General features: G+C 30.7%; 10 protein-coding genes, 1 long non-coding RNA gene and 1 other non-coding gene across 47 annotated transcripts; 7 read left to right on the top strand and 5 right to left on the bottom strand.

Moving 5' to 3' along the window:
- Nucleotides 1-41,377: 41,377 nt before the first annotated feature.
- Nucleotides 41,378-41,450, top strand: TRNAN-GUU (transfer RNA asparagine (anticodon GUU)). The gene has a single exon. It is a non-coding gene; the product is annotated as a tRNA-Asn (tRNA).
- A 68,414-nt stretch (nt 41,451-109,864) lies between these two features.
- Cyp4g15 (Cytochrome P450 4g15) lies at nt 109,865-114,760 on the bottom strand. The gene is made up of 7 exons (XM_088191924.1): nt 114,627-114,760; nt 113,076-113,299; nt 112,816-113,013; nt 112,566-112,748; nt 110,548-111,270; nt 110,301-110,486; nt 109,865-110,233 (listed from the first exon to the last, which is right to left on the bottom strand). Exons 2-7 carry the CDS (start codon nt 113,290-113,292, stop codon nt 110,052-110,054), a joined length of 1,689 nt encoding a protein of 562 aa, XP_088048050.1. The 5' UTR covers nt 113,293-113,299; nt 114,627-114,760; the 3' UTR covers nt 109,865-110,051.
- A 1,451-nt stretch (nt 114,761-116,211) lies between these two features.
- On the bottom strand, nt 116,212-132,305 carry LOC148231889 (uncharacterized). The gene is made up of 5 exons (XM_088191925.1): nt 132,182-132,305; nt 131,620-132,111; nt 121,292-121,459; nt 116,512-116,646; nt 116,212-116,428 (listed from the first exon to the last, which is right to left on the bottom strand). The coding sequence occupies exons 2-5, from the start codon at nt 132,106-132,108 to the stop codon at nt 116,390-116,392; spliced, it is 831 nt and encodes a 276-aa protein (XP_088048051.1). The 5' UTR covers nt 132,109-132,111; nt 132,182-132,305; the 3' UTR covers nt 116,212-116,389.
- A 6,584-nt stretch (nt 132,306-138,889) lies between these two features.
- Nucleotides 138,890-187,382, bottom strand: LOC148231888 (TWiK family of potassium channels protein 7). Its single transcript, XM_088192925.1, has 7 exons — nt 186,889-187,382; nt 178,167-178,328; nt 176,869-176,992; nt 176,159-176,317; nt 175,891-176,091; nt 168,134-168,357; nt 138,890-139,904 (listed from the first exon to the last, which is right to left on the bottom strand). Exons 1-7 carry the CDS (start codon nt 187,042-187,044, stop codon nt 139,737-139,739), a joined length of 1,194 nt encoding a protein of 397 aa, XP_088049051.1. The 5' UTR covers nt 187,045-187,382; the 3' UTR covers nt 138,890-139,736.
- A 2,586-nt stretch (nt 187,383-189,968) lies between these two features.
- Nucleotides 189,969-193,152, top strand: LOC148231887 (uncharacterized). Its single transcript, XM_088192926.1, has 3 exons — nt 189,969-190,369; nt 190,445-190,652; nt 192,017-193,152. The coding sequence occupies exons 1-3, from the start codon at nt 190,075-190,077 to the stop codon at nt 192,453-192,455; spliced, it is 942 nt and encodes a 313-aa protein (XP_088049052.1). The 5' UTR covers nt 189,969-190,074; the 3' UTR covers nt 192,456-193,152.
- A 468-nt stretch (nt 193,153-193,620) lies between these two features.
- On the bottom strand, nt 193,621-198,130 carry Suv3 (Suv3 RNA helicase). 2 transcript variants are annotated; one of them, XM_088192922.1, is made up of 14 exons: nt 197,624-198,130; nt 197,425-197,545; nt 197,187-197,355; nt 196,968-197,121; nt 196,814-196,891; nt 196,654-196,745; nt 196,452-196,591; nt 196,259-196,393; nt 196,076-196,182; nt 195,807-196,000; nt 194,459-194,638; nt 194,237-194,385; nt 194,072-194,170; nt 193,621-193,988 (listed from the first exon to the last, which is right to left on the bottom strand). In XM_088192922.1, the coding sequence occupies exons 1-14, from the start codon at nt 198,057-198,059 to the stop codon at nt 193,733-193,735; spliced, it is 2,310 nt and encodes a 769-aa protein (XP_088049048.1). In that variant the 5' UTR covers nt 198,060-198,130; the 3' UTR covers nt 193,621-193,732. The 2 variants fall into 2 exon arrangements, with proteins under 2 accessions (XP_088049048.1, XP_088049049.1); XM_088192923.1 differs by having other exon boundaries at nt 196,259-196,385.
- A 947-nt stretch (nt 198,131-199,077) lies between these two features.
- eIF5B (eukaryotic translation initiation factor 5B) lies at nt 199,078-277,159 on the top strand. Of its 2 annotated transcripts, XM_088192921.1 has the most exons (16): nt 199,078-199,214; nt 199,317-199,394; nt 199,575-199,732; nt 199,801-200,885; nt 200,963-201,232; nt 201,302-201,520; nt 201,589-201,702; nt 201,773-202,000; nt 205,392-205,574; nt 205,638-205,799; nt 205,870-206,000; nt 206,072-206,204; nt 217,075-217,347; nt 217,935-218,042; nt 263,112-263,273; nt 276,470-277,159. In XM_088192921.1, the coding sequence occupies exons 1-16, from the start codon at nt 199,168-199,170 to the stop codon at nt 276,575-276,577; spliced, it is 3,459 nt and encodes a 1,152-aa protein (XP_088049047.1). In that variant the 5' UTR covers nt 199,078-199,167; the 3' UTR covers nt 276,578-277,159. The 2 variants fall into 2 exon arrangements, 1 of the variants encoding a protein (XP_088049047.1); XR_015810770.1 differs by lacking the exons at nt 217,935-218,042; nt 263,112-263,273; nt 276,470-277,159 and adding an exon at nt 217,586-217,724 and having other exon boundaries at nt 217,075-217,496.
- On the top strand, nt 223,802-227,720 carry LOC148231885 (uncharacterized). Its single transcript, XR_015810628.1, has 3 exons — nt 223,802-226,106; nt 226,175-226,218; nt 226,300-227,720. It is a non-coding gene; the product is annotated as an uncharacterized LOC148231885 (long non-coding RNA).
- Nucleotides 277,160-281,961: 4,802 nt separating the features above from the next.
- sty (sprouty signaling antagonist) lies at nt 281,962-447,170 on the top strand. 9 transcript variants are annotated; one of them, XR_015810676.1, is made up of 7 exons: nt 291,963-292,184; nt 342,589-342,637; nt 424,782-424,871; nt 424,943-425,126; nt 439,367-439,496; nt 443,806-444,034; nt 446,276-447,170. XR_015810676.1 is itself a non-coding variant. In XM_088192354.1 (3 exons), the coding sequence occupies exon 3, from the start codon at nt 400,979-400,981 to the stop codon at nt 401,669-401,671; it is 693 nt and encodes a 230-aa protein (XP_088048480.1). In that variant the 5' UTR covers nt 281,962-282,126; nt 342,589-342,637; nt 400,915-400,978; the 3' UTR covers nt 401,672-403,485. The 9 variants fall into 9 exon arrangements, 6 of the variants coding, with proteins under 6 accessions (XP_088048480.1, XP_088048477.1, XP_088048476.1 ...); XR_015810677.1 differs by lacking the exon at nt 439,367-439,496; XR_015810678.1 differs by lacking the exons at nt 291,963-292,184; nt 342,589-342,637; nt 424,782-424,871; nt 424,943-425,126 and adding an exon at nt 427,343-427,708.
- Nucleotides 447,171-475,831: 28,661 nt separating this feature from the next.
- Ids (iduronate 2-sulfatase) lies at nt 475,832-481,795 on the bottom strand. Of its 3 annotated transcripts, none has more exons than XM_088192467.1 (4): nt 481,544-481,795; nt 477,408-477,891; nt 477,071-477,346; nt 475,832-476,788 (listed from the first exon to the last, which is right to left on the bottom strand). In XM_088192467.1, the coding sequence occupies exons 1-4, from the start codon at nt 481,793-481,795 to the stop codon at nt 476,205-476,207; spliced, it is 1,596 nt and encodes a 531-aa protein (XP_088048593.1). In that variant the 3' UTR covers nt 475,832-476,204. The 3 variants fall into 3 exon arrangements, with proteins under 3 accessions (XP_088048593.1, XP_088048594.1, XP_088048595.1); XM_088192468.1 differs by having other exon boundaries at nt 481,261-481,749; XM_088192469.1 differs by lacking the exon at nt 481,544-481,795 and adding an exon at nt 481,196-481,345.
- rudhira (breast carcinoma-amplified sequence 3 protein rudhira) lies at nt 481,778-500,305 on the top strand. 24 transcript variants are annotated; one of them, XM_088192459.1, is made up of 14 exons: nt 481,778-481,885; nt 487,204-487,690; nt 487,764-488,022; nt 488,098-488,288; nt 488,353-488,622; nt 489,259-489,450; nt 489,521-489,680; nt 489,748-489,948; nt 490,015-490,169; nt 490,228-490,364; nt 490,442-490,572; nt 490,642-490,788; nt 491,312-491,577; nt 496,760-497,235. In XM_088192459.1, the coding sequence occupies exons 2-14, from the start codon at nt 487,220-487,222 to the stop codon at nt 496,796-496,798; spliced, it is 2,619 nt and encodes an 872-aa protein (XP_088048585.1). In that variant the 5' UTR covers nt 481,778-481,885; nt 487,204-487,219; the 3' UTR covers nt 496,799-497,235. The 24 variants fall into 24 exon arrangements, with proteins under 24 accessions (XP_088048585.1, XP_088048584.1, XP_088048577.1 ...); XM_088192458.1 differs by having other exon boundaries at nt 490,006-490,169; nt 496,760-496,975; XM_088192451.1 differs by lacking the exon at nt 496,760-497,235 and adding an exon at nt 491,668-495,314.
- Nucleotides 500,306-535,514: 35,209 nt separating this feature from the next.
- Nucleotides 535,515-538,228, top strand: LOC148231880 (uncharacterized). The gene is made up of 4 exons (XM_088191597.1): nt 535,515-535,592; nt 536,565-536,716; nt 536,798-536,959; nt 537,187-538,228. The coding sequence occupies exons 1-4, from the start codon at nt 535,568-535,570 to the stop codon at nt 538,120-538,122; spliced, it is 1,275 nt and encodes a 424-aa protein (XP_088047723.1). The 5' UTR covers nt 535,515-535,567; the 3' UTR covers nt 538,123-538,228.
- Nucleotides 538,229-576,716: the final 38,488 nt, after the last annotated feature.

Below are 576,716 nucleotides of genomic sequence, written 5' to 3'. Positions count from 1 at the left end.
ATATTTATATAAATTTTATTTTTAGCAAAAATATTTTCATGAGTATTCTTGCATTTTAACATTTAAAAAGAGAAAGAATGATGCTACGATATTTTGTTCAGTTTCGCTATCATAACACATCAACAAGTAGATTTCCATAGTTTTTTGAAAGTATATGTAGGATTATTGTAAACTATTATATCATACTATAAAATATGTGTTTATTTAGATTATAATTATCTAGCGGATTTGAACTAATTTTGTAATTTAAATTATATGAAAAACTTATTGTATAAACCCTTAAATACTTATTGTATAAATTATTGTTTTTAAATAAAATAATGCTAAGTAGACATACGTATAGTCCGTCTAAGATAATATGAGAATATAATAGGGTGACCATGTGAAATTTAACGTTCAATTATATTTTCCTATTTTAATTTAATTTGTTGAAGATAATGTAAAATATCACTTTCTTACTTATTTTATTTATTTATATACATATAATAACTCAAAAACATGATAGCAGTTTTGGAATCACTCTCCAGGTTGAATATCTGTTTAATATAATATTTTTTAAAAATACCATAACACAACATGACAATAATTTAAAATAAAAATGTAATATATTATAATTTTTAATTCAATTTCCAACGTATGGTCACCCTACCATTAAAACAACCCTGATTTAGTACTGGTAACGTTCTCTTTGAAAAAAACTTTGTATGTATGCATGCATGCGTACACGCACCCTTGTTTCCATCACAACGATGATGAGCGTTAACATCTTGGACGGACTATAAAATATTGATAAAAGTGAAAAATATCATATCTAAAATTTGAAATATTTTATCATATTGTACGATATGATATGATAATGAAAAACGCTCAAGCTAGAAATCGTGTGACAGCAGACGATATTTTAAAATTTGTGTTGCAAAATAGCAATAATTCACAGATAAAATTCATTATCAATTTTACTCGTTGCATTTTGTTATGCGAAATGCAGGCGCCCTCAGCATCGAAACACTTTTCTTTGTGACACTTGCATTGCAGCTAAAACTGTTGTTTTGTACACGAAAGCGATAAACAATATTTTTATGCAATATTGCATTGGCCCATATCATAAATATTAAAATAACAAAAAAATCTTTCTTTACAATATTATAATAAACACTTGTCTTATAAACTGCTCCAAATCGTGACCGCCTCGAGGACTTCCTCTAGTCTTTACATAACAATTTCGATCTCGGCCTCCTCCCAGATAAGAACCGACCGGTTCGTTCTTGTGGATCATTTCAAAGGAACGGTCGTTAGCGAGAGATCCCTCTCAGGGTCCTCTTCGTACCTCTCAAGGCAGTTCGGATTTATACGAGACGGTCTCACGTTTTCAGTTTACACAGCCTTAAGAAAATATTTTACGATCAAACAAGACAGAAACGCCAAACGTGCGCTTGTAGACTCTTAAAGAAAAATAAATAAATGTAATTATTGTTTCACAAGCGCAGATAGACGAGCGTGTTGTAAATGGGTCACCGGTGACAAAGGTTAATTTAAATAATATTCGCATTCTCGCTCGCTCGAGGAGAGTATCCTTTGTATGGCTCGTGCAAAGAAGTTGTCGAGTAGGTATCTGCCAAGTGGGTGGAGGCACTCTCAGAATTTGTAAATGTGGCATTTTTGACATCCTTCTTTGGTTAGATCATAACCACATATGGAATTTTATAAATTGATTTATAGATCTTATTATACAAGGTAGTTCATAAGTCGATTTATAATGGCTATGATATTTATTTTCTATTATTAAAAAATATTATAAAAAATCACAACGTGGTAGCGCAAAAAATATAATATGAGTTTTATTTGAACACAGAATGTACATATGTATGTTCTAATTACATGTTAGGAAGAAGTTCATAAAATCAGACATATTTTGCTTAATCCGACGTTTTTGGCAATAATTAGAAAGTTCGAAGACACAAGAAACAATATAGATTAGTTAGCATCTTGATAAAAAAAAACCTTATTTGTAATGGCCTTCATTATGTCTGAAAAATTATAATGCTTTTAGTCGTTTTGTAAAATATATTAGAATATTGTATTTGGAAATATACTAAAGATAAATACATAAGCCTTACATATTTACATATTTGTCTGAATCTGCATTTTTTAACTTGATAAAATCGGATATACGAAATTATTTGAGTGATGAACATATTGACCAATGTAGTTTTGACTTTAAAAATATTGCCAAATCTGGGCAGAATATTTTATCTAATGTAATATTTACTATGTTTCTGTTTTTATCTACTAAAATGTTTAATGCGCGTTCTTTATTTGTGAACTTATAAAAAAAAATATGTTTCATCCCTTGCATATTAGTAGATCGCGATGTTTTTTTATAGAGATTAGATTGCCACTTCTAAAAGCTTGGGCAGCTCTGGATTATTTCGCCCTTATTTACCAGGCTATCATCGACCCAAATTAATATACCTAATTCCCACCGATATGGCATAATTAAATAAAAAAAATTAAACGAGTGATATAAAGGAGAAGGCACACTTTCCACAATGAAGCGCCGATCCTCGCCTAAGCACAATAGATAGTCAAATGCCATTTAAAAAATAGTCGGCCATCGGTCTAGAAACAATGATTGACGTGCCACCGATGACCTAGAACAGGTGAGTGGCACGCGGGGTGCATATCCTGCGAGCTATGGGCAGGCCGGAAGATGCGGGCTGCGGAAGTGACCCTGGGGCACGTGTGCTAGCTCCCGTTATGGCCGCCGACGCATCCGTCACCTCATTGTTAACATTCGGCGGCCATTGTAGCCACGACGCCGACCGATTATCAGGCAATGAGCTCAGATTGTCATCGGCATGTGTCCTGTCTGTCGGTGAAAACAAACACAGACCAAATGCTACCCCGAATTAGAGCCGGCCCAAGGGGTGGGCAGTATGGGCGGTCGTCCGGGGTGTCATTTATTCATATTTGGTTACTTTTAAGCTTTTTTTTTGTTGTATAAAAACAATGTTGAAAACACGAGCAATTTTAAAAGTGAAGCACCGTACTTTGCTTCTGATACCAAGCAAGTGTCTAAACTTGTTCTATGCAGTAATGAAAGTTAGGTTGAGAAATCGTCCCTTAAAGGCGCACAAGTGTTCCTTTTGACCTGCATAGTTGCCTGGATAGCTGAAAAAACGACTTAAATGGATGTACATGAACCTACAGATCAGCTGGCCAGAAATTCGCTAGTCACTGATGCGGTTTTCTCGAATCGATTGATATTTTCTCTGATTTTTAACTGATATTTAAAAAAAAAAGGATCTTTTTGTTTGATTAAAAAATCATAGAATGTGTGATGAAAATGTAGAATTAATTCTTACAAATAAAAATACTATTGATATAAACGGCAATGAATTCTATGCTAAAATTAAAACGTTAAGCTCATTGATTTCTGAAGATATGTAAAAGTACTCCAATAAAGATTTTATTTTTTTTAATTATGAACGAATTACAAAACCTTTTGTCTAATCCGTGGATAGGATTCAGAATTTAATAACAATCCCAATAACAGTTGCTTAATGTGAACGTAGTTTTAACAACCTCAAACTTATTAAGACGTATATTTTATTATGTTTAACGCTTAAATTCTTTTGCAATTTTATCAATAGAAAATGACAGCCAAAAAAATTCGGAGATTAAAAATACCGTTACAATAAAATTTTAAATAGGTACTTATTATATCGTTAAATAGGTACTAGTTATATACATATATATTACTGTTTATGCGCATCTTAATAACTAAAAAAATCTTTGTGTTGATCAGTGGTGTCAAACTCATACACGAAGATGGATCACCATATTCATTTAATGAGAATCTGCGGGCCGTAGGCAAATACACGCAAATATTGTAGCGAGCAAAAAATGTATTGTACCTTTATTAAAAAAATGTTTTTAGTTTTTCTAAATAAATTTACATAAATTAAGAAAAAAACAATAAATTAAAATTTACATTTTATTTTATCTCAAAATTTTAAATCAGATTAATGTGTAAAGAAATTTTATATTTTTTGTTCAAAACTTTGGATATTTTTCCAGATTTTATTTTATATTATTAAGAAAATTATAATATAAATCTAAATCCGAGATACTCGGAAAATTCCTGTTTAATAGTTAAGTTCAACATTAATGATGAAAAATAAAATCTGTGAAAATAAAATAAATTTATTTTAACGAGCAGGAAATGTATTCATAAATGGCATAGATGTCTATCTTCAGAATTTATGCTAATGGTCATCGAAAATCTGTATATGGTTTAATATGATACTTAATTAAATAATTTATAAAAACGCCTCACACTATATTATAACTCTATTATTAACCGAGTAATTTTTGGGTTTTGTGTTGACTTTTCTATGTATAAACTATTATTTTAAAGCAAACTGTATAGTTCTTAAATTTGCCCAAATTTGTAAATCTATTTAAGAAATTGTCAATCATTTAGATTTTTCTATTTCACGTACGAAATTTACCTATACCTATATTTATCAGCAATAAAAAAGGTAATAATTAATATTTCAATGTATTTTCAACATATTGGAATAATTTTATAAAAATAAATTACTGACATGTCAATTAATTAATTTCATATGTTTGCATCTTTGGTATATATTTTATGAAAATCTTAGATAACCAAAATATCAAGCAATCATAAATGCGATTTAAAAAATATAGCAATTTATTCAGTAAGCTCAAGTGGAAAATTCTGTAACATAATGTTAAGTTAGGTATTAATTATTTTTACTTTTTTTATAATCCTCGTTAGGTTTATTACATCTCAACTAAATATATGACCCAGAGCGTTGTCATGGTGTAGCAGGATTTTCTGCACTGTTTTCTGTGTTTTTTTTTTATCAATGTTGGCTCGTGGTTTGTCCAGAAAGACTTGCTATTGCTCTTCCTTTTTTGAAATAATATTTTTGATTTTGCAGGCCGATGTACTAGCTATGGACTTTTTGGTGGTCTATCTCTTCTTTTAGTTACTGTTTCCATTGTTTTTTAAACTCTAGTTGGTAATGATAAATCAGTTGTCATAAAGCGGCTCAAAAATATATTCTAAATAATTGTATTTATTTTTGGTCCAAAATTAGCGTTCGTGGTACCCAATTCACAAAACGTATTATCAATTATTATATTATGAAATATATACAGCCAGTTATTTCTCAATCCTGCAGTGCAAGTAAATGGTATACTAAGGCAAAAGATAATAATTCACAATTATTTTATATAAATTTATATATTTATTTTTTTCAAATATTTATATATTCCTATAACAAAAAAAAAATATTTTTAAATTGCATTACGTCGGGCGGCGAAATGCCTCTCTTAAATAGAGCATATGCATGCTATATGTGTAGAATTTAACTCTACGATCTACCGCTACATTTCCTAATATATCCATGTTGAATATTTTATTTTGCACTATAAAGATCTAGGCTTCATACTCAGCAATGAGATAAATAGTAACCCTGTTTGGTGATGCTATTTTATTCCTGATTTCTAATGTTGCAGAAATCTTTCTTTTGATCAATAGCGGTTTGCTTTGTTTCTGCTCCATTTATGTATCCTACTGACAGTGCTAGTATAGTGTCGGAGATAAACAAATACGGCAATCGCACCCACGGAATGCGTAGAACCACACACTGCACTTATTGCTTATTATAGAACCATACGGCATACGTAGTAGTACCAGCAGCACGCAAGTATGCATCATTGATCGAGCGAGGTTCAAGTGCAGATTCTATTTCTAGCCACGTTGCTTATTAATCTGTGAAATCTCAGACGCTTGCCATTGTTCGCTCAGAGCTTCGCCGTTCATTAGTAAGTAAATTAAGTCACACAATGTGAGGCGTCCGCGTCTGCGAATCGTCCTGGCGTCTTCCGATAAGGAGATGCGGCCATGGCGAGTCACGCCATTGTCCTCGTGGTTCGCTGACCTACCTGGCCGCGAAGGCTTTGCCGTGCTACCAAGACGGTTTCTTGTCTACCTTCGAATCCACAGTAATAAATGGTGTAATAAGTGTATTGAAATAGGATGATCAGGGTATAAAATACGAGTTCGTTTAGTATTGATCCTGGATTGATTAGATATGAGTTTGTGAAAATCTTAAAATATTTATTGTCGGATGCAATTTAGCACATTTAGTGGTTACAATAATTTTATCTCGTTAAGGTTATGCTTAAATTTTTGGATCATATTTAGCGAAAGCACTGTGTTAGGTCCATATTTTACTACAGTATAATATAATTATGTATGTCACTTGGTTAAAAAATAGTCCCCAAACGAAGTTTCAAATTAATCAGATAATTGGAACAAAAAATAGAAAACGACTGGAAAAAAATTTAAAGCCTTTGTTGAAAAATAAATAAAAAATTAAATTATCTTTAGTTAAATTAATTAATAAACATTTTATTTTAATTAATTATTTAATTCTAATTATTATTAAATTGGTATCTTAAATTTAATAATTTAATAATCAATAAGATCATTAGCTTGAATATAGGCTTTGGGCGTTATTAAAAAAACAGCCCTTCTGGTTTATTCTGGTGCGAAATTTGGCTTCAGATTTTTTAATTCCATTAAAAATATAAAATATTTTCTGTTTTTATTGAAAGTAAAGCGAATACTGCCAGAATCTGGTTTTACAATAACTGGTTAAACAGTAATGGCACTGTTTATAATGTGTCGTCTGCAAACCTTTTTGGAGCTCGCTTATAGCCGCAAATTTAATTTCTTTGTGAAGGTTGTTTATTAGAATCATTATCAATATTGTACATAAAAAACATTATTGTGCGCCATTTTATTATATTCATTTAAAGTTACCAATCTGTTGGATTAGAAGTGCTTGAAATTTGCTCGATGACAAAATAAATATGTATGATATGTTCTAAATGGTGAATCCAGATATAAAAAAACATTAAAGACGTTTTAATTTTTCATAGATAAGTAATAAAAAATATTTAGGAAGTTCTAGAAAATATTATAGTAAGCACTAAATCTGTAATAATATTGAAAAATGCAGAATAAAGATACTTATCTACATAGTACAAATACATATCATGGTTCATTGTACTATTATAAATTATACTTTTTATGCTCTATTTTAGCATAAAGCGAACCGAATCGTTTAGATTTATTTTTAACAATTTATTAGATGTAGGTGTACGAGTATGTTACATTGCTATAAATAAAACATTTTATTATTTTTTTTATTTGAAATAAAAAGTATGCTTAATTTTATTGATTAATAAAAATATAGAAAATATCATTAAGATTATACAAACATTTTTAATAAAAAAAATATTTGCTCTAATAGAAGTGTAAGGTATGTGGAACATTGCTCGCTTATAACTTCACACGTTTCTCCAATGCGTCAAGATGGTCTTTATACAATTATTTAAAAAATCAGTTAGGTGCGCACCTAAAATTGATTCGCATCATCCCACATATTTTTTCTTGCACCTCATATATATCGCTTGTGTTTGATTTGCTCGTTAAGAAGCTGGATGGCCGCAACGGGTAAGAATAAGGGACGCGATCGCGACTGTTTATATTATATTTCAGAAACATTTATTAAATTCTCCCCAACAACAAGGAGTTCTTCGCTTTACTTAAATTCCATACAATTGTGCCATATTCGAAAAAGCTACAAACTAACGTATCTTACAGAACGCGAATCGCATAATGAAACCGAGCATCTTCGACCCCTTATTGCATATTTTGGCAATATGGATATAAAATCTCACTTGTCATTCTTAAGTCTCCCTGTCTAAACTTTAAGAAAAATTCGCCCTATAAAACATGACAACGTGACGTTGGTGATGCTGCAAGGTAGTCGATCAAATATAAATCGAGAATATTTTTAAAATATGTCATTTCAGTAAAATAATATCGGAATATATTTTTACGAGTAGATATATATTTTTACTAGTGTAAATATAAATTATCTGATAGGCGCTAGTGAAATTATATTCAGCTCTAAAATGTCTATGAAACACATTTTGACATTTGCTGCAAATTTAAACTTAACCTGAAAACTAATGAACCAAACCCAAATTTTAAATTTTACTATTGTTATTGAACTTTTATTAGGTTAGGTTAAACAATAGAAAACAATGAACAAATATAATTTTACTAATGCTGAACAGTGAAATTAAATTCACTGTAACATAGATATATACATATATGATGTGAAAAGGTCATTTAAAAAATAATATAAAGACTCAATGCATTGAACTTTGATTATTGCTTTTATTTGTTCCAGTTGCATCTTATAAATCTTATTTGCAAGAATAACTTATTTTAATTTTGCAACTCCAATAAATTTCCAATTATATAACGGTCAGCATTGAGTTCACGGACGACAATTACCCATATAAAAACGCTTTATAAAAATTGCAAAACAACCTAGAACGACAATTCCTGTCACGACACAGACAGATGATATTAAATTCTGCTGCGTTCCGAACAAAGAATCATCGATTCAAAACGCTGAGAGCTCCAAAGCGTACATAGTTACTATGGAGGCTTTCGGTGTTGCATCACTCTTTTTACACTCAACTGGTACAAGAACTCTTCTTGCTCCAAGTTCAAGCGCCAAGAGCGAGATTTTCTCGTTCGGACCGGTTGTTGTAGTGGGAAAGACCAAGACGATTGAGTGCCTTCTTGGTCTTTCTTGGAACATTTCGCCGCGATGGACGTTTCGCTACCGGAAATAATTGCCCTCTCTAGGAAAGGATCCGCTCGACGCTGCGGGAACTTTTTGCTTCACTTTTAATGGCGTAGAGGTTTTATCTGGAAAACGTTATGTAGCATATATAATACGTGGGGATTGTTGAGGAGGACGCGTCGCGTTCTCTTTTATTATATTATGTATCTATCAACAAAGATGTAGCATAAACACGAAGATATTTTTCCTTGATGATATGTAAGTTAAAGAATCAATAAAACTTACATTTTTAAATAATAATTTATGCAATCAGTAGCAGGATAAAATAAAAATTATTAAAAACTCAAATGTGTAGTATCTGGATAAACAGTGATTTGTATGTATATTTTTAGATAACTCTAAAAACACAATGCATCGTGTTTATCTTTGTTGCTTAATTTTTATGACTAAAACAGAACAAAGGCATGTGGGCGAAACATAAAAGTATATCGCGAAGACGTAATCGAATGCATAGTATATTACAAATACATGATAACAAAAAAAGTGAAAATGCATTTCTGTTGTATGTACTTTGGTGTGACGATTGTCCTATGAAATAAAATGAAATTAGCAATACAGTCCTAATTTTTTTTGCTACCTAAAATAAACAGCAATATCATAATTTATATTTTTATAATTACTCTTACATATTATATGTTGTAAATTTTTAAATTAATTTATTTTGTGATATAAAAATAAATATATAAAAAGTTACAATAAAAAGCTGTTTATTTTAAATGATTTTATTTACATAAATAATTAAAAAATATTCAAGAATGTAAATGAAGAAATATATTTTTAAATGTCAACCGTTCTAACACTGGAATGGCGTTGAAATTATTAATAGAATTATCCTTTACTTTCTGGTTTTGGTTGGTTTATTCATAAAATAAATTATTGACATGGAATTTTTTAAAAAAAAATCTGTTTTATAATAGAATCCATTATATCAAAATATATTTTTTCAATATGATGGATTCTATTTAATACATTTTTCTAAAAAAATCTAAAGATATACATTCATAATGTGTATAAAAAAAGTTTGATTATTTTGTGCTTATATTGTAAGTTTGCTTAACCCTGCATTTTGTGTTTATATTATATATAAAATTTGGGTTGTAGTATCCGATGGACTATAAACATATTTTTATGATATTTTCTGGAATAAAAATGACAGCGTTCTTTGCTTGTTGGTTTTGCTTTTGAATACCAACGAATTATTGAACTTGTTTTGGATATCAAGTATATGTTATGAGGAGTTTTATTAATTCTTTGTATAATATTGAATCGATCAAAGGGCCGCAATAGTAGCAAGCCACGTATGGGGAAGTTTTGAAAAATGTTAAATAAATTTAAACTTGTTATCTTCTAACCTTTAGATAGATCAGTAGTAAAGTTAGTGACTTATACCCGAAACACCTGAATTTGAGTCACATATTATCTTTTGTATTTTTCAATAACTATCGTGTTTAGGAGATCTGAATTAGATGTGATTCAATAAAAATTCCGGAAGATCATTAGAGATTAGGTTTTCCTCGATTTTCCTAATCTCTCCATTAATATCGTGATTAATTAATTTAAATTCGGCTAGGTCGTATAAAATATTCTTTAATAATGAACTGTTTCAGCTTATAGAGAATCATATATACATAATACAGGCGGTCCTTGACTTTCGCACATAATTGGTTCCTGAAAATGTGTGCGAATGTTGAATAAAAAAAATTGAAATTGTGTGTATTTTAAAATATGTATTTATCAAGTAAATATAAGATGTTTAAAAGGCGTTTAAGAGACACGTTTAAGTGGTGTTTGCGGGTGTTTCCTTTGAAAAGTTATCAAGAGTTAACTGTTTTCCACTATTTTTTTTCTTTTCTTCATATAGTATTTTATAACATGCTATGTTTTTATTGATCGCCCACGCACTTGAGATATGGGTTCTTCATTGAGATCGCAATCTTCCATAATATTTAAAAAATTGTCAAGGTGCGTGAAGGCTTCATTCATATTTTTCATTGTTAAAGAGTTTTCCAAAATAAGCCTGTCTCATCTACATGAAATATTTGGCTAGAGGAATATTACACATCTTCAATAATTTTGGATAATTAGGAAATAAATTCTTTTGCAGCATCTTTATAAGCATCAACCGATTCTCCAGTAAATTTAATATTATGAAAAGAATACCTCATTTTAAAATTGTAAAACCAACCGTTACTTGCTTGATAAACCGTGTTAAAATATTTTTTTAATCTATCCTTCCAATCTTTGTGCAAACTAAGAGCTTTTGTTTGAATAATTGAAATACTCAGAGGGACATCTTTTTGATGTTGGTCATCGGTCTACGATGACAAAGATTTTCCATTTCATCCATGTTTTGTTTTTGCTGTGTTTTTATACGGAAATTAAATCTCTATTCTTTGTATGACAGTGAGACAAACGGCTTTAAGATTTATTTTATTACAGCATAAAATGGGATGCTAAATAATAAAAAATGTACTTTGCTACTATTTGCTTTTATGATAACGTATAAAAAATATTAAAACAAAACGAGTGAACATTTAATGAATTTATACGTACTTTGAAACACGATTATGGTTGTATCCTTACGAGCGAATAGCATAAGATTTTGAACATTAATTAATCAACAATCACTTTTTAACATTTCTAATGTCACGAGCCACATATGTGACTCTCACTAACACTACGAAAAATATTACTATATGAAGAAGCTTTTCAATTTAATACCACTTAAATGGCTAATTTGAATGTGCTTCTTTTATGAAAATTTACTTTGTTAAGTAGGTTCAAAGTAAAACTTTTATATATTATAAATACCAACTTGGTGTGTATACAGTGTTATTTATCTCTGATCCTTACCTTTGATTCTTCGTAGAAAAATGCAGTTATACGACACAATTCCTCAAAAGCTGAAAAAATTCGGACCGTCACTTCTAAAAGAACATTTCTTTATCGCCGATCACGATTTGTTGAATTTCGCGCGTGTCGATTGCACGCAGGAGAGGAATTTATCAATTTTCCGACGCCATTGTCCGTGGTCAATCTGAGGTGTTAAAAGACTTCGGTTCTTTTGTGCGCTTCAACGGCCCCGAGACCACAAACGATGCCCGTTTTGCACATTAACTTGTAATGAGCATCAATCAATGCCAATGGTTGGCAATAAATGCGGTTTATGAACGCACATACACACATACATCGAATTATTCTTAGCCCTTCTCAGCCAAGGTCGTGAAGGGAACTCTTGGAGTGGAATCGTGATTGATGTTTCATGGCAAAGATGAAAAATTGCACAGTGTTTTATGTATGTCTGTGTGTCCAATTGTAAAACTCAAAGTAATGATTGATATCATGTTACTTAATAAAAAAATATAACGTATCGCATGAACACGTATTGCTGTGGAATCGCAATAACGCGCCATATAACGTATATTATCCAATTTTGTGGTTAATGTTTTTTTTATCATAAATATACGCATATGTTCCATATGTAATAATAAATAAACGATCTGATTTCTATTTATTGTACGTCAATAATTTTTAACAACAATTTACTTATAATATAAACAGCTATACTTAGTTGTAAAGCTTAGGATGACCAGATATTCAAAGCGTCACTTCGAGATTTAAAAATAAAATTAATTATTTAATCTCACGAATATGCAATATCAACCATTTAGATCCGTGTCTTAAAGTAACACTAGCGTATGTGCAATAGATAATTTTTTATGTGTATTAATGTGGGGGGCAAAACTGCCCCGATTCTTATATCATACAATTATCACTTCTCAGAATGCAATAATTCACGTCAAAAGCAATAAATTCGTGTCGGTGTCGTCGCAGTGGGAATGCTCGTTAATAAGTGTTCCCATTGCGACGGAAACAGCACGATTTTATTGCTTTTGACGTGGATTATTGACTTCTGAGAAGGGATATTTGTTTTTTGCGCTCTCCTATTGGTCAAAATTCGACTAATTATCTATATTTTTAATGCCTGATTAAAATATTTCGCAGAAAATATGTTGCAACGGTGGCTAATTTTTATATTTATTTGTGGGACAGAAAATGTTAGCTCGTACATATGATTATTTATTAAATAAATTATATTGCGATTTTAAAAAATATATAAATTGCAATTTTTGTCATGAGGCCCGGAATCATTGTTTTCCCAGGGCCCTGCGTACAAAGCTACGATAACAGACACAATATAGTAGAAATGTATAATGGTGTGCGAGCAGTTCTTTTGCGTGAAAATTGGAATTGTACATTTTCTGGTTGTGGAAACCAAATTTTAAATCTTGCCGAAGTAGATTGATTCGGCAGAATATTGCAAAAAAGCAATAACTCTAAAACTGTCCTGCAAATTCTAATTTTTTTAGAGATTTAAAAACTACATTTAGCACTCTATTCCTTATACAACATTCTTAAAATAAGATGGTCAGTAGTCAAATCAGTAACTTTGTAATCTGCTATAAATGAAATCAAAGCCTTTTCTGCTTTAGAAAAACATTTGTCAAAATTTGAATGCTCTTATGTTTATAGTTTGGCTAAAAAATTAATGTTATTACATCAAACAAATCGATATATAAAAAACTTAATTAAATATATCAAAAAAACTGAACTAAAATGAAATTACTAGAGTTTAAAATAAATCATCGAATAAAATTTTCATTTAAACATTTTTGGCAAAATGATCAGTTTAATAGTAAATGGACTCATAATAAATTGATTATTCAATTTGCAATAATTTTTGTAAATGTATTAAAATGGATTAAGGTAATATAGTTTTTAAAACATAATTATTTCTAGACAAATATAAAAATGAGATATGTTTCGAAATTTAGAAGATCTAATACTGCTAAAGCATATTTATAGATGCAATTTTAAGCTAAGCACGAAATCAGCAGAATTACTTAAAGAAATTATGGACATTGAATTCCTAAGCACATTACCAACGACAAAACATTTTTAATTTTGTTAGTCTTCTGAAAATAATTAAAAACTTTCTACGATAGACTGGGAACAATCAAAATTACTTACCAGATTGCGCTTATTTTAGACTATTATGAAATAATAACTAAATTTATTAACGAAAAAATGCGCAGCATCATTAAAATAATTAAATTTTATTATCAAATAAATATTTAATACTATTGCTTTTATTGTCTTGCCCAAATGTTAAAATATAAAATATAAAAAATTTGTATATTATATGTTAAATGTTTTCTAGAGTTTTTTATGGTCTTCTGGTATCTGAAATTTATGGTAGAATAGCATTGTTTACTCCGATATTGTTTCACGTATTCCTGGACGACATTATTTTTTATTTAAAAGTACAACACGCTTTTTAAGGACATTGACTTTCGATTAAGTGCATAACAATACATATTTATGTTATATACTTAGAATATTGTACAAAACAGATTGTTTATAAGCGTCGCGAAAAGTTTAAGCAATGTTTATATTACGATGAAAAAAACATTGCATAAAATTCCAGACGATATTCTAGAAATCTCTCGTATTTTTTACCTTTCAAATACATGCTACATATTTTTGAGAATTTAAAAAATAAATAAACATAAGCAGATGTCAGCTTGATTCTGGCATATTATAAGATATTTTTGCCACTAAAAGGGTTCATATCATTTTTTATCTTCCTCTGAAATGGAATTAATTTTTGGCAAGGTGCATCACCAAATTATAATATTGCATATAAATTAAATATGTTAATATATTACATAAATACGATAGATCTTGTATTATTTTTATCATACAATATGATTAACTTGCTTAATACGTATATGTTGATAACATTCTCAAGATTTATATATTAATATGTTAAACACAGCGTGAACTCTATATATCGTTGTTTGATAACAAATATCACTATTGCGTGAGTGCTAGAGTGAAAATTCATTAAGATTGTATGAAGTGGTATCCATTTGTCTCTCGAAAGAATTTTAAGTCTAGTATTATGTTTCTTGATGATTCAGTATTATATTTAGTTTAAAAATTCTATGTATATAAAAATACGATACAAATATTCTAGATTCAAATATTGAATAAAAAATTAATCAAATATTCGAACAAATGAAACATGGCGGAAAAAGTAAAACGCTTATCCATATTTATAAAACAAATAAGAAAAGAGATTTTATAATGTTATCTACTTTTCATAACATGGAGGAAAAAACCAGAACGACCTACCTTACAATAAATAAGCCTCAATGTACTGTAATAAATATATAAAAGGTTTGGACCGTGCCGACCAATAACTAGTTTTCAAATATTTCGAAAAACAATGGAATAAAAAATATTTTTTTGTTTTTTCATTTAATTCAATGCGCATTGTTTTATTCGTTCAGTGTCTATCAAAACTTGAATCGTAACGGTACAGTTAAATTCAAAGATTTTCGTTTGAGTAAGACTAAATGTGCAGAATTCAGTGAAATCTATCGATTCTGAGGACATTTCAGTTTTTACCGCATCTTGTCGTGTTGTTGATTCACCAGAAAGGCTTTCGGATAAGCCAAAAATCATCAGACAATAAAAATAAAAAGTGGGGAGAAATATGTGAGAAGAAAATGTCGTGTTTTTTCTGCACGTGGAATAATACATGTGTAGAAGTTGTGAAATTCCTTTTCATATTGACGAATGTTTTAATACGTATCACTCAAAATAAATAATTAAAATAGATAAAGTGTTAATAATAAGAATAAATATAAATAAATCTATAGTGTGGTTTGTGTGATTGTGATTGTGAAAATAAATGTGTTTGTGAGTGTGACAGTGGTACGCAGAAAATGGACGCCGAAAAATTTGGTGAGTGCAAAATCATTTATTCAATAGTTTATAGAAGCATTTAAACAAGCATATTATTAAATTACAAATAACTGGTTTGTAACCATGGCAACCGTTTCCAATTTACACAAAATATTAGGAATGAAAAAAACATATTTATTCATTCATGATTTTATTCCTCAGAGGTTATTTTAAGCGCAATAATATTTTTTTTTCAAATATTTAACTTAATGACGGCAATAATTTATCATAATTGTAGCATTTCCCCCTAGTTTCTTAATCTGTGAATCATTGCAATTTTCCAAATGGTGAGGAAATATCAAAATAAACACTCGTAAAAATGTTCATACGTTAATGGAAGTTCTTTGAATACTGTGCTATCTAATTTATCTATTATAGATATACCGTAACGTTTTTACTTTTAAATTTTGTAATAATATACAGAATTTTAGGTAGAAAAACTTTGTTAATTAATGTACTATTAACCGCGGATGTTTCGATTTCTTTTGATTGTATCGATTTTATCGATTAGCCGAATAGTTTTGACCCTGAAATCTATTTCTTTTCAAGGAGTGTAACATAAAATATTATTTTTTAGACGAAATAAATAATCATGATTCATACATTTAATAAAAAAATCACGTTCCTTAAAAAGGTGACGACTCGTTGTAATGCAACGCAATGAGATAAGATGATTCTTTTTACGAAAATTTGAAGTAAAATATTATTTATTTTATATTTGCTGTTATGTAGAAATAGTATTCTAACATCTCTTATTATCATGTAGAGTCAAACTTGATGGTATCCCAGTATTTTTTTGATAAAAGAAAATGCATGTCGCAGTTCTAACAAGACTCGTACACGAGTCCTCGGGCGTTAAGCTGTTAAAAAATATTTTATTTTGTAATAATAATTACCTTCAGGACCGTTAATTTTTTTGAATTTTATAAAATATGCATAACCCAAGCCTGTGCGAATTACTGATCAGTGGGTTTCAAAAGAAAAATGCTAATTCATTATTATTTGCATAATTCAATCGTGGCTGATCAAAAGTGATTTTTCAGCTTTTTCAAAATCAATAATTTATTATATTATTACTTACTTTGTGATCAAGGAGGTCGTTTTAACTTTTTCAAATCAACAGAATTAAGATGAGATACGATTTTATTAATTCAGAAAAATTTATTGAACATTTTAAATACATAATTTTATCGAATTTATTGTATTTACAATCAATTTTAATAATGTTGAGAACGAATCTGTATCGGCGTTTGTTTTGTGCAAATTTAAATTCAATAACTAGAATTAAATTAACCACAATCGAATTATTTAACTGATTGAAATAAAATCTTTGCGTCTTGTTACAACAAATACAAAAAAACGTAGCACTAACTTCACAATAAAGAATTGACTTTTCAATATTTCGCTTCGTTCCACGAACGAGTTCTGCGAATTTCGGTCATAGTAGATACGGCGATATACATTTTATTCATTAAAAAAAAGCAATTTTTGTTGAGAAAAAGCGTCTAATTGTGTCGCATTTTGAAACAAAATAAAGGTGCGTAAAGGATTTTGGATAAAATATAAATGATATCCGTAGCATTCAATCATTGAAAATGCGGATCATTTTATTTCAGAGTATTTTAAATTTTCCATTAATGTATATGTTTCAGGTATATCACTTGCCTCAGAATGCAATTAATTTATTTCCAAGAAAAAAATTTGCGTTACTGGCCTTAGTTTTGAGCAAGATTGTGCTATTCAATGAATAGTATCCAATGTTGTAATTTTTTCAGAAATTGCTCAAGCCACATCTTTTGGTTATAATAATCAACTGGAATATTTTTTATTTCAGTCCCTTTACCTTGTAGCACCATATGTTTCATATGTTACAACAGACGCACATTCGCAATAAAAAATATATTAATTAAAAATAATATTTCAATCCGCACCCAGATAATCGAGAGTACACTTAATATTAAGATATTAAAGAATGTACTTTTTAACGATAATTTTTATAGCCAGTGCTATAAAATAATAAAGTTGATGCAACTTCAACGAATTATGATTTTAGCAAGATTTGGGCATCCAATGTGCTTTAATGGTTAATGAAAAACACTTGATTATGAAATAAGATTTGAATGTGGGATATATTTATAATAAACGGTATATTAGATTGGGTGGGCTATTTTCAATTGATTTAGTTTATTCAATTAAACAGTTTTGAGTGTAATCTGTGATCAAATTAATTGTCGATTATTTTGTCAAGATAACGTTAATTTATATAAAGCAGATTTTAATTAAACATGATATATTAATTAGCAATGGTACTCAAATTGCTTAAACCGCTATTGGACTACCAGTAAGACAATTTATCATTATACAATCATCAGTATCGCATTACAAACATGCTAATCGCTCAGTTCCGAGCAAACGGACAAATTATCTAATTAATCCGGTCGCTTTCCGTTAGTGGTCATTTTAAATTCGCCGAGAGTCGCGTAGGATTAATAGATAAGCAGAGCTTCTCGGCAATAAAATTTCAAGTTCTGAATAAGCGACTTATCCCGGTTTCAGATCTGATCGTTGCGTGCTGCCTGACAATTTTGCGAAATATCGCATTAAATTGCAAGGCCTCGCGCCGACTGGTCCTCCCACCGCGGTCTTGCGGCCACTCTGGGCCAAGTTCATGGCGATTAGCATTATCCAAGGTTACCTTCTGGCCAACAAGAAGAATGTGCGACGTCTAACGAGCTCTCGGCTGCTCTTGCATCTGCCGGGCGCGGTGCACCGATCCAGTTACGTGCCGATGCCGGTTTAACTGGTAAACGATAAGCAAATAAGAATGCAATCACAAAATTGTACCTAGCCATGTAAAAACAATATCTTCGTAACTGTATCGCTAGTGGTTTTAATCTTATCTGTATATAATATTCTGAATCTTCAGCTTACTGATCCTGAAGTGGGGATCATACAAAATAATATAGGCTTTTAAAATATTCATTGATGAGGATCAACAGGCAACTAATGTGCGCAAGGTTTACTAAAAGCCTTAGCCCTCTGATCTTCACGTTATTTATTAACGATATATACACAATAGTTGCAAATTTTATATTGATATTTTCTAAGATTAGGTCTCATGCAAAATCTAGATTTCAACACAATAATTTGTCTAATTGTCCCAAACGAGTTGCTATGATGTTTTCCATTATATGTATCGTAGACAGTTTGTAACCTATGGTAGCCGATTGTGGAAAGTATATTTCACCCCTTCGGGGTTTCTTCAAGGGTCCGACATGGGCTCTCTGCTCTTCAAATTATTTATTAATGACATACGGCTGCTATAAATTTTAGTTTTCTTCTTTATACAGATGATTTTAACTTATTTAGATGCATTTGACCTGTTGTGGACTCCTCTTAGCAAAGTTATTGAGATTTTATATGGTAGAGGTTCTCGAGCTACGGCCTGCGGGCTACAATGTGGCTTTTGACTATTTTTCTCTAGCCCGAGAAGAATCTATAAGCGATAAACACAAACACTGGTAGATTTCTAAAATTTAAGAAAGACGAACACATGCAACTTTCGAATAAAAATTTTATCTGCGAGTTTTCTTTAACTGAAAAAAAAGTCATTTTTTGAAAAAATATCTTTAATGTAAGACAATGAACTAAAAATATCCAAGCACGTGTAACTTTATTTCCAATAATTTAGCCAATGTGCTTTCTTTATCTGAAACAAAGACCCTTGCTCATAAGCTCACAATATTGACAAATCTAAGACTGGGATAGATAGAAAAACCGATAATATCAGAAATTCTTCTTAAAACACTGCGGTTCTGTTACAAATTATCCTTCAAAGGAGTATATACATTGATAAAACCAAAGCTCATCTCCGCCCAAAGTCAAAATCGTTTCTTTTTGATCGCCCTAACTTTTACATAGCTGACAGGTAACAATTTTTGTACGTGGAAAAAGTTATTAAAAAAAAATTATTTTATATTTTTGAGTTTATATAGTCCATATCCATGTCAAAAATATCAAAGACAATAAAAGTAAATTGTGATTGTTGTGTTTCATTGAACAATGTACTGGATTATTTTTTTTCACCTTGTGGGAATATATATATTTTTCTTAAATGTAAGGAACTCACGGAGGGCTTAGCAAATCAACTAAATATTTAAAAAAATACAAATTAATATATTATCTCAACTAGAGCTAGTTACCGTGTTGCCCAAATTATTGCCAAGGAAGGTTAACCATTTACTGATAGCAAACTTGCTAAAAAATGTTTCCTGGAAATACTGAAGATAAAGTAGATTTTTTTGTGATATAAGTTTATCTTGAGCTAAAAGAAAAGGCATCTTAGTTATCACATTTTTTACTGTTAATGGATAAAAGTGAAGACACAAGTGATACTGCGCAATTGCTTATTTTTATTCGTGGAATTGAATAAGTAGTTGAAGAAGTAGCAGGGTTAAAGAACTTAAAAGTCACTTCTACTGGTGAAAAACTATTAGATTAGGAATCATTTACTTGTAATATGGTACTAAAAATATGATCGGTTACAATACTGGATTGACATGACGTAATAACAGGATATATGAAAATAAAAGTAAATGGAAACCGTTGCAATTGCATTATATCATACACCAACAGTCACCGTGTAATAAAATTATTGAATTAAATTTTGTAACGTCCACTGTAGGAACCAAATTAAATTACATTAAAAAATAGATCATCTCATCGCCAGCTTAATGTTTTTCTTGAATCAATTGATGCCGAATATGCTGTTTTATTTTAACACTGTGAAGCACGCTAGCATAGTCGCGGAAAAGTGTTGAAACCTTTTTTAGCTTCGAGATGAAATTGTAATATTTATGATAAAAAAAATATTCCTTTCCAGAACTTTTTTAATCTAGGTAGTGTTAGGATCTTGCATTTTTAGCTGATATAACTGGAAATTTTAAATTATAAGGAAAATGAAAACTTTTCCATGAACTTTATTTTGACATAAAGTCATTTCAATCCAAAGTTTAAGGACCCCTGCTCTAGGCAAAAATTGAATTTACGGGAAACCAATAGTTCTATCCTGTTTTTCTGTGCTTGTGTCTGCGTTTGTGACTCATTAATGGAATAAGTTAATTATGAGGTGGCTAGTATTAAATGTCATAAGATGAATCAGCTATGTTAAAAATTCATATATATGTGATATATTAATTGAATCATTTTTCAACCGAAAAAATCGAATGTATAAATAAACGAGCGATTAATTGGTAATGAAACAATTGTTATCTTTTCTTCGGTTTATATTTATACCTTAATTTAATCTTGTGTAAAATTTTTTGCTGTGATTATAGCAATGTTCTTAAATTGTTGGTATAAGAAAACTACCATGAAGTTTTCTAATGTTAGTATAAAAAGTTGTGATATGTATCATTTTAATTGCTTGATTTTAAATGACGTGGAGTTAAAAATAATTACTGGTATAATTAATAATTACTCTATATTGGACAAGCGTATGTCTTTTTATTCTTATTATCTGTTTATATACAGCTAGTATAAATATTAATATATTAATTGATTAAAGTATATATATATTTTATAATATTATTAGGAAAATATATTAATAAAATAAGCAATAGATTATATTAAGTCAATGCTGGTTTTACGGGATTGAACGAATAGAAAAGAATGATTTTCCGTACCAAATAGTGTGCTTAAGTGTGAAAGATCTCAGAGGTTATGATACAAACCAACTTTACTAACCGACTTTATACTTTCGCGAATATAAAAGCGCAATTTTTATTTTTCTGTTACTTTAGATTGTCATCATTAAGTATTTTATACAAAAATTAATTTAAATATTAATCACAACGTGACTAATCCAGCATGAGTGCCCTATCTCGGATATCTGGCGGTAATCGAAGCTCTGCGCGATCTTTTAAAAAAAACAGAAAGAAATTCACTAATCTAAAAATATTTTGTATTACAAAAGTTTGTGAAGAGAGAAAAATAATCATTGAACGAATCTGTAATCTCATGAATATTTTCCGTTATTTGATAGTATAATCGATTCGTAATTAAATCAGTATATCCCACTAATTGAACTGATGGCATATTTCTTTATGCAATTCAATTTATAAATCAGTGTACCAAAAGGACTTTAGTGCTTATAATGAAAATGTATTTGCTCATACTTATGCAACTACATATATAATTATGCGTTAACAATGCAAACGCGACGCGTTTTATTATAATGCGACCCAATTGAGAAAATTAATAAGAATAAGTAGGGCTTTCATTGTTATCAATAGACCGATTGCAATTCACCGTGTAAATAGATTTCATATGAAAACACGTGACTTAGATTAACTTGATATTTTACAGTATATATATTATAAGCTACCAATAGTATTTAACTTATTAAATAAATTGCATAAAGTAGAGATATGTATTCTTTTTTATATGGCTTTTACTGCAATTATAATAAATAAAATCTTAGAGAATTTAATTAATCGTACATGAAATCAATCCAAGAAGGAACTCATAATAAAGCCCATCACCACCATGTATTCCGTGCTTAGTGAACTTTCTCACAATAGGTTCAATGGCGAATTCATTTCTCGGAACATAGAGTTTAGTCTGGAATTGCCGTGCGTTTCAAATTATTGCCAATTTTAAAAATATATCATGAGTTTATAGTTCAAAGGAACGCATATTTGTGAAATAATTGTTGTACGCCTATATATGTTTTTAACTGGCGCAAATATCAAATTATCAAATTGTAGAGAGGCGTTAAATAGCCCGAGGGTCTATGTATATTATTGCTTACAATTAAAACGAGATTACGTATGAAGATTTGAAAAATAATTGCACTATCGCGTTTTAATATTTTTTATGCACATGTGCGTTAGGGATTGAAAATATTTAGCTTGTAATTAATTGTCGATGCAGGTGCACCAACACCCGAATTACACTCGCTAAAATCGATATTTAAAAATTTATTACTTTCACGTGTACTCCAGCTGAAGTTTCTTAGGGATATATACTAACATTATTAATTTTATATCATAAAATGCTTTTTACTATCATAGTCTTAAACCAAGAAATTATATTTATATACATTTAAAATTATTAGGCTAATAATATAATACGCTTGTGGAGTATCGTCAATACCTACGTTTGTAAGCTTTAAGTACTTCTTAAGTAAAATTATAAAAAAATACATATTAAACATTTTTTTACAAATCTTACAATCCGTACATTAGACTCTCAATAGCAATAATTAGTGAATAAAACTGTAATACAATAATAATATTTTACAACAATATGTGCATAGAATGTTTTCATTAAAATAATATATTTATTAAATATAAAAGCCAAAGCGGTTCATATATAATATATATTCATGTATAAATGAATATTTTACTTATCTTATTCGCTAAAATAACCTAACACCTAATTATGATTTTATCAAATGTATTGTGATTATATAAAAGAGTTTTAGAAAATAAATTTTCAGTGGTTTATATTTTTTTTTTTATAAAATGCATCGACGAAATGCTACAAAAATAGGATAGAATATTTTTTTTTTAATAATAATTTAATCATTCAATATTCATTTTTCGACCTAGTAGGAGATTAAAATTTTAAGAAAATGAAATCTTATGTGATAAAAACAAATTATATCTTTTTTATTTTGATTCTCGGCAATTTTTGAAATTCTGAGTATCAAGACTGTTACTTGGATGAATCCTATATATTTTAAGAATTCAATATATTTTTATATAACTATTGATTTAAAGATGTTTTTGATTATTTCAATTTTTATAGTAAATTAAAAAAATGTTTTAATTGAAAAAAAAAACGTTTAAAAATATTATGTAGATACAGCAGTATATGTTTTTCTTTTCTCGAGCAATGATAAACTGATCCAAATTTCTCGTGAATTAATTTCTTGATGTTTAGCTTTTATCAAAAAATAATCCCAATATTTAGAAATTCAGATATATTATTACAATATATGACTTTGTATATGGAAAATCTTTTTACTGATTTTATTTAAAATAATTTTAAATTATATTTATGCATGTAAATCATATTATAATAATTAAAATTAAAATGAGCAAAAAGAATTTTAAAACATTTACTAAAATATACAAATACTTTAAATTCTTACAAAATATATTATTATAATTTTTACTAAAATATTTATTGCATGTGTAGTCACTTTTCAATACATGATATTTTCCTCGTATTTTGTAAAAAAATAATATAACTTGACGTACGATTTATGTAACACTTAAATTAAAACATTGACATTTGTTTCGTTTATCTGGCAAATTAATCCTTGCCATAAACTTATAATTATAAGTCATTGATCCTCGCATTCTTTAATTTTTGGTCAGCAAATGTCCAAGAAAGTTGGTAATAAAACTTACATTGTCAATCAATGTTTGCCGAGTGTATATCGTAAATCCTGTCCCTTTTCTTACTACCTGTTTCGAGTACAGCTGTAAATTAATTGTATTTGAATCACTACTTGTTTTAAAAATTGCAGCGCTTGTAAACCATTTAAAAATGTTAAAAAAAAATATTTTTAGCATTAAAAAAAATATCTCAAATTTCACGAAAAATTATAACTTTGCATTTTACTAAAAAAATTCTCAAGATAGAACATTAAGTATACTAATATATTTAGAACATTTTTTTATATTTCAAAATAAACCACGACTTTTTGTATTTTTTCTTAGTCAATTTTTTTTTTCGTCTTAACAATTATTTGCTTAAAAAATATTAATTTAATGTTATTTATGAAATTAAAACACTTATTTATTTATTTTAATAAAATTAGGATCATCGTGCAAAGAATAATACATATCATAACCAGGCCTGCCAAAAGGGGGGAAAGGAATGAGAGGGGATACATTCCCGGGGTTTCTCCTTAAGAGGCCCAACTCTGGAAAATATCGCAGCAAAAATATATTTATAAAAAAAAATCGACATCAAATAATGAATCTAAACTAAATTAGTTATTTGAGATGAATCTATATACTGATATACATACAAAAAACAAAAGGAGTGGAACATTGCCTTCAAAAGCACCCACTTTCTAGGTAGTACTTTCACAATAGACATTATTCAAATGGACAGATTGTAGTTTTTTGGAAAAGGAAATCTTTGAAAAATTTTTGATAGAGAAACTGACGCAATATGGCACTCTTTGACGCTAAAGGGCAAACGATTGATTGAAGCCCATCTTCGTAAATAATCTAAACCACATTAAATTTACAAAGAAGGAGTCAAACAATTTTAAATCATCTGCATAAAGAATAAAGCTCTAATTTGTAATCGCCCAATTTATATCATTAAGTATAAAATATCTGAAATTTCGACAATCGTCTGCCATATGTTACAAACCGCCTACGATCGCTCAAATAAATTGTAGCAATTTTTTTTGGGACATTTAGATTTTTTACATTTAATTTTAGATTTTCCATTTTTGAACAGTTTTACTAATAATAAAAAAATATTAAAAAGACAGATTATGTAGCTCAGTATAAATTATTTTTATTAAAATAAAAATTAATTAAAATACCAATATTTTTAGACATAATTTCGATTAGAATTTCTCGTAATTCGTGACTGAATTATTTTTATATCGTATCTTAAATAAACAGAATTTAACGATTGATACAATTATTTTTCAATTTAACTATCTTTAAAGTGCTTTTATTTTTGACTTAGATTGATATCACACATCTAAATTAGTTATAGATATTCCTCTCCAGAGAAGTTTTAGACGATCTCCGTTTAGGCGATCGAAGCATCGTATAGCGTATCACTGAATCTTAATGGCTCTCCGTTGCGTACAACCAGATTTTTCGTCACATTTTCGATCTAGATGCTTCGTGCAGCTTTCCTAGGGCATTTTCTTTAGTACTTAGTGTGCACACGTGTCGCAGAAGAGCCGAAGCTGATGACTCGGGGTCGATAAACTTGCTGGTTGTGGCCCACGTGATGTGTACCGTTACAATCGCGAACCTACAAACATTTGCTCGTATGCAATACACGGACTGGCTCTATTATGCTACCTGTCTGCATTCTCCTCTCTCTCTATCCATCGCCAACACTTCCAATGGCCATCGTCGAGCCTAGAAGAGAGCTATTGACGCTATGAGGCCCGCACTTTGGACAGGACGCTCTCTTTGTACTAAACGAGCGCGACACGTTTTGCGCTGACACGCAAATTGAACGTCAAGTGTATTTATTTACAGTGTGGTGAAAAAATATGTAAGAATTTTAAAATCTAGATTCTTACATAAATTCAGGTTGAAAAGCTCATTGGTCATTACTATTTCTCAGCTATAAAATATAGTATATGAATTAGAATCATTAACATTTTGAAATAATCAGATTTGAATGATTGTATATTGCAGTGCGTAGATATCCTATAAAAATTAATATCACATAAAAAAAATATGTTACTGAATACTACTAACAATTTTTTTTTGTTTTCATCCAACGAATATGTTTTTGGATTTCATCCAACAGTAGGACTTTTTTTTCAAATTTCCATAGAAAATACGTCTTCAGCATATATCTTATCTGTACAAAAAAAATTGATTATTAATATTAAATAGCTAATAACTATAACAAATAAATTAATGGCTTAATAAACCGACGTCAATCGTGTATTTAAAAGTAATAAAACTTAACAGTTGGCTCACCTAAACCAACTAAAATATACATATAAAGACTTTCTGTAATAAAATTTCGTACGGAATTGTACGATAAATAATACTGTTATATTTGATTTAAATTTACATTCAATTTGAATCGTTATTATTTTTAATTTTAAAGAGATTGATCAATAATAATTGTTACAGCCTAAATTTTATTTTAATAATAGCTGATTAATTTTGGTTATCAAACGACGTGGTTTTTAACGAACTGGGTATCTTTTAATAGTAACTTTATAACCAGTAATTTTACGTATATTAAGCAATAAAATTGTGATCTGAATAACTAGTTTTAAAGATCTGTGCGGTCGTCTAATCTCTGCACTTAATCTTTAATATTTATTAAAAAATAAATAATAATAATAATCATATTAATCTTGCGGCTATTTTACACACGGTTATTTTGCAAACAATGCATTATTAATAACGTTAATTTATTGTTCGAAGGCAACTCGTATCACACAATTGCCTTCCGCGATTCACCTGCAACACCTGGCGAGGCATACAAAATGGCGCACGTATGGGAAATGGATGCTGCATTCATCTCGCTTTATCATCTGAGCGGTGCATACCGCGAGGCTTGTACACATGAGAGATTTGCATCTGCATATTTTAAAAATATGAATTATTCGAGACGCCTATGGATATAAAATGCATACAGGATAGTTCAAAATTAATTAAATTTTTTAAATGATTCGAATATGAATAACAAGTTACTAGAATTAATGAAAACCGACTGTCTTAATCAACTAAAATATATAAAAATGTTTGAATATTCATAAATAAATATACAGGGCTAGTAATCGAATCCACAATACTTCTATTTTAGGGAACACGATGTAGTAATGTTTATCAAAGCTGCACCAATTCCTTCCATTTCTTCTGTGCGAATGAAGAAAAGTTCATAAATTAAAATGTTCTAAAAGTAAACTAATTCAAACATATTTTACTTTGTAGCTAGAATTTATAAATATCTCTCGTTTATGGTGTATTTAAAAGCACCTGATATATACATACATCAGTAATATATTACATCAGGGGCAAATAAAAAAGCTCTTTCCAGTTTGCTCGCATATCCGCATCGAGCGTTACTAACTACGGATGCGTTAACTTCTAGTTTGACTAGTTAAGGTCATCGAGTGAAGTAATTCAGGTAATAGTTAATGGCTCTAGCGCTGCAAGTGCATAATTCTGTACTTCCAGCGGAAAAGAGGTAATTCTATATATTTGCACATATTCGTAATATTATGTACAGTAACGTCATAATACTTTGATACCGTTGATATTTTTTTTTCAAGATCAGTGATAGTCATTGACAAATGACTTGATTTCATATCAAACATGAACCCCTTTTTTAAATTTTGTTTTCGTCTGAAAGATCAGAATTAATGATTATAATAGCTAGCTTTAATTGATCTTATTGACAAATATCGAGGTAAATAATTTAAATCGCTCTGGGTCTTATTAATAATTTATCTGATATGAAGTTTTCTACCAATATATGTACTTTATTGATTTATTATTACCTTATATGTATAATAATAAAAATGCTATTATTTAGCATAAATGTTTTAACGGTATGAATGCGATACGAATGATGCGTAAAATATAAACTATCGCATGTGCGAGATGTGTTAAATTGAGGTTTTTGAACTTTAATTTTAATTTGATTCCATTCCAACGAAAAAACAAGCACGGTAAATCAGTTGTAAAATTTGCTAATAAGTTTAAATATCGTGGGCTTAAATCCTTTATGAACTTTTCTAAACTTTAATTACACAAATAATAATGATAAATTTGTCATCATTTTAGAAATTTATAATTTTTCTTTTAATAAAAATTATTCTTTTGGTGCATTATTCTTCTAAAAATTTCTATCAACTAATGATTCAAATTTCTTATTGTCATTTCGTCTAAAATATTATTTTATCATTCCTAAAAACTTCATCAAAACTATTACATAGTATTAATAACCAAAAAATTTTACTTATTTAAAAAAAAAAACTATAAACTATTACTCACAAATCAGGGTACAGTTAATGCAATTTAAATTATGTATCATTGTATCAGAAATAAAAAAAATATATAAATTCTGCCAAAAACCTCTTAGAACAAAATCAAAATACTTAATCGAGTGAGTCCATATGGACCAATCTAATTTTCAAATAAATGATAATTTTACATAAAAATCAAGTTATCTCACTACCAAATACGTGTTAAATTGTTATTAGGTAAAAATTTATAAAGTTTTAGGCCTGTATTTGGTCAGTAATTTTCATTCAAGAGCAAAACCGGTAATTTAATAAAATGTTCAGAAGTTTTAATAAATGGGCAGTGGTCAGTTTTTTACCTATCAATGAGTACATAATAAAATACTCAATATTTAAAAAGGGATGGTTGGTTGATTATTAACAGTTGGTTGAAACTATGGAACCAGTTTGTTTAATATCGTATTCGTCAAATATTATACAACACGCAGGCATTTTTTTTTCTCAATATTTTTTATTTCTCGAGAATGAGAATTCTGATTTTTCACTTCTCGATTTTATCGAAAATTCTCGAGAAATTTTAGTTAATAAAAAATGTATGTAATTTTTAGTATATAATTATGATAATAAAATATAATAGTAAGGACGGAATAGCGTTGTCCATAACGTCTCAGACTAGTGATTCTGAGGTTGCGGGTTCGAGCTCTGGCAGCGGCGAACAAATTTTTATTTACAAAAAAATGCTCTATAATTAAAAAAACCGGCCCGAGCTGCAGTGAATTTTATTGCTTATAAATTATATTATATAATAATTTATAATTATTAATATAGATGTCCCAGACTTTCATTCTGGTGGTATTCATTATATCTGATTGACTTACACAGTTGGTACAGATTTAGCCCATTGTAAAGCATTGGGCTTACGCCTTTAATAATATGAAAAATTATTAGTTGTTATATATTTAATATAATTTAATAATTTCAAAGGCGGTAAAAAATTGTCGCGGGTTGTCAACACCACCCTTTAACAACTTTTAAATGCTTAATTGAGTAGATGCTGCTCCGATAACTACTTGGATTCCAGACAACCAAGTCATATTCAAGGACGCTACAAACTAGTTTATCGTGCAGAACGCGAATTGCAAATAAATTATTATAATGAAACGCGCTCCGTATAACAAAGACGAGCATTCTCGACGACTTATTACAAACTTTGGCGTTGTGCATAAAAAAATCTCCATTCCTGCTCAAACGCCATTTTTAAGTCATCGACGGAAGTATTTCTGCTTAAAATATCTCCGCCTTAAGTATAAGATAATTCCGCTAGACAAATAAATCTGGAAAATGTGACAAAGTATCACTTGGCGATGCTCGATCGACTACCTCCAGGTCTTTCTGTAAAGAAAGTAAATCCGAATTTGTGCGTATACTCTAAAATATCCGTAGTTCATCAGCATGTAATAAATATTCCAATGTATTAATTGCCACATGTGTGTTGTTAATAAAGAGCATAAAGATAAAAAGCAGAGGACTCAGATTGGTTCCCTGTGGTACTCTAGATGAGCGAAATATTTACCGGAGCGACGATTGACATAGCTCACATATTGACGGTGACTACTAAAGTAACTTTAAAAAATCTATTATTGTATTATTGTGCTTACATTGCTTTCGCCAAAAACTATGCGATGTTATACGCAAATCTTTTCAGATAATTATGATATTACAATGTTATTAATTATCACCTTAAAAAATACGAATGCTGCGTAAACTAGAAGTATCTCATATATGCGTGCTGTGTTACTTTGAGGTGTTTGAACTTTTTATATTTTTAACTTAATTTTTCGCATGGAACGGTAACGTTTTATCATATTTCACGTTACGGTCCGTAAAAACGCACGCAATACCTTGCCCTTGAAAGCTTCGATGCGTGATCTGCTCTTTGAACAGCGTTAACGTTTATTTTTCAATTGTTTTTAAAGATATACCACACTGTTGTTCTCTTGAAGACCAACAATTAAGATTGACCTGAACGATAACATTTACCGACAATTAACCGCGTTCACGATATATGGAATTATTACGTGGCCAACGGTTAACCTCTTGCGTTATTGTTATTCTATTTACATAATACTAATAGTGTATGCAAACAGAGATTGCATAGCTCATATGCGAATTATTAAGTCAACAATTTACATCATGCATATTTTAGTATTATATTTAAAAAAATGTACATTCAATAAATAAAAACTTATTATTTAACAATTAGTGACTTAGTGTGTTGCTTTAAATCATAGTATATATGTACATATGTAAAGAAATTGTGTAATACTATAATATATTTTATTGACAATTTGATTTATGTAAATAATTAAAAAGTATGACTAGTCCATTGCTAGTATTAATCAACAATGATTTGATTAAAATGAGATAAAATCAAGTTTAATAACTAGTTCGCATCCCGTTGATAACGATTGCGTTATTTTAAAAGATTTTTTTTTATGATTGAATTAATAAAATTGAATTTGAAATTTTATTACATTCTTTTTTCTTTACTAATGGTTAAAATAATATTTAAACATAATTTAATTTTTTCAATAATAATTTTAGAGAGCTTATATATGTAAATTTATATTTAACAATTTATGTTCTTGTATTCATATTAGAGAAAAAAATAATAACAAAGTATTGAGACTCGCATGGATTTAATTTATAGCGAATTCAAGATTATATTTTTCTTGATTGTATAATAATTGTTTTTAGGAAAATCAGAATTTAATTATAATACAAAAATATTGTCTACTTGTTAATAATATGTATAATGTGATATTGCATTATTTTACATATTTTTTTATTGGACTAAATGATACACTGTATTTATTTTCTTAAAAAATATTTCATGTAGATTATAATGACATATTGGAATTACTAAAATATCATTAACTGTTTCAAGAAAGTAAAAACCAAAATAATATTTTACTTATGGATTGTGGAAATCCAAATATGCTGCACAGTTTTATTTTATAAAATTACAGGTATAATAGGTAAAGAAAAATATTTTTTTGAATTTAAAAACGATATTTTCTTCTCGTGTATTTATGTTAGAATGTATTTTTTTTAATAGTTTGGAAAAAAATAAATTGAAATTATATTAAACTTCTACTGTTATATTAAATTATTATTTTCAGGTTCTTCTTATATTTATAGCAATTTTCTTTACTATATGCAATTTCGTTGCATATATCATAATCATAATTTGAATTGTGGAATTTATTTTTAACCACATCTTTAGTTCAAAGAATCTGCAATTGAATATAAAAAATAAATAGTATTTATATATTATATTGAGTTGATTTAAAGGTACAAAATTAAACTTAGTTATAGATTTGCTGAATTATTGTGCTTAAGTTGAAGATTTTTTCATTTAACTATTTTTTACAATGTCTTTTGTTAATGATTTTTAATGCCTATTTGAAAAATATACCTACTTCCTTATTTCATAGTTGTCAACTTCTTTATATTAAAAAAAAACACTGGAAACAATTGAAATGACGGAAATAAACTCAACGCTGGAGTTACAGTACCTTTTAAAATGTACCTATATATATAATAAAAATAAATCGACTTACACAATAATATATTACTCAGATTAAATTTAATAAAATAACATAAATACAGCACGAAATATTACTAAACTTATATTTATTATAAAATACACTTTTTTCGATTCAAAACTGATATTTATTTTATTAATAAATTTGTTAAATGTCCAATAGTTATTGATTTATCTTAAGCTAGTTAACATATTATATAAGTATTAAAATAGATAAAATGCCAAATGAAAGGAAATACGGCAAATATGAAATATTTTCTTGGTAAACATAACATTGAAAAAGGCAAAATTTCTCTGCACTCAAAAATTATCTGAAAAAAACCACTCTGAAAATTCCTAGATATCATTAAAAATTCGAAAAAAAAACAAAAAGTTTCACACTATTAAACAAAAGACTGACCATATTTTGTGACATTAAAATAGGCAAAGTTATTCTCAGTCTTATTATTATTATCGAATGTTGTAATAAATCCTAGGATTAGCAATATGTCGGCTGATGTTTTGGATCAATTCATGGAGGAGCTCAATAAAACACCTTTCAATTGAAAGAAATTACTAATAAATCTTATCATCAAATCTTCGTATTTGTAAGATTCACTGAATAGTTTATTTTCTGTAAACTACTGCTTACTACCACAAAAACTGTTAATGTACTCCAACTAATCTGTTCCTTCAAGACTGAAATCAGCCATGTCTGCCTTGAATTGATTTGTTCCTCTAATAAAAACCAATTAACTTTATTATACTGTGAATCACAAATTTTATTTACAGAATAATAAAAAATTTTGTTTAAAGAAGTTAAGATCTAACATTTTTTTATATCACACAGAAGTGTGATAACCTATGTTATAAATTTACTGAGATAGACATATTTATTAAAAAATAAAATAAACTTGTGTGCGTAAAATCGTAGATACATAAATTAAAATGGATCCAAAATTATTTTCATTTAATTTTGACTTTACATGCTAAAAAATTCCTTACATAAAATACAGAGCAAAGCCCTGCTCATTTTTTATATCAAAATATTAATTATTTTTAATGTTATTTGCCATTTTTAATTTGCATCAATATGATTTTTAAATTATTTTTAGTACAATTGGTACAAAATTAAAACATGCATACATACTGTATATATTACACTTTCATGCCAAATTTTAACAAACAAATATAAAACATTTTTTACAACCGTCCGGTTATAACGATTTCCTTTCGGAGATTTTTCTTCGCATTGCTGTATTTTTTTCTTATTGCCAGCGATGAAATCATCAAAACACGAGTACATATCAGAGGTTGATGCACTAAGCCCGTTTCTTTTGGCAAAGTCCTTGAAGCACTCGATTTGCGAATCCGTTTCATGCTTCGACAACACCATCCGTGACGAGTTTAACATTTATTATAAACGCCCAGTTATTTCCGCGATCGATTAACCCGCGTGTCGCGTACGTATACTATTCGTTTTATTTTAAATACACTCCATACATACTGCATGCATACATGATTGGCAATAATTAAACGTACCGGTAGAAGACGTTTTTACGATCGGCAATTTTATGAGAGCCTGTCGGGCTTTGAAAAGTGAATAATTGCATTGCCAGTTTTTATGCGTCGAATATATGGGTGGCCATATATTTTAGCTGTAATGACAATGAATTATATTTTTTGCTATATTTACGGGAAAACGTAATCAATTTATATTTAAAAAGGTTATAAGTAGCAGTAATTTGAAAGTACTGATAAAACATTAACAAGGAAATATAATATGATTTATTAAAATGTAATGTGTCAAATGATCATTTGAAATATCATGAAAAAATTCGATTTATTTATAGAATATTATGTAATAATTTATAGTCTACGAAGATAAATCGTAGAGGTATGTAACATTAATATTTAACTTGCATTATTAATATATTACATATTAATATATCCTCAGAACAGTCTTCTATACGTTAATTTTAAAATAACCTTCAATATTTTAAAGATAACTATTTAAAAGTAAGATTTAACGCTTCAGCAGTTTGTATTAAATCAAATACACACAATTAAACTTATATATTAAATATTTTATCGTCCTAATAGTTATATAATATTACTTTATAGTTGACATAAAAAAACTCATAATTAAAATTTTATTTTTCAGCATTTTGTACCTATTTTAAACCTTGTTCCAAACGATATCCTTCTTAAAAATACTTCCTTATATTAAAGCGGTAAATCCTTTCAGTTGATCTCTGACTTTATTGTTAGCTAATACTTAAAAGACTTAAAATTTTCAAATGGTTTTCAAAACTTTAGATACATAAAAAATATGATGGTTGGCAAATTTAGCAAACTATTTTAGTTTATATTATTTTCACTCAATTTGTATGGTACCTAATATAACATTTAAAAAATATATCAACATTCTTCAGGTGTCGATGAAAAAATTAAAATTTAATACTGTTATTATGAGATTCGATTAAAATTATTTATACCTTCCATGTCCATTTGCTATTTTAAAATAATAACAGAATTTGTTAATAGGAAAGCGCGAAAAGCTTCTGTGACATAATTAAATGTTATAATTTAATAAATAGAGAAATAAGTTATTGTCTTGCCTATATTTTTTTAATGGCCTTCAAAATATTAGTTTCTCCATGTCTCGCATTTTATCTGAATGCCGTTGTACATACAAATGTATTTCAAAGTAAATTACTAACATGTTTTAACTTAAAGCCATAAATAAAATGGGGCTCATTTTTATATTATATATTTATTTTTCAGATACTATAAGTTATTATCATGAATTTTTTTAAGCTCAGAAAAATTTAATTAAGCTCAGACAAGAGCGCACATATTAAAATATTTTTTAGTAAAATTTTGTCTTGCTGGTTTCTTGCGATTCTATCCTACTATATAATTTCCTATTGATAAAAGGAGCCATTTTTAATATTATTTAAATCAAAACAATTTTTTTTAATAACTAAGATAAACGCTTATATTAATCTCAAACATGTAAGCATAGACAGCTGTGTTTTTTACTACGAGTTGAGCGAACAACTTGTGTTTTAATATGCTAATAAATATAAGACGAAGCAGAAGCCAAAAATAAACAAAGGGCTTAAAATTTGGTCACCCCAATCTAAAGGACCCGCTTCATGTCGGTCACGTATTTTGTGGCCGGTGGTCCCGAAAGTCCCAGGGGTAGCAAAAAGTGATGGCCGAGTGTCAATGGCGTCCAACATGGCGGACGTTGAGCTCAGTAACCTCATTTCGAACGGACGGACATCTTGGAAAAACCGGTACTCTTGCTTGTTTACTCCGCCTGGAATCAAACGTTGGATCCGATTCGGTCCAGTGACGATGTACATATAAATTGTGGACTCACGTGTGTTTTAGAACATATGCAATGTGGTAATAAATTAGGTTTTTCTACCAAAAAAATCTGGCCTAAAACATGCGCATAGTATATTTTTATGGTATTTAAAAACCTGTATTATCTAACCTTTTGCAAAATCATAAATTGTTTTGCATGTATTATCTGAATGCCGTTATAAAATTTAAATATATTAACAAATACATAATGTATACAATTTAATCCTTTTTAAAGAAAAAAATTGATATATTGTTTTTTAACTATTCATTAACTTTATAAATAAGATAGTTTAACAGAATCAAATTAAGGATAAGCCTTAAATAATATATTAGTTTAACTAATGTGATGGCTCCTGATAAACAATCAAAATGAATCAAATCGCAAAAAAATCGCTAAGATAAGATTTTCCATAAATTATGTTTTTCACGAGTAACTGTATAATATATACATAACAAATAAATAAAATAATCCATTTATGAGCTCACCGTGTAATTTTAAAGTTTTTAAGAATTTCTTCTATATTTACGACGTCGTTAAAAATCATTGATTCCTTAATTAATTTTATACTTTAGAATGTGAAGAGGTCATTAAAAAAGCTCATGGGAATAAATGCCAAATTTTATTAGCAATCGTCGCAAAAATATATTAAGTTGTAAATTCGATTTAAAAATATTATTACTTAATTTATTGTTATGTCTTTCAATTAAATAAAATTACTTACATAATGATTTATAATTTAAAATTAAAAATACATTAAAAACATGCTTTACAATTGTAACTTTAAAAAAAGCACTACATAGTGATATAAATATATTTAATTAACTTATAAATGAAATAATTAAAATAAATTGAAAAAGTTGTATGCTGTATATTAATTTTTATTATTCTAATAATAGGAACCAGTTTTAAATGTGTATAGAACTTGTTCTTAGTAATTAAAAGTAATAATAAAAACATTTATTAAAGCTTATGATTTGTGGTTAAAAAATTTAAATCAATATACTATTTTACTTCAATAAATAAAATAAGTTTTAATAAAACAAATCATATCAAACTTGCAACCGTTTTTAAATATTTCTATGAAAACCTGAAACGACACAGTTTTGAATATAATTAAATTTAATGTGATGTGTTACATATACGAATTTAATTCAGAGCTTTTGTGTATTGTATATTTATTAATATACCTAATCGATATTAAATACTGTATTTCATACATATATACAATTAAAACCCATTTAACTTTACCACATCAAGTATTTTGTATATATAATTCTGACAAAAAAATAATTTGACAATGCATGCACATTTTAATAAACATGAGATTGGTACGGTTTTCTTTGATGTAAACTAAAATTCGCTTTGAACTATTTCTTAGATAAATTTAACTTGATAAATATTGGCATAGCTAAGCGAGGAGCAAATTTGATTGGTGAATGGCGTTTTTTGTTTATATTTAAATTTATGCTTCGTATTTAATGTAATAGTTCAAGATGGACCAATTTTAGAATTTCTGTATATTTATCAATGTACATAGATAAAGTGCATTGTGAAGTACCAAGATAAATTAAGTTAAATTTATTTAGGTAATAACAAATATTTTTTATTTATATCCTAAAGTACATTATGTATTTATATAAGATACTCACTGAATATAAAGAAAATCTTATTTTTTATACATTCGTTGATCAAAGATTGTATATGTAAATCAAATATTTGCTTTTCTAGTTGCAATCGTCGGCTTTATGTTCTTATTTTTAAAGTATTTTTTTACCCCAAAAAATTAATTTGGAAAGCTGGCGATAATTACGAAAAATCAACACAGTTTTTATCAAAATATTTATTAATATACAGATATAAAAAATCTGTTTTTTCTATTGATAATCTGTTTACAAATACTACCATTAAATAATATTTATTTTTGATATTTATTGTTTTCGCTCGTTTCGAGATTGTGCTATTTAACTTATAAATATATAATTGCCATTATTATACTCTACTATTTTTTCTGTAGTAAAATGTTATTATATAACTGTAAACAGCAAAACGATTATAATTATTCTATAAAACGCATCCAATACGCGTAGCATAACTAACATTGCGATTCATGTATTCTTTCATAATTCTTTTCGTATTTTGATTTAGCACTCAAATCGATGCAGTTGAATTACAATTTGGCGACTTAGGGAAATACTTCCATATATAAATAAAATATAATGCTAATCGGAAGCTCGTCCCGGACTTGACATAAAGTGGAAATGAATTATACAATATGTCCGACACCAGAAAGTATAAATTTCACTCAACAAGAACTGATTAAAATAACAACATATTGCATAATCCAATATGTTAAAAGATGAGCGTAAAATGTGTCACTTCAACAATAATTTACATTATATATTTAATTGATTTAATGCTATTTATTTTATAATAATTTATAGTATGAAATTTGAGTACTAATTTGGGGGAATTACACATCATAAATAAATTTCATAACAAAGTTTAGATATGTAAATGAAAACTAGAAAATATAAAACTATTGTTAATATTAAAACCATCAACGTGAGTGCATTTTATAAGCAAAAACGTGATTGTTCGCAAATTTGCCTAGGTTATTTTTAAATAGGCAAATCGATTTAAGATCGACGAAATGCATTCACGATCCGTTGATAAATATTTACATAGACAGACATCAGGATTAAGTCCGTATAAATTATGTGGGTAGTACTAGATGATCAATACTGAGAGTGGGTTTAAAAATACAGCAGAGAAAAGCCGCTAGTGCCTAATTTGTGAAGGAAAGTGTCGAAAGTACACATTTAAATTACATTTATGTGTAAATTATTCCATTTTTATCACTTTTCCCGCTGTTTGTATTAAATAGTTCGTGTTTTAGAAATTGAGATTGAAAACGCAGTCAATTTTCATTGGTTTGCTAGTCGATACACCGACTTACATTGCAGTATAGTTTTTCTTTATACTATGTTTTTTTTAATTATATTAAAAACTTAATTTTACAGTGAACGTGTATTTTTTAGTGAAGCTATATTTTTATTTACTTTTTCGTTATATACTATCGAAAACAGATTTAAATAATAGTGAAATTATATGTTGCTCTAAAATATCTATGAAAATTAATTTGACAGTTACGAAATGTACATTTTTTGTTGAAACCCTTACCGTACCAAACCATTATCCTAACAAGAGATCCTTTCTGGATCCCAATGTCTTATGCTAAATAAACATCTTTTTGCCAGAAAACATTGACATAGCCCTATATATGCATTAAATTATAATATAATTATAATAATGTATATTACTTTTTTATTGGATTTTTTTTACGTAATATAAATTTAGGGCAAGTGGACATTATTAGAGCATTGCCATTTACTTACTAATTGAAGGGAGGTAAGTTGCAGAGTGTTTTGTTTTATCAAAACTGTTGGCAATTTCCTTATAAATATTTTTCTTTGACTACGATCATTTATCTTTCAATAGTGATTTTTTGGGTCCATGGAATAAATGCATTTAAAGTAGCCAAATCTCTTCTCCATAATCATTATAAATGCCCATCTTATTGTTGCTCTCACACAAGATCAGGAAGTAATTTTATCTCCAATGCTAACACCTCTTCTGATCCAATTGTAATGTAAAATGAATTCTCTTTTTTTTCTTTCTACTTCTTTTACATTAAAATCGTGGGGTTCTGTTGACATAAGTGTATTAGATTTATATTTTTATATTTGGGGTAATAAATAAGTCGAAGACAAATCTTATAAAATAAATATCACTTAATTTTTAATACCCACATGATAATATCCGCAATATGTCATATATGCATCGTTTGCAATGTTATTTTCGTCTAAACTATTGATTGTATCTGGTTTTTTTTCTATTATATATTTCCAATACTTCATCGCCAATATCACGATTGAAATCTTCTAAATCATTATTATGATTATCTTCCAAAAAAATTCTAAATACTTTATTATAATTTATACTGCAAAAAAACTAAATATGAATAAAGAAGAATAGGTACTACGATATAATTCTAATATATGTTCATCACTGAAGAACAAAAATTATAGTTTTGACGATGAAATAACACAGTGTATCAACTAAACGAAAAAAGAGTTACTATGTTCTAAGATAATTTTCTGTTCTTTTGTAACATATGTGCGATCGGACTAATAAGTTTTGTTCTGTATTATATTTTCTTTGTATTTCGAACTACACAACACAAATAACTATTTTCGTTAATTATCTGTGGTCAGATTCAACTAAAAACTATATCAACAAACGCCCAACCATTTATTATAGGATTATATAAAATATTAATAGAGTAATATAATTAATTAAATGGATATGACAAACATAGCAATATGCTGTCCTTTATATACCCTCTTCGCCTAGGCTGAGCTAAACGAATTAACTTATTATAAGTACAAAACCTACAGTTAGTTTTAGAAATTTCATTACAGGATTTAACAAGTAAAGATTTTTTAAATGTTTTACGTTTGTTTTATGCAAATGACAGTTTAGAGCAGCATTTCACTAACATTTGTCATATAAATTATATTTTACATGATATAAATATATATCTACCTGTAAAAATTTATTCCGACATGATTTTTTTCAAAATTGAAAATTTTTTTAATCACTTGAAGAATTTTTTTTTAAATTGTATAAATAAAGAAAATTGTTTAACAGCTTATTTTTATGGCAAAAGCTGTGTACTTTTTTTATAATAATATATTTATTATAATGAAGTAATAGTAAGATCTTCTTGATTTATCTGTTTTATTCTAACTCCTATTGAAATTTTCCTAAATTATTACTCCTATGAAATTTTTACAAGTCATTTTGCAAATATTTTTCATCCTAACATACCGTGTACCACAGGGGTCTAAATTGGGACCATTGTTATTTTTATTGTATATTAATAATATAGTTAATAATGTAAAAAACTGTAAAATACATCTGTTTTTGGACGTCACATTAATGTATGTAGTAATGTAGTAATGCATAGGTGATAATATTAAAGAAGTTGTAGATAATTTAAATAATGAATTAGGTATAATAGAAAAATGGATAAAAATATTGTACTTAAGCTAAATGTATGTTTATTAATTATAAAAATATGTTAGATAATAATATCAAAATAGTTATAGATTACTCTATTATGGAAATAGTTGCTAATATAAAATATTTAAGAGTAATTGTAGATACAAAACTAACATTGTAGTTACATATTTAAAAAATAATAGAAAAATAGGTATATTATCCAGAATGAAAAATATGTTAAGTATAAACACAAAAATAATTACAATCGTATTATATTGGCAAATTTTAATTATTGTGTAACAATTTTAGTTATGTTTAATAAATTAAATTATATGATGTTGCAAAAATTTCGAAATAGAGCGACGAGCGTAGTCTTAAACACGAATAGATTTACTAGTTACCAAAGTATTTTAATAAGTATTTGATAAGAAATAAAGATGTACATAGATTTAAGACTAGAAATAGAGAAAGTTGGCATAAGAAAACGAGTACGGCTAGGGGAATTATGTACGGAGGTGTGAATTTGTATAATAATATTCCTAGGGCAATCCGCTAAAGCAAAACGGTAAAGGATTTCTTTAATAAAATAAAAAAAACACCTTCGTGCATTAGCAAATAAATTATAATATTAGCTCTTTTTTATTTTAGCTATTAAGCTAAATAAAGTATTAAAAAAATTATAATTTATTTTATATCGTATCACTAAAAAACATTTAATTAAAATAATGATCCGTTTAATAATAATATTATTATATTAATACCCATGCTATTTTAGATATAGTATTAGTAATAAATTATTGTTATTACTATTATCGCACATCAAAATACGACATATTACGGTACAAAGATAAATAAACCACACGTCGAATTAATGAGTTCAAGTGTCAAAACATTTAGTATAGATAAGATAACGATCCGTTTAAAAACATTATCTATAAATATATTTAATGAAATTATACAATAAGTTGTGAATGTGCCAAAAATATTTTAAGCAAACTGTTTGAGAAGCGCTGATAATGAAGAGTTAAGAGAATAGTCGCTTTTTATTCGCGGCCTCCGTGGCGCAATGGGTAGCGCGTTCGGCTGTTAACCGAAAGGTTGGTGGTTCGAGCCCACCCGGGGGCGTTAATTTTTATTTTTTTATTTAATAAAATAATTGACTTATATTGTCATAACGTCACATTATATTTCACAGAACACAGAATCCTTATAAAATAATATAAAATGTAATGCTGTGGAATTTTGTTGCCAACTGTTATTTTAAATGATTTCTTTAGATCTCTTTATTTATTTTATAAATTCAATTACCTTCTGGAATCGTTCAAATAGATTTATCGATTCAATCATCTGAATTAATCGGCGGCGCACATACACTTCCTATTGCCAAATTAAATCGGTCAAAGACTTCAATCGTTTGCTTCGTTCTATAGATATTTAGAATGTGGTCGACCTTCTAGATGTACGTTATAAAAGCTATGGTTTTTTTTATGTTTGTATACACGTTCATGCGAAAAAAACCACACTCGATCGTATAGTGTGGTCCAAAATGAATAATTTAATAAATTACACACCTAAATAAACATGTATTCTCAAGTGTTGTACTACGCTTGAAGATGATGTGAAGATATTTTATAATATGCTAAAAATAAGTAACACATTTATTTTAATAATGTATCATACATACAATACAATAGTTTGATATGCATTAGTTGTGTATATAAATAAAAGTATGTCTTATATAAGTTTGTATATTTGGGAGTGTGCCAGTATTGAGGATACATTAATAGACATCATATGTGCATTTTAATTAAGTCTTACGACAAAGAATACGACAGTAAATTAATTTTTCAGACATATAATTCGCAAATTTATAATGTATTACTTTTCTACGATTTTAGTAGGTACACATTTTAAAATACTGTTAAAGTCAGGATTGTAAAATAAGTAATCAATAAAAATGTTGCATTAGATGTTTAAAAAATAGCTAGGAAAATATGTTTCTGCAAATGTTAAAACAGTGAAAATTATAACAAATTACTGACTGTGTATAGAAATGATAATATTAATATACTCTTGATTTTCTAGATAAAGATTAGTTGTGCTTGAAATATTTTTTTTTATTTTTTTTATTTTTTATTTTATTATCATCTAAAGAGCGTATTACAGTCATGTGTTGCGGAAATGCACTTGGAATTTATAAAATGAAATTTTATAAGCTTTGCTTTTATTGAAGCTTTTATTGAAGCTTTGTTGGTCTATATCGACTAACTAACAATAAAAAAGGTCCTTGAAAAATTCTATCTGATATTCAAAAATTTATAAGAGATTCTCAAAATCAAACTAGAATCACAGATTTTCTTATTAAATAAATAAAATGATCTGTATCGTAAATATATTATACATATATTTTTTACGTTAATTAAGGCTATCCGATTTTTTTAATAATTTTGCGTAATGGGAAGGGCAAAATTTGATCCCTATAAAATACTAAGCTAAACCGTAAATATTGTAGGGCGCGTTTGACACATACTATATTTAGCTGTTCTCCACTCTGTCAAATTATTTTCGAAACACCTGGTGACACATCGAGCCTGAACGGATTCGGCATTAGGGTCATTGTGTTATCCGACCCATACGGTAAAACTAAACCTTGAATCTTTGGGCATTAATCAGCGATTGCGTGTCCTTCGCACTGTGCCTCGCTGAACACGCACACCACTACTATTTCTATGACCATTTTGTAATTATGTATTGTTTTTTCTTCATCTTTAATTCCGCTTACATAATTGATCAATTTAAATACGATACACAAAACGGTTTTTTTTCGTACGTTATATGTCTTTGGAGCAGGCTGTGTGAAAAAAAACTCGGTTCAAGGTTTCGTCAACGGACACGGCTGCGGCCGTTGATGCTTTTGCAAGATTTCAAAACCTGTAATTGAATGTATGTGCATAGATAAAAATATAATAATGATTTAATTTTCATATTAAATGTAAATTATTTAACAATATTTGCAATATTGTTGCTCATTTTAATATTATTTTAAATATATTAAAATAAATCAATACAAACTCCAGATTTAATTTCTAAAGCGTTTTAATTTAGGATTGTCTGGATATATATAGAACCATCTTTTATTTTTTTAATATAATGCTTTTAAAACCAAAGAATATTTTTTTCTATTTTTTAAATGATGATAAAATAAAAATATGTTATAAGGATATAAAAATAATATTTATATATATGTTACAAAATACTATCATATTCAATACAAAAACCTCATCAAAAACTTAATATCTTATTTTACATGGAAACTTTATTTTAATTTTGCATATTTTAAAAAAAAATATTTATTACTACATTAGTATTTTATAATATTCCCCATGACAATTTGTAAAAATAGCACATATATTATTTACTTACTTAGAAAAACTACAAAACATATCAATCTCAATAATGGGTGGAAAATTTTCAATCATAACTAGCTTCACGCAGCTGTTTACTTTGCTTGGCGTATCGACCAAGTTTAAGTGAATGCAATAAATTAGTCGATATTTTCTCTTCTTGAAATATATATTAAGGCATACGCAAAAGCACAATTATACGATAGTACAATGTAAACAGTTAAACATAAAAACAAATTACTCATTTCAATTCCACATTACTTACACACACGTCTTGACCTTGTTTATTTATGTTTTTTAAGACAATGTTGCTATTTAATTGTTGTGCAACAATTCTCCAAATCGTTACGTACAGTTTATATTTTTTTAATACATACAATATATTCTTTATGAACTAGCTCATTATTAGAGAATTTTCAGTACCTAATGTGTACAACCTAGTTCGATTTTAATTAATCATCATGATATGATGATTGATCGGAATTGTAACAATATATCCGATCTTCCAGACAGGATATAAATTAAAGGTCCATATCTCTGGTTTATCTCTGGATTCTAGACGTCGAGTTGGACCAGGGGATGCGAAGAGAGAAGCGGTGGCTTCTGCGATCCACAATTGTCTGAAGTTGGGTTGACCTTCTTTTGATTGAAGTTCTGGTCTAAATTTGTAATGTAAATTATTTTGTTATCGTATTAAATTGAAACGCATTATATTTATATTGTACTAAAATAATACAATATACATCGTAATTATCAGACTAAGCACTAGACACGATATTCAAAACGAGTAAAAAAGTTTAAAACGGATTTTTTTATCATGACGCATTTTCTTCGCGAAAATAAAATAAGGTAAATGCGACTGTAACCAAAGTAAGCTCACGAGAAATAGATTTTCTTAAATTATAAAATAAAGTAATTTACCTGCCATGAATTAAGTGGTATATGTTTGTTGCAGCTTTATTTATATTTAACAGTTGCTAGAAGTGTTCAGCATATTGTGAGTAACATTAATAGCCAAAATATTAATAAAGGAAAGGATTTCGAAAGACTTTCTTTAGCTTCACACAGTGATTTCCAAACCTTTTTAACTCTCAATGCCCTTGCTAAATCCAGGTTTTCTTAAAACTCGTTATTTAAAATTATAACAAGTGCATTTTGCGAAATAGCGAAAATTTTGTATAATTAAAAGGTTAGGTAAAAATAGTAACAGTAAGTTAAAATTTTCAAGTTTTTCAGATTGGCTATTTTTTATATCATTGGAGAATAAATTAAGGTTTTGAAAAACCCATTCGACTGTACAACTAAGTAACTTTACCATCAAACGGTAGTGATTATTCTGCGAAGAGCTATCAAACTAAAATGAATATTTCAAGAAAGTAAACCAATCAAGTTCTCTAAATATTAATGTCAATTAAGAGCAAATGCTTGGGGATTTATAAATTATTTGTATTTTCCAGCACATTTTTAAAGATAAAGTATTATACATGAAATCACAATTTCAGGTTATCATTAACAGATGACTATTTGCAATAAATTTTGATTTTAATAAGTGACTCCAGTGTTATAAAATGTTATTTAAAAAAAAGCAATTACATTATTTTCATAAGTAAAAATTTACTAGAGACACATATTTTGAGCAATTTGAGATGAATGCTAAAATTCCTAATATATTCGAATAGATAAAATATTCTAATACTTCCTAAAATTGTAAATTTTAGAGAAAATTACGGTATTTTTTATTTTTTGAATCTCTTTTAAATTTTAGTTTCTGCCTTGCGGAACCTAAATTAATTTCGATCCGGCACTTTTAAAAAAAAGTTTGCAAGCCCTTGTTTTAGTGGGATCCATGTAATTAGTGATTTAAAAAAATCCAATTTTCTAAGCTATGTTAGAAGAAATGCTTAATTAATATGGAGTTCTGTTTTAAGAAATGGGTCCGCTGGTAAAGAGTCCATAGAAAAAATGATTAAGAAACTTGTTAGGAGTCTGAGTGAAAGTAAGAGCTAGAGTAGGAGTATAATAATATTACCTATAGTCAAATAATAGTTCAAAGGATATAATTAAAATCACTATATTATACTTTCAAGTATAAATGAATCGATATTTATTATTTTCGACTATTCATGTTTAAAAAAATGTAGTTTCATTTTATTGGAATTTATTGACACTTACAAAGCAACAATTTAATATCTTATAAATTTCCTGATTTTTACACGTAATAATATTGTATCTATACATACAATTTATATATTTTTAAATATATTATAACGAAAGGTCTTCCCAAAAAAAATATCTTTTGTAAAAACATGCAACATTATTTTAATTTATATTCAAGTTAAACTCAATAAATCAATAATAACTCTAATAAATCAACTTTTTGATTTGACTCACAGATAATATAAATTAAGATGTAGTTCAAGATATATTTAGCACACAATCAAAATAATCGATTTTTTTAACAGAAGAGCAATAAAACTTCTATGAAGGTTAAATCGAACATATATAATATCAATAAACGGAAATTTTATTATTTATTATAAAAAAAGTGGTTTGCGGTCAATTAAGTTTCATTCGATTAAGATTTATACTTTTAAGTGAGTTTTAATTTTTTCCTGAATGTATAAATTATTTTAATATAGTATTAAAAAATATGGTTCACATAATAATTCATACACAAAAAATCACAAATTCACCTTTAGCCGATTGCAGTGAAAGGGCAGCTAGTGTTTTTTTTATACAATAATTAAAAATATTAATTTATTATTTACTTAGGATTGCATAACACGTGTTATGTTTATTATTATTTTTTAACCCACTGCGAGCATATCGTTATGTATACGTTCATATGTGTACATTAGTTAACAGTTACTTGCGGTCGCAAGAATCGAAAGGCGCGTCGAAGGAAAAGTGAACTCGAATTCCGATTTGCCACGAAAAAAGTCACAATGCATTATTATTCAAAAATTGAAAATGAAAATACAACAGTTATCTGTTCGGGCTGGGCCCGAAACGAAAATGACATCGAAAGGTACCGTTTTGAGGACGGGCCGTTATGAAATCCACGGACCTCTTTGCAAATATTTAACAATTGACATTGAAGACGAATTCGCACTTATTAGCATACATGAGACTAACACGTTAATATTATACAAGTTTTTCACACGTAAGATATACATATAATCTCTCGCACTTAGTACAAAGTTCATTTATGTATGAACATACATATGTATATACATATATGTGTATAATGTATATATTATAATACATATTATTAATAGATAATATAAAATCTTGGTGTGAATATTTAATATCTTATAATAATTTAATTAAACAGCAATTAACGTATTTATAATATTAATTAAATTGAGCTTTTCCAGTGTTATTAAGTGCCAATAAGCAAAACTTAAATGTGCCACGTAAAATAATTTCACAGAATAAATAAATAAAATATTATTATAAATATAGATTTATAGGTTTAAAAATATTAAAAAAAGCTTTAAATGTATTTTAGATTTAAAATTTATTTTTTATTGTAATAAAAAAGTGTTTTATAATATTTAACATTATAGGGATATTTATATACTACATAATCTAATAAATAAAAAATAATAAAATATTTCTCAGATGAACCATACAAGAATTTTTACATTTGCCGACAACACTGTAATAATTGTATCTGATACTGACCCAAAAATAGCATCGAAGAGACTGCAATTTCATCTCTCAAAAGTCCAAACTTTGCTTTCTAAATGGCGTATCAGAGCTAATGAAACTAAATCAATTCATGTTACATTTACATTAAAAAAAATTCTCCGGTATCCCTTAACAAGGGAACTCCGCAAAATATCTTGGAATTCATGTCGATATAAAACTGACCTGGAAAACTCATATTTTCTTTCCCCTAGTTTCTGGAAAAAATGATACAGAATTAAATATATTTTATAACAATTGCTTATTGTCTAAAATGACAAATTGCATTTAAAAAAAATATTATTACACTTCAAAGCTCGATGTGAAATATAAAGTATGATATGTCATTATTACATCTGAATACTATGCTGCGTGAAACGGAATCCGTACAAGATATTTTATTAGCGATAAATCACGAATTTGACCTTTATAGTGCGATTCGCTCTTTATCTAAATGACGCCAAATTCACGGTTGATTAAAAACCGTGTCTGAATAAAATATATATTTAAATATGTATCAATTTAAGTATGAATTTTATTTATAAAAAAGTTTGAGTTGAATTATGTATTACATGCAAACGATCCGTTGATGTAATGCCACATTTTTTTATTAATAAATCACATCAAATGTGTATGGCAACGTTAAATAATTATGTTTGTCTGACAACAGAAATGGTCGCCGATGCTCAACAGGTTGTTGTTACTTTCCATAATCTTCCGTTAGCTTTTTCTCGGTCACGGTGTACCTAACCCTTGCGCGGCGATTCTTGCGTAATGCGTTATATCATAAATATAATAATAAATAATAAATTAACGTTACAACAATTATCTTTAAGGAAATAAAAAATATGTACACATTAACGTACGCCCACTAGGCGACAAATTAAACACCCAACATGAATAAATAATTTAATAAAAAACTCCGAGGCCATTGCCATTAAAAGTATACATAGATTCAGTGACATTGATTTACTATTTAAAATAAAGTTTCGAATGTAACAATTTATATTAATATACAACCTTTAAAAATATTATAAAAGTATATAATGTTAACGTTATAAATTTAATAAATATTTATTTAATTTATTATTTAATAAACATTTAAATGACATCTTATGTGTATAAGCAAAAATGTAAATTAAAACCATTTCATATTTTTTTCACTGTGACCTATGGATAATTGTCTTTGTCTTAATATTTATTTTATTAATATAAACATTTAAAAATATATCGATAGATTTTTTTCACTTTATAATTTTAGTAATAAAAAAAATATACTAAATCTGCTCGCCCATATATTTGAGGTGTTTAAACTAATAATATTTTAACTTTAACCCATAATAAGTTTTTACAAAATGGTTTTAGCACTCCATATTTAAATTTCAATATGCATGCTATCCGATAACGAGTAAACTCGAAACGGTCGAGTTAATAAGTAAGCAAATATATTTAACCAAAAATATCATGAGTAATAGTGATAATATGAAATACGTGCATAACCGCCTGAGACTAGACAAATACGACACTAGTGTGATAAAGATAAATAAAAGCAGAGATGTCCAGCAAATGTCAAACTATTGTTTTTATGAAATATCTATATTATGTTATTTTATATAATATTAATAATATTTTCATGCAGCCCACACACGCGCAATATTTTTGATGGTAAAATAAAAAAGTGTTACAAATGGGTCAAATGAAGAAGAAGGCTTCACTCTTGTTTTGTTGCTTTCGTTTTTATAGCTGTAAATTCACGAGCAATAATAACGAAAGTCGCAATCGTAACGATTCGATCATGTCTTTATAAAATATTAGTAAAACCCCCGAGCGGTCCGTTAATTTTTAGCATAGCCAAACAGCAGCTTGATAGGTCAATGATTTATAATTAGCTGCCCAGAATAAAATTTGAAACCTGTCCGTAAGGCAACACATTGCCGATTCTGAATTTAGATGTTACAAGTGATAGTTAATAGTAGGGCATCTAAATACCCGGTTATCGGGTATTTCTCTATAAATTAACCGGGTAACCGGTTCGTACATTATTATATACTGACACAGATGCAGATATATTAGTTTTTCAATAGTCAGCTCCGACTTTATACCTCCACCAACTTTTGAACATATTTTTTATTCCCCTACAGTTGCATTTTAATCCATGACACAATGCCATCGAAAATTAGCGACTCCCATTCATGAGCAAACTAATCAATGCAATTGGAGCAATAACTAAAATTTAATCATTTGGTCACTTCGAAGCATCTCTGAAATGGTGATTTAGTGTAACGATTTTTTAAGTTCGAAATGGGCTAAAGTAATGGAGTGGTGTTGAGAAAGCCTAATCTTATTGAACTTGAATCCTCCAGTAAGTCGTTCTTAAGACCTGAAGGTTGAGCAGTAGCATTTTCCATAACCAACAAACTTCTAAATAGCAGATTCTTTTCCAAAATGTATGTCTTCACTGAAAATTAATTTAGAAAATGCTCGTATTGCGAATCATTCGGATACAAAGTTACTCACAATTAAATATCTCAATTATTTATTATATCTAAATACTACAGCAGAATATTTTATATTATTATATTACTTTATTAATACAGCTTCTACGTAAGTTTCGTGCACATATGAATATTATATTATATTAAATGTTTGTACATACATATAAATATTTAATTTGCAAACCATTAACAATAATTTTAATTATTAATTTCAAGTTGCAATATAAATGTTATGTGTAATATCCACCAAGAATAAAATACAATTAGATTAAAATAACCGTTCAACTCATTGACATTAAAATGCTAATCGCAATTTATACGATTGTATGTTTGATTAAAAAACTAATTAGCTATTGATACAGGTGTTTCTATAAATTATATACATATATATCATCAAAATTGTTTTTTATCTTATATAAATTCCAATTTTTGCATTTTTTTCTTTGTATGCTCACATTATTTTTAGTTCCTTTTTAAGTAACGATGAATGTGCAAGTAGTATTTTTTAATAGTGATATGCAAGATTATAGGCACAAAAAAATTGAGAAAAAATTATGAAAAAACATTCTTACGAAACTATTTATGTACTTGCTCATGTGTTTCGCAAAGCTTGGAATTTTCAGTTTTATATAGTAATTAATGGTGGCTTAATACATACAATTATTACGTATGTATTCTTCATAATCTGTTTTATAGTGATTTTGTAATATATCTTATGACAATTTTACTTATTTTTTTATTTACAAAATTATTTTTCATTTGCATTTGTATTATTTAAAATATATTCTGGTCTATAATATCTTATTAGCTTTTTTTTTTAGAGATAATTAGGTCGCTACCGTCAGTGTGTGAGTTGTGGCAATCGTCACTTTTATTAGAATTTCGCCAATCTGGGTCCTATGCTCATTTTGCTCTTTATTAACGACGTACATACATGCGACAATTAATACCTCCAAATATTTATTATATGCTTGTGACCTGAAACCATTCATTATTCATGCCCGTTGCCATCAGGGTTTCAGTGCTCGAGAACGCTCCTCTTACATGAACCATCCAGCTTCTCAACGAGCTTGCCAAATACAAGGTGATAACTATGAGAAACTGAAAAATATGTGAGATGGTGTTCATCTATTTTAGATGTGTATCATAACTGTTTTTTTATTATATTTTATTTTAATATTTGATTGTATAATAGCCATGACGCATTGGGGAAACCCGTCTTATTACACATTTGACTATAATGAGATGATCAAATGTAATTTAAAAAAAATAATACATTTAATTGATTAGTCTGAGTTTTGAGCGTTGGATTATATTTGTGATTATCTAGATTTTTTATAATATAAATTTCAGTTTATATTATACATGTATACGTCTATTTTAATGACATTTTATTCTAGTGACAATGAAGATGTTATTTTTTTGTGAATAGCTTATATACTTATACTTGTACTTGCTATTTTGAGATATGATATTATTGTAATTCAATCTTGTGCTTCAACTTTTTTCTAATTCAATTGAGCGAAATTTTCATCCTTAAAATTATCTATTATACATACCACATCGGCAAAAGAACCATGAATCACTCTACGGTTCATTCAAACATTACCTCATCTCAATAAGATAATATATGTATGCATTACGTTGAATAGAAAAAACTATATATTTATAGCGAGCAAGAGCATTAAACGTAAACAGTGTGTATGGAACAGCATAAAGTTGGCGCGTGTATGTTAATTTAATAAGTGCAATATCCGTACATGCAATGCGGCGATGCAAGAAATTCACCAGAGCGTGGGTCAAAACCGCGCTTCGATGTCATTGACATCGACCGAAATTGTAAAGAAAAAGTATACAAAAAATATGTTGAATCTCGCCGAAAAACGGAACCCGTTACGCCTCGTATCAATTATGCATGTAAACTTATTATATGAAGGCGATGATGGCATATCGCTAATTTATTGGGCGAAAAATAGTCTGTTTTTTGGGCAATTAAACAGGGGTAATAAGCGTGGTGTCACGCGAACCGCTTTTGGAGGGCGCCTGGTAATACCTAATGAGCAATTGGGTAAAATTACATGAAAGTACAAATGGTATGGTGTAAAATTCGGCATTCTGACGTAATGAATCGCGTGACCCGGTGCATTTGATTCGGAGGAAGTGTTTTGTACTTAATGCCAGATGGTGTGAAGCTTTAAGCACGATGAGGAATACGTGTGTTCACACACTTTTTGTATCACTATGTAGTTGCCATGGGTTTATAATAAATCAAATTGTTATGCTCGCTAATTTGGAGTTGAAAAATAAATTAGTTGTTATAGTAAAAAATGCTTTGCCGTTAATATTAGATGTTAGTATAAATTATCTTATACACTACATAAAGGTCTACCGAGAGGGGGGGGGGGAAGGGGGCAAATTTCCGGGACCCGACTCTGAAAAACATAATAGCAAGAATATATTTATAAAAAAAATTCAACCTCAAATAATGAATCTGAACTAAACTACAGTTGTTTGAGATGTATGTACCGATGTGTTTCAATTATAAGTTCATTTAGCCCTTTTTATATTATATATATACAATAAATAAAAGGAGCGGAACATTGCCTTCAAGAGCACCTACTTTCTAGGTAGTACTTTCATAATAAACATTATAAATTGTAGATTTTTGACGCGGCTCCGTTTGTGTTAAAATTTGTTTGCAAATAATTATTGAATCTGAAAAGATCGAACAATTACCACTTCTAGCTAATTTTTATATTTATTTGTAGAATAGAAAGGGTTAACTTGTACCTATTATTATTTATTCAAGAAATAACATTTCTATGTTAAAAAATGTATAAAATGTCATTATTGTCATGAGGCCCGGAATCGTTGTTTTTCCAGGGTTTGGTTTGCTCTCGGTGGCCCTGACTACATGAATTCACTTTTTGGTTTCAACAATAACATCAAGCTTTTCATTCGGTTTCTCTCGATCTCTGTTATATATTTATTCAAATCTTCAAGATCTTACTTCAATATTAAAAAGGCCAAGGTTGATCATATATGTACAAGTATGTTCTTCAAACATACTTAGTAGAGCAATCATTGACCATCAGGATGGAATTCGATTTTTTTTTATTAAATATATGCATGTGCCTATATAATATTTACTAAGTAAATAATAACAGCTTAACATCAAAACCTGCATGTAGAAATAAAGAGCGTAATTTAGATTTTTTTTTAAGAACGCAGATGATTTTTGGTATTTGTTGCTAGAATTATAATAAGGAAAAATAAAAATTAGCCTATAACTTTACACATTACCTTTAAAACTTTCTTTGTTTTTTCAATGAGTACAATAAAAGCAATTTAAAAAATAATACTTGGTATCAATATTTTTGATATTGCTCTCTTTGTCACAATTTTTTTTAATGATATTATATTTATTTATAAAATCATGTTATGTCGTATCATGCAGCAGTAAGCTATTCTCATGAACAATCATTTTTGTACATTTTTATATTAAAATTATATTTTGTATTAGACGCTATAGAAAGTCAGAAATTATTTAAAAATATATATGATTTGCTAATTTATATGCAATGAAAATGAAATTTAATTGAAATATGAGAACATTGAAGACAAGTGTAATTTTAACGCCAGTGAATCCCAATAACCAGTTAATAGAAAAAAAAAATCTATATAAACAGCTAATAAAACCAGTAATTCATTTTTTTAAAGCTTTAAGTCTTTTAAGATGAAAGATAAAAATAACACATAACATACCGTTTTATACTAACCTTAAAAACTTTATACAACATTGACATAATTATATCTAAAAATATGTAGCGAAATCATAATACTTATCTCCAGAATCAGTACAATATATATATATATATATATATATATATATATATATATATATATATATATATATATATATATATATATATATATATATATATATATATATATATATATATATATATATATATATATATATATATATATATATATATATATATATATATATATATAAATATAAGTATAAGTATAAACATTAAATACCTAAACACATCTTACTTTAGAAGCATAAATTTACTTTCTTATTAGCTATGAATTCACAGCTAAGTAAAAATTATAAATAGTCTTATGCTGTATAATTATAATACTTTATTTATATATTTTTAATAATTTTTATATTTATGAAAATACATTGAATAAGTAAAAAATTCTGGCCATTTATTGAATTGAACAATGTTTTCCTCTTTTTTTGTATTTTGTATAGTCTTATAATCGATAGTGTCTTACAATAACTGGCAAAAAACCACGAAGACACTAATGAAGTAATGGTTAAAGAAATATCCTTGAGGTCAGAAAATACGATATTTTATGGTAGTGTATATAAATACAATAAATATAAATAAACTATTATAGTTAACTTAGAGAAGTTTATAAAAATTATAATTTTAATACTTATTATTATTATTCTAATATTGTTAATAATAAATCTTTTAATATATGTTATTATATACAATATATGGATATGTCTTATAATATGTAAAATACGTACTTTTTGCACTGCGTAACTGATAAAATTTTTCTTTAACTTTTAATTAAATAACCAAGACACATATTTAAAGTTTGACTACATTTGCAGTTTATATTAAAACTATGTGTTTAGTAATTATTATATTTATATATTAACTAATTATATTTAACATGCTCTTTAAAGTTTGTTTTGGATATATTAGTAGTACTCAAGATAAATTTTTCAGAATTTTTGATTTTTTTCTATGTAATGTAATATCCATCGTTTTATATAATCTTCTTTCACTTTTCTAATGAATTACTACTGCCCTTTTTGTAATAATTTTTTGGTTCAGAATTAAAGCATTAAAAAAATGATCTCACTTATTCTAGTTAATTAAATATTTTTCCCTTAAGATAATATTTCATTAAAACAATCAAGTTGTAGTCGAAAGGGGGTCTGTAATAAAAATTCCCAACTAGATTTTATCCCCAGTCAATATAACAGTATTCAGAAAATATGGTATCACTTCACTCAATCGAGTTAAAAGTTTACTATACCATTCTGTCGTCACTGTTTCACCTTTTTTTAACTCTTAAAAATTAATAATTCCTTTGAAATCCCACCATACACAAAGAAAATCATCTTAAGGGAGCTTTTATGATTTAGGTGTTGGAATCGCCCTTTCTATATGAAATAGCCAGTTTTTTATTTACATTTGAAAAAATTACCCATTTTTCGTCCCCAGTCATCTGATTTTAGAGAAATGGCTGAAGTTCTACATGGAAAAAATAACGGGGAATCCAAATATTACCAATATGTCAACATTTTTTGATAACTCTTCTATGTTTACCGTTGGATATGCTTCAATTTCAACTCGAATGACCATTTCATCCCCCAAGTTAATTGGTCCACTTCAAAGCTCATTCATTTTATCAAAAATACCATATTTATTTTTTTAATCCATCTCGGGCATTGTCTGACATCCAATATGTCGCCATAATTTGCACAAATATTTTTTGTAGCAGTTGTTGCATTTATTTCCATATGAAATTCATATAATATACAGTTCCGTGAAAAAAATAAAGACAAATTTCTCCCATTACTCCCCGATCAGGAAAAAGTGTTTTTTTTTTTGCATTAAACAAATATATATTAAGACCACAACATAAAAACTTAGAAATACATGCTTACTACTTAACAATCCGAAGTTAACTATTTTTATAAATTGTTTGTTGAAAAAACGACATTACTTCTGGGTACACCTAATATTTAAATTATCAATATCTATTTAAATAGTCAGCCTAAAAAAATAATATAATAAAAGTCAATATAATGAGTCAGTATTTATTTAGATTTTGATCAGCATAAATATATATTTTTAGTCAGTAAATATAAATCTTTACCAATCAGTGTTTTAAATTTGGTTAATTACAAAAAACATAAAATTGTGTTTTTTGTTATTGACTTCTTATTTTCTTCGACTTCTATCTATATAATTTATTTTTTCGGCTTATATTTAATTTAATTCTAAGATCCTCCTGTTTTTCAAACGTGTAGAAGTGCTCTTAGGTCACTCTGATTGGCAAAGAATAATTATATGTGAAAAGTATTTTAAATTATTTTACATAAATTTATTTTTAACCATTTTAGGTGTATACTGATTCCACTGTCACTAACCGAATGTTTTCTTCTACCTTTGTTTTGTATAAGTTATTGTATTCTGTTGTACAAGCATTTGATAAAGATAAACACGAAAATTAAAAATTATACTCGTCACTACAAGACGGATTATTATAATTCGTCTAAATGGCTAACTGCATGTAAATCGAAAAACAAGCTTTTTTGCTCAAATTAAATAGAGGTATTTGGAAAAGCTTTGGTTTTTGCGTATCATCATTTTTCATAAAGCTTAAACACGCTATAATATTTAATACACATATTGAAAATCTTTATAAAATCTAAAAGTGTGGTTCAACAGAGATTTAAATTCAGCTTTTTTCAGTAAGGGTCAAAATTTGGCATTTTTAATTCTTGTTCCAATATTTTTTCACAATTTTTCTTTACGACTTTAGACTTTATCTCGTAGTTAATACTTACTTGTAGGTATTCATTATGTCTGATTAACTTATCCAATTGCTACAGATGTACCCCATTGTAACGCATTGGACTTATATCTGTCAAGCAACAACGAAATATTTAAAATAAAAAAATTTGTTGTTTGAATAGAGAATATATTATATTTTAATATTTTTATCCATACATATTCTCCTGTTTGCAAAATCACGGCACGCCATTGTTGATAACCCTTTGGTGTTCTAACAGCTCCAAATATGGGTTCTGGAGGGCGGTCATATATCTCGATGGTGTCCTCTATTCTTGCCTGTAAAGACTAGGACTAGAGCACTTGTCCACTCTTATTTGGCAACGGCCGTCTGACTGTTCAATATAGTGCATCAAGATGTTGATATTTTTTCATGCATCTTTTTTTCACATATCTATTTTATTATTATTATTATATCGTGACGCATTAGGTAAACCTATCATGTAAACTTATCAAACCAATCACGATGATCTTAGTGTAAATAAATAAATAAAGCTTCATCCATGATGAAGTCACTATGAGTTAGGATTGTGCCCTTACTTTTTGATTTAATTTAATTGCAATGGAAAATTTGTTTAAATATAAAAAAAACAAAGCAGGATTGTTATACATATTTTAATAATCAACTTTGTTTTTTCTCTAAGCTGTTTTTAACTTATCAACTTCTTGACATTTGATGACAGCCATAATTATAATATTAACAATTTAATTAAGAACAACAATTTGTCAAAATAAAACAGATTATTTCTTTTTCTACTTCATTTAAATTGCTTATATTTCCCATTAAAAATCTTGGGGGGGTGTTTTCATAACAAAATAATATTACAAACAAAACTGTTATATATACGGCAGTAGATTTATCATTGCCTATATTGAGTTAGGTAGCAAATATCCGTTAATTTAAAACATCACCATGCTATTGCTTATACAAATAAAATATTGCTATTTATTTAATAAAAAGTCGTGCTTAAAATATCATATAGACAATAATATAATATTTGAAGGACTCTTATCGAAAGTGTGTGGGTAAATAACCCGACCTTCAATACAACCGCAATTGCGGAAACCGTAACGCGGATGACACTACACACTGCGTACATATAGAATTTATTCAATCTAACCGCGAACACGCTACTTATCCGGGGCCTCGCAGGGTTGCGCCTCCTTCGTGTAGTGTTTTTTTTTTGCCACTCTTTGTTGCACAACCGAGTGGTAAAAGCCAAATCTGTCATGATCTTGATCGCTCGAGTAACCGGAATATCGCGAGTTGAGGTCAAGGAACCTGCGGGGCCGGCTCACGGCCAACCGATTGTGCTCGCTAACGTAACATTTTCCGATAAATTACATCACAATTCGCAACACACCGACGGATTCGCTATAGTGGAATTAGAAAAAATGTATACGTATGTGGTATATTATTCGGATATGTCGAGTGAGTCGAATGAAGCGTCTAATTCCCAATTCGAGTGAGACGGTTTCGTGTACATTTTGATTTATTTTTCATTATTTTCTTTATCACTATTTTGAAACTGTTGTTTGACTTTAGGATCGTTAATGAAGTAGGATAAGTAGTAGGTTAACCATCTTAGCCATATGTGATATAATTTTTCAAGATTAAGGAGGAAATATTTTTGTTAATTAGCTAATCTAAAAATGTTAACAAATACTTTTGTTAATTAACCATCTAAAAACGACGCTGTAAACTTTCTGAAGTATGCCAAAAGGCAACTAAAAATAAGCCTAAATTTAATTATAAGCGATTATTTTTTCCTTGGAAAAATTTTGAGATAGTAATATATTAAAATAAGATATTTTAAAACTATTAAGATATTTACTTATTTATATTAAAATTTAAATCAGTCCTCGTAGTATAGCATTATTATTATATTATACTATGTATTTTAATGTATTTGGTATTGTTTTTTTATATTTAGGTCATTGTGTAGTATTTCGTTTTAAATACATAAAGAACACAGAACTTTTGATTAGAGTTCTTGAATTATCTCTAAACTAGAATTTTTTAATTCCGTAGGTCCATCTCAGTTTTAGTATTGTTTTTTAAATAAAAAATTTAAGTTTTTCGGCCAAGGAGACAATACATTTTTCTATGTTTTAAGCCTAGTTATTTTTTTTCTGCCTAAATTTGTGTAAGGGTAGCTATAACAAATCTTTTGAGCTCGGTTTGTCAAAATTCTGAAAAAACCTATCTCAACTTAGGTGACAAATCTAGAAATTCATACATAATTTTGTGATGTTTGCAGCCCTAGAGAAAAAAAAAATTTTTTAGTAAAGTAAGTGAAATGTGAAGGATTCTTTCTTGATTTTTCACTTTGAACCTAAATTCGACGAACTCTTGTGTCCAGCTCCTGTCTTGAAATTCTGCAAGTTGCATCTCCAAATCATCAATTTGCATTCACTGTAAACCATTAAACCTAATTATTTTAATTGTCTCTTGTTGTTTTTTCTAAATTGAATTAATCTTTCGTCGAATTGCTGAAGTAGCGAGCTTAGAATAAACTGGTGCTTTATATGCATGGACTCTAATTTATTTTGTACAATTGTGTTGGCCTTCTCGAAATATTTTTTTACTCGAGATAAATACTTAAATAAATCTACAATCTACATCTTGCCAATAAAAATTGTTTTACTTTTAAATGATTTTATGAAGCAAAACGTACTCTTGCCAAAACTTTGTGAATTTAAGTCCAGTTTAATCATATAAACAGAGAGATCTGTCTAAAACAACAACGTGTTAACGCACTTATGATCATTGAGCTGAAATTTGCCAGATTCTTACCCTAAATAAATACCTTAATTTCTACAAAGCATTCTAGAAATCGCTCAATTTCACAGCTCAGCCACAATACATTATTAAACATTATTAGTCCATTGTAGGTGAATCAACCTTTTTTATAAGCGCTGAAAATTCTCACTTGTGAAGGGCTCGAACAACTATTAAATTTACTATATTTTTCAGCTTACATTTATTCATTTTATTTTGTAAATACTGTCTTTACACACAACACCTTTGATGGATAATTCAATGAAGCTTACATAAACAATTTCACAAAACCCACATTTTTCCCATGTAAAAATCTGTCACTAACACAATTTCAGACATACCAATGCTTAGGTCGCGAAATATGCTTATAATATCCTTACATATTTCCTTCTTTAATGTATGTATTGTTACTGATTCTAACCCTATTAACTCTTTTCTCATTGGGAGACCATTAAAATATATAACAATATTAATGATTTCATTCAAATAAATCGAAAAAAATTACAATTATGTAAGTCTTCTTTTAATTAACGTTCTATGTTTGCATTCATTTCTATCTCATTTAATGCTATTTCTACTGAGTGGTAACTCAGAAATTCACTTTGCATATAGTGAAATAGAACTGATGCACATACAGTGATGTCATATCAGAATATCTATCAATATTGGCCAAACGAGAATTTGATGATCACTTTTTTTGTATAAGCGCACAAATTTCGCAGATTTTAGTAAAAATTCTATAAGCAATGAAAATTAGTTTAAATGTTTATTAATCGTCTTTATATATAAAAATGGTTTCATGCAGAAAAGTGTTCACTTTATTTAATTCCACAGCCATAATTGTCAACCTGAGCTATTTAAACCGATTCTAAAAATGAAAATTATTAAATTAAATATAAAAAAATAGTGAATAACAAATATTTTAGAATAAAAATTATTATAAAGAATACAATAAATTTAAAAATGTTTCTGCAATCAAATTTAGTTGATTTGTATGTACTGTAATATTTGTTTATATATTGCTTTCACTATGATGTATTGTATATTAATATTTATTTCAATTTGATCACTCCAGATACGTTTAAATTAAAATTGTTTATGACCCTTTACATCTAAGCTAATAATTTACAAAAAAGTACGAAAGTTTGCTTACAAAAATTAATTTAGAAACGGTTAATCTTCTATAAATATTTTTATAATCATATTTTATATTTGCATACATATATAGTAAACGTTAATATATTAATAATATTAGATTAACAGCGATTTCGATTAATTGATAATATAAACATATGCAATAATATAAATAAGAAGTGTGTAAATTTAACCGTTTCAGTTTAATTATTAACTGCATTTTTCAGATTTGAATTAAGTTTTAAATGCAGCGATACTTTTTATATATTCTAATTATTTGATCTTGCTTTATTAAATTATGTAATAATTTACTGTAATTTTAATCCTGTATTTGGTGTTCGTGCTGATGTGAAAAAAAGCTCAACATTAGCCGATTGTATGAAGCAGTCACAAATTAGATATCCTTATAATAATTCTAAATTGTATGCCACTATACATCTTAAAAGATTTTATCTTATTCTATTTATACGTCAATAAAAAAAAGATCATTTATTTAACACTTTTAAAACCGTATATAGAATTATGAACGATTTATTTATGACCCATAAAATTGCTAAAAAATAACAATCCAAAATGGGATCACGTCTGAATTGAATTTTATTATTCAATTATGGAATATGGTTCTAAATTGTCTAAAGGAAGATTGTACAGTATATAAAATTATATAGCTTTTCTATTGATGAAAAAATTAAGCAAAACGTTAGAGCTATCAACGTTTGGCACACGTTCGAAACGAATAAATTTCTGATTGAAAATCGTTTGATAGGCAGTTACGTATAACAGTTTGTGCATTTTCCACCGACGTTAACAAGTTTTGCTGCGCATCTCATTCAATGCCATTTTGTATGTGCCAAACGGTATATGAAATAATAACATAATTTATCAAACGCGTTTAATCTGAAGCAGTCGCGGAAGTCAATCGATTTGTGATATCATCATACAACATAAATTTACATAAAAATAGTGTAGTAAATTTATATCAATATCCTGATATATTAAATAAATTAAGAATGAATATTATGTACGAGAGCTTTTGAAAGCTTAAGAAAGCTTTTATCGCTAATGACAAGAGAGATGCGTGTCCTCTTTTAACGTTTTAGTCGTCAATACATTTGTCAGGTTTTGTCTCACATCACTTTTATTACGTCACACGCTTTGAAGGCTCAACTCCATTGAGGGCACTAAAGATTCAAATAAGATACCTTGAGACTTTAATAAACAATTTAATTACTATATAATTTGTTACTCAGCTTTTTATTATATATTGATTACCTTCTACCTTTATGATGCAATTACTTACTATCACTAGAAATAATAATACAAAAATTATGCGCATCTTTAACATCTAAAGTAATGATAAATATTATATTTATCATTATTTTAGAAGTTCATGAATCTTGATTGTTTTTTAAATATGTAATTATTTTAATTATGTGAATAATTTTGACCAGTAATAAATTTTAAATGGATAGTTTTCAGTATTATTTTAATTACTTTGAAATAATAGTTATTTATATTGAAAATTCCGTAAAATTAACTTTTAATTTTTGATATTTTATAGCTTTTCAAATATACTCTTAACTACTAAAAACGTTAGAACGATATGATATAGAATTGACTATTAACATGAGATTTACTATGATTAATTGTGATGTAAACTATATGAAATATAGCACAAAATATAATAGCACAAGAAGTTTGCCACAGATTTTCACTAGTAATTGTAAACTAAACTACCTAGAATTGCAAAATAGGAAGTATGAAAGACGAAATTTCTCTGATTCTGCTTTCATTAACGTGCAGTAATTTTAATATATTTTATTTTTGTACTACCTTGTTTATTATCTGATTATAAATTCATTATCATATAGTATTTTCTTAAATTTAAAAACTGATTTTACAGTGATTTTTTTGTGTTATTATATTTTATCATATACTATCTTATAGTCAGGGCCGCCGAGAGAAAAACCCGGCCCTGGGAAAATAATGATTCCGGACCTTATAACAAAAATGGCATTTTATTTATTTTTTAGCATCGTAATATAATTTTATGAATAAATAATAATATGTATGAGTTAATCTTTTCTATTCTACAAATAAATATAAAAATCAGTCACCGTTGCGACGTATTTTCTGAAATCATATTTTATGCAAAATATTTTAATTAGGCATTAAAAATTATTATATTAGGTATTCGATCTGAATTTTCAGATTAAATACCTGAATTTACTGCTACTAATTTACTCTCAAGTCTAATATTATTTTAACGTTCAAAAATCAATAAAGTGAACAATAATTTGCAAACAAATTTTAACACCGCGTCATAAAACTACAATCTGTCCCTTTCAAAAAAAATGTTTATTGTGAAAGTACTACCTAGAAAGTGGGTACTTTTGAAGGCAATGTTCCGCTCCTTTTATTTCTTGTGTGTATAAAAATGGCTGAAGGAACGTTTACCTTGAATACATCGATGTATACATCTTAAACAGCTGTAGTTTAGTTCTGATTCATTATTTGAGGTCGATCTTTATTTTTTTTATATATATATTCTTGCTATGATTTTTTTCAGTCAGGCCCTTCAAGGAGAACGGGCCTCGAGAATTTGTCCCCACTTCCCCCCTGCTTATAGTGGCTTATATCAGGCCTGCTTATAGTTTATGTTAAATGTTATAGTTAATTTAGATATATTTTTTATTGAACATATTTATCTTATAAGGTTTGATGTTTTAACTTAAAAATTTAATTAGTGAAATTTTCGTTTCTGCTGTCGTATGTTTGCAGTTTTCATATGGGCAATTTTTATTTCCGTAATAAACTCTGAAGCACTAATATACATATAAAAAGTTTAAAATAATATAATATTTTATAGCTCAGTTCAAAGTAGCACGGATGCATATTTCTTTTAAATTTTAACCAATCTCTTATAATCATATTATTGAAAATTTTTAAATTATGTGCATGTACATATGTACGTGACTATCAAAATTGAATATGCCTTCAATAAAAAATTAGATTGACGAATACGATAACGTAGATTGAGACATCATTTTCTCGGTATGTTAATAAATTTCAACTTGATTTGATTTCAAAGCGGATGCATTATTGGAATCGTCCATATAGAAGAGACGTGATTGATCGTGACGTCTCTATAGAAAATGTTTAATATATTATACAAATTTGCTTTAAATTGCCAAGTCCTGTCCAATTAACGTTCACGTTTCAGAGTCCATCGTACGTTTTAATTACGTTACGAAGAAAACAGGCAGCGATCGACGTCCAAAGACCAGTTGGTTGGCGATCCAGTTTTACAGCTAAGGCAGGCAGACGGAGTTCCTGTCGTGGAAATGGCCTAACCTTGACTTTTTTCCACCGCAATCTGCCATTACATAACCGTTAGTTAGAGCTTACTGAGAACATGGCGGACGAGATGAGAGAGACTCGAACGAGCGGACAAGCGCCGAACCCGATCGAGTTTTTCTTGTGCGAACTGCGATTGTTGCGTGCTGTTACACAACAGGCGTGCGGTTTGCGTAGAAAAAATAGAATAATCATAACAATAAGAGTATCGATAATAATCGAGAACTACAAAAAGAAAGAGAGACACGTATAAAAAATACATACATACATACATAATATGAATATATGTATCCAATTAAGCATCCAGCTATATTAATAATATATAATCTAAAAATGAATATAATTAATAATTTTTATTCATATACTTGTTTTAAAAATGCCATATTTAAATAAATTAGTAAATTTTTTGATAGTTTTATGGATAATTATTAATATTAATAATGAAAAATCAACGACAGAAAATTGGGGAAATATTTACAATGTAATACGTATATAAATAAAATCAGTGATATGATTAACTGTAGTAGAGCTTTCTAAGATAAATATAGTTCAAAATAATAATAATTTTAGGTTTTTTTTTAAATATATATCTGCTATTTAACATAAATAAATTATTTTATAAAAATAAAATACTGCAGGTAATTGTGGCGAAAACTGTTTGTTTTTTTTATTTGTTTTTTTTTTTATAAATGAAATTTTAAAGTAAGTGCAATGGTGATATTTAAAGAAAACCTATTTAAATAATTTTTAATATTAACTTGAAACATTGATACTGGCAAAATTAATAAAATGAATTTATTCAGTAACCGAATGATTCAATTTCCAACAGGTTTTAATATAATTATATTGCTATAATAACTTCTAGGTAAATTTATTTAATTTAAAATCTATAAAATTACGTTCGCTAAACTCGTCTCGAATACATATTTATCTTATAAATTTGCAACGAATTTTATTATTTAATAATCAATTTTATTACAAGTCGTAATGTTAGATAGTATATATTCTAATTATGTACATTAAAAGTAACATCAAAATATGGAGCTGAAAATAGCAATTTATTTAAAATAATTATTATTTACTGCTATATTTAAATTGCATTTTATAATATATAATTAAAATAATAGATATGTGGCATATATGTACAAGAGTATCTACAGTACTAAGTTAAGATCAAACAGCTTTAAAGTATTTTTTTATATTAGTTTTTGAAATAAGTTTTAATATACATATATTTGATCTACCTGCTACTGACTAACTGACAGCTTAATCGTTTAATTATTTTTTTATTAGTCAAGCACTGTTTTTATTTAATTTTGAGTCTTTTTTTAAAAAAAAAAGATTGATCACCATGCAAATTGCCATTTAAAAAAGCATTTTTTCTACACAATGCGTGCATATACAGGCAATAATGGCTCGTTTTGTTCACGAACAAAACTTAAATAATTGGCTCGTGAGAAGTCAATGTCGAGAGTCATTTTAGTATATGAGTGCCAGTTAATTATTCTATTCGTCATTTCCTTCTTCGGTCAAGTTTATGTAACAACAAAAAAAATCGAAATTTAATCGCGAACTTCCTCAGTTGAACCTCGCAAGAAACAAACCAGTCTTCTGAATCGTCTCGGGTATATGATATAATTTAGGATTTTTAATTATGAACGATTTGCATAACTGTCATAGTATATTTAACGATCATAATCATAATAAGCTTTGTACCGTTAATGTCAAGCGAAGATTATAATTGTTTGTGATGTAATGTCGCCTTGCTATTCATGACGATTCGTATTGATGTGTAAAAAATACTGTAATAACTTAATCATGAGAAATCGTGTATGTTCTTAAACATCAGAAGGCAAATGACGTGTGAAATCGTAAATTGGCAAACTTCATTAATCGAAGAGCGCAATCATCCATTAATGATAAAGACTCCGTTCGCAGGCAATAAAGGAAATTGAATGCATACATTTGCACATATGCGTAATGTTCTTAATATTATAGTTTGCTTAAAACGTTCGATATCGTTAAAGATAGATTATGTTTGGTGGGAACATATTCTCGAGAATATATTTTAAAAAGTTTGTTAATAATAATAGATTACTTGGTAGTTTAAAATACTGTATATTGCCAAAACTTAAGAACATATAAGAAAAGTTTAACACAAATTTTAACTTTTAGGAAGTTTTGGAAAAAATACAGTTTTAATATGGTCTGAATATATATAATTTTTGGTCAGTATAAATATTAGGTCAGTATTTATTTTAAACTTAGTTTTAATATTAGCTACAATTATACACTTCTGGTTGATTTAATTTATTATACAAAAATAATTCTAAAATGTATTTATATATTTAAATATTGCCCAAATCAGCTTTTTAAAAAATAGTTGGAATTTACTAATCAAAGAATATTAAATGAATATTATTGTTATAAGAGTATAAATTATTTAGATAATAGTATTAGAAATAAATAATATATGTAGAATTAGTAACAATAATACTGACATCTTCATATGACATTACTTAAAATACGTGACGTCTAGAATCAATGTCAGATATGTAAAATTAACTTCCTCTTAAATAAAATACAAATAAAAACATTATACATTATTAATCAATAAATATTATTCTTATTACTTTTTGATATAAATTTATATGCACAGTATAACTTCGTATTTTTCTTCAGTAAAAAATATTCGTATATTAAAAATATAAACAAAATTAATTTTCAACTTATGTTTATATTTTAAAATTAAACTATTTCTACTAAATTTATTCTTCTAAAAACAAATTTCAGAAAAAAAATTTATTGTGAAATATTTTTAATGCATATAAGAAAATATTAGTCGTATCGATTTAAATTTATTTTATTGCATTTTTGTGTTTCGATTAGGTTACTTAATTATGGTTCATTTAATATTTTTATAATAATGTCAAAACTCGGAAATAAAAAAATAAATAATTTTTTTAGCGAAATTGTTTTGAGCCACAATGTACACGCATACAACTACTAGCTGGAATCCTTATCGCGAACGTACTCTACACAGTATGTATTTTAAATCAATAAATACATAATATTACATAAAAATAAATTAAACCTTAAATACAATATATAGAGACTAAATAAAACAATGCATTTTTAAGTCATTCATGAACATCCTTGAAAATATTTTAACGATTAAACTGAAACGCTTTCGTTTCAAAAGGATACTGCCCTTTGTTGGCTGCCTGAGTAAAAATAAAGTAGTTGCTTTTGACAATACAAAAGAATATTTATGAAAGACGTTCATATTTACGGCCCCATTACAACGTTGAAATCCTTTCTTGTTCCAGGGATAGCCTTTCAGTCGAGTCCAGGATTTTTTGCATTGTTCTCCCGCCTAACAAAATTTCACTTTCGGTATTAAAAGTTATCTGCGGTCATAAATTTATTATTGTTCTCAGTGTCGAACTAATTTTGTCGACGCTGTATGCAAAAATCCGTAACGAAACACTTTCTAAAAAGGAGCTGGAAGTTGCATACAGTTACGTGTAATAAATAAGTTTGACAGGACGACTGTTCCTTACGAATGTTCATTGTGCCTAATTTATTTATGAAGAACCTTGCACATTCATAAAGATTATGTTTTGTTCAAAACTTATATAGTTTGGTCACTGCTAACTGACAACTTACTGTATCAAAGATATGCATATATTTGCTACAAATAGGAAATTATAATAAATTTATATGTTTGAAATATGGTAAAAACATACATATAATCATAAATATCGATAAGCGTAATATTTAATTATTTATATAAATAATTTATAAACCGCAGTGAAAAGCATATAAAATTATTTTAATATTATACGATAAACTTTGTACACAAATCAACAATTCGTAGTAATTCATACACAAATAAATTATTAAAATGTATTATTTTTACGAACATTTTAAACTTACAATAGTAATAATTCATTTAATACAATACAAATTATATCTCCATTATAAAAAATCCTCTCAATATATTAATATAAATTGTCTCCTCTTGTGTTTTTTATTTCTTGTGAAATGAAAAATTGATCTAAATTTCTCGAGAATTAAAAAAAATAGTTCACATAATTGAAAAATAAATGTAATTATCTTAATATGAATTTCTTCACACATACACACATATGTATGGTGTTTCTAATATCTTGTGGTTTTCCATTTCTCCAGAAATGAGAAATTGCACCCAACTTCTCGAGAAATTTTACCGAATAAAAAAAATGATATGTTTATGTATATAAAAAATCTTTTTATTGACTTTTTTTACAACAATTTGGGTAACTTATACATAGCATCTAACGTACTAGTATTATATATTAACAAAATACAATTTCATAAAATAATTTATTAGTATTATTTTAATTTAACGCTATTTATTTCATTAATTTGTTTAATTGTTATTTTTTAACTTATATGTGAAATAGTCACGTGTTAATGTTTCATGTTACATCTGTATAATAAAAGCTATACATTTGTGTACATGTATTTATTTGAATAAACGTTCATTTATTTACCTGTCGATGATGCTTCCGCGGTTTTGTTATTGTCCAAGACGAATCCTTTTCAAGGACACGTAAAACCGAAACTGACGATAAATCACGAACACGGAGTTGGAAAAAAACGGTCCCTTTCGTTTTCTTTCAACCCTTCGTCGTCACATAATAATAAGCTTCTGAGAACGAAAGAGAATGGACAACAGGCACTTGGCCCTTGATTTTTTTGCCTCGGTCCCCAAGAACAATGAACGAGCAGGTAAGCAAGGATATGACTGCTATAAAAGCTCTTTTATTTTGCGTGCTCAAAGCCGCTATTTTGTTCCGGTACATTTTTATCAGTACAACAAAACAAACGCTTTCAAGCTAAAAGCGTCATTAAATTTAAAGTAAATATTTTTTATTCATATAGGCAATATATAATAAGAAGATCAACACACTCTAACTGCAATCTTATTGACCGCAAATTTAAGATTCGCCGCACAGATCCGTCAATCAAAGTGATGGCTATGGGAAGCTATGTTTTACGATTCTGCCACATGTGTAGTCAAATCATTCGTGGTTATAAACGTATATTTCAATTATAAGAACTTACCTGGACGTTAAAGTTGAACTCGCCTTAAACGTTTGCACCTGTGATGGTTCCCACGCTGATATCAGCTGTTCTATATGTACGGATGTTTGAATAACAAAAGGCAAATAGTTTTGTGTAGAAAAAATCAATACCAGGGTCAATAGTACAAAGAGTAGCCAGGTAGGCGATGCACACCTTGTGAATCGACAGCCTCTTTGTCGTCGGATGGCATTCTTGAATTTGAATATTGGAACAAACTTTAAGACGGTTGAGGTTTATTTGTGACCTCAGGAGTTCAATTCAAATTTCATTAAGAAATAAAAAAGGATCACTTAGGATTACTTCGCTTAATTTTATTAAGATAATTAGCATAAATACATTTCGAAACAATCTAGATTTGGGATAGTCTATTTAGATTTTAATTTATTATTATTTGATTTTTTCTAATATACACAAAATTATAAACTTATAAATAATAACGATAAAATAAATATTTTTTGCTGAATTTTATTCTAAAATTGTACTACTAAAGTCATAGTTATAATCTATTGTATAAAACTAAGCTTCAAATACATTCTCTATATAATAAAAATGTAAATTGGTTTAAATTTTTCATAAATATTATCAGTAGTGCTAAAAATCATTGTCTTAAAAGAAAAACTTAATTAAGTTGTCTAATTTATTTTACAAAACTTAGGTAATACATTTAAACGCCATACAATTAAAAAAATGCACTTATCACCCATTATTTTTTTACGTAACACAAATAGACTAAGTGTTTTATTTTATAAAATTCTATAATACCAATAAGTTTCATTTCTCACGCTTTTTGAATACTCAGCAATCATAACAGAAGGCTTGAAACATCTGCTGTTATTTTTTTCATTCGACAAGATGTAAAAAATCGATCGTATCGGGAAAAAACGCTTCTAATAAACACCATCGTATTATGTTATTGTCGAATGTATTTATTATATAATAATATAATACTAGTAGAAACACAAAACTCGCTTTTTGTTATAAATATTATTTATATATAATATTTAAAAAATATAATAATTAAGGAACTTATCACTCAGGTGAGAGTTTAAAAATCTCAATTTTTTTATGAAATAAAAATTGCCAAAAAGGCTTCTTCAAGGTACGTTTTATTTAATGTGTGCATGTTTGAGATAATTTCTTTAGCACTTTTTTAAAGATTTTACAGTTTCTAAAGGAGTGCGTAAAATGCGTGCTCATCTCGTGATAATGGACATTCTCTTCTCAGGAAAATCGTTCCATTTTTCCTATTCACCGTCTCCAGATTGCGCTTCTTTTTCTTTAGCGTCGCAAATTATTTTTTTCCGGTTGGCAGTTCTTTCAACGTGACTCGGGTCAACGACTGCACTTGTCCCTCGAGTATGACGCCTCGCTCTTTCCCGCTGCCAATTCGCCGTTTCTTACCTCTCGCTCTTTTGGTTTTTCTCTCACCGCCGTCACACATTCAGCCATCAATGGAATGCTGTATCTGGCAAAAGGCCGCCGAAAAAATCACAATCGCTTTGCTGTTGCTGTTCGCCACTGCTTTTTTTGCTGATCAAAAAAATAAATTTTCTTATAAAATTCAATCGTTTTTTTTCACGCGGCGAACGTAATTATGAACTTGTGGGTTTTTATTTTTAGGAGGGAGCATTTTCGTGTAATTATATTTTGCTAAGTAAATACAGCGGGTTTTTATTCATCCCGCGCGTTCAAGTCTCCCGAGTTTTTTTAGGCAAGTAAACGTCGTGAAAAGAACGGAATATAAATCAAATGTACAGTAAAGGGTCAGATTACATTTTTTAATATATGGCACGTTTTTATCTCTATATTTTTTCCCCAATAACCAATCGTTCCTATATAAACTATATTTTAATTAAAAAAACACTACCCTAATTTTCTTTATGAATATCCTTTTTGGAAGAATAAATTACAAAGCTAATTTTTTAATTTTTTATTCATATTTACTAGATTTTTTTGTTTATATTGGTAAATTTATACAATTATATAAATTGCCTAACCAATTTTGTGATATTCGTCTATGAATTTAGTATTAAATTACTTATTAAATAAAAAAGTTATCGCATTCTCTGATCGTCTAACAAAAGTTTTCGAAACATTTCTAGCATCCTGTCCAGAAAATGAAGATGTCATTTCATGAAGCACTACATCAACTCGAATATCATTTGAAAAAAATAAAATTCTGTAATTAAAAATGAGCTGAGCTTTAAAACAGCTCCTGGGCATGATTTAATTACAAGAAAGGTGCTTTAATAAATACCGGAAAAAGGTATAAAAATAATTACAAACATTAAGACTTCAATATATTCCAAAATTATGGAAGATTCTTATTTAAAAAGCAGGAAAGAACCTATATGACTAAAAATATTACAGGCAAATTACTACTTTGCCTAATTTATTAAAAATGTTTGAGAAGCTACTGATACGTAGAATAAATCCAATGAAATCTCAAACCACCAATTCGACTTTTTTTTTGCACATATAAACTAAAATAGATTAATAAAAATCTTCAAGTGAGAAAATATTCTTCAGATGCTTTGCTGGATGTAAGTTAGGCTTTAAACAAAGTGTGGCATATAGAATTAACATTTTAAATAAAAAAGGCATGACCTCACCATATATATGAAATCATAAAGTCATATCTGAGTGATATATTTTTTATAGTAAAATCCTCCACCTATCCAATAAAATTTGAAGTACCTTAAAGCAGTATTATTGGGTCATCTGCAAACAACTATCTGCATAACCCATGCTAAAACAGAATTAGTACGGATTTTTAAAAAAACCCAGATACAGCGTACACTTGTCTACAAAAAAACTTCAACATAATACAAGAATGGCTGTGTATTTGGAGAATAAAGACAAAATATAAAAAAATAATATCGTTAAAAAAAAAAAGAGTACGAAATAAATATACATTACAAAAAATATTTTATATCAATTATATAAATATATTCAGAGCTTTTGAAATGATCCATAAAAAATGTAAATCAAAGCAATAACACTTGTGAATCACTATTTTTTTCTATAATTTACTATAAATGCAATATGTAATAATAATAAATAAATAACAACAGAAATAATTATGGAAAAATAAGTAAAATTAACCTACAATCACAACTCACTACTTGAAGAGAAAAATAATTGATTTGTAATTGTCCTGAGGAATCGCCGATGGGAAATTTACTCACGTGAGATTTAATGTGTCAGAATGAAAAATTAATTAAAAAAATAATTGTGGAATATGTGTATGTAATATATATATTATGCAATCGATACCTAATGCCTATTTTTTATAATACATTCTTATAATACAATACATAATGGATTGCACCTAATTTAAATACTTCATGTTTAAGCCTTTTTAACAAATGGCCCATGTGGAATCTACAATATAAAAAAATTAAAACACACATTGATTTTAAAAATATAAATAAAGACGTCAACGCACACCTTAAAAGCATTAATAACGACTGAAAATATCTTCACTGAATATTTAAATTCGTATTTTTTACGAGTCTCATACCTCATCAAAATAAATTGAGTAATTTCGCGCATTACTCACAGTGCCAAAACTGGCCAATACATCGAATTAAATAATGAGTTATAAAGCCGATATTCCAAACAACCAACATCTCTCATATTATTAATTTTAATCGCATAGATAAGACTCATTAAAAAACCATAATAATCCCGATTGAAACCACTTAATATAGTAGTTAAATTTAAATTAGAATTTATAAATTATGCCAAACACTAACATTTGATATATAACAGTAAATGCAACATGTGTGGTTATAAGTTTAATATTCTTTATATGGCATGTTATAATCGTATACTTTATTATACACGAATAACACAAATTATTGTCACTTTATAGTTCGCGCTCGACTGGTTGCAATTTTGCCGAAGCAAAATTCTTCCTGCTACTTCACGGTTCAATCGCAATAAAGACAACCTTTTAGTAGACGGAAAACGCTACTCGGCGGACATTTGAACGTTTTGTATTCAAAATGTATCATTAAAACCGAATCTCAAGGTTAATGGCTCAATTTCGCTGTGTTTGTATCATACGAAACGATATAAAAACACGCAATGACTAACCGTAATTACAAAATGGCACTCATGCCGCTAATGATCCGGACGCTTTGTGCATTAGGGTAAAAAAATATATATGTTAAAGTCACGGTGATGTCGTGATGGTGTCGAATCAGGAAATGTTGGAAAGAGTGGTTTGGTGTAAGATTAGATGTACGTGTTTTACGCTAAAAATGTTAAAGCTACTTCCTTGCGATTTAAATGTCATGTTTAGACTAAAATGTGCATGTTTTACAAAGTTAATGAAAAGCGATATGCAATGTAAACTTAAATGCACTTAAATATTGTTCTACTACTAATTAAAATTACATTTTAATCCCATTAACATTAGTTGCATTTGCTATAATAATATTACATTACAAAAAAAATAATTGCTAAACAACATTTTAAGAAAATTAGACTCCTTTATTATAGAATAAAACACTAAAAAATATATTTAAATTTTCATCATATTTTTCGCAAACCTGTCATGCTGATGAACTATGAAAAATGTTTTGCCCCTTAAGAAAATTTATTTTTAAGAGCATCGACAAACTATTGAAAAATATGTATTATAAATAATGTCATCTACAATTGCAACTCCATATAATATTTTTTACTCCATATCTGAATATATAAATTCGAGACGAATCAATGATCGATTTCGTCGAAATTATTTCATACACCTTCTATCGATAGATTTAGTGAAAAAAACTGTAGTTGAACGACAGGAGAATCTTTATTTGCATAAACCGCGAAAGTCAACAATAGAATTATTCATGAAGCCCCAAAAGAAATTTCTTTTGATACTGAAGAAGCCTTATCTATTTTCAGTTATTTTATAATATTATAATTGAGTTGTAAAGTGTCAAGTATTTTTGTTGGAACAATTCCGGAAGACAAAAAAAAATATTTTTTTTTATGGATATTACATTTTATGTATTTCATTGATTCTTTGAAAATCAAAACCATTGCAAATAAAATCTAAAAGCAATATAATTTTATGTCTAATCTCCATCGGTTCGGTCATTAGAAGCGGATGATGGACGAGCGTCTTGGAGGTGGTTCACGTAATTTCCGCGGCGAGCTCATGTAACCGCGTCTTGGCGGAAGTGAGACAAAAACTGTGGAATTTTTTAACGGAAGAGAGAGACGGCGAATGTTGCGACATCGCGGCCAACAAGTCCTTGACCGTGACTGCAAGAGCTTCGCCGATTCGCCGTCGTGGTTGACGCCATTGTTGTAATGTAATGGTTTATTATTATTTTACTCTTTTTGCCGGTTTCCATTGTTGCGCCGATTGATCCCATTCGAATTGGCGAAAAATAAAATAAAAGTTTAGTACAGATATTTGTGAATTATATTATTTGGCAATGGCAACGCCTGGAATTATTTAATTTTATAAATTATTATTATACTAAAAAATAAATCAGAAAATATTGAGTGATTGAATAATAACTGATAATCTTACAAATAAAATAATTTTCAGGATGAAGCCATGATAAAATAAAGTAATACATTTATATGCAGCTACACCTCTATAAGAATCAGTCCAATTCCATATTTGAATTCGAAAGATACTCTACAACAAATTTAACATTTGTAGTTTTTTTCATTGCTCACTCCATAGCTCAGAATGTAAAAAATTCAAGTGAAGGAGAATTTATTAATCTTAAATTTATTAAGGTGTGCACAGGGGCGTCATTTAGGGGCATATATTGCGGCTAATTTTCGAAAGAATATTTTACCCTTTCAGGGGTTTCTGAAGGATTCAATCTAGTCTCTCTGCTCTTCACGTTTATTGACACGAATACGGCAGTTACAAATTTTTATTTTCTTCTGCATGACGATGATTTAAAATTGTTTAGATGCATTCGATCTGCTGCAGATTGATTCTCTATGGAGATGAGCCAGAGTCAACCTTCTGCTCTTTAGTGTCGGAAAGTACTATATTGTGATATTTTCCATATTTTATTGTCGCCATCCGGCTCCGAAGTACTGATACAGTTCCAAAAAAAATATTTTAATATTTAATGATTTTTTTTTGTTGTGTGTTGTAATAATTCTATGAATCATTTTTATGACCATCGATGTTCAAAATAGTCTTAAATTAAAATACTGACGCCATAAGTACAAAAACATATAATTTACTATATATTTTCCTTCAATTTAAATTATAGTACCGATATTGCATTATATGTATGTATTTAGTATAAAGTTCAACCGTTTCACGCCTGTTTCATAGATTACCCGTAGTAAAATGTAATAATTTTCTAACGGATACACCAAGGAGATTTTCATTTACAGCTTGCAACAAAGTAAGACATAAATTAAACACTGCAAACACACCTAACAGGTAATACTAGAATAAGGACCATTTTTAAAACAACTCTAACTTGCGGTACAAGTGTACAACTTCCTGAATATATTATGCGTCTCTGTAATCTAGATGACAAGATAACAGCTTTTGTAACACATTATAAATATAAGTAAACATTGGATAAATGTTATGTGTTTTGCAAAGCATTGCGCAAATTACATAATTTGGTTAATTTATACAACCGTATAAAATGAGATTCGATTCATATTTAGTTACCGCTTGACACTGATCCATAAGCAGTGTTCATAAATAAAGTTGCAAAATGGACTGTAAGCAAGTAATGGTGATATTGTGGCGACCTATTTTACGTAGCCACTACGTAGCATTCAAACCATTAAAAATGGTTTACCGTTATGTAATAATAATAGGATAGCAAACACAATTATTGCGACTCAAATAGCACTCGCTGTGTTTACAAGAACGGAAGGAAAACTCGTTTTTTTATCTATTATTATACATAGAGGTGAGAATATTCTAAAAATCATTTATAAGCACAGATTTAAAAAAATATTTATGAATCACGATTCGGATTATATATTTTTGGGAATAATTTTCAGAATAGTAATAATGCATAAAATTAACGTTAGAAGCTATGAATTTTAGGTCAGATTTCCATATTATCAAATTACAATAACAAGCGAGAGGTAATGCATTGGGCACACGTTGGATTACCTTTGTTTTGATTTTTTTGTATCGCATTTGAAGTCCATAGAAATTTTGTGGGTCGCTCGTTTTAAAAATGCACGGTGTTGCGTCATTGACCCGCGCTTAATATGTAGTATGTGTGAAAAAATCCCAGTCTGCATAATATTTGAAAGTCAATATAGGCGGATTTTTCTCGGTTCGATGCTCCTCATAAAAATTCTACATTTATCATACTCGTATTATCCATAACATAACATCGATTTTTCACAGCGCTTAATTTAAATTTCAACGACCAACTGCCGCCATATTAAATTCGCAAAGGTCATGGCATAAATTCTTCAACGTTTGTGTTTTTTAACATTTTTTTTGAGTGTCCATTGAGTTTTAAATTTTTCCAGTATAGTGAAAAATTCTTGTATTTTTACATTTTTTAAATTTATGTTAAACAGAAGATCAAACCCTTTTGAATAATATTTTTAAATTTAAAGAATTAAAACTTTAGATTTTTATTTATTTGGTAAATTTGAATCCTCAGAAGTTTTAGCACCAATTGCAAATTCCTGATAAATATTAAAATTTCATATAGTATATATTAATGAAAAAAAATATTTCAGTGATTTTATTGTTGTGTTGATTTTTTCGTACTATAAAGTCATTAATTGTATTAAATTTAAATCTAGTACTTTTTTTATTCAATTAAAGTATTTATTTTAAATTAGAAAAAGCATTACAAAATGTAAATTTTATTTTATTAATTATTTATTTAAATATATTTTATTTTATAAATATTGTTTATATTTTTTTATCATATTCGTATTTGTATGGTAATAATATATTATTACAGAAATAATATTCACGTATTTATACATTTTTTTTTAATTATTGAATCAATAAATAAATAAATTACAATAATCTTTAAAAGTAATTCAGTATAATTACTTTCACACATTATTGTAATTTTTATTACTTTTCATTTAAGTACGTAAAGTAAGCAATAATCACATAAAGCAGTAGAACAATATTTTTAATCTTATAAAAATCTTAAGAAAAATTATTCTTATATATCTTTTCAGGAAAACTTGTACCCTAAAAAATTGTTTAAAGATCGTCTATCTAATTATATTATGTCTATTTGTTTGTGCTATTTGCACCATACAAAATTTGTAATAATCCCTTATTAAAAATGTTTTCCACATAGTAAATGTATATAATATTATGTTATACATTGTAATTAAGTATTATATTATACGTTCTAATGGAGATGATACAATATCGAATGTGCAAGTCGTATTGCGCAAGAATTTTCTTCGACCGGAAAATCTATGAGGTAACGCAATCATCGATCTCAAAATGGCGACGGAATCTTCTGCGATCGTGACCGACGTTTTTAATCGATCAAGATCGAGAAGGAAGAAAGTGGAGGAGAGAGGGCACAGATTCTTCGGCAACATTACGACAGAAGAACATAACTCGACGCCGATTGCCGCCGAAGCAAGTTTACCGTTATTTCCGGAAATTCGCGATCTTGCCTCTCGTGGGCGAAGCAGCTAATGTTCTGCTATAGACTATTCGCACGATCGTGGACCGCAGTTCTTAATTATTATTTCAAAAAAAATTTTAATATTACTAATTTAAATAATTTTTAATAATTATTTTAAAAAAAAATTATCCATTGCATTCTATTTTGTCATAATTGGGAATTTTATTTTTATAAAACTAGAAATAAATATAGCAAATTAGTGTATTCAATTAAATTTCGATAATTTAACTGTTATTAAAATAATATTATTTCCATTTTTTTTAAATAATTAAAGAATGACAAACTTTAGTAAAATCATTTTAAAAATCAATGTAAAAGACATCTACCTGAGCATTCCCAGTTTATTATTTCTTTCAAGCCCCACCAAACAAATTACGTTGTCTTAGGAAGATATAAACCTTTCTGATCTTTACTTCTTTATTATTTTAGTTGTGTTATGTTTCGCCAGTAAATACATTTTCACTGGTAGATATATATTTATATTAACAAGAATATAATACAACTGATAGGCGCTGTTAAAATTATATGCTGCTCTAAAATGTCCATCGTAAAAGGTTAGATAAGATTTTTCCAACTTTTATGTATATTTATTTGATGAATAGCCATAAAATAATTATAATTTCTACATACTAGTTGCGATTGGGTGAACATCGATAAGAGACTGTATGGTTTCAAGTTATGCGATGAAATGCTTCCGACAAAGGAGATTCCTCCATTTATATAATTATGCTAATTAGTTGTTTCAACATCAAAAATAGAGTCATCACAGGTGTCTTGCTGACCTAAACTCATATTAAAGGCGATGATCTCATTAGGCAATAATACTATATAATATATCAGTGTCTACAAATGGAAAATTATGGATACTCGCAGAACACTATTCATGGCGAACACAGTATATTCTAGGTGAAATGGGTCAGGTGAGTGAATGTCGGGGGCCCCCGATGGGGGTATTGGCCGCGCGACCCCCATTCGCCGCCACTGGACCGCGATTGGACTCCCCACCCTCACCACTCTTTCCACTGATGACAACAACACAAAAAACTGGTGAGCGACCTATAAACGTACATGCGTGCTTTCAGCGATTGCGCAATTCGCATAACCACGCTCGACATTGTATAATATTCGCTGATAGTCTTGTACAAAAATCAACGAAAAGCACCTAAATTAAATTTATTAAAAAAATAAATAATAGTAAAGCTAATCAGCAATTTTATTTAATAGCATATTATTACATTTTAAAATAAATTATTTATTTAAAAAAGGCAATAATATGTAAAATATACAATATATTTATAAAAATATATTATAGTAAAAAGATTAAAATATCAATGATGCATTAACAAAATTAATATCGATGCACGATTTTTCAACTCTATCAGGCTTATATCACCCGGAGCGATCTTTAACTTTGAATCCCCCCCTCTCATAAATTTTATAATATAAAATCTGACCTTAAAAATCTGTAACTTGCTGCATGTCTTCAATATGCCAAAACATTCCGAGGCATGTGGCCACTTTTTACCCCCCCCCCCCTATCTACGCTACCCACCACATATAATATGTCTACAAAAATCTGTCATTATCTTTTCATTATCTTAGTACGTGCTCGACTCGAACAAACAATGGAGAACATCTAGTATAACTTACACTTTTACCGATTCTAAGAAATTTTCCGGTCTGAAAAAATCAGCATTTATTAACTGTTGTTTATTGTATTATTCAACTTTGTTCGTATCCATTGGTGGATATATATTTTTAATGCATTTAGCTTAATAACTACACAACACGAACGGTCCATACATCGCGAAAATGTCACCCCGAGCATGTGCCGCCCGGGGCGGTTAGCTACACCATTGCTCTTTATACAAATTATTAAATATATCTATAATATTTCATATTTTGATCAAAAATCCGATTGCTCTTACTTTGCGTTTTCTTGATGGGGAAAGGGTTACGATAAATGCATGATAGTAGATTCAATACATACAAATTTTTACCCAAGAGTTCCTAAATTAAACTTCTACATTCCTTCATATAAACTTATCATATTCACTTTCTTCGTATCATTATAATAAGGAATATATTATCGTACTGTGATATGATATTATCGATCCTTATTTTAATATTTTGTAATATCATATAAACATTTATTACAATGCACTAGAATGTATATATTTTCATAAATTGTCTTAATCAAATCATATTCGTCTACGAATTCACCGAATTCTACTAGCGAAAATATTTAAATTAGGCCCTAGTGAAATTATATGCTGCTCTATAAGTCTATAAAACTCAATTAACGAATTGACCTAATGAAATTTCAAAAACTATAGTTTTATTATTTCACTGGTCAATATCAGAAAAACTGTATTTATTCACACAAAAAATAAAACATAAATTCTTAGCAAAAGGTTTTTGTCAACTTTTCCTCTATAAATAATTAGCTTAATAATCTAGACTAAAATAATAATTTTAAGAAGCAAAAAATGTTGTAAATTATGACAATAGCTTAGGTCAGGTACTTAACATTATAAATAAATAATTTATCACCTATGTCGGCCTATATGTGATAACCTTCTGCTTCTGGAATTGTCTTCAATAAATTTAGATATAATTGCAAAACACCTCTGAATGTAAATTGTAAATGTAAATCTTCAGTTGTAAGTGCGAAAATAATAAGGAATAAATTAAAATAAAATAAATTCTCATTTAAACAATAAACACATTTTATAAATTTTTATTGTAAATTTTCGCAGGCTCTAGCATTTCTTAAAATGTTCATTAGATTTATCTCCAGAACGTATATATAATATTACACAAATATATGTATAAGATTTCATATTTTAACATTGCTTAAAATTTACAAATAGCCCCGATGGAGAGGAATATAAATTTCATAAGATGTTTTCCATTTTTTTTCTGAATGTCTGGAATTGTGACACATGACATGTGACAATCAACATCCCCGGGCGAGATATTTTGCCATTCAAATCCTTTGTATTCGACATTTCCGTTGTGCTCAATGAATATACAGACTTTAATTTTTGCGATTATTTTTATTGCTTACGTTTTCACGACGACACACTTTTCGCAGTACTTTTACGCAATTTGAATAATCTCTCCACAGCCAAGAGTCGTTGTGTTACATAACGACAAAATTTGATGTCACGGCCATCAGTAATGTCAGTGTCAGATTATGTTGGCCAGGCGCATAAACAATGTCGAGCGTAACTGTTGCCGGTGGAAAATCTTGCATAACTTCATGGTTTGATGAATCGATTCAGACCAGTTTATGTAACGTATTAATATAGCTTAATGAACGCGAATCGAAGTGTGCTGAAGCACGCATTATGCACAAAAGACCATACGTTTTTTTTATTGTTGCGTTACTGTTTTTTACAAAAATAAAGCGAAATACATGTATATATTGTAAATATACATTCGCAATAATGAAATTTAAATACAGGATAATATTGAGTAATTTATTTAAAGTATATAATATAGTAATAAAGAAAATTAAATAATGGGAAAATAATTAAAAACATGGTTTAACATAAACACAGATTTACAGTATACATATGTACATATTTAGATGAAAAAATGTAAAATTAAAAACTTAAGACTAAATAATTTAATATAAATAATATATAAATTGTTAATTTATTTTGTATATATCTGGACTACTAAGCATATTGTGGAATTCATGTTCAAATGGCTTGCCACCATTGCAGCCCTGAAACCAATATTTAACAAAAAAAACGCTTAATGCGTCAAGAAAAACTAAAATCTAATTATATAAATAGCTCGGTAAATTGGTAATAACATACGCTTGCATATGGAGTAACAGTGGTAATTATTTTTTTTAAACTTCAAGTCATTCAAAATAAAGCGATAAAGGTAATACATAATACACTTTTATATACTTACATTAAAAAACTTCATAGTATATTTATAATAACAACAATTAAAGAACATTGCCATAATCACACAAAAAAATACTATAAAAACATTACATAAGACCATATTATCTCACTAATATCCAAAATCAATGACTACAATAAAACCAAACTTAATTGTATGTTTTATAAATATAAGTAGACTAAACACATATTGCTTCAGAGGCATAATTTTTTTGTAGCTCTACATCCACAGCTAAGTAAATAGATATAAATAGTTTAAACTTTAGACTATTTATGTCTATTGGACTCAAAATAAGTAATTAATGTTTTTTTATTTTACTTTGTAAATGGTTTTTGTAGTTGTTATTTTATGTTTTTAATTTTCTTATGTATACTAGAAAATGGTCATAAACCAGCAATTCGCCAAAGTATGTGAGCTATGACAATCGTCGCTTCTATAAGTACCACAGGGATCCAATATGGGCCCTATGCTTTTTATTAATGACATACATATATGCGGCAGATGACCTGAAAGTGTTTTAGAGTATTCGTACAAATTCTGATTCACTCTCTATACAAAAAGGCTTTGAGGCAGTCGATCGACGATCGATGATAATTAAAGGACTTTTCTTCGTTACAGGAGGATTATTACATTACTATTATCGTATACCATACGGTCCGTCAGGACACCAATAATATCGATTTTTCCGAGTCGCAGATAGCTAGCTATTTAATATCGTGTCAATGAGCTTATCAATAAATCTGTAAGCTGGAGTAACTGACAATTTAATTGGATGATTTTAAACTAATGTTTTCTTTCGATAAAATGTCAAACCAATAATTCTCTGACTTAAATAATTTATCTTTAAAAGAAATTTGCTGATTTCTTGAGAATTTTTGAGATACTATATAAAATGAAATTCATTATATTAAACACAAAAAAAATATTTTAAATTAAATTTATATGATTGATTTAGATGCACATATCAAAATAATTTAAAGGTGACTGTTTAGTAAGATTATGATAGTAGTGTAGAGATTTATGTAATTATTACTACAGTTATTTCATAATTTATTATAAACATAAACATAATCGAAATCAATCTCAGCAGAAAAATGCATAGAAGTATGTGAAGTGTAAAATGCCAAATCAAGATTTCTCATTTATTGAGAAATTTATTGATTTATTGACAATTTTAACAGAGCTTTTTTTGTTAAAAATTAATTTTGGAAGACTATTTTTAAATGTTTTACTACCGTTACATTTTTTATACCGCCGTATAAAAAAGTACTTGAATAGCAAAAAAATATTTACGATTTTCACAACTACTTGAATTGATTTTATATTTGCTTCGATAATCAAATAATTACATTAATAATCAGCTTTATGACGGAATCATCAGCAGATTGCAAAAAAAATGATAAAAAACTTCCACAGAATTTTTTTATCAAAAAAAATATAGCTGATTCCACTTTAAATATTATGTGCTTTTTAAAAAAATATTTTAAGAATAATGTGTTATATTGCGCCAACTAATAGGTTTTAATAAATAATAAATATTTAAAAAATCATTAAGTTCTTCTATATTTTAATAACTATGAATAATATAGTGTACATGCTTAAATATTGTCAAAAAATGATTGCAAAAAGATAATTACAATATTATTATAATCACACACTATATTTATTTATTTATCAAAATTAGTTAAATTACAGATGAAAATTCACATTTCTCAAGAAAAAAAAAATCGATTAACGAAAATAATTACTACATAGCCTAATTAAAGACTTTAATTGTAGTCCCTCTTCTTCTCAACAAAATGAATCATAAAGATACGCAAAATAGCAACATAAAATTACTAGAATCTACAATATAAGCTACTTACATGTAAATTAAAAAATAAATTTAAGATTGTTTTTATCGTATTATTCAATACGTAGTGAGGCGCAAAAATTTTTTTCTTAGATTATTACAAAACTATAAATTGTAAATTAAATTTAGAATTTTATTTTGGATAGCTTGTAGCTTTTAAAAGCCTTGTTACTAGTGTTACTCCATACCGGGAAAACATAAATTAAAATTTGTTCGTATATTGATGAGGGTTGGCTGGGGGCTTTGTGGCGCCCGGAAAATATAATCTGCGGGGCCTCCCCAAATAAAGGTAAAAATAATGCATGAACATGATTTTATGTATGCGTAGTCTTAGGGAAAATTCTGAAATCTGAGAAATTGTATTTAAAGCGCTGTTTTTATAAATATATAATAAAACCCAAAGGGCCGCAATGTTTCATAATTAATAGCATATTGGAATCAATTCAGATTTCTACCAATATGCTAATATGGTCACATTAAATAATTTCAACATTTTATAATAAATAAATTATGACATAAAAATAAAAATGTTATATTTTCAACAGTTTGCTAATAAATACATAGACATAGTATAATCAATATGAAATTTAATTATCTTATTATTTTTACAAAAATGTATTAAAATATTTATCATTTCATCCAAGTAACGAGAATTTAGGTGTAGATTGTTTGAGGGTTGTAAGGTGTGTACGTTTATCTTAAAAAATTTAAATAATAACGCCATTTTAAAGAGCTTAATAAGCTCGACATGTGCATAAAAAATCGTTATTTAAAAATAATTCTGAGGCAGTTTTTGATGATCACATAATTCTTAGAGAGGTGCATATAAAAATAAATCTTATATTTTATTAATTATAATTACATTTTTATTATACAATAATTTACAACTTCATACAGTTGAACTCTAAATATCAGTTATACGTTTAAGAGGTTATTACCAGATAACATACTCAAAAGCAGAATTATAAATATTTGTACAATAATTGTTATACTGGACAGTTAAGTTAAATTTATATCAATAGCACCTATAAATAATATGTTTAATAAATAAATTATTATAATAAAATTAGTGGACCATTCTGATGATACATTAATGACCCCATCGTATACATCAGAGTGACACGAAGCACCTCGCATGGATGAAAGTAATATATTGCCGAGTGTTAAGTCATCGCACAAGTGTGGATAATTGTTGCAAGGCGTGCCCCAGTGAACGAGGACCGCGGCAGGTCCAAGGTACCGTTGGTTCAAAGGAAAGTGACCTCTATCTCGGCTAACTTCGCTTCGCGTGCACAACAGCGTCGATGTGTTGGCATGTCACACTCGTGTGCGTGTGTGTGTTCATGTTCTGTATGTAAATATTCGAGTTACGTCACGTTGTGTAATGTGGCCGCGGAAGAGGTGCCCCTCGGGCGGACAAAAAGTGGAGGACCCAAAAAAACATAATATTCCACTAGTGAAATTTTTTTGTATAACGGTAAACCCGTCTAACAAACGAAATGCTAAAATTATAAATGAGGACGAGTGTGTGTGTGCAGGAAAAAAATCGGAATGTCTCGTCGACGATGACCGCGGCCAATAATAAGTTGTTGCGTAACTCGATTATGTGTGGTGGATGTGGTGAATTTTTGATTGGATCTACTAAAATGATGATGCACTTTTTTGCGTAGATTATGGTAAATTTTTCCATTCTTTTTTTATTATTTGCTATTGCAATGTTATTATTAGTGAGACTTTACATCTTCTTCAGAGCTAAGCATTGAAGAAGATGGAATAGTTGTATAGGATGTAAAACGTTTAATAAAATAGTTAATTAGATATTAGGGATAAAGCTCATTAATATGGTTTATTAGAAAAGAGCTTTTGAACAGGACATTATGTTAATTAAAGAAAAGCAGGGCTTCGAAGAAGCATTCAACAAAATACAATGTATTAGGTGAATAAAAATAATATAAAGGGCATTAAGAATATTGAAAGCAAATTCAGAAACCTTATGTTTTGAGACAACAAACTAAAAAGTTAGGGCTAGTATTACTTAGTCGAGAATTTTTGTATAACCTTTTTTGTTCAAAATTTAATTTTTACGAATATTTTTAAATGCTTTACAACCACTGCATAAAAAGGGGTGAATCAGTGCCAGATTTTTAAACATATGCATGCTTTATTTGAAGTTTTTATTAGAAGTAAAAATTATTTTAATATCAAAAAATATTATAACTATAATCGACCTTAGCTTTACTTTGATAATCTAAGAACTACATTAATCATCAGACAGTAAGAAACCACTCCGCGTAGAAATCGGCAAATTTCAAAAATCTATGGGGGCTTTTCACGAAGTAACGCCATAAAATTCGTTTGTGGGCGAACTACAATCTTACAAAAAGGTTTTTTATCTTTATCTTGTTTGAAATATAAAAAATGCAAAGAATCAGCAAATATAATTGACAATTATCTCTACGCTATAAATACAATAGCCCGAAATGTGTTCATAAATTGACAATCGATCAAAATTTATTGATCCATTCTGGTATATTATAATAAATAATCATCCTATAGAAGTTTAATATATTCAGCGATCATACATTTCTCTGTTTATCAATAATATAAATATATTTACAATACTATACTGTATTATTATAATCACACACAGGGGCGCCGAAAGCGAACTTGGGCCCTGGGAAAACAATGATTCCGGGCCTCATGTCAAAAATGGCATTTTGTATGTTCTTTAACATCGTAATATAATTTATTGAATAAATAATAATAGATACGAGTTAACTCTTTCTATGCTAGCAAATTAATATATAAATTAGCTACCGTTGCGACATATTTTCTGAAATCATATTTTATGCGAAATATTTTAATTAGGCATTAAAAATATCTACTCATAATATTGACCTGATAATTCTTTGCTGCTCATTGTTGCCATATAGTGAATTATCAGTCCAGGTCAAAAGTAATAAAATTGTGACATCGCGGTAAAAAAAACCAAAAGATTAAGATAATACAGGATCTATGGGTTCAAATCCCGCAGTTGACTCTAATTCTTATTTATAAAAATGCACTATTTATAAAACGACCCCAGCTTCAATGTTCCATATATTGTATTTACTTATTAATATCAAACCAATGATTTTTTGTTGTATATACTAAATTGTATAGTTAATCATAGATCTTAACACGAATTATATAATTCAAATAGATTTAAAATGTTTTTTATGAGTAAATAGAAAGTAATGTTTGAAAATTGTCGTTTATGAGTTTTGCTTTTGCACAATATCTCTGCAAATATTTACAGTGGTATATTTCTGCCGTCAAATAATATTTTTTTCTTCATTGGCAAATTAATTATGATTAATTACCAAGAGTATTTTTATATACTTCAGAGAAGTTGTGTTTCATACTTAACCAAACTCGAAATAATAAAAGCTTCTTTGCTCCCATATATATAAAGTTTATTTATTGGATTATAAAGAATGTCACATTATTTCTACTTAAAGTATAATAAAAATCAAGTACGATATAAATATATCAATTAACATAACATAATAAATAAAATACATCTCATATCAATTCAGAAGTAACATCGTTAAAATCTATCACCAAAAAAACACATCCCCAATGACCGTTTAAATGCTACACATTGGGCAACCTATAGTTAGATACATCGTTAAATTCAATCGATGTTTCTATAAAACCGCACATCTACCTTGGACGAATACGGTTTAAACTTTAGATTGTAGTAATTACATAGATAAAAAGCTAGCTAACGACAAAATTATTCAGTTTGAATATATTCGTTGAGCAAGTGTTTAAAAATCTAATTTCAATATTAATGTCAGCAAAAGACATTCTTTGGCGTAATGGGATATAATGTTTTTTGTCGTCTCAAATCAGATAGGAGTAGAAAAAACAACATCAGCGTAAATAGGGTATACAGCCACACACATATAATGTGTGGTATAGTGTGGGTATAATGTAAAGTAATTGCGAGTGTGGTACTATCATCAAAATGCCAAGTTGCTTTCCAGTTCTGCTACTGCGCACGGCAAAGATACCGTTATGTTTGCGCCAAAGAATTTCACGGAAAAGCAAATCAAGACTGGGAAATGCGTAGAACATCAACATGGGTTACCTTTAATATAAATTAAATTTAAAATATACGTACTTCATTATTTAATTAATTATTTTATCTAATAATATTTAGCACTAGAAATTAAAAAATAAATAATTACTGAAATACTCTATAAAGAAATATAAAAAAAGCGTTTCATTAGATGCCGGTAAAGGTTAAAAATATTATCTATTGTATATGAAAAAATACATATACAATGGATAATCTTTTGAAAATTTGGTTACTAAATAAGTAACAAAAAAATGAAACGTTCACTTCCTTGTACAAATGGCTTAATAATTTTTTTAGAAGTGTGCATTTTAACAAATCATATCTTTGGTATTATATTTTACATTAATATCGAGATATTTTATAGCTACATACAATCCTAAATCTTATCGATTTTTTTAATAAAAAAATAATTTTTCTACAAATAGAATCGTAAAATAAAAGTAACATATTCTAAGATTTTTAATATTGTGCAAACATTTATATTTTCAAATACCTATTTTTTACACTAATCGGCATGAAAAATACACTAGGAAGTATTGTCTTATTATTGCCATTATAAATTATATACATATAAAACGATTTTATCGAAACTTAATAATCTAAAAAAAAACATATTAATTACTATAGCATGAAAAAATATTTCTAATTTACATAATTTATATTTTACATTTTCATATGCATGCTTAATTCATTAAAAAACACATATTATATTTTTATATTTTTTTCAAACTAGTTTGAAAGCTCTTCGATGCCATTTGACATGTCACAGAATCAAGATAGGATGACATTGATTGTTGATCTAGTGAAACGCTGCTGAAATATCTGAGGTGGATTGCCAAGTTTTTTCCTCGAAAGCTTTCAATAAATGTTTTTTTTTACTTTCTTGACGGAAGAGTAAGGAGACATCTTAGAGTCGTATGTCTTAAAGAATCTTATATCTTAGATTAAATGAGAAAACTCGATGTGTTGTAGGCAATAGGAATGTCTCAGAAAAAATAAACGTACGAATAAATATACTGGCTGTGTTGTGACTTTTCTGAAAATGGAAGTACATATTAAAAAATTAAAAATAAGGTTTTACAAACTTTTTCTCCATAAATAAGTCATATAATAAATATATATTTTTATAATTATAAATTTAATTATAACTTTGAGTAGGTAATTATTTTTTTATTATGACTACCTTTTGTAAAATTATGTAAATAACTATTCGCTTAATTGGACGTTAAGAAAAATATTAAAAAAATAGTTTTTATATTATATATAAATGTACAAGTATTTACTACTATAAATACAGCTAATTTAAGAAAATAAGTACGACTTTCCATAATATAATCCCTATATATAATATAACAATATATAATATAATCCACAAAAATAAATATTTTTTAGAATAATAAAGATTTTATTATTTTAAAATTATTCCTCTCTTCTTCCATGGCGCTACAATCGGTGGTTGTTTTTTTTTTTATTTTTCATTAAAATCCTCCACTCTTTCTGATCTCTTGCCTCTTTCTTCCAACTTCTTATGCACAACGTTCTGCAGTTTTTATTCATCGCCTTATTGGTTCCTCTGGGGTGCACCATCTGCTTCCTAGGTTGGACCGAATATTGTTCTCAAAATTTTGCCAGAAAAAATACTCCGAGCTGGAACTTTTCTTTTTGTGTGGTTGTTTATATTTTACTACCATAGATAATGATAATTAAATACATTTTATAATTGCTTCGTTCAGTATATTTTGAGCATAAATGAAGAACTTAACTAGGTGAACCTATTCACGCCCTCATATACGTGTTCTCCCACTTGGATACTATCAATGGGCTGGGTCTCTCATGTACTGATCATGAATTTCATCTTGACCCAGTTTATCTTCAGCCATATCGATGGGAAATATATTTTATTTTTTCGCTATGTCTGAACGTTTACTTTTACTTGTTATTACTGCATCATCAGCACATGCAAGCACTTGAGATGTATTATATTCTATATATATTTATTTATACTTAGATTTCTAATTATAGCTTCCATCACCGGGTTGAAGATGAGTGTCGATAATGAATACCTTTGATTGACCCCTGATTTTATTTCAAACTCTCTTGCACTATATATTCATTCTGTATAAAAACTTAAACTTAAGCCTTTTAGTTTTGTTTTAACCAATTTCACTAATTTATCTAGGATGCCTAGTATTTTTAATACATATAACATTTCTCTCCTATGAACACTATCGAAAACCTGCTTAAGTCTATACATAGTTTATACAGTATTATATCATATTCGTAGGCTTTTTTCAGTGCCTGTCTCATTATGTGGATATGATCTATGATTCTATGGTAAACCTGTTGACACGGAATCCACACTGATATTTTTCCAGTATTTCATTAGCATAGTTTTATAGCCTTCTATATATTATGTTTGAGAATACTTTGTATGTGGTGCTCAATAGTTATTACAATTTAGTTTATCCCCCTTTTAACATATGGGGACAACGGTTGCCGTTTTTCAGTCTTTTTGTATTATTTTATTTTAATTTTAACAAGAGCGTTATCTCTATATTTGTCTACCCCTAGTGTTTTGTTATTTTTCAAGCTTTTAAAATATTTATAGTATAAATTAAATAAATCAAAGCAAAAAGAACATAAACATACATTTTTCTCCAGGAAAACTATACAGGAAATAACAGTTCGGTACAGCAATTAATGATTGAATCTATATGTATTTATGCATTTATAAAAAAAGTTGATCCAAAGATACATAATTTAAATTATATATATGAATTATCTGATTGACGAGATAACGTTAAATTAATTATAATTTGATCTTATTATTTTTTTATTGTTCCAATCACAAGTATTAATTAAAAGTGAAAAAAATCAAAGTAATATCGACGCCCGGTCGCGCTCGAAACCTTCAAGTTTTTCACTGTCACGAATTGCGTAATGGCCGCCGGCTTTCACGTATACACTCACAAATAAATACATACGTTCACGTCGAACGAATCGGAATTCGACGTCATTGACTCCGTGACCCGAAAACGACGCCGTGATGCGATTATAATGACACTTTATGAGGAAAATACGCAACTTGAAACAACACACTATAAATAACGTAAAACAGTACCGCCCAGAAAATAATACGCAGCGCCGAAAAATCTACGTGAAACGGGAGGAATGCACGCAAATTACGGAGACAAGGATAATTACGGTTGTCATTAGCGATTTTAGCGATTTGATCCGTGAATTGTTTCGTAACGCACAAATAATAGACTTTTTGTTGTAACGGAGCAACGCTATACGATTTTCTCGCTCGTAGTAATAGTATACGTGTTTCAAATTATACGTAAAATGCGTTTTCATATATAGTGTGGATTTTGCATAATATCATATTATTTGTTTCTATGTATTAAGTGTTGGAGAAATAAATATTTACCATATTAAATTAATGCAGATAAATTAAAGTGTGTTAACATAATTAAAATTAGTGTAATTTAAATAATTTTCTAAATGTACAATTACGTATTTAATGGTTTACAGTTGTGACTAAACACAAAAGCATTTTTTTGTAAACAAACATAGAGCGACCGGATTTTAGATATCATTTATATGCACATAGCGAATGACCATCCGCAATTCTGTGGCTTCCGGTAGTCAAGAGACAAATACGGTGCTCATATTGTAGGCGAAAATTTTGAGCTGATTTTAGAATAATTTATACAAATAAAATTTTATTTTGAAGTGTCTTATTACCTAATTTTATTAGAATTTTTTTTTATTCTATTACATATAAATTAACTAATAAAATGTACGAAGCGTTAAATTTCTTCATTTTCATATATTATATTAAAGGTTTTGCAGTTTATATTATTTAAAAATAATGTTAACCAGTATCAAAATTTATTTTGCATTTGTGAAATTATAAATTATGAAAATATTTTTCGTATAGTCAATTCAGGACTTAAGTATTATACTTTCTTCCTGGATTATGAGAACGCGTGTAATGTGAGATACTTCCCTTTTCGCTCTCTCACATGTTAAGTGAGGATAGTGAGAGAGATAATGATATGGTGTTTCGAAAAATGAGATAGAACGAGTAACTCGGTTCAATTTCAGTATGCGCGTAGGCGTCCTATGGTCAACACGCATGTCGAGCGCAGCATTGTGGTCACGTGGTCAAGTTATAATATCACATGCTTATCGGGGACTTCAACAGACTCTTACTGACATCTTTGAATATTTTAGGCTACCAAAAGGGAGTAATTATATTTTTGATAGTATATTCTTCTAACAGATATCGTTATTATATTTTTTTCATATAAAATTAAATAATTAAAAAATAATTAGTGGTACTCGATTTTGTTAAAAAAATCGTTTCGAATATCACACGGAGGCGCAGCAGTAATAATTAAAAACAATATTGTACATTACAATTTTTTTTTTAAGAATAATACCTTCAAGCCGTAATCGTACTCATCATTAACGCTTTCCGCCGTGTATTTTCCCCTAAAGTACAATAATAAAAAATAAAGCTAAAAATCATATTTAATTATAACTTTTTAAAGACATTCAAATTGTACTTAGCCATTTTTATGTCGAGAGCTTTTCCAGCTTTTCCAGAATTTTTATTGCACTTAGCCAGATTTTTTTATACTTTTATTGTTGGAGTCTTTTGTAAAGATTATAAAGGACTCAAACGAAATATTTATTTTGTTAAACTAATACTTTGTAAAATACGTTTAATTATATTTACGATAATATGAATTTCATATATATATTCGATACAATCAAACTTTGATTGACAATCAATTAAAAAGTTTTAACATAGTTTGAGATGTTGAATAGATTAAAAAGTTTTTCACATTATTGAATTCTAAATAAATATAATCATATTAGTAACTTTGCGCAAATTACAATGATCCATTACAGAAATGATTGCTAGTATCCCAAAATAGTTTGATACAACTGGCTGTACACGTGTAGTGCACTTTCCCCGGCCCTAAGCCGGACCACTTTTCCAAAAAGCCTTAACCCCAGAGCCCTGGCAATGCAGCGGTCCACGGAACACTCGGCCCACTTCCTATCATGGTAATGTTGCGTGTGCGTTTCGTAACACCCGCTAGCGAACGGAAACAACCGCGCGTTTCGAAAAAGTTATGAAAGCGATACCGACGCCTCGGATAGCGGCAAACCTAACCTTGACAGACTAACGCTCTTTCACTGTCAAATACCATCTGTGAATCACGGCGGGCCACGTGCCCGGGTTCGTTTCTAATTTCTAATCATATTTTTTTATTTTAACTCTCACCTATGAAACCGTAGCAAAACTACATGGCGCAATAGCAAAGGGGGGCATTTTAAAATAAAAAATATTTATTCACAATCTTCATTAAAAGGAAGTAAATTTTCAGTAAAAATACAAGATGTATAGACGAAAAATATATAAAGTATATAAAATTAAATTAAAAATTCGCTAAATTCACAGCTGCGTACAGAGCAGGTAGTATGAAAAGGGACAGGTATTTCCGAAAATATTGTTTAATAATTTATGTTGTATGTCAGAATTGTCCGATTATTTCATTAAGTATTTTTATGATTTAAAATGGGTTTGTAACTGCAGATAGATAGAAAGATTAATTGTGTTTATGATATAAACAAACTACAAAAAAATATCAGGTCAAGTCGATATGGTGTTTTGCTAGTATTTCAAATGACGATGGGTAGATTATGTTTTGTCTACAGTATTATTTTTGAAAATTTCTAGGTAAAAAACATGAATTAGCATTTTTTAAATTGAATTTAAACGTTTCACGTGAATTCGTATAAATTTATATATTTAATTTAAACTGGTTTACAATCGCTGCAATACAAAAAAATACAAATTATAATATGTATAATTATTACCTTAATTTTTTGTAAATAAAATCAGTCAAAATATTTTTCATATACAAAAATATATACTGTTATATTATTATATAAACACATAACGTATATTACATATATTTTTTACTATGTCATAATTAAAAAAAAATCAATTTCTCATTTCTCGAGAAATGAAAAACATCGCAAATATACATTGAATGGTTTTATTTAAACCAAAATCCAATTTTACAAGGAAAATTTAATTAGATAATTGTCAATAGTATGATTTACATAGACTTATCCCGTACGATACGAGAGCAAACAATCTCGCTCTAGTGGTCGAGAGCTGGAACGCGGAGCGTAGCGTATCATCCTCTCAGTATCAGATGACGAATATATTTTTATTGTGGGATTTACGAGCATGTATTTCAGTTTTACTGAAATGAAATAAAACTATGGATTCTATACAAAATAATTTAGACTTTAAAAGATTGTTAAAGTCCAATTCTTTGAATGGTGTTACCTTTTTGTGCTACTTTTTTTGTGTGTTTATAGGGTTTCTTTGATTATGAAATTTAATCTAACATCTTACTTTATTTTATTGCTAATTATAAACAGCTAGGTGAGGTATTACACATATGTTTTATTGCTATTTAAAATTATTTATAAATTAACATCATCACATAGCCCTTAAATATATTTTTTTTAATTTTATTTTGATAATAAGTTAAGGTAACTAAATTATAAATTTTGTATTATCTGTTTTATAGTTTATTACAAAAAAATTGTTTATTTTATTAATTAATAATGAAGATCTTTGCTAATTGAATTCAACTCCAGTTTTTTTAATTAACAAAGATAAAATCAATATAGATATTCAAACAAGATCAAATCAATCGGGCAATGATCTTGAATGGATCAACGTCCTGCTGACTTTATACGGATGCAAGAATTTATCGTTGAGAAACGCTCTATTGATTTAATCCACACATTAATACAAGAATGGTTGTGTAATATTTAATAATATTCTACGAAATTATTACGTTTAAACGACCGAAAGAAATTCTAAACGAGCTTATTTTTTGCGTGTGAGAAAACTCGACCGGATTAATTAATTCCCACAACGAACGGATGGGAAATCTGACCATAAAATATATTTTCCTTAAAATTATTGAGTGCATTTTTTTATTTCAACCGCAGATCTTCATATGATATTAAAAAACCGGTAAATCTGTTCCTCAAAAATCAATAATCTAGAACGGTATCTTTCATGTTCAAGTGAGTTGAAATAATTGAGCGTTTTTTCGTTGTTGTGTTTTTAATTTTAATATAACGGATTCAGTGATTGGACCATTTGTGCCGATAATGGATTGCAAAATGCACTCTGCGTACGTTTTTTTTATTATTGGAGATAAACACATCGAGCGAGATGGGATTATTATATGAATCGAATGAAAAAAGTCGATACGCTTCGAAAAAGAAGAAAAGCAAAGGTGAAATATCAATCGAGCGGAGATACTGTTAATATTTTAGTATAGAAAATTATATCGCACACGTATTCCGCACTACAATGCGTGGCGATAAACAAAACGGTAAATATTTAGATTATAGCAATTAAGTAATGGTCTTGATTATAATCCGAATTTTGTTGTTTTTCTTGCGAAAGATAATCATGAGAAAAATATATATTTTCAACGATCGTGATTTATTTTTTGCAATCAAGTCATGTGCTTTAATGATCATTATATATATATATATATTTTGCAATACAACATGTGTCACTGAAATATTTGTAACTAGTATATAATTAATCAATTAAAAAACAACTTTATCGAAAATAAGTAATATATTTACCGACATATTTTTAGAGGAAGTAAATAAAAAGAAGCTATTATATTATTTGTATTAAAGTTATTATTGCATAAAAAAATATCTAGATTTGCTACGAAAATGTCGACTAAAATAACAATTAACTTCTTATTGAAAAAAAATTAAACATAAATAAATTCTTAATTATCAGTTGATATGCTTAAAATTATTGAAATAAACATCAAAAAACGTAAAAATAAAAGACGCATTATTTTTTTATGAAAACTGAATTTTAATACTAATTAATTTAAATTGAGCGAATAACCAATGCTATGACTTGAGATAATGATGCATTAATTAGTATTTATAGTTATTTAAATACATTTTATTATGGCATTAATTTGGCCCTGATTTATAAATATAAATAAAAATACACAATATAAATTTTATTGTCATGAATAAAAAAATCTAATTTTGAAATAAATTATACATATAAACGTTAATTAAAGTATTAAAAACACAGAAACATACATACAAATAAAATAAAGTACAACTTGTTGGTTTATAACCATTTTCTAGTTTAAGATAAAAAATAAAATAAGACTAATAGTAACAAAAAACATTAGATAAATTAAGAAAAAACATAAAGTAATTACAATATTAAATATATAATTAAAATCGTTAAATTTTAAAGCTTAAATTTTTTAGACCTAGAGCTACTAAAAATATATATTTTTTGAAATTTTACGTTTATACTTAAATTTAAGTTTGCTTTTATCGTAGTCATTAATTCTAAAGATAAGTGCATCAATACTTTTATAGGTTTGATAATATATTATATTAATACATAAAAATCTCGAGAACTAAAAACTCTGAGAATGAATAGATTCTATAATCCCATGATTCCAAAAATAATACAATAATTAGAATGTTTAGTTGAGGGTGACATCTTTGCACCATTTTGAAATAAAAACACCAGAGATAATTAGTAGCATCGATTTAAAATACATTTTCGAAATTGATGTTTAAACTCTAAAATAATAATAATTTCACATATTTTAAAACTATTTAATCGCTTTTTGTAAAAGTAGTTTTAATATATTTTTTCATGTTAAGCTTTAAGCATTAAAAACATTTAACATAAATTTTATTAATTTTATAATTTTTACAACTTTTTACATAGACTATGCAAAAAATGGGAGAAACTAAAAAAAATCGCAAAATTCATAGAAATTTATTTGACAAAAAACATAAGGTTCTTAGTAAAAAAAAATATATGATAAAAATATGCTACCAGATGGAGTGCCAAGTGACGCGATGCGAATCGCGTACTCTCTCAGCCTCTTAGCGACTGCCAGACAATCTTCACATAATGAGAATGACGTGTTATATGTTCAGAAGATTACTTACGGCTAATACAAATTCGAATATAGAATAGATTAATGAGTTTATTTAATAGTATTTTGCATTAAAAATACATATATACCCACATGCATAATTCATGTAACATGCAATTTTGTAGAAATTGTTTACGTAGTAAAAAATCTGCCATCGTAAATTTTGTATCCCATTTTTTTAATTTTGGAATTTACAGTCCAGCATGTGCACCAAAAATATATATGTATATCAAAAGACTTAGACTCATCTTCTATCAATGGGCAAAGAAAGACTAGAAAAAATTACATTCATTTCTGGATTACCAAATATAATATTTGCATAAATATTAAGAACATATTTTTATAATTGCTTCGTTATTATTATAAAATAGATTTCGTTATTATATACTATTCTTATACAATGTCTGCTTGTAATGATTGTATAAAACTCGTATAAATGCGAGTTTTTTTTAAAGAAAATGATAGATATAACGGTTTTTCTTTGCCTTTAATAATAACACATGTGAGAAGGAAACAGAAAAACCCATTTTTTTTGTGTACAGAAATTATAAATTATTAATAATTGAATACAAGAATTTTTAAATAAAATAATAGCATCATCTTCACGTTCGTTATGGAAGTCGTTAGCGAAAATACACGTTTGGGTATACAAAATCGATTTTAAACAAAACAGTTATGTTTTTATTCGATTCGATCATCGCTCGCATAATTATTCGTAATTATAATAAATAATCTATGCTCGTAATTCACACGTCTAAAAAATCAAACCATAGTTGAAATTATTACAATTCATTATTCAGAACCAGTAACGGGTTTCAATTTCTGGTTTTGTAATGATTGATAATAATAAAGAAGGAGCACCACACATAACAGGGAGAATGCATATTATTTTACACATGCGTACTATAACGAGCTGTATAATAACGATAAGCACATAATTTAATCGAATAATGAAATGATTGGATCACCTGGAGCTACATACATACACGGTTTTTCATATAAACAAAAAACAACTTGATTTTAATTAAGTAAAAAATACATAGTACAGTTTGATTAATCTTTAAATTAGTGCATTGACTCTGTTTTTTTTTCTCTTCATGAAATACGTTTTCTAAGTAGGTATATGTTATATATTTCAAGTTTTTTATTACTTTCCAATGATTCTGTTTAGAGCCAGGAATGATAAATTTCACTAAATTTCTCTTCTCTACTTTGTCCCATTTCGCTTCTTGGATACGCCGTTGCATAACCGGATGGCGAGAGAAAGAAATGCGCGGAGAGAAAAGGGCAACATCTTTCACTGACGATAAAGTGGAACAAGCCGGTTTGCTGTACTTAGAATCAGTGGCACTAAACCATGAAACCTATGGTTTCATAGAAGAATTTTATATTTTCCATTTGATATATGAACACAGTAATAAAATAAACATCATATTATATCTAATTCTAGTTCAAAATTAGTTATTTAATTAAAATACAAACCTTATAGTTTTTTTACTGTATAACTTTTAACACAAATAGATATAATAATATTATTTTTTTCCTGAATTATGAATAATATTTTATTAACACTTGAACGTTAAAAAAATTAAAATGATCTTATTTCTATACTATTTTACATACGTTACACATATGTTATAGTCAATTTTAGAATTTTATAACATATTTTATATAAGTGTGAAGTATGCTTTACACTTATATAAAATATGCAGTAAAATTCTAAAACTGACTAACTATAACATAATACATTTGTATATAAAATACTACAAAAATAAAATCATTTTTATTTTTTTAACATTATTTAATAATTCAACATACAAGTGTTATTAAGATATTTTTTTAAAGTAATATTTCCCTATGATTAAACCTGATTACAATTCTGAAACCTGATTTGTGTACAAAATTATGCACCAATAAAAATATGTTAGTCGTTGAGACATGTATAACTTTTTTATAGTCGATTTAATAGTTATGGTAACGGCAAGTGTAACTTAAGTAATATTATAACGAAACAATTTTTTAAATAGGGTTTATATTTACAATAATAAAATGCAAATAATAAAATGTAATGCTATAACACTAACACTATTTTTATTATCTTCCAATTGATTCAGGTATATGAGATACGTATCAAAACGTATACGATAGAGAAATATTCTACGGATAAATTAATATTATTATGTATAAATAATTTTAAATTAATAAACACTGATTTGTAAAAATTTAGCAATAATTTTCTATATTAATAAATAAAATATTTTCTCTGATTACTCAAATTTTATCTCTACCTCCTATAAGTGACGTCATTTCAGCTTTTTCCAGGGCACGGGGAAGTTGGCCAGTCATTTCGATTTCATTAATTTATTAAATGACATGCAATTTTTTGTCTAAATTTCCTGTTTAAAATCAACGTCAAAAGCAATGCAATCATGCCGTCGCCGTCGCAGTTATCTAAACAATTATTTAAAAAACTCCCTTTCGCTCGCTCGCGTGTAAAGTGATGAGAGTGAGTGAGAGATAAGAGCGTTGTCCCACACGATTGACATTCAAATCCTATAATTCTTATTTTAGATGTAATGTTCGCATACAGGATGAGCTCTATGATAGCTTCCATACTGTAAAAGTCTAAGACAGGGCGATTCACTTGCATATTTATTATTTTATATTGCAATAGAAAAATCTGTCAGAGACTGAAACATCTGACAAGAATTCGATTTTTATATATTTATAATAAATAAAAGAAAATGTTTCCGATCACTGATATACAATGATTTGATAATGCAACGCGACCGTGGAGGAAATGTTGGCGTAATTCCGAAGTAACGTAATTCAACGCAACTTGAACTACTTTCTTCTTGTGTTGAGTAAGAAAACAGTAGAATGATCTCAGATAGAACGTGACAGTAGTTGTCAACAATGGTGAAAGTATAATGTAAATATTTGTTTATTTATTTATTTAAATTTTTATAAACTGTGTCAAATTGTTTTAGTTTAAACTATTAACTATTTTGTAACATTGTTAAAAATATTCAATACAAATACATTTTGTGTAGCGCAATTGATTTCCTTTATCTTAAGAATTGACGGTTATTTTTGTAGCGGCTTTCCGTCAAAAGAGAAATTCCGCCAAAGGATAGTGACATTAACAAATAAACATTTATCTTAACGGCCCTTAAATTATAGAAAAAAACATAAACAAACAATGAAGCTTAAATCTTTTGTCGCATTTATAAGAAAGTAACGCTTTGAAGTCTATACAATATTTTTACCCTGAAAGCGCAATAAAAATCTATTATTCTAAAAAACATGTATTATTTTTAATGGAATAATAAAAAAATATGCTCTCAATATATATCCTGTAATGGGTAATATTTTCGCAAAAATATATATAAAAAGGAAATCAAAGACTTCCGTCGGATATTCGCTTCATTGTGTAATAAAAATAGCGTGAACGAGTATTTTTTTGCAAAAAAATATTGCTTTCAACCTTACCAATCGAAGAAATGTGTTTCAAGATGCGACACTCAATAAATATATTTTTTGTGATCATTTTATAAAGGGGTTGATATGAAATATGATACTTTTTAACCCATCCATTAAATAAAATATTTTGCTTAGTTACACTACATATTGATCAATTTATAAATCTATGAAACTATATGAACATAACATATTGCAAAAAAATATTTTATATTTGAGTCTTATTAATTGTATGATATTAATGTTAACCTTGTTCGTATTTTTTTATCCAGTTCACCGGCATTTTTCAAGTGGCTACCTGCTTTTTGAGAGGAAATAGTCCACAAAACAGAATTCCGGAACAGATGTTACCCTGCCCACTTCTTTTAAGCATTTTTTTCGATCGTGGGAGAGATTTCCTCAAATCCGTATAATAAAATACAAAGTGCTTTTTATAATAAAATACCTTTTAATAATAAAAAAAGATATCACATGGTGTGCATATAAAAAGCACATCCGCAGTTACAAAAAATATAGAAAGCGAAACTGTACCTTATTTATTTTATATATACGAGTAAACTAAAAAAATATCGATCTCAATTTTTTTTATAAAAACAAGTATGAATTACCTCCATCGGCTTCTTGAATGGGTTGAAAGGGTACACACCTTGTGGGAATACGTGCAAGGTGCATTTAAACTTAATGGCACATCACAAAGGACGTGTAATGTGAAAAGTGAATTTTTTTCTCTTCGATGCATAGAATACAAGAAACGTTCATTACTTCCTCGTGTTCCATATTTTATTTATATAGATCCACTCTAAACGGCATCCGGTAGAACTGTTTGTTTAGTTTAATGAAAGGGTTTTCGAACGAGATGGGTAAAGATTCCCTTTTTTTAGATGCTACCTGTGGGCACCTGATGTTTGTCCAAAATCAGTTTTTACATACTAATTATCATAATATAACGAACGACTTAAAAACGAAAGGAAACCCTTTAGTGTCGTGTCTTAACCACCTGGCTATATTATTAAACTTTTACAGTTTTTTTAATAGTATATAGAGACAATTAGGATTTTTATTATATTATGTATTTTTTTGTGGCCTCCAATTTATTATTAATATATTTTTTTGTGATACATTACCGTGAAATTTAATAATACGCAACTCGTTATTAAACGATAACAATAATGACACAAGATGATGATGCACGAGAGCGTACAAGCAAAATTCAGACACGAGAATGTTACTAACGATGATGACTCAAATGTGCAACAGTATTGCTATTATTAGACGACCTAGCATTGGTACGATGCCCCCGCAAATATACTGGATTCAAGAAGTAGAGCAGATTAATGCAAATTTAGAAGGATAGTGTAAAATCTAACATTTCGCCTCTGTATAGCAACATTTTAATTCATCTTTAACAAAAATTACAGTTCTTTGTGGTCTTCTTATGTAACATGTATAATAATTTAGCATAATAAATTCCAACAATTTAATTTAATATTGTATAAATATTTAGTTCAAAATATCATCAAAATCCACCTCTTTTCAAAATTCAATTTTTTTTAAAATACTTAGTCTACGCAATTGCGTAGATTAAGTATTTGAAAAAATGCTGATATTCGTTTTATCTTCTTATAGCTGATAGTTATTTTTAAGCTTTTATCAGTTATCTTGTCCTCAAAAACTATAATATCCCAAAAAATGGTGGTGGTTTTCAACCACTTGCGCCACTTGTCACAATTTAGAGGTCACCATAACGACCACTTGAACAACGAAAAAATAATTCTATACATAATTTTTATCCCGTTGCGAATATTTGAACCTTACACATTACACAGCAGTAGCACAAAAAACCTTTGTATGAAAAGACGCGCAATGGTACGAATATACGTATTGTCTGCCGCGCATCTTCTCATTTAAAGGGTATTTTTTATTTATTTAAATTAAATCAAGACCATCGTGCCCTAACAGGTTATCCCAATGCGTCACAATACATAGCACTATTAAAATACATAAAAAATAAAATTAAAAAATAATACATAGTAAGAAAGAAAAAAAATCATAAAATATTAAACTTTAACTTCCATGAGCCGCATTCATGATGCGACACTATTTCGATACTGTAGTAAATTGTACATATAAAGTAAACTATTACCATCTTTCCCAGTGTCTATTTAGCTGCAAAGTCCAGCATTTTGTCCTCAAAACACAAAATGGGTGACCACAACGTGATTAAAACCTCGAAAATCAATCAAAATGAGATTTTTCCCAAATAACTCTCAAAAGAGAGTTTTTAATATTTCTGGGTTCTATACACTATAACGTAGCACAATGTATGCTTAATATGCAAATTTAAAAACATATGTTTGTGTGATTTTTTTCTATTATCGTGCTCATACACGTTGCATAATAATTTATTACGCGACTGGGTTGGCATGAATCGAGCAGGCATCTTGCGGTCCGAAGGCCAGTTTCTAACGTAACGTGGCGTCTGTAAATTCATTGTCATGTAACACGATTCAAGTTCTATGCCAATCTCGCAATAAATAGCAAAGACTACGTATTTGAAAGGAAAGGAGGCGAACCAGTCACGCCTTTGGGTATGGGTCGATGCACGCTGCAGCGTGGGTCGCTCTTGCACGACCGGCACGACCAACTTTTGTCGCCTCGACGCTAATATTTTTATTTTCAACGCTCGGTAAATGAGCAAAGTTCGTATTGAAAAGGTGTGTGGTGAAGAAGGTATGCCAATCAATCAATCATCCATAGTCCAGTGTGGGACTTTGTATATTTGAAATTAACTCTTCATTCCGCTATTATCATAGAAGTACAATATAAGGCGTTGAAAATATTATATGTTAATGTCAATCTGTTCCTTAGTGGGAGTATGGGAGATCACATGTTGCGTGTTGAGTTTGACATTATTTACCAAATCAATTGTTGACGTCCATTTGGCATAGTGTAACTGCAATTTAAGATTATTTCTTATTTTATAAGAATTTAATTATTTATTTATTTTAGAATCGATTTTTTTACTGTGGATATCTTTGAATTACACTTCATATATATTAAAAATTAAAATAATATTTTGAATAACAAGGAATAATACACTTCGTTTGTATTCCAGATAATGAAATATATTTGAGGACGCTACACACTAACGTATTGTACAGATCGCGAATAAGTAATACATTAATAAGGTGACACGCGCTCTGTAGAACAAAGCCGAGAAAAAATATTTACTATTATTTTATAATAATAACTCCTGACATATAAATAGTTTTTTATTTTTTAAGAAAAGAACGAAGCCGTGTGTGAAATTGTAGCTTACGAGCATATTTCGGGCCAAAAAACTAAAGCTAGAAAAATATAGGACAATATGAAAACCCCACAGATTTTCTTAGAAATGTTTTATTACACAATTATTCTACCCGAACCATATGCTACAAAGACAAAATATTATATCAATATTTTTACTGATAAAACTATATTTTTTAAGACTACATATTCTAAATTATGGAATTACATATAAATATACTAAATATTAATATGTCATAAAATTGATTCCGGATATCGCAACATAAACACTAGTTTTTATATAATCCATAATATAAAAACATTTTTTTTAATAACAAAAAATAAATATCAATTATTGATTCATATATGTCATAGTATAATATATAAATTAATACTATTAATACATCTACGTACGTAAATATGTACATAAAAATCCTGTATATTTTTTTATCGCTAATTATTTTAATTAATTAGTATTTTACTACCGTGTATAAATAATTGTAGCATAAAAAGTTATAGCTCTTTTTGCTAACAAATTCGGTCACTGATTAATTTATGTGCATTAAAAATAGCTAATGCACAATATTTCATTACCGTTTATAACATTTTAATTGCGCAGCAGCTCGTTTTAATCTTTGAATTAATTATAAGGTCATTAACGCAATTTGAGAACAATAGTTTTCAAAAAAATACATACACATATCTTAGTACGCACAAAGCAGTACGAATTCACACAACTTATCCGCTAAAAATCTGCTTTACATTATCCATATCCGTGAGCATCCGAATTTTTCTTAAAATAATTCTTCTAAGTAGTATGCGAAGAATTTTAAATAATTCGCAATCACAAGCATGAAGAGTAATAAATTTATATTTACAAAGCTAACCAGCATGAAGTCCATTAGTACAAATTATCAATTAAAACGATCCCGAGTTGGAGATGATATGATATGAGTTTTTGAATTTTCTGTGTCACTTCAAGCAATTTTTCACTGGATCTACGATAGTTTTTCCTGTTACATAAGATTATCGTGACGATGTTATTAAGCCACAAAAAGGCAGATACATAACGAAGTGTCAGAAACGTGAGAGCAACGGACTTCTGATTCGTTGAGTCATCATCAGAGTCTTTATGAAACATATTAAGTGTTTCATTAATTACGCCACGAAATTAAATATATTTTTTATTAACCATTTAAATTTGTAGTTCAATAGCGTGTTAAATTATTATTATGATGATTTTGCATTATTACAAGTAGTGGGTTATATAATGACATAATGGCACAATGGAATATTAAGGTTGAAATAGATTGAAGTAAAAAGCACAAGGTTATACATGTCTTATTATTGCTTTAATTTGCATATATCTATTAAGGATGGCCGTGTCCTTTTGTTTAATGGCCAAATTATTTATTTTTTATTTGAGATAAAATATATATCATTATGTATACATGCTGCTAAAATAATGATGTGTTATAACAACATTCGTGTTATTTAAAAATGAAGGTGTTAGATATTTGGTATTTTCTCGCTATATAAATATTGAATGTTACTTTATCAAATATGACCAAGTAAGCGTATATCAATATTATATTGGGGTCGTTGGTTCAATATGTTTTATTTATTAAGGTTTTAGGACGTCAAAACGTAAATATAGCTATATCCAACAAACGTGATAACACAAATAAAAAGTTCAATAATATTGATATGAAACTGGAATGATAAGAATATATTACAACTATTCATAATTTTAAATTTCCATCTTAAAAATAATCCATGATATTAGAAGAATTATAAAATCTTATTGATTGATTAGAATTTAAATTCAAAATTAAATTATAAGAACTTAAAGAATAGTAAAACATATTTGTAAGAAAATTACTCCTAAAATATACTATTTAATAATAACATTTTTTTTAGGAAATTTTTGGTGAAAAAAAACTTTGTGTAAAACCCCCACACATTGTTGCAATCTGCCGATTTCCATGCAAAGTTTCTTCTTAACTCATTATTAGTGTAGTTCTTAACCAAAACAAAAAAGAGCGATTACAGCCATTCAAATGATTCCAATGAAAGAATGCCTATTTTTTAACATTAAGCACGGACCCATCCTTTCTTATGCAGTGGTATAAAAAATGCAGTGGTTGTGAAACAAATAAAAATATTGGTACTAAGTCATTTTTTTAATTAAAAATAAACTTTATGATAATTCTTGAAAACTCTGCAAATTTCTCGAGAAATAAGAGTTCTCAATTCTGCATTTTTTTGAGAAATTCTCGGGAAGAAAAACTAGTCACAATAGAGCTCAATATATTTAGTGATTCCGGAAAGGAGTTTCTTGATTCTATTGTCACATAAGTATTGCGTTTATTTTCTTCCTCATCACTTCAATAAGTGTTCTATAAAAATAATGGTCGATTTGGAAGCTCTTTCACTACTCTTTATCATGTAAGTCACTCCCTACCGGTTTAAATTAAAAATCTCTATTTATTCAAAAATCTGGCACGGACCCATCCTCTTTTATGCAGCAGTATAAATAATTGCATCGGCTGTTAAAGATCTAAAAATATTCGTTCAAATTTATTTTATATCAAAAAAAGGCTCTATGAAAATTTCTCGAGAAATGAAAATTCTCGATTTGAAATGTTTTCGAAAAATTCTCGAGAAGAATATAATACTTACCAATATGCATTTTCCACTGAGATTTAAGTTGAAAAAATACATCTTTGTTTATAAAAAATTATGAAATAAGTTAAGAAAAAATAACTGTAGCAATAATTATTTAATACACTATGAAAACCATAAAATTTAACAATTTTTGTAGAGATGCAATTTAATTTAAAAAAAGCTATAATTATCCATCTTTAAAATAATTCAAGATGTGCATCTAAATCATAGTCAATCATAAAAATATAACATATGTAGATACATATATGAATACTATTAAAATAATTATAATTTTTGTCTGACCGTGAGTCTTTTTACGAATTTAACGTACATATTGTATAAATGTGTTAAATTACATAGCTGCTATTTTTTATTTGCATTAAATAACACCTCACAACAGTTATTCATTATTAAGAAATAAAATAACCCTGATTCGGGTTTCATTTCTATCCGACCGTTGATATTCTTCTACCTCCGTAGATTACTAAAAATATTACGTGAAGTTTCGTACGTGGTTGAGTCTCACGGTCACGATCAGTAAATCCGAAAGGCCATTTGGCACACAGTATTGGTACTGGTAAAAATAATCTTTATCATCTTGTGTTATTATACAGTATACAGCACACACGCACCATTCATTGTCTGGGACCGGTTACCATCTGCGTTCGACACGATCGAATCGAATCGACATGGTAGAGATTAAAATTTGTTTGAATGCCCTTTAGCTTAAAAATATGTATGTGTGACGTCTACAATCAATCAGACATGTCTATTATTTATGTTTTTTATACCATTTATGCGAAGATGTAGAGCAAATGATTTTTTGTATTCTCAATATATGGATCACAATCCTAGACTATAGCTGCTAGAGAAAGTCTACTGATACATGCATTTTAAATGTGGTTCTTTAGACATATTATAATATAAAAACGAATACAGTGGAACCTCGGTTTACGAGCATAATTCGTTTCAAATACGTGCTCGTAATTCAAAACACATAAGATATAACTCAAACTTAAGTTGATTCGTTTCAAAACCCAAAAATGTTTTTTTTATTTTTTGATTCTAAAATAATTATACATATCGGAATCATTGCTGTCTATCGCTGATAGCTTAATGAAATATTTTTCTTTTCGTGGCAGTCGAGAATTTGTCCACTCTCCCCCTCCTCCATTTCAGCAGAACTGTTTGTATACTGTAAACAATTATTATGTTATTTTACATTTATTTAAATATTATTATTTACAAACTCGAATTCATAGACTATTTTCTGTGGAAGTGTCCCTAAAATTTTAACCAACCCTTTTGTAAAATCAATCGATTTTAAATCATGTATTTTTTGTCGCAATATGTGTTCGTATATCTGATGCTCCCTTGGGGTAAAGTCGGGATAGCAAGGGCCATTATGACAGTATGATAATGTTACGACCGACGATCTGCGGCCGTGGGACAACGATGCTCGATAGTCGGTTGCTAAACGCAGCTATCGTTTAGCAACAATCTACCGTGAGGAAGGTCCCTTGGGGTCCCGCAGCTCCTTGACCTCTACTGGATGGCGGCCCTCTTCATAGGGCCCGAGCCAATCATTCTATTCATCACGCATTCGAATTATCTCCATTCCCACGCAAATGCGACGTGAACGAACTTGATTTGAGTAATTATTTTATTAAATCTTCAACTGCAAAATATCAAGAAACAATAAGTAATTAATCATGATTAAAAATAACTAAATAAATAATCAATCTCTCCGCAATTGATAGACACAACTTATCTAAAAATAATCAGAATATAGAGTAGTTAATTTTCTCTTATAAGATGACATGCGTTAGCCCAATACGTAAATCCCTGTCCCATTTTCACTACCTGCTCTGTATGCAACTGTTAATTTAGCGGATTTATACACTATTTATTTTTTTTAATTCAGCGATAATAAACATTTTAAAACATTCCTTTAAATTTAATTTCTATTTTAGAATTCTCGAGAAATGAAAAATCAGCATTTTATATTTCTTGCAAAAAAATTTCCTATCATATCAATCAAGGCAAAATAATAATATTTTTTTTTGGAAATCCCGTTACTCATTATATTGTTGTTTTTTTAATGATATCAAGTTTGTGCTTACATACATAATAATTTTTTTTAATAATAGTGCCATATAAATTCGATGTAAAAACTTGTTTCTAGTGAGGCAGACAAACATTATGAATTATATTATACATACGTTATATGTGTATGTTTAATAATGTTGTAATTAGAATAATCTATTGCAATATATGAAGATCCTAAAACAAGAACATGTTAACTGACATTTTGTCTGAGTTTATCTTTCGTATTGACTGTGTGATGAAACCTGTAGGTAAAGAACACGTTTTTTATGTGTTAATACAAATTTAACACGTTCTTGTCATTTATTTGTTTTGGCATTTGACTGCAGATTCGCATAGGTTTTTTAACTGTCAAAAATAACGTTGTAGTGTAGCACGAATCTGTGAAAAATTAGCTAAGATGTGAATTTATGCACATGCATTAAATATCAAAAAATAATATTTTACTTTACCTAATATTAATAATAAATAAAAAGTCAATAATAAATAAAAAATAATAATATTAATATTTTGTTATATTTTTTAACACTTTAATATTCATATTTAATGCAAAACTTTTTATTTTGTATTGTTTTAAACATATAAATATACAGATCAATTTGCACATATTTACAATGTTATGTATTTCAAAAAGCTTTCTTTTTAAGCTCGCCTTCTTAGTAACTTTAGCAAGACTGATACCTAACGACAAAATTATAATAAAAAATAACATAAGCCGGATGGTGGAAAGGTGCGTGTTATGACAGCAATTATATATAAATATTAATCGAATTACATCATTGATAATTTGGTGTGGGTTTGCCACTATTTTGGTCATCCATTTTTGACTCGTTGAACCTGAAATCGGACAAGCCTGCCAAATTAGTAACAATGGCGAACAATGGAATAGCCAACGGCCAAAATTTTCAATGAACCTTCATTGTTTTAACTCACAAATGCTACCGCTTGCTATTAAAACCAGAGCTTAATGTCATTGAACTGATCATTGAGCTTCATTAAACTAATATTGGCAAAAATATTACATAATGATTTAATAAATACTGATTATATTATATGTATATTACTGTAATATATTTTTCATTGATTTTTAAATTATTAAGTATTATATTTTATAGTTTATCAAGCAGGGAAATTATAGTAATAAGACAATTTTTTGATTATTATTATTGAATAACACAACCTCTACCTAAATATATATTTTTAATGTATATTTAACCCCAAGTGTGTGAATTCAGAGCCTATTCAAAGAGAACATTATTTATCAGTTTTGTTTATATGAAACAAGCCGTGTCTATCGCAAATCTTTATTGTCTATTTTTGGTGTTCTCACAGGAATAATTACCACTAGTGTACACGTTTTTGTCCAAAAATCGCATTATGCTTTTAAACAGCACATAGTGTTTATGTAAATTATAAAAAAAACGGAACATCAAATTAGCATAATGCAAATATGTTCAAGATCTACAGATAAAGGGCTTATTTATAATTAATTAAATAAATATTTATATTAATAAGAAAATATATTAATAGTGTAAAACGTTTAATTTGCATCAAAATAATAAAATTTTATTAGAGACATCTATTGACAAACAGATACACTAAAATTAAAAACTAAAATATTATTCTCAAAATAGTTTATTTTATATACAAGAGATGTCAGTAGATTTTTAAAAAATTATTATTTAAAATTTAGTACATATATTTATAATACAATTTATATGATGAAACATGATATTTTGCTAACATAAATATATGTTTTTATTACATAAAACAATTAAAAAACCAGGTGTAATAATAAAATATATTTTTATTTTATTCATAATATAACTTAAATACAATAAATGAGTTAAAACTCAAACTTTTCAAGTAGTAAAAATACATAATAAAAAAGCTTTAGAAGCATCAGATAAAAATGAACGACTTTTTAAGCACGACTTTTTAAAAAAAATATTTGTATAGTTGTCATATGAATATATTTATGCTGCTGTTTTGGCAGCTCGTTTTCGCTGTGTGAGTCTTATATTGAACCCTTCTTCCCTCTTCAAAATGATATCTGCCTGAAGCCTGAAATCTTCTTCCTTTACGTCCGAGTGGATGCGGAAGTTCCTCATGATGGTAGACAGAATAACCTTGAGCTTCAACATGGCGTATTTGCGACCTTTAAAGGAGAATAATTAATTGACCTAATAAGACTTGAAGTAATTAATTTGTGATTTAATACAGACCGACGCAACTCCTTGGACCGGCCGAGAATGGTATGAATCCATAATAATGCCTATTTGCACAGCGTTCAGGCAAGAAGTTGTCAGGGTCAAAGACATCAGGATTTGGATAGAGGTCAGGGCGGCGATGCACTTTGCACGTAGCAACAACTACCGTAGTACCAGATGGTATTGTCAAATCGCATGATTCTATAAAAAAAATTACGATAAACGATCGTTTGAATGTTTATAGGTAAATTAAAAAGCTTACTCAGTGGTACGTCTTCCTTCAACCATCTAGCAATGATAGGCACTGGAGGATACATTCTCAGCGTTTCCATCAAACACCTTTCCAAATACTTCATCTCTAACGTATCCTGGAATGTAGCAGGTCGATCTGAATCTCCGAAGATTTGATCCATCTCTTCGATTACTTTATCTTGAACCTTTTGATGGATACCCATCATAGATAAAAAGAAACTGCTACCAGCAGCAGTAGTATCGTGACCTTCGAACATAATCGTGTCGACTTGCTCTTTGATTTCAGTATCAGTAATTACAACTCCACTTTGAGAGCTCTCCAATAACAGATCCAAGAAAGCCAATCTTTTTTTCTCTCCCACGTCTTCTTCAACATCTAAATCGTCTTTTAAACCAGCTGATTGTCCATAAGATAATCCTTCGATGACAGTCTTGTCTTTGGTATCTGTAACTTGTTCTTTCTTTGAATTCTCAGCGATGAGTAAACCTGATGGTTGGTGTCCTCTAGCGAACTCTTCCTTCTTCCTCTTTATAACTTTCTTAGTCAATCCATGGATGATTCCCAAGAGTTTCTTTTGAGTGTTTGCGTACGAAGACATGTTGAACATAAAGTTTGCTCTTAACCATAGTTTAGTGTGTCTTAGATGGAGAATATCGCACATTTTCATTACGGCCATTGCATATTCCAAGCTGCTCTTGTCCTGAGTCGCCTTATTAACACCCATGGCAGTTTCTGCAATAAACGCATAATGGTTGTAGTTATTAGCACCTAGTAAGCTCTGCGCATCAAAGGCATCAAATTTTATGTGCAAAAAGATCGATACAGTAAAAGTGAAAGTAAACGTAATTCTAGTTTAACATTCTCGATGCAGCGTCTTGTGGTTTCAGTTTTGCTTTTCTTTGTGTCATTAGAAACCGCTATTAAAAACTAGGAAATGCTTCATTGCTAGTTTCACGCTAATTAAAGAGTTATTAAATTTAGATTTAGAAACTTAATTTCTTCGATAGATCAGTGATATAAGATTACAAATTTAAACACCTCCGGGATTCTAGTTTCTTATATAACAGCCGATTAATTAAAATTTTATCGATTTTGCGTGATTAGAATAAAAATTATGATTTACATAAACATGAAAATTAATAACAAAAAATCATTGTGAGATGTTTACTAAAATCTGAAATTAATTTAATAATATATAAAATTTATTATATAATAGATTATAATTAAATAGAATATGAATCATCACCATTTACTAACTGGCAAATTGGCAAAGTTATGTATAAAATAATAATCATAAAAAGACAATGTGAATTCGTCTCAAGTTTAGTTGAATTTTATAAACGAAAAACGGAAGTTGGAAATTTTCCACGTCGACAAAACGACTTTTTATTCCCAACGTAAGAATTTCCCCTCCTCTAAGCCTACTTCCGGTCTGGAGTGCAATTAAGCTAGAGTCGGATTTAGAACCGACCGAATGGGCAATTTGTTTGTCGCTCGCCTGAAACCCCTCGGTACTTCCTTGAGTAGAATTACTTGTTCGATCATATCTATAGGTAGATAGATAGACACCCACCGGCGAAAGTTGGACACTTTAATCATTTTTGCAAAATTTGCATTTGCGTAATACATTATACAACGACTAGATCTTATTAAGCTATACCGCAATTCCGCGAATCTGAAATCACACAGCCAGTTAGTGACCGACCACAAATGCCTTGAATTATAGATTACCTGCGTTTATATCAAATGACATATCATTAAGATCAATTAAATATCTTTATACTTAATTCATAGAAGGTTGCGTAAATAATTAATATATATTTCCCTATAGATTTTTCCGAAATCTATCTAAAACAAGTTTAATTAAATGTATCTGATAGATTTACCTAGAAAAGTATTAATTGATTAAAATTAAAAAATTAGTGTTAAACGTAAACGATTAAGATCTATATGACGGCAAATTTAATTGATTTGTCCTTATTGCTGTTGTAATCTATATTATATTTTTTCTGCAGTGGTATATTTACCTAATAAGATTTCAACGGTGCATTCGCTCATATAATCGTGACAATCAAAAGTCTTATTAGCTTCTTTCTTGAGCTTATCAACAACAGCTCTAGAATTTTGATTGAATAAGTCAATGAAGCTTTTTAAGACGTTCAAGTGGAAAGTTGGGGCAATCAATTTGCGATGATTCCTCCACTTCTGGCCTAAAACCACAATAAATATAAAATAAAATACATCGATCTTGATTTTTATAAGACTATGATTAATTACCTGTACTGATCAATAATCCATTTCCCAACCACGGTTGGAAGAATTTATATTCATCAGCCTTATCTATGTGTACTTGACTGCCGAGGATAATCTCAACATCTTCTGGGTTGTATAAGAAAACTAAGAGTCTAGGTCCTACCCATAGTTTGACGACATCTTGGAAAGAAAAACTCTTTGCCATGACGTTCTTGAAGATCACTATAAAATTCGATTTTAACAATATATGGCAATGAAAAAATAATATGCTGCATTGAACATACTATGCGAAGTTCCTCTAAACTCGAGAGCATTTCCAAGCAATGGAAGTCCTTTTGGTCCAGGTATTTTGTCGGCCAATTCGATCATGTGTCTCCTAGACATTCTCCAATATGCATACCACAATATTACAGCTGGCACCAATAGCATATAGAAAACACTAGTTGCAGTGACGACATTCGGAGGAACTGACATGTCTTCGGTCGCCGTAGACATTCCCATCTTGTCGCTGTTAAATGATGATAATTATTTTATTAAAATAAATATACAACTTAAAAATTATTTCCAAGAATTTTCGCATAAATGCGATAGCTGCAGTATAGGAATCATTGCAAATTTGCGTATTAACATAATTCAAATTCTATTCTTCATACATGTATTAAACTATGAATTTCTGGAATTTTTAATTAGATTAATTAGCATAAGTGTAAACAATGAGTTGAAAGAAATTTCCATACTAATATATTTACGTAAAAGGGTCATGATTATGGCCATTGTATAGTTGAGAATTAATTTGTAACATGAGTTTCACGATTACTTTTATTTTATATTATTGTTTCAAAAAGAAAACTTATAATTTCAACAAGCTAAATAAAAAATTAATGTATTTTTTTTAACTTGTTATTTTTTATTGCTTTGTAGAAAACCTAATGTTTTAAAATTTGCAAATTTTCAAGTTAAAAATCTGTATTATATTTTATATATATATATATATATATATATATATATATATATATATATATATATATATATATATATATATATATATATATATATATATATATATATATATATATATATATATATATATATATATATATATATATATATATATATATATATATATATATATATATATATATATATATATATATATATATATATATATATATATATATATATATATATATATATATATATATATATATATATATATATATATATATATATATATATATATATATATATATATATATATATATATATATATATATATATATATATATATATATATATATATATATATATATATATATATATATATATATATATATATATATATATATATATATATATATATATATATATATATATATATATATATATATATATATATATATATACACAATACAAATATAACGTATTTAAGGAACACATAGATAAAGGAATACTAATAAATCTAAACACACATGCCTTGGCATTTTAACTAATATGTTTTGCTTTAAAAAATTTAATACCATATGATAAAGCTAATAATAACTTATTAAAATAAAGCATTGATAATAATGTAGGTAGATTTTTACGTGTATTAATTGTTTTAGATACGGTATAAAAACCATAACTTAAAATGGTGCTATATGTTATAATTAGTATGTAAGTAGATAGTATATTTTTATTTTTTTTAAATATTGAAAGTTTAAATATATTATTTTTAATATTTAATGATTTAGTACTAAATAACAATCACTGCATTTTTAATAATAATTTATAATCCATTTTATCACTAATTATTTTTATCATATCACATTTACACTTTCACTTTGTTTCTTAAATACCTTTTAATCGAATCCGATAGGTAAAAAATCTAATGGTCAACACTAATACTGAAGTTCTAAGACTGCTTTTAAAATGCGTAACTAGTGTCTTATATAGCCTATGCAAGACCTCCCGTAGACTGTTTAGAAGTATGTGTAACAATCGCACTAGTGCATGTTTAATAAAACACATTCAACCTGTAATGACCTAACTTTGCGTCAATAGATGGATAAGCAAGTTTTTTAATTAACTTAAGTCATCCATAAGTATTTCATGGTTAGAAAACTGATTCTCAAAAATTGTAGTAATCAGTTTGAGTATACATAAGCTATAAAAAAATCATTTAAACATATATACAAACTTATGTATTTTTACACTGGATGAGAAAACAATTTTTTTTATGTTAAGAAATATATTCCATAAAATTTTTAGTAATTTAAGAACCATAAAATTATTGTCAACCAGTCAAAAACAATTTCAAATCTCTCATTACAATTTTTTTATAATAAGAATTTTGTTTTAATGCACTAAAATACATGGTGTATATTAAAAATAATCCCTACTTATTTATTTTGCACTGCGTTAGAAAAAGTTATTTAGATAAAACGCAATATTCCATAATCTCCAGAAGTAGAAATCCCAAATACTTGTGTTTTTTCTGAAAGTACGTGTACATCCGCGTAGTGATTAATATAATTTCACTGATACTGATTAGTGAATTTAAAAAATCAATTGTTTGATACATTTTAACTGGCTTAGTAAGTAAAATTATTTTTATACTAATTAAAATATAACTTCACTGAAAAATAGTCATTCACTGTAAGAAATGTGAAAAGTTTATTTGCTGTTCTAACCTAAATGAATAAATCATACCCAATTTCATCTAATGAAAGTTCTTAAACTGCAATTTTAAAGCAGCATATTATTTCACTTACGTCTATTAGTTAATATATGTTTTTACTAGTAGAAATAAATATAAATATCATATATATATACAGGTGAGATGTATACAGACATGATTTCACTGAAACAGTTAATAAAATTATATTTATACTAGCGAAAATATAACTTCACTGAAAAATCACTGTAAAATATACATAATATACATCAGAAATTTTAAATTTAATTTAATAACGGATTTTTATAAATTGGATTTGGATAAAAACATCACTTAATTTTTACAGACTTATCAATACATTTGTGTCGTAATCAATCACTAGCCACTATTTTCTACAGCTATCAACATTTAAGATTGTAATTTAAGGACGGAATAACGTAGTCCGTAACGACTCAGACTAGTAATTTTGAGGTTCCGGGTTCAAACCCCGGCAGCTGCACTTTAATTTTTATTTATAAAAATGCGCTATTAATAAAAAAAAACCGACTCCAGCTGCAGTGACATCTATTGATTATAAATTGTACAGCACATAATAATTTATATAAAACGGATATCAAGATTACATCTGCAGGATAATATTTAGGCTTATGGTCATAAATTTGAATTATTTGTAATACAATATTTATATAATTGCTTTGCATATCAAAAATCATTTAATTTACATTTTTAATAAAGCTAAGCATCTTCTATATCATATTTGACTTTATTATCATGCATTGCTTATTTAATTTATATTATCATTTATAATCGTACTACAATAGAACATTTTACAATTATTATATAAAATCAAAACATATAAAATAATTTAAAACTTTAAAATTACAATAGCACATTATTCTATTAAAACACAATAACACTTTAATATGCACAATTGACATTCATAATTCATCGCCCGCACTGTATCTTGGGGCATATATTTTGAGCCTGAAACAATAACAATTACCGTTAAAGATAATTAAATAATATACGAAAATCTAAATTAAAAATAAATAAAGATTTAAACTCACATGTACACAGTGGCATGCATCACATTGATGCAAAACTTGAGTGACTTGTGTAGTTTGCACAATTTCATGGGTGCAGAAAAATTGTATAATTGGTCCATATATGATTTTCACGTATGCAATTGACACTTCTGTGACCTTGAAATAAAATCAATAAAAATATTATTGAATAATGCTGCTAAAGCGTGTGATTTTTAAAATATGTTAATAAACAATTTCATTAAAAACTTGTGGATAATATTCGAAATGTAAATGTGGTGTTTATTAAATAAATTTAAATAAGGTGCGCATTATAACGGCGGGATAAAAACCCTTGTGCTTCGTTAAAAATATTTTTACATTGTAAGCAAAAAAATATGCTTGAGCTATTCTATACCTAATGGAAAAATTAATACGAAAATGTAATGTTTAGAAATGCTGTTGAGTTGAGATATGGTTACGCTTATATATAAATTATATTAATGAATATGTGTGTAGAAAATAAAACTAGATTGGGGTCGTACGAGTAGTATTTACCCTGCACTTAGGCAAGAAAAATAAATTAGATTATGTGTGACATTAAATGGCACATAAGAGGGCGAAATAGAGAGGGTGTTGAGGGTTTTTTGTGATTATCTTGCTTTTTATTATGTAACCAGTATATCTATGTATTTAAAATAAGAGCGGAGATAAAATAATATTTTTTTTCGTAAGATTGGGAAAACCTTCCAAAATAAATCTTTTTGTTTTACATTACAATTGAAATATTATAGATAATTTGTCTTTTTTCGTATTACATATATTTTAGTTTAAGTGTGTAGTATTTTTGTGTACGATAAACGCTTTGTGTTTAATGGACACTGGAGAAGAAAAGTTTGCCAAGCTAGTTTGTGTTTATACATTATACAATATAGTTGATGCTAATATATTAAATTATAATATATTGTACAAAGTTAAGTGAGTTCTGTAGTAATGGTTTGTTATATAACCGTTTAAATGAGAGTTTATTGCACTTCACTATTAATAAATATTATACCTACATATACCTACAAACATCAAATTATTTTTGATAAGTAGCAAATCGTCTACCTTCTTCAAATACATTTCAAACTATTTTCACACAAATTAACTTCCGCAAAATTAAAAGCTAAATTAATTTAACATATATTACCTTTAAAATATTTTGTTTAGAAAAATAATTTAAGTTATTAAATAGCCGAATTTGCATTATATATCATAGTTTGTTACAAACAATACTGAAACGTACAACTTTTACAAATAAAAATGTATATATATTGTAATTTTTTTGTTACGCGATATACAATAGCTAGTTATGTCATATAGCGTTTCTTTATGGCAAATTTATACGCTTTTCATAACATTTTATATTATCACTATCAAAGTTTTCTAATGATAAATATTTTTTGTTATTATTAATATAATATTTCAACAGAACTAAGCAATTTTATATTATGTATGTATGTGAGTGTGAATTGCTTATGTTTATGATTTTTCAATGATATGAAATTAGAAATTTATAACTAATACTGTATTCCTAGTCGTGAAAGATGATGTTTTTTTTCCTATCTATGTTTAAAAAAAATACCGCATTTAAAATCATATTGTTATTCCATTTAAACATATACACATATTTTTTCACACGTGTGGCGTGACGATGTACAAACGCCCTACATATTGAACCTCTTCCACTGCCCATACAGTGTGTCTTGAGTTGCTTTTTAGAATGCACGAATTTCTCGTTTACTTCATTAAAGTTAAAGAAACATTAAAAAGTACACGTGAATACTATTTACTTATTTTATTTCAAATTTCTACGCCTCAATTTATAGGAACGTATCTACCGCGAAAATTAAATTATAAGTAATATGGAAAAAAATAGATAATAAAAAGGCAGATATTTCAGATTAAAGAGCTTCATGATTAGCTATATAAATCTTTTAGAATTATATTGAATAAACCAAAAGTCACTTATAATTTTGACAAATAAATATTTTGCTGCTAACGTATTATTAATAATTAAATTTTTTAATATGATTTTTCAGGAAAGTTTAATTTTTACTGGTATAAATATTATTTCACTAAAAATTCCAAATATTGTACATTTTCACTGATAATTTAATAGTAATATAATTTATCGGAGAGGCGTTAGTAAAATTATATACTGCTCTAAAATGTCTATGAAACTCAATTTAACTTAAGTTGTATTAAGATAATCTTTCGGTTTGTTTTATAAAGCACAATATATTCAACGACTATATAAATATTTAAGATTATATTAATAATTTTAAAATTTAATTTTGTATTTATTTAAAACATAAACACAAAAATAAATGATATTGCTTAAAAATTTGTTATTTTTAGCATAGCTGCCGGTAAGTGCATATATACGTCATTCTTTATGCAGAATATTAACTGCTCAAAAATATAACAATATTTCTATAATAGATTAATTAATGCATTATTACAAATTTGTATAAATAATTATTCCTATTTAAAATAATTTAAATTAAGATTGTTACTGTCGCATAAATGTTTTTAATGGTATCTAAACGAATGTGAAAGGTATATATTTATTTTAATACATTAGATTATGTATATGTTATAGTGAAAGGGTATTACCAGTTAAGTTATATTTTTACTGGCGTTTCAGTGAAATTATATTCGAATACATTTTCTTCTGTAAATATATATTGACACTAGTAAACTCAGATGCTGCTCTAAAAATGTCTATGAAACATAATTTCACAGTTGCGAATCGTCCATCTGCTGTTTATACTTAAACCTAACCTAAAAAATTACACTTTTTACTACTAACACACATTCACTGTAACACATACAATACAATAGTGTTATATTATGTAATTAGTTCTTTGACAAATATTTTTAATTATTTTTTATAATTTATTTTCTATACAAGATTAATTTATATTATTATCAGTCTTATCTAATCGCGTTCGACTTTTATTTCCGGCTTCCGCAATATACGCACGCATAATACGAGCCCTTGTCTCTATCGATTTTCCTCTTCAGACCGTTGAACTTCGTGCAAAGTTCATTTTAGGGCAGGTCTGGGTTTCAGCTTTCCCCCAGGCGCCAAACAGTCCCTCGCCCTTGTCCCTGACCACCTTCAGTCCAGATAACAAATTGTCACGGTACGTGTAAAATCGAGCAAACGTGATTCAGTTTAACAATAACACCGTCCAAGATAAACATTTTGATGTATGTATAGTACATAATGCGGAGCGAGGTGCAAACCTTAGGGGATAATTTTCTGACTGGGAATTGTGGTTATTCAATTTTAGCACACTTGGACACTTTCCAGAGTGTGGCAGTGAATTAATTACATACTCGGTTTAACAGCATGGAAATAATCTTTGAGTTTAGCAAAAGCCACTTTTAAACTGATTACGACCGTAGTAATTAAAACTGATTATTTTTGTTCAACGAATTTAGTTTTATTCGAAACAATTTATTTTATTGAAGCGGTTTTCTTAATTAATAGTTATTATTCAATTAAATTGAATACTTAATCAAATGTAAGTTAAAATACTTTGTTAGAATTTAAATTTATGATCCATTTAACGTTTTACTATACAATGTATTTTTAAAGTAACTATCTTTTACAGTGAATTTAAACTTATTTCAAAACAATGTATCTCAATATAGAATGATGCTGATATTTTTTTATATAATCGATCTTTTCATAATTATATTTTTTTATAACTCATAAAAACATATTCTGCGGAATACTTTATCCCGGAAAAAATTAAATATGCAATAATTTACAAGCACTTAAGGTTTTCTAACTCGACTTGACAAGTTAAATGATAATATATTCGTTAATATGCGGGTTTTCAGTTGAAAAGATTATAAATTTATTATTTTTTAAACTTTTTATAAAAATGTGAAAAATGTTGTATTTGTTAAATACTTTAGCATCCTTTTTACGTGAAACTGAAATTTTAGCTTGGCAAAATAAATATGAATATAGTTAAATTACTTGCAAGTGTAATTAATTCGGAAAGTGTACATTCAAAGCTAATAAAAATGAAGGGATTTTTGAGAATTATTTTTCAAGAATTTCACGAGAATTAATATGTAAAAATTTTATAGAGCATTTTAAAATTTTTTTTAAAATATTTTTAAATGCTTTACAACCGCTGAATAGCATAGGGTGGGTCCGTGCCAGGTGCTTGAAAATATTATTGTTTTCTTGGGAGCTTCAAATAGGGGTGGGATATAATTAAATAGCAAAAATACGTTTTTCTCAACTACTCTAATCGGAAATTATCGGAATATTAGCAAGAAAATTACCGGAAAATATATATTATGCATATATGTACTATATAAAAATTGATAATTAAATTATTTATGTGTTACATATGAATGTGAAAAATATATATATTACAATTAGCATGAATTTAAATATCGCTGACATTATTTATGTACATATAATTTATTTGCTTTGGCTGATATCATCATAGTTTTAATATTATATAATATTTTAGGCAATATTTATTATTTAGTATTTAATTCTGAATGGCAAACTAGCAATTATTATTTACTATTTTATTTTAACTTATACCGTTTATAATAGACATATGTTTACAGAATTGTGGATGCACATAAAGATACCTGTTAAGAGGTTCATACACTACCATGAAATACCGAGTACCTAAATTACGATCTCGTTAATGTGTTTTGTGTGTATATCCCACGTTTAATTTACATGTATATATGAATGTGCGGAGTACAATCGCCTCAATAATTAATGTTTAGTTACCTTTTGTACAGGCAGCACGATCAGCATATACCATTTTTCAAAAAAGTCCACACTGAAGCAGAACATCAATTGGTTCATTCTTAAAAATGGCCTTCCAAAAAAGTCTATCCACATCATGACGAACAAGCTAGCAAATAGGAGCAATGAATAAATTTTCGGCGAAGCTTTCTGTAAAAAAATAATATGTTAAAATATTATCGTAATTGTTTCAAGAAACACGCCAACTAATTTTTCATATCGAATTAATAATAAAATCCCCATTACCGATAATGAAACTCGACCATTAAACAAGTCGTTAATTTCCATAAGACCCATAAATTTTGGCAAAGAAAGCACTTAAATATTACATGGAAAGAATACTTTTAACTGAAATGAATATATTAATTTGTGAATGGCACAACATAATAATTAAAAGTAATTAATATTTCTTCGATTTAGATATCATACATTTTTCTAAAAATAAAAATGGAACATATAAAAAATAAAGTTATTATTTGAGAGTGAAATCTTTTAATACAGTCACAATTCCCCAAAGATACAAAACATGAATAACGTATAACTCAATCTCAATACCAATTTTCACATACAGATGTCCTAAAAGTCCTTGAATATATTTGATCAAATACGTTGAATAACGTACTGAATTTAAAAAGTCTTTATTTAAAGATTACCATAAATTTATAAAATGCGATATATTTATGTAACCTTATTTTTTATAAATAAAACACTAATTACACCATTATTTATATGAAATATAATTTAATTTTCTAATGTCGTGTCAAGATAAAAAAAATATGACAGATTTGAAATCAGCGCATCGTATTTTTATAGCAAAACATTTTTTTGTATTATGTTATCTAATATCACATACAAAAATAGTTTTTCTATACTCTCCCCTATACCGAATAATGTTTTTTAAATATAATGATAAGCTATAAAATATTGTGTATGAAATATGGGTCCATTCAGAATATTTATTAGTCGAAGAGAAGTAGCCTTCCCTATATGACATTTTTACTGGCGATACTAAGCGATACGATGATAAATAAAAGTGTATTGAATTATCGTTCGTGTCTAAGCTAGTGGATCATAATATATGGAAAGTGTTCAATAAATATTTTGCCATATAACTAAATCCATTGTGTTAGTCAATCATAAACCTAATTTATGTATTGCGTCAATCTAATTTTTACGATAATAAGACAAAAAATATATGAAGGTATAAAATTTAGTATATTTTATATGTATAATATATAAAACACCTAGCTTAATTGACAGGTTTACCACCTAAAAACCATAAATCTGTACACAATGTCCAGATGGAAAAACATTTTTTTATCTTATCCTCTCGAGTATAACCTTAACAATATATATACTTTTATTATTGGGCAATATAAACTGGACGTTAATAAGTGAAAATATGATTTAAGTCTCACATAATACAATATAATCAAAAGCATAGCATCTTATATTACCAACCATATATCATTTTCACGCAGGATAATTAATTTTACATTTTGCAACGCGGTTAATTAAATTAGAACTGCTATACAAGAATGATGATAAATACATTTAATTGAATATTGTAACTTATTTGTATTAATTAAGTTGTTTTTATTAAATATATTACATCGCATGCCCTTCAGGAATTATTTGATCGAAGGGTTAAGGTTGGGCAAAAAAGTTGGACATGCGTGCGTTACACACATTCGAATTTTTGACTCGATTATTCGAATTGATTCATTTTTATAATTAAAGGTTATGATCTAAAAAAAATACGAGCAGTTATTTCTGACTCGGCACAAAAACACGTAAATAATTCATATCATTAGTTTTGGTAGCCTCTCGCGACAGATTCGTAAGGGTAAAACTGCCGTATTTATCCATAACAAGTAACAAGGTGTTAGATAATAAACTTTTATTATATCCAATAGTATCCCTTGTTATTCGCCTTAGAACTAACAAGATTACCTTGTTAGTTTTATAGTATCAAGCGTCCAAAGTCAGTCTTTACGGCGCATCATAATACTTTTGAGTGTTTTTTCAGAGTTGAAAATGCACATTTTTTTTATAAAACATTTATCGTCATAAATATATTGTGTGTGATTATTATCAGGACATTGTTATTGTTACAATTCCCGCGAGATCGCGTGAATGTCTAGGACAAATCGATGTTAGAAGCGTGTTATGTCATAACTAGGTAGTTGTTGAGAATATGAATTTAATTGGTAGATGTTGTATTTGTTAAAAGTGAGTTTTAATATTTTAATATGGTTCAAAATATTATATTCATACTTTAAGGTAAAAGATTATGACATACTTTGCAGTTGCATGATGTTTAATATATTAATGTATGTATTATATTATGCATGTTTGCATAATGTTGGGTAAGATTTAAGATTATGCCTAGTTTATGAAAGGTTCGTGTATACCATAAAATAATGTAAGAAAATATAAGCATAATATAAAAATAATAATTCATAATTGCACGACAAAAATCCATACTGCATTTTCAAGATATCCAAGAAGTATAAATTCTGTATTTATTTATCTATATTGCATATATCTTACTTAAACAAATAAAATTGCAATAAATTTAGAAATTAAATTTTTAGTAAAATAGTGTATATGTTTAATAAAAATAAAACTTCTATAATTCACCAACTAAAATATCAGATTTCCCTGAGTAAGACTTTAAGTTATAATTTAACATAAAAAAATAACAAAATATTATAGAAAAGAAAATATATGTTTTATTAAAAAAATATTACAACAATTTGAATATTTTAAAACAGTGTTTCTCAAACTTTTTTCACTTGCGGACCACTAACGCAGAAATAAAAAATAATAAGTGTTGAACAACAACGTTTAAAATTAACTTCCAGTTTACGTCTGCAGTAATTTTAAATTCTTCCAAAAGTGGAAACATTTCTGCGTTTATTGTAAGTGACTATCACAAAAAGATAGGCAATATTTTTATTTTTTGCTTTTTGACGCAGATCAAAGGTATCGACACGTTTAGTTTTGTGCATTAAATTTGCTTCCCCTAAATTTTATGTGAATTTTTTTATGACATCTAGTTTGTAGCCCATATGATATGAAGTGTTCTAAAACACTGCAATTCTATATGTTGTAAATATAAATGTTAAAACATAACTTACTAGCGTTTCAATAAAATCATATCCGATTACATTTTTACATGTTTCTTTTAACTATCGTTGAAACTCAATTTGACAATTTAGCAAACGTCCATTTGAGCTTCAAACCTAAATCTTACCTAGACGAATTAACCAAACCCAACTTGACTTTATGAAAGCTTTAAAATTATAGCTAGTCTTAAAACTTTAATTACGTCAAGTTGAGTTTGGTTAATTTTCATTGGTTAGGTTTAGATTTGGTTTTATTTAATTTAAGTATTCTGTGAAATTATGATCAAGTGGTCTGAGGTAGAATATGCTTTAAAATTTAAAACAAAAAAGTCATCAATATATCAGCAGAGTTTTGGAGAAATCAGTACGAGAAAAACCTAAACATTCTTTAATAAATGTATATACCAATAAATTAATAAAATGTAGAAAAAATTGAAGGTAATAAATGGATTAGTAAAAAATATATAAAATGGCATTTTTGTCATGAGGCCCGGAATCGTTGTTTTCCCATGGCCTGGGTTTGCTCTCAGCGGCCTTGCCTATGGACGGGGATGACAGACGAAGATTATTTCGTCCGGCCAATGACCAGGAGGGATACTTGGAATTTATCAACAAGATGGTCACTAATATCTAGCATTAGACATGAAACTGGAAGAAGATGAATAAAATAATCGATTATGACGTATTTTAAATTTATTTGTTCAATAATGAAAATCGCAATTTTAAAATTGACGCAGTAGTTTCAAAGTTTTATGTTTGTATAACTACGTTTCGATCGCGGTTCTCGTCCTCTTTTTCAAGGGCATCGAAAAAGGAAAACCCCAATTTTACCCCTTGTCACAATCTCGCACGATAATATATTCTTCGCGGTTATTTTGCGTCATTCTGTCCCAAAACGAGCTTGGAAAAGTGGTGAAAAATACCATTTTGATTCCAGTGCTTCGTTCGGTCAAGTTGTGTTGTCGGCCCACTTCCTACATAAGATAAACTTTATGGCTGTTTTTACTGGAGGTCCAGACCATGCAAAATTTATCGTCGCTGCACTGCGATGAAAATTTAACTCATTTTCCGGCATTAGCGTGTTGCGGAAAAGCGCCGACGCGTTCGCCTATCAAATTAATTATTTTTATATTCTGATTTGCGCGAATGCCATGCATGTCTAGTTTTTGCACGAAATGTAAGACTAACAATATTATTAAAAAAACCTAATTGGCCCGTTTTCTGTGAAACGTGAAAATGAAATCATAAGAAAGTATATGAACTCTATCGTTATACTAAAGAATGAGTTTTTACCAACCAAGATTATTTGGGTTTACAAAATAATAAAAAATATATATATAAAAGAGTATTAATTTTTCTTTCTTAATTATTATTTAATTAATTTTACACAGATTCCTCAATTTAATAATGTACTAAAAATTGACACTGATTTTTATAATAAATTATAATTAAATAAATATTTTGATGACTATATTTATTTATTTTCCAAAAGTAAGATAAACTATTTTATACATTCTCTATTTTCAATGATTAATTGAAAATCAATATCGCGTTTTACCCTTGCTGGCTTCTTTGCCTATTTATAGTAAGATAATTATTATACGAGGATGAATAATGATTATGATAATAAGTGGTTCGAAAAACATCGATCATTTATTTAATTTGTAAAAGGATTTTTTCTTAAATAAGTAGATGAAAAAATAAATATTTTACTATATGCGTAACAAATTATTATATATCAATATATACATACTATATATTTTATCACGCATAATAAAACTTTCTACGCATATATATCACTTCCACCTTTGCAAAAAAACTTAAAACTTCGCCTTCAAATAAAAATTTATTCAGTCGGACCGAGATCTCAGATTTATAACTACGACACACTTGGTTTATTTTCCAAGTTAAATACTTACACTGCGTACTTTTACTATTTCCACCGGGGATAAAACTATTCAGCATTTCCTACTCAAACTATTTTACTTTTTCCTCTTGGCGCTAGTTTCAATGGAAAAGTGCCCTTTTTACAATAAATTACTTTTAACAAGTATTTTAATATATTTTTTATTATATTTACATAATTCATTAACAACATTGATGGTAATAAATTATTAAGACATCCACCAAGAAAATTAATATATTTAAAATTAATTTCGAAAACAGCAAAATCAGGATAGCACTACAATGAAGATGATTAATGGTGAATTTATGCAAATTGCGACATTATGGATTTGAGCTACTATTAATTTACATATGTATGTGAAGGTATATAATATAATTAAATTTTATAAAATAATAATAATCAATAATAAACATACATACAATTTAATTATAAAGTGTATTCGAAAGCATAAAATAAAGTAATGGAATATTAGGAGAAATATGATGTGTTAAATATTTATATTTTTATAAAGCTATAAGCATTTTAAAATGTATATTACAAAAAAACAGTGAGTATTAAAGGATTTTTATATTGTAAATTTTTGAGGTTGCATTACACGAGAAAATATATATCATAATATGACATTTGAAATTTTTTTTTAATAATAAATAGATTGTTAATGATATTATATTTATAAATCCTACTATTGGTCAAAAATTATGACACGTTTTAAATTTCTGTAATAATCGTTTGACAGATAAAATAAATATGTATGTCATAAGAACTTTTTCTGTAATTTCAATAGTTCTATTTTTGATTGCAAATTTTTATTCTAAAAGTTAAACATTGAGCTGAAAAGCGACGTGCTAACGAACGATCACTGCAATATGTAACAATGAAACCTGAACAACGACGTGCTGACGACAGATTACGTGCTACTGCAAAACATGAAGAAAAACAAAAAAAAACAAAAATGTATATAGCCAAGTATTGTAATAACATGTTAAATAAAAAGTGAGTTTGAATCTATCCCTGATAAAAAAGCTAAAATTTCATCATAAATCCATATTTATACAGATAATACAGACCGAAGAAAGTTATTATTTATATAATAAAACACGATTTACAAAAAAAAATATGTAAACTTGCACAACGAGTCCATTATTCACTAATTGAATATGTATTTTTATACATATAAGAATATAGATATGTAGAGGTATGACACATGATTGCAGATAATAAAGTAAAGGTTGCAAAAAATAAGTTTGCTTTTAAATTTCCGCAATGTATGACAATTTCCGATGAAAAATATAACTTAGGTATATTTTATCAAATCTAAATGTGATTTTAAAAGGTGTTTACTACCTTATCTGATATTTGCAATCATACGAATAAATGAGAAATGTTTTCATGTAATGAATATATGAAAGTATTATAAATGATAAATATGCTTTCTACTAAAATATATTTTTAAGTCATAAGCATTGAATTATATATAAATTATGTTTAAAAATATTATTTAAAAATAATAAAACAACAGAAAGATAATAAAAAAATATATGTCGCAATAATATTTTAAGGTCTCGTAATTGAATCTCGTGCTATGTACAGATTTATGTCAGTCGTAAAAATGATAGAGCTGTTGGTCCGCGTGACCGTTAAACTATTTTATTTTAACAACAAAACCGACGAAAAGATAACCATTACACTATATTGTGTATTGTGTTATATTATACAAGGTGTAATATAACGTTGTGCATCGACTTTTGCGTGCTGTTTCTCTATGTCATGACAGGGGTGGTTTTTTTCCGGACGAAGGGCGACGATAATTAAAATCCGGAGCTTCCTGGCACGCGACCTGTCAAAAAAATCGCACATTCCATTTCAACCCTGTCATACTGAGTTTTGTACATAACACGAAAAAATACAATTTGTCCACGTGTCATATGGACCGATTCGTTTTTGAGGGTTGGTCGTTCCTGCATCGTCAGATATACTCGTCAAAAATTTATCGAGGATGAATTGGGTACGCAGTAAAATATAACGTATTTATAAAGGCCTCGAAAAAATAAAAGCATGTTTGTATATGATATTCAAAATATTTTTGTAGTGCTATTTACCATAGGGTTTATTTAATCAAAGCTAATGTTTAGACACATAGTAGTTTGTATTTTCGTCACGTAGGCAAAACTACTACAATACATCTTATAAATGAAGTAATTTGTACTGGAATACAATCACAATAAAGCTAAGCATATTTGTCGGTTAGGGTCTTACGCAATTTCACTAGAAGTTTGAGATTAGTTTATATAATACAACTTTACTCGAATTAACTGACAATACTATTGAAACCTTTAAAATAACTTAAGAAATGGTTAGATTTAGAATATAGATTGTGTGATAAAAGACATTGCAACTAAAAGTAAGCATACATGGCAATGACGTTAGGAACAGAAAAATACTGTCGATACTGTTGATTTTAAGCAGTAGAAATGGCATTCACAATGAAGAAAAGAAATGAAAGGGATTTCGTTGCAATCATTATTTTTCTAGAATGGTTATTGAAATATGCAATAAAAAGCTTTGCGCGCATTAGTTGGCAAAAAAGGGAACAGACACCAGACTTATGTGACAATAAAATCAAAAAACACCTTTCAGGATCACTAAATGTATTAAGCCCCTTTGTGACTATGTTTAAAAATAAATAAATGGAAGTCCTAAAAGCATTATGAATAAATAATATATAATATTTTCTACTTATATATCATATATTTACTACCTAAACATCCCTAAAATATAATAACAAATTATCTAATTTTATAAAATATTATTCTTACGCATTACAATTGATTCAACGTATTTTATAAAATACAACAATATATATTTAGAACAGTTTTAAGTTATTAACATATTTAAAATTAGAATTATGTATTATAAGCAAATTATATTTTTCGTGGATAATAAATAAAAAAACTTTCGTTTTGCTTTCACTACTTATGAATATTAAAAAAATTACTATTCCATAAATATTATCTCGATTAAAGGAATCTCTTAATAGCAAACTCATTAATGAGCAATTTGGTTTCCGCGAAAATCACTCGACTACGCATCAACTTAATAGATTAACAGAGCACATATCTGCCGATTTTAATATGAAAAAAAGTTCGGGTCTTTTATTATTAGATATGGAAAAGGCTTTTGATACAGTATGGCATGATGGATTAATGTATAAACTTTTAAAATATGGAACTCCCTATTACATTATTCACATGTTACGGTCTTACCTGAAGAATCGAAGCTATGTTGTTTCGCTAAATAATACATTTTCGACGCCGCGTAAAATACCAGCTGGTGTTCCTCAAGGAAGTATACTTGGCCCGTTTCTCTTCATTCTATATACTAATGATATTCCAATGTTAAAATATACTAAACTCTCAATGTACGCTGACGACAACGCAATCCTTACTAGTTATTATGGTCTTAAACCTATTGCAGTCAAACTTCAAAAATCCCTTGAAAACTTAAAAAAATATTTTATGAAATGGAGAATTAAAATTAATCAAGACAAAACAGAAGCTATAATATTCACTAAACGTAGACAACCCTTGCCTGCACCCATTAAAAGTGAACAAGGGCATAACATTGAATGGAGAGCGAGCGTTAAATACCTGGGTATACACCTGGACTCCAGACTAAAATTCAATAAACATATAACTGAACTCCGGTCGAAAGGGCTCGGTGCCATTGCGGCTCTAAAATCAAGATTTAATAGAAAAAGTGCGCTTACAATAAAAAATAAAATTCTAGTCTATAGACAATTAATCAGACCTGTTTTAACTTACGCTTGTTCAGTGTGGAGTAACGCGAGTAATAGTAATTTTAATAAACTTCAAGTAATTCAAAATAAAGCCATAAAAATAATTTATAATACACCGTTTTATACTAACCTTAAAAAACTCCACACCAAACATTTAATTCCTACCATTAAAGAATACTGTTATTATCAAACCGAAAAATACTATAAAAAAAATCTCGTGAGACCACGCAAACCCACTAATTTCAAGAATCGGTGATTACGACAAAGCAAAACTTAAATTTAAATACAAACATAAAATGCCTAAGCACAAATTGCTTTGATGCAGTTAAGCTCATCACAGTGTCATCAGTTTCAGGTCTACAGGGCTAGGTTTATTTACCTTTGTATGTGTTTTATTTTGTATATTATGTATTTTGTATAATTTATTTTTCTCATCTGCTTCATTCTTTTTCAAAATTTTTTTTTTTTTTGGATTTTTTAAATTTGTAAAAGGTTTTATGTATTTTTCCTTTAATTTAGTATACTCTCGTATAATTTATTATTCTTTTTATGTTATTGTATAACTTAACAATTTGTAAACAATGTAAATGGTTACGAACCAGTATTGTGCATTTAATATATCTGTATGCTATTTTACCTATGTCTATTTAAGAAATAAACTTTATAAAAAAAAAAAAAACTATTCCATAAAATTTAAATTTAAAATCCAGAATGATTGAATGTTTTGCATCACAATAAAATTTATATTATCCATCTGTATAAATTGAATTTATCTAAAATACATACGGTTGGTTTTGTTCCAAATCTTTCACCCATATTCACTAAAAGATATTTTATGATTAAATGCACATTTCAGAAAATCAATTAGTACGAATGCAAATATGCTGAACGAAACCATTAATGGTTAACTCAATCTGAGTGTGTATATGAAATTTTATCTGTGTAAATAATGTTCGATAAAAATATACTCGTACATATATGCGTGCGTTTATATAATACGTCTTTTTTACCCAAACGAATCAATCATCACTCAAGTGTTTTTTTTCCAAAATTTAAATTAATCGATGTCGTGCAATTAATTAAAAATAAATATTTGGAAAAACATTGTTACAATTTATAAATATTATTATTAAAATATGAACGCGATCAAATTAAGGTTTAATTTAATTTAAGTTACGTACACAATGTCAAAGTAGTGTCGCGCTAATATCTTACGTATATGACCCTAATACGTTTCTCCGTAGATTAAATTACGGCAAAATGACGGACACGTTCATTGTTTAATAAATTAATAAAACAACGCCCATTAAACCCTTACTGTCTTCGGTTAACGTCCCTTATATATAATTTCAGATAATCATTTTTCGCTAGTAATTACCGCAATAAATCAGGCCTACCCCTCAATTACTTAATAACGATGAGAAATATTACTTCCCGAGATCGATTTATCAGATAGAATAAATATGGTAAGACTTACTTCGACCCTCTTAAAACAGCATTCCACGACTTCGTCGAAAATGTAAAATACTCTGTATTTCTTGATGTTTTGCATTATAGAGTGATCTTCGACATTGCAGTGTGCATTGCAAGTGTTTGTGCAATTAATGTGCTTTTGCAGCAAATCGGTGGCAGTCGAAAGTCCGTGAAATGAATTGTCATTAATTTCCTTGCAATTTTGGTGGCATAAAGCAACATTGTCGACATGATCTTTAGTGTGTATATTTTTATTGATATCGCAATGATGAGCTTCTGCATGAGCGTCTGCTGTTTGCAAACCTGGTGGTGCTACAATTGTTTGGATTACTGTTGGATTTGTGGTTGCTGCTGAAGCAACGATCGGAGCTTGAACTGATGCCGAAGTTGAATCTTGAGTTGCACATGGTACCGAACATGCACTGGCATGGCATGTCTTTTTTACTTCTACACACCCATCGTGAGATCCACAGTAAGATTTGATAGGCATCATTTTCTAAATAAAAAAATTGTAACAATGTTAGATTTAGGTGTATGGTATAATATTTAATATATAAAGTTCATACCGTGAATTTTCGATGCAAAAATCAGTATCTCGTCGGTAGACAACCACAATGTAACGCAGCACGTGCGGCAATGTATTCTAAATTAATGTTTTTTACAATACCTTTACAATTATGTAACAATAATTATTATTGAAGTCTTAATCTAAAAAAATAATTTTGCCATTTAAATAAATATATTTTATAAATTATTTCTTTCAAGTTAATAAAAATTATCATACATTTAACAAATAAAAAATCTTGCATTTAACAGTAGCATATTAAATTAATAAATATTATATTTTTAATAATATATAATTATAATTCCATTTATTTATGTGGTATTGCCTACAATAAAAATCATATTTGCGATTGTAATAATATAAGTAAAAAGTATAGATAAGAGAATTAAATATATAAAATAGTACTGTTAATAACCATTAAAAATGGTTAGAATATTATTCTTCCACCAATTTTGGGTACAATGTGATGCGATAGCCAGATCAAATAAGTGGCATCCAAAATCTGAGTTCTTTCAGGATCTCCTGGTTTTATAAAATATATTTAGCTTGAATAAGTGCTTTTCTGGGTACACACAAAGACGCGATTTAAAAGATTCGTATATAAGCGTGCCTTTCAGGAATTTCCTAATTTATATTTAACAAAAATCGAAACAAAAGAAAAAATAATAAATAATAAACCTAATTCATATTTTAAAAAAATGCAATAGGTGAATATACAATGAGTACGTCGTTCTGTAGCTCTCGACATTAAAAACTGATGAGGTCCAAAATAATAAAAATCGATTGATCTATTTTAATAAAAATGTGCTAATAACAATTTTATTTGAATAAATATTTTCCCATTCAGGTTTTGGGGCTGAAGGGGTGTGACTATGCATAATGATTTTTCGATGATTTTCTTTTCTCGATAAATGAAAATTCTCGACTTTACTTCTTAAATTTTTTGAGAAATTTCGATGTTTTAAAAATGTATGTAATACAGTAAAGTATTGCAGATATCCTTATATACTATAAATATATTGTATATGTATATGTTAAATTTATTTATTTTTATCGTTTTTTCGTTATTGTTTCGATTTACGCATATAAATATTATTATCATAGTATGTAATAAAATATAAAACAACAGAGGTATGGTAAAACATTTATAATTTATTACTATTATATGTATGATTTATTATTTGACACATTATTACACACTATTCTTAAAGATTATTTTTTTTCGTTTTCCGTTGATGTTGGCTTAATCGACAATAAGGTGCTATAAATTATTTTCTCTCTTGCCCGTCTATTCATATATATTGAATTCTTTCTCCATTAATCCATAAGGTATTGGTTTTCTTACACTACTCTCTATAGGGCTAAAATATTTTTTTTCTCTAATTGTTGAGCCATATAAATAGTGTCGAGTTATATTTCGTAGACAGAGTGCTGGTGGAAAAGATATGTCCTCTGAGCGATCTAGGTTTGCTTTGGATCCCTGCTGTCTGAGCTTTTCTGGTTATTTGTCTCGATTCGAGTGATTGTCTGGTCTCGAATTGCTTGATCCGCTCGTCTCGAATCGTATGATCATCTGTTGATGTGACAAACCGTCACATCATTTATACTCCTGATTCGAGACAGCTTTGGCGAATAACATATGCGGATGTTGGTGGAACAATCGCATCGCTTGATTATTTAACCAATAAAATTTTTGAAATATTTTTTTTTTGAAGCGGTTTTTACGCAGGAAAGACGCATTGTCTATCACGAATTCTTTTCAATTTATTTTATATAATATTTAAGATACTACCATTGCTACTTTTTTAGAATTTATAAAAAATAATATTTATAGAATTAATCATTATTCAGAGGCATTTCCTGCCTATAATATCATTTTTGTGTAATGATTGCTAAATATTAACCAATTAATTGTTAATAATCAAACCATTGAACACTTATTTGACATGTTACTTATGTTATTTATAAATGAACCATCATAATACTGTGCTGCATGTTTATAAAAAGCAACCATAATAAACACGTGTTGAACCATTTTTAAATTTAAATCACATCCGATCGTTCTTGGAGCCATGCGAGATCAATCTTGTTTAGTTTTAATTAGTTTTTCTATCCGATAATAATTTTTAAAAAAATCGAAAAAATGTAAAATCGTAAATTACTGAAATACCAGTAAATTTCTTGAGAAATCAAAAAATTTGTTAGTATATTTTCATAGAACCTTTTTATATTAAAAAGAAATTTGTAGTAATATTTTTAAATGTATTGCTTCCACTGCATTTTTTTATATCGCTGCATAAAATGGTAAGTCCGTGCCAGATGTTTGAGTTCATAAATATTTAAAAGGCAAAAATTTTCTTAATATTTTCTTAACTAATCTAGAAGATCTACATATATAATTAGATAAAAAGAAACTGCTTCGCGTGGGAATCGGTAAATTGCAAAAATGTATGGGGGCTTTCCATAGTAATTGAATCTCGATTTTAATTTTTTTTTATTTTTGTTATGTTCGTAATATAAAACATGCAAAATAACAATTACCGTTATTGTTAATTTTCTAGTTCCTTAAATTCTTTCGTAACTCAGTCGATGCAGAACAATCCGTTCTGTTCCTATTTGCAACCATTAAAACAAATTATTATCCTATTGAAATTTGTTAACTTCAACGATCATACGTTTCTCTAACATATCTAAAATAATCCACTGTGTAATTATAATTACATACAACACATTACATATATTATTGTTGTTACAATATATACTTGCATGTGTTAGTTGCTACATAACTAATATAATTTATTTATTTAAAATGAATAAGTTTTTGACAAATCCAACAATTCTAGCAATTGCTGAGATTCAGATAAAATAATATGTGCAATATATTATATTTCTTAAGAGGAAAGAGGAGACATCAGTTATGCTTATAACTTGACATGACTAATATCGTCTTTCGGTGCAACCTGAAGATAAATATTATAGCGAATTGCAACCTTTTTATACATTATTTTCAAGCTTCTACAACAAATAATTTTATTACTTTACTTAAAAAAAAATAACCCAAGAGTAAACTTATCCTGAAAGTTTCTACTCTCCCTTGTTTTGTTACTTAATACATATACATATATACGGTTGAATATTCATTTTTACGAACGTCTGACGCGTTAGAACATTTTTTATACATATTTAAAAATATACAAAACAGACGCATGCGAATGAATGAAATACATTAACTGGTGATTTACGAGTGAAATATTTTAAATTTCATAAAAGAAGTCATAAGCAGTTGAATTATGTCTTTTCGCAACAATACAAAATAAAACTTGCGGATCGGAATTCCATAAATTTTTAATGTGAATATGTGATCTGGCACTAGAGAGGCTTTTTCCAATTTCGTTACAGCAATTTCGTTCCACACCAAAAGTTTTTCTTTATGCATCTGAAACATGAGAGCGCATCGACTTGGCAACAGTTTTGGATTAATGTGAATAATCACATTGTGTTTAATCGATGGTAGAAAAATAATATTATTATAACATAAATAATAATAATAAAATTTTAAAAATATAAATTTAGAACTATATCAGTAACAAAATAAATTATAATAAAATTAAAATATGAACAAACGCAAAAATAAAATAAAAACATTTATTAAATATTTATTAAGTTATTAATTTATCTTAAATTCGGGTATAAGATATTATTATAATTCTAAATGACATATTTAATGCATGTTTAATTTACCGCTCACATTCAATCACGAGATATTTTCCTTTGTACTTTAACATCTTATTATTATTTATTATTGTCAAAGACTTACAAATATACTCATTCTTAAGTCATTAATCACTGCATTCTTAATTTTTTGCTGAACAGCAAATGTTCGAAGATGTCCAAGCGAAATTTTTGCTAATCGTGAGTCGGTTATAAAACGTATATTACAAAGTGTTAATCAAAAATCCCTGCCCCTTTTTTCACTACCTATTTTAAATTTAGCTGTAAGTTTAGCGAATCCTTCCAATTTTTTTTTAAATTCCAGTTATTATAAACATGTAAAATATTCGTATAAATTTATTTTTTAACAAAAAAAACATTTTATGTGAATTTATGAGAAAACTTCAAATTGCACGAGAAATGAGAAATCATAATTTTGAATTATTCTCGAGAAAAAGCCCTAAAAGTATGTACACTATATCATGAAAACGAAGTTATTTAAGTGTTGGTGAAATTGCGGGGTACAAAGAAACTTTACTGCTGACAAAAAAAATAAACGCTTATGCACAACTGAATATTGATTGTGATTGAAAGAGTGAGTTTGTACCGCAGTACCACCCAACCCCTCTTTTCTACCTCCACGACAGAATTGTCTAACAGTCTAGCGGAATATTAAAAAGCCAGTGAAAGTGAGCATTTGCGGATATATTTTAGAAGCTCTGAAAATAATATCTCACATCTGCCCAACTGCGAAATAAGTTTTGTCATTTACACTAAGTTATCTTATATAATTTACTTTATTTTGGATACACCTTTTATAAATATGACAGATAATTTACAATAAAATTAAAGTTCTGTTTCCTAATAATAGCCTTTAATTATATTTGATTTTTTGATAAAATACCTATATCGTATTTTTTTAACTTCTTAAAAGAAACTATCAGTTATTTAAATTGCTGAATCGTTTGATATTAAATTTGTTTAAAAAAATCAAATCATCTGGATAGTTTCCTCCGAAATTTAATATAATATCAATATTCTAAATCTCTCAGAGATATTTTCGTTCCCAAATAAACAACGTAACGTGGCCAGAATTAAAACAAGTGCATTCGTGGTTATATTCCTACTCAAAGTTTTATGCTCTCGTCCATTTTATTGACCCACTTGTTAAACGAGATCAAACTCGCAGTACGTATTATTGTTGAAACGAATTTTCGAAGTCATAACATCAAAATAGACGTTACTTGGATTAAATCCTGACCGATGAACGCAAAATATGCCGTAAACTTTTACGGCGATACGCAATCGCCATTTTATATACGTAGAAATATTTCAATTATTATTTATATACGTTTTGGAAATTATTTTGATAATTTACATGTGGTCGCAGAACTAGAAATTTTATTAGAGATGAACCGAAAACGTTTTTTTATTTGCTCGTAAAAAAATGCTATAAATCTTCTATCATCGATGCTTTAAAACTGCTTCATACGCAGAACGATTTTTATTATTTTCTATACATATAAGATATGATATTATATAAAACGTAAATTATTTACTAGTATCATATTAGTAGCAAAAAGTAAACCTAATCCACAGTTTACAATATGTATAACTGGTTTTAGAGATACTCATAATTACATAATAAAAAAATAGTTTATGACTACATAATAGATATTTGTAAATTCGCAATGACCTAACAATAACTTTACCGAGAGGTGAGAGAAGGATATATTTAGAATATAATTATAATTTAAATCATTAAAATTAAAATAAACATCTAAAACTAGTTTTTTTGTCTCGATAAGAAAAACGACATTTACTTCGTCTTTACCCTATCTACATATGTATTAATTTAGTGTATGTTTAGGGTTTGAGAACCGTAGCCAATGAGACTCAAGGTGGAATCTAGTAAGAGTTTTTATTGCAATATTTACATATCTGCGATGGACGATTAATGGCGAGTCGTTTTCTCCAAGCGGTGGGGAAGCTGGCGCAGGGATGATGTCCGTTGACGATTCTCGTAGCTGCCTGTAGCGAGTGTCAGGAGGCAGTTCCTCTTGCTGTGATGATCGTTTAAGAGTCTAGGAGTAGGGCCGCGTCTGCCAGGCGGGGTGAATCTGCTGGTCTTTTTTTGTGGCTGCTAGTGACTCGTGACTTTGTGACTCTGACTGCCTGGCTTCGATACTTCGTGACTCGTGACTCGTAAGGCGGTCATGCTGCTGCATGACCGCCTTTTCCTCATCAGAGTCCGAGATTATGTGTACAGATTATGTAATCGAAATTATGCAGCGATCATACAGTCAATCGCTTCACAGAACGGCGAAATATACCTACGCCTTTAGAAAGCGACGTTCGCTCGTCGAAGGTCGTATTATATTTTCGGTAATATCACCGTTTCTTCACAAAGGAATTCTCTCAATGACTGAGAAAATTTACTATAAAAACTCGTGTTAATTATGGGGTTGTAACGAGGTCTGTGTGGTTCAAAATCCTTTACGCTATATTGTCTTGTTTCTCTCAATATTGTTTAGGGTTTGTGACAAAGACCCTTTCAAACGGGGTCATCTGTGTGTGGTCGCTATATATGTATATTTTCTTGTAAATCTAAATTAGTCTATTTAGATAAAATAATGTACTTAATTAGTTTTTTAGGTACAAATAAATTAACTAGTAAACCGTTGATCCTATAGAGAATAAATAATTTTACTTAATGCAATACATTAAAAAAATATGTTTTTATAATATAAATATATAGGTTTTTTTATACAAATATTGACTTACTTCTATTGACATCACTATGAGCTATAAAAACTTTGTTTTTATTTAATAATTTAATATTTTTGTATTTTAATAAATTTACAAATATTTTAAGAAAACACTACTTACAAATATACACACCTTGGACAATAATTAAAATGTATTTCTGTCCAAAAACTAATGTTTGTAAACCATTAACTGATCAAACACATATGAACGCACAAAATGAAAGTCCGGCTAAATCGATTGTAATTTTATTAAAAATTCGAATATACGACATATATACAATTTTCTAAACTAAGATTAAATAAAATAAATATAATAAAAATACAAAGTCAAATTAAGCATACATGATCGAATCATAATTGTTCATCAACATCATGAATTAATTGAACGACAATTAAAAAATCATCACACTATTATGTCTTTCTCGAGCTCAATTGTTAATATACTCGTATATATATATTTTTAAATTATAAATATTGAAAGCAATTTTTCATCCAGTTGTACTATATACACATGCGTGGAAATACGCATGGTTTTCAATAGAATATTCAAAGTGTGTGACACACTTTTGTCCTTAAACATAAATTCTACGATTATGTATTCCATGAATATAAAAATAGCAAAGGACAAAGATTACATTTTTTCTTGTGCTCGAAGGGTTTTTTTGGGAAATATTGTTTAATAAACGTGTCATATTAATATGAATAAATGAAAAGAGATTCATAAATAATAAATACACTTGGTCCCTCAAAAGGTGCACCAAAAAAATTGTGAAATATCAAAGCTTCAGTCAATAATAAATAATTACATTAGTGATACAATTTTATCATACCAAATAGGGACTTTCAATTTTAAATACGTATATCACAATGATATTTTTATAGTATAATGCGTAAAATTACAAGGCGATCGATTTTAAAAATTAATAATAATTTATTAATAGCGTCTTTATGATTTTTATATAATACATAATATTTACATGAACACAGAAATTAATTTAATTTTATATCACAACTTTCATTAAATTATTATGTATTTTTTGCTCACGTCTAATAGTTAAAAGCACTTTAATTATTTTATTAAACTGAAGTTTCATAAATGACTATTTGTAGAACGGCAGGTTTTGCGTTGTCCGGAGATGAAGTTTGCAAATCTCTGAGAACAGCTTCCATGGCAGCCTCCCATTCGAGTCTTCGCTGATTTGCAATATCTGTTGCTTTTCCAGAACCTAATTTAGGCATGCTAACCTGAAATTATAAAAAAATACAAATTAAGTATTCATAATAACATGTAAAATACTTATATTAATTGCTTAGAATTGCGGACCATTATCAATATGGTAATTTAATTAGATTAAGAATTAATTATTTTATAAGAATCCAAGCAATCTTTTGATCGTATGTCAATAGTGATATACCTAGAATTATATAATAATTATACATCATATAATAATTTCTTGGAAAATATCAAAATATCGTTTTATGGAAACGTGAACTTATTAAAATTATTTTTATTATAATAGTAACATAAGTTAAATTTTCATTTCGGTAGTAAATCTGAATTCTAAAATAATTTGCACAATTGATTTGAAGTACGGTTGCTATTAAAAAGACCTTTAATTTTAATAATTTTTGTTTGTAAAATTATTAAACAATTCCACCAAATTATTAAACGTCATTAAATTGTCCTGATAAAAAACAATAAGTATGGCAAATAAAATTAAAATCTTATTAAATTAAAAAATATAACAACAGTGTTATACCACCCTTTTTATTTTATTCGTACACAAGCTTGTATCATAAATTGAAATATATTATTTAAAGCATATTCTTGTAGTTAGTTATAGGCATAACTGTATGCATGTTATTGTAAATATATAAAAAATATTCCATTGCCAACTGTAATTTCCACTCTGTATATTTCTAATAAAGTTTTAAAATGCTCGTAAAAACTACCACAAAAAAATACCCATACTTCAAACACTCATTTATCATTCACGGTGCGGCTCCTTTTAATTTATATAGTGTAAAATTGTTGATAAATTGCATCGGGGGTGAATTAAGTCCAAAAAAATGTTAGTCTATCATAAAAAATCAGTGGCGTGCGTCACGAATGCGTAATAAATTCGCATCATAACCAACAATCCATCAAAGCGATTTAAATTTAGCGGCAACGAATATTAAAAGACCTAGGGTTACCTTCTTACCTTCGTACATACCAAAGACGAATCACGCTAGTATAATAAAAGGGCCTGAAAATTGATCGCATGGTACATATGTATTATAGCAATGAGCGCGCGACAAACTCGTTCATGTTTTGAGGCGTGAAAACGAAACCAAAATGCCTGAAAATAACCATGATTTGTATAACTAATATACATAATATATATCTTGAAATATGTACAAATATTAAAAATTAAATTAGCTCTCTTAATTACATCTACAAGAAAACATAAAAATTATATTGTGTGAGTTTTTATTTTAATTTTATTTAAAATTAAAATTATATAAAATTTATATTAGTATTTATTATAGGTTTTAAAGGTTTTAAAGGTACTAAGTATATGTTATGGGTAAATAGAATAATTTAGAATCATATAGTTTATGGAACTCTAATAAGAAATTGCTTACAAGAACATTTAACACAAAGACTTTTTGATAACGAAAATTGTGTCTAAAATGGTATAATTTTATAATGCTATCACTCAAAAATATTATCTTTATATTGACTATTATTATGTATGTATAATATAATAATAGTTACAGTAAGAGCTTTTTTGTCATATAATGCTCCGGAATGGCATTAACTGTTTGAATAAATTCACTGATAAATTTGTTTTTGGTAGAACTTGAAAATGTAATGACAGTCTTTACTCTTTTAATTAGATGACAGAAGAGTATTAAAAAAATTGTTGGCTCTTCTCTGATGTTAGGGTCTAAAAGTGGAGTTGAAAAAATTTTCAGTAGGTAATGTTATCTAGAAAATTTCAGTAATAAAATAAAAATCATTTACTGATAAAATTTACGTAAAATACCAAGCTTCGTCAAATAATAGTAGAAAGTTGCATTTATCTGCAAAATTACTTGAGGTTGAGCTGCTAAAAAATAATAGAATTTCAAGTACTCGATGGGAGTGTGAAATAATTTTGAGCCTCTTCTGTATTATTTTGAAGAAAAAATTCATGATCCTACAAAATAAATAAATTATTAATGCACTTGATGGCTTGAAAAAAAATGTTTAACGCTTAGCAAAAATCAGAATTAAGTCATGACCTACGGTTCAGCACTTTTTCTCATAAAATTTTACTTTTTTTTTAATAGTACGTTGCTCTGTGGTTACTGAGATGAAAAACTAGCAGACTAACTAAGAATTAGATAAAACTTTGGAATATATAATATTTGAATATGAACGTTTGCATTAAGTATTATACAATAAACTAATTTTTTTTAAGATAACTGAAAATATTTTTTATAATATTTGTAAACTTATGTTACATGAAGAAACAATTTTTATATTACTAAAATTTAAATTTCTCTACTAAGATTCTTAAATTTTTAAAGAAAATCCGACAAGAGCTTATATATATTTTATAATAAAAACGTGATCTATCACAGTTGAACGTAAGAATCACGTTACACCATTTTATTAACAATAGATAATAACCATATAATGCAAAATAAATATGTTCACAGTCGATACTATAATTTATTTTATCAGTGAACGTGCTCGAGAAGTAAATGGTAATTTATATAATGAATTATTTACAATAAATTGTACTGAAACTAAATGTAGAAATATAAATGATAAATCTTTAATATTACCTATGAAATAATTATTATAAAAATATGAATAAGTAATTCAAGATAAACAATGTAATATTGAGGATTACTTTAATGATTTAATCAAACAAATAGATTTAAGATTAAGTGTTACCATATGTTAACCATTGTACATGTACATTATATATGCTAATATGAAAGTTACAGAATAGGACAATAAGAGTTGTATTTAAAAAATATACTTTTTATTATATTACCACATTGATTTAATTTAAGTATTTTATAAAAATATAAGATGTAGGTACATATATTCGGTTTAAATAATAGTGTATAAAAATGCAAAATAGCAGACTTTCTAATATAAATATAGATACTTCTGTGCTCATCTCTAACTCAAATATTAAATTCAGATAAATATGTTACAACGGATGGGTCTTGTATTTATTTTCAACGGATATTACAATAACTAGTATTCATATCGAATCATAATAGGAATTAGGTAATAAAAATATATAAACATAAAATTTATAATAACTGCTATTAATCAACATTGTGGTAAGTCATAATAATTTTATTTATATACGCCATATATTTTTATGAAATACTCTATGTGAAATAATATGTGTATCTACGAGCACTGTATAATGTATAATAATCGTCGGTCTCGTTCTAAATCTCGGGCAAAGGTTGCAAAGTCAAATGGTCGTAAAAGTTTTCCGGAATATAAACCAACACGTAACATAACATACGATGCCAGCCAGAATATTCTTTTAAAATTTTAAGAAGTTCCAAATCGCAAACACTTTTATTGCTTCCTTCTGAAAATGTAGATGCAAACTATACAACACGTTTGCAACTCTAAGATATTTATTGGCAACGTTAGTGCATATTTATCTTTTCGTGGTTCAGTTTTAATTTTTAATAAATATAATATAAGCAAATCCAATCGCATATAAATTGGACATGGAATATATATTTCTGAACCGACTAATTGCAGCTTAGGGTCAAGACCATTAACGTGTACGTGTGATTCTTGCTAGAACGTGAGACATTAGTGATCGTGACCTCTTTGAATCAAAAATTACTTTCCAGTAACCCCTTTTAAAATGTGACAATTTTTTTATTTAAGATATTTAGTGTAAGATTATTGATATAATAAAAACTACATATAAACATTTATATACCTATATATTGTTAAGAAACATTGCATTTTTCTGAGCAATTTTTTTTTTAATATATACTAATTTTCTGTAGATTTATTCTTCAATGCTTATTAGGTATTAGTTTTTATATATTGCTTTTATTTTATTTGTTATTTATTAATATATAATATACTATTATATATTACATCATATATTTTTAACGCATTTAAATTTAAGTTTTGATTCTACATTATATAAATTCTCAGTAATACATTTTCTATTATAATGTTGCATATATTTACTGCTCTAGTTAATTGTTTGCATATTTTCTACATGTATTATTCCGTTACAATTAAATTAAAATACAATGCTTTACCACAAAGATAAAATAACTTTATTTAAATTAAAATATATTATTAAGAACATGTACAGTGTAATTTACGTAATATTTTGTCAAAATTTTATTAAAATTAATTTTAAAAATAGCAAAAATTCTGACAAGCATTAACTAGCAAAAATCTTACGATTAGTGATACAAGATTACAACAAAATAAATAGATTTTTTTATTTAATACGATCTAATTTGCCGAACATGAATTTTTATCGTTTTAAGTGACAAAATTTTTTAATATTATATATTGTACATATTAAAAAAATAAATCATATTAGGCTAATTCTATTATATTTTTGACAAATTTTTACGATCGACTTTATTTAACTTTTACGTACACACGGTAACTTGAAAGTAATAAAAGTCAAAAACTTTCTGAAGCGCTTTACTATGCAAATATCCTTAAGAAGCAGAAAACTTACCCTATAATATAATAGCATAAAGGCGAAAAACGTTTTGAGCTTTTAGTACACATACATTTTTCCAAATTTGCTAACGTCCGCATTATCGCGTCCCTATTCTATAATACAAATACATTTAAACCACTTATTCGGTATATTTACTGAACCTACCGTACAAACAGTCCTAATTCAAGAACACATCGGACAATAAATAACATAATATATCGAACCATTCATAAACATTTACGGCTTTATATTACGTAATAATAAACCACGCAAGAAAATACTACGCTTTCCCCAACGAAATATTTATAAGGAAGAATTTTGCTAATATTAAATTTTTAATTATTTATATACAATGTTAGTTACTGAATTCCATTTATTTTGTATATTTAATTTAATTTAATATAAACACGATTGCCCAAAAATAATCAATTAAAAACATGTTTTATATTTTACATATAAAAATTGTTTGTATCATGATTCTGTTTTTTAGACATTACCTTTTATGTCTACGCAATAACCGCATTTTCATAGATTTTAAACATTTGTATCTAAACATTATAGTATGTATACCTGTTTTACTTTACGTAAGCTCTGCATTACGCGCATTAGGCATGCGAACTAGCAATTCTGGTCCATAGATTCAAACACGTACAGTCGAGCACAACCTTTTTATTTATCGTTTATATTATCGCTGAACTTCACCGAGTATCGTTATGTGAATTGCGTTACAATTCAACGAAATAAAAATGTCGTACTAAGAACGATAAAGTGTTTCCGCAGGGAACACTATTCGATTATCTTCAACATATTCGTATATTTGATATATATTTTGCATTAGCTAAAGGTTCTATCTTGGGATTTCTCGATCGAAAATAAATATTATTGAGATATTCTAAAATAAATATAGAAAGGTGCAATAATTAAAATCAAAATATACAATAATGCACATCTTAATCATATAAATATAATAATCATCAATCACATAAAATATGACGCATTTTAAACAAACAGATTACCAATTTTCTAAGCACTCTTTTCTTATAAGGTCCTTTCAGACAAAAAATAATGAATACGCTGTTTTCTTAAAAAAATAATTTTCTTTTGCGAATAAATTATGCTACAACTTTTCCAGTCAGACAGTTTATTTATACATACAATAAAATCAACACACATAAACTTTTCAAGTAAATTACATTCTCGCTATATTCCAAATATTCTCGATTCCCAGGATTAAAACAATTATTAATGAAAATAGCAATTCTTAAAACTGAACTTTATATAGAATTAAATACATCACAATAGTCATTAATCATGCTTAAAAATTGTAACAAAATAGCATCTTCTAAATATATATTTTATTTAATTGTCTGAGTTTTGATGTCAACAACACGAAGATAAAAAGAGGGTGGCATAAAATAAATCAAATTAATGTCTTTTGACAATAACACAATCCCTTGGCAATATCGATCAGTAAACATCGAAATCGGTTTAGGAATTACTCGAAGAGTGGATTTTTATTCGATTTTGTAAATATATCGCGAGTATATCAAATTCTGAATGACGACCAAATGTCTCGTAGATGAAATGTAGTAAAAATAAAATTTAACTACATTTTTGTTTTGTAATTATATATCGTAAAAAACATTTTGTGATAACATCAACATCTGCAAAATCTCATCACACCAATATTCCAGTTATTACACAAAACCAAGTTAGTTAAAAGCCGTAAATTCCATCCGGTCGTCCTTTGCTGGAAAGTTTGGAAGCATAAAATCAATATATGTGTACCTATACATAACACTTAATTACAGTTATTCAGTGGAAGCAACACAAAAATTGCTTTGATTAAATTGCCCCTCTTGTTTTAGGTTTCATGCTGTGACTAATTTTGCGTCGAGTGTCAATCGACCTTTTTCATTTGATTACAACTGACTTTGTGGCACACACGCGAAGTTGATGGAAAAAGTTATATATTTTTTCGCTTTGCTTTTCATGAAACGAAAGCCAAGCTGACAAATTGATATTAATGTATGTGTTTGGAAATGCGATACTTTACACAAGGATTCGGTAGGGCGTAAAATCTGATGGATCTTTCGCACATCGTTATATTGATATGACAATAAAAATCACATTTGTAATAATATGATACATTGTAGCTTAAATATATTTAAATAAGTGATTTATTTTCTTAGAGAATATAGACAATATATTTTTCTTAGAAGCATCGTACTTGAAATGCCACCCGTATAATAAAACCAAGTACAATAAATTAAGCTTAAATACTACAATCATATATGGGCAACACGTTGCGAATTCTTTATTACTGTAATTTTGTGGACAGTGGAATAATATTATTTCCAACACCCATATATCATTTTAGTGAAATTTAATACACGTAGGAATAATTTATTCAGTAATTATACTGATGAAAATACCAAAAACTAAGATTTAAAATATTTTAATAAATATTACATATTTTAGAACTTTTTTATACTGTTTTTAATTTTTATTTAATATTATATTTACGAATTTTTTACACCTAATATGTACGACTTAGCTCGATTTGAATTAATCATTACAATATTCATCAGTGATATTAGGAAAATCTAGGTAAACCTAATCTGTAATAATCTGTCAGAATTAAAATTATAAAATAATCACTAATTCCAATCTCCCTGATATGATAGAAATTTAAAACCACTAGGGATCAAATTGGATTTAAACACAGGTCTCTCATGTATTAGTTATCGACTATACCACTTGTTTATGATTCTGGTAGATGTGAATTATCAGTCGAAAATAAAATAAATGTATTTGTTTGATATAGGAATCGAATATATATAGCTCTATATTTGATAAAAATATTCATATGGGATTCAAACTCATCTTTTAGGTATTAGTAACTTTAGAACTGATCTATCGTGTTGGTATATTCACTTGTAGTAGTTTATTCTTTAAAAACATTTCTAAGTAATAATATTAGTATAGAAACGAAAGAATTACATATTTAAATAGATCTACGTTATTGCATAGTCATAAATTCTTAGAAATATTTTATTTATTTACGTCTCTAATTCTATTAACAAGCAGTTTGATTTCTGCGTACTGTATCTGATTAATATTAAACATTCATTCCAGAAAATCTTCAAAGAATAACTAAAAATGCATTTTCTATCAATGTAAATATACCGATGATCAATGTAATTTTTATATCTATATGTAAATATGTTTATGCGATCTCTATGTTAATATAAATACATAGCAGAAGCCATGTGGTGTATTACCGCTACATATAATTTATTGTTTTGCCAAAAAAAATTATCTGATAGTTATTCTTAAAAATGAAATAAACTTACTCATGTTTTTTATCACATTTTTATAAAAAAAAAAATACATAAATTATTATTTAATCCTGTAGTATTTTCTGTATATATTTAGATTAATATATTAAATGTATGTAAATATGTATGTATACCCCATTTATAATATTATGAAACATATTCCCTAAACAAGTATTAACTAAGAGCTCGGGCATTATTGTATACAAGTTAGAGCGGTTAAAACTAGTAAAAACAAATATTGTACGGTAATAATTTGAAGAACACTATGTGGAGTAATAAAGGATCTGTATGTTCTTGTAAATTATATTAGCACATCAGTTTTTTATTGATTTTTTTATTTATATGCTAAATATTTAAATAAATTTAGACGGTTACTGATTCTTAACTTTTTGTTTTGGACTTCGGTAAATCGTTTTGCATTCAGTAACTCTATATATTTATTTTTTAACTAATAATTTTATTTTAACTCTAACAATGTTGATACACTTAATGAGGCAAAATCTGAGATTATGAAGTATTTCTATAATATAGTCACAAGTACAATATGACTATGAACTATTTTTTATAGTTACGAATATGGATATATGTTTTATCTGAATATCCATATAAATTAATTATAGTAGCTTTATATATTAAAATATCACACTATCCAAACGCATCTTGAAAAAATAAATACTGTTAAAAAAAATTCATCATTGCACGAAGCCTTCAAAGCGGTTAACTTTTGATTACTATTTATTTGATTATTATTTTTTTTGTTGCAAAAGAAGCCTTCAAACTGAAAATCAATCAGTGATTGTTCTTTAATGCATTCCTTAACATAACTATGATTATACAAAGGTTACTTTTACACATCATATCGCATAAGTTAGTATTACCATAATCAACTTTAATTATATTCATCTCAATACTTTTGGTTGTGCAAATTCGACCGAAAAATTCCGCAATACCTGTTGTATACGATCCAGAAATATAGGTTGCAAAACTTTCTCAGAACCGGTACGATAGTAGCGAGTCAAATTTATATTCTAGACGTCTTTGCACAACGACACGTGCCTGAAAGTTGTCCGATACAGCGATAATTTTACGAGTGTCGATTTTCATCTGGCGCGTTACGTCACAGAGTGGAAAAACAGAAACGGCGAGACTTTCGATCGACCCCTATTCGCAAACAGTTTTCCGGCGTGTGTTTGGCTTTCACGAGAAACTCAATACGTACACACGATAAAGTAGAATAACTATTTCCACATTTCCAAAAACACGTTTTGGCAACCATGCGTCGCACTTTGCAGCCTAGCCCAGAAACGAGTCACGGAATGAAACCGTAAAAAATATATTTGGGTACGCTGTTTAATAAATGCACGTGTCATTGTGCCGTATTTGTGTAACGTGTTTGAGTCTGACACGAATGTCAAGGGTTTATGTGAAAAAAATTACTAGATATCGTACATGAAGCGCGGGTGGAGTATGAATATCGGTAGGGGCATTTTAGTGCAAATCGTTCCATTTACAAACAAAGTTGATAACGTTTTCAGATCATGTTTTGCTATTGATTATTAAGCTGCAATTGTCCTTAACCCATTGCCTACCATGATCCACATTTAGGGTATAGTCCGTCCAAGATATGAACGCTCATCATCACAGTATGGGGGACCATGTGAAATTACAAGTGCAATTAATTTTTACTTTTTTAATTTAATTTGTTGAGGAAAGTGTACAATATCACTTTCTTACTTATTTTGTTTATTTATATACATATTTAACTCAAAAACATGAGAGCAGTTTTAGTATCACTCTCCAGGTTGAATATCTGTTCAATATAATACTTTTAAAAATACCGATAGAATATTACAGGAATTGTTTTATTGATTACAAAATACCACAACATGACAATAATTTATAATAAAAATATAACACATAATAATTTTTAATTAAATTTCCGACGTATGGTCACCCTACCCATAAAACAGCCCTGATTTAGTATTGTTAACGTTCTCCTATCGATGTAAACAAATTCGCGGAAAACTGTGTATGTATGAATGCATGTGTACCCTTATTTCCAACACAACGATGATGAGCGTTAACATCTTGGACGGACTATACTCGGCTTTTATTGCTCTGGTACTTGCTGATATATTGTAACTGGCAACACAGTTACGTTAATAAAAGTATATAGCAGATAACAATCACAAAGAAATCTACAATTGTTTTGTTAAATTAGAGTCAGGGCCTGTTGAGAGGGGTGGGGGAAGAGTCCGTTCTTCTTGAAAGGCCCAACTCTGGAAAAAATCATAACAAGAATATATATATATATATAATCATATGAACATAATTTGAACTACACTACCGTTGTTTGAGATGTACCTATATACTGATTTATTTCAGGTATAAGTTTCTTTAGACTCTTTTTATACATATTAAAATAAAAAGAGCGGAACATTGCCTTCAAAAGCACACACTTTCTAGATTTTTTTTATGTTAAACATTATCATTCAAGTGGACAGTGCATGGACGAATTTTCGTAAGACAATATAAATAATTTTCGTTAGTTAGTATACTCTATTTTTTCAACATATTAATCTACCGAGATGAGGCCTCTAATATCCTGAGAAGCTGCCCCTATGGCTTCCCCTCCCTTCAGATAGACCTGTCTACATATGTGTGATATCTAACCCCATATTAACCCACACGTGTATTAATGTCTATCGTGTCTGGAATATCAGAAATAGGGATAGTTATATTTACAATTCCGATCGATCATCGCAAATTAAAATATCTTAGATTTTCCTAAGCTCACGGGTAAATATCAAGGTGCTTTATTTAAACCGAGCTAGATCTTCAAGTCATTAAGCGTGATGCAATGATAATTATATGACTTTTGTTAAAATACAAGTAAAGCAATATTTCATAATAAAAATTAACCGCATTGTTGCTAATATGACGCATATATTCCAATAACTCCTATGCTCAGTAAAAACACTGCTAAGAATCTGCTTATTAATATTATCTTAGAAGGCAATTGTAAAACCACTAAGTTGTAATATATATTATTATGTAGCAATTACTTATTATAACATAAAATTAATAAAAATATATGCATGGGCAAATAGCTTAACGCCAATGTTGCCCTACACATAAAACAATACATACAATTAAAGTAAAGATACAAATTAGCATATGATATAAAATGACCCTAATCCAGTGAGTGACCTTAAGTTATATTTGGCTAACTTAAATTACGTGATCTATGTTTATCTGGTTCTTATCACAGTTATTAATCATCACGCAAATTTTATCTGTTTATTTATGTACACATTTTTCTCACAAAGTCCGCAAACAATATGGTAAAATTATTTTTCGAGAGGTTTGTTTATATTTAACGTGATATTTTAATAATAAATATATTAGAATGGTGAAAGAAAATGGCATTATTTATCAATATAGATGTATTATATTTTAATATATTTTTTTATTATAAATATAATATTACTAACTCGGACAGTTAAAATGTATCATACGATTGATTTACAATTGCACTGCTCAGTTACAGTAAAACTTTATTTATTCACAAACGGATAATCTGGTATGCGTATTTATTTCCACATGATTGTGATGTAATATTGTTTGACAATTAATATTAAAATATAAGCAATCAATATTAAAAAGAAATTAAACAAAAATAAGTAGAAAGAGCTGGGTTTGGTTAATGTATTTAGGTTAGATTTAGATTTCAACAGAAAAGTTTCATCGAGAGCTTAGAGAAGCATATTTTCGTTAGTAGAAATATATTCGGATATTATTTTATTGAAATGTCAGTGAAAATATAACTTCACTAGTAATAAACATTTACTGTAACAAATATCAACTTGTTGTTTTTAAATGCTTTAAAAGTGAATTTAACGCGTGCAAAATTGTAACGCATTAGTAGTGTTTCTTCTAGAGAAAAATTAAAAATAATTTTCAGATTTTCAATGCAATTTCATATATTAAAATTAAATTTATTCGAATGTGTATAAATTCACATTTGCATTTAGAGCAGGTAGTAATAACAGGGACAGGGATTTCTGATTATCACTTCGAAAATATTGCCAATAGTTTATGAACAACGACTGGTCTCATGTGTATTTTTTGTCATTTTATTCAAAATACGTGGGAAAATGTTATGTATCGGAAAGTGACCGTTAATTAATATGCATTATTCATTAGTCAGAAATTTAATAATATATTATATCATATAAGAATTTCAAATAAATTAATAATTATGAACGTGTATGTTTTAATATTTTTTTACCGTTCTTCGCGCTCTTTTCTATTTTAATAATTAATTTTATTATAATTAATATCCATAAATATTTACCCAAATTTTTTTAAATGAAATCGGTAGTAAGATTTTTATCCATTTTAATTTCTGATGGTGGTCATAGTTCTCGATTGCATCCACTGTTCTTGTTTGTAAAGGCTAGCACTTGCCAACTCTTCTTTGGTAATGGCTGCCCGGCTGATACTGTGCATCGAGATTTTAATATTTTCTCGTGCACATACTTGGAGTTGGTTCAGTTCATATGGGAAAATGCACACCTGTTGATGTGATTTGTGACTCTGCACTTTTCTTGTGTTTTTAATTGTATATATACATGTATTTATGTATGTACGTATATATGGTTATGTATATGTATATATTTTTTAATTATTATATATTTTATACTTATGGCCATCGTGACGCATTAGCTTAACCTGTCAGGTCCCGATTGTATTAATTTTAATAAATAAATAAATAATTCTTCCAAAAAACGCATGTGCATGTTTCTAGGCAAAAAACTGGAGTTCAATAAATATATAAATGCGTCATACTTTTTAGTGCCTTTTATTACAAACAATATTATTTTGCAGCTCTATGAGTACTATCAAATGTTCGTACCATAAATTTACTAATATTTTGAAGCGTATATTACCTATAATACACAAGTGGTTGCCATGTCCAAATCTAGTGATTTTATTAATACTGTTAATCCTTATACCTCGTAGGCGAGATGTAAAAAAACATACAGAAATGCGTAAAAAAATTAGGCTACTATGAAATATCGTTAGACAGGAACATAAATACGAAATGATTTATCTGACGGTATAAATTTGTTAACGTCAGATATTAATACATTGCCTTTCGATCTAGCTCTGTATCAATATCAGACATATTTGAAACAATGAAATAGTCTCGATAACAAATATAAATATTATGCATATCCACCTATTAAAACATGCAATGGCTTAAATGCTTTCAATAGGATTAAACTGATCTTCCGGTGATTAATTTTAAACGTGTTTTCTCGTTATATCCACTAAACTATTTATTTCAGCTGTTGGCACAAATTTCCATGATTTGAGTAATGCATATTAACTGATCTAATTAATTATGATGTATGTTGTTTTGATCGTAAAGTTTATATGAGGAAAGGTCATATGACTTACATCAATTAAATATGTCATTCAATTACCTTATAATATTACGTAATTGAAGTTATAATGGCAAAAAATAAATATAATATAGATCCGACTGCTTCATTTATATTCTAACTCTGAAACAGATGGATCAATGTCAGTAGTATATTCTTTCACATTACAAACACGTTCATGGTTTGATCAATATTTTGTATTGCGAATAATACAAGTGGAATAATAAAGACTAGAGATTTTCAAAAAACATTTCATCTTCTTGCTGTCAAATTATATTTCAAACAATCTATAGAACTAATACAGAACTTTGATATTTTGATTTATGCCTTAATAATGGTGTACCGGTATATTCCGGGAAATTCCGGCATATTTGATATACAACTTGTGTAAATTTACTTTGCGAATGGTTAATTTATAAATTACTTTTAGCTGTAGATATAAAATAAATTTTGGGATAAAACTTTAGACTTTCATGATTAAAATACGAGTATATTCTCGACTAAAAAAGTTGGGCAAAAAAACTGTTTATTGATTAATACTTTTTAATCAAATTTTAGCTATACATTTAAATGTAAGATAGCAATAGAGAGCTCATTAAGTAAGCTTTTATGTATCATTAACATTTTAGATATAGTAAAAGTACATTAACTCTTTGGTATATTTTTAAAATGACAATTTCATTGATTTTTTTATTGAAAATTATACTTCACTTTTTCATTACTTTTAATTATATAACATTCTTATATTATTTTATAAATAAGAAAAAAATACTATTCATTAGTACTATGTATTAAATAACAGCATGATAGAGTGGTATAAATCGCTAACTATTAACCTGAAAGATCTGGGTTCGAATCCTTAATGTTTTTCAATTTCTACCAGAATTAGTGATAATTATGTAATTATAATTCTGATCGATCATCGAAGATTAGGTCTACCTAAATTTCCTTAATCTCATGCTGATTAATTAAAATCGAGCAAGGTCGTACATATAAAGTATTGAATATTATGCGTTACTTCAACTCATAGAAAATATTTTTTTGAAAACATGTTTTCAACAATAGCAAAAAAATATGAGTGACGATAAATAATTATATTATTCATGCAAACGTAGTATATCGCTCATTCATGAAGAAAAATATGTAATACGCAAACATATAATGGCATGTAAATCTATGGAATTATTAACCTAACGATACTTAATTAATATGTATAGAAACTATTCCATAAAACGAGTTTATTGTTTATTATAGAAATTTTATATTTTACTATAAGTAATATAGTTATATAACAACTATATTATTATATTTATGTTAGATGACTATTAATCTAGATTGAAATTAGCTCTAAGTGGGCTAAATCAAATTTAATGACCTCTTTGTGAAAATTATCATAAAAGCAAAATAGAGCGCAAATGTCAATGACTTGTAATTGAAACATACTACTACGCATTTATTTTTTCCTTTGAATAAATTATAGGCGTTCTTACACTGTAAAATTTAATATTCCGTAAACAAATTCAGCGACAAAGACAAAAAATTCTCGGTGATCCCACAGGGACATAATTCGGTTTCGTCCTTTTTTGACAATTCCGTTTTTTAAGTTTTCACCGCACCAAAAAAATTCAATTGTATATACACACACCCAAGTGAACACTGCAGTGAAGGCCTTTTCAAAGTTTCATGCGCCAGGGAGTGCCTATGTAAATATAATACATGGGGTGGTGAGGTATCTAAAAGCCAGGATATAACTCTGGCGATAAACGCTTACCGTCTATGTAGTAAAGTGATACATAAGTCCCTCGGTAAGTGCAAAAAAATAAAACCGAGAAAGTGGACACAAAATAAGATAAGCTTATGAAGTCGTAAACTGTAATTTATTAAAATCCGAGGAACTTCTAAACGATGTGGTGTATTGCGTATAAACATATCTTAATTGGTCCGATTAAGCGTTACATATTTGAAAGCGTGACTTTTACGTGTATTTGTAAAAGCTCGCTTAATCTAAAAGCTCAAGTTTGCCTAGTCGAGCTTGAATTCGTGTTTAAATAAACTAAACTAGACACGATTCACGCCAGTAATAAATTAACAACGTATACGGATAAGGTTTCAGTTAACGTTTACTAAACTGAATCTATGTACGGTAGACGCATAAAGTATATTTTTAATAAAAATGTATGTTTTTTTTATCTAAAAATATGTCTGGTATATCTAAAAAATGAGTCCCAAGAAAGACCTTCATTGCTGTTAGAGCAAAATAGTTGAGACATCGTTAAAGCTCATCTACGATTCACAATATGTTTTGATACAGCAGTTGAAAAGTCTTGAATAAAATAGCGAATAGATGAGAATTGATTAAACTAAAAATACACCATATTTATCTTCACTGTTATAAAATGTAATGATATTAAAAATATATTTAACCACTTATTAATCTACGACATTAAATAATAATCAAAACATTAGATAAATATATCTCTAACATTAAACACAAACTATTTATATTGTTTTCTCATCGATCATATAGTAATATGATTGATAAGATTATCAACTAAAAATCTATAATATATTTTATTGCAGACAAGTATCAGACTTAGCCATAATAATGGGACACCGGACACCCTAATCTTTGTGAAAATGTAAATAAAAGCCGACTAATATTGCTTAAAGTTTATTTTTAATGTTTAGTAAGCCCACCCATAGCCATAGACACCTATCAATTAATGATTTGTGGTGGATGGAGACAATTTTCTCCATTCCATCTGCAATTATTTTCGGCAAGCTTTTCTTTTAATTTTGCCCGTAAATGCTCTGTAATATTTTGGTCTGGTGACTGTATAGAGCAGTGGTCACCAACATACGGGCCGCGGGCCGGATCCGGCCCACCAAAGATTTTCATCCGGCCCTCCAAAAATTCCCGATTTCTGCGTATAAATAATTCATATAGGATATATTATTTTTATAAAATTTTGTTATTTGGTTGTGAATTCACGGCAGCTATATTTTAATTCATCAATCAGAATTTGATTAGGTAGTAAGTAGATAGTAGACCCAAAGTAAAAAAAGTTGGATATTTGAGAAAACCAGGATACTTTCAATTATTAAAATTCTATGAGCGTAGTGCAGGCAGTATAAAAAAGGGTAGTTCAGGCAAAACATAGGCCGAATTGAAAATATTTAGTTGCATTTCAAGGGTTTGCACTGTACTCTAAGGGAATAGTGGTGATTATATGTTATGATAGTAACCCCCACAATTTTTATAAAACAGAATATGTTTATATAAACCAATTAATATTAATGTCATTGGAAAATATTTTGAGCCTTGTAATAAAATTGATGATTTTTTTATGCACGTGGATTAGCCAAAGTAATTTTTTGAAAAATTACTTTGGCTAAAAAATTTATTATAAGAGATAAACTCAGTGTACAATAGGTTATAGTGCGTCCAAGATGTTAACGCTCATCATCGTTGTGTTGGAAACAAGGGTGCGTGTACGCATGCACGCATAGATATACAGTTTTCCGCGAATTTGTTTACACCGATAGGAGAACGTTACCAGTACTAAATCAGGGCTTTTTTAAGGGTATGGTGACCATACGTTGGAAATTGAATTGAAAATTATAATATGTTACATTTTTATTTTAAATTATTGTCATGTTGTGTTATTTTGTAATCAATAAAACAATTCCTGTTATATTATATTGGTATTTTCAAAAATATTATATTGAACAGACATTCAACCTGGAGAGTGATACCAAAACTGCTCTCATGTTTTTGAGTTAAATATGTATATAAATAAATAAAATAAGTAAGAAAGTGATATTTTACATTATCTTCAACAAATTAAATTAATTGAACGTTAAATTTCACATGGTCACCCTATTATATTCTCTCACTAATACTGTAGCAATGAGCGTTCATATCTTGGATGGACTGTACTTATATATAACAACATACAATGGCAACAACGTGAAAAGGCTCTTCAAAGATTCTTTGAGTGGATAGATGAAGTTAAGCTTTTTTTTTAATTAGCAGGTCATTGAAAACTATAGTCAGATAATGTTTTTACTGATTTGTGCTCATTGAAATTTAATAAATATTAAGCTGCAAGGTGTTAACCGAACAATAATTCTCATGTTTGATTTTAATTAAGCATTTGAAGCAAAATTAGATGTATTGAATCGTATCGTAGTATCCAACAAATTAAAATATTTTCTGAATGCAAAAAAAAATTGAAGACAAATAATCAGAAAATATCAAATTAACTCAAGAATTTTCTACAGTCATTTAATTAATATTGAACGAGTTTTATTTAAGTTTCGAACAATACAGAAGGTTTGAAAAGAGAGCAAAATTTATTTATATCTAAATGTTGTGTCGGCAGATACTCTCAATTTGAAGATTTTTGAGTGGCTGAATCTTGAAAATACAGAAAAGCACTAAGTTGAATATCAATCAATCTAGAAACAAAATTCTGCCGATTTGTGAAATATATTGGAAATATTTTAAATAATCGATTATTAAATATAATTAAAAATAATGAGAACTTGAAACACAATTTCAGAAATCTTTAGCTATTTAAAAAAACTTGCGATGGCAATTTTACCAATTTCATCTTCTACATATGCTCATGATACATTTTTTTTAAATATTTTTATAAAATGTAATAGAATATATAATAGAAATAGATTGACCCATGAAACCAGTTTGGCGTACATATAACTAAAAGTGACAACATATCAACTAGATACTAAACATTTGCTATCAAATGTACAGCAAAAAATCTAATTTATAAATAATTAATATGGGTTATGTGTTTATTCTTATATCACTTTTCTAAAGCTTCAATTTTTTTTGAAATTCTAAAAAACTATTTTTTTTATTTATCTTCATTAAAAACTACTCGGCACTACAGTCAATCAATAAATAATATTTGCGAATATTTGGCACGCCCACGTAAAAAGGTTCGCCATCCCTGTTCTAGAGTAAAAATAAGCGAAAACCAATTTCTAAAGATATGTTGTTTTATGGTTCCTGGTGATAAATATATAATATTGTATTAATTTTTTTTTTTTTTTTAAGAAAACTAAATTTTTATGTGATCTTTATATAGAAGGTCCAACATTTAAATCAGCATATTCATCAGAAGCTGCATATTCAATGACAATTTTTTTTTTTAGACATATAACAAACATTAATCGGTACTGTTTTTAGAGAAGGATAGGTACGCCAAAATCTGGTTTTGTCCCGGGCGCAGCTTTTTCTTCGCACGGCTCTACATATAATCAATATAATAAACAATTAACTGCGTATTTTATAATCAAATTCTACGTATTTCATATGATAAGCGGATATATTATATATGACTTTATTTTATTTTATCATTGTTCAACACATATACTATAACTTAAGCTTCAATCATAATTCAATAACGTATTTTTTTTCTACGTAAATTATTTATTATATTGATTTCTACATTGAGACATTGTAAAACGATCACGTCATAATTTGTAATAATTTATTAAATAAACATAAGAAGAAAACCCTTTCTAAAATAAGTGAGATAATAAATAAAACATTTCTCTGTCAAGTGAAAAACAGCAGGTGTGTCGCCATTTTAAAATGATATATAAAGCCATTATATACTAAATTAATAAAATAACTCATAAAGTAACTGTTTTAAAGTATATTTATACATTTAAATATATATTTATTTTAATTCTCTATTCACGCCTTTATTTTAAGTTACTATATAATGCATATAGTGAAATTATAATATAAATCACATAAGACTGTTATTTATATAATATTAAATAATCTCTGTTTTAATGTTAATAATCAATACTAAGCAATAACATAATAATATTATATATTTTCAAGGTGTAAAACGTTAAACTAGGATCAATTGGCCTTATGCATAATTTTCTACATATTAAATTTAATGGTTCGAATCTTGACTAAAACTATTTAATTAATTAATCCGATTTATAAAATAAAATAAATGCTATTTTTATGCATTGTCTAAATGTATATACATATGTAAAAGTTTGCGGTTTACTTAAGACAATTAGTATTTGATTACTTGCGTCGAACTTAATCTTTCAGATAGGAGCGAATAATTAAATTAAGATAAGAACAGGGACGCGCTCAGAATTAATTCATTCGCACATGCGAACTCCAAAAATTTAGTTTATATTTAGCAAGGATTGTATTTTAGTTTTTTGCTAATTAATTATTATTTTATTTAGGTAAGATTTTAGTATTTTAGCCAAACGGCATTAATGTGCGCCCGCGTAAAACGTATTTTATTACAGTCGTTACACTACACTTCCATCTGCGGATTACAATTTTATTTTGCAAACAAGGTATAAAATTTTATTGTTTTAATTTCAGGCACACACTATACGACCACTTAAAGTATGTAGTACAAAAAAAGTTGTTACGTCCTTATCATCAAATATTTAAGTCACGATCAAATAATCAGAAAAAATCTTTAGCGGAAGACTTAACTTTTCACGTAGTTGTTATTTTTTTTTGTAATCGAACTAAAATTGCGTCATTTTGTATCGCGATAAAAAATAATGACCCTTTTTATAATATCTACATACATTAAGTTTCACGACTAAACTTTATTAAGGCAAAATATTCCTGTATAAGATTTTAGATAGCGATTTCGTCCGCGGCGAACGAATTGCCAAAAATACGCAATCGATTTCGTCTAAATGACCATGTATAGAATAAGTTTCGACAAAAGTTCTTATTATGCAAATACGTTCGGTGGAAATGGAGAAAATCCCTAATCGGAAAGTCGTTAGTCGGTGAGTGAAAGCTCAACCTTCGACCAGGACGAGGCTATTTGCAAAAGTGTCACGAACTAAACTTTTCAAATAACTGTAATGGTTTTGATTCGAACACACAACTATACTATAAAATTTATATGCACACGTAGCATGCAAGTTTCAAGCGATTAAAATGTATTTAAAACATGTTTTAAAGCATTAATTTCTCATTAGTGAAGTGTTTATCAGATAAAACTGTAATTGTGAATGATAAATTAAAAATTCAACATAATTTATTGTGCTAATTTCCCTTTGAATATAAATTGCTTTCTTTACTCAAATACGTAAAATTAACACTAGGAGCTTAAAAAAATCAAAAACACTACAATACCGTATTTAGCATACATACATAAAAAAATAATTCATTGTGGGGTATAATACAAAATTAGCATCTCTATCCAATACGCGAATTGTAGTGAAATCAAATTAAAGTAACTTATTTTTTTAATAAATACGTATAATGTTATTTATTATATGATCTTCGTCTATGCTACAAATTTTTCAAATAAAATAACATGAATTTTATTTTTCAGGTCATTACCCATATTCTCAATAAAAAAATCACTGTTAATTCACAAAACTATACTGCATTAATTGTATGCATAAAATTAGATATTAAAATAATTATTTTCTACAAAATGAATATGCATAATTAAATTTAATTAAGAGATATATTATTTTTAAAAATTAAGACCATCGTGGCCTAACAGGTTACCCCAATGCGCCACGATGGTCGAAAACAAATTTTAAATTTATAATACATAAAAAACGTATATATACATAAATATAACAATACTTAAACATAACAAAAAATTATAAACTATTAAAATTAAATTATACAAACTGGATCAGATCCTTGTAGCTAACATTAAAAAAGTAAATATGTAATGCCAGCGTATTAAGGAGCCGGATGGCCACAGCCATAGGCGAGTCGGATGGTGCGGATGTCTTAGCCCTAACGGCCATCAAAAGAGGTCTCGAAAATGTTCCGGAACCCAAAACTGGAATTCCTCGAGAATAGCTGGATTGTCGACAGCACCTTTTAGTAATTTGAAAAAATGCTTAGCGACATACAGCTTTCTGCGAGAACTCAGCGAATCATATCCTAACGCTCCTAAAAGAAAGGCGCTGGGATAAAAGTACGGATAATAACCAAATGTCTTTTTGTAAAGGTATCTTAAATACCTTTTTTGAATTTTTTCCATTAAAAGGGAATATTTGGCTATTCGGGGATTCCAAATTATAGATCCCGATTCAAGAATGCTACGAACTAAGGTGTCATAGAGGATGCGAATAACTGACGGATCGTCAAAGTGAAAGGCATTCCTCATAACAAAGCCGAGCATTTTGGAAGATTTATCACAGACGTCGTGTATGTGTAGAGAGAACCTCCATTTGCTCTCAAAAGTGATTCCGAGATCTTTAGTGGAAGTTTCTCTAGTAAAAATGTTACCACCGAGATGGTAGAAATAAGCTGATGGCAAACGGGATCGAGAAAATGACACAGTATGGCACTTTCCGACACTAAAGGGCAGACGGTTAATGGAAGCCCATCTCCACAGAGTCTAAATCACTTTGTAGAGAGAGAAGGAGTCCACGACAGATCGAATGCATTTATATAATTTTAAATCATCTGCGTACAGAATAAAACTTGAATTTGTAATTGCTGTATTTATGTCATTAATAAATAACACAGAGCAAAGCAGAGGTCTCAGATTGGATCCTTGAGGAACCCCCGAAGGGGTAAAGTATTATTTTGACAATCGTCCACCATAGGTTACAAACTGTCTACGATTGCTTAAATAACTCGAGAACAACCGAGTTAAATTATCTGAGCAACCGAGGTTCGACAATTTTTTTAATAATAACCTATGACAAACTATGTCAAAGGCTTTCTCAAAATCTGTATACACGACGTCTACTTGAATTCCCGCATCGAGAGAAGTTGTCACCGTTTTGGTGAGCGACAGAAGGTTAGTAACAGTGGAACGGGCAGGACGAAATCCGTGCTGTTGGTCTAACAAAACTTGCCGAAAGTGATTATAGAGATATTTATGAATAATTATTTCAAATAATTTAGCAGGAGCTGACAACACTGCGACTGGTCTATAATTCTTTATATATAATTTGTCACCCTTTTTATGAATAGGGGTGACTTTTGTGCATTTCCATAGATCAGGAAATGATGATGTTTTGAGATATAAATGCAAAATACTTTAAACGTGAAACATGAATGCAATATATTAAAGAAATAGAGAAAATTTATTAAGGTTCTTCTTGAACTTTCATATAAAATTTTAAAAATTACTAATATGGTATTTTATCTACAGATTGTGTCATAAAATGTCACTAAGTTTAAACATTTTTTTATTTAGTTAAAAATAAATCATAATAATGAATGTGAAATATTAAATTGTGTAAATAAAAACACGTAAAATGCATTAGCAAATTTTGACGTAACCCACATTTTCCATCTTAAATTTTACGTATTGTATTTTACAAAGAGTACAACCCAGCTACGACCACGTAATGCTTTACGGAATGTGATATTCCGTAAATTTCATTAAACGAGGTACGGAATTCCTTATTGAAGACAAAAATGTCTTCGATACTGTCAATTTTGTAAAAAAAAATATTTATAACTGTTTATTTATAAGTAGTAGCATTTTAAGATTCGGAAAATAATGAGTAGACAGGTGTTTTTATATTTAGTATATATATACATGTATACAATACGCAAACATCTATTGTGTTAGATATTCATAATATGTAAATAGCTTACAATAATTATATTGGCAGAGATACAAAGATTTAAATGAGCGTACTTTATTTAAGATACACGAGTTAAATTGGTATTATCTATCAAAATTAAAACCTCGACAATTATAAAATGGCGTGTAAAAATAATGCGGCAAATCAACATGATTTACTCTAAATTAGTTCCTTGTGAAAATCTAGATTATAAACACGCTTTCATAATAAAAATAAAATTTATTATATTTACTCTTATTATATGTATGTACGTATAACATACCTACATACTAAATTTGTTCATCGATATTCGATTACAAGCTTTTTGTGGAGTCTTAGCCATTTTTATTCTCAATTCAAAAGCTATTCGCATATAATATACGGAGCTTTTATTCTGATATGATCATTTGCAGAGAAAAAATATGTTGCGAAAATACGATGACGAAGCAAATGGTTTTTTGAATACATATAAATACAGAAGAGTAGTGCACAAAAAGTAAAAAGCTCGTGTTTATACTACATTGTATTAAACTTTAAAATGCTATAAAACAGTCTGGCTCTTAAGTAGTTTAATTAAAAGTTTTTCTCAATGATATGATTAATGATACACTATTTAAATTGAAATGTTATTGTGTCGAAAAGTTCAGAAAGTCCATTATTACAAAATTGATTATATCCGATTAATTAGAGCCAAATTCGACTAGGCATAAAAGCTTCGTTTTTGCCAAGTTTTTTAACTTATTTATTTGCAAGAGATCGCCAATTTAAATTTTTTGATACAACAAAACTCAAGTCGTATTCCAAATCAGTCTCTTTGCGAGAAAATCCAACGAGTCAGAGACTAAAAATAATTTTCAAAGTGCTTTAATCATAATTTCGACTGTTTATGTGTTTTTCCCTAACGATGACGGTTCTCGCCAAAGTGCTTCGAAATAAATTGCAGATGTATATGGCAAAATTGTAAAAAAAAAATTACGTGTACGTAACGTAAAATGGAAAATCTTTATCTTTAATATAATAAAATTAATCTAAAGGATATATTTATAAATTGAAATCTAATAACATACTGTTGAATAGTTCCATAAAATTTCCAATTAGTACGATAAATCACTATAATAATTTAGTCACAACTATTTTTATTTTATTTTCAACATATATATGTATTTGGATTACAAGTAGTATATTATTTTGTAAAAAATATTTTTTTTTAATCATTAAAATCATTTTTAAATGGAAATGTACTTAAGGTTATACATAATTTAAATATAAAATAAAAAATAAGATAGATAGTCACGAAAACAAATATTAATATAAAATAGTTAGACTACATTTCGTAGACAAACTGCGAGGACCCAAATTAAAGATCAATTCTAACTGACAGTTACTAAAAATATCAAATATCGGAAATCTTGCTTTTTTTGTAATAAAAAAAAACATTTTTTTGCGGTAATGAGCAAATGAGAATTATTAGAGTAATTTTACATTTTATTTTAAAATTATGAAGTTTAAAGTTGTAACTTACTTCATATGCAGATATATCCAAAAAAGTTATATTGATTAAACACAAAAAAAATATAGCGACCGAATTAGACGTAAGCGTGTTTGTCACGTGATCTGTCAATACTCTTTCTTGATGACGCCTTTGATTGTTACATCGATTGATTTATGTTTTACTTTTGCCAAAATAAAACTAGTCTAGTAAAATTATTTCTGTCACAATTTAATACATAAAAGTAATTTATATAGATTTTAATTTTGCATTTTTAGAGAAAATGGGTATCTGCTATTTATATTTTTCTATACACTTTTGAGTCATGCTTTACATACAAAATATACATATATAGTATTTTGCTGTATTCTATCCATCCAAATGCATTTGTCACATTTCCTGCACTTACCCCTTCTAATCATTTATCTTCCGCGTCAATAAATTCAACGTCTGTCTACACCACTGGTATTTTCAGAAATATATTTTTATACATTATGTATTTCAGGCGTTCCCATTTCCAGTATTTGTTTTTGTTTTTCATCAAGAACGCCGTTTGTCTTCGTCTATTATCGCATTCGTCAGTCATTCGTTTTGTGGTATTGGATCGCTATATTTTCATAAGCGAAAATCGCAACTTTCGTCGTTACTATCGTGCATGTGTAACCAATTTCGACATACTGTATAAACAATGGTACAAAAAAAGCAATAATATCGCTCCAAGAACTAATTCAATGCGTGTTTATCCTATAAATATATGTGAGAGATTTCGGTGAGATGGCAAGGCAAGTAAGCTTTGCTTCATGTGTCAAGAAAACCGCAAAGATGTAATTAAGTGAAGGTGAAACGGGGTTTGTAATGCGGCCAAGGAAACTCACTGATAGTAACGTTCGTATATTATTTAGAATATTTGTGATTGTATAAGAGATTTAAACATATTGTAATTAAATTATAATTCGCTGTAACATAACAGGCGTTAAAAATTAACTAAATACCGTGGAATTCGGATAGTATAAAAACATTTTATTTTAAGATTGATTTAGAATAAATGGGATTAAATTTTGTAGCAGTAATCTCTTTAACACGGATTTCTGAATTAATCAGCTCAACAGCGTCATTTTAAACACACTGACCTGGTTGTCTAATAATCTCTGTCACGTAATGCGGACCCAAACGGAAACGGTAGAATTGTCAAACGAGTAAAACTTTTCACCGTCATTTTTGATAGCATTTTTACTTTCGGAATATCCTTGTACTATGTAATAATTAATGTCATTGTTAATAATTGTAAATATATTTTTAATATTTCGAGTTCATCCCGCTACTTAAGGTTTCAAAGATACACTCTTTAACACCAAAAATATAAATATTTGTTAGCAATAAATTAACTTTAATCCCCAAGCTTTTTAGAGAAAAAAATTTTTAACATCCAAAGCATATTATATTTTTTCACTACAATATCTATAAAAAGCTTAAACAGTTAAGTATATATCATTCTGTCCACGCAGAGTTTTTACGTTCTTAAAAAAGGTTGTGTCAGAGCCAACACCGATTTTTTAAAGTGTGTAAATTATATTTAATAATAAAACTACATATAATATGTGTTAGGTTAGGTAAATTAAGGCTTTTCGTTAATTGAAATATTCTATAAATAAGAAATGTAAAAATATGAGTGAAAAAAATGAAAATACTGATTGTTATTTTTTTATTGCACATTCCGTGTAACGAGAAATTTAACAATATTTTGTAAAATATTTTTACGTGTGATGGGGAAGCGGAGATATTTTTGGAAATATTATTATATATTATTTTATTTTATTATAAATCAGACTTAAAGGTTTTCCCAATGCGTCATGATGGCCATTATAGAAAAAAGTTTTATTTAACATATTTTATACATACGTATACAATACATTAATTCTAACGTACACACTCGTATACATGTTATTTTAATTTAAAAGTACTGTATTGTATAATAATAAAACTTTCAAATGACAATTGTGATGCTTTTAATTTATTTCGTCTATTGTCACGTACGGTCTGCACTGGCCGGCATAAAAATAATAAAATGTTTATGGCTCTCTTAATAGGTAAGAGAGCTATAAAACAATTTAAATTTTTATGCCAGCCAGTGTGGACCATACGTGATAATAAAATAAATAAATTTTAAGCATCACAAAATCATTCGAAAGTGTTATTAATGCCAGCACTTATGGACAATTTCAATAAAAAAAATTAAATCTGTTATGCTTAAGAGTTGCCAGTGTACATTGATAAGCTTCAGGTTGTCACTGTGAACCTCACAATTTTATTTAAAAAAAATTAACAAGTATTAAATACTTATTTGTAATCATCGTTGAACAAGAGATATTGAGAGCTTAAATTATATTGAATCTTTCATTTTAATGAACACGCTGACCATTAGTGAACGTACAGGCGACCATTGCTCTAGAACACTAAAGCTCGCAGCTGAAAGACACCGAGCATCAACCACCCCTTAGCAACCTCAAAAAGTGCTTCATTGAGTAGATGTTACGTCAAAAATGCTATTAATTGTATTGTAATGCTTCTAGAAAAAAAAACACTAAGATATAAATACGAATACGACCCGTACTGCCTTTTGTAAAGATATTTGAGAAATTGTCTCTGCATTTTCTCTAACATTAATAAGTTCTTCGCTTCCCTGGTATTCCAAACAATAGAGCCACATTTGAGGACGCTACGAATTAGCGTATCGTACAGAATGCAATTCTCCAATAAATTGTTAAAGTGATATGCGCTCCGCATAACGAATCCGAAGATTCTCAGCGCCTATAATTGGGTAGTGAAAATTTGTGTTCTTTCTCATAGAACAAATTTTCAAAAATTAGCAATTAATGTTAATAAATGTTCGATTGAATTAATACTTTAAAATTTTAAATTAAGCAACTTTTAGTTTGGAAATATTTAGATTATGTTGTCCGAAACACAGTTGCTACAATTTCTAAACATTACAATATTTTTGTTGAAACACTAATTACACATTTTATATCGATAAATACAAAACATATATATACTAATTATGACTTGCATCATTTACTCTACATTAAACAGAATGTAACAAAAAATATACAACGTCTATGTTTACGTCTGCGTTCAATTTAACGACTGAAAAACTCAATAAAGTTTTTTATACTATTTTTTCCAATCCCACGTAGATTACGCTACATTAACATTTGCAACATTTTACAGAAGTTTATCTCATATTTATATTTCTATTTACAGATATTTCATAGCTGCATTAAAAATGCATTCATCATCGTTACTAAATCTTACTCATACATCAACGTCATGTTTGACAATTGATGTTTTAAAGTGTTTTTGAGCTATAAGAAAAATATATATATTTATGTTTATTTACGAGCGAATTAGCGTTTCGGTTTAACCGGAGCTTTTTATTGTCTGGAGCAGACAGTTGTGTATATCTGACAATAGCTTCTGAAGGCCCAAAATACGCATACAAACGAATCCGGACTCAAAGTGTATCAACATTGACGTCACAAATGCAATTTACGTTTCATCATAACTCATAAAAGAGTTAATCAGCGCTTTAAGGTTGAACGATTTTAACTAAGAAAATCTATGATATACATATATATATATATATATATATTGATTGTCTTTCAGGTTCAACATAGACAATAAAAAACTTAATTCAACTAATAGGAATGCCTTGTCGCTTGGCGAATAGATCGCATAATCGTAAAAAGGTTATCGTTATCATCCTACATTGCCTAAAGATATTTTGGATATAAAAATATAATCCTACCTAAAACAATGTAATTTTATAAAATAAATATTATTTTATAATTTTACAGTGGGAACAATTTATTTGAAAAAAATAACTTACCACTGTTAGAACTTTTCTTAGATCGCTTTGAAAGGAAGCCATGTCCAGGGATCCTCCAGCATTTTCTCCCATTCTCCTCAAAGCGTCAGCTAATGGGCCGCTCATGGCTTGAAGTCTTCTCCAAGATTGAGCATACTGCCTCCTGACAAGTTCGATGATGGTAGAGGTCAAAGCCAAACCGAACAGGATGTACATGGTACACAGCAGCATATAGTTTGGGCTTTCTAAAATGAAAAAATTAGGAAAAAAACATATAAAGAAAATCCTCGACACTTGGATTATTACAATACGTTTAAGCGTATCTAAGCGGGATATCCTGCGATCGTTACGAGGAATTTATTTTATAAAAATGCTCTTTGATCCCTAAGCGATTTATCCCAATGGCCTTTTCGATCGGATGCGGATTATAGGTATCAAACAAACGCCTTACCTCTATATTAATACGGAGAATGTATGAAGGAAAAATTCATTTGAGCATTATATAATAAATAATTGGAAACATTGCCTTGAAATAAATAAATTATTACAAATAAAATACTAAACTTGAATTTTTCATGACTAATTTATATTTCATTAGTATTTATCAAATTTTCTTGTGTATTTTTATGCAATTTATGAAAACTAATATTCCTATACTAAACACAAAAAAATATAATTCATTCCTTAAATACAATAAATCCTATTTTGCCACTCACTTTGTAAGTTAGTAAAAAGTAATAATAATATTAAAAATATTAACATCAATTAATATTAAATAAATATATTGTATTCTCTTATTTTATTTCCCATTTTAATATGCAGGGCTCGAGTTCCCCGTGTTAGCAGCACTGTAAATCAGACAACTGTCAATAATCACGCGTTTTCAAAGTATCAAATGTTAGCACTTAACGCGTTAAAATTGTTAAATTGTATTACAGAAATAACAATTCTATACGAACTGTGTATCGAAATTTACGGGAAAATTATAGTCCATTTAATCGTTTTACTGAGCGAACAATTCGTAATGCAGTGACTGGAAGCGCTGAAGGCAGGGAAAGTTCTATGCATTATCATAGCACCCATTCAGCCGAGAATATTGCTGCTGTAAGTGAAAATGTGGCCAAGACCCGGAATTGTCAATTATGCTAAGAGTCGTGTCTACGCCCTGTAGCACCTAAAAACCAACATTCAATAGCTGAGATCCGCTCGAAATGGATTATTTTTTTCTTTCTTGTGCATTATTTTTTGTAGTTTTAAGCAGTTGGTTTCTTTTATATCCAATATTTTATATGCCAGATTTTTATTTGTGATTGCTTCTTTGCATTCTGTTTAAAACTATTTTTTGATGCCTGCCAATTTTTTGTGGTGTCGGTGACTTTGACATGACTAAAGTAACACCATGTCTTCAGATAAGTAAATAGTTATAAATAGTTTTGAGCTTAATAATTTAAATAATCAATTAATGTAGTTTTTATTTTACTTTATGAAAGGTTTTTGTATTCTTTTTTCTTTATTTTTTTTGTGTTTTTATTAATATGAATCTAATTTTCTCTTGTAAACTAGAAAATGGTTATAAACTACATCAAATTTTCCTATATGTTTAATATTTTAATAAATATTTATATAAAAAAAATCTTTCTTTTTTATATCGTTTTAAAAATCATGTGCTTTGCTATAATTTTTAATGAGATTTAAGTTTTGACGTAGGCTACTACAATTGACATTCATGATAATCTAATTTAAGTAAAATATTTTTACGCATACATTTTTTAAACACAATGACTGAAAAATTATAGATTATTAAAATTATTATTTTTCAGATAGCAATGTTATTATTGTAAGTAACTTACTATGTAGCAGCAGTTTTATTTGGAATGGATTACATCACAACGGTTTTCCATTTGCTTTCTACAAGGATAAGAATAGATAATCGATTTTTGATTCAACTAGACTTAAATTAATTACCTCGATGGTTATCGGTGAGATTATAAAAATCTTAAAAGACTAGTCTAAGGCTATCGATTTTTCCTGTGAATTATTTTTGTGGCAATAAATTATTTGCGTCACGTATTGTATTGTGCGTTTTCATTACACCTATATTTATCTATAATTAAGAGAGTTTTCTATTCGTGTGGAATTTCCTTTTAACGGTAGGCGCTACGATATTTTACAAATACTTCACACGTCAGAATTTTGTATAATTATACATTTTAAATGCATAAACTAACTCATCGAATATGAAAAAATATTATATTTGTATCGTTTAAATAAAAATAAAATATAAGCATATTGTTGTCACTGCTTTTACCTGTTGCCAAAATTTTACGCCTGATATACAAAACGAAAATATACTGAATTTAATTAAATGTATCTAAACGGTTAAAACATTATATTTCTTAACGTCAATCATTTCTGGACGTGTTTAAATATATAAATCGCTTTAATTATATACATGTCCATATCAAATGACAATTGATTCCTGTATCAAGTCTCAGTTGGCCTTTGTCCAAGAGTGCGAGTCGAATGACACTTTCTTTCGTTTTCTTGTTTAGTCTGCCACTTATTTATTTTTTTAGCAACAACTTTGGCATCAGTCACAGCGTCAAACAATGCTAGTTTAAAATTAATCGTCTACGAATGTTGAAAAGCGGGAATGTCGTCGACCAAGTCGGTAATACAATACAAGCAAATGAACCTGGGATAGAGAATCGAGCATGAGGATGGGAGAATCCTGCTAGTGCTTAATGTTCTATTAAATATTTGGCAAGCTTTCATAAATTAATTACACCTCAAATTAGAGATGAATTTATAACAATATTCATTGAATATTCTGGCTGTAAAATTTCAATAGCCCTTAATGTCAAAACGACCCTTATTAAACATTCATGTGAAAATATCATTGTATTCCCAGTTTGTTTGCAAGAGAAAATATAATGGCAAACCAGGATTATACTAAAACAAACCTCATCAAGATTTCATGTAAAATGATATTTGTTTTGCTTATCTGTTTGCTGACGTACTTAAGCCATTTATTTTTTTATTTTATTTACAATATTCAATAAGCATTTTGCAAAATTATAAAATATATAAATTTTCCTATCATGTCTGCTTGATGTTTAATAAAAATTACAAATTATTTCTACAAAGATATATCATTAGTTTTCAGCATATTTAATAGTTAGTGAATGAAATAGTTATGAACAATATTTAGATTCCAATGAATGCCTTCAAAATTTACAAATATATTTTACAATAATTAGGAGTGTTAAAATATTATGTAAGCTCAAAATAAATGTATTTTTTACTGAAATAAAAAAATCACAATTAAATGTTTATTTTTATTTTAATGTTTCTAAATATAATAACTGTTTCTTTCACCTCTCGGTCATTTTTTAATTCCATTAGCATATTTTGGTGGCTTTGCTTTAAAATATTGTTAGCATCCTTTTCCATTGTTTATATTTAAAATAAAGTCGCGTCGTTCGATATAAACGAAATGTCTGAAAAACATGGTAAATTTGATAAAATCTTTCAGCCAAGTTCGTTGCTTTACTGAGAGTCAATTTTGGCACGCATTCGATTTATGTTGAAACGTGCTTTTTTATTTTTTTTCAATCCAGACGATCACAATATAAGTCTGCTTTTATTATTTGGCCAGATTCAAGAGTTTCATAATTCACAATCTTTCTGCAATCCAATACACAGAAAATAACTTTTTTACAGTGTGCCTGGGCTTTGAGGTAGATTTTCTACTTGAGCTTTCGCTGCTTTCTACGGTGATTGTTGTCATACAACACCCATTTCTCATCTTTGGTTATCGAATAAACGAGAAAAGACAACCCAGCTTCAAGATCCAGAAGCTGAATTTGTGTGGAACTCATACACTTGATCTCTAAGACTTTCCAACCTTCTCAATAATGTGTCTATGCACTGTTGAATCAAACTGTTTTTGATTCTCGGCCAGCTGATCGATAGTTTGAGTCGGATTTGCTTACATTTCAGCAGCCAGGTAATTATTGTATATCTTTGCTGGTCTCCCACAACCAGGACTATTCTTGATACTGTAATTTTCCGTTCCAATTTTTTTAAACCATTAAAAATTAACGGATATCTCATGAATCATGAACTACTTTACAAATGCTTTTAGTAACTGTAGTTAACAATTTTTTATAAATAAATTCATATAACATGCAATTTTTTATAAATTTTTCACTTAGTAAAACTTCTACAATCGCAAATTTTAGGGCCCAATTATTTTTTTATATATATAACAAAACATGAACTCGAGTGTCAACGGCCAAAGCACGACTGACTTATAAACTTTTATTCCGGAATTAGCTTATTAATAGGTAATTATTTTGTGGTAGTCACTTATTCTATAGATTAGTAAGTTCTTGACTGTGAGTATCACAAATCTGCTATGAATTTTAAATTCGAAAATAAATTAAAAATATATATTGTTGTTTATATATTATATATACATATATATGTATACATATATTCCCAATCTCTTCTGTTAAATATTGGTATTAGAGGGCAATAACTGCAAGCACTTGAGTTTAAAAATTGATCTTAAAGTCCAGTTTATACCAAAGTTTTTAATGCTCCGCTTTTTGCAACTTTTTTATACACTTTTACGAGGTAAATGCAAATGTTGTAAATCTGTTCCGAATTTTCTTAATTTTTTTAATTTTAAATCTATTAAAAATTCCTCAAATATAATTTTTATTAATTGCAATTTTAATGCTATCAAACTAGTTATAATAAATGTGTCTTCAGTGGGCACTGAAAAGTGTTTTTATATAAACTTTATTAGTTTATAAAATGAAGAAAAACTGCCCGAGCAAATTTCCCTGGAGGACTTCAACTGGATTTTTATGCGCAATCAAGAGTTCGTTATTTAGCTTCGACTTTTCATGAAATAATAATCAGAGGCTATACATTTAAATATTTTATAAATTTAACTGTACTATAATTTCAGTATATAATAGTTCAGTATGACTATAAATGTCTTTATCGTCCTCTTTAGTGGGATAATGTTTTTCGTTCAATCGAAATGTACAATTAGAAAATTCTAATGAATTGATTTTTTATATTTTTTATGCTTGCTCTGCTACATCCTGTATTGAAAACCGAACCTTTATCAAGTTTGGAAAAGTGGTTGCATCTTCTTGTTATTTAAATTAATATAGAACTACTAGCGCTCTGTTTTTGCGTGCCACAGTATATAGCAAACTTTCGCGTGTGTTTTCGTGTTTGGTTTGGAACGCATAAATGGTTAAAAAGCTCTCTCTCTCACCCACGTATCTCAAAGAGTTACGCTTTCGTCGAAACTAAATTCTGAAATTCATTGTATGTATCAGTCGAATCGGTGCGCTGGGTACTGTATTTGGAACAAGTCCAAATATAACATTTTCCAAACAGTCAATATTGTACCGCTATTGAAAAATCGCTACTTTTCCGATTCGCCTTTCATATGTGTCATTAATTATATATTTTTTTATTCATAGTGAAAAATTCTCTTTCGTAATCGACCTAGCGAGAAACAGGCGATTTATGTAATTGAATAGCCTTAAGCAAGAAATATGGGTATATTTGTATATATACAATATTTCATGATATGAATATTTTTTAATATACGAATAATAAATAGCTTTATGAATATTTAACATTGCCCGCATAAATCACAATGAGCGTTTAAGCAAAATGGTATTCTATTATATAATATTCTGCTTGAGATTAATTATGTTTTTGAAGTAAAATAGCTGAAAAGGCAAAAGAGATACTATGAAATTATTTTTTATAATTATGATAGCGATACTATCTAAACAAAACTTAGTTAATACCATGCAAGTGCTTTTCAATATATTGACTTATCTACAATGCTTAAGGATCTAATATTTAATTTATAGCATTAACCTACAACGGGATATATAAAGCTAAGATAATTTACAAGATTACGTTTAAAATGAAATTGCTTTTTATTTGAAAATGAGTGCTACAACACATTTTGTACTTTAATATCTATAACGCCACGGTTTTAGTATTGCTTATGAAATAATAAGATACATAATATATATTAAATATTAACGATTTTATAAATTTCGATCCGCTGCCTATTTTAATCCGGCCTACAAGTTAAAAAACCTTAATGTATACGCTTTACGCAGTGTACATTACATTTCCACTTTTTATCCAAAACACACAGACGCGAGACTTACACAATCACATTCTAGAAGTTACTGTGATATTACAACCAGATACAAGCGGCCCTCGACTTTCGAACGTTCGACATTCGCACATTTAAAAAAACATTTCTTTATATTAATTTTTTTTTTTTTTTTAATTATAAACATGAATGAGAAACGGAAAAACTTCAGTGTTGATACAAACAAAGAGAAATCAAGGACTCATAAGCTTCACACGATTCGGGATACAGATGGAAATTATTATAGGTTCTGATAGCGGTGAATCTTTTGCTTCAATCGGACGTTCGTATGATACAAACAGGTCAACGATATGTTCAATTTTGTAAAATAAAAATATAATTAAGGAAGACGTTCAAAATTGTGGAAATTAAAGAAATATTTTCACAATCTTTAAAGATATGTTTCCAAAAAAACATGGATGAAATGGAAAAATCTTTGTCATCATGGATCGATGACCAACATCAAAAATATGTCCCTCTGAGTATTTCAATTATTCAAGCAAAAGCTCTTAGTTTGCACAAAGATTGGAAGGATAGAATAAAAAAATATTTTAACACTGTTTTTCAAGCAAGTAACGGTTGGTTTTACAAATTTAAAATGAGGTATTCTTTTCATAATATTAAATTTACTGGAGAATCGGTTGATGCGGATAAAGTTGCTGCAAAAGAATTTATTTCCTAATTATCCAAAATTATTGAAGCTGGAGAATATTCCTTTAGCCAAATATTTATTGTAGATGAGACAGGTTTATTTTGGAAAACTCTTTAACAATGAAAAATATGAATGAAGCCTTCACGCATCTCGACAAATTTTTAAATATTATGGAAGATTGTGATCCCAATGGAGAACGCGTATCTCAAGTGCGTAAGGCGATCAATAAAGACATAGCATGTTATAAAATACTATACGAAGAAAAGAAAAAGAATAGTGGAAAACCGTTAACTCTTGATAACTTTTCAAAGGAAACACCCGCAAACCCCACTTAAACATGTCTCTTAAACGCCTCTTAAACATCTTATATTTACTTGATAAATAAATAATTTAAAATACACACAATTTTAATTTTTTTTTTACTTCCCTCTACTTTCGAACATTTAACATTCGCACACATTTTCAGAAACCAATTATGTGCGAAAGTCGAAGGCCGCCTGTATACGACTGCGAAATGGACCGAAATATTTGTTTTTATAGCCGAATGTGACACAGACGAAAAACCTTGAAATTTTTGCACTAATTAGTATAATAAATTAATATCGGTAAAAACCAAAAGAAATACGAATGTATTTGAATAAAACATCCATTTTTTATAAAATATTCAAATAGTTAAAAACTACGAACCATTTTTATTTGGTTTACTTTTTGGAAATTTGGTTGCATAATCTGTATTTTTTTTTTACTTGAATGGATAAAAGATGAACTTGTCGCATTTTCTAAATTGTTTCTTAACTTGTCAAAAACAGATGTGTATAATGTCCTATTAAAAGTATTCTAGTGATTTTTTTGCTTTCATAATGTAAACTTTTTTCATTTTTAGTATAAATTTAATTATATAATTAATTATGTACTCACTTGGTACTAGATCTCCAAATCCTATTGTAGTCATCGTGACGAAGCAAAAGTAAAAACCATCGCCGAAAGTCCAATCCTCTTCCCAAAGGACAAAAAGTCCTGCACCAGCTGCCAAGTACAAAAACAAGAATCCGACCGCAGCTAAAGCGTAGAACCATCTCTTTCCAGATTGATTGGGGGTCGGTGAGCTTTTACATAAAACTAAAATAAAATGATATTCAGTATGTTTTCTTACATTATATAAAAATATAACCTTTTTAAAACTTACAAGGCACCTCTGGCATATGTTTGGCCATCAGTGAAACGGCGGTGGCAAATATTTTTCCCCAGTCTGCTATTACAGTCAAGGTCAGTGGAATTCCGATCAAGGCAAACAGGATACAAAAGGTCCGACCCCAGAACGTGATCGGTACGATGTTTCCATAACCTGCATTAAATACATGTAATAATAATTGCTCAAGTTAGATGGTTGCATATGAAACATCTGATTTTGACATTGATATGCTACGTTTATGTATCTGTCAAACGTGTAATTAATTAAAAAAATAGTATGTTATAATTTTAATGGAATGTAAAACAATTTACCTATAGTTTATAACTCAAAACAGGATTTAGGATGCTATTTAATAAATTAGAAAAAATAACTAGTGGTAGCTGTCGTAATTTTTCACAAGTTTTTTTAATGATATAAATTCTCTTGAAATCGAATAAAACAATTGAGTGTTGTTTTTAGAGGCAAAAATAATTTAATTTGAATCAATACAACTGTTGCTATGGTTATATTGCACTACTAGTAAATATCATAATATAAAACTATTTTATTTTGCCATGATAAATTGTTTCATGGTTACACGCATGAAATGTGCACTTTATTATACTATTGTTAAATATACAAAAACATTGGAAACGTTTTCGAGCACAAAAGCTCTTTGTTCAATTTTGCTAAGTCATTCAGTTGAATTCACAGTTAAACTATACCTATTGTTGTGAGGACAGTTGATGAAAAGAACACTGCTTGTAGCGTACTCCATTTTTCTTCAGCGGCTGGAAATTTCTTTTCTGCTGACAAAACTAACCCACTATGAGCAGCTTGTTCGATAACCTACGAAAACAATTATTAGTTATAAAATAAACGAGAACAAAGAGAAAGCAATTTTTTTCACGTGCAGCCCGAAGCAAGAATTATCCGATATTAAACCGTTTCCCTAGAGAAAAAGTCGTAAGAAAAACTGCAACTAAGAGCCATTTGTTACTGGAATATTCTAGACACGCTTGTGATATTCTATATTGCGGGAAGACGTGATATAATAAGATTTCATATTACTAAGATGTAGTAGCATTTTTTTCATGTGGAAAAAATTAAATTGCTTATCCCAAATTGATCCAAAAGTATTACTGCAGTTTATGATATGATCTCTTAATACAAAAAAACTGCATTTATTAAAACTATAAAACCGTTTTAATTATGATCAGTATAACGCTGCAGGTACCAATTTAGTTCACTAGGATTAAAGTGTGCTTAGTAAGGATACTTGAACTGTTGCCAATCTTGAAACGACCAATGTCGCTAGATTAGAAATTTAATTAATTCTATAATAGTATCTATAGTGCAACGTACATGTTCTATAATTAATAAAGTAATGTAGTATTTAAATAATATAAACAATACATACATATATTATTTATTTACAGATTTTCCAAATTTTGTGTCCCATTTTCCTAGATCTTATCAATGTTACTACTTCATTATGATTCAGTTCGAAGATAAGTTTGACAAGGGTCTCGTAAGTAATCAAACACATAAACGAATCTGATTAGAGATCAGGAAATCTAAAGTATCTGGACAAACGCTTAAGGCACCGATTAATGCAAATTTTCTACTATAAATATATTATTGTTAACTGAGATCGCTTAAATATAATGTTTAACAATATTAAGATATCGAGATAGACTTAAAAATTTGTTCAAAAAAATTACAAAAAATAGATTATTGATCAGTGAGTGTTTTAGTTTTAAAAATCAATAATTTCAAAGCACATTTATTAAAATCTTAATACATACATGTAGTGAATTGAAAATAGTTCAATACATATGAAACGCTTCATCATATAAATGATGCTAGTGAATCAACTGTATTATGACAACTCAGAATATACGATGAGTGGAAAAGCTTGTTTACATTTCTGAATTTATGTTTACATGGATTCTAATATACTATTGTGAAGTATTGGCATTGCTGTATCAATATTTATTCGGTGCAACATAGCCGACGTTACCTCTTCGTAAAGAGCTAGTTCTATCTCCACCAGCATTTCAAGGTCAGATGTGTCCGAATTATTGGTTATGCTCGAAATGAACTGTTCTCTCTGGTTGATCACGAGGCGTCGATGGTGGTCCAGACGAGCCACTTCCGCCGGATACTCGAGCGCTCGGAAAATCTGAAAGAAATCAATACGTTAGAAGTGTAATAGAGCATGATCAAAGGCAAACCTTAAAATACACTTACTTTAGATATGCTTAAATGCACTATAAATATATTGATTTAATACTCAAATGCTCAAATTCAGATCTCATAAGGTTTAAGCATATTTCTTTAAATATCAATAAATGTCGAAAATTGGAAATAATTTTTTTTAATTGCACTTTACTCGAATATTTTCAACCCATGTATTTAGGCTTCGCTTCGGTACCATGCGCGGATTGGGGCTAGGTCCGACCTCCTACCTAGGCAGTCGCGAGTAATCGCCGCGATAATATTTCTAGTCTCTGGCATCTCTAATCAATTTAACCACTTAAACACCAGCGACTTACTGGTGCGTCATTTCCCGATATTTTTTTTACATTTTTTTTAAACCAAGTTAACGAATTATTTAAAAAATATATTTGTTAAATATTATTAGATATTTTGCTAAAGATTATTGTACTAGCTTCATTTATCAGCAAACAGAGTATTTTAAATTTATTTTTAAAAAGAGATACTGACCCTTGATGAGTAATAACAGGTGACTCACTAAAAAGTCGCTGGCATTTAAAGGGTTAAAGAGAATGTAGCGTTCAATCGAGCTCCGCGTACCCAAGAATCATTCATGGAAAGCGCCTGTAAAACACTGATATTGTTTCTTATAATAATACTAGTTCGTGCCGTCAGAGCTATCTGTTAATTAAAGCTTTTTAAAAGTCGCAGTGACATATTCTCAGTATAATTAATATAATAAAATACATGATTCCGTAACGTTTTTCTAAAATGTGCTCTACACATTCAAGTATTTTTTTATTTTATTTTTATCTATAAATGAATTATTTAATAATTAATTAATCACATTATCATAAAAATGATGAGTATTCAATAATTATAAATCTTTTTTTTATACAGGAAGTAACATTAAACGCACAAGATATTGGATAGAATGTTTAGTTTTCCATTGCGGTCTTTACTACATTGCACAGTGAAATAGTTTTATCGCACAGTTACGTGACACGTGTTTAATCAGATAACAATTTACATAAAATTATTGTGCACATAACACACATTGTGTATTCGTGTTATACGTCACAGCTTACTGTCCCTGTTTTGATGAATGATCCAGATTTTTATTTTCACACTATTTGAGGTAATCTTCTGATAATAAACAAGCTGAGTACTGTTTACAATATGAATATAAATATATATTTAACAATGCACCAATTTAGATATACATTCAAGTGTCAATATTTTTGGCAAAAGCATTTTGCTCAGTCATCGTCTCAAACATTTCCGGATAGATGTACGATAATAAGAATCTCGAGACCGTAATAGTAAGAATATATTGGTTCAGTCGAAAAATATCGAATGCATGAAAAGAGAAAATGTTCCTAATGCCATGGTTTAGATCTGATAAAAAAAGGTTGAATAAAAAAATCTCTTTGAAATGCTTCCCTTGGAAATCGATATGAATTAAATATATGTACATATATAATATACGCCCAAGTCAAATAGTCAGATTTTAACGCACCAATTTCACGCAATGAGATCGCGAGAGATTTTTTTATCGAAAAAAATCTCATTGTTATGCGTCTTTAAAAAAAATTAAATTTTTATATTACTATATTCAATATTAAAATTAAAATTATTTTTTTATTTATTTATGCTATGTTAGGTGATGAAAAATATCTAGGTTATTCGGTAATGGAAAGAGATGAATTGTATGAAACATGATATCTGACGAATGTTAATGGGAGACAGGAAAAAGGCAGACGAGCGTGCGAGAAAAATGTATGTTCAGAAAGAATGTGAATATACCGAAACTTCCGAGTTTATATCATTTTACTTAACGCTTAAGAAGACAAATTATGTTACAATAAACTATGCGTGTTTTATATCATATTAATATCAGTTTAATATAGTCTGTGTTATATAGTACACGATTAAAAATAAATTAATATTTATATATTAATTAAAAATCTAAATAATCACTTAAAATTATACATACAGTGTACTCGCGCTTATGCTGGAGAAGTGCACAGATAATCCGAACCTTAATTTTTTAATAGTAAAAATAAATAACAATGAAAAGTGTTTTCAGAAGTACGTTCTTCAACCGGTCGATTATTAATAAATATTGGCACAACTCAAGACACCAAATTGGCAGTGAGAACACGAGGGTAATTTGAGGGATGTTGTGTTTTATTACTAGCTTTTAAATATCTCTATGAACTATATTTCAAGAGACAAATTAAAGCGTATTTATTATTAATCTGTATTAGTTACTGCTAAACCAACATCTAGGTGTAAAACTCGAATATTTGTAACTGCCATCTGGTAAGAGAGCGCAAAATATAGCATTCCATATTTTATTGTATTTTACACTTTTCGGGCCAAGAAGGGTTGGCAATTTTGGACTTTTCAGTTTAATATTACTTTTTAACGATGGCAGTAAATAGTAATAAAATTCATCGTTAAGCATTGCCGCAGCTTTCGCGATGTATCTAACTATACGACCACAGTGTAATATATCCTTCGGCTTTGAGAAAGCCTGCAATTTTTCTCAAGACTAACACCAAACAGAACAGACATTAATTAAACAGCATTGTAACACAACACACGTTTTATTTAACATATTAATAGCATACATCAGGGGTGTCCAACCAAAGATTTAAAAAAAATCGTTATTTTTTAACATTTCTTCTATATTTTACTAAAACTGGTGAAAATGAAAAGGCAAATATACGACAATAAAGCACTTCATGAAAAAACTGACGAGTATTTTTTATTAAAAAAAAAATAAAGCAATTTTTTGCAATGCAGTAAAATCTATTTTTCTAAGGCATTATATTTAATTCATTTCAAAATTTAATAAATTGCAATAAATTTGTCTTTTAAAGTTTGAGAACCCTAGGGGATGTGACTTCGTAGCCAGTGAGACGCTTGGTAGAATCTAGTTAGAGTTTTTATTAGCTTATATTACAATTCCGACAGACGATAAATGGCGAGTTGTTTTCTCCAAGCGGTGGTGGAGAAGCTGGCGCAGGGATGATGTCCATGAGAGGTCTAGTTGGTGGCGTGGCAGCGAGTGTATAGCGAAAGTTAATCCCTCTCTGCTACGGTGGTGCTCGTATGGAAGAGTTCCTCTCGGAATGTGAGCGCCCATGATAGTATGTTGTCTGCGGACGTCGAGTGTCTTCGAGTAGCTGCTTGTGACTCCCCTCTCCTCATCTGTGTTCTCACAATTATACAGCGATCATCCAGCCAATCACTGAAGTAGCTTCTTAGAACGGCGAAATAGGTATACGCCTTTAGAAAGCAACATTCGCTTGATGGGCATTGTCCAATGTCGTATTTCATTGCAACAGGAATATTTTGGAGCTCTAAAGCAAATGATATGGCTATACGTTCATTTTCTTAACAAATCAATCAGAGTAATGATAAGTTATCAAACGTATATCCAGAGGTAGAGGCATAACTTTTCATCTCTTTGTCAATTATGAATAATGATAAAATGGATAGCTCTCGAACTGACTATGTTAATGCAAACAGAGTATAGTTGACGAGGTTGCAATAAAGATCTATATCTTCAATTTATTTAAGTATGACTGGATTCTACATTAATAAAGCGACGTTAAAAACTGACAATATTAAAAACGTTGTCAATAACAAAATAAATTAAATCAAAATGATTAAGTCCCCGTTAATTTCAAGTTTCTGAATCTTCTGAAAACTAGCTACTGTACTGTAATAAAGGTATTAAGTGATTAACTTAAAAGGAAAACTTGCACTTGAATTTTAAAATGGCTGATTAACCATTAAAAATGGATATCACTGCTCATTTAAATTAACTGAAAATACATCTTCAATATGAAAATCAGTTTCAAACAACGACGGCATTTGAAATTAAACCGAAATGTTGCTCTCTGGAAAATAAGAACAATAGCTTAATTCACTTTGAAATACTGTCTGAACAAAGCCAGGTAAACAGCAAAACATATGCGGCTTTAATTACTATTTTATCGCATGGCTTTGAGAGTGGATTTTAAAATTTCAAAAAATAATACCTGAATTTTAGTTAATCTGCTACTCTATCCTCAGTTGACATCAACATATTACCTGCGAACTTGCAGATATAATGTATAGATTTGAAATCATATATGTGATTTTTAGAATTATATATTTAATTGTCTTTAATTTATAACTGCACATTTTTTTTAGACGAGCATCTTTAAAATATTCTTTGCATCGCTACTTTGATGTACTGATATCGAAAAAATAAGCTCAGTGTTCACATTAAGAGTAATGTATCATTATCTTTTGTGTAAAAAATAAAGTTGTAATCGACACATTGGTAATATGGTTATACTGTATAAAAAACATATTGAATTCTATCTGCAGCACTTGATATATTATATTTTGCCGAGCAACGCGTCCAGATGAACCAAAAGGTTGAATACCCCTGGCATATATATTCTGTACCGTAATTTAGATTGACGGGAGATTTACAGTAGTAATCCATCGAGTTAAACAAATTGATTATTGGTTTACTTTCAATAAGCATTTTCTAGCTTAACGACGTTAACATATGTAAATGTTATTCTTTAGTCGTTCCTAAACTTTTAGTTACTACAAATTTGTTCGTTTCAGATCTCAAAATTAAAATTTCTAAAAATAATAATGCCCTTACACAATAATAAAATTTATAATAATGCTTAGAATTTACTTCAAATAAAACTATGCGAAAGAAGCAATTTTTATATATTTTTACAGAAGGTATTTTTACAAATACATAATATGAAAAAAAAATACCTCAAAAATCTCGAAAGTCTTTTTCAAACTGGCATCTTGAAGATTTCAGAAAAGGTTCATCATCGTTGTAATCATCAATGTATTTTGTGTCCATGCTGCTAGTTACTGATGGTACAAATGGTGCTGCGATTCTCAAATTTAGAATATCATCAAAAGATATACTTTTGAACCAATTATGATTTTTTATATCCCACGATCCGTTCTTTAAAATTCCATACCTTCTCGTCATATCTTTGTGCAAAATATTTGTAACCAAATTTATCAAATCTGGGCTAAAGTGACATGGACATGTGAATCTCCCGACGGCGATCTTCTCGAACGTCTCCAAATCTCCTACACCAACAAAAGGAGAAAATCCAGCGTTCATTTCGTATATCAAAATTCCAAAAGACCACCAATCCGCAGATTTGCCGTACCCCCTCGAGAGGAAAACTTCAGGCGCCATATACTCAGGAGTGCCACAAATAGACCAAGTGCGACCGCTCAAAATTTTACAAAAACCGAAATCAACCAGCTTCAAATATCCATTCCAATCAACCACCAAATTTTCTAGTTTCAAATCTCTGTAGATTATATCGCAGTGGTGCAAGTATTCCACGGCCAAGGCGATCTGAGCTCCGTAAAACTTCGACCTGTCCTCGTCGAACCTCTGCGCTTGCCTCAGATGAGTGAACAGATCCCCGCCGTTCATTAAGTACATGGCTAAATACAGATAGTCGTTGTCTTTAAAGAAGTACTCCAAATGGATCACAAACGGGAATCTAATCGACCTCAACACATCCAACTCGCTCTTGCAATGCGATAGCTGCTTGTACTGTATCACGTGACTCATTTTCAAGATCTTCATAGCGTACAATTTGTCATCCTTTGTATTCTTCGCCATATAAACCTTTCCAAATCCACCTTCACCGATCACGTTAAGCATCTCAAAATCTGACAATTGCACACTACCATTATCAAATCCATTCTTTTTACGATGTTTATACTCGGATTTTAATTCGTCTAAATATTTTTGATAATTTTTCTTGATAGAATACTGTTTAAACATATCTTAAACGTTGCTATGTGTTTTGTTTATTTGTTTTATTAATTTCATATTTTCAATAATTATATTTTGGTCATAACGAAGCAATTGTTGATCCATAACTATTACATACTTTTTAATTTATTCGTAGATTACAGCACTCATTAATTATACTGGCAGCAATCAGCGCCTTTTGTATCTGTGGCATTATTTAAGACAGGGCTGTTCAAATTCACTGCACGCAAAATAGCTTATTAATATTATTATATTTCTGAAAAGCATAGTTTTTAAAAATAGTTTTCTAATATAAATTTATAATAAATATAACGATATAATTAACAATCATGCTTTTTAATTTCGCAAAATGGCCAAAAAATTAATATTGTATATAAGCTTAGGGCCACCTGATTCATTTACATTGCTTAGCAATAAAAACATATTTTTATTTATTTAATTAAATACATAAATACTTAATAAATAGTACAAAAAAATATTCACAGAATATAAAAAATGTATCGCACTATTAAAAAATATGTGTACCATATTTAGCAAGCTCGTTAAAAAACGTAAGGGGAACGTTTTTTAAAAGCGCTGACGTCCTGGATTTCGATTCTGAAAACTTAAGAAAGATTTTACGGGACCACCCGGGGTAGCACATCCGTCATGTTAACCACTCGTAAGCACCGGAAAATACTACTCTTTTGTGCGTAAATGATGCGCAATAGACAATGCGTCTATGCTGTGTAAAAACCACTATTGTCATCCAGCTCTTGTATTAACAAGTATCGAAAGTTTCGCAAAGTGAACATATTTCGTTGAGCGAATCTTCATGCGATGTGATTGACCCATCATCATTCGCATCTGTGATTCGCCGATAGCTAACTCGAATCAATAGTAACTTTTATTAATTGCTGCGAATAAAAAAAATAATATTCCTGGGGTTTGCAAACATTTAATTTGTTTTTTATTTGGATTTGTGTCCTCGACTTTTAACAACGTGTGGAGAAGCAAATATCATTAAAATAAAGGTATTGAGATATTATTTTATTTATCATATATTTCTACAATTTTGTGTATTTTAATTGTTTATGAAATGTCAAATAATAACGCTTTATGAAGAAATCAAATACCACTTCAAAAAAAAAAAAATTCAATGGTTAAGCAACAGGAAAGAAACTTAGAGTGAATAATTATGTGCCTTGGTACAGCTGAGCTTGGTACACCGCTGCAATTTTAAAAACAATTAGTGCTGGAAATCCGTTATATTTACAGCTGTATTCAGAGCAGGTAGTGAAAAGAGAGAAAGGGGCTTACGATAAATACTCCTAAAACATTGTTTGAGAATATAAGTTTTATGAACGACTCGAGGTATTATGATTATCAAATATTTCATTTCGACTTCTACAAATATTTGCCGGTCAAGAAAAAAATACGACTGCGAGGATCAATGACATAAGAATGATTATATTATTAAGTATTTTATGACAAAGATTAATTTGCCAGCTAAAATAAACAAAGTCAATGTTTTCATGTAAATGGTATGTTATAAGGGGACTCTCGTTAGTTTATTTTTTAGCTATTAACTATAATATAATTTACATGCAAAAATGTTGATAATGAAATCAGTAAAAATATTTTCCATCTACAAACATTTTAAATATACTGTAATAACATAAATACATAAAGTATATTAGATATATTCTTACGAATGTTTATTTCTCAATAAATGAGACATTATGTAAACCTTAGCGAAAACTACAGTGTTTAAAACAGAATAAAAATATGTTATTTCCTAACTTTTACTTTTTAAATATCACTCTTACATATATAAAATTATAGTAAGTAGGTATATTAATATGTTTACTCTTTATATCCTTCACAAAATAAACTGATATGTATGCATTGTTATTATTAAATTGGAGCTAAAGCAAAATTAAACATAAATTTTTATTTTTAACATGATTCCGTTTCATACTTTTTTTTTTATTTTCTTTATAAATATGCTTATATACACTACAGTTACCATATTTATTTTATCTTTATACTAATGTAACTCTAATTAAAAAATATTATTTTAAATATTTGTAATTTAAAATCAACAAAATTTTGTAAAAATATCAATAAAGCAATCAAAAAGGTTTATGATCGCTTTTCAAAACAAAGTGTTGCAATGGTGTTACTCTGAACTCTTGCCCGTTTATATTAAATATGTATATTATTTTTTTTTATTTGTTACTATACGTTTAATAAGGTGAAATCACTGTGAATAGTAGGGTAAATTAATCCATTTTATAATTGTTTACAGATAATTATGTAAATTTAGTCGGCAGGCCCCTACTGGTTACAATATATTTGTTTAGTCGTATTTATATGTATGCACATTTTTCCCACGCGAACTTAATCATTTTCTTTTTTTAAAACAAGATAATTAAGCTCAAGAGGATTTCACTGTCGCTGTAGCTTTTGAGTGAACAAGATGGTATATCAAATTACAAGCAACGATTTTTAAGTTTGTATTATTTAAATAGTCTTAGAATTATCGAATATTTTCTACAATATTTACTAGATAGTTTCAAACAAATTCAGAGAGAAAAATTTAATTTAATAAATAAGATTTTATAATTACAGTCCGAATAAAAATTTTAAATTGTAAATATCAAATAACCAACGAAATAATGTGTGTATAAAAAGTTTTACTCACCAATCCACCTCCAGCTGTATAAATCATAAGAGCCATAAGTAGCCCGATGTGTCCAATGGCACCTTTCAGCTGAACTGTCCTCCAATTTTTCTTCACAGTGCCCAAAAGGCTCTCACTCTCAAAGGTCACTTCCCTTATGTGTTTAGAGCTCCCCATATTTTTCCACCCGATGCCCTCGAAAAGCTAGCAAAACACATCAAATGTCACCAAATAATGTTTGGCGACATTTACCCGCACAATAACGATTCCCTAAATCGAGGCATGTGGTCACCATAAAAACCTCCCAATAAAAAGTACATGTGTTATTAGATCACATAAATTATAAAGTTTTAATTAAAATACAAGCGCAAAAAATCATTATATTGCGCTAATTTATTATTGTTTATAATTTATAATGACTAAAATTTAGGAGTCGATCTATGTTACGACCGGAACTTCCGGCTCGCGCCTCGAGCGGAAAAAGCAGCTTTCCCGTGGGCGAACTGCCAAAGACTGGTGTTCAAAAGTGAATTTGGAGTTCGCAGCCCCCACTATGTGTGTTTTAGTGCATAAACTTGGATGTGCGCAAGTTCAAAGAGACATATTATGAAATATAAAATGTACTTTTAGCATTATTTGTTAGTTTTGTGCAAAAGTGCCAACCCTCGTCAGCATCAATCATATTATGTCAAAACATACATATATTTCCATAAGTTAAGCAATTTAGTCTTACGATGAATGCTTAAAAATCTAAAGCTTAACTAAAGCTAAAGTTTTGATAGTTGCTGATTAGAGTTATTGAGTCATAGTGCTTTCAGAGACACCTGACGATTAAAGCTATATTATAAATAATTTATAATTATATAAAAACAGACATCTCCGATGTATACAGATGTTTCAATCTGTCAGATGCAAAATTTACTATTTTATCCCTTCACCAATTCCTACTAAAATTATAAAAAAAAATACTGCAAAACTAGTTGTACTTAATTAAATTAAAATGATAATTACGTGTAATTTATATTGTAGTACTAACGTATAGATTGGTATTAACCCAAAATATAATCATGAATACCTATTTTCATTTTAAAATGCGTCCCCATACACATTCCAAGGTCTTGTGCCTTGTATTTAAAAATCTAACATTAAAGATTTAAAAATATATTATTCTACAAAAAAATGTATAGGTAATTTTATTAAGAAAAAATGTACATAACAAATAAAAATAAATTATTTATGGAGAATTTTTTCCTGAATTTGCCGTAGCAAACTTATCAATTACGGCATATTTATATGTGAAAAATTAAAACTGTGATTTTATATGCAAATTAAATTTAAATTATGCCTCAAAAATTTTATCTCATTTTGCTATTTTTGGGGGTTTAACTATGGGAAGGACTAACTATGCCTCTCCGTTTGTCTATAGGGAGGCGGAGGGGGCGGGCCGCCCCGGGCGGCACTTGCTTGGGGGCGGCATATTCGCGATGGAATATTGTTGGAATGTGGTTCTTAACCCTGAATAAACTAAAATTCATGTAAATCTACGAATAGCAAGCTTATTTTAAGAAATGCTGATTTTATGACTCTGCAAAAAAATGTATGGAGACGGCGGCAATTTTAAGGATTGCCCCGGGCGGCACATACCCTAGCTACGCCACTGTGTCTCAGTATAAATATATGAATAATTCCCGCGTCATAGCGCATTGTTTTTACCTTATAACTTTATACAAAAAGATATTCTTTACAGTATCTCCAAAAGATTATTTACCGTATGGTGGGACTCGAAGGCAAATAAAACTTTCAGCGACTAACCAAACACACCACACTTTCGTGGCACAATGTCCCACGTTTGCGCGCGTGAATCGTTTGTAAGTTGAGAATCATTCCGTATTTTTTTTAGAATTTTATAAGTTTATAAGCTACAATATACGTCTATTTTCAATCAGCACCCGCAATTAGATGCGTCATATAAATATAGCAAAATAGACGTATGCATATAGGCGGAAAATAAATATTTAAAAATGTATATTATAATAATTTAATAAAATTATTCGCATAAACTTAAGCTGAGTACTAATTGTTAGAGACTTGATTAATTTTGTTATAAATATTTTTAGAAAAAGAAAAACAAAAAAATCACAGATTTCTTCATCTGGTTCAAAACTATGGTATAAAAATTGTGAATTCAGCCGACGGTCCCCGGATGCTCCCACCCGCTTCCTTCATGTGTAAACCGAATTCGGCTCATTAGCGACCCTAGCACTTTAACACATGTTTCCCATGGACAGGGCCGATGATCCGCTTCCAATCTCAACCTGAATGGTCCCGATGGACGACCGCTGTTGGTTTCACGGTGCGGAGCTACTGAGCTACTATCTTTTGTTGGAGATGAAGGAAAGGGGGATGATTTTGATATTTATTTCCTATTCCGAGTGAGCTTAAAAACATAATAAAAAACACGAAATTAAGATAAGATTTTTTACCAAAATATTTTTTATAACTTTAAGGAAATAAAACGATTTATTGAGCCGCGCTACGAAAGTCTCATATTTTTTTCAAAATATGTAATAATTTACAGGGAAAAAAAGCTTAATTTGGGCGCAGCGAAAAATTTTAAATATTACATTTTCTCAATAGCTACAAATTTACTCGAATGAAAAGATGTAAAGAAAGGAAACCGTGACTATAGTACATATTTTACTAAAATAACGTAACAGAGAAAAAAATCAGTAATATACAATTTAACATTCTAAATACTAGTAGTGAATAATTTCTAATAAATTTTATTTTTTAAATAACTATTGAAGCTCTTTAAATTAACATTGAACTACAACAATGTGGAATTTCGTATGTCAGGATTTATGCGATATTCAAAAGTAAACTTATTCTGAAAAAAAAACATATATATATATTTTAATATGTAGTATATTATTTAATATAATTAAAATATATTTAAAATTCACGAGAACAGTTTTAAAATTTGTTATCGATAAAAAGCGTCGTCTGTTATTACCCCACTAATGTAATATTAAATACAGGTTTATTTTAAATAATTTATATTTTGTAATCTCATTTTTTTAGTCTGGCAACCCAAGTAAACTGTTGACAGCTTACTGTGAGTCATGTTTTGACAAATATGAAACGTCAAAGTATAAGCACGTTTTTGCTTTGAATCTCAAACCGTTGTACACGAAACTAACTATCCTGATGAATCTACTTGTGCGAATAGTTTTTCTCGTCTTGGCACACGCCTTAATCGCCAATTCGCATTATATTTCTTCACAAGGACAAACAGATTTTATGGCAATACAATTGAATAGACGAATTCAAGATCAAGAGAGTAATATACCCAAACACATAGTTAAGAAACGAAATGTGGAAGCAACTATAGCACAACCGCATGCACAACTGGTCAATACATCGACTTCGGTAAATATTAATTTGCCCGAAGAAACGCCTACAGACAAAAAATCTATAAAAAAAGATCTACACCAAAATATAGGTTTGAATTTTACTTTTATTTTATAATACGTTAATCAATTTAATTCAATAATTTTTATTTCATTTTTTTATGCAGATAAAATAATATTGTTGAACAATACTATATCGGAGAATAAAACTATGCCATTAGTAATAAATAACAATACGACTACTGCTGAGAATATTACCCAAAGTGAGGTGTCCGAAAACAAAGATCAAAAATCAGGCGCCCAAAAACGTGGACTGATTGTGTTTGGATCTCTTGGATTAATCTCGTTCTTTTACATTGTATATAAATACAACAAGTATGTATAAACCATTCAATAATATATTTAGATTTGTAAGTAACCGACTCAATTGTATTAAAGCATAAATTGTAAGCGTTTATAGTAGCAAAAGATTTTCTCGAATTATTTATGTACGATAAATATTCTAAAAGTAAAGATACAAATCCATATATCTGGAACATTTTATTTTGAGATTGACTTACAATAATTTTAGATCAACTTTTATTTATTTTTCAACATATTCACTATAGACCTCAATGCATTTTTAAAACTAGCGAATAAATTTTAAAACATCACAATGCATGCAGAGTTTCCAATAGTCCAATCCAAAGCTCATAAATAATTTTAAAAGATTTTATTAAATACTAATAATTAAAATTTGTACAGAAGAAAAAGATTTCTGAACGAACCTTGTTCTTGGCTAGGATTATGAATTTACACAACTATGTTAAACACGTTTCTGCGATTGAGGCCTAAACCCTAAAAGAAGCCCATATTTTCAAACATAATTTAATACCATAAAACAGAGACAAAAATCAAATCAAATATCAATCTCATAAGTAACACAACTTGAAATGCCTCTGTTTTTACTAAATATGCATTATTAAAAAAATAGTTATAAGCCAACATTTTACCAAGAATTATTTTAAATGCCAGTGTCGAATTCTTAAAAACTTTTCATGTAATTTTTGCTCATACTAAAATGTTTTTTATTTTATACTGTTGCATTTGATTATATCATTTTAAAAATACTCGATTCAATGAAAGAAAATTATAGGAAAATATCAATATTAGAAATGGTCAATATTTATATAAATTAATAGTTGGTTTATTGGCTCTTGACGGAATAATAACTTGCCTCAAAACTATAACTAATATATTTTAATTTATTTGTGTAAATAAATAAACACAGAACTGTTCTAAAATATGTTATTAATCAACAATGATTACCTTAGTGGCCTAAATTTAAAACTAAATTTTTGGAATAGGTTAGATTTTATTTGCATAATTTTTTTTTAAATAATTGGCACTGATAAAATGTACACCAGTCGTTACCACATCCACAGTAATTATTAACTTTTTGTTATTGATTATTTTTAATATATAAAATATAAAAGAAATCAAATGATTTAAACAATAAATAACGTTAAAATGGCACTGAAAATGTATATGATGAAATGCTGCCGCAGCGGCGACTTTCAAGCGTAACGGAAAAACGATCATGCAAAGGGTTAATACATATGCTGACAATTATTTATAAACACGGCTTTGCTACTGACTTATATAAATAGTAATAAAACAATATTCTATTATATTTTAATACCAAATGAAACCTTTCCCAACTGATTTTCATACTCATTGTTTATTCCAAATTATTACAGGCGACAAAATCAAATGCGCGACAATAACATAACATTCGACTCCAATGATCAGCAATTCAAATATGGTATACTAACATCAAACGAACACGGAGACAGTCTGGAAATGTCCAACATTCCTCTCACGGCCGAATCTGACGACGAAGATGAACTAGAGATTTTCGACCTAGAAGGCAGGCGACGATTCGAGTTGAACAGCACCAGAAGTGACACCAATGTCAACGATCGGCTAATGGACAAGGAGGATGTCGAAATCCTAGATTTAGACTTACCCGGAGTAAAAAGTGTCTCTCATCTCAGTAGCGGGACTACCACCGTAGACGAAGATTTGTTGAATCTCGATGACGCCATAGACGAAATACTTAGTAAGCCTGTGATTCAAAATAACTATACGAGCAACGCCAAGAGTACAAACGATGACAATTTCTTCGATGTCTTATAGCACTTGCGCTTAACAATCGCAGTGTATATCTAGATATCCTATATTCCACTAAGCTTTTACAATAAACTGCCTTCCTCCTGTACATTCCTGAATACTTCCAACGCGAATGCTATTTTAGTTTTTTTTATTGTTAAACGACGAAAGTCAATATTCCTTCTACATTACTTCTTATAATCTTTGCATATTTATTTTTAATAAATTAATATGTAATAGTATATAGCACCATAAATGTGATCTCAGTATTACTAAAATTAAAAATTGAAATATTATTTCGTCAAAGTGGTTGAATGTTTATAATATATCCCAAATGGTAAATCATCGTTACTCAATTCATAAAGAAATCTCTGATAAATGTTTTTTAAAGTTTCAATACCATAGTTATTCAATATAAGAAACGGGGGTTCAAACATCTAATTCTAGTCAGTTTACCTCCCTCATTCATTCAAATACGTTAAATCTGATGTTACTTCATTATTTTACATTTCTTTCAATTGTTAATTTTAATTTAAGATTTTGACGCTTTTGCTTGTTACCCATTCTAATATTATGTTAATTAAGAAATTAGTAATAGTAACACCATATTTTTAATAATGGAATTCGAAAATGTGCGATTTTTATCTACTTAAAATTTTGTTCCTTTGAAATATAATTTGTGATAAACTATAAATACATTTTGTTATATTTAGTAAGTATTAAATTGTATTTTTAATGGGTGACCTTTTAACTACAACACACTAAAATATGTTAAAATCTTACAGAAACTGTAATAACGCTGTACAAGATTTTTGCCACAAATATAAAGTAACTTGCTTTACATGTAAAATTACACACTGATTTCAAGAAATCTGCCATCAGTTTCTCTTTTGATATCATATTTATTATTCATAATGTTTATAGTTAATATAGAATTAATTTACTGCTGATTTTTAAACTCTTAAATTATAATCATTTTTAAAACTAAAGTAAAAAGTATAATTTTTATATATAAAACCAGTTATTTAATCATTGTGGCAAAAAGTTCAAGATTTTTGTAGTGTAATTTTAACCCATTATAATTAAAATATAAGTCAGATAAATTTTACATATAATAAAGTATCTATTTATGTATTATTTATACATTTAATGTACACCTATGCATAAATAAATAAAAAATCAACTAACATCATAAGTTTTCATTGGTATATTGAATAAAATACAATATAAACAACAAAATAATTAACTGTTAAAAACTAGTACAGAGTAATATATACAAATAATATAGTGGGTTTAATTTAAATTCATTTTCTAGGTCTTCTAGGAATCTTTCGTTTTGAAGGGTCATTGTCGTCGGTTTTGCTAAGTTCGTTTCTCAACTGATTCAACATTCGGGGCGTGAGCAAACCTTGAGCGATCAACCGGTCGGACAATCGGTCTTTAGGCATATCAGTTGATTCATTGAAATAATTTTTTGTAAAATTTGGACGTCTATTGAGCTTTTCGATTGCTTCTTCATCAGAATTTCCTTCGGCGACCGCTTCTGAATTGCGTAGCAATCTAAGAAGCAATTTACATTTTAGATAAATTTTACAACTTTCGTCTCTCCCTTGACATAGACTTGAAAAATATATTAAACATACCTTGTGATTTGAATGATACCTTGTTGAATCAAAGTATCTAAATTTCCTTGCATATCTCTAATAACCTTTGCATCCGGAAACAAATCTTGAAAACGGTAACTAAACAATCACAGTAAAATTAGATTTTTATAGGTGATTTAATATGAATAAGAAAAATAATACAACCTTAACCACAAATACAAATCGAGTCCGTCAAACACTGCTTCTAAATGTACTAAATCTACTATTGTTTTCGGAGGTGATAAAGGCCAACCGACTGCATTACAAATCCACGACCAGGTGATGGTATCATTTCTGCTATATTGCCTAACCATCTACAAAAACATAATTTATGAATATATTATGTTATATATATATATAGATTTAAAATTCTTAACTAAAAAATACCTTTAAAAATAATGCGCAAACGAATGGAACCTTTTGATTGATGGGAGCACAACAAAACACGTAACGGGCTCTCAACGGCAACGGAACGTGCTGTATCATCTCAGCTAAAAATTTGAAAGCTTCTGTGTTGCACATAAAGTAGAGGGAATCATCAACAGTACAAAGATGCACAAAAATGTCCTAAAAAAATAAATCCATTAGACAGAATCGCGAGTTAATGTAAATTAAATACAAATTAAAGATACATTAGATTGTTTTATATATAGTGACTGATTTGTAAACCTTGAAAATTAACCCCGAGGATGACTTTATTTGTTGTTTGTGAAGAACAATATATACTAACCCATAATGAACTATTCGGACAATAGCAATCAATTCAGATATCTCTATGGTGATCGGAATATTGCGCACACGAAAATTCTGAACATAGGTGATTGTTTGATTGTCAAATATATTCTACTTTTAATTCCAACTGCATTATATTTTTCACAATTTTCAAGTAAAAATTTGAGTAATTATAGGAAATGTAAGTATATTGTACCAATGTAAATTACTAATATAATTGTAAAGTACTTTTAAATTAAAATCATATTAACATCTCTTATATATACAGAGATTATTTTTTTATATATATATTGACGTATACTTAAATATACTTATATGTGTATATTGATCAACTATTATCAAAATTTTTGTTGATTGAAACTTTTGCTGTGCGCAATTTTTGTTTGCGTAATAGTTATCGAACCATTTTCTATGGTGATATATGCATCGTAAAAATGAGAAACAAATTAACAAATGTACAAATATAAATTCACTGGGGCAAAAACTGTACCATTTGAGAAACTCGAGAGCTCAGTGACAACATTTTTTAAACATTACTTCAAAAAAGCTCACGTTCCACTATATGACAACCTATTAGTATTAATGTATTAACAAGTTCAGATTACCTGGAATAATATAAAATATTAATGACTTGGAAAGTGGAACAATGTGTATAAAAACATAGAATATGTATATAACGCATGAAGTTAGCCACAAGTTAAATAATTAATATTTTATTATAGGATCTAAACTTAGCTAAATTTAATAATACATACATTAAAAATGATTTATGGTTGATTTAAACATTCTGGTTTTATAAAATACAATAATAATTATTTTTGAGTAGTTCATAATTATTCAAAATTAGATTAATACTATTTTAATTGAATTGTGTATTATGAATAAATTATTTTTTCCATATGTAATTCATATAGAAAACCTTATACTATTTTTACGTATTCCGTTAATTTTTGAATGTGTATGATAGTTGTAATTTAAATATGAAAAAACTTTTTAGTACTACCATCAGACTGCTGAGACTAGCATGAGGTAGATGGTAAGCGTAAAGCTCCATTTGTTCTGCCGTGGGATGTAATCCAGCCTGTGTGACAACTTCAGGCGTCTGTGCCATTAAGCCCTTCAACGTCGCTAAATCTTCGGCTCTGAATGTAGTAACGTAACCAGTTTCCCATACACTTCCATATCTACCAGCTCTTCCTTTAAAAATGGCATTTTAAATTATAGATATTGGCAATACATGATTCACAATAAATGTAAAAAAATAAAACTAACCTGCGATTTGTAATGCTTGTGAAACTGTAATTGTGTGAATTTCTTTTTCGCCTTTTTCATTCATAGTCGGCTTTATCAGTGAGTAAAATATTATCCTTCTAATACTCCTATGTATATATTAATATATTTATTTTATCTATAGATTAGTTCATTGTATATTTTATATATATAAATAATACTAACAAATTAATCCCGAGACCAATTGCATCAGTAGCTACCATAACTTTGCAACTGCTTTCAGGATCATTGAACTTATTAGCTTGAGCTAACTTCGTTCCTGGTGGTAAGCTTCCGTAAATAACTGCAACTTCTTTACCTCTTAAAAATAAATGTTTATAATAAAATTGAACATAATATATATGTAAAATAATCATACCTATTTTCAATAGATCTAGATACATTGTAAATATCGTTCTTGTTAAAACAAACAATACAATCTCCAGGTAATATGTTATCTAAAGAACATACTGCAGAATCTTCTGTATACAATTTTGTTAATCTTTCATATTGTTTAATCTAAAATATTATTTAGTATTATTTAAAATCGTCTGATATGAAGATATATTCATTAAAAATACCTCTAATTCTTCGCCAGTTGTATTGCAAATGTCTTGTATTAATGGTATTGAACCGGCTTCACCGCATAAGTGCAATTCTTTTGCTTGTAAACCTGAATTAATTATATGAATTACAGATAAAATATAAATAAATTATATTATAAACAATAAATAATTAAACCTAAAATAGCTCTGGTCCAAGCCCATCCTCTTTGTTTATCAGCTATTAGTTGAATTTCATCGATAATTGCAACTTCGTCTGAACAATAAATTATTTAAATTTTAATTTATATTATAATACATATGTTTAATGATAATATATAAATGAATCACACATGGAACATTCAAAGATGTCATTTCAACTGTACAAGAAACGTGATTAGCTGGTTGCTGATACTCTTCAATAGTGGATGTGTTAGTTTCGTCAACTGAGTTATAATCGTAAGAATATCGTCGTTCTTCTCCAGTTATTAAATCGCAACGGGTTCCCTAAATAATATTATTTTAAATAATATATTATTTTTTTTATTACATTATATAAAGATCTTACTAACTTTTTTATTAGATTTATGATAAATTTCAGTAGCCAATAACTTTAAAGGACCACAATAAACCCCTGATTCTGCTTCCATGTAATTCTGCATTGCATGATAAGTTTTACCCGAATTAGTAGGACCAGCGTGAAAAATTACACGTCTATTCATTGCACGAGCTGCAGGATACCTTAAAATAAAAAATAATCAAATTACACTGAACATTTAGATTTGAATCAATTATATATTAAAAACTAACCAATTAGCCGGTGTTCTTAAGTCAGATATTTGTTTTAAATCATCTAGACAGTCCAAATGCGGAAAAACTAATTTTGCATGCCTTATGAAATAGGGGTAAAGGTCGTCAACGTGACCAGCGCCTAAATTTAAAACATTTTAATAAGTTTTATAAGACTTGGTAATAGTTTGTTATCACACTTTTATTGATTAACCATTACCTTGTAAAATGTCGCTAATTGTAATATGCAAATCAGTCGGTAGGTCATTATCTAAGCAATGTTTTCGAAAAGACAAGAACGTCTGGTGCAACAGATGGTCATCTAGTCCGTTCTCAAGACACAGTAATTTAATTTCCGGCTTATGATAAAACGAGTTCATAACCTTTAATAAGTCCTGCTTTTCTAGTTTTCCTGTCAGCTCGGCGCCAATGTTGATATCATCTGGATTAGCCTTAACATGGACGGGTACAAATATCTGCGAAGGCTGCGATTTGTCATGTTTTTTGCCCCTTTTTAAAATATAACCCCAACGAATGCTCGAACTCGAGATATGCCTATCTTTCGAAAGAAAAATTAATGTTCTTCGACTCACGTCTATATAATTTAATGTTCTAACACTGTGCGCAAAAACAGTCCGGGTTAAAGTTTTAAGCATAATTATTCTAATTACATCACACTATGATGTATTTTACGTGTTAGGTTAGCTGTCATAAGCTGATGTGTCTTAAATGCTTTTGGTCCAAATAACACATATAAATGACCAGCATATCAAACTAATTGATTGTAAATACGTACACATTAATAAACGGCTAAAAAATATTTATTTGTATAAAAAACGATATTCTATTTTATAAAAATTATAATAAAAAATAATTAGGCGCATATTAATAACAATTAAAGACAATTTAAATGAGAAATTTATATAAAATAATTGTACCATTAACTGAATCGATTGTGCATTATTATTGAACAGATTAAGTGCAAGCCAGCATTGGTCAGAACAATGAACACCATATGAAAAACTCTCTATGACGAATTCTTATCTGAATATTAACCTTAAATAAATGCTCAAACTACTCGATTTATGGAATAAAGTATTTATTTAAATGCACATATCGTTTTAAATAATTCCCTATTGAATCATTTCCATTACAATATTAGTAATATTTTATACGTAGCAAAATTTTTTTTTAATAATTAACAAAAAATAAGTTACAATAAATTTAAATTTATATTTAAAAAACAATAACGCTTAAAATTTAATTTAAAACAATATTAAAACTTCAGTAATAAGAACGAATGTGCCTGTTGATGGCAAATTCACATGCTTTATACAATGCTTTTTTAACATCCCACCAAACGTACAACATACATTTTCTGGTATAATTTTCCATTGACAGTAAGGGGTTAACCAGTGTATTTTTTGAGACAAACGCCGAGAACTCCATTTCCAGTTTATATATTTATGTTTCATATAATTTGATTGATCAATATTCAATCTATCATTATTGCGATTTGTCGGTGCAGGTAGTAAAAATTAATATTTATTTTTTTAAATTATTTTTTGCTTAATATTAAATTGCTTGTATTTTACATAAGTAAATATATATAAGCTTTGCAATATTAAAAATATTTATTTATTAGCAAACGTCAAATAGGCCGTAAATTTCGTTGTTATTGCCAAGAGCCATATGGTATAGAAGCAGTACGACCGGCGCTGACGAAGTCCTGACGTTTTAACTGAGTTATACTAAATTATCACAATGGTGAAGGCTAAGAAAGGACGCAGGCCACCATACAAGGACGAAACGTAAGTTATTATTTATTTTTTCGCTTCGCATTTCAATAATTACTGCAAAACGTACACATTGCACATTTTCTAAAAATTCGCCATATTTATGTCGCATTTTAGAGAAAGCGATACCGAGGATGAGGCACCAACATCATCAGTCCAAGATGACGATAAAAACAGCAAGGAAAAGGCGAAGAAGTAAGTTCCACAAAATTATTGCACGAACTGAAAGGTTATGTTTGACATATTGCCTTATTATTTGACAACGTTCATTGATAATGTCGATTTAAATTCGTTATCATCAAAAACCAACCAAAACATGTTGATTCTTTGTATTAGTAAAATGCATGTTGTTAATATCATATTAAATCCGTCTAGATCAAAATCTAAAACTCCTTTGAGCGATGAAGAAGATGCAAATAGCGCAAAGAATTCTAAAAAGAAGGGCGATAATAAAAAAATAGCGGACATAAGTAAAGATCTTAAAAAAGTAAACATCAATCCTAAAAAGAATGCTAAAAAGAAAGTGTCCAGTGGTGCGTAATTGTTTTATGACCATTTTTGTTTTATATGTTATTTTTAATTTATCTAATCAATATTTCAGATGAATCAGATTCTGGAAGCGATTCGGAAAATGACGCTAAACCTGTAAAGGCCAAACCTGCGCCCAATAGAGGTGGATTTGCAATGTTACAGATGGACGATTCTGAGAGTTCTGATCAAAAGTCAGAAGATGAGAGCTCCGAATCTGAAGAGGAAAAACCTAAAAAAACAGTTCAGAAAAAAACATCAAAAGAAACTCAAAAAGAAGCAGCCCAGAAAGAAAGTAAAAAGGGCAAAAAATCGAAGAAAAAAAAAGATGATAGCGATGAGGATATTGATCAAGTTTTGGCTGAATTACAAATAGAATACAGTAGTAAAAAACCTCCGCCAAGTAAAAAAGACGCATCCGATGTTGAAAAAACTGACGATGCTTTAGCAGAAGATACCGAAGTATCAGCCGCGAAGACTGCCGCTCAGAAGAAGAAAGAAAAGAAACTCAAACAACTTGCAGCTAAAAAGGAAGCTTCCCAAAAAGAACCGACTCCTGATGCAGAAGAAACAGTTGCAAAACCATCGCAGGAAAAACCCATCGAAGAAGCAGAAAGTATAGATCAGCCTGCAGAAGAAACAACCGGAGATAATGCAGCGGAAGGCGATAAAAAGAAAAAGAAGAAAAAGGTCGAGAAGGTTGTAGAAGAAAAGACTAAAAAAGGACCGGCAAAGAAAACTATCGCTGCTATGCAGGAAGCACTTAAAAAATTAAAGGAAGACGAAGAAAGGTTGAAACGTGAAGAAGAGGAAAGGATTAGATTGGAAGAGGAACAAGAAGAGCAGAGGTTAGAGTTGTTAAGATTAGAAAAAGAAAAGAAGGATAAAAAGAAGAAGAAGGAAAAGGAACGCATGGAGCGTCTCAAAGCCGAAGGTAAATTTTTAACTGCAAAACAAAAAGCTGAAAAGGCAAGGCAACTCGCTATGGTTGAATCCTTAAAAGGGCAAGGTTTCGAAATCAAAGCAGATCAACCAAAAAAAGCTCGATTAGGCACAAGGATTAGACCTAATAAACTTAAAAAGCAGACTTCTGAAGAACAACAAAGTTCAGTACAAGAAGAAACGGCTGTGACTGAAAAGCCAACAGCTGTTAGAAAGGTATGTTATTAAAATAATGATTTTAGATGATGTTTAATATAAATGCTATAATTTTTTTTTAATTTTATTTTCCTTAGACTGAGGCTGTGACTAAAAAAGTAGAAGACACCGAGATCAAAGACTGGGACGCTGAATCTGCTGGATCGGATGCGGAATCTAAACCTTCTACAAAAGCGCCGGTCAAAAAAGTTGCACAAGTAGTGGCTAAACCTAAAGAAGAACCTCAAAAGGAGAGTGAATCGAGCGAAGAAGATGAATCTGAAAGCGAGGATGAGAGTGCTAGTGAAAATGAAGAAGAACAGAAAACTGCTGCTATTGCCAGGGAAAAGGCTCTCATTAGAATAAAGGTTGTTTATTAATTTGCTATCTTGATGATATTATAAGATAATTTACCATAGCAAATATGATATTTTTAGAAAAGAGAAGAGGAGAACGAAGCTAAGAAATCGACATCATCGATGAGAGCTGCTGTTGTGTGCGTTTTAGGACACGTAGACACTGGCAAGACTAAGATATTAGATAAGCTAAGGAGAACTAACGTCCAAGACGGAGAAGCTGGTGGTATCACTCAACAAATAGGCGCTACAAATGTTCCAATTGAAAACATCAAAGATCAAACGCGTCACGTGAAAGGAGTAAGTCTTTGAGTCTATAATCTATAGATATGTTTTCTGATGAATATTTACTTTAATGTATGTTTTAGGTGAATCTAATAGAATTTAAGATACCCGGTCTCTTGATCATCGATACACCTGGTCACGAGTCGTTTAGCAACCTGAGAAGCAGAGGTTCTTCTCTCTGTGATATTGCAATTTTGGTAACTCATTTTTTTATTAAATACTCTTAAATTTATTGTTGTGTCTAATGGTGCTGTAATTACGTTTTAGGTCGTTGATATTATGCATGGTTTAGAGCCTCAAACCATTGAATCATTGAACCTTTTGAAAGCTCGTAAGACTCCATTTATCGTAGCTTTAAACAAAATCGACAGGCTCTATGATTGGCAGAGTGCTCAGAGGAAGGATGTTAAAGATATAATCAAAGCTCAACATACAAATACTCAAAGCGAATTTGAAACTAGGACTAAGGAAGTCATCCTTCAATTTGCTGAACAGGTATATAAATACTTTTGAATGTAAACTATAAAAGGCAATTGAGATTGAGGTGCTACAACATTCGTAGATAAGCAATATAATATTTTCTGAGATTTTTGTTTGTGGGTTACCATTGTAGCATTTTTTAGGCGTGTTACGACAAATGCTCCACACGTCATTTGGTCCAACGACAACGTCCACAAACCAAATATTTAAAATGATTTCTTAATAAATCGAGGAATGGAGGGGTTATGAAAATTTTTACATTACTCTTTCGCAAATTACTATACATAAGTAAACCAATCAAATCAGATCGCGTAACACAAAGCTTATTGAGTGTCGAATTCTTTAGATTAAAAATGAGTGTTATAATTATACGAAAAACATATAGCTGTTAAAACATAACAGCTTTATATTTTCTTAATTAGGTATATTTTTATCAGTGCCTTAATTACAAATGTTTTAGAAAATCAATAGAATTACATAATATATGTGTGACTAATGTATTATCCATTCATTATCAACAGATTAATTTTTTACTTATAGTATCATATGATTTATCATGTTATGATATTACTAGGTTTACGATATATGTATTTAGCAATATCGATGTATTAAGTATACACATGTTCACCTTAAAATACGTAATAAATCAAATGGGTTATTAAACGTTAAAAATTTAAATTCACATTGCTTACGAAAATCGATAGAATTATATTTGCGTGCCCAACGCGTTACGCATTCATCATCATCAGATTGTTTTTTATCAATAGTACCATATGATTTACGAAATAAGATAGAGAATTAGAGAGTTAGCATTTAAAAAAAATTTTTAATGAAAATATATAAAAAGAAAAACTACTTTGACGACAGAACAATAAAATATAATAGACAGTAAAAAGATTACAACAATTGAATCTTAAATATACATAGAAAGCAGAGGCGGGCGGTGAAATACTTTCCCACTCGATCGCTCACGTGTTAGTAACTAGAGTGAATGAGATATAAAGGCATGCACTGCATGCCTTTATCTCTCATTCACTCTAGTTAATTAACACGCGAGCGATCGACAGGGAAAGTATTTCACCGCCGGTAGAAAGTAAACAAATTAGAAAACAAATATTTAATAAAATTGTAGTTTATTCCTTTTACATAAGTTTCCAAATTATTATCCGTGATATTTCTAATACTTTCTGCAAGGAGAATATACTTCAAACGCTGTTTACCCGTGATTAATTATTCTGTAAGTTTTTCAGTTTCTGTTTATTTTAGAAATTTGCAACAATTTTATTAAATAAAACCTTTTTATATCATTTGCTTACTTTCTATGTATTTTTAAGAATCAATTTCTATATTATTTTTACTAACTATTATATTTTATTTTTGTCGTCAACTTAATAAAAAATTATTTGAAAAAAACTAATTTTTAATTTACCATTTATTTTCATTAAAAACTTCTTTTAAATGCTAAATCTCTCTCTAAAATTCAATAAAATGTTATTGCAGATTTCAAAAAACTCGCTTTCATATTTGGTCCAAAAATAGTTTTATTTTGGAATTTTGTGTATTGGTAATAAGAAATAAAACACCAAAGGTTTCATTTTTAGCCATTTTAATTTAGAAAGTTAAAATCAGAGTGTCAAACCGAGAACCGGAAAAACCGTTATTTTTGTTGAAACGAAAACCAGAGCTGAACTGAAAAAATAAAGGTTCGGTCCATGTTCAAGCACGCAGTCACAAAAAAGATTAGACAGAAAAAAAAAACATTTTAGAATTTTGAGAGGAAAATAAAAATACATATCCTCATTGATACAAAATTGCAATGGTGGTCTTAGGAGCTCCAGCAACACATTTTAGTGTTGAAAGCAGGGTTGTGGAGTCATTGGAAATTTTTCCCGACTCTGACTCCGAATTTAAAAATTTCGATAAGATAATCTTAAAATATTAAATTTATTTTTAATTATTTTATTTATTCATTTTCATATAAATAACAACAAAGAAGAAAGAACAAAAAATAATTTTAATAATATTTCAAAAAATAAATGAATACATACTATTTATAAATGTCATATGTAAATATGACCAGTGTAGAAACGTGACCCTGAACCGAAAACCGATATTTATTCCGGAACCGAACTGATATTTTTAATTGAACTGGAACGAGAAAATAATGGTTCGATGCCCTGGTTAAACTTCAATTACGGTAAAGTAAATTTTAACGCATATATGTAAGTCTGCCATTATAATCAGTACGATACTATTTTTCATATTTTTATTACACGGTTAAATACTAAAAATTAACTTGAGGAAACAAGTTAAATACATATTTCGTAAACCTCATAATCATATTGTACTATTAGCAATAATAGTACAATATGATTATGAGGTTATCTGATAAAAAAATAACAATGATCAATCATATTATTATTTTTAAATGACTAAATCGTGCAAGCTAAAGATACCTAGTTAAGGAAGTATTAAGTTGTACTATGTTTTATTAGTGTATATGTTTTTTTGTATAATTATTACGTTCTTTTTTAATTTAAAGAATTCAACATTTACACAATAAACTTTGTAATCCGTGACCGGACTTGATTTGATTGTCTTACTTATGTTTAGTAATCTGCAAAAGAGTATTTTGTTTGTGGACGTTATGGCGTTGGACTAAATGGCGTGCGGAGCATTTGTCGCGTGAAGCTTTTGTTGTGGAAACTTTTTTAGGGGTATCAGAGAATCTGTGTACACTTCTTTTTTTTCTTAGCAGATTATAGTACTATATTTACTACCGATTCTTTACAATACCAGAATTACTAATAATCTTTGTCATTATATATTGTAGATAAGATGTTTAAATATAATATAACAAATTCAATACTAATTTTATATAGAGAAGGTGGAAAGTTCGCACCTAAATTCTCATCCAACATTTGATAATAAAAAAACTGCGATCCTAAATTATATATGTACAATTTTTATTTATAATAATAGGCGCTGATTACTTGATACGTTTTAAAAGGTATCATAAATAGTTTTTTTATCAATCAATATCAAAAATGCACTCTTACAATGGTATAATGTGGTGTGAAAGTGGTACCAAATTTAAAATACCGATTTCATAGCCAACAGCAAAATCTGTCATATATATGAAAAACCATTCGAAATGTCGATCATAACACTATAAATAAATATTAAAAGTCAATGTATAACAAAAGTGAATCTTACTCCATGGTTTTAATGCTACTTGTTTAAATTTACTATAACTATATCTGTTGCTCTCTACATACTGACTGTGTTGCTAACCTACCGTTGTACATTACATATCTCGAGAAGTTTTATGTCTTGGTTTTCTATTGTATTCAATTCATGGTTCATCTTAATGCGACGCATGCTAATATTTTATATTAATTTAAAGGGTTTGAATGCTGCTTTATTCTATGAAAATCCTGATGTTCGTACTTACGTATCATTGGTTCCTACTTCGGCCGTAACTGGAGAAGGAATGGGTAATCTTCTAACGATGATTATCCAATCCTGTGAAAATTTACTTCATAAGCGCTTGTTGTTTTCGCATACGTTACAAGCTACTGTACTTGAGGTAAGTAATACGATGTTTATTTTTAATATAATTTTTTTATTTATTTTTAATGATTATTTTAAGGTCAAAGCGATATCCGGATTGGGTATGACGATCGATTGTATCCTAATCAACGGCATTCTCAGAGAAGGTGACACAGTCGTTCTGGCTGGAACAGATGGTCCAATAGTTACTCAAATTAGATCGTTACTTATGCCGCAACCTATGAAAGAATTGAGAGTCAAAGTATGCCATTTATCCTACAATATTATATTTGTATATAAAACACGTTTAAATTATACTAATCATTTTTTAGAATGCTTATATTGAACATAAAGAAGTTATTGCGGCACAAGGAATTAAAATCACAGCTAAGGATCTCGAAAAGGCAGTGGCGGGTCTCAATCTTCAAGTCGCTCACAAACCTGATGAAATCGATGTATTGAAGTGTGTTTTGTGTTTATTGATTCCTTATTCAATAATCTGAAAGTTTTTATTGTGTTATGATATTTTTATAGGGAACAAGTTTCGAAAGAGCTGAAATCAGCACTGTCCAGTATTAAATTATCTGATAGAGGCGTTTATGTTCAAGCGTCTACTTTAGGATCGCTCGAGGCGCTTTTAGAGTTTTTGAAAGGAAGTAAAATACCTGTAAGTAAAAATTTATTTATTATGCGAGCTTTGTTCAAATTTAGTATTTCTTTATGTTATTATCTTGAATATCCATATATTATCGAAAAATGTATTAAACAAAGGCATGGGATACTTTTAAGTCAGCGATACCTAACTTTTTTTATATCACTCGTCACCTATGAATTTTTCTGCAAAATCTGAAAGCCTAAAAATCACATTTTATATGCAATTCTTAAAAGTAAAAAACCCATAAATATCTAGGTAATTTTGTTTTTTTTTAAATAATGATTTTTCCCCTTTACTTCTTAAAGTAAATATAAAGAACTGCAAATTTAAAACTTGCCTAAACCTCTCCAATGCAATATGTAAGAGATAAATATAAAAGATTTCCATGGGCGACATCTTTGGATTATTGCTCTAAATTACTGCGTTTAATTTGTAAACTTCGCTTATAGATGGCTCTACTATCTCAATTTTTAATTTATTAGGAACTCGTGGAAACTGAGAAAACCATATTTTAGACAATTAGTATTTTCTTAAAGAAAAAATGTATTTATATATGTATATAGTAACTTACATTACAACTGTCACATTTTCGAGCTACATTTACCCTTTAATCTTATGTTTGAAAACCGATTTTAGAAAGAATATGTGTATATGTATGGATATATTGCTTTCTAAAAGTGGTTCAAAATGCAATAAACGTGATTAATAACACCCTTATTGTGGTCTGTATAGAAGTGATGATAATAATTATAGATTTTTTTATTATTGAAAAGTGGGAATGTTATGTATACTGATAAGGAGTTCTAAAAATATTGCAACGCCTTCGGCCGCAAATTACTTAGGAGTGTTTTGGTATGGATACATCTTTAGATATGTAACAATCTTGCACATTAGTTTTTCTAGTGACCGATGAATTATTTTCGTTATTTAAACAACTGGAAGGACATGAAAATTGTGGTCCATTTTAATTCATTGAAATGTAGTAAACAGTTATTTCACTTGCAAAATTTGTTCATTCACTTACACGTATGGCAGATATGGATCTAAATATGAAGTATAATAACTGTAGAATATCTATACTGTTTCAAATAAAAAGGAAAACCTAACAAAAAATCCTAATATAATCTAGTGACAAATGAGACGTCTCAATTTCGGCGTAAACGTCGCACCAGGCCTTTTTCGCCGGATAATCGCATAACAATAGCATCTCGCTCCATGTGCTGGCTTGTGTTGTTCGCGCAAATCTCTCATTCAAGATTGCAGCGTCCGAGAATGTGACACATAAATCACTTCATGCATATTTATGAGCGGAAATGAACCATATTTGTTGGCTTCCAAACGCGCGATATGGTATGCTGGAAGTTTTAGCATACGACATTCGCGCAAAAAAGCCGAAATATCTGTTGTGTTATGAAACGCGAGATAAACAAAAGTATGGCATTCTGAAGTACATACATAAATACATAGAAATAAAGCCGACTGAAAAAATGTTTATCTAGTTTATTGTGAAATAAATTCCACCCTCGATATATTTTTTGTATGCCTGATTTATAACATTTAAGATTATACAATTTAAATGCCAGTATCGACCAAGAGATTCAACAAATTTGTTTTTGAACTAGTCGAATAGCTACAAAGCGAACGGGACTGAGATTAAAATTATTTGGTATGTACAACATTGTTATATCGCACCCGCGCTAGCCACACCCCCTTTATGTGGGGCGCGTAAGGAACGCAAATAGCTACTCACTCGCTCACCATTGATTGATACCGATACAATTAAGTAGTTAAATAGAAATTTAGTTTAGTTTAATATGCTATAGACAATCTTAAAAAAACTCGGCTGGATTTGTGATAATATATCGGATATTAAATAATCACGTAAAATTGTGTAACAAATTTAGATAAAAACCCACTCCTTTTCTAACGGAGCTAAGTTTATGATTTACGTGTATTAGGGGGTGCTGTATATATATATATATTTTAATTACTTAAATATAAACATGATATGTGGATTATCTACACACATTCTTACTAAACCGAGTCATTGGAAAGGGCCACAACAAAATACATACAAACTTGAAGCTAAATATAATAAAATTGATTCGTAAAAACCAAATTCGAGTTCGACACAGTTTGCCGTCTTACACAGACGCAATTATTCAATTCTCATGGATTTTATGCTAAATAATTAGTAAACTTCTGTCAAGGTTTTCGATTTGTTTAACAGTTATTTTATTACTGTAACTCATCATGCACGGCCGGTTTGTGGTATATTTTCCCTTTTGCTCGCTCGCGTGTTAAGTGACGAGGGTGAGTGAGAGATAAGTGTGTGCAATTGCACGCTCTTATCTCTCAGTCACTTAACACGCGAGCGAGCGAAAGGGAAAATATCTCACCAGCCGGGAATGTCTTCATGTATAATATTTTTCAACAAACTCCTTGATATTTATTTATTTGCATTTAAAATATTATTATAAAATATCACAACATCAATCGGGTGACCCATCTCTAATATAAATATGCTAAAATCTATATAAAAACATATAATACGACCGGCTCATCCGCTGTTCTAAGATATTATTTCATAAATAAAGTCGTATTGTATATATATTTTGATTTATATATACATATATTTTCAATGCTTGGCAATTATTTATTACTACTATTATCATAAAAAAATTCAATTCTCAATTTTTATTGAAGAACTGATTTAATTTTTTCGATAAAAAGTATTTTATTGTATTATATTCATTATTTTAAGCTCAATATTATTTTTTTCGTTTGCTACGTTTATGTATAAGTATCCTGTGAATATTTATAAAAATAAAATAATAAAAACTAGCTTGCTTTCGCATGCACCGCCGCTAGGTTTGTTCGACGAGCTCAGCCGCTGATAGGATCAGCTATATTTTTTAATGTATGCTTATTATACATACTAATTTGCTGAATAGATATTTCACCTTGCATTCGCCAAAACAAAACAAAATATTTTTGAGTACCAACCGATTAAATACGAACAATTTCCAAGTATCTTGGAAGGCTCGGAAAGTTACACTGGATGCTAGGAATTCATACAATTTATATAACATAAAATAAAAACTATATATAAATTGCTGTGCGTGTTTCTGGCTTGTTCGAAAAGATTTTTCCTTCAACAGGAAACAGGGGTCATATATTTTATGTGCATCCGCAGTTTTGTCTTGAATCAATTTGAAAATCACCAACGCTTCTCGGAGCCAACGTCGGGGATTATGACAACCTTTGAAAGAGCCGACTTTCGAAGGTACACAAAAGTCCCTTTCGCGAAGCAATAAAAATACGCGACGGTCGTAAAAATATCGTAGGATGATTTGTCGAACAATGGCCGATTGTGCACGAAGACTTCCAGAATGCACACAATGCGGGACCGTATCTCCGGTTAAATTATTCGAACGCCATTATTTAGCTATTCCGTCCTAATCTTCTTTTCAAAACCGGAAACGCTGACCGAGAGGAAGTGGAAATCCGGCCGGGACCCACCTTGAATGAGAACCCTTCGTAGACAATGCATTCTTCACGGAATCCCTTTTCAAGGCAAAAGCACACGAATTCACAACGAATAGTGGCTTAGACATACTTTTTATGTATTCATTTACCTTGTAGTAATGTCCCAGAACAATCGGGAATAAGTATAAATTATTATTCTTCTTCTTGGAAGAGCGATCGCGGCTTTGAAATCACCGGAACCACGGCGTTCCACACTACGATCCGTGAATCCAAATAGGCTTTGTTCTTCTTTGTTTCGTATTTTTGGATTTGTGATTCGTGAAGTTTGTCACGTATCGTAACGCAAGAATTTGGATCGATTTCAGTTTATAAATTGCTATTTATTAATTATTAATAAATCATACACTAAAACAGGATAACACAAAGAAAACAAAATTTTCTAGTGATTTATCAATAATTACGATTTATCCTTTTTTTCTTAATTTAGGTTCAAGATCTTGATGTTTATAGACGACTTTAACAATCACAGGAAGCACTTTTTACATATTAACGTGTCTTGTCGGCTCCTCATCATTTTCGATAATGACAAACAGTAAAAAACGCACAATCATGCAGAAATAAATGATATGTACCACATATAGGTATTAACATAGTCTTTAGTTATGTTTTTTACTTGCTGGTTCTACAGTTATTGTACGTAAAATATGCATGTGTAAAATACGACAGATGTTGCACCTCCACATGCATTATCGCCTCCATGAAATTCATCCGGCTTTAAAACTTCCAACGCCGAAAATCTGTTCCGTCAACTTCCGGCTTCCGGTCGCAATTCAATACGCTTCCGCACAGATTTTTTCACAGCTTCCTCCCCCATTCACTGAAATCTGTCGAAATTATGAATGGAGCGAGCTTATCTGATTGTGTTTACGGCACAATACCGCACGTACTACGGATCGGTCGTTTCTAGGAAATTGCATAAATTTTTGTTGTCGTGTGTCCCCGACTTTGACCCGATATAGACCCACTGCCTATTCTCGTCGATGCACTCCAGAATAGACCACGTGCGCGTGTTGTGCTCCATCTTCTCTTAATTGCATGCGCGCATCTATTTCGATTGGTCCACAATGGGGCAAGTCGAAGGAGCTGTGTGCCGCGAATTTCACACTAATTTTACACTCGCATGTCTAGGCGGCAAGGTCTAGGACTAGGTCGTATCGGGAATTTGTGTTGTCGATCTTCGATCTTCGATCACGCGCTGGTTATTAGCTTTACTCCAGATCTACCCGTCCATTGAACGATTTTCCCTTCTTTCTTTTCTTGCCTTATCTGATCGCTCCATTGTAATGGAAAAATCATTCATAGGGACAGTGTTTTTTTACTTCAAATATATATTTCTTTTTTTCGTGGGCAGACAGCGTAAACGTTCTTTCTTGCTCCGTTGAGAAAACGGTTTCATGGGAACGAGCACGGTGCATTCATGGCAAAGCGACTACGCTTCGGCGACTGCAATACTTCAGAGGCAACTCGTGATATAAAAAATGATCCGCCATCGACCGTCTGATTTAACTATGTGTCATATATTTATTGATGAGAATATATTTCATTATAAACTGTTCAAGTAGTCTAGAAACGAATTAGCATTTATGTTTTGTTAAGACCCCTTTGAACATATTTAGACAAAAAATACGTTTCCAATAAAGAAAAAAGTAATTAAGACGAGCTCAAGATTGCCGTAGTTTTGCGTTTTTTACACGAAGTAAAACTATTGATTCATTAGATTTAATTCAAATTGATTGCTACATTGAACTCGGTAGTTAAAACTTCAATATTCCAAATGTTTACTTGCATTTTTTTTAATAAAATATTTTTTGTTCGAAATAATCAGTGCCCGCAAAAATATTGTCCGGAAAGTTTCTTTCCGCAAAAATCTGTCCGAAATAATCCAGTCCGGAAAAATCACCAAACCGTTTTTATAACTTTATAACTGTTGTAAACTGTGCTACAAAATAAGTTAAAAAAAAAATTTATTTCATTTTTTTTTTTTTTTTTTGTTAAGGTTGGTATCACTTTATTTTTAGTATGTCCAAAACATTTTACTACTATTGTACTATTATAGTGTTCTGACATTTTTATATATAATATAATTATCAATAAATCCATTTTATTTCCAAATTTAAGTAATACCTTATTTTGGATTAATATTATTAAAACTTTGTAGGCGCGCAAATTTGTCCTTTAGCCTCAAGTGACAAAATGTCAAGTACCGGCCCTGATGCCAACAATTACATTAGTCACAAGATGGCACTAAATTCTGTTAAAACTTTACTGGACTACATCTATCAAAGAGGATTCGAATATAACTATATAATAACTCTTGGGAAAAAATATACTGATATTCGAAAATTATTGAGTAATTCTCAAAAACAAACGTGAATCACAGATTTTTTAATAAATAAAAAAATGATTATCTGTATTGTAAATATCTTAAAACCAAATAAAAATCCATAGTTTAGATTATCCGTTGCTCTTCAAGTTTAGCCCGGATAATTCGGGTAAAAGTATATTGTATTAATAAAAGAAAATATGTGTAATATGTGAGAAAAATATTTAAATTGAGTGCTGTGCCTATTTCAATGATGGTCTATGAAATCGTATATCGATAGAAATTGGTATAAATTAAATGTTTCAAAAATATAATTTGTGTTTAGTTTTTACATCCACGCCACTGTGTCAGCACACCCTTTACCCGTGTCGGTAGTAATAATGTACGTGACTACCCCTTGCGCTCGCGTTTCATTCACAAGATTTGGGTTGCGCCCCTGTTGGTACGTTGCGTCGTTAGTGCTTCCTCCCCCCGACACTTGGCGGCGCTCGTTCATTCATTCTTCGCTCTCGCTCGTTCATTCAATATTCTTTCATTCATCGAAGCTTGTCCCTCTTTGCTAAACCGTCAGCCTTAACACCTTGACGGCCGGACGTAGATAATTGAATGTGTTGTAAAATGTAAAGAAGAACGATAATTTTAATAAATTAACCATTTTCTAAGAGTGTTTGTTCTTATTGAGAACATATAATATACAGTGTGACGCGATACATGGTGTATATTTTACACAATTTCAAGTCAAGCAGATAATTAGAATGATTGGCAATCAGTAGTGTTGTGGGGCCGGAACGTCGTTCCGATACGATTTGTTAGAAGATATGGTAAAATTTATTTGAGCTTAATTGGATAGTCACTGATAGTACACTGCACAACTCAAATACAACGCAACAAATAAAATAATCAGGACATTCGTCTCCGGGTTCACATAAACTGAAGTCTCGTTGATTACCCCAAAAGGGAGTAGTGTTCCAGTGCATATTTTTGTAGAACTACGTCACTATTGGTAATTACAGTAACGATTAGTAATTCATATTATTTTTTAAGTACGGTTTTTTAATTGTTCAATTGTAATTTTATTCATGTACTAATTCCTAAAAAAAATCTAGAAAAAACAGTCTCGAATCGATCCCGAAAATATTTTTTTATAGATTATTTTAAAGACAATAATTTACAAACATGTATGTTTATTACTTCACTAATTCCACCTGTTCATACATACATATTTATATGTTAACAATGAAACGTATCAGAACTATTTATTTTTTAAATATAAGAGTATTAAATAAGTGCTAAGTTTTATTTTAACTATTCCTACTGCCGAAAAGATTCATTTGGTTGCTGTTAATTTGGGCTTTATTCTCAACAACGCGTTGCAATCGGTACACAGGTGGCCCTCGACTTTCTTACATAATTGGTTCCTGAAAATGTGTGCGAATGTTGAATGTACGAAAGTCGAGGGAAGTAAAAAAAAATTGAAATTGTGTGTATTTTAAAATATTTATTTATCAAGTAAATATAAGATGTTTAAGAGGCGTTTAAGTAGGGTTTGCGGGTGTTTCCCTTGAAAAGTTATCAAGAGCTAACTGTTTTCCACTATTCTTTTTCTTTTCTTCATATAGTATTTTATAACATGCTATGTTTTTATTGATCGCCCTACGAACTTGAAATATGCGTTCTCCATTGGGAGCACAATCTTCCATAATATTTAAAAATTTGTCAAGGTGCGCGAAGGCTTCATTCATATTTTTCATTGTTAAAGAGTTTTCCAAAATAAACCTGTCTCATCTACATTAAATATTTGGCTAGAGGAATATTCTCCATCTTCAATAATTTTGGATAATTAGGAAATAAATTCTTTTGCAGCATTTTTATCTGCATCAGCCGATTCTCCAGTAAATTTAATATTATGAAAAGAATACCTCATTTTAAAATTGTAAAACCTACCGTTACTTGCTTGAAAAACCGTGTTAAAATATTTTTTTAATATATCCTTCCAATCTTTGTGCAAACTAAGAATTTTGCTTGAATAATTGAAATACTCAGAGGGACATCTTTTTGATGTTGGTCATCGATCTACGATGACAAAGATTTTCCATTTCATCCATGTTTTTTTTTTTTGCTGTGTTTTTTTGGAAACATATCATTAAAGATTGTGGAAATATATCTTTATTTTCCACAATTTTGAACGTATTCCTTAATTATATTTTTATTTTGCAAAATTAAACATATCGTAGACCTGTTTGTATCATACGAACGTCCGATTGAAGCAAAAGATTCACCGCTATCAGAACGTTTTTTAAAAAAAAATTTAATTTAAAAAATTTGTTTTTTTTTAAATGTGCGAAATAGCAAATTGTGCGAAAGTCGAACGTTCAAAAGTCGAGGACCGCCGTACATAAAAATATTAACATATTAATTAATTAAAATCCAGCTGGGCCGAGCACATGATATCAGAAAATTCTCTAATAATGAACTATGTGAATGTGGTTCATCATATAGTATCACATACATATGTATATCATATAATATGTAAATATAAACAAAATAAAATAAAACTGTACTTCGTATTTTCCATTACTATTCAGTCAGACAAATGTGGGTAAGGCCTTACTAAAATGTAACTTAGATCTGAAAAGCTTTTGATATTAAACATAACTAGCGATTGTGAATTTTTTATTATATATATAATATAATTAAAACGCACATAAATGTAGTAGTACACGTGTTTATTAAAATTGTATGTATGTACACATACCGGCAAAATATTAATTATGAATAAAACCACAAATAACTCTTTCAAAAAGTTAAAGAATACAATCATAAAGTAGTGATTTTAATTCACCGTTCCTCCCACCGCGCGCCGACTTTATGAATGAACCGCAGCGCTTTTTAACCGTGAATGAAATTGCTTTTTCCCAAGCCTCGTCATATATTTCATTAATGCACGTACGTACAATAATAAACATATCATACATACACTCACAATACGCGTTTCTTTCGTGTCTTGTATAATATTTTCGCGTTTTTAATTGCGCAATCGCGTGCACCGAGTAAAACGAATCTCTCGTTAACTTAATTGCGCTCAGCCCGGGGTTCGAACCCGCTTCCCGATCGTTTCCTCCTACAAACCATTCACACGGCGGTTGATACGATGCGTGCATCAGGGCTTTTTATAAGCTTTCGAGTCCCGCATCCCGCCGAGTATTAATTAAGCTAAATGAATTATGTACGAAAGGGTCCCGCCGTTAACAGATTAACAGGGCCGCGCGGGCCATCGCGGTTCGCTCCCAGGCTAATTTATGAAAGCGACAGAATTTATTTCTGGTTAATTGCAGTTCGGTCTTCGAGACCGAGGAGGAGACTATTACCGTTGATTTTCCACGGGGCACTTCCGCCACAGACGACGGGGGCGGGCGCCTCTCAATATTTTTCATTGATTATATGGACTAGACTTCTAATTATAACCACACCAAAATTTAGGGCTCTGCTGGTAGAATAATTTCAAAAGTTGCATACTTATTGTATATATTACAGTGAGTATTTTACTGTGAAATTAAATTTTCGCTATTAAAAATGTATCAAACAATTGCTTTATAATTTCACTGGTCGAAATAAATGAAACTGTATTGTTCGGAATATTTTAACCTTAACCATACGCACTAAGCGACGAGAACAAGGCGACGCGCCTGCCTCATACTCAAGGAAAAAATAATGTTTTAGGATGGATGTTACAAATCGATTAAATTTGGTGGACGTTATGGTGACACCATACTTGTTTATATTATACGAAGTCCACCAAATTTATTAGATCTTTTTAGACTTTTTTAATTTATACGATACTTTAAAATATTTTTTTCCTATTTATTGAGATTTTTGTTATTTGTTTAATGCCAATCTATTTGCAGTTTGACACTTGAATCCTATATAAGCTGCAACAAAATCTATTGATTTAATACAATTTATCGATTAAAATATTTGTTTGAAATTATGTCGACCCAAATGCTGAAAATATAGCAGGTGCAATTTTCCATCACACCATGTAGGATAAGAGAATTTTTGGATTTTTACATATAATAGTGGCTTAATTTCTATAGATAGCTCTTCCGACTAGAGTATCTTTAAATATCACTATGATTTATTAATCTTATTTGAAGGCTGCGTTCTTGTTGATACATATTAAAGTAAAACTCTCGATTGAGGTACATAATCTTATCATCAATCAGAATATCTTGTAATTATAAGAGACTAGCCATTATTTTAATTACTCTTTTGCTCTAATCATCTGTAATTTCAATCTCAACATCTCCAAAAGATAAGCCCACGAGATTTCTTTCACAAATAGAAATAAAAAAAACTAGCAATTAAAGCTTTTATGGGACGCTTTAAAATGAGCGGGGTGAGAGTTACGATCTCGGAGACATTGACTACCAACACCAATAATTATAGCCTATAGCCCTCCCATAGTGGGAGGTTCGTTCAACCATACACCTCCGAAGAATGAACGAGAACTTATCTGCGTACCACATCTACGGCCGGTGCATAGATATCCGTATGAATAAAGCAACTCTCGTGTCTATGAATAGTTTCCAGTTTGGTGAATGGGGATGTTCCTGTTATTAATCTAGACTCGTTAGTCCACTATGGAAATTGCAATAGCGTTGAATGAATAACGTTCGCAAAGAAACACTCAAGTGGGATTTCACTTCAGTCGTCCGATTTAATGGACTATCGCTAGATAATTATACGATTTTATTATGCGTGTTCTATGAAGGAGGATAATTAATAATTTACTCTACTTTCGATTTTTTTCGAATCGAAATAAAAATGCCACACCGTCGTACTCCTTTCCCTACCTGTTTCCTGCGTCTCTAATAATTACACACGCTCGCACCAGTAAATTATCTATTACGCCGTCGACATTTTTCTTTCACATCCGCCAATAATTGCGTCTAGAGCGTGAGAATGCAACGTCATTGCGCAACTCTAATAAAGTGCCCTTTTTACTTGCAGTACTCGGCCATCAGGATAGGGCCCGTGGTGAAGAGGGATGTCATGAAGGCTTCGGCCATGCTGGAGCACGAGCCGCAGTATGCTGTGATTTTAGCGTTCGACGTGAAGGTGGAGAGGGATGCTCAAGAGATGGCGGATTCTGTTGGCGTCACCATCTTCCAGGCGGACATCATCTATCACCTGTTCGACAAGTTCATGTCTCATAGAGAAGCGCTGAAAAAGCGCAAGAGGGAGGAGTTTAAACATATAGCAGTATTCCCGTGCAGGTTGAAGGTAAATATATTGTAAATCAATTATTTTTTTAGGGCGACTCAAACACCTAGGCATATAAGTTTTATTGGATACACAATATACTCAATGATGGGGAGGAGGCGCACGGATAATTCATCAATTTTTATTTGTATAATATATTTACGATACAGGTAATATTTTTTTTTCATTTCAGTACCTCTAAATGATCTAGGTTTTTTTGTCTTTCCAATCACCAAACGTTTAATTTTATGAGTTTCAGATATATTTCAGAATATTAATTTAAAAATATGAAATATATTAAAACAAATTAAATTTATTATAAGCACGGATAATCTACAACCGGATAATAGAGAGTACACTGTTTGTAAAAAGACTCACTGAATGTCCAATTAGTCAAAGTATGCGCAAATATATTAATATTATATACATGTTCATAACTTTTGCAAATCGAATCTTTATTGCGAAGGAGCATTGCGGTAATAAAATATTTGTTTATAACTAATGCCATAATATCTTATTTCAGTGCTTCTTGGTTTGTTAACGATTCGATCGATTATTCCCAGTTGTGTTTAATAATAATAAATTTCATCAGTTATGTTATTTTTCAGATATTACCGCAATTCGTGTTCAACTCCCGCGATCCCATTGTCATGGGAGTTATAGTTGAAGCAGGAATCTTAAAAGAGGGCACGCCGATCTGCGTACCCAGCAAAGAGGTGAGCTTGCTTCATTTTTAACCCGTTCGCTCTCATAATTGATTATTTATCAACGTTTGCGTAAAAAGCGATTAACCCGTTCGACGCCGTAGCGGTAAATATAAATTACGGCCGTTCCGATGACATTTATTTCCAGTGGCGAACATAACCGTATCAATGCCAGTTCACCACGTTCCACAATTAAAACACTCTTTTCTAAATTTATTGCGAGTACACCTTGATCAATAATTTAATACGTAACGACTTTCGATCGCCGTTTAACATGTTTTACGCATACACACACTATAAATAATTTTAGTCTGTCAATTTTTACTTCGGGTGAATGGTCGTAATTACTGTTCCGAGGCATCGTGTCACGCGTTGCAGTTTCATGAATGAAAAGCACTTTCGTAACGCGTTATGAACGCGCATGCGAATGCAACGCGAGAGTGAGTAGGGAAGGGGTCAACCATTCATAATACCTTATCTGATAAATTATATTTAAAAATCAAATTATAAAAAAACAGTTGTCACTGTTAACATAATATATATGAAAAAAAATGTGGGCTGGTGTACCATATAAATATGTGGGTGATTAATACCAACAACACAGTGATTCATGTTCAATATATCATTAAAGGACTAACTACTAAAAAAAATCGATGTTTTGTCAAATAGACTCATCTACCGTCACATATTCACTTTGCCTATCTATTGCTTATTAGATTTTTACAATTAACGTCCAAAAACTATTTTTATTTAATTCCAAGCGAGCGAGTAACCTAGTTCAATGGTCAGGGCTTATTTTTTTAATGACTTGCTTATAGATAAAATATTAATATACAGTAAGTTCTCGACTTACGCGGTTAATTCGTTCCAGAAAAATTCGCGTAAGTCGAAAAACGCGTAAGTAGAGGAATACTCATCCGATATGGATTAAATATTGATACATTCCCCCAATCATCCGAACGATACTTAAAATAACTAAATGCCGCCTTCTTGTATGTATACATTAGGTTAAAATGAAAATAAGAGCATTATAAAAATGTATTCTATGTGTAAAATGTCTACAAACATTATAATCTTAACTTTTTTTACAAAATAAAACGAGAAACCTAAAAATAATATTTATACATACATATTCATTAAAATATCATGTCATAATGTCTATACTATTCCATTTCAATATCTTTAGGTGTTGGATTTCTTTTATCTAATAAGAAACCGTACTTATCCAGTGAAGATTGTACACTAGATCTTTTTTTCTCATAATAGATATTTTTATAACAGGAAATAGCGTCCTGAACTGTTTTATTGGCTTTCTCAAACCGATCAATGTCGGGATCTTGTGCTTTTAAACCAGCCATTCCTTGGTCTATCAAATTAAGGCATTCTTTCATTTTTTGTACTCAAATTCTTTTGTTTCTTTGACTTCCTCCTCCGAATCACCGCCGTTGTTTCTATATTCTTCAAGTTCTATTAAATCTTCATTGTTTAATTCCACTCTATGACTTTCTAACAATTCAATGAAATCATTTTCATTTAGATTTAAATTTAATTGGTTTGTCATTTCAACAAGATCATTAATTATGTTATCTTCCTGCATGGGGTCTTCAACAACTTCAAAAAATTGAGGAGTAAGCTTCTTCCAAACGTTTTTCATGATAGACTTTGCAATTTCATTCCAGGCAACACCAATATTTTTAACAGCTTCATAAATATTGTGTTCTTTCAAAAACTGTGAGTGATATATTGTTTTGCCCTTCAGTTACCTTTATGGCATTTCTAAAAGTTGTCCTTAAGTAATATTTTTTAAAGCTTTGTATTAGACCTTGATCCATAGGTTGTATTATAGAGGTCGTATTTGGGGGCAAAAATGCTATTTTGATATGTTCGTGATCACACGGTGGATGTCCTGGTACATTATCAACCAGGAACAAAAATTTACGCGCAAATCTATATCAACATCGATATTATAACAAATTTTAAATTTTCGAAATTTTTAACCGCGTAACTACGAATCCGCGTAAGTAGATACCGCGTAACTCGAGAACCTACTGTACTACTCTTTGCGAATGATCGGGAGTTAGGAATGTGAAGTTTAACTGCTGCAGCATTATGCGACGAACATGTGCTTTCTGCTTAAACTCTGGAACTTACGACCGCGTTAATCAATTTTATCGTGACCGGTAAAGGCTGCACATTCTACACAACAGCAGTTCTTTTTTCTTATATGTACATATATAGCTGTTTTGAAAGTATTTATTACCACACTCGTTGACGTTTATAATAGTGCTTTAAAATCAATTTTAACCAATGTTAGTTATAGGTTATGATTGTTACAGATACTTTTTTATATTTTTATGATTTATTAATTTAATTTATTTAATCGTGACTGGCGTGAATAATCAGTTGGCTCATTGGAATATTTTTCTTTTATATTACATCGTTTTCTATATTTTACAGATCTTCCTAATCTCATTTGATGTGAGTTTTGAAGTAGTATAATCATATGCTCTTAACTGATGTGTCTTCATACTTGCATCTATTACAGGTTATCGGATTTTTTATTATTATTTTGGTACTAAGTTTCATTTTTACTATTCATGCTCCCGAAAAGACTCATTTAGTTGCTGTTATTTGGACTTAATCGTCAACAACGGGTTGCAATTGATATACATTAAAAATAGCTATGTCGAGCATATGATATCAGAAAATCATCTAAGATTATTAATTTTAATTTAAAAAATAAAAAAGCATTTTATTTTAAATATTCCTACTGCTGAAGAAGCTCATTGAATAGCTGTTAATATGGGTTATATTGTCAGCATTGTGTTGTATTTCGAATCTTTCTGCCCTTTTTACTAACTAATGCAGTCACTGTGGATTGTTGTTCATATACCTAGAATGTTTTGAGAAATAATGAAATTCTTTAATTGTTTGATAACTACTTCTTCCATCACCTTTTCTATACAAGGCAACATATGAATTGGTCTCATTTCCTCAACATTTTCACTACTTTTTTTATTTTAGGTATAGGTATAATAGTAGCAATCTTCAAATTATCAAGTATTTCTCCTTCAGAGAGTGTTTAAGTTTCTAGTATTTCCCAAGTTTCTTTAATTATATTTACATATAATTCATCAGTACTGGTTCTTTTTTTTAATTTACAAATTATGGGTATATATCAGTGGCGTACGGTGGGTGTTAATATTGGGTGTGCTATAAAAAATTTAAAAAACGTACATTTTTTCATTTTTATTAGCCGAGGTTTTGGCATGCCTAAACTGTCTTACAGCTTTTTCCCGTATATAAATAAATAAATAAACATCATACCTAATCTAAAATATTATTATATAAAAATATCAAATTTCCAATAAACATAAAATTATAATTATTTATATATAAAATCTAATCTTCTTTCTTTGATCATAAATTTTTCTATCACGCTGTCATAAAAAGTGCTCTTCTTGTTAATATCCATAAGGATCCTTTTTTCTATTCAAATCAAGCTAAGGCCACATAGCTTTTTTTGGCTTTGGGTACTTCGATAACAATTATTAATTCGTTTCAGAGCAGATAATGAGCGTTCTGCTGAAGCAGTACTTCTTGGAAGAGTTATTATTAGTTTGCCTAATTTATCTATTTCCTGAAAACCTGACTCAAGATTATTTGTTTTCATAAATTGTACAAGCTCATGAACAGATTTCTCTGCAAATTCAGGTAAATGATAAAGAACAGCAAGCTCATTTTTTAAACTTATATAATCAAATAATGTTCCATAGAATTGTTGCAGTTTGGTAAGTAATTCATTTGGAAATTTTCCTTTATATTGCTTATATTTTTCTTTCTCCAGTAGGTGAAAAAATTCCAATTTGGACATTGAAGAAAAACGGTATTCAATTTGCTTACATATATTATCAACTATTGTATTAAATAGTTGGCTAAACGCGTGCTTTTCTTCAACAAGCAAATCATTACTCAGTCTTGGATAATTTTCTTCCGTTACATAAGAATCCCATAATGTTTCATAATTATTTTCCTGTTCATGTCTGAGTTGTTGCAAAATTTCGGTAACTTTCTTACAGCAATATAATATGTCAAAAGATTTGGATTGTAAAATGTTGTATAACACATCAGTTTTTCCAAAAAGGTTTGAAAATATGTGGAGAAGTTTTCTTGTTTCAAAATCTTCCAAAAAGCTAAGAAAACCTCGTGCTTTTATTACAGTGTCGGGATCCCATAGTTCACAATTTTTCACGACGTCTCGAAAAAAGTCCGTAAATTCATTTCTGTATTTTTGCACTGTGTTACTTAACCGTGATGTGTGATTCCATCTTGTAGGTGTAACAGAAGGAAGTCTTCTAGCTACAAACTCTTGTAAAGCATTTATTCGTTTGGAAGATTTCGAAAAGAATGCAGACAATCCATTTAAAGTTTGAAAGAATGATTTGCACACTTTTATATTGGAAAGACCTTGTTGTAATGTTAAATTCAACATATGAGCATAGCTGTGTGTAAAAATGGCCAATGGATAAACTTCGAGTACTTTGGCTTGCAAACCATAAATAAATTGGGAAGAGGTGGACGTGGTTTGCCAATTTTGATTATCTTCAATTTAATTTCATAACTTATTTTTGAAAATGGATTATTCAAAATATCTTGAACAGTATTCTTCATCATTATTGGGGTAAATAAAAAAATATAATCTAGAATAGAAAATTAAATATTGATCATATGTAAATAAGATAATAAACTATTTTACGCCAAAATATAAAAAATGAGTGACCTGTTATTGTGATATAATGTAATAAAAAAGCAGCGACGGACGCAAGAGTTTTTGAAGTACGCGCACAAAATTCGAGACCAATTTTACTACTGAGCGCTGCCAGCCGACAGATCGACTTCAGCCGTTAAATCTCGGAACAATTTACTTTAGTCGGCCGCCGCACTCAAGGTCGGCGCGCCACATGTGTAATACATAGCGTGTCGGTCGCGCGGAAACTTTCAGAGCGAATGACAAATATCAATGCATACTATACACTGCATATTAAAATTTTATAATTTTGCATACTACTGTATGCAAAATGATGTCGCTTTATGCCCTAAATTTTCTAAATTTCTAAATTTATATTTTAGATGGTTTTGCGGGTGTGCGCCGCACACCTAGCACACCCTGAATATACGCCCCTGGTATATATGAATTATATATTTGAATTTTTTTTTTATATAAGAACAAAAGATTAAATATTTATATATTAATCGTAAATATAAAAAAATCAATACCAGTCATTAATAATAATATTAACTCGGAAATATGAGTAATTTCTGAAATTTTATCAATCATAAATTATTTTTTTTATATTTGTATGTGACTGCTTTTTTTGGCCGTGCTCAAAAAATCCATACAACATCAATTAATAAATGCGTTTTTTATACACAAACTTATCATTTTACTTCATAAAAAATAATGAACATGTCAATTCAATTCATAAAAGTTAGATTATGTGTCGATCACTATAGAAATATTATATTTTCTACGTGAATCTTTTAAATAGTTGTAGAAATGTTATTTTCTTATCCAATGTTTGTAATAATAAACTAACATCTACTACTGGAACATTAAACTATTCGTGCCAATTTACAAAACCTAAACGTAGCTCAATATTATGTAAGAGTATCGAGAGCGTTCTTAAAAAAAATCGTGTTATAACTTGGATTTTAATATATGGTATTAGTTGAATTACTAGATGCGCTTAGTATAGTTTATGAACACTAGCTGTCGGTACCTCACTATCGTGAGGTACCGATAGCTAGCGAGTGTGCGAATACCGGACCCTCAACTTTTTGGGTTTTAAATATAATTTTTGCTTCGTTCTGATTTTTTTAAACATTTTTTAAAATTTAATGGTTCAAATTGGACATTACTATTTAGGATTTTCAATGATAGACAAAATAGTTCAATCTATAAAAAAGTACTTAACATTTTCAATTCATTTGAAAATAGGTTTACAACTTGACTAAATATTTCCAGAAGAAAACATTTTATATTATTTATTAGATTTACAACGTTAGATTTTATCGTTATATTGAAACTTAGATATTTAATGATACATCTAAATATTGTATATCATTTATGAATAGGTTTAAAACTTGGCTAGATAATAATAAATTAAAAATTGTACTATGAAATTTCAATACAGCGAAGCTCACGGAACCAATGAATAAATTTTGGTATACTGAAAATTCGTTATATTGAACGTAAGGAAGATGATATATTTTATTTTTAATTATCACATTACTACAACATCGAAATAACCTCTTATAAGGTTGACAGATAGTTTTTTGCCCATTTTTAAGGATACTGTATGAAACAATAAAATTTGTGAAAAAAATGTTTTATAAAAAAAGTTTGAGGGTCAGCGAAACACCTGTAATGTCGCTTTTGAACACATCTGTCACACACCACGTCAAGAACGAACTGAATTTGGAGAAATATTGTGTAAAGTTGCAACGTCATTCTTAAATTCAGATCAAAATATTTCGTTATACTGAGATCAGTCTTCGTTATAATGAAAACATTTTGTATGCAAGTTTTTCGGGGACAAATTAAAGATTCGTTATACTGGGAATTTTGTTATTTCGGTATTCGTTACAAAGAGATTTCGTTGTAATATTTTTTAAAATAGGTTTGTAACTTTACTAAATATTATTAAAACAAAAAATATCAAAATGTTTTCAACATAAAAAATAATATTAAAACGTAACATTTTGTATCATTTAAAAGTAGGTTTACAGTTTAATAAATAATAATAATAATAAATAGCATCGGTTACACATCCGCTCAAAAATATTACTGATATGAAAAAATATTTTGTTACACCTTACTAACGCTACAACACAATCGATCATATATAGTTAGTGCAATGTGAGTGATTATAAGTCATTAATTGTGTTTTAGCGTATTTTATGTGTTTGAGTGCCAGTTTTAACGCTGCATAACACAATTATATCATAAATTTAAATTTTCGTAATAAAAAAGTTTTTTGGTGACATCATAAGTTACTTTATAATTTTAAAAAAATATTTCTATGTTTTATGTGTAAATATAAAAGTCAGTTTTTAATTACATTTACTAATGAGAAAGAAACAATAAACTAAAGATATCAAGCACCTAATCTGTTACTTTAGACCAAAAGTGCGATTTAAAAATATTAATAATTTTGAAACCTTTGTCTTTTTTGATTAAAAAATATTTTGATTTACATATTTTTTAAAGTAAATGTTTTTCTGCGCAGCATTATATATTTTAATAATTAATGAGTGTAAAAAGTTTTCACTATATTTAAAATTAATAATGAACTAATGATATTTAAAATCTATAATAAATTATTAATATTTAAAATCCATAATAAAATAAAAAATATTTTTAATGTTGAAAAAAATATTTTGAATAAATCTTGAAATTTTATTCTGAAACTTTTAATTTAAAAAATATTTAAATTAGTGTTATACATTTTTGTGTAGTTTAGTTTCAAAGGCGTCAGTAAGATGGATTTTTGCAATACTGTGCGCTTAGTAGTTGGTTGGTAATGAATAGTACTTATTTTGAAACTTTGCCCCTTTTTGTTTAAAATATTTTTTAAAGCAAAGTTTTAAAAATTCTCTAAAAACTAAAACTTTAAATTGCCAACGTTCGCCAAAATTTAGGTACATATTTTTTCTGTATAGAGAAGTTAATACATATCCACATTATTTATACTATATTTTAAATCTGTAAACTAAAAAAATATTTTAAAAAACATTTTTTTTTGTATTTGATGATTTTTATACATATTTTAATCAATTTTATACAATTTAAATCGTTAAAATAAATTTCACTCGTTAAAATCAATTTCGCTCGTTAAAATCAATTTAGTTCGTTCTCAAGCGCGGGACTTCCCAAATTTGCTTTGACAGTTCTGTCACATCTGGCAAGAAATATGTTATAATCGTGGCATTTTTGTTACAAAGTGACAATTGAAGATGATTCAAGTGATGCAGCATTTGAAATTATAGACAAAACTATAAATTGCGGGTGTGCCAGTAAGTGTTTAGTTATAAATGAATAATATAACACGGTTATTCTAACAAAATTACTATTGACTTTCCAGGATCTAATATTAAAAGACAAACAGCGGTGATTTGGCAATTAAAGGTATACATACCGAAGTTAATTAAACATATTACAATGCTAGTAATAATAAAAAATATATGACATATTGTGACAATTTTGTAGAAGATGAAAAGATGCCAATCTACGTGTTTAATCCTCTACAGTACATCCATCAATTGTGTTCTTCGGTTGTCGTTTAAATTTAATTTATGGATTATATTAGTAGTAATAATGTGTTCAATGTTTACTCTTGATAAGAGTCTTATTGTTTCTTAATTATTTTTCAGAAGCAATGATGGAACAATTTGATGACCTATATGGCTACAACGTAGAATTGGTATATATAAACAAAGAGTTAATCTTCTCGTGTTGAAGTCACTGTCAGCAAGTAATATCTTTTTATAAAGAACATACTACATAAGTTTGATGTAACTGAATATCTTAAATTTGGCTATTCAGAAAGAGGAATGATGGCACAGAACAAAAATTGTACCTATTTTGCCACATCGGAATTAAAAATAACCCACTCTTAGATATTTTGGCTATCGATTATTCCAGGTATGCAATCACATATTTATAATCATTGTAAAATGTCGTTTATTAGATAACATCCAAGAAACTACACATTTATAAGCTGTCCGACAGCGCCGATTTGATCGACGTTAACTTTCAATCCTCACATACTAAGGATATATTACACGTTCATGTTTAAAACATTACTGGTTAATTTAAAATTCTTAAAATCTAACGTATATATGTATTAAATCGGAAAGCAATGATAATGTTTATGTAATATAAAAGTAAAACTCACTTTTCGGCCTCGGAGCCCAGCGACGGGATTTCAAAATTTGAAGATTTCATTACAAAGATTGTTTTATGATTGTTTATCTAATTTAATCAATGTATTCTTCTTATCCTCAACACATTATGTATATATTTAATTTTCATAGTTATAACACATCTAGTTAATTTGCAATCCGATTATTTATAAAAGCAAAAACTCACTTTTAGGCCTCGGAGCCCGTCGCCGGGAATTCAAAATTTGAAAATTTCATTACGAAGATTATTTCATGATTGTTTATCTAGTTTAATCAATGTATTCTTCTAATCCTCAACACATTATGTATATATTTCATTTTTATTCAGTCAAATGACGAATTAATGAAAATTATTGTCGCGTAGCAAAATTTTATTATTAAATAATAATTATTTAAAAGTGTTGTCACGGTACTATCTATGTGAATTTGAATGCTTATTTTTCATTGGTCGACGCTATTTGAATATTTGAATGCTTATTTTTGATTGGTCGAAACAACAGAACGCATTGCCGGCGGCTCGAAAATCAATCGGAACAAATTCAATTTTAATTTTTATTATTATTTATTATTATAATTAAATATATTTCCTTTGTTTACGTGTATTGTTACACACTGTTAATACAAAGCGATACGATTTACAGAGTAGATAATTGAACGGAGAATGTTTCGTTTAAAGTTATGCGCGTCCGGAAGCGACGGCGGAAGCGGATTAGAACAATTATATATAAGATAGCTATTCTTGGTGTGACAGGAATTATTTCATATTTTTTTTAAATTGTGATTTCTTCTTGCTCCACCTCATTTCCATACACTCACGCCTGACAATGTGTCAAATTGCACTCTCGGCTAGAATCGCCGACGCAGCGACCGTAAACTTTCTTTAAAATTTTCTCGTCCGTTGCTCTCGACCATTTTCCACACCCATACAGAGCGTAATTACGCGTGGTGTATTTTTTTTATTATCTCCACACACAAAGTAAACATTTCGAAATAACTCAACCACCTACAACCGCGCACACCACACACAAAACGGGAATCGAACTGCTTGCCTCCAGTTCTCTTCCAGCTTTCTTCGACGCCCATGCTACTTACTATACGCTCACGTGGGCTCCAAAGAGCTCCAAGTAGCAGATCGTGGGATTGATTCTTGTCGTGTTGGTGTGTGCCCAGGAGTACGCCCTCGGCATCGCGAGGTGATTGCTCTACCTTTTCTACGTGTGGGACTCATTATGCGGCCGACAGGTACGCGAGGCACATCTTGCGTAGGATAAGAATATGAGAGACACCTTCGCATCGCGATGCGGAGGAGACGGAGATATAATTACAGAAGCGACGAGTGACTGATCGAGAGCAGTCGTATGACTGAAACCACGTCAATTAAGCAAAGCTATCACATGAAAGTATGGGCGGAATATATATTGTATTATTTTTAAAGCATCATCATTTTATGCTCCATAAATTGTCTAAAGCTACTTATTGTTATTTTTTCATCCACCATAATCCAAAATTATGCATAATCTATACATATCCCATCTTCCCACGGACTTGATGACTGAGTAACGATCGGCAAACTCCGAGCCGGAGGCTAGTTGTGAAATATCCCTTCCAGTGTCTTACCTACCTGAGCAGCGCCAACGACAGGTGCTTCCTAAACTATTTTTTTTTTGTTTCGCTTTATTTAACCAAATTCTGGTAGCCGAGGTATCAATTTCTATATCCGAACGTTTTCCCATCGCGTGACTAGGACCATTTTGTGAACGCTCGTAGTAGTGCGCCGGTCAGGTCGTGTGGATATTCGGCAAGATTAACATAATTCACCTCGAAGCCGTCCGTCCGTCCGGTCCAGAACTTCTTTATTTGTGGTCGTGTCCCTCGTGAATCTTTCCTCAACGCTGGCAGCCGCAATTATCACTGCACCTCCGAAATACCCAAATTATCGATCTGGAAGGATGCTGCTGCTGCTCACCCCCGCCGGCTTGTAAAACAAAATTGCTAATGTGAATGGATATGTAGTACACAGTGTACCGAAAATGCCGAAAAATCATAATAAATCATACCTCATCTCATTTCTTTGTTAATAACTTACTTCGTTGTTAATAAATGTCCATAGCATTAGGATATAAAGTAGAGATAAGTATTTTGATTATTTTTCAATTTATGCTCTTACTATTTTAATTAAATAAAAATAGTGTTTTACTAATTTTCATTTAAAAATGTTTAATTCGTCGTATAAAATCTTGAATATTTTCGTTAGACAATTCATATATTTAATTGATCGGTTTATACCAAAAATGTCGAGGTTTAACTGGTCGGCGTAGTGCAAAATTTTTGGATATTTTTTTTCAATGAGATTTATTTTAATTAGCTCAGGCTGTACAATACCTTAGTTAACCATTTAAAATTTCACCATATATTTCTACAAAGTCACAAAATTGATGTAAAATAGACGCAGCGTTCGATGTAAAGACTAAAGAAGTGTGAGCCATCGTTGAAATTGCGACATATGAAATTCGGCCCATAACAGGTTTTAGGGCAGACTTTTTTAAGCTCACTTAAAAATTAAATTTTCTACCATATAATTTGCCTGAATGAGAAGTCATTTATCGAAATAGAAGTCGAAAAAAATTTTTCAGATCTTCAATTTTTAATAAATTTTGAAATTAAATCTAATAAAGTTTTATTGCATTGCAAAAAATGCTTTTTTCAACAAATATTAGTCGTCAGTCTTTTTTATGAAACGCTCTTTTGTCGTATATTTTTCCTTTTCTCTTTAATGAAATTTTATTATTAATTTAATTTTAATAATATTGATACGCCGGCCGCGGGTTGGATACCCCTGATTTAGTATTAACCCAATTGGTGTGAGAGTAAAATTATTTATCTCATTCTGTTATAACCAAAATATAAAACGATATAGATAAAAAAAAAATTAAATGTTATTTACTACATTTTTGTTTAAACTATTATATGGAACAATATTATACATTTTATAGTAATATAATTAAAAATACAATAATAAAAAGTAAAAAATTCTAAGAAAAAATGAAGAATCAGTTGTTTTCGAATCACCTGGTGCCGAACAGCATTAATGCCCGTCTGGCAGCTACCTGTTGTTTGCCTGAATAATTTCTCATTTCCGTCGCAGCTGCGCGCTGTGATTCTGCTGCATCCGGCCGCTCCTTAGCCCTTCACGATTATTTAATTTCGATTGTGTTTTATTTCTTAAAAACCCTTCCCAAAGCTCCGTATTTCACTCTACGCGCTTTATGCTGGACCTCCGCTGCGAGCCTAATTAGTTTTTCTCTGTATATGTATATGTTTTGCATATAAAATAAACATAATCTAATATATCAAGTTTGGCACAGGTACAATTCAATATAATTTTAAACGTATCCTGTGAATAAAGCGATCGGTTTCCTGTGCGGTTTTCCTCTAATCTTTCACTAGCGCGACATACATAATGAGATGAAATCGATTCACCAGCGTCACGTCCGTTTCTGTCAGTCATTCGATTGACTGCACCGTTTTCTATATATACATATATTTTAAAGGCATATTTGACATCGCCGGATATGACCCAAAAGCTTATGAATTACTGATCGATCGTTTTGTCGTCACTGGGAATTCCCTCTGTCGTACTATCGAGGGATATCCGTTACATGTGTACATAGACATACGTATATGTATATGCAAAGCGTATTTGAGCTCAAATGAATTTCCAAATGACCAAAAGCTACGCCTTCTTCAGGAGACGCCTTTTCCTCGTCTAAGCGCCGTCGGGACTCGACGCCTACGCGTCGTGGAGCTTTTTTTACTACGCGCAACGAATGTTTGATTTATTTTATGGACGTATTCGGCGCCGCTCTTTATCGCCGGATGCGCAATTCGCTTATCTCGCTGGTAGAAAATTCGATAGTCTAAAAAAATATCAAAGAATATGTCAGTTTTTCAATTTGTCCAGCGTGGCAAATTCGTACCACTTCTCCACCTACATATTCCTGGTTCGGATCGAAATATAAACTCTTCATAATAGTTGTTTACAAGAAAACCTGGCTTAGATTGCCATCGAACCATAATCTAGTACACTTTCGGTTTTTTGTTGGATACGATTTTGAAAAAGCCTTCGACAAGGTTTGTTATGGGTTATTATTAAATAGATTGTCGGTTGCTCGGATGATTTAACTCGGTTATTCTTAAGTTATTTGAGCGATCGTTGATAATTTGTAAGCTATGGCGGCCGATCGTCGAAAGAGTATTTCTTCCAGGATTTAACCTGGGCCCTCTGCTCTTCACGTTATTTATTAATGACATAAATGCGGCAGTTACATATACAAGTCTCCCTGAGCGCTCAGGAGAAAAACTAATATATCTCCAATAGCATATTTAGTACTACGGGGGGTAGGGAGCTGCTCACCCGGCCGTCACAAGCTGGGTTCCCGCCCGAAGGGTTGGACTCGTAGGGCCTTATTACCAGTAACGATAGTGCTGCACGAAATAGATTCCGTGTAGTTATAACCCATTCTCTATGAATAAGTGCTTCCGTCAATCGTCTACCTTGTGACATACTGCATCATTTTCTCGATTCCATCAGTTTATTCCTACGATCTCCGTAGGAAATTTTCACTTAAGATCTCGAAATCATTTTTGAGAGCAACTGGAGGCTCTCTTTATTCGTAAACGACATTTGTGAAAAATCTATCAAGATGCTCGGCAATCTTATGTCCATCTAAATCCGTGAATTATTCGTGTCCTCTATGACATTTTAATTTGCAGCATTCTTGAATCGGGATCTATAATTTAAAATCCTTGTATAACCAAATACTCCATCTTAATCGAAAAAGCTCATACAATGTTATTGATAAGATATCTTTATAAGGGGCTATTCGGTTATTATCCAGTGCCCTTCTTTTAAGAACCTCAAGAGTTCTCGCAGAAAGTTTTATGTTGCTATGCATTTCTTCAAACTACTATAGGGTGCTGTTGACAATCCAACTATTTTTAGGGTATTCCGGTTTTGGGTTCCGGAACATCTTCGAGAGTCACAATCGTGTCTCCTTCTATCCGCACTAGCCGACTTGTCTATGATTGTCGCCATCCATATTCTTATTACGATGGAATTGCGCATTGATCTAATTAATGTCAGCTACGAGGAGCTGGTCCGGTTCGTATCATCATGACGCATTGGTGTAATCTGAATTACACTTTTCGGTTTCTTATGAGGATGCGCTTACTTCACACACTAGTGACACATACAAATCTGGTCCACTGTAGAATTTAGAAAAGAGATTTTTCTGAATGCTGATAATATGATGCTCAAAAAATTTAGTGATTATATAAATATAATCTATTTTATTCAATCAATATTCTGAAATAATTTTTATTCATAAATGGCTATTCCTCACGCTTGAAAGTTTATTTAACTATTAAGTATTATTCAACTCACTCTTATCTCTCACTCACTCTCGACACTTAACACGCGAGCGAGCGAAAGGGAAAGTATCTCACCGCACGCGCCCGATATGTACATATTAATCAACTTAAACCTGCATTAATATACTTACTTATTATTGTTTAAAATTCACATGAAATGTAAAATTATTCCAATTAATTATTCTGCTCTTCATAGCTATCGTCGAAAACATCATTGTGTCTGGCTAGCTCTTTGAGAAGCTGGTGGGTCGTGTAAAGAAAGGGAGCGTTCTCATACGCAGACGTAGACAAGCTTATATATGTATCTTTATAGCAGAAAATAAATGGTGCGTGAAAGCAACATGCGTAGTCACGATACTCAAATGATTATAATTTAAATCTTATTTTCAATTTTACGTTAGACGAATTACTTGAGTGAAAATGCAATAAATTAGGGCATAGCTAATATGCATGTTTCTTAAATTTATATCGATATATCGAACAGCCGGTCAATCACGTCCTTCACCGACATACATACAAACATACCTGCGGCTGTCGATCGCCACATTCGGCGCTAAAAAAATACATATTCCAACCTTGGCCTTTTAGCGCGCGCGAAACTCGCGTTGAATGAAAAATCGTAATGGCGGAGCGTGCTCCAAATTGAAGTAGACGTACATAGTCGCATGTGTGTGCGTACATGCGGTGGAGGTATAAAGAAATAAAAAACGCCACGGCGACATTATAAAACGTTTCATATATGGAAGCTTGACCCTACTATGAATGGAGCTGACCCACACGAGCGGATGTCAATTTACAAAGCCTACGTTTTGCGCTGAATGAAAAACGGCGGGGGCGAACCGTGTGTGAGCGCTTCGTAAGCCACTCTATTTGGCGTAAAATAATAATAATCATCATCAATAACCGATGGCGATTTGATTGTTGGTTTGTCGGTTTTTTTTCGATTGGACGCTGTCGGTTATAAGTTAAACAGGAAATGTTTCCATGTCGCTTCGTTTAACCGAGTCAAACCTTATATTGCCTTATAGGTAAGGTTGTCGTATATGTTGAGTAAGGATACGGGACAGTGTTGAATTGGAGAAAGAGAGGAATAGTTAGACTGATAAAAATAAAAATTGTCAAAACCTATAAGTACGTACATATGATTTATTTTAATTGTAATAATCACAAGTCTTGGAAAGTAATTATACGCTGGTGTATCTCTTAATGCGGTAATGCGTTCCAAAAAATCACGGCTTATGTTAACCGTTTTCGTGCCACAATATATTTCGTACTACAATACCCCAAATGACAGCTATTTTTAAAATTATAAAAAAATTAAGTCAAGTTTTAACGACTTGTCGAGAACTCTTATAACCCAAAATATGCCTCCTTTTTTTCGGTTTCCGGTGCGTTTGGACACCATTTTCAGTTGTTAAAAATTGAAGTGCTAGGTTGTTACAACAAAACAATATTTAATTAATTTTTGCTTTATAAGCAAACTAACATTTTAATACAAAGTAAAAAATCTGTATTTTTTATATTATAAACCAGTAATAAAAAGTCTTTTCGGCATTTTTTTGCATGTCACCCTATTGTCAAAGTGACTTTGTTTTAGCATTTGAGAAACAAATATAGTATTAGTCTAGTTCTATACCAATCTTTTCCCCAATAACAATTTTTGACAGAAAGTTATCCATATCTTCATGACACAACTCTATAACTATCTGGCGAAGGTTCCGTATTGCTTCTTCTTTTGTTGTGTATTTTCTTATACATACATACCAACTATTTTTAATGTATTTGTTCTTGTTTTGCAAAAAAAATTATGGGGGCTCTCAATTAAATTTTCTTCTTGATACACCCTTGTAAAATGTCTTCGACGTGATTCTTTCCTTGGCTTCTAAAATTTCATAAATTTTCACATCGAGCCGTAGCAAATTTTATCGACTCACATGACATGTTGATTTATCACCTTTTCACCAACAAGGATAACAACCAAGGACGAGAAGAACCTCAGAGGGCCGAGAGTGCTAACCACGGGGCGCCCATTAAAACTATAAATAACGACGTCCGCGCGCGACATTCCTTCGTCAGTCAACGTCGTTTACATTATTATAGTTATGTGTATTTTTTCATCGCGAAATTTCGCGATGTCGCAACGGCCGGCGACGGACCGGATCGCCCACGCCTTCCTTGATACCGGTCAAAAAAAGATCGAATCCGCCAGCGCAAAAATTTTCACGTATCACACACACGCACGAGCTCAGATATAGCAAGATTGACCCAAGTAGGTGCGGCGATTGCGATAGTGAACAGTGTAACGGACAATGTTGTCTATGATCGACTATCTAGAGTTGAGATGTAATGTAACTAAATACTTACTAGTATCTCTAGTTGTTTATCGTCAACATGTTATAATCGTATCATCGTATATGTATGTATCAATTATTGTCAAAACCTATTTTTTTTCAATAAATAACCGATCATCATGACATCTGTAGCAGTCCTCACTTTTTTTTAACGAAGATCTTCCTTTTCTTCTTCCTTTGACGCCCTCAGTGATTTCACTTTCCTTTCATTGATATACGTTAACGGAACTATCTGACTTTTATTCTTGTACATTAATAACGGTCGAATAAATTGACAAAAAAGTCAGTCCTGTCGTTTTTCTCTCCATCAGATATCCACTCTCGTTGCTTATGGGATCCGCAACACTCAATCGCAAAGCCTTCGACCGTGACCCGTTATGTATCTATTATGATCTAAGTGTTTTGTTAAATATTATATTCATATTAAGCGCTTAACATTGTATATACCTGAGGGTAAGATGAGCGACTGCGTTGACTGGACGACAAAAAGATCTCTAAACGTGCGGCATCAGCGAACTGGTGCCGCGTGACCCAAGATAGAAAGAAGTAGGAGAATCATATTGTATGCAGTCAAGGCCCACGCGTAAGCGTTTTAATTATTTTTGGCGATACATTACAAATTTGCGGATATTAAATGTGGATCAGAACGGATCATTATTTTTTATAAAGTATCAATAAATATCTGAATATCCCAGTTAGAATAGGAGCCTTTAGGTATGAGTTAATGTGTAGTGTTTATGTAATCAAGTATTTATACATGGTATTGAGGTACATATTATCTTTATATGTTTGCTAAACTACAGTTTTTTGCCTCGGAGCACGCTCGTGCGTTGCTATATCGCACGCTGTTTTTATCTATCTCCGAAAAATCAAAAACACCCTTAAATTCGTCTTTAACAAATGCAATCTTGCCTCTGAACTACATACATATATGCAACCATATCTTTTTGTTAATTTTATTTCAACTATTAATACATAATAGAGCTATTATATTTTTATATGTATTTTGCTATTTCCATATTTGGATTTGCCTATATATTTGCAAAATACTTAAATACATATGTACTACAACCGTTAAGTATCTTCAAATATTTAATTTATTTAATATGCTCTTTATAATATTACATTTCTAAGAAGGAAAATCCATTATCTTAAATGCGGCTTTCTGCACCGCCAATTCCAAGAGTGACTAAAGGTCTCAAATTTATATGTATTTTTAAAAAAAATTCATACTCTTGTACTCCCCTGATATATGTACATAGGTGTATTATAGTTGTCAAATAACTATTGACCATTGTTTACTTATCGCTATATTTTCTCTTACGTTTATCTCTAATTAAGTAATTAACAAGAAAATTTATGCTTATATCCGAGTGGTTCGTTAATTATTGACATTCACCTTGCGTCCGACGTTATTAGAATGTTTATCCAATGTGTCGTTAAACGCACGCTCTTCAAAGGGCAAAGCTGAGCTCAGCAAGCTAGAGAGCTAATCTCAATCGAGTAATGTGGGAATTGCCACCTATAAAAACGCGGCGGGGATCCAGTGTCGAGATTACCCAGAAACGATCTTGCGCCGCTGCAACTGCGCGATTGTTACGTGAACGGAATTAATTCGGTAATTGAGTCGAAACGACCGATCCAAGGACACGGGCAAGAGATCGAATCGAATCGAATCGAATTTCATCCCAATAACCCCGGTTCGTGGTCGTCAACCTCTGGCACTGTTTGAAACGAAGAGAAACTGTTGCGGATCGGTTATTGTCGTGCTTGGCCTCTGCTCTCCGAGTGGGATCGCCATCCGCCGGATGTTGGGTACGTCGTCACCTACATCGTGTACCGTCGTCATCGTCAGTTGTTTGTCAAAGTTTTTCAACTCGCAGTTTGTGCGAAATCAGATTTAATCAAATCCGGAGGTACTAAATTTTCTAGAGACCGATTGAAATTCCCTTTTCATTTTCGGCCGAATCTAAAATTTTTCCGAGAATTTTCGTGTTCGCAGTCATCTATGTTCGGAATTTTCATATTCGCAGTTTTTGTTCCCGCTATAATCACATTCCCAACCTCAAACATAATCCAAGGTTATTTTAACGAAACTATTGAGTCATTATTTTTCAATATTTACATTATTTATGCTTCGCATCGGTTTAATTAGGGTATGTTGAAGCCTTAAGTGTCATTTTTGGCCTTATTAAAATCGTTTTAAAACGATTTTCCGTCTGCTTCTTTGTGATAATGCCCGTAGGATTCAAAATCTCACAGCTAATCTGAAAAAACATAATTATCTGTGTTCGTATAAAACATTAATTTGTTATAAAAAACGTAAATTAGGCAGTAAAATAACAATCTCATCGAGAACAATAAATCAATACTGTCGGTGCATCACAAGACATGAAATTTAAAAGCATGTGACGATCACGCGTTGAACAATGTTTTTGTCGACTGACTGTTTAAATTAAACAGACTAGAGATCGTTTCACAATGAAATTTTAATTGTTCGATAAAATAACGAACTACAAGTCATAATTTTTCTCAGCAAAGGTTTTGAGAAGACCATCACGGTAAAACCTTTTTATTGATAGTCCATGGGTTGAATTAAACTTGTAATATTAGGCGATAAAAAATTTACAACCATAAAACCGTCGTTCGTTTTCAATATGCTTTCATTCTGGTGAGAAACAGGATTATCTATTAACAATACTGCTTTCTGTGGCAACTCTTTACGTTTTAAAAAATCTCACCTTAGGAACCCATTTGGTTTTGAATATCTCTATCCATCCATGCTCCTTTTTTGGTTTTAATAATCAACAAGAAGACTTTTTATTTCAGTCGTCTAGGTTTTTTTTGCTTTTCCATCACTAAAAGTTTTATTATGTGAGTTTTATGAGTTGCATTTTCGTAACACTTGAGATCATAAGCACGAAAATAATTAAATTGTAGGCTCGTAAAAAAGAAGGTGCAAAAATACAATTTTCTTCTGCTCAAGCTAGTTCCAGGATGACCAATATTTAAATACATTTTCATTTGTAAATTTTTATCGGACGGAATAGCGCAGTCCGTAACGTCTCAGACTAACCCTGCAGTTTTGGGTTCGAGCCCCGGCGTTGCACTTGAATTTTTATTTATAAAAAAATATTATATTGGAATCAGCCCCAGCTGCAAAGTGACGTCTATTAATTATAAATTATATTACACATAATAATTAATAATATATATCTTATCCAGTTGGTACAGTTTTACCTCATTGTAACGCATTAGGCTCTAGCCTCTCAGGTTACAACTAGAGTCTCCAATTCGAGTAATCGAGTACTCGATACTCGAGTATTTTTGTCCATTTTTCAAGTACTTGATAATCGAGTATTTTGAAAATTACTCGATTAATACTCGAAATTAATTTTTTTTTAAATATTTCAGAAACAAAAATAACTTTAACTCGGTCCGGTAAAGGTTAACGTCTTGCTTTTATTTGGCGTTTATGCCCGAAGTCCCGAGTTAGAGCGGTTACTATCAGGTATAATTTTTTCATAGTTCCATAGTTGCATAGTTCCGGTCGTCGGCTATGTTAGTGGGTACGACGGAGAAATTTCTTTTGTGTTTTCTGTTCGACAGTCCCGACTTATCTCATTTATGGCAATGAACAATATGAAATATCAACAAAAAAAATTTTTAGGTTTTATGACTATGCAGTTGTAGCGTAAAGTGTTGTCAATTGTTTATACTGATCCCTCAGCTTAAAATATAAATCAAAACAATTGTGTGTTTTAAAGGCATTTAAAGTAAAGTTAGTTCTTTGCGAACCGTTTAGCTCTAGAGTGAAAGGGATTCACCCAAATACATCTTCGAAGGATATAGATTTAAATTCTTCGCAATAATCAGAAGGAGTAGAATATTGTATATTGTTAAGAAAAAAAATCTATTCAAGAAGAATTACAAAATACTATTTTGTCAATAGTCGAAGGAAATAAGAGAAAAGCAGAGAAGGGAATGAAAGAAGAGAACATAAAAAGAGAGTTAAAAAAATTTTATATCTATAAAAAGCGAACAGATATAAATTAGAAGCCTTATCCAACGCGTTAATGACAATAAGACCAACATCAACAGCAACGGAAAGGGTTTTTTTCCATAACGGGAATAATAAAACCAAAGGTTAGCAGTAATATTAAATTCGAGACACTTTTTGCATTATTGTTTTTAAAAAGTATGTTCGTGAAGTTAAAATAATTGTAAAAATTAACATACTAAGTATTTTATTTATTTATTTATATGTGCACGAATTTGAATAATAGCTATTTTGGTACATTTGGTAAATACTCGAAAGTACTCGAGTACTCGAGTATTTTAAAATTTTAATATTTGATACTCGAGTAGTTGATGGTTCGAGTAATTGGAGACTCTAGTTACAACGGAAGATTTAAAAAATAAATAAATTAACAACGTCATTATAATTAATAGTCAAAATTTAAACTTGATTGTATGATAATGAATCTCCAACACTGTATTGAAAGAATTGATAATAAACTTATTTCCATTTCCAAAATTGAAATAATACGCTTTCACGTCAGATCATGAAGATACGTCACTTTTTTCCATCCTACTTGTTCGTGTTCGCGTCGATAAACATCGCCCCATTTCCAGGCGAACCATTGCATTGTTCGTATCTGACCATAGAATTCGCCAATCTACGCCACTCATCGGCACATGCGCATAATTAAGTCATTCCATAGAAGAAACGTGAAATCATCCAGCAGATGACCAAATACACTTCCGCCGTTTTTGTATGCCGTTCCGCGAATCGCATGGCATCATCGACCGGCTTTCTTTGACTGCGTAAATGGTCACCGAGGATTCATTCGATTGGATCTTAGTTTCCGCTTTGAATGCAAAGAATCGACTAATTAGCTGAGTCAACATATGACAATGTAAATGTACGTTTAAGCGTTTCTTTTCTAAAAACCCGGTCCATGTCGTCCCCAAATATACCGATTGGTTTTTAAACCAAGTCTCTTCTCACGCTGTGGACCGTATAACTATAACCCTTTCAAATATTGACTCTGACAACTAGCCGATACTAGTTCGCGTCCGGTGTTACGCGCTTGACTCGATCGATTTGTGACAATTTTTCGGACCTCCGGAGATGTGGGCTTGTGACAGGGCCGTTGACCGTCGAGTGGGCTTGGTATGCCACAATAGTGAATGGCGGCACCAAGGGACTCTGGGCGTGGACCGCGTGATTAAGGTCTAATGTTTCAATTCGACATAACACGTCGTCGTTTCATAACACGACGTTCGAAAACGTGTTTTTTTAACTCGAGTGAAGATTAAGCGGCGAATTGTCAAGTTTCCGGTCGAATCGAGGCTCTTCATAGAGTCCTGGCGTGATTCTCGATGATTTTAAATCCGATGGTATATATAATAGAAGTCCCACACCTGTGTCAACAAAACAACCCTTCGCCTACCTTCGAAGCTTTTATGAATTCCCAAGTGAGATCGAAAGAATCGGGGAAAACATTCGTTCTTATAAAGCTTGAAGCACCGCACCGGATGGTCTAAAAAGCAGATGTTCGTGCAAGTATTCTTGTGTAAAGACCAATTTGACTACATCTGTTTCCCGCGAGGAAATGATCTCTTTGCACGAAATTCTTTCCGACCATTGTTTGCCTTTGGTTTTTCGCACGATGTCGTGATTAGTTCGGTGACTTGTAAAACAGCGTTTTTTTTGTAAATATCATGTTTTTAAACCGAATACTTTGTAAATAAATGTATATAATGCTCTAATTGCTCTCTTTTATAAAGGATGAGTACTTAAAAATATTTGAGTGTAGTATTTATTATTGGCAATGAGTTTATATAAGATGTAGACTCACCAATTATTTTAGTTATAAAATTCTCGATTCTCTCTTTGCACGGTTTTGAAATAACACGGTTCAAGAAAATGGACCATTGGAATGTATGTATTTGTAAATATTAATTTTAATTTATATCCAAACTCGTGTATTTTTTTACTTCTTTACTTGTATATTATATAACTTAATTTTCTTCTTAAAAATATTGTTACGAATAATTAAAAGTTCATTTTTATAAACTGTAAGGTGATTTTAATTAATGGAACCTCTCACCATTTTTGTATGACCACTGCAACTTTTCTGACACACTTTTACACGATAATACCTGGAACTTCTCCTTAGTGTAAAAATAGAATCAGGTTATTTTTTTTGCATTTATTTAGAATATATGAACCTACATAACGCAGAAACTTGCCGTATATCTTGTACACCGGATTAAAATAATCGTTTTTTTTTTAAATCAATGCCATATAACTATTAACCATTTTTTTAAATTTTAATTTAGTTCTTGTAAAGCGTACAGGCGTACGTAGTCACTTTGATAGTAGGTCTTTGGTAGATCCTTCTTAAAGTCGTCGGTACTGGTCTTCGAGCAAGGCGAGGCGTCGAATAAGTCCGTGGAGCAAAGTAATCATATGCAGCGTTGTATATACCGTCGTGCGCATAATCGTATACCCACCCCGTACGTTGGAGAGGATCGTACAAACACAAGCATAATTCTCAACTGCTGCTAGGTCCGTGGGCACAGTTCATGAGATTTCCGTGTTTCATGACTGGTACACGCGTGTATGAAGTCACGTAATGTATGAATAGTTACACTTGCAATCACTTGATACATTTAACATAATGTATTTATATTTAAATTTAATTTACGCTACTCCAGCTTCTTAATACGCTGGCATTGTACGTTAATCTGTTTTGTGTCAGCCATGAGGAGCTGGTCCGATTCATTTTGTATAATCTTAGTATTTTATAATATTTTTAAAATTTTGCTCTAATATTTTATGTCTCTTGTAACGCATTGGGTGTAATCTGTAAGTTCATAACTATAGTCTATTTATTTTCAAGAGTCAGTGCGCAAGAACATTGTTTAACGCGTAATCATAACATGCTTTTAAATTTCTGCCCTGTGATTGGTCGTTCGCCGTAAGATCAATCGTTTCATTGAGAACGACCAATCACAAGGCAGAAATTTAAGAGCACATTTTAATTACGCGTTAAACAATGTTCTTGCGCACTGACTCTTGAAAATAAATAGACTATAGGTAGTCATATTTTAATAAATACATCAATTAAAATGTAGCACTATTTGAATGTCGTTAATTTGCCCCTTATCCGGCACCAAATATGTTTATGCAATATCGTGTTCATTACACCTGGACTTGCCTAATAATTAGCAGCTACTTCCTGTTTGCATCCACTATTGCGTATTGCAATTAATTATTAGTATTAGAAAGGTTAACGTTAAAAGCTAAACATACGATACCACAAAATTTCTTTCGTTCTTTGACAATCAACTAGAATCAGGGCTTCCCAAACTATTTCAGCGACGGAACACTTGGCAAATCCGAAAACTTTGGCGGAACACTTAGCTTATTTTTTAGGTTGGGTAATTCATAATAGTATAAATAAAAATAAAAAATGTTAAAAAAGAAATATCATTTATTTAATAAACATAAAAATTCAAATAAATAAAACTCCTAATGACTGATGATTTTAGGTTCTTAAATTACAATTTTTTTATATCAGGCATAATATTGATTAGTTGTATTCTCAGTTTTTAGATTATTTTCTTCTTCGATGATAGATGTATCAGTAGAAGTATTTGGCCTTTCTTTCGTCAAATTTCCTGTTTTCAACCAAAGATCCATGGGTAGTTTTTGAATAATATGTAAATTCTATAATATTTTTTTTTTGTCAAAATGGAAAAAAATCTGTATTATAAGCAACCAGATGTGCAAGAAAATCGATTCATTTTTATGCAAATTTTATTTAAATCATTTATATTTCCAAAAGAATACACCCAATCTTGTTTTAACGCAATAAATTACAATAGTTTCAAGCTTTTTTATCAGATTTATGAACAATTTTTATGTATTAGCAAGACTAACAATTTTTTTTAATTTACTCCAAATTTTTGTGAAATATCTATTTAGGCTCCGCGGAACACCTATTTTGGATCCGCGGAACACCAGTGTTCCGCGAAACATAGTTTGGGAAACCATGAACTAGATTAACCATAACTATCTTTCCTTGTTATATTATCTTTGAGAAATTTATAACTCCGATTGAGAAAAGCGGTAACTCAATAACTTACTGACATCTGTCCGAGCTCGAATTTAATGTAAATAAAAATAATAAAATTGCATCCGCTCTTTTGAGACACCTTCAAAGACCCAAGATGGACAAACATAGATAATCGACACAAGGTCGAAGGATGCGCAATCCTTATTTTGAATCCCCACTTATTGAATCGCTATCCTCAATAATTTACGATCCGTCGCCATTTTGGATTTGTGGGTGAAGGTTGCGAGACACAGCGAGAATGGAAGTCGATTCGCGACAACATCTTCGTCTCGCGATATTGTTTTGTAACGTCGTCGCACTGCGACTCTCAACATTTGCGGATTTTTATCAATCGGCTTCCGGTGCGTTGAACCTGTACAGGTTGGCGTCGATGTCAAAAATGCATCCGATCGGCAGGTGGGTGTTTTGAGTGTAAATTTTATGACACCACTGCGCGCTTGATTAATGAATACGTGTGAATTTTTCGATTTTGTGTGCTACGCAGCCTGCTTTTGTTGCGGTCGAGCTGTGCTCGGTGGGCGGCGGTCGAATTGGGGCGGGGGCGGCCATTATACATATTGACATGTAAATCTACTTGTTTTACGGCTTTCCACTGTTGTGTAGAGAGTTTCGTTTATTTTGTGCTACCAACACCGTTTATGTAACTCAATGAATATAATTTATTTGCATTTATTGGCATACAAATACGCAGATAAGTTCCAAATAATTAGAGTGTTGTTATCTCAATTATATTCTTTATTATTTTTGGTATAATTTTAGGACCGATAGGACTAAAATGCTTACACGATTCGACCCTTAATTATCCATAAAAAATCAGTGATGTTCAAATCTCTCGCGGACTAAGCTAATAAGTATATTATTCTAAAAACCCATATTTTAAAAAAGCTGCTATATGGGCCTGAAATCTGGGTTATATTCCGTTTAGTATGAGTGTATTGGAAAAATATAAAAATAGATTTTCTTGACGGTGTCATATAAACTTTCATTTAACTACTCGCAAGCCGCAATATGTTTTATCCAATCTCATGCCTTCTGTTATATATACATACATATAAAAAACATGATTTTCAGATATTAAGTTGTTTTACCACTTCCAAAATACAACTAAAATACTCAAAAACTTCTTGCACAGACTCATCCTTTCCTATGCAACTGTTCGAAATTTGCTGATTTTTGAAATGAAAACTTACAAAATACAAATTTTCTTGTTAATTCGGGCTTGACATTGTCTGGAATCCGAGTGAATCAAAATACTCGTTGTTGGAGAGAATTTAAATAAAAAAATAAGATATCTCTGCAAGAGTACGGGTCGTATCAATATTTGCATCCTAGTGCCTTTTGCGTTGGGATACAATTCATTGCATTCGTGGTGTAGCGTCTAATCGATGAAGCATTTTTTTAAAGTTGCTGACTTTTGGCTGCAAGCTAGAGAGTTGCGATCTCGTCCCATATTCTTACCCGTTGCGGCCGGTGCTTCATCGCTTGAGAACGCTCCTTTTTCACTAGTTATCCATCCTTTCAACGAGCTTGCCAAACACAATGAGGTTTTCGGCGATAGCTAGAGCTTGAAAAATGTATGTAGGATGATGTTCATCTACTTTAGGTGTACACCATAACTTTTATATTTATTTATTTTTTAAATAGTTAATCAAACATGGCAAGTTATTATAATCGGATATGTAATAAAAAATTGTAATAAAAATAATTATATTAGCAATTTATTTTATTAGTCGCTTATTTCTATGAATAAAATTATAGGCCAAATTTGGATGTGTAACGAAAAGTTTATTTAATTGATAGATTTTTACTAAATGATGATGCGTTTCCACCCGTGAGATGTAAATGCAGACATATAGTTTTTATTGGAAAATTAATAAGTTCTAGTTTTAAAATAGTTTTGCCAGTTTTTCATTCAAGATTTTACTACCCTACTATAATGCCTGCTCTACACTCTCTGGAAGTTGGCCAAGGACGGAGAATATAGTGGATTACTTCGGTCGAGTTCGGTTCTGCCCGCTCCAAAATCTCTCGGAAGTTGTCCTAGGTTACCGAGAACGGGAGGTAAAGTGGAGGTAATTCAGTCGACTTGGCCAGTTTCGAGCGCTTCTGAACATTGTCGGCAAAAGGACAGGAGTCAAAGGGACCGAAGTCGGAGCTGCTCTTTCGAGCGCGAGCGGTGAGATACTTCCCCTTTCGTTCTCTCGCGTGTTAAGTGACGAGAGTGAGAGAGATAATGATATGGTGTTTCGCAAACTGAGATAGAACGAGTAACTCGATTCAATTTTAGGCGTCCTATGGTTAACGCGCATGTCGAGCGCTGCATTGTGGTCACGCGGTCAAGTTATAATACCACATGCTTATCGGAGACTTTAACAGACTCTTACCGACATCTTTGAATATTTTAAGGCAGCAAAAGGGATTGATTATATGTTTGATAGTATATTCTTCTAACAGATATCGTTATTATATTTTTTTTTATATAAAATTAAATAATTAAAAACTTATTAGTGGTACTTGATTTTGTTAAAAAAAATCGTTTCGAATATCCTTATGTATTTTCCTAGATCGGCTTATATAAATGTCACACCATAACGATTTCTTATTTAGAATCGATGGCAACAAATTCTAGGATAGTTACAGATGTGGTGTTCGTATTCTGAAGTATAATTTTTATGCCTTATGGCATTTTGCAAAAGCCGAGAAAGATTTTGCGTAAATTGAATATTTACGACCGAAAATTTTTCACTGATATTGTATTGGTGAGTGCCCACACAAACTTTTATAATTATCAGTAGCGTAATTTTAATAATATGACAATTTAAAAATTGCGATTATTTGGCACATTTTTCGATCGCGCGCAAATATGCCAGCTGTACGTGACAGAAGCCGCCGTGCGGACGTCGTTCATGGCCGCCATCTGGACGGCATATGAAATTTGTGGCAGTGTGACCGCTTACTCGAAATCGTTGTTCTCGGCCGACTTCAGTTGTAACTTCGGTTCGGACAACTTCCAGAGTGTAGTGCAGGCATAATAATACTTGTTCTGAACTATAAAGACGCACAAGATCAGCGGAACATTCGAACCGTTGTTTATTTATTGATCACCAAGAAAACAAGTGCAAATTAATAAACCCTGTTTTCAATCACATGCTTGCGTACATTAATGATGGCATATTCGTGAAAATGTAAAGATTGAGAAGCCGCGGTACGTACTACGCTGCGTTACATAATAAGGAAAACGCCCGGGCGATAATTGCTTCCTCGTTATGGCATACATATACACACGCACGCCCACTTGGAATACGTGGCGCGTACGTCAGGTATTCGAATACGTCCAATTCGGTCGAGGACAGGAAGACCATGCTTCTATTTTTGCCCGCCCTAAATGGTCATGTCCGGCGGCAGGGCCGAAATTCCACGAATTTGGCCGAGGTCGCCCATGGGCGCCCGCAAGTTGAGATTCTTAGTTTTCAAACCCTTGCAGAAGTTTCGCTTTGTGAATTAAACGCTAAAAAACGCTATTCCCTCGTTCTGTTGGCCGAACATCTGCTGCGATTCATTCATTGCCTCTTCATTCATCATACGTCTTTTTGTGAATGGGAACGGATTGGGCTTTCGGGCCTTGGCGCGACAGGTAAAGGGGAACGGTTCGCGTTTTTTGCGATCATCGCTAAAATGCTGTTGAAAATTTCAAACATGTATTCATCACTGCTGATTTTTTATTGAATACAGATCTTCGTGCAAATTGTGTGCTTTAGAAGTCGTCTTGTCGCCCTAGTACTATCCAGACTATTCAGTATGGATAGTTGATCTTTATAAAATAATTAATACTTATACAATGAATTAATTAATAAGTAGTCCAACACAAACAATCTGAAATTGTATAATTTTTACAAAACATGAACAAAAAAATTCGTAATGCTTGAAAAGTTAAATTTGCTATTGGGGTAGTGATTCAGTAGTATAAATACTGCTGTGTAACGTGGACTGACCCGTAATCAAAAACCTTAAAATATTTCCTCTCACTGATTTTAAATTAAAAACAGCGTTACCTTAATCCTTTGAGAAATATCGCCGTATATGTACGGCGAATTGATCTTTTACTGTTTTGTATTTACGTATATTTACATATAATATAATTGTTATATATTTTACATGCATATATAATTGAAGAAATAATAAATAAAAAACATTAAAATTATATAATATTTTTTAAATTTTAATTATTGTAAATGATTTATATACAAAAGATTATGATTAAATTAAAATGGATGAAATAAATTAACATAACAAAAAATATTTTATTTAATTTTATAAAAAGTATTAGAAGCCTCTGTATCGATATAAAAAAATCATATATAATAAATATGTAAAATAAAGTAACAAAATTTAATATTGGAAAAAAGTAGTAAAATAAATCAAAGTAATAAAACTAATAGAATCACTGATTTTTTAAATTATTATTTAATATAAATGCCATAGTAAATAATAATAAATAAATAACAACAGAAATAATTATAGAAATAGACGCAAAATTAACTCACAAATGTTTATAAATTAACTCACTACTCAAAGGGTTAATAAATGTTGACTATTTAAAGATATCGTTAATAGAGACTCCAATCTAAATATTCTAATACCGAATGTATTCGAACTATTCGTTATTCGCATATTTGTCAAGTATTCGTTCATAGTGGGAATATTTTGAAATTTTTAATTTCTGAAAACATCAAGTAAAAGCACTTTGTAATTGTAGAAATTCCAGAAAGTACTCACACTACCAAGTTAATATTCTGCTGCTATGGACTTTCTCAATGGCTGATATTGATTTTTTTCATTTCTTCTAAATCAATACGAATAGTGTTTCTCTGAAATAATTTAATATAGTAATATTTTTTTAAGCATAACGATTTATATGTAGTCTTTTTTTAAGACATTATTTGTATATGAACCTCTATTCTCGACTCTTCCTAAATTTACGAATATTTTACTGTTTATAATTGATATTTGAATAGTTAAAATATCGAATATTTGAAAACTTATCGTTTTGAACAACTAAGCCGTGCAGTGAAAATATTGCTGATTTTTCTCGAGCGCGTGAACCGATTCATAAATCAATAATCTACTTTGTTTTTAACACAAATATAGAATTTTTCAACACTACTTAGTTATTGTATCATAAATAATTTCTGTAGTTTTACCCATACAATTTTTCATTGAAACTCATTTTTTTCTAAAATGTATTATTAAGATTGGCCTTTTCCCCTTTACCTAAGACGAGTTAAGTGTCTCTGTTTTTATTTTAAGTTATATATACTCATATATTATAGTTTTTATTCACGATATTATCGTCATTGTGTCTGGCAACGAATACATATATTTTTGAGTATTTACTCTCGTCCATCTTCATTTCTCGGCCAAATAGTAGTGTCATTCGCTCTGTTACTATGAAGTATACGACCTGAAAACTTGCTCGCTTTCATATTATCATGAAGGTCAAGTCCAAATCTACTCTTTTCGCATGTTAGATATGGTCCATTGTATGCATTGAAATGAGTATCGGTGTTCCATTTGACTTTCTACACAGGGGAGTATATATACTGGATGCAATAAATGGAACATAGGTAAAAGTGTTTTATTAATTTCATTAATAAGACTTCTCTCATGTTCGAGCACACGTTGTATAGTCTAGAATTATTCAAATCGAGAGAAATTGATGAAATTGATACCGTTCACTCTATTAAATACACCTGCTCAAACATACAGTATCAATAAATTTAATTTACGGTAATGAGAAGTCGCATTAGTTACTCGACTTCATATTTTTGCCTTCGTTTCTGTAGTTATAAAACCCTAATCTAATTGATACTCATTATTCTATGGCGAAAGAAATACGCGCATTGGGCGCTAACGCGTGGGCGGACATTACATTACCTTTGGCCATGTTTGCTCTAAACTGACAACCATCGAACAAAATTCTTATCAGAAGCAGCCGATTTCTTCCTCTCTTCCCCTCATCGCCTATAATGGGTGGGTTGTAAAAGAACAGCCCGTCATCCAAGACTTTAAGGTGATTCTTGTGAACGCGCAGATGTTGGACCGGAGGGCGGCCCGCCCGCCTACGCACCCACCGGCCTACTCCCATTCAGCATTCTTCAATATTTTCCATGAATAATAAGCGTCCGATAATCGCTTTCATAACGTGTCAACGGACGACCAAAAATCTACGGTTATTGTTCTGACTGTTCATACATAATCCACTAATACCCGGGGTGACGTGTCTTTTTATAATATATTTGTAAGCACATTGCCGAAGAATTCGTTCATTGTATCATGCGTTAAAAATGCCTTATTGTATTAAATTGTATTAATACTTTGAAGGTTAAAATTTTAGTCATGTTTATATATACATATATATTACTGAAATACTTTTATTACGTCTGAAAGTTAAAGACATCATTATGTTTAGATCTATTTTTAAAGTTCATTCTGTAGGCGGGTCAGGTATTATTGTCAATAACGAATAAACGATATTTTGTTTACATTTACGTATCTTTTTAATGTAATTATTAGTTTCTTTTAACAATCAATACTATTTACCAGTTAATAGTTAAAATCAATAAATTAAAAATTGCTCTAAATATTGTATAATAATGTACTGTTTTATTTCTTAATATACAACAATATGATTCTCACATGTCATTATCTATTAGGTAACTATTTTTGAATAGTTATTACATAGATTAATATATTTTTATCAGGACGCTGAAAACAAAGGTTTTCCGCCTTATTTTATTAAAAAAATCGTATTAATTAACTTAACATACACAAAACATGTCAATAAACATTATTTTATGTTTTAAAAAAAAAATTGACAATCATCTTCATATTTGTTTATTGTTAACAATTATATTATGTTTGTTAAGGATTAAGTTAATATTTCTATGCAGTAGTTAAATCTGTTCGTCTTCGTTTTTTCTATATGTTTTTAAGAGCAATTATAATCAGATTTAAACTAGATCAATTACTTTGACGCGAATTTAAAAATTGCATCGATTAAGCACAAGTAGGAATCACGTCGTTAGAATGTTTCGGCAACTAGTTTAAAGGACTTAAAACTTCTATAATTTCTGTAATTCTCATCCAGTTATTTTCGTTAAATGTCACAAAAAAATTGTCTAAATTTATTGAATTTTTTTATATACTTAATTTCAAAGATATATATTGCTTCAGCATACATAGTCAAAAATAATAGATTTTTAATATGGGTACATGAGCATCATGTTTAGTGGATAATATTTTAAATATTGCTTTGAATTTTTTCGCTAATAATGAAAGTTGCAGAAAGGTACAAAAGTAATCATTAAAAACCCATATCCTTCGTTATAGACATCTGTAAATTGACAACATTTTGATCAAAGGATGATTGCTAAAGTTGAGTTGTCATTTTTATCCTTTTCTAATGGATTTCAGAAATGGCGAAATGAATTTTATGAGCGATGCAAAATTGGTGTTGTAGTGTGACAAGTTTTCCAACGCGTACCATGACGCTTGCCCCACATGTTTCAATATGAAATACTCTCAATGAAATACGGTGCTTTTCCATGCGTTTCTTCGCAAGCATTGAACATATCAAATGTGATTGTTGTTGACAAAAATCAATCTGGAAATTTTCGGGATTATGTTTACTAATCTCAGGATTCATAGATATCGTAAATCGTACGAGATCCCAGTGCGATTTACGATATTTGCGAAATAATACGAGATCCGATCTAATAAAATTCTCACTAGTTTCCACCTGTGTCTTACTGGCTGCGTAGTCACACCCCATATGGTTACCAAACCTTATGCCTGCACTACACTCTCTGGAAGTTGTCCGAACCGAAGCTACAACTGAGACCTATGACTTCGAGTAAACGACAATAATGCACCTACGCGCATACTGAAATTGAAGCGAGTTACTCGTTCTATCTCAGTTTGCGAAACACCATATCATTATCTCTCTCACTCTCGTCACTTAACACGCGAGAGAGCGAAAGGGGAAGTATCTCACCGCTCGCGCTCGAAAGAGCAGCTCCGACTTCGGTCCTTTTGCCGACAATGTTTGGAAGTGCTCGAAGCTGGCCAAGTCGACTGAATTACATCTCGTTCTTGGTAACCTCGGACAACTTCCGAGAGATTTTAGAGCGGGCAGAACCGAACGCGACCGAAGTAACCCACAATATTCTCCGTCCTTGGCTAACCTTGGCCAACTTCCAGAGAGTGTAGAGCAGGCATTAAAGTTATCTGTGCTTTCCTGTTTTAGAAAGAATGAGAGAGAGATTTTTGTTTACTTATGGTGAATCAAGGTTTAGTTATTACCGTCACATTCATTACAACTGTGTGTAACATATTCTTTTAATATATTATTACATCTATTATTGGGTATCGAGGTTTTATGTTATTTATGGAATTTATTTAGACTGAAAGTTAGGCGCTACAATATTTCATTCACCAGCATTATTGTATAAGGTATATTTAATGTGTAGTGAAATCATTTTTGAAAAAAATTTCACATATATTTCTACTAGAGAAAATATAATTTAACTGATATGTGCTAGTGAAATTATATGCTGCTCTAAGGTGTCTATGAAACTCAATTTTTCAGTTGCTGTTCAAATCCAAACTATACATAAATTAACTAACCAAATCTATCCTGCACATATGCATATTTACGAACTTAGCATTGACAAACTATGCTTAGTTCGATGGGTTTTATTATGGCTTTTAATTTAGTGGTGATGATAACCAGACATCCTGGATATTATCATTACACAATTTTCGATAATTGACGAATTTTTTGTTGAAAAATAATATAAATAGCTGAGATCTTTTTTTATATCTTCCAGAAAATAACAAATCCTCTCCGGGAAGATGGTAATATTTATTAGTCATCGTTAATTATAACCTTACAACACGAATGCTTACCTATTGATCGTATATATTTCACGTTTAATAATCCATAACTTAAGAACCCATATACATAATTATAACCCAAGTTCAGAGGGATTATATCAATATTTATAAGCAATACGCCGTACATTCTCATTTACCTCACTACTGTTCATATACATATATACATGAATCCCACATTTTTTCTGTTGAATAGACACGTTACTCATATTCTCTTATATTTTATATTTATAAATACATGTATAAAAAAAATAATTCACAAAGCGTATTATTTGGAAAGGTCTCGATTCGCCCACGGACCGGCTGTCGGAGAGGCGAACCCTTTTTTGGTTTCATATCCAAAAAAATCGAATATGGAAGTGCATTGTGTGTACGCATTGGATCCAAATAGTTATGATCCGTCACGTTGATCATGATATATTGAACTTCTTACGCGTCTCGTGTAAATACGAAGCGTCACCCACGTTACTTAGGTGGTGATAAATACATAAGAGCATTATGCGTGTGTTTTTTTCTTCGTAAATGCGTTGAACTTGATTTTTATGGGATATGCCAAGAACGACATGACACGAATAACTTTCCCATAGTCGGAGGTGTCACTTAATTCCTTCCCCTCGGTGAAACGTTCGATGACAGATAGGGGTGTTATGACTTCCGCCGGGAGAAGACGCGCTGAAAATCCCGACTGGTGATCTATCGCCGCTTAGCGGTGTTTGTCAAATGCTATTTGGGGTTAGTCAAGATTTTTTGCTTGCATGTGAAAACTATGCCTGTTACGTTTACACTAATCAAAATAAACTATTGTATCTTAACTGTAACAGTATATATTGAACTTACTAATAACATAACATATGACTTTGCAATAACATATTAGGTGGCCAGGATATGTTTTAGTTGGTTTGAAAGCAATATAGTAATAAATAAAAGATTCGTTTCGAAGCTAGTTGGAATGGTAGCTTAAAGACTGTTTCGCTCATTTATATTAAATTTATATTTCATACGCAGCTAAATTTCAATAGAGATGTGAAAAGACGGAATAGCGTAGTCCGTAACGCCTCAGACTAAAAATTCTGAAGTTGTGGTTTCGAGCCCCGGCAGCGACACTCGCATTTTTATTTATAATAAAATATGCCTTCTTATTAATAGAAACTAGCCCCAGCTGCAGTGACATCTATTGTTTTATTTAGTTAGTTACATTTATCCCGTTGTAGCGCATTGGGCTTACGCCGAAGATTTTATAAAAATAAATAATAAATGTGTTTCGTCAATCTGCTATAGTACGTATTATCCATTCATTTTTATTTAAAAAAAATTTTTTGCCTCTGCGTTTTAAGTGGTTTTAGTACTATCCTATTAGAGCATTTACACTACAGTACTCACCAATGTTGCACGGGCGTCAGTACTATCACTCAGCCCACAATAATAGTCGACAACTGCGTCGTTCTATTTGCGTAGCGATCGCCTTGAAGATAATCCGAAAGCATCACACTATGTTCTCCTAAACGCTAAGAGATCATTAATCTTACAATTGATCTTCGCGAGATTCTTGGCAAGCGCCGCTGTGTGCCCGAATTCTTCCTACTCCTTCCGCTATGCCGCAACAACGCCCCGTAACGTCACAATCGTCAGACAATAATGTCCGGATGTGAAGTCACTCACTCCCTCACTCACTGGCGATGATGATGATGATGATGATGGCGGTCACAAATGCTATATTTGATAGATCTTGTTTGAAATGTCACCAGCCCACATGATGTGACATTCCGGGCATACTTATAAAGAGAGTTAACTGGGCCGCGGTGCATTGGATGAACTGTGTTCGCGACAATAATAAAATCTAAATCACGAGAATCGAGTTTCTCACTTTAGTAAATCCTTAAAAATATTCGAAATTTACACGCATTATTTTTATTTTATGTCATGTTATATTTTTTTATTTATATGAACACCCTAAGACAAAAATATGTTCCCTATCATTTTTCCTGAAAATTAGTTCAATATAACATTCAACTACACTCGGATAGAATATTATTATTTATTTATTTTATTAATTTATTTAGCTTAATAGCTAATCTTTACATCTAACAAATTTAGTAAACATATATAAAAATATATAAAAAATACATAACAGAAAGAAAAAATAAAAATATACAATAATAAAGTCTTAATATTATAATTTATTTCTATATGTACGAAGGTGTTTTTTTATTCCATTTATGAAACCCGTTATATTTTTGCTGTTTCGGATTTCTCTTGGAAGACTATTATATAAATCAAAACCTCCGTACATAATTCCCCTAGCCGTACTTGTTTTCTTATACTTAATTATCTTAAAATTTTCTTTATTTCTAGTATTATATTTATGTACATCTTTATTTATTATTAAATACTTATTAAAATATTTTGGTAACATATTATTTTATAACTTATATAATATGTAGCACAAAAATTGTAAAATATGTTATCTATACTTTTCTATGGGACATTAATGGCTTTTTTATATGCGACTCTGTATGTGCGTGTGTTTTTTTATAACGAAATTTATTACATAAAAAGAAAAAAATATGTTTTCTAAAAAATTAGGTAGGACATGAATCTACAATATATATATTTAATCTTATTTTATGATCCTTTATGGTTTTGACATACTGTTCTCCGTAAAAAAAACTGTTTCTACTAATATATAGTATTTGTTATAATGCTTATACCAGCATTAAACAGATTTAAAATTAACTATAGTTTTCTTGTCAGCAAATGAAAACAGATAGTAAATAAATAAAATTCTATAAATCTGTTTTTTAAACATTTTTAAGATCTTTTCATCCATAAAAAATTGCAAATATTTTTATAAATACACCAAATATTTAAATATCTCTAAAATACATACATATATGACTGTTAACATATCTTCTATTAAATTTATACATATTTTTTACTCAGTTTTAATCATTAACTGCTCCTTTCTTAGTACATATAATGGCAAAAACCTAATCACATGATGAAATTAATTACCTTTTAAAGCAGGTTACAGACCACTAAACCCAAAATTTTGTGTCCCGCAAAAAAAAATTCATACAAATTTATTTTTAAATATGAAATCGAACTTATTTTTGCACTAAGCTATTTGCAAAAACATGGATATAATTAATGATATACTGACCCAATTATAATAAAAATCCTTATCCGTGTCTGCAAAGCGGGTTCAACTCTGGATTCTGGATGTCGAGCTGGACCAGGGTTGACGTGAAGAGGGAAGTGGCTGCTTTCTCGCTCGTGTGTCTAAATTGGGGATTGAATGGAATGGGTTGTTGGAAGCAGATTTTAAACGATAGTTGTTGATTTGGACGCTGTGTATCCGATTTTATACACATGGACAGCCTGAGGGAGATGTAGTGCTCGCCCACTTTTTGCACCCAAGAGTTAAGAATGTAATTAGATTAACTTGTTCACTTACTGGACTTTTATGACTGTTGCGTTGGAGTTTAAACTGGTTGCACCTTGTCATCTGAATAGGTTTGAAACACCCTTTAAATATTCATAGCAAGTGAGAGATATGGCAACTTCGCGAGCCGTTTTTTTTATCTCAAAGTTCTGTCATTTGTTATATGATATTAACACTTGCAGAAAATCTCGAATGACTATTGAGCTGCTTTTAGATAATTACGTATATTGTCACGTAAGGTCTGCACTGCTTGGTATAAAACTATGATAATTAGATTTGTCAATTTCAATGAATGCTTTGCACTTACATGTGGTCACTGTGGAGCCTACAGTTTTATTAAAATATAATTTATATTTAACATAACTTAAAAGAATTTATCAGAATATTCGAATATCTTATCGTTTACTATTCCATATTCAAATAGTATTTGTAATATTTCCAATAATATTTGGAAACTACCCAAGATCAATTAAAACGTTATTCATGCCCATTGATTTTTAAATCTTTGATCTAATTCTCTATCTCCAAAATGATACTTTTGTTAAATAAATTTACATTTGACTTTCGAGGGACTTTTAAAAGTAGTTTTCAGGATTCGAGGCTGAATTTTTTTCGAGAAATCCCATAACAGAAGACTATAGGTCTGACTGCATTATGACTATAGATTTGCATTATGTTATATACTAACCTTTCCGAGTAAAATTTATGCATTGATGTGTGACAAAACCAGCAAACTGGCGAGGACCCACAACAAAAAATATAAACGTCCAAACATGAAAAATGAATGGAAGATTAAATCTTAAAAGCGGCAGGTAAAACGAATCGGTCAATGGCGGATAAGGCATCATCGTGCATGTTGTTCGACAACAGCACACCTGAGTTTCTCAACCGAAGCTGCTAATCCGATTCGGATATGATTATGGTGTCTGTAGTCGAATTCGTTTGTCGGCACTGCGTCAATAGAGATGGACATAGAGTCGGCACATATTATATGTATGTATGTACACATGGTACATACATACATGCAATCACGGCTACCGGTTTGCAGTTAGCGCCTCATTCATGGTAAGATGATGTGTGTGATAATTTGTATGCGTTTTTTATGTTGAACCATTGAATGTTGATGTTAAGAGTGGGACATAAAAAATAAAGCTAATTGTATAGTGTAATATTTTATTAAGAAATTGTATTATAGACAGCAATCTGTGAGAGAAAAAATCAGTTCTCGTCGCGCATATGTATGTATATATAGTGCAGGGATGGCCAAGCTTTTGAGGATAGGATCTACTAATGTAAATCAAATTATTTTTAAAGAAATAATTAAATTTTATATATCCGGACGGCATATGAAATTTGCGACAGTGTGGTCGCTTACTCGAAGTCGTAGATCTCGGCCGACTACAGTTGTAACTTCGGTTCGGACAACTTCCAGAGAGTGTATTGCAGGCATAAAGCTTTTTAAACAATTTTAATTATATAAAAAAAAACAGAACTGCTACAGTAAAATATATAATATAATAACAATAACAAGTCTTGAACTTATAAACCATATATTAATTGAGTTTTTCGAGTAAAGGCGATCAGTTAAAGTCTATAAACCCCCCACCAGGCACGTTTAGAGATATTTAAGTGTTTAAAAATATTAAGGTTCACCATCCTTCAAATTCAGGTTATTGAGTAGTGGGAATATGGGAGATCGTGCGTTGCGTGTTCATTTTTTTGTCATTTAAATCTGGTATAATACCCGCAATTAAAAATATTTCTTTTAGCTTTGAGATTTATTCTGAAATTAAAAATTAGAACTTTGTTTAACCTACCCTTATCTCATATGTAGACAGATGCTTATAAATAAAAAAATATATAATTGAAGTCTGGACACACTGTTATCGCATCGGGTGCTCCGCACTACTATACACCAGGCTATTTTTAAATGCTCCAGTCATATTGATACCTTCAGTTTATATCGCTTTTTACCAGCGACGCCTACGTTATGTCACCTCGAACCTCCCCCCCCCTTCCTCACCCGCTCGCCGGGCCGGTCGGCTCGCGGTGTGTGAACGGGAAACGTCAATCATCTTTTTAAACGAAACCCGACTAGTTGGCCGCTACCGGTCGACAACCGATTTATTTCAACACTTCTCCTTCTTGTCCATTCGGCCACGAAAAATCCACGAGAGTGGAGAAAAAACCGAGAAGGAGAAGCGCGCGTCCCATTCACGTCCCGCGGGACGGGCCGCAGCGCCAGGAATAGCCCAAACCGAAAATACTCCCAAGACGCTATCGAAACGCCTCATAAACTGTAGACTAGAACGCATCGCATTCAGCTATCGGCCATTCAGGAGAACTGGATGAATGGGGAATAGCGATCTATCTAGTCAATGGCTCTCTACGGAGTGCCGGCTCCTAATCGGGAAGTAGGAGATTCTGTAATTAGTTTGAATGGCGCGAGTGTGTTCAGAGAGTCAAGAGTCCTTTGCATATGATATACATATATTAAAAAAACTTGCGGGATTGATTACGGTATACAAAGTATTTTTTTAATTGGGTAAAGATAAACGTGAATGAAAGTATTCTTAAGTTTTTTACTTTAGCAGTTGTGCTGAAAATTGGAAATAAAATCAAAATTCAGTAGAATGTTCAGCTTATGTCCATTACGTTTAATTTGGGCATAAATTCTACAGCCGATTTCGTGGATTATTCAAATATATACGTTAAGGGAAAACGGTAGATATTTAATTATTCTCCATAGTGTATATAATATACAAATGTATTTTTAGTGAATTAATAATGTGTGTATCAAAGAATATTTTTGCATACAAATCTCGTATTTCGATTTTTATTTTCTCCCACTCTCTTTCTCCTTTCTATAATGTTATTCTTGAAAAATGAGATTAGCGAGGTCTATGACATAATTTGCATCATTGTAAAGCAGTGGTCCCTAATATAATTTTAATGCCACAAAATATGTTTTCATATTTTTCGTATACCGTAACGTAACTCGTGAGTTTAAATATCTTCTTGTGACAATACTGGATGATCCGTTAGCCTTTCTGTAATCATGTGTCACATCTTTTATAATGCTAGTTTGAGACAGTTCTGACGAATCGCAGATGAAGATGTTTGCGGGTCAATTGCATCGCTTCTTGGATGTGTTCACGCCTTATTATATATACTCCGGCGATTTGTAACCTAAGGGTAGAAAAACAATATTATTATGCTCAGTGTATAACATATTGTTTATCGCGCATCTTTTCCACACTTCGAGTAGCTTTTAGTGATTAACGCCTCAAGACGGATATTCTACTAGGTAGTCTGTAAAACATTTCTAATTACTAATGTAATTATTTAGTCCTGGGAACTTTTTTCCATCATTTTCCTTACTTTAGAAGCGTGTTGGCTTGTTTTTTCGTTTATTCGAAGTGGTCTTCAGAATGACCGACATCGAAACCCTTACATTTTTATTCACAATAAATAAAAATGTTTAGTACTTAAAAATATGTTTTTATTTGCAAGTCTGTGAATCACTGTCATGTACAATAGCGCTATAAATTTATTTTAAATAATATACCCATATTTCACTGTTTTGAGGTACCTCAGATAGTTGTATTTTTACACATATAACTGAAGTAATAATAAAAACATTTTATTTATAAATTTTATAAATTAAAGAGTACGTAATGAACATAACAAAAAATGTGTTATATTAATTTCATAAAAAAATATTGAGAGCCTCTAATTGATATAAAAAAATCCACAAAAGCCGAAAAATATATGTAAAACGAAATTTAATATTAGAGAAATGTTCAAATAAATTATTAATTCTTACTAATATAAAAGTAGTAAAATCAATCAAAGCAATTAAACGTTGAGAAACACTGCTTTTTTCTATAATTTACTATAAATGCATTATAAATAATAATAAATAAGTAACAACAAAAATATGTGAAATTAACTCACTACTCAAAGGGTTAAGATTGATTTACATTGTTTTTCGCTACTCGTACGATAATAATATTATTAAATATATACCACATAATTTTGTGAAACGCTGGTTTATGGCAACATTAATGTTATACATTGCTTTTTATACCGCGGATGTTTACTTTACCAAAGCCTTTTAACATTTTTCTGTTGATTTTTTTATATTAAAAAATAACAATTCTATTCAGAGACTAATAATAATAATATTTTCCAACAGGTAAAATGTTTTTGAGCCTTAAAGCTGTCATATATTATTTGTTTACACACGCCGACTTGTATCACTTTTTCCAGCTAAATTATGTTAAATTTTATTTAAGCTATTGTGTAGTAAAAAACTTAATTTGATTTAACTCTGTTTGGAGATTGATGTATCGTTTATAATTACGTACGTTCAGAGACAGACAAAACAGGACGAACAATTTTAAATTCTGACGTTTTTATTTTTAAACCTACTCTCGTCTACATCCTTCGTGTCTCGAGTATCCGCTCCAGACATTTTTTTATATGATAATTAATGAATTTTATAAGAATCCACCGTGAAGGAGAGCGAGTCCGAGAGTCGGCAAGACCTTTTCGGATATTTCTTATTTGGTGTGTTGTATGTATAATTGCGTTTGGGTTTCTCTGCCGCCAAAAAATAAAAAAATCTGTGCTATATTATCATAAATCGTATCGGGCGTCACTCCAATTACATATTATTCCATTCGTCACGGCGAGAGTGTATGCTCGCGCGTCATAAATCTGTGACGAAAACAAAAATTACGAAAATAAAATTGAAAATATAAAACCAAGCACTTAAAAATAGAAAAAAAGCTTGTCCCACGGCGTCGGCTTCTTCCCATTGGTTTTTCGAAGGTATTTCAACCATAAGGAGATTGATGGATCTGACGTTGTGGGGAGCCGGAGCGGAAGTTCGGCTTTAAAAGCGATTCACCGTTGCCAATTAGCAAATTTTAAAGAACGTTTCCGTCATCACCTCAGGATTGTCAAACATCGTTAAATTATGGTTAGATTATTAGGTGTGACATATAAAGCTATCATGTCATCACAAATTTAACTATTATTGCTTTGTTTTACTCTTACAGACATATGCTTAACTTTTTGTGTGAAAAGAATGTATGCTATTTTCATTCCTCATGCGGGCCATTAGAACATAATGAGGGGGTTGAAATTATCAATGACGAAAGAATATAAGGACACGGCCATAATCATCTCTAAAATATGTATATTGGAGATCTTCTTTGCGTATACATTTTCCATTTAAATGAGAGTATCGTGATTTCTGTCACAACTAAATCAGAATAAAAATAATTTATCAACAAAAAAAATACAGTGTCAATGTAATAAATTGCAATGTTGTTGAAGAATTTGCTCTTTGAATCTGCTTTTATATTTATATAAGACAAAAAACAGGAACATTCTTTTCTTCCTTTCCAGATGTTTAATTATATAGCTTTTTAACAACATTTAAATGCAATCTTATGACTCATCCCCCCCCAACTTAAGTACTAACCTCAACCATAATTGGTGCCTTCCCCCTCGCTGCAGAGGAAGCGCGCGTTTTAGTAAGAAAATTAGCTTTTTGCCCCCCAAAGTGTCTGGTAAATTGATACGGCGACCCTCAAAGGAAACCGCGACATGGCACACAGATAAAGGACTCCGGATGTGGGGCCGGCGGCATCCGTTCCTTTAGGAAGTGCTTATGGACATTTTAGTCCCTGAATTGAGATAAATTCGTCGCATCCGCCTTATGCCAACTTCGCGTCCTTACACGTCTGATTAGATCGGCGACGAATCACATCTCCCTAGACCTTCTGAAAAATGAACACTATCTGACGTTATTAAATTTCTCCCTATGTATGTATGTGTATAATAATGGTCAATTATGCGTGCGCGACGACTAATCTGGTTCTTGGATCTGGCCGCGTCTTGCGGCCCGGGGTCAATTAGACCTCTTCCGGCCGATTGAACTTCCGCCGGGGTTTTGAAATATCCGCTTTAATTAACTATATTTTGCCCCGTGATCCCATGGACGTTTGAGATAACACAATCGATTTATTCTGTCTAAAATCTAATGTTGTATTTAATTTGAATTTAGTGGAAAGAACTGTATGACGAATTAGGTTATGAAAAGGATTTTTTTTATAGGCGGCCCTCCACTTTCGCACATAATTGGTTCCTGAAAATGTGTGCGAATGTTGAATGTTCGAAAGTCGAGGGAAGTAAAAAAAATTGAAATTGTGTGTATTTTAAAATATTTATTTATCAAGTAAATATAAGATGTTTAAGAGGCGTTTAAGAGACACGTTTAAGTGGGGTTTGCGGGTGTTTCCTTTGAAAAGTTATCAAGAGTTAACTGTTTTCCACTATTCTTTTTCTTTTCTTCATATAGTATTTTATAACATGCTATGTTTTTATTGATCGCCCCACGAACTTGAAATATGCGTTCTCCATTGGGAGCACAATCTTCCATAATATTTAAAAATTTGTCAAGGTGCGTGAAGGCTTCATTCATATTTTTCATTGTTAAAGAGTTTTCCAAAATAAACCTGTCTCATCTACATTAAATATTTGGCTAGAGGAATATTCTCCATCTTCAATAATTTTGGATAATTAGGAAATAAATTCTTTTGCAGCATTTTTATCCGCATCAGCCGATTCTCCAGTAAATTTAATATTATGAAAAGAATACCTCATTTTAAAATTGTAAAACCAACCGTTACTTGCTTGAAAAACCGTGTTAAAATCTTTTTCTAATCTATCCTTCCAATCTTTGTGCAAACTAAGAGCTTTTGTTTGAATAATTGAAATACTCAGAAGGACATCTTTTTGATGTTGGTCATCGATCCACGATGAAAAAGATTTTCCATTTCATCCATGTTTTTTTTTGCTGTGTTTTTTTGGAAACATATCTTTAAAGATTGTGGAAATATATCTTTATTTTCCACAATTTTGAACGTATTCCTTAATTATATTTTTATTTTGCAAAATTTAACATATCGTAGACCTGTTTGTATCATACAAACGTCCGACTGAAGCAAAAGATTCACCGCTGTCAGACCGTCTAATAATTTCCATCTTTGTCTCGAATCGTGTGAAGTTTATGAGTCCTTGATTTCGTTTTGTTCATATCAACATTGAAGTTTTTCCGTTTCGCACTCATATTTATATTTTTTTTTTTAAAAAAATTAAAAAAAATGTTTTTTTTTTAAATATGTGAAATAGCGAATTGTGCAAAAGTCGAGAGCCGAGAGTCGAGAAAACCTCATATATTTAAAAAGAATTAATTATACTTATATATTAAAAAAAAATTAAATAATAATAATTTTAGGGAAATTCATCGATTCTTATAAGATATTAAGAGTAAAATGCTTTCTTATACTATTTATATATATACTATACGTATACGTATATAATTTATATGAAGTTAGAATTTCACTTCTCAGAAGGCAAAAATTCACGTCAAAAGCAATAAAATCATGTAGGCGCCGTTGCAGTGGGAACGCTCGGTAACGCTAGTAGAAATATGTATCTACCGATGAAAATGTATTCGGATATGATTTCACTGAAACGCCAGTAAAAATATAAAATTACTGGTAATGCATATGCACTGTAACATACATATATATTATATAGGTTTTAAAGACAATATGAAATTTCGCTGCCGAAAATATGAAACTAATTGTAGCGATGAAAGCGTCCGATTTTGTACACCCGAGATCAAAGGCGCAGACTGAGAACGTTTCCAATTGAATTATAAGCGCCAGACTAGTCGCCCTTACTGATTTGATTTATTTCTGTGTTGTTACAGTTCGTAGACATCGGCATCGTGACGTCATTGGAGGTGAGCCACAAGCAGGTGGAGACGGCGCGGAAGGGTATGGAGGTATGCGTCAAAATTGATCCTATACCCGGCGAGTCACCAAAGATGTTCGGCAGACACTTCGACGAGACAGACTTCCTCGTCAGCAAGGTATGATATTATCATTTACATTATAATTACTCTATACAATAAAAACTACATATCTCAACGTGTATGCGACTTACACGGTGATTTTAGCTGTGACATTAGTTTAGCCTCACTAAGGTCTCGTTTCAATGAATCATAAATTTAAATATAAAATTGCTAAATAAAAAATAATATCTTCCACAATTCTTATCTTTAAATAACAATCCGTGACAAAATTTAAAGTATCTGATTACTGTATTTTCGTAAAATATCGATTTCCAGCTTTCTATTTTTATTTCATTCGTAGAAAATCTGATATTGAAGAAACGATTTGATAAAATCAAAGTTTCATATACGTATGATAAAACAATGCCAAGGTGTTGTATTATATTACTTTTAAAGTCAACCCATTTTGTAAACTTGTCAGTAATTAAAAATATATGACGATGATGTAGGTACACGTATATTTACATCAGAGCGTATTGGCACACCTGGTTCGATCGCGATGAATGGTCCGCGTGGAGACTTGGTCACAACGGCGCAGGAGCACACGTGCAAGTCGTTCAGCCCTTTCATTTTGCAAAGTGTCATCGCCCGCATAACGAGAACATCTATGGCCGAAACGTTTCGACGATTCAAAACAATTCAACATCTGGCGTCGGACTATCCGCATGCTTGAGAAATAAAGGGTCCAAGAGAAAAAGAACCTATGCTTGCTGCACGTGCAAGCAAGTACAAGCACTCAAACGGATTTGTTTCGCAATTGGACCGTATAGTCTTTGTCTGGAGCCATAATATTATTTTTAATCATGTCACGCCAGTTTTGATTCGTGTCAAAAGCTCGCCCAAAATCATGTTTTTAATAAATTAACATTAGTTTTAGGGATATTTATTTGAAATGTCTGATATATTTGTGTGTCCTTAACGTTCGAGATAAACAGCTGTAGGTAGAAACAATAAAATTGCAATTTTAATATTATATTATCAACACTTATATTACCACTCGATAGCATTCATAAAATGGCTAAAATTAAATAATAACTGTTCAACGTCGCCAGGGCTGTCACAAGCAACTTGTGCTTTTGTAATTTTTAATAACAATGGCTGACATTACGGTCATATGTTACGTAAAGGTACTTTAGCACATAAATTTACCTCAATCGTCACCTGAAAGACAGTTTTAGAGAATTCTTTTTCTGAATTATATTCTTAGAATTTGCCTTGTAGCATGTCATCACTTTGCAGATAACTTCCATTTGTATTTAAAGTAAAAGTCTCTCAATTGTATAATCAAATATATTTTTTAAAATCGTTATATATTCTGCATTTTTTTTATTAAATTGTCTATTGATGTTACTCACAATGTGCTATGTAGTATTGAGATACTTAAAGCAATTATTCTCCCCGAGATCCTGAGAGATTTAAATAAGGCTGCAACAATCATACACTAATTTACCATTGGTAAATGGCTTTATTTTATCAGATTGGTAACCCCATTCCGTTCTCACACAACACTTTCAAAAATCAATGATGGATTTTCAAATCTTACAAATTATGCATATCTCATTGAGCATCTACTACAAAAATTTAAAGCGTTTCGCAAAATTTCCGTTGACAAACGCCACTAAAGCCAAATTGAGTCACCCGAGCAGAGCCATCTTCAAAAACTTATTAGCGAGATCGGATGGCGACGTAATCGCTTATAGCAGAAACCACTCAAGAAGAGGACTTTCACACAGAGTGGGCGCCGGGAGGCGCTCAAAGAGCGAGCGCAATTCTATTTCGGTACCATCATCCCGGCCTATCTGCAGGTAGACGGCACGTCTAGCAGGGGGTGGAATGTGGGGGAGGCCTCGCGCGAAACTGGGCCATCTAAATTTGGACCGGGCCGCCTAGGGTTGAACTTTATATAGAAACGAAATGTCGTCACGTAGGCAATTGATTCCCTCTCTCTCTCTCTATATCTGGTGAACGATTTCATCAGGGGCGAATTAGAATTTTTCATTGGCGAATGAACACTTGCTGATTTTATTAATGCAAACATACAGAACAAAGCGCGAACGAAGGGGAAGTACATAATAGGACAAGACACCAGCATATGTGTTTGCATATCATTAGTGGGTTAGGGGGCACAAATCGCTCGAATGAATTCAGGGACACGATCTCTATGTTGAAATCAGGTTGAAAGGATAATACGGAACATACAATTCGGAGATGAAACGTCTTTGATGTATAGACGTATTCGTCCGTGAAATAAAAGAATGCCTTTGTCGAACGAATTGGAAGTTGTAGAGGAGGAGAAGGGTTCGTCGATATTATTAGATTGAAGCTGAGATAAGAGAACGTCGGACATGTGTATATTTTTATTATTTAAATCTAAAAATTGTTGAAAGAATATCTATGTCCTGTTCGCGTCATTGCACCCGATCTTAAAATCAGTCGCCCAGCTTTCATTTTATGTAAACATAATATATTCAAAAAGTGCCAAAATGTTTATACGGTTTTTAAAAGCTTTGATGAAATATACATAATTTTTAAACAATTCCCTTAGAAAAATTCTGAGAAATCTTTCCAAATCCTTCACAAAATTTCATTTTTTTCTTCTTAATTTAACATTAAATGAGAAATAAAATCATAAAAAATCTTTTTACTGATTTCATTTACAATAATTGAAGTATTAATGAATGCATAGAATAGTAAAACAATTATTAAAATATAGGTGTACATAATTATGAAATTATTAATTTATTTCAAATTACACATTATATTTTCCTTCGTATTTCGCAGAATTTATAATATCCTTTCGTATGATTCATATAGCATTTACATATAAACATTGTCTCTTGTTTCATTTAGCTAGTGAACGAATCCTTGTTGGGAGTCGAAATAATTCGGCAACCACTAGGTGAAATCTTTCGAAATCATTTGCTTTGCTATTAAATTGGCTGTTGATGTCACTCACAATGTACTCAACACTTGTAGCAATTGTTCTCACTGAAAGCCTGATATATTGAAATAAGGCTGCAACAATTATACACGACTAAATAATTCACCATCGGTAAATTGTTTTATTTTATTAGTTAGTATTTTTCAGATAAAACTGGCAACTCGGTTCCTTTATCATACAACACTTCCAAAAATCAATTATTGCTTTTCAAATCTTTCAAATGATGCATATAATAATATAATCATTCTTAGTCATTGCTTTTTGCATTCCTAATTTTTGTTGACTGGCAAGTGTCAAAACGAAATGCTTAATAAGTGTTAAAAAAATGTTTTGAATGAAGCTGTGAATTTAAAAATGCAGCAGTTGCAAACCATTAATAAATGTTAGTATAAATTTAATATCTAATTAAAAACATTTTATGAGAATTCTTGAGAAACGTTCAAAATTTGTAAAGAAATGAAAAATACTCACGCACATGTACAAAATCCAAAGCTAGTTTTTCTTCTCAGCGCAGAATATGTACCATCAGTTCATATGGAACCCAATATGTTCCATTTTTTTATAAATAAATCTTCCTTTATTTTAATTACATCAGCCTTTGTGTTAGTAAGCAAGCTGTTCATAGAAAATCGATTATCTTTAAAACCATATATCACTTAAGTATCGACCAAAGATTAATAATTGTGTTTCATTTTTTTATTTCAAAACATGAGCTAACATACCCCTAGTTTTATAATTTATGACGTAGAAGATATACGGATACAACAATTCATAGTTAATAGGATATTTCCACATTAACCGTCTATTTCTCATCTGGGGAGGCATACTGATATAAATTGTTCTGAAAGTACACCGTAAGAAGATACATAAATTTTGTCTTATGATTTGTGTTATATTTTTTTTATTAATGTGAATCATTTAAAAGTTTTTTTTGCAATAGTATTATTTTTTGTAAAATTCTTTACGGTTTAATAGATATAATTTGATGATTTTATCCAAGAGAAGAGTATAGCTTATGCACTTCAGCAATAATGTTTGCTTTTAACGAAAACGTAATTTATTATTTCAATACTTTTCATTACTCGTTGCCCTTGGTGAATGTTTAGATAGGGGAGAGGCCATTACGAACCATTTTATTAGCACTATGCGGAAATTGTTAGAACAATAAACATGTACTCGGCCTGAGAAGGGAGGGCATGAGAAGAGAGGGACGGTCGTACTCTCCCATGAATGGCGTCATTCAGTCGCCCGGAAATCGTTCCGGGGGTCGACTGCGATGGGGGCGCATGCATAAAAGGCTTTGTTTGCGCGGACCGATTTTCAACGACCCCCGAAAGGACCCACTGACCTATTTCCATTCATGAATGCCTCGCGCAGCACCCCTTGTGACCTATTTGCGAACGAAATTTATCAATGGCTTTGTCGTGAATTATTTTTGCCTCTCTCGTAAGAAGTTTAGAGAGATATTAATTTTGACAGTTATTGTACCCTAATCACGTTTTGATTGTTTTTTGCCTGTGTATAACATAGTGTTCATCACGAAATTGAGATATGTCATGAATTATTACGGCTACAGAAAAAAATGTTTTTTTTTTTATTTAGAATTCGAACGTATTAAAGATGTAACCATAAAAAATACTTCATATGAGATTACATTATTTTTCTGTACAATCAAAAAAATATTTGTAGTTTTTTTTCATGAAGTTTCATATATTCATTGAAGATAAAACATTATTGACATTTATATATATATAATTATAAAACGAAACTTTTGTTTGCAAATTACATGTATTTTTTTTTACAATCTTTTACGGTTTCATATAATATATGCATACTGATTCTTTAGACCCCTGCTAAAAATGTATGCAGCCTCTCACCTTATCTCTGCCTAATAAAAATTATATTTTATTTACACACACGTGATATTTTCTATGAGCTGAATTTAGCTCTAGCCTGACACAACTCAATTTTAATTACTCATCCGTGAGATTAATAATGAGATCTAAACCTAGGTTTTAGTGTTACTCATCGACTTACTGATCTTACTGATTTCACGTGCCTCGCAAATTCTATTCCGTATATAAACAATATTAACCACATCCTCTCATCATAACAGCTTTACGCCATTGCACCCTGCACAGTATAAAATATTTACAGAACAATTAAGTAAATTTATATACAATAATGCGTCCACCAACTGTGAGTAACTGGATGAGAACAAATCAATACTATCCAACTTATGGTTAAACAGTCGGATAGCTGTGCTTATTGGAATGTTGTTCTGTTCTTGTATACTGTACATTAATCAATACTCGGGAACGCAAGCGTAGGTAATTAGGAGGCACACGAAAACAAAGTTCATCCAGAATCTCCCTATCAGCAACTTTTAGTGATTTCCAAAATACATCGTATAATCCAAATAAATCGTATTCTAGCATACCTTGTAGGAATTTTGTGATAAATAAAAATTAATAATATTTATATTTCCTCATGTACAGGTATCTGAGAAACTTTTTTTGTACCATTTGTATTAAAAGTGAGTCGGTTGCATTATTTGGAAACTGGGTGATTATACAAGGAACACAGTGTCCTCGAGCTTCTCAATTGATCGCGTATCACAGTATAAATATCAACATATTTGCGGCTTTATTACAAATATTTTCTATATTTTGGTGAAATCTATAGTCCTCTTGAAATATACCACTTTTGTGTAATGGGTTAATTAAATTAATATTTAAATTTCATTATTTCTTAGCATTTCGAAAAAAGAGCGTTTCATTAAAAAAGTTTAAAAAAATTTTCCGTGCAATAAACTTAATTTTGAATGACATTATGTTGATGATCGTGTTTGGAAGTCTCGGGTCGTCTGCCAGGCGGGGTCAACTGCTAGTCTCTTCGAGTGGCTGCTTGTGACTACCATATCATCGGAGTCTATACTTAAGTACCCATGGCTGCAAAGCTTGCTGATCAATCACAATCATGCAGCGATCATCCAGCCAATAGATGTACTCGTTTCTTAGAACAGCGAAATAGTTATATGCCTTTAGAAAGTGACATTCGCCTGATGGCATTGTCCAAGGTCGTATTCTGCACCGGAAATCTTGTGGATTCGATGATTTATTATATTCGTGACTGTTTCGCAATAAAAAAATATTCTCTCAATGACGGAAAATATTTACAGTAAAAACACTTTCATGTTATTTTGATTTTTTCTGGTCGTAATGAGGGCTTTTGTGTGTGGTCCTATTCTGAACGCTATCGCCTTGTTTATATGTTGATGGATTTTTGAGAATAAGACTTTCAAATGTGAGAATAAGACTTCTAAATTCAAACAAATCTGTTATTTTTCGCGGAAATAACCATCTTAGTATGTATTTAAATACAATATTTAAAAATGTATCTGATCTAGTCCATTAACAAAACAGCGTTAAATTTAATTTGCTATAGATTATTAATACGTCGTCATCTGCGAATAGGATGTAGAATAATTTTCATTTGTAATTTTGCAATGACTTCTTTTGAGAATAAGGGTTAGTCTCAATAAGATGTTATTTTTTAAATATTTATATTATATTTCTCATACATAAGAGTAATAGAGTAAAAAGTCGACTCTAGAATTAAAAATAATCTAGTTTACTATATAAAATGGTATATTATCCATATACATATGTTGATTAAATCCTGAGATGACGTACAACCCCGTTTTACTTCATTTACATATGTATGGATTCTATTCTTACATTTCCACAGAACGTATAATCACAAATTATTAAACTAGTTAATCTATTTTCATTCGCAAAATTAATTTGTTCTAAGGTCTCCCGATACCCTCGGATGTTTTTAGATCGAACAAGGAATTGACGTCAGTCTGATCGCTCTAGTAACCCAAGAGCTTGCGACCTTATTTTCTCAACCACCTCCCGGGGAAACCTAGAAAGCCTCGCGCAGCATCATTGATCAGTTTTGGCGCTTTTCCCCCACTGACCCAGTTTCATTGAGACATTTTGCAGTGCTCTTTATACACAAGTAGATCCACGGTGTCTGCGCCTGCAGGCAAGGCCGGAGGCAACCGACCCGTGCAAAATTCACGCGTATTTCCCCCACTGTCGCGTGGTCGGAAAATCGTTACGGATACGCTCTCCGGCGAAGGTCCCGCGGGAAACTGGCCGGGGGGTCGTAAAACCTAGAAAATAACTTCTGTGCGCTGCTCGCTCCGCTGTCACGGTAATGTTTTTTATAGGTCAATAAAATTATTTAAGGTCGTTTAACATTCTATCATATCTTAATACAAGACTTTTACGGCGCTCCTTTATATTTAGGTCGCCGGATTAAAGTCTTCGACGCCTTGGAAGCAGCGCTCGTACAATGTATATTGCGTTTTTTTACGGTCAAGTAAAAATATAGACCGACATATACATATGTATGTATTATATCTTATATATACTATGTTTCATACTAACTATATATATTTATATAATATCAAGATATGCACTTTCATTCTCACCCATTATATTATATTAAATTCAAAATACATATTTTATTTTTGATGAGCAAAATAATATCTTAGAAAAACCAGGGAATTTAGGTATAAATCGTATAGTTTATTTTTAATTTTTCTAGCGAATATTTCTGCCGTTGAGAATACTCCCTCGCTTTCTCGGAACGGCACAAAAGCTGGGAATTCCAGGATTTTTCGACACATAACCCTTAGATGGCCCAATATTTCTCAATTTAACAAGTTATATTTGCAATGTGTGGTGCGCATTGTTATGATGAAAGGCGCATAAATGAGATTTTTTTATTCAGTTAATATTTATTTTCTGCTAAATTTATTTTTACTTTTTATTAGTGTTGCCAGAAAGTCAAAACCAAATTACCTGTGCCCATTAGTACAATTTTTTTCTTTTGTTATAATTTAACTACACTACGAATAATGAATGTGAAAAGGTAGCCAATCCTAGTATTTAGTAAATAATTAAAATACTTTGAGTTATCAAAGTTCTTCTTAAGCACAGTGACCTCGGAGATTTTTTTGATTGATTTAATAGCTCTCCAAAATACTTATGCATATTCAAAGCTTATGTATATTCGTATAATATAATTATATAAATAAGGCAACATACATTTTGTGATGATACTTGCACTTAGCTTATTATAATATGTATCTATTGTATATATGATAATTTATAAGAATAATAATTCACTATCATTTAAATGGCCACAAAGAAAAGCTTTGTATTTTAAGGAATATATTGTAGATATTATTTTCTATTTACAGGGCAAAGTTTACATTGTCGTTAAGCTGTTGGCTTAGGTTAAAAGCACATATACTGTAGGTATATTAGATTAAGTCTAAACGACAAAATGTAAATCCTGACCAAATCTAGATATGTATGTTTAGAGTGTGACAACCCTACCTGAATATATGCAGATTATATACATATATTTATAGGATAAATCAATAAATGAAATATTAGCACGTGGAGATTCAATTTATTTGGCCACAAAAACTAGGCGACACATTCTTTGGTGAAGACGACAACCGGCAGTGCCTCGTCCGCCGATTTCTCGTATCATAATTTGCCATAACCATGCAATTATAACTATAACGTCAATCGGCCCAATCTGTGTCTAATCGCCACTCGTCACTAAACATCTGCCAAAAAGTGCGTTTTTTCTCTTTATTGTATATATTTCTGAGGCGATTCACAGTTACGGTTTAAGACTACTACGAGTAATTTAAAATATTGTGTATAATGCAATAAAAAAAATATTCGAACCAAATTTATAAATGTTTAAAAAAATTAATAGTTATGACTGCGTACTTGCGAACGAGTAATACGAGATTATTTACAGAATCGTCGGGGGTTCTCAACTCACGCCTAAAAGTTGAAAACTCACATTAAACCTCAAAAACACGAGATGGTAGCGAGTGTAATTCCTCAGCTCCTTGTACGTCATCAATTCCCTTTATTCCCGTTTCGGGAGAGACAGTACCCACACAAGCGAGTGGTTCACATACATGCGCAGCGCAACGGTTCATTCACAGGCCGATGGTGAATGGTAGTTGGCAATCGACCTGGTAGGGCGAAGTGGGGCGACGGAGTCACCCCCATCCCCTGCGACCTGACGTCACGCAGCGCAGTGCAACGAACCCATGAGGTCGCTTTGATTCAGCGCAACTGAGTGAATGAATCGAGTTTCCGAATAAGATATTTTCAATGAATACGCAGCTCGTTTTGTAAACGCTTTATTTGCGTTTTTATTGCACACTTGTGAATGATGATTATATTTTCAATATGTGCAAGGCACATGTAAATATATAACATAAAATTAATGTTATAGAATACGATACACCCCTCAATACTGTGGTTAATATTACTTGCTATACAAAGCTTACGTGCAATATTTAATTTAAATGGCGCGGATAGTCGTCTTTAGTGTCTCCGTTTGATTCTGTTTGAATGTTTGATTCTGAATATCAAATCATGAACTGATGATAGATATTTTATCTAGGAATTCTAGGAGTGGTGCTAAAACCCTAAGCATGCCGCATCCTAGTTATTCTTCTGTCCAATTGGAGGTTGAACTGCTCTGACTTTCCTTCTCAGAGGCGAATGGCCTTTAATTATTGTGGAACGGATTTTTCTTCTGACTATATATAAAACTGAAGTGTTCCTCTAAACTTTTAATGGTCGTTGTTAAATATTTACAAATTATTCACATATATTTTTTTGCGTCCTTTGTAAAAGCTCTGTGCGTTATTGCTTTCTCCAAGTATAAGACATCTTACGTTTGTTATGCAATTACTTTGGCTTTACAAGATAGCTGCATATTATTCATTTGTTTAATTACTTCTTGAGGTGTATGGCTCTGACAATACCTTCTATAAATATTTTAACAGAATCACACCCAAGTGCTCCTAACATAAACGTACGAAAAATACCCATATTCTTAATTTTAATAATACTATACATAAATTGTATATTACTCAAAAATAAAATTGACAAATGATTATGCTTCAAGAAATCTAAATCTAATACAGGCGGCCCTCGACTTTCGGACGTTCGACTTTCGCACAATTCGCTATTTCGCACATTTAAAAAAAAAACAATTTTTTTAAATTTCATTTTTTCTTTTTTAAAAAAATTAAATAAAATATAAACACGAGGGAGAAACGGAAAAACTTGTGTTGATACGAACAAAAATTAATCAAGGACTCTGAATCTTTTGCTTCATCGGACGTTCGTATGATACAAACAGGTCTACGATATGTTCAATTTTGCAAAATAAAAATATAATTAAGAAATACGTTCAAAATTGTGAAAAATAAAGATATATTTCCGCAATCTTTAAAGATATGTTTCAAATAAAACACAGCAAAAAAAAACATGGATGAAATAGAAAATCTTTGTCATCGTGGATCGATGACCAACATCAAAAAGATATCCCTCTGAATATTTCAATTATTCAAGCAAAAGCTCTTAGTTTGCACAAAGATTGGAAGGATAGATTAAAAAAAGATTTTAACACGATTTTTCAAGCAAGTAACGGTTGGTTTTACAATTTTAAAATGAGGTATTCTTTTCATAATATTAAATTTACTGGAGAATCGGCTGATGCGGATAAAGATGCTGCAAAAGAATTTATTTCCTAATTATCCAAAATTATTGAAGATGGAGAATATTCCTCTAGCCAAATATTTAATGTAGATGAGACAGGTTTATTTTGGAAAACTCTTTAACAATGAAAAATATGAATGAAGCCTTCACGCACTTTGACAAATTTTTAAATATTATGAAAGATTGTGATCCCAATGGAGAACGCATATTTCAAGTGCGTAGGGCAATCAATGAAAACATAGCATGTTATAAAATACTATATGAAGAAAAGAAAAAGAATAGTGGAAAACAGTTAACTCTTGATAACTTTTCAAAGGAAACACCCGCAAACCCCACTTGAACGTCTCTTAAACATCTTATATTTACTTGATAGGAAAATATTTTCAAATACACACAATTTCAATTTTTATTACTTCCCTCGACTTTCGTACATTCAACATTCGCACACATTTTCAGGAACCAATTATGTGCGAAAGTCGAGGGCCGCCTGTACAAGGTATATTAATACTAAGCCAATAATAAGTATGACTATTTAATCGAAATTATAACCGATTATATTTAAATCTTAGGTAGCGATTCTAATTGGAAAAAGCTCAATGCGAAATTTGACTTTATTTATATCTCTAAAAGTATTTTTAGATTTTACGACTGTGTTGCGACTAGTAAGGGTCCGGAAACCTTGAACTGCGAGATTCGTCACTGCTTTTAACGATTTCCCGTTTTTCCACGCCCGAGCTTTCCATTGAAGAAAAATCGTGAATTGAGCCGTAGAATTTATCGCCGCCCACGCACTCCTCCGAGTCCGAGAGATAGGGTTAAATCAAATCCGATACCCAAGTCTATTCTTGGTGCCTTATCTCTCTCTCTGTTCCTCCTACGGTTAGCTCTAATCCCGACAGACTTGGACCTTCGACGGCGTGTTTTTGTCTACCACTGCTGGCTACGATCAATATTTGTTATAAATATTAAGAGTTATAATTAACGATGCGAGTCAGCGCCGATTGACTTGTACACATTTAGAAATCGACAGGTTTATTTTAAGGCTCTGGCAAAGTATTGTTTTCATTGGATTAAATTTACAATTCAGCCTAATATATTTATATATATATGGATGTATAATACATATCTCTTGAAAACCATGAGTGCCGAGAAAATTTATAAATAACCTTAGAGGAGAGAGTGAGGGTATAAATATACGCCATAAGGCCTATTTATTGCAATATTATTATCATTAAATATTAATAGATTAGATTAGAATCATAACTCAACATAATAACCTTGGCTAAAATAGGGAGAACATCCTTTAAAATACCTCATTAATTTTATTCGTTATATTTCTAGCGTTAGGATGTTATGGTGCGTCTTATCGAGCGCTTAATACTATGTGAAAATTGTTTTATATTATAAATTCAAAGAAAAATCTCAGTGATTCATAAGCTCTGTCCCAAGAGGCCAATGCACCCAGTAACCCTCCGAATCTGACACCGTCCATATGACATCTGCTTAAATATTTGTGTCAGAAATAAATTTATAGTGGTCGCAGTATCTGTTTTTCATCTGAAGGAAATAATAAAGCGAGTTCTGCTCGCAGTCCAAGAGAAAAGCTTGAAAAAGTATAATAGTACCGTGAATTTTCACGTGCGCCGTATGTGCATACATAGTACGAAGCGTATTATATTATGCCGTTGTGCTTCCCGAAAGTTTTCTACGTCACGGGCGTCTAGTGACGTCATCGGTATGAAGTGAGTAGGGTTTGGGGTGCCATTCCAGAGGAAAAGTGGAATGCCTGGCAGGGGTCCGCTGCGGGGCCCCACTCTCTCACTCTCAAATCTAATGTCCAGATTAAATTGCGGCACTTTATTTAGAGCACCGCTGTGTACGTATAATAATAATAGTATGTAGAAAAAATACATTATTTCATTATTATACAGGTTGATCTATTAAGAAGCTTACATTTAAAAAATCAAGAATAATGTTGTGAAATGTATATCAACAGAATTGTTTTTATTTGTTAATGAGCAAAATGATGACTAGTTATTTTGACTGAAAAATCTTGAATAGTAATAATTATGGTAAAGCTAATTGAGAGATGTTTTCATACAAAGTTTGGAAACCATTTGTAGAACATTGTAGTTGAGCTATTTTTTTATTTGAACAACATCAAAATAAATATTTAGAACAACATCAAAATATATTTATCTTTGATTAAATTGAAGTAGATTTTGTAAAATAAATTAGAAGGTTCACAAAGTTTTAATGTATAAATGGAATTGAACGATTTGCATATTCATGGTTTTAGCGAGAATTATTAGTTGATGGTTATTTGAAAGACATTGCTTATTGTTAGAAGGTTCCGTTCGAAGTTATTTTATCACAGTGATTAAAAACCGTTTTTAAAATGCGACCGAACTAGAATTTGCAATCTACGAACGCATTTCACATAGTGAAAAGATGGTATTTTTGCTGTCTGTGTATTGAAAATAATACAACCGATGGATATGTATATAAATTCCATACACAGTGGAGCCTTTGAAATAATTGAAAAGATGACTTCAATAGTCCTAGTCCATTCTGTAATATATAAGATATGATTAAAAAAGTATTATTATATTTATGAAATAAAATAATTTATTTATCTTATTTTTTTCTAGATTTCCCGACCGAGCATCGATGCCTGCAAAGACTACTTCCGTGACGATCTGCTCAAAACCGATTGGCAGTTGATGGTAGAGCTGAAGAATCAATTCCAGATCTTGTAGCCGATCATACTACTCGCGTCATATTTATCCAAGATGGCAACAAAACTATCATGACGTCTCATACTGATCGTTCTTCCGTTTTATCTAAGACCAATAATAAATATCAACCCCGAGAAAACAGTGTGCATTAATAATACGTAGATTGAACATAAAATGTCGTTTTTTGTATATGTAAATGTATTAAAAATATATTTTAGTGTACATAAGAAGATCGATGATGTTTTTATATTTTCGTATGCTTTCCATCGCCGAATGCTGCTGTCATTGGTCCTTTCATTCCCCATTTTTGTACAACATCGTTTGTAAATATGTTAGTGTGATTTTTTTACTATCAATATTGAATATGTCAAATGTTACTTTTTTATATTTAATTGGCGATCAAATTTGATTAGATACCAAAAGTATTTTATATTTAAACTCTTGTTATTTATTTTACGTCATGTCGATATTTAACAAGCAATATTTATTCTGTATTTAAAAATAACGCGCGTTTACCATCCATCTCTAAAATCGTGTGCGAGAGCGTTGTGTAAAATTTGTAAGGAAAGAGAATGAAATAATAAAATGGTAACAGGATACGAACCGTGATTGTTTCATTTTCATACACATGCATAAATACATAACATCCTTCTATAACTGACTTTATGATATGGTCGTGACCGGATGAAATATGATAATCACTGTCTTCAGGAAATCCGGATGATTGAATATCGTCGTGATGTAGTGTTGTTATATAATATAACGCAATATAGTTATGATATGCGATACTTTTAAGATAAGTCGGCTCAAAAAATTACCGAACTTTTAATTTATTTTTTTATGGATTACTTACAACTGCGAAATCTTTATTTTATATTACTAGTGAAATTATATTTTCTCTGACATTGCAGTGAAATCATTTAATATAAGAATACATTTAAATCGGTAGATACATATTTCTACTAGTGAAAATATAATTTATCTGACAGGTAATAGTGAAATTATATGCTATAATTATGTCATTTGACAGGTGTGAATTTTTAAATTATTAAAGTCGATTAAAATATTAAAAGCGTATTCAATCCGAGTTATTAAAGTCAACTTATCAGAAGAGTGTTTATTTTATACTTTTTTCTGAACCAATCATAATTTGCACTCAATTTGACAGTTGCGAAACGTCCATTTACTGTTAAACCCAAACCTAACATTAACAAATTAACCGAACCCAACTTGACCTATTGAACGTTTTAAAACCACTATAGTTTATAGGACAAGTTGAGTTTGATAAAATAGTTTGGGTTAAGTTTGAGATCAAAGAACAAATGGACTTTCGCAACTGTCAAATTAAATTTAATAGATATTTTAAATCAGCATATAATTCCATTAGCGCCTATTAGTTAAACTGTATTTTTGCTAGTAGAAATATTAAACCTTAAAGAAAGGACGTTTTTTTTACGGAATAATTTCTAGACGGTCAGTTGTGACTTGGTTGTTGTTCGAGTCGCATATCTTTCTTTTGGTAGTGCTTAGATTAACAACTAGAGAGTGCGTTACGAAGATAACAACAATAAAAAACACCATAAGTTTCAATGAAAGTTTTGTTTCGAGTCAGTTTTATTATATTTTCACTAGTAGACAGTGGCGTAGCAATGAGGGGGGGGGGGGCGCCCCGGGCGGCACTTGCTTGGGGGCGGCATATTCGCGATGGAATCGTCTAGTGTGGTTCTTGACCCTGAAATTTATATAAATCTACGAATAGCAAGAGCTTAACAATAATCAATTTATTATTTTAAGAAATGCTGATTTTATGACCCTGCAAAAAATGGATGGGGGGGCGGCAATTTTAAGGATTGCCCCGGGCGGTACATATCCTAGCTACGCCACTGCTAGTAGAAATATATCGTATAATATCTACACGTGAAAATATATTCGGGTATGATTTCACTGAAACTGTTAGTAAAATTATATTTACACTAATGAAAATATAGCTTCACTGAAAAATACGCATTCACTGTAACATATTTTGCTGTTTAATTAAGCTTTCTGTAATAATTAAAAATACTTTATGGGAAGTCCATCCAGCTGTAAGTCATTAAAACGACAATTTCGAAGTTATGAAAAGCAAAAAGCAATGCGTTTTAACAATTAGAGAATTCCATAATTGCGTAACTTACAATTGTAACAATAGTGCTAACATATAATTTATCCTCTCGGTCAACATCCCCCCGTCAAAAGCTAGTACTATAAAAACTACATTTTTATTTCACAAATGACGCAACAGACAATACGCCTAACCGGCGTAAAACTGCTATTATTATCTACCCTTTGCATTAACCATTTATATGGTTCATATCGCAGTTATACTTCAAGACGTGAACATATTTCGTTGGTCGAATATGTGAGCGATGCAATTGGCCAACCAATTTCTGCATCTCTGATTCGACAGAGACGACCCAAATTAAGAGTATAAAATATCTGACATTATGTCACATCTGCAGACGATCAAGTGGGTCAGATATATCACACGCATCGAGAGCAGACGACCATGAATCAAAACGGCAGACAACCAGATTTTAGACGAAGTACAAACAACAACAATAAACACGAGAGACCTCAGCCGATCATCCAAAGGACATCACTTCTCCACCAGCGCTCAGTCTAAAATATATTTACAACTCGACGCTATTTCACTTGGGTAAATCGTACAACTTAACAATAAACTGGTTTCAGCTTTTTCCAGCGTCTATTTTGGCTGCAAAGTCACACTCCTTCAACCACAAAAATCGTAAACTTCAATATAAAATCGTAAAGTTTAGTTTAAAATTTAAAGTTTTATCATAGCGTTGTTTCAATTTAAATTAAAGTTTATGAATGTATTGAAATGTGTCACGTAGCGTACTAAAACTAAACTATGTCCCAAATGCCAACCAGTTCATTCATCAGATGTGTAAAAACGACTTTGATTATGTTTACTCCTTTATATGCATTATGTTGCGGTGAATGTACGTAATTTTTAATATTGAATTAAATACAAAAGAAGCAATCGCTTCTAGTCTTGCGCCGGCTCTTTTTCGACGCCCAACGCGTGTCAAGATTTCGGTATTTTTTTCATAAATAGCAGACACTAAAGAATCTGCGAATACAATTATATGCGCCACCGAAGTACCCACGAAACTGTACAAAGCATATATTTTTCATCCCTTCCATTTATAAAATTATCACATCGGTACATATACAAATTTACCAATCGAGGCATATTTACCATAACGCACAATATAAACACATATGAATGAATGTCACCTTCGCTAAATACGCACAGATACGTAAGCATTCCATAGTATGCATATGTATGCGTGTGTTTGCATAAACATACATACATAAATATTAAACAAATTAATGATTGAATGAAGTTGACTTTAATTTGTCATTGCATTCACAACATGCTTCAACGAATGTAAACACATCTGTATTGTGTTTGTGTATGTGAAATTAACTAATTAATTAATTAAGGTTCACATATAAACGATATCATTAGAAGAGACGTATTAATATATTATGTATTGCATATTATAAAATGGATCTAAAATCATGAAGACATATAGTAAGTATCAATCACAGTATTTCAGAAAGTATGTATGTCCAATTAAAACATACTAAGGGAGCTTATGGCTTCTCCGGATATATACAGAGTGGTTCATGCGTCAAATATTAAATAATCAAAATCATCAAAAATCAAAAAAATTAGTTTCTGGAACATATTTTAGAGTTTTTATTTAAACTACTTTTACGTTTACTTTTTTTGGATAATTTAAATATTGAACATATCCTTGTACATTGTGTAATATATACTCTGAAACGGCTTTCGAAACATAGCCACAAATGTAAATAGCAACCGAGCTAAACGTTCATTGCAGCACGCTGTACGCAAATATAATATATTGCAAGTTAGTTTCGCTTCGCCCACGTGAAAAAGGTTCGTCGTAATTGAAAACGCCGAAGACAAAGATGATCATTTGACCTTTCGGAAGTTATCGATCTGCCGCTGGTTGGGGCACACGCAACATCACTGCACCGGAAGAATAACCCACCCTTTGGTCCAGAGGCCAGCATCCCTCGGAGAGGTGATAGGGGTGGAGCAACTCGGGCGGCGATTGGTTGCGGAAATGTCAAAGCTACACGTGACAATCGCGTTTTCAAAACATTAGCTGGGGTGACCACCAATTGACTAGTACCAAAAATATTTTAACATTAAAATGGTGTTGTTCAATTACTTATTAAATTAAAATACCACCTAAATATTTATGTTATATTCCAATGAAATAAGTGTTAATTTATATAATAATAAATAATAGGCTTGGAAAGGTTCAGATAAACATTGTGACAATTGTGACAAAATCTTTATATGCATAAATACATATGAACGTCGTATATACTGATTTTGAGAAGGCCTTTGACAAGGTTTGTCATGGGTTATTAGTAAAAAAATTGTTGTACTTCGGTTGCTTAGATGATCTTATTTGAGCGACTATAGACAATTCATAACATATGGTGCCTGATTCATTTCAACCTTCGGGGGTTCCTCAATGATCTAACCTGAGTCCTCTGCTCTTACATATTCAAGTTTCCTTCTGTATGCAAATGACTTAAAATTGCTTAGATGCATTCAATCTGTTGCGGACTCTTTCTCTCTGCAGAGTTAGTATCGGAAAATGCTATATTTTCTCATTATCTCGATATTATTCGCCATCAAATAATTCCTACGATCTGAGTGGGCACGCTCTGATCAGAGAAAGCTCCATTAAATATTTCGGAATCACTTTAGTAAAAAAGTGCAGATTCTCTCTACACGTAAACGATGTCTGCGAATAATCAATCAATATGCTTGGCTTTGTTACGAAGAAAGTGTTTCACTTAAACGATCCGTCAGTTATTAATTTTTTAATTTAATTGAAAAAATTCAGAACTGGTTCTTGAAATACTTTTACATAAGGCGAATTAGTTATTATTCATTATTGTATCATAGCGTCTTTCTTTTAGGAGAGATGGAATAAGATTCGTTGAGTTTTTGAATGTCACTAAGCATTTCTTACTACTACTGAGTTTTGATGTTTCGAAATTTCGAAATCATATATCTAGACGTTCCATTGACAAACTGGCTGACCGAATTGCGACCGGAAGTTGGACGCGAACCTCTTTAATTCATGGTTACTGTGAGTATGCGGGGGCGCGGGGGAGGGCCGTCAGGGTCTAGGTCACGCCCAGAGGCCGCGTGGGCTCAACGCATGCGCATTGCGCTTGACTTTTCCGGACGGGAAAGCTCATTTTCCCGGAAGTCCATCTGGGAGCACCGCGACGCGCGGACGTACACGCGACGCGAATGTTTTATCACAGCAAAACATACACACAGAATAATTATTATTAAAGTTCAAGTGAAATTAAATTAATGTGCAAATTATATAATTACCAAAAAATATATCAAGTGTCAAAATTAGTGTGGTGTATAATAAATAATGTTACATTGAAGGAGGAGATTTGTAGATCGAGGAACATCGTTGCAGTTCTAACACCACGTGAGTAGATTTAATCTTTATTATATTAAATTAAGTTAATTTTAAATAAAATTAAAAATATTTTATTTATTATGAATGTACGTCTTATTCGTATCATTTCAAGATTTATGACAGATGATAGAATCCGAACGTGATTGTGAAAAAAATGTGTTACGTGGGTACGTTTTAATTTATTACTGCGTCGTTTGGTAATTTCATCGGCAATGTTTATATGTTTTTGACAATATGCGGAAAATCGATATTGGCGCCCACGCAACCCTTGGGCGGGGGAGAGATCCGCCCCCGGAACAAACGACTCCGCCTTTTGCGTAGGAAATCTCCGCCCTCGGATTGGCAAATGCATAAAACGCTAACTAGATAATTGTTTATTGCTGCAAGAGGTTGTTTAAGTATTTTTGTGACGCAATACTGCGCTAAAAGTAGGTTGTTAGGAAAGCATAACATGATTAACAAATAAAAAGTAGATGGGTTTTAATATCATAAATTAATAAGAAACAATATTAATATAACGATATCATTAATTTTATAAATAATATTTTGTAAGTATGTGATATAAAAATATATTTTTTTTTAATTATATTAAAATGAGTAATTTTTAGCTCAGTTTTAGTCCCAATAATAATTTTATAAAACTATGTAAATTTCCCAGTTCATGTATTTTTTCTGCTTCAAAAACCATAACCATAATCAGACACGAGTCTGGAATAAACTGGCATTTTTACGTTTTTTTTAGCTAGTATATGTATATAATATAATGTCACTCTTAGCATGTTTTAAAAATTGACACTTTACTTTAAAAAAAAGAGCCCTTTATTTACTATTTTTTACAGTACTCTTCCAAACGTTTGACGTAATAACTCAATTACTATATTATTATCTAGTTTTACTATAATTTTAGAAATAAAAATACCTTTGCCACCTTAGGGAGATTGAGGGATATGTGAGTTCACAAGAGAACTCATTAAAAATAACACTTACTTTGTTAAAGAGTGTTATTTTAATCTTAGAAAACGATTAGGGTTGTCTAGGCAATGTGCAATTTTGTGAGTGAAATATCGAATTATTTCATGTTGCGTAGCAAAATTGTTTCAGGTTTTTTATTAAATAACATAGCATTTTTCTACAACAGCAATTTACTAAAAAAAGATATCCTTATTGACTAAATAAGTCTAATAGTTCTAATTAAATAAGTTCTGGAAAAGAGCATTTCTTGATGAATTTTCTTTACTGCTGTCTCCCCCTGTGATCGTAATTTATTTTCAAAAATGATGGTTAGCTTTCGAAAAAAGAATGTCTTTCGTCCCCGGAAACTAGATTATTAATTACAAGTTGGATGTTTCTTATATAATGGTAATGCACAAAATGTTAGCACTAAAAAGTATCATAGTTTATAAAAAAATACACGACCTTTACTTGTTAATGAACTAAGGATTTCTTCACAATAAATCGACTACCCCATTCGCTTATTTCGTTTTTTTATTCAGAGTGTTCTTTAGTGTATTTTTTTAATTTTTATATGTATACATATAATATTGTCTATGAGACGAATAATCTCATTATTAGAGAATTTTTATACTTAATATGTTCAACCTAGGTCGATTTGAAATAATCATCACGATATACATCTGTTAGATTAGAAAAATCTAGGAAAACCTAATCTGTGATAATCGATCGGAAGTATAATTATTAGGAAGAGTGGGTCTGTGCTAGATGTTTGAAAATAGGCATGCTTTCTTGCAAGCTTTTAATGGCAAATGGCAAAAAATTGCTTACGATTTACTCAACTATTAAAATCGGTCTTATCTCTTTGCTATGGTAATCTAAGAACTTCATTAATAATTAGATAAGAAGAAACCGCTCCACGTGGGAATCGACAGATTGCAAAAAATGTATTATATACATATCATACATAGGAAAGACCATAAAAATATTTTGAATGATTTTTTCCTTTCTCTAAAACTTTTAAATATTCTGTATACATTTCAAATAACGGACTCTTGGAGTACTAACTAGCTTAGATTTAAAAGAGTTATCATTATGGAGAAGGCAGTAAAGTTGTTTCTCTTGTAGAATCAAAAGAACATAATTTTGTATCAATGAAGAAAATTATTTAATTATACATATATATTAAAATCAAGAAGGAAAAATCGAGAGCCCATGAAGGCATGTATATGGAAATGTAAAAAGAACAAACGAAATAGATAGACGTCTTTCTAAGAATTAACAAAATTTTCGTGAAAAGTGGAGAAAAATTATAAAGTAATTCAGTTAAGTGACGATTGTGGGTCACGATTCTTAGCTTTAAAATAAGCTTTTATTAACTCCCATTCCCCTCACATTCTCATATTATATTTTTCGATAAATAGCGATTTCATTCTTAGAACGGTCGTTTCATTCCATCAAAGTCACGTAGCTGCTGTCTTCTACGAACAGTCGAACGGAAGTCCAGAAGGCCAAAGCCCACGAGAATGCATCCGCCGGATAGAACGTACTAACCGTAGGACCTCTCCGACGAATATGTACAAGACTAATCTTTAACCATTCTGACAGCCTACATTATATCGCTTAATATAGCATCAGAAACGACGCACATATATTGACGGCGATTTATATGATAATAACGGCAATTAGCCACGCGAGCGTATCCATCTTGGTGTTTAAAAGGATGAGAACGCCCATTGCAAATGACGAGAACGATTGAAGTAACCTTTACCAAGAATTAATTCAGACTTAGATTTTTCATTGTATGTCTAATATATGTAGAAGACTATGGTATTATTTGATTATGAACTATTAAACTGGTGTGTAATTTAATTTAATTTACGGATTTGCGCTGCTTAAGATTAGACTAAAAATAATCAGCGTAAAATAAATATATTACAGTTTTATGAATAAAATGATCAATAAAAGTTTGAACAGCAATAAATTACATCAAAATTATATTGATAATAATGTATAAAAATCAACTAAAAAATGCTAAATCGAGAACTTTAATTTTTCGTGAAATTTTCTGATTTCTCTAAAATTTTCATAAAGCTATTTTTTGATAAAAAATAATTTCTTACAATTTTTTAAAAATGTTTTACAACCACTACATTTTCTATATCGCTGCGTAAGAAACAGCGGGTCTTAAAAGCTTTTAAAGCGTTGAAAATAATTTAATGGCAAATTTATATAAACTACTCTAATTGGTCGTATCTTTGCTTTATCAAATAAGAAGAAACCACTCTTCGTGGAAATCGGCAAATTGCAAAAATGTATGGGGACTTTCTATAGTTTTTTTCTTACGAAAATTTTCTATGTAATATGTTCGAATAAATGATAAATGTTTTACCATTCATCTACTTATTTTTTATATTAATTACTATGAATTATACAGTTTAATAGCTTAAATTATATAATTCATTAAAAAAAAATGTAAAAACTAAAACACTACAGATTTTTCATATACATATGTATGTAATGATATCTACAATAATATACTGTATATAATCATACATTATATATTTTTTTATTTATCGAGAAATGGAAAACATCAAGAATCTATTAAATTTGAGTACATTGTTATGCCTGCACTATACTCTCTGGAAGTTGTCCGAACCGAAGTTACAACTGAAGTCGGCCGAGATCTACGACTTCGAGTAAGCGACCACATTGTCGCAAATTTCATATGCCATCCGGACGGCAGCCGTGAATGACGTTTAAACGGCGGCTTCTGTCAAATATGCTTCTGCATATTTGCGCGCGATCGAAAAATGTGCCAAATAATCGCAATTTTTAAATTGTCATATTATTAAAATCATGCTACTGATCATTATAAAAGTTTGTGTGAGCACTCACCAACACAATATCAGTGAAAACTTTTCGGTCGTAAATATTCAATTTACGCAAAATCTTTGTCGGCTTTTGCAAAATGCCATAAGGCATAAAAATGATACTTTAGAATACGAACACCACATCTGTGACTATCCTAAAATTCGCCATCGATTCTACATAAGAATTCGTTATGGTGTGACATTTACATAAACCGATCTAGGAAAATACATAAGGATATTCGAAACGATTTTTTTTAACAAAATCAAGTATCACTAATTATTTTTTAATTATTTAATTTTATATGAAAAAAAATATAATAACGATATCTGTTAGAAGAATATACTATCAAAAATATAATTAATCCCTTTTGGTGCCCTAAAATATTCAAAGATGTCAGTAAGAGTCTGTTGAAGTCCCCGATAAGCATGTGGTATTATAACTTGACCACGTGACCACGATGCAGCGCTCGACATGCGTATTAACCATAGGACGCCTACGCGCATACTGAAATTGAACCGAGTTGTGCAGGCATTATAAATTGGTGTTATAAGTATTGATTATTACATAATTATACTACACACTTTATTTGTGTCCAATAATTTATTTAAAATAAATTAAAAGCCTGAAAAAAATTAAGAAGCATAAAATATAAATTAGCGTGTATGTATGCTAAAGAAATATAGCGTATGAGTGTATTTGTTTTTAAATTAGTTAATAATATTTTCATAAATATAATATAATATTCAATAGTGACAAAAGACAGGAAAGAAAAGGGATTTATTGATGGAAGAAGTAAGTATGCTTTTTGATACATTACTTCTATCTACTTAATATATATTTGAATTAACACCAATAGGCTTTTTCTCTTTATTTAAAATAAAAACTGTTCTGAATGGGTAACAATCTTAGAAGGTAAAGTATATTAGGAAAATTATGCAATAACTACTGTATCTCGAACCCTATTTTCCAACTGTTTATTTGTATATTTTTTTAATATCACAATATATATATATACATATATATTAATTATTGAAAATGATTTACACTTTGAATACATATTATATTAGTTTTTTACATTATTGTAGCACCAATGATTGAGGCAATCAGCCACACTATATATATAGTATATTTATAAATTACAACGAATCAGAACAACCTAAATTAATTACTTTTAGTTTTTTTATTGCTTCATTATTTTCTTTTATTAATATTTTAGTAATTAAAATATAAATCGGATGTGAGTTGTAAATTTAATAGTAAAAATTTATGAATGATGGATGAAGTGAATATTTTGTCCAATTAAAGTACAATGGTCATAAAGCAGCGTTATATTGCTATATTGTGTTTTAATTTCATCACATTGGAAAAAAGTATTATTCATTTTATTTTATTAATTTATTTAGCTTAATAACTATTTTTTAAATATTATATATTTAAAAATTTAAAATTGGCAAGCAATTTATAATATTTTAGATTTAAAAAAGAATTCACTGACTCTCTAAATATAAAAATAAAAATGTAAATTAAAATCAAAAATTTATGTATAAAAAGTGAAATTATAGTAACAAATAATTCGTTAGTACATTTTGGATGGTCTGTTCAAAACCCGAACGTTAGATCAATTTCTTGGATAAAATGATGACATTGGATGCCATGCATAGAATAACACAATATTGGTCAAAAGTAGAACTAATAAAACTTGTTCGATCGTGGAGAAAATTCTTTCTAACATGGAAATTAATAGCAAGCAAGTGGTATATCTGACATATACAGATTAATGTAAAAGTAAAAATGCTTTGAAAATGTCGATCTGGAAGTGGTTAAATAAACATAATCTTCGCCACAAGTTAACCATTAATAAAAATACATCAGATATTCTGTACTATGTGGCAGAATGAACCTCTTCCAACTCTACTTGCAGCCCAATAATTTCAAAAGTTATCGAATTTTGTGTGTATATTTGCAGTAAATTTATATTACAAATTTACATATACATATAATATATAGATAATTATATTTTATTTAAAAAATATATTTTTGCCACTGCCTGTAAAAGTAATTTATTAATTTAGCTTAAATTATTTCTTTTAAATATATTGATTAATTATTAAAAGTACATTCACACATATTTTTTCCTTTATAAAATATAAATGAATTGCTATCCATAGCCATATTCATTCCTATCTCAGTTTATTACCGTCAAAGACGAACAATTTTGTAATAAGATTTTTTCTCTCACAATCGCGGAATGTTAAATTACCGCGTTTCACAGCCGTGTATCATCACGCCCGTGCGCCGCGGAAAATTCATGAATGGCTCACGTAATTGACGGCTCTGCATCACGGGCGATGGTTCCGAATGTTCATTTTCAAATTAAAATCGCATTAAGCCATAGCTTCATGGGAGAGTTCACCCCGACAGCCTTGACCGCCGTCATGGCGAAATGTTGAAAATAAAAATTGAAATAATAGACGTAGAAAAAATATTACATCAAATTGCGTGAATGAAATCCGCTCGCGGCTGGAGCGAGACGGTCGTTGAAACTTACACGTCATTTGGATATATAAATACACTAGAGTATATTCTTATGCGATAGATGCGTTTCATAGGATACTGCATAAAAAATATCGTATAAAAAAAATACGACGTGGAAAAATTACGTTTCATAATTTTCCAAAACAAGAATCGCATAAAAAATGTTTATTAAAAATTTCCAGGAATTAATAGTAATGTATAAAAAAGCCTTCGAATTTTTTATTCATTTAATTATAGTTTAAAGTAGCATTTTTTAATACAAATCTTCATCAGAATTATCGTCGGTATGTAACGATAGATTTGGTTTCAAATCGCTTTCATCGCATTATAAGAGATAGTATGCGTATCATATATACATATGTACATACATACATTAACCCACTCTTAGTTATTTTGGCTATCGATTATTCCAGGTATGCAATCACACATTTATAATCATTGTAAAATGTCGTTTATAAGATAACATCCGAGAAACTACACATTTATAAGCTGTCCGATGGCTGATATATATAGCGCTCCCACTGCGACAGCGCCGATTTGATCGACATTAACTTTCAATCCTCATACATACTTAGGATATATTACACGTTCACGTTTAAAACGTACCTGGCTTATTTGCAATTCTTAAAATCTAACGTATATGTGCATGAAAACGGAAGCAATGAGAATGTCTATGTAATATAAAAGGAAAAACTCACTTTTCTGCCTCGGAGCTCGGCGACGGGAATTCAAAATTTGAAGATTTCATTACGAAGATTGTTTATCAAATTTAATCAATGTATTCTTTTTATCCTAAGCACATTATGCATACATTTAATTTTCATAATTATAACACACTTAGTTAATTTGCAATCAGATTATTTATAAAAGGTAAAACTCACTTTTCGGCCTCGGAGCCCATCGCCGGGAATTCAAAATTTGAAGATTTGATTACGAAGATTGTTTAATGATTGCTTATCTAGTTTAATCAATGTATTCTTCTAATCCTCAACACATTATGTATATATTTAATTTTTATAGTTATAACACGCCTAGTTAATTTGCAATCCGATTATTTATATTCAGTCAAATGACGAATCAATGAAAATTATTGTCGCGTAGCAAAATTTTATTATTAAATAATAATTATTTAAAACGTTTGTCACGGTACTGTCGGCCATCTTGTTTTATATTTGAATGCTTATTTTTCATTGGTCGAAACAACAGAACGCATTACCGGTGCCTCGGAAAGCAACGAAGCAAATTCAAATTTTATTTTTATTATTATTTGTTATTATAATTAAATATATTTCCTTTGTTTACGTGTATTATTAACGTATTATTATCTTTTTTACGTTGTCCAAAACGATTTTTTCTTAAATTTTGAATAAGTTTATCATTGTAAACCCGTTTTTTAAATATTTATTTCGATTAGTATGATTGTGATTCATAGTAAATATATTATTGATTTAAAGTCTGGGCTTTAAATCATAAGAAAATTATAGCATTGGATAACATCGTTAAAATTTAGTCTGATCAGTTTTTTTTATGAATCTGAACCGCATAATAGATATTCATAGGCCGTATGTAATGTAAATTACTAGCAAGCCGCAATGATTTTATTTTTTACGATTAAAGTTATATCCAAACATTTCAGTAACTTAACCACCCGCATGAATTTTAAAATAAAATCAAATAGCTTATCCAATCTCATTGAATGATTGACCTTACTTGTATGTCAATAATTCCAATTGAAAATAGTAGCATTTCAAAACGCAATGATGTTTAACTATTTTTTTTAACATTATACTACTAAATTAAAAGAATAAATTTAATGTTTATTTCTTGCTTGCTTGTTGAAAATTACTTAAGTACCATATAATATAATGAGAGCTAAAAGGTTAATGTAAATATAAGTTCAAAAATAAAGTCGTAAAATATGTAAGCGTTATTATTACGCAAAGCGCGTTAAACGAGTTTTCACAGTCGTGTGATTAATGTTTTCAATTTTCTATTCATCCGCGATTGTGCAATCTTCAATAAATCCATATATGAGACGCAATATAATTATTGCGCATGCGTGAAATAGATAGTGAGAATGAGATACAATGTCATGTCGTGGATAATAAAATTTATGAAGAAGAATAAATTGACGCATTTACGATTTGGGTTGTAATGTTAATTGTATAAAAATATTTCGAAATATTATGGGCGTTAATGGTATACTATAACTGTATTATAAATATCTATTCAAAATAAGTTTTTTTCCTAAAATAAATTAAAGACTGTAACGTTCTGGCCGGCATCATTTTTGAAGAAATATGGACCAATGATTCCACCAGCCAATAAAGCACACTAAACAGTGACTTATTGTGGATGTAACGGCGTCTCATTAATGGTCCGTGGATTTTCTTCACAAAATGCGGCGATTTTGCATGTTGACATAGCCATGCAACTAAAAATGAGCATCATCGCTGAACAAAATTGTATGATGAAAATGAGGATCAAGAGCAACCTCGTTTTCGTCCCATTCATGATAGTCAAGCGGCTTCAATTTTTGCAGGTACTAGATCTTAGAAGCTCATAAACCAAGATCTTTTCGCGAAATCTTCCATATAATGGATGGACGCTGCTCCAATTGCTGTGAACGATGGCGAATCGACTTGTTCAGGTCCTCCACTGCAGAAACAACTTCTTTGGTGCGCACTGTACGACGTCTCTGCGGATGCGTTTTATCAATTAAGAGTATGCGTGGTGCGAAAACGATCCATGGTTATTTGAATTACTTGCTCAGATGGACGTTTATGTCGACCGTAAAATAAACGTAGCGTATGGTAAAATGGCAAACCAAACTAAGCACAAAACAAAAGTCAAATTGGCTGTCGCTGGAAAAAGTGTTGTTAATTCAAAAAACATCCTATATAAATATGAATAGTTTATCTAATTAATATTAATAATAAAATAAATTAAAAAAGTGATTAAAAATTTAGAGAAAAGCGCACGTATAAATTTAAAATTAAAATTGTGCAGCCAACGTGTGTTACAAAGACGGGAAAAATAATGTAATCCCCAGCAGCGATATAGGGGATGATCCTTCAATGAAAAGCCATTCACACGATTAATATTCCGTTCTCAAATCACTCGCCAAGTACAGCAAGTTATTTATACTTGCTAGCTGATTTATACTAAAAGTGTAGTGTAGTCTATAAAAATATTGCAGTGTGTTACTTTTAAAACTTTTCATTCGTTGCGTCGGTAGTTTTTGTACGAGTTTTCCCAAGACGTACGCCCCCCTCCTTCCCTCCCTTCATTCATTTATGCACATGCACGCCGCCTAAACAACAACAACAAACAGCAGCGCATGCACGGAGAGATAGATTGCGCGAAGCCGGCCGGCGTCACACAGTTCGGTCCATTCATTGAAAAAAAAGGAGTGCGCGGGGCGGCATGAATGGCGGGGCGGGGGAGGCGCGGGGAGGGTCCGGCGAGCCATACGGCCTCGACGCGCGACCGGGGCCGCACGCGTTGCACGCGCCGCACGCGCTGCACGCGCCGTGACGAAATGCCGCTGTGACGGCGGCCGGGTGCGGCCTGGCGACCTGGCTGCCGGTGAGTGAGAGTGCGCGAGTGCCCTTACGACAGTGCAACAACAGTGACAGTGAAAAACCACGCACCGCAGCGGAACAGCTCCCGCTCCCACTCCCGCTCCGTGCGCGACACCCCTACCGGTAAGCGTTCCGATCCAACATGGCCGCCGCCGATCAGCTGCTTTTGACAGCTACATTGATAATTCGCTATCGCTCTGCGATGACAACAATCGTTGCTCTAATTCGCTCGGGATATAAACAACAAGTAAATCAACGTGCGGGCCCGTGTCTCGAGCGCCCTGACTTTTTAGGCGGCCGAGAGCCGGCAACGTTGCTTCCATATCGTTTACTCTGCCCCGGTATCGTCTCACTATGTACATATGTATGTATATACACATACTATATAAATACACTATTTTCAATTTATTTGTATCTATTTTACTGATAAGATGACATTTTTTCAATTTTTGCGCGCAAATCGTATAGTATTTCATTCAAAACTAGGGGGAAGCTGCGTATATAAGTATGCATCAAATGCACCAACACAAACAGGAATTCGCTTTTAATTATAGGTCAATGACAAGCTTAATAAACACGCACATTACAACATATAATTATGTAGTGTTAACGCCTCACTCTACAGTCAAAACAAACTCCACACAAATAGCAAATGCAAACAGAAATGCACCGTTAATAATAGGTTAAGTGCAGTTGTAATCAGCACGCACATTATTTACAAAAAAAACACCCAACTAGAACAGGAAGGAACACAGATGTCATCAAAATTCAATCAACATATTTGTAAGCGTTTGGGCAAAAGACAACGTTATAATATATTATTCAACATCATTATGAATTTTGATAAATAAAGAGAATGAGATTCAATCATTAATGAATGCAGGTTAAATACGTATACAATTAAAATATTCTTCCTTTGGCGTCTTGTCCGATTCCATTCCGGTCTGACACCGCTCTGTATTGGAATACTTTCGGTTTGACCTCCCTCAATGCTTACTGCTGATGATACCAATACTGATTTTTAAGAAGTCTTACATCTCTTTCATCTAACCCAAAAGAAATTAGACCATCTGTAAGATGAATGTTTTACGCGATCGAATGCTTTCTGAACATCTAAGAAAAAAATGTAAATTTCTGTAAAACTGTTTTCATATTAGTTTGTTTTTCTAAACGGTTTAACAGACTGCATCGACTTTAGATTGTTAGTATGGAGATCCTTCTTAATTAAAATATTTTCAAATGTTTCGTAATATGACAGTTATTGATTGCAGTTCTTGAAGTATCAAGTTGTTCCATGTCTTTCCAAAAATGTGTATTTTTTTGTTGTAAATTAACAATAATTTTAGTATTCTTTCAGTGTTTTTAACATAAGTCGTATCAATGATGCTTTTTAGTAACGGCATTTTTTTATTCCACATTTTCAACCGTAAATAAACAATGCCAGTAGAGGTTAAATAATTTTAGTTAAACTCGATCATAATGCAATAGCAGTTAAAAATAATATATATAATAATAGCGATGATATTCAATTTATAGAAAGTGTAAAATTTGGTACAAAAAATTTCGTTCCGGAAATTTTGTCATTTTAAGGGTTATTAGTGAGGATATTAGGGCTGCTATCACGGCAGATCCGAGAATAACACATAATAATCAGTTTACAGACATTAAAAAAAAGTAGGAAAGGTGTCAATTTGCGGAATATATGTACCTCATGAATTGTCCGAGGAAAATTTCGCACAGCGTATCTCAATATGCTGACTATTAATGATTCTAGAGCAAAAAATTTTTTTTTTGAGTAACTTGTTGCTTGAGATAAGAAATGGGGTTTTTACGTTAACACACAACGTAAAAGACAGTGGTTGGACGCTAATCAACCCCCGATTCCAACCTAATATATGTATAACAATTACGAATTTGGAGGGATTTAATGTGCATCATTCATTATGAATTATTGGATTATGAGCAGACAATTACGACAGTGTGCTTAGTTTATTCGTATAAAAGCGGCTCTGCTCATAAAATTCTTGCCCTCATAAATCATAGAAGGGTAGTTTTACACCAAGACAGCGCTCGCCCTTGTGTGTTTGTAGGGCTTCTTCTTGAAACTCGCGCAATCACCGTAACCATGGTAATTAAATGATGAACGTGACTGTAACTGAACGGACCATCACAATAGCCCTCGTTATGTCCAGGAGAAAAAAGAAAATAAGCAAACAGTCGTAATTATCCTCAGATGCAGAGTAAAGATATGTTGAGTAAATTTTTGACGACAAAAAAGCAACATTAAAATTTAGCCCGTTGTACAATTCGACCTTTAAAAATGTCCATCAAGCAAATGTCACTTTCTAGAGGCGTGGATATATTTCGTTGGTGGAATAAACGAGTGCAACAATTGGTTGAATGGTCGCTGCATGGTTTCGCCAGAGAGTTTTCCATACATATGATACTTAAGGCCGGTTTTCAAGAGACGAGTAGCGAGAGAGGATCGGAGAACCAGCCAGAGAGGAACATATATCAAAGGTCATCGACAGACAGCAAGAGGAACTTGCCACAGAGAAGGGAACATCGCCAGACCACGAGACCTCAGAAGGCCATCCACTGGACATCATCCCTCCATTCATTTATCATCATTCCTCCATCAACTACACCACCACTGTCAGGCTGAGAACTCACAGTATCCAACAATCAGACATCAGAAGGTGATGCGATAAAAACATTAAATGTCAAAGAAGACAATAGAAAAAGTCGACGGATGTTCTTGAGAACTTCCTCCATACCCACCGTATTCTTCAGATATTGTTCTAAACGTTTAACATCTTTTTAGATCCCTGCAACAGTTTTTAGGAGGAAAATGGTATTTTACAAAAACGGATATAAAAAATGACATCAAAGAATTTATTTCTACTAAAAATTTGGTTAAAAAATAAAAAAAAATTAGCATGTGATTGTAGAAAAAGTTGGAGAATATATACTGTATGGAAAGTATTACACGCTTTATTTTTTACTCATTTATTTAACCTGCACCTTAAAAAAACAACCGATATATACTGCAAACTACAGCATCTCAAGTTGAGATTCTCAACAGATTTTCTAAATGGAATTTAACTTGAAGAGTTCAATGATTGTTGAATTTCTATCATTAAGAAGAAAAAAATTGTCATACGCACATAGTGTGGGACGCTTTATTTCCTTTATGATTGTCGCCAAATTCATTCCATCTTCTTATTATTTAAACTTAGAATGTATTCCTTCCAGGATCTCGATGTTTTTGCTTCAGTCAGGTGGTTTCGATCTTTGTTAGTGTTCCAAAGTTGTTCGATGGGTGAGGTGGGCGCGTGCGAAAATAAAACTGCGAATCTGGTATTATTAGTCGCGTTCACCTCTGGTATTTGGCGCACCTTGTTCGCCAAAGAGTCGGTTGCGTGTAGGCTCGGTTCATTCACAATCGTTTCGGTATATCAATCCATTGGAGTTTTGTCCCCCGCAGGTTGGATTCTGCGTTGCGAACATCTGTCGGCTCTCGTTGAAAATAACTTGTTGAAACGCTTCGTCTTGTTTGTGTACACTGTCTGTGCCTACGCTTTTTCTCTTTTTCGACCGGAGCCGGAGAGGAGGAAGCTTCGTTTGATCTAGTTTCCCGCCAGGAATTTCGAAACACCCTCCTCCGTCAGTATGAAAAGTATGGCGAGAAGTAACAGAATAATAAAATACATTTTTTTGGATTGGGCCCAAACCACTAATGTCGATACGTGGAACAGGTGGCGCATCTAAAAGTAACCCGTCGTAAACACGTTCAATGAAGATGAATCATGTAAATAGAAGATATTCTTCTTGGGTAAACACTAAATGACGCAAATATGTATTCTTTTCTGGCGATATCTGGTTCTGCAGAAGGTCAGCGATCATCGTTGTAATTTACATCTTCAAAACTATCATTTTGACATACCAATCTCATTGTCAAATCAATAGTACATATTTTAAGATCATATTTGCGATACAGATAGATACATATTAACAAAATTCAATCTATTATTTGAATAAATAATATGTAGTTATAATATATGCTATAACAGAGAACTTGAATGCATACGAAATGAGATTATTTCTTCATGTAATTACCAGCTTCGCTTGGGTTAGATCCAAACTTATTATTTATTCATTATAATTAATTTTAGGCATCTTGTTATTATACATTTATTTTAATACCTATATAAAATATTTTTAGTCTCTGTTTTAAATGTTTACAGTAGCACGTAATTGTTTGTCAGCACGTCACTGTTCAGTTTCTTCAGTGTGCAAACAAATGCAAACAAATATTAACAAGCATGGTTCATCGAATCGGATATTTAGGTCTGTTCGTCGGAGTAGCATTTATGTATATATATTAAATATTTTACATAATTACACATCCTATTGCAAACTACGATTTTCATCAAAATTTGTTGGAGATCCATGTTTTGCCTTTTATGCATGTTTCCTAGACCATGTTATTTAACCTTATATATTTTAGTGATTGTTTATATTCACAAATATCACCTTCATTCCTACATACAAAAGTAGAATTTTTAATTAGTTTTTCCTTTTTTTTCTTTAACTTCATAAATAATAATATTTGTACTACTCAATATTAATTTAACGATATATTTTATGACATTTTAAAGTTACATTTGACACGCAATAATTTAGTCGTGTTTATTTTATGAGGTAAATTCATTATGTAAAGAATTCATATTCAGCGGCAAAAAATTTGAAGCTCGAAAAGTATTTATAAAGTGGTGAACGAGAAAAATGCTAAATTATGCAATTCTCATAAAATGTAATTAATACGAATATTTTTAAATGACTTACAACAACTGCAATTTTAAAAACAAATATTCATATTAAATCAACTGCATTCAAAGCAGGTAGTTAAAAAAGGGACAGGGATTTCTGAATAACATTACGAAAATATTGTTTAACAATATAAGTTTTATGGCCGACTCTAGGTATTACGATTAGAAAAATATTTAATTTCGATTTCATCGGGTATTTGCTGGTCAACAAGAAAATAAGAATGCAAAGATCAATGACTTAAGAATGATTATATACAAGGATTCGTTCGCCGGCTAAATGAAACAAGAGTCAATGTTTTCATGTAAATGCTATATAAATTATACGATTAGGTGGGTTTTTTTTTTTGCAAAATACGAGGGAAAATATCATGTGATGGAAAGTGACAAGCAAGAATTTGAAATAAATTAATAATGTAATAATTATGTACTCATATGTTTTAATAAATGTTTTACAATTCTTCGCATTTGTTTTTATTTTAATTATTCACTTTATTATTAATATAATTTACATTGACACAAATTGTTGTTAATTTAATCTGTAAAATATTTCCATATACAAAGATATATACAATAATAATATAAATACTTACTGTATTTTACATATATTTTTATACGTCCATATTTATCAAGAATTCTTGTAAAATTTGAATGAATTATTTTTTCTAGAGAAATGATTTACACTTAATTCGTTGACTCAATGACGTTGAGTATTGAATATATATCTATAGGTGTTCAATACTTTCGACAGAAATATATAAAAGAAATGTATTATATTTCATAAAAATATAATACATTTTAAAATGAAAATGAATATTAAAAACGATCTGAATTTTAATATCGAATATCTAAATTTACTGCTACTAATTTACATTCGTTGAATATTCCCTCTCATGTATAATACTTTTAAACGTTGTGAATAAGAATTTGCAATCAAATTTTAACATAAACGGAGCCGCGTCAAAAAACTATAATCTGTCCCTTTGAATAATAATGTTTTTTGTAAAAGTACTAGTGTTTTTGAAGGCAATGTTCCGCTCCTTTTATTTATTGTATAATATTGCATAAAAAGGGCTAAAGATACTTATACATGAAATACATCAGTATATTGGTACATTTCAGATTCACTATTTGAGCTTAGTTTTTACTTTTTTTTATAAATATATTCTTGAGATTTTTTCCAGAGTTAGGCTCCCCGAGGAGAACGTGCCCCGGAAATTTGTTTCCTCTCCCCTCCTCTCGGGATGCCTGCTTGTGACTAACATTGTTAGTATCTTCTTCACTTGTATTCTCAATTTCATTCCCTTCCTGTTCTATTTGAGTGACAATAGAAACTATATCATCATCATTTGAATCGCGATCAAACCACTCCTCAATGTTTTCTCGATCGACATTTCCAATAATCTGCATATTTCATATAGTATATAACTTGATTTGATCTATTTCCACTTTAAAATAATCTTACTCCAATTTCGATTAAGTGTTACTGACTCAACTTTAGATCAAGATTGTGTTATTCCATGAAAAGCATCAAATGTCATTTTTTCCCAGAAATTGATCAAGCTTTCATATTCTTTAGTAAGAGTTTTGAGAAGACCAGCATGGTAAAGCCGTTTCATTGATGATATGATCTTGGTAAATGGATCGAATTAGGCGTTTAAAATTTTGCAACCATATGATTTCAACATAATTTCATTCGGATGAGAAGGAGCAATACTACTTTTTTAAATCTCTCATCTAGGAACCTACTTTAAACCAATTTTTAATGATTTGTTTATGTATCCATGCTCCTTTTTAGTTATAATAATCAACAGAAAGATTTTTTATTTCAGTACCCTTAAATGATTTTTTGTATTGCTAAACGTCAATGTGATTTAGATAGGCTTAGAGGCAAATACACACTAGCTGCATTTCACATACTCCCCCAATCGAATTGAAAAGTACCACGCAAAACTGAACCTCTTCTTAGATTACTAGATTACAACCACCATCTCTCTTCTTTGAAATACCTAATAAGGCAAGTATCTTCCAAATACCATCAGTAGCAGCAATCTTTCTTCGGCTGGCGGCTCTCGGATGCTAGATTATAATACGCTGGCATTTGGATTGTATGTCATTTATGCGGTGGTGTCGCTCGTGTTCCGGTTGGGCGTCGAAAGAAGCGAGGGGCCTGCTTAGAGAATAGCGGCCACATGTTGTGAACCCGGCACCGGCACCTTGCCCATATCCGTCGCACATGTGGGCTCCGCTCCGGCCTCGTCGTGAGCCCACCCGCTCCCCCGCAATGTTCCATCGGACATGTACGACCAAACAGTGGGCCGCGGACCTCCAGAAACCTCCGCAAGGACTTTCCCAAAACACCCTATCAACATACTTCAAACAATGGGCCGCATACTCTCTTCTCCTGCTAGATCCTCTTCCACGAGGATCATCAAAAATAACCAGTCTCCGAGGGAACGCCGATCTGGTCGGTGGATATTACGCATAATCGTTGCGAATAGACGTCGGTCGTTCTCAGACGCTCTCTTGGTTTATTATTAGTTGCGCCACGAGAAACAGTGCTACTGAGACTACAGTTATTCAAGAAGGCGGTTTCAAATGCGAAAAATGTATACAATGTTAGTTTTAAGATGAAATGCAATTAAACATGATATTGATAATACATTTTATTCGATAGTCGGAGCGTTTTATATTTGAACTCTCACATGATCAACATGTCTATTAAATAATAGCAAATAGGGTTCGTAAATGCGATGAAATGCAAAATACCTAAATAAAAATTCACACTTTATATTTTATACGATACATTAGTACATGAAAGTTAATCTTATATATGTATAATATTTATGATAACATCATGGATCGTCCTTCTATACTTATTAACGAACACCATATTTTGTCTCGGAACATGTACGTGCGTTGTTATCTAGCACACTTAAATTCAATCTGACTGTTATAGAAATATCTGGGGAAATTAGTGTTACCAGTCTTCTAGATTTATATGTTCCGTTAATTTAATTTTGAATCTCGTACTTTGTTTTAATCAATTTTTATTATACCTTATTTAAAAATTGCTAAAAAATAACCTAATCGTCGTACCGATGAGTATTTCACTCATTATGGAGTACCACAGGGAGCAAATCTATGTCCTCTGATGTTTTCCTCTTCATCAACTACATACATGCGGAAATTAAGAACATGGAATATTTATTGGTGACCGGATTATTGCGCAAACGAAAATTCTGAACATATGTGATTGTTTGATGGTCAAATATATTTTACTTTCAACTGCTTTGTATTTTTCTCTATTTTTAAATAAAAAATGGTTTAAATAAAATATTGAAAATGTAAGTGTATCATACCAACGTAAATTAGTAAGATAATTGTAAAATATTTTTAAAACATAATTTTGTTAAATTAAAATTAAATTAACATCTGTTATATATGAATGTATATATAGACATTGCTTGTTTTAATATATATATATTGACGTATTCATAAATATACATATATGTACATATTGATAATCGATGATCATAGATTATCAATATGATCTATGGGCACCCCGATAAAGCCGCGCAGGACAATCCCGCGCCGTCATAGCCGCGCAAAGTCAAAACAAAATTCATTTTATAACATGGTTTTTATTTATTAATAATTACAAATATATATATATAGGAAAAGGGAGGCGTTTCGCTACCGCTCGCGCCGACTTTTACTGTAGAACCAAACAACCTAACATTTTTTTAATGATATCGTATTGATTTATTTTCATTTCGGTATATTTTGTAACTGTCTAGCATCATCCAATATATGACTAACTGTTCAAAAAGCGAATCACTAGTGATAGAACTGTCCATAAAATAAAATAATTTGAATTAAAAAATCATTTTCTTTAATTTTATTCAATTTTATAATTTTGATTTGCGCGGCAATGTCAGCGCGGCTTTATCGTCGCGGCAATGTCGGGGTTGTATTGCGCGACTTAGTCGGCGCGGGATTGTCCGGCGCGGATTTGTCGGGTCCGCGATCTATGAGATACTCGTTTGCATCACATTGTTCATTTGAGAAGTCAATGTTTTAGCTTCCATTAATAGTCTGCAAGGAATACCCAAAGACAAAAATATGTTTAATTAGGTTGAGAAAACGTTAATGAAGTATATTCTGAAGTGAGATCGACTAAAATGTATTACATTCGATGGTGGTAAAAATATACGCGTAAATGAAGCCTCTTATTATTTATTGTATTATTTACAAGCAGTTACTTTGTGGGAAACATCTCAATCTAGCACATGCCATTGAACCAGTTGTGTCAGCGGTGAACTTTACTCGCTCTCGTAAATTAAACGGTCGTCACCTCCTTTATTTTTTTTATCAGGAATTCTGACTTCCCTACCATACAGCAGTTTGATAGCTTTTATTGAGATTTTTTAAATTCAGCGCAGCAATAATATTTATTCTCGACGAAAAATTCGCCTTGAATTATAAATGACTGCTGGAGATTTTATGTGATTTCTAACAAATTTAATTTAGAAATACAATATTTTTTTTAAACAGTGATTATATTATGCGGTAGAAATTTTGAAAAAAAAACGTTTTTTTAAACTCACTATAATTTTGCTTTCTGGCCCGCCGAACTTAAAATATGTCGCGAACGCGTCCCTTACTCTTTCCTTTTGCGGCCAGGACGTCAGCGCTGGAGAACGCTCCTCTTGCACGAGCCATTCAGTTTCTCAACAAGCTTATCAAACACGAGGTTGTTTTCCGCGATAGCTTGAGTTGGAAAGCTATAAAAAATATGTGCGATGATGCTCGTCTATTTTAGGTGTGTGCCATAATTGTTTTTTTTTTTAGAATTCAATGGTATAATTTAACATTTCATTTGAATGTCTGGTAAAAAGTTTGTGTATGGATACGTAAGTTTGAGTTGATAAAATGTATATGTATTAATGTGAAATGTTAAATAAAACCAGTTTGTATAATGTTCACCATGACCCATTGGGGAAACCTGTCAAATCATGATCATCGGATTTATTATAAAAAATAAACAAATATATTTTTTTTACCTGTTCCTATTGACCGCATTATTATCAAATGATAATACTTTCCTCCTCCTGATGTTATTATTTTTTTCCTACATATAGATACATTTGCAATGAAATGTCATTGCAAAATGGCTTAAAGTAACCTCACAATTTTTTTATGAATCTGTCAGCAAATAAAATGTACGTGGATTGAAATTTTTTTCTGTGGAAATAACCAGATAAATCTAGAAGATCTACATCTCAATGAATTTAAACACATAGTTTTTTGTCCTTCATCTAAATTGCCAATTATTGAGTTAGCCAATTTACACTTAATTAAGGCCATTGAATTATGTACATTTTATGTCTTATGTTAATTTTATTTCATCTTTATTTATTAATACTAGTAATTATGGTTTTTATGTGCAGAACGAATTGGCGTTAAGCAGTTAGACCCTGTACATACACATATTTATGAAATAAATTAGATTTTTTCTTATAATTACTATTTTTCTAATCATTTTGACTTAAAAATGTATTGAATATAATCAATATAAAACTTGTTAAAATTTCTTTATTAACAATTGACTTAATCGTGGACGGATCCCATTCCTCAATTGTATCGCAATTTTAATTGCAAATGCACAATATATTGCAAGATTCTCTTCGCGTTATCTCAGAGGAAGCCAGAATACCGGTATTCTCGCCTGCAGGGAGTTCGCAGCAAATCCTTTTTAAAACATCGCCTCGGGCACCCTTCAATGCATTACTTACACCTCGATTGCATTTTAATGCAAAATGCCTCCATAACGCATTTTCATTGCGCAATGTTAATATGCGCGCACAACAGCGATAATCATACATGTACGTATTATAGTATACCATCAATTTTTACCGACATGACCCAAAAAATTAAAATAAATTCATTCATGCACATGAGCTGAGCAGCATCTGGTGCGGCGCCATGGCCGATTTCGAAACTCTCCTCCTCTCGCATACCGATCATTATTGCGTTTATTGTGTGCATGATGTGTTCAAAAAAGAATCTTGTGTCTGAAATCTGTTATGATCAGCGTATTTGCAAATATTTTTTTTTAAATATATATAAGATACGCTTATAAAATAAATACGTTTTTATTGTTCATGTTATGAGAAATGTTTTTAAATGTTTTGATTCCATTGAAAATTACTATTGAAGGTTTAAATCGTAGAGATTGTTATTTTTTATTAAAATAATTATAAAAAAATCCAATTTCATTATAATTTAAATTAAATTACGTAGAATAAAATATCTCAAAAATAATTAATTTTAAACTGATGCTACGGCTTTTCCTATTAAATGCATTTATTAAAAAAATTACTGATGATCTTAATAAAAAAAAGAAAATGATTTTAAAGACGCATTTTTTAGATTAGTGAATTAAATAATAGCATAAATCAAATAATTAATAATTAACATATAAATTTAAAAAATAATACAATGTTGTTGATCTAGAATGTATGTATAAATATCCGTTATTTTAAAAAGTAACAAGAACCAAAATTTTTAATAATATGTATATAATATATCTACAAAAGTAAAAAGTGATAATGGGTTTAAACAGTTTCATTTATTTTTGACTAAATGACAGACTTTATGCATTAAGAAATATATTAATGCTGTTGTCAATAACGAAATTTAGTTCTAAATAAATATTTAATAAACGAAATTGGATAGTGAAGCAAAATAAATGGAAATGTATGAATTCGAAATGATGGAATTATAATACTATTTTTTTGTGTAACATTCGTTTTATTATTTTAATTACAATTAAATCGTAGGTGTTTCAACCACCAGCACAATTAGTTTAGAGGTCATGCTAACGACCATTTCAAACAAATGAAACGAAATATCAACTGGTCTATAATGTAAGGCCTACCAATTGCGTCAATAATTGTTAATATTTCACGTCCTGAGACGTTAATCATTCCTAATTACTCGTATGTACCGAAAAACCTACTCTTTGTGTGAAAAGAATGCGCGGTAGATAATGCGTTGTACCCTGTGCATTGTTAACCATCGCTGAAGCGATCATTTCAAAGTTTAACTTTTAAAGCGTGTCCAAAAAACGATGCAATTGGCCCGCCAACATCCTCATCTGCGATTCGCCAAAGTTGAATCGAACAGCAATATACACACCAGTGGATCGTCCAGCCAACGATAATTCAACTCGACACTCCTGCGAAAATATTCCGACTTTCAAGATTTTGATTCCACCACCTGATAGCGGCAGCTACATTTTCATATATATGTGATAATTAATATATGCTTATAAAAATAAACGGTTACTAGATTTTTTCGGGTCTATTTTGGCTGCAAAGTCACACTCTTTCTGCCCCATAACCCGAAAAAATAATAAATAAAAAGTAGGCATGTTTTTAAAGCAATATTATAAAAAAATAGGTGACATTGACTAAATTTTCGATTAATTTGCATATATAATTATACATAGTATATCGCCAACTTATAATAATTGGTTATCATCACGACTAGTCTAACAAAAATCACATCATATACACAAATTTTATTAATTATTTAATTAGTATAATACTAATTAAAATTAAGAGAATTATACTTTAATTGAACAACAATGCTTATATATTTTAAAATTGCGCACTTCAAAATGTTATCAGCATATGACCCTAATTCCTTTATACTTTGATGAAACAGTCCTATTTTTAAAATTATATGATAACTTTGAGTTATGATTTTTAAAATTGTAAGGTCTTCTGGCCAACGAAAATAAATATTTCAATATAAATAAATTGATTGTTTTTATGACGCGAGCGATTTTTTTCAAGGGTAAATTTATTTTGGCTGAAAAAATTTCGATTGTACCGAAAGCACTGAAAAGTCGAGAATAATATTAACGATGTTCTCGTGGGATGCCGTGACGCAATCAATATTTTTTTTGATCTAGTGCACATTTCTTATATTTTTTTAGTACAGTATTTACATGAAACCCATAAGTACGCGTATGCAGAGGGAAATCTCGCTGCTTTGAGTAACAGTTGACGATCCCTGGCGCTCACAATGGCTGTGTAACGTTTTACGTAATCCGTGTCGTTGGCAGTTCCGCAATTCATTCATAGAGTTCGGCGGTACATTGTACCAAGTGGCTAGAAATGAATGGGCAACCATTGCCGCAACACACCGGATTACATGGGCGAAAAACCATAACATAAAATCTGGGCAATTGGGCAATTCGTAATTTCGAAAGACCACATTAACAATACTATAAATATCTCTTCAAATTATAACATACCGAATCATTTGACACTCAAAACTCAATTACATATTTTCTGGACTATTTTTATATACAGAACTGTTTTTAAAACACAAATTTCATAATAATGATATATTGTACTAATTATATTATCACTTAGTTGTAATATATATATAAACAAGCAATTAATAAATCATCATACTGCAAGAATAAAAATAGCTGAAATGCTCTAAAAATAGATGAAACAATTACTACACATTGTTTAGATTTATATCGAAGCTTAAAAAAAACTTAATCCAAACGCTTCGTTGTTGTTTTAATAACAATCGCAATCGTTCAAAATGTTAATTTATTTCGATGAAAGGTTAAAGTTTGGCCTAAGTATCATGTTATCTCCAAGTCAGCCGTTTTATCGGATCGCTTCTGTCATTTTTGATCAATTAACTGTGTAATGTTGACCTTATAGTAAAGCAATACGTTGTGAGTATGAATTTGCGTTCTAAATTCGTCATGTTGGCATCCAATATCCAATTTACATCCAATATATTCTCGGACAAGGAAGAACAAGAACGCCTACTTTCCGGTTTCGCCACCGCACACTATCACAGTCAATTATCGAGCCGGTGTGATGAATGGTAGCCGAGATAGATAATTCTCAAACGGCATGTATGTATGTATATATAAATATATTATATGGAAGTATACGAACGATCACGCGTTCTCTTATGAACGTGTGTGCATATTTAATAATGGTTATTTGTATGCATGTATATGGCCATCTTGAATGAATCGACATGTTCCATTGATATTCAGAATGGGATTCAATTAAAGAAGCTTATTAATATTACAATAATTTAAATGCTTCGCATACACTTGGCGATAATATAAATGGAACTTAAATCATATTTTAATACAAATTATGAATAATAACGAAGTCAAAACGAAATGTTTGTTGATCGTAATTCCTAGAATCGGTCATAAAACTTGTATTATCCAACAATATTTTGTGAGTTGTGAGATAATTGAGTTAAAATAGCGATACACCAGATTATTATTACAACTTATTATATATAATTAGGAAAATCTAAGAATATCTTACAACCTAATCTATGATGATCTATCGGAATAATACAAATTGAAAAACACTAGAATTCTTATGAAATTTACCACTGTTATATCGTGCTGGTAAAATAATACAATATTTGTAATATTATATATACAAATAAATAATAGATAAAAATCACGTTATTTAGTTTACATCTTTTTCTTCATTATTTGACTTTTGTTGCTAATATTTTTATAATATGAATGTTTATTTATTTCGTATTCCATCAGTTATTGGTATTATTTTCTTTATAAATAAATTAAAAGAAATACAATTCAACATTTTCTAATATTAATATAATATTTTATTTGTTTATTTTACAAACTAGGGTACCTCAAAACCGTGAAGGATCGACCACCGTACATGTACGGCGATACCGCTCAAAGGGTTAAGAACATTTATACAATGATACTGCATCTTAATAAAGTCGGTAGTTCCTAAACCAGACGCATTACACATATGACAATTTTTTTAATACAAGAGGCACAAAAATTCAACTATACAGCATTTGTAAAGACTTAACTCGTATTCTGCTTATTACTAATTTAATGAATTGCCAAATTATTTTTAAATTAATCTGAATCATAATGTAAGCATTATAAATGTTTATATATTTAAGGTCGGAATAGCGTAGTTCGAACGGTTTAGACTGGTAACACAAAGTCCGCAGGCTCGAGCCACTGCAGCATACTCGAATTTTTATTATTAAAAATGTGCTATTTTTAAAAACCGGTCTCATCTGCGAAGTGACATATATTGATTATAAATTATAATGCACATAATAATTTATAATTAATTATATAGATGTTACAGATTCCCAGACTGAAAAGTCTGATGTTTAATACTTACTTGTAAGTATTCATTATGTTTGATTGATTTACCCCGTTGTAACGCATTGGGCTTATACCTGTCAGGTTACAATTAAAGATTAAAAAAATACAAATACACAAAATCAAACCTTACATTAATGTGTGCTTAAGTTTTTTTTCAAAGAAACCACCAGTCTTGCTCATTGAATTTCATTCATACTATATGTTAAAGCCCCTCGATTTTAATATTATAATCTCCCACATATATTTCAATGTGACTTCACAACACTAGCTTACACGTGCATGTACTAGAAATGTATGAATGCCTTTCGTGTTATGTTCTCGAATGCATCTGCTTCATATCGAAAGGTCATAGACATCACATTCACCCTTCAACAACACAAAAATCATTAAAAGTCACGTCTAACAAATGGATTAGAATCTCTGATGTTTTCTTTTGAAATCATTCTAATCGCTTGTTGTTGCCAAAAAACTAACGATAGCAAATACTACTACATGTGCGATTCGAATTGTGGTAGCTGCGTGTTTGGATGTCAAGGCGCCAACGTGATCTTCGACCTCGGAATTGCACAGTAGCCATCCTGGCCAAAAACAGGTTCTGTGGCGTTTGTGTATTTTAAGAATTTGACTTTAGCGCCAGAAAGAGAAGGAACAACGCCCACCTGAGGCAGAAAGAACCCTCGCACACCTCGCCAGGGGTCGCGACAAGTGGCACAAGAGCCTTATAAAAAAATCATAAAATGGAATAATATTAAATTTTGGAATAATATTATGAACTAGTATTCTAAAATTATTTTAATTTTCAATTATTTATATGTTTGATAATGTAACTAATAACTGGAATTATTATGATCAAACCAAACTAGAAAAGAATTCAATTAACAATCAGTGACGTCATGGAAACAATCAAACTATGAAATAGTGGACGATTACGTGACCAAACGTTGGCCTCCTATTGGTGTTTATATTTATCTGAGTTTGATATAACTTTTCTAGTGGGTCGTTTTTTTTGTTAAAAAAATGATCATTTCTGCATTTATATGTAGATACATAGACATATCTGATATTGATTCTAGATGTGTATCTACATACAATAAGCGTTAATGTTAAATATCGATTCCGTTACTATTTTATATTTATTTTTAAAAAACGGTTTCTATTTTTTTAACTTCATACAATTATCAAAAGGTAGCAGCGAGCGACGTCTAATGAATGTTTTGATTTATTGATGTATTTTTTATCTTCTTCAAGAAACGTTACACAACCATACAAATCGAAGGTTCTGCTGGTCAGTCGAACATCGTCTTAATTACACGAGGAGATTAATATGTTTGTAATGCAGCTACTGAAGCCATTTCGTAAATGTATTTTTAACTGTACTATTGACCAAAATATGCCTTTGCGTCACACTATGTCAATTTGAAAATTGTCACTACACGTCACATAGAACGTCTAATACTAAAAGGTCAACGGCTTTAAAGCGATTTGCATACACTTTTTTCATAATACTCTTTCATCTTGAGAGATAATACAACACATTTTGTTTACGGACGCACGTGAAACATAATGGAACGTTTGTAACCGTGACCTAGACGAGTTACGTTTTGAACCATGACTTTTCTATTAATGTTCTTGGTCCTGTCTATATTTTGTTTAATACATATGTATGTTTACTACAATACTTTTATATGCTTGTGTAGATATCAAACCGGAAGTTAACCAGAAAAATACATTAGGTGTAAAAATATAAGTCCTAGATTGACCCAATGACAAAGTATGCATTTTTATGAAGTATTAGTGTATTATTTTTGCATATCTCAATCAATCGTTCTATTATCAAGTTAAATTAAATAGCTTTCAAGTGCACATTTTTATGCACGTTTTGTTTTTGCACATTTTCGGCAAACTTTGACAAAATACTAAATATGATTTTAATTGCATTTTTTATAATATATATTGATACATTATAATACAGTATACTCTTGATTATCAAGGCAATTGCTGGGGAGGATGTTCCCGGATAATCTTAAACACTTAAATTTTTATTGGGTTTTAAATATGTATAAAATATAACAATACTGAAATATCATTTTTTTATATAGAAGATTGCTTTTAAGAATCTCTCAATATTTTTTTAATCATTTGAATTGCAATCAAACCACTCGATGCAATCGATATTTTCCAAGTATTTTAAATTTTCGATTAGTCTGCTTATTCCAGATTAATCGAAACTAACCTCAGTCTCTGCAGAATCTTTCTCCGCGATCGAGAAAGTGTTACTGGCTCTACTCTAATCAAGATTATGCTATTCCATATATCCAATGCAGTAAATTTTTTCCAGAATTTTTTTCAAGGCAACATCTTCATCAGCAGAAGTTTTGAGAATACTTGTATGGAAAAGTCGTTTCACTGATAATATAACACATGGGTTAAAATAAATTTGTAACATCGTTCATTTTTTATATACTTTCATTCGGATAAGAATGAGCATTATCTACTACAAATATTGCTTTCTGTGGCAACCCTTTACTTTTTAAAAAATCCCTCATATATAGAACTCATTGGTTTTAACCAATCTTTAAATTCCACAATTTTTAATATGTTTCCAAAAAAACGCAGCAAAAAAAAACATGGATGAAATGGAAAATCTTTGTTATCGTAGATCGATGACCAACATCAAAAAGATGTCCCTCTGAGTATTTCAATTATTCCAGCAAAAGTTTGCGCAAAGATTGGAAGGATAGATTAAAAAAATATTTTAACACGGTTTTTAAAGCAAGTAACGGTTGGTTTTACAATTTTAAAATGAGGGATTCTTTTCATAATATTAAATTTACTGGAGAATCGGCTGATGCGGATAAAGATGCTGCAAAAGAATTTATTTCCTAATTATCCAAAATTATTGAAGATGTAGAATATTCCTCTAGCCAAATATTTAATGTAGATGAGACAGGTTTATTTTGGAAAACTCTTTAACAATGAAACATATTAATGAAGCCTTCACGCACCTTGACAAATTTTTAAATATTATGGAAGATTGTGATCCCAATGGAGAACGCATGTCTCAAGTGCGTGGTGCGATCAGTAAAAACATAGCATGTTATAAAATACTATATGAAGAAAAGAAAAAGAATAGTGGAAAACAGTTAACTCTTGATAAATTTTCAAAGGAAACACCCGCAAACCCTACTTAAACGTGTCTCTTAAACGCCTCTTAAACATCTCATATTTACTTGATAAATAAATATCTTAAAATACACACAATTTAATTTTTTTTTACTTCCCTCGACTTTCGTACATTCAACATTCGCACACATTTTCAGGAACCAATTATGTGCGAAAGTCGAGGGCCGCCTGTACTGTTATGAACACAATAAAATTTATTAAAAAAATGTTTTATATAAAAAGTTTGAGGGTCGGCGAAACACCTTGAATGTCGCTTGTGAACACATCCGACATACGCCAAGTTAAAGACAAACTGAATTCGGAGTTGTAACGTCATTCTTAAATTCGGATCAAAATATTTCGTTATACTGAGATCAGTTTTCGTTACAATGAAAAAAAAGTATTATTAAAATATTTCGGTATACGTTACAAAGAGATTTAACTCTACATATTTTTCATCCTGAAATTATTAGACAATTTCACTAATCTTTGCGATCAAATCTGAATTTCGAAAGATCGACGTACCTCCGGCTCTATGTAAATTTTTAAGAAACCACCAAATACAATTTTTTACAGTTAATAAGTTAAATATTCATTATATACTCTATGACTGATAGAAAAACTATGCAAGCGTAGAAATTTACGGTGGTTCGATCTTTGCTTGATTGATAAGAAGACCCTCTCTATTGATTTTCTCACAACCCATTCACGTAAATCATACGTCATTATTTATTACATATAATTACTATATAATAACTAAAATACGAATCAAAAACTAAACGGTTATCGACCAATGCGCCATGCAACTCATCCATTATTACTTTTTTATCAATTCTCTTTTACGCAAGGCCAAATCAATTTACTTCTGAACGACCGATTTCTTCGAAAACAACGTAAATTTTGCGCGACGGAATAAAAATAAGTTTTCGGTCGTGTGTCGCTTTTTTATATACATACATATATACATATTTATTTATTATTATTTCATTATTGTTTGCCCATGCGCGCACATTCCGAAACGCCCAAAAACACATTCACACACACACACGACCAAAGTGGACCGTTGATCATTCACAAATTTAACCTCATTCGAACGGTTTATTTTTACACTCGATCCTCTCATTGACTGCCACGCACCAAACACGCAATTCGGCGGACCCAATTAACGTGCCCGAACAACGTAAACACGACAATGAGCGCCGTTTTGGCGAATTGCGCGCGCGACGTGAGTCAAGGCAGAATCGGGTCAAAGGATGTCCGAATTGTTTCAAACTCCAATTGGAATCAATGACTTGCCTTTGGAATAGATATCAAGGATGTTTCATTCATGCCTACTTAACCTCTTATATATTTTTTTGTTTGTCTCAATGAGTGAGCCAATCTTCAGTCTTCATCACGTTGGAATGGTTATATTAAATAATCTTAGATTTATCCTTCTATAAGTGATCAAATAGCAAAATAAAATTTAACTGACTACTGTAATTATACTCAATTGATTTATTTACAACAACTTCTTCGGAGCACAAACGGTTAAAACTTAAGTCTTAACCCTTTATACTCCAGAGGTTTATTTAAAAGTATTCCAGCAATTCCATGACATTGAATTTGTCAATATGTTTAAGGTAATACAAGGTAAACAAAGTAGTTTTTAATATACCTGTATTAAAGATGGTTTAAATTATGATGATTCTTTAATGTGTATATTAGACATTTACTTGACAAATTAATTTTAAAAATTATGATAATTTTTTAATCAATCCCCTGGATGAAAAATATATATTTTTTTACAAGTTTAGATTGCAGTTCTCGTCTTCAAATCAGAAAATATTATTTAATATACATATATTCTAAATGAAGTACCCAGAAGATTAAAAAAACATTTACGGTTTTTTAATCATTTATATGCTATCATTTATACTTCTGTGACATCTGTGCAATTATGCTAATTTATTGTTTTCCAGTTATAATTTTTGGTGCATATAAATTCGTTTCTTATTTTTTTTAATCAGTGCTTCTGTGGTTAATAGTCAAGTAAAGTCAGTTCCACCAACAACATTTTCAGATATTTTTAATTAAAGTTTCGTCTAAAATATGAATATATAGCCATCATCATCACTACATTCAAATTATATGTAATAGTTTAACCCATCCCGTACGGAAGGTAGAAAAATCGCGAGTGTTCCGAACCGGGGTCCTTTTTGTCCCCCAGACTATTCTCGAAATTATGATACTTTTTCAACAGAAAATTGTTTACCTAATCATCTAACATGTGTTTCCATGCATATTTACTTTCATAAAACGAATAAAATATCTTTTTATTAACATTTTTTGCAAATTATAGTCATATTTTTCGGCGACATTTCTGGCCAAAGAACGATCGGCGATTGACGGGCGTCTACAGCGTTTACTTGTCGATGCATGTTGCAGCGTTTCTCAAACACTGACTAATAAAATTATAATTATTTAATTATTTTTAAATCGATTAAATTTTTAACAAATTAAATCAATTAAAAAATTAGTAAAACATTATATTATTTATATATAACTTATTATTGCTAAAAATAATAATTGCACAAGAAATAAAAATAATTCACATTTTTTTTAAATAATGTATTTATAATATAAAATACAAAATAACAAAAATAATATATTTATATTTAGGATAATAATATAAATATTTCATTTATTCTACGCTTGAATCTTGTAAACAATTTGGACATGACAATATTTTCAACCGGTGTTTGTGAACTGTACATATCGTTTTTTTTTTGCAGGTGGTGCAAAAAATCGAGTCTTTCTGTCCTAATTTCTAGGGCAAAAGCTGCACCTATTTCTCCTAACCTGTTCAACGCGATTTTCAGGGAGTATTGTCAATGGAGTAACAGTTTCAACGTTAGTTGCTTGATCATAAAGTGTGAAACCATATTGAATATGTTTATGAAACGATATCCCACTATTTTTTTTAAAATTTATGTTCTCCTTGGCAAGTTCCATGCCTAACTCTGTTGACAACAGTGTGACCGATTGTTTTTTTTTCGGAACATATGAAACCAATGTGATGTCATCGGTAAAGTCAAAACGACTAAATAATTCCTCTCGCTAGCGTGAACGCAAAAATTCTTGCGGTATTTCACGCTTATTTTTTCTAATTGTTCCTGTTAATGTTGTCTTCCAAAAGTCTTTGAGCAAGGGGCACTGACGAAAATAAGCTGTCAGTAATGACACCACGTCCAGATCCAATATAAGGACTAATTAGATCAGTCACTACCATTTCACCTTGGTTTCTCTCTCGTACTTGCTGCTTTCCCGTGTATGGTTGTATATTTAAAATATACGACGACTCTACATCAGCAGCAACCCATATTTTTATTCCATATCTGCCGGGCTTACTTTTGATAAAAGCGCGAAATTTATCTTGCGATTGTTGAAATCGTAATTGTCTGGTGTTTCTGTCATCAAAGCGAATTTTACTGTATAAATATACGAATGTGTCCCTTGAAATGACCGTAGAAAAAAATAATTACTTAAAAAGCTGGTTAGATGTCCATATTTCCTTTAGTGGTAGTCTACGGCCATTGCATCTTCTAGAAACTATCAATACGCTGATGAATGCTTCTATTTCCGGTTGGTTGGTGTGGTCTTGATTGTCATTTCTAGAGACCCGATTAGTCTCCACTACTACTTATTTCTGGAATCATCGCTGCAGTCATGAAGAGAGCAAAGGTTTCCTTTATTGTAGTCACATTGCTAGCCTCTGTTCCAAGTCCTGAAGAAGATGTTACGATATTATGGATTCGCGTTCTGGAATTGTATCGCGGAGTTGAATGCCATTCTAGACCAGATTTTGACATGAACGTGGTGTCTTCTGGTGTAAATTCATCATCTTCGGTTTCTTCATCTTTTGATGAAGAATTGTCAGCTTCGTAATCGATTACATCATTTACGTCGGTGGCATCTGAATCCAACTCTTCAAAGTCGATTACACTGTCAAAAGATTCATCGACATTGACATCATCTTCACATTCGTCTAAAAGTCTTTCTGTATCTTGTCTGGCCGACATATCCCAGTATTTTATCACAATTTATACTGCAAAAAAATCACCAAATACGTATAATACAATATACAGAAAATAACAAAGTGTATAATAATACTTCCTACATGAAATAAAAGGTATAGGATGATGGAATTACAAAAATAAAAATAATAAATTAGCTTCGCAAACAACGAAACACGGCAAAAGATAGGGAAACACTGATTTGCCAGCACGTGGCTTTCTCCAGACAATGATTTTTCTGAGAAGGGGATGGTATACCAACAGCATATTGCTTTCTCGTTCTAACTCATTATGGAAACCGACCGTCGACACATTCATAACTTTCGAGTGCGAATGAGCCCAAATGTTATCCTCTATACCTGCCCTTCTTGGAATTGCAAAACTGACGGTCACTCACAAATAATAGATATTTTACCGCAAATTTATATTTTAAACCGTTATACGATTTCGAAATTTACTCGAAACAAATTTTACCTATGTATAATCCTTAATTACAGGATTACATAAAATGTGGGTCTATTAAAGGTAGTAGTTTAAAAGTTACAGTGAAAAACAAATTCTTGGGGTACTTTTTGGCCCCCTTTTCGCCCAGGAAGGGTTAAGACATTCTTCTGAACTATAAATTAAAAAATTAACACTCTAATTTTAATATGTAATTAACTATAGTCCAAAAAATAATAATTATAGCAGAAATACACAAGATGTTCACGGCGATACATCGCGACACAGACTATTGTATCAAGTAAGGATTCTGATTTTCAATGATTTTCATTTCTCAAGAAATAAGAATTCTCGATTTCACTACTGAAATTTCTCGAGAATTCTCGATTTCACTACTGAAATTTCTCGAGAATTCTCGAGAATTTCATTGCATCCTGCCGATTCCAATGCGATTCCCATTATTCTTTTAGTAGAGTGGGTTTTTAGATCACCAAAGCAAAGATAAAGCCGCCGGCCGGTTAGAGTAATAGAAAATTGCAAAAAAAGTGTTGGTCATTCAAATACTTTCGATCTTCTGAGAAAGTATGCATCTTTTTAAACATCTGCCACGAATGCTTTTGGAAAGGTTTCTTGAAAAAAAATTACTTGAGCAAAAATAAGGCGAGTTCTAGTGTTAAAAATTTGGAAACAAGTTATTGTCATTCACAGACCATATTAAAACCTTCCAAGAAGTATGCATATTAGGCATAAATAAAAAGGGCAGTGGTTCTTTTAAAAATATGCATATAAAAATGTAATTTTATATAATGAAAAATGCTTTATAAAATTTTTAGAGAAATCAGAATATTTCTCGAAAAGAAACACTAGTATCAAGCTCCCGCTGCATCGGCAGAGGAACCCTAGGCAGAACATTTTTTTTATTTCAGATGTTGAATGAATGTGTGTTTAATCATAAAATGAGACATGGGATTCAAAAGGTTAAGGTTATGGATGTTTTAATTGTTATAATTATGTATTTTAATTCCGTATCCACACTTTTTTCACTGCGTAACTTGATTTTTTTAAAATATTTTATAAGATCTGAAAATATGCATTTCCATGCTATACTATAAGTTCGAGGTTGCACACATCGAAATTTCTCTATATTTTATAGAAAATGTGTAACTTAACCAACGGTTTTTAATTGACTTTTACAATATCATTAGTAACATATCAGTTGTAGTAAAAAATCTAAACATATCCTTAATATAGTATTAAAACATATTTACAATAGAAGGTTTATAGTCCTGGTTTTCTCAACTGGTCACCTAGATGAGCTTTCTTCACTTCGTATGTCCTCATTATTCCACAAATGGATATTATCTATAGATTCCAATTTTATAAAAAATCTTGCCACTTTTAATTTGATCAAAATATGTAGTTTTTCACCGAGAGTCGTCGAGACATCGCACCTTCTACCATTCCGGCATTCTTTGCCTCTTACCCGCTCTCCTGTGATGGTATCTCGAAAATGGTTAGATCTGGAGTACTTCCTGCCGAGAGCTTCCTGAGGGTTCGACGGCCGAGCGCGTTATTTTCGTCTCATAAACATTTCATAAGTCAAATTTAAACGTCGGCACAATTTGGGCCGGCGGCTGGGCCTGGCTCGCGGAGAGTAAATTAGGAGAGCGCGTCGGATCAAAACGATACTACATGCACCCAAAATAAATAACATGGGATTCTTCTTCGACTACTTCTAATGGACGTTAGTAATCTAATGGCGAGTTACACCACTGTTACCTGTTAAACGAGACCGTGAATGAAAGCTCAAATAAGAGATACGGTGACTCTGATTCAAAATCATACGCTATTGTGACGTATTCGCATAAGGGCTGAAACGGAGTTTAATAAAATAATTATTTTATGACGTATTCATTAAATAAACATGGACGTTTGCTAGAATACCCCAAACCTTCAAATCAACATGGAATTGCCTGCCTCTGTAAGCTTCACCGAACATCGCCAATATATAACAATGTCATTAATAAATAACATCAAGAGCAGAGGGCCCAGGTTGGACCCTTGAAGAACCCCCGAGGGGAATTATTTTATAAGTATAATAATATTAATTTCTATTTTGCTTATTGAATTATCGAACGCACAGAAATGCCGACTTACGTAAAAACTCAGTTACGTAAAGATTTGTGGAATGTATCTAATACGTAAGTCGGACTCTTGATTAGGAATGAGAGCAATTTATTTAAATCTTTTACTTATTTTTTTTTTATATAATTATTATTTGTGAATCAATCAATTTCTAAATTGATAGAAAACAAGCTTTTTTTTATTTTTTATCACTATTGTGCAAAATTGCTTGTTATTGATATTTTCAATAAGTGAAATATGCCTCCGGATGTGTTAACACTATATTTGATGATCGTATTGTTCGCACTAGAGATTCTTCACTCAATTAGCAATACTTGCAAATTATACCTTCTTCAAAATTATTTAAATTTAATGTCACTGTTTTGATTTGATATATTAACGATTATATAAATATATTAAAATTCTGATTGTCGCTGAATGTAAATTATTAGAAATTGGTTGCTAAAGTAAATGATTCTACAATGAGATAAGCACTGGATTTGTAATAATCATATGTCCTGGCTTGGGAACATACTACGTAAATATATAGATCAAATGGCATATTTACTTATGATAGAGTGCAAGTTAAAAAACTAAAGAAGTTTTCACCCGAATCATACAATACAGTCTGTCCCCCGCGTGCCTTATTCGACCCGCGGGCCACGTAGCTCGATTTCTTGTCGAGAGAAGAGAGAAAAAAGACGGCGTTACATATGCCGGGAGCCACATAAATATGCTAATACATAATAACTTTCGACGGTTCGGCAATGTAGAAACACCAGTTCTTGTAATCGGCGAAGAGACCCGGCCCGACCGGGCGCCACGTGACTTTGACATTTTAGAAAGCCGCGAACACGAGAGAGACGAGCATCGACGTGGAACGGACGACTATAAATAAAATGGCCCGCGAAACGACGCAAAACAATACTAATAATATAATGTATGCATGTACTAATAGACCGTCAATGGCCCAATGAGAGGAAAATTCGGAAATTGTCATTTTAGGCCGCGTGCCCGAGAATTTCCCATTCGAAGGCCGGAACACGAGCGTAAAGTAAGTTAGTATCTGGCGACAAGTAATTTAGTACGTAGTGATTCGTACGTGCTATTTATTCACTCGATGTTGTCAGTTATAGCATAATAGAGAGATTATTTCGTTCGTATACTGATGCAAGCACATTCGTGAATAGGGTTCATCCAAAAACACAAATAAATCTCAAGAACTAATAATAACATATTGTGACAGTGCACGCGAGTGCCCTCGCTCAGCGATCGAGAGCGAGTTTCGCGAGGAATACCAAATACACTCGTCATAGAATTGTATAAGGAACATATTTTTATATACTACGGGATTTACGAACGCTCATATCATTGTTTATAAGATGGATGTAAGCTACACGTTCCACACAATAGCTGTGCGAATTTGACAATCATATATTTTGTATAGTCACTTCTCAGTGCAGCATACATACATTTTTTTATCCGGATGCTAAACAGGAAGGGGATGGATAATCCGAACTATCAATTTTTATTTGGTTTTAAAATATATATATAATATATTTACAATACTGAATATTTTCTTTGGATCTCTCAATAATTTTCGAATATCAGCACGAATTTTTTTAAGGGTTATTATATCGTTATGTAATTGTTAGTATCTTCTTTACTTGTATTTTTACTATCACTCCCTTCCTTTTCTGTTTAAGTGACAATATAAAATATATCCTCATCATTTAAGCTTTAAAAATCCGGATCATTTGAATCGCGATTAAACAATTCCTCGATTTTTTCCTGATGGACATTTTAAGGCATTTTGAAGTTTTCATTGATTATTTGCCCAAATCTCTTCAGAATCCAATGGATCTATTTTTACGTTAAGAATAATCTTTCTCTATGATCGAACAAATGTTACTGGTTTTATTGTCATTTTTCCAGAAATTGATCGAGCCATCATATTTTTCAGCAAGAGTTGTTTTATTTATATTACGTTCCATTTCATACCAAGACTGTCTATAACGTAACATAGTTTTGTGTAGTGTTAAAAACATTATTTTATTGCGTAAAACAATATTTCATTGATGATATAACACCTTGATCCATGGGTTGAATTTTTTGCAACCATTATACTGTCGTTCGTTTTCAATATGCTTTCATTCAAAAGATAAGAAGCGTTATATATTAACAATACTGCTTTATGTGACAACTAGGGATTCTGTGTCGAGACAACCCGGGAATTTATTCCCGAGAATTCAAAGATTTTTTGCTGTTTCGAGTCCTGGGAATTTAAAAATTAATAACCCGGGACTCGAGACTTTCCGAAGTGCAATTTTACAAAAATATGTAAAGAGCGAATTTGATGTCGAGCTTAATTTATGTCTCGATATGAAGACAAGGTGGAATTCCTTATTACCCATGATCTCGAGATTTTGAAAGTTACGAAATTGCATTAGAAAATCATTAATTGATCTTGGCATCGGCCAAATTTGGAATGAATCGAACATTCACGTATTGGAAAATATTTGTGAAGTACTCACTCCTATAAAACTGGCAGTTGAAGCTCTAAGTCGTCGAGATGCCACTATATTAACTTCCGAAATTATTGTTAATTTGCTTTTAAAAAAAATATTTGAAATCAACACAACTCTGTCGCACGAACCACCAAAATATTTCAACGACTAGAAATAAAAAAATTAATTTTTAAAAGGAGTTTCAGATATTAAATTCAACTATCAAGCAAACTCCGAATCTAGAGATTTTATTCAAATCATTGCTTACAATTAAGCCAACATCTACAGAAAGCGAGAGAGTTTTTTCTACATCTGGAATATTTGCCACAAAAACCAGAAACAGGCTATGTGATTTATCATTAAACGCCTTGGTGTTTTTAAAAACATATTTTTCCATACAAAAGTAAAGGTTTTAACTTAATATTGATATAAATATTTCGATTAAAAAAATTGTAATAAATTAAATTTAAATAAATATCGAATAAAGTGTTTTTAAATTGTTTCAATAAATTTTAACCTATCGTACCTATAACACAAATAATATAAGTTAATAATAATAAGTTAATTTTTTAACATAATTTTTTTTTATGATTATACGAAAAATAATCAAAGTCCCGGGAATTCCCGGGACTTTAAAAATTTGGGTCTCGAGTCCCGGCAATCGAAAAAACCCGAGACTTCAGAATCCCTAGTGACAACCCTTAATTTTTAAAAAATCTCTCACTTCAGGAACCATTTGGTTTTGAATCAATCTTTGAAGATATGCTCCTTTTTTAGTTAAAATAATCAACAGTAAGATTTTTTATTTCAGCCCCCTTTAAATAAGCTATTTTTTTGCCTTTTTAATCACAAAAACTTTTATTTTATACGCTCTTTAGATGAATAAAAAAATATAATTTATTTCAAACAAAATTAAGAGTCATCTGTTATTGCTCTTAAGTTTCTTATTTATATTCTTAAGTTTCGACTGAGGCTACCATGATCATTGATATTTATGGCATTGCCTTAAGCCCAATGCTTACAAATGTTTGGCCGATGTATATGTTTTAAATGTAAATATTATTGACAGTAAATTATGTCAATAGTTTATTTACATTATCACCATAATATAATTATTGTATCGACTTGAAACATTAACGATACTTTATTATTATATAAAATTTAATTCACGACTTATCTTGATCATAATGGCCTTGAATATTAATTTATTATTGAAATTACAATAACACCATTAACTGGCCGGTAATTTAACATTGCCCTTTGCTCAATCAAAACAAAAAAAATGATGCTGATTCAATTTCAATAATATAAATAACTTTACAGACATACTAATTATATACATATAATATACATATTACTGCTTTATAACCATTTTCATGTTTACAATAAATTAGTTATTAGCTACAATTTGATAAAAAATATTAATATAAAATAAAAAATCTTTTACAATTTAAGCGAAATAAAAATACAGGAAGCTCTTGAAGTTTTAATGCCTTCAACTTCGAAGCGAATGTCAGTGGAAGTTCTTGTATTTATATATATGGCCCCTTTCGTATGAGTGTTTATCCACCCTTAACGGTGGAACGGCCAATTACAAGAGTGGAGAGTATTGGAATAGATTTCCGTTTGAGATGGATATCCTGAATCCACATTTCTCAGGACATTTGCGACGGATACTTTAACTCTTTTTGATTCATGGCGAGTACTTTGACTCAATCTGCAAAAATGTTTTCTCACGGCGGTGTCCCATTATACCAAAGAAGGCCCTTTTGATTTAGACTTTTAATCTGTCTTTATATATCAAATTCCAAAATAGGCTTTGTCTCCGGCGCGTATGCCTTAACAGCATACTATTTGGATTCTCACATCTATATATTTTGCTAAATTTAGTTGGTTCAATTAATGAACAGTAAATTTCTGCTTGTTACTATTCTACTATGTTCACTATTATTATGGATTTTATTTTGTATGTAGAGGGTTAGCACTAAGAGGCCTTACGAGGTTATACATATAATTCATACAAATAACAAATCTGACACTGCCACTAGTCTGTAGATATAAACATGAAAATCGTAATATTTGTGAGTATGAAAATGCAAAGACGTGCTGAGCAGCACTATAGATTTGATGGAAAAAATTGTATCAATATCATTGCGATAACGCGTGTCATTGACTGAGTAAACTATGACTGTGTTTACAATTTACCCCGAATTTGTAACATTCTCATGATACGATAACAATATTTAGCAAACATATCTTAATTTAATATATATTAAATCATATTATCAATTAAATATATATATGGTTAATGAATACAGTAGAACGTCGATTATTCGGACATATTTTCCAGATTATAATGAGCATATTTTTTTTATAGAAAGAGTTCATGGAATAATTACAAAGTGGAAATACTCAAACTGAGATATTTAAAAATGCTTTCGTTGTTAATCTACTATAGCATTAAAGGCAAGTTTTTGGGACACTTGCACATACAATATAAATTATTATTTGTTTACAAGTTTGGCATATGTCATAATGCAATTTTTGTCGGTACCGATAAGTACAACGAAATACTTTGATTTCCTGACTTTTTCTGGCAATATGCTTTATTTTAATATTACTAATTCAATATTCTTCAAAATATAAATATAATTTCAAGCATATAATTCAAATAAAATATGTAAACAATAATATGTCTTAATTTTGAACCTTTTCCATATACAAAACGATAGTTATGCTTCGCTGGATACTCGATTGATAAATTTACTCTTCTCTTTTCAGATACTAGAATATCTTATTTCAGATCATTATTATTTTATCGTCTGCATTCTCCAACCAGTTCGATATCACTAATTGAATAACAGTATCTGTTGAGTGCTCTCAAAATCCTGATTGCTTCAGCACTAGGATATTCTTATTAGTAATGAAATACCTTCGTTGAAATAACTTTATTCTTTAATGTTGAATTTATGTCTTGCTCTTCTAAATCTACAACAAAATGAAAGTCAGTTTTATATTTGTGCTATTTTTATAGTATACTATTTAAACGTCATTTCAACTCAACACCCGCTTTTATTATTTTAATTGCTTTCATGTTTTTTTCTCCCGAATCAAAATCAAAGGAACGGTTTCCTATCCGGAGCGATCTTTCAGCGCTGATCCCACAATTTTTTGATCTCCCGTTCGGCTCTCCCAAACATACGTACATACATACATATATCAGAGCGTCGGTTGTCACGCTCGGATAAAATATATTCTAAGAAGCGTTCTCTATTTACGTTGTCCATCAGGCCGAAGTTGTTTTCAGCCGGCGATTCCGAGAAAACTGTTTTCGGCGCGATTGCATCTCCCCCTTTTCGTCGGACACACGCGATTTTGATTTGCTCCCGCTTGCGTCACACCAGAATCTTGTTCGATTCCCGACTACGAATCCCGATTATTCCCGGATTGCATTCTGGGTATATTTGCGGCTCGCGGCCCCGTCGTCGTCATCGATGTTGACACATGGAAACAGACCGGGGAGACACTTTCGGGAATGCGAGCTTTTAAGTGCAGTTTTTGCAATACGCGAAACGAACTTGATTAATCGCATATTATACAGATGGGGGGATAGTATACGTTTGAGGACTACAATCTACTCGATATTTAATAAAAAACATGAGCTTCAAATTTCAAATGTTTGCTTAGGGTTGCTCGGCCGATGCAGCCGGTGCTTAATACAATAGTCTGTGCCGAGATGTATCGCTATAAACGTCTTGTGTCTTTCTGCAGTGATTCATTATTATTTGGACTCTACTTATGTGTCAATGGTTTTATACGTGTGTAGTTAATACATATTAAAATTAGGGTGTATTTTTTTTTAATTTATAGTCCAGTAAAAGTGATTTTGAATTTAGAGATGTTAATATTTTAGACGAAACTTATATATGATTTCAATCTGAAGGAAAAGCTTCCAATAAGTCGAGTGCGACGAGCTATGCGGATACAATGAAAATAATAATTGTCCTGTTTCAATTTAGTTAATCCCATTTCTCCACCATGGGAGGGTGTAATAAAAAAGAACAATTATCAACCTAGTGTACTTTTTTTAAACTAGCACAAATTTCACAGGCCCGATTTATTTTTTAGGGAAGCGCTGATTAAAAAACAACGAAGAAACTAAATTGTATGCACCAAAAATTATAGCTGGAATAAAATTAAATAAATATTTTACTTGGCATAATTAGACAGATATCACCGAAATCAAAATGATAGAATTTCTTATGCCTGCACTACACTCTCTGGAAGTTGGCCGAGGTTGGCCAAGGACGGAGAATGTAGTGGGTTACTTCGGTCGAGTTCGGTTCTGCCCGCTCTAAAATCCCTCGGAAGTCGTCCAAGGTTAAAGTGGGGGTATTTCAGTCGACTTGGCCAGCTTCGAGTGCTTCCGAACATTGTCGGCATTATTTCCGAGTCAAAAGGACCGAAGTCGGAGCTGCTCTTTCGAGCGCGAGCGGTGAGATACTTCTCCTTTCGCTCTCTCGTGTGTTAAGTGACGAGAGTGAGAGAGATAATTATATTGTTTTTCGCAAACTGATATAGAACGAGTAACTCGGTTAACCGAGTAACTCGGTTTAATTTCAGTATGCGCGTAGCCGTCCTATGGTCAACACGCATGACGAGCGCTGCATCGTGGTCACGTGGTTATTTATACTACCACATGCTTATCGGGGAATTTAACAGACTCTTACTGACATCTTTGAATATTTTAGGGCAACAAAAGGGTTTAATTATATTTTTGATAGTATATTCTTCTAACAGATATCGTTATTATATTTTTTTTCATATAAAATTAAATAATTAAAAAATAATTAGTGGTACTTGATTTTGTTAAAAAAAATCTTTTGTATTTTCCTAGATCGGTTTTTATAAATGTCACACCATAACGAATTCTTACTTAGAATCAATGGCGACAAATTCTAGGATAGTTACAGATGTGGTGTTCGTATTCTGAAGTATCATTTTTATGCCTTATGGCATTTTGCAAAAGCCGACAAAGATTTTGCGTAAATTGAATATTTACGACCGAAAAGTTTTCACTGATATCGTATTGGTGACTGTCCACACAAACTTTTATAATTATTAGTAGCGTAATTTTAATAATATGACATTTTTCGATCGCGCGCAAATATGCCAGCTGTACGTGACAGCAGCCGCCGTGCGGACGTCACTCGTGGCCGCCGTCCGGACGGCATATGAAATGTGTGGCAGTGTGGCCGCTACTCGGAAGTCTTGTTGAACTTCGATTCGGACAACTTCCAGAGAATGTAGTGCAAGCATTAGAGTAATCATACATCTAGGAATTATATATGTTCCGAATATAAAATAATTTCATTCTAAGATGAATGTATTAAGGTTTTTTTAAATCTTTTGGAAACTTCACTTGAAATATACTTCACTATTACGAGAATCGCAACGCAAGAACCGCGAAGGAAGACCAGAACATCTTTTCTCTGAGGAATTGTTTCAAAATGTATCAAAATGACTTGATTTTAAAAATGAATTAAATAAATGTCCGATATTCACAACAAAGATTCATTATAATTTAAATCCCCTTTTAATATATATTAAAAACTGTTTTATTATTCTGTGTATTACTAAAAAAATCCAATATTTTTTTAATTTTGTAGAATGTAATTGGAAAACATTGTATTGTTGTAACCAATTATTAAATCATTGTGCAGTTGCAGTTAGATAATATCTCAAAAACAACGCAAATCAGATAAAAAAATAATTTTAGATTTAACAGCATATTTTCACTAAAATTAACAGAATATTTCCTGAACATTTTTTTAATAATTTTTTTTTATTATAAACAGGGCTGTGGAGTAGGAGTCAGAGTCATAAAAAAATCGCGACTCCGACACTTTTTTAACCCTTTCCACCCCGATTAAAAATTGTTTAATTATTCGTCGGCGCGGCACTAATCCAAGCGAATGACGTCCATGTTTCTACAATGGTCGTATTTACATAAGATATATTAGAAATAGTATGTATTTACTAATTATTTTCACACCTAATTCGCATCTGACTCACATCCTGTCATACAAATTCATAACTTAAAATGTCCAATATGTATAAAAAAATCACTTAAATATACAAAAACAAATGGTTTGTTATTTACATAAAAATAAATAAAGGCGCGAAAAATTTCCATCGACTAGACTCTACATCCACAGCCCTGATTATAAAATTACCACAAAAATATTTGCTAAACCACTATATTTTGCCATAAGTATACCTAGAGATTGCTCACGATTTTTACAAGTGATTGAAAATTCAATTTTATGTTTTGAAATGAATAAGTTACTTTATACAATAAATATAAAAATATTTCTAACTCACATTCCATGATATGTCTAGTTATCTTACAGATTACACTGACATCTTTGAAGAATTATAATATCATTTTATGTATTTAAAATGTAGTATATAAAAAATAACAACAACTGATAAGAGCGCGTCGCACACTTGAAATATAAAAAAAATATCCGCTGAGTAAACGTTGATTTTTCCACGCTAATTATTGCTGTTTGAGTCTAGTTTTTTTACAGCGTTTTATTTATAAAATTTTCAACGACACACATCATCACTTTCACTTCAGCACAATCACGTGAATTTACACGCAATGCAAAAAATATTCCAAATCACTCAACGGTCAGTTCCCATTGATGAGTAATTCTTTTTATTTATTTTCAAATATTAAATACGCTCGTGTGATATTGCGTCAAGAAACGATTTCGTTGAGCAAATAGCAGTCGCTATCTTCAGCTCCCCAGTTAAAGCGGCAGTTGCGACCGTAGTTGATAACACACTGATAAAGTACGTAGCTAAACAACAAAGTTATTATAAAAAATTGTGAGATAAAAAGTCGCGCCACTCTGTGTACAGCTGGGAGCCCTTAACGACCGATTTATATTTTTTTTTTATATACACATACATGTATGTACAAGTGTGCATATATACATATATATATAGCGACAGAAATTCCCAACAGTTTCGACAAAATCGAGCGGGAGCATTACCTGTTCGGACACAACACAGAAATAAACGCAAACATCGCACTGGAAATAGAAGCAAGAGTGATTCAGACGAGAGAGTCAACTGTTTTAAATCAGGGCTTTTATTTTCTGTTAAAATTGTCTGGGAGAATCGACTACATATAAAAATAATACCTGTCCTCTGATTTTCATGCTTTTAATTCAAATAGGAAAGATGAGCCCTGTGGTTAACGTGATAATAAAAGTATTTCAATATAGAAGCACGTAAAAATATAATATACAATATGTTTATTTATATATTTATATAATTCACCGCGTTATAAATAATATAATTATATTTATTATTTATTTATGCACGCAGTTTTGTAACGTTTCAAACACGATCGTTTCACAACGTATGTTTTCCGCCTACGAAAATCTGAACGCCTCTGCTGTTTGGACTGGACCACTAAAATGAGAACGGATGGTAACCAACAGCAGAACAGTTCAAAACTATAGCGTGTGTATAATATATTAAAAATATATAAAACATGATTTATGTTACGTATTCAAATTGAATAAATTTTCTGTTGAAATGTACGCTACTAAAAGTACGGTGTTCGTCCTAATAGTAAATGGGCTAACTTTCGAGTGAAATGACTTAAATAATGCCACTGATCCGACCATTCTGATAAATAATATAAATATATTATGTATACAGTATAATCTCGATTAATCAGATGCGTATTATCTGTGTTTGAAATAATTCAACATTTTTTTTATTGAGAATGCCATTCTGTAATGTTGATGGGACTAAAACAAAGATTGGTTTAAACCCAAATGTAAGATATTTTTAAAATGTCAAACGTTGCTAAAGAAAGCAGTATTGTTGATAGATAATGTCTTTCAATCAACCATGCCCTTTCTCCCCAGCACTGGACCGGATAATTGAGGGTATATACATACATACATATGTATACTTTAAAAATGTTCCTATATAGAAATAAACTAAATGGTATATCATTCAATACAAAGTAAACAAGGACATGTTTTTAATGTATGCATATAGCATATAAAATCATATAATATAGTATATAATACATACACGGTTAATAAGAATATAAAAAATATCATTCTTAATCATCCGAGCGCATGTCATGTTTAATTGCATTTCGCCCGTTGATAATGACATGTTCGATTGTCACTGGCCTGTCCTCCCGGCTCCATGTTTACATAATCGACTCTCAATGAGCAGATAATGATATTGCTCGTAGGATGTGTCAAGTGCTTATGCCCATGTGCCCACGACGTTAACGTCGGCTCCTTTGATCCGTGACTTTTGACAGAAGCCACTGCCCTCTGTCTCTATCTCTCTCGTTTGAGTAATACGTACTATTTACACATCATGTATCGGCAGACATCACAGGAACGAGCCGAATATCCACAAATGATCATCGCCGGATGTTTGCCCGAGTTCAACTGCTTCTGTATTTCGGGATGAATAATGTAAATAGTTCGTATGGAAAGACTGAGCATTTCACAACAATCAAAATTATTTCACTATGTGGGTAGTGAGCTTCTTCTTGTTGTAAATATTTTTTATTATTGTAATACATATAAGATATTATCTGTGAGCTGAATTTTAATACCTAATATGTAAGATCTAGCTTGATTTTAATTAATCATCACGATATTCATCCGTAGATTAGGAAAATCTTGGGATACCTCATCTGTGATGATCTATCAAAATTATAATTATATAATAATCACTAATTTCGATCCCCTAGACACGACAGAGATTTAAAAATACTAAGATCCATATACCACTAGTCTATCATGCTAGTCAAAGCATGTACAATGTAAGGATGAAAATCTCTCAATCACACCTGAATTATCTGATTCTTAGATTTTCAATATATTTTATAATTTCTTAACAAATTTTCAGTGTTGATGTTTTACGTGTTCAAATCACGTCGCGATCACCACTTTAATATTTTCTAATCCTATGGGCTGTGATTTCATAGCCAGTAAGACGTAGGTGGAACTAGTAATAATTTATTAGATTATATTACATATATTGCGAGCTACTATGAAAGGCGAGTATCGCTTTCTCTGAGCAGTGGTGGAGAAGCTGGCGGAGGGATGATATTCCGTGAAAGATCCTCAGCGGACAGTGTATTTGAGGTCAGTTCCTCTTGCTGCGATGATCGCGTTCGGTAGTATCAGGCCATATCTTTGCGTCTGTCGGTGGGGGCGCTTCTACTAGGCGGACTGAATCTGCCAGTGTCTGCTAGTGTCTACCGTCTCCTAAAGTATTCAGGTCTGCAAAGCTTGCTGACGACTCACAATCATGCAGCGATCATCCAGCCAATCAATGCACTCGCTTCTTTAAACAACGAAATATGTACACGCCTTTACAAAGGACATCTCCGAGGGAATATTGTGCAACGGGAATATTGTGACCTTACGGTGCTTCTTGTGATATATTGTTACGCTTGACCGTTTCTCAACAAATAAATATTCTTTCAATGCATCGGAGAATAGTTGCGGCTATTTATGTGAAACCCTTTTTTTCTAGTCGTATTTTATGTGGTCCTATTATTTACACTAATTGTTGATGAATGATCATTTATGGTCAGGGCAATTTACGTGAGTTTCAAGAATGAGATCCCCCGTAAAATAAATTAATTTAATATATTAGGATAAAGAATATATTTAATATTATATTTTTATATTTTATATAGTATTAAATTTATTACTTTATTCAATTAATTATATATTTTGATTTGAGCATAAAAACAGCAGGTGTAAAACATCTATTGATGTGTTTCGTGATACAAAATTATCACAAATTATGTCATTCTTCTCTTTATCATATAATTAAAATTAAACAACACAGCTCGTGAAAAAAAGCCCAGTTAATTAATTCAAACCATCAAACTAACATGAATATGCATTACTAAATATAAACTTAAATCAAATCTTATATGTGAGAGATATTCAAAAATTTTTAAGGAATTTTATTTTGGAATTGAATTAATATATACTTTAAGAAAACCCCTTTATTTATTTTCTAAAAAGTGAGCTTAGAAAATGTTTGGTACCAAACACAGAGTTTCATCGTATTTTTTTTATAAAGAGCAGTAATTCTTATTGTTCTTAAATAATTAAGCGCCTATCAAAAATGTCAGTAAATTTCTTTTTATTTCTTTATCATGAGCGTAACTAAAAAATATTCCCAACAACACTTTTCCTATTTAAACATAAATCAGTTAGTGATTAATTTCAAGTAAACTTTTTCGATTTTTTTACTTGCCGAATATCATAAATGTTTGTAAATATATACTAAAACTTATTTACGTTTAATTATTGAAAAATTTTTCATGATTCATTTAAGATAAATAATTAAACATTCATATCCAGTTTGCATCCATCAATGAATCATGTTCTTGGGCTATAAAAGTGGCCGTATCTTAGATTTAAGAGGCTATCAATGCGTTTATAATCACAGATCCGGTTGTACAGGAAGGGTAAAAGGGTAAAAGCTTTGTCACGGAAATATTCTAGATTTATCTGAATCTTTTCTACACCCATAATTTTTATTTAAAAATAATCAAGTGAAATATTAATTAAAAATCGAATCGCTCAAATAACTTAGGATTAATCTAGTCCGACTACTTTTTACGAATAACCCATGACAAACATTGTCAAAAGCCTTCTCAAAATCAATATATACAGAAGGTTAGAGCGATAAAGTGACGAGCAGGGGACCCAGGTTGGATCCTTGAGGGACCCCTGAGTGTTAGTGAGTACTTAGTTATAAATAAATAATTTAAAAAAAATTATAAATATAAATTTAATATAATGTACATATTTTACTTTTTCAATATACTAATTGCAGTACATTCTTTCCCTATTTGTCTTACCTCTGAAATGCAATATCAAACCACAGATTGGTTATTCCTAATGTAAAGTATCAAGATCGAAGTTGTACAAGTCTATGCGATAAATTTACTTTATTATTATTTTTAATTATCAAAACGGAACTTCTTTTCGTTGAAGCAAACATTGAACGCTAAATAAAATAGCCTTGTTATTTGTATTGTATAAAAATAGGATCTTCCCAACTATTAAATGATTAGCACAATATATACGTAGGTCGTCAGGCGCCTTCGAAAATCGGCGCCCCATTATAAACAATCAACAGAATACGAGCCTGAATGTATCACGATTGAGGAATGCGGTTTACGAAGAATATGCGTTGATAAAATTTATAAAAGAATCTCAACAATAATACGAGACTAAAAAAGGTGTTTTCAAACGATACTTGGTAATCTGTCAGAATTCCAGGTAACCCGAGAGGATTGATCGAACGTTCGATTAATACATATTTAATATCTTGGCAACACAAAAAAATAACTCCAAAACTAGATATGAATGAATCTTGTTATTTTTTTCTTGACCTTCCATTTGAGATATTTAATTGCACCTGTGGAATGATTATGTGTTTTTGTGATTATAATAACGTACAGGTGAGCATTCGTGTTGAGGATTGCTTACGCACCCGGTCAGACCGTAATCGTAATTTTATGCTAATGTAACACTTTATCTGCCATTAATGACATCTCATTAGTCGATTCAGGTAGCCGGTTGGTATTAGGTATACCACCGATAATCACTTTTAAAAATATACATACACACACGATAAAAAAGAGGAAAGGAAAAAAATAAACAGTGAGCGTTAATACGCATCGTTGAGTAAATCAAAAGCCTAATCTGATCTTTAGAGCGTTGGAGATTGAAAAAAAGAATTGGAATAAAATACTAACATTCCATTCTAATTTATCGATTGGTTCGTTTGTCCTCAGAATGGAAGAAGAAAGTCCACTGTATTTTAAATAAAGAAGAACTAAAATATCGTGGATAATTTTAGATAAAGAAGGATCGTTTCAAAGTCTGTGTTGATGAATTTTGCCAATCTATGCACTTGCAGTGAAAGATACTTAGGAGGCAATATTGCAGGTTTTTAATTTTAGTAAAATTATAATTTGAGCAACATTCCATTGGGCTAGAGAATAGTTTATGTTCATTATTCTGATGACTTTTACCGGTAATTACTTTATCACTTTGTCGATTATTAGGTCATTGCTGTGTATTCTTGGCATTCATATATTTTTCTATTATGTATTTTACTTATTTTATATTGTTTTTTCATCTGAAGAGGTGCATTTAAAATTCGTAAATTTCATTGTTATTATTTTGATCATTTTCCCAAGTTTTCTTTCTTTCTTAGGAAATGATTAGAAAGCTTTGGATTTTTCTCTATCGTCTCTGTCTTGTTTTTCATAATCAAGTCTAATTCGTTTTTTGAGGGTTTCTTATTCTCTTTCTTACCTTTCAAAGTAAGTATTCATGGACTCTATAGCAATCAGTAAGGCTTTTGAGATATTTTTGGATTGCCTCATACCTTTCTTTGATGATTAGTTGTTTCAGTTATTTTTTTGATTTATTTAATTTGGCTTTGTCGTGAGGTGATCGAGTATAATGCCATTTTTTCTAAGCCTCCTTATTTTAAGGATTTTATTTTTAATTAGAGCATTTTTTTTCCTAAATGGGTTTACGCTCTTCAGTCTGCATCTTGTATATCTTATTTAAATAATAAATTGCATTTTCTATGCTAATTTAATATAAACTTTTCTTCTTCTTTTTTATTTAAAAACCTGAACTTAATTCAGCTTTCAATGCAAAAAGTAATGTATATTATAATAGATTATAATAATTACTTTGTAGTATTTTGTCGAAGCAAATTTAAAATACGATTATTTTGCCGAAAAAATTAAAAACAAATTTAAAAAATAAACATCTTGTGAGGATCTTATTCTTGAAACTCGCGTAATTACTGTGACCAAAAATGATTATTTAACAATAATGCTGTTACACAAAGGCTTTCGTTACGACTATAAGTAAAGGGTTACTTCATAAATAACACGCAAGGATGATCCGGTGCATTGAATGAATATTTCTTTGGTATGAAACGGTCACGGGAAACAATATATCACCGTTAGTACACAACATTCAGTTACATAATTGTTATTTCGCGATTGGCTGGATGATTGCTGCATGATTGTGATTGGTGAGCAAGCTTTACAGCCCTGAATACATAAGAACAGACCTGGCAGACACTCGAAGAGACTAGCAGATTTGCCCCGCTCATGAGACGAACTCCCGAACACGATTATCGCAGCAAAAGAAACTGCCTCCAGACCCCTTCGCTGTCACGCCACCTACAAAGCCTCTGAGGATCTTCCACCGACAACATCCCTGCGCCAGCTTCTCAACCACTGTTCGTAGAAAATATTTCGCTATTCATAGTGTGTCGCAATATATAATTTAATCTAATGAAATTCTCATTAGTTTTCACTTGCGTCTTACTGGCTGTGAAGTCACACCCCAAAGGGTTAAAATCCCGAAAATCTCCTAATAAAAACGTTGAATGAACAGCGATGAATAGTATATAAAAACAAAAATAAACTAAAAAAGGTATATGGATTATAATGAAGTTTATTTAGGTAATAAACCATTAAAAAAAGTAGCAAAACGACAACTCTAATTAAAGATAAAAAAATATTTAAAAGATCGTTGGACGCAAGTTTTTTTAGCTTTAATAAAATTATATTAAATTTATTAAAATGTACCTTTCATCGTTATTTGTGCAACGTCTTAATTATAATTTAAAACAATAATATAAAAATAAGAAAAGTTTGTAAAATTTATGAATTTTACAGATTTTTTTTAAGAAATACCTTTATAAACCTTTTAAGGTTTGACGAAATCAGCAATACATTAGTGCAATGTAGTTAGTTCAATATGAGGTTATGTTGATCGTCTCGTCACGCTCTTTGATACTCCTAAAACGTAAAATAGAAAATTATTTTTAATTTTACTGTATTTTTAAGATCAAATTTAAAAAAATACTAGAACTCACTGTACACATAATAAATCCAACTTCAATCGTGAATGACAATTTCTTGGATGGACGACGATAATTCATCATCATCATCATCATTATCATCGTCCCGCATTAGAGTAGACAAGATCTAAAACGGCGAGCGGTGCAGAAGCGACAGGCAGTAATTATTGGTCGATCCGATCGGACAGAATTATAGATTTCCAATATTTATGGGACGGTCTCTCTGCGTAGTCTGCGGACGGTGCTGATCTCTGAGGCCACCGGATGAGGTCGAGCGTTCACTGTTGATTTTATTTATTTCAATGGAGCGGAACGCAATTAGGGCCGACGTGCTCCACTCTAGGCGGCAATTGGTCCCTTCCGGTGAGTTGGTCGCCAACTGACGACGGCACAGCCACTGGCGGAAGTATTCTTCAACCTTCAAATTGCCACTGGCAATTTTTCGTCATATGCGAATAAATCGTTATTTTAAAGGCGTCCGAGTGCTACGAATTCTTGGTAATACAGAATAAATGTTTACTTATCATAAAATTCCCTCTTGGTAGTGGCTTAACTTATCAGCACCAACATTATTCTCAAAGATCAATTCAGTTTTTTGTGTTTATACTAATATAATGGATATCGATCGAAATATAACAATGAAATATAACAATGTGTCGCCAGGCTGAAGAAACGAAAAAACAGCCGTTGTCAATAGAGATGCGAGATTGTTGACAAACAATATTATTGATTATTGTGGCAGTTGAGTTTTAACGGTTAACGGTTATTGCAATTAAAAGTAACATAATACAAAAGCTATGTATTACACTATATTGATAAAACACACTAACTCGCACCCAAAACCATGAAAAAGCTGCTATCTTTGAAGAAAATATCGTGAGTAATGCGTTACAAATTTTATGGGTTTTATTCATTACATTGTATTTCTAAAAACTTCATTTTAATTGTATAGAAATAATATTTACCTTAATTCAAAACTTAATAGTGACCGGTAAAAATCTCATATGATTTCTCTTCAATAATTCTCATAGGAAGAAATGGAAATTGAATTCAGATTAATTTTATCAATTACTTTAAAACTAATATTTAGATTATCTTTACCGTTATTAAAACGATCTTCAAACAATAACAATAGCTTTTACAACCATCTCCAAATACTTATCGGTTATCGACATTTTCTAAAATATAGATAATTCTATATATGTTTAAATCATTTCTGATCATTTGTATAGCTTTATTGCAGTAAAAAATATGTCACAATTTTTTCTGATTATTTATAATAATAAAAATGTATAAAATGGTTAATTAAAACAGTTTTTTAGGCTTACTAAAAAGTCGAAATAAAGCTTAGAATTCAAGACAGTATGAATTGTTTTGAATTAACAATTTTCACTAAAAATATACAGAATAAATGTGAGGCATTGCTTATATATCAGAGAAATCATCAGAAAAATGTTGAATTTCACTGTTTTTGTGTTAATAATTATTCACTAAAAAATGAATAATTAATTCTTCGCTAACCAATTGTTTGAGTAACTTTTAATATATAAATATAGTAGGAAAAATTACATTTATTTTATTTTAAAAATAAAAAAAAGTTTTAATTAGACCTGAAATCACTGAAATGTGTTCTTTAGCTTCTTAAGCAATATGTGCTTAAATTTAAATTTAAGGTTGCTTCTATCGTAGTCTCAGATACACGAGATTATATTTAAATATTTTTATAGTATTTTCGGGTATGAATATGACAATTTTGGATTAGTATTAAAATATATATTATTATTAAATCTTTATTTCGGATGACTTGCAATTTAGAATAAATAGTATTTCTAATGTTACTCCACACCGAGCAAGCATACGCGCTCTTTATAATGAATATCTGACTGTTGATTTTAATATTTTACCTCTTAAAATATTTATTTAAGTTGTCAATGATTGTATAATAGATAACAATAAGTGTAGCGTACTAATACGCTACACATTCATTAAACATACAAACTAGAACTCTAAGATTTAATAGTAATTAAAAACCAAATTTCGACAAAAATCCCGGTAAAAAGAGAGTAAATTGCCTCATTTACTCTCTCCTCTTCAGGTCAAACCTTCCCAGGACTTTCAAACTGGTTAATTCTTTTTTTAAATATTAGTTAATTAGTCCAAATGCTAGTTAATTAAACCTAAACACACTTAATACCCATTTTTCGAGAAATTTAATATACATATGTATGTAATATACACTTTATATTTTTGTATATGGAAATAATTTTACTCAGTTAATTTACAACAATTTGGGTCAATATTTATTCTTGTAAATTACACTATTTAAAATTCTTATATAATATATAATATATTATTATAATTCTAACTTAAATAGATAATGCATGTTTAATTTAACGGTCACTTTAATAGTATTATGAAAAAAAAACACCAAAGCCGCATCGTTTAATTTGTATACCATTCAGTGAGAGAATATAGTGGGTTACTTCGGTCGAGTTCGGTTCTGCCCGCTCTAAAATCTCTCGGAAGTTGTCCGAAGTAACCCAGAACGGGAGGTAAAGTGGGAGTAATTCAGTCGACTTGGCCAGCTTTGAGCGCTTCCGAACATTGTCAGCATTATTTCCGAGTTAAAGGGACCGAAGTCGGAGCTGCTCTTTCGAGCGCGAGCGGTGAGATACTTCCCCTTTCGCTTCAACAAACTCTTACTGACATCTTTTAATATTTTAGGGCACCAAAAGGGATTAATTATATTTTTGATAGTATATTCTTCTAACAGATATTGTTATTATATTTTTTTCATATACAATTAAATAATTAAATCTTTATGTATTTTTCTAGATCGGTTTATATAAATATCACACCTTAACGAATTCTCATTTAGAATCGATGGCGACAAATTCTAGGATAGTCGCGTAAAATGAATATTTACGACCGAAAAGTTTTCATTGATATTGTATTGGTGAGTGCCCACACAAACTTTTATAATTATCAGTAGCGTAATTTTAATAATATGACAATTTAAAAATTGCGATTATTTGGCAAATTTTTCGATCTCGCGTAAATATGTCGGCTGTACGTAACAGAAGTCGCCGTCCGGACGTCATTCACGGCCGCCGTCCGGACGGCATATGAAATTTGCAATAGTGTGGTCGCTTACTCGAAGTCATAGGTCTCGGCCGACTTCAGTTTTAACTTCGGTTCGGACAACTTCCAGAGATTGTAGTGCAGGCATAAACGAAGTTTTTGCTAATCATAATTCCTAGAGTCGGTCATTAAATGTATATTGTCCAACATTGTTTTTGGAATATTACTCAAAAAACACCATCCCTTGTTTAACTACCTGCTTTAAATGCAGCTGTGAATTTAGCTGATTAAATCCACTACATGTTTTCAAAATAGCAGCGGTAGTAAACCATTTAAAAATATTCGTATTTGTTGTTTAACAAAAAATATTTTATGAGAATTCTCGAGAAATCTTCATTCAAATAAAAAATCGTCATTTAGCATTTTTCGCAATCAAGTCGCAAAAAAATACATTAACCGATCATAATAGCTTGTTTTAAATATATTTTGAAGAACTACTTTTTTAGATCAAGTTTAATTAAGTCGAGAATGTGACAACAACGATTTAGTTTTATAAAGCAGTCTCGAGTTTCGTTTTCACTAAACTGATACTTTAGTCATATACATATGTACATATATGCATACATAAATAGATATGCAATACGAGTCATCATAAAATTTCAATACCTTATATGCACATGGACATAAACGTCCAAGTTTTACTTGCCACTTAATCATCATCATAAATTTGTTCGTGCCTTTTCACGGAAGAGTAGTAATTCATTAGGCATGGCCATAATCTTGATTTATCGATTTCCTGTCAATGATATCCTTTCGCATATTTTGTCACTGTGATGAGCTACATATAAATTGATATTATATAATATAGCATATTATTAAACTATAATTACGAATAGATTACTAGAAGCTTAAAATTATGTACTGGTTTCAAATATGTCCTTAGTTTTTTATAGCACGTTATTTATTGTTATAATATATTACACTTATGCATCAATCTTGATTTTTATACAAAGTCCATTTATTTTTATTAATACAAAATAATTATGTGTGACTACAGTTAAATTGTTACATCATTGTTCGTATTTGCATGATTACAGAATTTCATTCAAGTTTGGTTATGCGACGATATTGTGCTTATTCTTTTCATGATATACCAGATGGTCGCTTAGCCCATCGATTGTTACAGTCTCTTCTCCAATACTTTAATTGGTATTTCTTATGCGGTTTCTCAAACTTATTACACCATTCATCTATTCTTCATATCTCTAAATTGAGAATGGCACGTTTCTTGAGCAACAGTTACTTGAATTACGGATCAGTATGTACGGCCATGTTTTAGCCAATCAATAACGCTTGTGTTTGTGTGAGTGTTATTTGTACAACAATGAAAATCTTAATTAATCGAACAATAAAACGTCAATTGGTATTCCAACGAGGGGCTCGGAACAATAAAAATAATATTTTTAGCGGCGTCCTTTTATGGAAATCGACATTGGCTCCAAGTTTGGTGACCACGACGACGCCGTTAGAATATTTATCTATCATATTTTCTATATAAACAATAATTGATTTACGAAATTGTCACTCTGACTACGAACGCTGTGATCCGTTGAGAATTTTAAACAATCTGCTTTGATTTTCCAAGGACGGTTTGCGGATCTTTTACTGTTTGGAAGTAGTGAGTGAGTCAAGAAGTTTTGAAGTCGGCGGCGGATTCAATCTACACTTTGCGAATTGCTGTCATTCCGAATCAAAAATAGAAATTCTCCGAAGCGGACTATTTACGTTTATCCATAAATTGTAACGACGCTCCGAGCGCTGCAGGATTAAGATCGGATCATAACCAATTTAATAACTTCCTGCGATTTGTAGCATCCGTACTGGTTTTACTGTTTACGATAATAGAAGCCACTGTTGTATTTTTACGATTTTCTCGTTTGTACACCTCCAGATTTTGATTCTTCCGCCAGTATTATAGTAGATAATCAAGGACTATTTTACTATCCACTGTTAAGAAATCATAGCTTTTCTGACGGTTCTGTTATGTTATTCATATTATGATTACTACTTGTCAGTCCGTCATTTCAAGTATTTTCCTTGAAATTTTCAATCACAACTAACTGATCCTGGCGATGTGTTAAATGTCTTTTGCGATGGCACCAAAAAATGTGACACTTTAATCAAACAACGGAAAACCTTTGAAGAGCTACCTTATTTTGATTTGATTTTTTATAACTCTATTCCCAAAATTTAAGGAAATGCTATTTATAATATTGTTTTTAATATGAGTATGACCAGATTGAGTCGCTTCTAATACTGTGTATTATAACAGAATAATACAATGTTCGTGATTTGTAGTGTATATATGTAGTAGATAATTTGGTTCCAAAATCAAATCCCACAATATTAGACTTGAAAGATTCTAATTTATTGTCTTTTTGTATTAAAATATGTATGTGATTACATATAATCGAACTTCCATAAAATTAATTTCGCGGAAGTCTTGAAGCCACTCCGTGCAATTGTACGATTATCCTTAATCGTTCAATGAGGTCTATATACTGAGTTCTGAGATGTCTCAAATACCATCGTCTTAAACCTGGTGATGGTATGTAAAAGTCAGTATTATACTATTTGCGTCGTTATTTGCGACTCTCCTCTGCAAATTTTATTACTACAACTAAAGTTCAAGTAGCCGGTTTAAATATTTGCATTCCGCTGCTTAGTTCTTAATTAAGATGAATTTAATTTAATTGATCTTTATCTTTATTGATTCTCATTGCAGATTGCTAAGCTTTGAGAAGTTAATTTTTCAATTAACAGCTTAATGAAATTTATTCTTGATGCAATCTATATTCGCTATTCGTTTGTACAGCTATCCGTTTTAGTACACTTGCTTAATGTGTGTCTATGACACGAAGGGCCTATTTAATAATCTACAAATATAATCAATAAACTATAAAATCAGATATTTTTGAATAAATTAAATCCTTATCAAATCATTTATACGATCGAACACCGTATGGCTTCTCCGAATAGAACCAGCAGGTGGCAGCAACATTCTTAATCAGTAATTATGGTTCTGGATTCCGATGATTTTTATCATAATTCTTTAAATGATTCACTTCTGGATTATTACATCCACTTATTTTATATGAAACAGCGTCATGGCATATTTTATTATGTGTGTTTCTATGTCTGTTCTAACATAACTAACTTAATTTGAAAAAAATATTATGTCAGTTTGATAATTACATTAGAACAATTAATATATGTAGATATATTAATGGACTAATTATATATGTATATGTGTCATTACTTTGTCTGTTCAAGAAATGATACAGTCGCTGCACATTTATTTTACTCAATCAATGACATCAAGAGAAGTTGTACTCTAAATCGATATTTACGTCAGTTTTAGGCGATTATATAATTCAAGGGTCGGCAAACTTTTATTGTACAGGCCCGGATTTTTTTAAACTATAAGAACATTTTGAAAGAAATCACACAGTGAAATCTTATTGCCTGCACTACACTCTCTAGAAGTTGGCCAAGGTTGGTCAAGGACGGAGAATATAGTGGGTTACTTCGGTCGAGTTCAGTTCTGCCCGCTCTAAAATCTTTCGACTTGGCCAGCTTCGAGCGCTTCCGAACATTGTCGGCATTATTTCCGAGTCAATGGGACCGAAGTGGGAGCTGCTCTTTCGAGCGCGAGCGGTGAGATACTTTCCCTTTCGCTCTCTCGCGTGTTAAGTGACGAGAGTGAGAGAGATAATGATATGGTGTTTCGCAAACTGAGATAGAACGAGTAACTCGCTTCAATGTCAGTATGCGCGTAGGCGTCCTATGGTCAACACGCATGTCTTGACTTCAACAAACTCTTACTGACATCTTTTAATATTTTAGGGCACCAAAAGGCATTAATTATATTTTTGATAGTATATTCTTCTAACAGATATCGTTATTATATTTTTTTCATATAAAATTAAATAATTAAAAAATAATTAGTGGTACTTGATCTTGTTAAAAAAAATCTTATATACTTTCCTAGATCGGTTTATATAAATGTCACACCATAACGAAATCTTATTTAGAATCGATGGCGACAAATTCTAGGATAGTCACACATGTGGTGTACGTATTTTAAAGTATTATTTTTATGCCTTATGGCATTTTGCAAAAGCCGACAAAGATTTTGCGTAAATTGAATATTTACGACCGAAAAGTTTTCACTGATATTGTATTGGTGAGTGCCCACACAAACTTTTATAATTATCAGTAGCGTAATTTTAATAATATGACAATTTAAAAATTGCGATTATTTAGCACTTTTTTCGATCGCGCGCAAATATGCCGGCTGTACGTGACAGAAGCCGCTGTCCGGACGTCATCTACGTCGCGAAGCGCGCGGACATATGAAATTTGCGACAGTGTGGTCGCTTACTTGAAGTCGTAGATCGCGGCCGACTTCAGTTGTAACTTCGGTTCGGACAACTTCCAGAGAGTGTAGTGCAGTCATAAACGAAGTTTTTGCTAATCATAATTCCTAGAGTCGGTCATAAAATGTGTATGGAGCTAGATTTTGAAACTCACAAAACATCATAGTGTCGTACAATCGACAAACTTGCCCCCTCAAATAAAGAATATCTCTGTCGATGTTTTGGATCAATTTTGTCGATATATTGATAAAGTTCAATGCAACCTTCTTCCGATCTCTGTTAGATACATCAGTGTTCTTCTGTTAATTGCTGATTCCTGCTTTTAAGTGGACTTGTCTGGAAAACAAAATTGAGTTTTATATGTACTAACTGTGCTGGGAGAAAAATCTGGTTTTGTAGCTTTGATTAAAGCAAAGTTCTAACAAGTACTTTACACTATACGACCTTAGACTTTGAATGAGAAACTCTTTAACACATTTTGTCAATAACTTAAGCCAACTAAACTTTAGCATAGATCGCAATTATGGGAAGCGTGGGTCGTAATATCTTTCTCAAGGAAAGTGATTCAAACTAGATTACTAAAAAGGTATATTATTTCAATTCTGACGAGATTATAGATATTCTAGTGCTCAACTTTTGATCGAGCATTCCCTCTGATCTCCTGCGACACTTCACGTCATTTTTAAGAGATCATTATCCCCTTGGTGGCATCTGGATCCGAGAGTGTCGCGCGTGCCAGCTATGTGGCTCTCTTGTGCCATTGCGTCACCACCGCTTCCATTCATAGATCCGATATTGGCAGTCGTCTGTTGTTTGTTGGTTGGCGTCGGTGATCATTATTATTATTATTGTTTGGATACTTGGCACGGCATCAATAATGCGCGATGATTGATTCGATTATGATAATGGGTAGCTAGCTAGAACTAGAGGTATATATGTATGAGCGACCGCGCCTGTCGAGTGGTGGTGGCACCGGCAGGCCTTGGACCACCGTTTTCATTCACTTGCATTTCATTATTCACGTCCATGTGTATATACTATTTATGTATACATACAAATGTATTTAATTAAGTAATGTATATGCTAATTATTATTCAATTCAATTACGATTATACGGCAATTGTGGAATTCAAATTATTATGAAACAGATGGTTGAGTTTAGTGTTTTGATTTTAGATCTCCTTGAGCGTGTGGTGAAGTGTTCCAATAATGAGCTTGACAAGATAATAGTTTATTTAAAAAGATTACTGCAATAAGGTCCCGTTAATTACGGTAGATATCTAGGTATATATTTTTTTTCGATGACAGCGACGACGATATGCGGCACGAATGATGTGTCGTTTAAACACAAGTGGGTGGCGTAGTACTGGTAGATAGGTACAAGCTGTCTGACCCATCTATAATACTATCGCTATGCTAACTTCTTTCGTTTATGCGATTTTTGTCGATCGATTCCAGGTACAGGTTGCTAAATAAATTTAATTCGGCCTCGACATATAAATATGCATATTCGCTGATTTTAAATATATCGTAGAAAATAAATATGTACATAAATAGATGATTTTGCAATCACTACAGCACGTTGCAATTGATCCCGATTTATTCTTATAATTGTAAATATATTAATGTAACACTGTATCAAATATTAATCTATTTATTTTTCTCTTTTCAGGATAGCATGTGAAACAACGGAGATATTTTGAAAGCAAAAGCTTCATAAGGTATAACGACAAGTGAAACAGTGAAAATGTTATAGTTTTAATGATTCTAATTAAGTTCTGTGCTATCGCTCGTAACGTAAGGTATTTATTATGTTTATTTTTTACATATTTATTATATAGACTATTAAGGATCGATACGCTTGTTTTTCGTCTATTGTATATTTTTATTTACCGACTGTGTGAACAGTTTTTGGTAACTGCCCATCGTATGCCCATGGGCTGACCGAGGCCCTCGGCCTCCAAGAAGAATCTACTCCATTCATTCGTTGTAGCCGATTACTTCCACTTAACAATTCCACCGTTGCCAAGTCGGATTTTGAACTGACACATTCTCAATGACCCACGTACATATTTTTTTCCTTTCACAGTGTATTCGATAGGGTTAAATTCCGACCATGACCACCATAACCGGAAAAAATATTATAATTTTTAGAGACTGCGCCATCCTTGCAGAACTCGCAGAACGTATCTAATGGAGGTTTGACAGTGGGACGTTTTATTTTATAGTTTCGAAAAGGGTTCTTGAAACGTCCAAGACATGGTGTATGTGTGTACATTACAGTCGCTAGGCCAAATTGCTCGAAACGGGTTTGTCAGGTCGTTCTCCTGGTGACCTTGGTCAGGAATATTTTTCTATGAACAACGGAAAGTTTCGTTTCGTACCACTACTTGAGATCGCCTTTCGTCGCTGGACGTCCAGCACGAATCTCACCTTGCAAAAATCAGTATAATTTGAGGTAATTCATCTCAATCGAAATGCACGAACTAACGATTTGGCCATTTCGAAACACAGTGAGATTCTTATTTAGCATAAAGTGGTATATTTACTGAATATCACCATTAAACGTTTATTTTTATAATGAGTGGTCGTGTTAATTTTTCCTCCCTCAATTTGCAGGATTGAAAAAAATGTTATACAAATAAGTACAAGTATATTACTTAAAATTTAGTTCTTACATTACCAGAAGGCGCTATGTTTATAACGTTTACAATAATGTGAGCTTGGAAAATCAGGAAAAGACAAATTATATTAAGTTTACTCTATTTACATTATCTTAATAGTCGAGATAGAAATTGCTTATTGTATATAGGCACACGAAATGTATTACCATCAGGCGCGTACGTTGAGATACATTTCCTTTCGCTCGCTCGCTCGCGTGTTAAGTGACGAGAGTGAATGAAAGATAAAGGCATGCGGACCGCATGCTCTTATATCTCACTCAATCTCGTCACTTAACACGTGAGCGAGCGAAGAGGAACGTATCTTACCGTACGCACCTGATTGCCATAATCATCAGCCACCGGTAGGCACAATAACTTTTTGTCATAACATGTTTTCTATATTATTTAATTTATTACATAACTTTAAAATCTGGCGTATTTAATTCGGACGGCGGCTGCTGTCACGTACAGCCGGCATATTTGCGCGCGATCGAAAAAAGTGCCAAATAATCGCAATTTTTAAATTGTAATATTATTAAAATTACGCTACTGATAATTATAAAAGTTTGTGTGGGCACTCACCAATACAATATCAGTGAAAAATTTAGTTTGCGAACCACCATATCATTATCTTTCTCACTCTCGTCACTTAACACGCGAGATAGCGAAAGAGGAAGTATCTCACCGCTCGCGCTCGAAAGAGCAGCTCCGACTTCGGTCCCTTTGACTCGGAAAAAATGCCGATAATGTTCTGAAGCGCTCGAAGCTGGCCAAGTCGACTGAATTACCTCCACTTTACCTCCCGTTCTCGGTAACCTCGGACAACTTCCGAGAGATTTAAGAGCGGGCAGAACCGAAGTAACCCACTATATTCTCCGTCCTTGGCCAACCTTGGCCAACTTCCAGAGAGTGTAGTGCAGGCATTAGACTTTACCATTCGTTCATCAGATCGTTGGTTTCAGTTCCTCGCGCAAATATTGTTCAGATAAAGTCGATTCTATGTTTGCAACAAATTAAAAAAAATATATGCTATTAAGAGTTCACAATTGCTTTGCGTATTCTCATGCCGTATTTTTATAGCGGCATTGCAGCAAATAAGGTGATTTAAAAACAATACAAGCTGTCAGTGGTGCGTATGACATTTAAAGAGCGCCACCCTGATGAACGAATGGTCAAGTCTATTATGCCCCTTTAAAAAATTAAATTGCATATGTAAAAGAAACATAATTAATTAAATTCTTAACGTTAATTGTTAATTTATATAAATTAAATACGCCAGATTTTAAACTTATGTAATAAATTAAATAATATAGAAAACATGTTATTAATATTTATAATATAAAACATGATAAAATATTATTATATATATATAATATAAACGCGTTATCTAAACGCTTGTGTGCTTATACGTATATGTGTCAATATACATTATATAAAATGCAATAAGTAAACGACAGATAGTGAGTGGCACAGCATTACATCCTGCCGATAACTCCCCAGACACGATGGCATCTTAAACATAAACATTGAGTGAACGATAAAAATATATTAATAATATATAATTTTACGAGCACCTATCGTTTGCAATAATAATTATTATTCGTTACATAAAATAGCAGTTGAAACGAACGAGTCCAAAGACACCTATTTTTTTTGTGGCACGAAGTGCTAATTCACCTCACTTGACTCTTCGTGCTTTTTAACTAGTGGCAGTAATTAAGGAGATCCATAAAGGTTACGCGGATAATTCACGAAAGTCATAGCTATTATTCAATTTGGCAGTGTAACGTACTCAGTGACATCACCGCGATTAATTAACGCACAATTGGGATGAACGTGTGCTTGAGAAATTATATGTATTTTATATACCCCGGGATTTCGAGCTTTTCATATGCATATGCGTGTAAGATGTGTTTTCAGTTAGGCTCATGGTGACGTGGTAGTTTTAAAATGCATCTTTCAATTCCTAATCCTGCTAAAAGTGCAAGATTCACTCATTGACCCGATTCTTCTGTACGATAGAAAAAACTGCTGTTGAAATTTACCATCATCTCGTTTCTGCTTATGACAATGGTGGCTCTGAGTGTATTATTTATTTATTTCGCTACATTAAATCTACTTGTCAAATTACTGATAATACAATCTATAAAAATTTTCGTTATATCTTTGCTTCTTCATTAGGTATTCAATCTGAATTTTCAGATCGAATACCTAAATTTACTGCTACTAATTTATATTCGCTGAATATTTTCTCTCATGTCTAATATTTTTTAAACGTTCAAAAAGCAATAAAGTCAACAATAATTTCAAACATATTTTAACATAAATGGAGCCGCGTCAAAAACTACAATCTGTTGCTTTGAAGGCAATGTTCCGCTCCTTTTAGTTCTTGTATAATATGTTTAAAAAGTTACATTAGTATATAGGTACATCTCAAAACAACGTTTAGTTCAGGTTCATTATTTGAATATAATTTTTTCCAGAGTTAGGCCCCTCAAGGAGAACGTGCCTCGGGAATTTGTTCCCTCTCGGCAGGCCTGCCGATATCAATATCTTTAGCTCTACCTCCTTCAGTTTTTCAACCCTGACATATATCGATTGTGTTTGTTTTCCATTATTTGTAACGGGAATATAGCTAGTTTATTAAATACAAATGTATTCTCTGTACAATCAAAATCATGCGCATTACGTCCACTTTGACAGATGTTCACATGACGAGTCCGAGATAAGACACACCAACATTTTTGACAATGCTCAAGCATGATCTCATTTCCGTCGCGGTACGTGACACTTCCTTCCTCTCGATAACCATTTTTTATCTCCTCGTCTTCCAACAACAGCACAGCACCTCGATCAATCTTTTCACCATTAATGGAAATCCGACATACGTCTGAAAATCTGGCTGAGAAGAGGAGACAGCTTCCGCCCTTCTCTTTTCCGATAAATAATACATGCATCGAAAACACACGGAGCTGATGATGAGAGGAAGCGTTGAGTTATCGAACTTGTAGCTATAATAAGAGCATCGCATATTTAATGACCCGACACCCACCGGATATTTTCCAGACGGCGATGATGTGCGAGCCCCGGACTTTTTGGCAATCTCGACCGCAATTAATGCCAATCTCGATCGAAAATCGATGATGATCGACCTTACATATAGTACGTACAAGTATATACATATATTTACAATATATAGTATATATAGGAGAGGCAAAAAATAATGGTCTTTATTGTTGATTTTATTTTTAAACACATTTTATGTAGCTCTCCTACCTTCACTTTTAACTATTTCTACTTTAAAAAATATTATTTAAAACATTAATTCAATTATATATTACAATGTCTCATTGTATCGTTACAATCAATCATTAATTTAAAGTTTTTAATTCTACCTTGTCTACTACAATGCAACATGAAGTTAAAATTGTACATCGACAGTAAAATGTTGATTGAGTTAAATTTTGCAGTTCTAATGCTTTTATTTTTTAATGTGTTAACAGTTAATTTGCTATGAGAATTTATATAAATTAGTTCGTTTTTTGTGATCACCCTGTATTTAATGAATGAATCCAGTTTGGCTACTCGGCAACGCAATTACACACGCTCGATTATTCAACTTTGTTTATTGCGTTAAATCGAGACCGTGGATAAAAAAGAACGCAACATACATAAATAACATATGTATGTTTGTATATCCGTTTGATGATATTCGCCAAAACGCGAGTCTAGCCAAATCCGTGTTTACTGAGATCGAACCGAACCGAGATGATACGTCATTGTATTTGAGGAGAATTTATGTTGATTTTTTGCAAATTATGAATACGTAATACGTGTCTGCAAAATATTTACGTTGTGTTTCAAACAAAAGTTTGGCATAAATCCGCGTTTTCTGTTTCACGTTCATCTTAAAAATTCTATGTATAATATTTATTTTGAATGTATAATTATCAACAGGAAACTATCACGTAAACAATATATTTAATTAGATATGATTTCGCAAAATTTTGAGAAATATTTACAATATGTTAGTTTTCTTGGAAGCTTGGATTTAATTTGTATTTTCACGTTAATCGTAAAAACATAGAACTTTTATGCTACCGCGAATAATATTTATATTGAAATACCATATTTTGAATAAATTATATATGAAATATGCAGTCAAATATTTGTTATTTACAACTATTCGTTTATCGAATAGCAAACGTTAAAATATTCGAACATTTTCTTAAAGTTATATAGGCAATATAAATAATCATTTCTATATATTCTAATTTTAAAAATAATGGAAAATGTTTGAAGTTGTATTTTAATTATTTCTACTGCTGAAAATACTCATTCAGTCGATTTTGATGTGGGCTTTATTGTCAGAAATTTATTCTATAGTATATCTAATCTTTTTTTTTTATAAATGTATGATTTTACATTTATAAATTTTTACATACGGATAAAGACTAAATTTGATAAAATAATTTAAATTTGTAATTTTATCAATTTTTTTACGCTGCTAAACAACGATATATTGTTGTTTACGATAACATAAAATAAACGACAATTGTTGTTGTAATTAGAATATATGACACTAAGAGACAAGGGCGTGCGTTACATGCGTTCCGCACGCCCACTTCTTCTCACTTCACTCGTCACTTTACACGCGAGCGAGCGAAAGGAAATGTATCTCACCGTACGCGTCTGGATAAAATCCATTGAGCTGTGTATAGTTTTAGTGAATTAAAACTATTTATTAAATACACCCATACCTCGCTTTACGGCCTAGATACGTTCCACGAAACTTGGCCGCTAAGCGAAAAGCCGTATAACGAATCAATTATTCTAATACAAATTCATACAAATTGAATGGGATCGGTTCCAAATTTGTTAAATATGTAACATGGTTTATCATTTAAAATGAATTTTATCTTTTGATTTCATTTAAATCAAAAATACATACATAACAAGTACATACATTTGTACATAAAATAATAACAGACTCCAAAAACCAACAATAATCCATAAACAAAAATGAAACAACTTCATGTTACATAAAATATGTGTATGAATACATACATATTTTTTTTTAAAATGGCTTTAATCTGAAGACGATGAAGAAATGGTAACCTGCAGATCACTGTCGTTCTCATTTTTCGCTGGTAAGGATGGGCCTGGCTTAAAAAAATTGTCCAACGTCGTTTGTCTTGCCTTTTTGTCTCTTTCGTTCTTCAGTGATTTATAACAGCTAATGGCTGAGTTAATTCCTCGAGAAACTTTAGCGCTACGTTCGACGTCAGGATCGTTTTCAAGGAAGATGTTTATTCCTTGTTCGAAATAGGAAAAAGCTTTTGACAATTTTTTCGATGTTAGCTGTTTGGATACAACAGGCTCTGTCTCTTCATCAAATGCCGGTTCTGCTTGCAACTGAATGAGTTCCTTATATGAAAGGGGTTCCCTATCAGCTTCAAGTAGATCAAGCACATCACGTTCGTTCAAACCTTCAAAGCCGAGATCATGTGCTAGATCCAAAATGTTTTGCCTAATTTCAGGAAGGCAATTAACTTCTGCATCAGTACTTTTTACACATTCTGGCCATATTTTTTCCAAACATGGTTCATTGTTGTTAATTTTAATTCCTACCATGATTCACTGATGCTGTCAACAGCGTCCTTGATGTTATAGTTTTTCCAAAATGTTGTAATTGAAGATTTACCATCGGTTTCCCTTATAAGTTATCGGAAAGTTCGGCGTAGGTAATATGCCTTAAATGTGGCTATTGCACTCTGATCCATTGGTTGGATCAGAGCTGTTGTATTTTTCGGAAGGTACTCAATCATGACATCTTCAGATAGTTCGGATAAATTAGTAGGATGCCCTGGTGCATTATCCAAAATTAGCAAAGCCTTGTTGTAGTTATTGTCTCGCAAATATTTTTTCACTTCTGTGCAAAAGTGATTTTTGAACCAATCCTCTAAAGTAGCTTTAGTCATCCAAGCTTTCTTGTTGGATCTCCATATGACGGGTAATTGATTTTTATTTAGTCCTTTAAGAGACCTTGGATTTTCGGACAAATATATTAAAAGTGGTTTTAGCTTAAAATCACCCGCGGTATTTGCACCAAGTAGCAAAGTTAATCGTTCTTTAGACACCTTATAACCAGGCGCAGATTTTTCGGTTTTTGAAATGTACGTGCAATCAGGCATTCTCTTCCAATAAAGCCCTGTTTCGTCTACGTTAAACACTTGCTTAGGTTTATGACCACCTCTTTCAATAATTCCCTTTAAAATGTTGGGATATTCCTTAGATGCGGCCTCATCGGCGCTAGCTGCTTCACCTTTCATTTTAAAATTATGCAAATTAAATCTATTTTTAAATTTTGTTTTTTTGCCGTTATAGCGAAACATTTTAGGCCGTAAATCGAAAACGTGCCTTAATTGAAGAGGGCCGTTATAGCGAAAGGCCGTATAAAGAGCGGCCGTATAGCGAGGTATGGGTGTAGTTATATTTAGTGCTTTACGGTAAATTAGGATCAATAATACAGGGGTTTAATTAATAATTATTGGAAGACAATTCGTGTGAGTGATGTAATAGCTTATTAAATTCATTAAACGAAAACTTGAATAAGAGTTAAAAATGGTTAAATACAAAACTAAATTATTGTAATTTAGATACATTTATTATATATACAGATAATAAATTCTTTCTAGGAAACTGTTCTTAATAATTATAAATGAATAATATTCATAAAATAAAAATTAGGATGGATGTGTGAATTAATAAATGATGAAATATTGTGAAACCTCAACTTACGTTTGATATTGACTTTTTCGAGATACGAGCAATGTCTCGACATACGAGCAGAAAAACGTATTGCATAACTTAAAAATAAACTGTATCATTAATTTTGCTAGTATGTATTTACCATTTCAACTGCCATTAATAAATTTCAATTTCCTCTATTGAAATGGATTAATGACATTTCAGTTTTGATTTGAAATACGAGTAATTTGAGTTAAGAGCTCGATCGCAGAACGAATTCAGCTCGTATGTTAAGGCACCACTGTATTTGTAATAAATACACATTTTTATTTTGTTATAAAATATGTATATTTATAGTACAGATTATATTTTTTTATTTATTAATATAATGTGTGCTTCTTTTTGTTTTTTAAAAATCTCTCAGTAATTTTCGAATAATAGTACGAATTTTTTTAAGTCCTATTATATCGATATATTCGAATTATTTTTGGTTGATGTAGTTTAGTATACTTTCAGCATAAGTCAGGGCCATTCTGTAACTAATATAATTATTATTAGTTATCTTCTTAGCTTGTATTCTCAACCTCTTCTGCTAGTGACAATAGAAATGATATCAAACCGTTTCATTGATCATATAACACCTTAGTTCATCGGTTGAATTAAAATTGTAAGGCCATCGTTTGTTTACTAACACTAATTATTATTAACAATACTGCGATTTGTGGCAACCCTTAACTCTTTAAAAAATCACTCACTTCAGGAACCCATCTGGTTTTGAACTTAACTTGATAATAATCTCTATACTATCAATCTTTTCAATACCCTATACAAATCTTCTTTTCTCTCTTCTATTTACGTTTTACAAGTATATAATTTAGAAATTTCTTGCTTTGGGGTTTGGACAAGCGGTTTATTGGCCTTGACATTGATTTGTAGAGTCTGGAACACGTACCGATGATGATGGTTAGCAACAAAATTGCCACTGCGGGCGTGAAATACGTCACTCAAGTGTGTTTGTTTATAATACATGATTTGCTTGCAAATAAAATTGCTACACCCACACTCGATGTGACTTTTGCATTTACAAATGCTTTCTTGTCCTGAATATATGTAACCAGTATTGTAACTTAGTCGCTTTTGATGTACCATTTGCCAGATGTTCACATTGAACTGTCAAAGCTTTGCCATCTTAATCGATAAGTTTTACGGCTGTTTTGCAAATTTTATAGTGAATTTTCTTGACGATTCAAATCAAAACTGAATAAACATCATACTTAGAGTCTTGTGTTATTTTGGTTTTGTCGTGCGAGATCCGTGGGCTGGTCGCGAGGATCTGTTGGCAGCCAGAGCCACTCGCCTGGCAGGTCCAGACGTACTTGCTGCTTGTTTGGTAGAAGTTGTTCATCTTTGGTAGACGTAACATTTATTGAACTAATTAATTTATTTATAAAATTATTTTGTCTTTCAATATATGTGCATAGCTTTCTCGATTAATAATTGTAATCGTTTTATGATGAACATAATGAAAAGTAGTTTGTGACTCTTAATGAGGCTTAACTGATTTTTTTTTTAATAAAAAAATATTATCATTAAAATGCGAAAAACATTATAAATCACCTTGTATGTGTAGAAAAAATAAATTATCAAAAAAACATGTATTAAATTATAAATTTTACATATATTAATATTAATAATGCATTAATTGAGATGACACGCAAATATTTCAATATGCATATAATATTATTGATTTGTTAATTAATTTTATTTTTTATACGTAGAAAAAAATCAGTAATTGTTGGATTATAAAATGTTTAAATTATAATAAAAATGATTTAAGTGTGTGATTAATTTTTACACGAAAAATCAACGGTCAACTAAGTTTAGAGATGATATTACACAATTTATGTAATACATATGTGTGTGAATGTTAATTTCGAGTGAATTTATATTATATTTTCACTAGTATAAATATAATTTCACTATAACTCCAATTGATTTACAATTTCACTGCGCAGTATCAGTACAACTGTATTGATTTGTATGTTTTATTTTAAACATACATACGTATGTTTAAAATAAAAATAGTATATACAGTAGACCCCCCAATAACACGGTAGGTTAGGTGCGTGTAGTTGGGGGGTACTAGAGAATAATCAGGCGCGTGGTGAGATCTCCCTTTGCTTCGCTCAAACATAAATTAACCTTCATCCAAATAGCACGTCTCCAATTAACCGTGTTATTGGGGGGTCTTCTGTACATATATATTAAATTGTATGCTTAAGTTTATATGGCTTAAACAAATATTAGTACGTCCCCGTTCAAACAATACAGAGAGATACGACTAATTATTATTTATAAATCATACTTCGACGATGTACTGTACGTGTTCATTATACCTGTACTTTTTGTTTGAATCAACGTTTTTAGCATTCGGAATATTTTTTTACTTTATATTAGTTGTTAATAATTTTAAATATATTAACACACTGTCGTTACTTTTTTCGCGAAATAGTCCTGCACGAATTATTTCATTAGATAATTAAAATTATCTTTATTGAACCAACTCTTGCTAGTCTCATTAATTTAATACAGTCCTCAATATTTATATCGCAAACTATAAATAAAATTCTTTTGGGGCCGCTAGTTTGACATTCCTGATGCAGCTATCGTGTGATCGACTTTTAGCCAATTTAATTTCGAATCTTATTCTCATTTATTGATTACTTTATTAGTTAACGGTTATCTTTTTAGGTAGTTTGGTTGCCAATTAGGCTCGATTTCCGTTGATTTTTCAACGGATATCGTACCACTTTGTTTATAACATGAATATTATAAACGTCGATTGGTATAAACAATATTTTTTCTTATAAATATTTACGATCTAACCAGTTAGATTACGCCTTGTGTTGTTAGAACGATGATGTTGGCCAGAATCGGAGCAGCACTTCCTCTGTCGGCTGATTAATTTTATCACGGAACAATATCATATTGTGGTTTCCGCAACAAAGACACACATAATTCCAATTCCTAAGTAAACATCCTCGTTATTATTACGGCCGTGAACATTAAATAATGGAACCGGAATTCACGAATGGCTATTAGTGTTACTATGATGGTTCAATTAAACAATTTTCGAACGCTGGTCCGGAACGCATTCCAAATATCAACTGTTGACGTCAACCGGCGTTAACGGGTTAAGTGAATTTTTTGGTGAGTTTATTTTTTTTAGTTTACGACACCTGATGCTGGATATGATGCTACCTATGGCGAATCTCACTTGTGTTTATGATGAGGGCGAAGGCGACGGGGGCGGGCGAAGGGATAATCAGGGCTGTCAAGTATTAATTTGTATCACTTATATTTAATGATTTAAATTAATATATGTATGTAGCATACATTCACTGAGTCGACTTTAGAGAGAGAGAGAGACAGATATAGTTGACCATGATAAAAGCATGGTGATTCAAAATTAATCTCAGCAACTATAATATATTGTTCCTGAGATTTATATATTGCAATTGCGAAAGTAAATCTTATTGAAAATTGCAATCTTTTAAAGTTAAAAGACACGTTTTTTGTTTTTGACGGAATGAAAACATCTTCGCCTTTGGCACAGCTAGTTAAAATTACTACGTCAATTACATTTGGTAGCAATGTTCAGAATATACAAATAAGTCTTATTGTAAATCTGGGTGGATCTACCTTTCAAAATTACATATATAAAACGCCCACCTAACACAAGTTATTCTATTTCTCAACGAGCTTTACAGGTACAATTATGTTTTCAATAATAGTATAAAGCGCAAGAAAATATAATATTTTAAGACCACGACCCTTGCGTTGTAATGTGACTTGGCCCTAAATAACGGTCTCTGGCCCGGGACTTTTGAGGCTCGCCCCATATAGTACGGCTACGTATTGGAGAACGCTATACTATTTTCTATGCATGTTGTTTCCTTAAATTATTGTTTTTAATCTAAGACATGAACTCAAAAGTATACATGACTGATACAGTGCTGCTTTTTTAAGGAATCTAATTCTTCCGATACTATTTATGCAAGTGTAATATATTTACATTTTGCTTCATTATCTGCAACGTACCAAATGTATGCCAAATATGTATGGCAACATTTCATTATATTATAAATTTCAATTTTATCTTCCAACGGAAGCAGCGCTCAATTTCAATTTCACTTTTTTTCACTCTCGCTTGTTTTCACTGCAAACGATCCAAATAATGAAATGCATCATTCGAATCTTTTCACTAGAGATCGTGCATCTCGCAATGGTTGCCACTCAATACACATACGAATTTATTTATACATATATAGGATGTATTTAGTATTGTATATACATACATAAGTGATGCTAATCGCGTATCGGTAGACTTGTTACCTAATTACTCAATTCAAGTCTACGATATAAATAAAATACTGATCTGATCTGCATGAGGTATTTGTTGATTAAAAGTGCATTATATGTTTATTTCATATACTTGACTTGACCAATTTAACCATATTAGCAGTATTAGCTTTATTTTACAATAATAATTTTAAGATAATCTAGAGTGTATATGATAGTTTCGTGTTCTCTCCGTTCTCTATATATTAAAATCATAATTAAAACATATTTTTTTCTCCATCTTCTTAATTTACAACTGTTTTTTGGTAAATACATATAATATATTATTTATAAGCTGAAGTAGCTCATTATTAGAAAATTTTCAATGTTTAATATGTACCACCTAACTTGATTTTGAGTAATCATCACAATTTTCACCCGTGAGATTAGGAAAATCTTGGTAAACCTGATCTGTGATGATCAATCTCCCAGACACAAAAGAAATTAGTAAACATTAAGATCCATATGGGATTCGAACCCAGGTCTTTCAAGTCAATAGTCAGAGACTTACAACAACATTCTAATTTTCTCTGGTGTAGCATTCGTAGTTTTCTTATAATAGTCTCGTATAAATTTCGGATAAGCTTATTAGCCAGTCTGATTCACCATATTATTTTAAAATGACGGCTATTCGAAAAAAATTTGTTAAAAAATCATGAAAAGAAAAGCAAATAGGTCACAAATGTTTTTTATATTTTTGTTATTTATGTGGTTTTTTGAAGATACTTTAAATGTTATAGTTTCAATCATATTGCTATTAAAGTTATTTTAAAATACATATTGTATATATCTTGGCTAAGTTTATTAATTCAATCTTGATTCGCGATCTTGTTTCAAAATACCGGCTATTAAAAACAGTAAAAACTTACTAAAAAAAACGTTTAAAAATATAAATTTAAGTTTCAAAAATATGTTCTTTTTGTCATTTATGTGGAACATAATAAAATTTGAGGACACGATAACTGCCGTAGTTTTAATCTTATCGACATTTTTTTTAAATCTTTTATTTCATTAATAAATATATAATTTTACAGACATACTAATTATGTATAATATACATGTTACTGGTTTATAACCATTTTCATGTTTACCATTATTAGCTTAATTTAATAAAATAAAAAATAAGAATATAAAACAAAACGCTTGTGGTTTTAATTTAAGGTAAAAAATTAAGATTCTATTATTAGGTCTAAGGACCGCAATGGCGGCAAGCATTTTAAAGCGAATTTCGAAAATATGTTGATTAAATTTAAGTGTAAGCCCAGGTATTTAACGCTTGTTTTCTATTGGACGTTATTGCTCTCTTCACTTAGGAGAGATGGTAGCAAAATAATTCGGTTGATTTTAATTTTCCACCTCTCGAAATATGTATTTAAGATTTCGAAAGATTTCTGTCATTTATTCGCGATTGGTTTAAGACCGTAAGCACTAGTTAAAATCGCTGTATCGTCAGCGTACATAGATAAACGCGTATTTTTGTATAGTTTATGAATCAAACCGTCATGCCATACTGTGTCGAAAGCTTTTTCTATATCCAACATTAAAAATCCCGTACTCTTTTTCATATTAAAATTAGCGTATATGTGCTCCGTTAAAAGTTAAGTTGTTGTGTTGTCGAATGATTTTCGCGGAAACCAAACTGTTAAACGCATAAGGATTATTTTTTTTAAATATTTTACTAAATGACGATAATGTCATATCGGCATGAAACTTGTTCTAAAATAGTTAGCCAGCCTTATTCGCGATATTGTTTAAAAATGGCGACTATTAAAAAAATCTTTTCGGAAAAAAAGGGTTTAAAAATTTTAACTAAAACTTTTTTTAAACACTTTTATAAATCGGATGAGCTTCAGTGTGCTATGAACCAGAAACGGTTCTAAATCACTACTACAAATTATTAAATGTGCATAAAGTGGTTACGATATAATTTTCATGTTAAAGATGCATGTTTTAACTTACCACCTGTTACTACAGATGTGAATTAAATTAAAACAATGGTTGATACACATTGAATAAATGGGGCACTAAACAGTCAAAAAAATATCGCGAAAAAAATAATGGATCGAATTTCTACTTGCGATTCGTTACTTAAATGCAATAAGAACGCGTCGAAAAAATGGATTCTTTGCATCAACATTAGTCAAAAATGGTTAGGGTCACAGCGGGTGAACCAGTATATACTAAATTGCACCAAAATAAGGTGAGATTGGAAAGATTTTGTGTACTACGACCGGTTGTCACTAAGCTAAGCTATTGATTCCAATAAGTTCTGCCGGCAATTGACCAAATTGAACGAATGGACATTGTGTTTTACCATGGAAATGTCTATGGATTAAATGGTGACAACTTGGCTGGAATATTTTAGTGCATCCACCATATAGTCTGGACATTGCTCCTTGATCATTAGTTGCATTCATATAAAAAGACCATCAATTAAAATGGCACTTAGTGATTGATTACAATTATTTCTTAATTTGTAATGTTATGGCCAATATTTAAAAAAAAACACCGTAATTTCTGTTATTTCCATATGCGCTCGGCTGGCAACCCTGACGACGCGCCGGCAGGTGAAGTGTGTTGAATATGGTGCTTTGTGGTGGGGGCCTCGCGTAACTCGGGAGCCGCGCGGCCGGCGCCGCGTCCCCGCTCCCCCCGCCCCACCCGCTCACGCCCACCTGCAAACCTGAATTCACCGCGAGCGCACCGAGCACGCACAGTCGACACACTACTACCACCCTAACGCCACTAATTGACCCACCTGCCAGCAGGATAGCCAACTGTTGAGCGATTGCGAAAAGGGGGGTTTCCATAGTTCTGTTGCAAATCTGCGATTACTTTTACAATTAACGTTTCTCCTGAATTATTATTTATATAAAAATAATTTCAATCGATTAGCTCGATTTCAGAATAATTTTTTTTGTTCTAATGATTAAAACAAAAATAATTTCTTGATTTAAAAAGTCTATGTATCATATAGAGGCAGTCCTCGACTTTCGCATAATTCGCTATTTCACACATTATAAAAAAAAAAATTTTTGATGGATTTTTGTCGATAATGCAAAAATTGTCAAGTACAAATATAAGAAACTGGTTTAGTGCGTTTATATTTAAAAATTGGTTCATTTTTCATTTCGTGCTGGCAGTTCAGCAAATGTGTTATAAAAATTTACAATTTAAAGCATTATTGATCTTAGTTAATACTCCAGGACACCCAAAATCTCTGCAGAATTTATACCGGGAAATCAATGTTGTGTAGTTTGTATAAATTATTAAATTCCAAATGGCAATTATTAGGGTTGTGTCTTTCTCATTTTTTAAGGTAAATTTTCAACCCTTTTAGTGCTAAGAATGCCAAGGATTTTTTTTAAATATATTTAAAAAAAATATTTGTGAAAATTTTCATTTTTTTGTGTGAAGTACTATTTATTATAGGAACAATATTAAATCCAAATTAAAGAAGTAAATATACAAAAAGTATAGAAAGTAATTATTTCATAATTTTACAAAAAAAAAAATACAAAACTCGAAACGAACATCGGCGTCTTTACGGCATTCAAACGGTTAAGAACTGTTTTCTTGATGAATCATGCTGTCTAACATATTAGCCAAAATATTTACGAGATCAATTTTTTAGAAAATCTTTGATCAAAATCTAATAAAAACTATCCTATTTATCGTATCAATAAAGCCGCTTTAAATATGTTTTTTTAGAGGTATAGGACTTTAAAACGAAAGTCAATTCATGGTGAAATGGCAAACCAAACTGTGCACAAATTGGCTGTCGTTGGAAAAAGTGTTGCCAATTCGAAAAACAAACCTCTAAAAGACAGCCTTTATATTCCATATATACAATTTTTTTAATAAATTGTAGTTTTAGGAAGTTGATATCTACAACAAGCTCTATAAAAATATATTTAAATCGTTAAATGTGCTAATATAAAATATTACAACAGTACTGAAAATAGACATTTTATTTTGATATATTCGTTGTTTTAGACAACCAATGAAATAGTCTGTAATTTTCAATTGAATCGGTCATCCTTTTGAAAAATGGTCGTAAAAATTAAAATGCAAAAAAACGGTCGTAAAACTTTAAATCCGCTAAATTCACAGCTGCGTACAGAGCAGGTAGCGAGAAATGGGACAGGGATTTTTGATTCACACTCTGAAAACATTGTTTGACAATATAAGTTATATGACTGACGTTTCGACTTCCTTTTACATGTTAACAAAAAAATAATCTTTGTAATGCCACGAGCCACGTACGGGGCTCAGTCGTGTCACGACGGTATTTCTAAGAGCCACCAACGTATTTCTCACAAAAACTTACTTATATACATTACATATAGACCAGTGGTATAATCGGTGTCTGTTCGAACTCCATATGAACCTTTGTGTTTTTTTAATAAATTGCAGCTAGTGTTTTTTTGGGGAAAATGCACAGTTATGATTTTCCTTTTTTCAAGAATCGATTAAATTTTTATTTGTAAAAATAAAATTGATCGAAATATTTTCAACAGCTTACAAACGCTACAAGAATTAGTGTTATAGGTTAGGTTTTCTTAGATATTTCTAATCTCATAGATGAATATCGTATTCAAATTGAGCTATTTGATATAATGAGCTACTTTAACTCATAAAAAACATCATATGATAGATGTACAAAAATTGGCAACCACTGCTTTAACCTATTGAGTAAATCAGTTCAGTCCTGATCTCCGCCACGGAAATGATTCGTTAGAAGCATTTCCTACGATTCTAGTACTAAATTGTGCACTCAACTAGCACTCGATGCAACGGTAGTGTAATTTCGATCAATCTATTGAAGTGACTACCAAATTCGAAGGCAAGTAGTGTCGCTGGTGTCCAGCTGTTGTTTATTCTGTGCAATCGCATAAATTGTCCTCAAATCGAGGCTGAGTTCTGCAAACACGCCGGTAGCATTCTCGACCGCTTATTAGCATATTTTTAATGCGCCAAAATGTATGCGCTTCGAAGAGTGCAAGCGCCCGAGAGACGCCAAGGAACCGGTGGCGCCGAATTGCATATATTGCATTTTAAAATAAATAATTGCACGGCTGGTTGCATGTTTGCACATCGTACGACGCGCCATTTGTAATTCGTTTTGTTAACACGTCTTTTTGTCCGTTGATTAATATCACTTGATTGTCGGTTTGTTTTCTTGTTTTTATTTATATTTTTTTAGCAACTACAAACAACAAGCCGTTGCATAATTTATGCGATTGCGTCAGTGTGAATTCAGGAACGTTTGATTATTGTAAGAGAGAAGAGCGCCCTTTAACTTTAATTATTTGGCACTGCTCAACCGGGTCTTTGTCCCGAGCAATATTAGTGACAATTTTTTTTTAAATAATTCATTGAATATTTATAATTAAGACACATTTATATATTTATTAGAGAGATCAACATCGATTTTAAAGAATTGTGCACGATAAGGACGCACAAGGACGGAGTAGCGCAGTCCGTAACGTCCCAATAGTAAATCTGAGGTTGCGGGAATTTTCATTTACAAAATTTCACTGTAACAGTTCTTAATTATAAATTATATGTAATATAATTTATAATCAACACCTTTTGCGTGCTCATAAAATAATTGTCAAGGGAAAAAATTTGCCGTCGAATTTTTATCATTGAAAGAATTTAATACTTAGTAATTACTAATTTTAATTAGGCAACTTTAAGCACACGCATGCTAGCGCAAGTTCTGTTAAATTCTGCTACGTTACACGGACTCTGCGAAAATAGTAGTGTTGTTAATCGAATATTTAATATTTACGAAATAAATATAGTTTGGACTCTCCTTTATGCTCCACGGTTCATCGCCATGCCGCATAAAACCTGCCTAATATTGGCCACACAACTGGTATTTCGATCTGGTTACGATGGCATAACGATCCGCGTTTTTTTATGCCCAAAATCAAGCAACACTGTAACATCGATTTTTTGTGTCGCCACATTAATATTTTAATATGCCATCTCGCTATCCGTTATAATCTAACAAGATGCAGCAGTATCGTCTTACTGACCAGTCACTATCGATCAAAGAAAAAAATTTCACCTCGCACGGATCCTTGGCGGATCCGAGCCTGACCCGGCTACGGATTTCACCGGTCCGTGTTTCGTTTTTCACCGGTCTCGCCAGAAAAGTCACCGGGTGAAAGTCAAAGTTTGCGCTGAATAATAATAAATTCGCACTTCGGACCGGTGTGTAACCGTAAAACGTCGACTGCTTCTGGTCTTGAGCAGCGTAGTCGTTTTTTTTATTCTTCTTCTCGGTCCGAGCGAACGAGAAGTAGAAGAAGAAAAAAACGACTCGTACGAGCAGTTGGATGCTGACCGTTGGATGTGGGTCGTGGTACTTGGGACGAGTCTCAAGACTGGATCCTATTGAGATTTTTAATAATTCATATCGACAACAAAAACGATCATTGTCGAGTCGGGGAGTATCGGGTTTTATTGCCTGTGTGTGTGTATTGTATTGTAGATATGTGCAAATTTTATATAAGTAGAGAGATTACATTATCTTGTCTTAATTCTTGTTTTTGCTATATCAGTCTTGTGTTAAGCATTAACCTTCGATTTGGGTATGCACCATGTCAATATCGTGTTATTATACATTTTCGATGATGAACGATCGGCTACCGTCAACCAAGAGCCAAGTTGTTGGCCTTCGAGACGTTTGAATCAGATTTAAAGATCTGATTTTTAATCATGTTCTTTTTACAATCAACATAACTTAATTCAGAAGATAATTGTTTCTCAGTTAGTTAATTAATTATAATACATTAACAGTGTGAAAATAGCTTTTCCATAAGAATTATACATAATATATTATTGAATTATAATTTCAAATATATCATTAGTTTTTTCCCCTGAAAAATCATGTTTTTAATAGTAATTTATCTCTAATTTAACCCAAAAATCTATTTAGCTTAAATTTTTTAAGATAAAAATACTGAACATTTTTGTCGCTGTAGTCATCATGCACATTATTTAAATTGTATTGCATCATAATATTAAACAAAAACAGTATACTCTCGATTATCTGAACTATTGCTAGGGAGGAAGTTCACGGGTAATTAAAATTAATAATTTTTATTTTGTTTTAAAATATATATAATATATTTACAATACAGATAGTCATATTTTTATTTATTAAGAAAATCTGTTTTTGCGAATCTCTCAATAATTTTCTTATATTAGTAAAAAAAAATCTAATAGCTATTATATCGTTATATTATAATTCCCTTTGGTCGATGTAATCCAGTAAAGATTCAATTAATGTAATTGTTAGTATCTTCTTCACTATCACTCCTTTCCTCTTCTGTTTGAGTGAAAATAGAAATGATATCTGCATCATTCAAGCATTGAATGATGCAGAATCGCGATCAAACCACTCTCATTTTAAAAGCATTTTAATTTTTCCATTAAACTGTATATTTTAGATCAATATTTAGATATTATGCGTATTATGCATTTGATCAATTTAGATATTATGCATACATACATATAAATTTTCAATTGATGCTGTAATCTTAATTTTACATAATCATCCTCCAAAGAATTCCATTATTTGTAAAATATATTACAAGTCACTTAAGTATCACAACAACACAACAAACACGCTGCGATTTTTTTTATATGCAAAATTGGTTAAATGGAACGGTACCTCTTAACGCGTTGGTAGGAATTTCTTTATATCCGCTTCCATGTAACCGAGTTCGACTGTAATTTATTACATTAGTAATTTCGTGCAAGGTCGTCAACCCGTTTTTAAGTATTTTAAACTTATTAACGCAAATTTATTAATCATCCCTAATTTTTTCCCCAACTAGAGTGAATCCAAGAACTAGCAGTCTTGATAAAGATAAGTTCTCGTTGGTGTAGCAGCGTTACGGTTTGCGGTCTTGACGCATCCGCATTGCGGTCGAAATAACGTGTAATTGTGCAAAAAAAATAACAGTCGAATTGACGCGGCCATTGCTACCAGAAATACCTCGTTGTGTGCAAGAAAACAAGATGATGACACTGTTGATTGTTTGACACGTTTACCACCGGACATTCGCACAGGAACTACGTGACGCTATCGTCGGTATTGTTGTGCCAACGACTTCAATAACTGATCAAAGTACATGCATGCACGTAGAGAAGATAACGTGATACACGTGTGGATTTGTAGAGGATCGGATTGATTGATATCGCATCTTTGAATGACAAGGAAGAAGTTTCTTGTTCTCTCGCTTTGAAGGCTCGTGACCCGCAATCGTAGCTTGACTAGATGTATTTAATATTATTCTCCAACCCTTCTGTGATTCTCGTATGCTTCTGAGAATCTAGCAATAGTTTTAGAATATTAGTACGATTTTTTCTAAGATAAATTCGAATCCCTTTTGGTTGATGTAGTTCAGTTTAATTTCAACATAAGTCAGTGCAATTTTGTTAATAATGTGATTGTTAGTATCTTATTTACTTATATTTTATTAACAATCTCTTCCTCTTCTGTTTGAGTGACAATAGAAACAATATCCGTATCATTCAAGCAATAAAACCCTGAATCATTAAAATAGCGATCAAACCACTCCTCAATGTTTTTCCGATCGATATTTTTAATGCGTTTTAAATTTTCTATTAATCTGCATATTGCAATATTAACTCAAAAATATTAATCATTTTTGGAATTTCGGCATTTAAAAAGCGTTTTTCCTCATTACATATTTTGTTTGTCGACTATTAGTTTTAATGGCTAATAGGAGAGCGCAAAAAACAATTATCCCTTCTCAGAAGTCAAAAATTCACATCAAAAGCAATAAAATCGTGCCGTCGCAGTGGGAACGCTCATTACCGATCATTCCCACTGCGATTTTATTACTTTTAACGTGAATTTTTGCCTTCTGAGAAGTGATAATTGTTTTTGCGCTCTCCTATTGGCCAAAATTCGGCTTTAAAATACTTTGATCGGCCCTCTTATATTATAAGTCCATAGTAATATCAGTAAAGATAACTATCTTATTTTTAAAACGTAGTGTAATATCGAAATGCAGATAAACTATGGAGCAATATGTGAGATTCGATGTCTGTCTGTACTTATACTTTCGCTTATTTTCATTTATAAGTTTGTATCTTGGACTTGACCTAATAAAAGCTCTAAAACTATAATTAGTTTTAGAACTTTCATTATGTTAGGTTTGGGTTTGAACAGCAAATGGACGTTTCGCAACTGTCAAATTGAGTTTCATAGATATTTTAGAGCAGCATATTAGCGCCTATTAGTTTAATTATATTTTCGCTAGTAGAAATATATATTTACTAGTGAAAATCTATTTGGACTTAACTAGTGACAATATAACTTTACCAAAAAATACACATTCGCTGAAACATTTATACATCGGGTGTAAATAAATAATGATAATATAATATCTTCTGGTGAAAATGTATACAGATATGATTTTACTTAAATTTCGGGATAGATTCGAGACTGTTTTTTCTAAATTTTCTTTTAGGAATAAGCACACGAAACTTAGTGTATTATTTATTTATTTTTTTGCATTAAATCTAGTTATTCTCTCAAATTACCGATAATACAATCTATAAAAACATTAAATTTATGTAATTCAGCTGGTGCTGTTGTTGAATTTTCGTTATTTCTTTGCTTCTTCCTTAAGTATTCGATCTGAATTTTCAGATTGAATACCTAAATTAACTGCTACTAATTTACATTCGTTGAATATTTCCTCTCATGTCAAATATTTTTTAAACATTCAAAAAGCAATAAAGTCAACACTGCAATCTGTGCCTTTGAATAATAATGTTTATTATGAAAGTACTACCTAGAAAGTGGGTACTTTTGAATCTTCCTTTTTGTAGATCGTTGTTGACGAATCTGGAAACGATTTTTTAAGCTTTATTTAATTAATAAGCTATCAAAACTAGCTAGTAGGATTATGGGGAAAGATATTTGACTTTAAATATTGGCTGTCAGGGATATGCACTAATATAATTATCCTGTTTTTCGTGCATATATGGCGGAGGAAAAGCGATAATCTAATAAATGAAAACATCGAGGGAAAGATTATTATTCATACTAAGATGTTCTAAAAGAGTTGTAAAAGTCACATTGATTGTTTCTTACGATCCTCATCGAAGAAAAGCGATGAAGATTGTAAATATACATTGCAACGCAATTTAAAATATTTCCAAATGTTTAAACTCCGCCGCTGTAGAATCTATCTTCGATATTGAGAGAGGCAAACAAAACATTGATGACCTACAGTCACTGTTCCGATAAATTTTATAAATTAACGCGAGCATCATTCGGTCAAAGTTTTTGGCACTATCGTGCCAACCTCTAACGTGCCGGAAGTGAAAAAAAAATTGCTACACACACTATATAGATTGCTCTTATCTGTCAACTTCCGAAGAGAATCGCTTCGTCTGGAAGAGCGTAAAAATTGAGTAATAGCACATGAAATATTTGCGATAAAGGAGGCACATATCAGTCAAACATTTCGAGAGGTTCATATTGCATGTTATCTGTTCGTTGATATATATATAAATAGCGAAGTTCAATACAGAATATAAATAAAATATATACAGAATCATCCTGAGAATTTTGTCGTTTTCAGCAAACAGTGAATTTGCTATTTTTATGGTTACTTTTATATGCTATGAAATTGATATAAATTAAATTCTCAATTATTTTATAATATTAGGATATGTATGAAATTTGATGTTTGTAATTAAACAGACCATACTTTTACTATTTTTAAACTTTATCTTTAAAAAGTCAAACTATTATTAATATAACATATCGGATCGTTTGTGTAAGTTTGATTTTGTACTCAAGACGAACAAGAGCGATAAGTGGCAATCGAAAAACTATCGTGTGTAAATAAATATTTTTGTAATATATAAATAAAACGTATATTTAACATATGGACGGTTCAGAGGCCAAGCTGTGTAACACAGTCAAATTAATAATATATTTTTACGGAAGCATTCCATAAGATTTGTGTTCAAAATCTTGTCTCAAACGAAGAGATGTTTTAACTATAATTAAATTATTTTCGTGAAAATGTATACCTGAATAATTTCAAATGGTTATTCAGTTTCATAATAATCATAAGTTTATATTGAAACTGCCTCAGAGTTTTTAATTTTCAAATACTCTTCCCTTTGAATGGAATTTTTAAAATTTTGAAATATTATTCTTGTAAAATATAAACTTACAATTTTTTTAATGCAAAATTACTTATATAAAATATTTATCGTGTATCATTTTATATACTACTTTGAAGTCAATATGTAATGAAGAATAATACAAACATTTTACTACATATTTAATTACTTTTATTGGGTTCTGAGCCGTCTATATGGTATTATAGTGAGTGTCTCAGTGGCATGTCACAAATTTTACGAGGTCATAGTTTATCAGTCCAAATCCCCCCTCGCCCCACCGGAGGTCCCCGCCCCCAACGATCGTGTTTGACCTTTAACATTTTTTACCAAACTATCTGCAGAGTGTTGACACACAAACAATTGGATCGTGTTCTCTTCAAAAGCGATTACCGCCGGACGTCTGCTTTGAAGACAAAAAATACACATAATACCAATAAAAAAACAATATTTTTCGGCTTCTATAAAAAGCCGAAGGATTTTATAGATTGATGTTTGTAAATTGAGAAGACCGAAACCAAACACAGTCCACTTTACTCGCAGACGCTCAAGACAAGAGGACTCACTGTTCGATACAATATTGCCTCGAACAATGCAATCTATTTATGAGCTTTGAAAGATAGACAAAAGCTGTCTATACATATGTAATTGTATATACTCGTATGCCTCATTATTATTATCGTTGTTATTAAAGCATAAAGAAAATTATGTATTCATGTAAGATCGTGTGATCAATTTTCAATATTATCAATAGTATTATGTTGCTTTTAAAACCTTATATACATATATTTTTTTAATGGAAATTATAAAAATATCTATATCATATTTCTTTGATGTTTATCAGTTGAGCTTTTCTTGTATCACTGCTGAACCACATATATTTCATAGTAGTTTATATTAAATAGTTTACCATCTCAATCCTATAAAGAGTTTTTATTTTCTAGAATTACATGATAATCTTTCACCTAAACGGTGACAAAATCTCCGATGCGAGGATTAAAGTAGAAGTCGTATACAGGCGGCCCTCGACTTTCGCACATAATTGCTTCCTGAAAATGTGTGCGAATGTTGAATGTACGAAAGTCGAGGGAAGTAAAAAAAATTGAAATTGTGTGTATTTTAAAATATTTATTTATCAAGTAAATATAAGATGTTTAAGAGGCGTTTAAGAGACACGTTTAAGTGGGGTTTGCGGGTGTTTCCTTTGAAAAGTTATCAAGAGTTAACTGTTTTCCACTATTCTTTTTCTTTTCTTCATATAGTATTTTATAACATGCTATGTTTTTATTGATCGCCCTACGAACTTGAAATATGCGTTCTCCATTGGGATCACAATCTTCCATAATATTTAAAAATTTGTCAAGGTGCGTGAAGGCTTCATTAATATTTTTCATTGTTAAAGAGTTTTCCAAAATAAACCTGTCTCACCTACATTAAATATTTGGCTAGAGGAATATTCTACATCTTTAATAATTTTGGATAATTAGGAAATAAATTCTTTTGCAGCATCTTTATCCGCCTCAGCCGATTCTCCAGTAAATTTAATATTATGAAAAGAATACCTCATTTTAAAATTGTAAAACCAACCGTTACTTGCTTGAAAAACCGTGTTAAAATCTTTTTTTAATCTATCCTTCCAATCTTTGTGCAAACTAAGAGCTTTTGCTTGAATAATTGAAATACTCAGAGGGACATCTTTTTGATGTTGGTCATCGATCCACGATGACAAAGATTTTCCATTTCATCCATGTTTTTTTTTGGCTGTGTTTTATTTGAAACATATCTTTAAAGATTGCGGAAATATATCTTTATTTTTCACAATTTTGAACGTATTTCTTAATTATATTTTTATTTTGCAAAATTGAACATATCGTAGACCTGTTTGTATCATACGAACGTCCGATTGAAGCAAAAGATTCACCGCTATCAGAACGTTTTTTAAAAAAAAAATATTTAAAAAAATTGTTTTTTTTTTAAATGTGCGAAATAGCAAATTGTGCGATAGTCGAACGTTCGAAAGTCGAGGGCCGCCTGTATACGGATTTTAAAAGGCCTTCGACAAGGTTTGTCTTGACTTATTATTAAAAAGATTGTTGAACCTCGGTTGTTCGGATTACACCCAGGCCTCTTATAACACGGTCATGTGGTTCCACAAAAACGCCGTGCTATACGAGGTTTGAAGTTCATACAAAATAGAGTTTTCGTTCCAAGAAAAATCTTAATTAGTTAATACCCTTTATTTCTTAAATAAACAATAAAAAAAATATACATTTTCATATTTATCGAAAATTTTTTTTTTTAAATATTATGGTTCAATAAATTAAAGTGATTTACAGCCTTAAATTATACTTAATAACCATATTATTGGGCTCAAATATTTTTGGCACATTTAGATACCCAATGAGTACTGGCAATTTTCTTGATGATTTTTATAGAAGCCATCGGCAGTAAAAGGGTTAAAGGCCCTCTGCTCTTTATTTTATATATTTATGGCATAAATACGACAGTTACAAATTGAAGTTTTCTTCTGTATATAGATGATTTTAAATTGTTTAAATGGGTTCGATCTGTTGCGGATTGCTTTTCTTTTCTTTAAAGAGTGATTTAGAGATGGGCTTCCAGAAACGTTTGCCCTTTAGTGGCATACTGTGTAATTTTTCCGATTCTGTTCGCCATCAGATTATTCCTACGATCTCGGTGGGAATATTTTGCTTAGAAAAACTTCCACCAAAGATCTCGGAAACCTAAAATTTTCAGAAAATGTTTTTAAGCTACCTTTATAAGGGGATGTTTAGATATTATCCGTTCTTGTATCCCTGCGATATTTCTTTTAGTAGCCATTGGATACGGTTGAATATTTATTTCTTATGTTATATTTTTTGTGTATTGTAATAATACTATGTATTGTTTTCTTGACCATCGTATCGCACTGGGGTAGGTAACCTGTTAAGTCGCCATGGTCTTAGATTAATTTTAATAAATAAAAAACATGTTTTTAATAAATAAAAAACAATTGCGTCGCATTCTATGTTTATAAATTATAGCTTTCTGCAACTTATACAATTTTCTTCACTTTTAATTTTTATCTGCAACGAACGTGAAAAATCATAAAAATAGTACTTGTGCGCCTTATCAACGCACAGAAGGAAACAAGAACCACAACGCCAATATACATTTGTATGAGTTATTTTATAAAAGCCAAGGCCAAATCGCCTTATCGCCTTATCACGCATCTCTTATCTCACACTATTTGCTTACGAACGATTATATTCTCAAATTAACGTTTCAAGGTCACATTTTCTCCAAGGACGCGCCTAAGATCCGCTTGATACCACGACCTTCCGGATTCTTAGCGACCCCCATTCTCATAACAACTCATTTATAAACACGGCCTTATACATATTTATAAACTTCATTCACGTGCGTTCATTGAGGTGATAAATGTCGATTTCCTCAATGTATTTTTTTTAATTTACTATGTAAAATTCTTCATTCATAAATTAATTTGATTTTATACCTTAGCTTATATGAAGTATACGAATTCTAGTTATTCGTGATTAAACGTGCGAACGTTAAAATTTTATCGCTTAATAAATACAACCTTTATGGTGTAATATAAGCGATAGTAAAATAATACCTGTTGTTTAATAATATTTTTAAATATGTACGTGTCGTGTTAACTATTTAATAATCTTATTCATTTAACATTATAAACAACTTTAAATGCTCATATCCTTTAATTTTATTTAAGTCTTATGCCTGCACTACACTCTCTGGAAGTTGGCCAAGGTTGGCCAAGGACGGAGAATATAGTGGGTTACTTCGGTCGCGTTCTGTTTTGCCCGCTCTAAAATCTCTCGGAAGTTGTCCGAGGTTACCGAGAACGGGAGGTAAAGTGAGGGTAATTCAGTTGACTTGGCCAGCTTCGAGCGCTTCCGAACATTGTCGGCATTATTTCCGAGTCAAAGGGACCGAAGTCAGAGGTGCTCTATCGAGCGCGAGCGGTGAGATACTTCCCCTTTCGCCCTCTCGCGTGTTAAGTGACGAGAGTGAGAGAGATAATTATATGGTGTTTCGCAAACTGAGATAAAACGAGTAACTCGGTTCAATTTCAACACGCATAACGAGCGCTGCATCGTGGTCACGGGGTCAAGTTATAATACCACATGCTTATCGGGGACTTTAACAGACTCTTACTGACATCTTAGGGCACCAAAATGGATTCATTATATTTTTGATAGTATATTCTTCTAACAGATATCGTTATTATATTTTTTTTCATATAAAATTAAATAATTAGTGGTACTTGATTTTGTTAAAAAAAATCGTTTCGAATATCCTTATATATTTTCCTAGATCGGTTTATATAAATATCACACCATAACGAATTCTTATTTAGAATCGATGGCGACAAATTCTAGGATAGTCACACATGTGGTGTTCATATTCTGAAGTATCATTCTTATGCCTTATGGCATTTTGCAAAAGCCGACAAAGATTTTGCGTAAATTGAATATTTACGACCGAAAAGTTTTCATTGATATTGTATTGGTGCGTGCCCACACAAACTTTTATAATTATCAGTAGCGTAATTTTAATAATATGACAATTTAAAAATTGCGATTATTTGGCACATTTTTCGACCGCGTGCATATATGCCAGCAGTCGGCGTACGGACGTTATACACGCCCGCCGTCCGGACGGCATATGAAATTTGTGGCAGTGTGGCCGCTACTCGGAAGCCGGCGACCTCGGCCGACTTCAGTTGAACTTCGGTTCGGACAACTTCCAGCCAAGCATTACGATTGACTAAAATTAAATAATCATAGCATCACCATTTAAAAAAAATATTGCAACTAAAAAACAAGAATTTGTAAATTGTATTAAAGCTAATACATACACAAAAATGATAAAAGCCGATATTTCGTGAACTACTATAATAAATATAAACAGAAATAAATGTAACAATTATATTTTATTTAAGTTACATTAAACTAACATCACCAAAGTTCGCGATAAGGCGTCGAGGATGCTCGGTCTCGTTATGCGTAGCGCAGTGCTTTTATGCAGTGTTTTTCGGTCGCGAGCTTGATCGCGATCGCGATCGCGTCCCTCATTCTTGATCATCGTGACCATGACGTTAGCGCTTAAGAACGTTCCTTTTGCACAGGCCATCCAGCTTCTCAATGAGTTTCCAAAACACTAGGAGATGGTGCTCGTCTATATTATGTGTGGACCATATGTTTTTAATGTTTAATTGTATATTATCCATTATGACGCATTGGGTGAAATCTTTCAAATCATGATGATCAGATGATTTGTAATAAAAATAAATAAACATCATTACTGAATATACAAATTCAGATGACCATACCTTTTAAAACTATACAATACTATGTTTTTAATTTTTATTTTATTTTATTTATAATACAAATAAAGTATATCCAGCAATTAGTTTATAAGTAAAATTCCATTTTATTTCTCATATTTCTAAAATTTTTGTTTTTAGTTGTAAATAGTTTTTAATTAACGGTTTTCTGATTAAAAAATTACTTTTTAAAAAATATATCATATATTATATATAAATAATAATTATGGGTATGATTTAATTATGAAAATGAGTTGCTCAGAAATTTATACTATCAAGATTTGCTCTTCTAATTTTTTTTCTTTCCTCAAACAATCACTGACACACGCTTCAAATAGTTGAGAACCGCTGTCGTCCATTGACATTGCACTTTATCAACTTTTCCGAAGATAGTGCCGACATTGTCGTAATTGTTATTATACATTAATTGCTCGTATGCGCAATTAATTATTTCCGAGATAATCAAGGACGAGCAATGAAAGATTAAAAGTCACGGGCTATTTACGCACTTTTTCCCGCTCGAGTAAATTGATTGTCCGCAAAAGGTGCATAAGGGTCATCATAGTTGTTTATGTAAAAAATATACGCACGATATAATTAATAACAATTGTTTGTTTATATTTATTATTATTATATTATTACATTATTTTGACGCATCGAGTCCGTTGAACTGAATATTGCGTATCTCTACATTGAAAAAGCTAAGCTTGAATTAAATTGTCTACTTTAAAATTTAAAGAAAATATTTGTATCAGATAAATTTGAGTAGTGATTTTCATAGTCCATTGACATAATTTCGTAGTTTCACAAATAGTAAGTTTATTTGAGTAATGTAATGCTTCCTCCACACTCTCTGGAAGTAGGCCATGGTTGGGCAAGGACGGAAAATATAATGTGTTAATTCGGGGCTACTTCGGTCGAGCTCGGGTCTGCCCGCTCTAATGTCTCGGCGACCTCGACCATATTCGGTAGACCTTTGGTTCGGTAACTTCCAGAGAGTGTAGAGGAAGCATAACACTTATGTTGATATTCAGCAATTAATAACTTATTTGATACATACCTATAGTGACAGCAAATCACTTGTTAATATATAAGTTTCATTAGCATTTATTTTACGTATTTAATGAACAAAAATTAAAAGGTAATCCAAGTTAAGTTTCTGATTTTTTTTAAAAAACATAAATTTAAGGATATCTTTGAATTTTTTATTGATCGAACATTTGACATATTCAATTAAATAGCAGCTTTTGTAGCATCCGATCCTTTCGTTGTAATTTTCGATGATTTTTTTCGTACATTTCGGGCGGTATGTTGGTTTTTAAGTTTTCCAATGATGCTTCGACTTTAAAAATCGTTTTTTTTATGAGAATGTGCGTTTGTTGTGACATATAAAACAAAAAGAAAGGAAGAATGGACAGAAATTAAAAATCTTCCATTTAATTATTATAACCAAAAAGGACATGGATAGATCTGGAGAGATTTTCGAAGATTGGTGTTCATAAAGTGAAAGATTTGTTTAAAAGTAATGCTCTTTTTTATCCGAATGAAAGTGTATTGAAAACGAACGACGGTCTTATGGTTGCAAAATTTTTACCGCCTGATGTTACAAGTTTAATTCGACCCATGGATCAAGGTGTTATATCATCAATGAAACGTCTCTGTAGTGCTACTCTTCTCAAAACTCTTGCCGAGGAAGATGATGGCTTAAACAATTTCTGAAAAAAATGACGACATTGGATGTTACATGGGATAGCACAGTCTTGGTCAAAAGTAAAGTCAGTAACACTTTTTCGATCACGGAGAAAGATTCTTCTTTATATGGAAATGCTATATGTATTGGATTCTTAAGGGACTAAGGCAAGTGTTATATCTGAAATATGCATTGAAAATATCGATCGAAATTATCCGTGTTTTCAATACTAAATGATGCGGATGTCACTCAAACAGAAAAGGAAGGATATTATAGTGAGAATACAAGCAAAGAAGATACTAAACACAAGACTACATCGATCAAAAGGGATTCGAATATAACGATGTAATAGTACTGATATTCAATAATTATTGAGAGATTCTCAAAAGAAAACGAGAATTGATCGCGCCCTTCCTTCCCAACATCAAGAGTATACTGTATCTGTATTTGTGTTGTCGCACCAGTCACTCACATTCTTCGATCGTTGCAAGATTACCGAAGCTAAATATTATCCGATCATTAATAACGTCGTATTTATAAATGCAAACACTCGATCCTATGCTAAGAAGAAGTGAGGTGGGCGTATGATTCGGTACACGTCGCCATTCCATGTGTTCCCAATAACTTCTTGTGCTTGTTTTGTATCAACACGCCTCCTCACTGGGACACGCGTTCACCCACGTGTCTCGCTTGATCTACGTCGATTACACTCTTTAGGTTGTTCTTAGTCGTTCTTAAGCATATCCAAGTAGTTTATGATAAGGCACAGAATGCAAAGATTTATTCGGATCAGACTCTTCGGGCTAAGATTTCAAAGAGCCTGTATTGACATCCTCAATAAAATCATTTATATTTTCAAAAATAACTAAAAAAAAATTCTTCGCTGTGCAATCTTTGAATTTGTGATAATTACTTTGCTTGCAAATATATGGGTTTGCCAACCATACGTTATGTATGTTTTTCAATTAATTATCATTATTATTGATTAAGCCACCTTACCTTCATTTATATGTTTTCTGCATATTAAAAACAGATTTAAGAAATAGATACTTGTTCATCAACAGTTACGTATCATATCATTATCGATCGTTAAATTGCTTCACTTATTTATAAGTTATATGTAAGAGAAGCATGTCAACTTGATGTGAAAGTAGATGGATTTGAATCTACACACTTAGAATATTAATCTTCGACTCTGTAAATGTATTCAAAAGTACTTTGCGGTCAGTAACAAAAACAGATTATCAAGTTTCTATATTTATTTTATACTTAAAACCACTTATTTATAGTGCAAATATTTTTATATGATAAGAACATATCTGAGCAACGGGAAGTGACGGAATGCGGAGGAGTGGTGCAAAGCCGAGCGTGTGTACCATATATTTTATTGTTGAAACGAACGGCCTTACAGAAGGTCGGACTCTACCTGTGAATCGACACCGGGCCACATACCTTTGATCCACTGAACAACCGGTGGCACGCGTTCCCGCCATTCTGAATTAAATCATCAACGAAGAATGTTCGTTCTCATTGATAAACATTTTTACGTAATAATCATAAATATTTATTAAATAAATATTATTATCATGATTACGTAACCACAAGGATATCCTTTGATTGTTTTTTTTTTAAAGAAAAATATTTTCAATTTAACTATTGTATTTCAAATAACACCACAGATATCATTTTTTTTGTATAGATAATATGTTATTGAGGCTAACCATGAATATCCTTTATTAATGCTCTGTCATATTTATCTAAGTAATATTATTGTTATTCGAAATGATATGTGGTTTATTGTATTTCTAGTGATTTAGTTAATGGCGAATTATGCACAACATTTTCCTATTAAATGTATAAATTAAAATTTATTTATATAAATAATTTTTATTGACCTTTATCTAGTTATTTGTGACGTTAAAATAACTTCTTAATATACTTAAAATAAATTCCAAAAGAATACTAGTATTTATTGAAAATTAAAAAGTTAATCATTTTTCCATTATTTTCCAAATGTAAAACTGTTATTAGTTACTTTGTGTTGTCTTTTTTATTAATAATGTAAATGTTAAAAGAAAAACATATTTTAACTATTGACATCTATTCTAAAACAAAATATATATCAGCGATTCCCATACACGTATTATACAATACCTACTCATAAGGGTTGATTGTAATGCATTAGGCTGTCATATTTAAAATTTTATAAAAAATCATCTGCTCATCTGCAAAATAGAGAAATTTTGATGAATGAAAAATGTATGTAATGCAGTAAATTATTGCAGATACATTATTATTCTTAAAATAATCTAAAGTAGAATCAAACTTCCTCGTTCTTTTTTTTGTTAAAAAATTCGGCCGTGGAAAAATTCCTCTCGTTTTGTATTGATGTTGGTTTAATCGACAGCAAAGGCTTCAAATAAGCATTGTAAATTATTTGTTCTCTTGCCCGTTGATTAAAATATTTTTAATTCTTTCTCCATTAATCCGTAAGATGTTGGTTTTCTTACATAACTATCTGTAAGGCTGAAAGAAATTTATTTTTCTAATTGTTGCGTCAATAATAAATTTTCAACTTCTTCAATGGATTCTAATGATTAAATAGCGTCGCGAGGGTCCTTAGAATTTATCGATCCATTAAATAATCTGTGAATAATTTCTTTCTGATTATGAATAATAAATAAAGAAGTCATTCTTTTTTTTCTTATGAAAGATTCTGGATTCTGCAAATATTTAATTAATGACAATGCTTCTTCGAATATATAATTTCTCTTTAATTGCCCGTTGAAATTTTGAGCTTAGCTCAGAATTGATGTTTTCCAACTGTTTTAACAACAATTGTTGATACAATTGTAATAACAGCTGTTGCTACTTTACAAAAACAATATAAAAAAAATCGTTTTGCATTCTGCCGATTCCCATGCGTAATTCCTTCTTTTATATGAGCGCGTTTTTAGATCACCAAATCAAAGATATTACCGCCGGCCGGTTAGAGTAATAGAAAATCGCAAAAAAAATATTAGTCATTAAAATAATTTTAAACATCTGGCACGAACACCTTCAGAAAGGTTTCGTATCTGAGTGTCTTCTTTTTTTTACTTGAGCAAAAATAAGGCGAGTGTGAGTGTTAAAAATGTGTCATTCCCAGACCCTTATTAAAACCCCTTAACTTATGCAACGTTATAAACCTTTTAAAAATATTTGTACAAATTAAATTTTACATAATTAAAAATGCTTTATAAAATTTCTCGAGAAATGAAAATTCCAAATTTGACATTTTTCTCGAGAAGTAACACTATATGTGAGTAATTGTATCCTATGCATTTTTACTAGGAACGTTGAATATATTAATCGTAACATCTTCTCAATGATGCACTTTTAAAGTTGCTAAGGGGCGGTGTCGACAATCCGTAAATGCTCGGTGACTTTCAGCTGTGAATTTTGCCCTAGAAATTCGCATACCGTCAGCGATGAGCCATCCTTGCTGGGAGATCGGAATTATTGATTATTATATACTGTAATTATGATTGCGACCGATCATCACAATTAGGTTATCTAGATTTTCGTAATCTCACGGATAAATAATATTAGATATTGAAAATTCTCTAATAATGGGCTACTTCAGCTAATTGACTCTATGGAGTCTATGGCATAAAGAATATATTGTATATATTCAACAACAACTAAAATGAAAACAAACTCTGCACAAACAAAAACACAATTAAAATTTATTTTTCTAGACGCAGAAGTGTTCATCTTTGTGGTAGAAAAAATACAAAAAATATTTTATTTAGTGAATAGCTTTATAATTGTATTATATAAAATATTGACCTAGAAATTTTCAGTAGAGTTTTTAATAAGACAAACAAACTGAAAGACAAACTTAGAATCATCAATTTGTATGTATACATTTTATGCCCTCTGAGTGAAATACAAAAAAGCAGTAATGAATGCTCGATGTTATTATACAGCGGCTGGCAACAGACTCTGAGAGGAGAGTAAACACACAGACAGGCACACACAGTACGCCTGTTGTTAGCCTGGAACCGACCGTTCGCAGCCAAGAATGGACCGTTTGTCTCAACAGGAAATGGTAACTGTACAAAACGAGTGGAAGAAGGCGAGAGGTGAACAGGAGGAACGCATTCATACTGCTCCAAGGTTGAAAGTGTGACTTTCAAGCTGGTTCACACGACGGCAACATTACGAAGTGTATCATCATATCTATCTATGATTTGGATCGGTGACGTTATGTCGTCCAATTTGCTACCGATTCGTTCATTCATTGTATTAGGCCATCAATGAAAAACGATTTAATAATGCTTCCAATCCATTATGCCGATGGCTCGTGGGCAGGATCACGTAGTTTACAGTCTAAAAATAATAAAGAATTAATCGAATCACGGAAAATATTTATGGCGCCGATGATATATGGTGATTCGTATTCGGATTGAGGATCGAACAAGGTGACGCTTTTAATCTAATTCTTGTAATTTATTTCCTGGATTTGATGAATTATACAATGATTTCATTAACTAATTTTCTTTAATATTATAGCATCATCAATAAAAAAAGTTAGGCAATCCTATAAAAAGTACATGGAAATAGAGCTAATGCTAGAAGTTTAGTTTTAAGAGGCAACTAAAACAAATTGCTTATAGCAATACAATGATGTTTACTATCTGTATCTGGCTTTTTTTTATAGTATTAAATGCTTATGGGATATTGGCATATAAATCATATTTTTATATCATCTTATATTTTATAATATATATTATTATTATTATAGCAGTTCAGTGGTTCCCGATTTCATTTTAAAGGGTTGCGAAGTCAGTCTCAATCAGCACTATCCGCCTATGGCCATACAGCTCTTAATACGCTGACATTGCACATTGCTCTGTTTAATGTCAGCTAAGAGGAGCTAGTCCGATTCGAATCATTTAATTTTAATATTATATGATTTTTTCTTTATTTTTTTTATTTTTGTATTGAATTAATATTATGTATTGTTTTTTACATCGTGACGCATTGAGGTAACTTGTCAGGGCAAAACGGTTTTAGTTTAACTTAAAAGTAAATAAATAAATATATTATAGGTATCTACCATTTAACAAAATTTTACAATGGGGTAAAATTATATACGATTTATATTGTAACTATACTAAACAGAACAGGGGAGGGGTAATATATGTAAATATATTGAGGAAAATTAAATGAATAATATAACATATCATATCGTTGGACAGGTTAGGCGTGTGTAGTAGCAAGTAATCATCGAATCATTTGCCTTACATTAATTCACAAACAAATTTTTATAAAAAAAGTATTTATTTAAATGCACGTATCTCTTAAAATAATTCCCTGTTAAATTGCACCCATATATATAAATTTATAATATTGAAATTTTTATTTATAAAATCTAAGATTTATAAAAAAAAAAACATATTTCTTGATAATACATGTAAGTAAAAAATCATGTAAACATTTTGTATTGTTTATATTTATTTTAGAACATTTTTTTACGTATATATGTTAAACATTGTACATTACCTCTGCATGTTTACTTTAATAATATCATTTATATAAATGTAAATTGTAATAAAAATAAGTATATAAATTATAGTATTATTATCAAGATAATAATCGCGTATTAGTTTTTACGTCAAGTTTTTGCTCTTTACCGCTCGTTCATATTACTTAAATTCATAGAAAGTTTTTTGTTATGAATGGGATTTGTATGAATGATGAACTATTTATCATTATTTGTTATTAACTGCGTGCAGTTTGAACTTAGACTTGATAGTGCTTATCGTATATTTTCGATTAAAATTATTCATAATAATGTGACAATATTTAGATCTTGAATATTCCATTTGTGAAGTAATAATTCAAACTAGATTACTGATAATTATAGATTGATATTTAGTATTGATAAAAAATCTACTTGTTTTTTTTTCTATACAAGCACGTGAAACCTACATATATCTTATCATTAAGTAATTAAACTTATCTAATAAAACAAATCCACATTATTATAAATATAATCACGACTGAATGATTTTTTGCACAACTACTTTGTGAGTCGAAAGTGATACACGTATTTATAATTAAATGTGAAATTTAACCTAAAACGATCGATATTAAACTTTTGCCGAATAAACGATAGAATGGTCCACGACACATTTACTCCGTCGTCGTTATCAGCTGTAAACATCCGGTAATGATACTTCTATAAACATTATTTATTTGCTATTCATAAAGATAAGGTGCATGTAATTGTCTTTCATTCATGCACGGCTTATCTGACGCGGTCGTGAACACTTGCTCTATCTGACACTATTTTTTAAGAATCGAGTTTACGTTTAAATAACAATTATCTTTAGAATATTTAAAAGTTAAGGCTATTGAGCTGTATACTAAATAATCGTCATTCCCACCAATGCAATGGTTTATTATTTATTTTTTAATTTGTTTCATCGATATTTTTTCGGCTGTATGTAATACTTGCTTCATTAATAATTGATCAATTATATTGACTCTTAGGTCAATATAATATACATGTTAACTTACATAAAATTAAGTATTTATAATCTATAACAAAAATACTTTATTTATTGTTTAATTAAAGACTGAAATAGAATCACTTTTTTATAAAAATGCGCGAACCTAGAAATTTATGTTTGAAAAAGTAAAAGTAACTGTCAAAAGTAAGTTGTCAAATACATGTAATATAAATAAGCTATTTATTCTTTTTAATTAAAATTGGTAAAGTCATGCTTAGTTTTTATATTATATATTTATGAGAAAAATACACACGTTGGAACATTTATTAGTGTTCTTAATAGTATATCTTCAACAAATCAGTTATATTATTTTTTAAACGTCAATACTATTCCTGTAAAAGTTAATTATATTCCGTGCGATATTATCTCGTATTAATAATAGCTAAAAGAAAATAGTCGGAAAAACCGGCATTTACAGGGTGTTAAAATTTAATCGTTTTTCCAACACCAGTCAAACTACATAATTAAAAAAAGTTTAATTTTAATCTTTAAATTAACCAAAACGTCGCGGTAAATATCAATCAATTTTCCTATCGGTATTATTTCATCTTAGGCAATTTTATTACCCCAGTTCTATTTAATTATCAAAACGTCGTTAAAATGTCAACGTATTAAGCAGGTACTGCTCAATATATCAATTTGTCATGTCTGGTTTATAAAAAAAATTATCATCGTCATCATCGTTGTCGCGACAACATTAAATTTTATACACGGATATTATCGTTAAGTAGACTTTTTGGTGGGTGCAAATAAAACTTAATTAAAACGCTTTATCGGACAGTTAAATCTGTTTTCCATATAGCGGCTGCGTAACGGTTACACGTTTTATTGCGATAATGCTCTTCGTAAAATACGTTGATACGTTTATAGCGCGGAGAAATGTACATAAAGTTTCACAGTTAAGTACTTCTTTATATATTGTTATTGTATAATTTATACTAACACCGTATTGATAATATATTATATATGTTGTATCATGTTCAACTTAAAACGTTTAATATTTAAAATAAAATTTATGTGTTCATATTTAAAACACTCAAGTTATAAAAATTATGTCACTATTAATTATAGTTGTAATGAACACGCACACTACAGCACTAAATGGCTATTATCAAACATTTTGATTTAAAATCAAACTATATTGCTAAAACAAATTGCTAATATAGCAAAGTTACATTGTGAACTAGTAGATAATGTTAATGTAATTTCGATAAATAATATTCTTAGTCATTGTGATCCATATAATTCGTGTATTCTAAATATGCATAAAGTATGTTTAATATTGTAAGGAAATGTTGTGTGAAATGTACTTTTGCCCATAGTCTCAAAACAATTTTCTGCCCTTACATCATTCATATCAATATTAGAAGTCAAGTGTCCTTTTCAGACTTAAACATTTTTACAGCGTGTCTTTCAATTTTTCATTGCCTGTCTTCGATGTGGCGCTCTAAAATATTTACTAGATCCTGCTGTTCAATATATTTGGAATATCCCCAATCCGATCTGACATTTCAGTCATCTATTTTTTGTCTCTCTGTATTCCTTTAATGGCCCAGATTTCTTCCCCTTAAACAAATTAGTAGAAAATCGAAAATTATATGATGATACTTGTACATGATTTACGAAATAAATAAAACTTATCCATATTCTAATATTGCACTCTCTCTCAACTTTCGCAATTCTCCATCTCTCGTATCTTAATCGCCGATCTGCCGTGCATTTATATCGTTCGCTGCAATTAGCCGAAAAATATCCCGCTGTGTTTTCGGCCATATTTCGAAGTTAATGGCCATTTTGGACCAAGTCCCCGCCATTAAATCACCCGAATACTGTCACTCCTCAGGTGACGTCGTAAAAAGAGACTCGGCGCATTAGAAGCGTTAATGTCCCTCGATTTATATTAAACATCTCCCGAGGAACGCCTTTCTAACATTTATAAATCATGCCAATTGAAAGTAATAAAAAGATTAAGTGACATCCTATATACGAGAGAGAAAGAGAGCGATTTTTAATATGTCCATATATTAAATACCATTATTTGTACGATAAATTATTTTGTTATCATAATTGAATGAATGAAGAAATAAATATCTTTGATAATAATCGAATCGATGATTGCCTTAGAATTAGTGAAAAACGATATTTTCTTATCTTGAATGTTTGTTAAGCTTCGATTTCCTGTTCTGGAAATTTATATAGTGCTCTTCGATTACATGTATATAAACGATACATAATTTTTTTTAATGGCACGATGTATTTATCTTTACTTGAGACTTTTTAATTGGATAATATCAATGTACTTGATTGTACACAATTGAATGATATACAATTACATGTTTTTTTACATGGCGCATTTTTTTAAAACTATAAAGGAAAGATTTTGTACTAGTTTGTACAAATGATTACTGATAAAATAACGCGAACCTCTTGATTTTATTATATAATGTAGTTTGTAAAGTTATTTTTTATAGTCTGCCTTAATTCCTTTCGAGAGTAATTTCTATGACTTCAGTCGAGTCTAAATTTCATTCCTGTGCTATCGACAGATGTATAATTTTACTTGATAATATAAGTGCAAGTCAGAACTTTGATTTCTTGAAATCGCCTTATTATCTTATTTTAAAAAAACTACATTTGCTATTACAAAATAAATGTCCAAATTTAATTATAGAATTGATTTATGTGTTTTTTACAGTTGAATTTAAAAATCAATTATAAACTTATGTAAGTTTAATAACGACACTTAAAATAAATTATTCTTAAAATTATATATCTGAATAAAATATGTTTTTTTAATGAAAAATACTTTTCATTAAAAAAACATATTTTATTTTGGGTATGCTTTTAAGCTTCCACTTCACTCTCCGAAAGTAGGCGACAGTTGGCCAAGGACGGGAAATATAATGTGAAAATTCGGGCTTACTTCGGTCGAGCTCGGTTGTCCCCGCGCTAAAATCTCTCGCAAGTTCTCCGAGGTCACCGCGAACGGGAGGTAAAATGGGGGTAATTTGGGTCGAGGCGGCCGACTTCGTCGCCTCCGAAAATTCCCTCGCTTTCCGAAAGTCATACCCGAAAACGCTTCGAGCGCGAGCGGCGAGATACTTTCCCTTTCGCTCTCTCGCGTGACGAGAGAGAGAGATAGAGATGGTTTATCGCAAACTGAGATAGAACGATTCAATTTTAATATAGGCGTCTTCACGATCGCGCCACTGTTTGGTATTTTTGCCCGATCTGGACGGCCAAAATTATTTCTCCACTTTAGTTGATTCCATAAGTGCTCTTAGTCAAATATATAATATTATAAGTGCTAAAAAATACAATTATTTAAAGTATTTCTTTAATTGTAGGCCCGAGGAATAGGAATTCCGTGTTGAACGGTCGTGCGAATTTCGCCGCGTAGCGTAAAAAAAAAAATTGTATATGTCACAAATTTGCTGTTTTTTATTAAGAAAAAGTATTTGACTAGCATTTTATCATACTCGGTATCGTTTTTTTAAATATGTATATATTTAGTCATTCCAAACAAATTTTTATTTTATTTCATTAGTACGCGATCCACAATTTGACGTTTACTGATTTTACCACGGTAACCATATTATTAAAAAATTACAATCATTACAAAACTGTATTTTAAATTTGACGTTAACATTTCTTTAATTGTAGGCCCGAGGAAGAGGAATTCCGTGTTTAACGGCCGTGCGTAGCGTAATAAAAAAATTTAGCCGCGTAGCGTAAAAAAAAAAATTGTATATGTCACAAATTTGCTGTTTTATATTAAGAAAAAGTATTTGACTAGCATTTTATCATACCCGGTATCGTTTTTTTTTTAAATATGTGTATATTTGGTGATTCTGAACAAATTTTTAGGTCGTAACTTTCGCGACTAAGCCCCGTCCCATTTTTAAGAATAATACATTTTTAAGGTATGCAATGTGTTAAAAACCGCAAAAATCCGCAGTCAATTTTGCATGTATCATAAAGAGAAAGACCTAAGCTATATATTGTATATAAAATCTCAATTCAGCAAATTGACTTTCCATACTTTTCCTTAAAAAATAATAGAAATTATTCATTAGTTGCACACTTGAACGTTTCCTGTTTATTATTTATTAGTGACAGTGAAGCCTCGATTCAACATAAAATGTCTTATTTACTAACATTGATCTATTCCGGTGCATTGCAATCATCCACCATCTCCTTTTTCTCCATTTGGCTTTAATTTTTTTTGTGTTTAAAACACGCACGTAGTTATAATACGCGAGGTTGAGAAGCGTGCACGCGTATGAAATTCCCGGCTACGCCTGCGACCTTGACCGACTTCGGTCGAACTTCCACTAGGACAACTTTCGGAGAGTGAAGTGCGGGTATTAAAATTTTTTATTGTATTGCAAAAAAAACGTTTTTTTTTTAATGTTTTTAAGGAACGTATTTTTTGCCTTTTCATTTCACCAGTTTTTTAAGAGAGCCTTACTAAAAAATAATGAAAAATTTTGCATGAGCGAGTGTTTTGAGCCGCATGCGGCCTGCGGGCCGCGAGTTGGACACTCTTGCTATAGCAGCTAAGAGAACACATTTCAATGGTTCAAGATCTTCAGCTAAATATATTGTACCTTAATTAGCACTTGATTCATTGTTATTTTGCTTTTCTTTTTTCTTCCACTTATATTAATTGTAACAGTCAACGTTATATTGTAAATTAATATTTTGATTGTAGCTAATAACAAATTTTTAAAATGGCTATAAACATGTATGTTTATAAAATTAATTATCGATTAATAAAAAGGTTTTGCAGAGATTTTCAAAAACTTTTTATAGTATATATTATAGTTAAATAAATTCTCAATTTTTTAAAATAAATCATATATTCTAGACTCACATATAAAAAATTACATATATACATATGTTTTATTTTCATATTCTTCATATACTCCACGTCATCATTGTGAGCTCTCAAGAGATAGCATTTCGCGCTATTTACATTCAACATCACAACCATCAATAATAATGCACGTCTACCAGAATATTAAGAGGGTCGCGTATTCTGTAATGCGCCAAACATAAGTTATGATCATGTGAAATGTTGTCGTTATCGGTTATGTCGTTTTTTCTCTGAGGGCAACTCTTCAAGAAGAAGAGTTAAGTATGCTCGACGAGGCACACCAGGAGACCACACATCGTCGTACGACAATTGACTGCAAAACACTGTGTCCTGGCCCCTTCAATGGCCAACCTGTACAATATTTAAATATCGATTGTAAACATTGTTATGATGGGCCCCGTGCAGGACTTTCCGAGGTGAAGGTCCTCGAAGACGTGAGCCTCTCTCTCTCACTTACTCATAACATGGAGCTCGAACGCTTGAAAGATTTTTTCAAAAATATATGTATTCATACCAACCATCATATTAAACACTTTTTGCTATAACATTAGGATTTTATACATAGATATTATTTTTCATATAAAAATATTTATAGTCGTATTCAGATTTACTTGTATAGTATATCATAATAAATAGTGTTTCATCATTATTCGGAATGCTTTCTGTTTTGATCAATCACCTTGACGCATCATAGATGATGTCATCTGTCAATCCAGGGCGCCATTTTGTCTGTATCGCTTTTCTATACGAACTTCTTCAAACATCACTTGTCGGCAAACTTGCGACCTGCGGGTCAACCGCTGATCCATAACAATTGTTTCGTTGACCCATCGCTAAAAACATGCTCATGTTCATGATTAAATCGAGCTCATAAATAACGCTAACGTTTCTCAGCAGAATTGGCAGAACGTGTGTATGTAAATATAATTCATTCGATGTATTTATTCGGCTCGATCGGTGAATGGACAACTAACCAAAACGGTAATCCAACCGAGCGCCTATTACGTATGCGAATATGATTCTAGAGCAGGAAATGCTACAGTAATTGACCTTTTTATCAGTCGTGATTAACCGGCGGAATCCGTACCCAGAAATCACTTACGGACTGATCGGATGAGATGAGAGTTTAGTCAACTATACGGAGAAATCGATAGTGTGTCACGAATTCCGTTAATAATTCAATTGATTTTATGACTAACATTTGATTGAAAATGTACACAAAATCGTTTAAGTTATATTAAAATTAATTAATTTGGAAGTATATTCTTAGTATATTTACTATTCCTAGTAGTTGTTCTATTGGTAAGGATCGAGCTAGACTATTATTATTTTATTCTTTAACGCTTGTGGTATTCTTTATTTGCTCCATCCATATAGGAGAGATCTTGTTTCTTAGACGTTCATCACGAACATAAACCTTTTCTTGCTTTCTATTCGCGACAATTATTCGTAAGTTATGTAGCCATAATAATGCATTTTTTAATTTATGCTATCGGTACATTGAATGTACACATGCTATTTAATATCTAAAAGCTAATGTCAGAATTAAAACACAATTATTAAATCTTAATAATTATTAGCAAAATGCTAATTAAAATATATTAAAAAAGGCATAAAAAACTGTCAAAAAATATTTTTGTCATTTTTATAGCAATTTTAATACTATTTACTGAAAAAATATATCATTATAATCTGAAGCTATTTTTTTTACAAAACAAACAGTTTCGTATCTACTGATATTTGAAAATTATTGAGAGATTCTCAAAAGCTAACGAGAATCACAGATTTTCTTAATTAGTAAAAAATATATAATCTGTATTGTAAATATATTTTACATATTTTAAAACTAAATAAAAATTGATAGTTTGGATTTCCTCATCAGAATAAGCCCGGATAATCATGAGTATATTATATTTAGTTAATTGATATAATAGATTGGTGTAATCTGCTTATCTTTCGTTGACTTTTGACTAAATAACAAACCTCAACTTCTTTTCCATACATATTAAAAACACCATAAAAACCCAAGAATTAATTACGAGTTTCAAAAATTCATATTCCGCGAGCGATTCGTTACAACTTGAAAATCTTCTTCTTAGCGCTGCGATGCATAAAAGATAATTGAAACGACAAACGAATACATTATCTTGTTCATCTCTGGACTCGTACGAGCGCGTGGCCATACAAAGCAATCGCTAGTCGGACATAATAGCCAGTCATAATGGACACATTTCAATGTCTATGAAGTGGAGAAGAACGCTTTTTGGTGGTACGTAATTTACCTCTTGATGATATGCTCTGGGTCAACTCATTTAATCTTACGATTGCAATTTTCAAGGCTTCACACAAATATTCCTCTTCTGTGCAGTCCCATCCGATAATTATAAAATGTTATATTCGCACTTAAATAATACATCAAAATGTATGTAGATAATTGTAAGATACGCCAGTGATTAAGAAGATAACCAAATAAAAATTAACTAGGATATTCTCGAGTATCCAAGTTAATTTTTATTTGGTTTTAGAATATGTATTATTTATTCATAATACAGATTATCAATTTTATAATTTATTAAGAAGACCTTGATTCTCGTTTACTTTTGAGAACCCCTTAAATAATTTTCAAAACAGTACAATTTTTTTTCTAAGAGCTATATACGAATCCCTTTTGGTCGATGTAGTCCAGTAAAGCTTCCATAGAAATCTGCGCCGTCTTGTGATTAATGCAATTTTTACTATCTTCTTTGCTTGTATTCTCACTATAATTTTCCTCCTCTTCTGTTTGAGTGACAATAGAATTTATATCCGCATCATTTAATTATTGAAAACTTTTTGTTTTCGATTGACATTTTCAAAGCATTTCAAATTTTTCGTACTGCATATTTCAGATATGCCACTTAGTATTTTAAGAAGTCAGGAAAAATCTTTCTTTACGATCAAAAAAGTGTCACTGGCTAATCTAGGTATTCTTTGCTTTCATTTTCTGAGTTCACCAAAAATTTAATTTTATGATGCATTTATACAAACATGACTATAAATATAACATTAAGATGGTTTTAAAATCATATTAATATTGTATTTATAGTCATAGGGGACAAATTCCCGGGGCCCGTTCTCCTTGAGGTACCCGACTCTGGAAAAAATCATAGCAAGAATATATTTATAAAAAAAGTAAAAACCGTCCTCAAATAATGAATCTGAACTAAACAACAGTTGTTTGAGATGTACATATATACTGATGTTTTCAAAGGAGCGAAACATTGCCTTTAAAAGCACCCATTTTCCAGTTAGTACTTTCACAATAAACATTATTATTCAAAGGTACATATTGTAGTTTTTGACGCGTTTGTTTGCAAATTATTGTTGACTTTATTGCATTTTGAACGTTAAAAAATATTATGCCTGCACTGCACTCTCTGGAAGTTGTCCGAACCGAAGTTACAACTGATGTCGGCCGAGATCTACGATTTCGAGTAAGCGACCACACTGTCGCAAATTTCATATGCCGTCCGGACGGCGGCCGTGAATGACGTTTGTACGGCGGCTTCTGTCACGTACACCGGCATATTTGCGCGCGATCGAAAAAAGTGCCAAATAATCGCAATTTTTAAATTGTCATATTATTAACATTATGCTACTGATATATGCACCAATACAAAATCAATGAAAACTTTTCGGTCGTAAATATTAAATTTACGCAAAATCTAGGTCGGCTTTTGCAAAATGCCATAAGGCATAAAAAAGATACTTCAGAAAACGAACAACACATCTTTGACTATCCTAGAATTTGTCGCCATCGATTCTAAATAAGAATTCGTTATGGTGTGACATTTATATAAACCGATCTAGGAAAATACATAAAAAAATTTTTAACATAATCAAGTACAGGCGGCCCTCGACTTTCGCACTTAATTGGTTCCTGAAAATGTGTGCGAATGTTGAATGTCCGAAAGTCGAGGGAAGTAAAAAAAATTGAAATTGTGTGTATTTTAAAATATTTATTTATCAAGTAAATATAAGATGTTTAAGAGGCGTTTAAGAGACACGTTTAAGTGGGGTTTGCGGGTGTTTCCTTTGAAAAGTTATCAAGAGTTAACTGTTTTCCACTATTCTTTTTCTTTTCTTCATATAGTATTTTATAACATGCTATGTTTTTATTGATCGCCCCACGCACTTGAGATATGCGTTCTCCATTGGGATCACAATCTTCCATAATATTTAAAAATTTGTCAAGGTGCGTGAAGGCTTCTTTCATATTTTTCATTGTTAAAGAGTTTTACAAAATAAACCTGTCTCACCTACATTAAATATTCGGCTAGAGGAATATTCTACATCTTTAATAATTTTGGATAATTAGAAGATAATTAATACGTTAGAAGAATATACTATCAAAAATATAATTAATCCCTTTTGGTGCCCTAAAATATTCAAAGATGTCAGTAAGAGCCTGTTGAAGATCGAGTTTCATAAAACATATTAACATGCGTCCCACTGTAGCATGTGGTATTATATGTTGACCACGTGACCACGATGCAGCGCTCGTCATGCGTGTTGACCATAGGACGCCTACGCGCATACTAAAATTGAACAGAGTTACTCATTCTATCTCAGTTTGCGAACCACCATATAATTTTCTCCCTCACTCTCGTCACTTAACACGCGAGAGAGCGAAAGGGGAAGTATCTCACCGCTCGCTCTCGAAAGAGCAGCACTTCGGTCCCTTTGACTCCGGTCCTTTTGCCGACAATGTTCGGAAGCGCTCGAAGCTGTCAAGTCGACTGAATTACCCCCACTTTACATCCCGTTCTCGATAACCTCGGACAACTTCTGAGTGATTTTAGAGCGGGCAGAACCGATATTCTCCGTCGTTGGCCAACCTGGGCCAACCTGTGCCATCTTCCAAAGAGTGTAGTGCAGGAATTAGACATGAGAGGACATATTAAACGAATGTAAATTAGTAGCAGTAAATTTATGTATTTAATCTGAATGATTTTATGTATTCAATCTGAATGAAATTATGAGTAGATATTTTTAATAATTTTTAATGCCAAATTAAAATACTTTGCATAAAATATGATTTTAGAAAATATGTCGCAACGGTGGCTAATTTTTATATTTATTTGTAGCATAGAAAGGGTTAACTCGTGCCTATTATATTCTCTCAAGAAATTATATTACGATGTTAAAAAATATATAAAATGCCATTTTTGTCATGAGGTCCGGAGTCATTGTTTTCCCGGGGCCCGGATTCGTTCTCGGCGGCCCTGGATGTAAGAACACATTTCGTTAAAAAATTATGGAAATTGTGTGAAAAATTAAACATTAATCCAAGATTTAAAAGGTGCAAACTCACCCTTAAGTTTATACCGGAATCATGAGGGGGTATGACAGAAAAAAAATGAGAAACACTCTTAATACAGCTAGTTACGAAACTTCGTCCTATCTGTATCATTAATCATATGTTGGTATACACTTCTCAGCATTTGAAAGATCTGATCAAATAATGGCAGCGAGTATTATAATATTGTGGTCGAGTGTGATCGATTTTCCATGTTGACGGCACCAAGTGGATTCCGCGCGAGATATGCTAAAAATTCGCACTAAGTATGCAAAGTTATTCAAGCGTCGGCTTTGTGCCATTAATCACAAATCAAACACGGCTCAAAATCGGAATGCCATCAGTCATGTGGCGTCGAGTCGAATTCCGCGGGATTTTCCGCAATACTACTTTCTCGGAATCGCCATAAAACGCCGCTTGCCTTGCTAGGTCGCCGAGTGCGGATACCACTATATAGTACAAAACGTGCTATAAAAACGCATGGATTCTGTAATTCTTCTCGGACATTTTCCACTCCTCTTGATATTAACCATGTTGATTTCAGACACAAAGAAGATCTCCTCTTTAAACTGGTTTATCCAACTTGCGAGTGACTATTCATCCTCTCACTCAATATTACAAATCATCTATATTTTTGCTAGTATATCTATCATCGAAGCTGTATTCGGATATGATGATGATATTTACTACATACATAAGCCATAATTATAATGTATGTATGACCCACAACTCTAAATAGTGAGTTACAGTCATTCGTAAAAGATGCAATTAAAAACGAAGACATTTAAAATCATCTCGTAATTTGACATATGAATCAGATTATCTGATATTTGTGACAATATTGTTGTGCAGTGTGATTTATTTGAATCGGTGATTTATATTAGTGCCAATTGCCAATATTGAACCGGCAATTTCATTGATCACACGGACAATGTGTGCAAATTGGACATTTGGCGGTTGGGACCGCACGCGGCCATTGACGTTGAGTGCTATGGGGAGGCATACATACGTACATACGTCAATTGCATCAATTAAGTTGTTTGGCTGGTGTAAGTGTTTATTGTCTCCAATTCCAGGGTTGGAAGAGTGTAATGTGTGTCGCTGCTGTTTAACTGGCCGAGACAATCACGGCATTGTGGAAGATTGCCCTCTCGCTTTTGCGATCGTAAATATTCATCAGAGACATTGGTAAATGACCAGTGGTCTTCGACACCGTTTCAGTTGTACAGAGTACTGAGATTTATATAATAGTGATTTTCAATTTTGATTAATTGTTTACCATGAATATTGAGTTTATTGAGTTTATCATACCATATTGAGTTTATCATACCATGCTAAAGGCGAACTATTTCTAAGTATTAAAATATTTATGTAGTTATTCGATCATAGTTTGATCAAACTATATTGATAAAACAGTAATATATTAGGGATACCCAAAAGAAAGGATGTTTTTTATAGTGATTTTGGTAGTGCTTGGATTAACATCTGAAGAGGGCGCTACGAACATAATAACAACAAAAAACACCACAAGTTTCAATGGAAGATTTCATTCCGAGAAAGGTGTTTTTAGGCTCTTTTATGCTGTATGAATTTTATAAAAAATAAATTGGCAACCATAGTAACCAAAAATTGTATCATCTATGGCTAAGTTTTAGTGGTTCATCAATTTAAAAAAAATCAGTTTTGAAGACAAGCCTAGAAGTAGGACACCAAAAATCATCGATGATGACCGTATAGCTGTAGAATTTGAAGCCAATACAGAGGTGTCGATTCAGGAGTTAACAGATAAGACAGGATATATTAATGGTCTAGCATTCAAAGAAGTTTAAAAAATATTGGGAAGGCGTGTTGATTACACACGCACTAAGCGATGAGAACAAGGCGACGCGCCTGCTTCACAAAAAAACCCGGATGGAAAACTGTTGCTCAACCTCCATATTCCCCCGATATAGCACCATCAGATTACCATTTATTTAAGTTTCTACAACATAATTTAGATAGTAAAAAAATGAAGTATTAGTAAAGTTAAAACATTTCTTTCTGAATATTTTAATTCACAGCCAGTCAGTTTTTACAAAAGTGGTATTAAAAACTTGCCTGATCGATGGAAGAAGGTTGAATCTGTCGATGGAGATTATTTTGTAAAATAAATTTGTTATTGGAAAATTACTTTTCATTAAAAAAAACGTCCTTCTGTGTACCCCTAATATTATATGCTGCTATACTTTAGGTCAAATAATTTTATATGAGTAGTAGATACTGCAATGTCAATCTAGGAATTAAATCCATATTGTATATTTCAGATTTAAAAATACTAACCGATGCAATTGTTTAAGTTTTTAGATTTTTTTGATTTAATGTGTGTTTAGTACTGTAATCTTAGAGAACTTAAACTTTATAAGTTTATTATGTTTTTAAATGATTTTAATTAGGTGTAACGAAGGAAGTTAGTAGCGAGTGTAATAATACATATTTTATTAATTTATTTACCAATTATTAGATTTTTTTAATCGGTGTTTTATTGTAAGAAAATAAGTGCCGGAATTCACATCTTGTTATTGTTTCATTAAAATTGTTTATATATTCAGTTCTTAAGTTAATTGTGTTTAAGGAAAATATTCATAGTAAATTCCAAAGTTTTGTCCAATTCTCGTTCGAGAAATCTTGCTGTTAGTATCTATGGATGAATGTCGTCCTCTGAGTAACCACAGACCATGTTCTTGGAATGATCGAAAAGTATTAGGTGATCCGTCAAGTTTGATAAACAGAAGTGCTGAAATCGTATTATCTTCAACGAAGCTTTTGTTATGGGTCAATTAGATTTATTTGCGAAAACTCGTGGGAATGGTATTCAGTCTTTATCAATTATATTTCATTTAGTTGCAGTCTGATTGACAAGTTTTTAATGTCTGTTGAGTATAAATACCTTTAGGCCAATGTTTTTGATCAATACGTCAACTCATCGTCTTATCAATCAAGCAACCTTTTTTTGACATTTGGATAAAACGTTATTGGATCATTCTTTGAATCTTTATCGCGGGGTTTTACTTCACGAAAGCGAAGATCACATACAGCGTATTTATAATAGGATCCAAAGTTTTGTCATCTTTTTTCAAAGCTTTGTATCAGTACTTTTATTTTCATTTGTCAAGTACAGGTCCATGTTGAGGTCCTGTAAGTCCAAACTTAATTCTAATTCTCAGAGAGCATCACACATCAATCCTAGGTTATGTGATTTTTCTTTTCAAGCTATCATAAGTGTATTTATCATTTGATTGATTCTTAAAAATGAAACATTGACAGAATCACCTACTACGATTATGACAATGCTAAACTATAATGAAAGAGTTCTAAAAGCATTTTTGTACTACACTTTTAAATCCTAACATTACAGTAGCAACGTCGAACGCTAAATAAATATTTTTTTAAATAATCTTCCGTCGTCATATAAGAGTAAGCTACATACAGTTATCCGTTGAAAAAGCTGCTGGAACGCCGTTCCGGCTTATTCTATGACAAAAACAACTGTTTTTAATCAGTAAACATTTAATTAAATTTGTGATATAATTATTATGTATCCTATAAAATTATCTCAGATCAAATTGAAAAATACCTATTCATTACCACAATCTCGCACATGTTGAACAGGTTGATTTTATTATAAATCATTATTAAAAATAAGAAAAAAAAGTCCCGGGAAATGTGTTATTAAACGTGTTAACGTCATTGAAATTAGATCTAACAAAATGTTCCCACACTCGCACGCCATCCGGTTTCCAGTGATTGAACCAGTTTGCTCATGAAAACCATCTTATGCTCTCGCATCACGCATTATGGCTATTTAACAAAAACACCATGGAATATTAGTCATTATCTTGCGCTGTAATTAAACGAGTCACCATACACGGACGCGTTTAATTAAACTCCACATCCTCCGCTTCCACCAGCAATTAACGTTTGAAAATCGACGCTTATCTGCCTGTTTTAAATTCATATAGATTCTCGTTTTATTATTGTAGAGTGTGATGAATCCGATATATTTAGATGACTTTATCATTTTAGAGGTCTAAAAACGTATTGCGAAATCGGCCCCAACTCGATAAGAAGAGCAACAGCAGCACACGTCTTCCAATTATTTATATTCCAAGGAATTAATCTCGATATGTTCCGGACGATTGGTCTTGAATGGATGTGCGCATCTCGTCCAAGATTTGTGGATGTGTGGATTATTTTTTTGAAACACAGCCAATAATCAGAGGACCCTTCCCACATGCGCGGCTCTCAAATTGATGGCTTTTTAAAACGGGAATTAATAAAATTAAAAGTGACTCAAATAAAAAACAAAAGTTATGGCATAATCCGTTTATTTGTTGTATCAAATAAGTTTCATATTGTTTCATAATTTCAAATCGAAATCGATTCTTCTAAGAATACGATGCATACGCATGACTTTCACTTACGCAATTTCAGCTTTCATATGCGTCGTAATGTCTGTAAAAATTAATTCAAAACACTGAAATTGTACTCCTTTTGAGGAAAAGTGTTCTCACTGGCTACAAAAAAAATCGATTCAACTTTCGTTTAAAATTTCTCTCCTAAAGCATAGTCGCCCACGCGCCACACTCACGTACCACAAAACCCACTCTCCTACGACCTTCCATTCACAGATTCTCCACGATCGATATCTCTACATCCGTCAGCCTCCATGGCGACCGAGTATCTTTATTTTGTTTAAAAATCAATACTTACCTACTATTGTACTAGCCGAAAAAAATCAAATGCGCTCACATCGTTACGAGAAATAATTTCGAGAGGCACATAAGGATTTAAGATCCTTTTCATTTTTTTTAAAGTAGCCTAATAAATTACAATTACAATATACTAAATATTTTCAAACATCTTTGACGAAAAACATAATTTTAACATAATATTTTTAATGAAATTTATTACAAAATTAACGATACATTGATTCAGGAAGAGACAAAATAAGACATATAGTAATAACAAGATAAAATAAATTAATGAGAAATACTAAAACATCTTAACATCATGATTAGCGATACTCATTTGAAATGAGAAATTGCTCCCAACTTTTCTAGGATTCTCGAGAAATTTAGGCAAAAATATAATATACAGTATATATGGAAAATCTTTTTACTGATTTCATTTACAACAATTTAGATCAATCTTTATATATATGTAAATTACATTATAGTTAATAATTAAACTATAAACGAATGCGAAGGATTGCAAAATATTAACTAATATGAAACAGTACATAATCACTACATTATTAATTTATTTAAAAGTCTTATATGCGATAATATTTTGACTAAAATATTCACTTTTTATTATATGTTATTTTCCTGCGTATTTTTCAAAAATGACTTTTCATTAATCCGGCGAACGAATCCTTGCCAAATACTTCATAATATAATCATTTTTAAATCATTCTTATTTTTTTGTTGAGCTGTAAAAAAAGTCGAAACGAAAAGATTGCTATCGGACATAAAAGTTATATTGTCAAATATTTTTTCAGAAAGTTAATCGAAAATCCTTGTCCCTTTTCTCACCACCTGCTCTGAATGCAGCTTTGAATTTAGCGGGCTTAAATCATTATTTGTTTTCAAAATTGCAGTGATTTAAACAATTTAAAAATATTTGTTTAAATTTTATTTTTAACAAAAAACATTTTGAGAATTAAAAAATCATCATTTTGCATTTTTTCGAGAAATCTTGGGAAAAACACGTTTGCCCCCCCTCTACACTTGTCAAGCTTCAGGTTTTTTGTCCCTGAATACGCTCTTGAGTTGTTACTTGTGATAGATATATACATTTAAATCGTAATTTTGTATTTCTCTGGACAATAAATACTAATCATGTTCTTTAGCAAAACACGGATATATTTCATGAATGAATTTTTCTATAGAGGTGCACTCAAAAAACGAGTAATATAAAATCATCAATCTCTTTTGTATTAACTAAGACGTAGGCGAAATCACAAACACAAGTTGCAGATTTTTACTACGCGAATGAAGTAATTTTAACACTTGACACACTTATCATCTATGAAATTACCAACCTTATATATTATATATGTACATACAGGCTTTACATCTTTTTAAACTTTCAATAACAATTTCTTAAGAAATGCTTAATTTAGAGAATCTAAACAATATGATATTTACGATTTTTTTAAAGTAGCTCGATCGTTGTAAAAATATCATCACACACTACAATTACAGTCATACAATTAACGCGAGTTTAAAACTAACTAGCTTGTCGTTAAAATTCACGCAATTTTACTACATTCACTTAGGTAAAACTAAACTAAAAGTAGCTCAAATGATTTACAATGTGTTTTAATTTTACTTATAATATTTGTATATATACTCCAAGAAATACAAGATGCGAATTTAAAAGTAGCTTGATTTTTACATCCGTTAAAATGTGTTCAAAAGTAACCATTTTTACTATGATATATGCACGTCGAATCATTTAACGGGAATTTCAAAGTAACCTGTCGTTAAATATCGCTTGATTTTACTACGTTCACATACATATGTATATCACTTACATCAGATCTTAAAAATAGCCCGATCGTATATGAAGGGCGAACTTAACAAAGTGTCGTTTTTGTATTCCATAATATTCCTCAAATAACGTATTAAAAAGTTCGTCATTCAGTTGATACTATTGTTCAATGAACTGCAATATGACAGACTGGCGCGTTTAAAAGTAGCCTGCCGATAAAATGAGCTTGAATAGTTCGATCATTGATTCCATGAAGGTCGTTTAGTGAAATTAAATGCGGCTCGTCGTGAAAATCGCACAATTTTACTACGTTCACATATATGCACATACATTGACGTTTAATTTAAAATGCGCATTTAAAAGTAGTCTGCCGTGAAAATTTCGCTATTTTACTACGTTTTCATATACAATACGTTAGGTCGTTTAATGAACTTTAATACAAAAAGGCGAGTTTAATAGTAGCCCACTGTTAAAATCGCACATTTCTACTACGTTAATTTTATAACGTCAGACGAGCATGCGCATTTCGTATTTAAAGATCGCGCGACTTTACTACGTTCATTCAAACATTAATTACGAAATGGGCAAATAAAAGTAGCCCGCCATTAAAAATCGCGTGATTTTATAACGTCGATCGTTCAATGGTGCATGTAGTAAAACTACGTTCACTCGAACGTCACGACAGTTGATACGATTGTTCAATGAACGAAATGCGCGTTTAGAAGTAGCCCGTCGTAAAACATCGCGGGAGTTTACTACGCTCTTATTTACGTCAGCCCATTCGATGCGATATGCGCATTTAAAAGTAGCCCATCGCTCATTTGATATGTTCAATGAACTTTGATACGAAATGCGCGTTTAAAAGTAGCCCGTGTTTATAAATCGCTCGATTTGAGTGTAAATGTGCGGCGAAAGGTAGCCCGCCGCCGCGCGAGTGAGTGGCCACGGATGCGTACGGCGAAAGCGACACGTCGAACGCTACTATCGGACGGCGGCGACAATTTCCTCGGGAAAAATCGTACGTGCCTCGGCGGCTGCGCGCGAGTGGTGGGGGTCGCTCCGGCTGCGCGCGCACTTCATTCATGATGGCCGGACGCGGGCCCATTCATAAAAACGTGCCGCCGCCGCCGAGACGGCCGGCGGTGGGGGGGCCCGAGAGACGCGGTCGGCGGGGCGCAGGGTCGCCAGTGCCCGTCGAGCCGCGGGCCGGAGTGCACGTCGGTCTTTACCGACACTTACAATGGTAGTGCGGACGGCCGCGATCGGCGGCGACAGCCACCTACGAACGACCACTAGCCGCCTGCCCGACGCGGTGCGACACCACGTCTGATACACAACGTAATAACGCGGACGACGACGATCGCCGCAATTTTTGTTTGTGCAGCCGACGACGACGCCGCAGCGCGCGCGCGGCCCATACACGTTGCGCCCGTTTCCGCTATTTATTATTTTTAAACGTGTATATACACACACATCTCGACGGCGGCGCGCGCGCACGTCGCCGACGCGGCAAATTCGAATTCGTGCGTGTGTGTGTTTTGTGCGTGTGACGATCTCCGTTATTTACGTTACGTAATTCGATAATTTTTTTCTCTACTATTTTTCCTCGTGGCTCTCGTGCCTTATCGTCTGCTGTGTGTTTGAGCGACGTCGCCGATTCATACGTTGTACGCCTACAACCAAAATCAGTGCCTGTGCAATGGATCATGGATTCGGAAACGATCCCACGAGTGTTAAATAATCGTTAAGTATAAAATAGTGACACGACTCAATCTTACATTTTCGTGTAAGTGACAGTTTTCTTAGTTCAGAGAGTGATCGATCGGAATTGTAATTATAATAATCACTACGACCTCTCAGACGCAATATAAATCGATTAGCGATCGCGCTCAATCGTTATTATCATTTTGATAAAAGTCATCAGTGTTATTAACATCTGGGTTTTACTAAAAGCAATATTATTTCTACGTTATTTATATGCAAATATAATTAATCATCAGTGTGAATAGAAAAATATAGGAAAACCTACGATAGACTGATCCTAGATTCGAGCCCGGGTCTTTCAGTTGTTAGTCGTATCATGCTGTAATGTTGCTTATTTTATCACTATTAGTGATCACATCTATTACCCAATATTTTTTTTTAATAAAAGTTAATTCTTTTTAAAATATAATTCCGAAATAGTGAACATGAATCAAAACTATTAAAATGTCACATCACAAAAAATCGTTGTTAAAATTTTCAAAACCTACAAAATAGGAATTCTTTTTGATAATGTAAAAAATAAACTTTTTGGGAGTGTCAACTTTTATTAAATTTTCGCGCTTTTTAAACAAATCTGTCAAACGTCAAGCGGAAGAGATAAAGTACTCGCCAAAAAATTATTCAATATTTTAAATTACCTCTTTTATAACACGCCTCGTTTTCATGAATGAAATTGTATCGGCTATTGAGAAAAATAACATTGCGCGGCCAAGTAACTCGCGATAGTATACAAAAACATTGCCTATCCTATATCTTATATAACATATTTGTAAAAAAATATGAGATAATACTTTTATGACGTTTTGTTTGCCTTTTCTGTATCGTTTTAATTCATAATTTTTAAATGTCTTGATTGATTTTTCTAGTTGTCACTATTATGCCAATTGAGCTCGAATAAACATTTTCTGGGTTCTTTTAAAAATAGATATTTTTCAATTGTCATAATGTTTGAAACGATATATATATATATATACAACGTTAATAATGATTATCAATATTTCTTTTTACCCCTTATTTATTGTGTATTTTTTAATGGCTATAAACAAATAGAATATCGTTTATCTAACGAATGATTAGCGTGTGTGAAAAAAAGCACAGGACGTAAACGATAAGAGTTTCGGAAAACGCAAAAAAATAAATTTTAAATATTTTTATTGATATTAAATATTGAGATAATAACGTACGCCATATTCAAAAGCGACACAACTTAAATAAATTAATTGACAGATTCGTCATAGTGATAACCAGGCTGTGGTTTAGGATTCGTAGTACCTTAGGAGGAGTCGTAAAAAATCAACCGACTACAACTCTTTTTTATAATATTTTCATTAAACATGTTTAGTTATGTTGTTATTTTCCGCGCTTAAAATAATCAAATCTGATTTAAGAGCTTCTATAAACGCTGACTTTTTAAGATCTAATTCAGTTTAAATCACGGATAGAAAAGATTGTATTTAGATTCAGTATTATTAAAGATTTAAGATTAGATTTAGTCAACCTGGCAATATAAAACAAGTTTTTTTCCCTTGCGAGTATAAAGTATAAATATTTTATTTTACGTGTATTGTTTATTTTTATTATTAAATTTAGTTTTTATATTTACTTTTTTAAATATATCACTATAATTATTGTTATTAAAGGTGAATAAGGTAGACGTGGCCTTTTTTGCTTAATGATTTTTTTACGTTTGAAAATCAATTATCTGCTATCAAAAATAATCTTATTTAAATTTTTAAAATCAGAGTCGGTAAAATTTTAAATAACTAGCCCTATGATAAAAGTGATAAACGTAAATATATAATAATTATAAGGTGACCAGAAGTCCTTTTCAAGGTTTTTGTCCTTTGCCCTATATTTACAAAAAAATCCGAAATAACGTTTCGTTCGAACAAAAATTTACCATATTTTATTTTTAGTGTCCTTTGATATTTTCAAAATCTGGTCGCCTTATAGTATATAGTGATAAAAGCTAATACATAAAATAAAATAAGGCCATATACGTAAAATAAAATATTTATATTAAATAAATTTAATAACTATAATCGCAAAGGAAAAACCCTTTTATTTTTCCAGGTTGATTAAATCTATTCTTTAATTTAATAATACTAAATCTAAGTTTATTCATTTCTATCCGTGATTTAAACTGAATTAGATGTTAAAAGGCAATTGATTTCTACAAGTCAGCGTTTATAGAAGCTCTTAAATCAGATTTGATTATTTTAAGCGCGGAAAATAAACGCTTTTTAGTGCACTCAACAATTATAAAAAGGAGTCTTAAGTCGGTGATTTTTTACGACTTCGATTCTAGAGCCCTGTTTTTTTTAATTCTTACGCTCCAGTTACACTGGTGTATTGTTTCATAGATGCGCTACTGATAGATATGCACCGGAAGTTATTTATATACCAGTAAATATTTGGAATACAGACTGCGGTGAATATTTGGATTGACGAAAAATACGAGCGTCACGTATATTTCAATTTAGTTTATTATATTTTGATTTTTTTAAATAATTATCACTAACACTCAGATAAAGTATCTCTGTGATTTCTATATCACCGTAGTATTAAAATATGAGCCGATATAAATTATTATCGCTAGATGGGGGCGCCTCTCAATGAGTGTACCATTATCGAGCTGCGTTATATTGGGCAAAAGACTTCATCATTCAGTATTATTCGACTTGTTAATTTTATTTTTATTTTCTGTGAATTCAGTCAGCTCAAGCCAAATCTAACGATATTTTTTGTGTAGTTATTATAGCGGAAACGGGTCGTTTTATCGTGAATATTGCTACAGTATTGTAATGATTTTGATGTATTCCTGTTTCTAATGAATGTTTTTTTTTTGTTGACAGTGGGCGACGATGCGGAGGGACCAGGGAGGCAGCGAGGAGTTCCCTCGGCTGGGCTAGCGGGGAGATGGATCAGCATGGCGCGACTGCGCCCCCTCGGCCGGCGAAGCTCCCGGGGAGCGCGACGCGGCTGCCCCACCGGCCGCTGGTGACGTTGAGTCAGCCGCGGCCAGACTCTGAGCGACGGCTGAACGCTTACGTGGAAACGCCGGCGCGAGGCTCGGCAGCGCCGGCGCCGGCCGACGAGTGCGCGACCGGGAAACGGCAACAGCGACATTTGCGGCCCTCGAGACCGCAGCAGCAGCGGCCGCCCGTGACGACGCAGCCGCCGTCGAAGCGGGCGCTGACGGACGGCGGCCCGGCGGACTGTCCGCCCGACTCGATCATCTGCTCGAGTTGCGGCCGCTGTCGGTGCGCCCAGTGCGCTCGGCCGCGGCCGCTACCCTCGCGCTGGTTCTGCGGCTCGTGCCTGTGCAGCGCCGAAACGGCGATCGACTATGCCTCGTGCATGTGTTTACCCAAAGCCGTCTTCTACCACTTTTGCAAGGACGACGGCGACGGCGCGTCCTGCGCGGACGAACCGTGCTCGTGTACGGGCTCGAGGAGGGGCGCGCGATGGGGGTGCCTGGCCGCGCTGGCCGCGGCGATGCCCTGTCTTCTGTGCTACTGGCCGCTGCGGGGAGCGGCCGCTCTGTGTGCGGGAGCCTACGCCCGCACGGGCCCCGCCGGCTGTCGGTGCAAGCCCCCCACGAGACGCTGACGAAAGACTCGCGGCGGAGAGCGGGCGGGCGTCAGCCCTTCCAGTATTATCTAGTCCGGCGAGCCCGCCCGCGACACGGAAACGGACCGAGCCGCTCGTCCCCTAGTTTACGTACCTATTTATTCAAGCATTTATTTTATGTTAAACGATAATCGAACTGCGCGATCGCGGTCAGTGTGTGCACCCTTACCGTCGGAAATCTGTGAAAAGTGATTAGATTTATAAAAGTAATCGCCCTACATCCATCGAAATACAACCCTCCGGAACGCCGGACCGGCAGTTCCGAGAATTCCAAGAAGCGTTCACACTACGCCGAAAGCGACCGTCGCAGTGGCCGCGCGGCGCTCGCTCGTTCTCCAACTGCCGATCCGGTGAACTGTGCCGTATATGCATCCGAACAAATGTGTCAGCACAGTGCGCGTAATACTTATATTGAACATACATAGAGTACCATTGACGTCCTCGAGTGTAAATTGTCCACTATTATTATAACAAAACTTGACAACAAAGTGTACGTAGACGAACTGATTATATTTTAATGCGTAAAGAACCATATAAATTGCTTTTTGTCATTCCCTGTAATGTTGCCAATTTACACTTGAGGTGATCGATGTGTTTCATATTGTTCAGTGATGTTCCGTGCTGACGCTTTTGACATAAGTGTGGATGTTCCTTAACGTATCACTTCCTCATCATAACGACACAACACGAAAATCACGATTTTTCAGTAAAGCTAATTAAAATTATATTTATTTGCATATTATTAATATTAAACTCATAAACAGCGTTTATTTGTGATAAACGACGAATAATCAAGAGTTTTGAGTTGTGTCACACTATTCTCCAATCAGATGATTTTGACAGATATTTTAAAGTCAGATTTTCGTTTGCCGATTCATATATTGTTTCTACGACTCCGCCGGTATATGTGCACATAATACGACAACGTACATTTACCGTAACGTGTATAATATAAATAATGAAACACAAATGAAACGCAACAAACGCACGAACGGCGACGTGTCGGCGTCCGGTTCGTTTCCGTCCTCGCTCCGAATCGCTTATGTTATTATTTTTTTATTTATTGTATCAGTTATTAACGTAAATTTAAGTCGCTCGCCAAAAATGAAACAAATAAAACGAACTATATCACCAGCGAGCGAAAGCGTCGGAGAGATTGAGAGAAAGAGTGCGAAAATAATATTATAATATAATATATATTAATAATAATATAATAATAAATAAAAACACGACTATGATTGAGACGAGGGTGAACAAATAAATAAAAAACGAACGCGATCGTTTCGTTTGCGATGTGCTATTTTAGATACGTAAAATTAGATTTGCAAAAATGACTACATTTTTCCACGCATAAATGTTCGTTTTTCCGAATCTATTTTATTTTTTTAAAAAAGATGATTTTATATATATATACTATATATATATTGTATAAAATGTGTATAATAAAAAAAAGAAACGATCGCGCGCGATTATGAAAGAGAGAGAGAGAGAGATGAGCGATAGATTTTATTTTCAAAACTATCGAACGATTATAATTTAAAAATTTATATAAAAATGCGCATGCGCACATATGTAACGATGTGCGCATGCGCGCGTGTAAATATATGTATATAATAAACATGTTCCATATTTTAAATGTCCTTGTATCTTTTTGTTGTATATGTATTGTAAATTATAATATTTTTTACTTAATTTGTATAAATTAGAATCTGATGTATAGATCCAAATAGTAAATTAATAATGATTTTTATATTATTGAATTGTTAAAAAAAATAATATTTAAAATCTATAAACATACAAAACTGTTTTTAATTACTCTCATCCCAATATTGTCTCGATTATGTGCCGCCACTGTGCTTTTCGAACGCCGTGTGCTATTTTTCAATCGTTCGTTCACTCCAGTTTATTTCGAAATGCAAGGTCGAATTTGTGCGAAATAGTCATAGGTGTATATATATTTATAAGTATACATATATACATATAAAAAAACGTTAAAATGTGCTCACGTCGAACGTTGTTATCTCGGCTCGAGATCCATTCATCGAAACTCACTCATTCATCATGTAATAATTGGCGATACGATATTGCATCATGTGTTGTTTATCGCTGTTCTAATTATTAACAAGTGTTGAAAAATATATAATAATAATCAAAAAATAACTCAAATAAAGTGTGTATCAAAAAAAAATATGGACAATAATAAATAAGTGTTTTACAAATAAAAAAAATATTTAGTGGAAGTGAACTTCAGTTTTTTTCACTAGCCTCAACAGTTTGCTTTTCTTTGTAAAGTATATAATGATGTACTTTTTGCAGCAGCAATTCATTAATTTTCCATACTTTTTAAAATTTTAATAATCAATAATAATATGTACAAGTGTGACTTGATACTAATTTATTTATTTAGAGAATTTCCAATATTTAATATGTACGACCAAGTTCGATTTTAATTAATCATCACGATATTCATCCGTGAGATCGGAAATATCTAGGTAAACCTAATCTGTGATGATCGATCTAAATTAAAATTAAATAATAATCACCAATTCCGATATAGATTATGCCACTTATATATTAATTTAAAGCCTTTTACATTGAATGTTTTTTAAAAATCGAATTTCAATGATTTGTATCAAATGCAAGAACTTTCATTGAGTTTACTTTTAAAGTTGATTACTATTATCGTAGGCTCCAGGTATCTTATTTGCTACTTTTTTAAATCACATTTGATTTTGAAATCATTTCATATAACATTTATCATATGCTTTAGTTCTTAGAAAATATTTTTAATTGTCTTGATTACGATTAAAAATATATGTTTCATATTATTAATTTGTAAAATCCAAATAATACACAAATCTTTTTTCTTTTAAATGTGTATTATTGTCTATTATATATTTTCTGATTAAGTATATTTTATTAATGCATATAAAATATATAAAAAAATACTATGCTTAACTGCTGCAAAATTAAGGTTTTATTGATTTGACAAACAGTTGTTTTTTTAAGGTCAAAAAATTAAATTTGTAATCCTTCAATAAATTTTATATTTCTCATATTTTTCTACAAATAGAAATAAATTCTTTAATGTAATTTTTTAATATCTATTTTTGTAAAATACTTTTTTTCATCTAAAAACTGTTGCAGGGATCTAAAAATATGAGTAATGACAGAAGAATACGGTGGGTGAAAAAAAAGTTCCATTGATTTTTTCTAACGTCTTCTTCCGCATACAAAGGCGAAGGCTTTGTTGGTGTAAAATTACTCTTCTCTGCTTTTAAAAGAGCAGTTGTGCAGATGTGCCTGCCCATAATGAATTACGCTCTTCATGTATCATAAAATGCATTAATGATTTGCATATTGAGATACGCTGCGGGTATCCATATTCCGCAAATTGACATATTTCCTATTTTTTAAATGTCTGTGATTAAGCTTTGAGCTTTTATGCCGCTTCTATGACAGCCCTAATAACCTCACTAACAACCTCTAAGAATAACTCCTTACATAGATCAATGTCAAAATTCCTGGAGCGAAATTTTTTGAACTACATTTGACACTTTCTAAATTAAATATCATCCCTGCCGATTCATTGCATTACAGATGTTTTAATTATGATCGAGTCGCAACTCATTAAGCATCTTGACTGAAATTATTTTGTCTCCACTGTCATTGTTGATTTAGAATTGAAAGTATCGAAACAAAAAAATATCTACTGTTAGCAAATACTGAAAGAATACTAAAGTTATTGTTAATTATCAAAAAGTTACACATTTTAATAAATGTGAGAAAAAACGCTGATTCGTGAAACAACATGATTTTGTACATTACTCGATCTTATTATTTCAGTAAATATGATTTTCTTTTGCTTTACTACCACAGCCTTTATTAGTTAGTTTTTAATAAAAGCTATCTTTAGACTTCTGTTACTACTTATCTCCAGCATCTGTATTGATATAAACAACGTTTGAACTGAGAGTGGTAAAATTCATTATTAATCAGATTAGATTGAATGTATAAATTATAACAATACATTCTACTACACTCTTCGCATTCATTGTTTTAAAATATGAAACATTTTTAATGATCCTTCACTTCACTTTATTGTTGTTAAAATGCGCAAAGAAATTTGAAGTATGGGCACTTAATCGAATTGTAATTTATTGTAACGAAATCGTCTGAATTTTGTCATATCCATCTCGCGAGAAAATATTCATTAGGAACGATCGATTGTTAATGCCCGTTGCACAGTGAAATATGTATTGCGGCCGTTTACACAACATCCGCCGAGCTTTTTCTCTTTTTTATACTATGACAATTAAAATGTTTGTGGCCACATGGGAGGAAGTCGTTTTCCCCGCAGACGTCTTAATTCTTTCGACGGTTTCCGGTCGGACCAGACCGCAGCTTTATGATAAACGTTCCCTTTTTTCTCACAAAATCTAATTCTGTACGAGATCGCAGGAAATCGGGTTAGAACGTGTTAGAAGTTTGAAAAAAAAAATATTTTACTTTGAATAAATATATAATTATAATAAATAATTAAAAATATATTTTATATGAATAAAATGTTTTTTAGAAAAAAAAACGATAAGATAGATAAGTGAGCTCGCGTGATCTACTATATTATATGTACGAGTGTAATAATAAATACCAACATTATCCAGTTTACAACATTTAAATGTGTAATTTTTATAGAGATAATTTGTAAATAACTACGATATTGTTATGTTGAAAAACAAACACGATAAACGTTTGAAAAATGGTACTACGGCCACTTGTTCGACAACAAAACATATTGGATGAAGTTGTTCAATGAAAACTTTCGGATATCAGGTGAGTCTGGTGATTTTTGTAGAAATAATAAGAAGAAGTAGAAAGTTTTTACGATCACGAGTCGCGTATCTATTTTGATATACATGGGCGACACAATCGAAGGTTTTATTGAAGTGCTTATAATGCCTACATAAAAATAGGTTTATGATCTAACTTTTATCTGTGAGAAATAATCATTGTTTCTATTAAATTGATACTTTATTACTGTTTGAATATAAATATTAAAGCATTGCTTAATTGTATAACAATAAAATTAATTGAAAAACTCTGATGCAAAAGTATTTTTTTGCGATATTAAAAAAGACTGCTAAATTACTTTTTGTACGTAACTTCAATCAATTTTCTCTGCAAACTATTAAACTGTTTAAAATTACAATCATTATTTTTAAATAAGCGTTTTGTATATAAGGTAGAAAACTTTATTAATTATTGCTTGAAATTACTAATATTAAGATAAAATATTTGACATTAAAAAATTTGAGCAATACTTTTTGTTAAAAAAAATTTTTTCCATGCAAAAATATTTTTTTTTAAAATGTATTATAATAAAAAAAAAAATAATCAGCTGCAAGCCGTATACAAAAATTAAAGATCTTAATAATATTTTTCGCCTCAACAACAACTATTTCATTCATTCAGTTATGTGGTAGATTATATATTATTAAATAATACTTTGAAAGCTTAACAGAAATAAACGAAACTATTAGTTGACGACGATGCAATAAAAATCCATTCCATGAAGTATCACTACATTTTTCATCAATAAAGCGATGTTAAAAATAGACAATATTATAATCATCGTCATTAACAAAATAAATTTAATAAAAATCTAAAGCATTAAATCACCATTCATTTTAAAGTTAATGAATACTCTGGAAACTTGCTAAGGAGACACTGTGTATTTTACTGGTTAAATCACTCAAATGGAAAACTTGCACTTGAATTTGAAAATAACTGATTTAACATTTCTAGTGCTGCTTATTATATTTTCACTTATGATATTTTAGTAAATATGTAATTTACTTAATCATTTAATTCATATTATTTTTAAAAAAGTGCATAATTTTCGAAAAAAATGTAATAGTAACATTTTATACAAGGAATCTGAATATTAAGTGAATTGAACTTTTATTGAACCTATTTTTACTTGACCAGATTATCAAGGTTCTATTGTGTGTCTATTCTTGATTTTTGATAATAGCGCACTTAAAAGTAATAGTAACTAATGTTCAAAAATGGTATATTAAAGCTACAAATTTAGGTCGTTAATTTTGTATAATTTCTACGTTATTTCACTTTAACGGGCCGTTTAATTTTTCTTGTTATGGAGTATCTAATTTGCGTACAATAAAATTTAAATATAACTGTTATTTTTATCTTAACAACGATGTACGATACAATTATTTATTTTAAGAACGAATTTTGACAACACATTTTTACAGCACGTCCTTTACCGTTATCCGAGGTCAGCAGCAATCAGTATACGAATTCCGATCCTGACATACCTCCACACACTTCCGCTTCCATTTATCTCATACACACATCCTTTAGTATGTTTTCAAACAATAACACATTACATACATTTATTTTATTTCTTCTATGCAATTTCTTATTTAAAATTCTTCGTATTAAAAAGGTTAAATATATGAACAACATAAAAAATATTATGTAATAGAATGTGACACAGGAAAACCCTCTACCATAATTGAGCTAGTTGTAGATTTAATTCCATCAAACTATCTTCTTTCCTGGAAATGTATCCAAAGTATCTTCTTCAAGCACAAATAAATGGTCATCCTTTTCATATAAAATATTCGAAACATTTATATCCTGTGTTACATTTTAAAAACATTAATTTTATCGTTTTTTTTTATGTTACTGGCAGTTCCGAATTTACATATAGACTAAGTAGACTGAAAGGGATTTAAATTGCAAGAGCCTCCAGCCGAGGTAAATAATCATAACAATTTGTATCTCCGAATAAAGGAAATTATCTTACATTATCATTATTTTTTACATGCTCATATCAATCAGTATGAAAATTAAGGGCGTAACTGTGGTTGACGCAAGCGCTGGAGATCTAAAATCTCTCGGAAATTGTCCGAGGTTACCGAGAACGGGAAGTAAAGTGGGGGGAGGGGGGTAATTCAGTCGACTTGGCCAGCTTCGAGCGCTTCCGAACATTTTCGGCGAACGAACCGAAGTCAAAAGAGCCGAAGTCGGAGCTGCTCTTTCGAGCGCGAGCGGTGAGATACTTCCCCTTTCGCTATCTAGCGTGTTAAGTGACGACAGTGAGAGAGATAATGATATGGTTTTTCGCAAACTGAGATAGAACGAGTAACTCTGTTCAATTTCAGTATGCGCGTAGGCGTCCTATGGTCAACACGCATGTCGAGCGCTGCATCGTGGTCACGTGGTCAAGTTATAATACCACATGCTTATCGGGAACTACAACAGACTCTTACTGACATCTTTGAATATTTTAGGCCACCAAAAGGTATTAATTATATTTTTGATAGTACATTCTTCTAAAAAATATCGTTATTATATTATTTTTCATATAAAATTAAATAATTAAAAAATAATTAGTGGTACTTGATTTTGTTAAAAAAAATACTTTTCCAATATCCTTATGTAGTTTTCTAGATCGGTTTAAATAAATGTCACACCATAACGAATTTTTATTTAAAATCGATGGCGACAAATTCTAGGATAGTCACACATGTGGTGTTCGTATTCTGAAATATAATTTTTATGCCTTATGGCATTTTGCAAAAGCCGACAAAGATTTTGCGTAAATTGAATATTTACGACCGAAAAGTTTTCATTGATATTGTATTGGTGAGTGCCCACACAAACTTTTATAATTATCAGTAGCGTAATTTTAATAATATGACAATTTAAAAATTGCGATTATTTGGCACTTTTTTCGATCGCGCGCAAATATGCCGGCTGTACGTGACAGCAGCCGCCGTCCAAACGTCACGCACGCCGCGATTTTCGCGGGCATATGAAATCTGCGACAGTGTGGGCGCTTACTCGAAGTCGTAGATCTCGGCCGATTTCAGTTGTAACTTCGGTTCGGACAACTTCCACAGAGTGTAGTGGAAGCATAAGAATATAAGTGATGAAGATACTAGCAAGTACATTAGTTACAATATGGCACTGATTTCTGTTGAAATATACATCGACCAAAGGGGATTTGAATGTAATTATATAATAATTCGTATATTATGTATATTTGAAGCATAAGAGAATCCTAGATTTTCTTGATAAATAAAAAAATAATAACGTTTATTGTAAATATATTATAAAACAAAATAAAAATGAATAGTTCAGATTTAATCATTAACTTTCCTCTCCAGCATTAGCTCCGATAATCAAGAGTATACTGTATAAATGCCATATGTGGCCCACCAGGTTGAAAAGGTTTACTCACTTGTGATGTAGAAAGAGCTTGTGAATTAAAATATGGAAATTATTAATTAAAGTAGTACCTAATTCATAGTAAAAAAAACGATCTGGCTAAAATCAGATGCTTCGCACGATTTTACGCTTTTACGTGACGCTCGTCTGTTCTATGTATAAAAAACTTTCGTCACACGGTTTGGCTATTAAATTCGCATAAAAATGCCAACACCGTATAGCTTGGATGGGATGTTGATTTATATATTTTGTCCGTTTCGAAATTATGATAGGAAATTCGTGACTGAACGGCTGCACTATCGCCTGAATACAAAATATCGTCGTGACGATTGATCCATGAGTCCAAGAATGACCAGCCATGCCAATTATCGAGTGTCAATAATGTGTGCCTAGTTCGGCCCTGAATGCCAAGAGGATCTACTAGAATATTTTCATTGTGTTAATTATAGTTATTACATCCGCGAGTCCATCTTTGACCGTCGTCAATTGTGGGAAAATAATTTTGCGGAAGCGCCTTTCCTGTTTGCGCAGTAGTAGTCTCTCAATGGACTGAAAGATGTAGGTATCCAAAAAAAAGAATGATATTCAGAAGAAAAAAAACTCGTCATTCATATTTTGCGGTGTTGTTTAAAAAGGATGACCCAATTCCTTTGTGAGCGACAGAATTTCCATTCATCGGTGATGTTTTTTTGCTTCTTGTGTTTCGAAATTGATTGAGGCATTGTATTGTAATTTTTATCGTAAAATAAATGATGACATTAACGAATTCGATTGAATTCGCATTTTTTGCGTAGATATTAATTGAGCATTGAGCCACCTTTTCCGCAAAATTGCAAAATAGCATATGCACATAAGAGACGGTCGACGAGCGTTGTTCGGATATAATGATTACCATAAAAAAGGTACACGGGTTACCTTTAAATGATTAATTATAATAAAAAATGAAAAAATGTATGTTATTAAAAGGTGTACTAAAAATTAGAATGGTTCACACTTGAGCTATATAAAAAAAATACATTGGAAAATTAAATAGAAAATGAGAAGTGTAATGAAATCTTTAACCCTCCTATGTCTTTTTTAGCAGTATTATAATTTGTATATTGATATAGTTGTAGTAAATGATTAGAGACATCTGTGTTGCGAATTTGTAATTATTATTACTATATTATATTTATTTAAATTATTAATATTTTTGTTATAAAGCCTTATGGCATGATTTTATAATATACTAATAAGTTGAATAGATAACAATTGAATACGACTAGTTAATCAGCAGGATTACTATAGAAGGGCCTATTTATATTTATTCTTAATCTTTTATTATAACGATAATATTATAATATAATGGTAATTTTCAATAATATACAATAATATGTAATATACAATATACATTATATTGATAAAATTAATACTACATACAGTCCGTCAAGATATGAACGCTCATCGTCACAGTATTGGTGAGAAAATGTAATAGGGTGACCATGTGAAATTCCAAGTGCAAGCAATTTTTACTTTTTTAATTTAATTTTTTGAGGAAAGTGTAAAATATAACTTTCTTACTTATTTTGTTTATTTATATACATATTTAATTCAAAAACATGATATAAGATATGGAATCACTCTCCAGTTTGGATATCTGTTTAATATAATAATTTTTAAGATACCAATACAATACAGGAATTGTTTTATTGATTATAAAATTACACAACATGACAATAATTTATAATAAAAATATAACACATTATAATTTTTAATTCAATTTCTAACATATGGTCACTTTACCCTTAAAACAGCCCTGATTTAGTATTGGTAACGTTCTTCTATCGGTGTAAACAAATTCGCGGAAAACTGTGTATGTATGCATGCATGCGTAAACGCACCCTTATTTCCAACACAACGATGATGAGCGCTAACATCTTGGATGGACTATACATATGTATATATCTTCTACAAATTTTCTAAATTTATTTGTATAATAATCAATTAACTAGAATAGACACAATATTAAAGAATTTCGAACTCTCCTGACCTTATTGTTAAGGGTGTGTATTTTTGTTTTAAGACAAAGGTTGTTGTTATTTTTTGAATGCAACAATTGAGAATATAGTTTGTATATGTTAGTTAAATGTTTTCCATGGGTGTCTATATACCCTACTATAGCTACAAAACAAAAAATGTTTTTTTATTACATGCATTTTATTTACAAAAACTCTTAAAATAGCAAAACAATTTAATTTAAAAACATAACATTTAATACTATATGGCACAACATATGCACCACGGCCTGGACAATGGTATAGCATGTGTGCCATGTTTTCGCCAACAATTACTGTCCGGTGACACAATCCTTGTGTCACGTTTTTGTGAAGCATTATTAATACATGGCACAATCTATTTACTATTTTTTATATTATGCCTGCAGTACACTCTCTGGGAGTTGTCCGAACCGAAGTTACAACTGAAGTCGGCCGAGACCTACGACTTCGAGTAAGCGACCACACTACCGCAAATTTCATATGCCGTCCGGACGGCGGCTTCTGTCACGTACATCTGGCATACTTGCACGCGATCAATAAAAGGTGCCAAATAATCGCAATTTATAAATTGTCATATTATTAAAATTACGCTACTGATAATTATAAAAGTTTGTGTGGGCACTCACCAATACAATATCAGTGAAAACGTTTCGGTCGTAAATATTCAATTTACGCAAAATCTTTGTCGGCTTTTGCAAAATGCCATAAGGCATAAAAATGATACTTCAGAATACGAACACCACATCTGTGACTATCCTAGAATTTGTCGCCATTAATTTTAAATAAGAATTCGTTATGGTTTGACATTTATATAAACCGATCTAGGAAAATACATAAGGATATTCGAAACGATTTTTTTTAACAAAATCAAGTACTACTAATTATTTTTTAATTATTCAATTTTATATAAAAAAAAATATAATAACGATATCTGTTAGAAGAATATACTATCAAAAATATAATTAATCCTTTTTGGTGCCTTAAAATATTCAAAGTTGTCAGTAAGAGTCTGTTGAAGTCCCCGATAAGCATGTGATATTATATCATGAAAAATAAATCACAGCAGAACTATGATATGGCATAAAAAATAATATTTTATATACACAATCTTGATCCCAAAAACTCGACTTGGAAAAAAATATATATTTTCTACAATAAAATTTAATCATAAAGCCTAAGTGTTAGCTATATAAAAAAAAATAGTTTTTGTAGGGAAAAAATAATGCTATTTTAATTATGTGTGTGTGAAATGGTGTATAAAAATTAAAAGCTCTACTGTGTACTTTTATCTATTAAAACTTAATTAAATCTACTGCAATTTGATGATGATAAAATTCATAAATAAAAGATAAGTCAGCCAAAGACTACAAATTTGTATTTTTATATAAAATAAATATTTCTAAGTTACCGTGAAAAAATAATTGAGTAATAAGTGTTACAGGTATTCTTATCAGTAGGTTTGAGAACAAATTATATTAAATATGTACATATTTAGATTTAAAAAAAATGAACATTTCAAGGATACCTAATGAGATATACTATAAATAAGTAACGAACTTAGAACGGTCAAGATGTACAGGATTCCATATTTTAAGTATCGAGCCTTGAATTATTAATTCTGAAAATCATCTCACAACATAGAAAACATATTATTCTACAGTATGATTCAGATTTTAAAATAATAATTATAAATAATTATTAATTTTCAATGCCACTATTATTTAATTATTATTTAAAATCTAGTTTATGCATTTAATATAACTTATAAATAAACTTTTAGAATTTGCATCGACACATATCACGTGGAATTTTCTAAATGATTTGATTTGATTTATTTGGTGGTACATAATAAAATAATGGCTTAAGTCTCCCCTTAATCAATGCTAATATTTATATATATATATTAGCTTCAGCCTTAGAAAAAAACACTATGTACAACTCCCACGTGTTTTTAAAAGGTCAATGTTATGATTCATACATATCCTAAGGGGATGCAAAATAAATATTTATGAGAAGAAAAGACATTAATTGTTGCTCTTCAATGAGTAGGATGTCTCTAAAAAGGCTTACAATAATAAAGCAGCTAATTAATGGTATTATCGTGTAATTATGTCGAAGCGTTTTCTTTTTTACTACTGTAGTGTAAAGCTCCATAATTGGTAACTTTTAGTAGCAGTACCAAAGCGGGTATATTTTATCCTCATATATTTTAATTAAATTAACAGGAAGCTTTTAAAATATTTATCTGAATAAAATCCATTTAAATTATTATTTTATATATACAGTCGAACCTCGCTTAACGAGCATAATCATTCTACAATCTTACTCGTAACGCTAAACACTCGGTGAGCAAAACTTTTTTTCCATATGAATTAATATAAAACACGATAGTACCTAGCAGGAGCTAGCTAAATATCTTCGCTCACAATCCGGGACTTTCTGGAATCCGGAATTCTCTTCGTTACTCGTTATGCGAAACAACGCTCGTTAAGCGAATCATTTTTTTACAATTTGTTATACTTCTTTTGCGAATTACTCGTTATGGTAGGTGCTCGTTAAGCAAAGTTCCAATGTATATGAACTACTTAGTTGATCATCCTGTATATGTTATTATATGTATGTACCTTAACTGAGCTTTCATATAATATTGAGCAACTCCATTGCGTAACAGTATAATAGAAAATTTAAAACTGTCATTGTTACACAACTAACGCACATAATTCCAAAATTTTCGACTCGCAAGATAATAGAATAGACCACAATAAGCCATATATTAAAGTACTTGACACGGTCATCGCATTATGTATGTCGTATACGTGGGTGGTGTCATAATGCTCGTACATCCTAGAATAGTTGTTTATATTCGTATTTCAGTGACCTGGCCGTGTTGGCATTAAAGGTGACGACCCTTAATAAAGATCACCAATACCATATAAACGCTTATGCATAATTAAATATTCATAAAACATGAGACACCCACATGAAAAACTGTGTGGCATCATTGAACGTCCATGGGTAACCCAGATTGTAATATCCATGTTTTTTTGCATATGCTTAGAAATGATTTCATTCTGTAATAATTAAAGACCCACGTTATAGATTAAATATATTTTATTGGGTTTGTGCAAATTAAAATTCAGATTTTTCTTTCATTAAGGAAAGTCCATTAGTATATAATAGAAGAAGGCCAACTAGTAAGGTAGCCTTATGATTGTGCTATGACACAATCAAGCAATAAATATATTATAAATAAAAACAATCAATATTGTTTACACACAACCATTTACCTATTTTGTACAGCTATGTATGCAATCATATATTTCTAATCATTGTAAAATGGCTATTAGATAACATCCAAGAAACTACAAATATGTATATTGCGAGTTGTCACTCGGAACGGAACGATCTAGGTGAATTTTTTTTGCTGCAATAATAATTTTAATTTATTTTGCTGTAACCAAGTTTCTGCAGCTAAATAACCGACTGCACCACAACCATTGTCACGCGATCGTCGTGAAAGATAGTATCCCCAAATATCAATACATAAAAAATACGTTTTATTAGCATATACACGGTTTGATTGACATTAACCTCAATCTTCATACGTACTATATATTACATTTTCACGCTTAAAGCGTACCTAGCTTAGTCAAATCTATCGTGTATGTGCATTAAATCGGAAGCAATGATAATGTTTATGTATTATAAAAGGAAAAACTCACTTTTCGGCCTCGGAGCCCGTCGACGGGAATTCAAAATTTGAAGATTTCATTGCGAAGATTGTTTATCTAGTTTAATCAATATATTCTTATAATCCTTACATACATTATGTATATATTTCATTTTCATAGTTATAACATACCTAGTTAATATGCAATCCGAATATTTATATTTAGTTAAATCGAGCAACGCACATGACAAATTAATGAAAATTATTGTCGCGTAGCAAAATTTTGTTTATAAATAATAATTATTTAAAACTGTTGTCACGTTGATGTCGTCCATCTTGTTTTATATTTGAATGCTTATCTTTCATTGGTCGACAACAAAAGAATACATTTGCGGCGGCTCGAAAATCATCGTTCAAACTCAATTTTTATTTTTATTATTATAATTAAATATATTTCCTTTGTTTACGTGTATTATTATGTACACCGCTCATACAGCAATACGATTTACAGAGTAGAAAATTGAGCATAGAATGTTTCATTTTAAGAAGCGAAAGCGGCTTAGAACAATTATATATAGGTAATATATAATAGAACATTTAAAACTTGTATTTATGTATATTTTTAAATAGTAAAATATGACCTTGAATGTACATTGAAGTAAAAAGTATTGAAAGACAATATTATTATTAACTATCAAGATTAAAAATTGTGAAGATTAATAATAAAATAATTTTTTTGTATCTTTATATAGTTCATGGTTACTTGGAAATCAAATAATTCATAATTATAATACCAATAAATAAAATAGTTTTATAGTAATATAAAATATCAGTTATTTGAGCTATTTTGGATTTTATATCGGGTAAAATTAAATAGTTAGAATTTAAATCAAATATCGGTCAGAATTTTATTAACAGCGTTTTTTATATATTATTTTAATGTGTTTTTATTTCGACTTTTTTTGCTTATAATTGATGCTATATTTACATATATATTTAGTTGTTTATTAAATTGTACTTTATCAAAATCAAGCAACCATTCAAATGATTTTGTTATTTTTCAGTTATTATTATTATTGTTATTTTTGACTCGTAAGACAGATGATACAACAAACTGCTGTAACAGCGTATAAATCGATCGTTTTTAATGGTTTTATCAAAAAGGAAACGCTGTGAGCGTTAGTAGAAGCATGTGTTTGTGTAGTGTATAGTGAGTGTGAATGGTTGTCAAGAGGGGGCGGAAATTGGTGGTCTGTGGAGAGGATGTGCATAGCTTTTTGTGCGGCGTTTGTGGGTATATCCGGGATGTGAACCCAGCACCGGGATATTGTGAACCATTGTTCGTTAACGTGGCCGACAGTTCGGCCAAAAAGTCTCCGTGTCTTTTGAAAACTGTGGGAAATCGTGACTCGGACGTGGAAGAAATCTTACAGGGCCATACAAAGGAATTGAGTTTCGTTTAGGAACGGATACTGCTTGATTAGCCTCTGTTTAATGCAGGAAACTCTAAGATTATATATGTATATAAAACGATAAGGCTTATGAATTTTTAAGAATAGTATATTATATGTTTCGAATATAATGTTGATATGAATTGATTAAGAATAATTATATCATCACTCCAATTTTGTATTATACTTATAATACTAGTTTTCAAGTATAACTTGTTCTACATATTATATTATTAAATGTACATGTCCAGAGCATAATATTCTATTAATTTTATACAGCTTAAAAAATATATATTTTATGATATTAATTGACACAATAAAGACTGAACTATGCATATTTTTGCTAGGGTAAATTATATACATATATAAAAATCATAACCTATGTAATAATACATCATTCTTATATTTAGTAGTAATTGCATATATTGCAGCGCCGGCGCATATAGTAGGGGCGTGTATATGAGTTCGCAACGCTAAACGAGATATTTTACCGCTTGCCCTTTATTCAAATTCGTTATTTATATACAGTGGAAACTCTAATTGCGAGTAATTTGGTTTACGAGTATTTTGAAATACAAGCATTTTTAAAATCAATGTTGAATTGATACAAGAGCGATGTCTTATAATACGAGGGGTAAGTATTGCATCAATTTCTCCCCAACTGAGCCGATGATTCTTTTCGACAATCGAAGATTCTTCTTGCAGTAAAAACAAACCGCTTAGAAAATAATTAGCCACTCAAAATATTATTGGTTATAGACCATGCTGCAGCTTAACCTCCAGACCTTGAGGACAACTTACTGAAGGAATTCTGTTTCATTAAGATCAAGTTTCTTCCATTACGCCAGCCAATGTATCAACAGGTCAATTTGAACTTTAAAATGCTGCACACCAAATCACTATTTCAACGATGCTTCGAAGTGACCGAAGGACTTTTGGAAAAATCATTTCCACATCTAGAGCTGCCTCAAGAAAATTGGTAAAGCATGGGGTGGAGTTACCAAGAGAACCCTCAATTCTGCTTGAAGAAAACAGTGCCTAATTGCTTTGACAGTTTGCTTATAAATGGAGCCGTCAATTACCTATGAAATCTTGTTTTTGGGGAAGAACATGTGACTGGAAGGTGAAAGAGGACGATGTAAAAGAGTTGGTGGATAAATATGGACCATTGAAATATTAATGGATCTGCATCGCGAGGCTACAGAGGAGATATATGTATATGAGGAGAAGTAGAAAGAAGCTGAAAAACCCTTTACTTCGTTTGTAAAATGTGAGAAACAGTGCAAAATTTTGTAAAGCTGTAGCGGTGCGAGCCAAATCCTTAAAAAGATTTTCAGTTCAAGTTCCATAAAAAGAAAAATGCTGCATTGAGCTATCAGTGATAGACATCTGTAATTCCAATATGAATAATGAATAAATTCAATTACTTCATAATAAATTAAATAATAAAAAATATACGCGCATTTTGTATTAATTATGTTTATATGAATATTTTTGGGTTTTGGAATCTACTATTTCTTATGGGGAAATTCGCTTTAATATATTAGTGTTATGAAATACAAGCACGTTTCCAGAACGAGATTCCACTGCATTTACTTTATATTATATAATATATTTACAATAATAATTCTCAGAAAATAATAATTATCGTTAGGATGGTAGTATATCGTGTTTTCCTAGAATAAAAGCACTCATGTTCATTCATAAAAATCAATGAAAAAAGAATACAATATATTAAGTACAGTGAGTAGTATTATTACAAACGCTAATATTACATTCCGTTGCAAAATTCCACCAAAATCAATAAGTGCTCTTCCGCGATTAGATAATTCACGAGTTCATTGGCGTTTCTAAATAAAATTACACATATTTCAGGAACTCGAAAGAATTTCTAGATATAGTTTCAACGATAGTTAAAAACCGCTGATATCATTATTATCATAATCTACTAGCTTCCCGGAAATTAATCGCTTTATCACATCCGGTAAAATGTGTACGTTTATACGTAACAAAATATGTATATATTTTTAAATTATGTTATTGTTTTTTTTATTATATTACTACATTGTATAAATGAGAAGATTGGCGGAAGAGGAAATCTGCAAGTTTAAAAGGTTAAATATTTGCTGAGGACGTGATAAGGCTATTTACAATCGAATCATACACCTCGTTCCCAAAAAATACCATGTGTAAATTTCATCAAGGGTTGTTGATTATATCCGTTTATATTAAATATTATATTTTTGATAACGATACATAATAGTTCACTGTAAATATTATAACGTATTATATTATATTATATAATATGATAAAGAAGAGAGAAAAAAATGGTGTTTGGTATATGCATGGTTTAATTCATAAATGGTTTTGGGAACAATGTGTTGTTTTTTTCTCGGAATTACCATTCGAAGAGTTTACCTGAACTGGAACTAATTCTGCTCGCATAACTGTCGGGGTTTTGAATGACTTCATCGTTGGGTGTTTTTTGCTCTAAGGAGTAACTATTAATGAATAAGCGCTATTTATGAAATAATTAAACAATATATATATATATATTTGTATATGGATGATTAATGGTACAAAAGTATTATATTTATTTGATAATAAAAATAAAATTTTAAAACAATTATAAAACTACAATTTTAAAAACAATTTTAATATAATTAATGATGATGGTTCTATAAATCAAAATCTAATAAGTTTGTCCAGGTCTAAAGAAAAACTAAAATCTGACTAGCACTATAGTCAAGTGATACTTTTTAAAAAGCAAATTTCAAAATACATATTATATTTTAACTACTGCTATTACTTTTTAAAATTAATTTGTGTATATATTTTTTTCTATTCTATTACTTTTTAAAGATAAAGATTTTGAAACCGAGTTCTTAAATAGATATTATATTTTTTTTTTATTAGTTTGTAACATTTTTTAATTAATTATGTATTTATATTTTTTTATTGATTTTTAAAGATATTATATATTGCACTTTTTTAAAAGATTTTTTTTAATACATATTGTATTTTTTGTTATTGGATCTTAAATGTTTTAATTTTTTAAAAATATTGTCTTATTTGCTTTTTTTAAATTAAATGTCTAAAAGCATTTTGTATTTTTTGTTATAATTTTTTATATAAATACATTTTATTTTTTATAAAATAATTTTTTCTTTATTATAAATACCTTATTAAAGTTTGAAAACAATAAAAATGTTTTAAAATAATAATATATAATGGGGTGGCGAAAAGGCTGAATCGGGGTCTGTCGCTGACTGTTACCTGTAAGACCTAGCTTCGAATCCCATATGGACACTGGGATTTTTTAATCTCTATCGTATCTGAGAGAACAAAATTAGTGAATATTATAATTAAAATATAATTATAATTGCGATTAATCATTATAGATTATGTTTTCCTAGATTTTCTTAATGTCAATGATAAATATCGTGATATTAGCAAAATCAGTATATTAACAAGCAAATATATATGTACGTTTATTTATTTAAGGTTACTTCAATGCCTCACGAAGGTCAAAAAACAATACATCATATTATTACTAAACATAAATAATATAAAAATAATAAATAGTACGTAAGAATAAAAAAAATATTACAATTGATTGATACGAACCGGACCAGCTCCTCGTAGCTAACAATACATATAATATATCAATGTCTAATCTAGCGTGTTATTGGCGAGTCGGCTAATACAGACGTCCTGGCTCCAACAAGCATCTCACAAAATTCTCGAAGATATTCTAGAACCTAAAACTATATTTCCTTGGGAATAGTTTGATTGTCGACCTGACCCTTCCGTTAATAAAATAAATGCTTAGCCACATATCTACAAACTGCGGATCGTATCAAACCCTAAAAGGAAGGTACTGCTTCTAAAAAGTTACTAGGATATAGATACGGATATGTTTCATATAACTTTTTGTAGAGATATTTGAGGATTTTTTAGTATCTTTTGCCAGGATTCAATGAATAAGTGCAATATATTGTTAGAGCATGGAAAATGCTTGAAATGAATGCTGTTTATAAATAAATCACAATCGTGTTCCTTTTGAATGACTAATCTTATTTGATCAAGACGTAACACATAAAAATTCATTTCTTCGTGTCTTCGCAACGTCTCAACGACCAAATGTTTTCAATCCCACGTGTCGTTTGGGATCGCCTTGTTTGGTGCACAACCGGAAGTTGGAAGAAGGAAGTGGGCGGGGTTGGTTAGGTTCTTCGCCCACACACACACTCACACACTCGACACACATACACACATCAACTGCCTACTTGCACCGCATTCCAATACACAAACACACCCGCCTCGTCGGTGATAAGCAATCTTTTTTTATGAATGAACATATTTCGAATGAACGAGACACGCTTTCTTCACTACTATAGAACACCGACGGCCAATTGCACTCCGACTTACGACCTTGGCAAAAATTCACAACCACACAACGGGTTCTCAAAATGTATATTTCAAATTTAATTCTAAGAACAATTTCAATGCAATAATTGATATGACGATCTGCAAACGAATGAAACAAAGTTTATACTTTTAACCGTAACTGATAAGTTTAATTTTATTTATATACAAATAAAATCTATGTCAAGGACTTCACAATAAGCGTGTGGCCCAGAAAGTGTGAACTAAAATTTTGTGGCTTTCCAGCGATTTAAAAAAGTCTCATATCTGTCCGTTGTATGTATTTATTTTATATTTATATGTCTATTTATATAGCCTTACAATAATAAAAGTACTATGTATTCGATATTGCGTAGTGGAATTTTTAACAAACAAAAAAATGTTTGTATTGGTTGTAATGGCTTATTGTAAATGTTATCTTATCTTATATGGAAAACGTATAATATTTGCAAAATGTTGAAACGGATATTATATAGTAGGTATGTTTAAGATTTGCTTTTTTATATATAAATAAATTTCGAAACACTATAACGGCGTAATATACAGGGAGACTGTTTAATTTGAAAAACGTAAAAGACGTTTAATCTTTATAAATTGTCTTATTATTTATATAAGAAATTAATATTTAACAGTCAAATACTACATATCTTATATGACTATGTACAAAGTATGTATATATGTAAATTACAAACATTTAATGCAATTTAAAACATGTCTTATGCACATTTTAAATAAATTGCAGTTTAACATTTATACTAACTCAAAATTTCACCAACATTTTGATAAATATTGTACATTACTAGTTTTTAATTTTTGGATCTAGAAATATTATACAATCTAGTTTGGCTTTTTTTTTAAATAAATATTCTTTGCTTTAACACTTTTAACCACATAACCACCAAAAAGAAAAGTGACATTCATTGCCTTTATTTGTAACTGGCCAATCGTTTTAATGACTATATGGCGAAAAATAACCCTCATCCTTTTCAGGGGAGGTTTTGAAACGTAGAATACAAATTTACCATTTTTTTTAATTAAAATAAAATATATTTTAGTTACATTTCTAAACATATATTAAGGGTCGCTTAAATGCATTTTATCAGCCATTTTAGTAGTAAAACATCAGTGGAGATTACTACAGTGTTAATGTCAACAACCAGTTAAAAGGAATTACGTTGCAATGTTATTTGCATTTCTCCCGCGGGCGAATTAAGCACAATTATAATTAAGGCAATTCATACATTTTCCAAACACTGTAAAATTTACAATTATATTCTCATCGGTTGCGAGAATTTTACTGTCATGCGTTTATATTTTTTTGAATACAAAGTTTAAGAATTATAAATATTATTATGTGTTTTAAATCATGAACAAGTTGTGCAATTAGTATAAATAAATATATACGTGTTGTTTTCGTAGCCTTTTCTGCGTCACGTAATCTTCAAGTTGTCTCCGAAGATAGAGTTGAACTCTTGAAGTTTGGACTTCATAGATGCACCTGGTCTGACGCGAAGTGGAAAGCAGCTGCTTCTTCGGACTTCCTATGGTTGTCTTAGTCGATACTAGGCGTAGCTCCGTGTGTGAAATTAAAATTATGATAAGTGTAAGTTCCATATAAATAAAAGATAATTGTGGAAGTGTTTTCGGGGTTTAAAGTGTTGTGAATACGCCGTGTACTTGAATACTCTTTTGAAGTTAAATAAGACGCTAAAATATACTATGTTATTATCTGATACTTACTCTTTAAGAATGCGCTTTGCGTAATTGTTATAATATAAACAGCCTGAGATTTAGTAATGTATTAATTTGAACACTTTTAATGTTCTCGTGAATTTTTCGAGAAAAATACAAAATTGTAATTTTTGAATTGAAATAAATTCCTAAAAATAAAAAATTAAATTGATTTGAAAATTTTAAAATGATTAACAATTGCTGCAATTTTGAAAAAAAAAAGTGTTTGTGAATCAGCTAAATTCACAGCTGCTTTCAGAGCAGGTAGTGAAGAAAGGGACAGGGATTTCCGATTAAAACTTAAGATTAATAATTTAAGAATAAATATATTATTAAATCTTTGGCATAATCTATGCGACTTATTCCTTAAATAAAAATTTTCGTTGGAGCTATTTTTTAAAATAATAACTGAAGCTCAATTAAAAAATTCAATAGAGAATTCTCGGTACATAATCCCTACATAATCCAATATTATTCTTTAAAATATTTCACCCCTCAAAACATATTACTTATATTAAACCAAACTTACACTACGCAGGGCCATGGAGAAACAATGATTCCTGGCCTAAATAATAATAGGTATGTATGAGTTAACCCTTTCTATGTTACAAATAAATATAAAAATTAGCCATAGTTGCCACATATTTTCTGAAATCATATTTTATGTGAAATATTTTAATTAGGCATTAAACATTATTAAAAATATCTATTCATAATATTTACTTGATAATTATTCGTATTTTCTTTGCTACTCAGTGTTGCCATATAGTGAATTTCAAGGGAATTTGTCCCCTTCCCCTCCCCTCGGCAGGCCTGACCCTATGTAGATACATACAAATGTATATGGTTATATTGTTTTGTTTAAAATTCAACAATAAAAAATCAAATGAATATATTATTTGTATTTTTATTCAGTGTACTGGTTCATGTCACGCGAAATTATGTAATACTCCAAACAATCCAAACAAGCAGAGCATATCCGAGTGACAACGGGCGAGATTATGACATTTTTTCCGCGGTGGAAGTGCAGCAGCCGTACCGGAGATAAACAAAACGGTCACACGGGTGCGTCGGTTTCCTGTAAACGAGACGGGCGTCGGCGTCAGGAACGTCAGGAAGGCAGGGAAAGAGGGGCACACACACACATACACACACAGGAAGTGGGGAATGAGTCAAACGTTAAAATAAACTCAATGAACGGCGGCTCGCCATATGACACTCAAACTTTCTCGTTACAATATTTGTGACGGGAGAAGAGACTGATAAAAAAATCGAAACTCACCTGTCGGTCCCGCAGCTTCTACAACCTTATTTTTTTAATTATACAATTAGAAAAATATACAGAATATTATTTTGTAAGAAAAGTATTTTTTGCGATTATTCAAATGACTTAATAAATATGTTAGTTAAAATATAAAAAAATAATGTGCGTGCTATATGTAGTCTCAATTAAATCTAAAACATACAAAACACAGCAAAGTCTCAACTAAGTCATGTTTTTTTCTTTTTCTCAGATATCCAAGAGGAACATCATAAAACATCGATTCCAAAATACATCCCCAAAGATTTATAAAATAATAATGATGCTTGCATTAATGCTGACGGTAAATAGACTATTTAATTGGCCATTAATCTTAAACAACGAATTACATTTTTAATTGCATCTATTCATTAGGTTGCCACATAATAATCTCAACACTAGATGCTGGAAGACCATCAACTCTAATCGTGAACAACCCGCAGTCGTCGATCCTAAAGGCTTGGGTCGAGAACGGAGGTGGAGCATATGAGGCGTTGTAGCTACAGGTCACTAATAGGCCGGTGGGCCTATGCTCGACCATAAGGAGCGGATAAGAACAGTTGGATTACCTTTACTTCCTATTATTTATTGAAATTTTGAGATTATTGAGCATTTGAATTTTAGTTCTAATAAGGCATATAATTGCTCAATATTTCTAATAAGGCGTAGAAAATGTTAAAGCTTGTAATGTAAAATGCAACAATGTAGACACGCGCTTCTGAATAACAATTTTTTTATATGGATCTATAATATAATATAATATTTAATTCCGATAAGATTAAAATTTCCATATTATTAGAAAGGATACGAAGACAATTTTTAATGGATTTGTATCTGAAGAAATATTTATATATTTCGTCTGAATATCCATGTTAGTAGTTCATCTTAGAAGCATGTACAAGTATCATTGAATTCTGTAGAACAGTGGTCGAAAAAATGTTGGTAGTCCACGAAGACATTTTAATATCTTTACAATTTTCGTGTTTAATAAAATGCTCATTTCAACTTTTTTTAATTTTTGCCTTATTAAATTATATCTTCATTGAAGGTTTTGACTAATATACAGTGTTGGCAATGCAATTACTTTTCCAGTTGCAAAATAATTTAAAGTTCCAAGATCTTTCATCTGACGATGATTACAGATTAGTAAAATTAATTGTTAATTATTATTTTAATAAAATTGTAGAATCCACAATGAACGCCTGTTAGTGCAAAGCTTTAATGAAATCGATGTACTAACCGTAAGAACAAAAGAGCGCCAAAAATTAATTCATATTTTTATGCTAGCCAGTGTAGACCGTACGTGACAATAGATGAAATTAATTAAAAGTATCACAATAGCCATTTGAGACTTTACGCAAGTGTTATTATATTATAAAAAATGACAACACTTATTAAACTATTTCAAATGACAGGTTGCAACCTGTCTAAACTCCAATGCAACAAGTCCAATAAGTGAACAAGCTTTTATATCATGATTTAAAGTGGCTGCAAAAAGTGGACGAGCACTAGACCTCCCTCAGGCTGGCCATGTGTATAAAATCGGATACTCAGCGCACAATAACTTATTCTATAAAAAAAAAACACCCCTGATACATAGATTCAAATCGCTGCACAAATATCAATTATAAACAAAAATAGCACCCTTGACACAATATAAAAATTAAATAATTTTTTTGCCTTTTTTATAATGAATATATCTGTGAATATTTATTATGTTATAATAGGGTTATATCCATATTTTTGCAAATCGCTTAGAGTGAAAAAAAAATCAATTTCATATTTAAAATATAATATTATATTACTTGTATGAAAAAATTATTGTAGTGGTTTGCGGGATTCAAAATTTTCAGTTTAGTGGTCAGTGAGATCCGAAAGGTTAACGACCGCTGCTGTAGAAATAATTTTGTTATTAAACATTTTTACAAAGTACTGGTAAAAAACACGCATTGTTCTACTGTACTCGTCTAACTTCATTTGTATTATTACTTTATAAGCTTGTACATTGTTTCTACCCTTATTTGTGAAAACAAACACACAACAATTTGACTTCTGAAATATCTGCAGAGATAAAAAACATATTTCGCTATATTTTCTTTTAAATTTGACATAGATTTTAATTTTGTAGTTGTGTATTTTTATTATTAATACACGTGTTCTATTAACTTATATGTAAATATGTATATTTTATTATTAAGTAATATAATAATTCTAATTTATGTGGAGGGTAGATTGGCATATGTCAGGAGTTAGGGTGATATTACTATTGTTATTATTTTTTTCAGAAAATATCAATTTTAAGTTTAAGGCTTTTTATTGGAATTCACATCAAGTCTCATTACAAATTCCTTGATTTATTCAATCATAAAGAAATGGATGCATTTTAATCTGAAAAAATAAGTATACAAGTTGTTTTCCACTCCTTTCCAAGAATTTGTTTATACTTTTACTTTAAATTAACATTATCGTAGAAAACTTATGCAAAAGTTGAGATGTTTCACCTAACAGTTTGAAAGTATACTAGCTTTATAGATAATTCTCGTATCGATATACTGATTTATAGCGTATTAATATATTTTTATCTTATCATCCTGATTCTTCCCGTAGCGACAGTCTCGTCAGTAAGTACACAACCAACCAGATTGCGATATGAACTTACTTATATGTGTGTATTTGTATGTATAATACATACGTATATATTATTTATATACACAAACTTCGAGACGTTCGTTCATAAGTGACAGTTGTTTTTCTCGCTAGCTAGATATAGGGCCCCACCGCTAGCTCTTCTAGATTGATCTTAATTTTGGAAATGTGCCGCACTCGGGAGAAGAGTTGGTCATCCTTGGCGAAGTTGGCAGGAAGTCAACCGGACGCGGCAGCACGTGACGGAAGCTTTCGTCACATCCCGCGTCACCTCATCATCAGATAAGAGCATGGATGTGGGTCGGTCCATTGGTCGGAGGACAGTTTTTCTAACAGCGAGCGGTAGTGCAAATTAGTGTACAAACATATTGTAATAGTGCAATGTTGGCGGGAAATCGTGGAATGACACTTTTATGCTTTACTGCGACACTGAGCAGTAAACATCCGATGAAATACATGCATTTCACATAAAATACTATTACTGTCGATCATAGGGTATGTGCGTTATATGATTTTTTTAAGGCTTTAATTAATATTATTAAATAAGTCTAATGATGGTTTTCGTTATTAGAGGTCGAGAATAACTTCCTTGAGCCCCGGGTCATACATTTTTTTAATATGCATCTTACTATAAATTAAGTTGTTAGAATTAGAGTCTCCAATTACTCGAACCATCAACTATTCGAGTATCGAATATTAAAATTTTAAAATACTCGAGTACTCGAGTACTTTCGAGTATTTACCAAATGTACCAAAATAGCTATTATTCAAATTCGTGCACATATAAATAAATAAATAAAATACTTAGTATGTTAATTTTTACAATTATTTTAACTTCACGAACATACTTTTTAAAAACAACAATGCAAAAAGTGTCTCGAATTTAATATTACTGCTAACCTTTGGTTTTATTATTCCCGTAATGGAAAAAACCCTTTCTGTTGCTGTTGATGTTGGTCTTATTGTCATTAACGCGTTGGATAAGGCTTCTAATTTATATCTGTTCGCTTTTTATAGATTTAAAATTTTTTGAACTCTTTTTTTATGTTCTCTTCTTTCATTCCCTTCTCTGCTTTTCTCTTATTTCCTTCGACTATTGACAAAATAGTATTTTGTAATTCTTCTTGAATAGATTTTTTTTCTTAACAATATACAATATTCTACTCCTTCTGATTATTGCAAAGAATTTAAATCTATATCCTTCGAAGATGTATTTGGGTGAATCCCTTTCACTCTAGAGCGTAACGGTTCGCAAAGAACTAACTTTACTTTAAATGCATTTAAAACACACAATTGTTTTGATTTATATTTTAAGCTGAGGGATCAGTATAAACAATTGACAACACTTTACGCTACAACTGCATAGTCTTAAAACCTAAAATTTTTTTTGTTGATATTTCATATTGTTCATTGCCATAAATTAGATAAGTCGGGACTGTCGGACAGAAAACACAAAAGAAATTTCTCCGTCGTACCCACTAACATAGCCGACGACCGGAACTATGCAACTATGGAACAATGAAAAAATTATACCTGATAGTAACCGCTCTAACTCGGGACTTCGGGCATAAACGCCAAATAAAAGCAAGACGTTAACCTTTACCGGACAGAGTTAAAGTTATTTTTGTCTCTGAAATATTTAAAAAAAAAATAATTTCGAGTATTAATCGAGTAATTTTCAAAATACTCGATTATCAAGTACTGGAAAAATAGACAAAAATACTCGAGTATCGAGTACTCGATTACTCGAATTGGAGACTCTAGTTAGAATGCTGTATGAAATGCTGATGCTTTTGACCAAGTTTGTGCGAGCCTTTATTACAGTGATCGGTGAACAGGTGGTAAATTTCCCCAAGATAGATATGAAATTTCATTTTAACTCGAAGGGTTAATATTGGCATAAACAATATAGTTAGAAAAAGTTTTAAACCAGGTATTGTCATAAAATAAGGTATTCAGTTTATGCATCGTCTTTAGGTCATACGACCTTAAAACTTTTTAGTCAAAAATACTATAATAAAATCAAAAATACCAGATTAAAATCAAAGTATATAAATCAGTGATATGTATGTATATTTTAATAAATGTACTACATTAACTATTATAACAGCATACAATTAATTTATGTCATTTTCAGTCTTCTAGGTAAACATTAATAAGTTTTTCAGATCAAAAATTCTTAAGTTTTTTTAAGTTCACATCCTCATTTTGTGGATCACCTAATTCCAAAAATTCTACATAAGCACATCTTCTAATTAATGCATCATATTGGCTATATGATTTGTTTATCTTTTAAAATCTTTCTTTTGATACTCGTCTTTAATTTTGGAATTCGTTTTCAATATTGTTGCTGTAGGGAGTGTCTCCCATCTGTTGTCATTGTAACGCATCTTCGTTTCAATACAATTTTTAAGGACTATCCACCAGCTGATTGATGCTGAATTTTTTTCACAGTAACTGCTCTATCCAGAAGATTTTTTTGTTATTTATATATTTTTACGTAATTCCGCATGAGTAAGAAATAACTCATTCTGCGGTTACACTTTCATATATTAAAAATATAAATTGAATACGTATATATTTAAAAAATATTATAAGTTCATTTATAATATTTATTATTAAATTTTAAAAGTACAAATAAGAAAAATAACAACCATAATAAAAGAAAACAGTGATATGATATATGTATTATTTAGTGATTAGTGCCGCTCCAAAATCCATGTTGCCTTTATTTTGTTTCGAAATGCGAGACAATGAGACGCTTCTTCTTAACAACAAAAAATGTTTTTACGCCTTTGAAAAACATTTGTGTATAGAATTTTTATCGACAGTGTCTCCTGTTGTAAATTTTGGAAAGGCTCACTCTCTTTATTATCGTTTGACGCTTATCTCAAAAACAGGTGTGCGTCGCAAAGTTCGTGTTACATTTTTGAGTTTATTGTTTCAAGATAAAAAGATTTTATTTTAATCAGTTCAATAATTCGATCGTGCTTAATTTATTCAAAGCTATTTAATTTATATGTAAATCCGCACAAAACAAACACCGATATTTATGTATAATAAATTCGTTACATTATTATCTATTGTATTTTAGTACAATGCATTCTATACAGTGATTTGAAAAAACTGAAATGACATCCCTGATCAAAAAATATGTAATAATAAATTAAGCATTTTTACACCCTCACTAATCAGCAATTTACACAGCATTGTGTTGTTATGCATATTTTATAAAATTCAAAAAGTTTAATGATTATGAAAGCAATTAAATATTATATTTATTTAAATAATATTCAACACAATATTCATTCGTGAGATTCGGAAAATTTAGGAAAACCTAATCTGGGATAGTCGATCGGAATTATAATCGAATAATAATCACTAATTTTGATCTCTTAGACACAACAAAAAAAAATACACTTGGGTTCATATGGGATTCGAACCAAGATCTTCCATGTATTAGTCACCAACTAATACCACTGTATATTGTGCTGGTTAATGGCAAGATTAAAATATAAAGCACTTTCTCCTTTTCACGATACAATATTCCTTAAATTTAGATATGCTATAAGCCTAATCGTATTAGACTAATATTTTTGTACTCCAAATTAATTATTGTTTCAAGTGAAAAATTTTCGTTAACAAACTTAATATATTTTAAAAGATATGATGTAAACAAGGATCGGTATTTTAAGCGCTGCTAGATAATTGCTATATTTCGATTATTAAATCAAGAAATTTGAATCTAAATTGCGAATGGATTTTGCATCCTCCGTTCTTGGAATATTATATAAAGGCATATCATTTAAATAGAAATGATTGTCTCTCACTATATTACTGGACGATAATTTTATAAAAGGGGTAGCTGTTTGGCACACGATGCTTTTGATCATCCATACTATATACCATCTTCACTATCCCTGATTGAAAAATCTCGAAATCCTGGATCGATCAGCGAATTCGGTCGTGTTCCAGCGCGATCAGAGTCCATTGATTCGCCGGCAGGATGTAAGCGCGGCGTGGTGACGTCACATCCTCTCTCTCTCTCCGCGTGTTGGCTCTTCGACTCGGAGTTATCAACGGGAATCTATATCTGGTGGCTCACCCACACGCGCGCCCACGTCGTGCGTGCAGCGATATTATATTATATCGTAGTGCGCCGGGGGGACGGCAGAGCGCGCCAATTCGCGCGCTGCGACCACGTGGACGCGCGACGTGCACGTGGCTTGTCCGTTGTAACGACGCAACCTGAAATTGCCGCGCATCGAGATTTTTTCGTTTCTAATCGAAACATACACATAGTTTATTTTTAATAAATTAAATTTTAAACTGTATAGTATTTATTATTTATTTATTAGAGATACATATAATACACACAATCTTACTACAAATAAATGAAATACATATAAAAACCTTATATATGTGCATCAAATAATGTGATTTGTACCAGCTCCTCTTAGCTATCGCCGAAAACATCATTGTGTTTGACAGTATTTAATCAATATTAAATAAAACAATAATATTAATTAATACTATAACATTTCACCCCCTGGTTGTTATGGTATGCATTCGACTGTAAGACATATATGATGTTACCGTGGATTTTTTGTGAGAAAACTTTGCCAGGCACCCGGTGCACACCATGGCGCAACGCCAAATTTGTTTGCTAGACACCATTGAATACTATAGTAGTTAATGTTTTAAGAGTAGGAGACATTTCTATATCCATCTATGCTCCTTTTTGATTATAATAATCAATAGAAGATTTTCAATGTCGGTCATCCTAAATGATCTAGGTTTTTTTGCTTTTCTAATCACCAAAAGTTTTATTTTATTTCTTGCATAAATTCAATTAAAAAAAATTTATTTTAAGCATATATAATCCGCCCCCGGATAATCGAGAGTATACTATATCAATACCAATATCTGGTTTAATGTAGGATGCAAAGTATTTTAAAGATGATAAACTGTAAACATTGATATTCACTAGATATGTTAAATCAGCCATTTTTAAATTCAAATGCCGGTTTTATTTTGAGTTCATAACTTAACAACCCTACTACAAATAAATAAATAATGTATTTGTAGCTACTTTATTAAGTATATAGAAACTTTAAATTAATTGTGATTGAAGGCTTTTGATTTATTTTTCCAATTTTATTTTTAAGGTTGCTTTCTTGATGCAGTGACTCTTCATCAAATGGAAACTATCTTTTTTTTTAGTTTTGCCAGTCGATAGTTCCTATATCAGTGATTAGATAAAATATGTGATTATAATGCTAGATATTGCTAATTATGTCTTTTTTACCTTCATACAAATCTGTGAAAAATAAAACGTACTCTTTAGGGAAACCCGGGAAGTCGGTTATTAAGTGATATAAAATTTGTAATTAATTACTCGAAGGAAGTTAAGCTGTATCTGTAACATCAGTACTTTATTACAAAGCTATGGAATAAGACTTATCTGTAAGTTTTTAGAACAAATTATTTATACTACGCTTTCTAGACTGATTTGTTGAACCACATAACTCGCCTTTACTAATGAATGAATAGTCATTATCTAGCCAAAATAATCTCACCGAGATCTTAGGAATAATCTGATGGCGAATGAGATCGAGAAAGTGACAGTATGGTACCATCTGTCATTAAAGAGCAAACGGATGAAGGAATCCCATCTCTATAGAGAATTTAATTTAAATTAAAAAAAAGTTTCATACTACTATTTCAAATTTAACAAGTTTCTAAATTATTATACCTTTTAAAGAAATTTTACGTCAACAACGACCGTCGTTATCATTTATTTACCGTTAAGTCGAACTACGATATATCGTTGTTTGGCATTTAAATGGTTATTTATATGTGCCTCACTATTTTATTAATTTAGTAAGTAAAATTATAACTTCACTTACCAACAGTTTTCATATCGACACCTCTTTGGTAAAAATAGTTTTAAAAATAGTTCTAAATACAAAATAAAAACTTCAAGCATACTTAAAGATTTCGAAATAGTGAATCTACACCAAAATTTTGTTTCTTTTACGTTTACAGTTGCTTTTTCTACGCGATATGTGTTTGTCCGAATAACTGGAGAAATCTCTTCTCGCATATCACCGAAACCGTACTTGGATACCTAGCTCTACTGGTATAGAAACAAGTTATCTTTTCTCTTCAATAGATACTGGGCATCACACTCGAGCCCCACAACTCAAATGCATATATTTTAGGTTATTTTTAGTCCTTATAATCCAGGAAAAAAATACTATTTTTTTTTGACATACAGTATTTTTTTAAAAATATTTTTCCGTTACTTTAATCTTTGTTAGTGTTATGTATTATATTATTTGTTTGTAAGATCAACGCCATTCGTGCGAGTTTTGATCAAGCAGAGTTATTTTTAGACTGTAAGACGACGCGATTACCCCTTTTCGTGATGCTGTAATACTAAATAGCATAATTATATAGGGTAATCTCCTTTGTTCGTCAGCATTCTGACAAATAACTTTAAACCATTAGGTCAGTTATCTCACCGAAAACTACCGATACACTAATTTTAACGTTTTTTCCTTAATGGCGAAAGTGAATTATTCAGGAGTTTCAGGTCCTGATTGACTCGTTACTTATTAATGGTCAATTTACTGTGTTAAACAGCAACAATTCTATATTATATACAAAGTTATGGATTTAATCATATTAAAAATAAAATTGAACACCACTGTTCAAATTGAAAGATCGTATATAATTTTATGAATTTGGCATATTTATCTGATATTTTTACTGATATTATATTCTAATAAAAGGTGTTATTTTTTTTTCTCAAACGTAACAGGATTTCCTTCCAAGAAATTTTCTTTCATCATTTTTGTTCACAGTTTTTTTTGCAATGTTTACGATTCCGAAACTACGCACTTCCGCCCACACTTCTTTTCTTGGAAGGAAGTCCTGCTATTCATTTGGGATATTCCACGACCGTTATGTAATTTTGAATGTTTATATTTCAAGGTCAGAAGTATGTTTTCCTTCTAATATATAATTTTTAATTTAACAATCATAATATGAAATATTGATATGGTTTATAATTGTACATACTGTTATATTTTCGCGTGAGCTCGATGAAAATCGGTATTTAGGGGGGGTCGGTCATCAGACGATGACTGACCGTGAGGTTTGAAGTTATTAGTTAGAATGCTGACGAACAAGGGACATTCCCCTATTTATATAAGTATGTTAATTAGGTGTAAGAAAGGGGTGGTTCGTCGTCTTAGTCCATAAAAAGCCCCTCTGGATCAAAACTCTTATGTAAGTTCATAGATCCCACATAAACAAAGAGTTGTAATGTTTATCAATATGAATGCTGACGAACGAAGGACATTCCCCTATTTATATAAGTATGTTAATTAGGTGTAAGAAAGGGGTGCTTCGTCGTGTTAGTCCATAAAAAGGACCTCTGGATCAAAACTCTTATGTAAGTTCATTGCTCCCACATAAACAAAGAGTTGTAATATATAAATATATAACACCCCCACCCTTAGAATGAACTAATTTTCCCGATGAAATTAGTGAATTTGTATAAACAAAAAAATATTTAAATCTTTTCCCTTACTGGATAAATACCAAATACTGATTTTGCACCTTGCTTACATTTTTTACATTTTACAATTTTTTAAATTTATAATAAGACGCACGTTTTACAATTTCTGACTTACAAATTTGTTATACATGTTTGAAAATATACATCAAAATTATATTTTGTATTTAGCATTATATAAACTTGGACATATTTAATTTTAAAATATTATTGTTAGTTTTACATTACATCAATATTTCATTTTATATTTCTAATTATAAAGGTACGGCTTATTTAAAAGTTTTATTATATATTTTAACATAATTCGCTAATTCGATAATTAATAATAATACATTTATGTTTATTCATTCTGATACAGTTACGTTTTTTAATTATAACATTTTTTAAATATACTTCAAAGTTAAAATTTCGCATTCTTGATATTAGACATAATATAGTAATTTCAAATATGTTTATACATAAATATTTCTCTTCATATTAGTTTTACAATACATTTTACGATAATTTGTTAGTTTTACAAACGACATTTGACCATCAGACAATTTAATCAATTTAATTAAACAATTGTATAACGAATTTTTATGGGTTATAATATGATATTTAGATTATTCATCATATCGTGAACTTTATTATTATTTTAAATTACAAATATTATTTAATTATTAATATTAGTAATCAATAATTTTTTTTATTGAACAAACTCTTTAGCTTAGCAAAATATATTTAATTAGGTTAACGTTGAACAAATTATATTTTTATTATTTTTATTCGAATATTCATTTTATTTCAATTATACTTTTGTAAATTTTTTATTTTTTATAATGGGAATTATTTTCTATACAGTAAGGATCGATGCGAATATTTATTTATCGCGAAAATCGTAATATTCGTAATAATAACCATTCTCTCTGCTGCTTTGAGATATATGTAAGCTATTTCTTTTGCTTTAAATAAATTAGATGATTTTATCTCTGTTCTTTCGAGACATATATAGAAGCATTTCTTTTTTTGCTTTTAAATAGAATAGATCAAAAATTATTTGACTGTTCTGTTCCTCAGAATCTGACAGCAAATTTAATTTGTGATGGCTTCCCTCCAGTAGTGGCGCACGTACTGCTGATTCCTCTCCCTGGGTTAATAACACCAATCACTGTCATACTAATTTTTTTATGACGAAATGGTGGCGAACTTCATATGTTCGTCCCTTAATAAAATGGTGACGACCTGTACGGCTCGTCCCTTAATATATTCAATGCTACATCAAATCTCCTGTATCGATGAGCGATCTATTCTTTCATAATTCTTTTTTTTTTTAAATATAAATTAATATCATCATTATAGTTGTTATTATTATTATTATTATTGTATATTTTTTTTTTACGAATATCGATCCTTAACCATATTATTTAAAATTAAAAGATTCCAATAAATAAAAGCAAATCTTCTTTAAAATTGTTAATTATTATTTTTATAAATATTTTATTATAGTTTCCCATTATTTTTCAAAAACATATCGTTACGTTACTTTCATATTTTTTATTTAAAAAAAACTATTACTTGATATTTATCAACAATTAAAAACAGAAGCTTATAATTTATTATTTTACTTTATATTATTTTTAGGATTACGTAATTATTACTTAAATTAATATTTTAATACCTTACTTTTTAATTATTATTATTATTTTGTTTTAGATATTTTTATCATGAATTATAACGTGATATTTGTAGATAATTATTTTGAGTTTAGGAACAATTACATTTATTCATATTTTTTAGAGCAAATAATTATTTAATGAAAATATATTTTTTTTTTTTTAGCAATTTATAAAATATTAAGAATTTATTCTTTTTTTCTTTTTAAATAATTTCACGTTAAAAATAAATTTATATAAATATGATTTTAAAGAGCATTAGTATTTAAATATATATATATTTTTTAAATGCATTAAAATTTAAATATTGTCTGATAATCAAAATAAAACCGTTTGTACTTACAGTTTTCTTTTGATTTTCGGGGTTTGATAGTTTGATGCGAATTCTTTAAGGATGACCTCTGCGTGGCTCTGCGAATATGGTCCTTTCTTGGGTCAGCGATGATGTTCTCAGCTTGGCTCATAAAGGACGCTCTCTGCTTGGCTCAGCATGGGTAGCCTCCTTTCAGAATTCTTGATGTTGTTATTGGTTTATTGTCCGATCTTCATCGAGTCCGCTTGTCTCGTAGAAATTGTTATGGGCTCTTGGTCTCTTTAAAGGATTTAATCCACCGTCTCAAGTACCACGTAGACGTTATGACCACGCAGAAAATTAGTGATGACGAATGATATAAATGTAGTGCCAACTACAGTGATGAACTGGTCCTCGGACGATCCCTCAGGATTCTGGATGTCGGCTTCTTGATGAGTGGTCGATTCCAGTGGCACGTACAAATCAACGTACACACTCTAATCCGCAATAATCCCAGCGCTGCCACCAATTTTATGTTATATTTTCGCGTGAGCTCGATGAAAATCGGTATTTAGGGGGGGTCGGTCATCAGACGATGACTGACCGTGAGGTTTGAAGTTATTAGTTAGAATGCTGACGAACAAGGGACATTCCCCTATTTATATAAGTATGTTAATTAGGTGTAAGAAAGGGGTGGTTCGTCGTCTTAGTCCATAAAAAGCCCCTCTGGATCAAAACTCTTATGTAAGTTCATAGATCCCACATAAACAAAGAGTTGTAATGTTTATCAATATGAATGCTGACGAACGAAGGACATTCCCCTATTTATATAAGTATGTTAATTAGGTGTAAGAAAGGGGTGCTTCGTCGTGTTAGTCCATAAAAAGGACCTCTGGATCAAAACTCTTATGTAAGTTCATTGCTCCCACATAAACAAAGAGTTGTAATATATAAATATATAACAATACTTCTTTATAAATATATACATACTTTTAATCATGTAAAGATGTGTATATTTATACACGATTCCCATCTTGTAAAACTCAACCTAATTGGTGTATATCGGATGGGATCGATCATCGGATTAATACACATAGTATCTAAATATATATATATACATTTTTTATAATAATATCTAAAAAACGCAGAAATAAAGAACCGCCAGAACAGCACACAGCTTGGCACGAAAATAAAAAAGAAGCAGCAGCCATTGGGCCCGACAGGAAACGGATGTCACGTGACGTCGGTATTGGCGGGTGTGGTGTGTACACACTTCCTCTCCGTAGTTTTTTCACCAACTAACATTTTTTTAAATTTTATTTTTATATCGCCGATAAGATATTTATGGATAGTGAAAAATGGGACGCTCATTATTAGAAAAATGTTATTTAAAAGCCTTTTATCATCGCCGTTGATTTGAATAGTCATTACAAAGTAACGGCTAACAAATCAAAATCAGATTAAAAAATGTTATTATATTTTAATATTTTTTATTGAATTGTGACATATGTTCATAATATGGTAGATATAAAAAATATATCTAAATTGTCTAAATCCTAAATTGGCTGTTGATGGCCCTGACCAGAAATACGAAATCAACAGACAAAAACGTATATATTATATAACGCTTTTTGTCATTGATTCATAAATATAGACGCGCCAGAAAAAAATCTATAAGCGCTGCCTACTACAACTACAAATATGTATAGATAGACAGACGTCTGAGTAAGGCCATTTGCTTTTCATTCATAAACGTACAGCGTGTTTTCTTGCTACACAATTAATTCCATTGAACGTTCTCAAATAACGTAAATAAAACTATATTTTAAAAGCACACATGTACTTCGCAGAAATTCTGCGCATTTTCCCACGAATCTTACGTAAGAAATTATGTTTTGCGTTTATGGATCGTTTGCAGATTTTTATAATATTACTACATACAACACTAATTTTTATTATACCTAAAATAATAATATTATACATTGTCGATAAAGCAAATAAAATATTTAAACAGTCATATCGCGTGAATTGTTATATTATAGATATTATTGTATAGCAAAATTTAACGCTCATAAAAAATGTACTCATATAATATCTCTCGAGTCGTTGGCTAATAAAAATGATAGCTCATTTATGTAACACATTCATAATTAGTATATTGCGCATCTAAAAGTAGTCCGATGTTATAAATTATGTATTAAACTTGTAAAATAGAAAAAAGTTCAGATCAATAACCTGATTTATATGTACTATACAAAAAAACTATACGAATACAAATATATATTTGCATTATATAAATATACAGTATAATTTGAGAACAATATTGATAGTAACTACCATCCACAGATAGCAGTTAAAAATGCTTTTAATTTTTTAATAACATAATTTAAGAATTATGTTAAGATCACAAAAATAAAAATGGTTTAATTTTAAATTTTATTATTATAATATAAATTCTAATACGTTGCTTTAAATTTGAGGTCGATAAGCTACGGCTTGAGGACCAAATCCGGCCCGCTGCTTGTTTTATTACACCCCGCGAGCTAAGAATGAATTTTCAGTGTTATTTTTGTTAAACGAAATAATTTGGATCACGTTTAATTCAGTCATTTCTGATGCAGGTTGAACTCTGGATTCTGAAGGTCGAGCTGGATCAGTGTATCACGTAAAGAGGGAAGCGGTTGCGTTTTTGATCTTCCCCGTTTGTTGCTGGTCGACGACTCCGATTGGTTTCGAGCTTGAATAAACTTAGTGAGTACATGCTAGAGAGCACTAAAGTTCTTGATGATGTTGTCGGGCTGGTGCCTTGAGAGTGAAGTTATTATTTAGGCCTTCTGTATCCGCATTTATACATGTGGTCAAACGGGAGATATTTTATTTTCGTCACCTTTTTGCTGTAACGGCCAATTATGACGAGTTGGGAGGGGGGAGTATATTGTATTGCATCTTTCCGTTGAGTTGTAGGAAAGGGATGGAACGGTTGACATTTGAAACGTTATTTTGATGCGTTTCGGGATTCAAATTCCATGAAATTTATGACCGATACAAAGGCATACCTTACGTACTGTCGATACAATATATTGTATAATAGGTATAAGGCTAAAATAATAAATTTAAAAAAATGAGAAAGGCATAAAATCAAATTAAAAAATATTTTTTATTTATCATCTTAACTGTGTCTAAAATAGTGTACAGTAATTTTATAATGTAATCTTAATTTATTACACTGTAATTTTTTTATGCCATTCCATTAAAAAAACATTACTATTTCGTATTAAGTATGAAACTTTTTAGCTTGTTTTAAACTAGTTGCTTAGTAAGTAATAATTTAATAAAATTCTCATTAGTTAATCAGATTTATTTATCCGAAATTTCAAGTATGTAGATCAATTTGACTGTGTGAAACTAATCTTTTTCATATCATTTCGTAACGCCGATGGCGGCGAAAGGAAAAACATTGCTGCGAGTACAAACATTAGAATTTTTACACAAAAGTCTTCTTAAAACCATTTTGCAAAAACGCCAACGTAACAACACTACTCGACGCGTAATTTATTAATTTTACAAGCTTCCGACCAATAAAGAAGCGGCTCCTCCGCCAAGACGTGTTTTATGTACCCTGAAGGTCGTCAGACCATTGTGGTAGTTCATCGGCATACATCTTCTCGTGTTACTGGGTCATTATGTAACATTTTTACGTGTTTGGAAGACCAACGTAAAAATATTTAGGAGTATGTGTGTGTGTGTGTGTTTGGAAAATAACGATACTTCCTGCTGGCGATGATGATGCTGCACGGCTGGCTGTTATCCATCTTTCGCAGATCTGTTGGACGAACAAGATGGAATGAATGCTGCTATTGTCGGTTCCAATGAACCCATCTTCTTAGGCATACTTATGTAGATTCTAAATAATTAATTATTGTAAGTTAATGGGTATTTCTAAGTATGAGATATAGGTTCTGTGCAAGGTCCTGATCTCTAAAAATTAAACTAAAGTAAATTATAATTAAGTACACAGTTATAAAAACGAGGTTCATTCCAAATAACAGGAGCTTTACATATTTATTTCAAGGGAGTTCATTAGCGTCAGAAGACCACTACAGATTAATTGAACATTTGGTTTCAGTTTCAACAAAAAAGTGTGCTTGTTTGTTTTAGTTTAAGTGTGTTTGGTTATGACTAAGAACAAAACTTATTTTTTTATGATTTTTTAAACTTTAAAATTTTATTTTAGTATTTAAAATCGATAAAATAATATTAATTTTATTTATTAAAAAGTAGTTAACAACTATTATCTATTTTTGGAATTGTGCTAGACATACACACATAGTAACACTATATATCAAATTCTGGTCCGGTTTTGCAGCTTTTGTTTTATAATAATAAGCTTTTTTCAATTGACTCATAAATTCATCATTTAGTAGAAAATTTATCTCGCAGACTTCACTAATATGGGTTGTGTGGCACATAATAGGATTTAGTAAAACATATAGTGAAGATTTAAAATAAAATTTTAAATCTTTCCACATCAGTTGCTGCTTTATTTTTAACGATATGATTTTTTCAATTTAAAAAAAAACAACAGTAGCAACTTCACTTTCGAGACTTTTGATAATTCTTTTAGTTTATTCGAATAGTCATTAGAGTAACCTCTAAATTATAACTAATTGCGCAGCTTCTTCGGCGGGATGGCCAATTACAAAAGTGTGGCCGTTGAATAGATTTTTAAAACAAATTCATATTGTTATTCTTTTTCAGGGTGTTTGCAAAATGTACTTTTATTCATTCTGATTTATAACTGAATCTGCAAAAAGTTTTCTCATGGTGGTGTCCTATTTTAACGAAAAATACTCATTTTGCTCTTAGCCGTTATATCACATTCCGAAACTGGCTTTGCCACAAGTATTATGATTTATCCTCAAACATGTTAATTTGGTTAAAATCTTTTCGGCTTCTTGACAATTTAATTGAATCATCGAACTATTGAATGAAAGGGTGGCTCAATTTATGATCCTGACAGTACAAATATGCATTAAAATTATTAAGTTCAATTTGAGATAATAATAATTTGATTTAATAAATTATGTAATTGCTTTTCGAACACACTGTATCAATCGTATAATATTAGTCCAGTTCGTATCGAAGAAATTGTATCGATGCAAAAGTGGATGTATTCTGGTCTTGACTTCCCGTCGACCACGTTTGTTGGTGTTGTGGGCGTTTTACATTTTAATAACGTTCAATTGGTTTAACTATGTGTCCGTTATAGTCAGTAATAGGCGTATACAATTAATATTGGTTCATTAAGGCCCCAGAGTGTACAACTTTTATGTCCTGACTCTTCGATACGACATAAATTGATCAAAAGTCATATTAACGCTCGTCAATCGTTATCAAATTAAATGAATTATCTAAGCGATTGAAATATTATATTAGATACTATTATATAAATTTGAAACGTAATTTTGGTTCAGTAAATAAATGTAATTAATTGCATCCGATTGATTAAAGAGAGATCAAGTTTTTCTATAATCGGTACAACTTCCCATTAGCGCCGATAAATGTTTATCGCAGGAAGCTTTTTTTGTTAAATAGTTAATTGAAATTTATACCGAAAATATATCCTGTTAAAAGTGAGTTTATTACTATAGATTAATATGTAAGTTTTATATGAACTCACAAAATACATCTGTACAACATTTTGTTACAAAGATAAGGTAAATACAATTTAGTGCAATATCAATTTTGATCTCCGATCTAATCCTATAATAACTAGCTCCTGTTGATAGAAATGTTTAGTAATGATTTTTCGCTAAAAATTAACAGTGGCTCTTCGTAATATGTTCTATTAATACTTCAAAATACTCCAATATTAAGGATAAAAAATATTATTGTAAACAGACTTAGTTTATAAAATTAAAAATAGTCTTGATTCGTTTACGATGATCATTAACTTATTTGTTATTTATCAGTAACTGATTATTAATTTATATTACACTCATTAGGCTTAACATATTATTTTTTTTACTGTGATATTATGACATAACCATGAAAGGTTTGTGTGGGATTGGAGTTGTTAGATTAATTGCGAAAGTAAACTTTTTAATCGGATTAAAGTTAACGTAACTTTGTTATAAGCGTTAAACAGTCATTATATAGTTGAATTAATCAACTTATATGACACTCTTAGTAAAATTTAGTTCTGTAGCAAATCTGATTATGTCTAAAATATGACGAATCTATTACCTCATTTGAAATTATTTTTGGGCGAAATGTATTATTCTTTATAAGAAGTCTGAACGAATTATATAATATATTTATTTTGAAACTATAGACATAGTCCAAGATACTTCCCAGGATGTTGCTCCGGTAATGATTATAAACTAAATTTTATAAGAACCATGTCGTTTCGATTCATGGCCGACTGGAAGTGTTTTAGAGATGTATGTATGTACATATATATACAATATATTTTTTTATTTTATTTTTCAAGATCAAATCTCCTCAGTAGATTTTGATCATGGTTTATAGCGTGCGTTAGTTCTGTTGGGATGTTTAATGATTCTTGCAGGCCGGATATTGGACCGGCTTGTTCGGTGCTTGGCTCCCTCTCGGCAGGGGTAATGTATCATTGGCGGGAGAGCCATAAATTATCGAATAATTAAATTATTATTCAATTTATACACGTATGTAATCAAACGGCCAAAAGATGCCGAACGCTTCCGAGAAAGGTTTAATATCAATAATTATAAAAAAATATTTTCAAGTAGCGGTGGAAGCGTAGCTTAATCTGTCTACTTTTTAATTGGAATTATTTTAATTTAGTTGTACCGTTAAAAACTTTTATTTAGAATAAAATAATTCATAATAAATGTTAAGTGAAGGAATTACGTTATATTCAAAACTATATTCAGCGCATTTGTCAAAATCGAGTTCATGTAAAAAAAACAATCGTGAATACTTTATTTAGTAGCACATTTTAGCAGCAGCATCTTCATGATTTTAGCATTTTTTTAAATTAATATACTTTTATTTATATGTATTTCAAAATATGTTGTAGATCGCTGATCTCGATAATAACCTGGAAGTTTCACGAGAGGGACATCTGCCTGGGTCAGAGCGGGCCAGCATCTTAAATTATTACACCAATCAAACACCGGAAGGGAATAATGGATTCACCCTGATTGGGGTATTATCTGTGTCGAGTGAAAAAAACTATACACACAGAAAAAAGTGAAAATTAATTGTTCTCGAGGCGCAGTGTTGCTACAACACATTTGAAGAGTCTTGTAAGTTTTTTTCTGTTCTTTCTCAATCGTAATTGGTGCGTTCTTTTACTTCTCTGTGGGAAAGTCTAATATAAATCAGGGTTGTCAGATTAATATTATTATTTTAATTAATTTCAGTGTTCTTCGTCCTAATCTTCACGAGAGGGACCGTGGCAGTGATTTGGTTCAAAACTTTACAGGTTTCATAACCAAAACTGGTTTTGTGGATTAACTGACATGTCCCACCAGGAGACTGAGACAAATTTGAATATATATTATATTATTTTATATGTACTAGATGTGTGCAAGATTTTTTTAAACGTCCATGACCTATATGATGTTTAAGGAGACGCATTAAATATTCTCAATGTCTAATTTAGAAACTACGCAATATTGTAAACATGTTGTATTATGACAATATGTATTCTTTTTTTTTCACTGCATATGTCGCGTTTTTTTATTTACGCAATGCGCCTACATGTACGGAAGAAAAACGTATTTGGGTTTCTTAGCACGTTTCGTATCATCGCTTGTCAAATTTCGTCTTCGTCAATAGATATAAGTGATCAATACGACGCGAGATGTGTTTGCTATGGGCGTGATTATTTTATATGTTAATTAATTAATTATTGTTGTCCCCCACTGTTGCATAGAAGGCGTTAATCCAAAGTTTTACAGCGTGAAAAATATTTCAAACAAGGCATTCAGAGACACTTATTTTTATTAATTATAAACTATGTTTTAAATATGATTTTTTAACTTATAAAAATTAAGTCATTTTTATTATATTCACGGTGAAATGTGACATTGTTGAATTTCACTGTGAATAAACTTCATTACATTTTTTTGTCATAAATTGATTATATTATATATGAAATAATGCGCTAGTTCTTAGTATGTTTGTTGTTACAATCGATTTTGTAATTATAATGATTTTTTATTAATAATACCGTTGTTTAAAAAAATCCGTAAGGCAAAGACCGCAAGAATTAGGTAGATTTCCTTATATCATACATATTAAAGTGTAATTAAATAAGTTTAATTATAGTCTTATCTCTATATTATTATATTATCTTATAAAAGATTAGTTGTTAGTATTTTTGTTAATGGTCATGATATTGCATATGTAAATCTGTTAGTTTTAACACATTTATACGTATAAGTTTACGTTTAGGTATAACATTATCTTTTAGCAGAATATTTGCCATTATGTTGGGGTGAGCTTTTAATCTGTTCAACTATTGTACACTTATCTCTTTAATTGTTTATCTTACACTGACACAGTTGCAGTCATTTAATATTATATATAATATAATTTTATCCTAAGGAATTTATTCTGAAATCTCTCAAGAATATGGAGGACACACCCCAAAATTGAGCTCCATAAAACCACGCCGGTCTTATCATAGAGTTTTATATAATCATTTTGCTTTCCATGATAAACTAGAATTTGATCCTGTTAGTCAATACAGCCTGCTAGGTTGAAGTCCCAGATGTATTCTGTCAATATGAATTCTATGTCCAGTCCAGTCTTCTAAATTCTGAGATATTTCTCTTGTAGTATTTACTTCCCGTTAAAGGATATAGAGAACAAATATCTTTGTTCATCGTAAATGTAACCTGGATTGATTTCATTTCTTTAGCTAGCCATTTAGAGCCAAACTTTGACTTTTGAGAAATAATTGAACTGCTTTTAGAAGTATAAAAAGTCATTTAAATTGAAAAGATGAAAGCAGCTGGAGAGGTTCATAAATGTTCGCCTGCAAAAAGAAAAAGTTACAAGGTTTATAATTTATATTACTAGAAGTGGAACAAAAATAGTTATGGCTGATTTTGAATTGCAAAAACAGATTGGATTCTTCACTTTACACTGAAAATAATAAAGTGAAGAAACATTTTTACATATGTTTATAAAAAGCTGTTGTCTTTGACAATTTTTATAAAAATATATCCGCCCCCATAAAAGAATGTATTAGATTAACTCTTAAATTTCCGGAAGTATGCGCACAGCAGTATTTTTTCTGATTGAGCTGCTGTTTTTACGAGATCGAATTATTGCAGCTCCCCCCCCCCCCCTCCCACATACTCACACGCTGTACTCAAACATCGCTCTTTGTATTTACTCCAGAAAAAACAGTCGCACAATTTTTGGTGTCATAACCAATTGTACTAAGAGCTTATCACAGCAACAAATACGACATTTTTAATATTGACATTAATTTATAAATTATTATAAAATAAAAATACTTTTTTAATTTCTAGATTGGGCGCAAAGTCTCTGGTTATGGCCAAAACGTCTTCAGTACGGCGCATCTCAGTGTTGCCAGGGCGCTGCTGTCAGTCTCTCGATGCATCCGCGCCGAAGGGAGAAAGAGAAGGAAAACGGCGGGTAAGCGGGACGGCAGAGGAGTGGTTCGCGCCCACGCTCTTCGCCGAGGTGCCGTTTGTGACACGATTTATAAATGCGACCGAAATAGCGTTCTCTCTTTGCGTTTAATTTTAGCTCCTGCGTATATAGGCAAATTGTCCATTTATAATGGCGCTAACGCAAAAATACATACGCACACGGCGTAAATAAGTGCAGGGGATCCCTTTCGGGATTCGCGAACGGACGTGATCTTCGCTACGTCCTCTTCTTCTACTTCGCATACTCCTCTTTTTCTTTTTCGTACGCGTTCGATTCAAACTTGGCGTTTCATCTCATTTCAACGGAAAGTGTTTTTAAGAAATGCTTAACCTCTCGTAAACGTAGATATGAAAATGAACAACTTGTAAGTTCTGGATGAGATCAGAGTGCTAAAATAATTTTAAAAAGGCAAATTGTAATAACGTAAATTGGCAGCAGTGTTCCATATAGAGTGAAAAGTATTACGAAAAAGTAGCTTAAAATATCTATCGCAATCGGAACATGCACAAAAATTGAGTAGTGACGTGGTGAATCCCAATAAACTATTTGTGTGAATGAAAGTTCACTATGGTGATGCATGTCTGTTACCCCAGTAAGTGTACAAGTGGGCAAAATATTGCCATATTTGTAATACATTATATATTTGAATTTTTTTATTAGTTGTTTTAAAGTCAAAATTAAATTTGTTAAAAAAATTGCTTTGCTCTGGAGAACTTGTATAGAAAAAAATAAATTACGAGGTAAAAAATATTTATGATTTTTATTTGAATCACCCTTATATATTATATAATTGAAGGAAAACTAGGGTTGCTATTCGAAAACGTGAACTCTTAACGATTCGCAGATGACATCAATTTACTGGCTACTAACTAATAGGATATGGCTAAATATTTCCAAAGATATAGTAGCAATATTCCTCTGCTACTATATCTTTGGAAATATTTAGCCATATCCTATTAGTTAGTAGCCAGTAAATTGATGTCAAATTACAACAGCTCTGATCCATTGGTTGGATCAGAGCTGTTGTATTTTTCGGAAGGTACTCAATCATGACATCTTCAGATAGTTCGGATAAATTAGTAGGATGCCCTGGTGCATTATCCAAAATTAGCCAAGCCTTGTTGCTTAAGTTATTGTCTCGCAAATATTTTTTCACTTCTGTGCAAAAGTGATTTTTGAACCAATCCTCTAAAGTAGCTTTAGTCATCCAAGCTTTCTTGTTGGATCTCCATATGAGGGGTAATTGATTTTTATTTAGTCCTTTAAGAGGCCTTGGATTTTCGGACAAATATATTAAAAGTGGTTTTAGCTTAAAATCACCCGCGGCATTTGCACCAAGTAGCAAAGTTAATCGTTCTTTAGACACCTTATAACCAGGCGCAGATTTTTCGGTTTTTGAAATGTACGTGCAATCAGGCATTCGCTTCCAATAAAGCCCTGTTTCGTCTACGTTAAACACTTGTTCAGGTTTATAACCACCTCTTTTAATAATTCCCTTTAAAATGTTGGGATATTCCTTATATGCGGCCTCATCGGCGCTAGCTGCTTCACCTTTCATTTTAAAATTATGCAAATTAAATATATTTTAAAATTTAAAAAAAAATCGACATCGGAAAAAAGTTTTTTTGCCGTTATAGCGAAACATTTTAGGCCGTTAATCGAAAACGTGCCTTAATTGAAGAGGGCCGTTATAGCGAAAGGCCGTATAAAGAGCGGCCGTATAGCGAGGTATGGGTGTATTGTGTTATTGAAAATTGAATAGGAACAATAATACTCTCGGCTATTTATTGACCACCAAAACACAAGCTTGAAAACTATTTTAAAATCCTATTAAAAAACTATTTTAAACATAAGTTTAAAAACTATTTTAAAACTTTTTTATTGTGTGCTTTAGAGCTAATAGTAGGGGCGTAAAGCAAACTTGCCATTATCATTCTCAATTATTAATAATTATGAAATGGATAGCTCTCGAACTGACTATGTTAACGCAAATAGAGTTATAGTAACTTTTTTAATTAAAATATTTGGATTGTCAATAATTAAATTATTTATAAACCTAATTTTTATCTACCATAACATATACAAAACAAGAATTTGTTTAGGCCAGTATTTTTAAGAATATAAAATAAATCATCATGACACATTTTAGAAAAGCACGCATGATATACAGATATGTTATTGTTATACTAAAATGTAGAAAGTAAATATATTTTATTTATACTAATATATGTATCAATGAAATCAATCCAAATAATATAGTTTAACATTTAATATGTTAATTTGAAATATTTCAACAATTAATAGGTGTAGACGTCTTTTTAATGGACGACATGCATAATGATTAATTAATTCTAAAACGCTTCGCTATTTGTGCCACATACACATAAACGTAAACTATAATGCTAATGCCAAAGTTATAGACCACCTCTTACATGATTATAGCCCACGCTTTTCGCCATTGCACGCACATATCACTTTCTCCACATTTTTAGACCCATTTAATTGCTGGCTATTATTTAAATGCGCCAATAATGTTGTTAATGTTAATAATATTTAAAATTTGTTATAGACTGATGCACATTCTTGGCTATTTTAAAGCATATTTAAGTCAATGGCGACATGGAGTGCAACATTATTTTTGGCAAAATCTCAAGAAATGTCTTTGCACTTGTCTGCATTAAACATTCGTGTCGCGCTATTATTGAAAATTCGCATATTTACAGTTGAACGATATCGATTTCATTATTAAAATACTTGCGATTGACCCATTTTTAAGCATGCATGAAGCGAATTTGCACGGTATGTTTGACTAACTTATTCCTGAGTATACATAGTACACTAAACTTGTTAAAATAAAAGCCTTTCTTTTAGGAGCGTTGACAGAAAGTCATGTGTCGTTAAGCTTTTTATAACTGTTGAAGGGTTCTGTTGACAATCCAGTTTTGGGTTACGGAACGTCGTCGAGAACGTCTTCACGTCCTTTTAGAGCCTGGATTTTCTACTTGCCTATGGTTGTCGCCATCTGGCTGCTTAATACACTGGCATTGCATATTGTTTTATTTAATGCCGATTTATAGAACTTAATTTTAATATTATTTTTTTTTTGTGTATTAATTTGTAATAATACAATGTATTATTTTTTATCAATCGTGACGCATTGTAGTAACTTGTTAGATCACGATGGTCTTAATTTAGTTTAAATAAATAAATTATATATGAGATGGTGCATATGTTTAAGTAGCGTCCTAAAGAGTAGCTGTGCAATATTTGATTTAGATTAATAACATGGTATATGATTGTATATGTATACAAACAGACAGTGAAAACAAATTGATCTGGATCTATACGGTATATTCAAAACTTGTCCGCTTGACAACGCGGTATATTTTTAGATCAAATCCATGATCTCTCAGATCCATCGATAATTTCATGCGACCGTTTTTCATCCAGTTTTGCCGATGTAGTGACGATTAATGGTCGAGTTCTCACGGACGCGGACCGGAAGTCGTCCGCGGTCCACCGGTTTGTAATTTCTGCCGGCGTAGGAAATCCTCTCACGCATAACGACGCTAAAAGAAGTTTGATTTGTCGCTACTCTTATTGGTAGATTGGTACACCATTTGATCGGTCGTTGGTCGTTGAACCGATTTTTTAAAAGTTGATTTTATACAAATATTTTTTCCAGTGCGGCTCTGTACACGGCTCAGCTGATGGATTGAAACATAAAACAATAATGTGTCATTGCTTGCAAACATTGAAAAAATTCAGGGTCGTATCGGATACTGGTATGGTGAGTGTATATATTTTGGGTGTATTTATAGTGATTCATAATTAAAACATTTTCAATTAATGTCGCGCCCACCGTGTTTGTTTTTTTTTGTGATATCTAATATCAGTCCATAAAAAAATCATTCGTTTGTAAATTAAAACGCCTATTATAAGGCATTCAATTTACCTTCTTTTTATGGATTAAATTATAATTAATGGAGTACCAGATCGGAGAGGTGAATTAAAATCTTGGCTTAGAAATGCATGATTATGTGAAAAACTGTATTGATTGTTCCTGCTGTTATAAACTTGATTTTGGTCAAAATTGAGTATATAAAATAATATGTATGAAATTTTTTTTGAAAATTACTTAAATATCTAACATTTTATTGAAATAATTATTTTGAAAAAATTGCATTTGTCTCATTTTATATTTCATTTTAAAAAGGTAGCTGGAGATTCCAAAGTCAACATTACAAGCAGTATATATAATACATCTGTACAAAACTTCGCCTATGCAGATGACATAGATATTGTACCAAGCTAAAAAACAGGTTTTAATGTAAAAATTAACCAACAGAAAACAAAATGGCTCAACAGAGACAGCATCCAGCAAATATTCAAATAAATAATATTTTTTTTAGTATGTCAACAGTTTTATATACCAAGGAAGATTGATAATATAAAAAAACATCATTGGGGTAACACGTCACGATGGTCTTCATTTAATAATTATAAATAGACAGAGCAGATTCAGCTTTTTGAACCATTTGTGTATTTATATACTTTAAAGTACTTTACTATATATTTTATATAATGAACTGAATTAGTTTTAAGAAAAAAAGTTCTCACACTGCAATCAACGATAAAATTCCTAGTACTATAGATTTATATTTATTTTTTTAATATCAATCTCACCAATGCAGTCCATGTAAATATATTAGTATATGTGTATTATATGTGTGTTCCAGTCGGCCGGAAGTGTAAATGGCCTTGTATGCCCTTGCCTCGGTCCTTACAGCTTCCAGTACCCTTTAACTCGGACTTTTATTCCTCAGACCGAGATGTGGTCATGTGATTTATGCGAGTGGTCTCGAGTCACGTTCCGTACAAAGCCGGCGAACGACCTTTTCAGCGAAAGCCCAACGAAACGACTTTTCCTTAAAAAAAGCTAACTTCATTAACATAAAATCAACGATGAATACATCCATATTTTTATGTCCATAATTTAAACACTACTTCAGGGTTACGTCATACACGAGCTTATTACGTAAATTGTTATAAATTAATTTAATCGCTTTATAATAATTTCAACCGGTTGTCTTAATACTCTATATGTATTTTTTTAAAGTATGTAATAATAATTGCACAATTATCATGCGTATACAAATATATTATATTAAACGATCGGGTTTCGCGCTTACAAATTTGCGCGAGCGTTCATATCTCTGAGATGGATATTTTTTCTTAGAAATTCGACGATTTTTAAACTTTTTCCTTAAAATATTTAAAGCGTAATATGTTTAAATAAAAATTCATATTTATTATCTTTAATATTGAAAAAAAGCCTTATATAAATTAATTGTTTTTTTTAGCACTTGTACAGAATGCATTATTCTTAAACTTGTATTGACTAATAAAACGTACTGCAATATTTATATAATTATCCATAGTGATCCTACCAGTTTAGTTGTGCTTTAAAAATAATTCCTTTAAATCAGGGGTGTCCAATCTTTTGGATCATCTGACCCACATTGCCTGATAAAAATTGTCAAGGGCCGCATACAGAATTTAATATTTATTTTTTACAATGTAACTCATATAGATCGATTACAACTTTATTTTTACACAAAAAAAGAACATAAAATATCATTATTAATATGAACACTAAAATTGTTTTTTAAATATCTGTATCCATATCTGGTTTAATAATGATGCAAAGACTATTTTAAAGATGCTCGTCAAAAAAAATTGTTTTAATTTAATTTTTGTATGCTTCATATCTTTAAAAAACGTCATAAACAGTAGAGTGCATGGTATTTTTCATTACACAGTTATAAATGTATGTAGGTTTAATTAAGAAACTTAAATCAAAAATACATAAAATTGTATATCTGACTTCAAATCTATATAATATATTATATTTGCAAGTTTTCATGTAATGTGTTGATGTTAACTGAGAATTGAGTAGCAAATATACTTAATGCAGTTGCTGTTTTTTAATTTTTATATGTGATAATATAGTAATTATAGCCGCATATTTTTTGCTGTTTACGTGCCTTTGTTCAGACAGTGTTTTCGTAATTTCAGTAATTTCGGTTTAATTTCAAATACCGATGCTATTTGAAACATTCAATTCAATAACTAATTTTCATCTTAGAGATACATATACATATGTTCAGATTATTTAAATGAGCCTTTATATTCACTAGAAATATTGAATCAGCAGATAATCAAATCGGCGTGGTGTTAAAAAAATAACAAACAGGGTCAAAATAATTTTATGTTATTGTGTACTGTGTAAATTATTTTATTTATTTTAATTTAATCTTTTTTAAAAAAAAATTGTTCAATTTTAAGTAAGTTTTTTATAATTCTAATTACTAATTCCATGCCACTTTTAAATTCATTTTTCATCGTTCATTGTAACTGTTATCAATAAAATATTATTAGTTTTTCTCAACATTTGCAATTTTTTACTGCATATTTTTACATAAGGATTGCATAATTTATTGTAGCAACATTTCGTAGGCGAGCGGTAAAAACGATAAATGCTTTTATATTCGTCATATGATCTTTATCCTTAAGCGGAAATGCCGCAGCATGAGCGGATCAAAAAGTCATTAACCGAGGGATGTTATTCATGATCGAAGAGTTTTAACTTTTAGATGACCATATATGTTTTTATGCAAACGCCCTACTACTAAAAAGGTATAAGCAAATTAAAATTCATAAAAAAGGATTGAAAATAAATTTAAAGAAAATCTCAGGATCATCTCGTTGGCAGCATAATTAATTTCAAAAAAAAGGATCCTGCCAAACCCAAAATCAAATTAAAAAAGTGCAGTCTCAAGCAAGCTTTTAGGGTCAACAGAGTAAAAACGAAAAAAGTCCAGTGACCCTCCGACCCATAATCTGACTGAATTAATCACACGCCCATACGAGATGATAGGTGTGCCAACGGAGAGTCGAGAGATGCATATCCTGTTTTACGCCTCTGCACATACAAAACGGAGAGTGGGTACGCCTCAGAAGAAGAAGAAGATCATACAACTGAATATCTACGTATGGCCAAACACCTGCCGCGAGAAAAAATGTTTACCAGTCCAAATTTACAACCCTTCCAAGGCCGCCGTTACACCGCGACTTTGTCCACTCGGAGATTAACGTTAACTTTCCATATTAATCCGAAGTAAGTGGTTTAAAATTTAACGGACTTGTATGCATATTAGTGTGTATGTGTGTGAGTAAACCCAAACACCATTTGGTGGCATTGAATCTGGGAATCATCAGATTTAATGGCAGTGGGTTAGATCCTCTGGAACACCTGGCCTGCGCCGGTCACACCTTGCTTTTTTTTCAATTTTATCACTCCGTCAACCGCATCGATTTGGATCGTGTACCTGCGGTGAGTAATACCGTACTATCAGTTTTTGCTTTAAAATAAATGGGAGACAAAATTTGGGATTGCGCAAGATTTCATTATTAGTATTACTATTACTGCAAATCTGCGGCTCAGATGTATTGTACATACATACATACACTATCGCTAGTCACATTTTAAAATATCAATCTTTGATATATTTTATAATGTTTTTTATCTCATAGGATAGTGGTATTCACTAAATTTTAAATCTGTGCCGCAAGTCATATTTCCAGATCTCTCGCAGGATGAGCTCAAATGAAGCCTTATACGAATGCGGGCGGATTGAGACCAGGTATTAACGTGAAAATCGGCTTTACATATACACGTGGGTCGGTAACCTTTTCAGATTCATAAATGGCAATTTAGCATAATGGCATTTGACTTAAACTTAATTTAAAAAATGTTTATTTTGCTGTATAACTCGAAATTTTGGGTGACTTTTTGATAGTTCATTCGTGATTTTATGTCAGAATTAGATTAACTTACTTAAGTATCATTTCGTAATTTATATTTTTGCTTGGTAAAGTAGTTTTTCGTTTTGGGAATATATGGTGTTTTAGAAATTAAAAAATACTTTTAAAACAAATAGTAACAACCACAGATGGAACAAGTTTTAAATCAAATAATTCATACGACTGTGTTGTGATTCTTTATCTATAGAGAATATAAAATTTCTGACATTGAATCTCTAATCAAAATATGTTGTTTTAAAACCTTACATTTTTTTTTCAAAATTACAATGTTATTAAATTAAATCTGGTTACGTTACGAATTGCTACGAATAACCCCATAAATAAATTTACTTAGATGTTGAAATTAATTATTGATTAAAATACAAATGATGAATGCAGAGGATTTACAGGTCACATTTTTTATTTTGGAACCCCGAGAATACCCGGGACCTATCAAAATCTACCAAAGAATCCAAAAAGTGCATGGGATCAGAATCCTTAGTAGTGTATCATTTTCTTTAAATAAATTGTCAAAAAAACCTTGGCTTTTTATAAAAGTTAAGTAAAATCGAGAACATATGTAAAAATCAGCATAGCAATCATTTAAATTAACAAGTAATTCATGACGTGATTGACAGTGTGAGTATAATATTATATAATATAACCAATTAAAAAATGAGTGACAAGTATGAAACATGTATTAAGTTATTAATACTTTGCTTAAAAAATCTACAGCACGATTTAATGTGGGTTAGGTTAGTTTTCTATTGGTTTATAAATAGCTTATAATAAAAAACTCATTCCTGTAGCCACATTTTTCTCACACAAATCGTCTTTCTAATTAATCTGTCCCAAGTCTTTCCGCGAAATCCATTTACTCATTCTAAAACGCATAAAGTAACTTTACGACTCAAAAATCATAATTAATTAGAAGATCTTTTACGACAGGAAGTCATGGACTCGAGACTAAATCGCCTCATTTTTTTCTTTCTTCATCATTTCCAATAAAACATTGTTTGAGGTCATCTCCGTCGTCCAATTGGTCATTTCACGGATGAATCGGATCCGCATTTTTTCGTGACGTTTCGCCGATTGAGGATCCGACGAAGAGGATCTATCGATCGGATCGATCGGTCTGCGATCCGACCGGTCAGGTTGTCCCTTTGCGGTCCGATGGTCATTGAGGAGGATCGAAACAGATGTCGCGGAGGCGTGGCTGGGGCCACAGGGTCGACGACGTTAGCTGGGGACGCGAGAGGACCCTAGGGGCCTGTCTACCTGAATGTATAAAGAGGAGGTTGGGATTCAATGGGTGTAAGAGTAAAATAAAAGTATAAATGAATGAAACCTAATGGTGTACAAACTCACAACGCATATCATAAACAAGAATGATGAACGATGTACTCAAATATACAATGTTAATAAGTTCCGAGTATCCCTTCCGGTCCTTTACTGCGCGAAACACTTATTTATTCGGCTGTCATTCTCGTCCATAGGCGTATGTTTCGCAACCAAGACCCATTATTGAGGAATGAAGCTCATATTTCAGATCTCAAAAATATATAATAACGATATCTGCTAGAAGAATATACTAGCAAAAATATAATTAATCCCTTTTGATGCCCTAAAATATTTAAAAAAAAGTAAGAGTCTGTTGAAGTCCCCGATGAGCATGTGGTATTATAACTTGACCACGTGACCACGATGCAGCGCTCGACATGCGTGTTGACCACAGGACGCCTACGCGCATACTGAAATTGAACCGAGTTACTCGTTCTATCTTAGTTTGCGAAACCCCATATCATTATCTCTCTCACTCTCGTCACTTACCACGCGAGAGAGCGAAAGAGCAGCTCCGACTTCGGTCCTTTTGCCGACAATATTCGGAAGCGCTCGAAGCTGGCCAAATCGACTGAATTATCCCCACTTTACCTCCCGTTCTCGGTAACCTCAGACAACTTCCGAGAGATTTTAGAGCGGGCAGAACCGAGCTCGACCGAAGTAACCCACTATATTCTCTGTCCTTGGTCAATCCTGGCCAACTTCCAGAGAGTGTAGTGCAGGCATAATGTTAAGCTTATCAAGCCTACGGATAACTTAACATTATAACCATAAATTTATTTATATCGATGTTTATTCGTAAAAGCATTTTTTTATATTTTTTTTATTTACACTATTTAGGGATCTCTGAAGGTAGTAAATGATCTCATAAAATCATCAGCATAATGAATATTGGTAATTGTCTCCCCGACGATTTTTATTAATATTGTCCCTAGAATGTTTCTCCAAATTTGATTTCGGGGTAAAGAGCAAGAGAAAAACACACCATTGTCTGAAACCTCTCTGCATTGTAATATTTTTGGTTTGATCTCAGTAAATTCTTATTCCAATAAAGATCTTAGGAGTTTTACGCGATTTTCAAAATCTACGAAGCAAATGTAGACAGGCTTGTGAACTTTGTGAAATCTCTGAAGTAACGTCTGGATGCAGAAGAGTGCTTCTCGTTTACCTTGGCCTTTTCTAAATCAAAACTGTTACTTCTTCGTAGCGTATATAATTTCTTCCTGGTATAATTTTCAGCGAGTTACTTATTAAGCTGAGAAAACTGAAGTCGCTGTTTTTTTAGAAAAAGAATAAATGTCGATCTCAACCAGTTTTTTGGTATTTCTATAAAGAATTTACTGAGGATTTTTGTGAAGATGTTAAAGTTTTCTTCGGTCAGATTTTTCAAAAGCTCTGTTGGATGACTTATTGTTTTTTGACATTTTTATAGCATATCTACTTTTATATGTGCGGTCTCGGTTCAAGTATAAAATATAAAAATAATCGGTTTCAATAATATAAAAATATATATTTTTTGTGGTACGTGCATACATGATTTTTTTCTTAAATTAATTAAAAATATACATAATATTTCAGATTTCAATGTGACGCCAGCTCTCCCCTTTAGGACTGCAGCTTGTGCACCATTTCCTGTCCGGTCCCATTGTTAACACAAACTCTCATCTACCAGATTCTGAGCATTTTAATGGTTTTTAAATACCCACTATCTCTGATATTTTCACAACGAAAGATCTACCAAATGGCAATTCTTCTCGGAATGTTTACCTGTTCAAACATCCCGTCATCCATTGAGACCGCGAAAGCTGTGAATGACGAACCCTGTCATAAAGCAAACACGAGAATCGCCAGAATTCACGGAAAAGCGATGACAACAATAAGTCAGATTTTTATAATTCACTATATATTGTTGCTAAATTAGAGCATTGATCCAATGTCATATAAGTATCTTTTTAAATCGATGATTAGACTGACAAAGCTCTTCTTGTTGTGAATAAAGTGCCTATTGTCGAAATTCTAGGAAGGGTTTATTCATTCGTCTTTCCAGGGAGTCAAAGCTAACACATTTTATTATTTCCAAGGAATTTTACCGAGTTGAAGAGAAACTAAAATTCGCACAGAACAGACAGCAAAAATAGTTTCGTCATATTTTATTATGAAGCCGTTCGGGTTATAAACTGTATTTGGTTTGATCCTATTATATGCCTAAGGTTATAATTTAATTTAAAATATGAGTGGCAGAAAAGGTTAGATTGCGAAAATGATTATTGTGAGGGTGCCTTTTGTTTATCTTTTGTCAGTGGAAAGATTCTATTTAGGAGTTGGAGGCTTATACAAAACAAGTTATTGTAAATCCGTAGGAAGCGTCCGGTCTTCTCGGAATTTCATAAGCACATCGGCATAATAATGACGTCGTGAGGTAAAATAATAAATATAATCGTATAAAATGCCGCTCAAAAGGACAATAGTGCGACAATAATTTAGCTTGGAGTTTCTCAAATTGTGGAATATTTTGACAAGTTGGAATCTTACTAGATGCTAATCAATATCTCTAGAAGGTAAATATACATTTTTAATGCTCCTATTAAGCACAATCGAACTTTTATACTCCATGACCTGGCTATGTTTATACTTCTTCGTGACCCATCAAAATATTTACCACACACAGTATAAGCTTGTTTATCTGGATGCAGATTATCTGTGCAAATTAAATTTTTTTTAAATTAGATTTAGAGCGCAAAAACAATTATCACTTCTCAGAAGACAAAAATCCATTTCAAAAGCAATAAAATCGCGCCGTCGCTTACGCGATTTTATTGCTTTTGACGTGAATTTTTGCCTTCTGAGAAGTGATAATTGTTTTTTGCGCTCTACTATTAGTCAAAATTCGGTTTAGATGTGCTTCGATGTGCGCTCAAAAAAAATATTTCTTATTAAATAATAATTTAATTTATATGTTTTCCATTTAATTTTGTTGTTTTTTTACTCTGGTCCTCCAACCCCTATTTATGATTAAATTGATGATACATAATTCTAGCAAATAAATATAACACGCTCAACTATTCAAAACACACATAATTTAATTAATGTATGCTTAGTTTAGTTAAGTTGGTTTATTCAAATTAGAAATTAACCGTAACGCCCGCATGCTTCGGTCACAATCACAGTTTCACTAATTGTGTGGTGTTTCCACTCTGCATAACCACTTTTTTATTTAACTAAATCGATATTTAATTTGCACAAACAAAGTAATATATGGGGTATCACGTTGGTATAATTTATAACTTAAAATAATTATATAGGATGGATATTTTGAATGCTCTTTCATTAGCGGTTCTTGAGATATCGGTATTCAATAAGTAGCCTTACAACCTCTGAGAGCAAATCGTACTATTGTCAAAATAAAATTGAAAATATGTCATTTGATTTTTTTGATTTTAATATTGAATCCTTGAATAAGGAACACAAGTCATCAATCGGTACATAAGTTGAAAAAATGAAGGTCAGTCAAAATTGGAAGGTGCGCGCCATTTTTACATGCCCATCCGCCTCGATCCCATATAACAGTGGGACCTCCTATAACGGGCGGTGGTTGTCGTACAGCGTATGGCTGTCGTGGCATAATGAGGCATCGGCCAGAATACTAATTTGCGCGTAATTAATATGCTCGCATTGTTGTCCGGCCGGAAGCTGTCCATGTCGCCGACGACGGACCGAGCCCTGATCGGCACTACAAATCGCCGACAAAATGGAGGGGTTGAGTTTTCAATGGAAAAACACCGATTGGATGGAACGTGAGGAAATGTCGACGAATAGATTGAAGATCTAAACGGAGAGCAAATCTTTCTGATTAAAAGATTCTGCCAAATTGGCTAGAAAAGAAACATAATTTAGGTTATACTAATTGATTAATATCATATTTAAAGAATAAAATGCGTGAAGATCTAGCACACAAAAGATTTTCTCGGTACACTATCTAGCGCAAAAAATAGAAAACGCATATAAACTAACTTTTATAAGATTTTAAGTAGAGATTCTGTGTAGAGACAATCCGGGAATTCACCGCTTTCGTGTCTCGGGATTTTCGAAAAAAATAATCCGAGACTCAAGACTGATTATTTATTGAAAAAGTTGTCTGAAAACACAAATTTATCACTAGAAATATTCTCATTGATTTAAAAATGCTCGATTGCCCATGAAAACTTTCTGGTTTTGAGGCCGAAAGGGTTTGAATTTGCAGCCAAAAAACGCAGGAAAAATTATTTATTTATTTTATTTTAATAGATACAATTTACCACATTTTTAAATGTGGTGTCGTATCACGAATGCGGCTTTTGGAGGTTGGAGAATTTTCCCTAACGTTGTTGCCTTTCGTGTCGATGCGTTCTCCTGTATCGTCTCTACTGCTGTGATTATGTGGCGTCTTTCTCGATGTGACAAAGTGTCACATCTTTTATAATGCTAGTTCGAGACAGCTATGGTAAATCACATATGATGATGTTTGCTAGTCAATTGCATCGTTTCTTAACACCCCCTCGAAATTTATTCACGCCTTGAAATATAACATTGTCATTCCGGCGATCGGTAACTAAAAGGAAGAATAATGATAGTATTGTGTGCAGGGTAGAATATATTGTCTAGCGCGCATTCTTTCCAAACAAAGTTGAGTTTTTTATGCGGTTTTTATGATGAACGTCTCGGGGCGGATTTGTTATTAGGTGGTTTGTGTCATATTTCCAATTATTGACACAGTTATTTGGTCCCGAGCTCTCTTCCATTGTGTTGTGAATATGCTATGTGTGACTTCCATTTTTAAAATGAGCTGATCTCGCTTTTCGTTTGTTCTTATAGTTGTTAGGGTAACCTCTAAATTTTACAAACTGTGTAGGCGGTTGGCATCATAAGATTCCCTATCGAGCTCGACGGTTTACCGTTACATTCTAATTAGAATCCACTACTATTTGCCTCTCAGCCATACACCGTGGGGGTGTTACCCTGCGCTTCTAAAGAAATATTCACCATTTTATTTTTATTATATAATAATGCTCTTTTCTTATAATAAATACAAATATTTTATTGCTTTTGGAAACAACAATAGTAGGAACACATTTAATAATGTCTATAATAATTATATTTATTTAAAAAAAATTGAAATTCTGCGCAAAATTAAAAAAAATCAGATAGATAAGTAGCAAAATTATGTAATAAAGTTAGTGGTATTGTAGGTTAATCAAATTTATTCATTTAACAATCCAAAACTGATGCTGATCCCCTAGAAATAGAAGTGGGAGGGGTGTCGCACGCAACGAAGAAAGAGATAAAGCATGCTATTTCGTGTAACGGTACTTCGTCCAGACGACATGGGAATCTTATGAAGCAGGCGGTTGAAGCCCTCACAAAACTATTTTTGAAGTTGCTCAAAAGAAAAATGGGAAAGATTTATAAGAACGACTTACTAATATGACGTTGAGAATCAAAGAAAAATTAAAAACACAACTGATAAACCACTCTAATATTTATCTGGTAAAAAAATTAGAATGTAATGCATTTGATTTTGCATTCAACCGAAGAATAGACTCAAAATCTAAATCTTTTATACAAATCTTTGCTCATAATTAAGCTAACATCAACGGAAAGCGAGCGAATATTCGCAAAAACAGGAATATTCACTACGAAAGTTAGAAATAGATATGATTTAAGTCTAATCAAACATTACCCAGCACAAATAAAATATGTATTTTATTTTTTATAATATACTTTTGCAATTGCTTGAGTTTTGAAATTATCCGTGTCTTTTCTCCCTAGCATCGAATAAATAGAGAGTATACTGTATATATTTTACTAATTGTAAAAAATCTACACATACATTTAAGTGCCTCGATTCTATATACTGGAAACTGCCGCTCCTTTCGCGGATCTCTATATTGTTTTCTTTGATTATTGTAGAATAATAGTAACATTAGAATTCATAGTGCAGTGCGAGCTGTTAATTCTATATGCAATTGTTACACGCGAAAGGTTGCGGGACCACACGGGAGATTCGATTCAATCGAACCGCAATAAATTATCTTGGCGATTGTGAACGATTCGAAACGTTCATATAATGATTGTTTAAGTAGCTTTTATTTTAGGAACCGGATGTCTGTAAATTAATGGTGGCTGTTCGAACGCGTGACGTCGGTTGGGATTATTGACACCGTGGCGGAGATTAAATCTATCCTGTAAAGATTTCGCTGCTGTATTTTACAAGTCATACTTTCAAGTCCTTATGGACCTCAATTATTGACTCCATGTTTCGCTTCTTCATGAAAAAATGTTTGTGCAAATTTTTACTACGGAAAAAGCTTTTATTGGAAAGCTTAAAGTTTGGTATACATAATTAAAATCTTTTCATTGAAGAGAAAAATTCATTTAATTTACACGTACTAAAAAATCTACGAAATATAAAATTAAACTTGTATATTTTTCATCGCTACAGAGGAAAGAATGATCTGTTTTATATCAGTTATATAATTATATTTAAGACACGAGAAAGCTACTGTACTTTGCTATAATCGAGTTAAATGTACCATACATATTTTACATCAAATTTTTAATAGTCATTCAGCACGCATTTTCCAAATATTAGTAGATTTTTTATGTACACAATGAATATAAATTGATTTCAGGGCAATTTAAATTTAAACTATCAATATATTAATCATTCCTTTATAATAAAACTGAATGGTGCTCCTTCTGATCAGTTTCATTAAAGTATGATTGTGGTATGTGTAGTGTGTACATATATGCATCTGGTATTATCGTTATGGTGTGTATCGCAATTGTGAGGACGAGCACGCCAACAGCGGATAAATGGAAGCCGTCATTAATAATACAGGAAAGTGTACTTCCGGCCGATCTTATTGAGCAGCCGACTTGTAACACCGGAAACGCTATATTCACACTGGCGCAACGCACACACGATAATCGGACGCTGCCCACGTCCGCGGACCGCTTTTACACACATTGTCGCATTTGGACAAAATGGCGCTAGTTTACGCAACAACATGGTCAGTCATTCGAGTTTTTGATGAAAAATTTGATTAATTATGATCTGTCATTTTATTACAAGGAAATCTAGAAACCCAAATGATCGCACATTGCGAAAACTATAAGTTAAATATAATACTTTGAGGCTATGTAATACGATTTTTTAGATATTTTCTAGTGACGTAACTAAAAAAAATCAGATGAAATTTGGTAAATCCGATTAATGTCACTATGGGGGTCTAACCATCAGCACAATTAATTAAGAGGTCGACCATATTTAACAACTGAAAATAAATACCAACTCGTCTCGAAAGTAAAGCATAATGGAAGAGAAAGCTCGGGGCTGAATAATTGCGTTAATAATTGTTAATATCTCATAGACTACCTATAAGCATATTCGCCCCAAGGCGTTAATCACCCATAACTACCCGGAACTACTCTTTGTTTGGAAAGGATGCGCGATAGAAAATGCGATCTACTAATGCGAAACAGCTGATAAGGGCAACGGATGAATTTTAAATTTTATCTGGAAATGAAAGAATTATTAAAATAAACAAAAATCAATTTCAATGCAAAAGTCGGAAATAAAGAAACTTCAGAAGTACGGATTACAGACGCTTCGGATTAGGTGATCGCAATGGAAGATGATAACGGATAATTCAATTATGCCAAGAGGAAGATTTAGTCATTTCAAATACTTCATTCGAATTAGCAAAATAAAAGCTATATACATGGACGTCACCGTTAAATTGCAAAGCTAATAAAATACAAAATCAAAATGTTTATATATTAATTAATAATACATTTAAAAACAGTATAAAATCATTAAAAACGCTTCCTGGTGTAGATGCGACTTCTGGTCAAAACTTGCCAGTATAAAAACGAGGTTTAAAAGTATATAAAAAATGATCAAATAAAGAAAAATAAGATCTGTAATTTCTAAAAGATGAAAAAATAGAATTTGAATTTAAAAATTATTGAATCCAAATTTTAAACAAATTTGCAATGACCAATAAATAGGGGAATACTTTTTTCATATTTCGAAAAAGATAAAAATTAAAAACCTCTTTGGATTATTGAAAAAAAACGATGTTTAAGTTCGCAGACAGTGAAATTTTAAGGCATAACTGTGAAAAGCCCCCATACATTTTTACAAACTGCCAATTCCTACGCGGAGCGGTTTCTTCTTATCTGATGGTAGTTCTTAGATTACAAAAGTAAAGATTTGGCAGTTTAGAGTAAGTGAAAAAATCGTGAATATTATTTTGCCATTCAAATGCCTTTGATCTTTATTAAAGGCTTCCAAAAAAGCATGTATATTTTTAATCACCTGGCACGGACCAGCGGTATGAAAAATGCAGCGGTTGTAAAATATTACTACAAATTTAATTTAAAACAAAAAAGGCTTTACAAAAAATTATTGAATAATTTTCCCGAAATAAAAATGTTCGATTTTGCACTTTTCCCAAGAAAAACACTAATTAGGACTAAATCGTAAAACATACACACCTATAAGACACAAAAGAAAAAATAATACTTAAAAAATGAATGGTCTAGGTCAGTGGTCGGCAAACTTATTGGCCGAAGAGCCAAATATGTACATTACAATGATTTAAAAAAAATCTGTTTTTCAATTTAGTAAACCTTTATTATAATTTTAGTTGATAAACAATAACATGAAAGTAAGGTATCCATAAATTTAAATCATGACAATGACTGACAAACACTTAATGCGAACAATGTCCTTGGATCTCCTTGGAAAGCTTCAGTAAGTCAGGTTTATATGTTGTTGTTTTTAATTTTAGGCATGATTCCAGGTTCTCATCAATAAGACGACTTCTCAGTTTACTCTTAATGAAGTTCATGTTTGAAATGGATTGTTCACATGAATATGTAGAACCAAAAAGGGAAAGAACGGCAAACGCAAGTTTTTTCAGCTGATCGTAAGAGTCAGGAATACTATTCCAGACGTTGAAAATGATCATGTCTTCATTCTACAGGTCTTTCAAAGCAGACCACTTGTGTTGTGAACTAAGATCACATTCGTTCTTCTCCGATATTTCCAAATCAATACAAAGACGTTGAAATTTAGAGCTCCATATTTCCTTGTTTTTTAAACCCTGCAATTATATTTCAAAGTTACCAATGTCAGTGCCAAAAGGAAAAAATTTCAACTCAGTTATTGTAGCATTAAGAGCATTTTTGACGAATGCTAAGGTCGCTTTGCTGTTTTTAAACTAATGAAACCTGCTGAGAAATGCTTACCTCGTATTTAAAATTGTTGTTTTGAAATGGTGTTTGTCAATAGAGGAATTATTTTCTTGGCGATGCTTCAGCAGGCTCGGAAAGTGAAATAATGTTTCCTTTTCAAAATCTTGAGCAAAAAGGGATAATTTGTTTTCAAATGAAATGACTTCTTCTAACATCGAAAAAATTGTGTTACTTTTTCCTTGTAGTTTACGGTTAAGCTGATTTAGATGAGACGTAACGTCTACCATGAAATGAAAATTTTGTATCCTGATTGTCTGTAAGTTCTAGATAGTGAACACCCTTCTCAAGGAAAAATGCTTCAATTTCTGGCAATAGGGACGCGAAACGTTTTGAAACGTTTCCTCTTGATAACCATCGAACCTCGTTATGAAGCAGAAGATCTGGACATAAGGACACTCGACCAGAATTAGTGCCCGGGCCCGTGGATATTTGTGCCAGAGCCACGCTCAAGAAGCCAAAGAGCCGCATGCGGCTCCGGAGCCGCACTTTGCCGACCCCTGGTCTAGGTATATAAAATCATTTTTAGGGACCATAGAGAAGCCATAACAAGTGAGAACAAACTCGAAACGGTACCACACATTTGAAAGTTTGAAGTAAAATATGCTACAAAAATTAAAAAAAAACAATAAGTGAATTGAGCCTGATTCTGAACTAGAGTTTTTGAAAAATCTGAACAAGGAAAACATCTTCACGAAATTCCTTAATAAAATAAAAATAACAATTCGATCGTCTGCAGCGACTTCAGTTTAATGAGTTACTCGCTGAAAATTGTGCTAAAAATTATGCAAAGAAGAATTCACACAAGATGCGAAAAAAGTATTAGTTAAAGAGAACTATTAGGCACAATAGGTACACAAGAAGCACTCTTCTCCATGCAGACGCTACAGCATAGATGTCATGAAGTTTGTAGCCTGTTTACATTTCTTCAAAGATTTTGAAATAGCATTCAAAAATCACGATCATCTTATAGAGGGCCTAAGTTCTATCAGGCTAGCCAACAGAGATGTAAAACTTCTCAAATCTTTATTGGAATAAGAATTTACGGAGATCAAACCAAAAATGTTCCTTTACAGAGAGGCTTCAAGAATCAAGGGTTGAAGAATCATCAGACAAAAAAGAATAAAAATCATCGAGGGAGACAATTATTAACAATATTTTTATGCTGATAACACGGAAATATTTGCTGTGACCGTTGACGATCTTCACAGTTCTCAGGATAGGCTAAATAATGAAAATTAAAAAAAGCACCTTCGAATATACATCAATAAAACAAAATTTATGATTGTAAACAAGCTTCCCGTGGGTTAACGGTTATAAAATTGAGAGGGTAAAGCATTTAAAATACCTGGTTAGTTGGGTTTATGACGAAATGGAAAAGGAAAAGTCCGCATCGATATTGCTAGAAGCCAGTTTTCAAAAATTCGTTTATATGCGTATACTAAAAGTTCTATGGACTAAGAGAGTCTCTAATATTCGAATTTTCTTCATTATAGGACGTGATCGAGAACTTTTTTTAACCATCAAACTGAGGTAGATGGAGTACCTCAAACACATGATTCAAGGTCCGAAATATGAGCTTCTTCATATCTCAATAGGAAAAAAATAGAGCAGAATAAATAGGACGTCATGATTTCGAAACAGACAGCTCAATAAGAGTTTCGTGCAGCAAAGATAGGGAGTGATATTTGAAACTTATAAACAAGGTTAGTCACCAGGAATCGGACATGACACCAAGAGAAGAAGAAGCTTGGTCCGTAAGGTCTGGAATCATAACCCAGAGGCTACGGGCTCGGATCCCCGCAGCAGGCTCAAACTATATTTATAAAAATGCGCTATTATTAAAAACCGATACTTAGAGCTAATACACAAGGTGGTCACTAGCATCTGGAATCAGACATGACACCAAAATTTTTTTTATTTTCTAACGTTATAATCATTAAAATTTCCTCATATACTTTACAAATTTTTTTTCAAAATATGTAAATAATATTTGTGCAAATTTATTTGTAACACAACAGACACTATGTAATTATTACACATAGGGATTATCATATAGGTTTATTTTGCTTATCCTGGGATTACAAAATCAAATCGACATTCATCCCAGGATTTAATAAATTATTTAAAATAAAATAAGCTGCAAAGAAAAAGGGATGGTTATATGTATAAATAATATTTAAAACCACTTCTAGCATATTATACCTTTTTGATTTATTATTGGTATAAATAAAACTATATTGGTGGCAAAAATACATAATAATATTTGTTTTATTTTATTACTTTATTTAGCTAATACTTATGTGTATAATATAATATACAAAATATTGATAAAAACATGTTTGAAATACAATAAATAAAAAAAAATCGTTAGGTTTGAACCGGGGGTGTATTTCCCCAAATGTAATTTTTACTATCTGTTTTGACCTCAATGATTCGCGTATTATTGATGCAATACTTAAATTTTTGTAATTAGATTTGAGTAAACAAAGATCGTCGATGTTGCGGCGACACAATCTAGTATTTAATTTTGTTATAAACAGCCTTGCTGCAGAATATTTTAAATATTAAAAACAAAAAAGCTAAAAATTTCGCGAGAGAAAATAATAAAGTTTTCTGTGAGAGAAATATAAAAAGCCACCCTTATGCAGCCGACGATTCGCAATTTTTGAATGGAATCCTGTTTTGAAATTCCATGGTTTTGATGATGATTTTTTGGATTTTTTCAGATCAGTGATATTTAATTTTCCGCTCATTTTCGCTCATTGTAATTCATAGCAGATATTCAGCGGATACAATTTGGACCCAGATACGTTATCTAGTCGAACTAAAAGAACAAAAAGAGGAAGAAATAAAAAAATAAAAAGAAAATAAGGAGAGCTCCGAGAGTTTTCCATGTAAATGTTTATTTACTCTCGATGTATTTTTGTTATAGGAGCCGTGTGTGTGTTTACAGCGGCCGATGGTGCAGACGGGCGCGGTGATGGAAACAAAATGGCCACTTCAGAATCTATTTCTAATATGAATTTATGAAATGTGTAAACGAAGCGTTGAAGGTGAATGGGGAAGAGGCCACCCACACGTTTCGTTTGATAGACGGATTTTTCGACGGAAGAAGAACGGACGCGGGCCCGAAGCGTTGACTTTGGGCCAACTCTCTGCGAGAGCTCCCAGTCGCTTGAACCGTGACCAAATAATAAAAATTATTTGAAAATGTTCAAAGAAAACTTTCACCTTTTTCGCCAAAAGAAAGCTCTGAAATATGGGCGTTGAAAGACCGATGAGGAGAGGATTATGTCTTCCACTAGTAGAATCTGTCAACTAGACAATTCAGCTGCTTAATCCAGACAACATAAATATAATTAGGGTTGCAGACTTAGTAACTGATTTTGTGGTTGTAGTTGAAGCTGATTACAGATTTTATTAGCATCTAAAATATATCCAAACCTTCAATAAGTAGAGATGTACTCGAAAGAACTACATACTTTGTGAAATCATTTGCAAAATACCTTTACAAAAAATCAGCCCCTTACCCCCCGATACTTATTAACTAGTAATATTGAAAACAGAAAATATATATATTGTGATATTAATTATAATAATTGATAAACATTACAAAATACTTTTTGTTTGCGGTACTTCAAACAATATTTGGGAACGCGCGGTTTGGTAATTAGGTGGCACACAAAAATCTCCGGATTATGAATATTCACTACAAGCAATATTAAGAAGTGCTTTCTCAAGTACACTCGTCGACGCGACTCAAGTGAATCATATCCCAGCATACCTTACAGAAATTTTGTGGGATATAAAACTGAATATTATTTATGGTAGTTAAGTAACATTATGCCATACCGAATGCATTTTTTATGCTAAATGGTTTTCTATATGGCAAACTAAATTCAATGATTGTCTATTTTAAGATCATTTAAAGAATTACGAATAACTTTATAAATATCATTAACAAACAGAAGCAACATTGATGGAACGAGATTAGAACAATATATTAAAACGACTTGTGTTGTCCATATTGAACAAAATAATACTGTATATACAAATACAAAATGGACCATATAAAAAATAATAAAATAAAATAGAGGGCTATTCCTCCGCGCAACTTTTCGCATCTCTAAAGTGGGTGTGATCAAGCGATGGTTAAGAAATATAATATAAATAGAAATCGTGTTTTTATCAGAAAGTAAATAACAAACGGGATTTTTTTGCAAATATTCTGATTGCGTGTTATCTGAAGGTCGAATGAATTCTAGGGGATAAGGCCAAAATACTACAAAATTGCAAACCACACGTCAAATCGCTACCAAATAAAAATTATCAGTGATTCCCATAAATAAAAAAATAATTTAAAAATCAAAGTGTAAAAGCTAAACTCGCATTTTTCTCGTCGGGTTAAATATATACAAATAATACACTAACCAACGAAAGTTTACAAGTGTTATCGTTTTACAATCATAATCATATCTGATATGCGATGTTACAAATATTTTTTTTAGATATCTAGCTTCTCGAATATAATGTTATTATTTACATATTTATTAAAGTAATCCTTATAAAATTTTAAATAATCTAGTATTTTTCAATATTATTTTTAATCTACCCTTAAACAGGTTCTGAAAATAAATGAAAGCATTTCATATTTATGGAGCATGTATCTAAATATATTACAGTAATTTTGTTATCTTTCATTATATTATAGCAAAATGTGTCATGTCACATAGGCTCGGCCGAGTGACGAGTGCTTTCTTCCGTCATTCGTGTTACGTAGGTCATCATCATCCGCTACGGTGACCAACCGGTCTTTTACCAGCGTCTGGTGACCTCGTCAAGGCAATCAAGATACCTCGTGACTTGCCCCCAACCGATCATCCCTTAAACGGCATCCTTTATATTATAAAGAATATAGCTTGAACGACCTTGCCAGTAAAAGAGATTTCGATACAGCGCAACTCTAAATAATAACCAACTGGTGACATTGACACAGATTTTTTAATCGGACGCGAGTGTAGATGATGAGATATTTATTAATTTCGTTAACGATTGGGGACAAGATAACAACGCCTAAAGTAATAAAATGACTAACTTTCATTTCCGATTTCGCCCGCGTTTTGTGTACAGTTACAGTGGAACCTCAGTTTACGAGCATAATTCGTTCCAGCAAATTCTTTTCCAAAAGGTGTGTTTTCACTGCATGACCGAAGACCTAGTTGATCCACTCAACGACCCAAGCCTTGCTCTTGGATTTGAATTTCTTAAAAGCTCGTGGATTCCTGGAATGATACACGAGTAAGGGTTTAACTTTGAAATTACATATTGCATAGCACACAACATCAGGGTGAGATAAAATTGAAAACGAAAGAAGCATTCGTATACTAAGTCAATTCATATTAAACGCTACGAAGTCGTTTGAAGCGATAAAGCAGTTGCCTTATTGCGTTAAGACTATTAAGGGCGAACTCAATGAAAGCACGTGTTTAGATAATCGGTTTTAAAATTATTCAAGCAATTTAAAATATTAAGAGCAAATTAACATTAGTTAGCTTAAATAAATAGTATAAGTAAATAAGATAATAAGGAAAAAATTGCATTTGATCTTAAATAGCTATTCATACTGTAATATATCAATTAATTGAGAACTGAATTGCTTGGAAGTATTAAATGTGCTATCCATACATTGAGTTTCAATTAAAAGAAAAGTAATTTAACTGTTTTTTTGCCATGTATCCCGAGTATCCGAGCGGATATTGGCTTATTGGACAGGAGACAAGAGTCGTCCGATTCCAGACCGCGTGGTGACGGGAATAACAGGATTCTCGGAAGCGATCGGCTGTCATCAGATTTATAATATCTCCCTGTGTCTTGTCTCGATGGCTATCGGAGCCGGCGGCCCACGCCCGTTTCGCAAATGCCAAATTGTGAATTTTAATACGTCCCAGCCGACCAGCGTCCCAGCTTCTTGCGTTGAATGAATGTTGTATTAGCATATTTCATTCACTGATTCTGTCGTGGGCATGTAACACACTTCCATTTTTTTCATAAATAGCTAGAGCCGCGCCTGTCTTGGGGGTTATGTAACTGTGCGTGTTTTTGCTTGATTATTAGCGATACCAGTTTTTCTGCAATTAAAAAAATCTTCTTCCACACCGTTCCCTCATGATCGAGGGATAATTTTTCAACACATCGCCTCAATGTATATATGTTTATTATGTTCATAGCCATAATTTACGACATTTTCGCATCGATTTACAAGCCTTACTTTATCTCTTTGAATGATACTTGTGCGCGCGATGTGTACAACCGATGTTGTATGACCAGATGTTGTTGCTGTTAGCAAATTTGTGACCGGTGAAATTTCCGAGCGGAGGCAGACGGGTCGGCCTACGCCCCCGCCGCCTCCGCCCACCTGAGCCCGCTCACCTACCAGCAGATCTCATTAAGTATCGTACGAATTTATCGCGTCGGATAAATCATTACACCATTGTCAATGCACAATGAGCGACGATCGGCACGCTAATCGATTTGGCAACTTGAGAACATTGAGACTTTTGATGACAACAATTCATATTGAAACGCTTCATTTTTCTCAATAATAATTATTGAACGTGATGGGCTAATACTGATATTTTATTATCGAAATAGAGTTAAAATAATTTTAGTCACAGCTGGTTCTTAAATACTTGAACAATAATAATATCGTTAGTTGGATTTTTCTCGAGACTCACCAAACATTTGCTTAAGGACTATGTTCGGTTTCAGCGGTATATTGTGGAAACTACGATGTTTGAAAGTTTACAAGTTTAAATCTAGAATAAAACGGATAAATGGAAAAGTGCAATTCTAACTCGGAACACCGCTCTATTGTCCTATAAATTTGAAGTAGTGTGTGTATGGTCACGGGCAGCCAGCCCTTGCTCAGTAGTTTCTTTTCTCGAATTTTCGCTCGAGGCTGGGCCCAGCCTCCTACCTGGGCTGTCGCCAGTAATAACCGCAATTGGGTTGAACTATTAATGGTCTCCGGCATAACTAATCAATTTAAAAATACAGATGAGATGTAAGAGATGGGGGAGTGAAAAGGTAGCGATCAATAGTGCACAAAAAAGACACGCCTGAAACAAAATTAGCATCTCATCTACTCAAATCGCCAGAAAAACTAGTGCTGAAAACAAAAAAGTAGCGTCCTCTTATTTTCTTCATTAGATAAAATCATATCATCAACTCTAAAATAACAATTAAAGCAAAGCAAAATGCCATTCACTAAGAGGGGCGAATATTTTACCACCTCCCATAAGCCTCGTTCACACGTTCTAAGATTAAACGCACGTTTGATATTTAAGAGTGGGCACTCTTACAGCATTTGCTCCAAATCCTGTCGGTCGTGTCCACAGGGACCACCTGATCCCATAAACAAAATATGACTAGATACGTTCGAAATGATCCGTGGCCAGCCAAGAACTGGGTGAACCAGAAATTGTAGTTAAACTATTTCAATTCTGCCCTAGCGACCTTCAGAGTAGTGTTTGGATTAACATCTGGAGAGTGCGTTAGGAACATAACAACAAAATAAAACACCTTAAGTTTCAATGGAAGATTTCTTTCCGATTAAGGTGTTTATACGCACTTGTATGTTGTATGAATTTTAACCACAGCAACAAACATATTTGTGCCGTCTAGAGTTAAGTTTAACTGGTTTGTCAATTTAAAAAATGGTTCAAAAGATTTAAATCTGGAATTTTTGTTTGGAAGACAAGCCTAGAAGTAGAACATTAAAAATCATCGATGATGACTGCATAGCTGCAGAAATTGAAGCTAAACAGAGATATTGATTCAGGAGTTAACAGATAAGACAGGATGTATTCATGGTCTAGCATTCAAAGAAGTTTAAAACATATTGGGAAGGCGTGGAAACAATGCGTGCGGGTTCTACACGCACTAAGCGACGAGAACAAGGCGACGCGCCTGCCTGATATTGCGAGAATCACGCGGGAAAAAATGAATGCTTTCGGATCGAATACTGTTCTTCACTCTCCATATTATACAGCACCATCAAATAACCGTTTATTTAAATTTCTACAACATAATTTAGATGGTAAAAAAATAATAGTGCTAGTGAAGTTAAATTTTTTTTTGAATATTTCAACTCACAGCCAGTCAGTATTAAAAACTTTGCTGATCAATGAAAGAAGGTTGTATCTGTCGATGGAGATTATTTTGTAAAATAAATTTGTTATTGGAAAAATACTTTTTATTAAAAAAACGCCCTTTCTACTGGGTACCGCTGATATTTAAAAATAGTTTTGTTGAAAAAAATGTCCTAGTTTTGAGTTTGGTAAAAATGGTTACCTTAGTATAATGCCAAAATTTAAATAATGTTATATTTAACATCAGGCCATTAAATAGCGCTGTGCATAAAAAGTAATGATTTGCTACCCTTCTTAGAATAATTGTCACTGAAGATAAAGCCCAGATTCACTATCAATGAATGTCACCGTTATCAGTTTGACATATTCAGATATCCTAAAGAAAGAAATTTGACCTGCAATAGAGTAAGAGCGACTTTTAAATACATTTCTGTTGCAACGTGACATTTCTTAGCTCTATATTGTCTATTCAATGGCAGCAACAATTCAAGATTTGAGTGTTTTGAACGTCCACTGTACCATTCTCAGTGAATTCTACATTTTTAGACCGCTTAAAGTACCAAATGGAAGAAAGAGGTTCAGGTCTAACGAAAAGGTGCAGCAAGTAGTACCTTCATGCAAAAGTATGCCCACTGTATCAACTATTCTAGCATCGCTTATTAAGTTTCTTATGAAAAATTTGGACTTAATTTGTATTTACAACGAAAATGATATTCTAAGAAATTTTCGATTCTGAATGTCAATTTTCGCCTTCATATTGCATTAAATTCACGAACTGTACTAAAAAGCAAGAAGCAATGAAGTGTATAATACTCAACATGATCAATGAATCAGTCTCCTCAGTCCTCGCCAGGCACCATTAAGAAAAAAGCATTCGCACTGGAGTCGGTGAGATGAAAAAATACAAAGTAACAAGAAAATATGATCGAGCAACTTGAAATTTGTATTTATTTAGGAATCTGATAGTGATCAAGATTTTGTATCGTGTGTTCTGAGAGCTTATCCAATGAAGTCATGAAATCTTCAAAATTTGAATTGGTTTAGTCAAAAAATACTGGAGTATTTTCAAAGAATGAGTGAAAAGATGCATAAATTACTATTTGCTTTAACAAAAATGATTATTGAAGATAAGTTCTTATTAAAGGCTTCTTATCGGATAGCATTTCAGATAGTGAAAAGTAGAAAGCCGTATACAATTGGATAATAATTAATTAAGCCTCGCATGTTACATGCCTGTAAAGAGCTTTTGAGAAAACAGACTTCGGCAATTGAAAGCAATTTCTATGTCAAGCGCAGAATTGAAGGCATGGCTAATATTAAAAAATAGTAAAACACTTGCCGTTTTGTTCAATTCAATTAACAGACGTTAATAAAAAGGCACTTCTACACCAAGCATTTGTCTACATACTGCATAATATAACATGAGCAACTTGCGGTTAAAAGAATGTCCCCAGAACTACACCAAGTATTATCAGATGTTATTAAGATGATAAATGAAACTCGTTACAAACATCAAGTGCTCAATTCTCGATTGTTTGAGACACTTTGTGAATAAATATGTTCCAAATTTACTCACTTTCATCTTCATGCTGAGGTGAGATGGCTGTCGAAGGGCGAAATACTAACCCGACTGTGCGCCCTAAGCGAAAAAGTCAAATTATTTTTTCAACAACAATAAATTCAGAAATTTTATCTGACGATGATTGGGTAGCCAAACTTGCAGTTAAATGAACAAAATATATATTTGCAAGGACAATTTTAGAACTAGTTCACATTATGAGGTAAAATGGATGCTTTTTAAAAAAAATATTTTTGTGTAAAGCATGGTTGGTTGAAAAAGATCTGGAAATATTTCAAAATTTTGTTGACTATTTAAAAGAAAAGGATGTCAACCGGCATGCGATAAGTATGTTCACAGCACTTAAAATCACTCACATGGTCTTTTGATCGTTATTATCCATAGAAAGAAGACCCCAGGCTATAGATAACAATTTAAATATGAATGTAAAGGAAAGCCTCATTGATCTATCGCACGACAACAATCTTAAATCTAGTTATCCATATCAAAAACTCATTTTTGGTCTTTCATAAAAAATAAACACCCTTGCAAAAGAGCAATGACAATTTTGATATAATTTTCGACAAAATATCATATTTGCATGAGTGAAAAATCATTTCATCCATCACAATAATTAAAACTAGGTACCAGTCTAGGCTTGAAATAAAATCAGCTTGCAGTAACATCATTGGAGCCAAAAATCCATGAACTTAATTCGGACAGGCAGGAACAAATATCACACAAAAATATGTATAGACTTAATTTATTTTGTAATAAATAAACTAACTTAAATAACTTGGTTACGAATAATGATTTTGTTTCGATTGAATAAAAATTTACGATTTTGTTTCAATTAAATAAGCATTTATAATTTTAAATATATTAAATAGTTGCATTGCATTTCAATAAAATAGGAATTCTCCAATCATTATTTTATAAATCTATTTATCCTTTAAAATAATAATGTTGGTGGTCCATTTATTAAAACTGGAGAATCAGAGAATTGTTTGTTTAGAATCTAGATTCTAGACAAACTATGTTAAAGCCTTATGGTCTAGATTCTCGAAGATTGTCACAAACAATTAATACGTAAAATTATTATATATCCAAACACTGTTTCAATTAATATGTCAACATCAGAATATTAAAAATTATTCCACTAGTACTAAAAGAAATACAATCAGTAAAATGAAAAGTTTTGTAAAATATTTATAATATTCAGTATTTGCTAACAATTATGTTCACAAAGTTGAAAGTTATCTTCTATTCTTGTAGCTTTGTTCTTAAGCTTCTATCTTTTATTCTGCACTAAAAATTTCATACAAAAATATAATTAAAATACTATTATTAATATTTCAGTTTACAAAAAACATTCTACAAAATAGAAAAAATATCACATTATTTAATAGGAACATTACAAGATCTAAAATTAAACAAAATTATATTGTTATCATAATTATTGTCTAAATTTCCGTATATATTTAATATTTAAATGATAAATTTGAGTAAATACGTAGTTATAGATTAAAAGGTTATTTATCATCATTCTCATTACTAAATAAAAGTTAGTCATTGTTGTCGCTTTAACCTCTCGCTCAAATACTCTCTAATATCCTTGAGTTGATTTCTGTTTGCCAGATTTAAATTCTCTTCTTCATCTACTTCATGATCGTAAAGTTCTCTACCATACACTTTATTCCAGTTCGCCATAAATGTCTTCCTATTAAATTTCACCCATTCAGTATAACGAAAACGTTCCGTTCTAATGGAATAACCCATAACTTTGATCTTATTCAGTCTAGGTTTGTCACTGTTGGGCTTTATAGTAGGAAATACACCAGGTCTTGGAAATTGACTGTATGCTGCATGATTCCATCCTATACTTTTATTCTTTGACAAGTTTTTAATTAACGGCACAAGACTGCGACCTTCGGAGCATAAAATAGCATGTTTTTGTTTACATCTTGGAAATTTATTTGTAATGCCGGATAATTCGGCTAAAGTTGGAAATAAATCGACGAGTTCCACAATGGCTTTAGTCTTAATAGGATGATCTGTCTTATGATTTGGATCATATATTATTAGAGGAACTTTTAACGCTAGATCAAAATTGCTGTATTTTGCCCAAAGACCATGTTCACCGAGCGACCATCCTGAAACATTTATCATAATAAATTAAGTAAACATTAAAATTGATATATTACATACAATAGTTTAGTTTTTATATCAGGAACAAACGATGAGATGCATTCCCTTTTGCTCGCTCGCATGCTATGTGACGAGAGTGAGTGAGCAGAAGTGACAGTGTGGAACGCATGTAACGTACGCCCTTATGTCTCACTCACTCTCATTACTTAACACGCAAGCGAGCGAAAGGGAATGTATCTCACCGTACGTGCCTGAATTATATATTTAAAAATAATTATTAATTTTACCATGATCACTAGTTAGAACTACAATAGTATTGCTCAAATCCACATTTTTCAATACATTGCCAATTAAATCATCAATATATGTAATAGATGCAAAATAGCTCTGTTTTATTTTTAAGATCCATTCGTCAGGCATAATTCCAAATGGAAATGAAATGTTCAAGTTTCTTATATCGTCTCTAGCTCTGACATCGGTCCATGGATTCCATGCTACTGTGGGCATCGTCGGTGGTTTTTGTGCCATTTTAGGTAACGTAATATCACTTAAAGGATAGTAATCTGAAAAATAAAACAATCAGAGTTAATAAAAGTTTAAGTATAAATATAATATTTTTTGAACCTAAATATTCAACAGGAAACTTTAAAGGTATGTGTGGCTTGTGAAATCCAATTGCTATAAAGTATGGGTCATTAGAAGCTTTGTTTAAGTCTTTCAATTTTTCAATAGCAGCGTTTGCTATCTGGATGTCCGGTAATGTTTTTTCAGGTTGAAACTTCACTATAACGGGACATATCAAGTTTCTAGATAACTTTCCAGTCAATTTATCCATGCAGACTTTTGCATTCATATAGGATTCAGTTGTCGGATGATAAGTAGGCTCCGACCAGCTGAGCGGATAGTCGTCGGTTCTGTTTGAACTGATGCCGGGATGGAAGATTTTTCCGAAAGAGTATGTCTTGTAGCCATTTTCTTTGAAATATTGTGGAATTGTCGTGAAGTTTCCGGTGAATTCTCTCCAGTAGTTATAAAAATCATATAGTCTCAAAGTATCTGGTCGTCTCCCGGTTAATAATGAGTTACGACTAGGCGCACACAAAGCTTGCTGAAAAAGAGAAATATTAGATAATTAATAAAGCTTTCTAGAATTAAGTCAGTATAGATATTCTACAGTTAATATGCACTCAATAAACAATACTATAAATATTAAAAATATATTTGCAAAATTCATCAGAAGCAAAACAATACTGTTCACATCTACAAGTTCTAATATGTCTTAATAAGTTTCTCACAAGTGATAGTTATTGATTAAAGCATATTTAGTGTGTAAAGGTTATATTTAAACGTAAATTGCGCCAGAAAGGAAATTTTGACGCCATATTGTTAGTCTATTGTCTTTGAAATTCTTATCTGATTATCAATTCAAAAGACGTTGCTTTTATATACATATTTATGGAAAAATGTCTAATTACTTTTTGTATTCTTAATCTTTGAATTCCTGTTGCGTATTATATATTGTAATTACAATTTGATGCTTTAATGAGTGGTGGCCACAAAATTAATTTTTATGTATTGAATAATGTTTTAAGTAATTTTGTAACAATCTGTATTTATATATATTTAATAAATTTGTTATAAAATGTCAGATGTCTTAATTTATTCAATATTTTAACCATCCGATGGTCGCAATACTCTGCAATAGAGTACAATCTATCTGAGAAAGGAACATATATACAAAAAAACATAACCGTTTAATTATAAGTGTTTATTTTAAAATGAATTACTAACAAAAATATTTTTTTACAAATTAAGAACAATATTTAATATTTTTAATAAAATTATTTGTACTATACTTTTCACGTTATTAAAACAATTTAAAAAAGTAAAGTAATTATTATAACATATATGTATCAGACGCGGGCGGTGAGATAATTTGTCAGCATGCCCTTATCTCTCATTCACTCTCGTTACTTGACACGCGAGCGATTGAGAAAGAAAGTATTTCACCGCCCGCCCTTGATATATATGTATAAATATTTTTATCAGAATATGTGTTACATCTAACTATTGTAATATTTTTCTCAAATAACTATTAAGTGTTTCGAGCATATAAACTCATTAAATTTTTCCTTCGTTATTTTGTTTTTTGGTGCATGGTATACAACGCTTTCTTTTACTGACAGAAACATTTTGAATATTTATATTATGAGTTGGTATATTGGTTGATCTAGAATCATTAAATTTCTTACAAAGGTCTATTAGTATTTCTCTTTAAAGTGCTTCATCATTATTAATGATCTTGTACCAACTCATTAGGCTGATTATTTTCAATGTAAATGAATTGTGCATTTAATACACTAATATTTAACGTGCAAAATAAAATAACTTTTCGTATTCCAAGCAACATTATATTATATGTTTCACACATCTTATCAACTACGTATATGTCAGATTTGATGTTGTAAGAAGTTAAAATTTCTAGCTAGTAGAATATATATATAATATATAGTGTCACCAAAATACAAACTTGAAACCATAACAACGTTTTTATTTGTTTTAGGAATATATAAAGTTAATGTAGCAAAGTTAGTAAAATCAAATAAATTCATACATTGAATCCTATTTTTTGGTTGAATGAATTCCTTTGGCATTTGACTTATTTTTTAAAGAAACACATAAGATGTCTTTTACTAAATTTACACTCGAAAACTAATTATCAACAGTAATATTTTGGTCTGTGTTGTAAATTGGAGAGACAAGTCTCCTTACCACATCAGCAGGTTTATTACTTGAGGAATATGGCCTTTTAAGTTGAGTAATAGCCAATATCTCCAAATAAACCATATATTTTCAAACCATATTTACAGGGTTTAGAAGGTATACATTGTTAGAAAGGACATCTCTCTCAGAAACCATATTTTTCATCTAATGTTATTACGTATTCTCAAGCAGGTAAATCTTTTCAGAATTTTCTATAAATCTTTTAAAAATGTCTAGTTAAAATGGAGTATGCTTTCTCTAAAAGGGATACATTAATTTTAGTGGTGTGTTTATGGAAATAATGTGATTGGTTCTCAATTATTCACGTCTTTGAAAACCATTTTAAATTTTTTTAACTTCACCGCCTGATACCGACACCTGCATTTCTATGATTTACGATCATTTTATCCTATCTGTTTTACCCTGTGGACATCTAAAATATATATTAACATGTTTTACACGGTTCCTAATCAAATTTGGTAGATTTGGTAAATCCAAATGAATACAAAATGACGCACAAGAATAAACTGTTTTTGATGTATGACAGTGATGATTCGAATCAGGTTTTAATCCTCACAACACATTTAAATTTGCGGCTATTGGCACAATATTGACGGCAAATTCAAAACAGTGCCATTGCTGTTTTACATATATAATGCACGGAATTGCAGAAGATAACGTGATTTTGGCGGAGTTCGCTTAACACTTCCTGGAAAAACAGAAAATATTTAAAGAAATTAAGAAATCTAGAGTTAAAATTGGTTCCGGAATATGTAATGACAGATTTTGAAATAGGGGCAATTAATGCATTTCAAGCAGCCTTTCTGGGAGTAAACCATAAGGGGTGCTTTTTTAATTTCACCCAATGCCTGTATAAAAATATTCAAGCTAATGGTCTCAAACAAAGAGTTTTAAATGTTTTTTTATTACTTTTTCCTGTTATTTTATATTTTTAAATAAATTGAATGAGCAAAAGAAAGGTTGGCTACCTGTTATCTTTTACTTTTAGTATTATTAATATTTCTTATTTGTGTTTTGTTTAAATGTTTCTTAATGTTATTTATAATTAATTTTTTCGTTGTTTTTATTTTTAAAAATAAAATATTTTTTCGAAAAAGAAAATTTTGTAGCAACCTATTTACATTTATATTTTTATTTACGTATTATTATTTTTATTTTGACATAATTATTTGGCATATGGCCGATGACTGCTGCACTCTATCATGTACAACCTTCTGCCAATATCTGATGATTCCAGTGTTGCGCTGTAGTGGCTTTATCTTTTATCGATTGAAGAGTTTTAGTGGCTTCGATTTTCCCAAATGATTAAATGATTGTGTTCACCAATTCGATTTGTTATGATTATATTAATCATTAAGTTTTTAAAGAATAACATTTTCTGGGTAGGTATATCTAGGATAAAGTAAGGTGACTAAAAATGAAAAGGCCATCTCGGAAATTTTTGTTCGAGGGGGACAAAGTCAGACCAGACATTCTCATTTTGTCATTATTTGCCCTCCTTGAACAAGACTATTCCGCGATGACATTGCTTTTTAGGTCATGCAGCAATATATCATCCATCCATATCAAAATTTCCGAGGTGGCCTTTTCATTTTTAGTGTCCTTTGATATTTTCAAAATCGGGTCACCTTCGAAAGACACTATATAAACGGGATGATTATATGTTTTAATCCAATATTAAATTCAGACGTACTTTGCAATCTGAAGATCTCGCACTATCTATGAAAATTATCCAAATAAATAACAGATGTCAGATTATTAAAGATGGCCGCTAATGTAAGAATGACGTTTGACATCTAAAATCTTAACACTCTAAATGTTGACCATAATACGCAAAGAAACAATTATAATAAAAAAATATAAAATAAAAATTTGACAACAGCGCAACATTTAAAATATTTGACTGTCTACGTTTGCTAGTTTTATTAATTTTTAAATATCAGATATCGAGCAATTGGACGAAGTGCGTATCGGACCTGCGCATAAGCGTTCTCGAACGTGAGCCCCTGCGCTGCTAGAGCGGCGCAGTGGGGAGTGCGCACTGGGGGCTCTCCGAGCGGGGCGCGCAGGTCGTCGACTAGGATCAGGAGCGCGTTGGGGCGCCGCCCCCGGGTCGCCCCCGTCGTAGCGACCAGGGCGGCCAACAGCAGCGTGAACGACAGCATCTCGCTCGCGAACGCACACACTCCTACACACAAACACACTCGCACACACATACACATACACATACGCGGAGCGGTCGACGCGCGCTCAGCTGATCCGTGTTGTCGGGGCCTCCGCCCCGCGCCCCCATTGGCCTTCGCCTCAGAATGCGACAGGTGAGACCATAATCCGACCCGACGGCGCTTCGATCGCGCTCCCCCAATCGTCGACAGTGACAGTTCTTTGTTTCTATTTCTGCGCCTTTGCCGTAGTTTTGCTTATTCGTTGTTTCGACTTGCTATATTTTGGCCAAAAAAGCCTCGATCCTGGCCATCGACGTGCGTGTTTATGTTTTTCGCTCGCGCACACACACAGATGCGCAGTGACGTATTTACATTTTCATTGTTCGGTCGTGTTTACGCTGCTAGCTTTTCGCAAGGCTTTGTGCGCAGTTTGCGCGCGATTCGAGGGGCGGCGTCCCGACCGGAGAGCGTGCGCCCCCCGACGTAGCCATGGGGCAAACCTCGTTTGCGTCATTCGATTAGTCATCGCCTTATATCAATATACTGGTGCGTAGGTAAAAAAATTTAAATCGATTTTCTTTTAAATATTTTCGTCTCCTCGTCTTTTAGACATAAACGCTTATCGGTCGAATAATTCGATTTTTATTGTTTTAGTCGAACTTGAATAGTCGAGAGTCAAGAAAATAAAAATCTGCCAAATGTATCATACGGTCGAATAGTATAAATAACATCGACAATTTGAAGGTTAAAAGATATATTGGCCAAGGTCTTTCGTTAGATCTAATCTAGTATAATTTTTCATTTCTTGTTAATCTTTTCTGCATATGAATATTGACGAGCCTTCAATTATTGCTTCTTTTTTATAATCTTAGATAAATATGATGATCTCTCAAACAATGAAAGAATTAGATAAGTAAACAATAATGGACATGTATTATAATCGTATTTTTACATTATATGACCATTTGTCTTTGTGCATCGTTCGTATGGTCCAAAACATTCGCCTACAATAATACCATCCATAGAGAAGTGTATTTTTATTATATTATTATTAGGTAAACGAAATAACATTCTTAAAATTTACTGTTTTTAAATTAGTATGAGAAGCAATGCTCTTTTTATTTGACCAAAATTTGTGTAAAATCAAAAACGTATTCAATACTTTCGGAGAAATCCTAAAATTATATTTTTATCCATACCCGTTAGAAGGTGTATGGAGAAACATGTATTTGTTCTTATTTTGTCCTATCCAGTTGTAACTAAATTGTTTTTCTCTTTTTAAGCCTTATCATTTAAACTCAATAATCATAATATCACACGCTAGAACCGATTTTATTCCCTTATCTTTTTCTTTTTATTCATGCTAGACATAATAACCAACTTTACAACGCTTATATACAATTGCTAAATTGAAAACAACTTTTTGTTACACAATAGTATCTGACAATTTTGCTTGTAAATCATAAATAACATATGCACTGTTTGAAACTCTATACTTCTCTATTCATACTCTTTTTCATTGAAATGATGATAATCATATATATTCCCTGTATCTAAATCTTTTCTACATTTACAAATGTAAGATAAAAATAGTATTGCTCATTCGAGCTAGAAAATGCAATATTCAGAGATCCCAGTCTAGTCACAACTAACGTATGACACTTATTCAAATGTGTCACAAATTATCCATATGAGTTATAACTTTCAACTCTTCAATATAAAAATATTTACCAATTCAAGTTGTGTCATATAAAAATGTGAATAATTATTTCAATATATGCAGCGTAAATTTGTGATAAAACAATATTCTGGACACGACAAATTAGATCTCGTACAGTTTCGTCTAGTAATTGCCTTAATTATCCCTTCGGCGAATCGTCTCACTACAAACTCAACCTTGCAGGTTCATCCCAAGAATCGCCGTCTCTTATCATAATTTATATCTGTTAAATGTAATATTATGAAGGTTCTGATGAGTAAAACGTTAAGATGATTTAGCCACGTGTCTTTGTTTATTCCCATAATTAAAAATATCTGACAATAATATAAATAGTTTCAGAGAGATTGTAACGTAACATTCAGTGTGGTGTTTTTGTATATATTTGAAATCATTTCATTATTTATGTTTTATTGTATATCTGGTTGGCGCTAGTTCTGAAGCAAGTGCACTGACGAGTCATTCTATGCATGCTTTGTAATTATGTTACTTTCTAAGTACATTATAATTTTATTGTGCAGGGTGTTTCATCCAAAAAAATTAAAAGCAATTACAAAATCCATAATTATGCATTATTTAGTAATTTTTGAATTGCCAGCACTGCCAAATTACATAGTTTCATACAATTTATAAATTAATGCAAGACTTTTTATGTTGGTTTAATAGTTTTTATATATCTGATGACGAATTACAGAGAGATTATAACAAACGTCATATTTATAATATCGATTTTTTTCTTTATGTGATCTTTCCATGACACTGAATGTCTGTTGTGAAGGAGGGCCTGTAATTCTGCTTTGCATTACATTTTTTGAAGTAATCTTAACACATTTCTGTCTGCTATTTTCGCGGAATTTTAAATAAATTGAACCTTGACTACAAATTATTTTTTAAAAATTTGACTCAATATACGAGGGATGTCTCGATATATGAGCAAAAAAACATATTTCGTTTTTTAAAAATAAATTTTATCAATTATTTAGGTAGTATTCATTTACCAATCAATAAATAAATGGCATTTCAATTAATTTCAATGGGGAAAGTAAATTTGACATACGAGCTCCGTCATGGAACGAATTAAACTCGTAAGTCAAGGCACCATTGTATATATATTTCTATGTTTTTGCCAAAAGGTGAAATTATAAATGTATACATTGCCATCTTTAGAAAAAAATCTATTATGTTCGCACAATATTTTTATAAGCTTGTGTTACATTATTTTAAACTCTCGATGACCGACCACAAAAATTTCGTTATTACGTGACAACGCATGAATGGAACGTATGTGTTAATTTTTAGGGTTTTAAAATATTATGATTTAAAGACCTATAGATTAAGAAGTTTAATCTCGCTATTGAAGTATATATATTATATATATATACATATACAGTGCTCGAATTTTTCCAGACAGGATTATTCCAGGCAAGAATTTTTCGGACACTGATTATTAAAGACGTAGATTATTCCGGACAAAAAAATATTTTTAATATTATATTTAAAAAAATATATTAAGGTAAACATTTGGAATGTTGAATTTTAAACTACGGAGTTCAATGTAGCAACCAACTTGAATTAAATCCAATGAATCAATATTTTTACTTTGTGAAAAAAGTCTTTATCAATCTTTCAAAATATCCATTGTTGGTATTTTGATTATTTTTATCACACTTTTATCTAGTTGACGTCTATAAAAATAGACAACTAAATGTTAAATAAAGATTGATTAAGACTTTTTGGCGGCGCGGCCTTTATGAAAATGAATGGCAAATTTCGGATGTGATTAATAATAAAAATTGCTGTGTACACATATTCAGTGAGGGCTAAATTTTTACCCTCTGATTGTGCAAAGTCATTCCCAAATATGTTCCCAAAGTTTTTTTTATTACATGTATTATGATGTAATAAATATGATAATTTCGAGCAAAGTGGCATTTTTGTCTAGATCATAAAACATAGTAGTGATATGTAATGAAATTAAAAATAATTAAGTTTTAAGAACTAATAATTTAGAAAGGTCATGCCCAAATCTACTGAAAACAAGAGATTTTATTAGAATTTAGTACATTTGTTGAAAAAATACGATCTATTGTTACGAGAATGTGTTCTGAAAATCAATCCGGGAAATAATTTTGGAAAATCATATTTGAGGAGTAATTAGTCAAAGTAGGGATTATATTGATAAGAATACTATTCGAAAGCTAAAGGTATGGTTCAGGTGTTCATCAACTGAACCACTCATCTATCTATAATTGGATGGAAGGATTAACACATATCATAAAGAGGGCCAATTTAACTCGCAATGAAAGCATTTTTTACAGTTGAAGAAACAAATGTGTTTTTGTGCTTAAAAAGACACTCAACGAATTATTTTATTATTTCAAGTTAAATGTATGTTTTAAGAACTAATAATATCATTTTGTTACTGGTGTAGTAATTTTCATCATAACACATTTCACATTTTCATTGATATATTTGAAATACATCACACTCAACTATTCATTTTATAATTCTACATTTTGCTTATTGCTAAGCTTGTTATATTTTACTTGAGATAATAAAATAATGAAAAATGAATTTCATAATAAGTAACATAAAACTATGTAGTAATTAATGGAAATAGGCTATTTAGGCAAGACAATAGAAAAAAAGTGTTTTGAAGTTACACAAGGTATTCATTTTATTACATGTCACTACTATTATGTTTTATAGAGATCCCTTTGAACGAATTTAGATAAAGATGATGTTTTCAATAACGGAAAAATGTAATTAGGACGTAGTAAAAAGTAAAAATATTAATTCATTGGATTTAATTTAAGCTGACTGTTAAATTGAACTCAGTAGTTAAAAATTCAACAATCCAAATGTTAACCATAACTATTTTTTTAATAAAATATTAAAAATATTTTTAGTCTAGAATAATCCTGTCCTGAAAAATCACCGAACCATTTATATATAATACATATTGATTTTATTATGTGTCATAAATAACGTATTATCTTATTTTATCATTGAAAGACTCATTAATAATTTTTTATGTATTTTATTTGTATGAATAAAATATCTCATCAAATTTATTTTATTGCAATATTAAAGAATATTTTATTTGCCAGATGAGCAAATTACTGCTCTTTTAATGATTAATATATTAAAATAATACACTGAAAATAATGCGAAAGCTATCTTTAGCGTATAAATGATTAACGATCATACAAGGTTAATTTCTGCACATTAAGCCAAGAAATTAATTCATATGAATAATAATAACATTGTTTCTATCAATCGTTTCATAGATTTACTTATTAATAAGCAAACATTACGCAGTAGATAATACTAGCTTGTTTATACAACCTTATCTTAGTTTTAATTAGCCTTTTGAATGTATTTCTTGCTCATAAAATAAGTGAGAAATCATTACATTTTAAATAAATATCATGTATTGATTTTTAAATGTCCTTTTTTGTTGTGAAAGTTAGTTTTATAATTGCATAATGCTCGCTGACACGCTTTGCATGCAGTTGACCTTCACTGACTGCATTACAGGTGTGAGTTGCATATAATCGCCATTAGCAACGTCTTATGTTTTTTTTCATTGCCTTACATATGAACTTCAGAAACTTTTCAACAGTGATGTCATAAAAAATCTGGCACTGTAATTATAATTTTAAATAATACCACGTATTCTATTTAAAAGACATTAAGAAATATATAATAGTATTTTGGTCATTTTCTAATTGTTTAATTTTTAATTTTTCAGACTTTAACCATCAACAATGTCTGCCGAATCTCCAAGACGGTCACGGACTGGCGGGCCCTTGATTGTACCGCCTCAACCTCCCTGCGACCGCACTCTTATGGACACCGTCTCTGGGTTCATTAACGATGTAACTCTCACCAGCAGTCCTAGCGTAGACCCTAAAGACGTAATACAATGGGCGAGATTCGAAAATGCCGATCTGAACGAGCCTAAATCAGATTCAGACGGTGATGGAGACTTACAACCGCTATTGCTCATCATTGGATACGGATCGGGGATCCAAGTGTGGGTCATCCAACCCGGAGGAGAAGCGCAGGAGGCATTATCGTGGCGGCAAGGGTCCGTGAGAGTCTTAAAAGTCTTACCTACGCCATCCTACGGTGACTTTTATTCTCAGAAACGACCGTTGATAGCATTATGCGATTCCACTGGACCAGCAGCACCGTATTGCTCATTGAGTTTCATCTCTCTCACTGGAGGGGATCAGGTAATGACCTATTCATGGTGGAGATTTTTAATCGCCTATTGTTTGTTCTAATTATCGTAATTTTTTATTATAGGTCAAAAGTATCAAGTTCAAAAATCCTATATTGGATGTGGTAGCAAACAAGAGATCGATTGTTGTGTCATTTGCGGAACGTTTGGCTGTTTTTGATGCTTGCAAGCTAGAAGATCGATTGACAGTGACGACTTGTTATCCCAGTCCGTGTCCATTGGGTGGTTTGACTCCGACCAATCCGCTTTCGTTGGGCGATAGATGGCTGGCTTATGCGGAACGACGCCTTTCATCGACGAAAAAGAGTAGCGGGGGATGTGAAGGTTTGTTATTAAAAAACTACCAATCACAATTTGCTCGTTTATTGTATGCTAATTTGATTCATTCATAATTTTTAGGGGAGGGAGTAGCTAGTTATACAGCGACAGTTTTACACGCAGCCAAATCTTTGGGGAAAGGTCTGAGAGGACTCGGCGAAAGTGTAGCCAGCAGTCTAGGAGGAACTCGCTCTGGAGTGTTATCGCAATCCCCTTCGCCGCCCAACACCGAACAGCTGCAATCGGGAGTCGTTACTATAATAGATTTAGAAGTAATACTAAATAAATTTAACATAGTTGAAAAATATTCCATCAATATCTCGTTTGTGATTTCAGAACTGGAAATTGAACGACGAAGATAGCTCCGATTCGAATGACGAGATATCTTCAACTATTAACGATTCAGTAATAGCTCACTTTATCGCTCACTCTGAGCCGATTGTCGCATTGAAATTTGACGCTAGCGGCATGATTATAATAACAGCTGATAAGAGAGGCCATGATTTTCACGTGTTTAGAATACACCCGCATCCGAGTGGGCCGAATTTGGCTTCAGTACACCATCTGTACATTTTACACAGAGGAGACACTACTGCCAAAGTGCAAGTTCGTATTTTATCTCTTATTTAAATATATATATTTATGCAGAATAGTTGTGTATTGCACATGAAAACAATTATAAATATAAAAGTATTTATACAAACATATATTAAAAATATAGAAATAGTAATAATGATACAAACCTTATAAATATATTATTAAAAAATAAATAATAGTAATAAAAATAACTTAAATATAAAAATATAGAAACAATAATAACATAAACACGACTTATGTAAAAGTCAGATATATGCGCGTATAATACTCGCATACTTGTAAATGGTTATTTAAATTCTTTAGAACATGAGCGCTGGTAATTGGTTGGCACTTAAAAACGGGAGTTTCTTTTAGAATCTCCAGGATATGTGAAATCCTTACCGTTACTATCTTGTAGTGCTTATTCATTTAAACATGTAGACTCGAGTCGAGTGATTTGTAACTCAGAACACACTGCAGGAATTTTGTGGGAAATAGAAATGGAAAATATTTGTATATCATATAAAGGAATCTAAGAAATCTTCTCTTAACTTTTTCTATTATAAAAACATCAGTTATATTACACTTAGCATACAGATAATGAAGATATTGTGCACTGAGTGATTATACACATCCAAATAAATAAATTATTGTTTCTTTTTTAAGGATATAACCATCTCTTTTGACTGTCGATGGGTCGCCGTCAGCACTTTGAGAGGCACCACTCACGTTTTTCCGATTACACCATACGGAGGCGCAGTTGGTGTACGAACTCATGCTTCTCCTCATGTCGTCAACCGTTTGTCGAGATTCCACCGTTCAGCTGGTTTAGCAGTCGACGGCAGATCTAATAGTCCCGTCAGTATATCGATTATATTATCTTTCAGTTAAAAACATTCTTATATTAAATATTTTCAATGGCGATTAGGTCGGAGAGAACATCATCAACGGAGCGTACTATCCAAATCCGAGACTTCCACCTTTTCCGGCGCCTAGTACCATACATCCTTTGGCTCAATTGAGACCTGCACCCGCTTGCGGGGCAGCTCCATCATTGCCAACGCACACTATCACCAGAAACAGCGCAGGTCTGTAATTATACGCTATTTTAATTTTAGTATCCTTAGATCTCGTTGATAATTTGTCTGGTCTTAGGTCGTCAACGTTTGTCATCAGTATCAGAAGAAGGACAACTACCCTTGGTCGTGTGTGCTAGATGGGGAGGTATTGGAAGAGTCGCTATGGGAGTTACACGCACTCGTGGCTTACCTTCTCCACCGGCTACTCAAGCTTTATACGTCATGTCCGGACATGGAAACCTGATTCAATATTACATACATCCTAAACATGTATCAGGTATTATTAATGTTGTCATTCAAATTAATTGTTTTGAATTAAAATTTATTAATGAAGTTTTTATAGGCGTTCCCAAAGAAAAAGTGTGCGATGATACATCTATAGAAGTGGAAGTGGAAGCAAAGGCTCAGTGGCCTCTCGTACGTTCTTTATCAGCTCAGGATATTATAGCTCCATTACCATCATATCATATCTTGATAAAACCGATGAGTTTGTCAAAGGTATTCAAAATATATTTTATATTCTTTAGAGTTTTTTTTAATCTTATATTATTTATAGAATGCCTGCGATAAGAACTTCTTAGATTCCGATGATCGTTGGCTCAGTCAAGTAGAAATTATGACACACGCCGGTCCTCATAGAAGACTCTGGATGGGCCCGCAGTTCGTTTTTAAGACTTACAATGCCGCCAGCGGGTAAATAAATATAATTTATTATAAACTTATGATTTAGATTTGGTAATTATTTGAATAATATTCTATTTCATTTTTAGTACGTCCTTATCTTTGTTGGATTCAGACGCCGTGGAAGTCGGGACAGGTCCCACCGTGACTCGATCAAATCCGGTGAACATGCCAGGATCTCGTCCGATTGTTCCGGTTTTGATCGAGTCAGGATCTGCTAGTGTGTATAAGTAATTTTTTTATGTAAAAGTATTCATAATATTGTTTTTAATTTTATCTTTTTCATTAGGTTCACTGGAGCATTCTCCTCGGCTGTCTGACGCATACAGGAAAGTACGAGACGGCATCGTAGGAAAAGAAGGAGACGACGGTCATAGGGAAGGAGAAGTTAGGTTGAAAGAAGACTTGGCAGAAGCGATGAGAGACACTGAACAGGGTCAGTATATTATTTTTAATTTTGACCGGTTTTCCCTTTTCCGTATTTTTAATTTTATAAATCACTTTAACACGAGGTAAGTGAATGTAACTGATTTTCTTTATCCTACTCTGGTTTTTATAACCTTTATTATGAACTTTTGATTGATATGGTTTTAGGTTGTACGAATGGGTGAAAGAAAAAGTGTTGTTGAAGAGTTTGTATGAAGTTTATTGCAAGTAAATTATTTTATACACACAAATGTTTTTTTTTATTTTTGTCTGATTGTGGTGTTGGGCGAGAATGAGCCAAAGGCATTAATTATTTACTAACTTTCTTTAATCGTTTTTTTTTGCAAAATATCCGTCCGAATGAATTCTTGTACAATATGATTGATCATTTATTTATTTTGGTACAACATAGCTATTTTTTTCCTTCTATGTCTTATTTTTTTTCACACATTTAATATATAATATATTGTAGAAAGTGTAGTAAATTTTTGAGCAGTAGTACTGATGTGCCTTTGGGTTATTCTTCTGTCCAGGTTGTGAATGGGCAATGGGAGGCTGGACCAAGGAAGAAGAGTTTAGGGCTCCACACGTACACCGAATTGTCAACCCGTTGGGTACCGTGGTCAGCGGCGCTTCGTCGAGCAGCCCGTCTCCGCCTAGCGAAGGCGACTCTTATATACTTTCAAACGAAGACGAGGCTCTCTTCAGACCTGTCGTGCGAGCCCCGAGGTCGTTACCAGCACCCTCTACGCCGCCCACGCGCCCCCTCTCTTCGCGCACCTTATTACCGGCACAGCATGTGAGTGTACCAGCTGAAAATACTTCTATTTCCACAGTACCGGCTGCATCTTTGACTGATAATGTCGTAATACCTGCTAAATTGTCACAGAAGCAATCCAGCCTGACCGTGTCAATGGGGAGCGAGGAATCCATGGTTTTGCCACCCGAATCTGACGAGAAGTTCAAAATTGCCGAAATACCTAAAACTGAAGAAATACACAAAACGGTTGAAATTCATACAAAAGATGAAATACACAAAATTGATGAAAAATTAGAAACAACCAGTATCGTTAAGAATCCTGTTCCTGCAGTACGCGAGAGTAAGAAAAAATCAAAACGCTCTAAAGAAGATAAAATTCAGTTGCAAAAGGATGTCAAAGTTGAATCGCTTGCAAAAAGAGAAGTCAAGGAAGAACCAAATTCTTTACTTGCTGAATTTTCGATGGCATCGAATGAAATTCAATTTTGTAACAACGAAGTTGTGGGAAATATTGAATGCGAACAAGACATACATATCACTGCTTATCAATATGAGGATATATTGGAGAACACTGGCGAAAAGTATGATGTTAGTGTTGCCAATATTGTTGATAATCGAGAATTGGAATGTGTAAAAGATGATGTGCCATTTGTCGATATCATGCAGGATCCTGTGTCTATTGATATTTCAGAGTTTGAATTAAATAATTCCGATTTACATTCTGATGATAATAAGACAGAGGTTAAAAATTGTATTGAACCAGAATTGGAAGTATGCTTATTGAACGAGTTAAACACAAAAGTTGCAGATGAGATTTGGGAAGTTTTGACGGATACTAAGCAAAAAGAGGGAGTTAAGACTGAGAAAGAAATACCAATTGAAGTCACGAAAAATATAAATTTTAATGATCTCAAAAGTAAGACTAAGAAAAATAAGAAAGGCAAACCTAAATCATGCAACATGATAAGATCTAGCAGTCCGATAATTAATATGTTTGCAGATACTGAAATTATGGACACCGTCCAAAGCGATCCGTTGTCGATTTCAAGTATGAGTTGGAACGAGAAAGTTTCGATTGATAATACGAACCTCGTTACCTTCTCGTCAGAAGAAGATATATTTAAAGTTTTATCTGCAAAATATAATAGGAGTAATATTGTAGTGGCGAATTGCGATATGCCTGAAACTACCGAGTTGTGTTTCGTCGATGAACATCATTCGTATATTGAAGAACCGCCTGAGTTCGAACCGAGCAATTATGAGGTGAACGAAGAAGACTATTTATATTTTAAGACCGCACATTATTCTTTGGATACAGAGGAGGAGGTATACGTACAAAAAGACGCCTTCGAAAGGACTGAGCTAAGTGAAGAGTTTAACAAATTGGGTATATTGAAAAAGGCTGACAAGTATGAGAGCGAATGTAATGGGTTGGTTGTGGAGAATAGGATTAGTACGATGGAGAAATCGTCCGACGATGAGAATGTATCGTCACAGGGCGACAGTGACGATTGCGCTCAAATAATGCCTTCTAATAATACCGGCGGAGTTCTGAGTGCTGACGTTGAAGAGCCAGACGTTGAGGAAATTCAGCCTTTGGTGTCTATCAATGCAACAATACCAGCTTCTAAAGCGTCGAAGAAAAAATCTAAACGTAAACGCAGGTAAAATTAAAGATGGAAGTATCGGCCATGGGTAATTTGATTTCATATAAAAAGTTTGCTAACGTGCTTATAAATAACATAATGTGACATAAAAAATCCTTACAGTTCCTATAACTCTTTTTTATTATATTGTTACACAATATTGTTTGACATTAAACTATTTTCTCTCATTTTTTGAAAGTTGTAGGGCAAGTTCAGGAACTTTTCTGTCGCATTATTTAAATTCAAAATACTACTACTTGTACCTCGTATGATAGTGAATATTTCACTTTTTTCTATGTACAAAAATATTATGTATTTTTTTTTAAATATTTATTTATTTATTTTTAATATGGTTTTTATTTGAATTTTATTTTTATATTTTTTTTTGTGCTTAGCAAATATAAAGACAAAAAATAAAATGAAAACCACAATGGCCTATGCGAATGACAAAATTGTAGTTAAGAGTAAAGTTGGATAAAGAGAAAAATTATATTTTTGTGAATGATATGTCATATTTTGGAATTATCAACAATGTTTTTCTTATTATGATACGTAATAATTGATTTACATATTTTGTGTCAATTAAGTTTATTATATCGCTTTTCTAATACAATTAATGCTATTGCTGATTTTAAATTATTGATAATTTTAGTGTTATTAAAACAACAAAATATAGCTCCTCTCTCACTGCTGCCAAGCGCGCTTGTGCTTATTAACAGGCACAGAGCAGATATAGCATTAATACTGTCAGAAAACGATGTAATAACAATGGTTATTAAATAAATAACATTATACTTTAGGGACCCCGATTGAAAATGTTCTTATATTAAGATTTTTTCTTAGTGTTGTCACATTTGAAAAGATAAATACATAGAATTAAAGTTGTGAAAAATATATTATAAAAAAATGAAATGGCTTTACAATGTGTTTTTAGAGATTGTATAATGAAAATAAAAAAAATCTATATTTTATGATGAAACTTTAGAATGCCGTTCTTAATCATGATGTCGGTGTGTTCATACCGTTGTTTTGAATGTGTTCATTACGTTGTTGGCGGATTAATTTTTTTTGTAGGCGAAATTGTGAAAATGTTTTTTTTGATCTCCTTATTTTGTAATGTGTATAATGAGATTTTATTTTGAAAATGATAATAGTTATTATTATATAAATGTAAAAATTGACGTTTTGTTGTTGTAAATATTGTTTCATGTTGAAATTTTAATATATCACTATTTTGGTATTTTTTACCAGCCTAACTCGCACGTTGTCCAAACTCTGACACGACTTAAATTTCTTGGTATTTTTGGACTACTTGATTATTTTATGAAAAATATGCAATGTTCGTTGCCAGGTGTTTTTTGTTGTTGTTTAATTTGATTTAAATTTTGTACTGAATTTCGATGATCTGTACCATTGTGATAGCAATAAATTGGGGATTAATATTTATATTGTTAGTTGTTAAATTAAAAATGAACTGCTTTTACATTTTTAAGTTTGGCTTATTTTTTTTAGATCTTTTGACGTGTTTTAATGTAATAAAAATTATATGTTTAGATTTAATGTACGTCGTATCAAAGATTTTCTTGTATACGTTTAGTCTTAAAATTAAAAATTTGGCAATGAGATAATATAGATCTATGGAAAATTATTTCATAAGGGTTCGGGTGTGACATTTTGTATTTTTGCCACTTGCCTAATTTTCGTTGTTGATATAATTATTTATATAAATAAAAGAAGCCTTATTTAGTACATCTGTAGATTTTTGATACTTGTGATAGGTAAAAAAAATACGATAATAGTTGCTACATTTTATAATTTAGTATGGGTATAGTTTGTTTTGTCTATACTCTGTCTGTTATGCAAAATCAGCAGTGGTAACAATTGTTATATCAATATTTATAGCTTACGTTTTTGCATTGAAATTTTACAATAACAATGAATAGCAATAAACTATTTTCTGAGAATTGATAACTTTTACAACATTGAAATATAAATTATATCAATAATATTTATTTTGTTATATAATGCAATAATATAAAAAGAGCGTAAATATACATGCCTAAAATTGCAGAACGGACTGATGTTAGAACCCTAAATTTTATCTTTTTATTTCACTAACATTAACTAAAATATTAATACTGACTAGGTATATTGGACAGCATAAAAAGTAAATTCTTATTGGAAAGCTCATTTATAGGGATCTTAACTTTCAACTTGATTAGGACATTTAAGAATCATACATATACCAAAGAGGCACTGAATGTACTGTTTTATTTGCTAGTTAAACTCAATCGTTTGTTTTTAATTGCAATGGTGAAATACCGATAACGAAGTTGCATACAGGATCATGTGCCATGGAGATCTACATGTATATATATATGTATATATACGGACAATGTGCGAGGTTTAAATGCATATTTATTACGTGTTTCGCCTTTCATGAGTATTATTTAATATAAATTCGTATGTAAAAAAAATGGTGTGTTTTATATGAAGTTGGAAATCGTTGCTCATTTCCCGTTGTTGATTCTGTAGATGGATGTCCGGTTAGTTTTTTGATTTATTATTTTACTTATTTAGCGTAGTACGCGTATTTGAGATTCAAACATTAATTTTTGCTGAATTGCAGTGTTCAATAGGGTTAATATCTCTTTTCTATCTTCAATGACTACCTGCTTACTTGCGTTAGTGTATAATATACTTAAATTATTAATTTCAAGCTTATTTTATTTATTTAATTTCTGATATGTATATAAGGTTTGTTGGATCTGTCTCGCCCTTTCTACTTTTTGAAAAAATGTTTAGTTCTTAAGGTTTTTATCAACCAAATTAAATTGGGCATTATTATAATTGTAACTATAATTAACAAACTTTGTATATGTATTTTTTAGTTGTATTCAATTAGGAATATTTTTGATTGTATTTTATTATTGTACAATATTTTAATTTTTTCTCTCAAAAATAAGGAAAAAAAATGACTTAAGAAAATAATATGTGTACCTCTATTATTATTATTATTATTATGTATATTTTGAAATTAACATACCTTTTTTTAATCGTAAATTTCATCTAACAGGCTTACGAGATTGTTTTGTTTAAATAATGATGTTGACTTAATTTTAAGTATTTATTGTTTTAATTTATAACGCTGATAAGTTGCTGCTGATAATTATGAAACACAATAGCACAATTTTTTTCTTTTATTATTGTATTAGGATTTAAATTAAATAAAAAAAAAATACTGCAAGCTCTCTGAAACCAAATAAAAATTTAAAAAATGAGCTGCATTTTGTAGCTGGACCTTAATGTAGCTGAAAGAAGTTATAAAAAAAGAAATAAAGTTATAAAAAACCCAAAATGAATGTATTTATTTTCAATCCTTATATATGTCTCTCTATATCCTAAATGCAAAGTTGCTGATTTAATATTGTAAGTTGATATTTTATTATTTTTATTTTTTATTAGTTTTTTTAGTTTATTTTTTTTATTTTGTTTATTAACGTAGTGTAAATGATCTTAGAAATATGTTGTGTGTGCGTTTTGGCGGTTGTTCAAATTTGTGTTTATCTTTCCAGGTGGGAACCGATCGTTCGATACTGAACAGGAAGATTTAAGTTCGAGCAGCTTCAGCTCGGCGAGTCGAGCGTCTCTCGATCCTCCATCGTCGCCGACACCGAGCTGCAGCGGCGATAACGCACTGCACTTTCCGGGCGATTCTAGCGGCTCCGTGTAATGCTCCGTATCTTTTTCCGACCATACACCGCCAGCCGTAAACATGATTAAAACAAAAAGTATGGTTTCCGAAGAGCTACACGCACCCATACCAAATTAATATTTATATATTTATATATCAAATTTCTGTGATAAAAAATATTGTTTTTATTATTCCTAATTACGATTCTGATTTGTCGGGTGATTGCGTATTTTGTGGCGTATTATGATAATAGGCGTGTGCGTAGGTCGATAATTTTGTTCCTAAGGTTTTATTCGATTTTTAGATTAAGCTCCGTCAACGATTGTATGTTTTAATTAAATAAATGTATTTCGTTGTTAGACTGCATACATAAATTATGCACTAGGTATTTTATAATTTCACTGATGTGAGAAACTTATCTACAAAAGCAGGGATAGTCAATGAAATTTGTCCTTAAAAAATATTTTTTCCATATTTTGCTCAACTTAATTCTTCTGATTTCATATTAAATATATTTTTAGTTAAATTAATAATATTCAATGGAAATACGAAATAATCTGATATTTGTATGTATGTATTTTTTTTTTAACAATTCCACTTCATTCCAAATAAGGCGGACATTGATTATGTGCTTTGCCAAAGATAACTTTTCTAAACCACTCTGTCTTCCGTCGATCATTCTGAATCTAAATTTTAAAAATAGGTGATTTATCTATTGTATTACTGTACTTATTTTTTAAAATAAAACGATGAACAAAACTTATAGTTCGGTTGTGATTTGTGCACACAATCGATGCGCAATTAAAACACGGTAAAAATAACGCAAAACTTAAGTACAATTGAAAACATCACAAAAAATTGCAAAATTGAATTTGATCGCATAAATAATGGTGTTGTAATATAATGATAATAATAATAATTTAATTAAAAAATAAATGTAATATTTTTACACACATTTTGGATATCTAAAACTAAAATTATATAAATGTATATCGTAATCGATAATGTAATAGATGTAGTTTGATATATTGGGTTTAAAAAAAATTATTTTACTGCATACGCATATATATTTGATAAAAATAAATTATTTATTGATGCATATTATAAATGATGATCAAACATATGACAAGAGTCAAGCTCTAATTTGATAAATTATTAAGAAGTGCTTCATGTCTCATTTAATTAAAAAAATGTATGAGGATGAATATTATCAATATAATGGTTTCGTATGTAAAAATATTTCTTTATGAATAAATAAAGAATATCATAGAGATATTAGTAAATACGAAATTGTTTTTAGCCCTGTACGTTTTATAATAAATATTATTACTCAATATATAATATTGCCATATGTTAATACAAAATATTTTTGAAGGCGGATTCAATCTTCCAATTTAAATTTTTTCGATGGAGAGTAGAGTAGGTTTTTTGGTAGATTATTGAATTATTTTAATCTTTGAGATTACACAATATCCAATGTCCTATGACATAAAGGAGTTATGTATCGATTGATTAATTTTAATTTTTTTAAATTACGTAAATCCAAGAAAATGTGGATAAAGGGAGGGTTATAATTTAGAGAATGATCTTAATATTTTATACATGTATAGGTTTTTGCTTTAAAGAATATTCAATCATATATCTTATGCTATGTGCGGCAACTTGTATGCTATGTTTTAATGTTAATGTACGAATAATACATTATGTCTTTTAGTTGTGACGATTTCAATTACATTTATGTAAAATACCAATTATAATTAATCTGCAAACTTTTCTAGTATAATCGTTTTATATATTATTGCTCAATAGTTATATAAAAAAATATCACATATAATGCGTTATGAATAGAGCTTGTGACATTTTCAATTTATAATTTGAAGTAACATTTATTTATAATACTGATAAACACTGATCAAAATGTATCCTTCTATGCAAAAACATAAATACCATTTTTCAAAGCATTTTTGCGACCTTGATTATTATGACTTATCTCGTGTATAAGAGTTTAACTTTCATTATTAACTGTTATAATTGTCAATTGTTTCGGGATTTATACTGGCTTTTTTTAAACGACAATACTATTTTATATCTCTGTAGCGTCTTTCGAAAGTCTTATTTATCTTTTTATTGACTTTATGACAAAATTTAATCATTTTGATTTGAAACATAAATGCGAGTATCACAAGTGTTTGACAGCAGCTGAAACATATGTTGAAAAATCACACATTTAGTAGAGTTCAAAGTTGTAAGCCATATTAGTCACAACTTATTGAAATCTTATGTTTAATAACTAGATGTAAATTGTTTTTCACAAGCTCTATGACTCAATTAATACACTTTCAGATTTCTACACAGACTGATCATTCCTAAAAAAATATTTTTAATTATATATATATCACAATTTTAATCGATTATTAAAAATCCATTCGAATTTTTTATACAGGGATATTTATATTATATATTTTTAGCTTCTAAGATTGTAACCTATAACAATGTATTTTTATGGTTTTTGAATATTCCATTTATTAATGCGGTTTTATATTACGATGTGACAGATGTCTTAGGATTCAATATTACTAGTTTTTTTCTAATTGACCACGATATCTCATTTCCATTAGTTGAATTAGTATAATTTCATTGTTAATTTGTATTATCTACGAGCAGTACAGATATTATGTGATATTAGTACGGGGATTGGTACAGAGCGTTTAAATAATTAGTCATTTTAGCCGTACTGAAGATCGTTTGTATGTACATAGTATGTAGCCGGTGCCATTGCAATAGACGGTTTTCGAAGGTTCTGGTAAGGTTATATATGTAGTTAATTGACGTTTTCTGAAAGGTGTATTTTATTATATTGTATAGTTTAATTTAAATTGAGTTTAGTAAAATTTTAAAAACGTGGAAACCATTTGCTGAATGAATATTAACGAAAACAGTTACCCCATGCAGTTATAAACATGTTTTTAAAAAAGGTGATCTCGTAATCTGTTTTATTTAATATTATATCTAAATACATTCAGCACAAGTTATGATTATGTATATATTTTATTATGACTAGTCATCGAGTGACAAGAAAGTGGTCGGACACTGCTCGATATAAAAAAAATGTTGCCTATTCGAAAATTATATTTATTAATTACAGTTTGGTACGTATATTATTGTGAAAAAAAAATACATAACCAAGGGACGATGTGATTTTGGAAATATTTGTGATAGCTTCAAAAACAATGCAATTCATATGAAACGTATATATTTTAAATTAGTAAACCTTTTTACATGTATGGAAATTTATACATATATATTTTATTACAACAAGCTGTATCTTACTAGGCTATAAGATAAGACATTAATCAAGGTATTTATCAAATTGATGTTTTTCTTTTGTAAACTCGTAGAGGCGAATAAAATAATTGTTTCTTATAAATTGTCTTTTCTTCTTATAGTTCCACTTTCCTTTTATGTTAAAGAAATATAATACAAAAATTGTCATTATTATAAGATTTTATAAACTATGTTTTAAAAAAAATCTCTTCTGGATTTTAAAGACGCGAATTCGTTCTGATTAGTCTATAAATTATGTTCAATGGATATTAGTGCTAGACTACATAGGTTTTTCTGAGACATCGTAGATCGGAGATAATTTTTAATTAAGTTGAGTTTTGAAAAACTTCTATCCCCAGTGGCAATGGAAACTGGCAGTATTAAAAAATTCTAAGGGCAATTTGGGAAACATGCTATTAAATCTACCTCTACGATGGCGAGGAATCGGGGAAAATTTTCATGCAAGACGGTATTTCATTAAATAACTGGATACCATCTAGATCTCTTTTTGACATTTAGCTCCATACAATATTTCTTTAAGGTATCATTATCCATTTCTTTAAAATTATACAAAAAACTAAATCAAGATTCACCTTCATATGCTAATTCAAACATTTGATTGAGGAAATTGCTCATGTGTTGGACAGAGAGAGACCTTGTGCTACTTATTCCATTGCAAGAACCACTGCCGTTACCAGTACTAGGGCCCTACGAGAACAACCCAATGAGCGGCATCCGGCTTTTAAGGGCCGGATGAGCGGGATCCACCCCCGTAGTACTACATTATTTGTTAGAGTCTCAGTAGTATTTCTCCCGAGCGTTTTGGGAAACGCTCTCCTGATCACTTGCAAATCTGTTGCATTGCATTTGCATAGCATTAGCTTTGCATTTCCACGCTTCATCCTTGTACATCACATCAGTTCCAGCTTTAGCCCTCGGTCCCTAAGGGCCGAGCCCTTATTGGCCAACTGGTGTTGAAATGCAATGCTTTGCTCGTCATTGGTAGTCCAAAGGACGCTACCTCGGTTGGGTGTTCACAGAGCTTACTTCCTCTCAAGAGCTTGGGAATTCAAGCTCAAAAGAGGTCCCTCACTCTCCCACACTGTTAACGGTGAACTCCAGCGTGTGGTCGACTGGCGCCGTCATGTGTTGGACAGTCAGTTCTTTTCGTTTTTTTCAAGAGTTATAATATTTCATTACATGACGCATTTTTTTGGCCAAATTCAAGGGAGGACGAATGTCTCTACCTTGAATTTTGAATTCTCGCTCAGAATTTTATTCAGGGTCAGAATAAATATCAAATGGTTAGAATCAAAATCGCATACGATCAGAATTAAAACATAGGATGATCAGAATTAAAACAATGAATGATCATAATTATATTGTTAAGGTTGAGAATAAATATCAAATAGTTGGAATAAAAATAGCATATGGTCAGAATAAAAATAAAGGATGATCATGAGAATTCAAAAATATTATAACATTTATAAATATAAGTGGGTAATAAGCTATTTATTTTAGAAATATCTCATAAAAATATCTCGCTCGCACATAAACTATTGGACAGGTTAGGTGCGAGCGAGCGTTGCTCAGAACATTGAGCACCCCATGAATATTTCTCAAAACAAATGAAGAAACAAAAATTATATATCATTTTTTAATTAAAAAAATCCACTGCTCTCTAAAATTAAATGGGAAATTTTTGGACATTTTTTGAACCTCCCTAACTTTGCTATTACTATATTATACTTTGGGGATTAGTGATGTGTGGTGTGATTTTTACAGCCAGTTAGAGCTGTTACAGTATATTGTACAAAATAAACAATTAATGTGGATGTCGAGTGGTCGTAGTTTTGAGAGTATGTGTTGTGGTCATCGATGATTCGATTGGTGATGTGTATTAATTGTTGATGTGATCAATTGTCACATATTTTATAATGCCCCTTCGAATATGCTTGGACGAATAGAAAAAGAGAGCAATTGCAAGTTAATCGCATTAGGGCCTAAATCCACCTCCAAAATCATTCTCTTTGTAAAAGTTTACTTCTTGAAGTAAGGACTGTACGTTGGAAAACCATCCGTTAATTACAAGGGATGGTTTAAACAACGCTTATTCAATGCGAGGTCATTGGTGTTTTATTTTCTAGATGAGTTTCTTAGCTTATAAAGAAAAGAGCTTAAGAAGTTTTTTGTGGTAATTTCTAGCTATTGATGGTAATTGATAACTTTAAAAAATCAATACAACCATCATAACCTTACAGGTTACACCCAATGCGCCACAATGATATAAACGTAACGTAAGTAAAATAATTGATTGTAATATAAAATATTAAATTAAAATTATAAAATAATATTGAAATTAATAGGACCAGCTCCTCACAGTTGACATAACAGAGCGTATTAAGAAGCTGGATGGTTACTGTCCTAGGGGAGCTAGAAAGTGCGGATGTCCTCTCTGAAAAATACATTAAAAACCGCTTTGGACTGGAATCTAAAGCTGAAAATTTTCGAGAGTAGAATTATCCACAGTAGTTTTAAAAAATGTTTGGCAATATTTATTTTTCTATGAGAACATGGCAAGTCATAGCCCAAAGCTCCTAATAAAAAGGCTCTGGGATAGAGGAAAGGATAGAAACAGAACTTTCTCATATAGAGGTATCTTAAAAATTCTCAATCATAAAATAATATTTGTCTTCATAAGGGTTCTAAATTAAAGATTCTGTTTCGAAATTGCTATGGACTAAAGTGTACGTATATATTACGAACTAAAGTTACTATTACTACGGAATAAAGAACGCAAATCACTGATGGATTATTTATTAAAGCGAAACGCGTTACTAATAACAAAGCAGAGCATCTTAGAAAACTTAGTACAAATATTATTGAAACATAAGGAAAATTTTAGCTTTTTCTTGAACTTGATTCTGAGATCTCTAGTGGAAATCTGCAATATAAATAAATACATGCAATAAGAAAACTTCACTGATAATAAAGATCTAGAAACAGACACGACATGGCACTTTCCAATGCTAAAAGGTGAACCATTGTCAGCAGCTCATTTCAATAAGGAATTCAAATCGATCTGCAAAGATGAGTCGGAAATCACTCAGGCGCTTTTGAACCCTTTCAAGTCATGGTATACAATAAAAAGTTAGGGTTTTTAAAGAACGTGCTTATGCCGTTTATGAACAATAGGAACAGCAGTGGTCCCATGTTGCAACTGAAATATTTATTTGACAGATGCAATGCGCAGCAAAATGCAATGGCAAACCTTGTTAAAGGCTTTTTCAAAATTTATAGAAATAGTGTCCAATAGTGTAACACAATTTTGCGCATTCACAGCCAGCGAAGAAAGATTATTAACTCAGTTGTATAAGTGGGCTGATTTTAACGAATTTCCAAGTTCAATCTGCCCGTATAAGAATTTTTGTAGCTCACATATCTAGGACCTAAAAATATGCTATGTGGCCCACATTCAAGTATTAGAGTGAACGCTGTCATGTATTATATAAATCAAAATATAGAATACGACCATCGTAATTGGATCGACTGATGACTGTGCATTATATCATATATGATCCGATTTGGTGACAATTCGCTCGACCACACAAATCTGTGGGATCGTCAACCATCTACGTCGTCCCCATAAACATAATACAACAATATATTATAATAAAAATTGAAGAATCTTTGATTATGTGTAGAAAAAAGCAGGTAAACGAGAGATGAGCAAGACAAAGGTAGGCAATAAACAAGTTGTTTATGAGCCAAGTTTGAATGGCTTTCCGGAAGGGAGGGTCCAAAAAAAACTTTGATCCATGGCCAGTCCCGCGGGACCCCTACACAAAATGAATAGATACTCTCGGCACATGATTTACTCTTGAAACTTATCGAGACCAATATAATGGCGGACTTCAATTTATTTTCGACGGCTCTTTCTCTTTGGAAACGCATGAAAATTGAACAATATATTTCATATTCTTGCTGCGAATAGAAGCCGAAAGCAAAAAATGCAAGAAGATACAACAAACTTTTATATTTTGAACTCAAGTTGGTGACCTCGACGTGATCGATAAGTATATATTATTATCAATCATTTGACTTTCTGTTTGTCTTTCTTACTTAAAATTGGCGAATAGAACACTCAAGGAATATGGTTTTTAGACCATTTGCTACAGTTTTATAGGTCAAATAAACTTTTTTTGAATTAGATATTTATTTAAAATACAATAATATATACGTATATTTAGTAACAAGCTTTCAAACCACTCAATGTAATTTATAAAAATATAAGTATGTATAACGAATGCCTTAAAAACGAGCAATATTTGAGCCAATAAATGTAGTGTTAATAAAATAAATTTTTAGATTCAAGAAATGGTGTTAGTTGAAGCACGTCCATTTTATTAACTTTACTTCAAATTTTACGTATCCAAGTGGATTACCACAACGCAAACTAACAAACCTAACCTAACCCACAATATTGATAGTTCTTTAGGGGGCGTAGCTCTAGGGGTGGTTGACCTCGCGGCCAATGAGACTCTTCGGTGAATCATATTAGATTGCTTATTAAGTTATAATTACAATTTTGACTATGGACGATTACGGCATGACGTTTCTCGCGATGAAGGTGTGCAGGTGATGATGTCTCAGGGCTCTGTGGCTGCGTGCGGCGAGTGTCAGGTGTAATTTTCAGGTCTGTCGGTGAGGGCGCGTGGCTGGTTCCTCCAGATGGCTGCTGGTAGATCTTGGCTCTCTGGTTGTCTGCGTCGTTGGCTCTACTGGTGACGTCCCTTGTCTCGTGCTTCAGCCGTCTCGTATCTCGAACCGTCTCTTGTGGTGCCGTGGACCATCTGCCCTCTCCTCGTCAGAGTCTGAGCTTATATCCTTTAGAGGGATGCACGCTAGCTGGTCAATCACAATTGTGCATCGATCTCCTAACCAATCGCTGCAGTGGCTTCTTAGAATTCGAGAAATCGGATGCATGGTGGTGATTGATTGCGTCCGTACCGTTTTGTCACAAAAGGGATTCTCTTAACGACCTGTGTTGTATGGTCAAAAGAAATCCCTCTTGTGCCATGATGTTTGTCTCATTGTTAATGAATGAACGTTTTTGGTCACGGTCATTAACAATAAGACAATCGCCTTTCTAAATGTGCCTAAATGTGTGGTCGCCACAGTTCTATTATGATGCTGAAGAATTGATTTCACCAAAACTGTGAAAAATTGCGAAGCCATTATGTTCTTAATATCTAATTGAGGCAACGATTGTAAATGGCACATTTAAATGCGAAGTTGTTAATATCTAGAATTTTATTGATTCCTAGCAGATTGCTTTTTGCTTCAAGCAGCTAAAACTAACTACTAATTTTCATTGCTTTACCATGACAAAAAAATATCGCTCAATGCGATATATATTTGGATTAAACTAGTAAATTTATATGTGAATATTCTTTAATTTAAAACTGTTAATTAATGGACCGTTTTTTTTGTTGAACCATGTACAAAGCAATTCATGATCTTTCAATGTATTTGTGACTATGTGTTTTTTTTTATTTTTGTTTATTTTTTCGGTAACAGTTAAACGAAAACCCGACTCGCCCTAACAGTGCAAATAATTTACTTTTGGCCCATAAAAAATACATACGTGTATACAGCGCGGCCGTAAAAGCGGAATCGTATTTAAAAAAGACTTGCATATATTCAAATGACCTAATGGTGCCGTTTTTTGTCGGTCGTGTATCTTGTGCGGAGGGACCGTTGTAATTTATAAGATTTTATTTACTGTATGTTAATTTAATAACCCATAAAATCTTTACGGACGCAGATTTATATTCAGACCCGCTACAAAATCTGCATTTTCCGCTCTTGTTGTAAAAATAAATGTATTTATCGTCAACAATAATGAATATTTACTATTTGAGTCTTTCAACCTCTTGATCTCGATGTAATTGTAGGATGCAAGGAATACCCAAGCTTAATTTTAGTCACTTTTTTAAGACATATTACATCCCATAGTTGTGAGCATTTTGGACACAATACTGATATAGTCTTTGCTTTTATGGTTTCCAGGGAAGTTATTGACTACGTTCTTGAAGCTTGACCAAGCGACTTGCTCAAACTGTCGCAACACTGAAATACAATTCAGATCAGACAAAACCTCCCTTATTTGGGGTCCCACAAAAATTATTATTTTTTTATTTTTGCATCGCTGATCCTGGGAAACTTTTTCTTCAAGTACTTTAATTCCATATCCATATTTAGATGAGCCTTTTACAAAGTTTTTCATTAAGTCCAACTTAATGTGTAAGGGTGAAAGAAGGACATCTTCAGATTTGACTAGAGGAAAATGGTGGACATTCTTTGCGTCGAGATCGAGAAAATGACATAATATAGCATTTTCCGATACTTGACAAAAGCCCATCTCTATAGAGAATCTAAAAAAGAAGTCTGCAGCAGATCAAATGCATCTAATTCATTTTAAATCCCTTGCAAAATATTCATTTGACAATAATTGGTCTAGAAAGTTGAATCATCCGAGTATCCGAGGTCCGAAACTTTTTTACTAATAACCCATGACAAACATTGTCGAAGGCCTTTTCAAAATCTATATACGTTAGAATAATATTATTCAATTAATGTATTGTTTATGTATGGATATATGTGAAATGGTAAATAAAACTTGTTTGTATAATGGCCGTCATGACGTCAGTGGCGCAGCTAAGGTATGTGGTGCCCGGGGCGATCCTTAAAATTGCCGCCCCCCTATACATTTTTTGCATGGTCATAAAACCAGCATTTCTTAAAATAATTAATTGGTTATGGTTAAGCTCTTGCTCTTCGTGTATATATATATATTTTAGTGCATTTAGGGTTAAGTACCATACTAGACGATCCCATCGCAAATATTCCGCCCCCAAGCATGTGCCGCCCGGGGCGGCCCGCCCCCCTCGCCCCACCATAGCTACGCCACTGCATGATGTATTGGAGAAACCTGTCAAATCATGACGGTCGAATTTGTAATAAAAAATAAAATAAAATATGTCACAGCTTCTTTATTAACAGCTTAACGACCGAGGACTCACCCACGAGTCCTGAGAGAACCTTTTGCAGCGGCCGAGGACTCGCCCATGCGTCCTGCGTCACGCGTCTTCTTTTATTAAAAATACACTATGATACAATACAGTTTACCCCTATATTATAATGCGAGATGGTAGTATACTATATCTACCTAATATAAAATATAAAATAAATTATATTTTACTTTAATTTTTCGTAAAAAGAGTCGTTTTATCCCACTGCGTCGCAATGCAACGAGTCGTCGCCTATTTTAGTTTGTTATATTCTAATATTTTTGGGCTAGTGTGTTGTTTGGTAACGGTTCTCCAAGCCGCTCCCACTTACAGTGACCATATTTTTTGCATTATGGAATATTATATTTTTATTTATTGTTGCTGTTATTAATAAGTGATAATTTATAGTAAAAGTTAATTAATAATAATAAAAACAGTAAATGGCGTATTTACAAAAATAGTTAAATAATCATTAAGGAAATTTTTGAAATTTGACAACGTTGATTAGTGCACGATTTTTTTTGAACACCACATTAGCTTAAAAATGTGATAATTAAATTAATAACATGTATGTTTAAATGCTTCTAAAATTTTTTGTATAAACGATTTATAAAAAATATCCATTTATAATAAATAATAATTTGCACTCACTAAATTTTTTGGCGTCCATTTTCTGCGTACAACTGTTTCGAACACATTTATTTTCATAATTACACTGAGTGATACGTGTAAAAACATTTGTCATTATGAAGAAAATGAACTGAATGAGTGCAAATTTGTCACACGCGGTCTATGTTCACGTACACATGAATAAGAATTACTTTCGCACACATCACTATGTTCACAATCACTGGGGGGCGTTGGACAACGCGTCTTTAAAATTTTCCAAAAAGGTTTAATTTCTTTTGTCCATTTTGCCGTGATTGAAAATAAATTTTTTAAATCAAAATCACAATCACAAAAGATCACAGAGAGAAGAGCTATTTTCGCGATACGTTTCGACCGATAGTTTAGAGGAGACTAAATATACTGCATTACTTCGATTATAAAATGCATTTTTTTTATCTGTGTGGAGTTCCCGAATTTGGGAATTCCACAATAAAAAAAGTGTCATATACCCTAATAGATGAATTCTTAAAAGGTATGCACAAGGTAAGCTGATAAGACGGGACAGGTAGTGGCGATTTACCCTTTTAGAATAACATTGATTGTAATTTATAGCAAATATTTAATATTATATTTGTAAGCAAGTTTTTCAATCACTTAATTATGCGGCCCATAGATTTAGAAACACTGGGTAAATGACGTAATTACAATATATTTATGCAAAAAATCATAAGGAAGCTACAAATTAAATTTCAATAAAATATATTATTTGGTTTACAAGTTATAGGGAATTTACTAAAAAAGGTGATTTTTTGCTATTATTCCGCGAAATCTCCCGGCCATCAAGGAAAGCTCGGCAAAAAACACCGGGCGTTAAGCTGGTAAAAAATATAGTGCTTAGATGTGTTATAAGATTAAGAATAATAAATTAACAATAACATTAGATAAAATCGTAAACTATTTTTTTTAATAATAATTTCTTAAATAAAATATTATCATAATATTTTTGTGAATTGCTAAACACCTTGTAGTGTATGCGAATATTGTGGGCTGATCTAACTTGTGTTTCATGTAAATAACCAATACAAATTTAAGTAGAAAATATCTTTCCTAAGATTAGAGCCAATCTATCTATCGCAAGTGCAGGTAGTAAATTGTCAACAATGAATCCTTTAGAAATGGGTGTTTGCCTTCGCTCAAAGAAATTGCGGGGCATACAATATAATTAGAAAGAAACTGTTCTGAGAATTTATGTTTGGTTTTTTGTTTATATCACCTATATAATACCAAATTAATGTTATGGAAAGAATGAAAATGATGAATATAAAATATATTGAAAGCATACATGTTACTTTTAATTTATTTAAGTGCAATAAGCAATATATTTTTAGTGAAGTGTACCGTAAATTCATTTCGTGAGTATGGGCATACAAATGGTCAGACATGGTGGCCCAGAAATAACAAATCAAAATTTTTATTTTTAAATTTAAAAAGTGATAAAAAATCATGTAATTAATACTAATCTATTGAAGAGTCTCACTTACTTTGTATTTGTAAGATGTTTGCCAATGAAATAAATTTGTTTTTGAAACTATTATTTCAAACAAATCGGACTCACAGGTTTAGAAACACTGGTTAAATAACGTACTTGACAGGTATTTATGCGAAAAATCATAAGGAAGCTACATATTAAATTTGAATACAATATCTTAATTAGTTTACAAGTTATAGGGAATTTACTGAAAAACATAATTGTTTGCCATTTTTCCGTGAGATCGCCCGGCCACCAAGCAAAGTTCGGCAAATAAATACCGGTCGTTAAGCTGTTAACTAATCTGTCATTTTGCATTCCTAGTCGTGCGTATTTTCAATGTTTTTCCTTAACTGTTAATTTTTTTACTATTGTGAATTTGCTTTACTGTTGATTATAGTAAAGTGTTCTAATTCTTCCATTTAAAAAAATAAAATTCGATAAACACTATACTTCGGATTAATGCAAAACTTGGCAGATGCACTATTGACAGTTCATAAAAATAATTATGTTAGTTTTATAAACTAATTATTTATAGGGTATAATTAAATCGACCATTCACTACGTTTATATAATTTCGTATTCAAACTTAATCTTATAGGATATTTAAGCAGAAAATTAAGTAAACGCCTCGCATCAGCGCTTAACTCTCACAAAGCGTTAATCCAAAGTCCACCCACTATTGATAGGTACACACATAAAGGCTCGCACTATTTTATCAGATGGGTCTTTGGCATTGGCACAGAGTGCAATACAAAAGTTCACAAAGGTCCCCGAGCCCATTGACAGCCCCCGCTAGCGTCGTGCTCGTACGTGACCAGAGGGTCAAATCGCCTTTGGTTTTGGGGTCCGAGCGACCCCGGTGGCGCCGGGGCTTAACTAAAAGACACGATCGCTCCGAATGTGCGTGTTTGATTCACAGCGCCAATAAAACGTGGCCAAACAAAGGCACCGAAGGGAGGCATTTTCGCCATTTTTTGCGGAAAACTCGCCTTTCTCTTTCACTAGATCGCCGTACGGTGTAGGAGCGAAATCTGCACTATTCGTGTGAAATATTACAAAGGAAATGAAAATCGACTAGACGTATGATCTATTGTGTGTTACGCTATACTGCGTAGATAAACTTCATATAAATATGTCATCGTTTTTATATATATTACAAGCGTATACGGTGTTAAAATTACTCATTTATTCAATGAACTGGAAAGTGTGTCTTTGTATTCATATTGGAATTTATTGGCAAAGAAAGTGATGCATACCTGTCACTCTAGCAGTCATAATCCTGTTACAGATTCTCCTCAATCGGCACTGGTTCATTTACTAGATAAGGAGCAACAATTGTGTCTTATGTATCTATTGTATTAGCTAGATTACGAGCTTATAGTTTATATATTGCAATTGTCTTATCAATGTACTATAAGTTTATTATATGAAAAAAATTAAGGAAACAACAAAGATTTAAAGCAAGTTTTTTAGAAGCGCAAATTTTCACTAATCAATAATTTTTAAAACACGTAAATTTACACACTGATTTCAATTCTATCGTTAGATTTTTTTAGCGAGATAATTTTATAAATACTATCGATTTTTTATTTTGTACTAAATTAGTTTTCAATTATTTGGCAAATTATTGAACTAATGATGCATATAAATCGACTGTGTTATCTTTGCGGCATAATTGAAAAATATGTCGTACAGTGTAATATTTAAAAATATTCACGTTTATGTTATTCAATATTTTTTATATCTAACGTAATACTTTGGTTATTATGTTCGATTAAAGTTAAAAACGAGTGATTTAATATTACCGTGCTATAAAATGCATTGTGTGATAAATATCATAATATATAAAATTTACATATCCGGTAAAATAAAATCTGATCTCTAATAATTCAGTTAAGCGATTTTCATAAATCTGAGGGCAACTGCTGGTCATTTGTTCCCAGCCTTAATCATTTACCATATATCAAAGGATAAGGACGTTGGGGGTGAAATTTGACGTTGGCTAATTGAAACTCTCCAGGGAAAACACGCGACGTATAATTAAAAAAAAAAGTATTATCCGATTATGAAAAGTTTGCATGAACTGTGTATTAACAGAGACGAAAATAAATACGTGTAAGATAAGACGAACGATGTTGCAATTTTATATTCTGAAGCATAAGAAAGCCAACGACATTTATTTTTATCTAATCGATTATTATACACCTATTTGCATGTCTACAATCGTATGGAATATAAGTACACATTTAGGTATACATAAATTATCGTCATTGTTTCCAAAATTAAAGCAATAAAATTTTTCATATATTGCTTGAACAATGTAATTTTGTATAGAGGAAAAAAATTGAATATGAAATACCTTTTGTATTTTTATTTTATTATAAATTATGTTATACTTTTGATTTGATGTAAAGTAACAATGTCAGTTAATCACTGATACGAATATATACTTATATTAAAATAAATAAAATAAATATATTAATTTATTTTACGCTTTTTTCTTATTTGTGATAATATATTTTATTAAACTACCCTAAAAGTTTAATAGTGCCAAATATATATTTAATAATTTAATACGCATTTTTCATCCAAAATTGAATTTTAAACAGGAAAATTTTTTGCAAAAAAGTTAAAAAATGTAATAATTACAAATTCCACAAATATAAACACATACTTTGCATAGTGTGTCAAATATTTGAACAACGAATAGTTAAAAAACCAGCGAATATCAATTTTTTACTACAAATATGAAAGAATATTTAGACAAATATTCCATTAAATAATAATTAAAAAACGGGTGAATTTATTTAGCATTCGAATATTCTGATTGAAGTCTTAGTGAAGAATAACCGATTAAGTTTTATATTTTTACTTGTCACATCCAGTTTTTAAAATTCAATTTTAATTCCTATAACAAATTTAACCCTTTGAAGAGTATCGCCGTACAAGTACGGCGGTCGATCTTTCACTGTTTTGTGGTACTCCAGATAGTTATAGATTTACATTTAATATAATTGTTATGTATTATATTTACATATATAACTGAAGAAATAAAAAAAACATTATAATTATATAATATTTTTTTTTAAATTAAAATTTTTGTGAACGATTTCTATACAAAATAATACCAATAGTGCAAAATAAATTAACAATACAAAAAATATTTTTATTAATTTTATAAAAAAAATATTGAAATTAAAATCATTACTATTTTTTTAAATTTATCAATCAATCTGAGTAATGATAAGTATACCGAACGTATATTCGTATCGTGTACTTTAGAGCTAATAGTAGGGGGACGTAAACCTAAACTTGCCATCTCTTTCTCAATTATGAATAATGATGAAATGGATAGCTCTCAAACTGACTGTGTTAACGCAAATATAGAATACATAATTAGCCTTGTCCTCAGCGATCGCGTTTTATTAATAAGCTCGTTTTTTATTCTGTTGTCTTCTTGTTCAGCTCAAACTTTTGAAACATGCTCTACTGATATTGATTCATATTTATTTAACAGTTAAAATAATTAAAACGAATTAGCGCTAAGTGGACTTTTAATGCATGCATCAGTTCTAAAAATCGCTAGCCATCTTTCAGAAAGAAAAAATATTGTATCAAGATAACTCTCCAGATAGTTTGGTTTGGTCATTAATTTACTATAGAAGCAAATTTTATATTCCTCTATCAGCTAAAGATCTTTTAAATGATTTTTTTAATGTATATGTGCATTAAAATGATCGTGTTTATTGGAAGAAATTCATTTACGATCTACTCACAGTATTATGGACATTATCGCCGGTATAAATCTGACAGTTGGTCCACAAAACTTAACCTGATCAGATTTGCATAAAACAATTATGATGGCGGAATTAGCATGTCGCGTTAACATGGCATTACGGTTAATGGAAGGTCTAGTAGCATTGCGGCACCGACACGAACTAGAAAACGGCTCGAATTCGGCAACGAGATGTGCTAATTTAATTAGTCGGCCTACTACGGCGCCAGAACGTAAATGGCTTACCATCGGAGGCGAAAAATTCACGACCGTAATTGATATCCTTTTGTGTTTTTTTTTTATAACTATACGTACTTCTACTATCATGGTATGTCATGGTTCGTTGTTGCCTCATTACTTTGAGGCAAAATATTGTTAAAAGTGGACTATTTAAAATAAATCCATTATATATAATTTTTATGATATTGTTGTATTTTATAAAATAAGCATATTACATTGAAGAAATTTAATTTAAATTTTTTTAAGAATAAATATTTTCGGGTCTAGAATGACACGGATGATATGATATTGTATTCAGACGTTTTATGTAACATTACCACTATGTGAGATATGAGATTCAATAAATATTTTCGTTCTGCTTTCAAAGAATATTTTTCGCCTTCGGCTCAGTCGTTTCGTTTTTATTGTACTGTTAACTAAGAGCTCAGATCTTATATACAGCTTTGAGAAGTTGAAGTGTAGATTATTGAGACACTTAGAAAGAAACTCACAAAATTCACATCGGCAAAAAAACTGAAGAATCAACGAAAATCTTAGAAACAGAATTTTCGAACAGTGCAAAACGAATGAAATTAAATCAAATAACCCTATTAAATTTCGTAAAAAATAAATCATCCAATGAAGCTGTTGCTCAGATAGCTGCTGAAGATGGCTTATCAATTAGTATGATTACTAATAATTGATTGCAAATTTGTTTGTATTTGAAGTATAATTTAAAAATAGTTTTAAATCTAAAAATTGTCTGATTTTTAAAGCATAGTTTGATGTCCAATTATTCTATATGAAAATGAACATATCCGATATTTTTTCTAAATGTCATATTTATATACAATGTATCTATTATTATTATTCACAAAAAATTATATTATATAAAAAAAAATTATATGCCTTTTACCTTATGTGGTCTTTATTCGCCCATATATAAATGAGTGTATAAAGTATTGAATTCCATCATGTAAGTGCAAAAAAGTCTCAAAGGATATGCGGGTTATTCATGCGTAAATATGGCAGGACTAGTGGCGTTCGACGTTTGAAATACCATAATACCCAGAAGATATTGAGGGAAAAAGATTGACAAAATATATTATTTCGTATCATATTTTATATTTTATTTGATACAGAGTATTCTGTCAATTTAAAGGTTGTTTTCTAATTTCGCTTAATTAAATTAAAGGCGACAAGCTTCGCGAGATTTAAGGGATCAAGGGTTTTAAACGTATAATTAGCGATAGCGGGTAGCTCGTGTCGAGCAAGTTGAACTCTAGAGGTAGGAGACCTTATCGCGGATACATAGACTCTCATTCTTTACAGCGATTTTCACGTCAAAAGACCTCGACTTGTAGTCATGCAATCTGGCCGCTATTGTTTCATTGGAAAATGCTTTTTCAAAGCATGCAATTTTCAATTAAAATAAATGGGTAAATTGCAACACCACATAATTTGTATTTTAATGAAAAGATTTGCATTTGCAAAGCTCGAAAGGAATTATTAAGCACTTAGAATAAGTAAAATGTGAATTTTAAATTCTAAGAAACGTTAAAATTACTTCTAGAGAATTATATGCACGTTGTTTGATACAGGTTTATTTATTTATTCGCTTAAAAAAATATCTGTTTGATATTACTATGTTGTCTCTTTCACAAACATATTATATAAATGTTTGTTTGTTGATCGAGAGCATTTGGCTCAGTTTATTTCAACAATACATTAATGGATGTTTCATTGTCTTTGTTCATAAGACGACTATCAAGCGAAAGGACCATTTATTTAGTTGACAGTATAACATTTCACTTTTTGCCGTGATACATTTAGTTGTTTAGTTATAATTTATGTGTGTGTTTAATGCTAAATAGAAGTTTTAAATATAAAAATAACATAGTCTAGGCATTTATTTATTTATATAAAAAATATTTTTATTAATATAAATAATAACCTAACCTAACCCGAAAAAGACTTTAAATATTTATTATATAATGCCCAAAGTTTATCTTTATAATTTATATAAATTAACAAATAGAACATCTTACAAGCCAAAAAACAAACTAGAACTTATTTAGGGGACCTGGTAAAAAACTACCAAGCTGAATGTTCTCCTTAAAACAAAAAAAAAATGAATCAAACAGTAGCTCACGTTACGGAAGGAATCATAATTTTCCATATCGAGCTCGACGTTTACCGTTACATTCTAACTAGAATCCACTACTATTTGCCTCTCAGCCAACACCGTGGGGGTGTTACCCTGCGCTACTAAAGAAATATTTAGCATTTTATTTTTATTATATTATATAATAATGCTTTTTTCTTATAATAAATATAAATATTTTATTGCTTTTGGAAACAAAAATAGTAGGAATACATTTAATAATGACTATAATAATTATAATTATTTAAAATATCGTTAAAATTCTGCACAAAATTAAAAAAAATCAGATACATAAGTAGTAAAATTATTGAATGAAGTTAGTGGTATTGTAGGCTAATCAAATTTATTCATTAAACAATCCAGAACTGACGCCGATCCTCTAGAAATAAAAGTGGGAGTGGTGTCGCATGCAACGAAGAAAGAGATAAAGCATGCTCTTTCGTGTAACGGTACTTCGTCCAGATAACATGGGAATCTTATGAAGCTTACGGAAGTCATACAAATCTCAACATTCCCAAGAAAAGAGAAAGACAAACCAGATAACTTAAATTTAGCAGTTAAACAAAAACATGCAGAGAAAAGAATGCCAAGTAGAATGTAGAAACTGATATTAAAACCAAACCAAATAGAGTAACTAAATTAATAAAGACTATGTAATGAAAAATAACTGCTACTTAAGCAACAAGTTATTATTTATGGAAAAGCAATAAAAAAGTAAACAATCACAAATGAAAATACCACCCAAAAAATATAAAATGTAACAAAAGTTTTCGATCATGTAACAAACTCTTAGAACCATTTTCAGCACCCTGTCTATAAAATGAAGAAAAAAAAATACATTCATTTCTAGAAGCACAACATAAACTCCCTTTGAAGAAAATACTAAAAAAATAAGTTTTCATAATTAAAAACGACATAAGTCTGAAAAAAGTTACTGGGCATGATATAATTACAGAAAAGGTGCCTAAAGAACTACAGGAAAATAATTACAAACATTTTTAACGTGATAATAAGACGCAAATATTTTTCAAAACAGTGGAAGATCGCACAAGTTATCATTATTCCAAAACCAAGAAAAAACAAACAAGACGTGAATTTTTACAGACCAATTAAACTTTTGCATATCTTAGCAAAAACAAATTGAGAGGCTACTGCTACGTAGAATAAATCCAATTTTACAGATTTCAGATTTCTGCAAGAGATGACTCAAATTAACAAATATACTGAGTAGCTGAATAAATTATTAAAAATCTACAAGAGAGGAAATATGTTTCAGCTGTTTTTATATATACGAGTTAAGCTTTCGACAAAGTGTGGTATATGGGATTAAAATATAAAAGCAAAAAGGAACTACGTCAAAGAAATTATAAAGTCATACCAGAGCGATAGATAGTTTATAATAAAATATTAAGACAAAACATCTTGTCCAATAAAACTGAAGTACCTCAGGGCAGTGTAGTACGGTCAATACTGTACTTAATATATACCACAAACTTGCCAACAACAAACATGATTACCTGTGCAACTTTGCTGACAACACAGTTATTGTGGCTTCTCATAAGAACCCGGACATAGCGTCTACTTATTTCCAAGAAAACCTCAATAAAATATAAGAATGGCTGCGTCTTTAGAGAATAAAGGCAAAGAAGCTAAAGTCTATTCATGTTAAATTTACCATGAGAAAAAACTTGTCCTTACCGTTCGATTAAATAAGCAGCAATTCCACAATCGGATGGTGCAAAGTATTTGGAGAAGCACCTCGACAGAAGATTCATCGGGAAAATTCATATTTGGAGTAAAAGAAGACAACTAGGTCTGAAAAAATATTACTGAATAATGGGCAAAACCTCTTAACTGAGCAACTTTAACATAAAAATAATTCAGAGATTGCAAAATAAATTTTAAGAGTGATATGAGATGCTCCGCGTCATGTCCCAATTTGTATTATATAAAAATACTTGAAAAGAAAAGACTGGAAAAACATCCCAAAAAATAGTCAAATAAATTAATTTCGGAGAGGATGCCAACTAAGGCTATTTTTTATTTTTAATTGATTGTTTTTGTGTACCTGCTGATTCTATATCTAGCTAGACAGAATAAAATACTTCACTAGTTATATTTGATAACTCTAGCTTGAGAAGCTCTGAAAATCCACAACATGGAATTCGATATTTGCAATAAGCGAAAATACTAAAAATATCTCTTTACTGTTAGAATACAATTCGTATTTTTTTTTGATTTTTTGTAGATAAATAAAACTTTTAGAAACCAGATTAAGGTTGTCATATTTAAATATTTTTTTCTGTTATAAATACTTATAATAAATTAATTTTCCATATTATTTATTACATCATTGCAATCTCAGGATGAAAGTCAACGACTTCCTGAAATCCCAATAAAATTGTTTAATATGAGAAACATTAATAAGTAGGTACTTGTAACGTATTAAATTTAAACAATTAAGTCTGCATTAATAAATACGATTTTCAAGTACCTATTATATATTACATTTTTTTCTTGGAATTTTGAAATGATCATATTAGTTAAATCACAATAATTGCCATAACAATAAATAGATGACACAGATGAAAAGATAATTGACATAACAATAAATAGATGACACAGCAATAAATAAGTCACGAAAACAGTTGCCTAAAATGACAGTAATTGCATTTGGAGACGAATGCTGAAGATGAAAATAATTTAATTTAATAAAAATATTTATAATAATTTATTTAAAATATTTATTAAAATGAAATTAAAACCATCGTGATCTAACAGGTTATCCCAATGCGTCACATGCTTAGAAAAAAATACATAGAATTATTACAATAAACAAAAAGATGATACAAAAATTCTTAAAATAAAAATATGAAATGATATTAATGTGCAACGCCAGCGTATCATGGAGCTGGATAGCGACACTCATAGGCGAGTTGGCCAGTGCGGATGTTCTCACTTTAATGGGAACAAAAGTGGACGTGCTCGTATTTCTCGAAGACATACCGGAACCATGCTATTGGTCCAACCAAACTTGATAAGAGTGATGATTATTTAGAATACGTTAGCAGAAGCTGACAACATTGAGATTGGTCTATAATTCTTTATCCACACACTTACAAAGGTATTGAATATTTAAATTTGGTCTCAAAGATATTTTATTTAATATTTTCCTATACTTATATAAGTGAATTTATAATGTAATATATATTTAAAGGTATATTGTTTTTAGTTATAAGTCGAATCTTAAATCTATGCGTTATGTAATATAGGGTTGTCTGAAAGCTGGAAACGTCAAACGCCTGTAGTACCCGGCATGGTAATATCGGTACCCTTTTGTTGGCAACTTGCGTACTCCGGTTCGAACAGCCTTCGATAAATTGGTCCTTGGTACTAGTTCAAGGGTTAATCGTTAACAATTTATTGATGAACTTAATTTAAACTTTGTTCAGGCTGTGTTCTTGCCGGGCAAATTACTCTAACATCTTGTTAATATGTATTATATATACACAGCACTCGTTGAAAAACAAAACCAAACTCTATATATACGTCTTCTAATTCTATAAAAAAACTGTGTCAGAATTAAATCTATAAGCATTTGATATTTTTTTATATACAGCTATATATTATTTTCGTGATATATGTGAGAACACTGACCATTATTTTAAGCTTGACAGGAGAATTTTTCATTATTTAAGAGTATGTTTTTCACACGTGGCACAAAATACAATTACGACGATTGCTTCCTGTAACGTTTACATTCAGGAATGTAATGAAAACGCTGAATCTAAATATTAAAATTTTCTAATGAATATTCAGACCTTTGCACGCATTGTGTTGAGACGCATTACGTTTTTAATAAATTTAGGGGACTACATAAAATAACATGTACATAAATACGCTAAAAACCCTTGACAAAAATAAAATATATTATAAGATTCACATAAATTATGTTCAATGCCGTCATATAAATCTTTTTACTACACGACCTTTAATTCGCGCCAACGTTTGACCAAAGGATCAGACGCTGAAAAAACGTCTTTATACGCAATGGCATAAAAATGTTACTAAGATTATTTCATACATGCATGAACCTTTTGTAATATAAGGTTTGAGTTATGTTAAGTGTGGAAAGTTGCTGGCTTAATACTGACTATCTAAAAATATTTTATTTTATTCAACAATTATTTTACAATAAAATAATTACTTTTATTTTTTTTCTACGTATAAAATATTATAATCTTTTATGATAATAAGCTTTTTACAATTTTTTAGGTATTGAAATTTACAGCGTTTTGTGAGTCTTTGAAGAACTCAAAAGTCAAAACACAATATTTTAAAATATACAATTTTTATATTTATGTATGTATTTATGTACTGTATGTATATAAAAAAAAAACAAGTCACAAATTGCTACAGAGCATAATTATTCATACTGGATGTAAACATTAAAAGGGTTTATGATATCATTCAGATATTTAATATATCGAAACGATAATTCCCAAGTTATTCGAATGCTTTGGTTTTGCTAATACATAATAATAATGTCAATACGGGTCGTCAATAAATAGAAAACAAACAATTATTTTATGCCACGTGCTTTATAATAAAAAAGAAAATTATTTATTCAAAAAGTTATGAAAATCAGAGAATTTCTTTTCTAAAAGTTATGTTTTTATATTAATAAATATATATATATATATATACATCTACTATCCACAACAAAATAAAAAGTCCGATTTATATTTCAATAAACCGAGTAGTAGAGTAGCCACGAAAATCCCCATCTTTTCATGCCGGTCCATGATTCAATTCGTGTTTTCAATGGATACGAGAGGAACACCACCTTACATATTCATGAGACCCATCCGCTTTGTGGTCAGGGCTGCCACATGGCACGAGACCGTTGTTGGAAGGTCAGGCAGGGGATCTCTGAAACATATTCCGTGTGAGACCAATTAACCGGATCCCCGTTAACGTGCTACGGACCTTTGTAAAATCAAGGGCTAAAGGCAACGTCTCCGACGGAACTACGTGAAGATTATAAGGTATTATTACTTTCATTTATAAACTACTGCGTGAAATAATACGCCTATTTACTTATATATAATGTTTAGAAAGAAGCAAAAATTAATTAAGATATAAACGATTTTTATTATTTATGAATAGTCACACCATCACGCATTCAGAGTTATATTTCGTAACCCACATTTATTGACATGAACTTATGGTATATTAATCAGACAAGATTTATGTTTTTGTGTCTTTATAGTATATTCAAAAGCAAATAAAATTATATTTGATAATTGGAATTATGTAGCTAGCCCTCGCTGAGTAGTTGCACATGACTCAAGAGCATAGTTCCATCAGTAACTATCAATAATACAATACACTGCGTGAGCTGGCTTCCTACCTGGGCTGTCGCTAATGAAAGCTATGGTGGAGTAAACCTGCGCAAACATATTGATGGCTTTCAGCATCAAACGTTCTAAATACGTTCGTCAATCACAACATATTGTAGAGAGCTCTAACTAATTTTTAAAAATATATATATAAATATAAGCTTAAACTACACGAACCTTGATTTATATTACATAATATGGAATTCCAGTATAATTAAATTTTTTATTTATAAATCTGACCAATATTACTAATCAGCTTTTTTCTATGCGTCATGATATGGCTACCACAATAATTAAACCATTTTTTATTATAAAAAAAACACTTATACAATTATAGTGCACACTTAAAATAGATAAGCACCAGCTAAGTTACGCTTTCAGATCATCAGCATATAGTATATATTCCTAGTTAATAATTTTCATATGTATGTCGTTAATTAGCAAAAAATCAGAGGACCTAGATTAGATTCCTGTGGTATTCCAGAACGAGCGAAATACTCATCAGAGCGACAATTGCTATTGCTCATGTGCTGACAGCAAGTCAAGTGAGAAACCGTAATTGCTTCCGAAAAAATAGCTCATGACAAACTATGTCGAATGCTTTTTAAAAGTCGGTATAGAATACATCGACCTGGATTTTAGTTTTGAGCGATTTTGTCACCGCCTTAGAAAGGCACAAGTGAGGGAATGACGTGAACGAAAAACGCGTTATTGGTTTATTAGCGCTTGCTGATAATGATTGTGATTATATCGGTGAATAATTATATCAAACACTCTTTTTGTGGAAAACACTCTTCTAAGAACTTCACAGGAAACGATGAAGTTTTAGGCGACAAATTGAAAATAATCAGAGTAGAGAAAAAATATTAACCTAACAGCCATTCAATATAAAGAGTCCAGTTTTTTAGAACTATGCGATTTGAGTTTCTCAAATTCATACTTCATGTCTAAAATGCTAAATTTGCATGCTACTAAAGTAGAAAACGAATTTAAGCAGACTGCTCGGAGGACTGAGTTTACACTAGGAAGATAAAAGTCGTGTTAAAGAAGTATAGAAGAGCCAGTAAAAAGATGAACTCTTATTTGTAGAAACCTTTTCCATGTTCCATAAATAAATTAGCCAAATACAATATAATGATCCAAATAACTTTTCATATAAATAATAGCCGTTTTCATTATACATTTTTTTATATCAAATAAAATAATATAACAATATATTTATATATAATTTTCGTCTGCTAATGGAAACGGCGTAATAAAAGTATGTTTTTTTATCGCTGAAAATAAATGTCATTTTTGAACGATTTTCTCTCGTTTACTTTGCGGTGAAACGTTAAATCGTTAAAAGTATCCAAAGCCAAAGAGAATTCAAGACCAATTACCTTATTAGATTAGTCCAATCAAGTATATTCAATTAACCCGATTGTAAAGACGGCTTTCTAGGCCTCGCTATTATTTAATTTAGTTACGAAACGTCTCTTCAGCTTAACTTACGTAGATTACGCTTAATTGCAATTTAATTTTAATACCAAAACAACAACAAAAATAAACAGTATTTTGACTAAAAAATATATATATATATATAGATAGGTTTATGTGTAAATTGATTAACATAATCATGCCAAGTTCCTTTTAGTATATGCTACGCATATCTTCAAAATTGCATGTAATAAGCACATTAAAAAAGGCAAGCAAAAACTGCAAAATGTCTAAAAATAATTCGTCCATAATTTTCCCGGACTTGTACGTGAATGAATTGATATGGATTAACCGTAATAAAAGCAGAGAATCATTCATATAATATAAAACTTGCTTTCATTTAATTAAATTAGGGCACAGGTTTTTTGATGTAAATTTTAATAATTTAAACTAAAGGCTGTAAATATATAATATTCATGACAACATAAAAGAAATGCTAATGAATCATTAGAGATGTGATTCCACTCCCACTCATTTTTAATTTATTCTATAGAGTTCTCAACGCTACTACGTTGATACATATATAAATACGCATGTATTGCGCGGTCCCCGTTTATTTTTGACTTAGTAATTTTCCTTAGTCACAGCAGGGCGCTTATTCAGTGTGTATTTGTATTATCTGGTCGTCGGCTTGGGACCCCTTGTCTCTGAGGTCGGAAGCTCTCCGAGGACGCATATGGTCGGCGTCGTAAAAACAAAGAGATACGAGATATCTCGTCAATTGAAACCGGGGGCTTTCACGCAATTTGTATGGAAGAGTTTCCTTTTGTATACTATTTATTATTCGGCCCCACTCACAAAAGGGATAATCTTAACCTTCAAAGCCTCCCCTCTCTACTCAGAAGCCGCTATGACGCTTTCCTTTTCCCGTGTGAATACGACACAAAACTTTTCCACGACACGCTTACACACAATTGAAAATATCGTATAAGAAAATAGATAGTGTATATGCTGCTGGAATTTGCTATGATTTTAATAATAGAGAACTACCATATGTAAATATATTGAACTGTCCAACAAGATTTTACATTAAATATATGTAATTTGAATATAATTTGATTAGGTAAATTTTAAAGAATTTTAAGATATTTTGAAATATATGTAAAATTCATTATTTTTGTTGAAAAAAAATACAAAATCGATACCTTATTATGGGAAAAATATTTTTTATTTTATCTTTGTGGCAAAGTTGTTTGTAATATGATATGTTGCGTGTGATAGTCTGAGCTGTCAGTGAGTGGTCTCAATAGAAGCCACAGTTTTGCGATTTTATAGAAGCAGCGTCTTTTACTATTACTTGCGTAATTAAAGTTATAAGTATGTGACCAAAAGCAGGTTCGTCAAAGATTTATGTCGATATTGCTAATTACTTTACAGTGGGAAAATATTATATGTACATGCATAACTTCAAGGGTACAATGAGAGTAGCCGCTGGCAGCACAAAATTAATCGTCGTTGTTAATTAATCGACGGAACCGATACAAGTCCAAGTTGGAAAACTTTAAGGGCAGGAAACGTTTCGTAAAGTAAATTGAAACAAGAAGGGAAGGGATGGAAATCGTCAAATTTATTTGACATTAATTGAATTCGCATTCAAATTAAGACGCGGTCCTCCCGAGCAAATTTAATAAAAGTAAACCCCCCGGAAATGCTAAGGAATTAATTGCCGATCTGAAACACAATGTACGACACAAGATCCTTTCAGCGTTGCTCTTAAATTATTGCCGTTTATTATTTTTGTTCAACAAGTTAATCTAATCTGAGTAAATCTGATTTATTTAAGAAAAAAAATCAGAAAAATATTTTACATACACAAGTAAGATATGTCTTCTGTAAGATACCAAAAAATCTTTTTAAAAGTGATTACAAATTATATTTATAATGTTCGAATTACAAAAGGTAATTCTGTATTTTTATTTTACAACATTTTTAATTTGTAATTTTAATCGGCTATTTTTATCTGTATTCTCCGTCTCCGATGGATTCCAATTCGTAAGCGAAGTGGAAGTGTCGAGCGGAAATTTTAATACAAATTTTAAGCAAAAATAGTAAATTATACCAATAAATATGAAAAAAAGATTGTGGTGCAATTCTAAAATCAATAAGTACTTTTAAGTATAAGTTTGTGAAACTCGTTAAGAAGCTGGATAACTTGGGCAAACAGAGCGTTCTCTAGCGCTGACATCCTGGCCACGACGGGCAAGAATAAGGGACACGATAGCGACGCTCTAAGGCGGGCGTCGGCAAAATTATTTTGTGAAGGATCAGATTGTTAATATTTAAGGCTCAGTGGACTAGTGAGCTTGAAACAAAACGTAATTTCTTTAGTGTGAATTTCATATATAAGTACTATTTTATTTGTAGTGTTAATTACCATTAGTTAAGAAATTTTATTATATATCAAAGCCATTTAGCATTTAATCATTTAGGTTTTTCGTCAAGAAAATTTTCAATCGCTCCTCTTAATTAAGAAATATTAATAAAACTTCACCATGACCGAACCATCAAATTTCTGTATAGTAGAGCAAGTCAAGATATTTGACTTTTATTTATATTGAAAAAGAGTCACAAAACTGATGATGGTTGCGTTCACGAGAGCGAAAAAAAATCCTCGCTAACATAACTGGTTCAATAAGACATGATAGATTGAGATTTTCCCCACAAATACATACTACCAAATAATACAATAAATAATCAGAGGCTATTTAAACCTTGTGAATCACGAGTTCCGCCTATATTTTTACTACCACCGAATGTGACTTATTTTATGTACTGTAAAATGTAAAGTTTTTTCAATTTTATTTAAAATATTTTCATCTGTAGTTGTTCCATGCCAATTATTCATGAACACTAATAATTAAATGCATGGTGTTGCAAATCTGCAACAATTTATTTAAGTGCTTATAGCGCAATAAAGGAACTCTATTGTATAGTGTTACATATGTGTAACAAACACCGAGCCATTGTGTATTCAAATTATTCCGATAGATGTCTCTGTACGCGTGATAATGCAATTAAAAAAAAATCTTTGTGTGCAGATGTCTCACATTTTTGGGAATTGCAAAATTTGTTTTCATTGGTGCTAACGAAATAAAATTAATTTATATACTCCAAAAAGGTTATGCTACCATTGTTTATTTATTTTTAATTTATATTTTTTGTAATAGTTGCATAAAATAAACAAAACATGCAGTTGTAGACACTGGCCCATATTGATCAAGATGAACAGATGCAAAATGTCGAAATGAAATGGAATTTCATAATTTGTAATAAATGTGGTGTGGACTTATGTTTTAATAAAAAGAAAAAATTGCTTTAAAAATTTCCATTTGTAAATATTTTTTGTATGTTTTTAATTTTAATATATTTTGTTTGCGTTTTGCATGCTGCTGCATATTCATAACAAGCATTTTTTTATGAATTTAATCCACAAATAAGCCTAAATATTTTTTAAATTATTTTTGCGGTCATTTTCAACCTAATTTTAGTATAAAAATATTTTTATTGTTGTATTTGGGAAATCATGCATTTAAGGGTTAAACATAGAATAAATTATGTTATGCAAATCAGTTATTTACTTATTGATTAAATGTTTGAAAAAGCCTTAAAAATAGGTGAAAAACTATTTTTACCTAACCTTTTAATACAAAATATTCACTATTTCGCAAAGTTCATAATTTGACATAGAACATTGAAAAAACGTAGATACCTGTACATAATTTGCAATTGGAATATTTATATTTAGTCAAAACTAACGAATATGTGCGTTAAATTAGAAGCAATAATATTTTTAATGTATTGAAAATCAAAAAACTCACTTTTCGGTCTCGGAGCCAGTCGATGGAACTGAAAATTTTAATATTTCATTACAAATTATAATTAATCGGTGTATAATTCTAATCCTTACACACATTATTTATGTATTTAATTTTTATAGTTAAAACGTACCTTGTTATTTTGCAACAGGATTATTTATATACAATATCAAGATCAAATCGAACAACGCACATAAAAAATGAATGAAAATTATTTTTATAAACAACTGTCACGTTGCTAACGATTTTATTTTTAAATGCTGATTTTTCATTGGTCAACAGTCAGAGCCTCCAATTAAAAACAAAAGAAATCAAGCTAATTCAATTTTTATTTTTATTTATTATAAATAAATATGTTTCCTTTGTTTACGTGTATTAATAACAACCGTTCATACAGAGTGATACGATTTACAGAATAACGATAGTTATGAAGCGAGCGCGTCCGAAAGCGGAAGCGGAAGTGACATTGACGTCTTAGAACAATTATGTATACGACAATAATATCTGTATTACAAAAATGTTGCTATAAAATATAAAAATGTGTTACTAGTAACTGTAAATAATAAAAATAAAAAATCTATTCACCGCGATAATAAAAATATTTTTATAAAAAAAATATCGGGAAAATTTTACATGAAATATTGTGTTTTTAAAACTATATATTTAATTTAATTTATATATTTATTTTTATTTACATCCGTAAAAGTGTATTATATAAAACATGGTTTACAAAACACCAAGTGAAGAGAGGACTCTATATGATATATTTCGACGGATTTTTTGCCATTTACCTACAGCGTCAGAAAGGTAAATATTTGAAAAACATTTTTTTATTCATTTTCTGTATATTTATGATAATATGAATAGGGAAAAACTGATAATTGATTTGTAATATAAACTTATACAAAATATGTGATCAATTTTTTTTTGTATAAAAACGATGGGGTCTAATTTTAAAGTGATATTTTAAAATCAGAATTATGGGATCGTTAATTTGCAAATAAAACTATAATATTTATTTTTTAAAGTATATAATGAATGCTTTTGTGATTCATTGAACTCGCAATCCCGCTTGAACCTAACCTTATAAGTATATATAGATAAGTACATTCACAGTATTTAGTGCGAAAGTATCGAATTGGAAAGGCCATCGCTAGATTACTACAGATTTCGTTGAACCTTTCGATCGTGTGTTTAATCGTCTTCGAGTAAGTGCAATACCCCTATTAAGGCGAAGTTATCGGATTATGTGGGACCTCTTACGTCCCATTACGGTTTACGACCGATTTTTATTTCTACGGAAAATCTATAAGGATTGACCTTTACATTTATAAAATTAAAATAAAATATCGCAACTGTAACATTTTTATATTTTAAATAATAATTAAATGTCTATAAATACTAACCATATTAAATGTGGTTCTACCATTATGGATATTAGGTTTATATTTAATTAAAAAGTTATTTAATAAGGAAATGATATTTGTTTATTATATTACTAAATAATAATGGATGTATTTTAATGTATTTTTTGTAGACTCGCACAAAATCTAACGAAGCGTAAGCAATAATAAAAGAGTTGGCAGTTTATCTGGTGAGTGAGGTCGTTGTTATTACGCCAGCACTTATCTCTGCCGCGTTTCAGGGGTGGCAAACGACGGTCCGCGAACCGGAGGTCCGGGCTCTGGACCGCAGTAATATTTTTATTATCCGATCTTCACTAAAACATTCTTATGAAATTCAATTACAATACTTTTTAAGCGCGATTTTATTTTAATGCATTATATAAGATACCGAAAAATTGATAAATCTGTGCATTTTAAAAAACCTGCTTATAACGGGATAATGCACTAGTTACAGGAGTTTGTATTATTTAAGATATTAAATATATAAATATAGGTTTGTAGTCGTATTGATTCATACTTAAATATTCTGGTTTACCGATGTTTTTTATTTCTTTAAAAATGTGAATTATTATTTACACTTCCAGATTTTCTTGAGAAATTTTGATAAATAAAATAAAATATGTAATATATAGTATGTGCTTATAATAATACAGTTAAAAATTAAATATCTTTAAATTGAATATTAAATATTATTAATTTATTGAGAACTAGATCATCGTTGAAAAGAACAAACTTTGATAGGCTTTGTTATATAACGCATTTCACGTTGACGATCTGTCAGTTATTCGCATCTTTTATGACATTTTAGTTTGCAGCATTCTTGAATCGGGATCTACAATAAAATTTAAAACCCTCGAATAATCAAATAATGCCTCTCAATCTAAAATTTTGGTTCTTTATAAGAGGATATTTGGTTATTATCTGTTCTTTTAGGAGCGTTGGGATACGATTCGCTAAGTTCTCGCAGAAAGTTTTATGTTACTAAGCATTTTTACAAATTCAAAGAGGGCTGTCGACTATCAAACTATTCTCGAGGAATTTTTGGGTTTCAAAACGTCTTTGAAAATCACGATCGCTTCCTCTTTTGATTCCCGTTAGAGCTAGGACGTCGGCACTAGCTGGCTTGCTTATGGCTGTCGGTATCCGGTTCCATAATACGCTGGCATTAGGGATTCTGAAGTCTCGGGTTTTTTCGATTCCCATGACTCGAGACCCAAATTTTTAAAGTCCTGGGAATTCCCGGGACTCGAGAATTTGATTATTTTTCGTATAATCATGAAAAAAAAATATGTTAAGAAATTAACTTATTATTATTAACTTTAATTAATTTATTATTATTAACTTATATTATTTGTGCTATAGGTACGATAGGTGAAAATTTATTGAAACAATTTAAAAACACTTTATTCGATATTTATTTAAATTTAATTTATTACAATTTTTTTAATCGAAATATTTATATCAATATTAAGTTAACACCTTTACTTTTGTAAGGAAAAATATGTTTTTAAAAACACCAAGGCGTTTAGTGATGAATCACATAGCCTGTTTCTGGTTTTTGTGGCAAATATTCCAGATGTAGAAAAAACTCTCTCGCTTTCTGTAGATGTTGGCTTAATTGTAAGCAATGATTTGAATAAAAGCTCTAGATTCGGAGTTCGCTTGATAGTTGAATCTAATATTTGAAACTCCTTTTTAAAGTTGAATTTTTTATTTCTAGTCGTTGAAATATTTTGGTGGTTCGTGCGACAGAGTTCAAATATTTTTTTTTAAAAGAAAATTAACAATAACTTCGGAAGTTAATAAAGTGGCATCTTGACGACTTAGAGCTTCAACTGCCAGTTTTATAGGAGTGAGTACTTCACAAATATTTTCCAATACGTGAATGTTCGATTCATTCCAAATTTGGCCGATGCCAAGATCAATTAATGATTTTCTAATGCAATTTCGTAACTTTCAAAATCTCGAGATCATGGGTAATAAGGAATTCCACCTTGTCTTTATATCGAAACATAAATTAAGCTCGACATCAAATTCGCTCTTTACATATTTTTGTAAAATTGCACTTTGGAAAGTCTCGAGTCCCGGGTTATTCATTTTTAAATTCCCGAGACTCGAGACAGCAAAAAATCTTTGAAATCTCGGGAATAAATTCTCGGGTTGTCTCGACACAGAATCCCTAGCTGGCATTGCATATTGATATATTTAATGTCAGCTGCAGGGAGCTGGTCCAGTTCATATTATTTAATTTTATTATTTTATGATTTTTCCCCTTCTTACTAAATATTATTTCTTGTGTATTATTTTATGTTTTTTTAGTATATTGTTATAATAAAATGTATTGATTTTGATCACGTAATCTGTTAGGTCATGAGAGTCACCAGCAGCCAGCCGAAGAGATTGGCAGACGCGCCCTCACTGACAGACGCAGAAAGACGACTTGGAATCCTGTATGACCTGCGCCGCAAGAAGAACTACTTCTTGACACTCGCTGCAGGCAGACACAAGAACCCTGAGGATCATCCACGGGCATCATCTCGAAACATTTCGCCGATAATCGTCCGTTATACTCATGTAAATATATCAAAAAAAGTCTCACCAGTCTCATTGACCACCTCTAGGGTATACAATTTTTTGACATTCAAATACTTCTGATCTCTATTAAAAAAATCTAAGATAGCATGTATTTTAAAACATCTCACATTAAGCTGCGGTATTAAAACATGCAACGATTGTAAAACATTAAAAAATATTCGTGCAAATTAAATTTTTAACCAGAAATGGCTATAGGTTTTTTTTAAATAAAAATTTTTGATTAGATATTTTTCTCGAGAAATTTTTCAATTAAAACACTAATTATATGTGCATGTCATGCACTAAAACATCACAATTTATTTGATCCCAAAGAGTTACATAATTCAAAGTGATATTTTTTTCTTTCTAATCACTAGTTTTACTTCCTAGGGAAGCAAAACTAACATTGGAAAACAGTAAAACACGTTGATTATTACTAGAGATTTAGATGTACCTTTACATTTTTTAATAAAAAAGCAATAAAAATAAAAAAAAAATTATTCTCTAAATAAATGTTTTTTCATGTTAATTATTTTAATTTTCGTTTTTGTCAACAATTGTTTTTGTAATGTGACATTACTCTAGATCAAGTGCAATTATTTTAAGACAATTCATGGACTTGTTAAAAATTTGTATTTAAAAAAAATAACAATATCTGATTTAACTGGTTCAACAATAGGACAAAACCACACCCCTCGTAATAAGAAGAAGATGAAGAAGCGCGGTCGGACTTTGTCCCCCAGAGGAGGGTTTTCCGTTTAATTTTTCCGAATTGGGGTTTGAGCAAAAGTAATTGAAGCCACGAAGGCGTAAAATGGCGGCTCGACATCAAACGGCGACGAGTCGCGACTTATCAAAAGGCTTTAGTGCTGTAAAGAGTACCAAGTGGGATCATACAGCTGAAAGAGTCGTTGCGCGGCGTAGCAGTAAGACACATAGAGGACTATAGCAAGGCAAACGGATAACTGGCACTGGGCCAGTGGCTTCTGATCTTTCACAGTATTAAAAACACGGTCGTCAAACGTGGTTTGTGTAAACGTAGACTTGGCCACAAATGGCGCTTTTCTAATGACAACGCTGAGACTTAAGCTATACTTCAAAGTTTAAGATTTAAAAAAAAAAACATTAAACAAAGAAAGCTCATTGAAAGGATAAATAAGCTGTGACATTTATTGTTTTTGATAATAAACAAAAAAGGCTTTTAATGATTTAAAATTTTTGTACTAATATATAGGCATGTTTCAGCAAATCAACGAATTTATTGAAATATGGCGATATATTGGTACAAAAATTTTAAATAATTGAAAGCCTTTTCTGTTTATTCTCCGTCAGAAATTAAATCTTCGTATTAAATTTACCATAATATGTATTATACAAAAGAACCGAAGAAAAACACAAATGCTTTTACTAATAAAACTATCTTAAGTCGACTGTACGGTTAGTGTTATCTGTGCGTTGAATATATAATATAGTATCATATGAAAAGCTGAGTTTTAAGCGCTATAACTATAAAAGCACACAATAACACACGAAATTATATTGTTAAAATGTTGTATGACGTAATAATATTTTGCTATATTCATCTTGTTAAAAAACAAGATAGAAGCGCAATATGTGAGTAAACACTTTATTGTTGTTTTATTGCTCTCGCTTATAAATCAATACACACTACGTATGATTATATTGAAAACGGAAGAGGTTAACCGTTGGAACGTATAAATCACATTTTGGACCCACATTCTAATAATTCACGTTTTGTTTATTTGTTTCTGCTATACAATACAAAAGAAAAATCCGATGGAAAACGTATAAAAAATATTGTATTGTATACAGTAATAAAGTTACGCACATATATAAATATATATATGTATTTAATAAATATATAATTTAATATTAACATAATATCTATGATGGATGAGAAAGTCGATCAACTAGTTAATTTGTTGTTTTGGAGATATTGACATTAATTTTCTTGTCGGTTCGCTATAGTACACGAGAGTGAGCGACGAAAAAGTTTTTAACGACGGTCGCTTTTGTATCGAAAAAGTTTTTCATTGCTTTTATGAAAGCTCGGCTTTTCCTCCACTGCTCCTCTCTCCCTCTTTCTCTTTCTGTTGATATCTTTCCACTTTACATAATTTAACTTGACCTCATCTTTTACTTACTTGCAAATTCGGCTTTGATACGTATTCATCTAATTCTATATATTTACGCGTAAAAAGTTTTTTCGCTTTTCATTCGCGGTGGAAAATCGATCGTTTTCAAAATTTTGTCGACGATGGGTATATAAGGCATATAACGGAAGTTTTAAAACAAATTTCCAAAAATCGCGTTATGGAAATATACTTTATATGAATTAATATGTAAAATTTGATTTAAAAATATTTTTTCTCTCTCACATTGATTGCTTTATATTTCTTAAAGAAATATTATTAGCTTAATTCAACAAGTTGTATCTGTTTTATTGGTTCGATAATTTTTTACTTTTTATGCGTATTATATGCTTTCACGTTATATTAATAGTTATTTTAAAGTATAAATAGTACTTCTTTTCGTGAATTTTTAGAAAAAAATGCACTATAATTTCTTATAAAATGTTTTTGTTAAAAACTAATTTTTATAAAAATATTTTGTAATGGTTCACAACCACTGCCATTTTTAAAACAAGCAGTGGTTTATTCAGTTAAATTTATAGCTGCATTCAAAGCAGGTAGTTAAAAAAGAGACAGGGTTTTGAAATTAACACTCAACAGTTTTACGACCGACTCTAGAAATTACGATTATTGAACACTTAATTTCACATACATGATCATTTTTCGTTGAAAAAAATTGATTTCATGTGAATTTAATATAATATTAAATTTAATTTAATATAAAATTGACCGTTAATTATAAATGCTTTATATATTTTAGTCAGTATTATAATATTATTGCATATAAGAATTTAAAATAAAATTAATATTGTAAAAAAAACTTACTCATACGTTTTAATAATTACTTTATTACTTTTTGCGTTCGTTTGTGTTTCAATTATTAACTATAATATAATTTACATACGCAAATATTGCTCAAAATTTTTGTAAATAAAGCCAGTAAAAAGATTTACCATGTATAAAAATATATACATATATACATTGTAATAATGTTCTTTGTTTAACGGTATGTTTGCAAATGGCTGCGCGTGCTGTGGAAAAACGCAGTTTTTTTAAAGTTATTTTTTAACAAAATATGACATTGAAACGGAAGACAATATTGTTGATTATCTATTTCTAATTAGTAATGTACATATTGTGTTATAAATATTACAGATTCATAGTAATTAATTATCTCAATAACAATTGCATTAACATTTATTCTGATTTTTGCAGTGTACAACAATGACATATATAATTCCATCTACCTTCCTCATAGTTATTACTCATAGAATACCAAAAATATGCTAATCATACCTTAAGGCAGAAACATATTTTTTTGTATGATTTGGCCTAACACATCTCATTGTCTTGCACGATCATTTGTAGGCTATAAATTATTTATACATTTAATTGACGATGCAGTAAGCTGACAACGATTAATTGTTGGTGGTAAATTGCTGGCGATAAGTTTATTTTGGGTATCCAGAAGTCATGATATTGTCAATAAAACGCAGATAGCAGTTTTCAGTATTTTAAATTTTAAATTGTGCAGGTGGTTGTGCCCCCCATAAGGCTTGCGCATGTCATGTTACAACGGATGCTTTATAATAAATAAACCAAATTACAAGTACCACGATATATGGTTTAAATCATGGTTAGTCATCTGCTAAAAATTAAAAAAAAATTATTACGAAGATATACGATCCGAAAGAAACGGAATGCTGCAGAAAAGTGCCACAAGCCTACTACTAACACTACCCTTTAAATCTCAGGAAATACCTAAGCATTAGAAACTTTGATTCTAATCATTAAATATATTTTATTAAATGTGATTTAATCTTCTTAATGTATCATCCTGTATAATAGAATCCAATTTTTCAAACAGAGACAAGCAATTCGTGTCGTTTAGGTAGAATTAAGTGTCTGTTGTTCGCCCTTAGCTCGTTTTCAGGCCAAACCTTTTCGGCGGCTAAGAATACATCTCCTGCGGCAACAGTTAAAGAAGAATAATTTGAAGAGATTACGTCTTATCTCGTCGGGGGCAAACGACTGTCATATGCCACTCAGGTCTCGAGATGTGGGACTAAACCGCACCGCAATTAAACTTAACGTCCTACACTTTTGTCACATTTGTCCAAATTAATTTCGACACGTGACAAGAGCTAGGCAAATTTTCGTCTCTCAAGTGTCAGAATAAATCAAAACGCTAGGGCAGATTTTGGCAGTTCAATAGCGAGAGATACATAATTATTTTGATTAAATTGTGTTAAAAATAGTAAATAACACGTGAGATTAGAGAAACATAGAATAACATGATACCAGGGAATCGATTAAAATTAATATCGTAATAACTATTTTTGTAGTTAGCGTTAGTTAGAAATATATTGATATGCAGTATAATTATTTTCATAAACGATAGATCAATAGTCTGGAAGGTGTTGTGACGGAGTGAAGATATTTTAACCGAATAGCGTTATGAATGTGTTATATAAGAGGTAGACGTACATATGTATTTATAAATATGTATATTCAACGTACAATATATAAATTAAATTATATTATAAATAATACTCATTTTCTTGCTAACAATAATAGTAAAAACGTAAAATTAATTGATCCGCTCACACTCTCACAATTAAAACAGACTATATATCATGTTTCAAGATAAACGATCCGCTTCGGAGGCTGCGGTCCTTTTTTACATGCGTTGATCAATTAAAAAGAGAATAATCCTGCGTCGGCCATATATTTTGCGATAAAAATAAAATTTATGATTTATTTATTTTTTTCCTCCTCGGTGAGCTTTTCCGAGCTTTCGCCGTATAGTTTGATGGCGTTCATCCGCAGCTTATGCGCATTTCGAGCAATGAAAAAAGATGTACATATATTATTTAACATGCAATGAAAATATTTTTTTTTCACTTATCAGGTTTCGTATTTATATGCTGTTTTTTTATTATTATGTTTATGATAATGATACTGCGTTTTTCTATTACATATAAAAACATTGCGAAACGCTGCACCTGTGAGTCAATGACTGGAACATATATGCATTATCTTAGGAAAGTGTTATGAAACGTAAACAGACAATCAAGTATAAAAAGCCAACTGAAAAAATAAATGTTCACAGTTGAAAGCTTGAACAGTTGTACGCTACTACTTCAAGTATTCCTCAACACGAAGATGATGAAGCAGATTTTTGTTTTTCGTAAGTTTATATTCTTGAATATTTTCAAACATTTCTATTATTTTTTTATATTTAGATACAATGTATGTTTTTTTTTAAATACACAATGGTACCCATACATTTCTGTCTATATCACGTATTGGATCGCGTGCACCACACGTTTCCATTTATTTCGATTCAATACAATATTGAGCTCAGAATACAATATCATTAAAGGAGTGACAGGAGTTTCAGTAAAGCAATCGTAAATGAAAGTATGTGTATGTTGCAGTAATATGAAGATATATATCATACAAATACCTGTTATGTCTATAAGATAATGCAAGCCTGAAGGGACAATGTCACTCGCTCGAACTCGAGTGTTGACGTATTTCAGCGTGCATAATACATCTCTATTCTTTTCAATTATGTTATATTGCTTTTTGATTATTTAAGTGAGTAAAATGGTAGTGTTTATTTAAACCAAATATTTTGCTTTCTGTATCTACCGAATAAATGATTTCATGTATAGCTACTGGCTTTTAATGTAGCTTATTTATTCAGTCATTTCATCATTATGTATTGATTCTTAGTACAAGCAATATTCTTTTCTAAAACATTTTCCATACCAACCAAATAGTAGGGTTTATTATCATATACTTGTCCTTACATATATAGATAAACCATAAGCAAGTAAAAGTGCTTTAAAATTAAATTTAGAAAAAAAATGGTGATTAAATTGTAGCTATGTATATATTAAAAGATGAACAGTTTGCTGCCCTTGTCGTCACTATAAAATGCGCAAAAATCAAGATTTTAAAATCTAACGATAACATCTCAGGCTGATCTTTAAATTCCTGGCAAAGCATTAATATGCCATTATTACTAAAAACATATGTCTTTCTGTCTAGTTTCATAGATAGATTCCTGACATCAAAATAACTCTATTTACCATTGTATAGCCGTTTTGTTAATTGTATAGAAATATATTAATTTTAATGTTGAACATTTTAGTCTTGCTGGTAGCAATCTCCATTTGTAATGAAGATGAAGACAAAATTGCACCGATTTCAAAAAGCTTAGACACGGGCAAAAATTTACCGAGCGATAAGATTGTGTTTAATAAAGTAATACAAAAATCGGCGATCCGCAACGGAATCGTAACAGTGCGTATCAACCCGAGTGAATATATATATACATATATACAAATATCATTAAATAATATTAAAATAATTAACATTTTTTAGGAAACATTAAAGTTTTCCATATCTGGGAACTTAATAACAAGAGTGAGGGCTACGTTTACAGGCGATAACTATGGATCTGTTAGTGTAAATCATGGAGGACCTGGAAACTTTAATGCTCATTTACAATTCCGTTCGAGAGTATCTGCTTCTTTTAAATATACAGTAAGTGTAATGTATTTACTATACATGCTAACAATAGCCTAAAAAATAAAAACCGTAGTATGATTCTGGCTATTGAATACATATATATTTTATGCGTAACTGTGAACTATTTTAAACATAATTTTATTTAACAAATAGTCATTTATTAAATCAAGTAATTTAAATTTTTTTGTCATTAGCCTTTTTAAATGATGGAAATAAATATAACCACATGTACATTATTTTAGGTAACTATTTGGGCAAGACCTTGGAAATCGACTACGACTAAAGCATCTGCCACGAAAACGACTAAAAAATCAAAATGCCCCCACGCTACGGAAAAACATAGATCAACGACACATAGATCGTCATCAACAAAGGCACCGACTACTACAGCTTCACCTAAGACTAAGTGCACACATCCAACGAAAAAACACAGAAAGACAACATCTACAACAACCGCTACAACCTCTACGACAACCGCACCCACTTCAACTACAACCACGACTAGCACAACAACTGTTACAACAACTTCTGGCACGACAACCACTACAGCAGCTCCTGGTACAACAACCACCACAGCAGCTCCTGGCACGACAACCACTACAGCAGCTCCTGGTACAACAACCACTACAGCAGCTCCTGGTACAACGACCACCACAGCAGCTCCTGGTACGACAACTACCACAGCAGCTCCTGGTACGACTACCACTACTGCAGCTCCTGGTACAACAACCACCACTGCAGCTCCTGGCACGACAACCACTACAGCAGCTCCTGGTACAACAACCACTACAGCAGCTCCTGGTACAACTACCACCACAGCAGCTCCTGGTACGACAACTACCACAGCAGCTCCTGGTACGACTACCACTACTGCAGCTCCTGGCACGACAACCACTACAGCAGCTTCTGGTACAACAACCACCACAGCAGCTCCTGGTACGACAACTACTACAGCAGCACCTGATACGACAACCACTACAGCAGATCCTGGTACAACAACCACTACAGCAGATCCTGGTACAACAACCACTACAGCAGATCCTGGTACAACAACCACTACAGCAGATCCTGGTACAACAACCACTACAGCAGATCCTGGTACAACAACTACTACAGCAGCACCTGATACAACAACCACTACTGCAGCTCCAGACACTACCACTACACTCGCACCATAAAAAATATACAACACAATTTAATTAAATATTGTAATACACTATGTTATATATAATAGATACTTTATTTTATATTTTATAAACAAAATAAAAATATATTTACGAAAAATATTATATGTATATACATTTTTTAATTAAATAAAGCAGGCCTAAATATCATATAAAATACTTACGTATATGTGATATATCAGGGCCAGATTAAAACTTTTAGAACTTAAAACGATTTGGTGCCCATAAAGTAAATATGGTTTTAAAAAAATCTAGATATATTTATTTAATGTGAAAATTAAAATAAAAAAAAAATATACGTTGTTTTTAACGTATATTTTTAAGAAAATGTATAAAATTTACGTTTTATTTAATAAAACGTAGTGGTGATTCTGGTGCATCGCCCGAAAATTACTAGCCTGAAGTCTGGTGATTAAAGTTCATATTACGAATACATACTTATTATTAATATGATTATTATTTAGTTTATATATTACTTAAGAAAAACATGTCGATGTTTTAAAATTTAAAATTTTCTCTATTGTACCTACTTTTCGCTTTAGCTAATTACTTTGTTACTGGGGTGAGTACTAGTAATAAAGTTAGTAACGGAATCTTAAGATGATTAGAAGTAGCGTCGGTCTTGATGGACACTAGTTGATGAGAAGATGACAAACATTATATACATATGTATGTATCAAATATACATGAAACTCTAGATCACACATGTCTTCGCACATTCCCAAATGTAATCTGAGCGTCGGTCGTAATTTTCCCTCAAGGCGTGGACGCGTCGCTTTTCCAACGTTTTCCCCTTGCGCCGGATTTAAGGGGTGTCCCGACTCAAAATGTGGCCGCTTTTCACGAATCCCCATAAAGAATCCCATCTACACCAGTGTCTCTTACGGCCAAAGTTATGAATATAAATTTCGACAGCCGAATGAAGGTCTGACACCAGAGGTCTCATCCTGTGGAACAGTAAACCGACACTATTTAACTAGGCAAACGCCCTTGTGTATATTTAAACGTATGTATATACGCACCTACAGGGTGTGAAGGAAACTCTTATATGGTTAATAAGTATCAGAGTAAAGACAGCAATCGGAAAATATGTATTATGTATGCCCTAAATTATTTAAGGAACTTAATTAAATAAAATAGTCGTAAGTATGTATTAGTCGCCTTGTGTATACTATTATTATATTTTACTCAAAATATATTCACAAATTTCAATGTTACTTAAGTAAATGTGCGAAATTTCCTCTAGAGCGAATGTTATTAATTTTTAAACAACAGGTTTTCGAAACCTACAAATAATTGATGGAAAAAGGTGGAAACCGGTTGACCACTGTCAATATACGCTCGAACGCTAGGTTTAGTGATGGTTAATAATTTCGATAAGTAAATTGTTTTTGTATAACAAATTCAATATATAGTAGTATTTTTTATTATAATCAATAGTTAAGGTCATTGCATGCAAACCAAAATTTACTTCCACATAATTTAAATTTAGGTAGCGATCCGTACATAAAAAACTTTTATCTTAGTTTGCTATATATAATAGTTATATTTTCACATATTATTTGTATATGTTCGAAATGAGATCGAAGTTTATTAAAAGAATGCAAACACACAGAGAAATCATCTGCTCGTCGGAGATATAAATTAACTTTAATATGAACAAAGTTAAAAAATTGCAATTTTGCTGCATATTAAATTTATATTTAACGAATAAAACACGCATTTTATACGTAGATACTTGTATAGTAGTAATAGTGGTAATCTGATAGTCTAAGTAAATACTATTGTCGTTTAATTCCTTTGGAATTTTTTGGGCCATCCTGTATTTTTGTATGCGTGCGTGGGTAATTGGAAGGTTTTATGCCGTGTCAACAAGACCGCGATGATGGAAAACTTTACAAATATCAACAGCGAGACGTGTCTAGGCATATTTGATGTGTGGGTTATTTGAAGTACAGTGACGTCTCTCTACTCGGAATTTGCAATTTAATACTATATTATTGTGCTTTAGTGCGTGTTGAGTGAAAGTTTCAAAAGTTGGGCTTGAGGAAAAATCGGGAAAATTTTTTGATGGACTAATGATATATGTTGGGGATAGTTTATGCGTGAAGAAAAGTTTTGTTTTAGGTGACAGATGTGCAAAAAATTATAATAATAAACAAAATAATGTGACATTATCATAAACTATGTACATAGTACATATGTATATATGAAGAAAATATATAAATAAATTACTTTTTTATATAAAATTCGAGGTGAAAGCAATGACAACTAATTTTACTTTTATAACATATATGTTGGCACTTTCTAAAAAATATTTATTTTTATTGCTTCGTTAAAGTTGTTAATAATGTTGATTTTATTGATATTCCCATATGGTTTAGTCTTGTTTTATGTGAACTTAATAATTTACATTTGACTAGAACCATAGACGAGTAATATAAGTGGCTGATTATTAACCTGAAAGATCTGGGTTCGAATTCCATATTGACTTTTATGTTTTTTGATTTCTGTTGTGTCTGGGTAATAGATTATAAAAATCTACGAAAACCTAATCTGTAAAGAAATTTAAAAACAAAGTCTCATATGGTATTCGAACGCTTGTTCTGATGCCGCTATTGTTGCAAAGATTGCTTTTTATGTAATACTACTTTTTTTTTGTCAGTAGTTAATGCAATAATAAATAAATACAATGTTTTTTAAATAAAATATTTTTTTATCTTATGACAATATTTATATGGTAAATAACATATAATATGGGGTAATCTGATTTAAATATGAGACAATATTTATCTCGCTTAACTTTTTTTATCATAGCCAGACGCTTAAGTAAATATTTATGGATATTATCATTTACGGAAATTGGTCACGTACGCGTTTTTTATGTTACACTCCAACGCCAAGAATAGTAAATTGTGTTGCAAGCAGCAATAGATCACTATTGTCTGACATTACAAAGAACGTATCGCTTGAACGCAACTGGTTGCATCTAACTAAACTACATTTTACGATCGACTTTTACGATCATCGTATCAACAGTAACGATTTCATTTGTTTGCAATGCAGTGAAATGCAATTTTATGCCAAAATTACAGTCTGTGCTAAATCTCCTTTATTGCTAAAAGTTAATCTTGGTAGACTTGAAATCGGGCGTAGGACGTATTAAAATGTTTACGGATGAGAATTGGATCTTCGGATGAAACTTTTTAATCTCTGTGCTTGTATAAGAAATTTGCACTATTTTAAAGTACAGAAATGCTTAAAACATTTGGCAAAATAAAGTAACATTTTTGCTATATTTTATGCTACAATTAATAAGAATTCCATCAACAATAATATTTTCGTTGAACACAGCAATAAACATATTTATTATTAATATTTCACTTTTTATATATCTATAATAGAACAGCTGTAATATAGTTGCATATAACTTATTCTCAATTTCAAAATAAAAAAATAAAAAAACACTATGTTAAGGATGCAAAAAACAAATTAAGAGCACTATTTTTTTAATTTTGCTTGGTAAAGTTTTCATGTATTGTATGTATTTTTTTCATCATCATTTAAAAAAATAATTATTGGTTTTAAATAAAAGTGTAAAATAAATCACCGGATCCATAAAATTCCCGGTGCAATTTAATACGACCTTGGACAATGCCCACCAAGCGAATGTCGATTTCTAAAGGAATATACCTATTTTACAGTTCTAGGAAGCGACTGCAGTGATTGGCTGGATGGTCACTGCATAATTGCGATTGGTCAGCAAGCTTTGCAGTCCTAGATATTTAAGCCTGGACTCCGATGAGGAGAAGGCAGCCACATGAAGAGACCAGCAGACGCTCACTGCCCATGGGCAACATACGATCATGGACTTACACATCCACCGCATAGAGAATATGCTGTCGCTGTCACACCAATCAGAACTCTGAGGATCGTCCACTGACATCATCCCTCCACCAGCTTCTCCACCACCGCTCGGAGAAAACATCTCGCCATTTATCGTCTATCGCAACATATGCTAATATAATGTAATAAAACTCTAACTAGATTCCAACCTGAGTCTTACTGGCTATAAATTCACGCCCCAAAAGTTCTCAAACCTTAAATATTTTTATTTTTATTTATTTATTAATTAGTATAGAATATCTCAATAATATTTACTTTCAAAAGATTTTACTCTCATATATTTATTTATTTATACTCATGTTAAACGTTAATTAAATTTGTGTTACAAATGTTTACGTGAATATCATAATATATAAAATACGTAAATACTGCATAATATTATTCTACTTTGCTATGTTAAAATGTTAAATATGTTAAATCCCTACATTAAGCATCATTTTATTTTCCGCTCCTGTCTTCAATCAATATTAAGAAATGGCCTACACCTGTCAATAAAAGTCCAATAGTTCTAAAACAGTGAAGGTTTTATCTCATCCACCTTATTTCACAGACCTTGCTCCTTTCGAATACTATTTATCTCAATTGATGCAATATTTCCTAGACAAAAAATATTAAAAATGCAGACGATGTGAAAAGAGGGCTATAGGAATTTATGCATAAAAGCCCCCAATATTTTATGCTAACGGAATTCAACAATTAACCGAGAGTTAGGAGAAAGAGTTATATTTGAAAGAAAATTATATTTTTTAGCATTAAAATAAAAATAAACAGTAAAAAGTGATTTTTTGTTTTATTTAAAAAACATTTATTTTGGTATTACCTAATATAAACAATTATATTTTTGTAGTTTATTCAATAGTATGTTATTATGATTTGTCATTGATTTAAGGCGATTCCTTTGTATTTTTTTTATGTATAATGTTACATACATATATACGTTGTATACATACATACAGATTTTTCCACATTGAAAAATCTTTTTCGTGCACATTAGTGAGTGAAAACGCGTCTTTATAAAAGACATTTCCAATACTGTGTAGATGTCCGTGAATAGATCCATAAAGGACCACCCATTTTATGCTCAACATTTCTTGGACCAATCGGCACAAAAACCTCAGAATTTTCCTACGAAGCAAAAAATCACATACAACAAATATAGTAATGTCAAATCTCATCATTAAAATCACACATATATGTACGTATACATATTATATAATTTATTATTAATAACATTGCGTAAAATTGTCGGAAAAAGGGCTTAAAAATTGCCATAGGCAAAATAAATTTTTGGGTAAACATAAATTAATTAACATAATATATAATCATATATAAGCGAAATATTCGAATACGTTATTCACTAGAGTCGGTCCTTGACAATTCTTGGGATATTGTTCGGTTTAATGATCGAAGTATGTGGATGAAGGTCCTAAAGACCTTTATCTTATACGTACGCATTGTATTGATGATATACGCGAATTTCACTTAGTTTTTACTTATAAGATTTCGCAGATCGTTTGTGACAAGTCTAACACGTGCAAATAACTTATGTGTTCATATTAGCTTTATCGTGTCAACAATACGTTTTATTAATAGGTGTAAAAGACACAATATATAATCTAATTATAGACCTTTCACCATGTCACTGTTTATGGTGACAAGATCCACTATATTTATTATTAACTAATTAATACAACAATCATGTACTTTTTTCAATTTTGTGGGTGTTAAACAATCACACCGTTGAAATATAATTTTTGTGTACTTATTTTTATATGCGTTAGATTCTCATACCACTTTAATTATTGTTGAGTAAACACTTAGCTTTTTCCGTTGTATATTAATATGTTAGGTTACAAATAAAATATTATTTTAATATGAAGCAAGAAAACGCTCCATGTCATACTTCGCTAAAAAGCAGAGACTAGTATTCGTCAAAGGGTTTGATGCTTTTATGATTGCCTATAAAGCATTTATGAGCAAAATAAAAAAAAGGTTGCATAACACAATTGCAAACACAAAATTAAGCTGCGAGAAAAATTGTAGACGAAACGGAGAAAATTGTCTGCAAAAAGGGTTTCAGCTGTAATTATAACTAAGGGTGGGCCAACTAAATATTAAAAATAAGCTTAAAATATACACTTTAAACAACCTTAATCGGTTTTTTATTTATATTTTCACGACTTTTTAAGATATAGCACATTATTTGGGGTGCTCCATTATTATGGCAAAGCTTATATTTGTTACTTGATTTTTTATATATTTTTTTATTAAAAACAATTATTGCATAGTATTACTATAAAAATTATATTGTAATTTTTTTATACATTACAAACCTAATTATATAAACTTTTAATTTGTTTGTCACTTGAGTATGTGTTATGATGAACAATTTATTTTCATAAAAGATTTGTATTAACTGTACCTCTACAATTTTTGCTATATAAGATAATAAAAGATATATCCTTTCACCGTTGGGCTAAAGTACCTGCGTGTTTCAACATACGCGTATGTGTTGCCTACCACAGTTATCTAAGACTTTTTATTTTATAAGGTAGTACATATGTAAAAAAACATGGAAAAATTAATATAGATTTGTTACAATATACTTTCGAATAAAATAATTATTTACATTTTTAAGTAAAATATTCGTTATAGAAACCGAAAGCTCAAATTGCTTAGGAAATTTTTGGTCCACTCGTACTTCTGCATAAATGGCAGACATGCATCGCTAAACTAAACTTTCAGTTTTATTTTTATTTTTTATTTTTTAGATTAAATTAAGACCATCGTGGCCTAACAGGTTACCCCAATGCGCCACGATGGTCGAAAGCAAATTATAAATTTATAAAACATAAAAAAATGTATATATACATAAATGTAACAATACTTAAACATAACAAAAAATTACAAAATATCAAAATTAAATGCTACAAACTGGATCAGATCCTCGTAGCTAACATTAAATAAGTCAATATGCAATGCCAGCGTATTAAGGAGCCGGATGGCCACAGCTATAGGCGAGTCGGCAAGTGCGGATGTCCTAGCCCTAACGGCCATCAAAAGAGGTCTCGATCGTGATTCTCGAAAATGTTCCGGAACCCAAAACTGGAATTCCTCGAGAATAGCTGGATTGTCAACAGCACCTTTTAGTAATTTGAAAAAATGCTTAGCGACATACAGCTTTCTGCGAGAACTCAGCGAATCATATCCCAACGCTCCTAAAAGAAAGGCGCTGGGATATAAGTACGGATAATAACCAAATGTCCTTTTGTAAAGGTATCTTAAATACCTTTTTTGAATTTTTTCCACTAGAAGGGAATATTTGGCTATTCGGGGATTCCAAATTATAGATCCCGATTCAAGAATGCTACGATCTAAGGTGTCATAGAAGATGCGAATAACTGACGGATCGTCAAAGTGAAAGGCATTCCTCATAACAAAGTCGAGCTTCTTGGAAGATTTATCACAGACGTCGTGTATGTGTAGAGAGAACCTCCATTTGCTCTCGAAAGTGATTCCGAGATCTTTAGTAGAAGTTTCTTTAGTCAAAATGTTACCACCGAGATGGTAGAAATAAGCTGATGGCGAACGGGATCGAGAAAATGACACAGTATAGCACTTTCCAATACTAAAAGGCAGACGGTTAATGGAAGCCCATCTCCACAGAGAGTCTAAATCACTTTGTAGAGAAAAGGAGTCCACAACAGATCGAATGCATTTATATAATTTTAAATCATCTGCGTACAGAAGAAGACTTGAATTTTTAATTGCTGTATTTATGTCATTAATAAATAACACAAAAAGCAGAGATCCCAGATTGGATCCTTGAGGAACCCCCGAAGGGGTAAAATATTCTTTTGACAATCGTCCACCATAGGTTAAAAACTCTCTACGATTGTTTAAATAGCTCGAGAATAACCAAGTTAAATTATCCGAGCAACCGAGGTTCGACAATTTTTTTAATAATAACGTATGACAAACTTTGTCAAAGGCTTTCTCAAAATCTGTATACACGACGTCTACTTGAATTCCCGCATCGAGAGAAGTTGTCACCGTTTTGGTGAACGACAGAAGGTTAGTAACAGTGGAACGGGCAGGATGAAACCCGTGCTGTTGGTCTAACAAAACTTGCCGAAAGTGAATATACAGATATTTATGAATAATTATTTCAAATAATTTAGCAGGAGCTGACAACACTGCGACTGGTCTAGGGGTGACTTTTGTGTATTTCCATAGATCAGGAAATGACGATGTTTTGAGAATCAGATTTTAGAGGAGCAGCGAGACTGACTTCGCAACCCTTCAAAATAAAATCGAGAATTAAATCAGATCCAGAAGAACGCCCTGTCTTTAATTTAATAAATCTGTATTTAAGATCTGAGTGCTCAGTTTCTTTGATGTCAGTACTGAAGACCAAGAACATGAAGAAGGAAGCGACTGAGCAGAAGGCGAAAAAGATTCCTCGAAAACAGAACGAAAATATTGCGCAAAACCGTCAGCAATATTTTGTGAACCGTCCAATGTTTTATCGTCGAGGTTCATTTCTTTCGACGATGTTCATCACTTTATTTCTTAAAAATTAGAAAAATAATTGTAGGTAAGTATGCCTACTATTTTAAGCTGTTATATTAGAGTTTTAAATATGTAACAAATATACTTAAACGGTGCAATACAACTCCTGAATGAATATAATAGTAGTTTGACTAGTGCTCAGAAAATACGTCTCCAGATAGTCGGCAATGCCGAAATTCAAGCACATCACCCTAACAAGAAGAATAAACGAAGAATAGCACATTGTGTTCGTTTAACGAGAAGCTCTTATTTTTGGCAAATTTAATTAGAAACATTTTATTTCCACGCCTGATATATTTCCTATCTATTGTCTGTTCGCCGAGTGGATTTTACAAGCAGAGCCATTGTTCTCTGTTTCGCTACGTTTTCTTAATTGACTCATTGAAAATCCCTCCTCCAGTCGTCTCTTCATACAATTTTTTCCTCCCGCTCACAAATCAGAAATGGAAATGATTTATTGCCGAAAGCTTTGTATTGTTCGAGCGAATAAATTACAAAAAGTTGCCGAAAACTTCTGGCGTTAGTTACGTGGTGTGTTTGCCAACCGAAAAGTCCAAGAGACGGAGGAAGATTAAGAATTCGCCGAAGCGAAATGCGACTAGGTGTTTCTATAATTTAACTATTCGATGAAGTTAACTACTACTTTAAATTGGTTGTCGTCTGCTTTAAAATTAAAGTTTTAAATTAAAATGCGCTGGCATGTATCTTCTACGGACAACTTGTTTCGCAGATCAAAGGACCCTAGGGTCTTAATAAATATCGCTGTGGAAAATTACGTTGAGCGCATGCCAAATTTATTAATCCTTTCATCTGCGAGAAAAATTGAATTACGCCCGATAAAGTATAGATTATGAGCGATCTTCCGAAGGCAAAAGCTACTTATTAGTAATAAGATTACGATAGGGTCTTTGATGCTTTTTTCTATGGTTAAATGGATTATGGCGTACCTATGTATATTTTTTAGGTACACCTACTATATTATAAATAATTTCATCATTTCAAAGAAAATTGAATTATGGTAAGATATGTTAAAATGCAATGTTTTTATCGAATATAATATAGTTAATAATAAATAAATACAATACAAGTTCTACAGCAAAAATATTTTTTTTATGCATTATTAAAAAATCAGAATAATAATAAATATATACAAATTAAAATTCAATATCCTTACAGAAATAAATAATATTCTACATAAACATAAAAATTATACATGTACTGACATTAAAAATACTGCGCAAAAAAATTACCCAAATCAATCTTTATTTTGTTATTAAACTAGAATCAGCACTGACTTAAATAGTTTATTTTAAATGAAGTACCTACAATATTTTTTTTTGCAATAAAATATGTAGATTATATATTTTAAGTTGCAAATAGGTTTTATATTTAATATTATAATTATCAAGGAGTATATAGGCAAATATAGCATATATGGCGAGCGCAAAAATGTGAACGTTCCTATGTATTATGGTTGAATTATTGTCAACTGTCAACACCAGTATTCTGCCAGATTCAGAATTAACCTGTTTGGGATTGATGCGATTGCTTGATTGCATTAATTTATGGCAGCTACGCTTATTAATTAAAAACTAAAACAATTTTATGAATTATTTATTACAATGTTTTACGTTTAATAAACATAATACATTATAATGCTTGGTATTGTATTTGTGAATTTTACCAATATAAAATTAAAATATGAAAATTGTTATACTATTTTTGTATAATACAAGCCAATCTACTCATTTAATTTTGTTTAAAATTGTTATTAGTATGAATGAAAATTTTTTTATTTAAAATTTCGATCAAGGTGATGATTTTAATTATATATTTATTTTGTAACCTGTAGTATAAATCAGCGTGTGAAATTTAGTACATCCGTGACAGCCTACCGCAGTAAAGCGCTTTTGAAAACCTTTCGTTCACATTCACGTGAGATAACGGCGAATATTTAGTTTTTTTTGGTCGGGTTTTACACGTAAACCGAACACAACAGCCGGTGGGTGAAAATTGTGAAATATTTCGCCCTTACTTTCATAGCTTCGATTGTGTGAACATATGTATATGTACATGTATGCACTAATATTTTTTTTAAATTGTTAAAAAAATGCAGTATGTACATATATTCTGTATTGAATGTATTGATTTCCGGATTTGTTTCATATTGTAAACTGTGTGGAATTTAATAGTTGCTTTGAAGCAAATCAATGTTAATTACGCGTTTTTTAAATGAACGGATTTAATGTATTATGTTGAGAAAGCACAAGTCGAAAAACTATTCATACATGTATTAAAATAAATTTGTAATATTTTTTATTGAAATATTACCGAGTTTTTAACATTTTTACCAATTACAATTCTGTTCCTCATCTTCTTCTCTTTTTATTAAAACAAAATGTTAAAATAACATACGCGAGCAATCCATTTTTTGCAGATAATGTCACGACTAGAGTCTCCAATTACTCGAACCATCAACTACTCGAGTATCGAATATTAAAATTTTAAAATACTCGAGTACTCGAGTACTTTCGAGTATTTACCAAATGTAGCAAAATAGCTATTATTCAAATTCGTGCATATATATATAAATAAATAAAATAATTAGTATGTTAATTTTTACAATTATTTTAACTTCACGAACATACTTTTTAAAAACAATAATGCAAAAAGTGTCTCGAATTTATTATTACTGCTAACCTTTGGTTTTATTATTCCCGTTATGGAAAAAACCCTTTCCGTTGCTGTTGATGTTGGTCTTATTGTCATTAACGCGTTGGATAAGGCTTCTAATTTATATCTGTTCGCTTTTTATAGATATAAAATTTTTTGAACTCTCTTTTTATGTTCTCTTCTTTCATTCCCTTCTCTGCTTTTCTCTTATTTCCTTCGACTATTGACAAAATAGCATTTTGTAATTCTTCTTGAATAGATTTTTTTTCTTAACAATATACAATATTCTACTCCTTCTGATTAATGCGAAGAATTTAAATCTATATCCTTCGAAGATGTATTTGGGTGAATCCCTTTCACTCTAGAGCTAAACGGTTCGCAAAGAACTAACTTTACTTTAAATGCCTTTAAACCACACAATTGTTTTGATTTATATTTTAAGCTGAGGGATCAGTATAAACAATTTACAACACTTTACGCTACAACCGCATAGTCATAAAACCTAAAAAATTTTTTTGTTGATATTTCATATTGTTCATTGCCATAAATTAGATAAGTCGGGACTGTCGAACAGAAAACACAAAAGAAATTTCTCCGTCGTACCCACTAACATAGCCGACGACCGGAACTATGCAACTATGGAACTATGAAAAAATTATACCTAATAGTAACCGCTCTAACTCGGGACTTCGGGCATAAACGCCAAATAAAAGCAAGACGTTAACCTTTACCGGACTGAGTCAAAGTTATTTTTGTTTCTGAAATATTTCAAAATTTTTTAATTTCGAGTATTAATCGAGTAATTTTCAAAATACTCGATTATCAAGTACTTGAAAAATAGACAAAAATACTCGAGTATCGAGTACTCGATTACTCGAATTGGAGACTCTAGTCACGACTAAACTAAAGAAAAAACATGGACAATTTAGTATTAAATCATTAAGATAATTTTAATTGTTATTAGTATAAGTTTTATTCTAATTATGTTTCGTAATTTTAAATTTCTATATTACTATGTTTGACTTTAATAAATATTTTTTTATTTTAAGTGTTAGGATTCTTACTTATAAAACTATTTTACGATCTATGTTCTGTATTTAAAATATAGATACATACACAAAATAACATATTTTTTTCCCGTGCAGTGTTGAGAACTTTTTTCCTGAAAATGGAGCAGTGGGTACAATAAATTTGGGAAAAATAAGATTGCAAATTTTAGATCGAGATTCAGAAAGAGCAACCCAAAGCTTTTGGCTACTTTTGTAGTGTAAATTCAGAAATATATTGGTCTTAAATAAATTGAACATACTTATGTATATCAAATTCACACTTAAAAAACATCAATGTTCTGCATTATTTCTACTATAATTTCCTATAAATTTAAGAATTTATAGGCCTTATATTAAACCGGACATAAATATATGTATATATATCATGATATGCCATTACAATACCCATCTCATATGAAATGGATTATTGAATTATTATTTTCGACATGTAAGAACTAACCATAGGGCAAAGACGATAATGTGAAAGTATACATATATTTATTATATAGATTTCATACCAATATGAGAGGAAAACTATCTAAGACTAGAAGGCAAGAAGAGAGATTAACATTTTACGTATTTTTATATGTTTTGTGAATAACTAAAATTTTGAAACAATCAACGATAATTTTTTTATGGCAAATTTAACTACAGTAATCAACAATTATATTATATTCTTACGGCTTACATAGTGATATAGATATAATCTAACTAACCTGATTTTAGAAAAATACCTTTACCGTTCACCAGAAACGAAACGTTTAAAGTTTCAAACGTTTCGCGTTGTATTATACATACCGAAATAAGATCTGGATAACCTCACGTTAACGTCCTCTTTTATGGTCGTTGTGGGGTTTAGGTAATATTAAGTGTTCATACTTCGGTACCGTATCTGTTAAACGGTCTCCCAGCGTTATCGAAAATGAAAATCTGGATTGTTTATTCCAGCGTCTTGCAGACTTTTCAACTCCCACTGGAGAACGCAATCCCTTGTGCAATTTCTTGTAAACATTACCAAAAATGTATCGAAGTTATTGCTATACATTGAACATATTTAGAGTACATTCCCCGAGGATCCGTTTCGGTTTAAGTGAAGCGCACCGTTTTAATGGTACAAGGTAGCGCAGATATTTCTACTTCTTCTTGGGTGGAGCTTTCAAGCAAAGTTTCTCAGCGGACTTCTTTCCGCGCGGTGAAAAAGGAGCGGAAAAACAGTGCCGTTTCAACGGCACCAGCAAAGTTGCAGTCCGCTTAAATCACAAAGTTGCAATTAAACTGAAACGTTTTCCAAACTTACGGGCGTATGCAACGCAGATTGCGATTTTCCGCTTGGCGACTTTTTCGCATGACTCCGCTTTCCAATATTATCTAATGCACCGTGCCCCGTGTTTCTTGTAAAAAATACAAGAAGACGACTCAAAAATAATTCCAGGATTTTAAAAATATATATGGTTACAAATTGTGATATAAAAATAGCACATAAATTAAACTGTGCAAATTTTAACATTTTATTGTTACGAAAGCTTTATTTTTTATGAATTTCTAGATATTTAAACTAAACATTCAATTTTGTGCTCAACGATGACTGACTAGCGATTGTCAAATATTACAGTTGCTAGTAGATATGTATATATACATTAAATTAAATTAAATATTGGGGGTAAAAATATAGAAATAAATAGCATTATCTTAATTAGTATATATATATATAGTGAATATAGCAATAAAGATAAAAGAATAATGATTTTTCAGCTTTTTTCTCAATCAGAAATGGGTAAAATAAGTAATTTGAGTTTCTCACAAATTGTGAGTTCTCAAGCATAAAGCTTGAGCTTTCGCTACTGTTTTAGAGACGCTGTGCTTTTCCGGTGAATAAGAAAGGGCGATTAGTATACATTTTTAGAATGATTGATATTAATTCAACAACGCGATAGTATATACACCCTTATTTTTGTACATTTCAGGTCTAATGGTTACCGGCCAGATTTATACCCGAATGGGTGCGGATCATGCAAGTGTAAAATCAGTAAATAAATTATTATTCGACTATTTAATGACTCTATGAATTCTATGGACCCTCGTAAGAAGAGACATAAATTTTATCATTCATTTACAATTAAAAAATATATTTATTTAAGTTCCAAAAAGAGTACTACAATTTAACAAACATCTTACTGATTATTGAAAAAATTACAGGGCTTGTTTAATTTAACTAGCATTGACACAAAATGAATGAAACTTCGCTAATTCCACTTTGGATGGCATGTGCGTCTTAAAAACTTATTTTAAGAATAATATGTGATAATGTAATATACCTACTAATATGTTTTAATAAATTATTAAGTTCTTTTATATTTTTTTTACAAAAAAAAGCAAAAATTAAAACAGTATTGATTTTTAAAATATGTATATAAATATATCTACAATAAATTACTGTTTAACTATATTTCCATATTATATGTTACATATATTTTTTTATTTATAAAACAATCTCAAGAAAATTAAGTGGTGAAAATAGGACTTCTCGTTACTATAGCATAAACAAATTAAATTATTAGAATGCCACAAAATCTTATGTAAACAAAAATTTTTTTTAGTAGTTTATTTTAATATAATAAAGATTTTTGCACAAAAATAAAAATATTTTATTTAATTTATTTAAGGCTTTTATGATTTTAAAATTAAATATAAAATGTGAAATCGCTACAAAAAACACTGCTTACGATTGAAACAGTTTTTTGTTATAACAGCAATTCATAACACATAATCTATTTTTTTTATTAATTTTGCTAATGCTTATAAATTTTCTTACGTAATTGAAGATTTATCTATTTTGAAAGCTATTTTTTTATGTATTATTTATGAATATTATTGCTGATAAAAAAAATTAAAATCATTTATAAGTTTTTTTGTACCATAATATAAAGTTTAATAGTAAATATGTTTCAGAAAGAGATTAGAATAGCACAAAAACAACAAAAATATTATTTTTGTAAAAATCAAGATCTTTTAGCAATGTTTATACTTAAAACTCTCCATTTCATCATAGAAAATTAATAATTTTTAATATTAATATTAATAGTACAATTGAGTGAGCTCACTAATAAAATAAAAAATAACTAATTATTTTCATGGTAAATTTATTTATAAATAATGATTTTTATCAAAAAAAATTTAAAATAAATCTAAAAACATTATATAAAAAAGACCTCATTAAATCAAATTATTTTATATTTTTGCACCAAATAAATCTACATATTATTAATTTTAAAACTAACTATTAATATCATATTACATGTTAATAGTTATAGAACCGGAAATTATTTGCAATATATAATCAATACGCAAAAATACAGAACCAAGGTTGTAACCGATCCAACTTTTGGCACGTTACCGCGAATATAAAAATATATTGATGCATTATTGCTGACAAAATTTGATGGATCACACATCACACGGTATGGTATTAGCTTTTTGATATACGAGCAACGAATTGATCAATCGTACTATATCATAGTTGAGTATTCCCATGCTATTGATCTTTGTTTACTGCGATATACGCAAAAATAACTTGTGCTTGTTTTTGTTATTGGGTATGATATTCACGAGACGCTCCTTCGTGGCACCGAAGTTAAAAAAACATATGTGTATACATACATATACATAAATTTATGGATTTTTAAAATTGTGGCAAAGAGTATGAATGGCTACTTAACAATTGCCAGGAAGCTTCGTTTCAGTGGGACAATGGGTTGCCGGCCCTAATGACTTGGCCACTTGCATTATTTGGCAAGCTTTGTAAGAAAATAGTAAAAAACAGACGGTGCATCACAATATGAAAAAAAATGTTTATGGGGCACATTATATAATATTTGTCTATTAGTTAAGTAAATAAATTAATATTAACTAATAGACTATAGAGAAATGTTATTCAGATACAGAGCATCCTTTCAGCCTAAATAAATAATATCATAATTAAAATTCCAGCGTTCCATTTATGTTTCTATTTTCTTTAATATATTATTTAAGTTACTTTAAATTTAAAAAATCTACAATTTCCAGATGACTAAATTTTTATTTTTTTCGATTAAATTAAGACCATCGTGGCCTAACAGGTTACCCCAATGCGCCACGATGGTCGAAAGCAAATTATAAATTTATAAAACATAAAAAACGTATATATATAAATAAATATAACAATACTTAAACATAACAAAAAAAATTATAAAATATTAAAATTAAAAGATATAAACCGGATAAAATCCTCGTAGCTAACATTAAATAAATCAATTTTCAATGCCAGCGTATTAAGGAGCCGTATGGCCACAGCTATAGGCGAGTCAGCAAGTGCGGATGTCCTAGCCCTAACTGCCATCAAAAGAGGTCTCGATCGTGATTCTCGAAAATGTTCCGGAACCCAAAACTGGAATTCCTCGAGAATAGCTGGATTGTCGACAGCACCTTTTAGTAGTTTGAAAAAATGCTTAGCGACATACAGTGTTCTGCGAGAATTCAGCGAATCATATCCCAACGCTCCTAAAAGAAAGGCGCTGGGATATAAGAACGGATAATAACCAAATGTCCTTTTGTAAGGATATCTTAAATACCATTTTTGAATTTTTTCTACTAAAAGGAAATATTTGGCTATTCGGGGATTCCAAATTATAGATCCCGATTCAAGAATGCTACGAACTAAGGTGTCATAGAGGATGCAAATAACTGACGGATCGTCAAAGTGAAAGGCATTCCTCATAACAAAGCCGAGCATCTTGGAAGATTTATCACAGACGTCGTGTATGTGTAGAGAGAACCTCCATTTGCTCTCGAAAGTGATTCCGAGATCTTTAATGGAAGTTTCTTTAGTCAAAATGTTACCACCGAGATGGTAGAAATAAGCTGATGGCGAACGGGATCGAGAAAATGATGTATGGCACTTTCCGACACTAAAGGGCAGACGGTTAACGGAAGCCCATCTCCACAGAGAGTCTAAATCACTTTGTAGAGAGAAGGAGTCCGCAACAGATCGAATGCATTTATATAATTTTAAATCATCTGCGTACAGAAGAAAACTTGAATTTTTAATTGCTGTATTTATGTCATTAATAAATAACACAAAAAGCAGAGGTCCCAGATTGGATCCTTGAGGAACCCCCGAAGGGGTAAAATATTCTTTTGATAATCGGCCACCATAGGTTACAAACTGTCTAAGATTGCTTAAATAACTCGAAAATAACCGAGTTAAATTATCTGAGCAACCGAGGTTCGACAATTTTTTTAATAATAACGTATGACAAACTTTGTCAAAGGCTTTCTCAAAATCTGTATACACGACGTCTACTTGAATTCCGGCATCGAGAGAAGTTGTCACCGTTTTGGTGAACGACAGAAGATTAATAATATTTGGCTTTAAATAAAATAGTAAGGCATTCAGCATTAGATATTTGTTTGGGCGCTTTCAATATGTTGTAAATAATTATGCAAAATTTTGAAGGCGGTTCATGCCATATCAAAATAATATTATGATTGTAAGATAAACTTAAATTTAATAAAGATATTGAGTGCGCTAATATTTAAAATTGTATCCATAAAAGTTTTACCAAGAAATTTGATTGTACAAAGTATTAATTAATCAATTTCATCAGATTCAACTGGAAACTGCTCCATAATTGCACACTGTGTACGATACATCTCAGAAGTACTAGAGCATCCGCAAACATCGATAAGAAGGGGAAATTGATTCCAGTTTCTGCTTTGCGGGAACAAACTAATTGAATATCGGCTTTGTATCCGTTTAATTGATTGCATCGTCATTTACCAGAGAGCCAATCTAGACGGTCGGAAAGCCGTTCCAGTGGATCCGAACAATTTTATCGAGAGCTCGGGAAATTACCATCCTAGCCTTAAGTGGCAGTACATCGCTTTTCACCTCAACTTAACTGCTAAAACTAAAACTTAGGCAATGTTTTTGCTCCAACGCGAAATCTGCGCATCCCCGCGATCCAAATTGCGAAACTCAACCCTTGACTTTACTGCAATTGTTTACACAGATTGCGGATTTCTCTTCTCCGCCCACAGGAGGAATCTTAAGGAAATAAAATTAGACTTCACCAGGAGGGAACCTGTTTCATTGTAAGTTAACGTATTTAGTCTCTTGTTTAGAATTAACGCTTTTTCACAATAATGTATAAGAACTAGAGAACGAGTCTATAGTAGATATTTGTACATTTAAAGCTCCTTTTAAATTTATTTTTCCTGATACTTCTAAACATTAGATTTTAATTTTTATCTTTAGCATTTCTTACCCTTTATTAGGCATTCTAGTGTCACAGTATTTTTCATTTTTCTAGTAGTAAAAATATTCAATTTCGCTTCTCGATTTTTTCGAGAGTTCTCAAAAAAAAACACGATTGCAATATATGTGTAATATATAGTATACGAGTATAGTATTGTTAATATATTTATATTATTAATCAACAGTGAACTAAATGATCGTTAAAGAGAAATTCAATAGAATGATGATTTGTTATATAGACGCAAATAATCGCAGGATTACGAAGAAATTTTGGGCTTCCGTACTTATACTCGAAGCGTAAATAAAATTGTCAATAACAGATGTTACTAGTTAACATTTTTTATATTAAAAAATATATAAAATAGGAATATTTTTTTGGATATAATAATATTAAAGTTCGGCAAATTTTATGGGGTAACTATATAAAATGTTTTTATACATTTTTGCAATCTGCTGATTTCTTTTGTATCTATTTATGAATTTAGTTTTTGGACTATCAAAGCAAATATAAAAAGTTAAGAAGATTGTGAATATTTTTTTGCCATTTAAATACTTGCAACGTCTATTATAAACTTTCAAGAAAACATTAATATTTTAAAGCATCTAGCATGGACCTTTTTTATGCAGCAGTGTAAAAAATGCAACGGTTGTTAAACATTGAAAAATATTCTTAATTTATTTTTTTACCAAAATATTTCTGGGGAAATACTCGAAAATAAACATTAAATTTGGCTGCGTATATAATATATATACATATATTAAATTTTAAATAATTTTAATTGAAATATATTTTTAGCTTTTCTAGCCTAAGATTTTAAATCATATACTTTTGTAGAGATTTTAAATCAAAATGATAATATTTCAATTTTTTATTTGAAATGTATAAAATATAAGCAAAAAATATTTAAAAAAATCTGGTTGAATGCTAATTTGTAAAAGTATTGAAATATTTTATTTAAAAAAACATTACAAAACTTATAAATTAATAAATCAATGGTAAACTTTTTAGAGACAGTAATATCAGTTCATATAATCTCATATAAATAATTGTACGTTTTCTTATCGTTTTTGTCTATATGAATTGTTATTATAATATTATATTACTTGAATTTGTTGTTGTAGCATATACATCTGTATACGTTATTAGCTTCTAAAAATTTATATTTTCTGAAAAATATAGCATTTTACTACCATTATGCCTCGTGTCTAAAGCTAGTCATTTTTTAATGGGCCAACGTACCACCAGAGAGGGTCTCGGTCGGGATTCGAGGCACACCCTCGTACGTGTGCACCCTGCCGACCCACATTACAACCCTAATGGCTGAATGGCAGTTAGCGTAATTGCAGTTGCCATCATTTTCTTTTGATTCCGCGCCACCAGTCAGATTCTAATCTCAGCGCCTTGACTTATTGAAAACCGGTCACGGAACGCCTTAAAACTCGCGCCTTTCCATAATAAACCGACAATGGGAAATAAAAATTAACTGTCAAGCGGAAAATGGTGGTGATTTAGCTCTAAATCAAAAACAAATCAAACTTAGGCGCTCTAGGTGTGTAATTATGGGGGTGAAATTTTAACAAGTTCATTTAAAGTTTTTTAGAATGATGCGAGGGAATTCACAGTTAATTTGAAACATGATTACAGATTCGTGTTGGTTTATTGATAAAATTATACTTGGTTTGTATTACAACGCTGTTTAGAATTATATAAATGACATAATAATAAACTATTGTATGACAACACTATATTAAATATACAATCTGATTTAGAAGCCCTTGCATTAGCTTAGAAAAAATGACTATAAATATAGGTAAGACGCAACGACCAGGCATATTTAGGTAAAAGCTGTAACAAAAAGAGCACAGGACAAAACCATGCCATCAGAAACGCGCGGTAAAATTTGCGCAGCTACATAAGCGTGCATGCCAAAAATACGCTGGACAAAAGCGCGCAAGTCAAAGTTTACATATAAACATTTATTTTTGCAAAAAGATGGCAATATTTATAAAATTAGATACAAATGTATCTGAATTTATATACTGTTTTACATATTCAGCATTATTTTGAGTTAGGCTAAGTTGGGGTACAATATGCTATATAGCCTAACTCAGCATAACCCAAGTTGATATATGAATACATTTCTTTTAAAAATATGTCTGTATTTATATTTATAAAGTTGTTAAACATATACATACTCAATGTAGTTTGGCTGAGGTGGGTTTGGTTATAATACGAGGTGTGATAAAAAAATAGTATTCGAGAGATTACTGAAGAACTGAACATTTCATGCGATACGATTCGCTGAGCTTTCGCAGAAAGTTGTATGTCACTAAGCATTTTTTCAAATAACTAAAAAGTGCTATCGACAATTCAGCTATTCTCGAGGAATTCCAGTTTTGGGTCCGGAACATTTTCGAGAATCACAATCCCGTCCTCATTTGATGGCCGTTAGGGCTAGGACGTCCGCACTTGCCGACTCGCCTATAGCTGCGGCCATCCGACTCCTTAATACGCTGGCATTACATATTGATCTGTTTGTTGTTAGCTACGATGAGCTGATCCAGTTTGTATAATTCAATTTTGATATTTTGTAATTTTTTGTTATGTTTATTATTTTTAAGTATTGTTCTATTTATGTATATATACGTTTTTTTTGTTTTGTAAAATTAAAAATTGTTTTCGATCATCGTGGCGCACTGGAATAACCTGTTAGGCTACGATGGTCTTAATTTAATCTAAAAATAAATAAATAATTAAATATGATTCCGAACAAAGTATTTAAACCAATAATTTGCAAATGAAACGAGTGAGTGCGAAATTTCTTTCCAAGTTTTTGATTGACGAACAGCAGGAAAATCGTGTGTCAGTTTTTACGGAATTGAAGGATCGACTTAATGCAGATCCGGACTTCATGGTCAAAATTATAACTGAAGATGAAAATTGACTGTATAGCTATGATCCTGGGGTGAAAATGAAAAACGAGAAGGGACGTCAGTCAAAGTCGAACGTCATGGTCATGCTAATTGTTTTTTTTCGATAGTGAGGGAATAGTACGATCGGAGTTCATTTCAAGAGAAACCACTGTAAACTTTGAATATTACAAGAACGTACTACAACGTTTACAAAACGATGTACGTGGAAAGAGATCAGAAAAATGAGTCACTGGTTTTTTCCTTTATCACGACAACGCGCAGTGCTATACCTCGCTTCTAATTTGCGAAATTTTGAAAAAAAATGGTTCTTGTTTGTCTACATCTAAATTTTTCTCCGGATTTAGCACCATGCGACTTCTGGTTTTTCCAAAAATAAAAACCGTGCTAAAAAGAAAACGCTTTGCTACCATTTCCGACATTGAGAAGGCTACGACAAACCAAGTAAAGGCTCTTCGAAAAAAGGACTTAAAATATGCTTCCAATCGTGAAATCAACGTTAAGATTAGTGCATCGCTAGCCAAGGAGAGTATCGTATATATTAACCTAACATTACTCAAAATATTGCTGCATATGTGTGTAAAAAAATATAAAATTAGGCACACATTCACATGCATTTGATTTTTTTAAATTTAGTACACATGTAGCTAAATTTATAAATTTAAGTGTACAAGGTAAACCTAATCTAACTTAGCTTAACCTTATAAGTTTTACATAAAAAAATAGTACACTAGAATGAGTTTGTTTTGGAAAATACATTCAGGATTTTATTTTTATAAAGAGCTATTTAGACGGCATGGTTTTGACTTGCGTGTTTTTGTCGTGACACTTTTTAGATTTTATCGAAGATAAAAAGATTTTAAATTTAATACATTTCAAGGTATTCTACTACATACAACTTTTATATTCATAAACTATTGATATGCTGCCGATTTTAACATAAGATTTACAGGTATTTTTTATATACTGATCTTTAAGATAAGATAAACACAAGTACTTATGTTTTTATTTTAAAATTATTCTGTAGCTAAACCATGTTCAAAATTAGTTTAGAAATGTAAACGTTCGACTACCTTTATTTGTAATAATATATAACTTAAATTTAAATTTAAAATATTCATTGACATACAATTATATAATATTTTTGTGAATAAGTAATTAATATACGTGACCTTTAATTTTAATACGTTGCATACAATCAAGAGGTCAATTAATTCTCTGTGATTTGCAAATTTATATAATTTATTAAAGTGTGTCTAAAAATAATATCATTTATCATTTTGCTCAACTCTTGCAGATTTAAATAAAAAATCTGGAAGAGCTATAGATAGCTTTTGAAAAAAAGTGAGAGGGTGTTATTATGCGCAGTGATTTTTGCTTAGCAATTGTTAGAATATGTTTTTTTTCAATTTCTTTTTTGTTAATTCTGAAAAAAAATAATAAGAAATGGGTACAGGTGGCCCTCGACTTTCGCACAATTCGCTATTTCGTACATTTAAAAAAAAAAAAATTTTAATTTAATTTTTTTTTTAAAAAACGTTCTGATAGCGGTAAATCTTTTGCTTAAATCGGACGTTCGTATGATACAAACAGGTCTACGATATGTGCAATTTTGCAAAATAAAAATATAATTAAAGAATACGTTAAAAATTGTGGATAATAAAGATATATATTATTTCCACAATCTTTAATATGTTTCCATAAAAACACAGCAAAAAAAACATGGATAAAATGGAAAATCTTTGTCATCGTAGATCGATGACCAACATCAAAAAGATGTCCCTCTGAGTATTTCAATTATTCAAGCAAAAGCTCTTAGTTTGCACAAAGATTGGAAGGATAGATTAAAAAAATATTTTAACACGGATTTTCAAGCAAGTAACGGTTGGTTTTACAATTTTAAAATGAGGTATGCTTTTCATAATATTAAATTTACTGAAAAATTGGTTGATGCGGATAAATATGCTGCAAAAAAAATTATTTTCAAATTATCCAAAATTATTGAAGATGTAGAATATTCCTCTAGCCAAATATTTAATGTATATGAGACAGGTTTATTTTGGAAAACTCTTTAACAATGAAAAATATGAATGAAGCCTTCACGCACCATGACAAATTTTTAAATATTATGGAAGATTGTGATCCCAGTGGAGAACGCATATCTCAAGTGCGTTGGGCGATCAATAAAAACATAGCATGTTATAAAATACTATATGAAGAAAAGAAAAAGAATAGTGGAAAACAGTTAACTCTTGATAACTTTTCAAAGGAAACACCTGCAAACCCCACTTAAGCGTGTCTCTTAAACGCCTCTTAAACATCTTATATTTACTTGATAAATAAGTATTTTGAAATACACACAATTTCATTTTTTTTTACTTTCCTCGACTTTTGTACATTCAACATTCGCACACATTTTCAGGAACTAATTATGTGCGAAAGTCGAGGGCCGCCTGTATTTTCAAGTTACATTTTGTACGAATTCCTGAAATTTTTTTATCTTAAGTGGCGGGAATTTAATTTTCTAATTTTTAAATAAAATTAAAAATAATTAAAGTTAATCGCCTATTGCAATAAAATTAACAAAATTGGGTCTAGTTAAAGAAAAACCGTACCCATGCTGATTTTATATATTTTAAATTATCTATATTATTGAGATTTATTCAACACGTTACTTAGCTTTTTTTAAATGTGAGGGCTTGCCTATCGCGTTTTTCTTTCTCGCATCTCGTTTGCCGACGTGTTTCGACCACCGATCTTGAGGACATCATCTTGAACGTAATCTGGATCTCAGCCGCCGCAGACTTCACTTGCGTTGGTTCTTTTTTGTTTATTCGTTTGGTTACTAAGGGAATAACAAGTGCATTAATTTTTGAATTGGTTTCTTTAAATGTATTTATTTTTGTGTTATTAAATAAGTTGTATACTATCTGCAATGCTACTTTTTATTTTGCTGAACGTTATTTAAATCAGTTATATAATGCAGAAATTATAATTTAATGTTTCGATAAGATCATTTTTAACGTTATCCGGCACTTACCGTTTTTACGTGACGCTTTTTTCCTTTTGCTGGCGGCGCATGAAAGGGAGTGTATTTTTCTCGTTCGTCGTATGAAAAATGTATCATTATATAATTTTCCGCTGAGTTTTTTTCGTTGCGACACATCTTTGTTTGCCGCAACAAATGCTTCGTAATGGATATCGGAAGCGAGGCAAAAAGGACGGGAAACAACCGGTGAAACAGCGCGAACGGAATGGTTAAGAGACAAAAAAAGAGATTATCTTGTGCTTTTGTGATAAATTAAAGAAAAATATGAATCCAGTCCATTAGCGTGTTTTTTCTATGTGTATATTTTATTACGTGAAATATATTTGTGGAACAAATCGGGTTCGTCACGGAAGTCATGCATATCCATTGAAACACTAAATTACTTCCCATTATTTAATCATCAATTTGTGCTGAATACTTGATGGTAAACTAGCATGATTTCTATAATAAAAATATTTATAATGTTTAAAACAATTAAAAAGCATTACAAAACAATTATTATTTTAAATCATTTTTTAAACGATAAACTGTTATATTTTTTTTCGCGAACAATTCATTTAATATATTATATAAAATACGCATGCTTTCATTTACATAATAAAGTTTTTGCATTTTTATGCTTTCCACTTCGTCGACGCCGTTAGTGTCAACTTTTTTGTTTTTTTTAATATTATCTGCATTTTCCAGCAGTTCTTTGTTTTGCTATTTATGTTTCGCCAGCGGCTTTTGCACTCTAATAATTAAAACTTGCTTTCAGCTTTCATTTGCACGATGTCAAAAGAGTTATTTAGTATAAAACCATTCAATCTGAATAGCTGATGAACAGTTTCATAAACATGACTCGCGAGGCTTTAATTTATTTATTTAGTTAATAAATACATATATGTATATAGTTTATATATGTATACATATTTTCTTTAGAAGTACTCAACTAGGCTTATGAAGGGCAATATCTTCTAGCAAAGCCTATATAAAAATCGTGGTACCTAGACGTAGAGTGTATCGTGAATATGTTTCCAAGGAGAAAAGTCAATTGTTGGGCAAGCATCCCAAGGGCGACATTCAGAACGTGACCAAAGCAGCAAATCGACCGAGAACCTAGGTGATAATAGACCAACCCAACGGTAGGATTTATTATAGAACATTCACAGTGAACTGCGCGGTACAGGGGAAAAGTCTCCAGGCAGCATTAACCGCAGAATGTTTGAGATGAAATTATATTTCGTAGCTTTCACTCGATCTTTGCGGTCGATTTTGATCAAAACAATTTGAGTAATGTGACCTTATAGAAATATTTTTGAAGTATCGGGCTGGTAAAGGACCGATGACAAAGTTTACGCGAGTTTCAAAGTTTGGCTGAAAGTGAAAGTAAACCATCTATTTGATTAAGTCATTATGTAGCTTGCGCAAAATTTACGGTTAAAACGAGGCAAATTGCTTTGAAACGCCATCGTAAAATGTGCATAAATAACATCATATTGGCAAAGTTGTCGGCTTAACCTTGTAATTAGCAAAAAATTAACCACATGAGAAATTTACAGAAGCGATGGCGTTTGTTCTAGGCGCCATGCATTAATTACACACAAAGCTCACCCCACAGGAAGCTTATCTTCTTAATGAGATTCGAACTCATTGTTCGTCTCGCACATATTATATTTGCTTGAAACGAAATTTTCTTACGCTAACCAGAAGTCTCAGAAGTGGCGCTGGTACTCAAAGTTAGCGTTGATTGAAAGCTAAGTGGTTAGCCTAAGCTTGGAAATAATTCCAAAAATTTCTAGCTATATAAATAGTCAATCAATTTAATATATGATAATAACATAATTTTATTATTAATCTCATGATTCATCGCAATAAAAAATTCTGATTAAAAAAAAAACAATGAAAAAGTTACTCAAAGTGCAACTTGCGCCATAAAATACCTCATCAAGGTTTTTACGGTCTCCCAAAAATTCACAAAACAAGGTTACCGTTAAGACTAATTTTCAGTGATGTTGGAGTATCTACTCAAGAGCTCAAGAAATATCTGGTAAAAGATTTCTTACCACTGACTGAATAAATGGCCTTTTATATAAAAAAAACTCGTTGGAATTAGTGGGAAAAGTAAAAATTGGATAAATAACATTAGCTACAGTCTTTGTGCTGCTAAAGTCAATTTTAGCTAATGATGAAAATCTGTTTGTTCGTACAAATTATATTATTTTTTAAATTAACGTGTGGTTTTATATTTTTATTTAAGTCTTTACCGGATTTATTCAACACATTACTTAGCTTTTTGAGATGTGAGGGCTTTCGTATCACGCCTTTTCCTACTCGCATCTCGTTTGCCGAGGTTTCGACCACTGATGTTGGGGTTATCAACTTGGGCGTAATTTTGACATTATCTCAGCCGCCACAGACTCTTGAGTTGCGTCGTCCTTGACTCGATCTTGTGAATTGTTATTTATTTGTTTTCTTGTTACTAAGTGAAAAATAAGTCCAATAATTTTCGAATTGGTGTGTTTAAATGTATATTTGTGTTATTAAATAAGTTGTCTAATACCTGTAACAGGTAGTGTGTTACTATTTTATTTTGATGAAAGTTATTTAAATCACTGGTCCTTGACTCTTGTCGAGTTTTATTATTTTTCTGTTTGTTTTAATAAACAAACTTGTAACTAAGTGCATTAATTTTCGAATTGGTTTGTTTTAATGAGTTTATATTTGAATGAATTTTGTGAAATCTTAATTAAGCTTTTATTTTTATTTTAATTTCGATTTCAAATGCTTCTCTATAATTAAAAAAAATAGGTTTTAAATTTTGCCTAAAGTTTTATTAACATAATTCTTTATATGATGATTTTCATTGAAAATGTGGTTTGCCAAAGTTGGTTTTTTATCAAAGCATTTTATTTTTCTTTCTTTGTAAAATCCTACGGTTTTTCTGACACAATTTTTGTTACAATTGTTACAAGAAATTTGGTATAATCCTTCCCTATATTTTCCATTTGGTAGAATGGTATTTGAGATTTGAAAATTGTCCTTATATCTTCTTTGGAAAGTACAAGTTTTATCTTTTTTTAAATCGCTGGAACATGGCAAAATGGCAAATTCTATTAATTTTTTTAACGAATATTAGTGAAGCTATTTAATTTTAATGCTTCATTAATATTTTTAAATACCTTAATTTTATAATCACTATCCGAAATTTTTTTTGCTCTATGTAAAAGAGCTGATATAGAATTTAATTGTGAAGGATCATGGAGAAAATTAGCATTTAAGTAACTATTTTTATGTGTTTTTTTCTATAAACCATGGGTCCAAAAATAAGTCTAAAAATGGTACAGATTTGTTTTGTTCAATATCTATAGTAAATTTAAAATTTTTCATGTTGATTATATAAAAGATTCAGAAAAATTTAGTAAATCCATGTGACCATATTAAAAATGTATAATCTATATATCGGAGCCAAATTTTTGGTATAAATTCTGATTTTTTTAATACTTAAGGTTTAAAATCCTCCATGAAAAGGCTTGCAATAATTCGTAAAAATGATCGTCCTATAGATGCTCCTTAAATTTGTTTATAATTTTTTTGAATATAAAAAAACTCATTGACAAAACATCTTTTCCAAATCAAATTGAACACGAAATTATTCCATGTCAAAAATCCTCCAGAATCATAAACAAAACACGTCTTTATTACCATTCGTTAATGCAGTTGACGCACCCACTCAAAAATTTATAGCAAAACGACTTTAATCCTTAAATAAGGAAACATGTTAAAATTTTTTTTAGAAAAGATTAAAAAAATTAAATTTTTTGTAAGTTTTGACTTTACTTTATTATTACAAATATTATAATATAAAGTAATAATTGTTACAAAGTATTCTTTTTTCTGTGTGTACTAATTTGTCATTAGCAATTAGAGCTAAAAGAGCAATCAAACAGTGAATAGAGAAGATAGGCCAAAGAAGTATTAAGTTGGTCCATCGTTTTATTTTTTTCTATGATTGGAGAATTTTATTAGTGTATTAGTAAAAAATAGAAAACAATCAAAAGTAATTTTAACCTAATAAAAAACGGCTCAGAACACAACGAAAAAGCTCATGTTCCATCACGACAACGTTTTGACCAACCAGCGTATAAAAATATTAAGAACCATTGTATTTTTATTAAGTCCTACGCACTTTTAAAAAATAATAATTTATTCAGTACAAATATCTACTATTTGACGAGCAAAAAATAAACTTTTAACATAGCTACCATTCGTTACAATACATTTTAAAGCATAAGCATTCTTTCACCGTCTCTTAACCAGTGGCGTACGGTGGGTGTTAATATTGGGTGTGCTATAAAAAATAAAAAAAAAAGTACATTTTTTCATTTTTATTAGCCGAGGTGTTGGCATGCCTAAACTGCCTTACAGCTTTTTCCCATATATAAATAAATAAATAAACATTAAACCTAATCTAAAATATTATTATATAAAAATATCAAATTTCCAATAAACATAAACTTATAATTATTTATATATAAAATCTAATCTTCTTTCTTTAATCATAAATTTTTCTATCACGCTGTCATAAAAAGTGCTCTTCTTTTTAATATCCATAAGGATCCCTTTTTCTATTGAAATCAAGCTAAAGCCACATAGCTTTTCTTGATCTTGGGTACTTCGATAACAATTATTAATTCGTTTCAGAGTAGAAAATTAACGTTCTGCTGAAGCAGTACTGCTTGGAAGAGTTAATATTAGTGAGCCTATTTTATCTATTTCCTGAAAACCTGACTCAAGATTATTTGTGTTCATAAATTGTACAAGCTCATGAACAGATTTCTCTGTAAATTTAGGTAAATGATAAAGAACAGCAAGCTCATTTTTTAAACTTATATAATCAAATAATGCTTTATAGAATTGTTGCAGTTTGGTAAGTAATTCATTTGGAAATTTTTCTTTATATTGCTCATATTTTTCTTTCTCCAGAAGGTGAAAATATTCCAATTTGGACGTTGAAGAAAAACGGTTTTCAATTTGCTTACATATTTTATTAAATAGTTGGCTAAACGCGTGCTTTTCTTCAACAAGCAAATCATTACTCAGTCTTGGATAATTTTCTTCCGTTACATAAGAATCCCATAATGTTTCATAATTATTTTCCTGTTCATGTCTGAGTTGTTGCAAAATTTCGGTAACTTTCTTACAGCAATATAATATGTCAAAAGATTTGGATTGTAAAATGTTGTATAACACATCAGTTTTTCCAAAAAGGTTTGAAAATATGTGGAGAAGTTTTCTTTCCAAAAGATTTGGATTGTAAAATGTTGTATAACACATCAGTTTTTCCAAAAAGGTTTGAAAATATGTGGAGAAGTTTTCTTGTTTCAAAATCTTCCAAAAAGCTAAGAAAACCTCGTGCTTTTATTAGTGTCGGGGTCCCATAGTTCACAATTTTTCACGACGTCTCGAAAAAAGTCCGTAAATTCATTTCTGTATTTTTGCACTGTGATACTTAACCGTGATGTATAATTCCATCTTGTAGGTGTAACAGAAGGAAGTCTTCTACCTACAAACTCTTGTAAAGCATTTATTCGTTTGGAAGATTTCGAAAAGAATGCAGACAATCCATTTAAAGTTTGAAAGAATGATTTGCACACTTTTATATTGGAAAGACCTTGTTGTAATGTTAAATTCAACATATGAGACAAAATTTGCTGAATTTACTTCTTCCTTAATATGATCTTTAATAACATCACCAATCGCTTCAATTATGTCATTCTGTATGGATGGGGAAGTACCACGAAACACCGTTGCAGTATTTAAATGAGTATCCAAAACAGAATCGTATTCTCGAAGTGCATTTAAAAATTCAAGGTAATTTCCTTTGTTTAGTGAATTACAGGATTCATCGTGGCCTCGAAAAGGTTGTTCTTGTTTTCCTAGATATACTACTGCGTCAATCATTCCTTTTAATATTTCTCTATTTTTATGAACTTGTTCATTATGTTGACTTATATTAGCTTTCGAATTGAAGTCAATCATGACTTCAATTCGTTGTTTTCCAAACATTTTGAGAGAAAAAAATGATTGAACGTGTGACTGCGCTCTTTTGTGTTTTTTCAGTGCCGTTATCAGATGACTAAGGTCAGCAAATCCACTTCGCTTCTTTCTTTGGAAAACAATATACATGGCCAACAGAACAATCTAGATCGAAGTTCGCAGCCTGTTAACCACTCAGTTCGTTCATATGATGAAAATGAAAAATGTCTTGTATATTCACATTTATTGTCTTTATGCTTCATAAATAAATTGGGAAGTGGTGGACGTGGTTTGGCAATTTTGATTATCTTTAATTTAATTTCATAACTTCTTTTTGAAAATAGATTATTTAGAATATCTTCAACAGTATTCTTCATCATTATTGGGGTAAATAAAAAAATATAATCTAGAATAGAAACTTAAATATTGATCATATGTAAATAAGATAATAAACTATTTTACGCCAAAATATAAAAAATGAGTGACCTGTTATTGTGATATAATGTAATAAAAAAGCAGCGACGGACGCAAGAGTTTTTGAAGTACGCGCACCAAATTCGAGACCAATTTTACTACTGAGCGCTGCCAGCCGACAGATCGACTTCAGCCGTTAAATCTCGGAACAATTTACTTTAGTCGGCGGCCGCGCGCAAGGTCAGCGCGTTATATGTGTTGTTCCAAAACAATCGCTCGCGCGAAAACGTTCAGAGCGAATGACAAATACCAATGCATACTATACACTGCATATTAAAATTTTATAATTTTGCATACTACTGTATGCAAAATGATGTCGCTTTACGCCCTAAATTTTCTAAATTTCTAAATTTATATTTTAGATGGTTTTGCGGGTGTGCGCCGCACACCTAGCACACCCTGAATATACGCCCCTGCTCTTAACTACCCTATCTCCTTTCCTGATATAAATGTGTATTATGTTCACTATAATAGTTAATTTTTAATAATAAATGTAAACCTTTCCTTTTAGCACTAATATGAATGTTGCTCAGTTGCACCGCATGACCCTGAGTAAAAAAAAATACGCTCTCTTTCTGAGTTACATATTTTTAGAGACATCAGCAATATTAATATCTAAACTAATTTCCTTGATATAAACTAGTGGTTTATGTATCGCTATATTATTTAAGGGCCGTCTCAAAAGAGTCCCATACAACTTATTTGGTAATTGTAAAACATCTATATTATTAAAAAAAAAATAGTTTGTTATTATATATAATTTACAAAATGCAAAAAATAAAACTATTTCGCGATCTGCAAAAATTTTCGCTTAAATTTATTACATTAAAGATATTTTATATATGAGATAACACTATGCATCTTACTTAACTCTCAGTTAAATTTAATTTGACCCATCTAAATTTATAGAATGAATTTTATGTAAAAAGGTTTTGTATTTACATATTATATTCAGAATAAAACTTTTAATTATATAATTCGAACAAACTTATTTTTATTTCATTTTACTATATTGGTTATGAAAAATTTATTACATTAAAGGTATTCTATATATGAGTTACACTATGAATCTTACTTAGTTAAATTTAACTTGATCCATCTAAATTTATAGAGTTGGAAAATTTTTTAATGACTTTTAATGAATTTTATAAAAAAAAGTTTTGTACATATTATATTCAGAATAATTAAACGAATATCTTAATTAAAACCGCTTGATAACACCCACAAATTAAATTAAATACACACAAGCGCTTGCAAAGTTCACAAAAGGTCCCGGGAAGCAGTTATAACTTGCGATATTGAGTGCCCACTTTACATTTAATATGGGTTATAAAGATGTTCGAGGTTAAGAAGAGACCCACCGATCGAGCCAAAGTTTTCGACCCCTTCGATCGTTGAATAAAACTTTAAATATTTTCCATGTCGTCACCTGTGTAAACGCGTCGATTAATAACGGAATTAAGCGCGGTCGGGCCACAAATACGCTTTTGACCCTTCAGACCTTTAGAACTTAACCATGTCTAAGACGAGCGCTATATATATTCATTATACCCTTACAGTGAAACTCTCTTAGGATATCCTCTATCTTAGAATCGTGGCAATTTTTCTTAGGTCGCCTTAAATTCGCGTTGCGGCGAAGTGAGATTTTAATCCACTTGAAGCTAATTTATAATAACGTTATTAGCTAAGTAAGTAAATAATTTTTCAAGTATATATGTACACTTGAGTTATTAGAAGATTGTCTAAAGTTAAAAAATGACATTAGCGTAGTTAATTCAGTATTTTTATACTAGTCATTTTATTTGAAAAAATAAATAATACAAGTATTTGCATTTGAGTTCATAAGAGGTTTGGAAGAAAAAAGTACTATTGCTTAACATTATAAATGTATTGATGCATTGAAATGTGTTAAAAATGATACTAAGCGAATATTTATTAGTGATAATTAAAAACAATATGAGGTCATAAAAATATCACTGATGTTTAGTATTACCACTTATGTTATAAAATAAATTATTTGTTTGTTTCATATATATCTTTGTCAGCGACCACTAACCGTATTTTGGCGACCACTGGCGCATGCAGCGGTTGCAGCGGTAATAAACGGAAAAGGGATCAGTGGCGACACTTTTATGTAAATGAAATGACCGCTTAACCGTTATTGTCGTTTTATGCGCAATATTCACAGTTTTGTGCTTTTATTATTTTTGCGCTAATTAAAGAACGTTTCATACAAAAATAATATAAAAAATGCAAATACGAAAAACTCACTGAAGTAATATATACTGGCATCTAAAATAATTAGTCTTGAAAACGCCTTGGGGAAAAAATATGCAACATTCTATATTTTTAAGTCACTCCTTTTATCAAATTTTGTTAATAATTTATACAATAAAATATTTTAAATAAATAAATATTATTAAAGCAATATAAATTAAAATGAAATAAATAAAAATAGTACAGGTTTTTATGGATTTAACTATAAGATTAAAAACAATTGTGGAGTTTACTACCATTTGCTTAGTCACGGAAAAGTTTTGAATCGTTTTTTTTCAGTTTCGAGATAAAATTTATATATTTATGATCGAAAAAACTTCCAATGCAGGGCAGGGCATTCAGAATGTTGACTCAAATCATCACATTTTTTGGGTGTATTTAAGAAGCGAGAGAAGCACAGAGTCACAATAGCAGAGACAAGCAAAGAGACTGCATTTGAACACCCACGATAACGACAATGCAAGCTGATTGACAGAATTCACCACCGACAATAATACAACTCGACATACCAGCAATACTTTCCGACTTCCAAGACCTACCATTTCAACTTGACCACCTTTTATAAATATATTTTTTTATAAATTTTAGCAATTTATAAATTTTTATAAAAATAAATTGATACCAGATTTTCCGGCTCAAAACCTGAAAGTAGAAAAAAACGGCTTTGTATCTTAAAAATATAATAAAAAATCTGTTTAAATCATGCGTCTATATAAAAACAAGAAATAAAAAGGTGGACGATAAGATAGATACATATTTTTTACGTTCGACGACGCACTAGGGACATATCGACAACATTTTATATTTCCCCAGAGAGTACCCAAGCGGCTATTATTCTCTTTTTGTAATGTCTATAAATGACGATGAACATATGAAGATGTACTTGTAAATCTTTTGAGAGGCATTTTCGTGTCAATTTAAAAGTTGTATTTATTCGCTCTCGTGAATAGTGACAATAAATATTCCCAGGTAAAATTTATGCAGCACTGAATTTCAATAGAGAAATACTTTGCTTTGAAAAGCCAAGACGACATACGTGACTATTTATCGAATGTCTATTTAAAAAAAACATAATGTATATATATACAATAAACACAATATCAACACGAACAACAAGCTCACAATGAAATTCCATGTATTTTATGATCTATATTCCCAACTTTTATTTTGCTTCTCCTCGTTTCTTTTAGTATGAACAAAATTAGCGTAAAAACATTATTCATTTTAATATGATTGTTATATTAAAAAATAGTTGTTTAAAATATGTATATATTTATATATAAATATATTTTTCCAGCATATTGTACAATTAATCATATTATGTATACAAACAGACTGTGGTTGATATTGAATTTATTTTAGAAACATTTCGCAAAATGCCTTGAAGAAAAATATTAATGCAGCTTATTATTTACACTCAAAATCATTCTAAAATCATCTTATCATTTCCGTTTCGGTATTTTTCAACACATCACGAAACAATTCGAAACTTTTCAGTCGAAGAATTATAATTCAGTTAAATATTTTTGCAGCTAAATTAATTAACGCAATATTAAAAAGTATCGAGCTTTTGATTGTAACGACATTTCATTGAATTGTGTGAAAAAGTCAACTTTTAACAAAATGTCATCCAGCCCTGAGGCGAGTTTAAAATTTCGATTGAAAATCGGAGAAAATTGGGCGATTAGCCAGACAGTTATTACGACTCCATCGAAAATTTCGGAGAAGGGGATTGGCTTTTTCTCTCACACCGCTTAGAGTTGAAATGTAAATTGCTACCGAGAAAATTTTCGCAAAGTCAATGTATAGACTAACGTAGGTCGTTAAGATAACTGCCTTTAATTAATTAATTTTATAAATATCTTTATTTAACAGGGAGTGATTTATTAATTTCATGAAAATAGCTACTAATAAAGCTTAATTATTAATATTATATGTTTCCATTTAAAATAAAAAATAGAAATTCTCGATTTTATTCCGTAAATAGAATTGATTTAATAAAACATATTTTATTAAATTCTTAAAAATATAATTAGTATTATCAATTTTTTTAATAATTATTTCATTAAATTTTGAGTTACACTACTTTTTTAGAGGCTTTCACATGTGTACCTAAGTTTATCGCACCCTTTATTTACTTACTTTTAAATTGAATTCTAACCTAATTTTGTAACATCAAATAGAGTAACTCATATCTAAAAACTGATATTCCAAATCCATAAATTCTAACTAAAATTGCCTGCTCATATTTTGACCCACTCTCGAACACAGACCCATATTATTAATATTTTTCGACCCGAAGAAGCGTATTTTCTAGGTGACTAATTCAACCCGGCGAATGCTCTTGTATCCGCGCGCACCGCAGCCAACCGTCATGCGGGAGTATTTTTCCGCTTCCGGTTTTTCCGGAAGCTTTTCCGGCCTGTTGGTCCGTGAGATTTTATGCGACATTTTGGGCCGTATTAAAACGAAACACAGTAATACTCTCGGACGTTCTTATAATACAGTACATAATGCGAATTTTGACGTCTCATCTACCCACCGCGGCAGGTAACTACGTGTACATTCACGTAATGTGCGCGCGCGTAGTTTTGAACGTTCTGAATTAGGCAGTTCATTAGCGTTACGTAATATCAGAGTTTTAGAGGTTGGATTGCGAGAGACGTTAAAGTGTTTCAACTCCACAACCCTCTGTATAACGACCGCTGCCATACCCGCCATGACAAATCACCTTCCATCCCAGTCCAACCGGAAATTAACAAGGAACTGCTTTATGATCTTTGGACGTTACAACTAAACAATTCAGCTTAATAAAGGGCACGTTAGAGAATACGCCACTGTAGTGAGGCTTAATGCGTTCTAGGACTTTGTGTATTTTTTAATTAATTACCAGAAAGAGCACTCAAAATAGCATTTACTGAAGATTTAGACATATTGAAAAGCAAAATTGGTTACTGGTGTCCAAACTACAAAATAAATTTATTTTAATTAAAAATTAGTTTTAGAAGATATTCTTTTAAATGCAGGAACAGCAAAATTTATTGATTGCATCACAGACAAGTAGCATTAAAATATATAAATAGGGAATTATAATCCGGTGTCGATTTTATCAGCACCAGTTTATAATTCTATTAGTGTAATTCAATCAATGGACTCACACATCCCGCCGCCATCTTCTCCATCACTGCTCGGAGAAAATACTATCGCTGCCACACCAATCAGAATCCACTGACATCATCCCTCCTCCAGCTTCTCCACCACCGCTCGGAGAAAACATCTCGCCATTTCCACTTCCGGACACGTATAATTAAAAATGAAACATTTTCCGTTCAACTCTACTCTGTAAATCGTGTATATAATAATACACATAAACAAAAGAAATATATTTAATTATAATAATAAAAATAAAAATTGAGTTTGAACGATGATTTTCGAGCCTCCGTTAATGTATTCTTTTGTTGTCGACCAATGAATGATAAGCATTCAAATATAAAACAAGATGGACGACATCAACATGACAACAGTTTTAAATAATTATTATTTATTAAACAAAATTTTGCTACGCAACAATAATTTTCATTAATTCGTCATGTGCGTTGTTCGATTTGAGTGAATATAAATATTCGGATTTCAAATTAACTAGGTATGTTATAACTATGAAAATAAAATATATACATAATGTGTGTGAGGATTATAAGAATACATTGATTTAACTAGATAAACAATCACGAAACAATCTTCGCAATGAAATCTTCAGATTTTGAATTCCGGTTGACGGACTCTGAGGCTGAAATGTGAGTTTTTCCTTTTATATAATAATACATAAACATTATCATTGCTTTCGATTTAATGCACATATACAAAAGTCAAAAAGTTGAGGGTCCGGTATTTGTACACTCACGACAGCTAGTCGTAATATAAATGTTACTATTTATACTACCCTCGCAAGTATACAAGTTTCCCCAACCCTGCTGCTGCCATGCAACCATAGACCATAACGCTTACACCTAGGGCATACAAATACCCGGCCTAATTAATTACCCGGTTATACGGGTATTTTTCGGGAAAGAACCGGGTACCCGGTTCGGTTCCGGGTAATTTTTGTAAGTCTAATTTTTATTATATTTGAATCTTTGATTAAATATGACGTGATATCATTTTAAAAAATAATAAGGTATTGAAATAAAATCAATATATTATGTAATGATTAATACTTTACTCAATCGAAATATTTTTACATTCCGTCGGTAGGTACATATATTAATTTACTTACATACTACATACATGTGTTACAGTACAAAACCGAAATATTTATTTTAACACATATTTGGCAATAATAATACAAATTGCACATGAAAAATACTGAGGAAATACATTTTATTAAAATTATAAAAGAAATTAGATGATTGTATTTATTATATGTATTATATGTAGGTAGAGAAACAAAGTTTTAGTGATGTTCTTTTTGTAAAAAGTTATATTTTAAAAACACTAACGAATCTAATGTGTTATATTTTCACCCTACAACGCATTAAAATTTATTTTTATTTACAACTGCATCCTTTTAAAATAATCCTTATCTATGCATTCGCTGTCCCTTTTTTTGTTGTTCAAAGACGTTAGTCGTTTAAGAACGCCGATTCAGCTCTTCCATTTAATTTGAAATAATGGAAAAAATTATTTAAATGAAATTAGCCGGATACCCGTCAAAAAATTACCCGGTTTTCAGTTCCATGAAAAACTTGCCGGGTAACCGGGTACCCGGTCAAGGTTCTACCCGGTTCGAATGCCCTGCTTACACTACTATATTTTACTTTGGGTACTACGCAATGAGCTAGATATTCTTCTCTGATACCAAGGGTTGCAAAAACTATAAAAAATGTTAAAAAAGAATTATTTAAAAAATAAATTTTTAAATAAACTAGGTTTTTAATATTATTTTTATATCAATCAACTTTATTTTAAAATTATGTTGAAGTTGGATTTATTGGAGCATATGTGTCGTAAATATTATGTTTATTAATTCTTGATATATTAAGTCAATAATATGCTATACGCGAATGCAATAAAATTATATTCGCTCCTCTAGCTTTATTTAATTCGCATTTTTTAGGCATTTTTAATATAATAATCAACATAAATTATTAAAAAAAAATTATAACCACATATAAAAGCTGAATTCACGTGACTAATCATAACGGTCATTCAAACGAAACTGAACAATTAGATCTGCAATATTTTTTTAAAACTCGGATGTGCAATTAAACGACAAATTCCTCTGTATATTTCTCAGAATTATGCTTAAAACTACCTGATAAAATATTTTGGTTGGACTATGCACTTGTAA

The sequence above is a fragment of the Plectrocnemia conspersa genome, unplaced genomic scaffold (genome assembly GCF_051122295.1).
Source record: "Plectrocnemia conspersa isolate PC_06_02 unplaced genomic scaffold, ASM5112229v1 ptg000009l, whole genome shotgun sequence".
In the NCBI taxonomy this organism is placed as follows: domain Eukaryota; kingdom Metazoa; phylum Arthropoda; class Insecta; order Trichoptera; family Polycentropodidae; genus Plectrocnemia; species Plectrocnemia conspersa.
This window is presented reverse-complemented; position numbering and strand designations above follow the sequence as displayed.

What these genes read in the sequence shown, in the direction of transcription:
- Cyp4g15 (XM_088191924.1), bottom strand. Translation starts at nt 113,292, where the DNA reads ATGGGAATGTCTACGGCGACCGAAGACATGTCAGTTCCTCCGAATGTC. An exon ending in CACCGTTGAAATCTTATTAG is followed by an intron (nt 111,271 to 112,565) that starts GTAAATATACCA and finishes CGTTTATTGCAG; the next exon opens with AAACTGCCATGGGTGTTAAT. An exon ending in CGGTCCAAGGAGTTGCGTCG is followed by an intron (nt 110,234 to 110,300) that starts GTCTGTATTAAA and finishes TCTCCTTTAAAG; the next exon opens with GTCGCAAATACGCCATGTTG.
- LOC148231889 (XM_088191925.1), bottom strand. Translation starts at nt 132,108, where the DNA reads ATGATGCCTATCAAATCTTACTGTGGATCTCACGATGGGTGTGTAGAA. An exon ending in GCTGTTTTAAGAGGGTCGAA is followed by an intron (nt 121,460 to 131,619) that starts GTAAGTCTTACC and finishes ATTTTTTTACAG; the next exon opens with AAAGCTTCGCCGAAAATTTA. An exon ending in ATGCATGCCACTGTGTACAT is followed by an intron (nt 116,429 to 116,511) that starts GTGAGTTTAAAT and finishes TTATTGTTTCAG; the next exon opens with GCTCAAAATATATGCCCCAA.
- LOC148231888 (XM_088192925.1), bottom strand. Translation starts at nt 187,044, where the DNA reads ATGGGGAGCTCTAAACACATAAGGGAAGTGACCTTTGAGAGTGAGAGC. An exon ending in ATACAGCTGGAGGTGGATTG is followed by an intron (nt 178,329 to 186,888) that starts GTGAGTAAAACT and finishes GATTTCTTTCAG; the next exon opens with ATTTTCCGAGCGCTCGAGTA. An exon ending in ACATATGCCAGAGGTGCCTT is followed by an intron (nt 176,092 to 176,158) that starts GTAAGTTTTAAA and finishes ATTTTATTTTAG; the next exon opens with TTTTATGTAAAAGCTCACCG.
- LOC148231887 (XM_088192926.1), top strand. Translation starts at nt 190,075, where the DNA reads ATGAATCTACTTGTGCGAATAGTTTTTCTCGTCTTGGCACACGCCTTA. An exon ending in AGATCTACACCAAAATATAG is followed by an intron (nt 190,370 to 190,444) that starts GTTTGAATTTTA and finishes TTTTTTATGCAG; the next exon opens with ATAAAATAATATTGTTGAAC. An exon ending in ATTGTATATAAATACAACAA is followed by an intron (nt 190,653 to 192,016) that starts GTATGTATAAAC and finishes AAATTATTACAG; the next exon opens with GCGACAAAATCAAATGCGCG.
- Suv3 (XM_088192922.1), bottom strand. Translation starts at nt 198,059, where the DNA reads ATGCTTAAAACTTTAACCCGGACTGTTTTTGCGCACAGTGTTAGAACA. An exon ending in AATTAGCGACATTTTACAAG is followed by an intron (nt 197,546 to 197,623) that starts GTAATGGTTAAT and finishes TTTTAAATTTAG; the next exon opens with GCGCTGGTCACGTTGACGAC. An exon ending in GATTTGTATTTGTGGTTAAG is followed by an intron (nt 194,171 to 194,236) that starts GTTGTATTATTT and finishes GTGATTGTTTAG; the next exon opens with TTACCGTTTTCAAGATTTGT.
- eIF5B (XM_088192921.1), top strand. Translation starts at nt 199,168, where the DNA reads ATGGTGAAGGCTAAGAAAGGACGCAGGCCACCATACAAGGACGAAAC. An exon ending in TGAAAGGAAGTAAAATACCT is followed by an intron (nt 206,205 to 217,074) that starts GTAAGTAAAAAT and finishes TTTTACTTGCAG; the next exon opens with TACTCGGCCATCAGGATAGG. An exon ending in CAGACTTCCTCGTCAGCAAG is followed by an intron (nt 263,274 to 276,469) that starts GTATGATATTAT and finishes ATTTTTTTCTAG; the next exon opens with ATTTCCCGACCGAGCATCGA.
- sty (XM_088192349.1), top strand. Translation starts at nt 379,149, where the DNA reads ATGGTCCACGACACATTTACTCCGTCGTCGTTATCAGCTGTAAACATC. An exon ending in TTATCAGCTGTAAACATCCG is followed by an intron (nt 379,199 to 400,914) that starts GTAATGATACTT and finishes TTTTGTTGACAG; the next exon opens with TGGGCGACGATGCGGAGGGA.
- Ids (XM_088192467.1), bottom strand. Translation starts at nt 481,795, where the DNA reads ATGTGTATGTGTATGTGTGTGCGAGTGTGTTTGTGTGTAGGAGTGTGT. An exon ending in TCGAGAACGCTTATGCGCAG is followed by an intron (nt 477,892 to 481,543) that starts GTCCGATACGCA and finishes TCTCTTTTTCAG; the next exon opens with CAAGCTTTGTGTGCGCCTAG. An exon ending in GTTTCCTGTTGAATATTTAG is followed by an intron (nt 477,347 to 477,407) that starts GTTCAAAAAATA and finishes TTTATTTTTCAG; the next exon opens with ATTACTATCCTTTAAGTGAT.
- rudhira (XM_088192441.1), top strand. Translation starts at nt 487,220, where the DNA reads ATGTCTGCCGAATCTCCAAGACGGTCACGGACTGGCGGGCCCTTGATT. An exon ending in GAGTAGCGGGGGATGTGAAG is followed by an intron (nt 488,023 to 488,097) that starts GTTTGTTATTAA and finishes CATAATTTTTAG; the next exon opens with GGGAGGGAGTAGCTAGTTAT. An exon ending in ACGGCAGATCTAATAGTCCC is followed by an intron (nt 489,451 to 489,520) that starts GTCAGTATATCG and finishes AATGGCGATTAG; the next exon opens with GTCGGAGAGAACATCATCAA.
- LOC148231880 (XM_088191597.1), top strand. Translation starts at nt 535,568, where the DNA reads ATGATGAAGCAGATTTTTGTTTTTC. An exon ending in TCCGCAACGGAATCGTAACA is followed by an intron (nt 536,717 to 536,797) that starts GTGCGTATCAAC and finishes AACATTTTTTAG; the next exon opens with GAAACATTAAAGTTTTCCAT. An exon ending in CTGCTTCTTTTAAATATACA is followed by an intron (nt 536,960 to 537,186) that starts GTAAGTGTAATG and finishes ACATTATTTTAG; the next exon opens with GTAACTATTTGGGCAAGACC.